The sequence below is a fragment of the Sceloporus occidentalis genome, unplaced genomic scaffold, assembly GCF_023333645.1.
Source record: "Sceloporus occidentalis isolate IW3139 unplaced genomic scaffold, rSceOcc1.0.p SCAF_4, whole genome shotgun sequence".
Classification (NCBI taxonomy): Eukaryota; Metazoa; Chordata; class Lepidosauria; order Squamata; family Phrynosomatidae; genus Sceloporus; species Sceloporus occidentalis.
In genome coordinates, this window is record NW_028316984.1 from 106,388,443 (window position 1) to 106,965,158 (window position 576,716).

Consider the following 576,716-nt stretch of genomic DNA (forward strand, 5'->3'; position numbering starts at 1 on the left):
CAAACTCAAAGGCCAGAAACCCCAAATCTGAACATGCCACCCCAAGGTCACACTCTCTGGCTCACATCAAATCAAGGCCAAACATGCAAAAATCGATGCCCACACTTTGAAAACATCACAGCCATGACCAAGCCACCCCAGAACCCAAACTCAAAGGCCAGAAACCCCAAATCTGAACATGCCACCCCATGGTCACACTCTCTGGCCCACATCAAATCAAGGCCAAACTTGCAAAAATCGATGCCCACACTTTGAAAACATCACAGCCATGACCAAGCCACCCCAGAACCCAAACTCAAAGGCCAGAAACCCCAAATCTGAACATGCCACCCCATGGTCACACTCTCTGGCCCACATCAAATCAAGGCCAAACTTGCAAAAATCGATGCCCACACTTTGAAAACATCACAGCCATGACCAAGCCACCCCAGAACCCAAACTCAAAGGCCAGAAACCCCAAATCTGAACATGCCACCCCAAGGTCACACTCTCTGGCTCACATCAAATCAAGGCCAAACATGCAAAAATCGATGCCCACACTTTGAAAACATCACAGCCATGACCAAGCCACCCCAGAACCCAAACTCAAAGGCCAGAAACCCCAAATCTGAACATGCCACCCCATGGTCACACTCTCTGGCCCACATCAAATCAAGGCCAAACTTGCAAAAATCGATGCCCACACTTTGAAAACATCACAGCCATGACCAAGCCACCCCAGAACCCAAACTCAAAGGCCAGAAACCCCAAATCTGAACATGCCACCCCATGGTCACACTCTCTGGCCCACATCAAATCAAGGCCAAACTTGCAAAAATCGATGCCCACACTTTGAAAACATCACAGCCATGACCAAGCCACCCCAGAACCCAAACTCAAAGGCCAGAAACCCCAAATCTGAACATGCCACCCCATGGTCACACTCTCTGGCCCACATCAAATCAAGGCCAAACTTGCAAAAATCGATGCCCACACTTTGAAAACATCACAGCCATGACCAAACCACCCCAGAACCCAAACTCAAAGGCCAGAAACCCCAAATCTGAACATGCCACCCCATGGTCACACTCTCTGGCCCACATCAAATCAAGGCCAAACTTGCAAAAATCGATGCCCACACTTTGAAAACATCACACCCATGACCATGCCACCCCAGAACCCAAACTCAAAGGCCAGAAACCCCAAATCTGAACATGCCACCCCATGGTCACACTCTCTGGCCCACATCAAATCAAGGCCAAACTTGCAAAAATCGATGCCCACACTTTGAAAACATCACACCCATGACCATGCCACCCCAGAACCCAAACTCAAAGGCCAGAAACCCCAAATCTGAACATGCCACCCCATGGTCACACTCTCTGGCCCACATCAAATCAAGGCCAAACTTGCAAACCTCACATCTCACACTTTGAAATCATCACACCCATGACCATGCCACCCCAGAACCCAAACTCAAAGGCCAGAAACCCCAAATCTGAACATGCCACCCCATGGTCACACTCTCTGGCCCACATCAAATCAAGGCCAAACATGCAAACCTCACATCTCACACTTTGAAATCATCACACCCATGACCATGCCACCCCAGAACCCAAACTCAAAGGCCAGAAACCCCAAATCTGAACATGCCACCCCATGGTCACACTCTCTGGCCCACATCAAATCAAGGCCAAACATGCAAACCTCACATCTCACACTTTGAAAACATCACACCCATGACCAAACCACCCCAGAACCCAAACTCAAAGGCCAGAAACCCCAAATCTGAACATGCCACCCCATGGTCAGGCCCATTCTAAAGGATAAAGAAAAAAAGTGTTTTTCTTATCTTTGCTGGTCTTGGCATCAGAGTGAGGCAGGAGAAGGAGGAGGAGGAGCTCTCAAATCATCATAGCCATGACCAAAGCAACCCCAAATCTAAAAAAGCAACCCCATGGTCACACTCTCTGGCCCACATCAAATCAAGGCCAAACACATCTCACACTTTGAAATCATCACACCCATGACCATACAGTACAAAAGTGTTTTTCTTATCTTTGCTGGTCTTGGCATCTGGTCCTGGCATCTCGGAGTGAGGCAGGAGGAGGAGGAGGAGGAGAGGGGCAGCCCAAAAAGCCAAATTTAAACCAATTCAAGCAATTTAACCACTTCAGCCAATTCAAGCAATTTAACCACTTCAGCCAATTTATCCAATTCAAGCAATTTAACCACTTCAGCCAATTTAGCCAATTCAAGCAATTTAACCAATTCAGCCAATGCCACCAATTTAACAAAGTTAACCATTTTTTAAAAAAGAATTTGGTGTTTTTTTTTAGGGTCACCTTTTTTTTAAGGGTCACCTTTTGCCTTCTTGGATGACGGTTCTCCCGCTCTAGGGAAGAACTGGTCCAAGGATGTCTGCTTTTGCCGGCCCTTAAGCAGGTTCTTAAAATGGCTAAGGCAGACATTATCAAAATGGGCAATGGCATGGCTGGTGAGCACCTGCTCAGGGTGGTGCTTCTCCACAAAGGAAGCCACATTGTGGAATTGCCGCAAAATGTCTTTAATTTCTGCCGTTGGCAGAGATGCCCCCGCAGCCTCCTCCTCCTGGCCCCTGTCGAAATGGAGCACGTCTTCATCCACGGCCGAGTGTTGCATCGCCGCCAAGGCCTTCAGGTCCTCTGTTGTCAGGTCCTCGTTGTGCTCCTCGATGAGTTCCTCCACGTCCTCGTTGTCCACGTCGAGTCCCAGGGACCTCGCGATGGAGACGATCTCGTGCACCTCTTCCTCTTCACCTGGCTCAGCACCCTCGGACTGTGACCCTTCCAAGGAAGAAGCATCAGGCCACAGCTTCCTCCACGCAGCAATCAGGTTGCGCCTGGTGATCGCCTGCCAGGCCAAGTCCACCATCTTTAAGCACACCACGATGTCAAAATGCTGCTTCCAGAACTCACGAAGGGTCAGCTGTGTGCTCTCGGTCACATCGAAGCAACGCTTGAAGAGATGCTTGGTGTACAGCTTCTTGAAGTTGGCGATCACCTGCTGGTCCATGGGTTGCAAGAGGGAGGTCGTGTTGGGTGGCAGAAACTGGACCTTGATGAAGGAGAACTCCGCGAGGATGTCCTTCTCCAGGCCATGCGGGTGCGCAGGAGCATTGTCCAAGAGGAGGAGGCACTTCAGGGGCAAATCTTCTTCCTCCAGGTACCGCTTCACTGTCGGGGCGAAGACACTGTTGATCCACTCGACGAAAAGGAGGCGTGTCACCCATGCGCGGCCATTGGAGCGCCACATCACTGGCAACCTGTCCTTCTGGATGTTGTGTGCCTTGAACGCCCTGGGATTCTCGGAGTGGTACACCAACAGGGGCTTGACCTTACAGTCCCCGCTGGCATTGGCACACAACGCAAGTGTGAAGCGGTCCTTCATTGGCTTGTGGCCTGGCTGTCTCCTCTCCTCCTGGGTGATGTAGGTGCGGCGAGGCATCTTCTTCCAGAAGAGGCCCGTCTCGTCGCAGTTGAAGACTTGCTGCGGGACGTAGCCTTCCTCCTCCACCATGGCCTTGAACGCGACGACGAATGCTTCAGCGGCCTGGTGGTCTGCGCTGGACGCCTCGCCGTGACGGACGACAGAGTGGATCCCGGTCCTCCTCTTGAACCTGTCGAACCAGCCACGTGATGCTTTGAAGTCCGGGGTGGCTGGCTCCTCCTGCGAAGAAGTTCCTTCGCCTGCCTCCTTGCTGGCCAGGTCTTCGTAGATGGCGGTGGCCTTCTCGCAGATGACCGAGGTGGTCACAGTGTCCCCGACTCGCTCCTTTTCCTTGATCCAGAGGAGAAGCAGGCGCTCCATCTCCTCATGCTTCGGTGTCCTCTGCTTGGCGATGGTCGTCACGCCTTTCGCTGGAGCCACAACAGCTCTGATGGCCTCCTTCTGCTTGAGGACAGTGCCAATCGTCGATGGGTTGCGTCCATACTCCTTGGCAATGTCCACCAAGCGCACGCCCCTCTCGTGCTTGGCAATGATGTCCTTCTTGTCCTCCAAGGACAAGGGAGCCCTCTTCTTCTTCTCACCGCTTGGCTTGGGAGCCATACTGTACAGTAGCTCAAGCCTAAAAAGGACAAAAGGCACAGGCACTGAGCAAAAGCCACAATTGGAAACCACCCCCACCCCCATGGTCACACTCTCTGGCCCAAACTTGCAAAAGTCCCACCCCACACTCTCAAATCATCACAGCCATGGCCAAAGCACACAAGAACACAAGCCCATAAGGCCAAAAACCCCAAATAAGAAAATGCCACCCTATGGTGAGAGTCTCTGGCCACATGTGACCATAGCCAAAGTGTTAAAAGTCTCACACCACACTTTGAAAACAGCACAGCCATGAAGAAATCAAAGCAGCAAATGAAGCCCATCATCCCCAATTCAGAGCATGTTACCCAAACAGCAAGAAACCCCAAAAAAGCAACCCAGCAGCTCTAACCCATCATCCACACATCAGAGCATGCCACACTAACAGCAAAAAACCCCAAAAAAGCAACCCAGCAGCTCTAACCCATCATCCACACATCAGAGCATGCCACACTAACAGCAAAAAACCCCAAAAAAAGCAACCCAGCAGCTCTAACCCATCATCCACACATCAGAGCATGCCACACTAACAGCAAAAAACCCCAAAAAAAGCAACCCAGCAGCTCTAACCCATCATCCACACATCAGAGCATGCCACACTAACAGCAAAAAACCCCAAAAAAAGCAACCCAGCAGCTCTAACCCATCATCCCCAATTCAGAGCATGTTACCCAAACAGCAAGAAACCCCAAAAAAGCAACCCAGCAGCTCTAACCCATCATCCACACATCAGAGCATGCCACACTAACAGCAAAAAACCCCAAAAAAGCAACCCAGCAGCTCTAACCCATCATCCACACATCAGAGCATGCCACACTAACAGCAAAAAACCCCAAAAAAAGCAACCCAGCAGCTCTAACCCATCATCCACACATCAGAGCATGCCACACTAACAGCAAAAAACCCCAAAAAAAGCAACCCAGCAGCTCTAACCCATCATCCACACATCAGAGCATGCCACACTAACAGCAAAAAACCCCAAAAAAAGCAACCCAGCAGCTCTAACCCATCATCCCCAATTCAGAGCATGTTACCCAAACAGCAAGAAACCCCAAAAAAGCAACCCAGCAGCTCTAACCCATCAACCACACATCAGAGCATGCCACACTAACAGCAAAAAACCCCAAAAAAAGCAACCCAGCAGCTCTAACCCATCATCCACACATCAGAGCATGTTACCCAAACAGCAAGAAACCCCAAAAAAGCAACCCAGCAGCTCTAACCCATCATCCACACATCAGAGCATGTTACCCAAACAGCAAAAAAACCCCAAAAAAGCAACCCAGCAGCTCTAACCCATCATCCACACATCAGAGCATGCCACACTAACAGCAAAAAACCCCAAAAAAAGCAACCCAGCAGCTCTAACCCATCATCCACACATCAGAGCATGCCACACTAACAGCAAAAAACCCCAAAAAAAGCAACCCAGCAGCTCTAACCCATCATCCACACATCAGAGCATGCCACACTAACAGCAAAAAACCCCCAAAAAAGCAACCCAGCAGCTCTAACCCATCATCCCCAATTCAGAGCATGTTACCCAAACAGCAAGAAACCCCAAAAAAGCAACCCAGCAGCTCTAACCCATCATCCACACATCAGAGCATGCCACACTAACAGCAAAAAACCCCAAAAAAAGCAACCCAGCAGCTCTAACCCATCATCCACACATCAGAGCATGTTACCCAAACAGCAAGAAACCCCAAAAAAGCAACCCAGCAGCTCTAACCCATCATCCACACATCAGAGCATGTTACCCAAACAGCAAAAAACCCCAAAAAAGCAACCCAGCAGCTCTAACCCATCATCCACACATCAGAGCATGTTACCCAAACAGCAAGAAACCCCAAAAAAAGCAACCCAGCAGCTCTAACCCATCATCCACACATCAGAGCATGCCACACTAACAGCAAAAAACCCCAAAAAAAGCAACCCAGCAGCTCTAACCCATCATCCCCAATTCAGAGCATGTTACCCAAACAGCAAGAAACCCCAAAAAAGCAACCCAGCAGCTCTAACCCATCATCCACACATCAGAGCATGCCACACTAACAGCAAAAAACCCCAAAAAAAGCAACCCAGCAGCTCTAACCCATCATCCACACATCAGAGCATGTTACCCAAACAGCAAGAAACCCCAAAAAAGCAACCCAGCAGCTCTAACCCATCATCCACACATCAGAGCATGCCACACTAACAGCAAGAAACCCCAAAAAAGCAACCCAGCAGCTCTAACCCATCATCCACACATCAGAGCATGTTACCCAAACAGCAAGAAACCCCAAAAAAGCAACCCAGCAGCTCTAACCCATCATCCACACATCAGAGCATGTTACCCAAACAGCAAAAAACCCCAAAAAAGCAACCCAGCAGCTCTAACCCATCATCCACACATCAGAGCATGCCACACTAACAGCAAAAAACCCCAAAAAAAGCAACCCAGCAGCTCTAACCCATCATCCACACATCAGAGCATGCCACACTAACAGCAAAAAACCCCAAAAAAAGCAACCCAGCAGCTCTAACCCATCATCCCCAATTCAGAGCATGTTACCCAAACAGCAAGAAACCCCAAAAAAGCAACCCAGCAGCTCTAACCCATCATCCACACATCAGAGCATGCCACACTAACAGCAAAAAACCCCAAAAAAGCAACCCAGCAGCTCTAACCCATCATCCACACATCAGAGCATGCCACACTAACAGCAAAAAACCCCAAAAAAAGCAACCCAGCAGCTCTAACCCATCATCCCCAATTCAGAGCATGTTACCCAAACAGCAAGAAACCCCAAAAAAGCAACCCAGCAGCTCTAACCCATCATCCACACATCAGAGCATGCCACACTAACAGCAAAAAACCCCAAAAAAAGCAACCCAGCAGCTCTAACCCATCATCCACACATCAGAGCATGTTACCCAAACAGCAAGAAACCCCAAAAAAGCAACCCAGCAGCTCTAACCCATCATCCACACATCAGAGCATGTTACCCAAACAGCAAGAAACCCCAAAAAAAGCAACCCAGCAGCTCTAACCCATCATCCACACATCAGAGCATGCCACACTAACAGCAAAAAACCCCAAAAAAAGCAACCCAGCAGCTCTAACCCATCATCCACACATCAGAGCATGTTACCCAAACAGCAAAAAAAACCCCAAAAATGCAACCCAGCAGCTCTAGCCCATCATCCACACATCAGAGCATGTTACCCAAACAGCAAGAAACCCCAAAAAAGCAACCCAGCAGCTCTAACCCATCATCCACACATCAGAGCATGTTACCCAAACAGCAAGAAACCCCAAAAAAAGCAACCCAGCAGCTCTAACCCATCATCCACACATCAGAGCATGCCACACTAACAGCAAAAAACCCCAAAAAAGCAACCCAGCAGCTCTAACCCATCATCCACACATCAGAGCATGTTACCCAAACAGCAAAAAAACCCCAAAAATGCAACCCAGCAGCTCTAGCCCATCATCCACAAATCTGAACATGCCAGTAGCAAAACCCACAATCCACACTTTGAAAACACCAAAAAAATAAAAATAAAAAAAATAAAAATTAAAAAAAAATTTAAAAAATTTAAAAAAAATAAACAGCACCCCAGCACCCCAGAGCAAAAGCATGGTCACACTGTCTCAGCCCACCCCACCCCACAAGAAGAAGGTAAAAATCCATCAACCTACCGGTAGAGAAATTGCTGATGGCCGGTCTTGATCCGAAGATATGGCAAAGCCAGAAAAAGTCCAAAAGTCCCAAGGCAGAAAGCTAGGAAAAGTCTGAACCGCAACCAAGACTAGAGCTCCAAAGAGACTCTTTGTCACCAGTCCGCAGGGCCAGACAAAGGGGGCAGATCAATGGAAGCCGGCTTTTATTTCTCAAGGCAAGCCACCCCCCCCCAATTTCGTTAGCCAATGCAATTGATTGGCTTGATTTCGCAAGCCAATCACTGCTGCTAACGAAATTCAAAAATCGCGCCAAAGCTAACCCCTAACCCAGCCCCCTGGGTTAGCCGTTAGCCCTTTAAATCCCTGGAAAGCCTATCGCTGCACTTTGCATCGTTTGAATTTCGCGCCGAAAAGGATTGCGTAACCCGAAGAATCTTTCGTAACCCGGGACAGTTTTTTCCAAGCCGCATTTTTCGTATCCCGAAAAATTCGTAACCCGGTCCTTTCGTATCCCGGGGTACCAGTGTACTGATAACACCGCACCCCGTGTCTCCGGATGATCTCTCCCAGCGGTTTCATGTAAATGTTGAACAAAGTGGGGGACAAAATAGCTCCCTGAGGGACACCAGATGTCAATTCCCTCTTAGAGGAGCAAGTGTCTCCCAACTGCACCATCTGGAATCTACCCGAGAGGTAGGAACGGAACCACTGGAGCGCAGTGCCCCCGATACCCAACTCCCTCAGGCGTTCCAGAAGGATACCGTGGTCGATGGTATCGAAAGCCGCTGAGATGTCCAAGAGCACCAACAAGGTCACACTTCCCCTGTCGATGCTCAGATGGAGATCATCGACTAAGGCGACCGTGGCAGTCTCAACTCCATATCCCGCTCTGAAGCCAGTTTGAAATGGGTCCAGATAATCGGTTTCATCCAAGACTGCTTGGAGTTGGAAGGCGATCGCTCTCTCGATCACCTTACCCAGAAATGGCAAAAATGAGACCGGTCTGTAGTTATTCCTTACCAGGGGGTCTAGGGAGGGTTTTTTTAGCAACGGTTTAACCGTTGCTAGCTTTAAACTTGATGGAAATTTTTCCTCCCTGAAGGATGCATTGATTATACATTGTAACAACAATGTTACAGCATTCCCACCCTGGGTGATCAGCCAAGAAGGACAGGGATCGAGAGAGCATGTCGTTTTCCTAACACTTCCAAGAATCTTGTCCACTTCATCGGTATGTACAAACTAAAAGCGATCCAGTATAACAGAGTCCACAGAAGCTCTGGACACCTCTCTTGTTATTTCTGATGAAATGCCAGCGTCGAGATCAGCCCTTATCCGAGAGATTTTATCTGAGAAGAAGTTGTTAAAATCATCACAGCAGGCCTTAGTTGGTTCTAAAAGAGGGTTCAGAGTGAAGGGAAGCTGAGTCAGTTCCCTGACCACCCTGAACAGTTCTGCTGGACGTGACTCTGCAGACGCAATACGCGCAGCATAGAAAGAATTCTTTGCTGCACCTATTGCCACTCCATAAGACTTCAAAAGAGCCTGATGGAGCGTTTTGTCAGACAAGTGCTGATGTCTCCGCCAATTGCACTCTAGTCGTTGCACGGCCCGCTTCATTTCCTGGAGATCTTCTGTGTACCAGGGTTTTTTATTTTAAGTGGGCTGGAAAGGACGCTTAGGAGCGATACTGTGTATAGCCCTGGAGAGGTCGTTATCCCAGATGTTGGTCAGGGCATCAACAGAATCACCGTCAGATCCAACCATAAACCTCTCTAAGGCTTCTTGGAACCTTTTGGGTTCCATCAGCCTTCGAGGGTGGACCATCCTAATAGGTTGGTGGAGATTTGGGTAGTTGCCTTAAGTCGGACCTCGACCAGGAAATGGTCCGTCCATGATAGAGCAGAGGTACTATGTACCTCTGCCCACGGACTATCCCAATCCATACTAAAGACAACATCGAGTGTATTACCTACACAGTGCATTGGACCTGAGACTAACTGGGAGAGGCCCATGGCCATCATGGAAATCATGAACTCCCGAGCTGCACCTGTCAGATCTTGTGAGCTGGCCTCAAAAGGGATGTTGAGGTCCCCCAGAACAAGAAGTTTGGGAGACTCCAACACCAGTTCTGAGACCAGCTGTGTCAGCTCGGCTAGGGAGTCTGTTAGCCCATGGGGTGGACGATAGACCAACAAAATCCCCAGACTGTCCTTAACCTTCAGGGTCAGGTAAATACACTCAATGAAGTCAGTTTTCCAGATGGGGTTCCTGGTTAAGGTAAGCGTGTTTTTATGGACTATGGCAACACCTCCCCCCTGCCCACATGCCCTGGTCTGCTCCTTAACAGTGTACCCAGCTGGGAGAGCCTGTGGCCACACTGCATTACTCTTGGCCCCCAGCCAGTTCTCTGTAATGCAAGTCAGGTCACAGTTCTTATCTTCCAAGAGATCTTGGATAATGTGGGTCTTGTTCTTGATTGACCTGGCATTGCACAAGAGCAGAGAGAGGGTCTGTGGTATGGTTGGATTGACCCTTGGTTCTTTTGAGTTAGCAGGGTGGATGGAAGGCAGAATAGGTGTTAAGTTCTGAACAGTTCCTGAAAATCGGCCTCTCTGGCATGGATGGGGAATGGAATGGGGACTTCCGGCGGCGGTTGCAGCATTTCAATCATAAGGATGTTCCCCTTAGGTCCAATAGCTTATGTCACCATTTGAAAGTAAATATTCAGGGCATATTCAGAAAATAAAGGTACACAATGGACTATTGATTGATCATGAACTTTTGGTCTTATTAATTGCTATTTACATTATCATGTGGGCATGGGAAGGGGATGACCCATGTAGCCTTATCCTGGTATGCAGATTATATATGTTCACTCTTTTGTCTTCATGTGTGTGGCTCAATGTCTCTAAAAGCAAGTTGGAACTTTACTGCACAGGGGTCCAATGCCGGCCTCAGAACAGAACAGAAGGGAATGGAACGAGTGGGGAACTGATTTTACTGCACACAAAAGTCCCCATTCCATTCCGTCCCCCCTTTCGTGCCCATTCCGTTCCAGAGGGGATGATTTTTGAGAACTGTTCTGTACGGAATGGAATGGGGACTTTCGTGTGCAGTAAAATCTGTCCCCCACTCATTCCGTACTCATTCCTGCCACTTCCATTCCATTCGAAGGCCAGACCAAGGAGGACCTGTGTGGTAAAGTTCTTGGACACATGTAAACCTCAATGCAAAGCTTGTTCTGTATTATGAAGTATTCAGGTGGTGAAAATAATCCAGGTTGAATCTCTTTTGTTCACATATATCCTGAATGCACCTGATTAAGTTGGGGGTGGAGCTGCTATAAACCTACTTAACCCAGGATAATCAGTACCAGGTGTTTTTCTGAGGTTTTTTTAGAAAAAGATTTGCATCATCAGCAGTGTGAATAACCAATTCCAATAGACCCACAATTAAACTGCATGCCCTGCTGCATTAGAAGCGACAGAACATAGAGAGATGCACAGAGATGTGGTTCTGATTTTAAAAAATAGTGTGAACAACAAACCTGGAATGTGTGAGCAAGATCATTTGCATTGCTGTGCTAAAGAACTCTGACATCTGGAGATCCCTCAGTCGCTTCCACCCTGAATGGATCCCACCCCCCAATATTTGGTGGGGAACTATTCAGTGATCATTGCTCTGTGTATGGCTGGGAGTTTGGGAGCCCTAGTACCAGAGCCTGAGGTATTAATTAGGATTTTTACTGTTCTGAAAAGTGACGAGGGGCTTTCTCAGAGGTTTTGTACATGTTGAAAAGATACACTATGGGTTTTTTTTAAACCCACACACAATGTCTTCTGCACAGTACTCTCAGATTTACGACTTTACAAAGAGTTGTGGACAATACTGGAACTGAGTTTATTAAAAACAAAAGCCATTTCAAAACAGTTGTTATGGCAACCATTTGAGTCAAGTAGTGAGGCTCCTTTTTTGTTGCACCTCTTCCCCTTATTGTTACATATATATGTGTGTGTGTAATTTTTCTGAAGATAGATACCTCCGTACATTGAACAACTATTTTGAGACATTTTGTAAAGCGATATGTTCCACTCTTTATATTGTTTCATTTATATTGTTAACATTTCTAGCCTAAAGAAAGTCATTTCACGAGGAGCAAATGCCTCACCATGAGTTGTTACCATTGTAGTGTGCCTTCAAGTTGTTTCTAACTTATGAAGCTGTCAAGATATGTTCAGATAAGGTTTGTCATTGCAGTCTTCTGAGGCTGAGAGAGTGTTGCCTAGTGGCTTTCATGGCCACTGCTAGGACCTCAGGTGAACAGCATCACCCCACCAATGGCCAGAACTGATGGACAGCTGAGGTCTCCTTGTTGAAGGAGGAGGAGGTTATGTATGTATGTCTTGGGATGGATGATGAGCAAGCACCTCACCAGGTGTTCACTCCTCTCTAAGGCATCACCTGGTGTGGTCTGGTGACCCCAAGCCCCTAGTGACTCTTCTGCTCCTTTGCCAGGGTCGCAATGTGTTTCCACCAATAGACCTACCTAGAAACCACACATACAAGAGTTTCAAGCCTGTTTAGAGACCCAAGTGGACATGGAGAGCATGTGGGCCTTTGAAAGAAAGGGGAAAAGGGACAAAGCCCTGTATTTTAAGTATGGTGCAAACTGTCAGTCTTCACAATGGTGAAGACCATTGCCTAAATCAAAGGTAAGAATTGTGTAGCCCTTCAGATGATGTTAAACTGCAGCTTTAGGCAATCCTGGCCAGCACAGCTAATGGTAAAGAATATTGGAAGCTGAAGTCCCATAATCCCTGGAGGGTTGTACGACTACCACCCCTGGCCTAAATTGAATGTCAGTTCCAATCTAAAGTAGAACATTAAATCAATAGGATTTACATAAACCTTGTTCTATTATTTGGTGGTTGATTTAGTGGGTTACCTATAGTGGGAGACTAGTAATTTTAGTTTGACTTATGAGATTTTCACTGAATTAAAATTAAAATACTTATCAAAATTACAAAACAGCTTAGTGTGGCGACATTAACAGTGACCTTCTCTTCCTATTTAATAGAGAAAAATGCTTCCATTTGTTCATAAGGCTATTGTGTGTATCCTTTTAAATGACTGTCCACAAAATACTTTAAACTGAAAAGGGGAGTACATATTTATAATATAAACACTTCAATCTGAATGCTAGTTAATGACAATGAAGTGTTATTGAAGCCATTAGATATGGGCTCACTCATAGTTCTGCAGCTTTGTGTTGCCACACATAGAGATACAGTCAGAATTTTTATTATCACATGAAAGACTTGCAAATCTCTTCCTCCTCCTCAAAGCACTCATGGCATTCATCATACAGTTATAGATATAAATGAAAAGTGTATTATATGCAGAAGGAAAGGCAGAAGGGAAGCATTACAATAAGGAGAATCCTTCACTACTAAGGAAAATATCTCTGGGTGTATCTACACTGTAGAAGTAATGCAGTTTGACACTACTTTGATTGCCACGGCTGCATCTTTGACAGAGAAAGTTAAAAACCTTTCAAAAATACAAATCCCAGAACAAAACAAAATTCTGATGTTAAAAAAAAAGATAGAAATAGTTTAAAGAGTTTTAAATTATTTGAAATCATGTACCTGTGAGGATGTGTGTAAACCCAACTGGGCCCCAAAACATGGTGAAGTTTCATGCTTTCATTTGGTGCAGAATAACAACAATGTCAGTGCCAATTGGGTCTCCAAGGGGAGGTTGCTTAACAGGCAAGATTTTACAACAAAGATGATTCTCTGTTCCATGTCCCACAAGGTACTGTCTTGACTATCCCCACCTTGGCCTACTCACGCCAATGAAATAACTGATCTTACTTTTTTACCATCACAGATGATATACAGGAGTTTTGAGAGGCTAGATACTTAGCTTCAGCAGGTAACTACACCATGTATCTTTAGATTTTATTGAACCTAAGAAGACTTGGCCTGGTTACTGTGGGGGAATCCCAAAGGGAGAAAGTGATGGTGACTGCATCTGACCTTATATTGGTGTTTCAGCATTTACTTTTTCTGTTCACACAATGCATGCAAGCTTCTGAAGTCTTCTGAAGTAGCCATTTCTGCAGTCTCCTGCAATCAATAGTATCTTTTATTTTATGCAATAAAAGGGATGATTCAAATTCATTCCAAGGCAATTGCTTCTTTGGGAATGGGGTTTTCCTATCCCATGATCCCTTGCTCTTTTTGTCCCTCTCCTATAGTGTTGACATGCAGACCACATTAGCAAAGTCTTGCATCACTTTATATTCCCTCACCACATCTTGGCCACATTTTTTGGTGAACTCCTTATTGTCTGTAATAGTTCCTGATGTATGCATGCAGCAAACAATCTCACTGAAACACAACAGAAGCAGCACCTCCTGGTTTTCCCCCACTGTAACCCTCTTGCTTACTACACCTCCCTATGCTTTCTCCATTTTTCTTGCAGATATTACAGAATCTGAAATGATGTATCTTTCTCTTTCCTTTGAGAGGAATGTAGAAGCTTTGAGAGAAAAGGCTTGTCTTTTTTGTTTATTTTTCAGGGACGAATGGGCTTATCTCCTGATGCTAAAATCTCTCTCAGTTTTTCCTTTTCTACGTCTTTCTTTCCATTGCATATGTGTGCACAGAAGGGATACCTTCTGAGTTTTGGAAGGAAGTGAGCCACTTCCCCTTAGTACTCCATGGAGGAAAGAAAAATCTCTCAAACTGCAAGTGAGGGCACATTTTCTTCATTTCCCTGTGGGAAATATAGAGTTGAGTGAGAGAAAGTACACCTTGTTTGCCTAATAAAAGTCAAAGTACAGTTGGCCCTCCTTATCCACGGATTTTTTATACACAGATTCAAGCATCCACAGCTTAAAACTATTTTTAAAAAAGTATGAATTTCAAGTATCAAACTTTGATTTTCCCATTTTATATAAGGGACGCCATTTTGCTGTACTATTGTATTTAATGGGACTTGAGCATACAAGGATTTTGTTATTCATGGGGGTTCCTGGAACCAAACCCTAGCAGACAACAAGGGTCCACTGTACTAAACATTGAATAGAGAGGTATGCAAAGGAACTTATTTTATTCTAAATAAGGATTACACCATGCTGGTAAGGCTTCATACAGCTTGGGTATCATGACATTGCGGAAAAGGGGTGGGCAATGGCATTAGTAGCACATTCACAACATCATATTACAAGATTATTTCTACGCATAACCACTCCCACTTTTAGAAAAATGATGCAATTTGAAGTGTGTAAGATGACCATATGTCCGATATGTCACTGGAACAAGGGAAACCTTTCTGAGGAGTAATGTGAACAGCTATATTAGTTTAACATGAAACAGAGAGAACCAAATAAAAAATGCCGAACCTTTCACATCTACAGAAAATATATACAGTAGGCCATTAGTATCTGCTGATGTTTGATTCCAGAATTCCTGTGAATACCAAACTCTATGGAAGTTCATGTCCTATTAAATACAATGGATTGTAAAATGGCGCCCTTTATATAAAATAGCAAAATGAAGGTTTGATTTCTAAAATTAAAATAGTTTTGAATATTTTCAAGCTGTGGATGTTTGAACCCATGAATAAAGGACCGGTGGATATGGAGGATCAACTGTATCTGTTTTGATTTTTCCTTGTATGTCTGAGAAACTTATTGGGAACCTCTTATATGCTACCTTGTATTATTTTGAGTTCTAGGATGCACAGACATGCATGCAGCATACACTTTTATGTTACTCTCACAAAAGCAGTTGAATAAATTGACTGAGCCACATAACCTTCAGCCACAATGGAAAAATATACAGAAAAATAAAATATATATTTAGATTAATTGTGTTTTCAATATTTCCAGACCCACATTTAATAGCAACCACAAAATGTTCACAAGATAATTGTGAGCCATGATGGAGAAGTACTATGATTAAGGTGTCTGATAAATAAAACATTAAATGAAATGTCAGTATTCCTCATTAGTAAAGATGACATGTGTTTGGACTGACACAGAGGGATATTTCTTAATTATAGCCTCAACCTGTTGTCAGGGCAATTGGCTGAATATTTGTTCTGCTTTGAAAAATAGAGAATTCCATTTGACATTTCTTTGTATATTTCAATTTAAAACCCTCAGAAATTACAATGCCCCATAAAATTATTATGTATTTCTCTCCTTGGGAGGAAAAAAACTAGAGGATGACTATCTGAGGGCGCATTGATATGGGTATTAATAAAAATTCTATCAGATATTTGAGCTGCTGTGCAACTTCTGGCCTTCCTATAGCCCAGTTTTCTGGGCTGTATAAACCCTACCACTGTGGTGCTACTTACTGTATATACTCATGTATAAGTCTAGAATTTTAATCTCTCATCCATCCAGCCTTCAATATGAGCACAAATAGTTATGCCTGCTGGAATTTTGTAAGTTCTTTGTCATTGTTTTCCTTTGCTTCATACTTTAGATCTTTTATTAAATGCCCCTAAGTTTTACCCTTGACATATCCATGGGCCATATCAAAATCTATAATTTTGGCCCCCAGACCTGCCCTCAACTTATATATGAAATCAACTTATAGTTGAGTATATATGGTATTCCCTTGCGGGAGCCATTAAGAATTATCACTATCCTAGTTTATAGACCTGCTGATGTGGACATATCACCAAACCTGTTTCCATATCACTTGGGGCTGAGACAGACAGGCCGAAAGGGGCATGGCAGTGGTGATACTAGGGTTCCAGACTGTGCAGCAACTGAACCCTAGTATGCAATGGCAGCATCCTGATGGTGGCGTCCTGTCCACACGGGCACCGCCATCTTGACGTAAGGGATGCACAGCATCCGCACATCGCTGTGCATCCATTACCTCACAAGTACGCCAATGGAGCACTTGCAACATAACCTGGGTGCCGTTAAAAGAACCCAGAAATAAACTGGTTCTTTTAACTCCAGAGGAACATCATGCAATTTGGTGGCTGCAGTGTCCCTCCGGAGTTAAAACAGGCAACTGCAGACCACCATTTTCGGGTGGTTTGTACTGCGTCTTGGTGGTCAAAAGGTAAGTGTCAGCATAGACCAGGGAGGTCTTGGATCTGTCATGAGCATAGGTTTTCTTTTTTCATTCACTGAGCACTGCCAAAGAGAAGGGCAGGAAAGTGTGCCATACCTGCTGAAATGCTTTCTTCCTCTCCAGTTAATGATCAATAAGAAAACCATTATAACAGTGATGAATTTTCATTAGATTGTTAGATGATGACTACTCCTATCATTAAGACAATTAGACAGTGATTTTTCCGAATCATTGTTGTTGGTAGTTCACTGTAGTTCTTTGTTACTGCTTTTGTTCCACCACTTCCTGGATAAAGAAAATTTAAAACAAATATAAAATGAGATTTTACTTTTAAAAAGCATCCTGATAATTATAAACATGCCCTGCATACTTTCAGCCCTAGCTGGCACAAGCCAGCAGGGCTACAAAGATGGCATCTTTCTCCCTCACTGCTCTACCCTCATCTTAGGCTTACTCTGCCCATTGTTACTATAGAAGTGACTCAGCATTTGGAGATGTAGCTATGAGACATGGCCACAATAGACTCCTGTCTATTGTCACTGAGAACCTACATTTTCTCATCTGCACCCCCTCCCCACCTCAGCCATTTTCTGGTCAGTGTAGAGTGGGAAGAGCAGCAGAGAAGTGTCCATCTATTTTCCTACAGCTGAGTGCACAGCAACAGGCACCCAAAGAGGTATCCAGGGTCCTTGAGGATGATGCAAGTACAGAAAAAGCTGTGTGCTTGTCTGGTGCTCTTCCCATTCCCCACCAACCAGAAAATGATGAGGTTTTGAGTGACTGAAGCTGAAAAAGTGGGTTTGTGTGGGATTCTGTCTTTTGTTGGTAGAGATTTCTGACCTCTGAAACAGCAAAGAAAGTGAGTGATGGTAGCACATATCTGACTTATGCCATTGTAACTCACCAACAGGATTAGCTGAATGGGGAAATATACTATCTAGATTTTCTGGATGGGGCACTGGAATGTTTCAGAGCAGCAGACAGGTTTAAAGCACACCTTTATAACAGCCTGCTATAGATTGTTAGAAGGTGACTACTCATTTGGATCATTAGAAAGTGAATGAATATATTTATTAATGGAAGTTCACTGTAGCTGTGGAGTTGAAGGCTTTCATGGCTGACATCCATAATTTTTGTGGACTTTTCAGGCTATGTGGCTATGTTCTAGAAAAGTCTCTTCCTGATGTTTCGCCAGCTTCTGTGGCTGGTATCTTCAGAGAATGCTTGCCTGGAAAGGACTTGGGTGTGTATATACTGTGTGGCCCTGTAGTTGTTTGTTACTAATTTTGTTCCACCAGCTCCTGGGTAAAGGGAAAAATAGATACCCTAAAAGTCAAGGCTTCCATATTCTGTTTTCTTTCTGAAAAGTGAAGACACATAGCCACCAGTTTGGGGTTTTTTTTTAAAAAAGAAATCAACTGCTGGTTCAGTTTCTAACATTTCTATGGTACAGAATTTCATTATTCAGTGAACCTATCCTGCCAGATCTCAGATGGGGTGGGAAGAGATCATTTATTCATTTCGGACAGTATCTTGGCACATGAATTTTGGGAAAAGGCTCAAAGAAATGGGCTCTGTGTAGGTTTGCCATAAGCCAGGACCTCCAAACTGGGACAAATGTAGGACAAAAGTAGGACAACATTTTCAAATGTAGGACACGTTTTTATAAAAATGGAGGACACGTGAAAAATTTTGATGATTTTTAAAAAATGTTAATCTAAATGCATGTTTCTAAGGCATGATCAAAATGGAGGACATTTTGGCATTATTCCTAGACAGATGGCAGAAATGGACTTCCCTTTCTGGCCATATTTATATATTTAATAATAAAAATAATGAAAAATAAAAATAAAAATCAAGACGGGGTGTATATATTTAATAATAAAAATAATGAAAAAATAAATAAAAATAAAGACAGGGGTGTATATTTTTAATAATAAAAATAATGAAAAAATAAATAAAAACAAGACAGGAGTGTATATATTTAATAATAAAAATAATGAAAAAAGCAATAATAAAAGTTAATAAAATAAAAAACAAGAAATAATAAAAATTAATAAAATAAAAACAAGAAATAATTAAAATTAATGAAATAAAATATAAAACAAGCAATAATAAAATTAATAAAATAAAATAAGTATTTTATATTTTTAAAAATTAATTAAAAAACCCAAAAAACCCAAGGCAGACCTAATGGCCACTGACTCACCTTTCCTCCTTCTGCTCCCCCCCTCCTCCTCCTCCTTAGGCTCACGCGCACACGTGTGCAGGGAAGCGGGGCAGGCGCGCACGCACGGGGAAGCGGGGCACGTGCGTGCGCTGCCGCTGGCCCCTGCTGACGCTCAGGCGGCACGCACTGAGGAGCCCGTCCCCTTTGGCCAGCTGGCCAAAGCAGGGGCGAGCTCCTGCTTTAGAGCCCCCCGCGCATGCGGGCGGGAAAGTCCTGGTGCATGAAGCGCGGCGGTGGTGGCGGCGGCGCTGCTGCCACCGAGAAGGAGGAGGAAGGCGGAGCCGGAGGAGGAGGTGGGTTGGCGCTGCCCACCAGTCAAGGAAGGGAAGGAGGAGGTGGGTTGGCGCAGCAGCCAGCCACATTAGTGGCAGTGGCAATGGCCGCAGGAGCGGGTGCCAGACCAGGGCAAATGCATGGCTGGAGGCCAAACCGGGCCGGGACCGGGAGGGGCCCCCAAAAGCGGGATTTTCCAGGCGGCCACTGGGATATGGCATCCCTAGCTCTGTGGCACTTCCAATTAGGCTCTGGAAGCAGCCACTAACTAGAAATCCTCAGACACTAATGAGCTGGCATACAGTTCCTGTTGTCTGACTGTACATAGTTTGACTTATTCCAGACAGTCAGGCTACTTACACATTGAGCTCAATATTTGGTTGCAACTTTCACAGGTTTGAAACACAAGCATGCCATCCTAAATCATCTGTACTTTTGTCAGCTCTAAGACAGCTGGTTTGTTTTAGAAACAATCTGGAAGCTGACTGTTCTGACAAACTCATACTTCCCTTATGGCCTGATTTATTATAAGAAACAGATTGGAAATTGATCTCTTGGCATTGTGGTCCTCTGTTTTATAAATGCTGCTCCTGTAAAGGCCAAGAAAGTTGATGGGGAGGGGGGGACCAATCTTACTTAAACAGAAGTTTAAGGAATCGGAGAACTGTTATGTCTTCGACAGTTGCTGCAAATCCACATAGATCAAGGTTAAGAAAGTAAACTGCTTTTCAGGTGCAATTCACTTCTAGGAGAGGAAGTAAATAATACTCCTTAATAGGAAAGGTACTTCACTAGTAAGATAGTAAAAGCAACTCTAATGAATTTTCCCATCATATTTCTTGCTTTCTGCTACCATGAATCTAGCCATAAATATTTAAGAGCTAAATTGCTTGTGAACTTAGAGCATCGACACTCAACAGCCATACATCAATGTGATTTCTTTGTAAAAACACCCTGTCTTAGAAGAAAAGTGGCTCTGTTTAATTCCTTGTGCAAAAAAGCAAGAAATGCACATACATGTTTGTGCATAAGAAGAGGTCATTTCACCCTGTGCAGAAGTGTGCCATTTTCTTTTCACAGGAAGACAATAACAAACTGAATGTCACAAAGAACAGCCTTGAGGCTATGGGTTTTGTTTTGTTTTTTGCTTCTTCTCAGCCTGCTAGGCATTCATCCCTCAACCTTGAAATAGAACAGACAGGTGTATGCTGCTGAAGAAACAGCTAGAAAATTATCAATGTAATAATATCACAACCATCTAAATTCCCTTGATGAGAGGTAGCAGAAAAGGGACATAAAGAATAAAAAAAATCATATCATAAAATTCAGACTTACTGTAAAAAAAGGTGTGGCTTTTAGAAGCATCTTTTTGGGCAGAGGGGGACTCAAAATAGTCTAAAAAAGGCAGCAATGAAAAATTGATGACATTAAAACAAGATTCACCTGGAAAGTGGTGAAATTATGTAAAATGTTGTGGCTAGAGAACTGTAGTGGGAAAAAAATGGTTGGCAGTATTTAACATGGCTGATGAAAGTTGAAATTGCCTTGTAGAAGTATGTGCTTTATTGTGCAAATGCACCCAAGCACGTTGAAGTAATAAATAAATAAATAAATAAATAAATAAATAAATCAGTTTTATGAATGACAGGTTTTCTACATTATTTTCAGTAGGATTATATGCCACTTTATCTATCTTTAAAATTTTTAATGAAAGAATCAATATGAGTAATTTAGAGAAATACTCAGGATTTTTTTGTAAAGATTATCCAAATGAACATAATGCTGGTAGCCAATACTCCTTATGGTAATCCTGGTAGAAGGTAAAATTAGTATCAAATTCTTTTCTTTTCTTTTCTTTTTTCTAATCCATATCCATCCATTCTCCTTTTTATCTAATCTCTAATCCAATCCAGTCCAATCTCATATATGGAACAGGCAAGGATATTGTAGATACAGTATAGTAGACACAGTATAGTAAATCTTTATGTTTCAAATGAGCAAGTGTAATAATTGCTTTTGTTTTTTTCACCCAAGTATTTGGGAAATTCAGTGTGTGTGTGTGTGTGTGTGTGTGAGTGAGTGTGAGTGTACACGCACAATGCTATAAGTGCACTACTGTGAGGGAATTTTTAGATGGGCCACCAGTGTGAATAATGTCATAGCTTCATTGAGTAGCTGAAACTCAAAATAAAACTATTTTAATAGATATGTAAGAACCTGAGAATATTTGCCAATGTGTTGCCACTCCCTCTTAAGGTTCATTTTGTTTTAGAAACAAAAACCACCTAGTCTACATATAGGCTGGAATCCTGTTGGGGACTTTGTAAGTGAACGTATGTCTGTGGGAACTAGAACTGGACAGTAAAGGGTTTCTGTTACTTTATTACATAGGGGAACCAGAAAGCAACAAATGCACATTAGGACTAATATACATCGGTACCATTGTGTATTAGGATACCAGCTAAAGATTGCTGATGTGCATTGATGCAGCCCAATGTGCACTGGGACACTCTTGCCAGTGATCCATTATGCATCTTGGCAATTCACTAACAGGGTTGCTTGGCACCTCTGCTATGTAGCTAAGCACATTTAAAGTTATGTTATATATAACATGATAGAGCATTCTGGCCATAATTGCTATCTCCAACTAGAGTAGATCTATTTGATCTATGGATTTAACATACAGGTAGGTGTTGATTCAGTGTACCTATTTTATTTGGGAGAAGCAATGGCAAACTCTCTCTGATGAAACCTGCCAAGACAACCCTATGATAGGCTCACCTTATGATCACCAAAAGTCAGAAATGACTTGAAGGCATACAACAACAACAACAACAACAACAACAACAACAACAACGGTAGCAATTTGATTTAGGTTTTTTTAATTCATTTGGGCCAGTCCTACTGTTTATATATATTTTTGCAAGGCTAATTTTCAGGGTTAACTTTGCATGCTGTAGTAAGAATGGCAACCAAAATATTCCCACTATGAGATGAAACATTATCCCTGATGAGGTTGACTGTGGTGGCAATAATGTTTGGAATCCATGCATCATGAGGATGATCTTTACCATTTGAAAAGCCCTCATGCCAGTCAACTACATGTCTGAGTAGCTTTCAGATTTCATGGTTTCCTGCCTAAAAAATCCCTTGAAGACATATTCTGAATGGTTTCCATTTGGCATCTATAACATCTGAATTGGTCCTCAGATAATTTGAAAAGTCTCCAGAAGAATGACTTTAATACCCAGGATTAATGTTCTTGGGCTTGTGTTTATGTTGTTGTTTGAGGTTTATAGCCTACTTCTGTTTTGCATTGCTTCAGGGTTTCATTAAAATCCATATATTCCTCTAGTTCATGCAAAAGCTTGTTATTATTGCTGTTGTTTAGAATGTTTCTGTAATACAGAAGTAACTTTTATGGCATCAACAGTATTTTTACTGTACATTAATGGGTGGGAAAATGCTTCATAAATCAGTGAAGAAAAAATACTACTGTCTTGTCCAGGATTCCTTTCACATATTGGGCCTGAGGGATTCTGCTTGGCTTTAAAAGCCAACACAAACCTCTTGCTGTGTCTGAGTTAAAAACTTGACAGCTGTTCAAATGCAATGCATAAGGGCAGCTAAGGATAACAGCCACATGGCAACCAATTCGTTGTTCCATCATGTGGTGGTTAGAGGAAAGAAGGTCAAATGAACTGGCTGTGCTGTTGACTGTTGAACATTGATGTGACTATCACTTTGAGTTTTTCAGATGAATATATGTTGTCATCAAATCAGGCAAAATGTTCTAACCTATTTTTATAGTTCTCAGCTTTGAAATGGAATATGATCCCTGTACCCATAAATACTCTGATAAGAAGAGTGCCAGTCTCAGAGTGCAAAATCCCTGTTGTTGCTGCTGCTGCTGTTATGTGCCTTCAAGCTGTTTCTGATTTATGGCGACCCTAAGGTAACCCTACCATGGGGTTTTCTTGGCAAATTTCTTCAGAAGGGATTTGCCATTGCCACCCTCGGAGGCTGAGAGATTGTGACTCTTCCAAAGTCATCCAGTGGGTTTACATGGCAGAGTCCTAGTCCAGTGTTCAAACCACTGCACATGCTGGTTCTCAAGTTGCAAAATCTCTCAAGAACGGCAAAATCTCTGCTACTCTTTAACAAACTGCAGTAACAAATAAGTGGCTACACTGTTTTTAGTCACATAAATTAATGTTCTGCACTATTCAGCTTACATCCTAATACTTTAAAAAATTCCCTTGGCTTTGGCCAGTACAACACATTATAATTGCATACCTTGGAAGGTATGAAAACAAAACTTGAAAGGATGTGCACATTTAGGGGCCTTTCACATTACACAATTATAGCACTAAAATTTCATCTTAACTGCCATGGTTCCATCTATAAAATCCTGGGGTCTGCAATTAGGAGGTGTGGTAGTGTCTCACCAAACTAGAAACCTAAAGAATCCACAGGATGCAGCCATGACAGTTAAAGTGGAATCATAACACTATAACTGTGTATTGAGAAAGGCCTCCTAGATTCATTCATGTACAGTTGACTCTTCAAATCTACAGATTCTTCATCCACAGATTTATGTATCCACGGCTTGAAAATATTAAAAAAAGATATAAAATCCAGAAAGCTAACCTTGATTTTGCTATTTTATATAGGGAAACCATTTCACTATGCCATTGTTTATAATGAGACTTGAGCATCCACAGGGTTTGGATTTGGATGGGGGTTTCTGGAACCAATCCCAAGTGGATACCAGGGGCCCACTATTCATGCATCTAGAAAACCTGGGCTGCTTATGTTTCCTTAATGCATACACAGAGGAGTGTAGAGACTTTATATATCTAGATGATGTCTTCCATACATCATATATTTTCTGTAGAAAAGTTTTATAGAACTGTACTTTGCACAGCCACTCATTATGTGCAGTGCTGCTCCTACCCTGCTTCTATGGCAGGATATGGATTAGGTCACTGTTTTGTTCTTTACACTGGTTGTATAAGACTGAGAGCCAACAAGAAGAGTGCATTACAGCTCTTAAGTGTGAGAAAAGTGAAATTAGCATTGATGGGGATAGTTGGCTATTCCCTTGTTTCCTTGGAGTGCTGTACAAGAACCAGTGTCAACTGTTTCATATTGTGTTTTGTCTTTACTGTGGGTTTTCTTCCATGACTTACAAAGGACCTCCCATGTCCTCATTATAAAATATATAGGCTCAACTTTATGGAGCATTGGGTTTACAGCTGAGTCAATCAATCCCAAATCAAAATAGCAAACCTCTTTGGCTTCCATTAGCTGAAACGCAGCAAAAGAAAGCCTTTTCAGAGGAACAAAGCTCTGTGCTTTTTAAATTTGAGAGAGAAGCTTCAGTCAAAGATTTAATACCTGAAAACATTCTTCTGAAGAAGGAGAGCCATTTAAATCATCTATGCTGGGCAGTTCTTATTGCTTGGGCACAGTCATGCTAAGGAGCACTACATGATCTTGGGTGTAAACTGTTTGAAATCCAATTGTCTCCATTAAAATTCCATTGGACATTTCATCTTCCAAAACGCTTTTTCACTGTCTGATCATTGTGCATTAGTGATCTATAATTTACATATTAAACATTAGATTCTTAGGATCAGCAGTTGGGATGGAATGCAGCTACATTACAAATATATCTAATTAGTAAGAGTAGCTCTGTCTGTTCACAAAAGGAACTACTTCTTCAGTGAATACTCCAGTCTGTCCTGTCTCAGCATTATTTCTATGTTGTTGTGGGGTAGAGATGTGATCACTTTACACACAAAAGTAGTACAGAAACAAAGACATCCTACACACTGAAGATAACCTGCATCTAACTATCAAATCTGGATGAAACAGTCATCTCACTCCCCCCCCCCTCCCCAACCTAGTATATGAACAGATCTATCACCTACCCTAAAGATTAATCCTCTCTGGCTGTTCTGTTTGATATGTATTTAAATTGGGACAAGCACAATGTTTTGGGTTGATGCCATGCATAAAAATTGCATCCTGCCCTTCTATGAGAACTCCAGAGTGAACACTTTCAGTCCAAGAGTCACAGCTGTTTAATGTGGAATTAAATTAAAACATTTTATAGTGCACTGATGTGCCAGTGAAGCTGTAAAAATAAAGGATCTCTTTTTTTAAAGCCCTTGATAAGGCCTTTAAAAATATGTGTGGTTTAAACACAAACACAAGGTTGCATGTTGTTTGCTTTTGTGCGAAATGAAGCAAATAGAGATCTATCAGCCTTTATGGGAAGTTGCCTCCAAGTCTCTTGATAAATCAGATGAAGCATAGGGCAGGAGATATTTCTTGTGGCTGATGAAATTGTATTAACCCATACAGAGGATACTGAAAATCCTTTTTAGCATGACAGCACATCATATGATGGGGGAAAGTAAGATTTTTATTGGATTTACTACAAAACCAGCACAGTCACATGGGATATTTCCATGGCAATACCTGCCAATGCTGGGAGACATTATGTCATTCTTCATGGACACTACAAGGTGGCTTCTTTATAGGTTCAGTAACATATGAGTCAAATTTCTGATGTTTTGTTTATCTTTTTTACTAAGAGGGTTATTGTTCCTGTAACATCATCCACTTTTCTGCCATTTAGTGACACATTCTTGAGTTTGAGCTGTATTATTGTTGTGATTTGCCATTAAGGTTGCTATTCCTTGTAAGTGGCAATAGCTAAACTATTATATTTAGAGAAGAACCTTAAAGATGAAATTACTTTCAGGTAGTAGGCAAGTGGAAAGGCAGATGACATTTAATATGGTCTGATGCATATGCTTGTTATATTATTTCTATGCTGTAAGCTACACTAGAAAAATTATGGTCTTAAAAGGAAGGTAAGAACTTGATAGCTTAAACCAAGAAACATTTCAAGGGAGAACAGAATGAGAACAAAAGGAGGTAATCTTACAAAGTTAGAAGTATTCAAATATATTTCTTTCCACTCTTGCACATTTTCTCCAAGTCACTAGATATGTATTTGAGCAAGGAATATAATAAAATAAATAATATATTTTTTAATTTATATCCCGCTTTTTGCCAGGCAATCAAAGCGGCGTACAACAGGTTAAAATACATCCATATGCTTGTTAGAACCAGCCACTGATTCTGTGATGTCAGGGGCTGACAAATGTACCTCTAAAATCTGAAGCTTGCTTCCCCTAATGTCTGTGACTTGCTGATTACAGAGTATGCTTGTCAAAATACATACTTAAGGAAGACAAAGACAATTGGTATGCATGGATGACATAATGTACAGCCCTCCTCATAACTTTATCAATAGATTGTCTGTTGCTGTGTTAAATGTACTTAGAGCTTCTCATCAGATGATGATGATCATATTGATGATGATGTACTTAGAGCTTCTCATCAGATAGTGATGATCATATTGATGAGTATGTTGATGATGACAATGTTGATTTTCCATGAGGCTTTGAGTCTAGCTGTTCGAGTACCCATTTCTTTGATGTTTGTGTGTCTGTGTTTTAAAAAATTAGGGTATCACGTAGAACAAAATTGAAATTCTGGCTAAAGCCTTCTGTTACATTCTTCATATCTGGCAAACTAATTCTTTCTCAAAGAGCATATTAGTCCACTTTTCTTTTTCATGTTTAACTAAAATCTGCCAATCAACATGTTCTCACTTTTCATGAGCCTTACTGCTTCTTAGCAAAATTATCATTATTTTCAGGACAAAATTTTGTTGTGAAATGAGCAGAGGAATTCAACAATCAGAGGGCAGAAGCGATATAGGAAATATTTGTATTTGATGCATGACAGGATATGATGACTGCCATCTGCACCTTGAGTAAAACTCTGGAAATATTCTCTTGGTGTAACCCAGGCAGTGGTATCATTTGATCAAATAAACAACCAGTTCCCATCCTGGATCTCACCCATTGATCTGGAGAATCCAGTCCTTCTCTCCCTCTGATTCTCTTGCTTCCCTGTCCTTCTCCTTCTCTGCTTCAGTCTCTTTCCCCTCCCCTTCACTACTCCTGGTTCTCCTTTTAACCTCCCACAGCCTCTGTGTCTTTTGACAATATTAACAACCAGTACTAGCAAACCAACACAAACACTACCACTGAACTGTGCAATTGGTTTGCTCATGCAGTACTATTGGTCAGCATGCTCAGATTTGGAATACTATAATCTGTCATGCTGCTACAGATGTTACAGACTTTTATTTCCCAAACTAGCATGGCCACTCCCAAAAATCATCTGTGGAGACTGAGAATGTGGTGCTGAGATGTTAATGTTAAATTTTCTATTTCTTGTACATTAAGAAAATGTATAAAATTGAATTGTGACCTTGATGATTGATAAAACATTATTTGTTAAATCATTCAATACATGTTCAGTGTCCCTTATCTGGAATTCAAGAATCCAAAATATTTCAAAATCTCAAATTATCCACATGGGTGGCTGAGATAGTGACACCTTTGTTTTTTGATGGTTGAATGTCCACAAATTTTGTTTCATGCACAAAATTATTAAAAATATTATGTATAAAATTACCTGCAGGCTATGTGTAAAAAGTGTATGTGAAACATAAATCAATTTCATGTTTAGGCTTGGATATCATCTCCAAGACTTGGATATCATCTCCAAATCTATGCAAATATTCAAAAATCCAATAAAATCCAAAATCCAAACCACTTTTGGTCCCACGAATTTCAAAAAAGGTAAAATCAACCTGTAACAAGAATTTAAAATTACTTAAAATGGCCCAGTACCCAATAGTATTGAATTAAAATGATGTGAAACGTTATTAATTGTACAATATGATTTCTAAAGGGTTGTTCATCCATTGTACAATGTTATTATTATTTATTATTATTATTATTGCTAGCATTCATTATTGCCAGCCTATTCTAGGACTCTTCCCTAATGCTCAACAAATTTTTTTTACATTTGGTGATAAATGTTAACAAATTATGGATAACAAATTAATTGTAATCAATTGTTTCTAACTTCTGGGGGGGCACTTTTCCATGTTTCATTGGTGGTCACTTCTCAACTGGAGAGAGAGCTCACTGTCTTGAGTGGTGTTCCTAGATTGTGCAGCTTTAGTCCCATCCATGCTGAAAAATCAACTTGCCCCCCTCTCCATTTTTCATTGTTTGGCTAGCCTTTCTTTCAATTTTGCTTCTAATTTATGTAAACACAACAAACACAATAATAAGAGCAAAAAGCAGTCTAAAGAAAGCAGTAAAACTGGGAAGGAGAGGAAGAAAGCAGAAGGACGAGGAACAAAAGACCCATGTTTAGATGTTGATTGGCTAAAACATTTTGATTCAGCTGGCATTTGATCTGCCAAACTGAGTGTTCCGTTTGTGGTTGTCCTCCTGTTTTTTAAAAGACTGGTTTTATTTGTAGCATATGATTGTTTTTGTTCTTCTTAATTTTTTGTTTGCTGTTGCGGTTTGTTTATTAAATGGCTGAAAGTTATGATCCTTCAAAAGCAGGGGGATATAAACAGTTTAAATAAAATAACCACTTGATAAAATATATCTACACTATTTGATCATTGTTTGTCCTTGACTTTTTATTAAGCTTGATCACTAAGTTCCTGACATCCCTACTTAAAGGAAAGTTGACACCAGTGGGGCTGTTAAAGCATAATGGTGGACAGCTTGCACTGTTGCTGCCAACCAGCAAAGATTACTCAGTGGTGTGATCTGCTGAAAGGGGACACCTTGGACTGAATTCTATTGGTAGACCAAACTTCAGTATACATACTGAATCAACTGTTGCATGATGAGTCAACACTTACAAAAATCCCAATTATTCAATGGACTTACTCTGTTTGGGATCCTCAGCACAGCTTATACCCTTACATCTCATCCTAGTTAGAATATGCCATACAGAAGTTAGGCCTTATTTATTATTACTCTGAGCTGCTGTTTTTCCCCTCTAGACTGGGGAGAAACTTGTAGATATCCAGATGTTATTGAACTTCAGCTCCCAGTATCCTTCACCACTGGTTCTGCTAGAGAGCATTGATAGAACCTGTACTCCAAAAGTATGGTGAGGACTGTCAGATTCTCATTCCTTCTTATGCATACTGCTTTTGCATATAGCCTACAGTGGAAGTGAGCATAATAGAGCTTGGAAATGTTACTTTGTGGGATGACAGCTCTCAGAATCCCTTGCTGGCCAAGAGATTTAGGATAGTTTTTAAAAAAATTCTCCAAGCTTTGGTCCTGTACACATGTTGCCCAGAATGTGTGCAGTGGTCATCTGAAATAAATCTTTCAGCAAGCTACTGTTTTGGGGGAGGATTGTGAAGGTATGCAAAAGGCTGAGTCCTGTGCATAATGGCTCTCCACATGGTTTAAATACCCATTGCTTGTTCAGTGGTTGTCTGAACTAAGGGCCTTATCACATGAGAAAAGAAAGCTGAAACAGAGTGGGAGAATAGTGGCTTTCTTTGAGTCTCTTCGCATGACGTCTTAGCATTTCCATTCTTCCTCCCAAGGAAGATGGCAATAAAAGCATGGATTTCCCAGCATGATGGAAGACACACTTTTACACCTGTCTCCCTTGGGAAGAGAACAGAAGTGCTACGATGGCATGCAGAGAGGCATGGAGAAAGTGGCCATTCTCCCACTCTGTTTTGGGTTTCCTTTTTCAGGCCCAAAGAAAATAAAAGAGAAGACTTGCCACATAAAGTAATAACACTTTAATAATAAGAGGGGTAAGTGCAATCATAAAAAGTATGTTCATTTGTACACAAGCAACAACAACAGAGAAACAGAAACCAAGGTGCAGGCACTACTTGCATTTGCCTCCATTTGAGATTCCATCTGAAAATTGCTGTTCAGTCCTATATGAGTTAGGTGAGCATTAAAAAAGTCAGACTTCTTTGGAGGAAAGAAAAGGTGAAATTCATGTTTTTGCTGGAGACCTTCATGTAAGACCCAATTAAATGGTAGCCACTTGTCTTCTTAACGTTCTCTCTCTCTCTCTCTTTAACATTAACTGTGAAGGACAGTCTCTGGCGCAAGCAGAACAGTGGATGGGATAACTACATAGGAAGGTCTAATTAATAGATTTTGAAATCTTCTCCTCATCTCAGTGTGTTTAAGCAGCATTTTATTTTGTTTTGTTTGCTTTTCACAAACTGGATCTTATAGTAGAGGTATACATGTAGTTGCATGCTTTTCTCTGTCAACAAAATAAAAGGAGTTTCATCTTAACTGTATCCAGTTACATGCTTCCTTGATCACCCTGATTTTCAGAATATATAAGAAAAGAGGACAGAAACATTGTGGTTAACTCCTTTGTATTTTTGAAATGTGGACTCATACAGTGAAAAAGTGGAATCCTGTAGAATTTTTCATTAGTTTAAAAGTTCTAGCAATTGGCTATTGATTGACTTTGATTTCACTTTTAGCAGTTTGAGAACTTCTCAGCAATTTTATATTTTGATTCTCCTCTTAAGCGAAGGGAGGGAGAGAAGCACAAGGATATTGTATGTCAGATGGTAACTTAGCTTTAAATTTCGCATTTGACTCACGGTTGAATTTGAAAGTGAATCACAGAATCATAAATCTCCAGCTAATATTTCATTCGCCCAGAGTACATCTCAGCTATAATCACAGGGTTTTTCAAACCTGCATCATTAATGCTAATGAACCTCTTGTCACTTTAGTGCTGATGTACCATCTTTCACTGAGAGCAACCCATTTTCGCAATACATCCCAGAAGAATTGAGGCTTCATATATTAGTTTTTCAATTTTAATAAAAACTTGTGATTGAAATCTATCTTTCCTTTGTGGCTACTTTAATAGGCGGTGGCATTATCTATTATTGGCTAGTGGAAATGATACTTCACTTAGGCTGGAAGTTTGTGACTGTTTAATTTTATGTGGCTGCAATTCAATGCACTCTTGCTTGGGAATAAGAATGTTAAATTCAATAGGACTTTCTTCTCCATAGCCATGTTGGAAGGCACTGTATGATGGCTTCTCTATCATGATGGCACTGTACCTTAACAATAATTGTGTGGCTGTTCTATGGCTTTCATTTTTTGTAGGAATATACTTAAACCACTTTAGGCTTTTGCTTGTTGATTTCAAGTGAAGAATCTTTTGACCTCTGATTTTATGTCTCCAGTGTAGAATCTTTCCAGGACCACAACGAGCCCCATTTTTTGAAGAAAGATAAAGAAAGAAAGAAAACCTGAAATCCTTTTGGCTTGTTTCCGCTGAGCAGGACCATGGAATCAACTATCTAATGGTGAGCCAGTGCATAGGTACATCCAAATCATGCAATGGGTATGCTCTACTCAGGAACAACTCTAGGTTAGAGGCCTCCAACTTCTGTGAAAAACCCAGGCATAAGTTCACCTCAACATCACATGAATGCCTATAGGCACAGGAAGTAAACACCAGGATACCCTTTCACACTAACAATTTTAGCACCAAATCTTCCTAAACTGCCATGGCAACATCCTATGGAATCCTGGGATATGTAGTTTAGGAAGTGGTATTTAGAGCTTTAGTGCCCCACCAAACTGCCAAAGCCAGGAATCCATAGGATGCAGCCATGGTGGTTAAAGTGGAATCATAGTACGAAAGGCCCCGGGAACAACAGTGGGTCTATAATCCCAAAGACTGATTGAAAGACACAAAGATATCTATCAAGTATCTTTGAAGTTTTGAATTAATCAATAAAAGCAAGGATCAAACTATATTTTTATCAATAAAATTTTATTGAGTTATAAATATTCTCCATTTGTTCCCTATTTACAATTGCAAAATATTTAAAGATATTCTATTATCACCTGTCATTCAATATCACTCTCTATAAATGCTGTGAAAATGTCCTTGTCAAATAAAAATCTCTATTCTCAGCCCACAAATCTGACATCCACACTCTCACACAAAAAGATTAAAAGAAGAAGGAAAAATTATACAGTGCAGCAGGCGACATTGCAGACTTTTGCTACACAGTAGCAAGAGGACTGAGTAGAAGATCCCCCCCAAAAAAAAGTCTATGGCGGTAAGCTTTTCAGGATGTTTGTGATAGACCAACGCTGGCCAGAGCATTTCTGTAGAACTAACTGAAATCCAAATTCATTATCACTGTTTTCCTGCAGCTCCAAGCAACGTTTGGATTTTCTGTTCTGGATTGGGCCTCCCTTTAAAAGTATAGAAAGAAAAACAAAATTAATCCAGTTATTCACCAGACTGCAATACACAGCCAGACACTTAAAAGAAAAGTAATCTGTTGATGCTTCTAATTGCCAGATTTATACTTCATTACGTGTTCATTACATGTTCAATTTCTGCAGATTTGGTGTGAAGGAAACACAGTTAACAAGAGAAAGACTAAAACATTTTTTAAAATTTCTGTCAAATGTGTCTCAAATACTTTTTATAAGATACATTTTAAAGCTCTATTAAATGCTACTTGTTGCATCACTAAAGTAATTGTACTCCCATATGTTTTGTTAGTTTGGAAGTGCAACTTTGTTCCATTTTCATTCCAAGGAAATGTTACTTGCTACAGCTCATTTACTTGTTACTTCCAAGCTCAGTGATATTTTACATACAGGCTGACAACTTTAAGTCAGATATAATAGCAGAAGTCATACTTCATGCTATCATAACCCAACTTTTTTGTTGTTACAGAAGTCACAATTGTTTTCTGACTGTACAATGACCCAAATCTCCCCCAATCCACATTTTAAGCAAGGCTGCCCCTCCTTCCAAAATGGCCATTCCCATGTCTTCAGAGAGCAGAAAGATCACTGAACATAGATCCAGATATTTTCCTGTAGATGGATGCTCTGTAAGGATGCCATCTGCTGGTATCTCCTGAGGATTCTTGCCTGCTGATGTCTGCTGCAGCATGGTCAGCTACAGGAAAATAGCTGGATGTATCTCATCTGTTCCTCCTGCCTTCCAACAACATGGAAAATGGCCATGTTTGGGGACGTGTGTTGCTTAAAAGGTGAGTTGGGGAGCTGTAGCTCCAGAGATGTAGCCATGTGCTTGGTCTATCTCTCCCAGTGTACAATCTCAGTCTGTTAAGTTCAACTCAAAAGTTTGTCCAGTTACTATAAGGAAGAACCAAACTGGTGATACTGCAGTTCAAACCCCTGCTGAAATACAAAAAGTCACCACATTTTCTGAGTCCATCCGATATCATAGCCTTCTCCTGAGCCCAGTTCTTTGGAGACTTCTTTATTCAAACAGACATTTAAGGCTTTTAAAATTGCACTGGTAGGTTTTAGCTGATTTCCTTCCATGAGCCACCTTGGGTCTGTGCATGCTGCATTTTTGCCTTCATTGTTGTGTCTTTTAAACAATTTTATACTGTTTCAAATTACGGGTATTTTTATATAGCTAGGATGGTTATTGGAGATGATGGCAGTTGCAGCTGGAAGGTGTCAGTTGGGGAAGTCTAGTTTTAATATCACTCCTCATGTTTCTGAAAATGAGACTGGTGTTGCTTTTGCACAGGGTTGGGACCTCTCCTACAGCACAGTGATGAGCAAATGCCCAACTGGCAGAATCAGCTGAGAAATATGCAGTTAGTGCTGTAATCCATTCAGACTGATGCAGAGACTGGAGCAGAATCAACACAGCATCAGTCCATAGCAGAATGTTCCAATTTAAAGGGGTACAACAAACTTTATTTACCACAGTTCTGTACCTCCCAGTAGTGGATATCAAAGTGAAAATAGCAGGAGACACACACCCTACATCAACAATAAAGGAACCTCTTTCAGTCACATAGCATAGTGCATTTAAAAGAAGTTCTCGCACACTGCATTCAGGAGTAGGTAAGGCCTAATGCAAAAGTGTGTGTCCAAAAATGCCAGCACACTGTAGAAAAATGGAAAACCACCAAACAGTGCTGAATGTTTGGTGAGCCTCACAGGGCTGGGCTGGAAGCTCAAGAAGCTTGGGTTTTCTTCAAGGATCAGGGGTTCCTCTCACACAGGAGACTTTTATAGAGTGTGTGGCAAAGAACTGCAGAGTGGCAAAGGACCACTAGAGTCACCCAGTCCAACTATCTGCAATACAGGGATATACAAGCTCTCCCAAAAGATGGTCATCCAACCTCTGTTTAAAGACCTTCAAAGGAGGAGTGTTCACCACCCTCCCTTTTATGAAGAATAATGGACTCATATGCCAGTCTCATTGTTCTTTGGCAGTGTGACTTAACAGATGACTTAATTCTATTCAGCGAAACTGAAGTTGCCCAGATTAATCTGTTGCTTCACAGAAGTATCATGTAAACATGCAGGGGTAGCTGTGTTGGCCATTTAGCAAATTCAAACAACCCACCCAAGAGTGATACCTTTATTGGACAACCGAAATGCACAATATACTTGTTGCAAGCTTTTGAAGCTCCATGGCTTCTTCTTCAGGCAAGGAGTTACAAACAGAAGAGGAGAAAAACAATTGGAAACAAGAATTTATTGTGTTGTGTCTGTCCTTAGTTAAGATGGTATGGGGAGGGTATATTTTGCAGGCTGGCCCCTCCTCCTTCTGGCCATGTGGCAATTGGGAGATTTTGAAAGTCCAGGAAATTAAAAAATTAAAAAGTTTAATGTGTTGAAACTGATTTGAATAATACTGAAAGATCATGTTCATGGTGGGACCATGATGACTTTCCTTTATGGAAAGAGCTCTCCCTGAACCATATGGTCTGAAACCTGGGAGGAAATAAGCTTCTGCACACTGCTTTTGAAAACACATAAAATGCATTAAAAAGGACTCTGCAGAGAACATTTGAGCAGCACTCCCAGAAAACTAATGGAGTAAGTATATTTTGTTCAGAATTTTTTTAGACCCCACTTTGGCCTCAGTTTCATATTATTCCTAAATGGCTATTACCATCTGTTCACTCCAATAACACTTTGAATCCTAGACAACCCGCCCCCCCCCAATAGTTTTATTACTTATTTAAAGGAGATACAACAAAAGGCAGCTATTGAAAAAGAAAAAATAACATTTGCCTTACAATAGAGTAATGTTGCAAAGTACAGGATAGCTATGTTTCTCTAATGAATGCAGACCCTGTGAAAGTAAAGCAGATTACTGGGTAATGTAATGGGATGACCAATGAAGTGTTTCTTAATGCAAGGCAACAGTTAGGAAAGACTGGAAGGTTTCTCTGCAAGAGATACAATGTTGTTATTCTGCTAGTGGGAGCAGAGGGAGGGTGGCATAGTAGGGGGACAAAGAGATAAAGATATAAGGGCCCTTTCACACTACGCTATAACTCTATGGTGCTGGTTTTTGAAGTTTTTAAAAGGTCTGTATATAGGGGGTTTTTTTTGTTTGTTTTTAATATGTGCTTTTTAAAGCACTTTGATCTTTTAATTGTATTTTATTCTTTTAATGAGTGATACATTTTAATACTGCGTTAGTTTAATTCTACTTTAATTGCTCACTTTTGTATGCTTTTAAATGTAATGTTCTTTTAATTTGTAAGCCACTTTGTGTCCCAATTTTGGAAAAAAGGCAGGATATCAATAATCATAATCATAATATCATCCCACTTTAATTGCCATGACTGCATCCTGCATTGTATGGATTCCTGAGATTTGTAGTGTGTGTATATGTATGTGTGTGAGTGGGTGTGTGCCTTTAAATTATTTGTCAACATACAATGACCACATGAATTTCATAGGGTTTTCTTAGGGAAGGAACGGTCGGAGCCATTCTGCCTTCCTCTGACATATACTTTATGACATCTTGTATTCCTTGGTACTCTTCCTTCTAAGTACTAACCAGGGCTGTCCCTACTCAGCTTCCAAAATCCGATGCAGTCTGGTGTCTTTAGGCTTCTGATTTGCAGTTTAGGGAGGAGTGTTTAGAACCCTCATCCAGAGAGCTGACCAAACTACTAATCCCAGAATCCCACAGGATGCAGTCATGGAAGTTAGCAGCATCATAGTGCTATAACAGTGCTGTGTGAAAGGGACCCAACGCAAAGTGCTGAGCTGTTACTTGAGGGAACATACCCCTCACTACGGAACTTGTGGTAGCAGCACAGATTATTCATTATTTGTTTGTTTTGTTCATAGCCTGCCTTTCTGCAAAAGAAAAAAAAAAACACTAAAGGGTTTTTTACAGTTATTATGCATCAGTAGATCAATGAAATAGCACTTTTGCACTATAGCACTATAAGAATGTTTTTAAAAGTCAGAGTAGAAAATTTGCCCTTCAAACTACAAGGCCACCTCAGCAGAAGGGTCCTAGTGGAAATCCAAGAAATCACTAAAAAAAAAGCCTCCCGAGAGACTGGAACAAAAGTACTCAGAAGAGACAACAATTTGCAAAAGCAAATATGATATATTGCAAGAACCCTGGCTTCTTTAGATCAATCTGAAAGAGACCTGGGTGCCAACAGGATAAAATAAAATTGAGATGAAGCAAACTATAGTCTGCTACCTCTCTTTCTCCATCCCACCCTTTCCTCCCATTTGGTGTTGTCATCGGGCTAGAGAAGCTCTCAGAGAGATGCATACAGAAGCTTAGAGTCTAGACCATGGAGCATGAGATCAAGACCAGAATAACATCTTGCAAGCTGTCACACTCTATAGTTGGACCCTGAGTTTACATATACACTCGCCATTTCTGATGTTTGGATGTTCTCTTTGGTTCTCTATATATTCCTGGAGACAATCACTTGAAGAAGCAATGAACCTGTGGCAGAAAGAGAATAAGGAAGAACTAAAAGAGAGAGGGAGAGCAAATAGAATAAACACTTGTAAATAAATGTTTGTATGAAGAGATGTGTAAGGTGACAAGAGGGAGGGAGGGAGGGAGGGAGGGAGGGAGGGAGGGAGGTTGGTTGACTTAAGATCATTATCATCTATCTTTCATTAGAATCTTTAGAGGGAAGAGGAGTAACACAATCCTGGTGATGGCCTTAAGACAGAAAAAAAATGTCAGTAACTGGCTGCAGCCAGTACTTGCACATGGTCTCCAGTGGCATCACTAGATGGAGTGTCACACAGTGTGGGGAGACATCTGGAAAGGGTGTCATTTGGAAAGGGCACGTGTTCACCCCTCCTGTTGTTCCATCTCTGAGCTTCCTTTCCAGGGTGGAAGCAGCCGGAAAGTGTGCACACTTGCCCCTCTCACACTGAAGGAGGAGGGCCCCATTACATGTCATCCCTTCTCTGGGGTGTCACCTATTGTGGTCTAGACCCCTGCACCTCCCCAGTGCTGTCACTGGTAGTCCCCATAATATGAAGCCCTCAAAAGAAAATGTTCACTCACAGAATAACAACTTTAATGCCTAAAGTTTTCATTTACACTACCACTAATGTAAAACTAGGAAGTGATCTTCTTTCTTCTTGAATACTAGTGACACTACTTTCAAGGTCACGTATACTCTGTTTCTGAGTTGATGGAAAGGTTGTGAATGACTGGTATAATAAAGAAAGGGACTATGCTACCTAATTGGGAATGGACTATTAATCTTATCCTGGCATTGTTGTCCAAACATAATACTCTGCTATGATTTGTGACTCTGATAAATTAAATCTATTAATTTTAATCTATCGTTTTTGCCCAGTAGGGAAAAAATAATTTTTCCCCTTTTCTTTCTGTTGAACAGAAGTTAGATTCTCAAGGTTGAGTTTGAAGTATAATTTACTATTAAGACAAAAGCTGCTATGTAGATGAAAAGGATAGAGGGAGATAAAAAACAGGAGTTGCACAAAGATCAGATACTTAAAAAGGATGAGGGGGTGCAATTGTGCATGGCATATATCCCCAGTTGAATGATTCACAGTAAATAATTAATTGCATTATCTTAATCTCATTTTCTGCTTACAGCATTATCTATGTTGGCACTCAATATATTACAAATTAGTTTTGGACTACTGACTTAGGTCATGGATGTTTCATAACTATTTGGATGGAGATAAAGAGGACATGGACTGGTGACAGATGTATTTCATTTTGGCTGATTAATTCAAACAGCACAAGTAGTCAATAGCAAATCACATAGGAGTGAAAGAGACAGTCAAAAAGAGTTGGCTTCCTGGTGGACTGAGGCCATGGAGTTCAGACAACAGCACACCCCCAGTCCACCAGGAAGCTGCACAGCTGGCTAGATGTGCAGCAGATCCACGGTGATTCATCAGCGCAACATTTAGACATGCTGTGCCAAAGAAATGCTGAAAAAAATGCCACCATGGCGGCAAAGGCACCCTTTCCCCGGTGCAAAAAGGAGCAGTTTTCTGTAATGCATCACTATTAGGGAGTCCTGGTGTCACAGTGGTTAAATGCTGGTACTGCAGCCACAAGGTTGTGAGTTCCATCCAGGGGCTCCGAGATTGTGTCAGCCTTCTATCCTTCCATAGGTTGCTAAAATGAGTACCCAGCTTGTTGGGGGCAATTGGCTTACACATTAGAGAGTGCTGAGTTCAATGATAAGTGGTATAGAAATGTAAATGCTATTGCTGTTCCATCTTCTTTTTTGGTCCATTCAAATAGTTAGGTGCTACATCAGAGCTTGAAAAAATAACTTTGTAGTATTACAACTACCAGAAGTTTGCAATGTGAACGTAGTAAATTTGTAGGCTCTGTCATAATCATATTTGTTGGAGAAACAAATTTATAAGTAAGATCCAGATTTTCTTTATTGCAAGGCCTGTCAGAGTTATGAGACAAGATATCTCCCCCACTTGGTTTTCCATTTACTTTCCTTACCTTTCCCCCTGTAAGGTGAAAAGCAAGACAGTGCTTCTTGTACCTAGAATCATAGCATTGGATGAGATCCCAAGGGCCATCCAATTCAACTGCCTGCCATTCAGGAATACACAATCAAAGCACCCCCAACAGATGGCCATCCAGCATCTGTTTAAAAACCTCCAAATCAGGACAGTCCACAACACTCCAAGGGAGTACGTTCCACTGTCAAACAGCTCTTACTGCCAGAAAGTAAAGGTCAAAGCTCTTTTCTTGTAGTTTCAATCTACTAGATTGAATGTTGTGTAAAAACAGAGTTTCAGTAGGTCAAGTTTGTCACATACACTCCACCTGCTGCAATTCCTTCTGTAAAACCATTAAAGAAACAGGAGCCCTCTCCTAGTTTTCACCTGACAAACCTAGGACCTTATCACACAACGTAGTAGAAACGTCATCCAAACGTTGCGGAAGCATCAGTGTGATGTCTGTTGTTGGAATCCAATCTTGTAAGAGTCCAAACAGAGTCCAATCTTCATGTAAAAGTGATCAATTTATTCATCCATGAGCTATTGAACACAGCCAGTCCCAGGAGAGTGAGATGAGGAAGAGAGAACAATCAATTCCTCTCCAACCCTCATACTGCAGCTGATATCACTAAGGGCTGTGTCTTAAAGGCACCTTACACCACAGTCAGAGTCTGATCATGCCTGGTGCTTCTAAAGTGTAATTGAGGCTTCCTGCTATGGAACTGTCATGAACTTGTTTGCGGAGAAGTCATTTTCTGAATAACAGGATATTCAGAAAATGGCTCCTCCTGGTTTCACCGTGAAAGATTGGATGACGATTCCTTAGTGGGAAGCCTCACTACACTTTATAAGCACCAGGCATGATCACATCCCTGGCTCTTCTGCAATGTTTGGATGACGTTTCGACCATGTTTTGCCCCATGTGTGATAAGGTCCCCATTCTGTGCCACTCTGCAAAGTTAGTCTTCCTAATAACACCATGCAGAGCTCAATGACAGGATTTTGTAGACTTCAGCTTCTCTACATAGTTTTGCAATATTCTGAAGATGCTATGTGTTCAACTTGTTATCCTACTTTCCTGTATGATCTAGTCCACATGTGGAATATTCTACTTTGCAAAATGGAGGTGGGGAAGACACTGTGAACAGCATAAGAGGTGACATTGATAGTTTGCACGGACCAGCAAAAATCACTTCCTCTCCCCCATCATCCAGTGGGAGTCTTTGTGAACAGCAGGAACCCTTCCTGGAATGAAAGGTGAACATGGACTCCAAGATCTTGCATTCAAAAGTCCATCTTTACGATTCTTTCATAGCAGTCAATTTTTCCTTCTAAAATGCTTAAGAAAGGATATTATGTAGTACGTTCTACAATATAAATTTGCTAACCTTTCTCCCCTAATCATGATGAGAAACAACAGATACCTGACATACATACTGATTTTGTATTATCTGGTTTACACTAATGAAGTAATGATGAATCAGAATATATGCCTATATTAGAATCTTGAAAAATGGCCTCAATAGCCAACAGAGTGTGCATGCATTTATAGCTTTGATTAGCATCCCCCACAAACTTTCTTTCTTTTACAGTGTTAATACTAGAGTGGTTGACCTTCCATGCAAAATTATTTGTGTAACTCTTAAAAACTATATTATATGTGAAAACTGAATACTTTGTTATTAAGACATTTTAATAAAACCAATTTAAATCTGGTAGGAAGGGAAAGAAATGGCAAAGAGCTTACCTAATTTTAATGGAAATTAAGTACTGATGGAAACAGAAACTAATGATATGCATATCTACTCAAAATAATCCCTACTGAATAGCACAGTTGTTATTGTTAACTGCTACTAAGTCAACTTGGACTTATGGCAGCCCTATAAATGAGAGACCTCCAAGTAACTCTATTATCAAGAGCTCTGATCAGGTCTTGCAGAATCAGGGTTGGGTTTCCTTGATTGAATCTAAACATCTGGAATGTGGTCTTCTTCTTTCCAACTACCTTCTGCTTTACCAAGCATTATTATCTTTTATGGTAAGCCTTGTCTTCTCATTATATGTCCAAAGAAAAGCAGTATCAGTTTAGTCATCTTGGCGGGTTACAGACCGCTCGTTTGGGGCGGCCTGCACCCGCCCCTTTCCCCGCTGTATCGGGGCCTCAGCTGCCAGACCGGCAGCCTCTGAGGCCCCGATCCACCGCTTTGCAGGCTGTGGGGAAGCGGCAAAAGGCTGCTTCCCCGCGGCCTGGAAAAGGGTGTCCTTGGGGCTTCAAGCCCCAAGGACACCTGGCGACGGCGGGGAGGAGGAGAAAGGGGCCGCCACCATTTTGTACGGACTCAGTCTGTGCTAGGGTTAGGGGGGTCTGGAAGAGATGCTCCTTTCTAACCCTAGCACGGACTGAGTCCGTCCTAGGGTGCCCGTCTGTAACGGGCCCTTGGCTTCTAGGGAGACTTCAGGCTTGACTTGTTCTAGGACCCATTTATTTGTCTTTTTAGCACACTACATTATCCATAGAACTCTTCTCCAGCACATTTAAAATTAGTTTATTTTCTTCCTGCCAGCTTTTTTTCACTGTTCAGCTTTCACAACCATACATAGAAACTGGAAATATGATGGTGTTAATAATCCCAACTTTAGTATTCAATGATATATCTTTACATTTCAGAATCTTGCCTAGTTCCTTTATAGCTGCCTGTCCAAGTGGCAACCTTTTTCTGATTTTCTGACTGCGGTTTCCATTCTGTCTAGTAACTCCATAGTAAGTGCAGAACTATGGGAGTTCTTTTTTTTTAAAAAAATGGCTGGTTTTCTAAATATAGTACTTAATTATGTAACTACCCTAGTTGAGTAGCTAAGTAATGGCCTGACCTGCCACCCCATCTTGATTTACTGGGTAGCACCTGCTGCACATGATGGGTTTCTGTTCTCCTGGTGATGAGGACACAACCCACAAAAAACCATGGATGCTGGCCATGAAAGCCATGAAAGACTACATACTGATGTTTCCATCCTTCTCCCTCTAGTGATCTCCAGTGCAACATTCAGAAGTAGGATTCCTGTCACAATTCCTCCTTTCTCTAGAGATCGCTCACAGGAATGGGGTGGGAATGTCAGTCTGATGCATTTTGATCAACAGGGTATAGACTTTTCTTGCTTGCAGTGGTTGTTGCCTGGTAAATCAGTACTGGGGGACTTTTATCATCTCTATGTGTTCTGTACATGACTATTATTTGTTATTTGACATTTTTAATTTGCTGCCTGCCTTGTTTTATTGAACCCCTTCCTGTATTGTTATCCATTATTTATATGTATTATGCTATTATCTCTTAGAATGTACGCCATGGGCAGGTTTACTTTTATGTATTTTATTGTTTGCATGTACAGCACTGTGTAAATCTACAGTGCTATATAAATAATAATAATAATAATAATAATAATAATAATGAATACAAATTTGTTATGCATAATTCTAGGTTATTTATTCATAACTGTGATTGTAAATTCCAGCCATATGCACTACAGTTATACTTCCAAGCCCTCTTTAGTTGCTAACCACTATAGGTACAGTTCTTCCAAATAACAAGTTTTCATTTTCTTTTTCCTGAAAGTAACCTACAGTAAGTACAATCCACACAGCAGTAATAATCCAGTTTGACATGGCTTTAACTGCCCTGGCTCAATACTAAGGAATTCTGGAAACTGTAGTCTTGTGAGGCATTTTGCCTTCTGTTAGAGAGCTCTGGTGCCACAATAAACTAAAATTCCCAGAAATCCCTAGCACAGAACCAGAGCAGTTAAACTGGCATCAAACTGGCTTATTTCTGCAGTGCGGACTAGATCTAAGTTACTAGTCCAACACTCAAACCACTACACTACATAATTACTTATGTCAAAGCTCCACGAACTCTACATAAGGTTGAAGCTTGAATGTATGATTTTATGATGACCCTGTGGATGGATAAATAGCATCTGTCTATCAATCACAGCATCTTACTTATTTTGTACATTTATACACTATGTTTCAAGCAAAGGATGTTAGAAGTAATTTGCAGGAAAAAATAATACCATAAAACTGAATCAGAAGGCATAAAATCGCAATAAAGACCACTATTTAAAACAGAGCATGCACAGAGCACAAGAATTATCAAGGTGTGTGTATGTATATGTGTGTGAGAGATCTGAGATGTGAGGGAAGGATTATAGGAGGCAAGGGAAAGGAATGGGAAATCTCACTGTGTATGTTGACACCCTTTTGTAGAATGATGGCTATTGTCCAGAATTCTATAAGTGGGACACCTCCACTGAACAAACTTTCTTGGTGTACAAAGTCGGGTACCCCAAGCCAGTTAGCTCTCTGAACTATAAGTACCAAATTCTTGAACTGTGCTTGAAAACAAACAGGCTGTTAACTCAGTTCTTATAGTCCCCAGTACCCATTTTCCTTTAGTCCCAAAAGTTCTAGCATTGACTTGGCTTAAAATTTCAGTTAAGCATTTAGAAATACAGTTTAGGTATCCAAAGAAGAGAGGGCAAAGTTCTCAGGAGAATATGAATACAATAAATTTAAGAGTTCTTACTTAGGTGCTAACAGTGTTGAGTGTCTCACTCTCGGCAATGCTAGAAACTTGGGAACTGTAGGAAAATTTCATGGAGAGGGCAGAATTCTTTTTTGCAGGAGCAATGCCTTCATTTTGCCTCCTCTATACTCCAGATAGCCTCTTATAATAAAGCATTACAATAGTCAATCCAGGAGGTTACCAGAGCTTAAATTACTATGACCATCCTACATTTGTCCAGGGTAGGCCAAAACCTATATAGCAATGAAAGTGGTCACAAGCTTGAATGGACAATAAGACTATATTTCCCTGCCATATCCTAAGACATACAAGACCAAAGACACTTCATACAGTTAAGGAACAATACGTTCAGAGTTACAGTCTTTGAATTTGATTTCCCTGGGTTACTGGGGATTTTAAAAGGGTTGAATAATTATACTGCTTCCATTTAAATGCATTGCTGTGTGGAAGTTAAGTGGATTATATGGACAATTAATTTTCATACTTTGAACATTAAGGTTCAAGGAAGGAGCACTCTGTCAGTGAGCACAAAGGAATGACAAAGTGTGAATGGTTAGGTCAATGCATTATGGAAGAAGTATCTGCTACAGATTAATGAACCAAAGAATGTTCTCAGAAGTCATAAAAGATGTCCACTTTAACATCCTATCTTTGTATGTGTGCTGCATGTTCAGTATACATTTCTGTTTATACGTCTTTACACTGAAAGCTCAAATCTAAATTTCCTATGACCCAATACTCCCCTCCAGAATTGTGAGATAGCAACCCAAAGCTTGAAATGAGGTCTAAATCCAAACAATTAAGAGTAGGCCTATTGAATGAACCACTGTATGGTAAATTAATACTGATGTAGATTTCACTGATTCAGTAGGCCTACTTTATTTCAGGCTAGCAATTGGGTGTAGGCTTAATCAGCATGTAATATGATTGTGAGTTTATGGAATGAGGCCAGTATTATTCTGCTAGTGATCATTCTATGTGAGATCAGCCACAGGAAAGAAGGCATAGTGGGGAAAAAGAGAGAGAACGATTGTGCTTTCTAGAGTAGGATGTTTATTTAATAATCTAAAATGTGAATGACTCATTAAATTAACCTTTGGAATTTCAGCAAACTGCAGGAGGCACCCACTCAGGTTTTTTTCCAGATTTAAATTGCTTTTCACCAACTATATAGCCTTTTTGTTAGTAAGTCATTCTCTAATGGAATGTTTACATTAATAATATTTGGGGGCAACATTTATATTCTACGTTAGAGAAGGGCTTAGCAAATTCCAAAAATGGTAAGGCTTTATATCATCACAAATAATACAGTCCCCATATTCTAAGACAAATATCCCAGTCTTGGTGAAGGGTTCTGTCTGTATTAAAGGCTTAGCCTCCCTTCACCCCCTTAAAAAACTATTCATTTATAATTATTCAAGAACTGAGAATGTGCCAAGTGAAAATCTCATTATCAATATTTGGGCAATAATGTGCCGCTCCAAGTTGGGTGCCACAATGCCATAATGGAACTTTAAATGCAAGGTCTTGGGCATGCCCAGACTAGACTGTAGCCTAAACAGTAGCTTTTGGGATGGTGGAGGAGGTGATTCTCTCTGTTGGACCTGCTTAGGTCTTCAGTGAAACAAGCATATTCCAGTAATATCATAAACAGGTACCAGGGCCTGAGAACTCAGGTCCTTGCTCTCTATTGGATCCATGTTAGACTATAGTAAACCTAGGTCCATGCTAAAGAAACCATGTAATCCCTTTATAATCTTGAATATAGCATCTCATTTTGATAAATGTTTATTTTGGTGCCATCCCAGCTTTAGGAATGTGTGGAATATTACCTACTTTTAATACCATATATACTCAACTGTCAGTTGAACTCACATATAAGTTCAGGGCAAGTTCTGGGGCCAAATTTGTGGATTTTGATATGATCCATGGATAAGTCAAGGGCATTCTTTTCTCCTACCTCAGTAGCTCTTTAAAGATCTCTGGCTACAAGGAAAGGGCGAGGTCTTTGGCAACGGCCCCCATCAGAAGAAACACACACATGCGGGCTGGTGGGCAGGGACTCAGACAGGGAGGGAGGTATTCTGTGTATGTGTGTGTGTGTGTCCTGGCCTCAGTAGTTCTTTAAAGATTTCTGGCTACAGAGATATTTTTGTTGAACATGGTAGATGATCAAACTGAAAAAAAATATTTTTGTAGAATTTTCTGTAATAGCTGGAAACCTGAATTCCTGCAGGAGCTTGGAGACACACTATGTCCCAAAGTCCAAATCTATATTCTGGGAACTGAAGTCTAAAATATCTCGGGAACCAAAGTTTGGGAACCACAGCTAGCACTTCTGTGGAAGTAAGCTCCTGACTGGAACAAGATCTTACCCAGTTTTTCCTTGTCCCATCTGGCACCAGGGGCTTCAATCCTTCCACTACCATTATAACAAAGTATTCCAGGGTTCCAACAGCAAGAAAATAAACTACAGTTGGCCCTCCATATCCACAGATTCTACATTCACCCATCCAAGGCATAAAAATGCCCCCCCCCCAAAAAAAAATTCCAAAAAGCAAACCTTGATTTTGCCATTTTATATAAGGAACCCAACATTTTACTACACCACTGTATACAGTGGGACCTGTATATCCACTGATTTTGGTATCCACAGGGGGTGAAGGATCCAAACCCCAGCTGATGCCAATAGCCCACTGTATTGCCTAGAGAAAGTTATAACTCAGGGTGGGATGGCAACCCTTCTTGAATATAACTGCTACCTAGGGCAGTTATATACAGAAGCATGGCATTAAGTCTGCACAATCTAAGCACCCCAATGCATCCAGTTTTCAAGACAAGCCACATTTTCACTTGAAGTACTGGGACATGATGGCTGAAATTGTCTGTAGATGTTTGTGAACATTTGGCTGCCTATTCAGTCATTTCCTTAAAAGCCTAAAGAACTTAGCAAGAGTACAAATTTTCTAAGACATAAAATACATTCCAAAGTATCAGTGCTAAATTTCAGAAAGAGGGGAAAGAAGGACTGTCACAAAGAAAGTTCCATTATAGTACCAGCCTATTTTTGTAAAGTGGCTTTAGATTTTAGAAGCAGTTTTAGAATAAAAAGAAAACTGCAAGACTGAAACTACCAGGAAACAGTTTAAGTTGTTGCTGCTGGTTACTTCATCTTGCAGTAATTTCCACAACATCTTCACAAAGTTATGAAGGCAACTTCATGTCATTATTTCAGTTTTAAATTTTTTCTCATGAAATAAGCCATTGGTATGTATTAATTTATTAGGACATCCACAACCTGTCTCTGATCAAATGCGAAGTTCCTCCAATACCGAAATGTTTTGCAAAATTATGCAGTAAAAAAATGCATATCAATTTTTTTGCATGAAAATTGTGGGGTTTTGAGCAAAAAAGCCAGTTTCCAGATAGCAATGTGCATCTTTTGTGCACAATTGCTGAGAACTTTTGCATAGAATATAGTGCCAACCTATTTCTGTAAAGAAAAATCTTACTCAAAGACACTAAATGAAAAGCAGCAGTCTTACATGAGAAAAATCTTACACAAAATATCTTACATAAAAACAGCAGACTTGCACAAAAATATTGACACATGGTATTGATGTGCAGATCTGCTGGTTTGTTTTTTAAAAAGGAGTTCTATCGTGCAAGAGTTTTCTTTTGCAAAATTGCTGTTATTGTGTAGAAAACAGCAGTCTTACACAAAAACATCACATGCAGCTGTCTAGAAATAGGATGTTTTGGGGGCACCCCCACTCCCACAATCCTTATATAAACCACAGGTATTCCTGCACAGAATAATTTCAGAGATACATTGGGATGTGTAAAATACCAGGCAAAAACTGCACAGAATTTTTCATTTTCTCTAAAATGGTGAGAAAACTGTGGAAATTATTCATCACTTGCGAGACAAAACAGTCAAATATTAACCTCCATAACCCAGTGCCAGTCCCACTCTAAGAGGAGAGTGTTCCACAAACGGGGTTCTGTAATAGAAAAGGCACTTTCCCTGGTAGTCAGATCACATGATGAATAGAAGATACTTTGAGAAGAGTCTTCCTTGCAGATCTTAAGCAAGTATAATTTAAATAAGGGCTGAATTTTGTAAGAGCCAAGGATCAAAGAGATGCTGCTGCAGCGATACTTTCAGCACAGGAAAGGAAAATTAGCAGCTGTCAGTATTTTAAACACAAGGACAATCTCAAAGGAGCCTACCTGGCCTAACTCCCTCTTTATGTTTATTTTATTTTCAATGGGAGTGTTCAATAGCAGACTACCATTTAAGTCTTTGGCATATCATTAGAGGGAGGTCCCTTTGCCTCTTTGACTTCTGCAGATTCTTTATATATGATCTGGGACTTTGCTGTGTTAATAATACAATAAACTCGTGGAGGAAATTGTATGATTCTGCTTTTCTTCCATGGGTTCAGCCTACATGCTTTTTTAAAAAAACTTGCCTGAAGAACAATGATTATTCAGAACTCTACCAGAACTGAGAAATTAGGTGGCAAGAGGAAGTTATATAACTCTTGCTTCTAATTTTCATTATAGCCATTTTGATAATATCCTTCATCCATCCCTCCAAATCTGAAATTCAAATCCTGAACAAACAGGACAAAAATAAACCTGGCTGGGCGATGATAGTAATGTGACCTGGAGTACAAGCCCTATCTGCCGGGTATACTGTTAAAGAGCAGGTTAGGGAAAGTGGGTGAGGAGGGGGAGTTGCCTTGGTCCATAAAAACATATTCACTTTGATCAGGAGACCTATCTGGAAAACTGAGCACATCGAGTGTATTTACCTGACCCTGAAGGCCAGGGACAGTCCAGGGATTGTTGGTATACCATCCACCCTGTTGCCTAACAGACTCCCTGGCTGAGCTGACACAGCTGGTCTTGGAGCTGGTGTTGGTGTCTCCCAGGTTTCTGGTCCTGGGGGACCTCAACATTCCCTTAGAGGCCGGTTCATTAGATCTAACAGGTGCAGCTTGGGAGTTCATGACTTCCATAACAGGCATGGGCCTGTTCCAATTAGTCTCAGGGACAACACACTGTGCAGGTAATGCACTCAATGTGGTCTTTAGTACGGATCAGGAACAGTCGTGGGCAGAGGTGTTTCAGACCTCTGCTCTGTCATGGACGGACCATGGTACACAAGATCTTCATAAGATGAAGCAGGCAGTGCAATGACTAGAGCGCCGCTGGTGGAAACATCAACTTATCTGATAAGACATGCCATAGAGACTCTTTGAAGTCCTATGGAGTGGCAATGGATGAGGCAAAGGATTCTTTCTATGCTGCACGCATTGCATCTGCAAGGTCTCGTCCAGCAGAGCTGTTCAGGGTGGTTAATGAGCTAACTATGCTGCCTCCAGCCCGGAACCTTCTTTTGGAGTCAACTAAGGCCTGCTGTGATGCATTTAATGACTTTTTCGCAGATAAAATCTCTCAGATAAGAACTGACCTGGACGTGGACATTAGAACAGAAACAGTAAGAGAGCTGTCCAATGACTTCATGGACTGTGTTAAACTGGATCATTTTGAGTTTGTAAATACCTATGAAGTGGGCAAGCTGCCCCCTCGATCCTTGCCCGTCATGGTTGACTGCCCAGGGAGGTGATGCAGTAAACACTATGTTAAGAGCTATAATTAATGCAACTTTTAATGCATCATTAAACAGAGAGTCTGTGAACATCTAGAAGGCAATTCCATAATCACGAAGACAACATGGGTTTCAGAGAAACAAGTCATGCCAGACAAATCTTCTCTTTCTTTGATAAAATTACCAGCTTGGTGGATGAAGAGAATGCTGTGGAAATAGTATATCTTGATTTCAGTGAGGCCTTTGACAAAGTTTCTCATGACCTTCTTGCAAACAAGTTTGTAAAATGTAGGCTAGACAAGGTAACTGTTAGATGGATTTGTAATTGGTTGACTGGCCAAACCCAAAGGGTGCTCAACAATGGCTCCTTTTCATCCTGGAGAGAAGTGACCAGTGGGGTTCCACAGGGGTCTGCCGGGGGCTCAGTGCTATTCAACATCTTTATCAATTACTTGGATGACAGAATTGGGGGCATACCTATCAAGTTTGCAGATGACACCAAATTAGGAGGAATAGCTAATACTCCAGAGGACAGGATCAAAATTCAAAACAACCTGAATAGACTAGAAAGCTGAGCCAAAGCTAACAAAATGAAATCCAACACAGAGAAATGTAAGGTACTGCACTTAGGGTGGAAAAATGAAATGCACAGATATAGGATGGACGACACCTGGCTGAACGAGACTACATGTGAAAGGGATCTAGGAGTCCAAGTAGATCACAGGTTGAACATGAGTCAACAGTGTGATCCAGCAGCTAAAAGGGCCTATGCAATTTTAAGCTGCATCAATAAAAGTATAGTGTCTAGATCAAGAGAAGTAATAGTGCCACTGTATTCTTCTTTGGTTAGGCCTCACCTGGAATGTTGTGTCCAGTTCTGGGCACCACAATTTAAAAAGGATGTTGAGAAACTGGAGCGTGTCCAAATGAGGGTGACTAAAATGGTGAAGGGGTCTGGAAACCATGTCCTATAAGGAATGACTTAGGATGCTGGGGATGTTTAGCCTGGAGAAGAGAAGGTTAAGAGGTGATATGATAGCCCTGTTTAAATATTTGAAAGGATGTCATATTGAGGAGGGAACAAGCTTGTTTTCTGCGGCTCCAGAGAACAGGACCCAGAACAATGGATGCAAGCTGCAGGAAAAGAGATTCCACCTCAACATTAGGAGGAACTTTTTGACAGTAAGGGCTGTTCGACAGTGGAACACACTCCCTCAGAGTGTTGTGGAGTCTCCTTCCTTGGAGGTCTTTAAACAGAGGCTGGATGGACATCTGTTGGGTATGCGTTGATTGAGAGTTCCTGCATGGTAGGAGGTTGAACTGGATGGCCCTAGTGGTCTCTTCCAACTCTACGATTCTATGATTTTAGGAAGGGAAAATTTCCAGAACAACTAAAACAAACGGTAGTTAAACCCCTCTTGAAAAAACACTCCCTAGAACTCCTGGTGAGAAATAACTATAGACAGCTCTCCCTTCTACCATTCTTGGGCAAGGTGATCAAGAGGACAGTTGCATTAGAACTCCAATCTGTCTTGGAGGAAGCCGATTATCTGGACCCATTTCAAACCGGCTTCAGTGCGGGATACGGAGTTGAGATCATCGCCTTAGTCGATGATCTCCGTCTGGGTATCAACAGGGGAAGTGTGACCCTGTTGGTGCTCTTGAACATCTCAGTTTCCTTCGATACCATAAACCAAGCTATCCTTCTGGAACACCTGAGGGAGTTACCTATTGGGGGCACTGCACTCCAGTGGCTCCATTCCTACCTCTCGGGCATATTGCAGATGGTGATGCTGGGGGACAGCTGCTCCTCAAAAAGAGAGCTGACATCTGGGCTCCCTCAGGGTGCCATCCTATCACTCATGCTGTTTAACATTTACATGAAGCCGCTAGGTGAGATCATCTGGAGACATGGGGAACAGTGTTATCAGTATGCTGATGACACCCAAATCTACTTCTGTATGTCCCCGACTGCATCAGTGACTAAGAATGGCATCTCTCCTCTGGATGCCTGCCTTGGGTCAGTAATGGGCTGGATGAGGGAAAACAAACTGAAGCTGAGTCCAGAGAAAACAGAGGTACTTGCAACAGAAACTCCAAGACTGGGGAAGGAGATCTGTCTACCAGTTCTGGAGGGGTCACACTTCCCATAAAGGACGAAGTTTGCAGTTTGAGAGTACTCCTGGATTTCTCTCTACAATTATCATCTCAAGTGGTAGAGACGGCCAGGAGTGCTTGGTACCAACTTCGGTTGATACGCCAACTGCGTGCCTACCTGGACTGAAAGGACCTTGAAGCAGTAGTACATGCATTGGTAATCCCTCGTCTTGATTTCTGTAACGCGCTCTACATGGGGCTACTCTTGTACCAAGTTTGGAAGCTTCAATTGGTTTAAAATGCGGCAGCCAGATTGGTCACCAGTTCATCCAGGTCTGATGACATAACACCTGTTTTAAAATCTCTTCACTGGCTGCCAATTAGCTTCCGGGTGCAATACAAGGTCTTGGTCATTACCTTTAAAGCCCTACATAGCTTGGGTCCAAGTTACTTGCAGGAACGCCTCTCCCTACATAATCCGCCCTGCATTCTCAGAGCAACTGGGAAGAATCTATTAGAACATCAACCAACCAGATTTGCAATGACTTCCCAAACAGCTTTCATTGCAGCTGCTCCAAAATTATGGAATAGTCTCCCAGAAGAGATCCGTCTTATTGCCTCCTTGGAAGCCTTCAATAGGGCACTTAAGACGGATCTTTTCTGGTGAGCTTACCCACCTGACCTTGTGTAAGAAATACTGTTCCACTTTCTGATCACTGTATAATTGTATCATGTTGCTGTATGACGATGAGCTAGTTTTAATGTAATTATTTTTATTGTATTTTATTGATGTGTTCTTGTATGTATTTCATGGGTTGTAATCCCACCTCAATCCATTTGGGAGAGGCGGGACAATATATATAAATAAATAAATAAATAAATAAATAAATAAATAAATAATAGAAAAAAACCCCAAAATCTTATATTCTGCCTCCCTGCTTCTCTTGTACTATTTTACCTCCCAGTTTCTACTCCAACTTCCCATTTATGTTGTGCTGTTTAAAAAAAAGGAATGATGCACAATATTTCAACCTGACAGACCATTTCAGGGGAAAAATTATGGAGCACGGAGAAAGATGGTGAAAAAAAAGATTTTTTAACATTATTTATGACAAGTGTAGGATTTGCCTGGTTACTTAGCAGCTGTAACATGTTTCCACAGCATTAAATGTTGCTTTTGTGATTTTGCTGAGTTTAGTTAACATTTAGACCTTTCTCTATGGTGCATCCCGACAGGAAACAATTATGCTCAGGGGAACCCTTTGATAACTACTAAGCAGCATTAGCAACATAGGGAAATGAATAAGGAGTGCTGTGAAATTTCTACCTTGACAATCACTTTTAGGGCATTTGCATACTGGTTTCTCTATTGAAAGGAAGCACAGCTTAATAATCTTTGAGCATCATGCCTTTTTAAAAATGTAGACATGGAGTCACCACATATACATCAAATCCATTTGAATTATCCCTATCCCAGTCTAATCTCTTATCAATCTTTTTTACCATGAAAATGCATGATTACAGTGTATATGTGTGTGAAGGCAAATGTTTCAGAAAGTGTTGAAAAGCATATCTCTTTGGATTGTTGTTGCGTGTCTTCAAGTCATTTCCAACTTCTGGCGACCCAAAGGAGACCATATCATAGAGTTTTCTCTGCAAGATTTGTTCAGAGGATGTTTGTCATTGCCTTCCCCAAGTCTGAGAGAGTGTGACTGACTTGTCCAAGGTCACCCAATGGATTTCATAGGCAAGCTGGGAACGAACCCTGGTCTTTAAAGATGTTGTCAAGTACTCAAACCACTATGCCACATTGGTTCTCTTGCTTTGGACTGTGTATTGGGGAAAAAAAGATGTGTTCACCTCTTGAGAGTGAAGGCAATGTTTCCTGAAGTTTGCTTCTTTTGTCTTAACTGATGAGAATATAGTTCCAATGGAGCAATTCAATCATTTCCCCATGCATCCTGTTTGCAAGGTGCACTGTACAGAGAAAGTGATGCAGTGTGACTACTGGACACTATTCTTTTTATTTTTAAGAAGGCTAGGGAATGGAGGGGCTTTGTGGGGGGCTGAAGGAGATAATCCACAACATTTACAGCCAGCATTGATGTTTTTTGGCTGGTTTTCAAGTGAAAAATCACAGGAAATTTGGTGCAATTTTTTAAAAAAAAATTTTTTAGAGTTTGGAGCTGGAGGAGGGGGTTCAGGGCCCTCTCCTTGGGGTCCTAAGGGTTACATGCAGCCAACAGACCATACTTTGACCATAGTTGGGCTACATAGTTGTTCTAATGTTAATCCTATTCAATGTGAGATTCCTGCTTTTTTTTGGGGGGGGGGGGAAGGGACATACAAATTTTAAAAAAGTTTTTTAAAAGTGGGGATTTAAAAAAAGTTTAAGAAAAAAATATTGCTGTATTATTTATTTATTTAGCCACCTTTCTCCCAAAATGAGACCCTTCCAATGACAGTCAATTTAAAAAAGGAAATAAATAAATAAAAACAGTAAAAAACTGCACATTAATAATATAAAATCATTTAACATATTAATAAACAAATAAAACACACATCACAGACACAAGCAAAGCCTGCTTAAACAAAAAGGCCTTTGCTACCGATGAAAGGAAAGCAGGGAGAGGGCCAGCCTCGTCTGCCGTGGGAGGGAATTCCAGAAGATGGGAGCAGCCACTGAGAAGTCTCTCCTGTGTCCTCACCAAATGAGACCTGGGATGCTAGTGAGACTGAGAGAAAGCCTTCCTTGGTAGATCTTAGGACTCTGGCAGGTTCATATTGGGAGATATGGTCTTAATAACATTAAGACTGTCTTTGGTAAAACATCTTTTTCATACAACTTTCAAACTCTTACATTGTTTACTCCATTGTAATCTTACTTACACTGTTGTAATTACTCTCAGTTTCAGGGTGGGCGTAATGGCCTTCTGTTTACTTGAGTGGTGCATTCAAGTAAATAGGGTGGCTTAAGTAAGACATCACCAATCACAAAATAAGGTAGACTACATTTCCAGAATGTGATAAAGGGAAAACATGATCAATTGCCAATTCTTACAAATAGCTTTCCAACCTTTTTCTCTCGGGAGATGTACTCCTTTTACTAGTTTAAAAGGAAGCCGACACAATGCAATGTACACATTTCTTTCTGAATCCTTGATTAGTCTCATTAGTTTACTTGCAGCTTGTAGCTTGCAAACCTACTTTCGTCACATTATGTGTTCTGAAACAACAACACTTTAATCACACTGGGTATTAAGAAAACAATTCTTTCTGAACAGCATGGCTTTAATTATTCCCTTGCCTCTTAATTTATCATCAGGAGACAAAGGAAGAAGCGTCATCTTCTTGTCTTCAGGGCTTTCTCTGTGTGGATGTTTGGAAAATGGAACGCTTTCAGGAAGGATTTTTAAATTTTATTTTAAAGCCTGCATCAGTACTCTCAGGGAAACATGATGTAAAGTTGATATTAAAAATTCAAAAGGGATACCACACACAGAATGAAAAATATCTGACACATCCCTATCTCTGGAGCAGCCAGATGGCTAACCTTTATGTATTAGGTGGGTAGGGATCTTGCATCATGTGGGAACATTCCTCTTTGCAGGTTAGTACTCACCTGTAACCTGAAGTTTTATAACTGAGAGGCATAAGTTTTATAGTTGAGAGGCAAAGTATTATCACCTCATTCATGAGCTCTTCCTTATTCGATTCTCAGAGGTGATCAGTAAGCGGCAAAGAAGAATGTTCCCACATGATAAATATTGTTCCCACATGACAACTTTCCAATCACATGAGCAGAGGGTGAGCATGGCCCTGTTTGTTGGTCCCACCCTTTCTCCAAGGTCCCCATTGCCACCTTCCAGGCATAGGTACAGTGAAGGTCTGTAGCACTGAGCCTGCTCTAGGTTTCCTACTGAATAAGAACCCCTTTGTACAAAGTTTTGAATTACATGAAGAACCTACACAGACAAAGAGGAGGGTTCAGGACTACGCCATCTAAGACATGGCAGGACCAGGCAGCTCTGATGGAGTGCGCAATGCCAGTAAGTGTGGTCTCACTCTCCCACCTCATTATGTGAGTGACTGAATTCCCCTAGAGATTTCTCCCCTCCAGATGAACTAGGCCAAGCCTTTCTGATGCTTTGCAAAGAAGCACATCTTTAGATCATATTTCAGTGGCAGTTGGAGATGGAATGTTGCTTGAAACTATTCATTTCATTTTTGGCAGGGGGTTGTGGTGGTAGAGGACGTGGAAATTACCTGAGTAAATTGCCAGTAAAGCTTCATCCTTTTGGCTTTGGCATAACTGCATTCAATTAGCCTGGGCCGGCTATTGACATCCACCAGGCATCTGTTATCATCGTCATCAATGGTAGGGCTTAGGATACCCACATGGATCTGCTGGCTGCCTGTGTAATAGACATTCTGCAATGAGAAAGGGGAGGACACAGTCAATGCTTTGAAGGCACAGGGAATATTTCTGTCAGAAGCTGATAAAAAAAAGGTACCACATGAACCAAAACTGACTCTCATACCACACTTCAGCATGCAAAAGTCCCTTCTGCAGAAAGAATGAAATATAGTATTTTAAAACACAATTTTGAGATGAAGAAACAGTTTGAGCAGCATCAAACATAAGTGACAGCAGACTGTTCAGGGAAGGGAAGCAGTTCTTTTCTACTTCTAGGAATGAAGAAATGAAAGAGTGGATAAAAAAAGCAAAGTCTCTAGCAGGAGCTGGGTTCAGTTAGGGATATGCCACACATGAATACAATAACTTAATCTGAAGATAATACCACCTTAAAAATACAAAGAGGAAACAGCACAACTGGGTTCAGGGGGATTTGGATGTGAAACAAGGGACTGAGACAAGGGATGAAGGAAAACTAACCTTAGAGAAAATGGCTGCCAAACAGCACTCACAGAAAATAGCATCTGAATGAAATTGGAATCCACATATGAAAATACACAGAACAAGTAGAGATAAGAGGATCAGAGGGTGGGGAGGAGTACAGGAGGAAGACTTTCAAACAGGTTTTCAACTGCCAGAGTAGGATAAGAACAGCCAATTGCAATCAAACCATGGATCCTGGAATTTCAAGAATACCGAGTCATCATAGGGACCTTGAAACGGTGGTACACGCTCTGGTAACCTCTCAATTGGATTTCTGCAATGCGCTCTACATGGGGCAACCCTTGTACCACACCCGGAAGCTACAATGGTACAGAATATGGCAGCCAGACTGGTCACTGGCACTTCCAGGGCCAGTCATATTACACCTGTACTTAAAGATCTGCACTGGCTGCCCATTCGCTTCCGGGCACAATACAAGGTGTTGGTAATAACCTATAAAGCCCTATATGGCTTGGGCCCAGGATACCTGGAGAACCGCCTCTCTCCATACATTCCGCCCCGCACCCTCAGAACATCTGGGCAGCAACTACTGAGGGTTCCAGGGGCTAGACTAGCCTCCACAACGAGGAGGTCATATTCCATCGCCGCCCCAGCCCTCTGGAATACGCTGCCCATAGAGCTCCGCTCGGCCACCTCCCTGGCCCAGTTCAGGAGGGAGTTAAAAACCTTCCTATTCCAATTAGCATTCCCTGAATCAAGTTCCAGCTAGTCCTCCCCCCTCCGACAGCAATGGCTGCTGGCTGCTGGGGTTTAGTATTGTTTTTAGTAGTGTTGTGTAGTGTACTGTATTTTAATATGTATTGTATTGTACTGTACTATTAACCTGTTGTTCACCGCCCTGATCATTGGAAGGGCGGTATACAAATAAAATTTTTATTATTATTTATTATTTATTATAAGGGCGTCTCAGCAGGCCCACCAGCCCTCCTTCCCCCTGATTTCCTTACACATACCTACCACAGGCAATCAACAAGTCTCTGCTGAACTGATCTTCCTGCCCCTACATGCAATAGATAACATCCAGCACACCCTTTGCATATCCAACAGGAATATATTGTTATCTATATTTGAAAAGTGAAATCCCATTTCCAGAAAAGCTTCACTGAGGAACATACAATATTTAGATGTCACATAATACCACCACCACATCACCTTTGGAACTTGTATTTACTTTTGAATCTAATTCACTAACTACCTCCCCACTGTATTCTATAAAGTGACACAAAATAAGAATACCCAGCCATGTATCATGACTAGTGGATGGAAGCTGAAGTTTCCTGTAAAGCAACAGAGATAAAATATTAATTGGCCCTCAGTTCTCTTGACTATGTACCACCATAGTCTTTCAGATTGTTTGATAATTCTTAAGCAGAAGATTTTTGTGCATCATTTGCATGTCTGGTGGAAATCTTTTCTGCAACTTTCAGAAGTGCCATTGAGTCAGATATTAGTTTTCTGCTTTGAACTAGCTGAGATCCTATTCTAGATTTCAGGAGATGGAACGTCTGGCACAGCTGTACCAGTGTGCTTGCTGGTACTCCAGAACACCCTCTTGACTGGCACACAGGCAATACTGGATCTCAAAACAAACAAACAAACAAACAAAAAAACAACAACACCTGGAACCTGTAATCCACATCCACATAGAACTACCCAAAGGGAGATTTTATTGTACAAGAATCAAAGTGTATACAAAATTTACAGTGAAAGCAACAATCTGAAGTTCAAGGATTGCTTAGAAGAAAAGGGAGTGGAGGGAAAGGGAAGACAGAGAGATTCTTTTTTAAGAAGTGGTATAAAAACCACAAGAAATAAGAGCTTCCCTTAAGCCACATACATAAATTCAGATAAAGAATGGGTATTTCCTGAATTTTGGGGTGTGGTGCCATCAATATACAGATCACACCCAACTCTACTACTCGTTTCCACCTCAATCCAAGGAGGCTGCCCTGGTCCTAAACCAGTGTCTGTCATCAGTAATGGACTAGATTAGGGCAAACAAGTTGAAACTTAATCCAGACAAACAGAGGTACTCCTGGTCAATTGAAAGGCAGATCAGGGAATAGGGATCCAGCCTGAGTTAGATGGTGGTACACTCCCCCTAAAGATGCAGGTTCACAGTCTGTAGGTACTCCTGGACTCAGCTTTGAACCTGGAGGCCCAGGCTCAAAGTGACCTGGAGTGATTCTGTACATTTAAATCTTGTACATCAACTGTGTCCATTCTTTGAAATGCCAGATCTGGCCTCAGTGGTACATGCCTTAATTACATCCTGTTTGGACTACTGCATCACACTCTATATGGAGCTGCCTTTGAAGAGTGTTCGAAAACTTCAATGCCCTTGTTGAAACAGCTCCACTGGCTGCCAATTTGTTTCTAGACACAATTCAAAGTCTTGGTTATGACCTGTAAAGCCCTATATGGCTCAGGTCCAGGCTATTTGGCAGATCATCTCCCTCTATGAGCCAGCCTGGGCACTGAAATCCTCAGGAGAAGTCCTTGTTCCAGTCTCACCGCCTCACAGGCACAGTTGGTGGGGACATGAGAGAGGCCCTTTTCTATGGCTGTCCCTAGACTCTGGAACTCCCTTCCAAGGGAGGCCAGAATGGCCCCTTCTTTGTTGTCCTTCCACTGGCAGGTTAATAGCAATAACAATAGCAGCTTCATTTATATAATACTTCATACTGCCTAAGCAGTCTCTAAACGGTTTACAACTGTAAGCTAATTGTCACCAACAAACTGGGTACTCATTACTTACTTATGCAGACAGGCTTTTAAAATAGAATTTTTTCAAGGACTGGCTTGGGGTGATCATTTTAAGTGTTTTAAACAGTTTTATCTTTTTAACTATATTTTATTCTTTTAATAAGCAATCTATTTTAATATTGTAACAATTCAATTCTATTTTATATGGTACTGTTCTTTTAATATTGTGAGCTGCTCTAGGTCCCAGTTCTGGGGAAAGAGTAGGATATAAATGATGATGATGATGATGATGATGATGATGATGATGACGACGACGACATTACCTCTCCTGAGCATAAGTAGATTTTCCTGAGGAGAAGTTGGGAAATGTGGTATTTCTAGTTTGGACAGAAAAAAGAAGAGGAAGGCAACATAACCAAAATCTTATCTGGGTCAGAACCAGGGCTTTTAATATGAACTAAAATAGGGAGAGAAAAGTTCTGATCACAAGTTCCACCTGGAACCAGCTACAAGTCTCTGGCACCAAAAAGGGTACAAAAGTCTACCTTCAAAATAACACACACACACACACACACACACACACACACACATGTTATTATTCTATCTGTTTGGGCAAAACAAGCTGTGGATGCAGTGTGATTTGTTTTCTGAAGGTCCAGGTGTGTACATTTCCATTTTCAATGGGTTTTTGTTCATTATTTTTAATTTTTTGCAGGATTCTGGGACCACAAAATGAAGAAAGGGTGGCCACATGTGACCCATTAGCTACATGTTATTAGCTGAAGTAAAAGAGACAGACAACAGGTGCAGGCTACATGTTGAAAGTAATGTTTAGTTTAACCCTCATATCCTTGCTATGCAAGCAGCAGTGAGTGCCAGGTCTTCTAAAATAGATTAATAGCTACACTCCGTGAACAATCCATATATTTCTTAAACACATCATTCTGAAAAAGATACAGATTTTCTGTTCACGGAAAAACAGTATCTTTTATTAATGTTAATGATAAAATGTTGCCAAAGTTATCATGGAATGAAGATTTGACATGAAATTAATAACAAACTTTGAAAACCCACTGTAGCTGATAAAGACTTCACTGGATGAAGAATGCTGCCATCACTGTAAATTATTCATTGAGGCCTGGCCTATCGTGTAGCAAAAAGTTACAGCAAGGTGTCCAAAGTTAACACATGATGATTATCTGAAAGATGAATTGCCAGTTCTCCAGTGAAAGCTTAAAACCATATATACCAATTTCCAGTCTGAAAGCTCTTCCTGATCCTTTTGGCAGTGTTCCCAAATGAAACCACAGTGGAAGAAAAAGATATGACTATGCCTATGAAACGAGTGGACTGGATGTTATTTTGAAATGGCACTTTATTTTGTAGTCAATACCTTTTCCTCTTGGAATGACAAAACAAAGTAACACAATCTGCATGGATTCATATTATATGGTTTTTCCTCCAGTGGACTTGCTGGGGGATCGTTACAGTTTTCTCTACTGTAAAATTTTAAGAGGAGATTAAAACCTATTCATATCAGTTCAAAAGTTAACAATTGTGTTCACTGGGATTTACTTCCAGGTATGTACTCAATTTCAGGTTGAAGGACTGAAGACCATCTTATCTCAAATGGCATCTGGTGGCTAGCAGTTATTTTAGTTGTTTGAGATTCATTTATATGATTTGGTGAAAACATTTGACTAAGACCCAGATTCAGCCACTTTCATTTTAGGCAAATCACCATCCTTAGAAGAATCATGTCATAAAATGTTTCAAAAGTATGCATTTTTTCCAATTATATGCAGATTATTGGGCAAGTCACATTTTTTCAGCCTCTGAACAAATCTTGCCAAGAAAATCCCATGACAGGTTCACCTTCGGGTTGTCCTAAGTCAGAAATGACTTGAAGGCACAGAAAAGCAACAAAAAGGGTTTCTAAAAATAAGATCTTTTAAGTTTAAATAGTAATTACATTTGATAATTAATATAAAAGAAATACAATTCAACTGAAATGTGAAGATGGAGGAAAGTTCTGCAAAAACCATGGATTGCCAATCCCAAATGGATTGAAGCTTGAATTTTCCCTGAAGTCATAATGAAAGAGGAGTATGCTTTGCTTTTTTCTTAAAACACTATATGCACACTAGATAGGTCTTACGAAACACAACAAGAATAAATGTCTCATTCAGTTTTGTAAACATGTGGTGCTGAAATCTTTATTTCTCCATTCACTGCACAGTACTATCCACAACAGTAAGCTATTTCTGCATTTGTAATAATTTAAAAAGAAGCAGCTCGGGTTTTCTAAGAATGCAATTTTACTGTAATTAATACAATGTTGTATACCTTGTAATCCAACCTTTTATCAAAATAAAATAAAATAAAATACATAGCTTTACGCAGGGGTCTCAACAGGTCAAAGTAGCCTGTTGAAGATTCTGTAGACCCTGCAAGAGGACTTGCCCTCAGCACAAGACCAATAAGATATTAAGTACCTTTTCCTGCAGAATTTCTGCAGTGTTGAGCAAAATATTTTTAGCTAATTTCCCCCTTCTGGTGTTAAGCATACACACAGAAGCATGCCCAAAAGGACAGTCTGACTAATCAAGAAGATGCAAACAAACCTTCCAATGCACTATTCTTTTGGGTTCCATTAAACATGGCAACAGACATCACAGCTTTACATTTTCATATTTACAGAAAGTACAAAAACCAGTCTCAAAAATCTCTCTGAAACAATTTCTATTGGCAAAGAGAATGCATATTCACATTAATCTAGCATGAACCAAGTCAGGATTTACATCTATGGTTCTGCCCTTTTAAAGCATTCCAGCTCATGACTTTGGTAGTCAGCAGTTTCACTCTGGTACTTACAGAACAATGTGTGTCTGCCTGGAGCATATCACCTAGATTCTACATATCATGTCTTTTGTCTTTGTGGAACTCTTTACACCCATAGTTTCCCATGTTATGTTAAAGCTATCCCTGTTCATCACCAACTAGTGAGTACCCATCTGAAATTTAATAGGCTTTAACAGACAGAGCTGAGACCCTTTTCTGCATGCCCAAATACCCTGTGGATCACACAACACTAAAAAAAAAAGGGAGGGGGGAATGTACGCGCCTGTGCAGAAAAGGAACGAATATAGCCAGATAGATATGCTGAGATCAGTATATATTTTTCAGCCAGAAATGGTTATCCATAGTTGGGCCTCAAAATGAACACCCATTCTCCTCAAATCACAGTGCATAATAGCATATAAATGCAGCACATGGTTAGCTCTCAATTGAGCAGATGCATGGGACTCACTATATTATTTCATTTTCTTCATGAAATGGTGTGTATGTGCTCCAGTACCATTTTGGAGGGAGAGATATCCACATGACCCCTGTAGATATCAAAATCCATGGATGATCATGTCCCATTAAATACAGTAGAATAGTAGAATGGCAAAATCAAGGTTTGCTTTTTGTAATACACACACACACACACACACACACACACACACACACACACAGAGAGAGAGAGAGAGAGAGAGAGAGAGAGAGAGAGAATGCATGGATAAAGAATTTGTGGATACAAAGCACCGACTGTACAAATGAACATTAAAATAGGTATAGTCATGAGCTATGGATGGAATTCTCTATGTAGTATATGGTTTCTTCCATTCTGCTCAGTGCTCCCTACACTGAATCTCAGGAGATCCCATGAGCAAAATATGACTTTGCTGCTTATAATAATATATAATATTTATTTACTTATACCCCGCTCTTCAGCCAAAAGGTTATCAGAGCAGCTTACAAATTGTTAATTGGACATTTCCCTGCCCTCTGGCTTACAATCTAAAGAGACAAGACACAAAAGAAGAAGGGAATGGCAGTGGGGAAGGGGAAAAGTCCAGCAGATCTTCTCTCTCTCTGATGCCTGGACCAGGCAGATGGACTGGAGGGAGGGCCCTTCTTCTTACTGCTTCTTTTTGCTGGCATTGTATATGATGATGTTATAGACAAAAGATGTTATATGATTTAGCAATAGCATTTACATGAACCCAGCCCGTTCTGTGTGGTTTACAATCTGTAAGCCAACTGCTCCCAACAAGCTGGGTATTCATTTTACTGACCTACGAAAGGATGGAAAGCTGAGTCAACCTAGAGCCCTCTGGGATTGAACTCACAATGTTGTGGCTGCAGTACCTGCATTTAACCAATGTGCCACCAGACACCATTGGAGTCTGGTTCCAGGACTGCCTTCCCCCCTGCCACCCACCCTAAATAGATACCAAAATCTGTGGATGCACAAGTCCTAATATGTACAGTGGCACATTTCATTATATGAAAGGCAAAATCAAGGTTTGCTTTAGATTTCCAAGCCATGGATGGTAGAATCCATGAATGCAGAATCCATGGAACTGGAAGGCCAACTGTATACATATCTCTGTGTGCCTTGGGCTAACATAGAGAGCAAAAGAGGTCCACTGCAGTTCTGAAGGTATGTTCTTACACTGTATTATATTAGTGATATTTATTTTTTATTGGATAAAAACTTCACATTTTTACTTGTCTACCTACTATCTGAAACTTGCTAATGAACAATCCAGAGTTACCCAAAGTCCAAATATTAGTTGACATCTGGAACAGGTTTGTTCTCTCTCCCCCTCCCCTCTCTTTCTGGAGATCAGATGGCTTGCCATTTGTAAACTAAATCACCTCACCAATTAATCTCACTTCATTGATTATCTTCCCCTGCAGGTGCTCTAATTAACATGTCAAGCAAAATCCAAGTTTCACATAGATCAACAATTTGAAAACTTAAGTGAAAATGAAAGATGGAGTTTAAATATTAAAAGCAAATTCATCCTAGAATTTACAAGTCTGGTATAGAACAGGGATATAACTACTTACTTATTCTATTCTCACAATCAAGAATGAGTCATAATTTGCTGGAAGTCAAACTCAGCAAAATCCTCAAGGTCTAGCAAATTCCTCACTTGCCTTGAAGACAATTTCATTTTCCAAAAGGTGGAAGAGACAACAAGGGGGTCAGCTATTTTAGATCTGATCCTAACCAACAAGGATGACTTGGTGCAAGTGGTGGGATCATTAGGTGGAAGTGACCATGTTCTCCTGGAGTTTGTTATACAATGGAAAGCAGAAGCCAGGCAGTCAGACACACATTCTAGACTTTAGGAGAGATGATTTCAGTAAACTTAAGAGAAATACTGGGGGTGATCCCATGGTCAGGATGGATGGGAGTTTCTAAAAAAGGAGATACTGAAGGCACAATTTCAAACAGTTCCAGTGAGGAAGAAAAATGGAAGGTGTCTCAAAAAAACCAGGATGGATGACTAAGGAACTTTCAACTCACCTAACTTTTCAACAGAACATGTATAAGAAATGGAAAAATGGGGAAATCACCAAAGGAGAATTGAAACAAATAGCTAGCCTATGTAGGGGTGAAGTCAGAAAAGCTAAGGCGCAGAATGAACTCAGGCTTGCTAGAGAGGTTAAGAACAACAAAAAGGTCTTTTTTGGATATGTCCACAACAAAAGGAAGAAAAAGGAAATGGTAGAGCCACTGCGTGCAGAAGATGGCAAAATGCTAACAGAAGACAGAGAAAAGACAGAATTGCTCAACACCTTCTTTACCTCAGTCTTCCCAGAAAAGGAAAGGGTGCTCAACCTGATGATAATGCAGCAGAGGACAGAATAGGGGAATTTCAGCATAGAATAAGCAATGGGATAGTACAGGAATATCTGGTTAATCTAAATGAATATAAGTCTCCAGGACCAGATGAACTACATCCAAGAGTATTAAAAGAATTGGCAAATTAATATCAGAGCCATTGGCAATAATCTTTGAGAACTCCTGGAGAACAGGAGACGTCCCAGCAGACTGGAGGAGTGCAAACATTGTCCTCATCTTGAAAAAGGGGGGAAAAAGAGGATCCCAACAATTATTGCCCAGTTAGTCTGACATCTATACCAGGAAAGATTCTAGAGCAGATCATTAAACAGAGAGTCTGTGAACATTTAGTAGGCAATTCCATAATCAAAAAAAGTCAACACGGGTTTCAGAGAAACAAGTCATGCCAGACAAAACTTATCTCTTTGATAAAATTACCAGCTTGGTAGATGAAGGGAATGCTGTGGATATAGTATATCTTGATTTCAGTAAGGCCTTTGACAAGGTTTCCCATGACATTCTTGCAAACAAGTGATAAAATGTGGGCTAGACAAGGTAACTGTTACATGGATTTGTAATTGGTTGACCAAATGAACCCAAAAGTGTGCTCAACAATGGCTCCTTTTCATCCTGGAGAGAAGTGACCAGTGGGGTCCCACAGGGCTCTATCCTGGGCCCAGTACTTTTCAACATCTTTATCAATGACCTGGATGATGGAATTGGGAGCATACTTATCAAATTTGCAGATGACACCAAATTAGGAGGAATAGCTAATACTCCAGAGGACAGGATCAAAAGTCAAAATGACTGGAATAGACTAGAAAGCTGGGCCAAAGCTAACAAAATGAAATTCAACATGGAGAAATGTAAAGTACTGCACTTAGGGCAGAAAAATAAAATGCACATAGGATGGGTGACACCTGGCTGAATGAGACTACATGTGAAAGAGATCTAGGAGTCCAAGTAGACCACAAATTAAACATGAGTCAACAGTGCAATGCGGCAGCTAACAAGGCCAATGCAACTTTAGGCTTCATCAATAAAAGTATAGTGTCTAGATCAAGAGAAGTAATAGTGCCACTGTATTCTGCTTTGGTCAGGCCCCACCTGGAATATTGTGTCCAGTTCTGGGCACCACAATTCAAAAAAGACATTGAGAAACTGGAGCGTGTCCCAAGGAGGGCGATTAAAATGGTGGTCTGGAAACCATGTCCTATGAGGAACGACTTAGGAAGCTGGGGATGTTTAGCCTGGAGAAGAGAAGGTTAAGAGGTGATATAATAGCCCTGTTTAAATATTTGAAGGGATGTCATATTGAGGAGGGAGCAAGCTTGTTTTCTGCTGCTCCAGAGAACAGGATCTGGAACAATGGAGGCAAGCTCTAGGAAAAGAGATTCCACCTCAACATTAGGAGGAGCTTCTTGACAGTCAGGGCTGTTGGACAGTGGAACACACTCCCTCGGAGTGTGGTGGAGTCTGCTTCTTTGGCGGTCTTTAAACAGAGGCTAGATGGCTATCTGTCAGGGATGCTTTGATTGAGAGTTCCTGCATGGCAGGGGGGGTTGGACTGGATGGCCCTTGCGGTCTCTTCCAGCTCTGCGATTTTATGATTTTATGATAAATCTTCTCCCTGCTGGGTGAGATTACAAGGATTTTGTGAATTTTTCATAATTCAGGACAGTTTTGCAAAATGTTGCAATAGTTTTTGGTGTAAAAACTTTGGGTACAAAATACTTTTTGCAAAAATGCAAAATACTTCTTGTTACACAAAATGTTGAGATTTTGCATAAAAAATAGTCTTGTGCAAAAAATGTGTTCTTTTAAATCTTTTTCAACACATGAAGTGCAAGATGGGGAAAAATCCCACAACAATTGGCCAATTTTCAGTTTAATTTCTTCTAGTGTCTAAACATCTTCTCTCACTGAGGACAATATAATATGTATTGTATTCATTCTGAGTGTAGGTTTTAACTGTACATTATGAAATCTTGCTTTATCAAAAGAGGAATGATTATGAAAAAATATGTATGTTTTGATCCATAGTCTTCACTCTTCATAACTCTAGGGCATTTTTTTTACTTGGTTTATTTATCTAGTCTAATTTTTCACAGTGATTTCTGTTAAATATAAAACTAAATCTTGTTAGTCACAACTAAAGAAGAACTACTGAATCAGTGAGATTTACCTTACTATGGTCGATACCATTGACCACGGTATCCTTCTGGAATGCCTGAGGGAGTTGGGTATCGGGGGCATTGTGCTCCAGTGGTTCCGTTCCTACCTCTCAGGCAGATTCCAGATGGTGCAGCTGGGGGACATTTGCTCCTCTAAGAGAGAACTGACATCTGGTGTCCCTCAGGGAGCTATTGTGTCCCCCATGCTATTTAACATTTAGATGAAACTGCTGGGAGAGATCATCTGGAGACACGGGGCGCGGTGTTATCAGTACGCTGATGACACCCAGATATGTTTCTCTGTGTCGCCGACTGCTGCAGTGTCTAAGGATGGTGTCTCTCCTCTAAATGCCTGCTTTGGCCGGTTACAGAGTGGCACTTGGGACGTCCACAGGACGTCCCATTTTAAAAAAGGGGCGTCTCTTCTAGACGCCCCTGGCTCTAATACGGACTCTGTCCGTACAATATGGCGCCGGCCGTTCCACATGGCCGGCGCCATCTTTACGTATCGGATGCTGTGCGTCCGAACGTGTCGCGGTGCTAATGACGTCGCGAGTGAGCCAGTGGTGCCTCACGACGTCATTAGGGCGCCGCAGAAAGAAGCTCCATTTTGGAGCTTCTTTTTTGCTCCGCACGGGAGCCGCGCGGTGTGGCTGCGACGGCTCCCTTACTGAGCAAACGGCGGCGGCGGCAGACCGCCTCAAAGCGGTGGTCTATAACCCGCCTTAGAGTCAGTAATGGGCTCGATGAGGAAAAACAAACTCAGCTTGAATCCAGAGAAAATGGAATTACGAGTGATAGGTTCCACAGGCCTGGGGAAGGAAATTTGTCCACCTGTCCTGAAGGGGATCACACTTCCCCTGAAGGATTCAGTTTGCAGTTTGGGAGTGCTTCTGGACTCGTCCCTGCAATTGTCATCCCAAGTTGATGCGATCGTCAGAAGCACTTGTTATCAACTTCGGTTGATATGCCAACTGTGACCCTACCTGGGCCAAAGGGACCTTGAAACGGTGGTACATGCTCTGGTAACCTCTCGTTTGGATTTCTGTAATGTGCTCTACATGGGGCAACCCTTGTACCAAACTCGGAAGCTTCAATTAGTACAAAACATGGCTGCCAGATTGGTTCCAGGTTTGACCACATAAGACCAATCTTAAAAGACCTTCACTGGCTGCCTATTTGCTTCCGAGCGCAATACAAGGTGTTGGTAATTACCTATAAAGCCCTACATGGCTTGGGCCCGAGTTACTTGAAGGACCGCATCTCCCCATATAATCTGCCCCACACTCTCAGAACAACTGGGAAGAACTTGCTCGAAGTCCCTACTCCGAGATATGTTACTACTTCTCAGAGGGCCTTTTCAGTAACGGCCCCCAAGCATTGGAATAGTCTTCCCGAGGAGCTCCGTCTCATTACCTCCCTTGAACTGTTTGAAAAGAGACTTAAAACCTTTCTCTTTAACCAAGCATTCCCCCATGTACACTGAAGTTATGCTCGATCCCCTTCTCCCTCTCCCTTACATACACCTATGAACTGGATTTTAATTGTATATTGTAATTAATGTAATGTGGTTTTAATCTTATGTTGTTCTAATAATTTTACTATGTACACCGCTTTGATCACTGCGGAAAAGCGGTATAGAAATAATAATAATAATAATTATTATTACTATTATTATATATTGGTTCACCATTGAACAATTCATTCAATAGGTCTACTCTAGTTGAGATGAATGAATAGGATTCTGAACATAGTAGAACCTTTATTACCTCATGAAGAATCTACAAGTCATCTGAGTGCAAAAACAGAGTAGCAAAAGCAACAGGAGGTAAACTGTGATTTAGTACCTATCTCTATTCCCTTTTTTTTTGATTAGGATTCTTAAAACTAAAACATATAATGGCCCACACTAGCAAGTGTAATTAATCTGCACCCAGTAATTCTTCAGGTGGGTGATAGTATTTATTTTTAAAAAATTACCAAAAAATGTATTGCATGAAGAGGTCCTAACTTTAACTTTACACTGTAGCAGCTTGTGACTTCAAGGAACCTTCAGGTCTTGATATTAATGTATTTTGCACTGAAATGTTTAAGGATGATGTCTATCAGACTAATATGCCAACTGTATGATAATCCAAAGTTTTTGTATGCATTTTTATGAGTTTTAGGAACTGATCACAGAACATATTTGTGCAAATGAACTTGACTGATTTTTAAAGTTCCAGGATAGCATAAACAACTGATTACAAATATTTATTATTTGTTTATTCTATCTAAGGAGTTTATCACACAGGTTGGCTCCCGTCATGCTTCTGTCGCCCAGATGTCACCAAACAGCGATGGGAGCCTCCTGGTGGGATCTCTCCTGGCGCTATTAAAGGGGAATGCTTCCGTTTCAGATCAAATTGTTATTAAAAAAAGCCCCCTTTTAAAACAATTATGAGAATGCTTCTATGATGAAATCGGAAGCATTCCCCTTTAATAGCGCCAGGATCGATCCCACCAGGAGGCTCCCGTCGCTGTTTGGTGACGTTTGGGTGACAGGAGCATGACGGGAACCAACCTGTGTGATAAACTCCTATGTTCTGCATTTCTCCCAGTGTGTGAGTGTGTATCTTCAAGTCATCTGTCAACTTGAAGGGTTTTCTTAGGCAAGAAATACTCAGAGGTGGTTTTGCCAATTTCTTCCTCTGAAATAAAGCCTGCAGCACTTGCATTTGTTGGTGTTCTTCCATCCAAGGATTAAGCAGGGCTGAGTCTACTTAGCTTCCATGATCAGACAAGATTTGATGCCTTTAGGGTATTTAGGCCCCTGCACACGAGACCTAAGTAATTTTAATTTCTAGCCTTCAGAGTAGTTAGACCACCGTTAAGTGACAGATGTCATATATTTAAGTTTTAAGTTCTCAAAGTAAACATTTTAAAAGTAAAAAGTTTTACAACTTAGATACAACTTGGTTTTCCAAACTTCAGAGAGCTATAGAGTTTCTAAACTAGGCAACAAGGGACATTTCAGGGAAGTTTCCAAAATATGGGAATATGGGAACTCTGCAATCCTTCAACTATCCAATTAAATGTAACAAACCTCTTCAGCCTAAGTGAACTAAACCTTATGGAGACTCCCTTTATTTATTCCCTGTAAGTTCTTCCCATCTCATCTCATGTAAAGATCCCCAATTCTCATCTCCATAAACAGTCTGCAAATATATTCCACTCTTAAAGAGATGAAAATCATTGGCTTTATAGGAAGAATAAAGATGTTCACTTAAATACATACCTAAAAATAAATATTGTTGATTTCAAAAGGGTCCATTTTGAGGAAAATATGTTCCATATTGGTATATAAAATTGTATGTCTACTTAGTTTATTCCACTTACAATGCAGCCTTAAAAACATTTACTTGGAAGCAAGCCCTATTGATTTTAGTGGCACTTAATTTCACATAAGTGCACTTAGGTTTGAAGCTGAGTGATCTGTAAATTCAATGCCTTTGAATTTAGCTCTCCAGAGATGAAAGGCTGCTACAAACACTACACAATTATAATGCACATAAAGAAAGAGTTCACACATCAGGAAAAGGTGGAAACTGAAGGAAGAAAAGTGTCAGTTCAGGCTTGTAAGCCCATATTTGCATCATTTCCCCAAGGTTTTCAAAATCAGTGATTTCTGCCAAGCAATAAATGTAAATATCTAAAGGGAGCTTTATAAAAAACAGCCAAAAGGCTCAAGAAACATCCTCTTAAATCCTAGGTACTCCTGATGTGGAACGACTACTGAAAGAAGGATGAAAATGCAAAGGCAGATTTACAGTTGAATATTAAGAAAACAAAAATAATGACCACAGCAGATTTACATAACTTTAAAGCAGATTGTAGAGACACTGAAATAGTTCAAGATTTATAGTTTTTGTGGGGGTTTTGGGCTATGAGGCCATGTTCTATAAGAGTTAATTCCTGACGTTTCACCAGCAGCTGTGGCTGGCATTGTCAGAGAATGTTGGAATGGAAGAGAGTAGTGTATATATACTGTTGGTTGAGAGGAGGTGATTTACATGTTAATCTGTGTATTGTTCTGTTGTTGAATGGCAAGACTTACAGGCTGTCTATTTATTTAATGATCCATTGTCTGCTGTGAATACCCCTCACCCTGGGTGGTTTTCATTTGCATTTGCTGGATCCTAATTTTGGCGTTTTTCATGACTGGTAGCCAAACTTTGTTTACTTTTAAAGTTTCTTCTTTCCTGCTGAAATTGCCCAGGTGTTTATGGATTTCTATGGCTTCCCTGTGCATTGTGGCCTGATAGTTGTTGGCGTGGTCCAGAATTTCAGTGTTTTCAAACAGCATTTTATACCCAGCATGGCTTATAACATGTTCTGTTACTGCTGATTTTTCTGGCTGACCCAGTCTGCAGTGTCTCTTGTGTTCCTTGATTTGTGATTGAACACTGTGTTTGCACCTAGTTCAAGATTTTCCATAACTTAGCTAGGTCAGTAATCAGAATTGAGACTCCAGTCAAGAAATCAGAAAACTAGGACTTGGAAGGACAGCTATGAAAAAACTAGACAAGATCCTGAAGTGTAAAGATGTACCATTGAATACTAAAGTTAGTATTGTCTATGCCATCATATTTCCTATTCTTTGTATGGTTGTGAAAGCTGGACAATGAAGAAAGTTGATAGGAAGAAATCAACTCATTTTAGATGTGGTGCTTGAGAAGAGTTTTACAGATGCTGTGAATTACTGAAAGAATAAATCTGTGGTCTCAGAGTAAATTAAGCCTGAACTCTCCCTAGAAAGTAACTAAACTGAGACTGTTGTGTACTTTGAACATATAATGACAAGACATGACTCACTAGAAAAGACAATACAGTGGTACCTCGGGATACGAAATACCCAGGTTACGAAATTTTCGGGATATGAAAAAATCCCATTGGAAAACATTGTTCCGGGTTGCGAAAGTTTTTTCGGGTTACGAAAAAACTTTTGGTGCTTTTCGGCGCGATTTCACACCAAATCGCGGCTTTTCCCCATTAGCGCCTATGGGAATTCGGCTTGCGAAAGCCTTTCAGGTTACGAAATTGACAGCGGAACGAATTAATTTCGTAACCCGAGGCACCACTGTACTGCTTGGCAAGGTAGAAGGCAGTAGGAAAAGAGGAAGACCCACTTCTACATGGATAGATTCAATCAAGAAAGACATGATCTTGAATCTGAAAGAGCAGAGCAGGACTGTTGATGACAGGGTAACAAGGAAGTCTCTCATTCATAGGAGCGTCATATGTTGACTTGATAGCAGTTAACAACAACTACTCCTGTTAAGTAGGTGCATAAGTACATAGATAAACATGGAACTTAATATGGCTGTCAAAATGAAGAAAGAGAGTATGTAGCAAACAACTGGAACATAATACTTGATTTGTACATGCACAAGGTACAGCCCACTGAAAGTAAGGCAGTGTTCATTGGCAACATCTGTGTTGGATGGGCTTATTTTTAAATTTCCACTACATTATTTCTAGTAGCCTGCAAACAAATGTGTGTGTGTGTGGGGGGGGGGGGGGCAATCCTGTAAGCGTGAAAGGCAGAGCTGTATTCAGGAAAACAATTTGTGCACCCTGACATGTCAGCTTTTTTAGTAAAAACAAATTTTGAACTTACAAGAATTCAGTGCTGCACTAATAACCCTCTGAGTAGGAATGTGACAGCCTGGATGACACTGCAAGAAAGAAAATGGCATCTAGAATTTAAATGAAGACCAAGACTTTCTGTATTAAACAGTGGGTTTAGCCAGGGGCATAATCATGTTAGTTTGGAACATCAGAGGAGAAATTAAATTTGTTTATGGGCCTAAGGTCTTATATCAGACAGTTCAACCAATAACCATTACAAATATGGCAAGATTTCACAGTTCCCCTGTAACTCTAAAGCTGCTTGCTTGGATCTGGGTGTGAACAGAAAGAGAATTCTGCAAATTCTCCCAGGTTTGCAGTCTTATTGCAGCCCAATGTACCCTATCACAGAACATTCTGGAAAATCTGTGTAGGGGAATGGAGGGAACTGTAGGTTGTGGTAGGGGGAACACAAGAAAACCCTCTTGTAAGAGTAGCATTCTGCCTGTCTATCTCTAGATGCAATCTCTGACTTCAGGACTTTGGAAATTACTTTTTTTAAAGGAATTATTACCATTATTTATTGCCTTTTAAAATAGAAAATGCCATTGCTAAAGGCATCTCATTAAGTTATTTGTTGAATTTTTGTTAACTGCCATCAAGTCGACTTCAGGCCTCCAAGTCACCCTATCATCAACAATCCTGCTCAGGTTTTGCATACTCAGAGCTGTGGCTTCCTTGATTGAATCTATCCATCCACAATACAATCTTCTTCTTTTCCTAGTACTTTCTACCTTACATATCATTATTGTGTTTTCTAGAGAGTGATGCTTTCTCCTGGTATGTCCATAGTATGGCATTCCCAGTTTAGTCATCTTGGCTTCCAGGGAGAGTTCAGGTCTGTCTGATTCATTCTAGGGCCCATTGATTGGTCTTTTCATCAGTCCACAGTATCCATAGAACTCTTCTCCAATACTGCATTTCAAATGAGTTCTTCCCATCAGTTTTCTTCACTGTCCAGCTTTCCCAACCATACATAGAAATGGGAGATATGATGGCATGGATAATCCCAACATTAGGCTGCAGCCTAACATTTTGTGATACATTTAACTTTCTCTATCAAAGAGCCCTGGTGCCACAACAAACTATAATTCCCAGAATTCCATATCCCTGAGCCATGGTAGTCAAAGTGCTGCTTTATCACATTAGGGGGCAAACGGGATTTAAATGAGAGTTAGAGAAAACCAGGAAATGCCTGATGTTTATCACACAACATTTTTTAGTTTTCTCTCGTTTAACTCTTGTTTAAATCCTGTTTGCCTCCTAGTGTGATAAAATAGGTGGTGTCAAACTGGATTGTTTTTGGTGTGTGGATGCAACCTTTAGTATTCAGTGATACATCTATACACGTCAGGATTTCTAGTTTTTTCATAGCTGTCACCCCAAGTCCTAGTCTTCTTATTTCTTGACTTGATTTCTGATTAATGCCTGAACCAAGGTGTCGAAAATCTTGAACTATTCCAATGTCTTCACCAGCTACTTTAAAGTTGTATAAATCAGCTGTGGCCATTATTTTTGTTTTCTTAATGTTCAGCTGTAAACCTGCCTTTGTAATTTCTTCTTCGACGTTCTTCAGTAATTGTTCCAAGTCTTTGCTATTTTCTGCTAATAGTATGATGACATCTGCATAATTTAAATTGCTGATGTTCCTTTGTTTTTCATGCCTCATTCCTCCATGTCTACTCCTGTTTTGAGTATGATATATTCAGTGTACATGTTCAACAGATAAAGTGATGAAATGCAGCATTGTCAATTGCAAACCATTCAATTTCTCCATATTCTGCCTTGATGGTAGCCTTTTCTCCTGAGTCCAAGTTACACATCAGGATGCATCAAGTCAACCAGTGTTATGGAACAGTCATGTCTTTAAGAGCAATTCATAGTTTTTCACAATCTATGATCTATAAAGCACAGGCTGGTTTTTTCCCCCTGAAATTCTTTATTCGTTATCCAACATATGTTTGCAAAATGATCCCTAGTGCCTCTGGACCCAGTTCAGACAACTGTCCTTTCTTGCTCCATATATTTTTTGTACAATTTTGAACATCATTTTGTTTGCATGGGAGACTAATGCAATGGTTCTGTTGTTACTGCAGTTCCCTCCCCTTATTTTTTCATTCCTTTTTTTTAAAAATGAAAATGAAAAAATAATCTGAACATTAAGAAAATGCTGTGAAATTTGTGGTGGAGAAAAAAATTCCCAGAAAAGCATGTAAATCTCCCCCTCCCAAGTATAAAACAAAATTAATGTGTAAATAGTATTCATTATGCAGGAATAATGCCAGCAATGATTTAATAGTACTAGTAATTATGCTGCTTTCAAAAAGAAATGTTGATCAACCCTTACTCTGAAACCCAGTACATTATAGATTATTTAATTACATGTAATCCACTACTTCCAAACTCTGATTGACTCTAGGAGGTTTTACCTTCATGATCAGCCTGCTTTCATTTTGTTCATGTAAGTGCTGCATGAGTAACATTTTAATGGGTCAGCTGAACTCAGATTCTTTCCGGTATGTGTTTCTAAACCTAGCATATGGAGATAGGTTCTGAGATCAGCCAACAGAAGTACAGAATTCACACTCACTGCCTCCAGTAGTTTTATTCTATTTAGGAATGCTATGCAGAACTTTTGGTGAAAAAAAGATAAAAGCATATATAACGTTTTACTGGATCATGCCAACTATTTGTTTTAGTATCTTCTTCTAATCAGGGCCAGTTGGTGGGAAATTAATTTGGCCCACATTTTAATGCAAGCCTATCTATGTCATACTTTCTGCTCCAACAGAAACAAACTTATCCTTCAAACTTCACACATCCCAAGTTTTTGATGCAAACCTCTGATTTTAAAAAAAGATACATGCAAACATGTACATATTTGGAAAAATGCATATAAAATGTGTATACTCATAAAAATAATATGCAAAATAATAAGACAAAACAAAATACAAAACTGCATTAAAAGTTAAATTGCATGAACAATGTGAATATTAATCAACAACAAGAGCTAGAATATGTACACTAGGGGGAAAAAACCACCTGTTTGATTGCATTCTTTCTACCAGTTAACAGAACAATATCATAGACCTATATTAAAGAGTTCTTTGCCTGGAAGAGAGGATGTAATTTCAAGGCACTTACTTAAACTTTAATTAGTGCCTCCAGTTCTAGCAATTTGGTGGCTTGCACACTTTAAAGTGAACAATTTCTTAAAGACCTGGGGAAATGAGTTGTTTTAAAGGCAAAAGGCTTAGTTCTGGGCAGTGGGAAGATTTCGAGGGGGAGGTGGAAGGGAACTTCGGGGTGCACATTGTTCTATATATCATTCCAGAAGCTGATAGGTGTTTTAAAAAGCAAAAATGGCTCCAAATATTTCTGCCACTAGTATTTTGAGACAGTGAGCAAATGGCTTGCTTTTGCATGTTACTTTTAGGGGTACAACTACCAAGGCTTTCAGGAACATAAAAATTGTTCCTGCTAACTAAATTACTTTTATCACTTTGTTTCTACCTCTGTTATGAATGAAATTCTCTCTCTCTCATATCTAGCTTCCATTTTCTCCACTTTCCACTGATTCAGTTGTCATATATGTTTGACTCAGGCTGCAGGTTGTTTGCATTTACACAGGCACAGCTGGCTGACAGCTGTTTCAAAGAAGCATGTATCACCTTTTGGAATAATTCTAGGGCCCTTCCTTCCTTCCATGCTAATCTTGATGTTTTAAAATTATTATTCAGTTTTAAATAGTTTTAAGTTTTAAAGTAACACTGGAATCCCTTCTAGGATGAAAGGTGATTCAAACAATTTTCTAAGTAAATAAATAAGGAAAAGCTATGGCAACAGGAAAATTCTGGGCAACTTCCTACATTATGTAACTTAACAACCATGTCCAGTGTTTCTGGCCAGTTTGTGTACGTCTGGGTCAAATGTGCATGGCATGTCTCAGGGCCAACCTCTTTTACACTCAATAACCTGGAGGAATAGATTCTTGAAAGTTCAAGGTGTTCTGGCAATTCCCAGAAATCCTAACCAGCTTGGCCAACAGTCTGAAATTCTGGGAGTTGAAGTCCAAAACATCTGGAGGATCAAAGTCTTGGAACCACTGATTTAGTCAATACCTCAATTCCAAATAGATTCAAACGTGTGCATGTGTGCCCTCTCTTTCTTTCAGACACACACAGTACCACTGGGCCTGGCAGCGTCCATGAAAGTGGAGCAGTTAATTGTCTGTGGGATCCCAAAACTTAAACTTACTTTGGGAATAGGCTAAAGACCAGAGTAGAATCACAGTCCCACCAGACAGCAAAATAAATAAGTAGCACAATAAACAAGAAATAAAGAAGAAAAATAACTGAAAAATAATAGTACAATGTGCCCTTGCCTTATGCGGGGATCCATTCCAGACCCTGCTGCATAAGGCAAGTTCCACGTGTGCTTGAGCTGTATTGAAACTAATGGGGCTCATGCAAGCGGTGCAGAGCAGGTGCACCATTTCCTCTTTGTTGTGCGGTTTTCAGCATAAGCTGAAAGCTGAGTATGACGCATGCATGCTGTATAACTTCAGGAACATACTAAGAATTAAATTGTTGTATTACTTTAATGATTTGTTGACATGTCTTTTAACCATGTCCAGCATTGGGTTGGAGAGTCACACTGCTTCTCTTTCCTCTATTCCCAGGCCCAATGCAGTCTAGGAAAAAGTTCAAGCTAGAACTCTCCTTAGATGACAAAGCTGTGATGGAGTCACTAGAAAAGACAGCAGGAAAAGAGGAAGGCCACATTACAGGTGGATAGGCTCCACCAGGAGAGCCAAAGCCCTGGGTTTGCAACACTTGAGCTGTGCTGTTGATAACAGAGTTTCTTGGAGGCCTCTCATTCAGTCAGAATTGAATTCATAGCCATTAACAACAACAACATTGCAGTCTCCTGAGGACTTTAGCCCTGCCACTCAACGAAGCATAGAGTCTGTGTAGCACCTTTCTGAATCATATTTCTTCTTCGTAACAAAGCCATAATGGGCACCTCACAATGAAGCTTGTTTTTCAGCAAGCACATAATTCACAATTCATCAGTGAACCCCTGATAATAAATACCACCGAGGCATAAATAATGTCATCTTTGCATTGCATGCATTGCATGATGTATCTGTGCTGTATACATCTGTATTTAACTGCACTACTTAATAAACTGAATACAGCAAACAGACAAATGAATATTTGCAGAGTCAAACTAAGCTTATTGAGCTGCAATAGCTGGCAGCAGGAGCAAACTGGTATAAAATGTTAGAGTTCTTTCATAAAGCTGTTTGTTTCCATTTGAATCCCAGAAATAAAAACAAACTGCATTTTCTTTCCATTCCAGAAATAAAACTGCTGGCTTCCCTGCCCACTTTTTGAAAGAGAACTTTGTATTCAACTTAAGCTGAACCACAGGAGGAACTACATGTGACAGACTGACTGTCTAGCGCTGTTTGTTCTCAATGGCTTGCCCTTGTCATGAGTAACAATGTGAGGGGAATGCTGAAAATTAAAAATTATGCCACTGGTACTTAAGAACTTAAAGATAAAGAGCTAAATCAGGAGCACACTAGATGTCAGTGGGCTGATTTGCTGAAGCTCCAATATGAGTGTTTCAGGGACATGTTTTGCAGCTGAGTGTCACATAGGCAGAGTCTGTGTTTGGACAAATATTAAGTGTGGAAATTGTCTATATTACTCTGAAATTTATGCATTTTCATAAACTAATGTACTGTGGTACAGTGAACTTACAGCAACCATATTAACAGCTTTTAAGGAAAGATGCTGGTTAATATAGAAGGAATGATGAATGCTGTCCTGCTGCATGCCTTTCTGTGATCTTGTGTGAAGCAGTTATGTGGAGTAGGGATGGAACAAATATTAAAATTATTTTTTTTAATGTATTTCACCAGGTGTTGGGAAATGCTGACAAGAAGAATCCTATATGAATGAAAATCTTCAAAATTTGAGATTTAATCTAGTCTAAAGTTGCACATGCTTGTTTTTCCAGCATTTCTTACACAGCATTTTATATGCAGGAAACAGTATTTTCATTCTGTTTTCTCCACAAAAATTCTATGGGTGAATTTTGTGCATAATAAGTCCCAAACTGTTTTCGATCTGTAGTTTTGAAGACTTTTCTGCAGCAGTAATTTCTAAAATTACTCATTGCTTCATTCAAGAACAAAATAAGCAAAGAATTACAGGTTGCGTCTCCCTTATCTGGAATTCCAAAATCTGAAATACAGTGAGCCCTTGCTTTACGTGGGGATCTGTTCCGGACCCCCCGCATAAAGCAAAATGTGTGTATGCTTGACCCCCGTGATATCCAATGGGTCTCATGCACACCCCATGGCCGTGCACGGCATTTGCAAGCCCCATTGGATATTATGGGGCTCATGCTCACCGCATGGCCATGCACACATACCACGCATTCTCCCATTTTCCAGGCGTCTTCAGCGTAAGCTGAACTCACTGTACTCCAAAAACTACAACCTTTTTCAAGGATGGCTGAGACACCTTTGCATTCTGATGGTTCAGTGTACAATAACTTTATTTTATGCACAAAATTATTTTAAAATATTGTATAAAATTACCTTCAGGCTATGTGTATAAGAAATATAAAATAATTTTGTGTTTAGACTTGGGTCCCATTTCCAAGGTATGTCATTATGTTTGTATATGCAAATACAGATATTCCAAAATCCAAAAAAATCTGAAATCCAAAACGTTTCTGGTCCCAAGCCCTGGAGGCACTTTGGTTAAATGCCAGTACTGCAGCCATAACATTGTGAGTTCGATCCTGAGGGGCTCCAAGGTTGATTCAGCCTTCCATCCTTTTGTAGGCTGGCAAAATGAGTACTCAGCTTGTTGGGGACAATCAGCTTACACATTGTAAACCACTTTGAGACTCTTAGTTCAGTATGAAGCAGTAAATAAATGTAAATGCTATTGCTATTCAGATAAATGGGTATCAACCTATAGCTCCCTAATGTGATGTCCACAATTTGTGTGAGGCCTTGTTTCAATACAAACTGGATCATACTCAAGGTGCAAGAAATAGTAATGCTACAATCTCTATCAGAGCATCCATGACTTTGCTACTCATCTTTTACACTTTAGATGTCAGGGATAAATACCAGAAATAGGGTAGTTTCTATGTCTTCAGTATTATAGAAGGAGATAATTGAGAATATATTTGGGGAAAATGGGAACACAAAAAGATGGCCAAGCCTCAGCTATATTGGATTATAGTACATATATCTTCTGAAATAAACAAAAGTGACAGATATTGATATGAATTAGCATTTTCTCTAGTTAGAAAGACAACATATCTCACTAAAGCTGCATCTGCCCTGCAGAAATAAGCCAGGTTGACACCATGTTAACTGCCATGGCTCAATGTTATGGAATCTAGGAACTGTAGTTTTGTGAGACATCTAGCCTTCTCTGTCAGAGAGCTCTTGTGCCACAAAACATTACATTTCCCAGAATTCCATGGCAGTTAACTGGATTGTTTCTGCATTGTGGATGCAGCCTGAGCAAAAATTTGGGGACTGTTCTTACTTAATGTGAAAATTTGTTTAATCTGCAGTCTATAGCCATAAAAATAAGAGGTATCTTCTTATTACATTCATTTAGTTATAGGTGACTAAAGTACAAAACGGCACTTAGAAACATACTTTTTGTACTTCAGATCCCAGAATCCCCTAGCCGACACTAACAAGATACAGAGAAAAATTTCATGATGTGTCTGAAGTAGATTCTATTGATATAAATGGCAGTTCAATGGAATTTCTTTTCAGATGATTATATTCTTTATCCTTTTGCATGAGGAAGAAATTATGGTATAAATATGAGTGACAACTATCTGTGCCAAGCACATTTAGTATTTGTGTTTTACACACATCAGTGAGAGGTATGGTGAGGTAAGGAGAAACATAACTGCAAACACAAGGCAAGCCAATGCATATAATTCTTTTTCTCCTCTAATTATAGAAAATGTGTTCAGATTTATTGGTTATTCCTAGAAATGTTTGAAGTACAATTTTTATATTGACTTAAGTCAAATCAATTTTATGCAAAATATAGGTATGACATTTAAATAAAATATAATTTTAAATGTTGATAAGGGATATTTAACATGCTAAATTTAATATCAGAAACTTCTTTATAGTATTTTAGTCAAATTGCTAAAATCTGAAATGCAAAATGTCATAGTCTGTTTGATTTTACATCTTCCATAAGTTCTTAAATATTACTGAAACCACACTGGGATTGTTAAAGACAATGGGATTTCCACTAGCATGGTTCTTAATAGGCAAAGTTCTTGTTGCAAAATCAAACATGATCTAGCCAAAATCAAACACTTACTGTTGCAATCTGACATGCTTTCTTCTGAGTAGAATCTAAGTTTAAAAGTTAAGCATCTGCTGAAATTTCACCCACTGAAAACACTGAAAAACTTCCAAAATGTACTTAACTTTGGCTGGAGATTTCTCAGCGTTATAACCTGCTAGGCTGCAATATTTTGATTACGTTTACAGAAAAGATCACAAAGTTTTAGGGACACTGGCATATTGCTTAATGCATCAGAACTACAAATAGGCTGTCTGCATCCTGTTGGGAATATCCTGTGGAGATAAAAATCACAATCTGGGGTTGGCTCATTTTGTTCGGTAAAATGAAAAATACACAAAGCTATCAAGAGGGAATTTGATTTACTCCCAGTTCAGCCAGGGCTTTGCTGAGCGCAGCTGGAGGAAAGACATGGATCATTTACACAGACAACATGAGGCTACAGATTATCATTACCCACAGTACAGATTCAGGGGTAGTGAGTGTTGGGAGTGGTCATTTCCATGGTATACAAGGTAGCCTTGGCTAAACTACTATATAGGATGTTCCTTTGATAAACCCAAAGCCTAGATATGTTTCTTTTTAAAAAGAATTTTAGAGTGACTAGAGGATTCTAGGAGCTTTCCAAAAATGTAACTCTTCCCAAACTCTTCATAAAGCTACAGGTCTCTATTTTCTAGCTCTTCCAACCACCACAGCCTTTGCTGAAGTTGGTGAAGGACTAGCTGTGTGCATTTCTCCGCATTATCTCTTTGTAGAGTAGCTTCTGGAGCTTCTAGCTCACTCCCCATTAATCAGAATAAAACATGAAGCATCTATGATGAATACTGGGAATATATTGGAGTCTTTGGTTAAGTTTTATACAGATACCTAGCTCAATGACATGCCCAAAAGTACGTAACATCTGTTCTGGAGCTACGTTTATTTATTAAAACCATCAGTTACTTAACGTATATTTATTAAAATAATCAGATACTTAACAATGGGTTAGGAGGATACCATTCAGTTAAAATACGGTCCTACTCAGTTTGAGCTGTGGAAGCCTTCCCATTCTATTAAGCTAAAACATTCTCAGAAGTTCAATGATGCTACAAGGAAACAGCTATACCCGCTTTGAATCCCACTGTGAGAGAAAGGCGGGATATAAATCCTGGAAATAAATAAATAAAATAAAACATACAATCAAAAGGATGATGAAGAAGTGAACAAATTAGAACAGATACTCTTATTTTTGACCTGAAAAATTCCATTGAATCAAGAAAAATAAAAAGAACAAAAATTCTACCTTGTTTCCTTTGCAAGCTAAATTGCTGTAATTCATTTTTACTTATGTAAATATATTTATCCAAATTCATCACACATTACATGTAAGGTACATATTTAGTGTGTATGTATTGCATATATATAATAACTTATCTTCAGTATACGGGAAAAATAAGTAAACAAGCTGATAAAATTAAACCATATGATTATGGATTTCACGAAATGCTTCTTGACAGCAGAGTACAGTACATCATTTTATTGACTCAAATATTCATATTTATCTTTTAGGACAAAACAAGCATAAAATGAGTAGAACAGAAGTCAAATCTACATGCCATGCAAAGGATCACATACACACAGAAGCAGGCTTCAGACGTGAGACTGCACTCCTGTACACCAAATCCCCCTCTCTGATCCAAGCAGGGAGAGCTATACATCAAACACTGTTCAAGAAATCTCTCATCATGGAACATGGCATCCATGCTGCACAAATTAAGTATCCATTTAAAGGGCTAGGATGTTTGGACTACACATTAATAAATGCCAGGAATGCTTTTTCTACAATAAATGAACACAGATAGTTACTGTCCTCCGCCCCCCATCCTTTTTATTCCAGGTTGGCTCTCAAAGCAGCTTACATCATTTAAGACATGTAGAGTTGCCGTAATGAAAGCTGTATGGGAATCCTCTACCTTTAATGATAGTGTAAAAAAAAAAAAGAAGGAAAGGTATTCCCCATTGACAAGGTTTGGGACACTTAGGGGGCAGTGCTCATCTCTGTTACTAAGCTGAAGAGCCAGCGTTGTCAGAGACTATGCTGTGATCATGTGGCCAGAATGATTGTACAGAACACTGTTTACCTTCCCACAAGAGTAGCACCTATTTGCTAGGTTGGCAGAAGCTGGAACTAGTGATGGGAGCTCACCCCATCATATGGCTCCTGGGCCTTGACCTGCCGATCTTACAATAAACAGTCAGCGTCTTAAGCACTTGAGCCACCGCATCCCTAATGATAGTGTAGAAGGCAGAATTTCAGCAACCATTGCTAGTTATCTGGTTGTATGACAAAAGCAACACCTGCTGAAATTTCCTGTTCTACACAATCTGTTTAAATATTTGAAAGGATGTCAAAATGAAGATGGAGCAAGTTTGTTTTCTGGAACTTCAGAGATTAGAACCCAGTGTAATGGATTCAAACTACAAGAAAAGAGATTCCACTTCAACATTAAGAAGAACTTTCTGACAGTAAGAACTGTTAGGCAGTAGAATATACTGCCTCAGAGTATATTGGAGGCCTCTTCTTTGGAGGTTTTTAAACAGAGACTTGATGGCTATCTGTCAGGGGTATATTGTATTCCTGCATGGCAGGAGGTTGGATTTGATGGCCCTTGTGGTCTCTTCCACCCCTCTATGATTCTGTGATTCTATGAAAGGTACAGAATCCCTCTCAAGTGGGGGATACTCCATCTGTAGAGAGAGACCTGCCATTAGGCTTACATACTTACTTGTATAGGTAAAGACTATAGGTAAATAAGTTAAAAGTACTAAAAAGGAGTTGGCTTTCTGGAAAGGAAAAGGAAAAGCTAGGGGAATGCCTTTGATAATTTGCTGCTCTACGTTCAGTCATTTCAGAAGCTGGCTGCAAGTGTCCAATCAGCAGAAGCTGGCAATTTATTTAACACTGCCATGTCACTAGCTATAGCTGTGTGTATCTTACAAACACAAAACTCATCAAAAATGTAAGAGGCTACTTTTCTTGCCTCACCTTTCATCTTGCAGCAGGCTAATATCTGGCTTTTCATTTACCACGTTCAAAACATATCCAATTGAACCAAATATGAAATAAAATATTTTAATATTTTAATATTATTTTGAAGACTTGGAGGACACAACTGCTTTAGGCTTTGATATTTCTAACTACTTCGAGACCATGTGCTCTAGTCTTCCAGTCAGTTACATGATTTCCTGGAACTTTCCCTCTGCTGCCCTGACATTTGGGATTCAATGTAGTTCCACTCATTGCCTGCTGCCTGCTGTCTCCCCTCCTCACATATAAGTAGTAGCAAAGGTGCCTTGATATGTGTCTCTGTGTGGGATGTTTTAAATGGGGCACAAAGGGCTAGAGCAGTGGTTCTCAAACTTTACTCTATCAGGTGGTTTGGACTTAATAATAATAATAATAATAATAATAATAATAATAATAATAATTTTTCTATTTCCCGCCTCTCCCTCCCTCCCAGTAGCCCTACCTAGCCAATTTGACCAACGTTCAGGAATTCTGAGAGATGAATTCCAAGACACTGAAGTTTAGGAATTATTGGGCTAGAGGATGGGGCCCCTTGGATCCTATTTTAAAAAGACATGCAGAGACCTGTGTGGGTTCAGTGTTAACTCCATCTGCTTGACGCATGATCTTGGCCATTGTTATTCAGAATAATTTGAATTTGTCACCTTTTCAAAGTGCTTTTTACTCATGAAAATAATGTAGTCTCTAATCAACAGTGACAGTGCAATCCTGTGCATGTTTACTCTGAATGTTTCAAGAAGTCTACTGCAACCTTAGCAAATCTGTAAGATCTGCTCAAACAAGCTGTTTTTGTTTCATAGTTTTCACCTCACCTATTGCCAGTGATCTTCAAGATGCCACTTTAGTCACTCTAGTAGCTCTCTCCTTAGATCAGTTGCTGACATGGGACATTCATCTTTTGTGCAGTGATGTACTGAAAGCTTTCTTTTAGCACTGAAAGGCCAGATATATAACATGCCCAATTTAACCCTCATCCTTGCTTCCGGTTACTTTTATGAATGACTTACTAAAAAAACTTTCTTTACTAGGCAATATTGTACTAGCCAACCAATGTATTAAAATAGGAAAGTGCCCATCACACGTTATTTAGGTAACTCTCTTTCCCATCATTTTTACATTTTGAGAGCTGAAACTTCATTTCTAGTTCTTTTGGCCCTTAATTTATTGTAGCCTTTCTTGTAAAAGTTGTTAGATATGGCTATATTAGTCTTACGTAGATACATATGTTGTACTGTTACGGTAAGTCATACAGAAACAGATTTTAAACTTGGATCTTTTAATGGCATGGTCGCACTCTACAGCAGGCAATGCACTGTGTATAAGTGATTATTTCTAAAACTAGAAAAAGATGATGATGACTTAGATGAAATGTATCATCACCAGAATCTGCTGTGAAAGACAACTGCATGAAGCAGGGCACATGATCCCTGGTGGCACAGTGGTTAAATGCTAGTATTGTAGCCCCAAGGTTGTGAATTCAATCCTCACAGGGCTCCAGGTTGACTCAGCCTTCCATCCTTCCATAGGTCGGTAAAATGAGTACCCAGTTTGTTGGGGGCAATTGACTTACAGATTGTAAATCACTTAGTGCTGAGTTCACTATGAAGTGGTATAGAAACATAAATGCTATTGCTAAAATGCTAATCCGTTAGGCACTTTAGGCAGAGTGCCTAGGGTCTATGAAAATTTTAGGGCCTATGAAAACAGGAGTAACAAAAAAAATTACATGAATTGATAGGGAAAATCAAAAAATCAAAATAAAGATGTTTTATAATTGTATCCACAAAAATTTAAAATATATTTTATAAATTGTCTGTCTATTGTTGTGATATTGGTGATAGTTAGTGATGGACTGTCTAATATATGTGATTGTATGTAACTGTATGTCTTATTTGGTGTAATTTATGCACTGACTTTTAAACTTTCTAATAAACTTTTTTAAAAAACAGAAAATGTTGAGGCAAGGCAAAGAGCCACAAACAAGAGTGCTTAGGGCCTTCAAAAACCTCAATGCAGCCCTAGCATAGAGAAGGAGAACTAGTGTCAGCTTGGGAGTGTGTGATAAGATGGCACCAGAGGTAGGTAACTCAGGCCCGGTACAGATGGGCCACAAGCGCCGTATTAGCGCCAAAATTAGGGTTGCAGAGCACACTGCAACCACACGCTCTGCAACCCTAATATGGATGGATGGCACCATCTTTACGTGGCACCATCCATACATGACGTGCATGTGTGATGCAAACTCGGTGCCGCATCCACACCTCTGAGTGCTGCGCTTCCATCATGAGCATGTCGTGAACACAGCGCACTGATGACATCCTCCACACACACCAAAAAGAACCCACTTTTAGCTGGTTCTTTTCAGAGCGGAGGGAGCCCTTGTGGTTTGGTTGCTGCAGGCTCCCTCCAGAGGGAGAATGGGTGGCTCCAGACCCTCAGTATCATGCAGATGTATGGCCCTTAACTGAGCCACAGTAACCAATCATGATATGATCCACTGTGCTAGTGGCATTCATTGTGTACTAATAACACAACGCTGGAGGTACACATTTGTAAGGCTGATCTCACAGGGACCCTAGATATCTTCATATCCATTTTTTTAGTGATTGATCCCTGAAAGTGTTCGGCACATTGTCATATAGGAGCTTAGCACACAGCAAAATAAAGCGACTTAGCACTCATGATTTGAAGCCAAATTCAGGCTGTCCCCCAGTTTTATCTCATGGCTTTTGCTCTGAAAACTGCCATCCAGATACAGCCTGGCTCCAATACTGGTCCCTGAACTCACTTCGGTGGCCGTTTTTCAAAGTCGGAAAGCTCCCAACTTTGAAAAATGGCCACTGAAGTAAGTTAAGGGACCAGTATTGGATTAGTTTTTGGGGCAAAAGCCATGCAATAAAACCAGAGAGCAGCCTGAATTTGTCTTCAAATCAGGAGCAGTAAGGTGGTTTATTTTGCTGTGCACTAAGCTCCATACTCTTCAACTGTTTTGATTTGAAAGAGCCAGTCATGATTAATCCCTTGTCCTTCCACTTTTTCACTTACTTTTAAAATGCCCCAGCTCTCTCTCTCCTTCTTTGCCACTACTGTGCTTTTATTTAATCCCTCTTGAACAAGTGATGTTCCTTTTTGTATGCTGCTTGACTTTACATGTTATAGTTGCCTTTAAAACTATACACCATCCAAAGTTACCATTCAAAAATAATTTGCTGAAGACTAAATCCAATTGCTAATCTCACCTAGAAGAAACCAGTTGAATCAATGAGTCTATTCTAAAGTTTTGTCCACAACTAGTAGTAACTAGTACAGCCATCAGAAGCAATCCAGCACAGTAGAAATGACTATGCTATTTTAGGCAAACAAAATGCTTTCGCATGTGTTTTAGATTTTATGGTTCGTAGTATCTATTTAACTAAGTGGATTTTTCAGTGCACAGATGTCTGAAAGAAAACAAAGAGGAATCTGGCTGTTGTCATAATTTATAATTTACAAAACAGAGAAACACAATGCTTCCTAAAATGAAAACACAATGAATTAGTCTCAGAAGACTTGGCTGAGCTATTGTCTCCAATTATAAACTAGGTTCCAGTCTAAAATTATCATTTTAAAAGGTAACCAAAGAGAAGTTGTGAAATCTACACTGATGTATTTTCTACATACACCAAAAGAAAAGCCGAAGTATCCTTGCAGTGATTTTGGAATTAACAGGCAAAGAGATTTCCTCTGACTTAGAATAATATCATTTTGCAGCTTATTTTCTCATTCAGGTGGAACAAGAGAAAAATGACCAGCTCCGCTCTCAGGTCTTTAGAATGACATTTCCTTACTATCTGTTTCAAAACTGAACTGTCATTTTTATTTTATTTGCTATGAACTGACATTATTTCCTCCTGCTGCTCCAATTTTTCAAGTGCTCATAAAATCAGAGTACTGAAAATAAAGACCAGTGACATGGCCACAGTATAGGATCTTACAGTTATTTGTGTTGCTTACACAATTCCTAATGCAGATATTTGTACACAGGTTTCCATATTGTGCTGTGCACGTTGATGAATGTGTCTTGCTTTAGCCCAAGGAAAGTAAGCATATGTGGCCTATATTTATTTATTTATTTAAAAATCTTTAAACCTCACTTCTCAGGTGTATAAAACACTGTAAAGCATACACAGAAGTATAACTAACTAGTAGAAAAGGCCAAGCAACAACAAATATGACAGGAAAGCAATTTAACAAAATAATATAGCTTAACACAGCAACACAGCCAGAGAAATCTTGCCAACCTCAGAGACCCAGAAAGCTTTCTGAAATAAAAGCATCTTACCTGGCAACAGAAGACCACTAAAAATAACCTCCTCCTTGGAGTCAATCTCAGTGCATTGCTGAAAAGACTTTAAAAAAAGAAGATCCTATCTAAGCTAGATGCATGTTGGAGGGGCATTGGGATAAAAACTCATTGAGGGGTTGTAGTGGTAGGGATGTAGTCTTCCAAGGCACCCTAGTGGGACAATGCAAACCTGTTTATCCTTGATAGTCATCAAACTCTGCTGCAGACCCTTTGTAGAGAACCCTAGCAGTTTGTAGACATTTGATTCCTATTGAAATTATTCTTTCTTTCTTTCTTTCTTTCTGTTGTTGTTGTTGTTGGAAACACAAACATTTTAGCAAACAGAGTGGTAAAAAAAGAAAGGTAAAAACAGAGGAAGTGGGAAGGAGATACCAAAGAGGGCCTTTGTTCATGGTTTGAATATCTATCCTTATTCTGAAATTAATTCTGAGAAAAGAAACAGTTTCCTAGATGTGTACACCATTTTGAATAATGTAATGAGGGGAACAGATGATACGAGAGATCCAAGCACACAAGGATACAATCTCCATCAGACACATTCTGTAATACAATTTTTCCAGTGTTTTGCAGAGGCCAGTGGTCTTTCCTGGCTGAAACCAAAGGAGCCAGCTAGGAAAAACAACAATAACAAACAAACATCTTTCTAGCATCTTATGAAGCAAGGCTGTATAGCTCAGCCAAATACTTCCTCCCTCTTTCAGAAGTATCAAGGAATTACTAATTCCTACAGAAAAACTATGTTTTTAAGAAAGCTTTTAGAGATTCCCTCTGCTCAAGTGATTGCATCCAAGAAGGTCATATTCTTCTCTTGAGTTTTGTTGAAGTATAAGCTTGGATGGCCAAACCGCAGCAACCTCTTTGATTTGATTAGCTACTCATGCACTGAAACTGTTATGACTTCAGGAAGCAAAGACTGGCTCAATACAGACGGGCTCCTTTCTAGCTTGTAGCAGTCCTCAGTGACAACATTTTGCTGAGCAGAATTCATTTAAGGATACTATAAATGTCAATGTCATATCTATATCAGACAGAGCTGAAGGTCAGTGTTGACATTATATCAATGATGGTTCATTTGTTTTATCACTGCTTGGCTCATTTTTGCTTTTTGTTTTAAATGTCCTTAAAAAGAATTTCTTTTAAAAAAAAATCAGCTATATATCTCCTATACTGAAACCTTAGATGACCTTCAGGCAGGTACAGAAGACAGAGAACTAAAATTACTCACTGCTAATCTGATCACTAGAGAATACTGGGTCTTCTATCTGTTCCCAAAAAGCATTTCTCACTAAATACAGTGCTCACAATGTTAGCCCAAGGTACTAAGAAATGGATTTTTTTCTTTTTAAAAAAAGTCCTCTTCTAAATGGTCAAACAGTGCTGATCAGGGCAGTTGCTTTGCCACGGTAAGGTCTAATGTTAAACTCACCAACCAGTCCCATCCAGGAATCCATAGGTGTTTCTCTATTATTATTTCAATTAATTATAGACAAAAAATCTAAAAAGCATTCTCCAAACAAGGGGGTTGGTGTTAACCAAAAGAAAAGGCTTCTTTGCAACAGTTAATGTAAAAGAAGATGTATGCCCAATTTACTAACTTGATGTTTCACCTGTCAAAATAGTTAATAACATAAAAAGTTTTCTTATGCAGGATCAGACCATGCATGGTTCTATCTAGGGATGTCAATTGCCAAATATTTCATCCTCACATAGAAAGACAAACAATTATGGGTTTATTTTGTTGTTTTTTTTTGCTGTAGGAAAAAAACCTAATATTTCTCTGATGCATTTTCCCCATGCCCCAGAGCCCTGGTGGTGCAGTAGTTAAATGTTGGTATTGCAGCCACAACATTGTAAATTTAATCCTGGAGGGCTCCAAGGTCGACTCAGCCTTTCATCCTTTTGTAGAGCAGTAAAATGTTTAATGACATAAAAGGTTGTCTTATGCAGGATCAGACTGTGATTCTATCTAGGGATGTCAACTACACATTGTAAACTGCTTAGGGAGTGCTAGTTCACTGATAAGCAGTAAAAAAAATGTACTTACTAGCACTATATATTCAAAACATCCCAAGGAATTGCAAAGGGGTTATTCTTTAGATTAAAAAAAATTGAGTTCTTTGCACATACACACACAAAGGTTTTCTGTACAGAAACTGTTTCCTTTTTAACACAAAAAAACCCACATGCTTTTCTCTTCAGAATAATTCCAGTACAACACTTCAGGATTATTGAATAGCAGGGGGAAATGCACAAAATTCTTACTGGTTGTTTATTTTTCCTGACTGAGTTTCCTCACATTTTTCAGGCTGGGAATACATAATTACAAATATTTTTTCTGTCTCTAGTTCGTTCTTGCAGGTTTCGAGTCAAACTGCTTTCGATTCCTGAATTTAGGAGAGGTTCACCCATCATTCAGATTTTGTTCAGCCTTCAGTTCTTTCATCTGAGTGCCTGCATCCAATCAAGGAAACATTTCCCCATCCAAGCAGGAAGAGATGAAACATCAATATTACTGTACCTGCATTTATCAAAGCCTTTCCCCAACACGTGCTACTAGCACTGAGAGACTAGAGGTAGTGTTGACAAAGAGGTTGTCTACAAGTAACTGTATTATGCAAATTGATGTGGATTTTCATATGTTTGGATCAACGCTTAAATGTCTTCAATTTCCTGCACAAAGTCACATCTATTCACCTTTCCTCTACCAAATACACACAGTCATGCAAATCCATGCGAAATCGAAGGACAGACATAGGTTTGATAATGTGCATCCTTGATTATTGTGGTAAAAACTGTGATTCCTTTTTCTGTTGAGTTTGAGGAGTTTTTCATCCTCCACTCTGCAAAAAGCCTGAATTCCTCTGAAGGGAATTGTATTCTATTCAAATAAATTGAAGAGTATTTAATTTATATATACAAGTCCAATTTAAGGCAATAAATAAATAAATAAATAAATAAATAAATAAATAAATAAATAAATTGGTAGAAAAGATCTTGGGTTTAGTGCTAGAAGTTTGTTTGTTTATTTGGAAATGTATAGTCCAGGGTGTGCAGAATTTGGGAACAGCAAATTAAAAAAGGGGTTAAAAATGGTTGAGCTGTATAGAAATATGGCCAAAATTGAATCTTCTGCTGAATCTCATAAAAGGAATATACAATAGCAAGAATAAAATAAAAAATAAATAAAAATTAACAGGAATCATAATAGCTTGCCTGATAAACAGAGACTTCAAGCCATCAACTAAAAAAATCAAATTCTTCCTTTGGTGAAATTAAGTCTTCTGATTCTATTACAATCTGTCTAGCAAAATCAAAAAATCCTCAGGTGGAGAAAAAGAACAGTGGTAAAAATATATAAAACAGTACGGTTCTCAATGCTATACAGAACCAATTAAAATGAGTGGTTTCTGTGGATACACAGAAATAACCCTTAAATACTTTTTCTTTTGAATCCAACATTTCCATAGTAACACAGGTAAGTGCAAAATCATACTCAAATTCATGGCAAAATTCTAGATACTGGTAGCCCATAGCATATTATAAGAACATTTTAAAAGCTATTTGAGATGTTATGGCCCATACTCACTAACAGATGATTTAACATTTAGGTCACACAGCTTCACACCATATACAGTGGGTTTTCCCCTTATGCAGGGGCTCAGAATATGCCCGAGCTGTGCCAGAGTTTTGGTTACCCATCCTGAAGGAAATGCTTCATTTATTTCCAGAATAGGCCTGAAAGTGGTATAAAAAGACCAGATCCCAGGAACATTCCTAAAATGCTTTCTACCTCACCAGATCTGCACACCTGAAAATTCTGAAAAACCAAAATACATGTATATATAATATGTAAGTATGAAATTCTCAAGAAAAAGATGACCTGGACTACTTTTATCCAACAGCCAAGCAACCACCAACAGTCTTTACTCACAGCCTGGGGGGGGGGGGGGAATCAGTGTGAAATAGGTTGCACACAGATTACAATCAAAAACAATTAGCAGATTAAATTGTAAAATGCAGCATTTACCCCACGAGCTTTAGCTACAGAGGTTACTGTGGCTTCACATAAGTACAATGTGATTCATAATGACTTCCCTACAGGCATATACAAACACACATTTGTATCTACTAGAGCAGGGCTGAGGAACATTGAACCCTCTAGAGACTGCTGATCTACAACTTCTATCACAGCTAGCCTGACCATTTAATGACAGGAATATTTGCCCAGCATCAACAATATCAGAAGGACCCCAGTTTCCTACAGGAACAGCAGGCAGAAGTTGCTAAGCTGGGGGAAACTTTTCCGTTTGCCCATGTGTTCAGCACCCCTCACTTTATTTATTCATTTATTTATTTTTAATGTAATTTAATTTATATCCAGCATTGGATTAAAGGCAGCTCACAATAATTTAAAACAGTCTCACAGATGTACCCCCCCCATTCTTGATTGTTTGATGATGATGATGATGATGATGATGATGATGATGATGATATATATAGACCTAAAGTATCTAAATTAAATAAATAAATAAATACTTACCTAACTGGTTTTTAATTCATATAATATTGACTAAGATGTTAGCTAAGATTCTACAGTATGCTAACAAAATGTAAATCTACAGTCACACAGGGAATTGGTGGTTGCATTACATCATTCTTTTGTTAAATACCCACTTATTGCAACCAATGGTGTATCTGCCCATGTGCTTTCTTATTGTTCTCTTGTGCACTGGGAAATATTGCAGAAACCATCTCAATCCTAGTGAATGAGGAGGCACATTGAAGGTAACAACGAAGAATGACACACCACCCAATAATGTGAAAGTACATGTTCAGTGGTCACATTGGTGGGACTCCATTCACTTCAATGTGAACTAAATATGGGCATTATGTAATGGTAAAAGAAAATAGAACAACCACATATGCAAGTGAACTTATATGTGTAAAAAGGAACTACATGTATAAAGAAATTCACACATACCAGCCATTGATCTCAGATACCAAACGGAAGGGAACTGACTACTCTATTTCCTTTGCAATACTGTCATGTGTATACAGTGTGCCCGCGTTATACATGGGCATGCTATATGTGGCTTCCAGTATATGCTGGAAGCCTGTGCCGGAAGAAGCCTCGGCGCACCTGGAAGAAGTAATGGGGCGTGCCACGGGCACAAGCCCCATTACTTCTAATGGGGCTCTAGCATATACATTTTTTTCTTTATGGGGGGAGGGGTCCGGAACAGATTCCCTGCATAAAGAAAGGGTACACTGTATTCATCCTATACCCAATTGTTAGAGTCCCAATTAAAGAAAACCCATAGAGTCAATAAGATTTCCTTATGTGTTAACTCACCCTTCAAGAAATGAAGCAATGTATATGTGTATGTACTCTCTGGTGAACCTATGGCAACACCATTAATTCCATAGGGTTCTCTTATTGTTGGGTGCCTCCAAGTCAAACTCTAAAGCAAACTTAGCATAGGGTTTTCTTGGCAAGTTTCCTCAGAGGGGGGTTACCATTGCCATTCTCTAAGGCTGAGAGAGTGTGACTTGCCTAAAGTCACCTAGTGGGTTTTTGTGCTCAAGCAGGGAACTGAACGTTGGTCATCTGATTCCAACACTCAAATCGCTACACCATGCTGGGCCTCCAAAGGGCCTAAACTGGGTGGGTGTGATGAAACTACAGTATTCGGGCCTACATCAGCACAGAAAAATAAATGACTTTGCCATTCTGTACAGAAGTCCCGCAGATATGCTTTTCCAGATGCTACTGAACTTCAGTTCTTATCATGCCCAACCAGAATGGCCAATAGTTAGGAATGCTGGGAGTTGTAGCCCAACAACATTTGGAGGAGCATAACTTCTTCACACCTGCCATACAACAATACTGTCTCATCACTTCATGATGAACTGGACAAAGGTTTTTTTTCTTGGTATAGTTACAGTGGGCCCACTGGGATTTGGTTCCAGAATGCCCTGTGGATATTACAATCCATGGGTGCTCGAGACCCATTATATACAATAGCATAGTAAAATGGTGTATCTTATATAAAATGGCAAAGGCAAGATTTGCTTTCTGGATTTTTTTAAAAAAATATTTTCAAGCTGTGAATTTTTGAATCCATGAATGCAGAATCCATAGATATGAAGGACTGACTGTATTCCTTGATCCACAGCAGCAGGTTCTCATCAATGCACCAAGGTCTGCTTCCCTGTTCCTATGTAGGAAATGAATGTTGTGTTTATAGGTTTGTGTAAAGGACTAGGAAGAGCATGGAATTAAACTTTAGCAAATGAATATCAAGCTGTAGAACACTAGTCTGCAAAATATTTTAGCAAAATGTCATTCAGGTTGTGTTTGGTTCTAAAACAGTCCTATGCAATGATGCTAATTCTGAAGGAAGCTTTTGTGTATGTATGTGTGCCATGTGCCATCATATTTAATTAAAATTTGCTAGTTTAGAGCTGCAACAGTGAGTTTCTAGCATCCCTGCATTAGATGAATGATACATCAAAACAGAGTTATAGAATATTCTGAGACAGGCAAGAATAATGACTCTCTGTCATTTGTCAATGAGGGAGTTTGTTATGGGAAAATACTGAAGGCCATTTTTTAAATATCTCCTGTAGGCAAATGCTGGTTATTAATATAATTATAGGTGTGAAGGGTGGAGAAAGAGGGAGGACAAGCTCCAGCCTGTTCAGGACATCAGCAGGATAGATGAGGCTCTCTGATACATCTCTCTACATCATTCATAATTTACTCAAGCATGTTCTCACTAGAGTGATCAATATTAAAGGCAGTCAGTAAAAGAAGACTAACTCCTCTGGGTGAAAGACACACACCCTTTCATGCACTACCAAATTTCAACAATATAAAATTGAGTATCCAGTACTCCTCCATACAGAGAAAGGCCATTTTTAATAATTCTCCACCAGTTTGGTTTATTATCAAACACCATGAACCTACTTTGCAGAAAGTTATACATTCATAACTGATTTCTATTCATGATCCCTATGTATTCACAATCATGACAATAATAAGTAGGGAGTGCAAGAGTTCCCCAATCCTATCTTACACAACAACCTCTGTGAGCAATAGAGGTCTGTTCTTCTGTCAATCAGGATGCAGCAGACTGATGTTTCCACCTCTACCACCAGTGAGCTCTTGTGTGACAATCAGAGACAGGAACAATCCCACAATTCCTCCTCACACCACAGATTACTGGCAGGAGGTGTGTGTATGGAAATGTCAGTCTCCTGCATTGCGACTGACAGGAGAACAGACCTCTTTTGCTCAAAGTGGCTACTGCCTAGGTAAAGAAGGATTAGGGAGTTGGGCCAGGAGATGCCACTTAGTGTACATTACTCTAAGCTGATCTAGAATCACAACAAGGTTTTTAAATAAAAACAGATTTATTGATCCATACCAACAGTAATCATCATGCCAACTCTTTAAGTAACAAAATAGGGAAAAATGATATGCTACTATATATGCAATTTAGTATATAAGTATTGTTTACCCAAATTCACAGATTTAAAAGGTAAAGTGAAGATATTACCTATGTAACAGTAAAACATATGTATCAGTCATACCGCTGATTGCATCACACATGCACTTATAGCACATTTGTATTGGTCTTGACTTACTTATGCTGTCTTTTGTATTTCAGTTGTTCAAATTTTAACAAAATTGCTACGGAATAAAAGCCACATGTGAGTCCCATTGCATGACTGCTGTAACCTCTGTTCTGTGGGTTTCCATGGCTGAACAGGGATTTGAACCCTGCTTTCCCAGTATCATAGTCCAACATTCAAACCACTAAACTATGCTGGCTCTGTTAGAATAGCATACCAAGATCAATTCTATGCAATGCTTCTATAGCAGGGCACACTGCTAAATCCATATGGCTTAGGTCCATATTATTTGAAGAAACGTACCTCCGCACATGAACCTGCTAGACCACTAAGGTCTTTCTTCAGGGGAAGGCTTTCTCTTGGTCCTGCCACCATCACAGGCCCACCCTCTTAAACTCCCTTCCATGTGAGGTTAAGCTGGCCTCCTCCCTCCTCCCCCCCCTTTATTCTTTTGCCAGCAAGCTAAGATGGCAAACTTTTAATATATAATCATGTCGGGGTGGCTTTATATGGAGTGTGTGCTTTAGTTGTGCTTTTTAACTGATATATATGTGTGTGTGTAACTTTACACTATTTAAAGTTAGATTATTTTAATTGTTTTTGAAATTTTTATTGTGAAGATTTTAAAATGTTTTTAATCTGTGAACCACCATGGGTCCCTTTCTGGGAGAAATTCAGCATAGAAACGAAATGAAATATGTAAATAAAATAAATAATAAAGTTAAGTACCAAACCTTAGACCTGTTTCCAGTTCTGTCATTGACACTTTGTACTAGCAGTTACATTTAAAAAAATGTGCAAAAGTGGTATCAAATACACTTTTATTGCACAAGTAAATGTGCAAATTTTACACACAATTGTGCAAGAAGCTGTACAATTGGTCACACAACTGCTGGTTCAAGATGTTGCATAACCTCTTGCACCAAACTGTAATACTCTGCAACCACACTAGCAGGTGTTTTCACTTTGAAAGAGTTAAACTGGATTTAGCAACTCCTGCATTTGGTTTTGGAGCCTTGCCAACTTTGTAGCACTACACTGAAAAGAGCTACATTGCCCATTTACATAGCACAAGCTAGAACATATTTATTGGAAAATTGGGGAGCTTGCTTTAACAGAGTAACAATAAATGTCTTTGCCAGTTATTGTGGGCAAATATAGCTCTACTTCATTCTTTTGTTCAAATTCTATGAGACTGAATACATGAGAGTTCTTGACAAGTCTCTAATTAATAAACCACTGATCCTCAACATCATGGCACAGTTAATGTTTCTGTTCATTCAAAGATATCTAATAAACAGCCTAAGGAGGTATTGTACTAGAAGAAGTAGGAAAAAAGCAACTAACTCTCACTTACAGCATGGTTCCACCCACACATCCTACTAAAAGCAGCAGTAAGATACAAGATCATTAGTCTCACTAACCTGCGGTGTCATTCCATGGCAGATATACATGATTGGAATATTTTCTGTGTCGGGACCCTGATCAAGGCACAAATCACTTTTTAGGGAATTCTGCAGCTAGAGAAAATGGGAATTGGGATGAAAAAGAAGAGACAGAAAACAAAAATGAAAATCTGTTAAAGTGGAACAAATATCACATTTGATCATGGCTAAAAATGCTTGCATGTTTAGTTGTAATGTATTGTGTCGTACTGAAGCAGTGCAATGTACAGTGTGCCCTTGGCTTACTCGGGGGATCCGTTACGCCCCCTCCCCCCCCCCCCCGCGTAAGCCAAATATCAAGTATGCTTGAGCCCCATTCAAGTGCTCATTCATTCATGGGATGTGCCGCCCCTTGTGCCCTCTGCACTCCCACGCAGCTCTATGCGGCTTTGGGCATAAGCTCAAAGCTGCGTATAGCGCACCCACGTATAATGTGGGCGTACTGTACCTAGTTTTAAATTCAGGAGATAACCTGTTCACATTCCCAGAAACATTTGCTGGGACTTTGAAATCACAAGTTTACCTATTTAATGCTAACTCTCTTCCTAGTTTGGCCTCTTCTTGGGAAAATGTTTCTTTTGTTTGTATAAGGAATGGAAGACTTTCAATTGCGATTATAGAGGTTCCCCAGAACCTCTAACAAACAGAGGAAAATTACATATGGTACAACATCTCCACTTTGGTCCAAAGCCTCAGGGTACTCATTATTATAAAAAATAGGAAAAAGTATATACTCGACTATAAGTTGAGAAACTTATGCTCCAAAACTGACCCTAAAATCCTGGGTCAACTTATACACAGCTCAGTATACTAATACTGCTTAGAAAGGTCCTGAAACAAGCATGCTGGGATGGTCCACTCTTTCCCACTCTTCATGCTTGGAAGCAGGTGTAGGGGTGTGTGTGTGTGTGTGTGTGTGTGTGAAAGAGTTTCCCAATTCGATTTAAAAGTCTTCTAAAAGAAACTCCCCTTTTAACTCCACTTACTTTCCTACCCAATCCGAATTTCAAACCTCTTCATCAGCATCTGGGAAGTGGTGTCAGGTCATCAGGAGAGGTCCAGAGAAGGATGGATGGAAGTGATGCTTTCCCCTTGCCATCCTTTATTATAGCCCCCTGAGTTTTGTCCTTGACTTATCCACATGGGTCATATCAAAATCCATGACTTTTACCCTGACACCTTCCCTCGAGTTACACATGAGGTTGACGTGTACATGAGTATATACGGTATATCTTTTCCTTCCTTCCTTAAGGCCAAAGAATCTTAAATGAGACTTAGCTCAGCAGGTTAAGGGTACTTTAATCTGTATCTAACTACTTTAACTTCTCTCATTCCTGCATGCAAAAAGAAACCACATTTTCCCCCCTCCTTGCCTGTGAATTTTTTTCTGACAGCTTCCAAAGACACTCCTACACTGTCCTAGTTTGTCAGGGACAGTCCAGATTGTCCTCTGTTGTCCCACTTTTAAAATTTCTTTTATAATCTCCTAGTTTCTCTCCTCTCCTTCCACTTTCTTCCTTTGTGCTCAGCATACTTCAATTGCGACAAATGGAATCAAAGGTGCAAAAGTAGTTTGCACTCAGCTAACTTTGGTGCAGGACAGACTGCCAAGAAACAGCAATCTGCCGGCGCCCATTTTTGCTCCTCAGGGACTGCGCAGCCCCCAAACGGTGCGCTGCAGTGACACACGCACACACACACACACATATATATATACAGAGAGAGAGAGAGATTGAGATTTGTATCCCATCCAATCACAGGGAATCCGGGTGGCTAACAGCAGTAAGAAAATACCATACAGAAAATATAATAAGATCCCAATCCCCTGACCAATACTTAAACAAAACAAAATCAATAAACAATATAAATACAATAGCAATCAAATGAAAATATAAAAGCATTACAAATCAATGAAGTTAATAAAAAATCCCTTTCCGAGTCCCTCAACACAGGTTCAAATAAATTTAATATCAACATAACATAGTAGCCGGAAGAAGAACATAGTACCCAGAAGAAGAAAAAGGAAGAAGAAAAAAATATACCAAATACAATATATCAAAGAACCAAACGCCATGTGGCGCTTATGTCACAATGGCAGCGCCCATGTACACGGGGTGCCGCCATTGTTATGCCGCCGCCACATAGAAGAGTTGCAGGGCATGCAGCCGCTCCACACCCAGGCAACCCTACTATGTGTCCAGGCCAGCGCAAAGCGCCAGTCTGAATCAGGCCATTGTGAGAGAGTTTGGGTTCTTTAGCCATTATTTGTATAAAGAAAAAAAAATGACATCTGCACACTACATCTTTAAAGTAATGCTCAGATTGTTCTCAAGATGTCCACAGAATAAACAGTCATCTGCAACTCTGAAAGCATGGGCACTCTTGTGATTAACATGGGTTGGGATGTGTGGGACTGTTGTGGTAGTGGAGTGATGAACGCTCACTTCAGGAAGAATTCTCATCCTTTCTATCCCCAAAGTAACCTTCTGTGCCTGACACAGAAAGGTCAGAAAGAGACCATAAGGCCTAAATGAGGTAAAGCCATGTTGATGAAAACAGTTTTAGACACAGAAAATGTTGTAAGTTCCTAATGATTTCAAATTAGTTAAACAAATACAAAACATTCTGAGCCATTTCCCAAAACATCTTATTCTTTTGGTAGGATAATGGCTAGAATACCAAAACAAGACATAAAGGAGAAGTGTGACATACAGTACATAGTTTGGAAACAGCTAGTGATTTTGTATGGCTGTCATAGCCTTTTGTTGCACAGTTGCAGCCACTACATGCTTTTGTAAGAATTCTATCTAAAGTTGGCTGAATTGCTTGTTCCATGTGGAACGCTGGCCTTTCAAATCATAGTCCACCTGGCACCGTGTCATTTAATAAACTGCTGGATTCAAGCAGACTGTCAGATTCTATTCTAAACTATATACGCACTATCTTATATAGGCGGGATACAGACTGCCCAAAAAGGGCGGTCTCCTGCCACCCTGGTTTGCTCCACGAGGGAGCTGCAGTGGACAAATCGTGCGGCTCCGTCACAGAGCAAAAAGAACCCGCAAAAAGCGGGTTCTTCTTGTGGTGCCTTTATGACACAGCAAGACGCCAATGGCACACTTGCGGCATCACAAAGGCGCTGGGACGTGCGGACGTTATGTGTCCATCACGTCAAAATGGCGGCGCCCGTATGTACATCTGGAAGCGCCGCCCCTCGCACGTAATGGCGGCGCCCCGTAGGGCCCGTTTGTACAGCACCAGAGAGAACAAGCCCCATGAAGTAGGCAATGCACATAATGTGACAAGAGAAAATTGGATACTAGATGAACAGCTGCAATCACTGATGTTTCTTATGTCAAGATAATTTCATGTCTTCCACACTACCTTTTAGTATTTTAGCTTTCTTTGAGAATTGCAGTGAGATTCCTGGCACATCTGATACCTTTGCAGGGCTGTTCTGAACTTTTAATTTATGCCTGTCAAAGAAATGTTAGATTAATCCAACAAGTGTGTGACAGAAAATTCAGTTATTTCTCTGGTGTTTTCTGTTTTTCCACACTTATATCTAAGATCAAAGAGGCCTTAGGCATCACTTCTAACAGTAAGAACACCCTCCCATTAAATGAGAAATCTATTCACTTTTTATGAGATCCTGGGCCAACTTCCTGTCTCTGGTACTTAAGGAAGAAAGTTCTTGACAACCACAGAACTATTGTTGCCGGTGGCAATCTCAGCTTGCTGTGCGAAGCAGACATTTGTTTGCAAGTAAATCCCATTAAGTGTAATGCGATGGGACTTACTTTTGATTACAAACAATAATGACTGGGCTATTATCTCAAGAACAATTGGCTTTATTAGTTTTGATTGTAGCTCGCTTCTATTAGCTAAAAACACATGGTAAATGTCTTTCTTACAATTTTACATTTTTAATGGTGGGCTGTATCCCATCTGTTTATTCATATTAAATATAAGCAGGGAGTACCACTATTCAAAATGTGAGAAAAGTGCAATCCTATCAAGAACATTTTATTAGTGAGTTCCTTACAGAATTTACTTTACGAAATACAACGGTTGGCAGAGAGTAAAAACGCATTCCAGTTTTATTCTACCTTCACTGGCTGCCCATTCATTTCCAGGCTGATTGTTACCTACATAGCACCAACTGGTTTGAACCCAGATTATTTGAAGAACCACTTCCTCCAATATAGGTCTACCCCAATAAATGGACTATCATCTGAGACTGCTCCACATCCCACTACCAGTGAAGCAGACCAGCTGGTACTCATGCTGTGAAACTCTCTGTCCTGGCAAGCTCAATTAACAGCCTCCTCAGTGGTTTCTCTTGTGAATATCAACACATACCTATTTTTTAGTTTTACAGATTTTGTTCCTTATGCCATAAATTTATTTCAGCTGTATTGAGGTTTCAGCTTTCTGTTTTCAACTGTATTGTTATACTGCATTGCATACACTGTTTTTTATTTTAATTTTAAAAATTATAATGTGTGCTGAGATCCCTTTAAGGCTGAAGTGCAGGATGAAAATACTTAGACAAATAAATAATTATTAGCAATAGTGCAAACTACAGAAACTAATAGTTTACTACAGTTGAAACATCTTTGAAAATTCAGACTAGGGAACATTTTTTTATTTGTGGGGGGTGATATCTGTAGGATGGCATAAGCATCTGGAAAATATCATGTCTAACACCACAGGTGTGTTGTGTGTGGAAAAAAGTAACATGGTAAATAGCTCTGCAGTCAATGTTTTGCAAATATTACTGCCTATACCTATCCATGTTTTCTACCTTTTAGTTGTCCCACAGTGCAAATATGAGTAACTCTGGTGTGTGGGCCACATGCGACCACCACTGGAATCCAGCTTCCTGAATTTCTCAGCCACAAGCCTCTCAATTAATTCTTTTCCATTGCAAGTGTACTGTGGAAGAAGGAAAGCTGGAGAACAGGACATGAGAATGGATCCTTTCTACACGCTGCCCTCCCTATGCAAATTCTGTTCTAGATCTTCCAAAAGACAGAAATCTGCTGTCTTCCCTTCCAAGATTTTTCTTCTTTGACTTCATATGCCTTTGTGAAATGTTTCTTGAAAGGTTAGCAATGGGAGTACTTACAGAATACCGTGGCTCCGAGTGTGAAATGTATCTGTAATGAAAAAAACTCAGCCTGGAACTGTTTTTGTAGTTTTTTTACTAGTGATGAAAACAATTTTTGAAAATATTTGAAAAGTGTTTTTTTAAAAGTTACTCATTTGTTGAGAACAGGAATGTAATTCTTCATTAACTGAATTCTGAAAGGAAACAATAAGTACTTTAAACGTTTTTCTTCCTACTATGAAAAATCTTTGAAAACTTTGCAGTTTTCAAAGATTATTTGTAGTTCAGGACTTATTCTGTGCAAAGTTTGCATGTGATTTTGTGTGTGTGCGTGCGTGCGTGCACGCACACACACACACACACACACACACACACACACACACAAAGAAAACAGTACTTTATGCACAAAAAATAATATTTCAGTATAGAAAATACTGTTTCCTGTGCAGCACATGCTGTAACTGGGGATTTGTTGTGTGCAAAATTTGGGGGGGGGGGGGGTTGCAGCGAAAACAGCATTTTCAGTACAGGAAACAATAGGGATGAAAATTACATTTTGTTGCTTCTTTTTCCTGCAGGTATTTCAAGATATTATTACTCCTGGACCAATAACATGATTATTTGGCCCTGTTCTTAACTCTGACATTTAGATAATAGTCAGTACTTCTGAAAGTTATAGTATGTAATAAGGCTATGTGCATGTCCCCTTCTTCTGTTCCCACCAAAGGATACATTTCTCTGTATTATATGTTGTGGGTTTTGGCTTGTCCAGAACTTAGGCGGGTTACAGACCGCCCATTTGGGGCGGTCTGCACCCGCCCCTTTCCCCAGTGTATCGGGGCCTCAGTGGCTAGACCGGCAACCGCTGAGAACCCGATCTGCTGCTTTCCGGGCTGCGGGGAAGCGGCAAAAGGCCGCTTCCCTGTAGCCTGGAAAGGGGTGTCCTTGGGGCTTCAAGCCCCAAGGACACCCCGTGGCAGCGGGGAGGAGGAGAAAGTGGCTGCTTGGCCCCTTTCTCCTTTGCGCCACTGGGCACAGCCGTGTGAAGGCTGCACCCAGCAGCGCAAACCAGGAAGGAGCTCCAAAACGGAGCTCCTTCTTGCTCTGCGCTAAGGGCGCACTAAGCGCCCTGGTGTGGAGCGATGACGTCATGTCCGCGCTGCCACGTATAGAGGCGGCACGGCCGTGACGTCGTCATGGCGGCGGCCGTGTGGAACGGCTGCTGCCATTTTCTGCGAGCGGAGCGCGCACTAGAGTTAGGGGGGTGCGGAAGTACCGCCCCTTCCTAACCCTACTACGCGCTCTGCGCGTACTATATGGCCCGTCTATAACGGGCCATAGTGATCCTTTTAAAGTTAAAAACACAAATATTGCTTGTTGTTGGTCATTTACAGTATTTTAATTTTATTCAGGTTGTAATCCTGCCTCAATCCACAGGGAGAGGCGGGAAATATAAATAAAATTTATTATTATTATTAACATTTTCTTGTGGACACCCTGCAAATTTTTTCAAACTGAAAGGCACTATACAAGTCTTTAAACTAGAAATACTATGCAACTGTATTTTACATACCTTCCTGGCTCCTACCTTTTCCTATCTAGTGTCTAACTTGCAGTGCAATCCAGTGTGCCCTCCCCTTACATGGGGATCCGTTCCAGATCCCTAAGCGTAAGGGGAAATCCGTGTGTGGTGGAGCCCCATTAGAAGTAATGGGGCTCATGCCTGTGGCATGCAGCCACACAGCAGCACACACATGCCATGGGCACACACCCCATTATTTCTTCCAGGGCACGCAAAGATCTTTTCTGGCATGGCTTTCAGTGTATGCTGAAAGCTGTGTATGTCACATCCCCGTAAAATATGGGTGCACTGTACTGTCAACTGGCTGCATTATCCCCAGGATCAGAAGACCTATTAGCATTCATATCTGACCTTGGAACATTACACACAGCATACATCATCATCAGAATGGACTACACATTTGTATATGCTTGTTGTTTTTCATGGTCTAAATATCTGAGAAAATATTCAAATGTTTTATAAGAAGCTATGCAAATGAAAGTGGAACTTTGGTGCATTGTAGATACATTTAGAAGACTATTAATTTGGCTTCCCATACATGCTAATCTTTTGTAGCCGAATGTTAGGGGAAAGGACGGAACAACTCTTATCACAATTTCTTTCCCTACTTGCCTAAAGCAGACTCATGTTTGTTCTGCAGGTGGCTTTTTACACATGAGACTATTATATCTAATATGTCCTATCAATTTTGGTTTAGTAAAAAATGTATATAGTAAAATGATTTTATAAGTTAAATGTTAAAAAGATTCAGGTATGATCAAGTAAGTCCAACAACAATAATCATATATAATACCCTTTATACAATAACCTTGCTAAAAGCACAAATGACTTAAAAGAGTTAAAATAACTTCCATATGGGGGAGGGGAAAAAAACAAAAAACCACGCCGCCTCAGGCTCCGAGGGCTGGGGTGAGGAGGAGGAAAGCTCAGGCGTGCCCAAGGCCAAATGCCAGAACTCTTCCTCTGCTGCTGGGTTCTTCTCAGAGCAGGTGTTGGTGGAGGGATTTTGTAGTCTCAGGCTGAGTTTGGAGGACCCACACCGCCTCTGCTGGGTTGAGGAAGAGGAGAGCTCAGGCGTGCCCAAGGCCAAACGCCAGACGGCGGCTTTTTACAAGCTTCTATTAGGTGATGTGATATATGCTTAAGGACATTTATAGCCCCCCCCCCCCCCCCCCGGAATAGAAGAAGAATAGAAGAAGAAGAGTGGTTATCTACATTTGTGTCTTTAAATCCTGTTCATATTATTTGTGGGGACTTAAATTGCCATAGAGATACTTCATTTTCTCAGATTTTTTTCTCCTTTCTGGAAGTTTCTTATTTGGAAATTGTGGAAAACCCTCCCATTCATGCAGTTGGCGGAACTTTGGATTTGTTCCTGTTTAGGAATCTAGATATTGGGCTGGATGAGGTTAGAGACATCAAGTAATTTTCTGCTATCCTATAAAGTTCAGATACCATGTCTGCTTCCCAGCCACCATATAAATGAAGTATTGTCAGGATTTATCACTGAATTTATTTTCTGAAGCCATCAGTCAGTTCCCAGTGACATTTTAGGTCCAACATAGTAGAGGTGGAGGTATGAATTGTGAAATGGGGGTACCAAAGAAGATGCATTAAATCCAGATGCTCTGGCTAATCAATTTAACACTGCAACAAAAATGTCTCTAGAAGGTGTGACACTATCAAGAACTCAATTAGTCATATAGTGCTGACCAGCACCTTGGCTGCATCCAGAGCTGCACATGGAGCAAACTATTGCCTATCAGTAGGAAAGGTAGTGGAGGAAAAATTCATCAGAGGAATTGTATCAAAGTTTGAGGATTGCTTGTTCAACTTATTGTTCTCATGTATATGAGTCTTGACAATGCTATTTGCAGGAAAAGATTCAAGCTCAAGTCTGTATGTCTCATCAATTGTCACCTTTAATAACTTATTGAGTACAATTGCTGACAGCACCAAGGGTCCTTTAGTTCAGGATCTCTCTGCAAGTGATTTTAACGAGAAGGTGACCTCAATTATTAAATTATTTTTGGTGGATGGATCTCCACCTCAGTTGCCATTGGTTGATCTACCACAGCCTTTGGCGCAGGCCTTGCTTTTACCATCACAGGCAAAGTGTCATTTTCCTCTTGTTGCAGAGGCAGTCATGGGTCAGATTGTATTGTCTTCTTTCTCTTTCCACTTACTGCACTCTTTCCTTCCCTTCTTTATGCAGTCCTTTACCTCTGCTTCTGCCTTATACAGTGGGCCCTTGGTATCCGCTGAGGTTTGGCTCCAGGACCCCCATGGATGTCAAAATCCGCGGATGCTCATGTCCCATTAAATACAGTGGCATAATAAAATGATATGCCTTATATAAAATGGTGAACTCTAGGTTTGCTTTTTGGAATTAATATTTTGTAAAATATTTTAAAGTTTTGGATGGTTGAATCTGGAATAAAAAAATCCATGAATATTGAGGGTCAACTGTATATTCACTTGATGAATTGTTCCTTTCCAAAGGGTATTTTCCTGGGCTGCTTTAAGCTGTCTTGCATCCTCTATTAAAGAAACCTTGCCTGGATCCTTCACTTTGTGCTAATTATTGGCCTGTGTCTCTTCGCTCATTTCTTTCTAAAATTTTGGAGAGCTGACCTTTCCCAATTGATGCTTATCTGACTACACACAGTCTTCTTGACTCATTTCAATCAGGGTTTCATACAGGTCACGGTACCGAATAAACATGACTCATGTAGTAAATAATAATCCAGTGGCACAGGCTCAGCATCTAACATCTATTTGATCCTGTTAAATCTTTTTATAGCCTTTGATACTTTGGACCGTCAGATCCTACCATTACAGATGGCATCATAAGAAATGATGGGGAATGCTTTGTTGTACTGCTTTAAATCTTTTGCATGTGATCATTCATTTTCTCTTTCATTTTGGAGATCTATGTCAAAAACATTCCCTGTAACTGTAGGGTGCCACAAGGATCGGTTTAGGATCATTCACACACACACACACACACATATCATCCCTCCTCTTGGATTTCTTATTTCAGTATTGGGTTTTCAGTATCACATTTATGCAGCTGATTTTCCAGTTTCCAATAAACTCATTCCTCTGTGTAGAAGTCTGTAATAGGCTATCTGTTGAGTGTTTTCTTGTGTATGACCACCCACTGTCTTAAGATGAATAGTGATAAAACTGAGATTTTGGTGTTTCATCCTGACCACAGAGTAGTCCCACTTTCACTACCTCCACTGTGTTTACAGGGTTGCACAGGGTTCCTTTCTCAGTTGCCAGAAACCTAGGAATCCTGCTGGGTTACCATTCGTCCTTTGACCCCTTTAGCAGGGTGACAGCTAAAGCATGTAATTTCCATCTTTTGAACATCCATAGGATTTGAAGGTTTTTGACCACTGAATCTGTCCATCTGCTTTCTTCCCTCCTTCCTGTTCTCTTGTTCCTCTGGTTTTAATCCAGAACAGTGCTCTTTGGATTGTGTTATGTTTCCTTAAATATTCCCACTCTTCTTCCCATACATCTCTTTTCTGGCTACAAGTTTGGTCCAAAGTTAATTTCAACCTTTGGTTCTGGTATTTAAAATCTTGCACAACAACAATAATAATAATAATAATAATAATAATAATAATAATAATAATTTGTTTTATTTATATACCGCTATTCCAAAGATCATAGCGGTGAACAGCAAGTAAGCTAATTAGCAAGTAAGCTAATTTGCCCCCAACAGTCTGGGTACTCATTTTAGCGACCTCGGAAGGATGCAAGCCTGAGTCGAGCTTGGGCCCTTTTCCTGGTCTTGAACTCGCAACCTTGTGGTTTCGAGTGAATGGCTGCAGTACAGGCATTTAACCACTGCAGCACCAGTACCCCCCCCCCCCCCGCCTCCGAATCTGACAGATCATCTAGTATCATTAGAAGAGAGATCTTGAGGCACCTTTGAGACTAACTGAAATAAATAAATTGGCAGTCTACTTCCTCAGATGCATTTGGTGGAGAGGAAGCCAGACACAGAGATATATATGCCATTGGTGTGTAAGGATGTAAATTCAAATTAGAAATCCTTTGTGTATGGGGATGAAGTTGAAGTTTTAGCACTGGTCGTTGGTGCACAAAGGCATAGGAAACGCTTATTTGTGCAAGGAGATGAACTGGTAGATCCAGTTTTGCAATGGGACTAGCCTGTAGTGAGGATAACAGATGAATGTAGGATCATTATAGTATGTGTTATCTACGAATCTGCAGGCAGAGGCAAAGTGTCTATTCCACTGATGCACACAGCCCTTTCAAGGCTGTGGGTCTTTCAAGACCTGGTTCTGCATCTGTGGAATGGTCTTCTTTTGGACCTCCAGCTGGAGGAGGATCTCACCCATTTTGGTAAAGTGTTGAAGACCTTCCTGTTTAATTTGCCTGATTAAGCTGCTAAATTGTGCCTGAGGGTGCTGAGATAAGTAAATACTGGTGTGATGTTGAGGATTTCTTTTCATTTATATTTACAGTGTTATGTTTTATTGCTCTTCTCTTTGATTGCATATGTTGATGTTTGATGAAAAAGGCATTATAAACAAACAACAACAACATTTCAAATTAGCACATTCTGAAAATTCAATCAAGTTTTTGTAATATAAGGACATAAATAAAGTACTACAGCAAAAGAGAAAATGTATCTGCCAAGCATAATAGTATTGTCACCTTGTACCTAATAACCACAAGCTACTCAGTTAATAAATGGCCCACAGTTCGTCTCAAGGCCTTTAACATGGAAGAATACTCCATCTGTAAGAAGTTTTCTGCCCTGCTGTCTTCCTATGAACAATCAAGGTAAATAAAACAGGATTCTTACCACCCCGTAGGCCACAGTGTCTGAGTACATTCTCATTTCTGGGTACACGCTGACAAGATACCACCTAAAGGTCTTGCACTGCAGCTTTTTTCTCAAAGCTTTCCTCTCAGAAATATCACCAATGTCGATTCCAGAATCCTGTGCAAATGCAACAACAACAACAAAATGTCAGAGAGATTATTCACAGTCACAGTGTTCATGTTATCATTTTGTCCCATGCTTTGTACAGTTCACCAAAATACAGCTACAGAGGGATATGCACCACAAGGCAATTAAAATACTTCACTTTCTACATTCAATAGCTGTTCATACAAAATCACGTGTTTAAAGATTTTTTAAAAATCACTGTAATTTGGGAGCCCAATCCAGGGTCCTTACTTAATCAATGGAAAAATCCCCACTAGCTTCAGTGGATTTTTAAATAAGCTTCTGCAAGAATAATTCCTTTAAAGCCATTTACTGATTCTGAAACAAAGAGTGCTGAACAGTAAGTAGTCCTGGAAACTACATTTCTGTTGGCAAAACTATAGCCTATTTTACAGATTCCATTAGCCAGTAAATTATGGTATTCGCCTTTCTTTTTTCATTGCATAGAATAGAAATCCTGTTCACCCTTTTCAACTGTTGGCCAGCCTTTTTGTTGTTGTTGTTGATATGAACATTTCAGCAAATGCTTTTATTAAATGCATTTGCAAAATTCTGCCCCCCTCCTTTTTATTACATTTTATTGGTAAGCCTTGGCTTGCGTAATACAGTTCTGTGGAGTTGAAGATACATGAGTTCCATAAAGAGGCTGTAAGTGGAGATCAATAATTTATCTCATTATAGCTATACAGCGAAGATTACTAGAGAGGCATCTAAATGCAAATTCTGGTCCACTGTTTGACAGGAAGTAAAATGAGACATTTTTACTGTAGATTATATCCCTGCGCAAAGCTCAAAATATTCAAACAAAATACAAAATAAATAAACTGTACATAAAAATATTATCTTCTGGTAGATTAGAGAGCCTTGTTTAGGTAATAAGAACCTGCGTGCTATATAACCTTCCATTCTAGGCTTGTCAAAGATTGACGCAGTGCATGAATGCTTGCCACGTGGACCCAGAATTGATGGTACCAAAAGTGTAAAGAAAGAGGAACTAGGAGAATAGTTAGCCTTTGACAAGCTCCCACATTGCATTATGTAAATGATATTACGACCCAGAAATTTCTTTTCTTATTGTCTGTCTGTGCTTCTATACTCTGAAATAAACTTGTTCCACAAAGTTCTTTGTTACCCTTTTACTAGTATTGGCAAAGATGGCGATAGCAAGAAAGAGGGAAAATGCCTTCATGATAATGTAACTGGCATTTGGAAAATTAATCTTGCAAAAAAGCTGGTATCAGGGTTAATCAACTAAAGGTATAGATAAGCAACACATTTCTTGTTACATGGTTCCCATTCATTTCTTTCGTCAGTAAAAATGCCTCTCAACATAGACCACTCAAAGATCACTTTTGAAAGACATACTGACTTGATTAAGAAATACTCTGGTTCTTATTCCTTAATATACAAGCATTTGAATCTGTAATTTATTTTAACACAATGATGAGATAAAAACCCATTTTCAGTTTTCTAACCTATAGTGATTTTGTTGCTGTTGCAGGTTATAAACTATAATTAGTATACAAACAGATATACAGTCAGCCCTCCGTTTTCGTGAGGGATCTGTTCCAGACCCCCTCCCGCGAAAATGGAGACTCATAGATATTCAAGCCCATAGGCTTGAATGGGGTGCGTGCCCATGTGCGTGCACAGGGGGCATGTCCCATTGAAAATAACAGAGGTTGCCCCTCCATGAATATTCAAGACCGTGGATCTCAAGTCCATGAGAAAGGAAGGGTGACTGTATTTGATCTTGTAAACCAGGATTAATGCCATATTTGCCAAAGTAATTACATACCAATACTTGCACATCTGGAAAAATATAAAATTGAAAGTACAGGTTAGGTGTACAATATTTGGTTACTAAATTGTTTAAAAATATTGCCTGCTAAGAAAAAGATAGTGCTGGGATTTTTTTTGTACATCTAGATTTTTTTTTCATTTAATGCTTTTCTTTTCACAGGAATATGCAGAAATATCTGTTAACCCTGTTTTACATCCACAGTTCTAAGCAACAAAGGTCTCCTTGCAAAATATACCCTCCTTTTGGGAGGAAGCAGAGTTACCTCTTGAAGAAGAAATGACATCCCTGAAACATGGGCTTGGAAAGCCATGTGCTACACAGAACAGTGCTGTTCTGACAAGCTACTGTATAAACATAGATGGTATAGAATGTTAACTTGGGCTGCATCTGCACTGCAGAAATTATCCACTTTGACACCACTTTAACTGCCATGATTCAATGCTATGGAATGGAATTCTTGGAACTGTAGTTTCTTATGGCATCAGAGCTCTTTATCAGAAAGGCTAAAAATCTCACAAAACTACAACTCCCATAATTCCATAGCACGAGCCATGGCAGTTAAAGTGCGTTAAATTGCATTATTTCTGCTGTGTGAATAAAGTCTTGTTGACAAGTTTTCCTTCTGAGGATGTCAGCTCCAATCTAAAGAAACTTCTCTTCATTAAGGACCCTAGAGTTGCTTTTGTAGGCTCCTTATCTCTGTTTTTTAAACTATCTCTAGTTCACTCTTCTCTGACTAGGCATCCGCAAGATGTAATTCTTTAACTCCTTGGACAGGGGTGTTGGATAGGGGTGATAAAGTAGTAGTATTAGCTAAAGGACATTGGTTTGGGGAAAATGGCCTGAAAACCATGCCCTATGAGAAGCAACATAGGGAAATGGATATGTTTAACCTGGAGAAGAGAAGGTTAAGTGGGCGGGGGGTGACATTATAGCCATGTTTGAAGGGATGTCATCATGAGGATGGAAGAAGCTTGTTTTCTGTTACTCTGGGGACTAGGACATGGAGCAATGGATGCAAACTGAAGGAAAAGAGATTCCACCTAAACAATACAAAGAACTTTCTGATGGTAAGAGTGTTTCAACAGTCGAATATGCTGCCTCAGAGTGAAGTAAAGTTTTCTTCTTCTTTGGAGGTTCTTAAGCAGAGGCTAGATGGCCATTTGTTGGGATTGCTTTCATTGTGTCTTCCTGCATGGCAGGGAAGTTATCAAGTCTGGAATTTTATAAAAATACCTCCAAAATCCCTATCCCAAAATGCATCTGTGGAGGTAATCAGGTGGCCCCTTTTCCCTGGCATCACTTGATCATAGAGGCCTCCAAGCAAGTTCTGCATCTATAGGGTGAAGTATGTCTCCTGATGACCCTAATGAGAGGCATTATGGGAGCTGTCCCTTGGCTGCCATGACCTGAAAGCGGAGAGACCACATAGGCACCAGCTAGGAGTTGCAAATAGGAAGATTTCCTTCACACCTAGGAGACAGATTTACAGAGACAAGCCATTCCGGTAGCAATCATTTTCCCATGACAAAGGATGCCTATGGATCAAGTGATGTGTAAATTTGGTTTCCCTTTTGAGGTAGGACAAAAGCCTCCACTGACTACGTGACTAGGAACCTATTTAAAGTCCAGTTTTTCCTTTGTTCGAAGTTCCATGTTGGTGGCAGGCAGGCACTCTGTCAGTCTGCTTCTCCTGGTTCCACACACCCCTTTCCCCTTTTTTCCTTCAGTGTTGCTGCAGCTACCTTGATTCCGAGGGAAACCATTGCAGGCAAGTATTTCCATTAGCAGGCCTTGTGTTCTCTTTCCATTTTTCCTCCCTTTCTTCTATTAGCCTTGAGTGACTGCATGAGTGAATGTATGTGTGTGAGTGTGTCCCCCTGTGCATCAATAAACTAGATTAAAATTCAAAGACTTTGCCTTTGCCTCAGTTCCTGGAAGTTCTGGTCCCTTCGTAAACACTGCTGGGATTCGATCCAACAAGGGTACTTGTAAGGAGCCCTATATTGGTGTATTGAGCTAATTAATATTCCCCAAAATTTGAGCAGATATCCTTACAGGGAGTTGGCCTGGATGGCCCTTTTGGCTTCTTCCACCTCTATGACTCTATGTAGTTTATTCCTGTTTAGCCAGCAGCTGTGGCTGACATCTTCAGAGAATGCTGGCATGGAAGAGAGTGGAGTATATATACTGTTAGTTGAGAGGAAGTGATTTGCATGTTAATCTGTGTATTGTTCTGTTCTTGAATGGCAAGGTCTCAGGGTATCTAGCCATTCAACAATAGAACAATACACAGATTAACATGCAAATCGCTTCCTCTCAACCAACAGTATATATACCCCACTCAGTTTTTCTTGACTGTCAGAAACTCTGTATTCAATCCGATTTTTTCAGCCTAATGAAGAAGCTTGATATTCCTAATCTGGTGTTCCTTCTTCTTACTTTGGTAGGTGGCAATTTTGACATGTTTTGTTTTTGCTGCAGGTTTCTTTTCTTTTGGTGGTTTTAATACACAGCAGTAAGGTGGACTGCTCCCTACTGATGATCCTTCAGATGAGGATCAGTGTAGCTTCTTTCCTCAAGCTACGTGCATTTTCTGTTAGGTTCTGATGTGGAAAGGTGACCATGAGACCAAAGTAAGGTACAGACATGCTGAAGGAAAGCTGTGCATAACCAGGGAATATTTGGGAAGCTGCAGAGTTATTAACCTCTTATGAATCTCAAAGAAAAGCATTTCCCAAACACTCTGACTCCACCACTGACTAATTTATACTTTTTATTAATAACAGTAACAATCTGAAATGTAAATGTAAATAGTTTTTACTTTGTCCTCACTTTGATAATTTTATCACTATTTAATGACTATGGTTCAATGATAGGCTAATAAATATTTAGTGTGCTCTTATATGTTGTTTGCTGCTGCTAGGCAGGTTTTCAAAAGATGCTATAAATGGTAAGGCATATGTTTGCTTTGGTGCCAGATTGTTCAGTCTGAATGCTGGACAACTGGCCTGGCATGTCAGTATGTAAAATTGTTTCTTCAGTTCCCTAATGACTCCATTCTCAAACCAAAATGGAGGGGGGAGTTTTCCAAACTGTTTCTCAGACTGGAATGCTCTTATTTACAGTTAGCAATAGTCTACTGGCTCCCATGATAGATATACTCTATGTGGGCATGCAGGGGGCCAACTGCCAGTACAGCAACTTGTGAACTTGTTAGTGAAGTGTAATTAAGGCTTCTTGGCCATAGCACCATTTATTCACAACCCACCTCTTGGGGAATATTCCAAGCCATATAAACATGACTTTTGAATTCATCCATCCAGACTTCGGCCACTCTTAGTGCATTTCTTCGGACATGAGTAGTTAGGTCTTCTGTATACGGTTTATGAGCTCGTTCAATATGGGCAATCCTAGAGCAAGGCAGCACTTCAACGCTACCACCACACTGCCATACCTAGAAACAAATAAATTGCCCAGTTTAGGTAATGCCATTACAGCCAACGTTTCTAGTATTTACAGTCTATTATCAGCTTTCAAAATGTACACTTACACTTTACAAGCAAATATTAAAATTTGAATTACATAGCATTTAAAGCCCATTTGTACAGGACAAGGGCAGACAAAGATGGCTTGCTTCCCACATTGCTCTCCTTGAAAATGATGTCATTTGGTTTCCTATCACACCTCTCTTAAGGAAAGGGGATAGGTTGGCTGAACACTGTGTTCTGAAAATTAACACAAAGTCCTTCAGGTTGGTTCATTCCCTATTCATATACTACACAAGTAAAGCATTCTGTTCAGAGATCTACTTTATACCTTTCAGGCTCTTTGGCCTGAACACTCATTTAGGCATTTGGCAGCATCTGATGGCAGCAGAATGTGGCATGGATTCAGGATGTTTACAAGGCCTTTTTTATTTTTTTGGATGACTGCCTAATTGCATCCAGCATATGCTGGAAGACAAGGAAGAGCTTTGCTATTCATGCTCACAAGACAATGACTGCTCCTTTCGTCCTAGAAATCTGCAATACCCTCAAAACAAGGACTTGGTCACAGTTCTGTCTCAAGGACACCAAACTGCTGTACCAATCAATAAGACAGAATCACTGCCAGTCTAATTTTATGATGCATAGTGACTAACAGTAAGTCATAATTTGTTTTGCACCAGTATGAGAATAAATAATAATTAGGAATGCTTTTCAATTTTCATCTGAATTTCACCCTCAATTTGGATTTCTACCAGTACAATCCTATTCATGACTACTCAGAAGTGAGTCCCATTACATTCAATGGGACCTAATCCCAAGCAAATGAGCCTAAAAATCTGGCTCTGTGTCCAGAGCAGAGACAATGCATTAGGGAAACTCTAATAGTGTTGTTACATACTGGGTGAGGACATGAAAAAAGTGGTTGTTGCAACACTGCAGAAATGTGTGTCATGGCTCCATCCTATGGAATCCTGGGATTTATAGTTTGATGTGACACCAAAGCTCTCTGACAGAGAAGGCTAAATGTATCTCTCAAAACTACAAAACCCAGAGTTCCATAGAGCTGAGCCACGGCAGTTAAAGCAATGTCAAACTGCATTAATTCTGCAGTGTAGATGCTGCCAGTGACTATCCCTGGGTTGTGGAATGCTCCCATGGGAGACCAGGATGGTCCCCTCTTTATTCCTAATCTTCTTCTTGTTGTTAACTGTCCTCGAGTCTATTTCAACTCATAGTGACCCTATGAATGAGACATCTCCAAGACCCCCTGTCCTCAGCATCTTTGCTCAGGTCCTGCCAACCCAGACCCATGCCCTTCCTGATCAAGTTTAACCATTCTACTGACTGTGTTCACATTCTGCTGAGAGGTACAGACCTTTTTATCTGGGCAAGCATTTGATAAGTATGTTCTTTTTAAGGTTTTAAATGATTTGATACCTTTAAAGTACTATGTTTTAACATGGTAAATTTAATTGTTTTATAGGTGTTTTTTTAAAAAAAATAGGATTTAGGTATACTTTGTTGATTGCCATGTTGTAAGCCATTTTGGGTTGCTCCATGTCAGGAGAATGGTTGGATATAAATAGAATAAAGTAAAATAAAATAATAAATAGTAAGAAAATAAAATATTCACACAGAATACAGAGAACCTTACAGAGAATTAGTGCATAGGAAGGGGATACAATGTAGCTACCAGGCAGATAGGAAATAATGCAGAGGAGGAAGGGAAAATCTATTATGCCTCTACTGAGGAAGAAGACCATAAGAAAACATTTGGAAGGAATGATGTCTGGAAAATAGATGACAAATATTAGACATTAACAGCTTACCTCCCTTATGCTGTTGTCAGTGGCTACACCGTGTTGTCTATGTATTTCATATTTACACTATATAATTTGTCCAGAATTGCACCAGTGAAGAAAAGAACCTACACTGGTTATGTCTGAATACTACCTTCTGAGGAAATATTGCCATGACAGCCCCAAAACTAAGGAAAACAACCAGATTTCTTCCTACCAGGACATTTCTGTGGCAAACAATTTAGCAATCTTCAAACAGGAATTATATATTAATATATCTTGAGGCAAAGGAATGCACTGTTACAGGAAAACTACAGTGGCAAAAAAGAAACAAATTTCAAAGAGGGATAGGATACCAATGTAAAATTGTAATAATTATAATTGCCATGTGATATTCCCAAACTCCATCTGCCTTCACCTTTGCACAGGGCAGATTGACTGCTGTATCTGAGTCCTTTTGCAAAACTCTCTTAACACACTCTTGGCGGTAGAAAGTTTGGGAACACTTGTTCTCAATGCGAAGGACTAGTATGAATGAAATGAAAGTCTACATGATTTTGAGTTTACAGTTTAAGAGTGTTGTTACCCTTGTTTCTCCTCCTACCCGTTCTGTCCACTGCTTTATATTAGATACACCTTTCTTCCTTTTCTAAAGGATCTCAACTAATTTTTTTCTTTCAAAATTGCAAAAGTGGTTCCAATATACAGTACAGCAGACTCTTTTATATTCAGTTAAGTCATGGAAGAAAGGTCCACTACCACTACATAGAACCATCTTTCTGCATGTTTACACATAGACGCTATACCAACAAAAATCCACTTTGATTTACTTTACTTATGTACGCATTAAGATTCTTCTTGCGTGGTTTTTTTTATTCACATGTACAGACATTTGTATGTGCTGACATGGAAGTGAAGGCACAGTGATTTTGTTGCCAGCCATTATCAGAACAAGTCTTCCTTTCTGGGCCCCATGGACTCTCCATAAAGGAAGTTTTCTTTTCCCTGAAAAAAATTCATATTTTGTTGTACATCTGAACATTATGCATACTGGGCAATTTGGTTTTAAGAATACCAAGAATTAATATTCCCTCTCATTGATTTCCCTTTTAACACCATTAATCAACTCTACTGGTTAATTTTACTCTGGCCCGGAACAGACAGGCCTTTCTGATGCCCTCATCAAGGGCGAGGGTTGCCTGGGAGGCGGAGCACCCACATGCCTCGTAACTCTTGCATGTGACGAGGGCGTAACCCTGTATACATGGGCGCTGCCATTGTTACGTAAGTGCCACACGGTGTCTGCATGGCGCTGTGCAGCGCTTACGTAATGAGTGCACCAGTGCACACTTGTTACGCCGCCACTGAGGCTTAAGAAGAACCCGCTTTTTGCAGGGGTTTTTTTCTGATGGCAGGAAGCCACGAGGTTTGGCGGCTGCAGCTTCCCTCTGGCAGAAAAAAGGTCGCTGCCAGCCCAGACCATTTTACAGGTATGTACCGGGCCTCTGTTAATCAATACTATAAATTCTATAGATCCCTATATTCTTTGCTCTAAAGCATGCTATATCATAGGAGACCTTGCTGGGCTTATATTAACTTCACATCTGCAGGGCAAAAATTTGCTATGAAAAGTCAAATAGTATTAGACACTGTTCAGGCTGAGTTCTTAAAGGATTTCTGAAGTGTTTCTGAAACTCTGGCTAATTCAATAATTTTCCATCTAGCTATGAAGCTAAATTGAAGCCCAAGGATTTTGCCAGATCTCTTAATTTATAGAATCCTCAAGAACAAATGACATGGGAATCTATGGGATTTCTGATCAACTTCCCTGTAAGCCAGGAATTCAGGTACACATAATACACAAGAGTTATCAGTAGCCACTCTCACTGTAAAGCTTTTACATGCATCAGAATTCCACAGAGCTATGGATCACACCGACTGCTTTCCACATTGGAGTACATGACATGTCTTTATATCAATGACTTACAACTTTTGTCTGTTTTAAGGGAATGAACCTGACAGCTACCTGGAATTTAATTAGATCTATGCAGATATCTCTGGTAGATGAACTTTGCTTCTTAGTTGGTATACCCTATAGTTTTATGAACCCTAGATGATTATGAATTAATTGCCATTTGTTGGATGTGGATGGAGAGATTTTTTTTGCGCTGCCTTTCCTATTAGACTGTTGGTCTTACATTGCTGAACTTCAGTATTTCATTATATTTTCAGGATGATACTAAAAGGAATGGGGATGACAAATGTATTACTTTGCCACTCCTGTATAAATGATCACAACAATACAACAGAGTACCTGCTGATGGAATTGCTTTTATCATTGGAATTACGAGTGTGTGTGTGTGTGTGTCTGATCTTCTGAAGGGGAAGGAATTTAACATGGCTTTGCTTTGGCTTTTGCTAAAGATGCTATTTCAACATAATAATATTTGCTATGGCTAATAGGGAATGCTGCAAGAAACTGCTAAGCATCAAGTGAAAGTTACATTCAGCATATCTTGTTCATCACCAGAATAGAGGAATACAGGGGCTTCCCAACAGCAAAGGTTGCTCACTCAGAGAAAAACATGGCCAGCCTGATACTTGGCATGACAGATAACTAAAACATCAATATGAAATGCATACCTAGGTAAGAAATTACCTCAGCACACACACAGTGTGTGAGAGCTTTGCAAACTATCTGAAAACTTTATAAAAGCATATGAACCACTGGCTCAGGGCTCTCATTCTGTACAACAGCTATCAAGAGTGGTTATCAAGGGTGTGAGACAGAAATGCTTTTCTTTCAATAAAGCTGAATCCTTGATTCATGAGCATGGTCTTCTAATTTTTCCTGGGGTTACTGTGGAAAGAAATTCCTCTTCCCTTCCCAAGACAGCTCTTAAAACCTGCTCCAGAGAGCTTGGACACAATATGAAGCCTGTTTCCAAGCCATGGATGCAAGTGGGTAAGATAAGGGAAGAAAGTTCTGGTGTACTAACATGGAAGCACCAATGCAGCACTGGTTTCAGCCCTTTCTCTTTCATTCTTTCCACCTTTTATCTTCAGGAATTTTTCCTTTTCCTTAATAGGTAAAATTTCAAATTACAGGGCGAAGCTATGCCACATTTAAGACTTAACAGTCCACCAACATGTAAATCCTATGCTTTATGGGGCTAAACAAAATAGCTAGATGTGAATACAACTGACCTTTTCAAACAGTCAAAACCAGGAAGTGATATTAAGAGTCTACTTCACAGTATCATGGAATTCATTATTAATTCTGCACTTTGACTTCAGAATGAAGTTGCATCTGTTTAAAATACACACACACACAGAGGCACACATGCTTTAATATGGTTTGTAAACACCAATTACCCAGTTTCTCAAACTCCAATTAATCAAACCTGTTGGTCTTCTCTTTCTTGTCTAAACACTGTCAGTCTTTGTTCTATTTCTGAAGACTTATTAATTACGCAGCTTCAAGAAGCATGAATTCACTTAAAATCTTAAATGTTAAGCAGGAGCTGTCAAGACAAGCCTGGCAGAACAAGCTGGTTTCACAGAGCTGAGTCAAAACCTAGTCTAATTACTTATAAGGATTAATGTGATTAATGTTTTACAAATATTTTCCGGCATGGTGAAAGAATTAGAAATAAATGCTTAGGGCTTGCATATACATCGTCCTTTGCTTATCCCATCCTACCATACACAGAGATTGAGGAAATTATAAATAGCTATTCAGGATTTCTATACAGTTAGCCTTCTGTATCCATGGATCAGGAGGATGGATCATCCATGGTCTGAATATATATCAGCTCAACCTAAGAAGAGCAGACACGCCTCTCTCCAAAAAGCTGATACAATAGGTATTTGTAACTTCTAGGGTTTGGTTCCAGGACACACACATCCTAGATACCAAAATCTGTGGATGCTCAAGTCCCATCGTATACAATGGCATAATAAACTGGTGCCCCTTATATAAAATGGCAAAATCAAGGTTTAGCTTTTAGCTAAGACAATAACCCAGATAAGGCCCTGAAAATTATAGATAAAAGGTGTGTATTCAGGGATCCTGAAAGGCATCTTTCCACAAAAAATTAGCTAAAATTGGGGGATGTGTAGAGACTAAGTCTTGCTGAATGTATTCAATAAATGGGTGCCAAATCTTATGAAAGGTCAATCCAGAGTGTATGCCTCTCTGCTGTTATTATCTGCCATTTTCTCCATTAACCACAAGTCCCAGAGTCTAGTCCACCATCCTGCAATATTCAACTTTCCAATTTTCCAGTTCTTGGCTATCTCAAGCACAGCAACAGCCAGAAGCAAACTAATAAGTTCTTTATGCTGCAGGGCTTTATTTTCATTCATAAAAATGGAGAACAGGAGCAGAAGTGGTGATAATTGCATACTTTGTTTAATGATCTTGGAGATCAGTTGTAAAATTTCTGTCCAGTACTCATACACTAAGGGACAATCCAGCCACATATGTACAAAGGTTCCCCTAACTTCACAACCCCTCCTGCATTTTGGATTAGCATTGGTAGACATACGAGCCAATTTGATTGGGGTAAGGTACCACTGATGGACCAACTTGATAGTATTCTCTTTAATGGCAATGGACCTAGTTTTAAATGGTAAATATGTCCATATATTTGCCCAGGGCTTACCTTCATTTGAAATGGAAAGTTCTGCTTCCCATCCTGCCTCATGAAGCGTTGAGTTCCCAAATGTTTCTTCTAGCAGACAATTATATATACATGCTATTTGGCCTTTAGAATATATAGCCGGAGAGACGCACATGTTTTCAAAAAAAGTAAGTGGGCAAGGATATTCCTGTATCTGAAGCAGTTTCTTTAAGAATAATTGTATATTTATTATTTGATACCAGTTCTGATGACCAGGGCCCAGAGCACAGATTAGTTACTCTGTTGTGATAGTCGTCCCATTGTGGAACAGGTCCCTAACTGTATACAGGCCATAAACCTCCCAACCTTGAAATTGTGCATATTTTTCTGGGCTCTGGAAAAGAGGGTGAGTAAGAAAAGGCCGTAAAGGGGAAGGGTAGGGAGCCAAGAGATGCCTCCATTTCTTCCACAAAACAAAGGCAGTGAGCAAAAAAGGGTTATTACAAATTTTAGTGAATTTATATATAGATTCCAAAAAAAACCTGATCAAATGTAGCGGGGGATGGAGTGTTAACTTCAAGCTCAAGCCCCATTATGTAGAAAGGAGTAGTAAAAAAGTGAATCTATATTTTTTTTTAAATGTTTTCAAACCATGAATGCTTGAATCTGTGGATAAAGAATCCATGGATACACAGGACCAACTGTATCATCTAACTGGCTTCAATTCTACAAGTTACCTGAACAGTTTTCATTCTAGCCAGTGTTTCAAAGAAATGAAACTTTAAATTAAAATCCAGATTGAAATCTAGGTCTGCATAGCTGAGTTGACAATACTGGCCAAGATAGATCAAAAATCTCAATCAGTATCAATTAGCATCCTATAATTTTATGAGTTAGGGATTGACCGCTGCCCTGCTTTTTCCCTCTGGTTCCTTGTCATGACACTTGTACAAAGGAACATCCTACAAGAAAAATCCAAAATGTATGATGATGATGATGATCATCATCATCACCAACATCTCACAGTGGCTGGCCATTTTGATAGGGTGTCTTGATTTTTATTTTATTCTTAGAAAACTTGCTATGATTCAAATTAGAGAACACCTTGAACTATGCCTTCAAATAGAGAAGTTGACTGAGCTTCTTGTTTTTCCACCGAAGCCTACCATTCAATATTCCTTTTCTATTCTTGTTGACAATATCTCTATTCGACCTGTGCAGGAAGCCTGCAGTCTTGGTTTCACTTTTTATTCCTCTCTGTCGGGTACCCCCAGATTCAGGCTACAGCCAAGGCATGTAGATTCTTTCTTTACAATATTGCTAAAATTTCTTTCAGCCTCCACTGCCAAGATCCTGGTCCTTGCCTTAATAGTCATGTGACTAGATTTTTACAACCTCCTTCTGGTGGGGCTTCCTCTTTCTCATCTCCATCGTTTAATTTCTGTCCAGTATTCAGCTACACGCATCATCAGTTCTGCTCATCATTTTGACCATATTTCTCCTTTAATGTCATCCCTCCATTGGCTCCCCCTCCCTTTCTGTATCCGTTACAACCTGCTGTTGATGACTTTTAAAGCTCTGCATAGGCTGGCCCCTTCTTATTTATCGGAGCTTCTTTCCCCTTACCTTCCCATTCATACCCTCCATTCTGGGAATCAAGGACTGTTGTCCTAGCCAAAGATTTTCTCTTCTCCAGCCCCGATCCACACCCTTTCACTGGCTGCTCCTCACTCTTGGAACCTCCTTCCGTCTCTCAAGCATGGTGCATCACCTCTTTACCCAGCTTTAAAACTGAGTTACAGACAATACTGTTCAGGGAAGCATTCTCAGACACCACTTGATTGTTATTGTAGGTTTATTTTTAATTGCTTGCTATATTTATTATTTAATGTTAATATGTATTAACATATATTTTGTTAAATTATTTTAGTAGAATGTATGCCTTAGGCAGGTTTATTCTATTCTGTTCTATTCTATTCTATTCTATTCGTAACTGATTATATGTACAGCGCTGTATAAATTTACAGCGCTCTATAAATAAAGCTTAATAATAACAACAATAATAAGTTCTCAGGAACAATCTATTCAGAAAAATTCCATCATCCACATACCAATTACTATATGTGCCTCTTGCACATATCCAAGGATGATTTTATATCACAATTACAAATATTAAACCATAACTGACTCTGGACTGAGTTTATTAATATGAGCATTCCCCTTATACCCTGTTGTCCACATATGAAATAGCCCAATAAAAATATTTCTCAGTTTTAGGAAGAACAAACTGAGGGAAAGAAATGTGGTACTATAAAATCTAAAATGACTTCTAGAACAGAAAGATAATCTAATGTGGTCCTTCAGCTTTTAAAACTCATTAATAGTCACAGCATTAATTAATGGAGAGGCCTCATTCAAGCATTCTCACTTTTAAAAAAGAATATATTGAAACAATTTGTTACATACTACATTGTTGGTGTTCTTGTTCTCACTCCTCCTACTTTTATATAATTGCTCCATTATGTACTTTTAACACTGTATTTGTACCGTGTGGATTAATTTTGCACTTAGTTTCATGAACCATAAAGCTTCTACAATGCATTATTAAGCTATGTATGTTGAGGGCTGGGGGTGTTGCTGTTTCATAATTGTAGTAAATTCTGCCAAGAACTGTTACTAAGCGATAACATGCTTCAAGAGTCACTAAAGGCAGAGCTCAGTTGTTTTTACATCCATCTCAGTGCAATACACAGCAAAAATAATTGATATCCAAGTCATTCTATTGCCAGCTTTATGTCAAAAGAAGGAAGCAGACTGTTGTAATGGTTCATTTTTCACACAGTTGATTTTTGCCTTTCTTGGTGGTCTATTGTGTCACCAATATTCTGCTTTCACAGAAAGAGCTCTATATTGATACTATTTTGTCAGTTTTACAAATATGCCATAAGGATACCTAACATCAAAAAGACCAGTCTAATAGAAAGGGCACAAGATACCCCTGCAATGAGAGAAAAATACTCTTTTGGGGGGAGGATTACGGAGCAAACAACACTGACCAGAATCCTGTATGGAAGTCTTCAAAAGTGAAAGGCGCAGTAAAGATCGCAGAAAAATGCCGGCCTGCCGGCGCCTATTTTTCCTCCAGAGGGAAGCCACAGCCGCCAAACCATGCAGCTTACCTCTGGCGGAAAAATAAACCAAGAAACGCTGGTTCTTTTTAAGCCACAGGGGCAGTGTAACAAGTGCGCCACTGGCACACTTGTTATGTAAGCGCTGTGTGGCAATGTGTGGATGTCACGTGGTGCTTACGTAACAATGGAGGTGCCCATGTACACAGGGAGCTGCCATTGTTATGCTATCCATATGTATTAAGGTTAGGTACCCTAGTATTGTCCCTGGTACGCCGCTTATTGGCGGTATGTACCAGGCCTTACATACACAGGAATTAACATCAGGTCATTTTGTAACATTCAGATCAGGTAGAGGGCTGTTGCTAAATTATTACATAGCACAGCCAACAAAGTGAATATTGTACAATGGGATCAATGCACAATGGGACCAATGCAACACAGGACTGCACATTCAGCATCAATGGGCATCTCTAGCATCAATGCACAGCAGACACTCTTGCCAGTATGCTGACATGCACCTTCGCAATTCACTAACAGAGTTTCTTAGCCCCACTGCTACTTAGCTAAGTATATGCAAAGTTGCATAAAATAAAAGGTGATAGAAGATTCATTCTTTTCCAAATTGTGCTCCTTGGCTCTGTGAGTTCTATTTTTTTTTTAAAGAGCAAACCTACAAGAACATATGATGCATGCTCTTTTTGTCTACTGGGAACAGTTTTATGTGCAAGTGACAATTTTCAAAATAGTCTTCATCTATTAATGGGCAGGGACACCAAAAGAAGGAGTTGAGGAGACAGATGATCTCTCTCTCTCCCGCCTCCCCCCCCCCCCCCACACACACACCAGAGTCACACATAAGTGGCTGAAAGTAGGTAAAAAGATAAACTGGACAGTGACTTCAAGAAGGGACCAAGTCATTTCGTGTCCTGTGACAAGATGACAGATTTCCCCATTCCATGTACAAAAACTGAGCAGATTGGCAAGTGGATCATCACTGGCAAGAGGATAGTATCTTCTGGTGTAGCCAAGGCATAAGGTTAGGTCAAGGGCATAATGGCTTGCCATTGGGTTCCCCACCATCTGGACTTTCTACATTGCATTGAACTAATTATTCTTTTTCAAGAAAACCAAAAGCAGAAATTTACTTCACAAAAGTAACAAAGATAGCCAGCATGGAGTAGTGGTTTGAGTGTTGGACTAGGACACTGGGAGGTGAGGGTTTGAATCCCTGCTCAGGTACTGAAACCCACTGGGTGACCCTATGCAAGTCACACTCTCTGCCTCAGAGAAAGCAAAATTCTGCCAAGAAAACTTCATGACTTAGGGACCCAATAAGCCAGAAATGACTTGAAGGCACACAATAATAATAAAGTAATGAAGCCACCAGTTCAGTTGTACATTGGGAGTTAAGATGTGCAAAATATTGATTCATATTCACACACTCCATGAAAAAAGGTGTCTCATTGTTTCAGACAAACACAAAGACAAACACAACCACAAACACAAGAACAAGTACACCTTGAAATAAAGATGATTCTTCACACCTTCAGGGGTTTGTTGGGGAGGAAAATTATTTATGTGCAAATAGACATGAGGCTTATGCAATTTTCCACAACTTTTTCCAGTCTGCACATATGCACAAATTCTGGCACAGAAAAACCACGTACCACAGAAATCAGTGTATTTTGTGCAGAATAAATATTCTCTCCAGAGGAAAACCACATGTATTTTTGTGCAAATGAAATTTCTCTAAAGTTCTGAAGTACAAATGGTGATTGAAAATTGTGTAGAAACCCTTGTATTCTCACAGAACAGAGAGAACATTTCTGAATACAGGAATTAAATAGGAAGGGAAATACATCCTTGGTGAGGAAGCAAGCAAAAGAAACTCTCAAAACAAGGAGATTTGACCCCATTCCTTTACTCTGGGCCAAAGTGGTGGCTGTCCCACATATCAACTCATGTGCCAACAACCTTTTCTTCCTACTGAGACTTACAATAGAGCTTGGGAAACTTACTTTCTTGGGACTACACCTCTCAGGCTCCCCCAGCTAGCTCGGCCAGTGTAATCCAAAAAGTAACTTCTCCAAGAACTGCTTTTAAATAATGTGTTCCCTTCCCTGTGAAACAGAGAGATCATAAAGATGATTCATAGTCAAACTGGCAATGCTGTCTGTATGTGTAATTATACATGCTGTAGCTGCAGGCAGCCTGCTGAGGCATTCATGGAGAAAGGAGTGGAAGAGAAAATTATGCCACTGGAGGCTTGACACAAACAAATAGAACCAGCAATGAAGAACAGCTTTACTCAGGCTGAGATGCAGTTGGGAGCATGGTAATATAGAAGAAATAATTTCTACTCCATTTTCAGAATAGGGCTGTTTCTATGGCAAAATGATAATAATTTTGAAATCACATCCACAAGTACTTCAGTCACCTCCAATACTTGGACTATTCAGGATATAAAGTACTTTTGCAATTATTCTGCTCACACTGAGAACCCACTGTATAAGCTATAGCAACGTCCAAGCATATGTTCCACGTGTCAATCTCACCACACACACACACACACACACACACACACACACACACACACTCTCTTGTTAGGCTTTCTTTTTCTCCATTTATCCAAAGAAAACATAAAAAGATCCCTTCTGGATCTGACAAAAGGCTCATCTGGTTTAGCATTCTGTTCCCACAGTTGCAATCCAGTTGTCTATGGAAAGCCAACAAACAGGATGTGGGTGCAACTCTACCCTCCATCAACTAAGAAACAGAGATATATTGTCTATACTGGAGGAGTATATGAACAAGTAGCCACTAGTTTATCTTCTAAGAATGTAACCAAGTTGTTAAAAAGAAAAGGTATGGGTGAAGCTTTCCACCATTTCATCAGCATGCTGGGGAAAAAATGTTATTAACTCATAATTATGAAGATGTTAATGACATGTTAACTGCTAGGGACACAAAAGTGACAATTTAATTATCAAAGTGATCTGGGAAACATTTTTGGGGGGAGGGGCTGCCATCACAAATGGAGTGAAGGACTGTAGAAGCAGTAGATATGTTTTACATGTAGAGGGGTTCAAGATTTAATATAGCATCTCACATTAATGGCTGGAAAGGACTCCTGTCTCAAACTCTGGAAAGCCACAGGCAACATGATGCTTCAAGATGGTTTGATCACATGTTCCATCAGCCCAGTTGTCAGGATCAGATGTCATGGATGATTTCAGATGTGATCTAAAACCTTTTAGAGCACCATGTTGGGTATATGATGTCAATACTGTGGACCCACAGTTTGATTTGGTACAATGCAGCTTTATATCTTCCTACACCCCTCCAAGAACATGGCAATGCAATGAGAATATAGGAACAACAAAGACTACAGTAAGAGCTGGACTTAATTGAACTCAGTGGGATTTCGGTGAGTAGATCTGTTTATAAAATTACACTGTACTACACTACATATAGTGAAAAGGTTGCATCAATTTTTTTTAAAGTCCATGATATGAATTCATAAAAAAACCTCACTGTGACAATAAAACGACACCATGTATTGTTAGGAAACCTTGCAACTGGAAGGAATGAGGGAGTCACAGCCAAGAGGGTGGCACCTCCTTCTTACCAACTACTTAGCAGCTTGTGGGAAAGAGGTGGTGGCAAAGATGACAACATCAGCAAAGGCAGACATGTTTTGGTGGCATTAAGAAATGGATGTGCTACAAGAAGGATAGAGACAGTCTGAGGGTAAAGCAGAGAGGTATGAAAAGTGAAAGATCTCACCCACTTCAAATGGAAAAGGTACTGGTTACAATCCCTCTACTGATTTACCTAGTCAAATGATCTTTAAATGATGTTGTAGAAAGAGGTATTAAATACCTCCTTTTGCAGTATCTCACCTCAAGAGAAGGCAGTTTCAAAGGACAGGATGGTGATGGCAGCTCTCTTTTTCCAGCTACAGAACTGCAGCTGGCCCCTGCCTGGGTTATCTCTCTCACCCTGTTAACCACTAAATGGTTGGTTGAGCACACGTGAGACCTTTGAAACTACTTTCTAGTAGAAGAGGTCACAGAAAACTTCATGGGTGGAGTTGTTACTCTTCACCTGTGGGGTAAGATTGAGCCTTATAATTGACAGGGTTTCTGCTTTGTTGTTTTGCTTGTATATGTGAATATTTATTTATAAATACAGTCTTTTGCAGTGTAGTTTTTCTCCCTATAAAATGCAGTTTGTATTAGGGCAGCTTTTGTCTGACATTTTGTTCCTTGCATACATAACATTTTATGATTATTTGCATTTTGCTGTATTTCTGTCTCCAATGTTCAGAGGCCATGATAACCTCATTTTAATGAACTAGAAATAACAATGATTACAGCTTTACACAATGTATGCTATAATTATGCAGTCATAAATAATATATTTAGTGAATTCGCCATACATTAATTATTATTCCTAAATGCTCCGAGCTATTGATGCCATAAGTCTGCAAAATGTTTTGTAAAGACAGATGCCATTTGGTAGCATGGAAAAATTATAGCACAGGGAGACTAGTTTCAGCACTGTGCTTGGGAAGTGCTTCCAACTCTCTGTCACACTATACAATAACAACAGAAGTTTTGAAACTGAAATGGTATTTCAACAGTTATCAAGGAAGTAAAATATGTCTTCTGACAGGACAGAGAAAGCTGCTGTTGTCTGATGGCAAATAGATGTTCCCTTGCTATCTAAAAACACAGGCCAGCTTAGATACTTAAACCTTCTTCCTATGCACGGTCAAGGAGTAAGATTACATCACCCCATTCTACCCAACTATGACAGAAAGCCTCACTTCTTAACTGAAAACCAGATTGAAATTAACAGCTAATTACTTCCGATGCCCAGAAGTGTAATTATGTCTTTGCCAACAACCTACTAGACAGTCTCATCATTTTTCCACAGTGTCACTCTTTTCCTTAACTTTTAACAGTACATTATATGCTTCAAGACACTGTTGGCAGTCTGGCAGCTTCTTTACCAACCTTGTACAGTACACTGGTGTAATATATCCTATTGTTTTGGACATACAACACAAAATCTGAGTATAGATGACAACAAAAGGTGCCTTGGTAAGTGAAATAATGACTTGAACTCCAGAGAAATGCAAGGAGGCAAGCAAGGAATCTTGCAGAAAAATAAACCACGAGCACAATCCTAACCACAACTGACTGATTACCATTCTGTTTGCTATCCAAGAAGTATGCTCAGAGCCAAAACACAGAATTGTGAAAAGGACACATTTTAGCAGGGTAAAATTCCCTGCAGGTTCCAGTTTTCCTGAGGAGAAATACTAAGGCTAAATTGTTTATTGGGCTTCAAGATATTTATGGAAAATCTACCTACCTACTTACCTACCTACCTACCTACCTACCTACTGTATATACTCATGTATAAGTCTAGAAATTTAGGTTAAAAAATTGACCAAAAAACCCTGTGTCGACTTATCTATGGGTCAATGTAAGTACTGTATCTTAACTCTTATTTAAAAGAAAGAACCATCCCTTGGTGAAAAGCAAGAGTATAATCTGTCCTGGAAGCACTGACCCCCTCTACTCTCTCATCCATCCAGACTTAAGAGTAAGCACAAAGAGTTATGTCTGCTGAAATTTTGTAAGTTATTTGACATTGGTGGGACACTGACTGCCCAAAAAGGGTGGTCTGCCGCTGCCTCCTTTTCCGCCGCTGGGAAGCCGCTGTGCATAAACCACGTGGCTTCCCACTGGCGGAAAAAGAACCTGCAAAAAGCAGGTTCTTTTTTCGTTGTGCTTGCAACGCCCAAGTATGCAAATGGCACACTTGTGATGTCGCAAGTGCGACGTGATGTGTGGACGCTATGCGTCTGTCACGTCGTAATGGCAGTGCCCATGTAGACAGGGCGCCGCCATTTTGATGACGCCGTGACGTGTTAGGGTTGCGGGGCATGCGGTGGTGCCGCCCTCGGGCCACCCTAGCATGAATCCAGGCCGGCGCAAATTGAAAGTCTGGATAGCGCCATTGTTTTCCTTTGCTTCATCCTTTAGATCCTTTGCTATATGCCCCTAAGTTTTACCCTCAACGTATCCATGGGTCATATCAAAATCCATAAATTTGGCCCCAAAACTTGCTCTCAACTTATACATGAGATCAACTTATAGTCAAGAACATACGGTATCTATCGCCATACCTTACATTTTGCGATTGGCAAGAACCAATCAGTAGTAGTATCAGAGTAAAACAAGAACTGTTCTGGACATGCTGGTCTAGAACTGAACTGCTTCTGTAGGTATACCACAGTTTATAGCTTGAGACAGAGTCTTGTGCTTCATGATATGTTCTCATGAACTACCAGTCCCAGAGATCCCTGTCCATAAGCCAGAGGGAAGGATGGCTGAGGCAGGGGCACACACACCATAACTATCAGGGACACTGATCCCAGGACAGTAGGGGCCAATACTGGTACTAGGGAAAGTGTGTGTGTGTGTGTGTGTGTGTGTGTGTGTGTGTATGCCCATTATGGTAGACTAATGGGATTCTAAATATAATACTATTACATTTAGATGTTGATGATGGTCCTTTTGCAAATTAGAATACCTGATCAAGTCTTTACTTTTCCTGCACCACAAGTATTATATTTTATCTTGTTTCTTATTAGGGGTAAAACCAGCCTTGGTGGGAGCATTTTGAGGGCATTTAGCAAAAACTGCCATGTTAGTTTTAAGATGGATTTTCAAAGTAATGGGAAAAGTAAGAAGTAGCAAACTGCACAACCAGAAATGTATTTTAATAGAGAAAATCAATGACAAGTAACAGTAACAATTCTTTTTAAAAAAAACTTTCAGAGCTCTAAAATATTCATAGAGTATCTGACATCTAGAATGTTATGCTTCTTTTTAATACTGCATTGTAAATATTCATCAGTCCTGGTATTATTTAGGTTAGTTCTGAACTGGTTATGAAAAATCAATGATATACTGCTATGATTATCTGTCCACTACAGTGATGTAAGTGATTTTGATGCAAGTGGAAAATGATTTTTTTTTTTTTTTGGACAGAGTAGAGGTAGAGAAAATGTTGCCATTTCACACAGTGTTGTTTTAGAGATGAAAATAGTTTTATGTTGGTCAAGCTGAGCTTCTCTGGTGTGCGTGTGCATGTGGGGAGACAAAATAACATTGGATCATATTTAAGTACCACCCAAATTCAATTATATAAAAGCTTGGGCCCTTTCCATCAGTGTGATTTTTTGCCGTTAATTTCAGCATAAAGTAAGCTGTACTGACTGGCCAGTGTTTTACTTTAGAGCTCTGGGGCCATGTTCTGTCATGTAAATTATTACAAAGTCTCGTGGGTAGCATTGATCAAACTCTTTGCTAGTGTAAAGACACAGCAAGTCATTCAGCTCAAAATCAGTGTCATATTTTCAAGAAGAACATACAAGTTCAAGCAGTGAAACCAGCTTTTAGGAGTAGCCTTCTGACCCTCTACTAGCAGCTACAGATGATGCTCCTGTCTCTTGTCTGTAAAGTACCTATGTGAGGAACCTGCCCTCTCTTCTGTTGCAGTAATGCTTCATCTTTAAAAAGCAAAAGGAAAGAGAGCAACTGAGCAAGTATAGAATGAAAGCCTGGAGAATACATTTTGCAGCCTGAATATGGTAGATTTTTTTTTTTACCACCTACTTATAGATTGTGTCTTTGACTTTATAACAGTCTTTGTAACTGAGAAAATATTAAGTCGCATCAGAAAGATTGTATTGTCCATAGGCTGATATCTAATTTCACATTGTGTTCTGGGAAAATCTGGGGTTCTTCAGAATTTTAACAAGGTTTTCTCACTTAAAAGGTCAAATATGGCAGGTGTGCTTCCTTGAAAGATAGCTTTCAAGGAAGCTATCTCATTGCTGCAGATCTTCTTCTGAAATATTTGGTAGAGTACCTGTGTATGAGTGTATGGGGACAAAAATGATGCCCAACAGGCAAAGCTGTCATTCAGTGTGTATGGACAAAAATTATACCAATATGCCAAGCAATTACTGTACACAAAGAGACTATGGCCAGCTTCCTGTTAGTGACACATGCCTGCAGAGATCCAATGTATGCCCATATTGTCTTTGGGGGGGTGGTGTCATTGTGGAGGTTGGTATTCTCTTCCTTCATTTCCAATAACCTAAACCCCACATCTCATCATTATATGTTTTCATGTGGTCTTATATATCCATCTATTGTATTTTAATCTGTTGTTACCTGCCTCAATTCATAGGGAAGGCAAATAAGAAAGAAGAAAGATGAAGACGAAGACAAAGAAGAAGAACCACCAGCACCAGCACCACCATCATCATTAACAACAACTGCTGCACATGCACCCCATGGCCATTCATGGAATGATGGAGTACTGCAGAAGTATGTGCTGTTACTGATGTTTGCACTACCCAATAGCCAGTTGTAAAATGGTTACATCATCTGTGTTTCTCTGGAGAACCTTGACAGATCTCAGCAGATTATTTTATCGCTTTGTATCTGGCTATGGAGGCATAGCCTGATATTTATTTGACTGAATGGACATGGGGGGGGGGTGCGCTACAGCAACTAAATGGGGAATCTAGGAAGTTCAACCAGTGGAACATTTAAGTTATGCCCTTCACTATCTCAGCCAATATCTCTTGTGGACAGCTCCCCAGAGGAATTCTTGATATGTGATAAGAGTTCCCTGAAGACTAAATATCTGAGAATGGCAGATTGTTGTGTGCAGATTTTCCCATATATGGTGAAAAAGTTTATGCCTGGGTTTTGAAGGAGCTGCATCTACCTATGATATACTATGCATCTTTATCTTCTGGACTGTGTTCTATACTGATGATTTTGAAAGCCACAGGAAACAGATATCAGCTGTGTGCAGTTAATCTTTGTATGACACAGTTCATAAATTTATTTATTTTTTTAAAAAAATATTCAAACCAATCCAGATACCTTCCTTAGAATATTTTCACTTACACTCAAATCCAACTAGCCATCTTTTTTAAAAACAAAACAAAACAAAACCAAAACCCAACAACCACCAGCAGTATTACATTTGTAAAAGATATTTAGAGAAGCTGAAATGAGATACATAAATCACATAGATTGTTGCTAATAAACTAATGCCACTGAGTCGAATAGAAATTGTTTGCTTATACGGACTCAGTAGTCAATAAATATGCTCTGTCTGGGACTGTGAAGGAAGAGCACATTTGTCTCATTTTTATCTGCATCTAAAATGGCTCAACTATGTTTAAACAAGGAGATGTGACTTGGAGAAGTTTTCATTTTACCTAGACAATCTTAATTATAAAAGGTCAATGAGTCTTCTCCCAACTTCATTACTTCAGCAATATTTTTGAAATATTTGAGCAACTTTGCATAGTGCCAGGTTTGTTATAATCTGTGGCTTGTTAAACTTCCATAGTTTTCTAACACAGTTCATTTTTATTCCAGATTTCCACATAGAAACTGAAGCTAACATAAAGTGGATTGACAAGTACCCTTACTGTTCAGTTAACTAGAGACCGACACTTACATTCAACTTATCAGTGCTCCCATGAATACAAACATCTTTCTAAATAAAACAGGAGAATGTAAGTACAATGGGCCTTTTCCTTACATGGGGGATCTGTTCCGGACTCCCGCCTCCCCCCCCCCCGGCCTAAGGGGAATTCCACATATGCTTGAGCTCTGTTAAAAATAATGGGGCTCCTGCCCTTAGTGCGGTGCTGCACACGTGCCACGGGCACATGTGCCATTACTTCTTCCTGGGCGCGCCGAGGCTTCTTCAGGTGTGGCTTTCAGCATATGCTGAAAGCCACGTATATCATGCCCGTGTATGATGTGGATGCACTGTACTTTCTAGTACTACTGATAATTAGGAGTTTTAGTTTGTGGAAACAAAAAGGGATATTTTTCAAATGGAATGTTTTTAATTTTGCTAGAAAATTCGATTAATCAGTCTGTAATGTCTGAAGAATAAGATATGTAAAAATTCTGGATTTTAAAAACATGTCCAAAGCATCACAGGAGAAAACACTGGTTATGACAAACATCATGGATAGTATTGGAATTATTACCGAACAAGGCAGTTATCTACTGTGCCCTTAATCAAGGCATCAAACAACTAACAGGGAACTGCAAAATTTATATTCTACAATAATAGACTGAGAAGAAACTTATTCTGAGAGTTTTTAGTGTTAGGGGTGAAACACGCAGGCCAAATAAAGCAGTTTCAATCTGCTTTGGTGGAGCATTTACATGACATACACCTCCAAAGAAGGCAGAAACTGGATTGAAGCTATGCTCCTGGGCTAAAAAACCAGAGCAAAAAGAACCAGGAATATTCTGACTTAGCCTGGAAAATATATACCTTCAAAACTGCATATAAACGTTCTGATGTCAGAGGAGTTCTAGCCCTAATCCTATAGCGGCATATAAATGCTCCTAAGCAGGTGAGTATTAAAAAAATGCCAGAGCCGGCATACCCAAGTAGTTGGGGCAGTAATGCAAAAAAGTGAAAGTGTGATACCTCCAATAGTTATGAATACAACATACACAAACCAGACAGTTTAAGATGGGGTGATGGAGGGTGAAGGGGGCATGTGTGTGTGGGGGTCTCCATGATTGTGCTTGACCCGTGTTTTACTAGGCACACAGATGCTCTGATGCCTGTACCAGTGGAGATCGCAGGTGCAACTATGTGGCTGATCAAAGGGGTGGAAATCCAATGGCATGGCATCTAGGCTGCAGACATCGCCAGAGGTGTGTTTGTGTGATGGTGCGCATGCATGATAGGGAAGTGACAAAAAAATTACCCAGTGGCATAGCTTCACACTACACTGTGCAGTTTGGGTTGCCTTGAGAGCGGCCAATACAGACAGCAGGGTTTCAAACCACTTTTGGAAATTGCAGGTTCGAGCTGCTTTTTCTTGCCTGTCTTTTCTGCCCCAAGTCAAAAATACTGATTAACTGGTTTCTCTTCTGATGTGCTGAGACAGCATTGAGATCTCAAGAATCTATCTTCTTTGCAGTATAATAAATGGATTATTGATTGGTAATCTTATTACTGCAAAGCATATTATGTTCCTAACAGGGAAAAGGTTAAGGAAAAATCATTAAGGAGTAATATCATGCCTAGTACATATATTAGAACACCTTATTCAGCTATTTGATGAATAGAAAGCCTGTGTACATTTTGATGATAAGAAAGGCAGTGTATGATGTTCATCTTGTATCCATTCAATGATTGAATAGTTTGCTCAGGGGAAAAGCTTGAATCTTTTAAAAAAATATAAAGAATCAAGTCAGCAATATATCCAGTCATTTCTACCTCTCCATTTTTTCAGTGCATGAACAGCCTAACTTTAACACAGGAAATAGTTAGGGATCAGTTTCACCAAAAGCTCACAGCTTTTGAAAAAAATGTGAGGCTTAGACTCTAACCATATCATGTTTAGTGCTTTTCCTGGGACTTTGCCCTCCTTTAACACCTGGGACAATCAGAAGAGACCACTCTCCTGAGGATGCCTTACCCTGATCCCAAGTTCCACATTTTCACCTCCATAAACCTCCATGCCTTCATCTAGCAGACCAATTTCTTGGAAATATTCTCTGTCCACTATGAAACATCCAATCAGTGCTGGGCTCCTAGATTGGAAAACAACAATAGCAGCAGACATTAAAATACAGGAATTTAGCTGATAGACTGAATACAGGAATTTAGTTGATAGAGTAAATAGAGTGTTTGCATTGTTTAAAGTAAGTTCACGACCCATACATTTTACCTAGCTTATGGACCCTCTTCTTTGTGAATGAGATTAACTGTATAAAAATGTAGCTTTCTTTCAGAAATAAGATGCACTATTTACTCCTAAACTAAAAGCAGACACAAGCCATGAGTAGCTCACTGCTTAAGATACCAGTGAAGCTTTGAGAAAACCTGGAATTGCTACTAACAAATCCGTTAAGGTATCAATTTTTACCTATATTTTGATTACATTGCTACTACTTGGGAACCTTAAAAGGGCTTAAATAGGGGTCTTAGATATGACTATGATATGTACACAAATAAACATAGGAAGAAGACAAAATGGCATTGCAGTAATAGCTTGCTTTCCATGCTCGCTTTAAAACTCTCCCTTTGAATTCCAGTTTCTTTTTTTTTCTTTTTTTAAACTACTCCTGGTTCTTACATGACTGTCAATTTGTGAATAGGCCCTAGGGATATAAGCATTTGACTATTTTGTCCTCATTATGCAAGGACAAATAATTTCCACTCTTTTCTCACCTCTATGGCGGGAGAGGAAATGACTATTTCTCTATAGTTTTCCTCTGGTATTCTAAATTGTTTGGGGAAATTATTTTGAACAGAAATATACTTTTTAGGTGCAAAAATCTGTGGGTTTTGCACAAACATTTTTTTGCACCAAAAACCATATGTATTACTGCACAGAATAATTTCACCAAACACTTCAGGATGTATTGAAACCAGGCAAAATCTATACCAAATTATTATCTCTGTATTATTCTTCCCGTCTTGGTTTCTAGAATAACAATGACTGTTGCTATTAGTAGGCACAAACCATTTTAGTAATGTATTAGTGTTATGTTCCTTCAGACTTTGAGTACAGCCTCGGAACCTTTGCACCTATTGAGATTTTGCCATTCTTATGGGTTCTGTTAACCCTATTAAGACTATAAGTATGAGAATATCAGTGCATGGGGCAGAGAGGGAGTAAGCAAGCAAGATCATACTCACTGACCCCATTCATACATTAATTGAAAGCTATGTACAATGTAAGACCATGTGTGAAATCTGATCACAGGTTTTGATAAATGGATGGATGGATGAATGAATGAACGGAGCCACTGGGCAAGATCCTCTCCCACTGCTCCCAGTCTTGTTATCCCCCCCCCCCCCACACACACACACATGGCCTATATAGGGCTACTAAGTATGCACTATGTTGCCACTACCATTTCAGGGTTTTGTTTTTTTTTGGGGGGGGGGGGTGTTGGCAGCTTGTCCAAAACACAGTGGCTCCATTGATCACTGGACCCAACTCGTTACATTGTGCATACAGTGACCTCAAATACTGCCAAGCAATGAGTGGAAACAAATGCTTAGGAATGGAGAGACATTGCATCTTGTGGCATTCGGTCTGGTTAGTCCTGAATGACATTTAAATTGGAAGAGAATGGCCCACGTAGTATTTATAGAGCAGCTGAGAACAGAATAATTAATCTGCCTTTTACCCTAGCTTGTACTTTGTCATGCAGGCTGGCAAAAGGAAAAATGTCACTTTTGTCAATATATGAGCCACAGAAGAGCACTGGGGACAACAGGGTTCTAATTAAAAGAGACAGGGGGTTGCTAGAATGAAGGAGAAACCATTTTGCATTCACCAGGACAATGATAATCAAGCTGTGATAAACTGAGGCATCTGTTCCTGATGTGATCATAAGACTTCTAAAATTGCAAACTCTAATACCTCCCCCCGCCTCCCTGTATAGATCAGTATCACTGTGATGATAACAAAATGTCAGTTCAGAACTACAGGAGACTATTTCTGATAAACTATGTGATGAAGAAAATGCCAGTCATTTATTCTCTTGCTCCAAACATTATGGTTTCAAACAGTAATGCTATGCTTATTAAAAATACAGCCTTCATTTTCTACCACAACATATAGAAGTTTGTAAATATGTTTTGAAGAAAATTATGTTTGCTTTTATTTTAACTTTCCACATTTTCAAACATAAACCTTTTTCTTTGGAGGTGGCCATCTGTCAATAGTGCTTTGATTGTGTGTTCCTGCATGGCAGGAGATTGGACAGGATCGTCCTTGGGGTCTCTTCCAACTCCATGATTCCATGATTCTTCTACTACCACCTGTGGCTCTCCATTACTGTGTGCTCTATACTGTATAAACTGTCAAAGCCACTCCATTAGATTTTACACAATTTATCATGACTTCATCAATACATTCTTCCTTAATCCCCCCTCAAAACATACCTCATCTTAACACCTATATGGCAATAATATACAATATTACCTCTTCCATGTGGGAAATAGTTGCACCTATTGAATTTGGATGGTGCAGATGAAGGAGAAATTGATTTCAATTCCTTTTTGAAAAATATGCTCAAATTCACCAGTTTCCTAATACTAATTCTTTAATTGAAAGATAACACATGTATTCTCCTGTTTTCACCTCTGCTACATTTTATCCAACATTTCATGTCAGGACTCAAACTTTCTGAATTTAAAAGTTGGCCCTTCTTTCATCTACTTTACTGTTAGTTCTGTGACTGTTGCTGGATATTGTATGTGGGATCACTTGTAACAACACACAATTCAAATGGAAGCCAAACTGTACTTCAACTTCAAAATCTAATATGGTGTATTTGTGCCTCATTATCTATTATATGGGGACTCAACAGTGTCTAAACAATTCCTGAAAAGAGAATGGTAAATCATAACATTTTTTGTCACACACATTTATAGTCTGCCCATCACACCATATGGCTCTAATTTGTATCTTACCTTATTGGAGCAGTGGTGTTTTCCAGCTTCCACCATGATTTAGGAGGATTTAAGTATCGACACCATAATTCCCAGTCAAAACCTTGTGCTGACAGAGGATACTCTTCTATTTCAAAATTGTCATATTTGATATTATCAAATGATGGAGAAATTACTCTTCTTCTGTTTTCTTTGATCCTGGTGAGTACTGGCTCAGCCCTAAGGAAGGAGAAAACAACTATGATTATTTAATTTATTTAACAAATCAGTTTATTTCTTCTCCCCCCCCCCCCCCCCGCCCTTGACCTAGACATGGGTATGTGTGCAATTATAAGAGCTTGGAATTTTTTTTGGACTGAAACCTCCAGAATCCTCCAAAGAGTATGGTCAATATAAGTACAAATTCTGATGTATACTGTATAAACAACATCTACTGCTTAGAGCTGGAAGTTTTAGGCCGGTTACAGACCGGCACTTTAGTGCATGACGAGCACGCACTAGGGTTACAAAAGGGCGGTGCTTCTGCACCGCCCTAACCCTAGTGCATGCTCGTCACGCACTAAACGGCGGCGGCCCTTCCATACGGCCGCCGCTGTGAGGATGTCACGGCCACGCCACCTCTAGACGGGGCGGTGCAGACGTGATGTCCTTGCTCTGCGCCAGGGCGCTTAATGCGCCCTGAACACGGAGCAGGAAGGAGCTCCGTTTCGGAGCTCCTTCCTGGTTTAGTCCGCTGGGCGCAGCCTTCAGACAGCTGCACCCAGCGGACTAAAAGAGAAAGGGGCCAAGCAGCCCCTTTCTCCTTCTCCCCGCCACCGCGGGGTGTCCTTGGGGCTTGAAGCCCCAGGGACACCCCTTTTCAGGCTGCAGGGAAGCGGCGTTTTGCTGCTTCCCCGCAGCCTGAAAAGCGGCGGATCGGGGCCTCAGCGGCTGCCGCTCTGCACGCTGAGGCCCCGATACACCGGGGAAAGTGGCCGGTGCAGACCACCCCAAATGGGCGGTCTATAACCCGCCCAAGTTTCACAAAGTTCTTTAAGAACACATAATAATTTTTAGATTTAATATATATCCTGGACTCTTTCTTGCTTCAACAATAGAAACAAAATGAGATTTTTTAAATCAATGACCAGGGTAGTGGGCAAAGAGGATAGGGCTTGAGGCCATGAAATGATCATCAAGAAGTTCAGAGTTAATAATGAAATTATTAAAAAGGGAACATCTTCTGTTCTTTTAAAGTGGAAATGTGAAAAGAAAAGAAGAAACATATTTATGATTGTTAACATAGGATGTCTAAAGAACTGGCCATGTGGGATGAGCAAATAATTTGCAGTAGATAGTTGGTAATAACAAAGTCAGCTAAACTAACATGGAAGACTGGAGATGTAAACTTTTGAACAGAGAAGACTCAGCTATAACCAATGTAACAAAGAGATAAAAATGACTGTGTAACATTTCTTCTCTTGAAAGTATTTTATGACATGTACACTACAAATGAAGCTATTAATGAGGATAGGTGGTCACAGTGGGTGTAGCATCTGGAAGAGCTCAAGCTGTGTTTACACACTTCTTGATTTGAAAATTAGGTAGTATGTGGGAGAAAGAATTCCTAAAAGCTGAGCTCTTTGACCTCTTGCTCTAAAGCAGTGGTCCCCAAACTGTGCCCTTTAAGAGATTTTGGACTTCAGCTCCCAGAATCCCAGACTATTGGCCAACATGGCTGAGGCTTCCGGGAGATGAAATCTAAAATTCTCTTAAAGGACCCAGTTTGGGGATCACTGCCCTAAAGCATGAAGACTAAATTGTGTGACAGATCTTCTATTACAGTGTGCCCTGTATCCTCTGATGTCACAGTTTGGCCATCTCTTGAAGTTCTGATTCTGTGTACCTGAAAAAGTGGACTCCAATCCATGTATGCAGATTGTTAGGATTCTATCCAATCAACTCCTCCCACAAAAGGAACTCCTTCTGTGGATAGAATATTCTGCTTCGCCACTATGCCTCCCATCAAGCACACTTGAAGGGAGGGTTAGGTGACTCTGTAATGCTGGTCTGGTTTGCATGGGCGGAATGCCATAAAAAACACCTATGTCATGAGTGGGACATGTAATTTTGTCCTTTGTCTTTAAGATAACACAAGTGTTTTGTTTTTATTTTTAAAGCACTTCAATAGTACGGCACTTTCCCATAATATTCTGAATTTTCAATACTCTTTGGCTATACAGGTTGAACTACTCTTACCTAAAATGATTAGGACCAAAAGTGTTTGGGATTTCGGTGTTTTGTGTTTTTGTTTGGATTTTGGATTACCTGTATTTTCATATACATACATGATGCGATATCTCAGAGATAAGACCCAAATCTAAACATAAAATTATTTATGTTTCACATAGACCTTATACTCAGCCTGAAGGTAATTTTATATTTCAAATAATTCTGTGCATGAAACAAATTTGTGTACACTGAAACATCAGAAAGCAAAGATGTCATTATCCCAGCCACCCATGAAAAAGGTTTTGGTTTTTGGAATACTTCAGAATTCAGAATTTCAGATAAGGGAGACTCCACCTGTAATTAAAAACTGTCCATATGCTCAATGAAACCAACCCCAGATGATCCTCTCTCTTGGCAGGCTTAATATAGGCCCGGTCCAGGCAGGTCGATAGGCCCATACGTGCCTCAACCCTGTACAGATGGGCACTGCCATTTTGATGCGATGGACGCCTAGTGTCCGCACGTTGTGTCACAAGTGCGCCATTGGCACACTGTGGTGTCATTATGGTGCAGCAAAAAGAACCCGCTTTTTGTGGGTTCTTTTTGCTCCGCAAAGGAGCCACATGGTTTTCCCGCTGCGGCTTACTCATGGAGCAAATCAGGGTGCTGGCAGACCACCCTTTTTGGGCGCTCTGTACCGGGCCATAGGCATGGTCAATCAGGAATATCAATCATGTCAATCAGGAATATTTTGGACCTTTTGTTATTTGCCATTAAGTAGACTACTTGATGACATAGCATGTCTTTGTAGAAGAGCAGTCTGGAAACTTCTAGAGCTTTATGTGGCTATCATCCGCAAAGCCTGAAACCCCAAGCCCTTTCACCAGCTTGACGGCAAGAAGAATTCCTCCTTCCCATACATTTCCAACCACTACCTTAGGAATATGTAGAAGCATATCTAAAATGTTATCTCTTAGAGTCTCCTTTTCTGTCCTATCTCACACACACCCATCCTTCTGAAAAATGTATTAGTGAAATTACATAGCACTTGGAGACTGACATTCTAAATTTTATAATGTGCATTTTGTACTTTTAAATCCTTGGCTCTAACCACTATCTTCTCTGCTTAGGTAAAACCCATCTCAGTTGTGTTTCCCTGAAGAACAATTATTTCTGATCCTTTTGTCAGGTGAAAATGTGTAAGAACAGTAATACAACTCTACATGTACAATAATTCTCTGAGCTATTTGTATACATATCTGAATTAATTTTTTCAGTCCAACAGGCTTTAGAAGAGAGGCTATGGCACATATGCATGTTCCAAATCAATCTTCACTCAAGCAAATTAGATATATTTTTCAATAATCCCTGTATATGAGGTGGCTGTTGCACACAGTGCTATACTTCATAATGTCAATGAATTTTCAGCAATTGCTTTTAATTGACCTTAGCTGTTGAGATAGGCAGTAGCTTTCACACAGATTCATCCTGTACACAGTGAGCCCTTGGTATCCTCTGAGGTTTGGTTTCAGGATTCCCTTCCCCCTATGGAAACCAAAATCCATGGATTCTCAAGTCACATTATAGATAAGGGACTAGTAAAATGGTGTCCCCTGTATAAAATAGCAAAATCAAGGTTTTCTTTTTGAAATTTATATATTTTGGGAATATTTTCAAGGTGTGGTTGGTTGAATCCATGGACAAAAAATCTATGGGTATGGAGGGCTGACTGTACCTATAGGTGGCAGTGGTGGTATAACATGCAACACGCCTCTTTGAACATGTGAGTATCTCCATTTTCTATTCCATTTTTATTGTAAATCAAACAGTTGCTTTAATTAAGGAGGCATTTACTTTTCGTAACTATTTGGGGGAAGGGACAGATAATCTATCATGTCTTTTCAACTCTCCCTTTGTCATCTTGCTCACTGATGTCTATAGCATTCACTGGCTGTTACACTGGCACTAGTAATGGCTCCAATGGGTGAAACCAAACACATGAGGAGTCAAATAATCACCTTGATGATGTTATGGTATTTCATAGTCAAATTTGGCTACATGACCATATGAGAAAGCCAATTCAGAGGGCAAGAACCTTTCTACTGACTCCAAAAGGAGAAGCACTGGTTTGTTCATCATTCCAGTCCTCCAGAACTCAAGGAGAATACTTTCTGAAACTTCTGATAGCTTCTAGGAAAGCATGCCTTGTTTTGTTTGAGATACATTCATTAGCTCTCTAAATCAATGGCCAAAACTTACACCGGACTTAATAAACAGAAATTCATTTTGGGGGAGATTTAAAAAAATGTTATCCACTGTCTATATTTAACATAACATTAGTAGCTCCTTATGTAACACTCTCCTGTAATTTCTGAGCAATGGGAAACAAACTCCATGAAATGAGACAGATCCAGAAGAAGCAAGACACATACCATCCCACGTTGAATTCTACATGTGCATCAAAGAGCGCAACTACTGGAGCTGTGGCTGCCCTCCAGCCACTAACGCGAGACCGAATCAGCCCCTCTTGTTTGTTGTGTCGAACCACCTTGATGAACCCAGGTTTCCGTGCATTCACTTCATCAACGTATTGTTTTAGCTTCTCTTTGAGTTCTTCTGTACAAGAAATACAAAGGAAGTTAAGAACAACTATCAAACCTCAAAGTGCTATATCAGAGCATAAACAATTTAATAACTAATACTATTTGTGTACAAGATATAAAGCAAAGGAAGCCTCGAATGTGTACTGTTTCTCTTAACTACATAAAAGCCAAAAATTTAGCTGAAAACAGGAACACAGAGAATGATTAATTGCCATTTCTCTTAAAATACTCTGCAATAAAAAGCCAAATGAATGAATAAATAAGAATAATATAGGAGCTATATTCCTTGTTGGATCTCAGTTTAATTATTAAAATATTATCAGGGTGCAGGCTAACTCAAACACACTAGGGCCAAAACAGCAAAAAGGCTGTTTCCTATTACATGCAGCAGCATCTGAATTAACATACATTTTGGAAGCACTTCTGTATGTTCCACTACCATGAGAAGCTAATTTGGTGGGAATCCAAATTAGAAAATTAGGGATAGGAACTTTTATAAGCTTCACTACCAAGGGAAGCTAATGTGATGGGAATGTAGTATACAGACTTCTATGTGGAAGCACATTTTGGCCCACTGCCTGAATCCCATGCTGCCTTCTCTTCCTTGCACAGCCCTTACACAGTCATTTGCACAGCGAGGCTGCTCCCCTTTCTTCAGACCTGCCTCTTACAGCAGGCAAACATTTGAAAGATGGGGGCAGCAGTTGTATTTCTTCACCCACCAAGGGCAGGATAGCTTGAGCCCTTGCTATCTAGAGCTTATGCCAAATAAAAAAGTTAACTGATTTAAAATGTACCACAACATTCTCTGTTGTTTTTGCTGCAACAGACTAACTCATTTTTTTCCTATAATACTCCCCCTCACCCCACCCCAAAAAATCAGAAAGCTGTGCCAATCTGTAAGGGGGGGGGGGAAACATAGCCAAGCCCAAACCAATGTGGCAGCTTTATTTTTTCTCCCTCAGCATCATATTTTATATATTTTATTTTCACACCTGTTTCATAGAAATTCTTTCTGTATCCTCATATTTCCCTCCTTGCTCACAGCTGTTGTTTTCCTACCCTGCTATGAGTTGCATGGCAGTAGAGAATTTGTATTTCCTAATAAATACAAATAAATCTCTTCTACTTAGTTGTAAGCCTCATTTCACTTAGCAGGACACATTTCTGGGTAAACAGTTCAAAGGACTATTCCATGTATCCATGCCAAGTAAATGTGCAGCTCAGTCTTCCAAAAATACTTTATAATAAGGCAATTATTTATAACTAAAAACTGACTGACTGAGTTACTCTGTGGAAGTCTGGCAATTTATTTATTTGACATCCATTCAGTGCCTCCAATACATTCATTGGACAAAGCATAGCAATATTAACATCCTGAATATTCTTGCATACACATTTGCTAGAAGTAGTAGTAGATCATGATCATGATTTAGTTTTGGCACAAATGTACACATACAATACCCTAAGCATTTCTTTATAGTGCAAGATGTCATCCAGTGTGAGCTGTTGATCAAAAACATACTTCTTCATCACAGTAAACAAGAAACTACATATTTTTAAATACAAGTGCCATGTGCAGTTCTTATTCCTAAGAAGCAGGAATAATGTACAGATGGCATGGTGTAATGGTTTTGTGTTGGAGTACAACTTTGGAGACTAGGATTTGATTCTCCTCTTGGCATGGAAACCCACTGGTGACTATGGGCAAGTCACACACAGCCCCAGAAAACTGTATGGATTGCCATAAATTAGAAATGCGTTGAAGCCACATAACAACAACTAAACTCTAAAAATTAAGAGGTCAGCATTGTGCAAGGATAACACATACGGATGCATGTCACATTTACGGAACACACTGAATGCTTGGAGCTGGACCAAGCCAGATGTCCGCTGTCATAACCAACATATGCTGCATATACTTTGTTGCTAAATGTGCACATTAGTCCATTGACTATATAAATATGCTGCTTTGTGATGAAAGCCATACAAATGTGTATTTCAGGCATAGCACTTTTTCAGTGGCTAAAAAACTGTAAGGTCACTACAAAACAGCACATTGTGCAGTTGTTCATTCATTCAATGGATGCATCACTCCTCACTGCAAAAGCCCCTTAGAAAGATACTAAAATTAGTAATCAATATCAGAAAGGAAACAAAACTACTATAAATAACAGCTAAAATATAAAAAATAATGTAGCAATAAAACTGTGCATCCACAAGTCATGGAACGTGGAAGAATTATAGAGTCTAAATTACTCAGGCAAGAAAGTAAATGAAACATTTCTAATGCAAGTGAGGATTTGCTCAGCTTCATCAGCATAATCGGCATTTTGGAGACATAAGGATTGCTTTTCATCTCAATGAATGCTAACCACATTCCTACCATAAAATTTCTATAGCTCTATAATATAGTGTGTGTATTAATTAATATACTCAGTGCCTAAATTTTAGTTTATACATTCCATATAAGTAACTAGATGAACCAATTTACTTTTGCAAATGAATACTAAAGCAACTAAGAAAATGGATTACAAGGCATATAGTAATTTCCTTTAAAAATGGAATGAAAGAAGAGCCACACATTTTAAAAAGTCCAATGACTTTATAAAATAAACAATGTTACAAATGGAAACAGAGAAAAAATGAATTTTTTATGCACCTTCACACTTGCCTTTATTTCACTCTGAAAAAAATGTTCAGTTTTCAGGATGGTTCTACTTTCATCTTTTCCCCAGCTAAATAATGTACACTTTATGTGAGATGCAGCCTAAACAAGGTGAATCCATTGTACAGCTGTTTCCTCCATCTGCAAAATAACCCTGTCCTAGCTGTTCAAGTTTCCTTAAAGGATGGTGATAATTCCAAGTGAACTTTCTCTCAGCTGGCTGAAGGTTCACCCTGCACTCTTACTAATAACAGTGAGTCTTATCACAGTGAGGCACTATGGTGACATAATGATGGAGCAAGCCCACCATCGAATTCTGCCCTATCCCATGGTATCACTGGTGTCCTGGTGTCATTCTGTCATAACACCATCACAAATGTGGATTTTTGCATGCAGAAATAATGCATTAATGATCACCTTCCATGCCACTAAACTATGGATTTTTTGCTGTGGAGCTTGAGTCCTGCCTTATTCCATAACAACTCAGTTACTAGGTAGGATGTGGTTTGGGCCAGCTAGTTCCTCTCTCAGAATTCGCCAGGAGATTTGTGCAGCAAATACTTCTGGTGCTTGGTCTGAGAAGATTTCTCTCTGCTCTGGTACCCTACCAGGTTGGTGCCATACAGTGAGGATGCAATGGCACCATAGTGGCAAGGAAATGATTAAATTGCCAAAGTACACACCACTACACAAATTCAAATAAAAAGTTCAAACAAGGCAGTTATATCTGAAAAATAAAGTGGTGGGGGCAGTGTGACCACCTTTTCTGTTCAACACCTCACAAAGAAAAGAGTTTCACCCAGTGCCAGGCATTAGCATGATGTCTTTCTGTAGATTATTGCTCCAACACATTACAGAGATGGAGACTGGCATATATAGTATAAGGTACAAACTGGTACCATATTTTGGGAATCTCTCCCTCTAGTTACCTCACTCTTGAGACAAGAGTGAGGATACTTTCTTCCTTGAGAACTGAGCTTCTCTTCCTCTGCTCTATTGCATGGGATTTTCTCTTGCTTTTGTTTTTCTCCTTCTGGCAATTTCTGACAGTGTCTAGGACTTACCAGACAAACATAAAAAATCCATAGCAAGGCAGATTTGTTTTTATGGCTTTCTCTTTAGAGGAAGAAGAGGTTGTGCTCTGGAGTAGCTCCCAGTCATAACCAGGAAGGCTTTATAGCAACACTGATAAAAATTTGCAAGCAACCCTTTGCTTTAATAGTTTATTATCTAAATCTGTTTTCTATTACTGTAATCAATAAACTTTGTGTTATCTTTTCACACAAGCAGTGTTCTTGCTTCATGATTATCCTCAAATCTGGTTTGACAAAGCCTTGAGAGGATCAAGATGAATGCATCCTTTTTTTATTTTTAAACATCATCACAGTGAGAACAGTGGAAGGAATGAACAATGTAGCACCTTCAATACATCTGCTTGAAATATAAAAACAATTTTGTAAATGCACTTTGTATTTCTCTATGGCAGCTGCCAAGGACAAAATATTTGCTTTGTTCCTGGAAGGTGTTATGGAGTGTAAGAACAAGAGGAAAACACAACATATACTCCACAATCTTATCTCTTTTTCAGCATGAGACAAACAAGATTCTTTCAGAACTCTTGGTGGCTATAGCAAAGGCAGAAGACAAGTCAGGAGAAAGCCTATTCTGGAAAGTAGAGCCAAGGAGAAGGGAGTCCAGTGAGGTGCACAGCCTGGATTAAGAACCTGGCTGGCTAATCACAAATCAGAAGCCCTACTATGGCTGCATCTCCACTGCAGAAATAATTCCATTTGACACCACATCAACTACCATGGCTGAATGCTATGGGATTCTGGGAACTGTAATTTGGAATGAGCAAGAACAGAAAGGTTCTTCCTTTTGTTCCTTCCAAAAGCAGAAGCCAAGGGTGCCCCTTTCTCTATTGGCATGAGAGGAGAAGGAAGAGAGGTTTCTCTTTGCTCCTTTGAATCCAGGGAAGCCTGTCAGTCATCAACTTCTGACTTTGAAAGGAGTGAAGAGAAACCTCTTTCTCATCTCTGCCTTCGGAATTAAAGAGCACAAGTTACACGGCAGGGCCTTGAAGACTGCTTGTGCTTGTTCATTCCAAAGGCAGAAGCAGTCTAGTCTAAAAGGGGAAAAATATTATTTAATTATTGGTGGCAAACTTGTGAATAATGAAACCTGCAAAGGTTAAACCCATGAAAGTCAAGGTTTGACTGTACAATGCAATCCCATTCTGTTTACTTAGGCGCGTTACAGACCGCCGGAAAGCGGCGGTCTGACTGCGCCATCATTAGCGGCAGTGAGAAGCCCCAGTGGCCAAACTGTGAGGCTTCCCGCCACCACTAAGAAGAAGCGCCAAAATGGCGCTTCTTCTTGCGCCACGGAAATGATGCAGCGAGGAGCCAATGGCACACTTGCAGCGTCATTTCCGCGGTGTGACGTCTGGACGCTATGTGTCTGTGACGTCAACATGGCGCCCCCCTTATGTATAGGGCACCACCATTTTGTACGCGCAGAGCACGTACTAGGGTTAGGGGTGTGAAGAAGTCACGCCCGTTCCTAATCCTAGTACGCGCTACACACGTACTATTTGCCCATCTGTAACGGGCCTTAGAAGGAAGACCCACTATGGTAAAAAAAGGCTTGCTTTCCACTTGTACAGTTTTATTATAACAACAACAATAAAACAACAACATTTTGCATGTTGCATCAAGTCACAAAAATGCATATGCAAACACAATATAAGTCATATAATCACAATTATCAGAAATAAGTGCAGCATCATATCTAAACAGACATCATTTCAACTAGTTTCAATTAAGTTTCATTTCCAATTACTTTTATATATTCTCATTTTCAGAGCTCAAATTTCTTTTTTATTGCTTTAAATGACCAGATTTGCAAAATATTAACCGTTTACACTGCAATCCCACACATGAATTTTAGTGATTTTCAGGCTATCGGAAATGTTTGTTACATGACTGCAGAGAGGAATTTTTTAAAAAAAGTCTCAATGGTGTTTTACATTTTTTTTTCTTTCCCAACATTTTAAGTTCATTCATGCTTCATCTATGGTTTGTTTCACTTACTTTGTTTATCAGTACTATTACTGTTATTATTTTAGCTTTTATAAACAGCCTTGAAATGATTGATAAATGGGAGTATGTGTGTTAAATAAACAAATTAATAATTTGATTAATTTAAAATAACAGTTCTGTCAGTCTGCCATGCAGAATGGATATCACTACCCTGCTCTCCATGGAGCCCTCTGTCCCAGAGGGTTGGGAAACCCTTCATGGGGTTCCACAGGAAAGGAGAGAACATTTAAAATTGCTAAGTCTCTCACATCTTGACTGAATCATATGGAAACTAATGTCCCACTTGATGAGGTTGACATGTGTGCACAATCTGTGGATGCAAATATATCATTCTGCATGTTGGATTGATGGTGGATTCCTGAAGCGTTAGCCCCTTCTGTGGGAAAGACGAAGACTTGTTCAATTAAGAACCAGTCTCTTTCATTAGAGCATGCAAGTGAAAATGCTGAAGCTCTTGGGTCCCTCTGAGAGTAGGTTCTGCACAATAAGGGAGGATGCAAATTACTCAGCTAAAAACTTTACTAATTAATTGAAATGTGCATTAAGAACATATATACATACTTTGCCTAAGCCCAGCCTTAATAGAGGTAAGTTTCAAGTAAAGGAGTAGCTCAGCAGAGCTAGCACTCACCATCTTGAGAGAGATAAAGGCCCCATACAGACAGGCCAAAATAAAGCTGCTTCGGGTCACTTTGGAAGTATGCTGTTTCAATTATGCTTCCTAAGAGTCCGGAAGCTGCGCCAAAGCCATGCTCCATTCCTAAGGACCGGAGCATGACTTTGGTGTGGCTTCCGGACTCTTGGTATGCATGCATCATTTAAATAGCATACCTCCAAAGTGACCTGAAGCCGCTTTATTTTGGCCTATCTGTATGGGGCCAAAGAGACAGAGACAAGACTTTTAAAAGCGCAATGACATTCTTGGGAGGTTCTATTTCACCATGGGCTGCATCTACAGTGCAATTTAATTGCCATGGCTCTACACCATGGCATTTTTGGATTTGTAGTTTGTGAGATATTTACCCTTCTCTGTTTAGAGAGCTCTGATGCCATAATAAATTTAGCCTTCTCCATCAGAGAGCTCTGGTCTCACAACAAAACTACAGATCTCATGATTTCACAGGATGGAGCCATGACAGTTAAAGCAGAGTCAAACAGCATTAATTCTGCAATGTGGAAACAGCCATGGTCTGGTTGTTTAGATACATGGATACATTGAGGACTATGCACTACTATGGTTTGATTGAGCAAATAGGGAAAATTAGAGAAATGTATGTAGAAGGTAGAAGCATGCAAGTGTAAAAGCCCCATTGTTCTAGTAGAATTCTTGAATGCTTCATTGAGCAAGGTTTTCCAACAATGCCATCCAAACCTTTACCTGTAAAAGGGTTGGACAAAATGTAACTATCCAGATGTTTTTAGCATACATAATGAACAGCACAGCCAGTATTGGGGAATGCTGGGAGTTGTAGTCCAAAAACATCTATAGTGCCCCACTTTACTAATTCTGATCTATACAAAAGAGGATACTATTATCTTTGCTTTAAAAGTGTATGATACGATGAGCTAAATTTGAACTGCTTTTGCTTGTTCTCTTCTGTTGTAATTATAGACTGCATCAAATATCAACATCCTCAGAGTTTTACATTGTTACATGCTGTAACTCTGCTCCAATATAAAATTTCATTATAAGACAATAAAGCTGGCTAAAGAGAAAACTAAACTGTTGTAAATTACTGCTGCTAGCCAGAGAGAGCAAGGAGTTTGGCAAAAGTGATCTGAGCATGTGGCTTGGATTCTTTCAGTTACTTCAAATGTTTGACTCAGTGTTTCAATTGAGAAGGGGGATCAATTGGTATGTGGGGCTAGAAAACTCTGGTTCATATACACAAAGCTGAGAAATGTTGCCTTTTTGGAACTACTATTCTCCAGGTAGCATGGCTACTAGATGATTCTGGGAATTCTGGTAGCTCAAAAATGTAATTTTCTCAAACTCGACACATATGATTTTAGAGCACTACAGCTGAGCAGAATTTCAGATGCTAAAGGGTTTCCCCACCTTTAATGTCACTGTTTCCATGATGTGTTTTGTGTCAACCTGCTATGGAAACTTTTGTATACAAATAGGTATACAAAATGTTTCAGTGTTTTTTGGGGGGAGGGGCAGGGGGGCTTCATTAAGAGATTAACTACAGGTAACACAGAATTATGTGGACCCTTACTTCCAAAATGTTCCAGGTAATGGTGCAGCTTTCATAGTTCATTTCAAAACTGTCACAGCCTTGGGCATGAGGTCTCTTCCAACTCTATGAACTGTATAAATTCTGATGAAGTTTGGAGATGCTCCCCGACTTTGTGCATAATGTAGGCAAAATTATTTTAAAAGTTTCTGTAAGCCTCCCTGTCCCCCACAGCCCATGGAATTTGTGGAAGTCTTTGCCTACAGTCACATGAGTTGCAAGCAGGCTTACAAATTAAATACAAATAGGCTCAGCTTGTGTTTAAACTCAGGTAGTTACTCTATACCAGGGCTTTGCCTGCACTGGCCAAGATACTCCTGGATGCACAGCTGCCCTGACTTGCCTCTGCTACCTGGTCTTCTGTTCCTGACCATGAACTGAGGTGGCTGTGCCAGGTGGCCCAGCAGGATAACTGTGTAGACAGCCACTATGGTGCAGTAACAGAGGGCTCTGGATGTTTCCAGAAGATTTGAAGCAACAGGTGTATTATTTCAAAGTGTGTTAAGTGTGTTATTTCCCGGTTCTGGGGTAGAATGTGCTGGACTTCGTCCAGTCAGATCACACCAGAACTGGGGTTTGGGTCATGCACAGTCTGAACAATATAATGCAGAATGGAGGTTGTAGTGATGGTTAGACCTTTTGGCCTATACAAAAAGGGCCCAGGACTCCCATTATTATTAGGCAGAATGAAGCAGCTGCTTCAAGCCAGAATCATCTTGGTGACTTACACTGAGATAATACCCAGTCAGGAACTACACAAGGAAATACACATGGATTGTAGAAGGATGTGTAAATGGGGATGCTGCTGTTTAAATGCAATATATATTGAATGTGATTTTAATTGTTTCTAAATCAATGTTTTCATTGGACTGACTGTTTAAAGCTTCTTTTGTACCACTTACATGTATAAGTTGCTTTGGGTACCATATTGGGAGGAAGGTAAGGTACAAATCAAATAAATAAACAAATAAACCAAATACAAATTTGAGTTCCCCTTATCCAAAATGCTTGAGACCAGAAGTGTTATGGGTTTGGGATTTTGGAGGGTTTTTTTTTTTTTTTTTTTTTGGAATATCTGTATTTGCATATATGTATAGAATGAGCTTTCCTGGAGATGGGAGCCAAATCTAAACACAAAATTCATTTATGTTCATATACACCTGATATACATAGCCTGAAGGTAATTTCATAAAGTATTTTATATAATTTTGTGCATGAAGTAAAGTTTGTGTAAACTGAACCTATATCAGCCGACCATAAATAAAGATTTGGGTTTCAGAGTATTTTGGAACTCTGTGTAAGGGAGATTCAACCTGCACTCTGCCAGCATCCAATACGATCTCATTGCAAATCTGCAGATTTGGAGTTCACCTAAGAACAGTACTTGTCAATTATTTATTCTTTTATTTTTCCTGCCAGAAAGGAGAAGGGCTTGTGGGATTTCCTGTCTCTTGTGCCAAAAGAATTTGGCTGGCTGAGTTAGTGGAGTGGGGAGATGGATTATGGTACTCCAGAAGGCAAAATGTCTTGGATTAGCTCTGCTCCAAACCTGGTCAGAGAAGCTTAAGAATCACAGAGCTACTGTAAAAATTACCTCAGGAATTCTGCAGTTACTTGGTTCCAAAAGTGGGGTATTGTCCCTCTGTGTAATAACCTTGTGCTTACACTAGGGACTGTACAGTTCAAACCTCACAAGAACGTAGCCAAACTCTAATTACATCAGGTTCCTTAATCTCCATCTGACATCATGATTGAATTGCTCTGCTGAACTGCTCTGCTGAACATATGTATGGTAAAGTGATTAGTATGATCTATACATAAGTGGGTAAAACTAGTCAAAGGAAAGGATGGGGAGGAAAAAATGGCATATAGCAGCACCTTTTGAGACTAACTGATTTTTATTTTAGCACACACTTTTGTAAATATAAACCCACTTCTTCAGATGCAGTGCAGCAGCTCCCTTATTCCTTTTTATGCTACAAAAGACTAGCTAACATGGCAACTTTACTAGTCAAAGTAAAAAATTAGTCAAAGACAAGAGAACAAAAATAAATTGCTCCATCTGTATTGATAGAAGGCGAGCAGAAAATATAATCCTGGTTTAGTGCAGTGATGATTTCCTAAGTCATAACTGCCACTTGATCTGTGAAATGTTGCTCTCTTTATAATTTATTATTATTACCTAATGTTAGAATTTATATAACCTTTGCGGTGCCCCCATCACCTAGCGTCCATACGGGCCTCACCCCTAGCACGTGACGGGGGCGTAAAAATGGCTGCGCCCTATACGCAAGGGCGTGGCCATTTTTACATGCCGGACGCTTAGCGTCCGCACATAGTGTCACGAAAATGACACGTCGAGTGCGCCATTGGCGCCTCGTCACGTCATTTCCGTGACGCAAGAAGAATCACCATTTTGGCACTTCTTTTTAGCTGTGCCGGGAAGCCTTGTGGTTTGGTCGCTGGAGCTTCACGGCGCAGGTAATGATGGCACAGGCAGAGCACCGCTTTTCGGAGCTCTGTAACGCGCCCTAGTTCATTCAAAATAGGCCTATCCTGGCATTTGCAACCAAGCACAGTATTACATGAAACATCAGCACGGCTGCTATTTAATCAGTGAATGATCTTCTACAGAACACAGGAAGAAAACAATCTAATCAAATCCCTTGAAATCCAATACTTTCTGCGGTCATTCACAAAATGGAATTTTTTACAAGCACTGTCTTATTCCTTTTCAATGCAGCTGAAACTGACAATAACAAAATACTTCATCTTGTCTGTTTGATGTTCAAAGAATCCCTGTAGTTTTTGAAAAGTAGACTTTCTATCTATTTCATAAGTTAAATATCATATAACTTGTAAAATCAGTTTGTAGCTGTAACTCTTCATAATTTGCAAGTAAGATTAAAAGTGAAACTTACAAATATGTGCCAGTATAAAAGTTACCTTCTTAGGGTTGAGGCATGCAAAGAAGCAAAGGTTATTTCCAATCAGATTTTGATTGAGGCCAATCATGAGAACATCTTCTTGTAATTGTGTCAGGCCCAGAAGACAGAACGATACACATAACTAAGATTCAGAGATGCAGCCTTATAAGATATGTGTTATTTATAGTCTCAACTACATGCAGAAGAGTTCCAGATAAAGAAACAGAAGCATGGGAACATCAGCAGAGACTTTTTTCACACCAACAATCCTTGTGTTTTACATAATACTTGATATGCCGTTCTGTGAAATTGCACTGTATTTGATATTTTCACATTTTTACCTTTTGGTTACTTTTTCATGTGTAAGTGAATACCTCCAATGTTTCCATGACAAGTTAACTCTTTTTTTTTTTTTTTTTTGGTTAAAAAAACCCTTAAAACGAATAAGAACTGTATGTACTCGACTATAAGTTGAGAAATTTATGCCCCAATATGGACTTCAAAATCATGGGTAGATTTATATACGGGGCAATAAGTTAATACGGCTTATAAATTTCCTGAAAGAAGTGCCCACCTTCCCCTATAGCCAGGGATCTTGCAACAGCTTCCCGTTTGAGTCCCTGGTGCACTCTCTTCTCTCCCCTCCATATCTGTGTGGGTGAGAGAGAGATCAGCCTTCCCCCGCAGCCAAGCAGCTGCTGAGGCAAGGGAGAGAGAGAGTATGCCCAGGTTTGTACCTCATTTTGCAAGCCATGAGCCTGGAAATCCTGAAGATTATGTGCAACGAAAGAGAGAGAGTTTTGTCCCCCATTTTGCAAGCCATGAGCCTTGGGAATCCTGGAGGTGAAGAGAAGAGAGAGAGAAAGGTCTGCCCTCCCTTTTGCAAGCCATGAGTCTGGAAATCCTGGAGGTTATGTGCAGAGAAAGAGAGAGAGAGAGAGAGATCTGTCCTCCCTTTTGCAAGCCATGAGCCTTGGGAATCCTGGGGGTGAAGAGAAGAGAGAGAAAAAGGTCTGTCTCCCCCTCCTTTTGCAAGCTATGAGCCTTGGGAATCCTAGGGGTTATGTGCAAAGAAAAAGAGAGAGGTCTGTCATCCCTTTTGCAATCCATGAGCTTGGAAATCCTGGAGGGCAGAGAGAGAGAGAGAGAAGTTTGTGCCCCATTTTGCAAGCCATGAGCCACCCCTTTCTGCCCATCTGTATCCCCCCTAAGCCTTCTTCCTTTCTGCTCCATGCCTGTAAACAAAAAGCAGTTATGTACCTAGGATTGCCAGATCTCAGGGTCTAGCTGTTGGCCTCCAATTTTCATGGGTAATCGCCTGGTCGGTGCCAATTCTCCAATTTCAGTGGACTGCACTATGGGCAAGAGGAGCAAATTTCCAGCTCAGAAAGTAGAGCAGCAGCTTGATACAATTTGCAAGGCTAAATTGCTTTGTTGCTGCAACTTACAAAGACTTTCTATAGAGTTGTCTATATATAGTAGACCCTTGTTATACGCTGGCGTTTGGTTCCACGATCCCCCGTGGAAAACAAAATCTGTGTATGCTCAAGTCCCATTAAATATAATGATATAGCAAAAGGGTGCCCCTTATAAAAAGCTGAAAATCAAGGTCTGATATTTGAAATTTATACTTTTTTTGAACATTTTCAAACCGTGGATGCTTGTATAAAAAATCTGTATAAAAAATCTGTGTATGAGAAGGGCTGACTGTATTTACTTAATTCATTTTCTTATTATTTCCCAGCCATTATGGTGCCAGGGCTTATCTTCCATCCAGCTTTTGACCAGAAGTAAGTAGGCTAGATTAAATGTACTTTATCCCACCTTCTTAGTTCATTAATAGAGTGGTTCTCAAACTTTTTATCTTTGTGATCTTTTACGTCTACATGGAGACATCAACCCCCCCTCCGCCATGCAGTAATTATATATCAACAAGGAAGAGAGCCCCTCCATTGTGGCACTACAACTCCTGAGAAATCCCCAATACCAGTGAACTGCCCCTGGCAAACATAATGCAATCACCTTGGCACCAGGTCAGTGCCATTTTCTTTGCCAAGACAATTTAAGATGAGCTGGCTCTTTTGGTTTTATTGTTTTCCAGCTTTCTTCTGTCTTGAACTAACATCTGGGGCTTTTTTGTTTTGTTTTGTTTTAATTATAGCTTTACTCCTTCCTGGTATCCATATGGACAAAGAGACATTTAGAATCTGAATAATTAATAAAATCCAGTAAATATAGTGAGACGTATTGCATTTCTATGTAAATAGAAATTATTACACAAAAGGCATCTCATATATCTGCAAATTAGCTTATGCACATTTATGCCAACTGGTGCCCTCTTCTGTCTTCTCTTTTTGTGCTATTCCTGATTCCCCCCTCCCCCTACTATTGGCTAATTGGCACCTGCGTGATTCTTCTTGTAGTGCTGCATAAAGAGGAAGAGCTGAAAATGAGGGAAAGACAGCTATGATATCTTGAGACTTTCATTCAAAATGAAATCCACTGAAGTGCAAAAGTAACACATTTTTGACATGACTGCTTCAAGATTTGGAAGTTCAAAACAGAAATCAAAAGCTTAAAACAACTGTGAAAGGACGAAATCCATGATCACTCTTTTTAATGAGACTTCTGACACTGGCCTTCAGTGGGATGTGGATTACACCCTATGACAGCACACTAATGCCATCAAATGGCTTCTTAATATAAGAGACACAGACAGTGGAATGGTCACTGTAACCAGCTATGAAGCAAGATGTGTTGCCCCCCTTTTGAAAGTGACTGAGCTTATAGGACTACCTCATCTTCTGGCCTCAGTGTTCTCTTCACATCAGTTGCCCTGGCATCAGCTGCTTCTCCTGCTGTTTCTGCTTACCAGCTGAGCTAATCCTGCCTACGTCTTTTCTTGCTGCTCCTTTCAATAAGCTATTATGTGGAGCAGCTGCCTTGCAAGTAACAGACCGTGCAGAGTGCTTTTCCACTGGATTACTTCCTTGAGAGATTCCAAAACTCCTCTACCCTTCTAGGACGTCTTTCTGTATTCTCACTCCTAAAATTGTGTAACTGCATTTAAATACCTGGGTTGTAATATTGTACCCCATCAGTGCATTTGCAGAACTGAATTAATATTTTATAAAAACTTGTGCTGATACGAACCAATTCATTTGGAAGGTGTTACTAGATGCATTCTGCCACCCTCCTATTTTCCATTTTATGCTTCCATTCTACCGTTTTTTCCTTTGCATATTGACATGGACTTCTTGAATCTTGGAAGTCTTAGCATTACACAAGGAATTTTGCAAGCCAAACCAATTGTTTGAAAATTAATACCACTCATTATTTTCTGTGAAATTTTTCCTGTTTGTTTCATGTAACACTAGAAAACGCACAGACTAAATACACTGAAGGCATCAGATCCCATTTGATCTTAGAAGTTAAGCAGGGACTGGCTTGGTTAATACTTTGATGGGGGACCTCCAAGGATTACCAGGGGCAGTAAAGTATATGCAGATGAAGGCAATGGTAAACCATCTCTGAGTATTCCCTGCCTAACAAAACCCAATCAAATTCATTGGGTCACCATAAGTTAACAGGTTACAACAACAACAACAACAATTTGTTTATTTATTTATTTATATTCCGCCTTTTCCCAAAGGTGGTTTACAGCACAAAACAATAAAATATAAGATTCACAATTTTAAGAGGCTACCATCCACACAAAATATATCCAGAACACCCCCTCTCTGAAAATCAATGCAAAAACCAATGTGGGATATCAAAGTGAAGTCAACGGCTTTCATGGCCGGCATCCATAGTTTTTTGTGGGTTTTTCAGGCTAAGTGGCCATGTTCTAGCAGAGTTTCTTCCTGACGTTTTGCCAGCATCTGTGGCTAGCTGCCAGTCATAGATGCTGGTGAAACGTCTGGAAGAAACTCTGCTAGAACATGGCCACTTAGCCTGAAAAACCCACAAAAAACTATGGGATATCAAAGTCTGCACCTAAATGGGCAGTGAGATAAAAAGAGACACAAAAACAGAATAAATAGATAAGGTTTTTACATAGTAAGATCAGGGCTGGCATTCTGTTGCTTCATCACAGCTAGAGTAGATCCATTGAATCCCACGGAGTAGACCCAATGAGTCAGTTGTTGAATGCTGAGTCAGTACATAAGTAAAATGAATTAATTCAAAAGCTCTTCTCTAGTCAGGACTAACAATTGTCCTTGCTTCTTTAGGCCCTTTTTATACTATTTGTATCCAAAAACTACTACAAACAATGGGGAAAGCATATATACACATTTATAAAGATTAATGGACCTCTGCTAAGACTCCCTCACCCCAACCGTAGGAAAAAAGAAACTCAACAAAATTCTCAGTATTGGTTAGAAAGAAACAATGTAGAGAGCAAAAGAGAAACATAATAGCTTTGAAATGTTGAGTACTAAAACATTAAATATATCTTTGGATCATGACATTTCAGCACTTTGTTTGCTTTGTATGTAAAATCTCCTTTAGGTTTGGGGGCTTGTTTTTTAGTGGCTGGTTTCCTGAGATTAGGACAAAGTAATTCTAGCAGGAGTTGGAGAAAAGTCAATGTGTATAATTATTTTTTTTAATGATATTTTATTCTGCCCTACTCAAATGTTTCCTTACAGCAACAGTACAGTTAATCTCCACTGAAAAGGAGAAAACACACACAAACTTCACTGTACAAAAAAGCAAGCGTGGGAGGGAGGAGGTTAACACTTTCTGAGGAATTCATTAAAGAAGCTTTTCATTTGTAACCACTGGGCTCAACAAGCTGCTTACTGTACTTGAAAACTACTTGAAACCCTCCGATCATCTGGGCACTAAACCCATGAATGCAATACAGATTAGAGTTCCATGTTCTTTAAAAGAAAGACAACCACCAGTTGAAACATTCTATTTGGCAAATAGAACTATTTTTCCTTCTTTTCTTTTTCTTGGTACCAATTCAATGTGAAATCTTCTGTGTGTGAGGTCAATGTTCCAGTAAGATGTAAGCTTCCTTTCTGTTCTTTTATTATACAGTTCCTTCAGACCTGCTACAACTCAGATGGAAACAATCTTAACATGTCATATCCACACATCAAGAATTATTTAAATAATATGAATACTATCTATAGTTTTATGCCTATATGAAAACATATATAAAGTGAGCAAGATATATCTTTGTCAAAGTTAATGTGTGGTGTACTGAACTTTTCAAAAAAGAAAAAAAACAATGTCTGACAACCTTAAAAGATTGAATATGATTTATTAAAGATCATCACAAACTCAGAAAGCCCCAACAACAACAGTAAAAACTGGATAGCCTAGAGAAGCCAAATGGATCATTTGTTTTATACTGGTTACAAAATTTATGATTTGTAGGATACTAGAAAAATAATAATTTCCATTTGCCAATAAATCACCTATGGAAAAAGATCTATCCTCACTTGTCAAAAATAAGATAACTGCACATAAGGGAACCCTAAAATGAACTCAGTTTCACTGAATATAAAGGTAACTGAAATTTCTGATAATGAAGAAAGCCTACAAATGCTGGCCCCATTCCCTTATCTCTCCCTGTTCCTAATCCCTTTCCCTTCCTTATTTGTTTTCATGGTTAACAGGATCAGATCAGTGACTTATCTATTTAGTCTGTCATTCTGTTTGTCACAGTGGCCAGTCAGATCCATCTTGGGCATCCCTAAGCAGGACACAAATACAACAGTACCCTCCCAACTTGCTCCTCAGTGACTGATATTTAGCAGCATAGTGAGCATTGATAGCATTATACTCCCTTTTCAAATAGATAGCCCTGCTCCTCTGGTATAGCATAAACATGAAAATTGGGGGGGGGGGGGGGGGAAGGAACCTAGCAGTAAGACTAACTCTTTTCACCTTCCCCTTCTCTTTTTATGTTTGTGTTATAACTGAAAAATGATTCACTATAAAAGAAAAACCATACAAAATTAATTTTCAAAGGGATTGCAGCTTTGCTATGTAATCCTATGCACATTTACTAAGAAATACGTAAGTTGAACCTCTTTCAGGTGAGCTTCCTCACTAGTAAGTATGTTCACAACATTGATTAAGGTTTGTTGAATTCTTTCTCCCGACATATTTTTCCAGTTTCAACTAAGTTCCAAGCCCCTTTTTGTCCCAAACTTTCAAGTTTTCCCCACTGTGATGAACAACATACTGCTAGAAAATAATTACTTATGGATCATTCAAAAGATCTATAAAAGTTAAAACCTATGTGAATTGACTCAAACTAGTGCAAACTAGTGGGGTTATTTTTTCTTGTATATAATGTCCTGCTTGGTTAGATTTTTTTATTCCATACATAGGATATTCCAACCTGCACATTAAAAAAATGGATTTACCACACTTGAACTTGCTGCCCTCTATAAATCTGCAATTTTTTTTTTTAAAAATAGCTCAGATTCCATGTTATTTTACACTGTTTTGTTGAAGTAGAAAGGGGAGGCAACTTCAAGAGAGTAAAAGAACGGTATGCATCCACTCTTACATTTCCTGAATTTTATAAAAATTGTGACCCTTTTGTATTTCTGGAAATATTGAGCCCATGTGCAATATTGGCTGTGAGAATTCACATAAATACCTAATATATGACAACCAACTCACAAACTAGTAAGGCCATTTTCCTTTAGGAATATCTAGATTAGAGTTGAGTAGTCATGACAGGAAGTGTCCCTAGTGCTGTTGTAATAGTGTCTACAAGTACTGATAGTACAATACTCTATTCCATCCCATACCTCTGAGGTCCTCACTTTTGACATAACTGACAATGGGAATGCTGCATGAGCCTGCAGGGCATTTTTATGCCATTTAGAATTAGGATTCGAAACTGTCATCACATTGTAAGTGTCATCTTGCATCATGTTTTATACTGCAGGATGCACTTTTCCTATGAAGGATTTTATTTTCAAAGTTCTGATTTAAGTTCTTGTATCTCAGAGTCTGCCACAGAGAAGCTGCTATTATTCAGCTTGATATCTCCTCATTAAAAATACATAAATGTATTTCAGCCTCCAGCATTTTCTCATAGGTACACCCAGTATTTCAGAATCATTTGTCACCATGTCCCACATCACAAGCCTTGCCCTTTTATGGATGAATAGGTGGATATTGCTATTGGGTTTTTTAGCTGCTATGCTAAAGGGGTCCGTTCTGATGATCATTTTCATGCCCATTCAGCTCATACATCCTTAATGGCTAATAGGTTTTGTGATGCTTTTCTTCCAGTGCAAAGCATGATTTTCTTCTAATATTTTTTCCTTCTAGTGAAAATCTGAAAAATTTCAGTGGTCACTGAAATTCAAACTGGCAGCAATGAAACAGCGATGCAGCAATTAAAGATCTATTTCATCATAACCATACCATTTCTGTTTTAGGCTTGACTCACACCCGTATTCATGCCATATGTTTTTATATCTTATTTTATTTCTTTTGGTACACTTTAATGTCCTGAAGCAGATTGGGTGAACTGACAAATTAGCATTTCCTCTGCATTGCATTATAAATTCATCCATCCATCCATTTATTTATTACAGTCCCCAATCCAGAAAAAAAACCCACCAAGATACAGTAACTTTAATGACAAAACAAAGTTTAAAGGCACACAAGTTACCACAAAGTTGTAGGCATTAAGTTATAAAACTGTAGCTGTGGAGCAGCTCTCAATCAAATCTAATTGGCTGTACCTTTCCTGAACGCAAAGATAACAGGTTACATCAAAAGTGCTGAGTATTATCCCTGATTTACTGTATTCCATTGCCACTCAAATAAAAGGAAAAGACAAAAAGACATAAAGAAAGAAGAAGAAGAAAGAAAGAAAAGAAAAGGAATCTAAAGAATGGCCTAGGGGCTAAGATGAACATGTGATTAGAGAACATGGAGTGTCTCACTTGAATACATGCCCAAAAGCCTGAGACGTAAAAGAAAATAATTCTAGCTGACAAATGAACAGAAAACAGGATACAAGAGAACAAAAACCAGTGTGCAAAAAAAAATGCTTAAAAAGGTGGATTTGTTTGGAAGGCTATAATTTATCTTGGAATCTCTATATATTTTGCAAAAATGCACTCTACAAATGATAGGCATGGTTTATGGATTTAATTAAATAATCTTTCTGTTTCTTGTTGTAATCTCATTTCAAAAACTTGCATCTCATCTTGTTCCACATTCAAGGCATGAATGATCATCCCACTAGAGTCTAGAGCTTGTGCAATACACCTGGACATAAGCTGATTTAGTGCCATTAGAGTCAATGGAGCTAAATTGGTTTAAATCCAAACATTCCAGTTTAATTGATTTATGGGTTATGATGTAAGGGGTCTAATTCATAAAACCTCTCTCCAGACATTACATACTGTACCAGTTTTGAAAAAAAAATAAATTGCCTTGTTTCTGTTTAAATTGCCTTTTAACAACAGCTGTTAATGTTTCATAGTTGCTGTTTAGTTTCTGTTTTATTAATGAGAAATATCTGAGAATACAGCAATAACAGTTTTTATAGGAACAAATGAAACCATTTTAATACAACTGGATTGCATTTTAATGTACTTCATTATGTTACATCTTTCATTATGTTTTCCAAAGCAAGGTGATTACTAGAGCTTAGATGCCCAAATGAAACCAGAAATAGAAAAATGTTAGGCACTAACTAATCAGAAATCCAAATCCAACCCTGTTTTTCCTCCCTCTCTGATTATGATTAAAGAAGCACAACTGCTTATTAGCAACCACCAGCACACTGGAAACATTTCCTTCTGCTTAAATTCTGTTTCATTCAGTGTGCAATTTATTTTAAAACTAAATATGCTAATCTGCTCATTAGTGCTACTCTTGGCATCATGAGTGCCTGCTGACAACCTACAGGATGGGTGAGAGCCCAGCTGGTAATTTTCTTTTAAGGGTGTGTTCACCCTGGCAGTTTACCATGGCTATGTAACATGCAAAACAGCCATGCAAATGTGCCTATATCACAGGTGGGACAATGTTTACAACAGATTCAGTCAAGGCTATAATTGTTTGTACTGTTTCCATATACCCTCTTAGAACACAATGTAACAAACTGAGGATAGGAAATTCCTATATCTAAAAATGAATACCTTCCCCAAAGTAAGACAACACATTTACATAATCTAAGAGCCAATAGAAGAACCATCTCTTCTTTCTGACTTTGAAAAGAGGCTTGCGGAACGCGCCTGGGACCTGGGTTGCAACCAGGCTGTTTTCGACTGGAAGATTTGGTGGCAAAATCCAGGCAATAGAACCCAGCTGCATCCCAAATTAACTTCAATTCAGGAGAGGAAAGACAGGTTTTTTTTAGTGGTGTGATAAACCCTGTAGACAGATCCCTGAAGATGACTATAGAAAGAGATATAGCAAAAAATCTGAAGAGCTCTATCTAATGTAATTGATGGCCAGAATTCTATTAATATGAAAGACTTTGAATCAACATATGTATGCAAAGATCTTTGTTGTGCATATTTTCCTTTGATGCAGAGCTACAGCCCTGTACTGTAATGCTTCAGAAGTATTTGTACTCTAGGAATTCAAAACATTCCTCAATTAATTTCTTCATCCTGGTTTCTTATACATGGGTTGGGTGGTTTTTTTTTGTTTTTTTTTTGTTTTTGCTGTTTTTCAACGGATTACAGAAATAATTTTCTGCTATGTTAATTAGAAGTTTGACTATGACAATGTATAATGGATTTGGATTTTCAAAATAGTCTATCACATTTCACTCCAGCAGAATAATGTGGTTGGTTACTGTACCATTACAAACAAAAACAGAAAGCAGTTACTCTTTCTAGAGATTGCCTAACAATGGAAAGCATAAGAATTAAAAAGAGAACCCTTCTGCTGAAACAGGTCCATTTGGTTTCATGAACATATTGTGGAGTTCAACAAAAAATACATGCAAGTTCTCACTTGATACATTTACTACCCTGAGTGTTACTGACAGTAAATATTGACAAGCTGGTTTATTTAATATCATTCATAAAACCTGGCCACAAGTGATATCTTGGGCATGGACAGGGTGCTCTTGGACATCTCAGCGGCCTTCGATACCATTGACCATGGTATCCTTCTGGGACGCCTGAGGGAGTTGGGAATTGGGGGCACTGCTTTGCAGTGGTTCCATTCCTACCTCTCGGGCAGGTCCCAGATGGTGGAGCTGGGGAACTGTCGCTCCGATAGGAGGGCCCTGACATCTGGTGTCCCTCAGGGAGCGATTTTGTCCCCTATGCTATTCAACATTTACATGAAGCCGCTGGGAGAGATCATCCGGAGACATGGGGCGCGGTGTTATCAGTACGCTGATGACACCCAGATAATTTTCTCTATGTCTCCGACTGCAGTAACTAAGGATGGCATCTCTCCTCTAGATGCCTGCTTGGCGTCGGTAATGGGCTGGATGAGGGAGAACAAACTCAGCGTGAATCCAGGGAAAACGGAAGTACTGGTGATAGGTTCCCCGGTTTCTGGTGGTGAGATCTGTCACCCGGTCCTGAACGGGGTCACGCTCCCCCTGAAGGACTCGGTGCGCATCTTGGGAGTACTCCTCGACTCGTCGTTCCAGCTGACTTCTCAGGTGGATGTGACGGTCAGGAGTGCCTGTTATCAGCTTCGGCTGATACGCCAGCTGCGTCCCTACCTGGACTGAAAGGACCTAGAATCTGTTGTACATGCTTTGGTAACCTCTCGATTGGATTTCTGCAACGCACTCTACATGGGGCAACCCTTGTACCAAACCCGGAAGCTGCAATTGGTGCAGAACATGGCAGCTAGATTGGTCGCTGGTAGCTCCAGGTCGGTGTCATGCCCAGCCTGGAAGATGGCTTGGAGGACTCAGAGGATGAGCTAGAGCCTCTGGGATCTGAACCTATAACGGAGGAGCCAGAGCCCCAGGGGCTTGAACCTGTAATGGAGGAGCCAGAGGCTGGCCCTAGTTCTGCTGGAGCAGAGTCTGTGGCCCCTCCAGAGGTTCAGCAGTCAAGTTTGCCTGGTGCCGAGGCTGTGGACATGGAGGAGGATCTGGGCAGTGTGCCTACCTTCAATGAGCGTCGAGCAGAAAGAGAGGGCCTTCGAAGATCTCGGAGGCTTTATCAGAAGCGTCTTCGCAATCAGGCACAGCTGAAGGCCAGCTCCTTGCCTTTATAAACACCTGGAGCATGTGTGGTTCTTTGCCAGTGGATATCTGACTCTTTTAGAGGAAAGACTCTGTCTCTGGCTCCTTGGCTTCTTGTCTTGAATACCCGGAAACCTTGACCTTGGACTGCTTCATCGACCTGCCTATCTGTTGCCCTGAACCTCGGACTGTCTGACAATTCTCTTGGTAATCCCTTTTGGTAAAGCTACTGCATCTCTCTAGGACTGACTTTGCTGTGCTGGAGAGAGGGTTGTTTGTTTGGGAACTAGCTGCCTTATCAGCCTTTGGCTGCTTTCCCGGACAGTCGGACCATATAACACCTATTCTAAAAGACCTTCACTGGCTGCCTATTCGCTTCCGAGCCCAATACAAGGTGTTGGTTTTGACCTATAAAGCCCTAAATGGCTTGGGCCCAGGGTACTTGGAGGACCGCCTCTCCCCATATAATCCGCCTCGCACACTCAGAACTTCCGGGACTAAATTGTTGGAGGTCCCTAGGTCCAACCATATACGGACCTCACAGAGGGCTTTTACTACTGCTGCCCCTTCCCTTTGGAATAAGCTCCCTGTAGAGCTTCGCTCCGCCGCCTCATTAGCTGTTTTTAAAAAACAGTTGAAAACATATCTATTCCGGCTGGCCTTCCCACCTTAATTTGTCTATTTATTTTTCCTGCCCCCTTTTTTCCCTTTTTTTCCTTTTGACCCTGGATCGATGTAACTTTTTAATCTTTTTTTTTTTTTCTGCCCCTGACATGTGTATTTTCTTATTTTACTGTTTTCCTGTTCCTGTTTTTTGTAGTAATGTTTTTAACTGTTATATTGGATTTTAACTTTGTATTGAAATGTTTTTATAAATTTTGTAAGCCGCCCTGATCATATCCATGGAAGGGCGGGGTAGAAATAAAATTTATTATTATTATTATTATTATTATTATTATTGTTGAAATATTTCTCAGTTCCAGGATATGTTCTTCTGATCTAATTGGTCGAAATGTATGCACAAATGTGTGTGCGTGCTGTATATCTTCAAGTAGTTTCTGACTTATGGCCACCCTAAGGTGACCCTATCATAGGGTTTTCTTGGCAAGTTTCTTCAGAGGCGCTTTGCCATTGCCATCCTCTGAGGCTGGGAGTCTGCAGCTTGCCCAATGTCACCCAGTGGGTTTCATGGCCAAGCCAGGATTTGAATCCCAGTTTCCCAGTGTCCTAGTTCAATGCTCCAACCACCATACCATGTTGGCTCTCTATATAGGTCCAAAATACCCTAAAGGCACCAGACCCCATCTGATCTTGGAAACTAAGCAGGGTCAGTTATGGTTAGTACTTGGATGGGAGGTGCTGTGGGCTATATTTCTGAGTAAGGAACTGGCAAAACCACCTCTGAGGATTTCATGCTTTAGAATACACTATGAAATTCATGGGGTCACCATAAGTTGACAGGTGACTTGAAGACACATACATACGTACATATATGATCTATCTAGCAGTGTATATGTTTTTATAATGTAAAAATATGGTCCTTCAGATGGTACCCAGGGGCCACAGTTAAGGCTGGGCATATCCTCTAAGGCTGGACAGAATTGGCTCTCACTTAATCTCCAATCTCATTCTTCCAGCACTAGAGCTGAGACATCACAGACCAAGAAAGAAGGGGGGGGGGACTGTTGGAGGACTGTTTTCCCAACATTAGAACAGGTACAAAGAAACTTAATTACCACTGCAGGGAACAATTTGCTTGAAAAGAAACACAGAGTTTGGTTGGTAAATAGGGCTGGTCCTTCATTTTGGATGTGTCAGACAATCCCAGCTTTTGAGATAAGATTGTTTTTTAAACCAAACGTAATACCATCACATAGCCAAACTATGCAATACTGTGGGAAGATTTGGGGTATGGCAAATAAATCTACTTTGTCAAAAATGTATTGTCAGTTAACGAAGAAACCATGCACACACAGTGTATCCTCCCTACACTGTTGTTTCTAGTTGAATGCACAATAATGGGGATCTTTGTGATATGGCATTACAATTTTCTGCATATATCTGGAATAACACACCTTTAGAGGCTTAACTGTCTTAAAGTCTCAGATCCCATTAGATCTTGGAAGTTAACCATTAGAGCTAGCTCTGGTTATATCTGGGATGGAAAATAACCAAGGAATACCAGGTGCTGTCAGCTATATTTCAGAGGAAAGCAATGGCAAACTACTTCTGAGTATTCCTTGCTTAACAAAAACTAATGAAATTCATGAGACTGTCATATATCAACAGGTAACTTGAGGGAACAAACACATACTGACTCTCGCACACATACAGTCGGCACTTTTTATACACAGATTTTTTATACACGGATTCAAGCATCCATGGTTTGAAAATGATCCAAAAAAGTATAAATTTCAAATATCAAACCTTGATTTTCTATTTTTTATAAGGGACACCATTTTGCTATGTCATTATATTTAATGGGACTTGAGCATACACAGATTTTGTTATTCACGGGGGATCTTGGAACCAAACCCCAGCGTATAACAAGGGTCCACTGTATAAACTGTCGCTCATGTGTGGAATACTTTGCTACTTATACTACTGTAGCATGGTAATAGCAGCTGTCATGCTGTTACTTGTTTAAAAATTGCACGAGATGATTTATTCATTCCTTCATTATTTATGTGTAAGTAGTGAATAAGTGAAAATTAGTTCATATTCTTTCTCCATTTCTCAGCCATAAGACATATATAACCTCATACATTATTTTTGTCCCCATTTAACTTGTATCACATACAGAACTAGAATTTTTAGCTCTATGTTTACAAATACACTACATTTAAAAAAACAATTCAAAGATTCACAACTTGTCCCTCTCTCTATTCTACTGCAAGATACTTTCTACCAATGGAGGGTTACTAGCTGTATACCACATGTAACTACATATAATAGCTAATACCAAGCAGATATTAATGTTACTGCAAATCTAAATGACATGCTTACAGTGAGAAGGAGGAAAAGAGATGACAATTCAAATGTGTGAGAAGAGGGTATAAGGGAAAGAAAGCATGATCTTGCAACTGATTATTGTCCCCAGGATTAAGAATGACCTATTTGTTAGTGTGCTGATAAAGAGTAATACATCTAGCATCTTCTCCAGAAATAATCTTTTAAGATATTGGTCACCTAGATTTGTTCATGGCCCAAAAAATTCTATGGCTAAATCGGATTCTATTGATTTACACATAAAACTTCCCTGTGTTTTATAGCACCTTAATTAAATAGAGTTAGAGCCTGTACAGGCCGGCATTATGCATGGCGTATGCACACCGGCTGCCCCCACGCTGGTGTCATGCTGCATGCTCAACCACATGCCAGGGGCATCACAGCACTCCATTGGCGCATTGTTTAAACGGGCTGTGACAAAAGAGCACTGAAAAGCCACTGCCACAGCAGCTGGCGCGCCGTTTCTGACGCAAAAAAGGAGTTGCTTTTTGCGGCTTCTTTTTGCATCATGGAAAAGCCAGATCAGGGACATGGAATGCGGTTGCTGTGGCCCTGATCCGGCAAGGAAAGGGGCGGCCCCTTAGGGACCATCTGTTGAGCCCCTTACATTAGGGTTGCCATAACCTGGCTGCACCTGGGAATTTCCCGATTTTGGGGGGCCTGGGCCCCTCCCGGCATGGGTGCAGCCCAAAAACCGGGACCCCCCCGGTTGCAGCCAAGTTGCTGCGGCCTGCAGGGCCTCGCTGCCCTCCTCCTCCTCCTCGGGGAGGCGGGGAGGAAGAGGAGGGCAGCGAGGCCTGCCTGGGGCAGAGGAGGCGCCTCCCCGCATGCCCGCACCACCCTCCTCCTCTGCCCCCTCGCCCCCAGGCTTCGCGCCCGCCCGCATGGAGGAGGCAAAGACGGACGGAGCCAGCGCCTCTTGCGCGTGGGCGCGCGGGGAGGAGGAGAAGAGGGGGCGGAGGAGGCGGGGAAGGTGGCGCGGCCGCGCGGGGAGGCAGGGAGGGTGACGCGCCCACCGCAAGAGGCATTGGCTCTGTCCGCCTTTGCCTCCCCACGTGGCTGCGCCACTCACCTCCTCCTCCTCCGCCCCCTTTTCCCCAGGCCGCGCGGCCGCTTGGAGGAGGCGAAGCTGGAGGCGGTTCACCTCCTGTGCGCAGCTGCACACCACCCTCCCCGCCTTGCGCGCAACCGCTTGCCACCCTCCTCCTCCGCCCCGTCCGCCCCAGCTCCCAGGCGAATGGAGGGGGGGGAGAAGGAGAAGGAGGAGGAGGAGGAGGAGGAGGAGGAGGAAAAGGAGGAGGGGAAGGAGGTGGTGAGTGAGTGGCCAGAGAGGCCTCAAGGTGAGTTTTTTGGGGGTGCTTTTAATGCTAACAAGTCTCCCTTACTTGACAGTGATAGTGTGGTGGTGATGATGATGATGAAGATGATATGAGTGGGTCAGCTTGAGAGGCATGCACGCATTGTTTCAGAAGCCGAGAGAGTGTGACTTTCCCAAGTGCCTTTTCTGTGTGGTTTTGGTTCTGAGGCCTGGTCAATGTAAATTGCTATGATTTTTACAAACCCATGCGCAGTGAAGAAAAACCAAAGTCCCTTGACACATACTTCTGAGAAGTACACGGTGCAAGAACGGTGAAACCACCTTGACATGTTCAATATGCATAGCCATGTTAAACCATGCTAAGTGTTAAACCCAAGGGGTTTGGTTATGGAATAAGCCTCTGAAATATGCAAGAGGCCACGTTAAGTAAAGCCATGTGAAATGCACAAATGTGCTGTTGTGTGTGTTTTGGAATGCAGGTTGGGGGTGTTTGGCCAGAAAGGGAAGTCCATTTCTGCCATCTGTCTAGAAATAATGCCCAAATGTCCTCCATTTTGATCATGCCTAAAAAACATGCATTTATATTAACATTTTTAAAAAAACCATCAATTTTTTTCGTGTGTCCTCCATTTTTTAAAAATGTGTCCTACATTTGAAAAAAAAATTGTCCTACATTTGTTCCGGTTTGGCGGTCCTGACTTATGGCAACCCTACCTTACATGTTTAAATATGGTATGTATTAAATCTGTGTGCATCCAAAATCCATTGGGTTGCATTCAGCCAGCTGTGCTTCTGCTTAAAAGGACACTCCCAGAGGTTAAGGGATTCCCTTGAGCATCTTTCAGTACAGTACAAGGAGCTGCAGTAGCAAGCAGTAATCAAAATAGCTCCACAGTCAACGCAAAGAAGTATTTAGCCAAATATTTTGGTTTTTCCCACAGGGCACAGAATCTGCAACATTTATTTTACTTACCACAGTGGTAATGATACCAAGATCTTCCTTTTCTTTTACCCATTTCCATCTGCATTTTAAAATATATTGACTTCCAAAATAAATTCAATTAAAACACAACAATTTTGAATTAATATCTCTGTTTCAGATGCTTGAGAAGCTCAGAATTCTTTAAAGGAGGCCTTGCCTTGCATTTGCTTTGTCCAACACCACAATTTTACTAAAAAGCTTATTTATTTATAGCATTTATATCCTGTTTTTCCTCAAGGTGGCTTACACCAAAATTCAGGATTTTTTTTTCCAAATATTGATACTCTCTTATCAATATTAATATGAAGAAGACTGGGCTTGTTTGCAGTACTAGAAAATGCCATATAAAAACCTATCTTTTGTAAATACTGAAATGCCTAAGCAGACAGTTTTCCTGGCCACTCTTCTAATAAAACGTTCATCCCTTTACTGGCACTAAGGATTTGATGAAGACAGTGACTTCAGGTGAATTTATTTGTACTGAATTTTGATTTGCAGCAATTATACACTTGTATTTGTGAGGAACACAAATCCCTTTTTCAATCTAGATGTTTAAAAATTTTCAGCAATATCCCTCTAGACTACTCAAACTCATGACATTATTTTTAATTTTAGGACATTACATTGCCATCTTACATAGAAGTAATCTCCCCTACTGTGTCAAACACCATTTTACATAATTACAAACTGGAACATCATAATCAATTTCCTTTAGCATGACATCTAGGCAAAATCAGAATCCCCTTTTGCCAGAGAAATAAAGAATAAATTTTGTCAAAATGCTTTCAAAATCTTTGGGAATAGCTCCATGGGAGAACTTGTATTAAAAAGTAGTTAATTAACTGTAGTAATAAAGTTGTGCAGTTTAAGAAACACTTTTTGACTAATAGTGCTGAAATCTCTCTAGGCACAAACCACCCAAAATCAGTGTTACACAGCCTACGTTGCTTTCTGCAGTGCCTGGATGGGCCCACAAACACAAAGGCTTTAAAATTATTGCACCAGTTAAATTTCTCTCAGAGAAGCCATTGGAATGTAAGATTTGAAAAGAATTTCAGGTTTCCTCTTTCACAGACAACCTGACCAATTTCAAAGTTGGTTCAAGGTCAAAATAAAGACAAATTTCTGGGAACTGTAAGTCCAAAAAAGTAACTTTCCCAAGTGCATCTCCCCGGGTGCTCCTTTCCTATTTACTAGTCATGAGGAAAAGCCAGAAATTGGCCAGAAGACCTAAACAAGATAGAACTATGAAGAAAACAGAAGAAAAGAGTTTGCTTTGGCATAAAAAATGGTGTAAGCACCTAATGACTTCAAGTTAAGTGAAACATGGGTCTCTTCTGGGACAAAGGTGGCACAGAAATGAAATGAAATGAAATAAATAAATAAATAAATAAATACATTCAGACCCCCTTTTCCAAAACATCTCGACATATTCTACTGATAAGAAAACAGCCAGAACACAAGAATAAGATACAAAGGGCAAGTGTGACATACATAGTTTGGAAATAGTGTTTGGCCCTTATTGGTGAGTTTGTATGACTGCCACAGCCTTTTGTTGCTCAGTTGCTGCTATTGCATGCCTTTGTAAGAATTCTATATAAAGCTGGCCAGTATGAACTCCTTAGTTTCCTGGGCAGTATGAACACTTCCAAGCCAGAGTCCCCCCAGGTCTATGTCATTAAATAGATTGCTGAATTCAGTCTACTTTTGAATTCAATTAATGAACCTTAAATTATTTTTTAGAATCCCCTTCACTGTGCCAAAACATTCACCCCTAAAGATGTACCCAAGTCCACATGGCCTTATCTGATTGAAGCCCTTCGATCAGTTCCCTTCAGCTTCCCTACTTGATTCTACAGACTTAAATATTGAGATTGTTTGTTATGAAAATTTAATTCTTATCCCTTCCAACTCTGTTTTATCTGCTTCTTTCAGAACACCTACCATGGGTTGAGAAAATCAGCTTTTTTATTTCTATTTTACAGCAAGTATCTTTATCCCTTTTATAACTTATCCTGCTGTATCTAATGGGGGGTAGAATTCAGAGACATAGCTGTGTTAGTCAAGAATATCAGTATGCAAAGTGATCTTGTACCACCTTTGAGACTAAATGAGCAAAAGATTTTGTAGCATTAGCTTTTGTAGACTTGGTCTATTTCCCCAGAAGCATAGAGTGGACTGGTGCCCAAGAAGGACCTTTATAATCAACCTGCATGAATAGCCATGGGAATACAAAACCTGTGGCTATGGTGATAAGTTCAGTTTTAATATTAGGTGCTGAGGGAGAAAGACAGGAGGAAAGATATTGCCTAAGGCCAGAGTGGGGGGATGACTATACAGTATGGATGGTGCAGGGCATTTTGGAATGAGGTATATGCAGGCTGAGAACTAGAAAGGAGATGTGATGAAGTGACCCAGAGCATCTTTATGAGGCTGGGGTGTTAACCAGTATTATAACATGTGTATTGTGCCAGGAAACCATTGTCTCTGTTCAACCCACTATTATGGATTCAAGTTTGTGGATATATTTCGATTCAGCAGTTTCTCTTTCCAATCTTCCTTTGTAGTTTTTTTGTTTTTGTTTTTTGTTTTGTTCAAGGACTAGTGTCCTGAGGTCAGAGGAGGAATGCCCAGGAAGACTGAAGCATTTTGCACAACACAAACAGGGAGATGAGTATAAGAAATTGCCTCAAACCTAGATGCCAACTATGTCCACACATCTACTTGGGAAATGTTACAACTAGACTTAATCATGTAACCCAGAATATTAGAGGCACTTTCACTTGCTCATCCAATATGGTATATGCCATCCATTATCAACAATGCCCTTCAGCACTCTACACTGGGCAAACAGGCCAGGTTCTTTGCCAGAGGATAAATGAACATAAATCAGATATTAGGAAAAGGAATACACAAAAACTGTTAATATCAAAAATTAGATACCACAGACTGCTGAAAAGACAAATGAATGAGTCCTAAAACAAATCAAACCTGAATTCCCCCTAGAAGCCAAGATAACTAAAGTGAGACTGTCATACTTTTGACATATCATGACAAGACAAGGCTCACTAGAAAAGACAATAATGCTTGGTAAGGAAGAAGGCAGAAAGAGAAAGACCACATTACCAATGGATAGACTCAGGCGGGATACAAACCGCCCCTTTGGGGCGGCCTGCAACCACCCCTTTGCGCCACGTATTGGGGCTAGGGCAGCCACAGTGGCAGCCCAAAGGCCTGAATCCGGCGTTTTTCGGGACCAGAGAGAAGTAGCAAAATGCCGCTTCTCCCTGGTCCCGAAAAGGGGTGTCCTTGGGGCTTCATACCCCAGGACACCCCAGAGAGCTGCTGCCAGGAAAGAAAGGGGTCGCTTGGCCCCTTTCCCACAGCTTCGTTCCCGCAGGCATTTGGTGGCTGTGGGAACAAGGCGCTCCCCAAAAAGGAGCTCTGTTTCAGAGCGCCTTCCGACGCCGCTGTTAGACCAGCAGAAGCAGCCTGACGCGGCATGAAGATGTCACACCCACGCCATGCCATTTAGATGCGGTGCAGCCGTGATGTCATAATGGAGGTGCCCGTGTACACAGGAGCCGCCATTATGCCGCTGGCGGTACGGTATTAGGGTTAGGGAGCATGTAGATGGTGCGCACTCCCTAACCCTAATATCGGTGCTGGTACACCGCTTTATGGTGGTCCGTACTGCGCCTCAGTCATGAAAGCTATGGCCCTGAGTCTTCAAGACCTGAGCAGAACTGTTGATGACAGGGCTGTTGATCATAGCTCACAAATGGGGAGACAGGTACAATATGGGTATCATAAGTCACAGTTGACTTAATGGCAGATAAAAACAAATCATTATCACAATCAAGAAAACAATAAGCTTTGCCAATCAAAGCCTGGATAAGATGCTGTAATTCATTGGTAATTGTCTCTCCTACTCCTCCTTTTTTCAAAAGTGCAACAACTCAGATTCTAACTAGGAGATGTCAGTGTGCTCACACATCCTCAACTTATTTCATATAATTACAGCCAACTAGAGCAGACCCACTCAGTCACTAGGATTTACGTAATTGTTGATTTATCATTGAACAATAGATTCAGTGGATCTATTCTGTCTGAGGCCAGTGACTGGATTTAGGTCAAGGTGACAATTGTGTGGGCACTCAGATGTTATATTGCAATTCCCAACAGCCCTAGCCCGCATAGCCAAGTGTGAGGAATTCTGGGAATTGTAGTCCAGCAACATCTAGAGGCATGTATGATTTTTACCTCTGATTTAGGCTGATCAGTCTAAAACCTATCATTGAACTGCAAAGCAGGTAGAACTGTAGGATAAGCAGCCAAGAGCACCAGTCATTGGCAAGTCATCATAATGTTGTTTCTGTTCATAAGCACTGTATCCCTTTTCTGCTTCTGATAATGAACAGTGAAGCAAATATTGTTTTTGCCTGGGCAAATCTTTCAGTGCTTCAGAAAACACTTATTGGGTGTTAAATAACAAAAAGGTTTTCTTCTCCACTCTTTCCACTTGGAGCAGCCATTTGATGCTTCAACCCAGGAGCCCAGGAATACAGATTTCTAGCACTATGTTCTTATTGCAGTCAGGAATGAAGGGCTTAACCCATTGTCAGGAAAGATTGAAGAAAGAGGTGAGCCAGAGCCATTGCTTATCACATTGACTAACTGAGGGCCTGGGAGCTATTTGCACATCGTCACTCAGCACTTTTTTAGGTTATGTAAAGATGCACTCAGTTCCCCTTTCATTTCACAGATAGGTACTCTTCAACTCTCTGTCCCTCTTTCCTGTGATATCTGCTACTGTTATAATTAATTGATGCCCTTCTTTTCTTGTACTGATAGATAGATAGATAGATAGATAGATAGACAGATAGACAGATAGATAGATAGCAACTTTTATTACAAATCTTTGCACAAGCTGCAAGGAAAAATGGATTCCTGAGATCTAAGAGCTTGCTGTCTCTCTCCAGTCCCACCCCACATCCAGCCACCTTTTCCTCTGGCATTGTTTTGAATTAAACATTCAGTGTCTTTGCCTTCTTATTCTGTCTTTTGACAAAGCTCTGGCCTATCCTTTTCCTGTTGCTTCCTATATGAATGTTCTCATCTGTGACTAATTTCTTTCTTTTTGATAGTCTACAAATGAATCTGGCACTCAGCAAAATTGGAGCCTGTCTGTGTTTTGTATAAAGCTGCAGAGATTTTAATGGTGCTGATAGATGTCTGCTGGCAAGAACCAGTGATCTGTTTTGACGGGTCGTTGATGCTTTCAGCCCCCTGCAGACTGCTGCTGTTATTACTTAGCAAGCCTTGGTAGAGGATGCTACATTTTTCAGTGGATCTTCATTTAAAAATACATGTCTATAGTTGAGAAATTATAATTATCACATATATCTATTTTATCAGGAGGATTTCAGTACACCATTAAGAAATATTTGCTGCATATAGTCTGATTTATAATTCTTGTTTATGATTTCTTCAGGAATTTGATCTTTGCGAATACTGAGGTGAACTGACCTGAACTGCATCTCCTGTGGATAACTGGAACATAATGTCTGGAACATACTTATCCTTTGGAATTCACATGTCTCTAGATTTTATGATGTATTTCTCCAAGGCGCTACACCTTTAAATATGTAATATACTTAATTACAAAATACAGTTTTGTGCAATTATAATAGCACATTAATACTGAAACAGCATGGTATGGACATATGGGTGAATTCATGTGAAAATGACACAGACTGTTCATCCCTAACATTAAAAAAAGTGAAATTATGAGAAATGTTTAACTAAGCCCTCTTCCAAATTCATTCCTGGGAAAAAAGGATGGCAGACTAGTTAGTGCAGTGATTGAAACTGCAGAAACAACAACATATTTGTGTTGAAACAGGTGGTAGGTTCTGATAATCATTTACAAGAGTCAGTCAGAAGTTGGAAAAAGTTAATTTTTTGGTCTACAACTCACTATTGACCATGCTGAATGGGGGATTCTTGGTCCCACTGTCCTAAAAAGCAACCTTCCCAAGCTCAATGGTCTACATTCCTTGTTTAAAATGGTTGAATTTCCAGGAGGTACCTACATTAATACCCTAGAGGCACCAGATTCAATCTGGTGTTTGGAAGCTAAGCAGGGTCAGTTCAGGTTAGTATTTGGATGGAAGAAAGCCAAGGAATGGCAGGTGCTCTATTTCAGAGAAAGGAAATGGCAAATTTACATCTGAGTATTCCTTGCCTAAGAAAATCCTATGAAATTCATGGGATCATCATAAATCAACAAGTTGAAGACATACACACACCTACATTAGCCTTCTGTATAGAGAAACAACAGAATCATTTGGCATCTTTTTTTTTTTTAAACCAAACAATCACCTTCCTGTTTTCCATAGAAGTGCTTCAGGGGTTTTAAGCAATCAGTCAGAACCATAAAGTGTTCCTGAAAGAGTATATGAGGCTTTGCCTCTTCTACCACAAGGCCAAAACAAATTAAATTACTTGGGGAAGGCAATTCTAGCATCCAGAAAATCTCCCATATGAAGACTACTTGGGGGTAGGCATAGTTGACTTACAGGCAAAGAGATCCAGTATTTAACAAACAAAACAAAGCAAAAACATCACAATTCTACTATTCCTAGTGGTTTAGAACAACCAACTCCATGTAGATTTTCTTAGCAACTGGCAAGCTGTTGTTGCTTTGTGGGAGTTGGAAGCTGGATAACCTCCACTGAAAATGGCAGAGGTATGGTGAAAGATCTCCAACCCAAGGAAGGAATGACTCAAAGGATTGTGCTCACTCCTGATTGGGATGTGCATACTTCCAATTCTCCCAAGAAATTCTAAATATTTTGCAACATTACCATGTTCTCACCAACTCTGTTTTACTCTGCTCTCATCAGGTAGGATCGTAACACTATGATCCTACTTTACACCACAGTAGCAGCTTGAACACTGATAATTGTGACTATTGTCTCTGGCCTCTGGCTACCAAAAAGGTGTAACCATGTTCCTACAACTGCTAAGAACAGGGTTTGGTGATGCCTGAGATTTCATGTGTTTGGAAGCCCCAGAGAGTTTTTAATTTGATTAATTTCAGATCTTCATTTGATTGGGGGTAGCATAATAGAAGTATTAATTACAGCTCATCAATCTATAGAGTGTCCAGGCCTAACTGAGTTGCTTATAGCCTTTGAAAGAGAATACCAAAGAAAGGACAAGAAGGAATGACAGGTGAGCAATTAAGATCCCATCATGAAGCTAATTACGTTCTCTTCATCTCAATGAATTATTTAAAACAGTAGTGTTAAATACTGTGGCCTATGTGGCACCTGTGACCTACAAATGATCTTTCCAAAATTCATAGGGCACAAGGACAATGTTATCAAGTTTAGTTTTAAATGAAATGTTTAAGCATAACTTTTTCTAGGGCTATTTCTGTTCCTGCCCCCTGATAAAAATAGTCTTAATATATAAACAGACTATGAGATGAAAGGGGGAGAAGTCATCTTCCTTAGGTTTTATACACACACACACACACACACACACACATATTTGCTTAAAGTCTCCTCTTCCACCACTACCTTAAAGACTCAAAGGCCTAAATTTTGTTGCTAATCCCAACTAAAATGGACACATTTAATCAATGGAATTTGGAGAATTGTTGACCTACCATTCTGTGATTCATTTGAATGTTCTGCTCTAATTGTTTGTGGTTACATTTAGCCCAAAGAAATGGAAATAAATAGTTCATTTTAATTATGAAGTCACCAGCATTACAATACGGTGACGATGTTGCATGTCCACACTGGGATGTGTCTTGGCCTTGGACATTGCTTCTTCATCTTTCCTCTCACTTGTGCATGAATTTTACCCTCCCCCTTTTGAGTTAACAAAGTAATGCCAGCCATAGATTGGATGCAGTTTTAATGAAAGTTTATGGCTGCAAAGAAAGATGGCACTGAATCTGAGACTTGCTTACCCTAGTCTCACTTCTGTTATATATTTTGAGATTTTTCCTGTTTCAGTCTGTAGTTTTTGAACCATTATACATGACGATATTAAGTCATAATGCAGTCAGATTTAAGTACATTATAATGTCATTAAGCCAAATCAGAGTATGGTCTGGAAGAACTGCCCTCATTGAATACACATCCTGGAAACAGCTTAAAACTTACTATCTTTGGCTATATGATGATATCATAAAGTCCAATAGGAAAGAGGGAATTGCATCCTAACATTATGAATGAGCAAATGTTACTATTTCATTTTCAGATATATCTGACATTTGAACAATTGCTAATTTAGAGGGTGGAGATGAACTCTTATAATCCCCCCCCCCCCCCCCAGTGTTAACTGTAACTTTAAAATCTGATTAATGCTGAAAAGGAAAGAGAAGAAGAACAGTGCACCAGATGAGCAGAGGTAGAAATGTGCAACTCTTTGGCAAGCTCTTCATTTTCTGAAGATGCCAGCCACAGATGCTGGTGAAACGTCAGGAATAAACTCTTCTAGAACATGGCCACATAGCCCGAAACCCCCCCCCCCCCAAAGCTATCTTAATAAATAACCAGGCCTGTAAGATCCGTGATTGTTGTTGTTGTATGCCTCCAAGTCATTTTTGACTTATGGCAACCCTAAGGCTAGCCTATCATAGGGGTTTCTTGGCAAGTTTCTTCAGAGGGGGTTTGCCATTGCCATCCTCTGAGTCTGAGAATATGTGACATGCCAAAGGTCGCCCAGTGGGGTGTTATGCTCAAGTGAGGAAATGAACCCTGGTCTCCAAGTTGCAGTTCAACACTCAAACCACTACACTATGCTGGCTCTCATGCAATATGAGTCTTATATCATTACTGTTTTCACAGAACTGATAAACATTTGAAATGCAATTTTCCCTGAAGGTCAGTGCTACCTTGCATTCTCTAGGCATCTTAGGATACATTATAAACAATATAAAGGAGTTAAATATTTATTGTTCCTCTAAGGAAAAGTCTATATTAAAAGCAAGGAACATGTTGAAAATGTGGTTGCTTTACCCTTGCCTTTTGTTGCAAGGGGGAACAAGTAGGTAGTATGGTCAGTATAGGTTCTCATACTTTAGTTCTTTTTAATTATGTACATGTAGTGAGCTTTTGCTTTGGGCCTGGGCTCTACTACCAGGACCAGCCAAAAAAACTTTGGCCCATGTGTGGACACAGTGAAAGCCACTGCACTCAGTTTTCAATTCCATTCTTGGGCCAATAGGCTTCTATCACCCAAAATCCCACCTTTTCTAAATAAAAAAAATGTCAAACAGCACCAACTTTGTTTTTTAAAAAATCTCTGAAGAAAGCTTGGCAGTGCATACCATGCATTCTCCAATATTTCACTCACTAGCAATCCTTTCTCAAAAACCCCACTGACTAGAAAAGGGCAATGTACAATTGCACTCCAACAAAGAAAATATAAGTGATCTTGTAGCCAAGGTAGTCGCCCTTCCCTGCCAAACCCTTTTGTATGCCCTCAGACAGAAAGAAGGAAACCAGACTTCACTCAGAGATCTAGCCTGGAATCTTTTTTCATGAGTGACCTTTTTATGTGATACTGACCCATCCTCCTAGAAAAGGTGTGTGTGAAGTTAATCTATTGAAGTTTTGCTTCATAGTGTTTTACATGCAGTACTCATATGGCCCTTTTTATCTTCCAGCTTTCTATGTCTCTGTTGCTCTAGGCAGTCTCTCTCAGGTCCTAAAGTTGCCTGCTGTGCTAGAACTGAAGTAGTTTGCTTTGTAGTTTTGGTTCCCAACTTCTAAAGGCTTCCCCTCTCTTTCAAAATAAATAAACAAACTTTATAGTACTACTCGAAGTATTTTCTGCACCACATAATCGGCCAGAAGATATCTTCAACTGTAGGTATGGAAATTCCAGTTGTTTTAGGGCCAGTAGTCTCAAGGCACCTCATGGAATAAAATCATAGAATCATAGAGTTGGAAGAGACCACAAGGGCCATCCAGTCCAACCCCCTGCCATGCAGGAAATCTAAATCAAAGCATCCCCAACAGATGGCCATCCAGTCTCTGCTTAAAGACCTCCAAAGAAGAAGACTCCATCACACTCTGAAGGAGACTGAAACTGACTGTAGCTTAAGGTTTCATGGAGTAAGGTTCACGAGGCTATAATAAAATGTTGCCCACTCAGCTATATCTCTGGAATTAATTTCCAATGGTCCACTTACACTTTTGATAAAGGGCAAGCTTTTTAGAAATGGGACACAGACATGAATTAAGGAAAGGTTTCCTTTGGGGGAGGAGAGAGAGAGAGAGAGAGAGAACTGTAAAATTGCCATTCTGCTGCAAAGATAAGCAATGAACCAGTTTTAGTTGGTTCGGTTCATCAGCTATAACCATCCCTGGACAAGGGTAGTCTGGCCACAGTGCTTCATTCTGTGAAAAGCTCCTGACTGGATTACTGTAATATACTGTATGTATGATTGTGATAGCTGAACAATGAACAAAGCTGCCAGGAAGAAAATAAACTAATCTGAAATATGGTGATGGAGAAGAGTTGTATGGATACCACAGATTGCCCAGGGGCAAAGCATGCCAATAGAGCAAATCAAGCCTGAATTCCCCCTAGAAACTAAAATGACTAAACAGAGACTACTGTACTTTGGACATATCATGAGATGACATGACTCATTTGAAAAGACAATATACCTTGGTAAAGTAGAAGGCAGTAGGAAAAGAGGAAGACTGCATTATGTACAGGTGGACAGACTCAGTCTATTTGGATGGACTGGATTTGGATTTGGTTGGATGGAATGGCCCTTGAATGGCTCGTCCAACTCTATGATTCTATACGTCTATAATCAAGGAAAGCACATCCCTGAGTTTGAAGGGCAGTTGATGACTTGGAGGTCCCTGGTTCACATAAGTCATAAGTCACAGCAAACTTGACAGCAACTATTACATTTTTTGTGGGAGTGGCCTTGAAGATATCCCAGATACTTCAGTTGTACAGAGTATGTGTCCAGAATGATAATTAATATTGCCAGATGAAATCATATCACACTGATTCTAAAGAAGCCATGATTATTATCTGTTTTCATCCAAGCTGATATTACCTTTAAAGACTTAAATATCATGGGATCCAACAATGGAATACACTTTCTTGGGAGGATTGACTGGAATCAACACTGCAACTGGAAGATCAAACCCCCCCCCTTTTTTTTTTTTTTTTGCAAAAGCAGTATTACTGGCTCATATTGACTCTTTGATTGTATCTGCTATTTGTCATCATTTTGATGCCATGCTTTGGGAGTTCATTTTTTAGTGAGACCTTAGTATATGCTGGGCTTTGGTCCCATATGCACAAGAAAATCTATGGATGTTCAAGTTCCATTTTATACAATGGTGTAGTAAAATGGTGTTCCTTATATAACATGGCAAAATCAAGGTTTATTTCACAAAATTTAAAAATAATATATTTTGAAGTCATGGGTGGTTGAATACATAGATCCAGAATCCGTGGACATGGCAGGTCAACTGCATACATCATTCTTTTACCAATATTTATATACCACCCTCTCATCCATAGGGTTTTTAAAAAGCCTTTTAAAAGTTTGCATAATGAGTAAAATCAGGCCTTCTTACTCATCACTTCAAACCCTTCTGTGAAATCATAGAAGGTTTAGAAGGGAGTCCATGGATTGATCTGATAAAACTATGATCTCAATACAAGGAATTCCTGTAAGGGACCTGGATAATCTCTATACTGTTGCTTTCAAAAAAATTTAAAACATTGGTTTAGGAAATAAAAGTACAATTTAATTTCCTTTCTTGTTCTTTTCCTGATATTTTATCTAAATAGGTTCAAATTGCAGTAAACTACAAAATTGTTCCCTCTTTGCACTTTTATTTATGACAAGTAAAGGGTCATTCCAATGACAAATCAGGCCTTTGTCCTTATACTCTATTGGATGTGCCTTTTCTCTTGGGGAAAACACAGAAATGTTTGGTGTTACAGGTCTTTTTTAGAAGCTGGCATAGATCCCTAAATAAAATATATACCATCCATATCAGAGTTTAAATAATGCTCAAATGTCTCTAGAGACCATTTGAATTGATAAAGAACGTTTAATCATGTTTCTCCAATGGTTTATTCATCTCTCTTTAGTTCCTTCAGGCCCTTTAGGAATATGATTCTGGTTTTATGTAATTTAGTGCTTAATGCACCTTACTATCAACCTAGTGTACTTTAACTTACTAAAATATTAAGTCAGATAGTGGAACAGACTGCCTTCCAGACCTTGACATTCTTTTTCCATGGGGAGTTATAAATTTCCCTCTCTCTTCGAATGAAAGGTCACTTTTAGAATTCTAATAGCATTATAACCTTAAACAAATTGTCATATGCAGAAAACCGCCATATCATTCTTATTGCAGATTATGTTCAACTGAAAGTATTCAAGCACTTACTTCCTTAGGGCCTGTTCATGTACATAATGCAACACATGTATTTGAATGTCTTACTATGTTTGATTTGTGGGTTTACATAGTTGTAAGTGACTTATTTTTACAAATACTACATTTTTTGGTCCTCAACCCAACTTTGCTCCAAACTAAGCAAAGTCAGGGACAAGCTCAGTGTTACCCAGAAACCACAGAGTGACTTTGGGCTCTTTTGCCATGTGGGCATTGGGTCTGATTTGCCCTAATCTGTTGTACACACACCAAGAACCATGTCATCCAGATTCCCTGTGACAAGCAGCACAGGAAAATGAGATGGCTTGTTTCTGGAGCCATCACTTGCTCATGAGCAGGGGCTCTGTGTAAAGACTGCCCGGCACGCAGTCATTTCTTCTGAAGTCAGAATGAGGAGGTAGAACAAACCTCTTGTCTTTGATCACATGGTGTGGTGGCCCATTCTGATCTCAGTAGAAGTGACAGTGCCCCAGGCAGACTCTCACAGGGAGCTGTTTGGCTGGTGAGGGTGTATTTGCAGCAGCAGCACCAAGGAGGATGGACCAGTGGAGCTGATGTAATGCTGGCTGGCTGGCCCACGGGCACAATGGTTACATTACTACAGTTTCAGCCTGGTGAATGTGATCACCGTTATGGTTGGTCCAGGGCCAGGCCAGGGCACAATGCTCTGAAATGACCCTGGATTAAGCCATTGGTGTGGCTTTGTCCACAGCAGAGGAGGCAAAATAGCTTTAAACCACCAATAGCAGTCTCTGAAGGTTCCTATGGATTATTTTGAAACAGATTTTTAATGCAGTATAAGATGTAGGCTCTAAGGGGCAGAAGAGCTGGATCTTTCACAGGCTGCACAAGTCCCTCCACTGATATAATGCAAGGAAAATATAAGAACAAGAGCATTATTTATTTATTTATCCTTGTAGGTATGGCACAAATACATTTACAAGGGGCAGAGTAATTCTACCCTCAACCCTTCTGTCTTACAGGGAACAATTTGGATGGGTGGGAGAGATGCCCTTCTGGCAATGGAAAAGGAGTGCTGATGATAGTGGGAGCTCTGTCTTTTCCATCACTTCAATTAAACCATTAGAATGCTCAGCAGGCAGCAAGTTTCCACCAGTGGGAACACCAAACACAGGTATATGGTTCAGAAGACCAACAGTTCTTCAGCTGTGCCTGAAGCTGGCCTGGTTATCTCCCCTCTCCACATTTCCCATGCAGGGGGATGAGTACAGAATAAAACAGTATATAAGACTGAATGGCCTAGAAAAACTATCCTCTTTCCTGTACCACCTAATCTGTCTGGAATGAACTGGCAGGATTGTTATAAGGCAGCAGATGTACTGCTTCACTCCTACCATCCTCTCTTAGGAATTTTAGATGTGGCAGACTGTGAGGAGAAATGTTAGTTCAAAATCCCACAGCTTGTTATCAGGATTTATTTGACGCAGATTTATGTGACTCAAACCTATTTTCGACAACTCAGCTAAAAGAAATTGGAACAGAGGAATTAATTCAAATATTTTCATTTTTTCATTAAGCCAAACCACTTAAATCTCTTTTATTGTTGCATTTTAAATTTCTTTTACTTAGGGAAATATATTTATTGTACATACAATAATAGCATATGAAAATAGAGCTAAATTAATACCCTTCTTTTATTCTTGTTAGAAAACCCAAAGCAGCTTAAATAAAAACCAATACAAGTGTATACTTAAAAGCCAAAGCTTACATCCATGGTGTAAAATCTGTATAAAAGAAAAAATCTTCAGATTTTCAGTATCTCTCTTGGTCTGCATTATTGTTCTGCTAGCCAAAAATTTGCATGTGACAAAGAAATATCTAAAATGGCAAAGTCAACCTGAAAAATGAAATATAATCACAGTGTACTTTGTACCTGAAAAAGATCTTTAAAATGAATCTGGATTGTGGCTGGGATGTACAATTTTGGTCCGATTCACTTCCAAAGAACACAACCTATATGACCAGAAAATCTGAATGCAAAAGGAATATTTGTTTCTTTTAATCTCCTCTGTTTTTCTTATTTGTGTTCTGATAAACCATCCTACAGAGATGTTATAAAAAAAGGGATTTGTTTTAGCTTTCAAAATGATGACAATAACTGTGGATGCCATTTTGTAAATCTTGTTGGTTTGATTTGGCGGAAACAGGCAAAAACCAACATATATACTCATCTATAAGTTGAAAATCTTCAGGCTTATTGCACAGGGATAATATATTTACCCATATATTCATTGTTCAGAACAGTTCTCAAAAATCATCACTTCTGGGACAGATGGGGAAGGCAACAGGGACCTCCGGCGGTGCGGTTCTGTTGTGCGGTAAAATGCGTCCCCCACCCATTCCATTCCCTTCCTGGTCCCTTTTGTACTGTTCAGTGAATATATGGCTAAATATGGTAATACTGCTAAGAAAATGGCCGTGGCAGCTCTTCAGGATTTCTCTGCCATGGCAAGGAGAGCAGAGGGGGTCCCAAAAGAAGTGCCAATACCCCCCCCCCTTTCCCTGCAACAGCAGGGAAATTCAAAATAGCACACTGCCACTGCAGAAAAAATGTTGTGGGGAGTGGAGTTGGCACTTCTTTTACAGGTTCTCCCTGAATGAACTAGTACAAGAGCAGGGATATCCTGAAAATCCCAGGCATCCCAAAAACCCCTGGTACCACTCTACTCAGTGAAGTACCTGAACATTTATTTAAAAAAACAACACAAAACAAAAAAGGAACCATCCCCTTGTCTGTGTACAATGGTGTAATGCTCCCCTGTCCCCATCAGGTCTCAAAGATGCTTGCCAGAAGCAAAAGGCTTGGCAACCTCCTGCCAAACCCTGGCAGCAGGAAAAGCTGGCATGGACCACTCTCTCCTACCACCCGCCTGCTGGCCCCTCACCTTTACGGAGCCTCTGCCTGAAACCACCTCTGGGCTGCCAAGCTTGCAACCAGAGGGCCTCTTGGGAACCTGGAGGAAGGAAGAAGGGGAGGAAAGGGGAATAACAGAGGATGGTTCCTTTTTTGAAAAAAAGTTAAAGTACTACTCTGAGTAGAGTGGTGATAGGCTTTTTTGGATGCTTGAATGGGAATGTGGTGGTGGTGGTGGTGGCAGCAGCCAGGGGCAGCTGCCCCCCTGAAGTGCTGCTGGCATTTTCGCTTCTTTGTGGAATGAATCCAAGGAGCTCTGTACTGTTTTGTTTTGTTTGTTTGTTTATATATTATATTTATACTCCACTCTTTAGAAATGCTTTCAGAATGGCTTTAACCTTGATGTATCTATGGGTCATATCAAAATCCATAATTATTACCCCAAAACCTGCCCTCAACCTATATATGGCATCGACTTATAGACAAGTATATACAGTATATTTAGCGTCTCTCTTTTTTCACAAGTGTAGTTCAGTTTCATAAAGATGGTAAAGGCCCTTTACTACAAGAAGCCACACTGACAATGTTTTCCCCAGCTTTTCTTAGACTAGTTTGCCAAGAAAAGGTTATTATGGGATAGCAGTATGTGACTTGTCTAGTACACATACTCCAGAAATGTGACTTGCTAATTAGTGACACTGTCACCCAGAGATAGGTTACTTTGTGATTATTGCATGGGAATGTATATATGCTTGGACGTCTGCTCTTTTCCTTTATGACAGTCTTTCTGGTCCCTAGACCACTGACACCTGCTTGCTGCAGCAAATAAAACTGTGAATTCTCCTCTCCTCAGTGTGGACATCTGGCTTATTCACACAGAGATACTAACATTCCCTGCTATACCTCCAAGCAGTAATGAGGTAGCATATATCCATGCCAGCACAGAGTTTTAATACATCTCTCTGGAATCCCAAGCAGAATAAATCTCAATTTAAATAAATCAGACAAAATATCCATCTTTGCATAAGAACAAAAAATCTCTGGCAGGAACCTGAAATCATTTATCCGGTCTCTTTTAAGTAATCCCATTGGTTTTTAATCAAAAACATTTTTTCCAAAATTTACTTGCAAATATTTTACAGTGCTGTGATGCACTGAATATTTGACCTTACTGAAATCTCAGTGTGCATTTTTTTTATCTGCACCTCAGCCTTTGAATGTGATTGTGCAATGATCTGCAGCTGGTTAAATTTAGTTTGAAATGGGGATATTATCCTAGGGTAGAAAGAATGCATTTTGATACCACTTTAAGTGCTGTAGCTCCATCCTATGGAATCTGTAGTTTCACAAGGTATTTAGCCTTTTCTAACAAAGAATGCTAGTGCATCATGAAACGACAAACCCCAGGATTCTGTAGCATGGCACCAAGGCAACTGAAATGGTCTCAAACTGCATTATTTCAACAGTGTAGATGTAGTGGTTTGTAGTGTAGTTTTAGTCAGTGTAGTATAGTGGTTTGAGTGTTGCACTATGACTCTGGAGACTAAGGTTGAAATCCCCACTTAGCCATGGAAACTTACTGGGTGTTTTTGGGCAGATCACACTCAGCGTCAGAGGAAAGCAAAGACAAAACAACAGCAACAACAACAACCTTCTGATAGATGGAAAGATGTCTAATGATCAGGATATTATCTAATTTATTATAACTCAGGCCCAATTCAAATATGGTTGCTTTATGACTGTGAAATTAAGCTTGGCTTAATATATCTTTCTCGGGGTATTTTTTTTTAACATCTCTCTAATTCTTGTATTTTGAGCTGACTCTGAAAGCTGCTTCAGTGCCCTTCAATGAAATTCAAGATAAAATGATGCTTGAGGAAGCACTAAGATCAGCCTTAGCATTCCCAATAACAAAGAAAGTGGTCCAAGGGAAGGGTAATGTAGGTAATTTGTCTTGAGCTCCAACAAAACAAGTGGTCTCTGCCTAGGCTCTTATATAAACAGTTGATCCCCACCCTGCCACATGGCTCACTAGAGTCCAACACATACATAGATACTTGTAGGTGGCAAAGGCAAGGCCATAATCACCACATTTGGCCCATGATCAAAAAACTGCTTAGACTGAAGAACAGGTGAAATGAAATAGTTTTGTTCCATATAGAAGAATCTGACTTTTGACAAGTAGAAGACTGTTATCAAAAAACTTGTCTGATTGGGTTACTGACGTGAGCATCTCAAACCATAAGCTGTATCATTTGACGTTAAATTGGATCTGTGGTAAGAGCTAACTAACATCATGCCATCTCAAAGCACCCAGAGGAAAGTTATACGTACATTCTCACTGCTAGCTTCCCAAACCTAATCCCAAATGGTGTTCTCGCCAGAATGGAAATAACTCACAACAAATAAGCTTTCCAGGTTTAATTAGCCAGAGTGAGTTGTTAATCTCAGTCAATGGATAGATGGGAAAGGGAAACGTTTGGAGAAGAAGTGAAAGAGGTATGCACCATGAGGACTATTCTGGATCCCCTAAACTAGCCTGCCTCCATCAAGTACAGTTGGGAATCTCAATCCCATTTCAACAGCAAGATTCAGCTGACAACTGGATTACTACATTACTACAGAACAAGTATGATATGAGGTATGCTGAATAAAATATATGAGGAAAGGCTGAAGGAGCCAGAGATGTTCAGTTTGGTGAAGAGAAGACTGAGTGGTGACATGATTGCCCTCTTTAAATACTTCAAGGGCTGTCACAGAGAGAGAGAACAGGTTGGTGTTTGCTGTCCCAGAGGTTAGGACCAGGTCTAATGGTTTAAAGCTACAGAAGGAGAGAATTCAAATGAATATTAGAAGGAACTTCTTGACAGTAAGCCATTTTTGACAAGAGAACCAACTGCCTAAAGAGGTGGCATGGTCTGCTTTTCTGGATGTATTAAAAGAGAATCTGGAGAGTTATCTGCTATGGAAATTCTAGCTAGATGTCCTCCATTGAACAGGGTATTGGACACAATGGCCCATGGGGGCCCTTCCACCTCTATGAGACTATGATCCAGTCAGAGGGAATGCCACATAACCCTATGCCTCAGGCAGCAAATTCTTTTTGATGAATCTTAGCATTTGTTTGTTTGTTCATTTACAAGTATTTGCAAACCACTTATATCTAAAAATTTCAACAATAATGCAACACAGACATGCACACAAATAAAATTTAAAAATATAACACACACACACTAATATAAAATACAGAAAGTCTCTCTCTGTGAATGCATACCCTCAAGTTTCCTGACAATTTATTGTGATCCCATGAAATAGCTTTTTTGTAGACATGGCATACGCAGAGGTGGTTTTCAGCTGCCTCTCTCTGAAAGTAGCCTAGTAACATATAATATTTATTCAGTCCAAGAAATACTTAGACAGTAGGTTACTATCCTATAAAGGAATGCTGGCATAAATTTTGTTTTCGATATGTGCCTAGAACTAAACCTTGCTGAAGCATGCTAAAGTTCTAAGGGAAATGTATTCCATATATAGAATAATTGCAGAGCAAACCAAAGGACTCTGGATGACTAGATAGATCTGTAATAGAGAAGATGGTCTCACAGATAACCTTGCACTTACTGCTTACTGAGAAGATTCCCTTGCAAGTGAGCTTTCAGTTTATAAAAATATTTGTTTAACACATATTATAGTTCAATTTTTGGTTTTAAATGCACATTACAGTTTAAATTGGGTCCTAGGATCTTCTGAGAATCTGGATGGCCCTTGTGGTCTCTTCCAACTCTATGATTCTATGATTCTATTCTTCTGAGGATCTTTAATGGTCTATTATTCAAGGGTTTACTGACTCAAGGCAAATCTCAACTAGTTAATGTGCTCTACTTAATTTTTTAAGAAATAAAAATAGGTTTTGATTATTAAAACTGTCTTGGAAAATGACCACTGAGTGTTTTTCTTTCTTTCTTTCAGAAGCCAGAGGCTTCTCTGAATAATCTGAACAATCTGCTTCCATGACTCATTACTATAGTTTACATTGTAGCCTGATTCATATTTTACTAGAAATGGAAACAGCAATGAAACACAGAGTTGTAATGGACTACCAACTACAGTATACATTTTACTGGAATGGTGCTCATATTGATGCGTGCAGTCCATGAACTGACCTGGCATACCTGCCAACTGTGTCAGTTTTGCTGGGTCAGATTCAGTTCATTCTTTGCCATCCCACAGGAATCTCAGCTGTGAGATTCCTGTTTCCTTCTCCTCCTCCCATTTCCCCCTTTCCTTTACTTCAGTTACTGCAAACTGAATTCCAAGTGTAAAAACAGTTTGTGCTCAGTTAACTAATAGAAGTGGGGGGGGGGGAGAATGAAAGGGGTATGCATAATCTTTCCCTTCCCAGTTGGCACAGGCAAAAGCAAACTACTGTAGGCTTTCCTAGCTTTTGCGTTTTCCCTCATTAATAACTTTTGTCATCTTGAATGCACTCTGACGTTGCTTGGGCACATGTGTCTAGGTTTCTATCTGTTAAATGTTCGAGGGTGTGAACTGGGCTTTTGGATTTTGGGTTCTGTTCAGCAGAATGTGAATACAGGCCTGCTTTGTAACAGAACTTTTGACTGGATGGCCTTCTGCTCTTGCCATGTTTGGTGAGTCTCTAATTTGAAGGCACAAAAATGAATCCAATCATTGCTAATATTTCGAGACTACATTTCCCACCTTTGTAATATATATTTACACACTTCCCAACAAAGCTTATGACCAAGTAGTAAAGGATGTTATCACTCCCTAGAATGTGAACCTGACAGACCATGGACTTTACTGTATAAACATTCTTAAGCTTTTTCAAATTCATGATGTAATTTGATACAGTATATGGTATTTTTTCAGCTTCATAAAGCAGAATGCTGTTTGCACATCATTATTCCCTGTTTTTTCCTCTAATTATTTCAACTACATGCAAATCTGTTAGTATTGTTATTGCTTGGAAAGATTGTCTCAAATGTAAGATGCTATCTTTTGAAGCATTAAACAACGATTAGGCAGGCACTGGGCCAGTGGACTGTGAGATTTAAGAGCAATGGAGCCATAAGGCAGCTGGTGCTAAGTAATCTTAAGAGAACTGATAAAAGCAATTCGATCAAGATGGTCTTAACTGACAATGAAAATACCGATGATTCATTTTGACTTGTTTAGCATGCATAAAAATTCCAATGAGAGAAACCCATTATTAATTTGAGGAATATTATGTATTCAAAATTAAGGAAAATTCTACTTAAATTTGAATTGCCTAGTCTTAGAATTCTTTTTTTTAATGCTCTTGTGTCCTATATGGAAGAAGTGAGAATTACAGAGTCAAGGTGTACTTATCTAATAGAAATACCTCATCAGAACACCAAATATCTTTTCATCATTGAAGAAAACCTTTAATTTCATAAGAAATGAGAACTCAGTACCTGATTAGAGAAGGAGGAAAGAACTGAAACATTCCACACTAGAGTTAAATAAGCAATAGTATCCCCCATGGTTTTAAATATTATTATCATCCACATGAAAACTTAGCTGTAGGGAATGAGACTACACATAGACTAACAGATAGGCTTACACTAGCAAGAGATAATCTGCTAAAGCAAAGGTACATTAATGTACATAGCTTTGTCTGAAAAGCTGTATCTTTTGGTCATGAAATTTCACATGGCTGAAATGAGCGATCCCTGAAAATAGCCACAAATGGTGTCCCTCAAGACACCAGTTGCATTTTAGAAAAAGACTGGCCAAGGAGGGTGGGGACAAAATTTCCCCAAACTGCATAAATTGCCACCTAGGTTGGTTGTACTGCATGGGAGTTAATTTTAAATTTCACCTACATTTGTTTAATGCTCCAAGGACTGGTGGAAAAACACAGTAGCATTTCAAAATTTGGCAAAGGAGGAAAGAGCTAGGTTACTCCTGAGATTGTCTGACCAAACACTGGAATATTTCACACAGCCAACTATACATGCACAGGCTTTTTCTTACATACTCAGCTACCTAGGCCCCTGCTTTTGTTTTCAAGCCCCTTTTCCTTTCTAATGAGATGAAACAACGAAAAAGACTTCTTCTCAGACGACTCAGCATTTGAATATGAAAGAGAATGATACATGAATGGAATGTGAATTGCTGAAGAACTAGATGCTCATTTGTAGTGCACTAAGGTTATGAGTTAGGCAAATTCATATTCTGAACCATACATGAACAAGCATTAGCAATTTCACTAATTCTTACTGCTCAGACATTTTTAAGTGGAGTACAATAAGTATACAAAGTCCAAGGGCAGATGGAGCTCTTACCAAAAAAAATATGAAGAGGGGAAGGCCAGTTAGGAATGGGCATGTGTTCATGAGAATGGGATGTCAACGACAAAAGCTACAATCTCTTTGGCTGAGCATTTACCACCTTCACAGAGAGCATTCAAGGGGCTGGAAAATTGTTCTGTTTTTTTTTTTTCTTGGCTCATAAAGTCATGTTTAAGAACTGTACGGGGGATAGAACATTGGGGAGTCCTTATGTGCTGGGAGGCAATGTTATTTTTGTTGTTGTTTGCCTTCAAGTTGTTTCCAACTTAAGGAGACCCTAAGGCAAACTATCAGTGTGTGTGTGTGTGTGTGTGTGTGTGTGTGTGTGTGTGTCAAGATTTTTTCAGAGGTGGTTTGCCATTGCCTTCCCCTGAGGCTGAGAGCATGTGACTTGCCCAAGATCACCTAATGGGTTTCATGGATGAGCTGGGAATCAAACCCTGGTCTCCAGAGTTGCAGTCCAACACTAAAGCCACTATGCCATGTTGCCGCATATAAACTTCAGTAAGTAAGAAACAACAGACTAAAATAGATGCAAAACAACCAACATTTTAATTTTTGCTTCTGATAGAAGTACATCAATTTTTCAACTAGTCCTAAAATCTCATCGTTTTGGGGGGAGGGGAAGTCCAAGACCTCCAGCTTAATCACAGCTCAGACAACACTATCTGCAAAACCTTCCAAAGACTACCTTTTAAAGCTTCAAAGAACTATTAAATCCCTGAGTGATTGGTGCAATGCTCTGCTCAAGGAGAATCCCCCAGAAACAAAGGAAACTACAAATCCAGGCTTCTTTAACTGAACTAAGGCACACTCTACATTTAGGAGCAACCTCTTTATACATTCTGTTTACCACTTCCTAGCATCCTAGAAAGCCCACCTGTTATCATCTTCCGTTTCCTTATATTGATTATAATAACAGCTCTCTTTATCCCTTTCTGCAAGTCACTGAACAGTTTCATTCAGGATCCTGATCTTATTTCTGCTACCTTTTACCTTTGCTTATCACCTGTCATTTAACTATTTAAAGATTTTCATCTGTCTACCTAATGAAGGGTTTCCTTCTTTTTGGCTGCAGATGGCGTCTTTTTGCATTCATCCTTTCCAGTTTTCCTGATTTTAGTCTACTGTTTTTCTTGCATGTAGACTTCCCTTAGGAAGCCAGAGAATCACTGTTTGAAAAGAATGTTGGAGAAGAGCAAGGTATAAATAAATAAATATTATTATATTATATTAGATAGGGCCTTTGGTCTGATCCAGTAGGATTGTCTCTATATCCTGTGTCTCAGCTGTAGTTCATTTGTTTTGGGGTTTTCCTGACCTTGTAATTTCACTCTAACTGCTGTGATTCCATCTTGTGCAGGCCTGGGATTTGCAGTTTAGGGAAGGGATTTTAGAATTCTCAGACAAAAAACATTAGCTCCTCATCAAATTACAAATATCAGGGTTCCACAGGATGTAGCTATGGCAATTAAAGTGGAATCAAAGAACTATAACTGTATACCGTGAAAGGGTCAAAAGTCATTGAGTGTATAGTGAATTTCCTCTCAAAGCTCAGAAGCTTGAGGTTGACAAGAATTCCATTACACTTAGAATGAAGATAGTATATGGGAAGAAAATACAATTAAAAACTAAAATAATTGGATCAACATGCGTATGTGTGAGAGGGGGTGTTTTCTTTTTCTTTCTTTCTTTTTTCCATTCAATTCATCTTCTTTTAATAAGGCTCAGTTAGCAGTCTCAAAGGGATTTATCTTCAAGAGAGAGCTCATAATGATGTTTTGTGTCACATTGTACCACACCATTTAATTTTATTTTTGACACTTATTACTTCTTACCACTTCTACATCTAAATGCTCTCTTTGCTTTTTAAAACAACTCAGTAAAATGGTAGCACATTTGATTTATTTGTGGGTGTCTTGTTTGTGACCTGAAATTAGATGTGGGTATATCCAACTACCTCACCACCTTCCTCATTTCACCTCCAGATGTGCTTCCCAATGTGCTGAAATTTTTACAATTTCTCCTTCCTCCCAGGCTCCTTACAATTTAAAAAATATTTTGAAATCTGTTTACCATTAGTGTTATTGCTATAAACATTTTATCTTTCAACATCTTGCTAGAAATTTTTCACTCTTGCTGTAAACAAAAGTGGTAGCATTTTCATGCCCCCCCCCCCACACACACACTGAGAAAGAATACAGCAATATCACAATAGCACCTTATAGCAACGGGAAATAGTGCAGAATTTCTAGAGATATTTCTTTTAAAATCTCTCTCTCTCTGTGCATATGTGTGTGGAAAGATAATCACTTTCCCTGGATACATGGATTGGAAAATGATGGAAATGAAGCAGGGGTAGGTAAATGGGCTACAAAATCATGAAAAGTTAACACTAACAGCCCATGTCATAAGGCATTGTCCCAAAACAAAATGAACCACAACAGCAGGAAAATATGTGGATTTGTAATTGAAAATGTATTCCAATGTTGTTGTTAACTGCCCTCAAGTCAACCCTGACTCATGGCAACCCTGTAGATGAGACATCTCCAAGATGTCCCCTATCCACTGCTCTGTTTATGTCCTACAGATTCAGGCTTGTGACCTCCCTGACTGAGTCTAGCCATCTGGTGTGTGCTGCCTTCTAGCTCACCTAGCATTATTGTCTTTTCTAATGAGTCATGCCTTTTCATGATGTGGTCAAAGTATGATAGCCTCAGTTTTGTCATTTTGGCTTCCAGTTCAGGCATGATCTCTTGAAGGACCCTTTGTTTGTCTTTTTGGCCATCCACAGCATTCTTAGTATTCTTCTCCAGCACCACATCTCAGATGAATTGATTTTCTTCGTATCTGCTTTCTTCACTGTCCAGCTCTCACATCCATACATGGTGATGGGGAATATAATGGCTTAAGCAATTCTGACTTTAGTGCTCAGTTGTATAACTTTACACTTTAGGATCCTGTCTATTTCTTCCATAACTGCCCATCCCATTCCTAGTCTTCTTATTTCTTGACTGCAGTCTCCATTCTGATCAATATTTGATCCAGTGTACATCATCTAGGTTGAATTTATGTCAATCCTCCATGGTCATTATTTTTGTTTTCTTTATTTTTAACAGTATGTTTATCAGTAAGTCTGCCTTTGCATTTTCTTTAACATTCCTTAGTACTTCAAAGTACTGACAGGAAAACATGCTTCATAAAGCTTTAAAAAACAAAGTAACTATTGGGGAATACATCCCGAGAACACAAATATCATGTGGATTTTAAAAACAAAAGCAATATGTAATGAATACCACCAAGTCCCGCTATATTTGGCCCATTTGGTTGGACCTCTACATATTTTGGACTAAGGTACTAAGTGAATGATTAATTCAGAACTAAAAAAATAGTTTGATGGGCCAGGCTATTTTTGAGAATGGCATATAATCACAATTCTAGCATAAATTAACTTAGATTTTTGACAAGTACATTACTGGAGGATGAAAGAGTAAAAACGTATACAAACCTTTCAAAACAGATGAAACATTTTTATTTTCAAATTATGCTGATCAAAATTCAGAAGGAAAAGCTGACAGGTGAAATGCTTACATAAAGCAAGCTAAATTGCTTCATTAAACCAGAAGATCCAAGCTTTGTAAGTGTTAAATCTACTTTCTCTATTCGAATGACATACATACAGTGACATCTTCACAGTTTTCCCACTTCAAACATTTTGTGGATTTTTTTAAAGGGAGACTTCATAGGAGATTAATTGGGGGCTTCTAAATTATAATTGGAAACCAGAAAAAAAAACATACTGGGTTTATAAAAATTCATAGATTTTTTTGACACATGCTGATGTGCACATATAAACTGTGTGTGATAACTGTCTTCAAGTTGGCCTCGACAATGCTATGAATGAGATATTTCCCAGACATCTTATCCCTGATTGCCCTGTTCAGGTTTTTCGGACTCAGAGCTGTGATTTTCTTGATTAAGTCTATTCACCTGCAATGTGGTGTTCATCTTTTTCTGCTGCTTTCTATCTTTATTGTCTTTTCTAGTGAATCATGCCTTCTCATGATATGACCAAAGTACGACAGCCTCAATTTAGTAATTTTGGTTTCTAGGCAGATTTCAGGCTTGATTTGTTCTAAATATATAATATTTATAAATATAGGAAAATGTAAAGAAATATGCTAGAATCTGCTCTCCTAGTGCACATTATGTAACTTTATGTTTAGCTCTGTATACTTAGCTACTAAGAAACCCTGGTAGTGAATTGCAAAGATGCATAATAAGACTCTTGCAAGAGTATCCCAATGTAAATCAGGCTCTATCAATGCACACTAGCACTCTCTGGGTGGCTGCTTTATGTGCAATAGTCTCGTTGTACATGGATTCTGATGCATATCAGTCCCAATGAGCATTGATTCCAAAGCACAACGGTAACTCGTTGGGTCCTCTATATAGCAATGTAACAACAGCTCTTTAGTAGATAGGTGTATTACAAAGCTGCTCAATTCTCACTCTGGAAAAATTAATCCTCCAACAGGATTCCGATCATTTAATATATGCATGAATGCACAGCCAATTTTACACTGAATCTCAAGGCAGCACTCGAGAAAAATAATAATTGTTCAGCTACCTGCTTAAAAGTAATAGAAAACTGAGTTCTGGCGAGAATTTGCTGTTCACCTTTTAACAGTCTCTAAATTACTTTTTTAAAAAAAATAATTTTTTATTATTATAATAATAGACATACAAAATACAAATCACATAATCCAAGAAAAAGAACAAGATTAACAAAAAAAGAAACAATACATTCTTGTACAAAATCCAAAAACATAAAACACAATTATATCTAATTTTTCATTTATCTTCTAACAAAAGACTTCCTCAAAGCTTTGTATTTAAATCCTCTCTTTAAATGCATCATAGGTTTTCTACATAATAAATCTTATTTCTTCTTGATTCCAATCGCAAATCCTTTTCTATAAATCATATACTCTTTGATTTTTAATCCAAGTCCAATTCTTTAGTTTTTTTAAACATTCCCATTCTTTCTCTCTTTCTTCCAATTTCAGATCACTCATACGTGCTGTAAGTATGTCCATTTCCATTGCCTCTGTTAGATTTTCTAGCCATTCCTCTATAGTAGGGGTCATTCGTGATCTCCAATATCTGGCAAAAGTAATTCTAGCTATTGTAATCATGTATAATATTAGTCTTCTAAAAAAAATTTCCATTTTTTTCTCTAATATACCCGTCATGTTTAAAAGAAACAACAAGGGGTTTAATGGTATTACAGTTTCTAATATTCTTGACATGGATTTCTGTATTTTCCCCCAATAATTTTTGGCCTCTTCACATTCCCACCATAAGTGATAAAAAGTACCTCTTTTTTTCTTCACATTTCCAACACATACCACTCCCGACTTTATACATTTTGTTTAATCTATTTGGTGATAAATACCATCGGTGTTGGATTTTGATATAATTTTCTTTATAGTTCTGACAGAGAGTGAAGGAATGTGAATCTCGCCATGATTTTTCCCATAGATCCATTTCAATTGTTTCGCCTATATCCTGAGACCACTTTATCATACTTTGCTTTACAGTTCCAGGTTCCAAATCTCTTTGTTTTAGTATTCTGTAATATTTGGATATATGACCTTTTTTCCCATCAAATATAATGCTATCAATTTCGTTCTTTTCAGTTGTTAATTCATGTTCTTTTTTATCAGTTCTAAATTTTTCCATTAGCTGTCTTTGCAACAGCCAATTCCTGTTAGTCAACTTTTCTATTTCATCCTTGGGTTTCATTACTAGTTTTCCTTTTTCATTTTTTACTAGATCTTTATACGTTAGCCAACATTGGTTTTTTTGTTTAGTTCTTTTATAGAACGCCTCTTGGGCTGAGATCCATAATGGCCATTGGTGATAGAACATTTTTTTTTTAATTTTTAACCAGATCTTAAATAATGAATTTCTTATAAAATGATGGGAAAAATCGGAGTTCGCATTTAATTTTCCATACCAAAGAAAAGCGTGAAACCCAAATCTCATTTTCGTACTCTCTAGTTCTAACAATTCCTCATTTCTCAAAAAAACCCATTCTTCCAGCCATTGGAGGCAAGCTGCATAGTAATATATTCTCTAAATTACATGATAGTAGACTTAGGATAATAATAATAGGATCTTTTCAACAAGTCTATATGAGTGAGAGCCATTTTTTGTTTTAAAAAATAGACATTTTTATATAAGAGTTAAATGTTAATACAACATAGGAATGGATTGGAAGAAACATATCTGAAGTATAGTTCTAGAAAATGCAGCCTATGCATAACATGGTTGCTGGCTGACGATATCTAATACCACAACAAATAATTGTGGTATATGATTTTCAGCACAAAAAGTGCCAGAAGAAAAAGTTGGCACTGTCAGTCCACAACACAAACAGTTCCTCTTCCATATCATCAGCAAACTCACTGTGCCACATTAAAGGATTTGTTGTTAAGACCAGTTTTAGCATCTCTCCCAAATCAAACAGCAGATCCAGGAAATGGCTGTTTTTGTTGAGTGTCATCAAGGGTTGAACTGAACCTTTCTCTGTCTACTAGTTTTGTGCCTGATCAGCATCACTTGGTCTCCCACAGTTGTCACTTGCATTTTAAAATATATTCGCCAGTTTTAGAGACACATGTAGGGTGTATGTATATAGCTTGGTCCTAATTAAAAAAACAAACCCAAACATGGAATAAAAAAAGATTAAAATAATCCACAGATTTGTGTAAATAAGGATCAACATATTTTCTCATTCCAAGATCTAGCGAGTTCAATGTACTGAAGCAAAATAACTTGAGGTTCTGCTGATAGCTCTTTGTCCTGTTGAAATATGGGAAACATAATAATGTCTACAATGGATTGTCCAAATACTATCTGCTGAATTAATTTTCCATTCTTCTGATTTGTCATACTTGGTTTTAAAACAATTTGTATGACAGTGTTATGAGTACCGAGAAACTGTTTCTAAACCAATAGTTTAATACATCATGGACTTTGCTGGCCTTTGGCTCACCATATTCAGACAGGAGAAATATATTTGAGCTGCCTTGGGTCTCACTTTAGGAGAAAGGCAACATATAAAATAACTCTATATAAAGAAATAAAGAAATAAATTGAATGATGATTAAAAAAAAAAAGAATAGGAGATATTATGGGGAAAACTTTGCTTGGCAGTATATTTTAATTAAGAACACTTTTTTCCACAGATAGAAAGGGGGCCTTGGTTTATGTACCTTTCAGTTCCTAGAGAGTTATATCTTGGACATTGAAGTTTCTCACAACTATTTAGCTTCTTGAGTATTTTCAAATTATCAATTAGCCAAATGACTACCAAATGCTAAGGTACTCATAGTTATTAACAGAAGACTTATAACAGAATATATATAATACAATAGAAGACTGGTGGCGCAGTGGTTAAATACCTGTACTGAACCACTCACCCACAAACCACAAGGTTGTAAGTTCAATAGTAGCCAGGGACTAAGGCTCAACTCAAGGCTTGCATCCTTCCAAGGTCGCTAAAATGAGTACCCAACTTTTTACGGGCAATTAGTTTACACTTTGTAAACTGCTTAGCGAGTGTTCAAGTGCGCGGAAAAGTGGTATAAAAATGTACTTGCTATTGCTATATTAGGCTGGATGCCTACAAGAAATCACTCCTTTAGCCATCTTAATTTACTATTTGCTTCCTTCCTTTGGCATGTCTGACCATTTGTTTTGGATTGCATGTGATTGTTTCAGTCACCCCAGGTCTCTCCACTGTCCTATGATATAGGGTAAACGGATAAAAACAAACACATGAATCCTGGATGCTGTATTTCCTGTGCTTCCCTCTGATGGTATTTTAAGGGAAAGTTGGTCAAGGTTGGGTGAAATATAGCATTTTTCTGGGAGGGAGGGTGAGATTTAGAGTAAGTGCTCTCTCTTTTTCTCTCTCTCTCTATGTATTTCCTAGAGCTTTAAAAAGAGTTTTGAAAACAGCAGCCACCAGAGAAACATGGTATATGAGGCTTATTTGCTTTTAATTCCACCAAACCTTACATCACTGATTCTAAATGATCTAATTCTAGCCCCATGGAGGGGTCCTTTTGGCCCAGCAGCACCATCAAGCCTGATCTACCACATCACAAAGTGGGCCTCTCAGTAAGATTGTTCACCCATGTGCCCAAAGGAAGGGTCCTGTTTTGAAACTGCTCTAGGGCAGTGTTTCTCAGACTCCAGATGTTTGAAACTTCTGCTCCCAGAATCCCCAACCAAGCTAGTTAGGATTGCTTGCCACTGAAGTCCAAAACATCAGTAGGACCACAGTTTCAGAAGCACTGCTCTAGGGCATCAAACAATCTACCACCCTAATTTTGTCTTGTTTGCAGTTACAAAGGCCTGGATCCTTTCTAATTTCTGAGATTTATGACATCTAGAAAAGCATAGAAAATGAGCTGGGTGATCAAGAGAGCAGGGAGAGAGAAACAATGAGACCACAAGGCAGGCATGCACATGCTCATGCCTAGACGTTTGACCACAAAGCATAGCAAATAACACCCCATAATCAGGCCTCTGAAGTTACATATGGCTCCCTGGTCTTCTTTTCCTTCTTTTCTTTACAGGAGCATCTCTACTGCAGCAAGGAGAATAAGAAAGAACTTAGAGATTCATCCAAGGTGAATTTCCCCCATGTTAACTAAGAGGTGTGACCTTGGAGTATTTTAGCTAGAGCATCTTTTAGGTAGGCGGAACTATTCCAGTGTCACACTCCAAAGCTGGGTCTCTAAATTTGTGCTTCCAGACAAGATGGGAGCAGTAGTGGCTTATGGCTCAAACCTAAAGGGAGGAGGATTCAACTTGAGCAGGTCGTCTCCCTTTGCTTGGTCCATGAGTTGCCTAGAAAGGCTAAGTTCATTCAGCTGCCTTAGGATATCCTGCCCTCACATTTTCATTTCAGATTTTTTTAGCAATTATGAGGACCAGAGCTCCATTCACATTACAAAATTATAGCACTAGTGCTAATAGTGTTACTGTTGTGTGTCTTCAAGTAGTTTCTGACTTATGGCAACCTTTAAGCAAACCTATCACAGGGTTTTCATGGCAAGTTTTTCAGAGGGGGCTTGCTAGTGTCATTCTCTGAGGCTGAGAGAGTGTGACTTGTCCAGGCCACCCAGTGGGTTTACATGGCTGAGCTACGATTCAAACCCTGGTCTTCAGATTCATAGTCCAACACTCAAACCACTATGCCACCATTTACAAAATGCCTATTTAAAGAAGCATTTATATCTCAACTCTTCAGTCCTGATGGTTCCCAAAACAGCTTTTAACCCATCTAAAACACAAATCAATACCAAATGTTAACATTACAGCAGAGAAGCAATAGAATCAAAACTGAAAACAGAAGGTTTCAATATACAGGTTGAATCCAAAATGCATGGGACCAGAAGTGTTTGGGCGTTTGGAATGTATTAGATTTTGGCAAACAAGTATTTATGTATTTGGAATACAGCAACTCTGAAGAGCTTTAGTGGAAAAGTCTACACAATTTTTGAAAAATCCTTAGTCTTTAATTAGTGTGAATTGTCATCAAGGCAGGACATTATCCCCTTTGGCGCATCCTACTCACCATTATTACTGTTGTCATCCACTAAAATAATCTCTTTGAGCAAATGAGCAGGAGTCCTGTCAATAGCAGAATGAATGGAACGCAGAATCACAGAGAGTGCTTCATTCACAAATATGAAAACAATGCTGACTTCAGGAAGGCTGTCTGGAAATGTAAGGTTCTTGCACCTTTGAAGAAAAGAAAAAGAATCTACAATAACCTTCTTAAAAGAATTTTATTTGCACAAACAAAGGGTCAACTTCTCCTGTTTTCTCAGAGTGATCTATATAGCCCTTGGGCATAGTGTCCCTCCCTCCCCTTCTTTCTTACATATTTTCTCATAGGGTGTTTTCCCCAACATTGAGCTTGAAATGTTATGGCATTTCTAAGTCTTCTTGCTGTAAATTTGTTACCATGAACAATCCAGTTGAAAACACTAGAAGTGGTTTAGCAAAAGATATTGATCACTCTCACACAAACACAAACACACAGTATGAACAAAATATAAATAAAACAGTAATCTTCTTGGCTGAACATATATTTCCCCATTTGAAAAAGAGAAACAGAAATGGTTTAAATATGTTGAACAAGGAGAATCTTCCATATCAGCAAGTAAGGTGTTTCCCCACCCTCTGGGAATATGGGACGTGAAAGAACTTGTAAAATGTTAATTTCACATATTTCTCTCCAATACACAATGTATATAATTACATTCAGATATTGTTATAAAGTCTGACAGTTTCAGTATTGCAGCTTATTTCACTCTCAAAATAGTAAAGTTGTGCCTAATCAACCATTCACAATCAGTTGAAAGCCTTCACTGATTAATGGTTGAGAGATTAAAGTTAAAAGCATTCTGATTTATTTCTGATGAGTTACTATAGAAGAGGATGAAAAAGTATGTTTGCCTTAATATCTTGGAATGCATTTATGCCTTTGGGTTTTAGATATATAAGTTGTATTTTTAATGTGCAATGTTTTTAAATAGTAATCAAGTAATAATATCTATGGAAGATCCTCGTTGGTTGAAGGAGTTAAATCTGTGGCAGGCTTCAATGCCATCACACTTCAGGCAAGTTTCAAAAGAGAGGACTAAAGACCAAAATAGATGGCCCTAGAGGGGTGGCATCATGCCGCCCCTTTGTGTACCAGCTCAGGACCATGGTAATTGCATGCTGCGCCCCTGATTTGGCATTTTTCCAGCCTAAATGGGATGGAAATAAGCTGCCCTTTCTGCCGTGCTGCTGCCTGCTATGTGGTCAGTTGGGTGGTGTGACGCTGGCTAGGAGCAGTGTTGGGTCATATGGTATGTGTACATCACATCTCCACATCATCCCAAGGCCAGCTCTTTTTGCTGGTCAGTTTTGCCCCTAAGTTCAGAATCATGCTAGCATGATATCCAAGAACCTACTTAAAGGGTTTCCTAATTTTCTGTAGCAGCTTTTGAGGGTGTAGAAGTACTACAGAGGAAGGGACAAATTGTTCTTCTCCACTCCAGGTCTCCTTTTTTAAAAATACTTTATTTATGGATTTTATGCCGCATAATACCATACAGCATATGTAACAAATCTTAACAAAAATTACCATTATTACACCACATAATTTGCAATCCCCCTCTCCTGTCCCCAGGTCTCCTGAGTGAAGCAATCCCATTAACAAACTCCATTGGTTTCGGGACAGAAAAATGATTGCTACAGATTTTGTTTTATTTTGCAGGTTAATTTTTAGTGAACATGCTAGATAATTCACTACATGGTGAAAACTGCTGCTTTGGAAATTCTCTGAAAAATATTTGTAAATAAAAGTTGCTTGGCAAGTTCATTGTTTCAGAACAGAATGGAAATATTACATTTCAGTGGCAGAACATCTGGAGCAATCTTACACATATTTCATTGCCAGCAAACTTTGGCTTGATACAGATGGGCAAAAAGTGCCAGTCTGTGGGCGGGGTGAGGGCTGACCCATCCCCGCACTTCCCGGGCGCCATACTTGTGCAAGCCTGTTCAGATGGCGTGTGCATTGATGACATCCCTTTGATGCAGCACCCAAATGGGGCTGCGCCAAAGGGGTGTGATCAAGCCGCCCAGCAGTGGCTATGGCACCACTTCAGAGGCACAAAAAGGAGCTGGAAAAACCAGCTCCTTTTTGTGCTCTGCAGAGGCAGGATCAGTGCCGCTGCTTGCATTTGCTGCAGCACTGATCCAGGGCAGAAAGGGGCAGTGTCTTGCTGCCCCTTCCTGCCCGTCTGTATGGGGCCTTCGTTTCTTCAGTGCCAACAAACTCTGATGAGGAAAATCCTGGACTGATAAAACTCTGATAAAAGTTCAGGATTTATTCCGCACAAAATCCATGTAATATTTCTGAGCGGAAATATAAGTTTATGCATAGAAAATGCTATTTCCTGTGCAGAAAATGTTGTTTCCTGCCCCCAAAACCCACACACTAATTTTAGACTGAGTAAATCCTGAACTGAAAACAGTCTTCGAAAATCATTGTATGCATCTTTGAAGATTTTCTTGCAGCTGGAAGATAATGTCTAAAATTACTCATTCTGTCATTCAAGAACAAAATTAGTAAAAAATTAGCCTGTTCACCGTGTATATTAAGCAGGATGCTAATTTTGTGTAAGTGCCTTATGCACTTCTCATCATACCAGTGCCAAAGGTGGCTTACTGACCACTGTTATAGCTATCTAACAGAGGGAGCTAAATATCTCAAATGTTCATATCCTTTGTGAGGGGAGATGTAAATATGTTCCAGTTTGAACAATAACATGTTCATGTCCTGATACCACATTTCAGTCTTTAGTTCAGGTGAACATCTTAGGAAAAAAGCAACACATCTAGTGATCGAGTTATGGTAGCTTTGCACATTATTATATGAGTTCTGATAAAACCCTGTTGTCATGGTCACCTGAATGGAACATGCAGCACATGTAGACATATGCTACCAATGTTTTCTTTCAAGCAGAGAAGAGAATGTTCTGCTTCAAGCACGGCAGACAACAAATGGGAAGGAATATATTCATAGGCCCAATCTGCTCACAATGAGCTCAAAGGCACCAGAGACAGGGGGAGTGGAGTAGTAGGGGTGGAGAGTTGACATTGCCCTTTCTTCTTCACTTATAATGAAAGAAGTTTCATAAGCAGCATGCAGCTCACTTTGGGTTATGAGAAATTTTACTGCCTTATTAATATTTACTGTTTGTGATTTGCTTTCAAATACATTTCCTTGACAAACAAATTGAATTACTCTTTGCACCTCCTTAGAAAACTGCTCCCCACCAATCCCCCCAAACAGCTTGGGGCCCTTCTTATACACAGATTTTTATACATGGATTCAAGCATCCATGGTTTGAAAATGTTCCAAAAAAGTATAAATTTCAAACATCAAACCTTGATTTCCATTTTTTATAAGGGACATCATTTTGCTGTCATTATATTTAATGGGATTTGAGCATAGGCGGATTTTGTTATATACAGGGGATCTTGGAACCAAACCCCCGCGTATAACAAGGGTCCACTGTATTTATTGGCACTTCACTTCAGAGCAATGTTTTTTTAAGATGCAATAGCATCTTCCCTATACCAGGTTTGGTGGAGAAGATGTTAACTAGGGATTTGTTACCCAGCAAGAAGGTTTGCACATCTTCATCCATCATGCTTAGGCCAGTAGCAAATGAAACTTTCCATGCAAGGAAGGATACTGGAAAATCAGGATTTGTCACTCTCCACACCAAGAAACTGGTGATGGAGGAGGTGGGAAGGACTCAAGGCCAGGCATTTCCCTCTTTGTGTGTTGGTTCAAAGTGAGTAACACCTCAAGGGACATGGAAAGGATATTTGAAAAGATTCAGATGAGCAATAAACCATATGATGAGAATACTGAAGGGATGTGAATGTTTGTAGTTTGGAGCATATTTTTTGTGAAAAAAGCATGTCGTTTTTTTGCACAGAAATTTGATTTTCTGCACAAAAATAATGCTATTTTCTTTACAAAAAAGGCATGTGTTTTTACATAAATTTTTTTCCTGATCTGCAGTTTTCAATGACTTCATCATAACAAGGAGAAATACGGTTTGTTCCTTGCTTGCGAGAATGAAATTTACAAAGATCTCTACACCTGAATAAGGCTACTGCGATTCCTACTCTATGTATGATTTTATCCCTGTGCATATTGACTTGGGAGTAAATCTATGTACACTTCTTAAAAAGTGTAGCCAACAAACAAATCAGTAAATTTTAAACAAACAAACAGGCTGAATACTGAAGGAACTATCATCACAGAATTCCCTGGGAGGAATTACAGTAATTTAAAGACTTCTATTAAAGTTCAGCATGCTGTAGAAAAGTCAATAGTACACAATAAAGTGTGGGAGAGATGAACCATCACTGTGTGTGTGTGTGTGTGTGTGTATTATTAATGCTTAACATATTACAAGGAACTTAATGTTGCATGAATATTATATTATTGGTTTGTTTAATATCAATATACTTAGGAATAATATTCCATGAATCAGATAAGATAACCAGACTGAGTACTGCTCAGTAACTAAGGAGCTGGTCTTTAATTTGGCCCCATGTGTCAATATCAGTACATAAACAAGCAATATATGTAAGCATAAGATTTTAATTCTAAAACAGTTCAAATCAATATAAAAAATGAGGGGCTGGAAGAACACAGCACCTAATATGCATAGGCTACTCCCTAAGAGAAAAGGTCAGGTTAATGATACATGTTCGAGGTAATTTAAGCTTCTCATAATATACAGTTAATTGTAGCATACTGGGTTCTTTGTTTCTTAAGTAATTTAAATCTTGAACAAAACATTAAACCATAAAAAATTAATTGTTGTCCCTTAAATAGTAAGATTCTTCTTTGAAGGTTGAGAATAAGAATTTTCTATTCCTGAATAAATAAGATCATAGAGACTGGATATTTACAGAGTCCATAAAGAAAGCTTTATTATTTTACGTGAACAGGCAAAGATGTTACTGAGGGCTAAAAGTGCAATCCTAACTTACAAAGGTGGCAACTGAGCTGAATCTATGCCAGTTAAGGCTGTGAGGACCTGAACAGACTAGGAATGCTGGAAATTAGTATATTCTGAACTCCTAAAGCTGTCTCATCTTTGAGTTAGGATTGTACTATCATGGTGGAAAATACTTATCTTTTATGAGGAAGTCACCATAACTCTAACTTGGGTATAGAGTTCAGACAGTGTATCTCCTCTTCATAATTTATGATCTATGAAGCCAGAATTGAATATTTTGAATTAACACATCTCCCTTGCCACTTCCCTTCCCCCCCTTTTATGCACCACTTCAATGCTTCATTCCTGGCTCATCTTTGCTGTTTATATCCTCCAACCATCCCAGTTGGGCCCAGTTAATACTGTGTTGTCCCATTTTTAAGGCTGCTTTAAAAATGTCCAGGTTTTTTTCCTCCTCCCCCCACAGGAAGGCAATCAACTTATTTGAGATGTGGTGCTAGATGAGAGTTCTGTGGATACCCTGGACTGTCAATGGGTGTGAGAGCAGATCAATGACTAAACTGATCAAAATAACTGAACTGAGGCTATCTGGACATATCACAAAACAACATGACCTTTTACAAAATATATATTGCTTCATGAAGTTGAGGGCAGTAGAAAAAGTAGAAGACCACATAACTGGTGGATAGACTCAATTAAGGAAAGCACAGCACTGACTTTGCAGTACATTAGCAGGGTTGTTATTAACAAAGTGTCTCAGAATCATTCATTCATGGAATCTCCATACACAGAAGATGACTTGATAGCAATTAACAACAACAAAAGGATCTAATGATTATCTAGCCCATCCCTCTGACAATGCAGGAATCCAAAGCCTCCCTGACAAAACCTCCCTGACACCATTGTCAGAGGGATGGACTAGATAATAATTAGATCCTTTCATTGCTGTTAAGATCCTTTAAGATTATTTTGTTGTTGTTGCTAAGTGATATCAAGTCATCTTCTTGCTGGTGATTCGTCCCATTCTCCATTTCTTGTACTTGCCCCCTTTAAATCTCAGTTTGTGCAAGGTCTTCCTCTGTGTCTGTCTTAGAAACTGTTTGCAACTGTGCTTTCAACACCTCCCCTTTAAGAAACATCTCTCTTTGACTATTTCTGGCCATGGGATTACATTCAGATTTCTCATAGTTTGATTTCATTCAAACTTTCAATTTCCTCTGTATTACAAAACCCATGAGGGTGTGATATCTCCCACCAAAGGTTCCCAAAATTTCCATTTTGTTGACCAATTGTTCCTCATGGGTAGGGGGATGCCATATCCTGCCTGGGGGCGGGACTTTCCCTTTTTTTGCCCCCTGGAACGGTCTTGTCCCGTTTTTTCCCTTCCCCTGGGTTTGCCCCAGGTTGAGTTGGTCCCTGCCGCCGCCGTTGTGGCTACTGCCGCAGCAGCAGCAGCTACAGCCACTCTGCAGCTATTGCTGCCGACTGCCAGTCTGCCACCAACGTGGCCACTCTTGCAGCCGCTCCTGCTGTGGCCTTTGCAGCCCTTGGGCGCTTCCATTTTGCACCCTGGGCTGCCCTGTGCGCTCTTGTGTGGGCGCACGCAGGGCTGAGCAGGGGCTCCTGCTCTTCAGGCTGGCTGGCCAATGGCTGGACAGCCTGCCTCTGCTGCAGGAGCCTATGAAAGCTAGCAGGGGGTGGGGCTGTTCCAGCTCCACTCTCCCATTGGCCAGCCAGCCTCAAGAGGAGGAGCTTCTCTTTCCTCCCTACGCGGGCCCAAGGCTGAGCAGCATGGAGAGGACTTTACCGGCAAGGTACTTCCTCTTCTTTTTTTGCCCCCCTTCTCTTGTTCTTTCTTTTCCTCCTCCTCCTCTACATTTCCCCCTCTTTCTCTTGTTTTTTCTCCTCCTCCTCCTATTCTTTTTCTTCTCCTCTTTCTCTTCCTCCTCCTCTTTTTATCTTTTTTCCTATTCTTCTTCTTTCTCCTCCTTTCCTTCTTTCTCCTTCCTTTCTTTTTTCTCCTCCTCCCCCCTTCCACCTCTGCTGCTGCTGCTGTTGTTGTGTGTGCCCAACTCCCTCCTTGGCCAGGCCTGCATTTCCCAACAAGAGGGAAACCAGGACTCATGGGGGCCATGTGTGTGTGTGTGGGGGGGGGGGGCTGAGAGGGAGGCACCAGGCAAAAGGGAGCCCAGGAGGGAGGAAAGGATGGGAGTGGCACCATCACGCTGCAACCACATTGGAGAAATAACCCAGTTTGGCTGGCAATGCTTTAACTCTTTTCTGACTCTTTTATAGCTCAAGGCTGTGGAATTCTGGGAGCTGGAGTGTGCTGTGGGGACCAGAACTCAAGCCCTTCATCACTTTTAACAGTGATAGTGATGATGATGAAGAGGGTGATAGTGATATTAGCCAGCTTCTGAGGCATGCGCTCACTGTTTGTTCATAAGCCTCTGAAATATGCATAAGGCAATGTTAAATAAAGCCATGTTCAATGCCCAAATATGTGTCCTGTGTGTTTTGGAATGGAGGGGGGTGGTTTGGGCAGAAAAGGAAGTACATTTCTGCCATCTTTCTAGGAATAATACCAGAATGTCCTCCATTTTGATCATGCCTAAGAAACATGCATTTATATTAACATATTTTTAAAAATCATCAAATTTTTTTCGCGTGTCCTCCATTTTGTAAAAGTGTGCCCTACATTTGAAAATGTTGTCCTACATTTGTCCCGGTTTGGAGGTCCTGACTTATGGCAACCCTACTCATGGGTAAAGATCAGGTCCAAGACAGTTAATCTTTTTGTCACTTCTTCCACTTTCCAGAAAATGAAAATTGTAGCAAGGCAGATGGAGAAGCTGCTGGACCTTATATTTTGGCAGAGTTTGACTATCAACAGAAATCAGGGTAATTGAAATTCCCTATAACAATTATTTCTCTCTTTTTTGAATGTTTGGTAATCTGTTCTATGAAGGCACTATCCAAGTTCTCCATCTGGCTTGGATGTCTGTATCAGATTCTCACAGTGATTTAATTTGTACACAAATGTTCTCCACATGCTTTGGATGCTCCAAGTCTTGCATCTCTTTGCAGCTGTGCATGGTCTTTACATATAATGCTAACCTTTATTCTTTAGTCTCTTCCTTTAGAATAGGTTAAGTGCTATATTCCAGTTATAGGTTTGAAGCCACCAGGTTTTATTAATTCCTATTAAATTATATTTGCCTTCCTGAGTTAAGAAATCAAGTTCATCTTGTTTATTTCCCAAATACATGCCTTGTGCATTAGACTAGAGAGATCCTAATGTCATTTCTTCCAGATGTTTCCTCACTGTTTTTCCCTGGTTTTCATACCATTGCCCCAATTTTCTATGCATCACCAATGCTGTATGTCTTCCTGTCCCTTGAAATACTGTTTCCCTCCCCGATAAGATCCCCTTCTCCCCATCCCTTCAAAACAATTAATCATCGTTATCAAATAACTAAATGATGCAATTATTTATATTTGTAACATGATCAGAATGCATAGCCACAGGAATTAATATAAAATGCATAAATGTGCTTGTCTACTAAGCACTGTTTAATCTTCCACTAATTTTTTATTAGGCCATTTGTAAATCATTTTAAGGAAAGGAAAAAAACAGCTTAAAGGTCAACTTTCAGAGATGATGAGGACAAAGGTTGTAGCTGATATATTTTTAAGTACATTTAATGTTTTAAATCCAACTAATTACATGAAAATTAGAAATACATAGTCACTAAAGCAGCAACTTCAAAGCCAATTATAGGTTTAAAAAAAATTCAAGATGGTTACAATACATAATTCAAACAAACAGCACACATATAAAATCTAAAATTCTTGCTGTAATTTAGCCAAAGGTATATCAGATACAAATGGTATATCTTTCTAATTTTAAGGGAAAAGAAAGTAACAAAACATATGAGAGTGACTCTGCCAATAAATATATTCCACTTCAGACTTTGAAAACAGTTTCGGGTGAACTCCTACATAGACTGAAGGTAACTCAACTTCCAGTCTTAAATGTGTAGCAGGAGTATCTTTTCTGTATGGATTGCACCTTCTCAGTCCCCAAACTGTGCATGAAAAGATATTGCAGGGCAGGGTGCCTCTTTGTTGGCCTCCATGAAAGGAGACCAAAGAACTTTTAACTTGGCCTAATTTGCCAAGTGATGTCGCACGATGAAGGCGATCGTGGGTGCTATTTAAACCTGCCACCTCCATCTCCAGTGAATTTCAGAGATTTTCAGTGATTTTGCAGAGCTTAGGATGGCTGAGTTTTTTCTTCAGATTTTGTTTATTGAGTTAATGTTTTATTTTCTAGTTGCAGGTTGGGACTGATTGCTTTGCAGCAGGCTGAGTGTATACCCAAATCAGGTAGTCACACATTATTTGTAGGTTGACTTTTAGTTTGGTCTCCAAATTCCATTTCTTGATTTGGGCAGATCTATTTTAACTAAGAATTTGCATTCTGTTTTGGGTTTGGAACACATTGTGAGGCAGAAAATTGCTAAAGAAATAACTGAAGGGAGGGTAGGCTGTGTGTTCCAATTTGAGATGCTCCTTATGCTCAATTTCAGGATATCCGCTATGGATGTAGCCCCTAAAAAGAACCCAGGAGAATATAGGCTCATTCACCACTGATCTTTTCCAAAGGGGGAATCAGTCAATGACACAGGAAAGGGCTGGTGCAGAGCTAGCCAAGTGCAACAGCAAATCTGCATTTTGCACCTCCCCTGTTCATTTTGAGTTGGTGGGTTTTTCATATGAGGAGTCGTTTTACAGTGCGCCCGCGCCATACGTGGGTGCGCCATACGCGGACTTGAGCATATGCGCTCAAGCCGTGGCGCGTGCGCGGGGCGGAAGAGGCGGCGCGTCCCATTCAATTGAATGGGTGCGCACGCCCGTTGCACCCCGCGCGCGCCCGCACCGCCACGCCGCCGTGCACGAGCCCCATTGTTTCCAATGGGGCTCAAGCATAGGCGGAATTCGCCTTACGCGGAGGGATCCAGAACGGATCCCCCGCGTAAGGCGAGGACGCACTGTACATGAATAGAGCCCTCCTGTTCTATTTCATGTATTGCTTTTCAGTCCTTTAGCCCATTTTTAGAATGGGCTTTAAAGGTTCATTCAAGGCAGTCTGGTGTTGTGTACTACTTGGATACTTTGTTGTTGTTGTTGTTGGGGCTGCAGGTTCAGGTCACTGTGCTTCACTTATGCAAGATTTTGTGCATTAACTAGTAATTTAAATGTCTCTTTGGCTCATGAAATAACCAAAGGCCCCAGCACTGGGCTGACTTTCTATGAAACAAAGATTCACACCATGGCCCAATATTGTAGACTGCCATTTGAAAAGTTGCAGGACTTAGGCGAGCATATGTTGGCATTTATAGAATGCAGAAAAGTAACAATAAAGGCATTTCAGAAGCTTATTGGGCATTTAAATTTTTGCCTGTATGGTTGTAGCTCTAGGTAGGGCTTTTCTGTGCCACTTATGTGATGATATTGCAGGGGTGAAGCACCATCATAGGCTTCGGTAGACAAAGGCATTTAATGGCTTGGTGGATATTCCTGGATTCTGTCAATGGTAGTTTGTTTTTGTTTTTGTAGAACAGAGTGTTTCCTCTGGGATGCATTGCAGATCCCATCTGATAAACTGGGTCAATTTACTTTGGAGTTTACTTTAGGGGCCCAGGGAATGAGCAGAAGCTGATTTATTGAAGAATTTAACTTTTTTGGGAGTTTTTTTCTTATTGTGGTTGCTGTGTGTATTTTGGAACAGGGGTTGGCTAATTCTTCTGTTCATTTCTGGTGTAATAATACAGTTGCCCCTCCTTAACCACAGATTTTTTATCTATGGATTCAAGCATCCATGACTTGAAAATATTTTTAAAAAGTATAAATTCCAAATAGCATATCTTGATTTTCCATTTTATATAAGGGATATTTATTTATTTGTTTGTTTGTTTGTTTGCAGTATTTATACCTGGCTCTTTAGCCCTAAAGGCTCTCAAAGCAGCTTACAGATAGTTATTCAGATGGTTCCCTGCCCTCAGACTTACAATCTCAATCATGATGTAAATCGTGCCCACCATTTCTAAAATCTGGAAAAACAAATGTATGTTGCATAATTTGTAGGAACTACTGAATATGAGGCTTTAAACATGAGTTTGATTGGTCTGAATTCACTTGATAATTATAAATAAGGTAACATAATTCATGTAATCTACTATACTAGGAAAAATCAGATTCTTTTTTTTAAAGCCTGAGATAGGCATTGCTCATGCACCCCAGAGTACAGTGTCTTGTTTGTTGTGGTTTGCCTGTTTCCTGCTGACAGTGCTGTTAACATTTCATACACATATGACCAGGTAGCTCCAAGCCCACAGGTTCAGAGGGCATGTTGAGTAGTTAAGAAAACTATTTGTAAAAGTTCCACATCCATCAAGCTTGCTCAAAGTTTTTTCCTCCTTCTTTCCTAGCATTGTCTTATACATACATGAACACACACACACACAAGCAGAAAGGAGAAAGTGGGGACATCATTTTGCTATGCCATTATATTTAATGGGACTTGAGCATCCACAGATTTTGTTATCCATGAAAGATCCTGGAACCAAACTCCAGAGGATAATAAGGACTGTATGTTATCAACCAAATATATTTCATGTCTGCTAGGGTTATGGGCTTAGGCATTTTGTTCTGCAATGTTTAAAGTACAAGGTGCTGTTCCTGGGCCTCTGTGTTGCTGGCAGAAACAATAAGACAGCTGATGCTCTTTCCTGTCAACAGATAAAGTGCTTCAGGGAACTGGTCCCCAAAATAGACATTGTTCTGGATCAACCGCCCATGTACCTGTGGAATCTTGGGAGAGGTTAAGTTATCCATGCCATAGGTTTGCCCTTAGCCCCTAGTATACAGGAATTTGAGAGGTTCAAGTCAGTTTCTGGGCTTCGATGTAAATTTTTTTTATATTTGCCCTCCCCCCGACCTCCATCTTGAGGGGAGAGAAGCAGGCAAGAAACAACAGGCCTCTGCCTGCCAAGTTGAAGAGCCCTCCCCCGACCTCCATCTTGAGGGGAGAGAAGCAGGCAAGAAACAACAGGCCTCTGCCTGCCAAGTTGAAGAGCCCTCCCCCGACCTCCATCTTGAGGGGAGAGAAGCAGAGGGGTTTTTTTTTTTTTTTTTGGTTACTTGCTTTGTTGTTGTATATGCATATGTATGCTGTAAACCGCTTTGATCGTAGGAAAAGCGGTATACAAATAAATCTTATTATTATTATTATTATTATTATTATTATTCTGGGAGTTTGGCCTTTTCTGGCTGACCATATCCTTCGGTTTTATGTTTATTTGAAAGAAAAGGCCCAGGCTCCACAATCTATATGGAATAAATTGTTGGTTTTGGTTTTTGAGGCTAAGGCTCAAGGTTGCCAGGACAACAGAGGTGATTTCAGGGTTTGGAAATCTCTGGAGGGGTGGTCTAGGAAGCCAAAAGACCATGCTTTTCTTCCTCATCCCAAAATCATATTCCAGCAGCCTGAGCTCTACAGAGCAGTAGGTGTTTGTTGATTGAGGAAGGTAATTTGAGTTTCCTGGGGGATTTGCAAACAGGGATGAAGGCACTTTTCACCAGCCTGGTGGGAGAAAGGGACTAAGCAGACACTTGTCTTTTGTCTGTGGCAGGTGGGGGGGGGGGGAAACATATTAGATCAGTGTATACTCTGGTACCCTATAGTGGTGGAATATTGGCCTCTGGAACTGCCTTCATTGGACACGTGACCAGAGTGTATGAGAAGAAGTCTGTCCTTGGGGCTGGTCTGGGGTTTAATCTCTCTTATAAAGTCATGGGGCTTAGAAGGGAGTCCTCCAGGCTTGGCGTTCCAAAGATGGCAGTTAGATATAACAACCAATCTTTTTGGATTGCCCCCAGGGTCTGGTATTTCACCTAAGGGATGGCTGGGGAAGTGTCACAGGTTGACATTTGGGCCTCAGCTGGACCCATACTAGTTTGGTCATCCCTTGTTTATATGTTTGCTTATTCACAGGCCTCAAACAGTTAAATAGATTATAGGTCAATAAAATGGCTCTTGTTTAATCCAACTAATCATGTCTGGTCTCATAATTTCATGATTGGTAAACAATGTAACACTCCATAATTTTCAAGGTCCTACTAATGTCAAACATCAACTTAGATGAATCATTGACTTGGGGAGGGGAATCAAATCTCTGTTGTACTCCCAGTAGCTTTTTGAATAGAAACATTTTACAAGACTTTGTTATTTTATGCCCTCATACTGTTTCTGATTTATGGCAGCCCTAAGATAAATCTATCACTGTTTTTTCTGGGGCCGAGAGTGTGTGACTCATCCAAAGTGACCCAGTGCATTTGCATGGCCAAGTGGGGGATCAAACTGATCTCCAGAGTAGCAGTCCAACACTCAAACTACTATATCACACTGACTCTATTTACAAGTCTACCAACTTTAAATATATATATCATTAATAAAAATATGATTTCACTTTTCAATCCTCATTTGACTAGTATTGGTCAATCCCAGCAAGGAGCTACCAAGAAGGGCTGGTTCAAACAGGAAGGTAGATTCATGCATCAAGGAGTAAGGAAACTTCAAAATAATGTCAGGAGAGACAGGTCTGACATTTCACTCCAACTATTAATCCAGTATCATTGCAAATGCAAGCAGTTTCTGAAGGGGAAAAAACTTTCCTGTCACAAAGCTCAATGGAAAGAGCTAGGTCTTTGTATAATTCAAAAATATAGTAGAAAATTTTGGGAATTAGTTTTCACTGGTACCCAGGCTTTCAATTTTTCCTTAGATGCTCACATTCCAGCAAAGCTATGGTACCAACATTTTTCGCCATACATGGCAGCACCATGAATACGACAACTTACGAATGATACCCACTTCCTGCTTTAGGCTCACTTCCAGTGTGGCCTGTTATATCAGTTTCTGAATGCAGGTAGCTCTAGGGAAAGCTATTATGGAGAATATGGTACCTCTTGATGTTTATAAATGCTGTTTGTTGGCTTTCTGTTCTAGTAAGGATTTTCACTGAAATCAATATCTGTGTTAATAATAATAAAACTTTTATTTCTACCAAGCTTTTTGTAAAAACAATCAAAGCGGCTTATAATGTTAAAAGAATACACCATATATACAAAATATCCCTCCCCTTAAAAAAGAATTAAACAGTTTAAGGTTAAAATTACATGAACAATTAAAACAAGAACGGTGGGCAGAGTCATCAGATATACGTGGGGGGTTGAAATAATAAAACTTTTATTTCTATCCCGCTTTTTGTAAAAACGAGTTGTCTTATTCTCAAGTCCAATTAAATATAATGGCAGAACAAAACGGTGCCCCTTATATAAAATGGAAAATCAAGGTTTGCTATTTGGAATGTATACTTTTTAAAAAATATTTTCAAGCCGTGGATGCTTGAATTCATGAATAAAAAATCCTTGGATAAAGAGGGCCGACTGTATCATAGCTGATTAAAACATTTAAAAGGATTCCATAAAATAGCAAGGGAACAATTGCTACTGGCTATTGAAGGAGGGACAGAAAGTTTGAAAGAAAGAAAGCTTGGTCTGAAGGTACAGAAATTGTCTGTCAGTAAAATATGATGCCAAGGAATGTTGTGCAGTTTGCCTCCCTTGTGCTTTAAAGAAAAGATTGGACAGAAATTGATTAGAAATGGGGTAAAATGTGAAAATTGGTCCAGAAAAAAGAAGTTTAAGCAAATATAGTTGGATGCTTTCCTTCCCAGTTTTAAAATCCCATGATTTCTGTAACCTTTTTGTGGGGACATGTTTAGCCTAGTCCACAGAATGCAGTTTCTTCATGTTAACAGGTCTACCATCATCCAGGTGAACACTCATTCCACATCATTTACACATACAACAGCTGTTTGGGTACTATGTGTATGTGCCTTCAAGTTGCCTGTCAATTTATGGCAATCTCACGAATGTCATAGGGTTTTCTTAGGCAAGGAATACTCAGAGGTGGTTTTGCCAGTTCCTTCCTCTGAAATATAACCTGTAGCAACTTGGTATTTTATGCCCTTATATTGTTTCTGATTTATGGCAACCTTAAGACAAATCTATCACTGTTCATCGGCAGTCATCCTCAGGGCTAACTCTGGATCAGGTGCCTTTAGAGTATTTAGGGTACTAATACAGGCTAAATGGATGCTAGCATGATTACAATAATGATACATGTATTTCTCCATATCCATCACTACTGAAAGATACAAATTACAGTCCACCTGCCCCAACCACAGACTTGCTATCTGTGGATTTGAACGTCCGTTGATGGCCCCGACCTATTGTCCCTAATGTGCAGCAGCCTGGCCATGCATATGGCATGCCACCATTAAAAAACACCGGATGTGGGGTCCAGCGATTTTTAGGCATCTATAGGGGGGGGGTCTGAAATGGAACCCCCGCAGATATGAATGGCCTACTGTACATTATCCACACATTAGTGTTTGGCCAGGAAAATCACTGGAGATCAAGTTGAACATGACAGATCCCATGTATTCAATTTACTGCTCACAGATGTGCATATAGAGGGTGGTCTGTAGAATCTGGAGGGGTCAAGAGGCTACACATTGCACACTTTTGCTTTTGGCAGTATTACCTGTACTTGAAATTTAATAATAATAATAATAATAATAATAAAATTTTTATTTATATACCGCCCTTCCACAGATCAGGGCGGTTTACAGCATTTTAAAAACAATACATTAAAACATCAATAACATTACAATAAAAACAGAAAAGCCCCGAGTTAGCCAATCCACTTGCCAGTGAAGAGGAAGGAGGTCCATAGGACATCTTAATCGGGGAATGCATTACCAAAAAGGAAGGTCTTCAAATCCCTTTTAAATTGGGCCAGGGAGGTGGCCGAGCGGAGCTCTATGGGCAGCGTGTTCCAAAGGGCCGGGGCGGCGATGGAAAATGTCTTCCTGGTAGTGGAGACAAGCCCAGCCCTGGAAACCCTAAGTAGTTGCTGCCCAGATGTTCTGAGGGTGCGGGACGGAATGTATGGGGAGAGGCGGTCCTTCAGGTATTCTGGGCCCAAGCCATTTAGGGCTTTATAGGTCATCACCAACACCTTATATTGCGCCCGGAAGCGAATCGGCAGCCAATGCAGATCTTTTAACACCGGTGTAATGTGGCTGGCCCTGGAAGTACCAGTGACCAGCCTGGCTGCCATGTTTTGCACCATTTGTAGCTTCCGGGTTTGGTATAAGGGTTGCCCCATGTAGAGTGCATTGCAGAAATCCAGTCTCGAGGTTACCAGAGCGTGTACCACAGTTTCAAGGTCCCTCTGGGCCAGGTATGGACGCAGCTGGCGAATAAGCCGAAGCTGATGACAGGTGCTCTTGACCGTCGCATTCACCTGAGCAGTCAGGTGAAGGGACAAGTCAAGAAGCACCCCCAGACTGCGCACGGAGTCCTTCACAGGGAGCGTGACCCTGTTCAGGACAGGTGGAACCACCGCCATTCCTGGACCAGGGGAACCTATCACAAGTACCTCCGTTTTCTCTGGATTCAGCTTGAGTCGGTTTTCCCTCATCCAGCCCATTACTGACTCCAGACAGGCCACGAGAGGAGAGACGCCATCCTCGGTCACTGCATCAGTCGGAGACATAGAGAAAATTATTTGGGTGTCATCAGCGTACTGATAACCCCGCGCCCCATGTCTCCGGATGATCTCTCCCAGCGGTTTCATGTAAATGTTAAATAGCATGGGAGACAGAATGGCTCCTTGAGAGACCCCAGTTTTAAGGGCCCTCTCATCGGAGCACACGTCTCCCAGCTGCACCATCTGGGACCTCCCGGAGAGGTAGGACCGGAACCACTGGAGCGCAGTGCCCCCGATTCCCACCTCTGCCAGGCGCCCCAGAAGGATACCATGGTCTATGGTATCGAAAGCCGCTGAGATGTCCAAGAGCACCAACAGGGACACGCTTCCCCTGTCGATGCCCAGACGGAATTTAATGCAGAGAGAGAAAGTAAACCAGAGAAGAAGCAGAAAGCCAATTCAGAAGAATCCTGGCAACACACCCCAAGATTAAGTAGCTGTAAATGTTATGTTCAAAGGAGTGTTTTCTTGGCAAGATTTGTTCAGAGAGGGTTTGCTATTGTACTCCTTTGAGGCTGAGAGAGTATGAATTGCCCAAGGTCACCTAAGGGATTTCCATGACTGTGTGGAGATCCAAAAGCTGATCTCTAGAGTCTTAGTCCAGTGTTCAAACAACAACACCACATTGGCTCAACACCGTCACTTTTTTCATTGTACCTTCAAGTTCTTTTCAAGTTATTGTGATCCTAAGGTGAAACTATCATGGGGTTTTGTTGGCAAAACCTCTTCACAGGAGGTTTGCCATTGCCATCCCCTGAAGCTGAAAGAGTGTGTCTTGCTCAAGGTCACCCAGTGGGTTTCATGGCTCAGCATGGATTTGAACCCTGGTCTCTAGAGTCACAGTCTAACACTCAAACTGTTATGACATACTGGGTCTGTCACTATCACATACTTATGCAGATGTGGGAGATATATGACTGGTGTTAAATCTGCTTTATTGCACTTGTGATTTTTAGCAAATATGAAAGGCCCTAAAACAAATTTAACTTCATTTGCAACATTTATTAAGATTAACTAACACAACAGATATGGTCTTTTGGTGCAGATTTTTGGTACATACAGACAAGCCACAGCCTCTTTGAGTTACTGTAGCCAAAGAAGTACATACATACAAGTCCTAGAGGAGAAGAGAAACTATTTTAGCATTCCTCACTTTGCCTTTTACATGCCAATTTTGTATTTCATTTTCAATGCAAAGGTAAACATTATTGACAGCCAAGTTTTTCCAACTGAACAATTTGTTATTTACTGGTCTTTTTATTCCATACATCCTCAATGGGAATCTACCCTATACATCTTTCTCTTTTCTCTATTCCCTTCACCCATTTCCACCATCTTTCCATTAGCACTGAATGTTATCTCTGTCTCACAGACATACTTCGGGGAACCGGACCAGGGAACAAAAAGTTTGTATCCAGTCGAAGTGAGAATAATTGAGCATCTGGTCCAATGTAGATTCTGAGTTTCCCTTATTAAACTCGTGCTTAGCAACATTTTCTTCAGGATGGAGATGAGCTGACCTGGTTTCCTACACAATGTGCTCCCCAAAAGGAGCTAAAAAACTTAAAAGTGGTACATAGAGCCAAGCTGATGTCCCATTTCATAAACAGAAATAGGTTGATACTATTATTCAATATTGTGAGGCTAGTGCTTAGTCAGTGGCATTCTTTATTCAGTGAGTACAGTCCTGTGCCAGATAATAGATGGGAATTGTAGAGTTAGGACAGTAAACAGTTCACCAGTCTGCTGCAAGGAAACAAGTCTAAGAGACATGCTGAAAGAGAAAACCATAAATATCTTTCTTTCTTGAACACTGTGAAATATTAGAGTTGAAACAGACCAATGATCACCCCATGAGCAGCCAGGGACCACGGCAACTGGATGGCCTGCTCTGAAAGTGGACTGCTGCCACAGTCCCAAACAGGCCATTGTCAAGGAGGATTTTTGTCAGTAGTTTTGCCAGCGATCAACTTAGACAGCCTCAGATCTCAGATCATGTCTGCATGCCATGCCCCCAAGGCAGCCAGAAGCTGCTCCTTTTGGTATGTTTTGGGGCTGTGTTTACATAAAGGCTAAATTCAAATATCATAGTAAACTATGGTTTATCATGAGGGGAAGGACCCAAGATTCACCTGTGGTCTCACACTCTCCCCCAATTCCTTCTCCTTCACCACTGCAGCTATGGATAGGAGAACAGTTCGATTCTATCAACACAATCTGGACCAAAATCTACCATTTTTGGTTTAATCTTTATTTAATCAATTTTAATACCTCATATACAGAATATTATATTTAATCATTTCATAATAAAACATTCATATTCTCACAATGTCATATTCATTTCGTGGTGGCATGGTGGTTAAATGCTGGTACTGCAGCCACAGGGTTGTGAGTTCAATCTTAGGGGCTCCAAGTTTGACTCAGCCTTTCATCCTTTTGTAGGTTGGGAAAATGAGTACCCAGTTGTTGGGGGCAATTAGCTTATAGACTGTAACCTACTTAGAGTGTTTAGTTCACTGATATGTGGTATAGAAATGTATATGCTATGGCTCTTGCTAGTTTGTGTGAGAAACATTTAGGTATGAAATCCCTTAAAGGTTAATGCAGCCACAAAATTATTTGAACTAAGAAAAACTAGAGCTAGTCAGCATGATGTAGTGGTTGTAGTGTCAGACTAGCATTCTGGGAGACCATGGTTGGAAACCCTGCTCAGCCACGGAAACCCACTGGGTGACCTGGGACAAGGCACACTCTCTCAGCTTCAAAGGCATGCAATGACAAAACATCTGAAGATATCTTTCTAAGAAATTCATGTAATAGCTTCACCTTAGTGCTGCTGTAAGCGAGAAATGACTTGAAACAACACAACAACAACAACAACAACAACAACAACAACAACAAGGAAAACTAGAAGGACTGAACATACAACACCAATCTTGTGCTATATTAATTATTACACTAGTATTCATTATTAATATGATTCCAAAGCAAACTGAAAGTGCTGGTGTTAACCTTTAAAGCCTTAAGCAACCTGAGACTGGGCTATTTTGGGTTATTTAAGGGTCTCATTCACCCATGTTACCCTGGTGCAGGTTGTTATGTAGGACCTGCTTATGTGTTTTATGGTAAGATTGGGAAGTTTGGTAAACACAAGGCAAGATCATCTTAGTGGTAGTTCCACAGCCTTTGACTTCCACTTGTCCCCTTTAGTACAGGGCTGTAAAATTGTCTTGGAAATATATCACTTCACTGTTGCCTTTCTTAAAAGTGAATGGCTTGTGTGTTTCAAATCAGATTTTTTCCCAGTGTTGCTGGGGATCCTTTCTAGTACAGTTAATGTATCTTATCTATTTTGTGTATGTCACCTTTATGATGTTTTACCACTAAACAGTGGCTAATGGTGTTGCTCTTCTTCCTCATCCTCATCCATATAATATAAAATAAAACCGATTATTATTATATGCAGTGTAATACTTAAGCAAAATGGGATTATCAAAGACATGGGAAGTCTTTAAATAAACAGTACTGAGCACTTGTGATCTCAGTCAAGCCAGAATTCGAAAATGCAGAATAATACAAAATCCAAAATTGTCCACATGAGTGGCTGAAATGATAATAATAATAATAATAATAATAGTAATAATAATAATAATAATTTATATACTGCCTTTCCAAGAAGATCAAAGCGGTTTACAACATTACAATTACAAAATTACAAAACACATAGAATGCATAAAAAATTAAGTGAACAAAATCTATAAACAGATACAATAACAATCAAAGAAAATAAAAACATTACAATCTAATGAAATTAATAATTAATCCCATTCCCAATTCCTCAACACAGGTTCAAATGGCAAAAAATAAAATAAAAATACATAGTAATTATGACAACAATAAAGTTAACAAAGCAAAATACAAACAAGTAATAAGTAAAAACAAGTGAAAAGAAAATAATCCCCTTTCTCAACCTCCCATATCTCAGTCCTAAAATCCAATATAAACTATATAAAAGAGGGGGGGGGAAAAAAGGGGGGGGAGGAGACAAGACTCCTCCTTAAGTCCAGGAGCTGAGGCATGGGTAAAGCCCAGGTGGAAGGAGGGCAGCAAACACTCCCTCAGCCCAGCATTCACTGGCAGATGGTGAAGAGGAGGGAAGGAGGGTCAGTCTTCCTCCCTAAGTCCAGGGGCTATGGCATGGGTGGAGCCCAGGTTCAATGTACACAAACTATGTTTGAAGTACAAACTTATTTAAAATATTGTGTATAAAGTTACCTTCAGACTATGTGTATATGATGTATATGAAACATAAATGATTTTTTTTCCATTTAGACCTGGGTCCCATCTGCAAGATATCTCATTGTACACAGTGCACCCAAGTTATACACTGAAAGCCACGAGGGAGCGCGCGGGGTGGCACGTCCCATTTAGTTGAATGGGGTGCGTGCCCCAGGCGCATGCGCCTCATGCACTAGCCCCATTACTTTCAATGGGGCTCGAGCATATGCATTTTTTTAGATGGGGGGGTTCGGAACGGATCCCCCACGTAAAAAAAAAAAAGGTGCACTGTATATGCAACTATTCCAAAATCCAAAAAACTTTGAAATCCAAAACACTTCTGGTCCCAAGCATTTCAAATTAGGGAAACTCAACCTGTATTTGGAAACTGGATAGATTACCCTTCCTATGGTACATGGTTTTCTTTACAGAATCTTCTGATTATTTAACTGAAGCCTACATTTTCAGTTATAGCCAAAATAATCACTGTGATTTTTTTTAAAACAAATCTCAGTTGTAATATCCTCTTCTAGCTACAGTAAGGTTCATTTTTTCCTTTCTCTCTCTTTTAAATTTTTTACCCTTATATACATAAAATAATAACATGAAATCCTTGGGGAGCATATTTTATATGGAAAATAAGAGTAGACAGATATGCATTGAAGCAGAAATGACCCCATTGAAGGCCCCCCCACCATAATTTACAATTTAAAAGGCTAATTATAATTACGCTGTTAAATAGATTCCAACTAGAATGAGGATGTAATAGAAGATGGCTTCAAATACTCTGTCACACAGTGTGTGTATACATTGCACACAGACTGAATGTTGTGCTTTATTTTGAAGGTGTTCTTTGAGAGCCAACATACAATTCACCAAGCATGGCTGTTGAATAGTTCAGCTACTTTTGATCCATGAGGCTCCCATTTGATGGACTGAATGCTATGATGATCACTTTTACAATGAGGATCTTTTTTTTAAAAAATGTGATGAATCATTGTGATAATCATTGAAACAATCACTTTAACAATGAAGTTAAGGGAAGAAAAATTGTGTTGTTGTATTATAAAAATTGAGGTGTACCTAAGTTCACCTCAAACTTATATATGAAACAGATATGAAAAACAAGGGTCCTAGAGCCCAACAAAATAAAATGTTTTGATATCAGTAATGTTTAGAGTTCAACATGACCTGGGTACAGGAGAGTAGAAAGGAACATCTCTACTAACCCTGTAAACTGCCATCAAAAGGGGAAGCTTTTTTGCATAGGTGAAAGGGGGCAGGCACACCTTATCTTCAGCTGAAATTCAATATCTAAGGTACACCCTAATGTGGGAGGATGAACAAGCCATGTGTCAATATGACCCCTGACTGTGACCCATTCCAACATTGTTCAGGATTTTTTATTGGGAAAAAAAAATCCAGATTTTAAATCAAGATTTAAAGTAGGCTTGGTTTACACACTTAGTTGGTATTAAACATAGTTTGTCTATAAATTTGAATCAGTCAAAAGCAGTGGAAGAAGCAAAAAGGGGATCAGCTATTTTGAATCTGATCCTAACCAACAGAGATGACCTAGTTAATTGAGTGCAAGTGGTGGGATCCTTAGGTGGGAGTGACCATATAATCCTGGAGTTTCTTATACAATGGAAAGGAGAAGCCAGGAACAGTCAGAAATGCATTCTAAACTTTAAGAGAGTGAATTTCAGTAAACTTAGAGAAATACTGGGGGTGATCCCATGGTCAGGAATACTAAAAGAGAAGGGAGTTCGAGATGGATGGGAGTTTCTCAAGGGGGAGTTACTGAAGGCACAATTTTAGACAGTTCCAATGAGGAAGAAAAATGGGAGATGTCTCAAGAAACCAGGATGGATGACTAAGGAACTTGCAACTGAGCTCAGTTTTAAATGGAACATGTATAAGAAATGGAAAAACGGGAAAATCACCAAAGAGGAATTCAAACAAATAGCTATCCTGTGTAGGGGTAAAGTCAGTAAACCTAAAGCACAGACTGAACTCAGGCTTGTTAGAGAGGTTAAGAACAATAAAAAGGGCTTTTTGGATATGTCCACAGCAAAAGGAAGAAGAAGGAAATGGTAGGGCCACTTCCTAGTGCAAAAAGAAGCAGCAGGAAGTGGGAATTCTGTTAGGGACCAGGAAAAAGGCGCCTTTGCCACAGCAGTGGTGAGTTTTCTGCATTTTTGGCTGCATGTGGAGTCTAAACAGTGCACCGGTGAAACGCTGCCCGCCATCTGGTTGGGCATGCGGTGTGACACTGGCTTGGGATGGAGTTCCCCCAAGCCGCTGGGAAGCCAGCTCTTTTTGCCAGTGTGTTTAGCCCCTTAGTGATGGGGTAGCAGTTCCCATTTACACATAGGTCCAGAGAGGACTGCTTCAAAAGAGGGTGCACTACAACCTCATTGAAAACAGCAGCACTTCCTTTACTATCCCTTGGATCCGCCCAATCAATCCACCTCTGCTTATCAGCCAAAATGGGCAAGGGTCAAGCTTATATATGGTGGAAAGACTAATTTAACTGTCTTGTCCACACAGTCAGGCTACAGTAACTGACACAGATTCCTGAAAGCCTGACCAGATGGAGCACTAGGCACCTCTCCAGACTCTTCAGTAAGTGTGGATATAAGCAACTTTTTCCTCAAACTGCCTTGTCAATTTGTCCCAGCAGGTTGCTGAGGGTTCTGCATCTGTTCTTCCTGGGCCTGATCCCAATAGGCTCCTTGCCTATCCACATTGGGTATGAAATATGATGATCATATCTTCAACTTGAGTCTTAGTTGATGAGGACTACCCACTGCATGTTATGTGAGTCCTAAAAACTTTACCTAGTATTGGCACTCTACTATCTTTTTACTATTCATTCTTTTCAAAATGTCAGAATAAAAAATGTTTGAATAGAATACGGAATAGAATACAGAAACCTGATGCTAAAAAAAATTGTAAATAAATTAGAAATCCAGGTTAGGATTTCTAGCTGCATATATTTTCCATTTGGAGTGTCCTTAAAACAAAGTTACACGTAATGCACATTTTTTTACATGAAATGTCATCCATTCTACTATGGACAATTACTGAAGTTACAATTTAGAAGATTGTGAACACGATTAAGGTAAAGATTGTTGTTGTTGAGACTGGGACTCGAGGTGATTTACAAAAATTAAAATATATACAAATACAGCCAAAATTTTCCTAAAGAACATGGTGCTGTAAACATCCATGATGGAGGGGTAGTGAACATGCTCCAATTTTAAGGTCCCAAACACGCTGCAGAAATAATCCAGTTTGAGACCGTGTTAATTGCCCTGGCTCAGTGCTAGGGAATTGTAATTTATTGCAGCACCAGAGCTCTCTGATAGAGAAGGCTAACTACAGTTCCCAGAACTACCTACCATTGAGCCAGGGCTGTTAAAGTAGTCTCAAAATGGATTATTTCTGGAGTTTGTTATTGGCTTAAGTCCTTACTTTAAAACAACTATCTAAGGATCTGAATCTATTTAAAGTTTGGAACAAAACCCAGATTGAATTCATGAACCTAGTGACATGGAAGCCAACATACAACACTGATTCAGCCTAGTGGAAGGTCAACCTTACCCATTCGGTCTAAAGTCAGGCAATGGTCTATCCATGGGAAGACGATCACTCAGGTATGCATTGTAGCCATAGTACTGGAACTGTTTAAGGGCAACACGTCTGTTCTCAGGGCTAAGGTCCTGGCCCCAGTGAGCAAAAAGGGAAGAGTCAGTGAAAGCCTCATCTGGGTTTTCTTCTGGTTTCAGTGGTGCTTCTGTAAAAGAAGAAAATAAATAAATATTACAACTAGAACTTTTATTTATCCAAAGATATAGCCATGTTAGTCTGTAGAATCAGTATGTAGAGAGATCTTGTAGCACCTTTAAGACTAATAAAGAAATTGGCAGCATGAGCTTTCGTAGACTTCCCCAGATGCATATAGTGGAGTGGAAAGTAGGGACAGACATGTATATATCACTAGTATGTGAGAATGTTAATTCAAACTCAAAATCATTTGTGTTTTATTTATCCTGGTAGTAATTCTAAAATCACAGAGCTGAAAGAGACTACAAGGACCACCTAGTCCAGTCTCCTGCCACACAGGAATATGCAATCAAAGCAACCTGAATAGATGGCCATCCAACCACTGTTTAAAAACCTCCAGAGGAAACTCTGCTACACCCAAAGGCAGCATATCCCACCGTCAAACAGCTCTTACTGTCAGGAAGTTCTTCCAAATGTTTAGGTGCAATCTCTGTTCCTGTAGTTTGAATCCATTACTTTGTGTCCTAGTCTCTGGAACAGCAGAAAACAAACTCGTTCCATCCTCAATATGACATCCCTTCAAATATTTAAACTGGGCTACCATATCACCTCTTAACCTTCCCTGCCACAGGCTAAACATATCCAGAAATGATGTGGTTCTCTTTCTCTCTTGCCTGTAGAGAACAGCCTATCTACAGCAGCACAAGAGGCCATGTTTAGGATATAGCATCAATAGTAACGAAAGTGAAGAAGGAGCTCCCATTAAGAGTTTTTGAAGAACAGTGAGTGAGGAGTTGTCTTTCCTGAGTTAGGAGGCAAGATACCATAATTATGTATGCTTCTGTTTTCTGCAAAAGAGTCACTCAAATGGCTGGAGTATTCAAAACAACAGCAACAACAACAACACGTTTTTGAAATGCAAAAAGTACTAACCGTGTGACAGGTCATGAATAATCTATGACATTATTCAAGTGCAATACTTTTACTGTGACTTCACATATCAGTAGTTGAGCTTTTCCTTTTAATTTATTACAAAAACCTTCAAGATCCTGAATAATATTTGACATAATATAACATAGGCCCTTTCCAGAAGGGCCTTTTAGTACGTATTCTGTATGTACTAGGGTTTCTCGGGGGTGTCTCTTTCAGACGCCCCCAACCCTAGTGCGTACACAGTATGTATAAAATGGCAGCGCCCATTCTACATGGGTGCCGCCATTACAACGTCATGACCGCGCTGCCTTCAAACAGGGCGGTGCGGATGTGACGTCCTGGCGCCACGAAAGGGCGCCCGTGGTGCCCTTTCTGCAGCGCAGGAAGGAGCTCCAAAACGGAGCTCCTTCCTGGGTTTGTGGCGCTGGCGCAGCCTTTACACAGCTGCGCCAGCATCACAAAAGATAAAGGGGCCGAGTGGCCCCTTTCTCCTTTCCCTGCCTCTGTTGAGGTGTCCTTGGGGCTTGAAGCCCCAAGGACACCCCTTTCCAGGCCGTGGGAAGCGGCCTTTTGCCGCTTCCTGCGGCCTGGAAAAGTGGCGGATTGGGGCCTCAGGGTTGCCACTGTGGCAGCTGAGGCCCCGATCCGTCAGGGAAAGGGGCGGGAACAGGCTGCCCCAAATGGGTGGTCTGTAACGCACCATAATTTGCTATTCTGCAAACAGGAGATGCCAGTATATAATACAAAGTAAAATAAAAATACGAAATACACACTCTTAATTAAAAGGAATATAATTGCTTTTACAAAGCAACTCACGGTGGCACAATTAAACATGGTATTGTTTCCTGGAAAATCTGATCATGTAGATTAAGATAAACTATTTGTGGCATCATTTCTTGGTAATGAGCTCTCTTATAACCTATTTTATCTTCTCCCAAGTCTGTACAGAGGAGAAATTTAGATATGCCTCTATTTGATACTGAAATCATCTTGGTTACCTTGGGGACATAACCTACTCTGAGAGACAGATGGAGGACATTTCCTTCCCCTAAACCTCCCTGGTGATTTCAACACTGCTGACAGACACTGATGTCCCTTCAGATTTAGTTTCAGAGGAACTTCAGGAAACCAAAATATCTTTTTTTTTTTTGGGGGGGGGGGCATCCTACAGAGGTACATGTCCTATTCTAAAAAGTATAATCAGAAGCCAATGAACATAGAGTCAATTGGTGAAAGAAAAAGGGAATGGAGGAAGCAGGGAACACAGCTGGTAGGATGTAAGTGGCTAATAAAGTAAAGGTTGTAGCTGCATTTTGCAACAATCACAGATACTGTAAGCACTACTGGTCTGTAGCCTATAAGAAAAATAGGCAAAAGAAACGCAGGGTACAATGGAAATAAAAGTTTAGAAGGTGAACAGGAGTATCTTTTCTTCCATTTTTTGCAACATTTCTAATCTTCCTTTTCTTCTAAGCAAAGAAGGAAAATGCATGTAAGAGATAAATGTATAAAATGGGTAGACAGAACTACTTCCTTTTCTGGGTAAACTACTGCCTAATTACATTGATCAGAATTCTGTTAGGGACATCTTCACAGTTAAGTTTCCCTTAGGCATGCAGATGTCCTTTTTTGGGCACTGCAGGGACTGCTATTCCCTTCCTCTCACCACAGTATCTAGTGGGTCTCCCTCCACCCTGGAAACTGATCCACATGGTCATTCCATTGCAAAGAGCAGATAGGACTGGAGAAATGCTTGGCTAAATCCCCACAGCCTGAGAGAAAATGACATCAGCACTGAAACTCATGGAGGACGCTGGTGGATTTCAGTGCTAACATCATTATTTCACATCTGGTTATGGGACATAACCATACACTTCTCAAAGCTGGTCTGCTCGCTATGAAGCATGGGATGGCTCTGTGGGGTGACCTCAGTGGTTTATCAGTAAGTTGAAGGAAGGGAGGGTAGAATTTATAAACATGTCTATATTTATGTTACATTGGTAGGATATAAAATTAAGGCCATGAGAGAAATTATTTCTATCAGTTTATACATTGAATACAGTGAAGAACCCCAGGACTTTGACACAGTCAGGACTGGGATGAGTCTCACCAATATACAGTAACAGTAACCATTCAAAACCACAGCATTTTTTCTCCTTTTTTCAGTTCTTATATCACAATTATTTTCAAAATGTCTGATATGGGATCATTTTCCCCTCTTCCACCCATTAGTTACTATTATTTCTTTCTTTCCAAGAAAGTTGTCATGGACTGACAGCTAGTTCATAGACTAACGCTGGGACCACCACTTTGTCTTGCACTGTTACACAGTATGAAACATTTCAAAAAAATAATAATAGCCCTGGTAATGCAAAATCTAAGGGAAATAGAATTCATTTATCTCCATATTGGAGACTGAAAGGGCCTATGGCTTTTGAAAGCTATGCAAAGTAATTCTCACTGAATAATATTGCAGGTGAATTTCTGTGAGGTTTTTAACTACCCAGATTGCACTCTGGGAGTTCACTGGGGCATGGATTGAAGCTGGGTCACATACAACAATTGTGCAGTGTTCATCTGTTGCTTGTATCTTCTCCATGGAGTTTATCACATGGAGTTTATCCCATGCAAAAAAGGGATTTAAATCAGGAAAATCCTGCAACAGTGGGATCTTTTTCAGACGATGTCAGTGGGCATCCTGGACAGAAAGTGGAAAATCCGGCAAAAGCAGGATCGTCTTCAGATGATGTCGGGGGCATTGAGCATTAATCCAAAATTAACCCACACAGAAAGTGGATAAAATTGGCTGCCTTTTACTTTCAGTATTTTCCCAAACTGTTTTGGTGATTTTCCCAAAAGTAAAAAGCGGTCAATTTTGTCCAATTTCTGTGAGGGTTAATTTGGGATTAATGCTCAATGCCCCCGATGTGTCTGAAAACTATTCCACTTTTGTGGGATTTTTCCAGGACTTAAACGCCTTTTCTGCGTGTGATTTGGGCACTTAGCCTCATATGTGATAAACTCCCATGTTTCAGATTGGGCTGAAAGATTGATGTACAACTTTGCAGTATATTTTGCTATGACAATTCTTGACATTTAGCAGACTGCTCAGAGCAACTAATTTACAACAGCTACACAATGTAGCATATACAGTCTAGAAGGTCAGGAGTCAGGCTGAGACTGCTTTGGATTCCTGGTTTAAAAAGAAATTCCACATATCTCTCAGATCAAAATTTGAGTTATATCAGAGATTCTTGTTCTTTACTTGTGTAGCTTAGGTAACTACAGACTCAGGAATACACTGAAACATCTTGTTGTGTGGGCCAATTTGTCCTAAGCCAATGTTCAAGTTCTGAAGACAAGAACAGAATTTTCTATATAGTGACACTCAATAAAACATGGAAGGTGAGTTTTGTCACATGTTAAAGAACTTTTTTTCCATTCAGTGAATATTTAAATATCAAGCTATTTTAAAAAAATTAATAGATTGTCCACTGCTCAAAGGTGATTTTATGAAGTTTTGTTTTGCTATTTTTAATTAATTATTTAATACAGATTGATGAATTTTAATGTGTTTTATTTACTGTGGTTGCATATTTTAATGGTCTCTTGTAAATTATTCTGACGGCCTTTATAGGTCTTTGGCCAGGCATAAACAGCAAAATAAATACATTCATCTTTGCAGTTATATAGATGAGATACAGTACTCAAGATAAAGTTAAAAGGCTGTTACTGACTCCCACATACTGTAATCACAATGTCTTGTAGCTGGATCACATAAGACCCATCTATTCCACAACAGTGAACCAGTGTGGTGTAGAGGCTTGTCTGTGGGACAAGGGTTTGAATCCCTGCTCAGCCATGGAAACCAACCTGGTAACCTTGGGCAAACACTCTCTCAGCCTTAGTGGAAGGCAAGAGCAAACCCCCTCTGAACAACTCTTGCCAGGAAAACACCCTGATAGCCTTAGGGTCACAATAAATGAGAAATGACTGGGACACACATAACAATGAACTTCACAATGGTGCTACCTAGAGGAATGGGAGGAGAGCTATCACTACTGTGCTAATGGGTGCCACTGTGTTTGTGCTTGCATGAGGATGGGAGCCTTGTGGCAGTGTAATTGAGGGCAGTAATCTCTTACACCAACATTGAGATGTGAATTATTTTGGCTTTTAGGTTCACCCACTCAACTGCCAACAATAAAAAGCAGTTAGAATATAAGTAATGATGTCCCTTTACTCACCAAGCCTTGGACAGTGTGGCTAAGATGTAACATCTAGCTAGTTCTATAGCTTACAGCAGATGTACATTCAGAGACATTCAATCTGTTTTCTTCTCTCTCTCTCTCTCTCTCTTGTTTCCCTCATGCACAATCCTCCACAACAATAAGAATACATTAACTTACATTTATTTACAAAAACTTAAAAACAGAACCAGTGAATAGCTATGTAATAGCAATACACTCCTCTGCTCAGACAATTGTGCAAACTTATAGTTCTTTATTAATGCAATTCCACACAATGTCCTTCTAAAAGATTTTCTGTAGAAAATCTTTTGATTATCTCTGCCGTCTCCAGAGACACAAACTGAGCCACAAGCAACTCCTACACTATCACCCACAAGCCCAAAAGGCAACTTCAACTGGCAAGATAAAAATATATATGAGGAAAACAGCTTATGTAATGACACTCTCTACCATTCAGGATCATAACTCCTGACTTATGTCAAGAAACTTGTCCTTTTATCTTTATTTTTAACATAAATTGAAAAGATTAAGCTGTTGGCTTCTTCTGCAGTGTTTTTTTATTCACTCCCCCCACTACAAGTTTGGCAAGAAACTAATGAAAGACTGGTAACTTGTGCAGCCTTTCACTCACCCTAAATCTGTAGCACTTCGTAATCTGTCAAGGTAGTTTGCTATCGGGATCAGCTCCATTTCATTTTATGGATTAAAGTCATGCCAAAGCATGAAAAAAGGGGGAAGCCTACTGAGAAACAGAACAACAAACAACAACAACAGTTTTTGTACTACTACTCTAAAATATCATATATTGGCAAAAGCCTGCTGATTTGAAACTAGACAGTGACAAAGTAACATAACATGGTAGAAAGCAATATGATGAATTCATGGAAGATTCCAAGTTTCCAAGGTCACAATGTCCTGTGTTTATTCATTCACAGCCTTACTGGGACACACCTATGCCACAGGATAAACCTGTAGTTTCATTTTGTTTTTGTTTTTTTTTCATGTTGAAAAAACATAGAATGTGGGAATAAGAGTCCTATCCTTATTCCTGTTTGTCCATCAGTCAACTAGCTTCAAGGAGTATGTTAATTCTTCAGGTGAATTCTGACTGAGTAACTGCTTTTCAGTTGGGCTAGAGATGGAGTGTAATGGAGACTTTTTCACAGAGCTCATGAATCAAGGAAACCATGCCTAGGCAGTCAGCAGAATGAAATGGTTCCCAAGCATGTGAAACACAGGCCAATAGTCATCAGAAGACATATCTTCCAACTGTTCTGATTTGGCGGGGACAGTCCTAAATTGAATTAATCCTCTGCTTTCCTACTTTTCCAAGCTGCTTTTAAAATGTTCCAATTTTGTTCTCCTACTTTCCCTCTTCCTAGTCAACTAACCTCTATTGCTGCAACTGAGTTCAGAGTGCACTCAGTTAACTTAGCAGGAGGGAGATAAGGAGGCCCTTCCCAGTAGACTCAATCAAAGGCAAACTGCTACAGCCTACCCTAGCTTGTATGTTCTTTTTTCTTAATAACATTTGCTATCGTGACCACATTCTGAAGTAGTTCAGCCACGTGTCCAATTTTTCATCTGTGAAATGTTGGAGGTTATGCGAAGTGGATATTCAGCTTGTCACACTGTGCCTTACAGATAGAGTAGGATGTTATATTTTGTTTATTTCAGAAGCTTGAAAAAATGGCCTCAGTTAAAGGATACATTTCTCAAACAAGACAATATCCTTCAGCCAGAGAAAGTACTTCCCCTGATTTTATAAGTCACAATATAATACAGATCTCCTCCGTTTCCTAGCCATGGCCAAGCCCAAGACAACATGCCTAGTATACATATTTCCATATCATGTCATAATTCTTTTTGCTCTCTTTCTACCAAAAAAGCAACTCAGCAAAGTACTGAACCATTTGTATGAGTTTAAATACATTATTAATCAACAGAATTAACCTCCTGAATATCTCAAATTAGTCATGTGTTTAAACATGTTGCTAAATTACATCTCTAAGCAAAACAAACCTAGGTATTCACGCATATCCTTTGTTTTGGTGTCTGTTTGTGAAAAGAAAAGAAATGATACTTAAGCTAACAAACTGAGGACTGCCAACCAGGATACAAAGATGATGTCCCATTTAACTACCCATGTCTGCTTCCTTTAGCCTCTCTCTGAACATGTTTGCCAGAAAAAGAAATCTTCAACTCACACCAAAATGAACATTATTCAAATTCTAGTCACACAAAACACACACTCATCTGAATTACAAGCATAGTCTAACGCAAACTATTTTTCTAATAAGTTAAGGACTGGTCCTGATAACACTCAAAAGGAGATACTGTTCAGTTTTCCCCACTCTAAAACTAAGATTTGTAAAGTATTTTTTTTTTAATGACAATCACAAAATCACTTAGACAACACCGAGGATAATAGCTGCAAAAAAAAAAAAAAAATACACTTCACATGGCATAAACATTGTGAGGTACAGTAACCATGTCAAATCTGGTATGGTCCAAATGGTTTGAACTGCAACCAACATAATTATTGGCCGCTGGCCATGCAGGCTTGAATTAATGGGAGGTATAGTCCAATCTATATGGAAGGCTTAAGTTGTGAAAGACTGGAGTACAACATAAGATATAAACGTGGCCCAAGTCATGCCAGTATGTTCTACTTTTGTTTCTAAGACACATTCCATTGACTCTATTTCAGTCAAAATCTGGCCCACCAAAAACTCTATTAGGCATTTCTATAAACAAATGAATTCCAATTAGACTGGTAATTCTCCAGGAAAAAAAAAGAAAATATGCTGACAGTTGAAAAAATAATAAACTCCTTGTGATCCCTGTGCTTGCACTTGCCCTATCAACAAATTCAAGTCAAAGACATGACTGCTAGAGTGGAAGCCTTCAAAAACTAAAAGTAAGTGTGAGCCAGTTGTAAATTTAGAGGACTGATGCTTTTTTTTTTTACATTGTGACTTTCATAAAGAGGGGCTGTATTAATTTAAAGCTCTATAACAGACCTTGTCTTAGAAAAAGTATGTGGCTTTATTATTTGTTGTTGTCATTATGGAGGATGGTTAACTAATGTAAGTACTGCTGTGAAAATCTCATTCAAAAGGAACAGCAATTAAAACTGCCTATAGAAGGTTGTTGTATTAGTGGTTTTTTATTTGCAAAAAAGACACAGGACAAGGATGAAGATACTTAGTAACAGATTTATTGTATCTGAACATATTTATTCCAATGGCATCAAACCATATTGACAACCCTAATGCATAAAAATAGACTAGGCCCTTGGTATCTGCTGCGTTTTGATTCTGGGGGCCCCTGAATGCTCACGTCCCAGTGTATACAATGGGGTAGCAAAATTGTGTCCCTTGTATAAAATGGCAAACATCAAGCTTTACTTTTTGGAGTTTTTTTTTAAATATTTCCAAACTGTGGATGGTTGAATCTGTAGATACAGAATTCATGGATCCAGAGAGCCAGCTGTAGTGCAGGTGAGGTTAATCAATGTGGTAAAGCCAGGTTATCTATATAGGGTTGCCATAACCCGGCGGCCCCCGTGTCAATCACGGTTTCGGGGGGGCCCTCCCGGTCCCGGTCTGGTTTGGGCCACCACCCATGCCTTGTTCCCGGTGTGGGGGCCCGCTCCAGCCATTGCCGCTGCCGCTAATGCGGCTGCTGCGGCGCCAACCAACCTCCTCCTCAGGCTCCGCCTTCCTCCTCTTCCTCGGCGGCAGAAGCGCCGCCGCCTCCATGCCCCCACTGTGAGGGCTTGCGCACCGCCCAGGCCTCAGCAGGGGGCACTGGCAGCGCGCGCCCGCCCTGCTTCCCTCCGCGCGCACGTGCGCGCCTGCCCGCCCTGCTTCCCTCTGCGCGCACGCACGCACGTGCCTGCCCCGCTTCTAGGAGGAGGAGGGGGGGAGGAGGAGGAGGAAGGAGCCGGAGGAAGGGTGCCTGAAGGCCAGGGCAGAATTGAGCCAGAGGAGGAGGAGGAGGAGGAAGAGGAAAGCTGAGTCAGTGGCCATTAGGTCTGCCTTGGTATTTTGGGGTTTTTAAATTATATTTAAAAATATAAAATACTTATTTTATTTAATTTTTTAAATTTTTATTATTGCTTTTTATTTTTTATTTTTTTATTTTTATTATTGCTTTTTATTTTTTATTTTATTAATTTTTATTATTGCTTGTTTTTGTTTTATTTTATTAATTTTTATTATTGCTTGTTTTTGTTTTGTTTCATTAATTTTTAATAATAATAATAATTTGTTTTATTTATATACCGCTATTCCAAGGATCATAGCGGTGAACAGCAAGTAAGCTAATTAGCAAGTAAGCTAATTTGCCCCCAACAGTCTGGGTACTCATTTTAGCGACCTTGGAAGGATGCAAGCCTGAGTCGAGCTTGGGCCCTTTTGCTGGTCTTGAACTCGCAACCTTGTGGTTTTGAGTGAATGGCTGCAGTACAGGCATTTAACCACTGCGCCACCAGGGCTCCATTGTTTTGTTTCATTAATTTTTATTATTGCTTGTTTTTGTTTTATTTCATTAATTTTTATTATTGCTTGTTTTTGTTTTATTTCATTAATTTTTATTATTGCTTGTTTTTGTTTTATTTTATTAATTTTTATTATTGCTTGTTTTTGTTTTGTTTCATTAATTTTTATTATTGCTTGTTTTTTTATTTTATTACATTAATTTTTATTATCAAATATATACACCCCTGCCTTGTTTTTTATTTATTTTTTCATTATTTTTTATTAAAAAATATATGCAAGTGCATTTTTTGTGTATTTATGGTGCTTTGAATGCTAACAAGTCTGCCTTTCTTGGCCAATTATAGTGGTGGTGATGATGATGATGATGATGATGATGATCGTGATATTGATATCAACAAGCCTCTGAGGCACGGCCAATGTAACTTGCTGTGATTTTTACTAACTCATGCGCAGTGAATTAAAACCACAGTCCCTTGCCCAAGTACACACTTCTGAGAAGTAAAGTTGAACTCGAGGGCAAGTACACTTCTGCCATCTGTCTAAGAATATTGCCAAAATGTCCTCCATTTTGATCATGCCTAAATAACATGCATTTATATTAACATTTTTTTAAAAAACCTCAATTTTTGTGCGTCCTCCATTTTTATAAAAATGTGTCCTACATTTGAAAATGTTGCCCTACATTTGTCCCGGTTTGGAAGTCCTCACTTATGGCAACCCTATATCTATAGGATCACCTTCTCCCATACAATCCACCCCAAACAGTGAGGTCCTCTGGGGGGCAGTTGCTGCAGCTTGCAAGAACCCAGCTGGCAGCCATTACCCAGAGGACCTTCTCATCGGCTGCCCCAAGACTGTGGAATGACCAGCCGGAAGAGATATAAGAAGCATTTGAAGACCTATCTCTTCCGGCAGGCCTATCCAGGCAGTTTTAATCAAGAATTTTAAATATGAATTTTATATTTAGTTATTGTTCTATGTATTGTAATATAAATATTGCATATATCTCTTATAATGTGTATTTTACACAGCTTAATATGTGCATTTTATGTAAAGATTGTGTTTTGACTATGTTGTAACCCACCTTGAGCTGTGAGGAGAGGTGGGTAAGAAATAAAATGATGATAATAATAATAATTAATGAAGAACCCCAAAATGTACCAATCAAAAAGCTTATGTATAGTTTTCAGAGCATGTGTATATATGTGATTGCACTGAGGTTGTGTTACTTTAAGAGTATTCTGGAAATCAATTCCTTCAATGTGCATTTGAATTTAAAGTGAGGATTACACAGCACAACAAAACCCACAGACCTTTGAGCATATTAAATACTTGCAAAGCTAACCTTTATATTCTCTCTCTTTGAAACAGCCTTATTGTCTCACACAATCTTGAATAGCTGATAAAAAAAACCATGCTACAAATTACTCCAGCTGTTTATTTGCCTGAACTGCTTTAATTCCCTTACCTTCTGCAAGCAGACTACGATAGACAACTCTGGTGGAAGGCACCAGGGTGACTCATTGCTTAAAGAATGCAGTGCCATTCCCCAAGACCAACAGAGACAAGCAGACTACAAATTCCTGCCTGTCCATTCCAGGAATAATGAAGTCTCATTAATAAATAAAAGAATAGCAACATGTAGTTATAAATTGACATCATAACAACTTTAATCACATTAATAAATGCTAATGATAATCTCCACTTCTCTTTATTAAAAGTGTGTGTGTGTGTGTGTGTGTTGCACACCTTCAAGTCATTTCCAACTTACGGTGACCCCAAGGTGAACCTATAACTGGATTTTCTTGGCAAGACTTGTTCAGAGGAGGTTTTCCCATTGCCTGATGTCGGCGTTTCTTGCTGGTCTGTATAGCCTCTCAGTTAGTCTCAAAGGTGCTACAAGATCTCTCTACATACATTTATTATACTTGTGGTATTGGGACAGCACATAAATAATCTCTAAAAACATAATTTCTTAAAAACCAATATCACCTATTATCCATATTACCATATACAGTGGGCCCTCAGTATCTATGGGGATCCATTCCAAAGACACACACACCCTGCAGAGACCAAAATCTGCAGATACTTAAGTCCCATAGTACTCAATGGTGGTGCAGCGATGTGGCCACACCACCATTGAGCACAATGGCATTTTGCCACCGCCCCCCATGCCAGCCTCGCCACTCTCCCTGCAGTGGGCAATAGGGGGGGGTACCTCTTCCTCCTTCTCCTCCCCACCTCCCCCTCTTCCCCTGTTGCTAGGGGATCCTGGGAACTGCAGTTTATTGTGGCACCCAGAGCAATTTGACAGAGGTGGCTAAATGTCTCACAAAACTACAGTTCCCAGAATTGAGCAAAGGCAGTTAAAGCAGTCTCAAACTGGATTATTTCTGCAGCGTGTTTGGATCTCAGTGATGGGGAGGAGAAGAACAGGTAAGACCTTGCCCTTCCTGGTAAGCTCAGGAAAAATCAAGCTGCTGCTGCCTCTCCTATGTATGTTCTTCCTTATTAATAACTTTCACCATCATGACCACTCTCTGATGTTGCTTGGTCACATGCATCCCAGTTTTCACTTGCTAAATGTTGGGAGGGTATGCTACCTGAACACTTTATTACTGTGTCCAAATTTGGGTACACAGTTTACAACTTGACACTGAAATTCCAGATTCTGTGATAATCCCACAATATGGGAATAATGTATTTGGTTTAATCAAGAAATCGCAGATGTAGGATGAAATCAAATTGTTGGTCATTACTAGAGTAAAGCCATTCAATCTATTTTTAAAAAAAATATTTTAAAATATATTTATTTGAGCAAGCCTACATATATTTCTTGGACTTCAAAGGGAATTGGTGCATTGTGTTCTGTGCACTTGTAGTTTGGTTACGTTGTACACTTTATTGACATACACAGCTTTAAAATTCTTGGATTTAAGCAATCCCTAAATATTTGCTAACAAGAACACAATAAACTTACACTGCAACAACTTGCAAACAAATAAATAATAAACTTACACAATAATGACATATCATGTTTGATTCACTGGCTCTATGCAAGTGGGGATTTACAATGGGACTTAGCCTATAATTCTGCAAGAAGAAAAAACACAGAATAAGCAAATTCAAAATTTCCTAAAGCTATTGACTATGCCTTTTGGGAAAAAAGAAAAAGAAAAGCACTGCCCTAGTTAGAAATTTTTCCTAATTATTTGCTTAAACAACACAGAGCCTCACTTTTCTCTGTGGCGGGATACAGACGGGCAGGGGAAGACGTCTTGGAGGTGTATTCTGCTGAATACGGAGCCTCCAGACCGCCCGCCCCGGGGGCGTGGCTCAGGAGATGGGGCTTCCACATGGGGGGCAGTGAAGACGCCTCACCTGGGGCCGTTTCAGACCCGGAGTTTCCAAACCGCCGCCTCGGAGGACTCTGCAAAGAGAGAGGCAGCTTCTGCACGGGCGGCCAAAAACGGGGCTTTTTTTTTCTTTTGCCGGCTGGCGGATGCGCAGCTGCGCAGCTGCAGCGCTAAGCAGCGGCGGCAGAAAGCCTATGGCCACATTTAAAGTGCCCAAGCCCCTTTAAAACTTTTTCCCCCGCTCTGCCCAAGAACAATGGTGGTCTCCTGCCAGCTGGTGATCAGCTGGTGTTGGCATCCGTGTCCGCTTGCACTTTGCCAGTGTCACCAGCATCATAGATGCCTCCTCTCCTTTGGTCCCCGCGCTCCTGCTGAATCTGCAATGCACAGCTACAGCTGTCTCCGCTGCCACCGCTGTCCCCCTGCCATCCCCCATCACCTCCCTTGTACATATGTAAATATTTACAGTTTTAGCATTTTTTATTGTTAGGTGAAAATGGCACAGGAATGTGTGTAGGGGTTCACTTTAAAGTCCAAACTTTCCAAGCAGCGCATGCGTACATGTTGCTCTAGGGTTAGGGTTAGGGTTAGGGTTACGAGTCTTAAAATGCGCTGCAGCTGTGCTGCAGCTTCCACACCTGCATGGCAGCTGACGCTGCAATTAAAGCCTGACTGCAAACTGCGCATGTTCCAGGACCCCGACTCATTATGCGACACAGCAGACACGGAGCTTTTAAATGGGCAACTTAAATTAGCAGCGTAGCAATTCTGGCGTACCGGTGCAGCAGCTTACAGACGGAGCTGCGCAGCTGCGCATCAAACGGAAAAGAAGCGGAGAAAAGCAGCACCTTTTTAATGCCGCTTCTTCCCGCTTGGGGCGTGCGGGGGGCGTGTTCATGGCGGCATTCAGGTAAGGCCCGTCTGAAGGCTCTACCTTCATGACGTCATGAACACACCCCTTTTTGCCCGTCTGTATCCCGCCTGTGTGTATTAAATGGGGTAAATTGATTCATCATTCTGATGTTTGCTTCATTATTTCTTCATAATGAGCCAGTATTTCACTTTGAATATTTATCACATGGGAACAATCTCCTTAAATATTACAAATGCTGTTTCTAAAATGACTGCATTAAGGCCTTAAAATAAAGAGGCAGGAGAAGGACTACATGTGGGACACACATCATAAAGGCCTGTAATGAGAGTTAAGAATTATGAGTACTGTCGCTGAGCTACTGCAATTAGATGAAATCATAGGCTGAAATTACATGATGATGGCCTAACTACACCTAGAAATATCAAATTTATAGTTACATTACAATCTTCAAATTTCCATCTCCATTCAGATTCTTTCCTAACAGAACAATGGCAATGACATAAATACATTTTCCACATTAAAGTGAGAGGGAGAAAATCAGTTTGCTTTGTTTCCTGCACAAAGTGTTCTTACAGTTAGCAAAATACTAGGGTATTTCTGCTCTGGTTTGGGGGAGCGGGGAGAGATGGCCTTTATTCCAAAAGAAGAGGTTCTAAAAACCCTGGACAGTTTTGTTGTTTGGTTTGAACTCTAAGCTCACAATAGGAATCCACTACTATCCATATAGCAAAACATTTTTGCAGCTGACACTTTCTACTAAAAAAAGGTTTGCGTATTTATTTCATAAAATCTTCAGAATGAAAACACACTATTTGATCCTGGGATGTGTGAATGGAATGATACTTCTTCACTCTCTACTGAATTGTAATGGGGTGATTCCCACTGGAAATGGGGAATTGTCCCGAATCATACATAAGTATCTCCTCCTTACCCATCCCATGTCATTCAGGAAAGTCCTCTGTTAATGCTTAAGGGCACAATAGGAGATAGATATGGAAAAACCTTTCTGCCTTAAACTTCATTCTATGTAGAGTTCTCAGAATACAAGACAATCTTCCTAAGGAATTCCAAAAGTTTGTTTTCATAAAATAGTATGAACTGATGCTGACTACTAAGCTCCATTGATTGCAAAGCCTACCTAACAGAAGCAAAAGTATCTAATATGAAACAGCTTATTACTCTGGAGATTAAAGGCTTATGTAAATATGTGTGCAAATACTCAGTGTTGCTGCTGAACTTGAGAAAATGCTGAAGAGAGATAATATGAGGTGACCTGACAGGGAAACACACATTTTCTATAACATAATTCTCAAACTTGGGCCCTAAGACACCTGTATTATGGAACGACAATTTCCAGAATCCCTAACCATAAACCATGCTGCTGGAGCCCATAGGAGTTGAGGTCCAACTACATCTAGGGGTCCAGGTATGAGAGCCCCTGTCCTATAGTAAGTAACAAGAGGGCTCATATCATTGCCACTGGGGAGGTATGTGACCTCTCACTCTTCTCACAAGACCTCAAAAAACAGTTTCAGAACTTTGAATCACTAACATCCTGCCATCCAGAGCATCCAAGTGTTCTTCCCAGGTAGAGCCATGCTGACTGAATACAAGTGGTTTGGAAACAACCTCAGTACAACAAAAGCTTATTTCCAATGAAAATTTGTTTAGCAATTCTGGCACAGCCATGGTCTGCATCTTCCCAGTCTGGTTATTTTGTTTTTATTTTTGCACAAATGCTATGCATCTGTGCACAAAGCAATGAAAAAAATAATTACTGTCTCAATATTTATTTAAATTCCAAGTTGTTTACATTATATATCTATATTTCTGTTTCCTGAGTTCTTGAAAAGTTACAGCAAGAATGCAAGCCACTGCTATGCTGTGTCAGAGCAGTTGAGGAAGAAAAAGGGATTTCATTAAAACTCATGCAAGCTGCATCAATTCACTGAGCACTGTTACTTTTTATGCTCTCCATCACACATATAAATATATTAAAATTCATTTGAGAAAACGAGAAGAAGCATGGGTTTCATTAATAAAAATGTGTGCATATGGTTACTTACAGCACAGAGTTTTCTTGGAAGTCAAATCTCATACTCAGTTTGCCCCACACAAATCCCATTAGGTTTGCTCCTAATTAGTGGGAAACACACTGTAGTCCTGCTGGCTCAGAATTTTGTTTTACATCCTGTCACTGGAATGTAATAAAATGCACAATATGCCATTTTTTTTTTTAGAAGCCCAAACTTCATGGTTCTGATAGTCAAGCATACAACATATGGAGCCCTGTTCAGCCTTGGTTAGGGAAGGGAAGCATGCAGTTCACAGGCATAACCTGACCTTTGCATGCTGATCGTCCCAGATTCAATCCTTCACATCTCCAAAAAAAAAAAAAAAAAAAAAAAAATTAAAAAATCATCTACTAGATGTTTCAGAATTAGTATATATTACCTTATCTGATCCACTAGCTTATCCAGTTGAATTAACTGACTGTGATTAGTCCTTATGTACAAGTTTGCATTCCCAGATTTTAGGTGGAGAACAAGAAGGATGATATAATTAAACCAACTAACCAGCTACTGAGATAGTAGCACTAGTGTTGAGATGCAATGCTGAGAAAGAGTGACACAGCAGTGTTTACTGCTATGACACAGCACAGTAAACATAAACAGTGGCATAGGAGAGTAGTGAGCCAAGCCACAAATGCCACAGTACAGTAGAAAATGAAAAATGGCGGTTCCCATTCAGTTTAAAATAGATAAGTTATTTTGCCAGTGCAATCAATTCCACCCAAAACTAACAATGAGTAATGCAGGGATGTTTGTGCCTTGTAAAAGCATTCTGTGTCTTCTCGGCTGTGCCTTAATCATACTGTATTAAGAATCAAGTCCCAGGGTATGGGGTTGTTTTTCAGTTTGGTAAACAGCCAGTTTTGTCAAAAGACATGATAGCAAGAGAAGCATTCCAGACTTTCGGAGTCACATTAAAGAGGAATTTGGAACAAGTGCACAATTGCTGTGCGCTCCCATGACAGAAACAGATTTTTCAAAGCAATAATTCATGCATCTGTGTTAAACAGATTAAGAAACAGCTTTGGTAGAGTGCTATGCTATGTCATTATTATTATTATTATTATTATTATTATTATTATTACCACACATTCACACAAAGTCCTTGAAGAGAAGGAGAAGGAAATATAATTAAAACTCAGAGCCTGGAAAAACTATTTTTGGATTACAACTCCAAAAAGCTCAGCATACTGCTGGCATGATTCTGGAAGTTATAGCTGCAAAATAATGTTTCGAAACTCTGTGGAATTTGACAGTCAACAAAGAAGATGGTTATGTCCTTTTGTGTGGTGGTGGTGGTGGTGGTGATGGGGGGTTAAATTCATGGCTCTATTTAACTTTAAAATTTCATGTTGTTTCCAGTTAAGAGAATACAGTTTTTATATAGCATCTTGACCGGTATGTTGCCTGAGACTGAGCCTTCCACCACAATGGCAGTGCTGAGACAAAGCAAATTTCTTTTGATAGGCTGCCTCAATGTTTTGGCGACACACAGCAAAGGCCTTGTTCTTCTTTCCTACACATAGCACTTCAAATGGTTGGACAAATGTAGCAGGAACACATCGGTGTTACTTGATTAAGAAAGATAAATAGGTTCTATTTGGTTATATTGAACATTGGACAAATTCATATGGGTCATTTTTGTGGCACCCTGATCCCAAACTATTTATGGTTTTAAAAATGAAACAGAATTCTTTGAAGTGAGTCAGGAAACAATATAGCAATACAGCATTATAATGTTCAAGTTACATTTTCTTGATTAGCCAGCTCCAATCATAGTTCTGGAAGGCATATTCTGGGTTAGCCAAGATCCAAAGGCTGGTTTAGTTAGAGCATCTTAACAGTAACTCACCCTGGAAGCTGAAGCCATGATTATTTGCAGCCATTTCAATTATCTTCAGAAAAGGCCATGGCTTGTGGAAATGCAAAAAGAAGTCAAGGAGATTCTTATATTTTGGTACAGGACAGCCTAGGAGTGAAATAAATGCTTGACTTTTCTTTATTCTCTTTCCATGATCATATATCACACTGTTTGTTAAGAGCACAACAGGGTATCTGATATATTATAAATGAAGGAATGGTAAGCACAACTAGCATTAAATTCCTTGATGCAGAGGTCTTTCTTATGCAGTGCCTTGAAACTGCCTCAAGGGCCAAGGCAGTTTGAGAGAATCCAAGCCACTTCTTGTTCAGAGGTAAATCATCAGGAGGCTTACAACTGCCTTCAGCAGCATGGAATCTAAACCAACCCAGAGCTATTGATTAATGCACCAAGAAGTCTATGGAATTCCAACGGCATTCCGGCTATTGATAGCAGATTCTGCATATATCACATAAAATACACCTTCCTCTGTAAGCCTGAACACAGTTTTGTAGGAAAGAAAGCACTTCACATTATGTCATGAAGAGAACATATGAGCCAATCAGTCTTTAATAGTGTAGCCATGCTCTTTAATCCACTAATAGGTACAAATGACTGACAAGTTCCTCCTTCATCTCTTGACTTGAACTAGATTGGATTTAACTAGACTGGAGAGATCCTGTTTCTGCTTATTCATTTGCTAGCAAGAGAAGAAAGGCACCTCATCCTGGTACATCAAAGAAACAGGATCCATCGTTGCCATGGTAACATGAGTCCAGGGGCAAAGAAGAAGTATTCCCAGAGAAGATGTTCATGTACATTTGTAATGTATGTGTCTTGAAGTTTCCTGTTGACATATGGTGGCCCCATAAATTTAATAGAGATGTCCTGGGGGATGAATACTCAGAGGTGTTGTGCCATTGCCTTTTCTAAAATATAGCCTACAGCACCTGGTATTCCTTGGCAGCCCCCCAACCAAAGTACCAACTAGGGCTGACCTTGCTTAGCTTTCCAATGTTGGAGTGGTTCTCCTTCCTTCTGTGTATTTAGGTAGAGCTTGCAGAAAAGAACTGACAGCCTTTTTTCAGCCATGAATTCTATTTTATAAACCTTCCACTTCCCTCCGCCTAGACTATTTTTCACTCTGTCTGGCTTATTTCCAGCTGTGGACAAAAGTAAGTGAAAAAGTGATTCAGAAAATTGTTGCATGGGATGAGAAGGTGTTAGAATTAAGCATTCTCACTGTCCAGTCCATCACTTTGGCTGGAAAAATACCCCTCCTAGCCTTTCTTTTTCCTTATAAGGATATTAAGGTTTGGAACCTCATGTTTGACTTAGCACACATGATTTTGCTCTAATAGATAGTTATATTCCACTAAGAGGGAGAGGTAGTGTGTGCAAACCCTGATGTGTGTGTGTTAAAAAATGAAAGGCGTCTTTGATATAAGTTCTGGCTTTCCTTTATCTTACATCTATATAAAAGCAAGATGGTCAATCAAATAGAATCTTTTAAACTTTAATTCAGAGAAATACTGCAGACACTGCCATAGGTCATCAAGTCTGCCTTTCTCTAATCTTAGGCTTTGAACAAACATTTAAAGACATTTACTATGATACCTGTAACAAGAATGAGACAAATGATTAAAATAACCACTTGGTCAAATTGCTCACACTCATGGGAATTTGAGTGATAGCTGCTAAATAAGACAAATTTTCAAGTTTATGATATACCTGTTAACTTTAATGACAAGGCATTGCTAGGAAATGGTTCAAGATTACAAAAATGGAGAAGAAGGTTGACAGGATCACTTGTTTGAAAAGGTAACTGAATAGAAAAAGTATAGCCAAAATTAAAACAATTTTTAAAGAATATATCCAAGTCAAGGATTCATTACAGGCTAGCCTGAGATAACTGACATGCCAACATCTGTATTTATTAATTTAACTTTTCACTGATTTCTAAAGGATTTTTCTTTTTCTTTTGTCTTTCAGAAAACACTCCTGAAAAAGAGAAGATCCATGGAGGTAACTACATGGGAGGAAGAAAGGAACAGGTGATAAGAGCTGAACAGCAGCTATGATGGATCTCCAGGGAAGCAGCAGATTCTGAGCAGCAAAACTACTGAACCATCTAGTTACCAAATATTTCTGATTGTGAATGAGACAATTATAATTGTAGGTTTACGTTTCTTAAAAATAACATAAATCATATATGTAAGATTTTTATTTTTATTACAGATAATGTTGATGAATGGTATAGCAGGTCTAGTATCTAAAAGTTCTAGAGCCAAGTAGCTTGAAGCAAGATGTGACATTCTAGATCAGAAAGACTAGAAACAACTCTCAACTGAGAACTGGATCTATTTGAGACTGAACATTTATCATTATAATTCCCCATTTGGCAATACAGTAATTTAGATGTGTGTGTATGTGTGTGGAGGTGTTGGCCCACATGAGGACTCTGGAGGGCTACAAAGCCTATTGTCATCCCTATGCTCCCAGCCACTCCAAACTGTGTGGGAAGGGGGCTGAAAATGGTTGTTGTTGTTGTTGTGTTGTTGTTGTTGTTATATTTATATCCCACTTTCCTCCAAAATTTGGGAACTGAAAACAGCTCACAATATAAAAGAACAATACAATTAAAAATATACAAATAAATGAGCATTAAATTGGATTAAACTATTATATTATTAAAACACACTACACATTACATGAATAAAATACAATGAAAAAAAATAAAAGCTCTTAAAAACAGTACAATTAAAACAGTACAGCACCCTCTAAATTGTTCCTAAATAATTTCTTTTAAAAGCTGGTCTTAAAAAGATTTTAGCCTGTTTACAAAAGGACAGGATGGAGGGGCCATTCTAGCCTCCCTGGGAAGGGAGTTCCAAAGCCTAAGGGCAGTCACCAAGAAGGTCCTTTCTCATGTCCCCACCAATTGTACTTGTGATGATGATAGGATTGAGAGAAAGGCATCTCCTGATGATTTCAGAACCCAGGCCATTCATACAGTGAGATAAGGACTGCCAGGTAGCCTGGACCTTAGCCATATAGGGCTTTATAGGTCATAACCAGGACTCTGAACTGTACTCAGAAACAATATGGCAGCAGGTGGAGCTGTTGCAACAGGGCCATTGTGTGGTCTGTTAACCTACCCCAGTTAACAGTCTGGCTGCAGCTCTTTGGACGAGCCGAAGTTTCTGAACTCTCTTCAAAGGCAACCATATGTAGAGTGTATTACATAGTACAAACAGGATGTAATTAAGACGTGTAATGCCATAACCAGATCCAGTGTCTCAAGGAATGGGTTCATTTGGCACATAAGCTTTAAATGTGGAAAAGCGCTCATGGCCATTGCAGAGACCTGGGCCTCTAGGTTCAAAGCTGAGTCCAGGAGTACACCCACACTGCAAACCTGAACCTTCAGGAGGAGTATAACCTCATCTAACATTGGCTGAATCCCTATGCTCTGCCTTTTGATCTGCTTTTTGACTGACCAGGGGCACCTCTGTATTGTCTAGAGTAAATTTAAATTTGTTTGCCCTCATCCAGTCTATTACTGATGACAGACACTGAGTTGTTGTTGTTATTATTATTATTATTATTATTATTAACCTTTATTTATAAAGCACTGTAAATTTACACAGCGCTGTACATACAATCTTTTTAATTAGACAGTTCCCTGCCCTCAGGCTTACAATCTAAAAAGACATGACATAAAAGGAGAAGGAAGTGGGGTTAGAGCGAGAGGGCTGTCGCTCTTCAGCTCCAAGTGGTCTTGGATGAAACCGATTTTCTAGATCCATTTCAAATTGGCTTCAGGACAGGATATGGGCTTCAAGACAGGATATGGAATGGCCTGCCGGACGAGATCCATCAAATTACCAACCTAGAGAGCTTCAAGAAAGCTGTCAAGACGGATCTCTTCCGGCAGGCCTTCCCAGAATAGAACCTGGCCATGTAACGCTCCCCCCACAGCCATCAACAGAGGAAGCGTGACCCTGCTAGTGCTATTAGACCTCTTAGCGGCATTTGACACAATAGACCACAACATTCTCTTGGAATGCCTGAGAGAGTTAGGAATTAGAGGCACTGCTTTGCAGTGGTTTCGCTCCTTCCTCTCACGTAGATTCCAGAGGGTGATGCTCAGGGACAGTTGCTCTTCAAAATCAGAGCTTAACTGTGGTGTCCCTCAGGGCGCCATCCTGTCCCCGATGTTATTCAACATCTATATGAAACCGCTGGGAAAAATCATCTGTAGACATGGAGCGAGGTGTTATCAGTATGCTGATGACACCCAAATATACTTCTCCATGTCTCAGTCATCAGCAATGACAACAGATGGGATTTCTCCCCTCAATCAATGTCTTGCAGCAGTAATGGACTGGATGAGGGAAAACAAGCTCAAGCTGAATCCAGACAAAAAGGAAGTACCTACAGTAGGGGCCCCCAAGCCAGGTATTGGGCCACAACCTCCAGTCCTAGAGGGGTTCACACTCCCCTCAAAGGACTGTGTTCGGAGTTTAGAGGTGCTTCTTGACTCATCGCTTCAGATGAGAAATCAGGTGAATGCAACGGTCAAGAGTGCCTGTTATCAGCTCCGGCTGATACGTCAGCTGCACCCTTTCCTGGAACGGGGTGACCTAGAAACTGTAGTACATGCACTGGTAACCTCAAGACTTGATTTTTGCAATGCACTCTACATGGGGCTACCCTTGTGCCTAGTCCGGAAACTTCAACTGGTACAGAATATGGCAGCCAGATTGATTACAGGAACAATAGGAGTGACCATATTACACCTATATTGAAATCACTCCACTGGCTGCCTATTCGTTTCCGGGCACAGTACAAGGTGTTGGTCATTACCTTTAAAGCCCTCCATGGCTTGGGCCCAACCTACTTAAGGGATCACCTCTTTCCGTAAAATCCGCCCTGTACCCTCAGATCCTCTGGGAGGAATTTGTTACAGTCCACAAAGACCAGATTGACAGCAACCTCCCAGAGGACTTTTTCCGCGATCACTTTATGGAATGGCCTGCCGGACGAGATCCATTAAATTACCAACCTAGAGAGCTTCAAGAAAGCTGTCAAGATGGATCTCTTCCGGCAGGCCTTCCCAGAATAGAACCTGGCCATGTAACGCTCCCCCCACAGACATATATAAGTGAAGACTTGAGCCACTGTTATTTTATTATCGTACTGTTTTTAGATTTTATCATTTGTAATTTTAATGCATAGAATTGTTTAATCCTTTTTTAAGGGGGGGGGGGCTTGTATATATTGTATTTTTTTTTTTAAAAAAAGGGTGTATGCCGCTTTGATCGTGGTAACAAAAAGAGGGATATAAGTTAAAGTTTTTATTTTATTTTATTATTTATTTAGGACCAGGAGAGCCTCCATGGTTTTTGGTAGAAAGTAGTAGTAGCAGGGACACACTTCCCTGTCAGTGTTGACGGTAGATATCATCTATTAAGGCAGTGGTCCCCATACTGTGCTCTTGAAGGGATTTTGGACTTCAGCTCTCAGAATTCCAGACTATTGGCTAATATGGCTGAGGCTTCTAGGAACTGAAAAATCCAAAAGGGCACATTTTGGGGACCACTGTATTAAGGTGACCATACCTTTTTTTCAACTCTGTATCCTGCTCTGAAGCCAGTTTGAAATAAGTCTAGAAAACCTGTATCATTCAAGACTATCTAGAGTTTGAAAGCCAATGTCCTCTTGGTCACTTTGCCCACAAAAAGGAGATTTGATACCTGTCTATGATTATTTCAGTCCAGGGGGTCCATGGAAGGTTTTTTTTACACGTGGTAATACAATTGCTTCTTTTAAACAACAGGAAAACTTTCCTCCCTAAGAGATACATTAATAATTGCAGCTGAGGTCTACCCTAATTGGCTTGGGCCCGAGTTACTTGCAGGAATGCCTCTCCCTACATAATCTGCCCCACACTCTCAGAATAACTGTGAAGAGCGCGTTGGAACACCAATCAACTAGGCTTATATTGACTTCCCAAAGAGCTTTTACTGCAGCTGCTCCGAAACTATGGAATAGTCTCCTGGAAGAGATCCGTCTTATTGCCTCCTTGGAGGCGTTTAAGAGAGCACTTAAGACGGATCTCTTCCAGTGAGCTTACCCACCTGACCTTGTATAAGAGATAATAATAATAATAATAATAATAATAATAATATGTTTTATTTATATACCGCTATTCCCCATCCTCTGATTGTTGTATAACTCTACTGTATTACCACTTGATGATGAGTTAGTTTTAATATTAATTGTTATTCTATTTTATCGATGTGTTTTATGTGCATTTTAGTGAACTGTAATACCACCTCGATCCATCTGGGAGAGGCGGGAAAATATAAACTATATTATTATTATTATTATTATCTAATGCCATCTCCTCCATGGGTCATCAGCTAAGAGGGACAGGGATCAAGAGGACAAGTTGTCTTCCTTACTAGCCCTAGCACCTTGTCCACCTTTGCACTACATAGTAGCTGAAACTGATCCAGTGTAATAGCTGCAAAATTTAGAAGTATATCAGGAAATGCTGACGAGCTGTCCTTGAAATGAAAAAGGACAAGAGAAATGAAAGAGCACTTTACCATCTGATGATATTCAATAGCTCTTTAAAAAAAGTGGAGGGGGGCCAACTATACAACTCTATTCATCATTGGCTTACTTTGGCAGGCAGTAGGTAACAACTTGAAAGGATGCTAGATAAAAGTATGCCAGACAGAAAGGGTCATGTCTTATACAATATGATCTGGGTATGCAATCTGAGGGCTTTTCAGGTTTCCATTCTCTTGAGTAGTAGGCAGAACAAAGAAAGTTTTGCCTACACTATTTCTCGGTCAGCTTTCTTATCTCTACAGTATTGTATCCCTGACTGCATAAATAGCTCCCCAGGGACCAATCCACAATGACAGTTCATCTGCAGGTTCACAAACTGCTAACAGCTGATGGAACAGGATAAAAATATGAAGTTATCTGTTGTCCACCAGAGCAGTTTAAAACTGAAATGTCTCTGAACACCTTGATGTAGCTTGTTCGTTGCAAGTTTTGTATCATGAACAAAGCTTCTGATATATGTGTCCCTTCACATCAAATTGCCACATCTTTGCAAGCATACCTGTCTTGAGCATACTCACCTGATCTTATATAAAAGACACAGATCCTCCTCTTTGATCAGGATTGGAATATCTTTATCCTACTGTCATTTTTTGATACTTTGGCGGGGTACAGACGGGCAGGGGAAGACGTCTTGGAGGTGTATTCTGCTGAATACGGAGCCTCCAGACCGCCTGCCCCGGGGGCGTGGCTCAGGTGATGGGGCTTCCACATGGGGGGCAGTGAAGACGCCTCACCTGGGGCCATTTCTGAGCTGCAGTTTCCAAACCGCCGCTTCGGAGGACGCTGCAAAGAGAGAGGCAGCTTCCTCACGGGCGGCCAAAAACGGGGCTTTTTTTTTCTTTTGCCGGCTGGCGGATGCGCAGCTGCAGCAGAAAGCCTATGTGCACATTTAAAACGCCCAAGCCCCTTTAAAACTTTTTCCCTCGCCCTGCCAGCTGGTGATCAGCTGGTGTTGACATCCTTGTCCGCTTGCACGTTGCCAATGTCGCCAGCATCATGGATGCCTCCTCTCCTTTGGTCCCCGCGCTCTTGCTGAATCTGCAATGCACAGCCACAGCTGTCGCCGCTGCCACCGCTGTCCCCCTACCATCCCCCATCACCTCCCTTGTACATATGTAAATATTTAAAGTTTTAGAGGTTTTTATTGTTAGGTGAAAATGGCACAGGAATGTGTGTAGGGGTTCACTTTACATTCCAAACTTTCCCCAATTCTAGCAGCGCATGCGTACATGTTGCTCTAGGGTTAGGGTTAGGGTTAGGGTTAGGGTTACGAGTCTTAAAATGCGCTGCAGCTGTGCTGCAGCTTCCACACCTGCATGGCAGCTGACGCTGCAATTAAAGCCTGACTGCAAACTGCGCATGTTCCAGGACTCCGACTCATTATGCGACGCAGCAGACACAGAGCTTTTAAATGGGCAACTTAAATTAGCAGTGTAACAATTCTGGCGTACCGGTGCAGCAGCTTACATACGGAGCTGCACAGCTGCGCATCATACAGAAAAGAAGCGGGGAAAAGCAGCACCTTTTTAATGCCGCTTCTTCCCGCTTGGGGTGTGCGGGCGGTGTGTTCATGGCGGCATTCAGGTAAGGCCCGTCTGAAGGCTCTACCTTCATGACGTCATGAACACACCCCTTTTTGCCCGTCTGTATCCCGCCTCTGTTTTTAATTGTTAAGTGCTTATGTAATTTATTGTTGTGTTTTGTATCTGTATTTTTATACTAGGTTGTAATCCTGCCTCGATCCACCTGGGAGAGGTGGGAAAATATAAATAAAATTATTATTGTTGTTGTTGTTGTTGTTATTGAGCATTGTCTTGCTCAGGTGTATTCTTTGTCAGCCTTTCAGTATTCTGTAGCTGTAAATAAGTCTATTGGGAGCTGCTTTTATTTCTGTGTGATGCTGCTATATTTGATTCAATGCTTCCATGTGGAAGCACCCATGAAATAATTGAAATTTATGGCCACAGACTGAGCTATGAGTCAAATAATCCTAATGTAGAAGATGCATCTTGGCAATGCATGGGTATTTTATTTAACCACTACATAATCTTATTCTTTTATTTTAAGGTAATATCAGGTGGCTATGAACTGTAGCACATATCATGCTAATGGGGAATTGTCATCAAAAACAGCCTCCTTATAGCAAGTCATTGGTGTTCTGGCTTCACCATCTGTGAGCCCTTCTACATACATGCACCTGTTCAGGAAACACAAAGTACAGTAATGTAACTTAGGCGCTTTACAGAGCGCCCAAAAAGAGCGCTCTGCTGGCGCCCGTGTTTGCTGTGCCAGGGAACCGCAGTGGACAAACTGCACGATTCCCTGGCGCAGCAAAAAGAACCCGCCATTTTGACGTACCCAGTAGGGGTGAGGCCTGATTGGACGCTGCGTCCTCGACCAACCCCTAGGATGTACTGGGGGCGTGGCAAAGGCCCGTGTAGAATGGGCCATAGCAAGGAAAAAGACAAATTGTTATGGAGAAGCAAACTTCTCCCAAAAACTGATTTAGAAGTTTCTAACAAAGAAAACAGTTTTTAAAGTATCATGTTTGTGTTGGTTATGATGCAATAGAATAACATGGCTAACCCTTCTATACTGAACATTTATTTTGCTGTGATATGTTTTCCTTAGGATCACCATAAGTCAGAAATGACTTGAAGGCACATAACAACAATAACAACAACAAAATTTCTAATAGAAATTGATGACTGGCACTTCTCTTCCTTTTGATTAGGAAAAGCATAGAATCATAGAGTTGAAAGAGACCACAAGGGCCATCCAGTCCAACCCTCTGTCATGCAAGAATGCAATCAAAGCACTCCTGACAGATGGCCATCCAGCTTTTATTTAAACATCTCCAAAGAAAGAGATTCCACCTCACCATAGTTTCTTAAAAATAAAATAAAATCTACTACCAACATCATCACGATCTGGTAAGAGTGCTATTATTTCCAAGGTGTTAATTTTTTTATATGGACTTTATATTACAGTGGACCCTTGTTACACGCTGGGGGGGGGGGGGGGTTGGTTCCAAGATGCCTTGTGTATAACAAAATCCATGTATGCTCAAATCCTATTAAATATAATGACATAGCAAAATGATGTCCCTTATAAAAAATGGAAAATGAAGGTTTGATATTTGAAATTTATACTTTTTTGGAACATTTTCAAACCGTGGAAGCTTGAATCCATGTATAAAAATCCTTATATAAGAAGGGCTGACTGTAATAAGAAAAAAGATTTTTCAAAGAATAACCATTGATTGCTGAGGAAATGAAATTTTGATTGACCATGATTTAATTTAACATATCAAGATGGCCACATGGTTGAATGTGTGCATATTACTGACTTATGATGACCCTAAGCCAAACCTATCATGTTTTCTTGGGGGGGGGGGCAGGATTTGTTCAGAGGAGGTTTGCCATTGCTTTCCCCTCAGGCTGAGAGATTATGACTTGCCCAAGGTCACCCAGTGGATTTCATGGCCAAGCAGGGAATGAAACCCTACTAGTCCAGTACTCAAACTACTATGTCACGCTACTTAGGAGAATATTGTTTGTATGCAGATAGGTTTAACAATTTGATCCCATTAAAAATCTGGGCTGGCATCCTGTTAGTGAGTTATAATGTTGAAAGTTCCTTACACCATTGCAACACAACTTGTTTGGTCATTGTGGAATTATTTTTATAATTCTAACCTCACTATGACCAAAATCCTCCCCAATCAGGGTAAAATAATCAGTTTTTCAAAAAACAAGGAGACTTTTTAAAAGTCATCTGGTTTAAACCAATTGACTTTTTAAAAAATCCTGGGGGTTTTTTCTTCAAAATGGTTATTCAGATTTTTAAAAAAAGTTTGGCTCTTATTACTATTTTTCAGCCCTCTTTCTGGAACAACAAAACTGTTTGAATTTAAACATTAACTTTAACAATTTATTAGCAGTTTTTCATTGTTAGACCAGTACCCAGTGTCAGTTGCCTCTTTTTAACAGCTTTATTTTATAGTGGAAGAAATACCATTCAGAAGCAAATCCTTCAATTAACCTAAGTTCAGCCAAAACAACTCACTTAAAAAGAGCACTTTTCCAAGAACAATTATTATTTAAGCTACTAGCCATAACATCTGAACTGTATTTTGCTACTTAATTTTCTGATTTAGTCCTATCGTGGTATAATCCTACACATTCATGCAAACAAATAAATAAATAAATAAATAAATAAATAATCTGTTTAAATTTTAAAAAAGAGTGATAGCTTTGCCTTAGGGTCACCAAGAGTCAGAGATGACTTGAATGTAACATGAACATCTGCCATTAATGAATCACAAAAAGTTCTTTTAAAAAAAATACTGATTTTAGAAGCTTTTAATTTCAGCTTTTCTAGAGAGCAATAATTTAAATCCTGTAATCAGCAGCCACTTTGGAAAATGGAGCAATTATGTTTTTATGTCATTTGTCACAACACAGGAATGGTGTAAGGAATGATTACTGAATATCGGTTAAATATGCTTTTAAAAAATGAAAATTGCAAAGAATTGTTCCTCATCGACCCAAGGGGCAATTTCTTCCAAAGCAATTTTATCAAAAGAAGCAGCTATTATATTGAGAGGAATAAATAGCAGTGGCATTAGCCTTTCTGAAAAGAGATTTTGTAAATTGAGAGCACAAGTCATTAATTTTCCTAGAGAGGATGTTTACAAATGAAGAGGATGTTAACAGTAGTAAACAAGTAACACACATAAAGAAGCATTAAAGACTCTCGTGGAAATATGAGTGATCCTTTCTAATTTTTTTAAAGCACAATGGGGAAAATTTAGCTATACATTTTGTTTTTAACTGAAGAAAGTGTAAGAGTAAAAAAAAAAAGTGGGGGGGGGGTTTAGGATAGGAAAAAACAAGACCAGGATAGGAAAAAAAATGAGCTTCTTTGTCAGAGGCTTTGTTAATTGATGTATGCCACTAATTTATGAACTTGCCTCAAATACAAAAAATGTAGCAATCTAACAAAATAGTCACTTATAGGTTTGAATCCCACAAATTATATTTCGTTACAGTGTCTCCTATGCATGAACCCTTGCCTGGACCACATCTCTTCCACTGTACTATTTAGGGAACCTGGAAGAACTCAGCACAGTACATAAAACAAAAACACAATACATACCCTGTGCTTAGGCTTACAGACAAAATAAGTCAATAAATAAAATAATGGGGCCTCTTTTATGAACCACTATAGATTCACTTGCCACATGTGGTTACTACTCTATTCCTCTACTCTCTGTTTCTTTCTATTACTTCCAGTTTCTAACACCTTTTGATCCTTATTTTACGTATCCCAAGCCAAAGAATTTATTTAAATGTTTATGAGGTCACGCAAGGTGTGTGAGCGTATCTGGCCAGCAAATGGAGAAGAGGCAGCCTCTGTTTCCCTCTGCAACAGATCCAGACTGACAAAGGATTTTCTTTAGTTCTTACTGGATTACAATAGCTAGTTTATACCTCTTCTAATTCTACAAGCCTATCAAGTTAATACTGTAGATTGTCAAAATCTATTACTCAAGGTAGAATCAATTATGTTCACACATTTTCTATTAATAATCTATTGATATTCTAAGCATATGTTATATGTAACTACTTGGATGCTGTATCATGGAAGCATCAGAAGGTAATGAACAATCCACCACCATTCTGCACAAGAATAGAATTTTTTAAACTTTATTTTCTCATCCATCCAACCTTTAGTATGAAGATAAACAGTTATTATGCCTGCTGGAATTTTTGTAAGTTCTTTGGCACTGATTTCTTTTGCTTCATCCTTTACATTCTTTGTTAGAAGCCCTACGTTTTACCCTTGACTTACACATGGGTCATATCAAAATCCATAATTTTGGTCCCAAAACCTGCCCTCAACTTATACATTAGGTTGATAGTCTAATATATACAGTAGATATTAAACATGGTCTAATAACCTTGGGTTAGAAAGAACCTTCTGAAACCTCCACAGAGTTGTAACAACTGTTATTCTTATGATTCACACATGACCTCCAACATTTCATCGATAAAAATAGAGAGACATTGGTAAATGTGTAAGAGGTGTGGCCAAGCAACATGAGGGCATGACCAATGTGTGGTCAGCCAGTTGAGCAAGGTTAAGCACAAACGTTATTGATCAGGAGGCACACCTGTACACATCAAGACAGAAATGTTTGTACAATGGGCCCTCTCCTTACGTGGGGGATCCATTCCGGATCCTTCCGCATAAGGAAAAATCTGCCTATGCTCGAGTCTCATAGGAAATAATGGGGCGCGTGCATGTGGCATGCACCACAGATACACACACCATTGTTATTCTCCCCCACGCAGCTTCCACATAAGCTGAAAGCCATGTAAAATGCATCTGTGCATGGCGCGGGTGCACTGTATTACAGTAAAGGATTCCTGATGGAAAAAAGAAAACTTGAATCAATCAATATTTTAAAGTAATAAGGAATGATATTAATTTTACTTTTATAATAACTGGTAATTTTATAAACTTCATGAATTCATTAATAAAATTTATAATGCATTTATTGTAAAACCCCTTTATTTTGGAACACTATGATTGGTAGCTGTCTGGTGGGCAAATAGTCTTCAACCAGAGAAAGAAATAAGAAGTGTGAGAGAGATATGGTGTCTCTGGGCCCATACAGACAGGCCAAAATAATGCTGTTTTGGGTCACTTTGGAGCAATGCTGTTTAAGTAACACCTGCACCTTAAGAGGCCAGAAGCTGCACCAAAGCTGTGTTCCAGTCCTTAGGACTGGAGCGCGGCTTTAGCATGGCTTTCGGATTCTTAGGATGCACGCAGCATTTAAACAGCATACTCCAAAGTGACCCGAAGCAGCTTTATTTTGGCCTGTCTGTATGGACTCTCCATTTCCTTCCCAATTTAAGGGAATTATTAAATAATAATAATAATAATAATAATAATAATAATAATAATAATATCTAACCTTTTCCCAAAAACTAGGACTCAGAGTGGTTTACAAGATTAAAACAATACAATTTAAAAGACATAAAAGTTTTACAGTAAAACATAATTAAATTATTACAATATTGTATCAGAATGTATATAAAAGAATAAAATATAGTTTAAATGTGTTTAAAACATATTTAAAAGGATACAACACCCAGTTTGTTCTTTAAAAACCTTCTGTTTCAAATGCCTGTCTGAACAGGAAGGTCTTGGCCTGCTGGTGGAAGGACAACGAAGAGGGGTCCATTCTAGTCTCCCTGGGAAGGGAGTTCCAGAGTCTAGGAGCAGCCACCAAGAAGGCCTTCTCCATGTCCCCACCAATCATGCTTGTGATGGTGGTGGGATGGAGAGAAGGTCTTCTCCAGCTACAATAACATGGTTTGTAAAAATGCTATTCAATGCTATTATTTGTAAAACAACTCAACATTGCTCTCGTTTGTTGCGCATGAGATTGCTCTCATTCTTGCACACCTTTGGAATAGTTCCAGGATTGCAGTGTCCATTTGTGCTAAAATAGGTGATAATCTCAAAAGCATTATTCACACTGCTTTTCCTAGTTTGGTATTTACACATACACATGCACACCTGCACACACAGATGGCCCCACCACCATGACCACAACCACCAACAGAAATATAAATGAAACCACTGCCACCTTTGCAGGTAGCTCCTAGTCTAAAATAATCACTGGCTGATTAAAGTGGGCAGCTACCACTATCTGTCTGATCTATCCTCATACAACAATTAGTATGTCCAAAGGAAGACACAGAAAGAAAGAGACAGAGCATTAATGCCTTATTAAACTGTAAGACTCTCTTGGCTTTTTCTCTTACATTTTCAGTGCAATCCATGTGTGTGTGTGGGTGTGAATTAGAGAGGGAGAGAGAATGAAAATAAGGCCACCATAAACATACCATGCATTATAGTGTTGTAGCAACAGAATGGGGGGAAAGAGGCAAGTGAGTGGGGCCTCTTCTTCTCCTTCCCCCCTGATCACTATGTTACCCCCCACTCAAAGCACACCCACTGACCACCCAAAATTAATGTAAAAGTGCAATTAATCTTTTGCATAGCAAATTATAGCACTACAGAAAGCAGGAAAGGAGTCATTAACTGATTTTTTTTCCTGTTAATAAAAAGAAGCACTTTCAAAACAGTCTCCCATGGGAGAACAACAGAAGAGGGATGAGTGCCAACTATAGGTGCTATTACCCTGATGCAAATGTGAATTACCTGCCTCATGTAATAAGGCTCTAAGATCAAACCTCTCTCATGTGTGTGCATACTCACAGGCAAACGCATGCATACACCTCAGGAAGCTTCTCAGCCATGAAAGCTTATCTTTTGGAAATTCTAAAAAGTTTAAGTATTAATAAAATTGTTTTTAATAATCACCTCAGTTCACTGTATTCACTGTAGTGGGGTAGAATGGAAAAAATTGGGTAAGGGCAAGTCTTTGTGTGTTTGCAGAAATATGAAGACTGGGAAGGAGGGTGTCAGAGAGAAGGCAAGGGAGATAGAAGTTTGCAGAAGAAAAAGAGGAATGGAAAGGGTAAAAAAACAGAAACAGAAGACACATGGACACAAACAGGGACTCTGAGGGAGTGAATTAGTAGAGTGAAACAGGAACTTTAAGGAGATGGGGAATGCACACAGAGACACTAACAATGAAGCAAATGGAGGCGGTGAGTGGAGAGGGGAAGCAGGGGGTAGAAGGGAGAAAACAGATGGACAAGCGGAGAGAAGACACAGATAGAAATGGGAGACTTGGAAGTGGAATGGATGGTAAAAAAGCAAGCATGTCTGTGATGTTATGGCTTACTGCCTTGGCTTTAAAGTGATTAAATTTTGTTGGAGGTAGCACCAAAAGCCACGAAAATGTGTCCCATGAATAACACTTTGCGTACCCTTGAGCTAAAGAATAACATCTGATGCCTCATTCAAAAATGTCCATACCTACACTTGCCTATCATTATGCTCCTCACCATGCCTCTTTACCTCCTTGCATGGTGTGAGCTATTAGTTCTTCCTCTTTCTTCTCCCTAACAGAGGCCAAGGTCAAAAAACCTGAACTAGTTGTGTATGTTTTTCTATGAACAGAACTGGGCCAGGGATTTCCTGTGGCACTCCCAGGCCAAATGGGACTGCTGGAGCATACATACAACAACTCACATAAGCAGTATCTAGTGTGTGTGTGTGTGTGTACATTTTTTTGGCTCAAAGCTGTGGGGGTTTTCACCTGTGGTTAATCAGAAAAATATATCTTCGTCTACTATTTGTTTGTTTGCACACCTCTTCTTGGGAATATTGTTCACCCTGCCAACTACACAAATGTTAAGAACAGAATCCTATAATATGCTTGTGAGGACCACCCCTCCCACTATACAAGGTTTTAACTACAGTTTAATTTGTCATGCCATAGAAGGTACACCTATATCCTAAATAGTCCGATTAGGAATTATTTTGTTCTGCTCCCTTGCACTGTTCTCTACTCCTACAGCAATGTTCTAATCCTGCCAGTACACTTTGTATAATAATGTACCACCTAGGTGCACTATCTTATCTGCCTCACTCTGCTACTGGAACCTGTTGACCTTGCTAGTCATGGTTTCATAGAAAAGATCTTTCAGATTCTCTGTCTGATTCACTTGTGATCTCACGGACCAAATCAGCCTGAAATTCTATTCAAGTGAAGACATTTGAAGAATAATTTAAATGCTCATGAAAGTCCCAGATCTGGCATGGAGAAGCTTTTCATGACCCGTTAGAAAAGTTAGTGGATGACTGTGCCAGTCTCTCAAGAGACCAGAGGTAGCACTTCCACTTCTCTATCACTTACAGTGCCAAGCAAACTTGCTTCTTTACCTCCTTGTAATGCTGAACCTCTTACATCAAATTCTGGGTAGTGAAAAATTACAACGAATCAAATCTTGATTAGGAGTCCTCCTGTAAAACAGGAAAATACTTGACTTTCAGGTATTTCATTAGTGGAAGGAGCATTACACCCAGCTTTCTATTTTCTGGGAGAGTTTCTATCTTTACAGCTAGGCCTTGGAAAACAATCTGTCAGATAACTTTATCTATTCCAGATTTTCATCCAATCTGTGGATTAAATAAATAGGTTTAATCCACAGGGATTTGGCATTTCTCTAAAAATATCTTTTAACCAAACTGCCTGCAAGAATGAATTCGTACACTTAGGCATATCCAGAACACATCTGATTAGTTTGTAGAATTACTGGGAAGTTGGCAACCATTCTGTACACCTAATTCAATATAACATCTCACTGTATCTCTACATGTTCATCTAAAATCTCTCCTACCTTTCCAAGTGTTGAGGACATGGTTCTTTCTGGGGAATAATTATTTCAGTTTGGGAAGCACTGCACAACTTAAAACAAACTGAAATATGGTGAGCTTGATACTATAGGTCGCTTGTGTATTCCCATGGCTGGATTTTGACTTCTACAAGAGTGGAGACATGTTTGTGCATGCATGCACACATGCACTAATTACTTTCAGAAAATGAAAATAAGGCTGCCAGGGGATTATGTCTTTGTCCCTGTGGAATCATGCTTGTTTATCCTTTGTTACCACCATGTCATTTCAGTTAATTTTCAACAAGTTTTCAACTTCAGGACATGTCTTTTAGCTCTCCCAGTAATCTGCATAAATAATTGACACTAAAAAAAACCAAGGCCAGTTGTTTGCCTAATAGCATAATTTCCCAAAATAAAACCAATCACTTGAGACAGAAGCTGCTTCTTCAACAAACACCCATTTGGCAAATGCAAATTTCAGTTTGCTTATTGGAAATGTAGCTGCTTGGAAGAAACAGAGAGATAACCATATGAGACTGTTTCCTTCTCCCTGCAAAAGAAATCTATTTTTCATATCATTTCACTTGGAATGCTATCACATTACAGCCTCTGCAGTTCAAAGAACTAATAATTGTCACATTTCAGAAGACAGGTAGCTTTCATTTTCCTCACCCACTGGTCAACAACACACAAACAAACAATGCCTTTATCTATACCCCCACCTTTTCCCCAAGACTGGTTTATAGGATAAAATGCTTATAGAATAAAAAGCAATACAGTACAAGAAAAAAACCCATTTAGCTAAAAGAATAACAAAAATTAAGATTACAGTAGTATTAAACTGCCAACCTAGCAGTTCGAAAGCATTCAAATGCAAGTAGATAAATAGGTACCATTTCTGTGGGAAGGTAACAGTATTCAGTACAGTCATGCTGGCTTCATGACCATGGCTGTCATCTTTGGACAACACTGGCTCTTTGGTTTAGTAATGGATATGAGCACCACCCTCTACAATTGGTTACGACTAGACATTCATGTCAAGGGACTACCTTTACCTTTTTACCTTAAACTGTCTATAGTATTAAAACCATTTAAAACATTAATGTAAAGGGATAGAATACAAATAGTAAAGCCTACTAAAACAAAACTTCCTTTATATGTGAAACAATCAGTGGCCAAAAGCATGATGGAAAAAAATCATAGAATCATAGAGTTGGAAGAGACCATAAGGGCCATCCAGTCCAACCCCTGCCATGCAGGAACTCTCAGTTAAAGCATACCTGGCAGATGGCCATCCAGCCTCTGTTTAAAGATTTCCAAGGAAGGAGACCCCACCACTCTCCGAGGGAGTGTGTTCCACTGTTGAACAGCCCTTACTGTCAGGAAGTTCCTCCTAATGTTGAGGTAGAAAAGAGATTCCAGAGTGTAGTGGAGTCTCCTTCCTTGGAGGTCTTTAAGGAGAGGCTGGATGGCCATCTTTCAGGGATGCTTTGATTGAGATTTCCTGCACGGCAGGGGGTTGGACTGGATGGCCCTTGTGGTCTCTTCCAACTCTATGATTCTATTCTATTCTATATGTGGTAGTGGTATGCTTATCAATCCAATTCAAAGTAATGATTTTGATTTCTAAAATCATTCATGGCTTGACCCGCAGCAAAATACATCTTTATGTGCCCTCTTAGCAAGTGGTTAAGAGCTGTTACAGAGGGAAGCCAGGTTTTCACTACAGTGGTTTCTCACCTTTGTAAACATAAGAGGAAAAGCTGACCTTTTGTGACTGTAAAATATCCAAACCTTAAAAACAAACAGTGGAGCCGACATTTCCTTGATTTACTAGTTTCGCACTTGTCTTAAATGTTGTTTTCTCTGCCATTTTATGGTTTTCCTGTGTTATTTTTAAAATATTCTTATTTTGTTATTTTAAAACATTGTGGCCAGGCCTGAATCTCTGTATGAAAAGTTATGCACAGACTACATAGTTACACAACTGCTGTGCGGAATGGTAACACTGCACAACTGAATGCACATATGCATAGCAATATACATTGTACACACAACATCACTTCTGTAATCTTTAATTGAATGTGGACATTCCACATCAGACCAAAACCAATCACTTCCGCAGACTGACCTAGACATGTACAAGAGAACCCTAGGCACTGGAGGAGTTAAAGCATTTTAAATGGTTTAAAGAGCTTTACAACCTGGAAACATTTGCACTTACTGGTTACTGAAGCAATTAAATGCTATTTACAGTATTTTTTCTGCAGAGAAGCTACTATGAAGTAAAGCACTTTAACAAAATGTTATAAAGAGGGTTATAAAGAATATTTAGTGCTTTAAGGACAGAAAATGTATGCTATCACAGAGGGTTACATGGAAAGTGCTAATGGTATTTATAGGGAAGCACTTCTCTGACCTGAGAAAGTAAACTTTTTGTCTCTTTTAGAAAAGTGTTTTGCATCTTCTTCCTGCTCTCTTCTTGTGGCTGCACTACATGGATCTCTAAAAACATTGCTAAAGTTTGACAATTATGCCCTCACATCTTCCTATACAATGCTATAATGGGGTGGCCTCGATACTGTCTATTCTAAGTCTACAGTTAAATTAAAGATATGCTCTTAAGAATTCTACAACAAAAAAGAAACACAGCTCACATCATATATCCTCTCAAGCAGAAAAATTAATATGAGACCTAGCATGGCATAATGGTTTGATAGTTGGGCTAATTCTCTGGGAGACTTGCAGGGTAGCTGTATTGGCCATTTAACAAATCCAAACAAAAATCCATCAGTAATGGATTTCTCTGGGAGACTGAAATCCTTGCACAACCATGGAAACCCACTGGGCGACCTTGGGCAAGACATGATCCTTACAGAAAAGCAATGGAAAACTTCCCCTGAACAAATATTGCCAAGAAAATTCCATCATTGGGTCCTGGTATAAGTCAGAGGCAACTTAAAGACACATAATAACAAAGAAAAATTAAACTGAAATTCATAGCACAAATTAGATGAGTTTTTTCCTCTTTCTGGAAATACCAAACTTGTTTACCTGTATTTCTGTAGAACATGTTTCACCATAAACGTTGCCACCTAATTACTTAAAACAGCACATTCAACTAAACACAATGGGATTTGCTTTGGACTGAATATGCATATGATGGTTCTGTGATAAAATTACTCTGATTTCTGTAATAGCAAATGTGAAGCCTTCTGTTTGATGATGATGCAGCACATATTATCCATATTATTTAAATCAGTTAAGTAGCTAATGAAATGGACAGCATCCACAAAAGACTAAACCTTAATAAATTTAGTAGTATCCACATTGCCACAGGACTCTTCACTGGATTTGATATACATTGGGTCCACAAAGTAGTATGTGATACCATAAGATTTCTACCCACTTCAAGCCCAAATCACATATACATACACTCACAAATTCACTATCCAGACTTCAGGCTATTAAAATATGTTTAAAAAACACTGGGAGAAAAGCTACATTGCTTCCTCAGTTACATTTGTACTTAACCAGCATCTCCTGGCTTGACTCTCCCAAACCTACTTCACCAGAAAGTCCATGAATCAGGCAAAGAAGGTTTGTTTAGCTAGTGGTTGGAGTGTAAGTAGGATGACATTTCCACCCCTCCTAAAAGACTTGCAGCTGGGGTCGTTCTTCTGATTGTTGCAGCTTTCCTGATTTACAGGAGGAAGAAGAAACATATTCCTCCTTCATCCCATTCACCAGCTGAATGGACCTTCTATGCCCAATCCAACAGTAAAGTAGGTTAAGGAGAGCATTCCGGATTGTGGAAATAGTGCACTGTTATGAACATGGATCAGATACACATTTGTAACTTGAGATTATACACCTGTAACTGCAGTACTGAATTCCAGGTCCTGCCTTCTGAGATGATGGTGTTAAGATCTGTAATCTTACTTCTATAACAGCAGCCTTGCTCAATCTTGCACTCATCAGATATTCTGAACAACTCGCAGCATCCCTGAATATTGACCATGTTGACTGTGGCTGAAGTTTGAAACTGCCAGAGAATATGAGGTTAGATAACAACCTATATTTACATGGAGGACACCACATGATGCCAGAAGAATCCTACTCTAGTGGCAAGTGTTTCCAACGGAAGGGGGAATAACTAGGCCAGCTACAGACTGTCTTAGTTTGGACAGAGGACTCCACAGTTTGTCAGGGGAACAAAGATGCACTGGATTCTGCTTGGAAGGGATGAGGAGACATTCTGCTGACAGGACTTGTCTTTGCTGATTAAGCAATATTTCTGCCATGCCCAGTAACTTTCTAGCTGGTCTTCAGAAGGAATTTGCATTATTCTGGCAGCCATGAAGAGGAACAGACATCCTCAGAAAGAAAACAGAATGGTTTTTCTGTTCTTGTTTTTTACCTTGAGGAAGCACCTAGACTGCACTCTGTTAACTAAAGATGATTTATGCAAGTCATAAAATACACCTTCTGTTTGTTTGATTATACAATCTATGCTCCTTTTTTACCGAGTCCATAAAAAAAGTAATGACATTTATAGACATGAGTATTGATCAGGTATGAGGTATGCTTATTATTATTATTATTATTATTATTATTATTATCATTATTAACCTTTATTTATAAAGTGCTGTAAATTTACACAGCGCTGTACATACAATCTTTTTAATTGGACGGTTCCCTGCCCTCGGGCTTACAATCTAGAAAGACACAACACAGAAGGAGAAGGAAGTGGTGGTGGGGAAGGGGATGAGGTCCAGCAGTTCTTCTCTACCTCCGAGGCCTGGATCAGGGGAGATGGACTGGAAGGAGGGCTTGGGTACTTAATGGATGGTTAATCATCTTCCAGGGAGGCCTGCTGGAGCTAGCCTGCCTCTCTAGTAGGATAATACATATAAAATACATACAGGAAATGATTCAATAAAACAGGCAACAAAAGAATATCAAATAGCAAGTGACAATTATGCAATGCCTGGGAACGTTTCTCGGAACAGGATGGTCTTCAACTCCGTTTTGAAGCTGGTTAAAGAAGTAATGGCTCTTGCTCGCGGGGGAAGAAGGTTCCAGGAGTGAGGGGCAGCGAGTTAAAAGGGGCGAATCCAAGATGGGGCAGAGGAAATCCTGGGCTGGGACAGCAGACCTTGACTATCAGAGTGGAGGGCCCTAGTGGGCAAGTGAGGAGAAAGAAGGTCTGATAAGTAAGGAGGGGCCAGCCCATGGAGGGCTTTAAACGTCAACAGCAGGTGCTTATACTGAATACGGAAAGGGAGGGGGAGCAAGTGAAGGGATGCCAACAAAGGAGAGATGTGGCCAGAGCGGTGGGCGAAAGTGATAATGCGTGCAGCTGAATGCTGGACAGAAATTAAAAGACGGAGGTGAGAAAGAGGAAGCCCAGCCAGGAGGGTGTTACAGTAATCAAGTCGTGAGACCACTAGGGCATGGATCAGGATCTTGGCAGTAGAGGTGGAAAGATATGGTCAGATTTTGGCAATACTGTACAAAAAGAATCTGAGGGATACACGACAGAGAAGAATCAAAGATAAAACCAAGACTGCGGGCTTGCTGAACTGGTTGAATAGAAATGTTGTCCACAGAGACAGAAAAGGAGTGTTGAAGGGTGGACTTAGGAGGAAAGACAAAAAGCTCCGTCTTGGACATGTTGAGCTTCAAACACCGATGGCGCATCGACTGCGAGACAGCTGTGAGACAAGACGAAATTTGCTGTTCAAGCCTTGGAGAAAGGTCAGGGGTGAAAAGATACAACTGGGTGTCATCGGCATACAGATGGTAGGAAAAACCAAAAGAGCTAATGAGTTTACCTAAGGACAGTGTGTAGAGAGAAAACAGAAGGGGACCCAGAACAGAGCCCTGGGGAACTCCAACAGATAAGGGAACAGGAGAAGAAGTCTGACCGCCTGTGACTAAAGATCTGTCTGACAAATAAGATCTAAACCAGTCGAGAACAGAGTCTGAGAACCCAAGGTCAGAAAGTATATCAACTAGAAAACAGTGATCAATGGTGTCAAAGGCTGCAGACAGATCAAGAAGGATAAGAACAGAGTAAAGGCCATTAGCCTTGGCCTGTAAAAGGTCATTGGAGATCTTAGTGAGAGCTGTCTCTGTAGAATGCCGTGGGCGGAAACCAGACTGAAAAGGATCAAGAATAGAGTTGGCTTCAAGGAACTCAAGACAGCGAGAACAAACAACCTGTTCCAAACCCTTAGAAAGAAAGGGAAGAAGAGAAATCAGATGATAGCTAGACAAGGAGGAGGGGTCGAGAGAAGTTTTTTTCAGAATTGGGGAAATGTGAGCATGTTTGAAGTCCGAAGGGAAGGAGCCAGTACAGAGAGAGATTGAAGATATTGAGAAGCGAGGGTAGAAAAGAAGGAGCTATAGAGATTAGAAGACGAGTAGGAATTGGATCAAGAAGACAGGTTGCAGGTTTGCAAGAGTTCAGAAGTGTAGAGAGTTCATCCAGAGAAGCAGGAGGAAACACAGAAAATTTTTAGGTGAGGGCGAAAGAAGATTATGAGCAGAAGAAGAATCGGGAGGGACTATCTCAGAGCAAACAGTGGTAATCTTTGAGATGAAATAATTAGCAAAGTCATTAGGAGAGAATGATGAAGAGACGGGAGGAGAGGGAGGTTTAAGCAAAGAGTTGAAGGTGGAGAACAAATGCTGTGGGTGCCTCTCATTGGCGGAGATCAATGATTTGTAATAAGTTTGTTTAGCCATAGACAGGGCACATGAGCAGGAAGAAAGAACAAATTTGTAATGAATAAAATCAGCCCACTGTTTGGACTTTCTCCAAAGACGTTCAGCCGCTCTAGAGCAAGACCAGAGAAACTTAACGATGGAAGTAAGCCAGGGCTGAGGTCTAGTCTTAGAGGAAGAAGTGTGTACAGAGACAGGAGCAAAGCAGTCAAGAGTCGAGGAAAGAGTGGAGTTAAATAAAGACATTGCAGAGTCAGCAGAATCCCCAAGATGATGCATTAACTAACCCTTTCAACTGGAATATCCTATGTGATGCAATTAGAATTTTGCATTGTTTTTCTGCTTTGATACCTTGCCCATTGCAGATAACTGTAAGTAAATAATAACAAACCTGTGCTCTCTTGCTGGCAGACAGCTCTAAATACATTACTCCTAAGGTTGCTACCTTTGCTGTGGCTGTCCAAAGGATCCATAGGAATTTTATAAGAATAATAATGGTGAACTGTAAAGGGGATGAGAAGCTGTAGATAGAATGGTAAATCAGTGTTTTGTTTTGAGGTTTTTTGCTGCTGACCTTCTGCTGTCTGACCTACTAAGGTTTTCCCTATCACTGTGTTTTAAGTTAATAAATTGTTGACTAGTAAAATGCATGGTTGTTGTTTGTAATATTTTAAATGGTTGCTGTGCCTCATATAAATAAACCATTGTTGACTCTTGCACTGTAAAAAAAAAACCACTGTGCTCTCCAGTTAAATCACATTACAACTGCCAACTGAGGAGGACGTAGTCCAACACATCTGGAGGAACCCAGATTGGGGAAGACTGAGTTCAAGAAAATGGTCATTGCCTCTGTAGAGATAAACAGTCTAACAAATCAGACCACACCTCTGGAATAGTATTTTCTGCTTTTCAAGAACTCTTCATTTTGTACAACATTCAGAAACTGTTCTGATGGATGCAGTTGGCCCTCCATATCCACAGATTCTTTATACATAGATTCAGCCATCTACAACATGAAAATATCCTATCTATCTATCTATCTATCTATCTATCTATCTATCTATCTATCTATGGGGCTGGACAGACCGCACCGAAAGGGCATGCTGGAGCTGGCCATTTTTGTTCCCGAGGGACAACACAGCAGCCAAACTGCACAGCATTCCTCCGAACCAAAAAGAATCCAGAAACACAGGGTTCTCTTAAGTCCACATGGCAGACGTCATGAGTGCGCCATTGGTGCACTGTGGCACATCAGTGATGTAAGCGACATATTATTATTATTATTATTATTATTATTATTATTTATATACAACCTTTCCAAGGAGATCAAGGCAGTTTACAGAATTACAATTACAAAATTACAAAACACATACAATGCATAAAAGATTAACAAAAGCTGTAAACAATAACAATCAAAGAAAATAAAAACATTACAATCTAATGAAATTCATAATTAACCCCTTTTCCAGTCCCTCAACACAGGTTCAAATGGCAAAAAAATAAAATAAAAATACAGTGACCTCTGTATGCTGCACGTCGCTTACATCACGATGGCAGCCCCCGTGTGGATGGGAGGCCACCATCATGGCACCACTGTTACATGGTAGGGTTCGGGAGCGTGCATTTGGTGTGCACTCCCAAACCCTAGAATTGGCGCCAGCACGCCACTTCCCACCAGTCTGTCTCAGGTCGGTCAGTCGGTTGGTCGGTCTATTCCATTAAGCAAATCTTGATTTTACCGTATTTTTTTATAAGGGACACCATTTCACCATTTCTGTTAAATAGGACATGAAGATCCACAGATATTCATATTCATGGGTAATCCTGAAACCAAAACCCAGTGGTTACCAAATGCCCACTTTACTCTAAATGTGTAGATTCCCTCTCTCAAATAAGCTGACGTACTTGTATATTTCTGGCTCTATCAGAATTTGTAGAATCTTTGCATAACAGCATAAGGAATATTAAATACAGATTCTTGGTTATAAATGACATGGCAAACTGTGCTTTGACCTAAAATAAAAGGAGGTAATCAGAATTTAGCCTCAAAATCATGCTGGAGAAGCAGTAGAAAGCACATGATCCTGAGGCTTGCCTGGAATCTTTGTTTTTGTTTTTAATAAGTTCATGTTCAACAGTTTAAAAGTATAATATACTGCTAAAACTTCTTCCACTTTTCAATAGGTATCTTATCAAAACACTGTGGTATTTGATGTGGAAAAAACAAATGTTGTCCATTCCCAAGGATGAAAAAAATAGCAGCTGTTGTGTCAAAATGCTGATAATTTGTCCTTTATATTGTTTCCAAATGTTGCTGCCCTATTCTGTTAGGTATAGTGACGAGTGTGCTAGCACCACTCTGAGGAAGTTCTATTTGAGAATACAGAGCATATTTGGCTAATGCCAAACTTATTCTACACTCCTGAATCTGTTTTAATCTAACATTTACTATGCTTCAGCATGCAGCTCTCAGAACTCAACAACTCTTATTAATATTCCCTCAACTATCCCAGGACTTAGTGTGCAAGAGATGGTATAGAATAAAAAGCAGTTACAATGTATTAGGAAACAGTGTGGAAGATCCTTTACTGACAGCTCATCGTTTTTAAACCATATTCAAAATATACTGCTACTTCTGGAGGAAGTAGGCCTTCCTACATTACCCTTTATTTAAGTTTCTGATTAGATTCTAATAATCACTCTTGAAAAATTATGAAAACAAGTGGTAACAAGATGGTCAAGAGGAGAACTAGGGACAAAGAGGAGATTAGTATAATTAACTAAGCAAGGAAACATTTTTAGTTTCTAGAATATCCGCTAATCCATCATTACAAGAGGACATCTATTGTCATAAGATCACAAGTTCAGCTTCTCCAAAAGGACAGCCCTCCATTTGAGATGAGGAGTGCTTTCAAGGTGAAACTCCTGCTAAACTTTTGTGCTAATGGGACACTGACAATCAAATTAGGCACTAATAACAGAAACAAAGGGAGACTATTAGTGGAAATGTCAGCCTCTTTGGACAATCTGTCTCTGACATTAGGACTGAGGTACTTCAAATATAAATCAAAGAAGGTTAGAACAAGAGGCCACATAATGGGAATTCATAATGAAATCTGACAAGCTTGAAATGAAGACTGTGGGATGTTCTCATTATAACATTCAGGAAATGCAGGGATCCTAGAAAGTAACTACAGACTGTTGGGTTGCCCTTTAAAGGTGGCACAGTGGTTAAATGGTTAAAAGGTTATGAGTTCAATACCAGCCAAGGGCTCAGGCTCAACTCAGGCTTGCATCTTTCCCAGGTCACTAAAATGAGTAACCAGCTTGTTGGGGACAATTAGCTTACACATTGTAAACAGCTTAGGGAGTGCTTAAGTGCACTGATAAGTGGTATAGAAATGTAATAATAATTTGTTTTATTTATATACCGCTATTCCAAAGATCATAGCGGTGAACAGCAAGTAAGCTAATTAGCAAGTAAGCTAATTTTGCCCCCAACAGTCTGGGTACTCGTTTTAGCAACCTCGGAAGGATGCAAGCCTGAGTCAAGCTTGGGCCCTTTTGCTGGTCTTGAACTCGCAACCTTGTGGTTTTGAGTGAATGGCTGCAGTACAGGCATTTAACCACTGCGCCACCTGTATTTGTTATTGCTATTTAAAATAAATACCTGCCTCATCAGATACAGAAACATTGGCCACAAGAGGTTAGATTCCTTGTGCAGCCTCCATTTTCCTTTCCTCACATTGCACGCAGAGTGTCAGAACTAGGGAACTTAGAGTCCTTGTGTAACCAATGAGTCTTGTATGATGAATCAGAACAAATCTTTATTGAAGTCACAATGCCAGAAATGCATCGTTCAGTGTTTAAGCTGGAACTACCCCGCAGAAGCACAAACAGTATATTAAACACCCCCAAATCTACAATTCCATTCATCTCTGTTTAGTGTGAACTACATCTCCCCTCCTACTATTCCCATGAGCTAATCCCCTCACCAACCCCCCTTCCTACCTAGCCAAAGTGCTACAAAGCTATCCCAAACCTCCCACACATTCCAAACCACTAGCAAAGCAAGCCAAGCACTCAGCTTCCCAAGGCTACATCTGTAAAACAGCCAGCCACCTGCATTTCCCTCCCTCAGCCACTGCAAACAAGCCACTACAACCAAACTAAACCTAACCCATTATCCCCATTAAACCTCCACCAACCACTCTAACTCCTGACATAATTAAAAAGTGAAACCTGGTTCTGACACAGAGAAATTAAAATGGCAGCAATCTTGTTGAGCAAACAAAGCAGGATCACTGGCTCAAAAAGAACAGTAAGGGAGACACTAATATTGACACTGAGAACAACTGCCCTTGGTAGGAGGCTAAGAAATCACTTCATATACTTGAGGGAGAAAGAATAGTTGAGGTGACAGGAATAGAGGACAAGAAACTCCCAGTGGAATCTGAACTAGATAATATGATGACTGTTTAAAAAGTTCTTACTACCTGGTGGATCATTGAAGATACTGAAGAGCTAACCAAATCTCTACACACAAACAGTGGTCAGTCATTTCAGAAACAGCCATCAATATTCAACATCAGAAGGGAGAAAAAGATCTCCGGTTAAGGAAAACCCAAAACATTGCAGAACCTGTCCAAGTAATAGTATCTACAAACTCCTATGTGGTTGTTCTGGCTATAAACTATGCTTAATTAAATTTATTAAAAATCTATACAGGTGCTACAATTATTAAAACAATAATTATAATTATTGAAAAAGTGTTTTTAGGAGTAAAATTCCCAAATCCTCAAGCCAATATACCTAGTGGCTATACTGGTTTGAGGATCCAGAGACCTGTACTTCAAAAAAGTAACTTTTCAAAGCTCTGAATCAATACACCTTAGATTCAGCTTGCATGGTTTCACATGCCATGAATGGCAGATCTCCCAGATAGTGTTATGAAATAAAGCTCCCTCTATCATTAATGTCTTTCTACCAATCTATGACACGATCATGTTTGGAATCCTGTGTGCAGTTCTGGCCACTGTATTTTAATAAAGATATTATAGAATTCATACTGAACGTAAAGAAAACAAAAATAATGACCACAGAGGATCTAAAAAATTTCAACCTAAACAATGAAGAAATCATTTAGTTAAAGAGTCTCCACACATTGGATCAAACATTGATCATAATGGAGACTGCTACCAAGTAATCAAAAGAAGACTAGGAATGGGAAGAACTAGACCAGATTCTAAAGTATAAAGATATACAACTGAGCACTAAAGTTAGAATGGTCCAAGCCACTGTATTCCCAATCATATGTAGGTATGTGACAGATGGACTGTGAAAAAAAACAGGTAAGAGGAAAATCAACTCATTTGAGATGTGGTGCTAGAGAAGAGTGCTAAGGATTCCATGGACAGCCAAAAAACGAAACAAAAAACAAACAAAAATATAAATGGGCCCTTAAATAGATCAAGACTGAAATCTCCCTGGAAGCCAAAATGATCAAACTGAGGCTGTCATATTTTGGCCTAGTCATGAGAAGGCATGAATATTTAGAAAAGACAATAATGCTATGAAAAGCAGAAGGTGGTAGAAAGAGAGGGAGACTGCATGCCAGATGGATAGACTCAGTCAGTGGGGACACGGGCCTGAATATGCAGGACGTAAGCAGAGCAGTGAGGAACAGCAGGGCTTGGAGACGTCTCATCCACAGGGTCATCATGAGTCAGAGTTTGCTCCAAAACAGTTAACAACAACAAATTATGGAGGTGGGAAAATGTGACTATAATGATCAAAGGGCTGAATCTGATCATTTTAAATAATAGCTAAATTTAATCAGTGATTGAGTTGCAGTCATAATAGTTAGGAGGAGCATGTAGATTTTTCCCAACACTAATATATCATTGTGATATGACTCTGTGCAAAGCAAAGTATTTTGGAATTGGCAATTAAGACCCATTAGATTTACAAGTGAGCTGCACTGAGTAGAGATTAGAGTTGCTAGAATGGGTTTGTTGATACAGATAAAAAGTTCTCTGAATTTTTGGAATTAATTTTTGGCTTTTATGTGGCTAAATTACAAGTGGGAACAGACTGTTAAATCTTTGAGCTGTTCCAGCAGGACTCCCTTGTGTTCTTAAAATCAACCATCCCATAGACCTCGGGTTATGTGACACTACATCTTGTAATAGCATTTTTTTGTTTTTGTTTTAATCAACGGGTTACTAGTTTAGTGCAGATGATTCTCAGACAAGAGAGTCAATATATTACAATGGAATTAGATTAAAAGTCTAGTCATATAATTCTGCGTCCAGAATGTTCAGTGAGTATCTTTCAAATCATTTATATAGCCTCTTTCTTTTTCTTATTGTGATGAAAAACATCCTCCCAGAGAAGATTGGTACACTATAGCAGTCTTCTATGTGGATACTTGATGAGAATGATACTTCCTGTCTCAGTCACCCATCAGACATATTTTATGTCTTTCCAGACCAGACTTTCAGTGCTGTGTAAGCTAGCAGACAATCCAGTTAGAACTCCTGCTATTCCTGTTAAGAAAAAGCTGGGGTAGTTGCTGATGGCTGGCTGGGATGAACAGTTAATCTTTTCTTTATGAAGCAAATATATCCACACACACACACACACTACACATCTTAATCAGTCAGCTAAAATGAAGCTTAAGTACTGTTAGTAAAGACACTCACAAGTTAAAAGAAAACTCCAACTGAGCTTTGAGTTTGCGGTGCTTCTTTCATTGGGAATGAGATGTGTACATCAAAGCATATAGATATTTTTGAATTCTATCAACGCAGGTTGCATAGCAAGAGCACATCAGGATGGTTTCCTCTCCGCATGGCCATTGCTCAGGTTTAAAAAATTGCTAATTTAAAAAACTCAAGTACTTCAGCTACACAAGAACCAGTGCTTATCATATCCTTCTTGCACTGTAACTTTGAATGGAAGAAGAAATCACAGAGATGCATGAAACCCTGATCTAATAATTACCCGCCACCAGCTCTCATTAACTTCTATAGTTTGCTATATAAAGTCAAGTCATTCATACCTGAAGTTATAACTAGAGTGTCCTTTCATTTGGTAAGCCATTTTCTTGATTGAGGCCAATAGGCCTTGGCTTTTAGATCCTCTCACAATATGAAACTCACTGAAATTATTACAGCTTCCCAAGATGTAGCAGTCAGGAAATTGAAGAACGCTTCTGCAATTTTCTTGAAAATTAACTAGCTAAGAACTGGTCTCATCTTCTCCCCACCCTGACCCTTCCTTCTTTCTTTGCTTTTTTTTAATAATTCACAGCATCCGACAGGTTGACAACTTATTGAAAGTGATTCTTCATCTGGAAAGCACTTATTACTTACTGTGTACCATCTTTATTACATCGATACTGACATTTAACACTCAATAAATCTGCAGTCCCTCTGTGGTGTTCTTTCTGACAGTTAAACCAAACCCTTTCTTTTCCTTTTAATACCTGTCAAGGTTTTTCAAGGAACAGGAATAGAATTCAGTATCTGAGGCTTCATTATCATACAAGTCACTTTTATGCACATCTTCCCATTGGCAAAATGAACTCAGGGTGAAAACTGATTTTTTTTTACCCCCTCATAAAAGCTGACTATGAGAAAGAAGCTATGGGGAAAGTGCTTATTAAAGAACTACAGGCAGAGGTAAGGGGGATAATGGAACTATATACTACATTCTATTCTACACCATCTTTTGTCTGTCTGTCCTCTACATTTACTAGATAGGAAGACAATTTATATCCCTATAAAGTGATTTCAGAAGGAGGGATATCTCTAGCAATATCAAGAGTTTCTAATCCTTAGCGTATTTGATTATACTTGCTTATGCATAAGTTATATCCAATATCTTTCTTAAAATATGAGGAGGTTCCCCCCTCCTCTCTCCCATCTGTCCTTTCCCTTTCCCCTCACACTGATCATGTGTCACATCCTGTCTCGTGCAACATTTTGGAAATTATTTTTCATCCATTCCTACTACATCAGTTTTTAAAAATTATTATGCTGGCATTATAATCAACATGCTAACATGCTTTAGCAATATAAGACTAGTTAAGCATTTGGATCATTTTGTTTTAGTGCTAACATTCCCCTTTCCCTCACCTGATCTGTGTTGAATCTCTGTGCTGGAGACAATGGCACTGTTTACTGGTAGTGGTCATCTTAAGCTAGTTAGTTACTGTAGCTAGGATAGTACAAACACACCACAGGTACAGTTATGTGTCATTTCAGAAAATACTGAGTTAATTTAAATTGACCAGGACAGTGGGAATGAAAAACCCTTGAATAAGTGCATGAGCTCCCAGGAAATATTTCAGGTTAACATTAACATAAAAAATAAATAATAATAAATCATTTATTTATAGCCCGCCTTTCCTTGAGATCAAGGCGGGTTACAACATCTTAATAACAACAAACAACATTATGTGGATCTCCAAAATAAAATCAAAAAGCACAGGTACTACACTCAGGACTTCCAAAGTTTTTTTAAAACTTTTTCTGAATATAAATACAAATCACGCAGCCAAATAGTAAGGTTAAACAAATGGGAAAAAAGAAGCTAACAAACACCAATGAATCCTACAGTTCCTGTGAAGTTTTGGTACTGGCCGAGCCAGATTGATGTAGTGGTTTAAGTATTGGACTGTGATTCTGGAGACCAGGGTTCAGACCCCCACTATGCCATGGAAACCCACTTGGTGAGCATATGTAAGTCACACTTTCTCAGTTTCAGAGGCAAAGCCCCCACTGAACAAATCTTACCAAGAAACTCCCATTACAATTTTGCCTTGGGGTCACCATAAGTCAGAAATGACTTGAAGTCATACAACAACAGTATGTTAACTAGGAAAGCAGATGAACAAAAAGAAGATGAAAATGATTTTGATAGAGATTGTATCTGTAGTGATTTATAATGTTCTGCTATCAGACAAGACTAGTTAAACCATCTGGGAATTCCAATGAGTATAGAAGTTCCAAAGAAATGCGCTTTGGAAAGTAAATTCTAAATTTGGCATGAAACAATATGATTGTGCTTTTAAAGCTTTGAAGCACATTGGCCAGTTTATAAAACGTTTGCAGGTCCCTTCATCAATTAGGACAAAAATCATGCAGATTCCGTAATCCATTAGAGAACACCAACACTACTTACAAGAGTTACAAAATAACAAGCAAATTTTACAAAAGGTACAAATTAATAAACAAACTTCACAGGACTATTCTTCAAGTTGGGTGTTATGTTAAACAAAAATAGGCAAGCGAAGCATGGGGAAAATTCCGAGTATGGACCATGGTTTAATTACAAAAATGCTGAAAATGATTTCATGAAGCATGATGCTTTTATTTCCTGGTTTGTGAGGCTGCATGGAAGAGATGGGAGCAGGATATGAAAATAGCAGGAGAGGCTAATGTACAATTTTTATGGGCCCCTATGATGGCTATTGCTTACAAGTCAGTGAGGAGGTGAATCTGCTATGGGTTTTAGTTTGAACCTTAAAGGAATAATCCAAGGTGTTCAATATTGTGCCCCAAATAGATTCAGCACCTTGGACAACTCCTTTAGAATTTACACTAAAACGCAGTGCTGATTCAGCAGTCCACTCACATGGAAAGCACCAATATGTCCCCCAATATGATATTGTCTTATTTCCCAAACTGGATCCCTTTTGACTAAGAGCTACAAAGCTATGAGCCAGAACATTGATTTGGCTACTTAGGGTTTGCTGAGGACCATACAGAATAAATTATATCCAGGGATTAGGAATCAGATTGAATACAAAGTGGCTTTTTAAAGTGACTTGGAAGTTCTTGGTAGCAAAATGAACAGGATGCCATTGCTGTGTGATAATTCAGGTGGCAATGTATAGCGATAGTGTGAAAGCACAATGGTACATGGAAAAAACTGGGAAAAGGCTCATTGATGATGTTTCTAGATTGAGGTGGTTTTTGACTCTATATTTTGACCGATTTGCCACATACTTTACAAATTAAAATTGCCTCTGAATAGACAGAGGTCTTGAAGTAACTTGTTCATCACCCATAATAATCTGTAACTTCATAAAGAGGATCAAATATAGCAACTTCCTCATATCTGTAACACTTTTTTGTTTCACTCCATAATCATTCAACATGAATCTGGAGAATGCCAGGAAGCTTCAAAACTTAGTCCACTGGACTAACTTGTGTTGAGTAGGAGATTTAATTTCTAGACCAACACAATTTAGCACCAAACTACTTCAAGAAAATCATTATTAGGTAATTGTGTTGGGTGATTCAAAAGGAATGGTGCAAAAGTAAAGCTGTTCTTATTTTGTTGTATTAATTTCACTTTCAGAATCAATGTAGTCCTATTAGTTTTCCTTTTTAGTTTTTCAGACTTTCTGCCTGCAGGTCATAGGTAATAAAAAAAACTAGAATAAACCACTGTGCCCCAATAATGATATCCAAACATCTATTCTGTATTTCTTTTCTCTTCTGCTTCTTGTCACTCATTTGTTCATTTCAAGTACATTTTGTTCGTTTAGCAGTTTTTAATAAAATCTCTCATCAAAGACTCCTAAGCAAATTTAGTAGTCATGCGATTAAGAGGAGAGACCCTCTTTAAGGATCACAAACTAGTTACAAATTAACAGACAGTACCAATAAAGAGACCATTCATCACACTGAAGACATAAACTGTTGGACTCCATCTGAAGGATTTTTGTTGGAACCAGTGTGGTTTTTTTAAATGTATTTGTACAGAACCTTGTAGTTTGGGACATGCAGTAAGATGGTCAAGCTTGTCATCAATCAAGTTAATCAAAATGGGTAAAATAAAAATGGATCGCAAAGAGCTCCAAAAGGATTTTTACAAAATAGGCAAATGGCAGTAAAATAGCAGCTGTGGTAAATGTGATGTGCAATGGTACAAGAAGTCCTAATTTCACATATAAACTGATCGTTCTTTATATAGCAGTAACTGACCAGGAAAGAATTCTAGGGCTGTAGTGAAGAGAGCAAAGTGTGCATGGCTTAGAGAATTCATGCACAACTTGGAGAAAACCATGCACAGCTTGGAGAAAGAGAAGTTTTTCCTCTTTCTTTCAAAGTATTGGAAACCAAGGACATCTAAGGAAGCTAAATGGTGAACACAGACAAAAAGACTAAAGCAGAAAATACACTACCACTAGATGTCACGGACACCCATTCAAATAGCTTTCAATGGAAATAAAATTAATGGAGACTAAGGCCCGAAACAGATGGGCAAAAAGTGCCAGCTTTGGGCTGCATTGGTGGCATGGCGTTTATATGACATACACTCTCAAACTACCCTAAAGCTGTGCCAAGGTAGCCAGAACCTAGCCAGAAAAGGAACAGAAAAAAAATTCTCCTGCCAGCAGTCCATTCAGGACTGCAGCAGCTGCCAGTCTCAAGACTGTGGCATGCAGCCTCTGGCCACTCCTTCGGTCTATCTATTGTTACTAGTCAAAATGGCAAGATCAGAGGCAGCATGGCTCTGAACATCAGCTGCTGGAGAAAACAGTGTGAAAGAACCATTGCATTTGTGCCATGCTTCTGAGTTTCCCAGAGGAACTTAATTGGTTACTGTGAGAAACAGATTACTGAATTGTATAGGTCTCTTGTCTGATCCAGAAGGGCTCTTCTTATGCCCTTTAGCATCTACACAATGCATAAAAATAGGCTTTAAACAGCCAAGAGTACAGTAGTGATTATCTGACATGTTCAGGGCCATTAGCAATGCACAGTTTAACACCAGCAAGAATGTGATTTAGGAAAATGCAAAATGACATGATTAATTTTAACAGAAAGAGATTACCCCAAAATACAAAGTACAGAAATGAAATAGAAGAAATTATAATGTGCCAATAACAATGATAAAACTATACAACATTTTAACACAAAAAATGCAATGCCAAAATGCCAATCCTTTTCCTTCACAACTTTTCTTTGAGCTATAAATAAAATTATTAGAGAATAAGAAAAAACAAAGAAATAGAAGTTGTGTTGGAACTGCAAACAAGACAGAAAAGACTCTGGAAATCTTCTTAGGAACAATCAGTTCAAGGAGTTGGTTATGTTTAGCCTACAGAACAAAAGACTGTGCACTGAAAGGATATTCACACATCTGAAGAGCTGTCAAGGAGAAGATGGAGCTGCTCATTTTCTATCAATTGCTCATAGGTCCTGAAAGAAAAGATTCAAATTACAAGCAAGGTGTTTCCAATTAACCATGCAAAAGAACTTCCTAATGTTAAGTGCTGTTTGGCACTTGACAAAGTGACAGACTCTCTTTCACTGGAGGTTTTTGAACAGAGGTTGCATGTCCATCTCTCAGGGATGCTTTAGCTGTGGATTCCTAAAGTGGCAGCAGATTGGACAACATGGATCTTAGGTAACTTCCAAATATGAGTCTTTCATTATTGAAAAAAAAAACCCATCCAAATCCACTGTTGCTGCTATCACACAAAATATTGAAAAGATTTTGCTTCTACTGTATATACTCATGTATAAGTCTAGAAATTTAGGTCACAAAATGGAACCCCAAAAACCTGAGTCAACTTATCCACGGGTCAATGTAAGTAGTGTATCTTAACTCTTAGTTAAAACCATGCAGAGAAATACAATGACGTGGACTACCCTGACTTTGGTATTCAATTATATATCTTTACACTTCAGGATATCATCTAGCTTCTTTATGGCTGCCCTTCCAAGTACTAATCTTTTTGTGGTTTCTCAGCTACAGTCTCCATTTTGATTTATGACTGATCCAAGTACTAAAAGCCTTTTGATTATTTCAGTGTATTCATCATCCAATTTAAAATATGTGGTAATTATTTAGTTCCAGACTGAGCAGACCCACTGAATTAGTGATATTCACCTACTTGTTGACATCAAGTGATTCAATGGGCTCGCTCTAGCTGGGATTAAACAATATGATGCTGATCTATACTCCAAAGCTTTCTTTTGTAACAAATACTTCTGAAGAGGAAACACATTCATTTTCTCATAACCTTGTCAAAAATCCCTGCTTGGATGCTTCCATTATAAGGCCTTTCAGGGGCTGTTCCTTTTCTGTACCAAAATGTAAACAAGACAACTAATTGATTTAACATTGCTAGTTATGACTAATTATATCCTATTGCATATGATAATAGGTTTCCTGTTGTATTTAACAATATTAGCAAGGGGCCATTAGAAATCTCAGGATGGCAGGTTTTATATTTTAAAAACTTTTTGAGCACAATTTATTTCATTAACATGTAATCAAAATCACTTAAAGATTAATTTACCACCAGACCCTGCAATGAAAAGAGCAAAGTCTCTCTGCGGACAAGACATCAAAATTAATATACAGAAGCTGGCTGTTAATGGCTTGTAGCAGAATGGATTTGTTACCTCTTAAGGTAGCCAAGGAGAGAAAATGATAATGGCTTGCCAGTTTCATAAAACTATAGGATTGATTCTGCATTTACTGTATTTAAAAAAAAAATTCAGAGAAGGTCCATAAAATAACAAGCCATGGTCTTTCTACATTATAACAATCTGGGCTATGCACCTGTGTAACATCTAAAATTGCTTATTCTGTAGATTTTCTGAAGTATTCTTCCTTGGAGGAAAGGCTTCCTCCATATTAATGATCTGAGTGTGCCTTTCATAATAGAAATTAAATGCTGGGGAAAAAATAGGTAGAAATAAAACCTAGGGAGTTGTATAATGGGGCTTCTGCATTTAGCAAGAAAATGTGAATTGTACATTTTCAGATGCACAACGGAAACTGAAATACCCAATGGATTCCCATAAAACAGCATTTCTTCCCCTATCAGAAGGAAAAGATAGCCATTGCTTATGTATTTATGTATTGCTTATGTATTTATGTTTAAAAATGTACATGTAAAATGATTGTTCAGCCCTCTATCCTCATGGCAGTTCTTATGACTTCAAAGCAAAACAGTTTCATGAGAATTTAACTTTGGACTGTAAATCATTCATCTACTCCTCTATGGAGAAAGGGAAGGGGGTTTTAGGTGTGCGTTTTCTCCACATCGTGGATGTTCCAGTGCATTAGCTGATTTACAGAAAATGAGAGCCAGTAGCTTCCCTGGACTCGCCTGCAAGACTCAGGGTTTATGACATATGGAAAAGCAAATTATGTATATTTTGCACACTGAGAATCATTGCTGCACTTCCATTACATTGGAGATGGAAACTAGATATTATTATTGGCTGGATGCTTTCAAGAAATTTTAACAACCAACAGCTGATGTGAGGAACGATACCATTTACCTGTGGTATGAGCTACTTTGGGTATTGGAAGTCATACCCATAGCATACCATGAATAATCTGATACTGTGATCAGAATGATCTAATATTACATAATCTGACTCTAAAGCCATCATTGTTGTTAACTGCCCTTGAGTCAACCTCGACTCATGGCAACTCTGTCTATGAGACATCTCTAAGGCCCCTGTCCTCCACTGCTCTGTTCAGGTCTTGCAAATTCAGGCTTGTGGTCTTCCTGGTTGAGTTTATGCAGCTGGTGTGCAGTCTTCCTCGCTTTCTACTGCCCTCTACATTTCCTAGAACTATTCTCTTTTCTAATGAGTCATGCCTTCTCCTGATGTGGCCAAAATATAACAGCCTCAATTTGATTATCTTGGCTTCCAGGGACAGTTCAGGCTCAATCATTGAAGGACTGATTTGTTTGTCTTCTTGGCTGTCCATGGTACCCTCAGCACTTTTCTCCAGCACCACATCTCAAATGAGTTTATTTGCTTCTTATCTGTTTTCTTCACTGTCCAGATCTCGCATAGACCTCAAACAGAACTGAAAATGTGTTACACACTAGGACCTGGAAGAGGAACATCATATGCCAAATATTTCCAGGGAAAAGGAAGGCTTATATTTCCTAACAAGTGAGAAGTAACCAATAAAGCCCCTGGTACCTGCTCCAGCTAGGAACATCCCTGTCCTGTTCCTCCTTGCCCTTCTCAAGGCCAGCCAGCATCAACTGGACTATGGAAAGGATTCTAAGAGGAAGAGGAAGAGAGATACAGAAGAGGACACGAGTGACTTCTGCCTAGCCCAGATGGATCCTTCTTTCCCATCTCGATAATGCCCTTCCTACTACCAGCTGCCCAGTGTTAAATATCCAGATGAGTTCTTAGTTGTTAATATTTTCATTTTTTAGGGAAAAAATATAATTAATTGTAATTTTACTGTTTCAACATCACATTTAAGATGCCATGGAAGGACATGTAAGCTAAAAGTCAGTTCACAAATAACACAAGCAGATGGATCTTTTAGAGAAGTGGAATCTCTTTGGGGTCACTCACCCTGAGTTAATCAAAATATGACTTAGCTTCCAAGACCTGAGCTCTTTCCTGCCACACCTCCTCACCCCATTCTCCAGACTTGCAAATGAAGCCAGTTGTAAATGAAAACAGTTAGCTAATGACCTCACTCACAGACATCCTCCACAGAAAGGATGAGAAGGGAAACATAAAGAGGAAATGTAAGTATATGGTTGAAACTTTCACTGAGATAGTCCAATAAAGTTCAATTTGCCAAGTATCCAGAATCTCAAGAGTTTCTTCTTCTGTATGCCTCCTCTCCCCCCCCCCCCCCGCAAAACAAAACAAAACAAAACTATAAAAATAAACCGGAGCAGCTTTACTCTGTATGGCTCTGTGGTTAGATCTATAACGGTAAGTGCCAGTGGGTGACTTTCTGGCTTAAGATGCACCAGAACTATCTATAATAATTTGTTAAAGTTTTCAGCAGCAAATGGAGCAGTTTATGTTTACCAAGGTGTTTTATTAGGAGAAACACCCTTATCCCCAAAGGTAGAGAGCTTACTTCAAGACTAGAAAGCCCTAGCTTCAGAAGCAAAACATCCTCAGATCAATTTCCAGCATCTCTATGTCAGAAATTATCCCAGCCTAAATCCTAAAGAGGCAAGATGGACCAATCACCGAAGTGGCTGTATTGTAGCTGCCTAAATTCCTATCAGTTTTGTGAGAGATGGATGCAAATGGCACCCTACTGTAAAAAAGAATGTTAGTTCTTAATTTTAGGTGGAAGGGCTTTACAATTCTGCAAATACATACATAAATGAAAGGCTCATGAATGAGGCCAAAATAAGGGGTTAGTAGTAATCGCAAGGAGCTGTGTGCCTAAAGGCTCTTGCCATTTTATCACCCATAGCTAGAAAAATAAAACCACTACTCAACAAAACTGATCATTGCAGGAGACATGAGAGTGACTGTATAACTAAGATAAATTTCTAAGCAAAGAACATCCCTCGGGATTTATATGTCACTCGGGCATGCTTGTACATTGTAAATGGCAGCCAGCAGTTGATGAGTGAATGGCTTTTGCATTCTTCTGCTTTACTAAAAGTTGCTCTTAAAAACAGAAAGACTTGAAAAGCCTTCAGTGTTTTCAAAGGATAACTTTTGCCCTCTTTCTGAAGACAAGACTTGTTGAAGGATCTCTTTACATATGCAATTTGCAGCTTGGAAAATAATCTAGCAGAACTATGGCCTGTTACAGACTGCCAAAATAAAGCTGCTTCAGGTCTCTTTGGAGGCATGCTGTTTAAATGATGCATGCATCCTAAGAATCCAGAAGCTGCACCAAAGCTTCACTCCAGTGCTTAGGAATGGAATGTGGCTTTGGCGCAACCTCCGGACTCTTAGGACCCATGCATCATTTAAGCAGCATACCTCCAAAGAGACCCGAAGCAGCTTTATTTTGGCTGTCTGTAATAGGCCTATCTCAGTTAACAAAAAGCACTGTTCATAAGCAAGCATATTACAAGTTTTCTCTGGTGGTGGTGGTGGGGGAACCCTTTACTGCAGACGGAGGGAAAACAACTGTCAACTCAAATGCTGATATGCATGTATAACTGTCATCCTGAGAAGCTATTTTTGTAAGGAAAACAACTACTATTCATTTAGGGAAGTTCTCCTTGAATTGAAAGTTTAATATCTTTGACTTTCAATTCATCTCCGAAGACCTTGTTCTACATACATACAGTACCAACATTTTCTGTCATCTCACAGCACAGAATAAGAAAATGCTTCTGAAATCTTCTGTTCAACTTCTACCCTGTTCAACCACAGGTAAAATGTGAACAGAATCCTTTTCAGGGGATATATTTCAAAGTGTGAGAAAACTACACAGCATAAATAAAGAAAATGTGACATAAATAAAATGTCACTGATTGTATGAGGCTGCAGTGGGTGTGCTCCACAGTACTGGTTCTTTTAATTTATCTCAGTTCTTTTAATTTTCAGAAAATTTGGTGCCATAACAAGAAATAACATGATAAGAGATGGGTTCCTGGGCCACAAAAAATAACAATAAGAGTAGTGTTTCAGCAAACGCTTTATTCAAAAATAACAATGCACACGTGCTAAATGAAACAACTAGGTCAGGCAAACCTAGGATAACTAAATAAAAAAATAATTAAACTCTAAGATCACTTAAAGGCTTCTTTGAAAGTCCATCCAAGGATAACTTTTTCTTTCTCAATCCTCTTTGCTTATAATTTCTGTTTTGGTGGCTTAAAATCTTTGCTTTTTAACATGCTTGAGGAAAGCCGGTGAGGCAGAATTATCTGTTTTACCATTTCTTTCTGTTTCTCCCTTCACACATCTTCAGGAAGCAATTCTGGAAGCAATTCTGTTTACCTTATCTGTTGTAGGCAGGCACACATGTCTACAGTAAGATCAGATGGAGCAGAATACCTCTCTGGGCTGTTACCACACTGTAGAATTAATGCAGTCTGACACTGCTTTAACTGTCATGGCTCCATCAAATGTAAGCCTGGAATTTGTAGTCTGGTGTGGCACTAGCACTCTCAGACAAAGGTAAATATTGTGCAAAACTACATATCCCATAATCCCACAGCATTGTGCCATGGCAGTTAAAGTGGTATCAAACTGCACTAATTCAGCAGTCTCTTTCCCAGTTCATCTTTTGTTTACTACATTATTTATACACTGTGGTAATGTGACACCAAAAGTCGTGTTTCTCCTTCACTATCTTCCCAGTGCAAATGCTGCTAATAAACATCCAGCTAGTCAGAGAATAAAGAAGAAAAGGGGGCTGGGGAAGTAGAAAAGCCTTTGTAAAAGAAGCCATACTGTCAGAGCCTTTGTTAATTGAGGTATCCCTATATAGGAGATACAGGCCTGTTACAGACTGCCAAAATAAAGCTGCTTCGGGTCTCTTTGGAGGTATGCTATTTAAACGATGCATGGGTCCTAAGAGTCCAGAGGTCACGCCAAAGCCACACTCCATTCCTAAGCACTGGAGTGCAGCTTTGGTGCAGCTTCCGGATTCTTTGGATGCATACATCATTTAAACAGCATGCCTCCAAAGAGACCTGAAGCAGCTTTATTTTGGCAGTCTGTAACAGGCCACAGAAACTCTCTGGACAACAGGTCACATATGACCCACCCGGACTCTGAATCTGGCCTGCCACCTTCTTCACAAACCTCCACCTTTCATCCAGACCTTATCCTCTTCTTCTTTCCCAAGCCTTTTCCACTCTCTCTGACTGGAAAAGGGCCTGCATCTGATCCAGATGTGTTACTGCTGTTAACTTTATATACACATCACCATATTCAAGTTAAAAGTGATGAAAAGAGAATAAAAAGAGAGGTAATGCATTTTAAAGCATCTGTTGTGCTTCTTTTTTCATACCTGATTCATAGGTTTTCAAAGATAAAGCTGTATTGTGGCATAAAAAGGGTGGAAAGGAGGGGGGAACCTTTAGGACTAACTGATTTATATTTTAGCATGCATTTTTGTGAACATCAGCCAACTTCTTCAGATGCACTGATGAAGTGATATTAAAGCCACCAGCTTGAGGCATATGTGTTTCCCAGGGAAAACAGTATGTGCCCCAACAATACAACACAAGGATACTGTTCCTTATCTGCACAACAGCCCTGAAAGGGAGATCCTGTAATGATGTTAAGAGAAATGTTGATAAAATGGTTTTTGAGGAACACTGCAAGCTTCCTAGTCTGAAATCTCACCTAAAGGAAAGAAAATAAAACAGACTATCAAAAATAAGGCTACATTGTAATTTGACTGAGCTAGCAATTTTTAAATGGAATATATCCCTTTATTGTTTAGATGACAGCTATCATTGGTCTTCAAAGGGGAGCCGAGTGATTTTCATTTCTTTTTAAATTGCCTCGTGTTTGCTTGATATCTTGAAAGGGCTGTGATGAACATGAAGTAGTGCTAAGAAAAGATTAATATGAATTTTCACTGCTTGTCTGTAATGAACAGCTGACAAGACCGATAACAATTTAGAAAAGAGACTGTTTCTCATATTATGTAATTAACTGTTATGAAATGGAGTTGTTTGGATGAGGCTGTTCCCGAAAGCTTCTCTGACAGGTTATTTTGGAAAGCATGTGAGAGTTTTGATTCTAATGTGATTTCACAGTTCTTACCACTTAACAGCAGGATAAGGGATCCCCGCCCCCAATGAGGGTCATATTCCTTCATAGTCTATTAGGACAACATGTCACTGGTGGGTGCACCAGACCCAAAACCCACTACACCTTGTTGCTGTCTCTTTTTCTCAAATATCTTTTCTCTCTCTTACAAGGAAACGTCTGGACAGCAAAGGAGGGAAAGACTGTTCTTGCCAGTTGTATGAACTTGTTTGTTTGTTTTTAGCTGCCTTCGAGTAGACCTCAATTCAAGATGACCCTGTGAATGAGACATCTCCGAGCCTCCCTATCATCTGCCTCTCTGCTCAGGTCATGCAGGCTCAGGCCCATGGTCTCCCTGATTGAATCTATCCATCTGGCATGTGGTCTTCCTCTCTTTCTACTGCCCTCTACCTTCCCCAGCATCATTGTCTTTTGTAATGAGTTGTGCCTTTTCATGATGTGGCTGAAGTATGACAAGTCTCTATTCAGTCATCTTTGCTTCCAGGGAAATTTCTGACTTGATCTGTTCAAGGACCCATTTGTTAGTCTTTTTGGCCATCCACAGTATCCTAAGCATTATTCTCCAGCACCATGTCTCAAATGAATTAATTTTATTCCTATCCACTTTCTTAACTGTCCAGCTCTCACATCCATACATAGTAATAGGAAATGCAATGGCTTGTATAATTCTAACTTTAGTGTTCAGCTGTATATCTTTACAACTTTAGGATTTTGTCTAGTTTTTCACAGCAACTGTATTCATATATTCACAGCCCTGTGAAGAAGCATCGTTTTATTTTTATTTTCCTTTTCTTTTTTTGCAATCCAGATTTATTCTTCTTGGACAGTGAGGGCTAAAACAGGCATCACCAGCAGCTAGATCTCCTTTTGTTTGTTTTGCTTTTGGGGACGTGCAGGGCATGATCCAGATGAGGACCATAACACTGGTATGACTAGGACAATTTTAACCTTTTCCCTGTTAACCCTTTCCCTGTTGGGGTCTCAATCTGTCTTGTTTTTTCCAGTGAAGCTTTTTATCCTCAAGAATAATTTCAATGGGTATGTTGAAATGTGGGGTGAGGGAGGGTTAATTTCCCATTGTATTGCACATTTTAGCACTGCTGACCTTCCTAATACCAAGAGAATCCACTTGTGTATTTTCTTTCAACTGTGTGGTTTGATTACAGCTATTTTGTACAAATTGAGAATTACCTCTGCTTGAAACTAGGAAGAAATGTGTAGGGGGCTTGACCTCGATTTCCGAGTAGCAAAACCTCCATTATTCTATCACATTGCTAAAACTGGATAATTTCCCCCATTTTTAATAGAGAAGAATGTCAGCCTCTGTAGGATGTGCTTTTAACAGTGATAGTCAGTAGAAGGACTTTTTCTATTGGTTCTCTTCAAAACATTCTCATTTTGGGTTTTTGCATGATGGCACACAATATCATATTTTTAAATAATTATTAGTACTGTAAAATGAGCATTTTTTTTATTTAAAAAAACATTTGTGGTTCTACCCTCCAGCTTATGTTAATCGCTCATCTCTCAAATAGAAAGAGCTGTTTACGAAAGGAATGGAAAAGACGTGGCTCAAACTGCAGTTCCCTAGACAACATCAACAATGGATGAGACTTGACTCATAACAACACCACAAAGGTCATGAATTTCCCATCCACAGTTTAGGGACAAAAGCTAAGACCACATAAGTAGGTTTCTCATTATGTATTTCAGTTTTACCTGTCTCTTCTCACTGATGGAGCCTCTCCCCATATCTGTTCTTAATGGCATCCGTTTCAGTTGCAATGGTGGTAGCTGGTTGTTCTATTGTCAGTGGGATAGTGAATCTGTGTCAGCTCCTGAACTATAAAAGACATATCCAAAGTGCAGAGCATTAACACCTCCTGCCAGATGCAGCACCTTGGATAGCTCCTTTAAAAGCCACTACAGTGCATAGAGGGGAATTAGCCTTTCCTATAATGATAGGCTCATTGAATCACAGAGTTGGAAGAAATGACAATGACCATCCAGTCCAATCACCTGCCATGCAGGAACACAGAATCCAGCCTCTGTTTAAAAACCTCCAAAAGAAAAAAAGGAGGTTCTTCTTCCAATAAGAGAAGGGTGTTCTGTTGGCAGGAAGGCCAGATTGAATACAACTCCAAATTTCTAATTTGTAAGCACAGACCTTACATGTCCAAGGCTTCTTCAAGCCTTTCCCTGACAAAAGAAACATTTTTTAAAAAGAGCTATAGAAAAATTAACATTTTAAAGTCACTTGCTTCTGGCCTAAACAATGGTTTGTGAAGGTGGGTGTGTTTTAAACTCCTATCCTCATGGCATTTCCACAAGCAGAAGGACACCATGAATTATATTAAAACCAGCACATGTGGTTGTATGTAATTTTTGTATGTATGTTTAATAAAAAAAATTAAGAATAAAAAAAAAACCCAGCACATAATAACAAATCTGTAGCATGTACATAATGCATTGATACTGTAGCTCAGGAATCCTTATAATCCTCCTTTGATATCTGTTGCTGTGTGCCTTCATGTCATTTCCAATTTATGGAGACCCTCAGACAAACCTAACATGGGGTTTTCTTATTAAGATTTGTTTAGGGGGAGTTTGCCTTTGCCATCCTCTTAAGCTGAGAGAATTCTCCATGGTCATCCAGTGGGTTTCATGGCTAAGCAGGTATTTGAACCCTGGTCTCCAGAGTTGTAGTCCAACACTCCAACCACTACACTATGCTGGCTTCTTCAAGATACAGCTGTATTATCCTTGTATTATTTATGTAGCTGTTGGAGATGTGTATGTGAAAGAATGAGTTTAGAAAGAATAGTTTCCCTAATATTATCTAATAAATCATGGCTGAAACAAGATCTGAACTAGAGATTTCCTAATCCTTAGCCTGAAACCTTGGTCACTACAGGACATTACTGGTGACCTGTGCTTCGATATCCCTTTATACCAATGCAACCACTGAAGCTGCACATAAAGTTTATTTTTTTAAAAAAACAACAACACTACTTTCACTTGACATACATAACATGAAATGTTGCTGTTGCCAAATAAATGGATTGGGGTGGGAAGCAGCTGGTTACAGTACTTCTAATTGATTTTCTTCAGAGAAAAACATACAGAACTCATATTCCATAGTTCAGTTCTGGCAAACTGAATAAAGCTGTGTCAAGCTGTTTTTTTAAGAAATTTTTACAATGAGAGCTTTTTGGAAACCTAATAGAAAGGAATTACAACTGAAATTCATTCCCATATTACATCTGGAATTCTGTCCCAGTTCCAGACAGAATTAGTCTTACTATTTTGCACTTTCAGTTGAGTTAACATCCACCCAAAGCTTTAAAGTGATAAACAGCTCAACAGCAGCATCAACACTTTGCATCCTTGAGCCATTGCTTAGCTCCGAGTCCCAGAAAATGCCTCGAAAGCAAAATGTTCCATATCCTCACAAGAGTCTATAATTATATAAGTAGAATCATTCCCTGCCCCTGGGTCTTCAGGACTACTATACTGAGGCATCAATCTACGGGTAAATAGACAATGTTGGGTTTCACGCTGCCAATTTTTTTCTTGCAGTTAGTCTCCAAAGTGTTGCATACAAGACTACCTTTTAATTATCTTTGAATAGATAAGGTGGGGGGGGGAATTAACTGAGTTATTTTAGCATGGGTTTTCTTAGATTACAATCAACTTCCTCAGATGCATTGAACGCACTTTCTGAATAAGTTTTGCTTTTTTACCTTCCTACAGGACTGCAGAGTAATTATTCTTGTTCTAGTCTCCTGTATTTGGCAAAATCAAATATTCTTACACTTAATGCACACAGCACCAAACGGGCAGCCTCCAGCCGCCCTTGTTACAGCCAGATCAGGGTCATGGCAACCGCATGCCACAGTCCCAACCTGGCCTTTGCAGGGTGTAAAAAGGAGCCACAAAAAGTGGCTCCTTTTTGCACCCTGCAAAGGGTGTAATAGCCACGTTGCTCTTTTGGCACTGTGTCATATGTATGCAGCACTGGAGAAGTGCAATGACACCACAAACCATGTGTTGTGGCGCATGACATCACACTGCCCTGGGGATGGAGCCAGGGCATGCATCATGTAGATGCTACGCCCCAACTCTGACCCAAGCCAGCCCAAACTGCCAGTTGGCACAGCCCCTTAGTCATTCTTTTATCATCAATGGATCACTAGCCATTGAACTAAACCACAGTTTGTGGATTTGGCTGTAACAATAAATTAGAAACTGGAAAAAATGTACTTATGTCCCATGTGCTTAATTTAGGGAAGGCAGGCAAAGCAAGGGCTCAAATAAGCATAGGCACGTTACAGACTGCCCCTTTGGGGCGGCCTGTAGGCACTCCTTTCCCCGCCAGATCAGGGCCTCAGCTGCCAGAACGGCAGCCTCTGGGGCCCTGATCCGCCACTATCCAGGCCATGGGGAAGCGGCAAAAGGCCGCTTCCCTGCAGCCTGGAAAGGGGTGTCCTTGGGGCATCATGTCCCAAGGACACCCGACGGCAGCAGGTACAAGCAGAAAGGGGCCGCTTGGCCCCTTTCTGCCTTGCGTTGCTGGCGCAGCTGTCTAAAGGCTGCGCTAGCGACGCAAATCCGGGAAGGAGCTCCGCTTCGGAGCTCCTTCTGGCACCACGGAAAGGACGCTCTATGTGCCCTGCGTCACCACCGCGCTGCCTCGTTTGGAGGCGGTGTGGTGGTGACGTAGCAATGATGGCCCCCGTGTGAACGGGCACCGCCATTTTGTATGGACTCAATACGTACTAGGGTTAGGGGCGTCCGGAAGGGACGCCCCTTTCTAAGCTTAGTACGGACCCAGTCCGTACTATACGCCTGTCTGTAACGGGCCATAGTTTGGAGGATTATAACTTGATCACACTCAAAAACTGAAGTATACAATCAAGAGGCTAGGAGAAACAGTACATAAAAGTATTAAATTTGGACTAATGAGACCTAGGTCAAAAACACACTGCAGAAATAATTCAGTTTGAGTCTTCTTTAACTGCCCTGGCTCAATGCTACAAAATTCTGGGGACTGTAGTTTTTTGAGACATTGAGCCTTCTCTGTCAGAGAGTTCTGGTGCCACAATAAACTACAATCCCCAGGATTCTCCAGCACTGAAAGGTCTCAAACTAGATTATTTCTACAGTGTGTTCTGGACCCTAGTTGCCAATCCCTGTTCAACCAAGCAGTTTACAAATTTTCTTGAATCCAGACATTTTCTCTCAAACGATGCACAGGATGACTGCAAGAAGAAAACATAAAACAGAATATCTTTTATTCTAAGTCCTTTGGAGGGCAGGTGGAGTAGAGATGTGATTAACTAACCAACCAATAAATCAGTCCATCACCACTGTGTAATAATGGGGTGGGCAAAATGAGGTCCAGGCCACATGCACTCCAAGGCTATTTCCCAGCCTCCAAGGTCCCCCACTCAAGTCGCTTGCAACTTCCAACTAAGGGTTATCATGGGGTTTACTTGGCAAGATTTGTTCAGAGGGCATTTATCTATGGGTTCCTTTGAGTCTGAGACACTGTGACTGTTGGTTTTCACAGTCAAGCAGGGATTTGAAGCTTGGTCTTCAGAGTCATATTCAAATCGCTATATTACACTGCATCTCTCCCAAAACTTGGGAAGTGAAAAATTGTCCCCAATGTCACAGAGCATGTGCCATTTGGGTGGAGGTCAGTCCTTGAAACTCTCAGAACAACCACAGACTGGTGACAGAGCATGGCACAGTTTAAAGAACCAACCTGATCTGTCCAGTAGCAATAGCAGTAACAATAGCAATAGCATGTATATTTCTATACCACTTATCAGTGAACTCAGCACTCTCTAAGCAGTTTACAGTCTGTAAGCTAATTGCCCCCAACAAGTCGGGTACTCATTTTACCGACCTATGAAAGGATGGAAGGCTGAGTCGGCCTTGGACCTTCTGGGATGGAACTCACAACCTTGTGGCTGCAGTGCTGGCAGTTAGCCACTGCTCCACCAGGGCCTCATAGCATCTGCTTGTGGGAGTACCATTCAGATACAGCAGATGCTACTGTTTAATAGATGTGACCTGGGAAAGAAGGAGGAGGTACAGCTTTTCATCTCACTCCTCTGCTAGTATCTTCCTTTAAAAGATAACAGAATTCTGTCAAGGCTGGCACAGGTTTGAGGTGGCATAAAAGAGCAGCAAATTATTACTTACTTATTTAGGGGACCACCTGTACTGACCAAGTAACAAAGTACAGTAACATCCAAAATCCACAAAACAGTGATTCCTTCATTGGTGGATGTTACTTTATTTTGGGTTTTGGCTGTTACTGTATGATTCCCTACTATGATTCAATTTAAATCATTACCTACTATGATTTAATTCAAAAATTATACACATCAGGTGGGTTGTGTGTGTCTTTTTTGATCAGACAATCCTTCTAGGCTTACTTTCTATATAGTTTTTGCAAAACAGAGAAACGGGAAAAAGTAGACTTGTGCGGAGATTTTGTGTATGTGAATTACAGAAAACTCAATTAAAAAATGTTCCTTATTTTTTTTTTTCTTGCAGCGGAGGCAAAAACTCTGACAGAAGCTGATAATTTCTCAGCTGTCTCAACATGTTGAGACAACCTCACCCTTCATGAATAGCAAATGTTTAGAATACTTTTCTCATCCTTAGTGGGGAACATTTGTCATTCTGCCTCAGGCAGCAAAGCATTTGGGGCTGTCTAGGTTTTATCCATTCTATTTGTGTTGTGTTACTGTAATAGATATATTGTGCACATGTGTGTGTGTGCGCGCGCACGCGCCTATACAAGTAGATGGAACCTAAAACATTTAGCAAGGAAAATGGATGTGAGATGTAATGTTTGCTAAATAACTAATCTGCATGAAAAAAAAGTGTGAATGCGAAAATTGCATTGCAGGTGTGGATAATGTTTGACAGTTTCAATAAAGGTTTTTGTTTAATTAAGCACTTACCCATTTTAATGAACTGTCTTGCCAAATTATTCAATGATGACAATTTTCAGGGCTATCTCTAATTTTTTAAATCATATACTAAGGAGAGCATTTGTACACTGCCACACACATTCACTTTCTTGTCACCCTTAAAGACTGTACAAATACTTTGAAATTCTGCACAAATAGCATGTTTGCTACAGTATCTGGAGCTTGTTTTCCATTTGACTAATCTGCATATCAAGAGGTTATTAAATTAGGTGAATTTGAGGGGGAGGGTGACAGGAAACTGTTTTTAAAATACATTTGCTCTAAGAAGGAATTTTTTTTTAGAAAAATGGGTAAGACTGTAAATTTGTACTCCACAAAACCATTATTGCAGAGAAAACTGTGGTAATTGCAGACAAGGGAACTTAATAGGCTTCCACTGTGAGCTAGCAGTAAGTACCTTCTTCACCTGTCAATACCCTCCTTCCTAGGTTTACTGTTAATACATGCTGAGACTAATGCAATATAAACTTTGTAGGAAAGACTTTTAAAAGCCTTCATAGTGCTCAAGCCTCTTCCCTTTTGATATTTATCAGCATGTTTCTTCATTGGTCAAGAGTGTCAGTCAAATGGAACTTCACATATAGCCATCTTCAAATGATGCTTTCTTTTGCTCTTCATTTTACCTCCTATGTTATTAATTATTAAATATTCATCCACTTTTTAAAATGAGATCAACTCCATTTGGTGTTATGCAAAGACACTTTTATTCTTCCAGACATTCAATGTAGTTCTGAGGCTAAACTTGCTTGCTTGCTTTGAATCACTGTTTTCCCCCCTATGTTGTTGTTTTGTCTTTATTATTCTTTTAATTTGTAAACTATTTGAAGGATGATCTTTTCCACCATGAACTAGCTCATGCTCTGAGATCTGCTGGGGAAGCACTTTTCTTTGTCCCACCACCCTCACATGTACATCTGATGGGAATTTGGGAGAGGCCCTACTCAGTGGTTGCCCCCAGACTCTGGAAGTCAGGGCCAAAGCAGATGGCCCAGAAGGAGTAGCTTCTGGCTGGGACTGCAGCAACCACATGGCCTGCTCCTGTGAGCCACTGCCATGGTCCCAAGCTGGCAGCTGGCAGGAGTGGATAAAATCTGCTTCTAAAAGGACTGGCTCTTGCTGGCTTTGAGTGGTCTCAACACAGCTTCCAGCTGCTTTCGGGGTGTGAATCATCTAAATGTCATGCCCCCAAAGTGGCCAGAAGCTGCTTTATTTGGCCTGTCTGTTTGAGGCCTCCCTTCCTGGAGACTTTGGACTGGCACCCTCCCTATTCTCTTTTTGCAGACAAGCAAAGACTTTTCTGTTCTGACAGGCATTTGATAAGTGATTATAAAAGGCCCATCTTGCACAATGTGGCAGATATTGTTAATCATGCTGGGTGTATGTAGTTTAACCATGTATATTTTAACCTGATTTAATTTTTTCTGATTGTTTAATTGTGTTTTAACTTATGCATCTTGGTTTTTTTTTTTTTTTTACAATTCTTTTTATTGATGTAAGCCTTTCTGAGTCCCAATGTGGGGAAAAGGTGGAACAGAAGTATATAAAATTGTTGTTGTTGTTGAATGAACTTGGTACATATCTTGGTTGAAGGGTGATACAGAAGTGTTTTCAATGTTTGCTTATTTTTCTTTATTTCATTTATATATTGCTCAAGAGCAAAAGCTCTCTGGGCTGATAACAAAACAAGCTATTTACAGTTAAGCAAGACATGAAAGTAGTCATGTACAAAGAATGTAGACAATTGGAATCTGAATCCTTGGGGCCACTACTATGAGCAGTTGCCCTCAGTTCCAATCAACTGTGCTGGCCTTTCATGCCTTATTTGTTATCATTTATCACTTGTGACATACAAGATGGCACCTGTTAATGTTATGAAAAACACATCTAACATTTTCATGTTCTCTACATGGTCCCTGATTGCCTGTGACCTTTCTAGGAAAAAAAAATTAAACCAGGGTTGTTTTTTTAAAGGCTAAAGAAGGATGAAATAGTAGTAAGGTGAACAGATCAGTATTCTACTAATACCACCTGCATTCTTGTCAAATCCTTTATTCTTATGAGGTTAAAATAGCAAGAAGTATGAAGCAAAAGCCAGCAGAAGTATCCCGAAACAATTGATGTTGCCACCTAGTTTTGATCTGAACACTGCAGTGTGTAATGGACTCCAGAACATGGAAGGATGGGCTTGTTGTGAAATGATCTGACCAAATTTGATGTCCAGGTTGCCTATGTAGTCAAGCCCTAGGCATAATCAGTCAGAACAATCAGGCATAATTTACTAAATGACTAAGTGCAATGATATATTAAACACACTTGTTGTTGTTGAGCTCTCACAGGAACAATAAAGGCTGCCTACAATCTATTCTTCAGAGTAAGTTACACTGAAAACATGGAGAACACTTCTACATATACATTGTGCTTGTAAAAGCCTTCATATTTAAGGCTATTTCAGTGATGGAGAAAGTACAAAGGACTCTTCATATCACTGGGCTGGCAATCTGTAGATCTGACCACCTGCAGATAATCACACCCTCCCTCCATGGCAACTGTCATCATCCGGCCTGGTAGGGAGTGAAAAGGCAGGCCCATCTCCATCAGGGCTAGATGAAGAAGAAGAGTGTATTTTTTTTATTTATTTATTTTATATTTATGTATTTTTATTGCTGTAACCCACCCAAATTCCTTGTGATTGGGTGGGCTATAAATTATTTATTATTTATTATTATTATACTATTCAATGGTGATGTGTGCATGCAGACATGCTGATGCCTCCACACACACATCGCCACCATTAAATAATACGGAGGCAACCATCTGCATTATGGGGGGCCAAGCACTCACAGATGGGAAAAGTCCACAGTAATTTACCCTTCCTCTGAAAGCACCTGCATGTAGGTAAAAATCAAGAACAACTTACATAACAATGTTGACATCCAGTCCCACCTTACAAACATTTCTGGGATCCCTGGATGGTGTAGCCATCAGTGTGGATGAGACTTGGGGAGGCCCATACTCAGCTTCCATTCATCCAGGAATGTAATTGCCCAATCTTGGAATAGTCACTAGCTTCTAACCATCATTTTTGCAAATATAATAGGATTAAACTTTGTATGCAGCTCTGAATTCCTAATAGGAAAGATGATCTATAAAGAAATTCCTTAATTATAGTATTTATAAAAAGATTCCCTTCCCACCAGGGTAAACTGGGTACAATTAAAAAAATCACAATATAAAAGCAAAATTTTTAAATAATTTTTAAAGAAAAAAAAAGAAAATAATTTTTAAAAAGAAATTTCTGACAAAATAATACAGTTTTAATTTTGTAGTGAAAACTCAATAAGGATGGAGACAACCTCACATCCATCAACATTGTCGTTGGCGTCGTCATCATCATCATTTGGTGTACAAGATCCCTTTGCATCTTCATATACTTATCTTTCATGGGAATATGGTTAAGTTGTGTTTGTGTATATTGCTTTGTGTATGCATATCCTGTGATACATAGATGTACACACTCATCTGAATTATCCACAATAAAAATGAAAGAAGATCCTCCCTTACCAAACACAGAATTCCATGCAAACACAGAAACCCATGTATTGCATTTGAATATTCTTATCCCCATACCACATGTTGAGATCTGCATTTGTCAATGAAATACAAGTGGTCAACTTTTGTTGACAAGGGAGTATGTCAGTTTCCATAAAGACAAAACAGGTGGAGATTATCAAATAATGCTCACAACCTGTTACTGCAGGTCAGTTTCCTGATCTTGCTCTTTCCTTCATTTCATTATCACACAGTTTATATCTAAGAAATGAATTTGCCATCGGGTCCTGCCTAGCCTCAACAAGGGAAATTCAAGGTGCGTGGCTAAATAAAGCACTTTTAACAACAATACCATTAAGAAAAAAGTCAGAAATGTAAATTAATTTCCCACTCTAAAACAATATGCTATTATACTTCAGATCATAATAGTTAAAATGCTGATGCCTATATGGGTAAAATGTCAATGGAAAATCAGACTATCAGTTTTTAGTTATGGAATGTTCTGATTTGCCATGATCTACAGAACAAAAATACATCTTAAAACTGCAAAATACTCAGGATGGGCTGAATGGTAGAATGTTCAAACTGACTCCATAGAATTTCCCATCCTTTCAAAGCCAAGTTGCCAAATAATGTACTCAAAATAATGCCATAGGGAAAAAGTTGAGTCCTTCCCAGTTATGGTGGATTCTGGTGTTTTTCCAATGGAAGTCTGCCACTGGACACTGCCCTGGAACTCTGAGGTGTAAATCCTCTCCACACATATACACCTACTCCACACAGCTTAAGTGAACAGACATGCAACACTGTCATAGTTTTAGTAGATGTTCAGTTTCTAGTTCTGCCTATGGCCAGATGCCATTCTCCTCAGAGACATTGTCATGGATTCAAACTGGTGGTTTTCTGTCACATCAGACACAAAGGGAACTTTGGCGCATTACAGACCACCTGTAGGTGCTGCTTTCCCCGGTGTATCGGGGCTTCAGTTGTCACAACGGCAGCCGCTGAGGCCCCGATCCGCCGCTTTGCAGGCTGCGGGGAAGCGGCAAAAGGCCGCTTCCCCGCAGCCTGGAAAGGGGTGTCCTTGAGGCTTCAAGCCCCAAGGACACCCTGAGGTGGTGGGGAGGAGGAGAAAGTGGCTGATTGGCCCCTTTCTCCCTTGCATCGCTGGGTGCAGCCGTCTGAAAGCTGCGCCCAGTGACGCAAAGCAGGAAGGAGCTCCAAAACAGAGCTCCTTCTGGGGTCGCGCAAAGGGTGTCATAGGCGCCGTGGCATGGCCCCAATACTTCACAACCGTGCCGCCTCGTTTGGAGGCGGTGCGGTCATGATGTATTGATGGCAGCGGCCGTGTGGAACGGCCGCTGCCATTTTGTGCGCGCGGAGTGCGTACTAGGGTTAAGGGGTGCGGAAGCACCGCCCCTTCCTAACCCTAGTACTATATGGCCCGTTTGTAACGGGCCTAAGATTAGCTGAAAGCACTCAGTGTACAGTGTCTCAAGTGAACAGCTGAACTACAGTTGCCCCTAGAAAGTGGGGTGGACGGTGATGCCAAAGTGTAAGACATTTATTCTTATGTGACAGCTGCAGCTAAAAATAACATGGCTTTTCTAAGCATTTGGAACTACCAAGATATTTCAAGTATGTCATCAGTTAGCAGATCGTCTCTGCTTTAAGCAAAATGGAGAAAACAAACAATTATTAGTTGTTTAGGGGTATGTGTGTTAATTTAAAATGTACAAGAAGGATAAAAAAATTAAATTAAAATACATACGAAAGGTACTGTAGATTGTAACTGACAAAGATTATCCCAAGCTCCCCCAGAATTCTGATGTGTGAAATAGAGTTCCATACAGGTAAGTGACTGACATGGTTGCATAAATGAATTCATAACCAAAACCAAGTCATCTGCCTCATCCACTATGTCAGAACTTGAAAACATTGCCTTTTTCAAGCTCTGTAGTCTGCTATATTAGTCTTTTTCAACTGGTTTTGCCATTAATGGCCTCAAACAATTGTCTTTCTGGCAGAACTGTAGCGAGGCTGTCTGCAGAATTGTAGTTTTCCTGCCCAATTTACCATGAAAGGTAATAAAAGTTAGGGCTTCATTTAAACCAGCGGCATGTGTGGTTCCAACTGATTTCTTTCTCTGTCCTCATCACCAACTCATCAATGGGGCATTAAGCAAACTTGCTCCTGCGCTCCATAGAAAACAAAATATATCTGGTACTGGGTTCTGTAAGAGTTAATCCATGCTTGGCAGTTTCTAATTTGACTTCCTGAAGTTCTAAAATAAAATACCACTGTTGAAAACAACAACAACAACAACAACAACCTATATGTTTATCCATTAATTTTCACCATCTGATAATGTGTGGGCTGAAATTGTATTATTATTTTGTGGTCTGTAGCCAAGATGTTTTCAAAAACTAAAGAGGTATCTAAGTACTTCCTTATTTAAATAGGTACAAAGCAAGACAAGAACACAGTTAGCTATGTCTGTTCCTGGTTAGTCTGCAAATGTTTCATTTGAATAGGCTGTTTGGAATAGCATGAAAAAAAATTGAAAAAGCTTAACAAAAGCATATTGTAATGAGCATGGCCACATCTGATCACTATGAATGGGTCTATCACTGGGATTTTGCCTGAAAAGTGTTTCTTGATTAGAGTCCAGAATTGGACAAAAGAATGTTAAATCTTCCCTGAAGAACCATGGATGGACCCCTCAAAATGGACAATTTACCTGCAGGGATGGAGTCTGTGATGAATGCTTATCAGACTGTATGACAGGGGGGGAAAAGAGTTGAATTGGAGTGAAGATGTGGAGTGGGGGAGAGACAGAAAAGGATACAGAGTCAGAGAACTGAATTTTCTGAAAGGAAAATGGACTGGAATTCCAACTTGGAACTGGGCACTGCAACTTGGACAGCAACCAAAAGCACTCTTTAAAGTTTTGAGGCACCAAACATCTGATGGTCTGATGAATTATGGTTGCCACAGACATTTAGACATTCTATTTTACTATTATTGGTGACAATAAAACAAAAATATTCCATCTGAACACCACTTAAATAAACACAGTATATATCAAAACATAACAGCTGTTAAAATTCATTATGTGATACATTAAAATTAGCTTATTCTACACTAAGACTTCCTCGCTTCTCTGGAAACTTTCCCTGCAGACATACAAATATATCATGAGACATTTTGTTGAACCTCACTATGTTCTAATGTCAGCTACTGGAGAAAATTTAGTCTTCCTTGCTTTTCTTCATCCTTCACAGATCACAGATCACAGATTCCTTTACTTGGCATCTGATCTACCTCATTCTGTTCTGAGCCCCTTCCTCAAAGGCTTCCCTTGCCTTCAAACCAGACAAATCTTCTCAATTTCTGTAACAACACAGCAACTCAAGATTCTGAGGATTTGCAGAGTGATGAACGAAAACAGGCAGCCCAAGACTTGATTCCTTTCCTTTCAACAACAGCAACAACAACAGGAAAAAGAGTGAAAATAACGGGAGTTTGCTTGTTGTCCCATTATGAAAATTTTGGCAAATTGTAAAGACAATTGTTGCCTCAGCAAGTTTCCTACAGATTCATCAGTGCTAGGACAAACTTTAAAAAGTTGGACAGTTTTGCTGAACTGGAAGAGTTGTCAATTAGACAGGTGCTGGGGATGATACAACTACCCATCTTTTGCATTTTCAGGGTTTGAGAGACATAATACGGAGGGAGAAATATGGAGTTCTTCAAAGTTCCAACTGGTTGGCAACCACAGTGTTGGGATGATGATTATGATGATGATTTATATCCCACCTTTCCCCCCAAAATTGGGATTCAAGGCAGCTTACAATTTAAAAACACAATACAGCTAAAATCATACTAAATTAAATTAAATTTAAAAGGTGGTTAAACTATTGACAATATTAAAATGATTTAAAACTATTAATAACAAAATATCATTAAAAGAAAAAGCAATTAAAACAATTCAATTTAAAATAGCACAGCACCATCAGATCATTCTTTAAAAACTTTCCATATTAAAAGCCTGTCAGAATAAAGTCTGCCAGGTCTTTGCTTGGCATCAGAAGCAATTTTATATGTAAAGCATGATGCAAATTCTTTACAATGGTCTTTTCTATTTTCTACTTAAGGATCAGGGTGCAATTAAGCTTCTGACCACTCGGAACAGCTTCATTGGATGACTCCTTATAGATGCAATAGTGGCAGCAAAGAATATTTCTTTGCTGCCCACACTGCCATGGAGTAGAATCATAGAATCGTAGAGTTGGAAGAGACCACTAGGGCCATCCAGTCCAATCCCCTGCCATGCAGGAAATCCAAATCAAAGCATCCCTGACAGATGGCCATCCAGCCTCTGTTTAAAGACCTCCAAGGAAGGAGACTCTATCACCCTCCGAGGGAGTGCATTCCACTGTCGAACAGCCCTTACTGTCAGGAAGTTCCTCCTAATGTTCAGGTGGAATCTCTTTTCCTGTAGCTTGCATCCATTGTTCCGGGTCCTGTTCTCTGGAGCAGCAGAAAACAAGCTTGCTCCCTCTTCAACATGACATCCTTTCAAATATTTAAACAGGGCTATCATATCACCTCTTAACCTTCTTTTCTCCAGGCTAAACATCCCCAGCTCCCTAAGTCGTTCCTCATAGGGCATGGTTTCCAGACCCTTCACCATTTTTGTCGCCCTCCTTTGGACACACTCCAGTTTCTCAATGTCCTTTTTGAATTGTGGTGCCCAGAACTGGACACAGTATTCCAGGTGGGGCCTGACCAAAGCAGAATACAGTGGCACTATTACTTCTCTTGATCTAGACACTATACATTTATTGATGGAGCCTAAAACTGCATTGGCCTTTTTAGCTGCTGCATCACACTGTTGACTCATGTTCAACTTGTGGTCTACTTGGACCCCTAGATCCCTTTCACACGTAGTTTCATTCAGCCAGGTGTCACCCATCCTATATTTGTGCATTTTATTTTTCCGCCCTAAGTGCAATACCTTACATTTCTCTGTGTTGAATTTCATTTTGTTAGCTTTGGCCCAGCTTTCTAGTCTATTCAGGTCATTTTGAATCTTGATCCTGTCCTCTGGGGTATTAGCTATTCCTCCTAATTTGATGTCATCTGCAAATTTGATAAGTATGCTCCCAATTCTGTCATCCAGGTCATGGGTAAAGATGTTGAATAGCACTGGGCCCAGGACAGAGCCCTGTGGGACCCCACTGGTCACTTCTCTCCAGGATGAAAAGGAGCCATTGTTGAGCACCCTTTGGGTTCGGCCGGTCAACCAGTTACAAACCCATGTAACAGTTACCTTGTCTAGTCCACATTTTACAAGCTTGTTTGCAAGAATGTCATGGGAAACCTTGTCAAAGGCCTTACTGAAATCAAGATATACTATATTCACAGCATTCCCTTCATCTACCAAGCTGGTAATTTTATCAAAGAAAGAGATTAAATTTGTCTGGCATGACTTGTTTCTCTGAAACCCATGTTGAGTTTTTGTGATTATGGAATTGTCATCTAGATGTTCACAGACTCTTTGTTTAATTATCTGCTCCAGAATCTTTCCTGGTATTGATGTCAGACTAACTGGACGATAATTGTTCGGATCCTCTTTTTTCCCCTTTTTGAAGATGGGGAAAACGTTTGCCCTCCTCCAGTCTGCTGGGATCTCTCCTGTTTTCCAGGAGTTTTCAAAGATTATTGCCAATGGCTCCGATATTACATTTGCCAGTTCTTTTAATACCCTTGGATGGAGTTCATCTGGTCCCGGAGATTTAAATTCATTTAGATTAACAAGGTGTTCCTCTACTATCTCTTTACTTATTCTGTGCTGAAATTCCCCTATTCTGTCCTCTGCTCCATTATCCTCAGGTTGAGCACCCTTTTCCTTTTCTGAGAAGACAGAGGCAAAGAAGGTGTTGAGTAATTCTGCCTTTTCTCTGTCCCCTGTTAACATTTTGCCATCCTCTTGACGCAGTGGCCCTACCATTTCCTTCTTCTTACTTTTGCTGCGGACATATCCAAAAAAGCCCTTTTTGTTGTCTTTATCCTCTCTAGCAAGCCTGAGTTCATTCTGCGCTTTAGCTTTTCTGACTTTACCCCTACACATGCCTGCTATTTCTTTGAATTCCTTTTTTGTGATTTCCCCCTTTTTCCATTTCTTATACATGTTCCGTTTCAAACTTAGCTCGGTTGAAAGTTCCTTGGTCATCCATCCTGGTTTCTTGAGACACCTCCCATTTTTCTTTCTCACTGGAACTGTTTGAAATTGTGCCTTCAGTATCTCCCTTTTGAGAAAGTCCCATCCGTCCTGAACTCCTTTATCTTTTAGTATTTCTGACCATGGAATCGCCCTCAATACTTCTCTAAGTTTACTGAAATCTGCTCTCCTAAAGTCTAGAATGTGTGTTTGACTATGCCTGGCTTCTCCTTTCCACTGTATAACAAACTCCAGGAGAGCATGGTCACTTCCACCTAAGGATCCCACCACTTGCACCCCATTAACCAAGTCATCCTTGTTGGTTAGGATCAGATCTAAAATAGCTGACCCCCTTGTTGCCTCTTCCACCTTTTGGACAATGAAATTGTCTTCCAGGCAAGTGAGGAATTTGCTAGACCTTGAGGATTTGGCTAAGTTTGACTTCCAGCAAATATCAGGATAGTTGAAGTCACCCATCACTACTACATCTCTCCTTTCTGACTGTGTGGTCATCTGTTCTAGAAAAATATCATCCAATTCCTCAGTCTGACTTGGGAGTCTGTAGTAGACTCCCACCATAACATCCTTGTTGTTTCCCTCCCCTTTAATTTTTATCCAGATGCTCTCCACCTGGCTTCCATGATCAATGTCCTGGATCTCTTCACTGGTGTAAATATCTCTGACATATAGTGCTATTCCTCCTCCTTTCCTGTTTGGCCTATTTCTCTTAAAAAGGTTATACCCCTCTATTTCCACATTCCAATCATGAGACTCATCCCACCAGGTTTCAGTGATGCCTATTATATCATATTTGCTTTGTTGTACTAGGAGTTCGAGTTCATCTTGCTTATTTCCCATGCTCTGTGCATTAGTGTAGAGACATCGCAGACCATGGTTCCCTTTTACTTGCTGCCTGTGCAAGTTTTTTTGCCTCCCACTGTTGGGTCCTTGCACTTTTTTTCTTGTTTCCTCTATGTCAGTTTGACTATTTTCGCCATCCCTTTCGCCTTCCTTAATATTCTCTCCAAATAGGTCTTCAAATAGGCTGTAGCACATGTTCAGTCAGACTCTCTCTGAGTATTCCACCAACATCACTCCCATTTCATTTGTTTCATTGCTACCAGCTACATAGAAAACAAGTGGAGAGAAGGCATTCAAAATTGTGTCTGCCACCTTGGCCATTTTTCTATTTCAGAGGTCAGTCAGAGCTTCTACAGAATCCTCTGATGAGGTGGCAGGAAACTCCCATCAGGAATCCATTCAGATTCATCAGCCTCATGGCACGGACCATCCTAATGGGTCTCACATCCCTGCAAAGGTTCTGGATCTCAGTGAGCCTAAATCTGATCTGTCCATGATGATGCAACTGCAGAAAGTTCCTCCACACCAAGATCACCATCACCCCACCCAGCACAGAAAATAAGATCAGAGTATGCCTGGCAGCATAAGCATGGCAAGATACCACTTGGGAAAGGAACACTGTTGTTATGGATCATAATGTATCATCTTATGTTCTTATGTTAAGCCTAATGGCATGCACTCTTCCCCCCCCCCCTTTGGATTTTTCTCCATGGAGGAAAAAAAAAAGCCCAAGAAGGAGAGAGCAGCCAGGAAGAGGGTGTGCCTCCTCCTCCTCCCTTCAGTCCCTTCAGCCAACTCTGAGAAGGGACCAAAGGAAGGGGGGATGAGGAGAAACTGACTCCCAGAGCCAGTTAAAGGCAGGCGAGGGGAGGGGAAGAGCTGGGCAAGCTCCCTCTGGCCCCTCCCATACCTTGCACAGCCGTCCCAGGCATCAGAAGGGAGAGGCAGGGGCTTACTTTATTTGTGAATTTTTCATATTCATGGGGGTCCTTTCCCCTTAACACCCACGAATCCGGAGGGACAACTGTGTTTCCAAACAGTTCAGAGGGCTTTTTTTTTAAGATTATTATTCCAAAAATATTTCATTTTACTTCCAACTTTATATCCTGTCTTCTCAATTAGGTCTAGTTCTTCTTGTTTTGTCATTTTCAGTTAATATTAGTGGTTTATCCTTGTTAATTTTAAAACCACCATATTTTCCAGATTCCTCCACCACCTCCATTATCTTAGGTGGGCTCTTTAGAGGGTCTTCACAAAAAAAAAAGGCTAAGGGGTTGTACAAACAGCCCCTAAAGGATAGCATGCAGCCACCCCTTTCCTGGCCTGATCAGGGCTGCAGCAACCTCATGCCACAGCCCCAATCCAGCCACTGGAGGGTGCAAAAAGGAGCCGCAAAAAGCAGCTCCTTTTTGCACCCTCCAAAGGGCGCCATAGCCACAGCTGCATGGCTATAGAGTGCCCATTCGGCGTTGCAACATCTGGATGAGGCACTGGAGGGGTGTCATGATGCCGTGTGCCGTCTGGAGTGGCACAGCATCATGGCAGCCTGGTAGTATCATCAAGGGTGTGCATCATGTGGATGCAACACCCTGACTACACCCCCAGGCCAGCACAAAGTGCCGGTCTCTACAGGGCCTAAATCATCAGTATAAGCCTTAACTTTATAACTTTGTCCCTTTATTTTTACCCCTTGTATTTCTTTGGTTTGTTGTATTTTTTTTAAATTAATACATGTATTATTCATTAAAAAAAGAAGTGGTGAAAGGGGGCATCCTTGTCTTGTTTCCTTATATATATTTACTGGTTTAGTTCTCTCTTGATTAACTATTATTTGGGCAGTATGTTTTTCATAGATTTTCCCTATTCATGTTAGGAAGTTTTTATTTTAGCCAGTATCTCCATAAGAAATCACCAACTGACCCTCTCAAAGGCTTTTTTGGCATCTATGAATGTCATATTCAGTTTTTTTATCAATATGTGCTTTATTTATATTGATAAATGGCCTGGCTTTTTGCTTGAGGGTCTTTTGCCAAGCTAACAAATAATCTCCTCTCCCCTCCTTTCCATTTTTTCAGTTTCAAGCAGAGGCTCACTAATGTTCTTCTCCTTCATTTTCTCGCTCTGAAAATCCAGGAGGCAGCAGGAAGATTAGAACAAGCCATAAGGAACAGAGACATGCAATTCATTTCCTCCATTCTTATTCGTTCTTCTTCTGAGCAACCTCCCCCCCACACACACATCATCCCCTGCTCCCAAAGTCCCCCTTGGAACAGGACATTTTGGCATCTCCAAAACTGCAGCTGCCAACTATGCAGAGCCTTGAGGAACCCCAGCAAGTTTCACTGGCCTCCATAAACCTCTCCAAAAATCATCAAGTGTCCCTCACCTAAACTAGCAAATGGGTCCATAAAAGTGGGAAAAGGTATTTGTCCAGCCCAGAATATATTTTATTTAAAATAAGAGATAAATGGATTTCTGGGACAAATGTGGCCAAACAACATTTGGCAAAAAGCTCTTTGCATTTGCCTGTGTCTACTGGGAAGGGCAACTCTCCACCCCATGTCTCTTTTCCTCTCTGCTAAACTGAGGCCAAAATACTTCTGTATTTTGAACTCAGTTTGCAGCAACTGAAGTAAGCCAGGATAAAGGGGGAAAGTGGGAGTAGAAGAGGGAAACAGAGACATTTTAAAAGCAGCTGGAAAAGTGGGATAACAGGATTAATTGGGGATTTCCTTATAACATTGGTATAGTTGCAGGATATGCTGAAGGTAATTTCAGAACTGGCACAGGTGTCATTTATCATAGTTTTCAATCAAGGTCCCTATTACTTATATATTGAAATGCATTGTTATATTACATGGGGCTTGTTTCACTGAGATCCAGATATTAAAGCCAAACTGTTTATCATACATACTGTATTTTCTGGCATATAAGACTACTTTTTAACCCAGGGAAACCTTCTCAAAAGTTGGGAGTCGTCTTATACGCCGTCTTATAGGGCAAGTGCTGAAACTTCCGAGCCAGACTGGAGAATCTGCGGTCGCTGCATATGGTGGGGGGAGCTCAAAATGGCCATGGACGCATCCATTCCGTTTGTGGCGACCATATGAAAGCAGGAAGGGAGGTGCTGTACAAGTACGGTAGAATAAAATCTTGGAGACAGAGAGGGCTGGGCAGGCAGGGAGAGCTGACCAATCCAAGCAGGCTTTGCATACAACAAGTTTTCCTGCTAAGTACCTGGATGTCATAAGCATTTGAATTAAAATTACCATATTGAAATCAAATCTGATTTTTTAGATTTTTATTTGGTGTGCATTGGAAGAGGGGTAGTCTTATATGGCGAGTATATCCCAAACTCTATATTTTAATTGAAAAAGTTGGGGGTTGTCTTATACGTCCAGTCGTCTTATATGCCAGAAAATACGGTACTTGGACTAGGCCTTAAACAGAGCTGCTTATGAAATTCTCATGCAATCACATCAAAATTTATTTTTGTATATTGCTTGAATCACCTCATCAAAAGGAATCTTTGATGTGATTGCATGAGAATTTCATAAATGTTCCTTTTTAAGTCTGAACCAAGTATGTGTGACCTCAAAAAATAGTTTGCCTTTGTTTTGTACATGCTCATCTGCAAAAAAAAAAAGCATCATGCCGAAAAATACAGCATCAGTAATACCAATACTGACCAGTACAACACATTAGTAAGTAAAAGTCGGTCTCCCATTAAAACCAGCATCTATGTAATTCCTGTAAAATTTTAAAACAGGCCAACAAAGAACCTTTGTTGATCCTTCATAATTGCAATATATTATTAACAGCCCTGTAAGACTCACTTTAATCCTTATCTCACAGCGACAGTGAAGGATTCTCTACAGATATGACAATCTTTGATCAATATCAGCTTTCAGCAATTTCATCCAGAGGCCAATCCTGTCAATATATTTGCATTCTGATTTTAGGCTTACAAAGGTTGCATAAAATCTCCTGCTGTATTAAGGAATACTTGAGAACTTGATGCAACACCACAAAGCAAAAGCAAAGCAATTAACAATAATCTCCAGCTAAAATATTATTTGCTTTAGCTCATGCTTCTAATTTTCTGAAAAGATACCTAATAAAGATTTAATGGTCCTGTCTTAAAAAATAAAATAAAAAATAAGAAGTTAATGTTTCTGAGGTTCACCTGAGGTTTATCTCTATTTTAATTGGCATTTAAATAAAAGTCACTTCTGCTCTGGTTGTTTGTTCATATGCATTTTCCACCAGTATGCTGTTCATCTTTATTTCACATTAATAGAGGTCTGGCATTTCCTTTCTATCACATACTGTAGTGGCACACCACAGTTTTCTATTCCATGTCCTTATAGTACATGTGCACTATGAAACTACGGTATACATTAAGGCTTAAGATAATGAAAGCACTGGAACATTTTTCAGTGAGAAGGTAATACAGGAACCTACTTGTCAGGAGTTGCAGATGCTTTTGTCCTGCCATAATACATCAGGGTATATAATAGTATAATTTAGAAGGGTGAGCTCAGATACAAGTGCTGAGATTATTGAGGAAAACAAGCAATCTGGCTCAAGGGCATTTATGAGAAACCATCTGGCTCTACCAACAAAGAAATAGTGGTGGTGTGGGAAAGAGAAACGTGCTTGTTAATTGTAACAAATAAGAGTAAGCCGGCCTGAAGTTTGAATTTGTGTGTAGCTTAATTGGACGATTGTAACATTTGTTGGTCAGTTTTGATAATGAAAGCCACAGGTCTGGATCTATAGTTTCTTAAATATTTCCCTAGTTTAAACCACTATTTGTTTTATTTTTGGTTTTTTTAATTGTAATCCTGCTGGTTTTGAGACTACTGTACAAAGGTCTGGATGTAAGCAGTATTTGTTTGCAAGTTATTGAGCTGCCCAAAGGTATAAGAAAATTTTCCAGATGGCCTGGGTTACAAATGTTTGACAGGCAGTGTATAATAGTATATTACAAGAGAAACAAAATAACTGGAAGGGGGGAAAAAAGAAAAGTTTAGATTTAGAAAAACTGAAGTGTAATTGAAAGACCATTTCATCTATGTCAAGGAACGTTACTGTGTTTTTGGTCTCCCTGAACAAAGAAAGATATTGAGCATTAACCATATTATGAGCAGTTGAGTGGATGGTAGGGGAAGCTTTCAGAGGAAGGGAGGGAGAGAGAGAGATCGATCATGCCTTCCCAAGCAACCTATTTCCCCATGACTTTATGAACTACTGTGGCTTTGGGCGTTTAGTTGCAGATATCAGAAGTGGAATGGATACCTCAGGACCTAGATCTACATTCAGTAATTAAACTCCCTGGCCTGCAATCCTAAATAAACTTATGAGGAAGCAGATGCTGTCAAATACAGCAAGCACTCTGAACATGTATAGGATTCTGCTGCAAATGATCTTGACGGAGGCTTTCTCTCAGTCTAAAATAGCTTATGTGGCTGTGACAATAAATAAATCAGGATAACACACACATTCCCCCTATAACCAATAAATGAAACCTGGTCTTCTTGAAGAACTATGAGAGACTTTTACAATTATATACAAATTGAAATGAAAGTGGGGGGGAAAGACCAGTAATTCTCAAAAAATTTTTGAAGCAAGTGAAACTCTTGCAGTATTAGCGTTATAGTCCAACAGGATCTGGGAACCAAGAACTAGGAAACACTGAAATACGCTGTCATCAATACTCTGTTGTTTGCATTCCTTGTTATACTGCTTGGTTCGTGGCTAATGAACAACATAGGCCTGTTACAGACAGCCAAAATAAAGCTGCTTCGAGTCACAGTGGAGGTATGGTGTTTCAATGATGCATGCATCCTAAGAGTCCAGAAGCCACACCAAAGCCATGCTCCAGTCCTTAGGGCTGGAGCGTGGCTTTGGTGCGACTTCTAGACTTTTAGGACGCATGCATCATTGAAACACCATACCTCCACTGTGACTCGAAGCAGCTTTATTTTGGCTGTCTGTAACAGGCCATAGTTTCCCTGAAAATGAAACATGCATACTCACATGAAGCATTATTGGATATGCTTAGAGGGGGGAAAGTGACTGCCTGAATAATTGCAATTTTTAGGCTCTTGGATTCTATCTCCTTTGTTATTTTCATTTAGTGTTGGTTTTATTCACCACTGAACTAATGTGCTTCTTCAACAGAACTCCACGTTCAAGATGTAAACAGACTCTTTCACACGCATGCATGCACCCCTGTCCAGCACCTCCAGACAAGCTATTTCCTACACAAACATTTCTCTTTTGCTTAGGAGTTTATGTCAATTCACTGCAGAGTGATGGCTTGGGCCTTAAGCAAAAATAAACAGTCTGGCAGGCAGAGTTGTTCGGTGTGCCTAAACCATGCACATAAATGGGCCGCTATGTTATTACAAGCAAGTGCCAGAATGCATTCAGTCACTGTTGACACTCAACACTGGACAAAAACAGTCCAGAATATACAGCCTACTCTTCCATAAAAATAAAAATGAATCTCAAAATGACTGTTTATGAATATAGTTATAATACAGTCTCTGAGGCAGCACATTAATTGTGTCATGACCCAGTCAGTAGTGGATGAAAAGGATTTTATAGTTCCTTATGAGATATAGCTGTGAGCAATACAAGTTTCTGGCCATCACAGTAGTTACTCATTCCTGACCTTCCATCTGCTATATGAATCCTATGAACCCAAGTCCTGGCAGGCTGATTCTTAGGAGTTTCACTTGCTGCAAAGAAAATAAAATGCTCTGCTGACTGTACCTCCTTGCCTCATCTCAAAAGGAAACCCACTGAGTTAATGAGCAGGTATTTTCTACCATCAGCTTGACCTTGCCCATAAAACAGGGGGAAACAACTGCAGTGTTTTGATTTTGAGATAAAGGAAACTGCCAATGTGACATACTTGATTCCACAACATCAGAATGACAATTTTGATATGGGCAATACAGTAAAATGCTTAGTAAAATGCTGGTGAGAGTTCACAAGAACTAGCAAAGTTATTTGTGCCACTTTCATTTTAATTAAGCTGTGTTACACAAAAATAGAAAACATGAATTAAAAGCTACAGCAATTAAGATAGAATGCTGAAAGAGAGAAAGATTCATTATGCTGCTCTATTGCTGCCCCCAGTTTGTTGGCTGCACCTTAAAATGCTGAGTTAGGCCATTAATCTAAAAAGAACAGGAAATAAAATTGTGAGTGGAATTGCTAATTACAATATGAAACGATTCAAAATCCAAACACCACAGATTGGAATACAGGCCTGGAGTGATTTCCAAATATGCACTATTAGCTTTCTTTGCTCTGGCTGCTTTATGAGGCATATATTGCTGCATGCGTGAAAGTTTGAGTGTCTTAAGGAATTCTTCTACAGCGCAGTGACTGCAGGGAACTGTTGGCTTGGCCCTACTCAAGGCAGATGGTATCATCAAAGCAGCACAGCTGTACTGTAAGTAAATCTTATGCTTGTGAATTATGGCCTCATTTCTAATTGGAATAATTCTGCATCCAGAATGGAAAGGGCAGAGGATGAAGGAAAGAAAGACATACTAGGGAAACAATAGGGATGATGATGGGACACTTGTAATCGAGTATTTCTTGGCAAACAGAATTGCCCTTAAAACCAATTGGAATTACCAGCCCACAAAGCAGGCCAGCTTAATTCGGCCACTGAAACATCCAGCAATCATGTTAAACAGCTCCTGCATTTAAAAAAAGACTCCAGCAATGTTTAAAAAGAAGAAAATGGGTCATTCTCCTTCCTGTCATCTAGGGACATGAAGTGAAGAAGTCATTAGCCCCAGTGTAAACAACTGTCCTTCTGGAAGGTACTTTCAATCACAGCTCTTACCATATAGTTAACATCACATTGAACAGCTGGATTCAAAAAGGATGTGGAAAGCTTCAAATACCACCCATTGCACTGGGGATATGAAAGTGAAAACTGCTATGGATACAGACTAAATGGCACAACAAGCAGGAATATTTGTATAAAAAGATCAGGAAACTGTTATTTTTGTACTAGATGAAATGCAGTAGAGAAGCTAGTTTGCATGCCACATATTTCAAAAGCCGCAGACAGCACATGCTACCTGTAGATGTGTGGATATTCTAAATGCACCCTTAGTAAGCAAAGAGATCTTGTAGCACAAGAAAAAGGCTGGTAGCATGAGCTTTCCTAGACCTAAGCCTACTTCTTCAGATGCATGTTCAGAGTGGAAAGTTCAGAGATAGACCTATATAAGCCGGTTCTGTGTGAGAATGTCAATTCAATTTCAAAATACTGGACACCACAGCACAGCTACAGATCAGGCAGCTAAGCACTATCTTACATCGCAAACTCACTGGCTGATACATCTACTTACATTCCTCCAGTGTCCATTCTATAGTCTGCCTGATTGAGAAAGGGCCTCTTTCTCAATCATAGCCTTTGTTCAAGGATTACGAAATTAAATATTGTTTTTCAGGCTTTAGCATGAATATATCCTAATTTTACTGGTGTCTGTAGAGTATTCTTAGAGCATTCTTCTAGATTTCAACTAATTCAGATGCCTTCAAAATCTATTCCTTGACAGGAAGGATGTGAACCAGGTGTTGTTCAGTAATTTATGGATGCCAAAAAAAAAAAAAAAAAACCCTGATGTAATTATCTCTTAGCTGTATTGTTCCTGCCTTCCTAATAGAAGAGGTAAGGTAATACACAATCCATCAGACTAGCTGACAAACTTTATGATGCAGAAGTATGAGTAGATATTCATGGGGAAATGATACTTCAAAAAAATAGAAAGAGAGCTTATAAGTAATTAATTAGAGTCATAAAATCAAATAACAAACCATAAGATAAGAAATTATTGCTTTAAAGTTCACAGGATGTGTCCATTTCACAGGAATATATCTAGGGCTATCCATGTTGGCAATGCAGCAAAATATAGCAAAATCTAAAAGGCATGTTACAGCATTATTTATTTATTTACTACCTGCCTCTTCCCATGGACTGAGGAGGGTAAGAACACAGAATTGTTCATCACGCATGGATGCTACTTATCAAAGTCTTTTAGGGATAGAAATGTGATTATGAAGATTCACAGAGCTGCATCTAGGAGTCCTAGAGGCTGTGCAGACCACTCCTAAGGGGCAGCCTCCAGCTGCCTCCAGCTATGCCGGATCAAGACCACGGCAACTGCATGCTGTGTCCCCAATCTGTCCTTTCCAGGGTGCAAAAAGGATATGCATAAAATGGTGGCGCAGCTTTAAGGTGCTCCTTTGGCGCTGCATTGTGTGGATGCAGCAACAGAGGAATGCAGTGATGCTGCATGCCATGTGGAGCGGCACACAGCATCACGCCATCCTGGGGGTGATGTCAGGACATGCGTCATGTGGATGCCATGCCCCAACTCTGCCCCCGGGCCAGCCTTAATGGCCAGTGTGCATAGCCCCTTAGTGGACCAAAAAACTAAGTCAGCAATGTGATGTGATGTGGTAGCTATGAAATCCAATACAATCCTAGGCTACATCAGTAGGCATATAGATTATAAATCAAGAGAAGTAACAGTACCACTCTATTCTGCTTTAGTGAAACCTTACTTGGAATATGGTGTCTAATTCTGGGCACCACAATTCAAGAAGGATGTGAACAAGATGGAGCATGTCCAGAGAAGAGAGAGCAAAATAGTGAAAGGTTTGGAAACCATGTCCTATCAGAAGTGGCTCAGTGAACTCAGTATGCTAGACTAGAGAAGAGAAGGTTAAGGAATGACATGATAGCCATGTTTAAATATTTGAAGGGATATTATATTGAGAATGGAGCAAGCTTGTTTTCTGCTGTTTCAGCAACTAGGACACAGAGCAAATGGATTCAAGCTACAAGAAAAGAGTGCAGGTTTAAAGGACATAAAAGCAAGGCAAGGCAGAAAACATGTTTCCACCATAGGAGAAAAAGAGTGTGGCGGGGTACAGACCGCCGATTTGCGGCGGTCTGCCGCCGCCGCCAGTAGGTCCGCAGGGGAGCCGGAGCCTTCAGACGGCCCGACTCCCGCGCGGACCGAAAAAAGAAGCTCCAAAATGGAGCTTCTTTTCAAGTCGCGTTTGCGACGTAGCGAGGCGCCAGGGGCGCGCTCGCTACGTCAGAAGCGGCGCGACACGTCTGGACGCTGTGCGTCCAGTACGTAAAGATGGCGGCGCCCATGTGGAAGGGGCGCCGCCATCTTGTACGTATTCTATACGTACTAGGGTTAGGGGGGTGCGGAAGCACCGCCCCTTCCTAACCCTAGTACGTATAGAAGACGTACTAAATGGCGGTATGTATCCCGCCTGTACTTCTTTGCCTTGCTTTTGAAAGCTTATGCAGTGTATTTTGTGGCTTTTGGTTGGCCCAGTAGAGTTATCCCTACAATGTGGTTTTGCATTTTGCTCCATTTAACAGGAATGTGTGAGTGCGACAGACCATCAAAATGATTATAGTCAATAGCAACCTGCCTTGAACCCTCTGACCTCTTGAAAGCTGAGGTTTTTTACTGCTTTATATAACTCTTCATGGAGGAAAGAACTCTGTCAATGAAACCATTGCATTTAAACATTTTTGATAAGTGGGTTTTTTTCTTAACCTTTCAATAGCAAATTGTTCCTTCACAGAAACAGAAAAATTAATTACTCTAATAATCACAGACATAAGCCTTCACAGAATGGTGGATTATCTATGTTTGTTTTGAGGGACAACAACCATAGTATATTTTTTATATATTACATATGCAACGAATCTCAGGGTTGTAGCTGAGCACAAAACTAACATGAGTCATCAACTTGATGTGTTAGAAAAACAGGTCAATGCAATTTTACGTTGTGTAAATAGAACTACACTTTCCATGCCATAGGAAATACCGTTTCCATATTATTCTTTAGTAGCCTTACTTCATCTGGAGAGCTGCCTCCATGATTAATGATATCAGAAATAAGTCTTCTGTGGATACATGTTTAGCCTGGGGAAGAGAAGACAAACTTAATAGCATTCTTATACCCGCAGAGCTAGCACAGAGAAGAAAATTCTCCTGATGCCCCAGAGAGAAGAGTCCGAACTAATAGGTTTTATCCAACTGTGCACATCCAGCAATAAACAGAGATGGCAACAAAGATGTTTCCTCCAGCCCCCAGTGTACCTATGTGTGCACATCAAAATCTGATCCAGAGGATACTCATGAACAAATTTGGGGGCATACAGTGGGATGCGAACAGCAGATCAGGAAAGAGAGTGAGTTGAATGTGATCCATTTGGTTTATGTTGCAGAAGGGTAGGCTTCAGTTGAGTATTAGAGAAAGCTTCTTGAAGTTGAAAATTGCTCAACAATGGAACCAATTATCTGGAGGAGTGGTGGGCTCTACCACACAAGATCTTCAAGCAAAGGCTAGACAGGCATCTGCTGGAGATGAATTTCCTGTACTAAGAAGGGAGCTGCAATAGACTGGTTATGATTCTGTGTTCACATATGTTCTTAAATACATGTTTAAAACAATACACCACACTTCTATACAAGTTTCCTTAAATGTAAACCCAATCAGATGTTCAGTGGAGCTTACTCCAATGTATCTATCTCTGTGGGGCATAAAATCCAGGTTGTTCAGGAACCCAAACCTGCTACAGGGTACAAACATCAAAACTGAAAATAAACAGGGGCATCTACTTCTGGGTTTATAAAAGCATTTTTGAGGAGAATGAGGAGAGAACCAAGTGGGTGAGGACTATGCCTTTCAAAAAAAAAAAAAAAAACACTGTTCCAAAAGTTTTCCTGGAATAGTAACTTCCCCGACTCATTTGTAAATAAACAATAGGAGGGCTGGGGTGGATTTTAAAAAATTGATTAGGGCTATATGTAGCCTACAAGCTTGATGTTGCCCACCCCTATTGTTTGTGATTACTATGTCAATGAACATTTCTTGAAAGACATTAGCACTTTAGCTAATCTGGAAGGAAATTTGCTTTTGTTTTGTTATGAGGCATCCTCTTTCTCCCAGCACTATGACAAAAATGTGTAACAAATAAAAAGAATGGAAGGATGAGTATAGTCTAATCAGTATGCAATAAAGTAGTTTTCCACTTGTGTTCCAGAAGAATCTTACAGATTCATGAAAGTGATGTCTATAATCACTATGAGCCATAATGCTTATACACAACCACTAGTATCAGAGATAGCACACACAGAAGATATAATTCATCTTTTAGCCATGGCCTTCCCATGGACATTTGCTAGACCACTGTAAGGTCCAGGATACTTACCTACATTAGCATTTGATCTGATCCAGCAGGACTTTTGTTGTGTTGTTCCTGTGTAGGGGTTACTTGATGAGGAAACCAGTGTGGAAAGGGTTACCAAAAGGTCAACATTTTTTCTGGGGAGGGGGACTCCAACATAAAGCAAAATCCAGGGTTGTGTCTGATTTATAGGGCTGGCTGATTTGGTTGCTAACTTTGAAGCCTGGACATACACATATAGAGTACAGAGTACAACTATAACCTATTGTTTATAAGAGATAATGCAGAAAGGTATGTGTATTAAAATATACCTATATGTGTGTTGTACCTCTGTGAACAAAGAGACACACCTACTCAAATGTGAAGAAAGAAATGAGAATGCCTGCATTTCTATCGGCACTGAGATATGAGCAGATGACTGCTGATAAACCTTCCAACAGGTTAACTAGCCAATGAAGTCAGGATGGCAGGCAGTCAAAATATTTCAACTGAACCCAGAGTGATGTTATATAGGATCTCCATTCTGATTTGGTAACATAAACAAGGCAATGTCAGCACCTTTGTTTTGATTGGATCAGATAGAACAGCTGGGCAGAGGCAAGGGAAAAAAATAAAAGAAACCATGAAGAGACTGATGGCAGACGGCAGTCTGCACTGTGTGAAGAGAAGGCTACAATGTGATGCTGATGATGCTACTCCTAGCTGATAAACAAGCCAGACATCTTGATGCCGGTAAAAGAAACATCTAAGCTATGCCAAAATACATATTAAGATGTTTATGACTCTCTCTCTCTCTCTCTCTCTCTCTCTCTCTCTCTCATATATATATATATATATATATATATATATATATATATATATATATGGAGGTTTACAGATACAGGAACACTCAAAGATTTTAACCCTTGGAAGTGCATAATGTAATGAATGTATGATGCCTTATGTGCCATGTTATGTAATATAATATTACGAAAATAATGTGCCTAGACATTGACAAGTCTGTGTTTCCCCCTAAGGTGATAATATGTATTTGCATATCTATGATTGCATATAATAAACCTAAAAATCACCAGACAACCTGTTCGTATTCCCAGATACATATCCTGAGATTCCAATACTTAAGACTGCTTAAGTGGAGTGCTGATGTTAACTCTGCCTGTCTGGATTTTACCACTAACACAAGTTGAATGCCTAGGTGGCTAAAAAGTGATACCAGGGCTAAAGATATATGGGAGGGGACCATGCTTGTTTCTGTAGTAACAGCTCTGAAGAAGAAGCTGAAGAAGAGCTGTGTATAAAAGCCAGTGTATTACCTCTATATTTAGAGTTATTCAGAAAAATTCAAGGACATAAACTGCTCATTATTTATGTCAGTCCAGGTTACATCTCAGAAAGGATAGGCACTACATTTTATGATTTTCATTAAATTTTTATGGACATTTCACCAAGCTGCTGCTTATTCAGAATATAGTAGTCAGCTCTCTTTGTACTACGATCTGTCAACCATGCGTGTAGGCAGCAGATCTCTGCAAAGCAACATATGTTCCCAGGAAGAACAGTCAGCTCACGATTCTGCTGGTGGGTGGGAGACATAGAATGCAACTGACATTTCTTGTCCAAAGAACTTTACCATGGTAGGCTTAGAGCAAACCAGGATTTCAGTAACATAAGTAAATAACCCTGGAAACAGGAGGATGATTGCGAATATGATTGTCCATATGGTAAAGTCCAGATACAAAACTCATTAAAAGCTTCAGGGGCATTTTAACAGACTTCAATTAGGTTTTTGATTTTTCCAAAAGCAAAATATAGCAGTTGGTAACTAGTTCTATGGTGAAAGGAAAAACTGCATTAGTTGTGCATCCTATAGCTGAGGAATATACTCTCTCATTATATCACAAGGCATGCTGTTGTTCCTCTCCCTATTAAATGTTTTTGAATTTCTCTATTTCATTTGCCTGCTGAGGTTCTCTTCATAATGAAAGCCTCTGAACAGAAAACCTCTCCCTTTATCATGCATCAGAGAATAAGAATGCAAATTGAAACTGGAAAGATAACTTAACTATCAAGTTAATGACCCTTATAGCAGAAATTATATTTATTTGTATTACACCAATTAATACACCAGCTCTTCCCCCTGTTTCACAAACAAACTTTCTTTATACACAAAGAAATAATGTGAGTCCCTGGAAATTCATTTTCCCAACAATAAAGGTATCACACAGATTTCCAGCAATAAAGGTATAATAATGTAGGTATATTATTGTACCAAAACTTCATTCTTATACCTGTGTAACTTATACATTTCTAGACATACATAAAGAGAGCTTGTGTGATATAGTGGTTTAGGTGATGGACTACAACTCAGGAGACCAGGGTTCAAATCCCCACAACTATGGAAACCCTGAGTGACCCTTGGCAAGTCACATTCTTTCAGCCACAGAGGAAAGCAATGAGGAAAATCCTCTGAACAAATCTGTCCAATAAAACCCCAAGATAAGTTTGCCTTAGGTTCACCTTAAGTTGGAAACGAAGGCATACCACAACAACAAATGGATATTGTGGCATCTTTGAGACTTACTGAGAGAAAGAAGTTTGTATCATAAGCTTTCATCAACTGAGGGCCTGAACAGACAGGCCAAAATAAAGCTGCTTCAGGTCTCTTTGGAGGTATGCTGTTTAAATGACACACGCAATTTAAGAGGCCTGACGTCCATAGGACTGGAGCGTGGCTTTGGCGTGGCCTCCAGCTTCTTACCTCCAAAATGACCCAAAGGAGCTTTATTTTGGCCTGCCTGTTTGGGTCCTGAATGTACAAAAGCTAATGCTACCAACATTTTTATCTCAATTACTTTCAAAAATAGATTAGATTAGATTAGATTAGATTAGATTAGACAGACAGACAGACTGACTTTATTATGGTCAAAGAACAGCACTCTCAAAGGTACTATAATGTCCCTCTGTATGCTGATCCAGAATAACTGAGCTTTCCCTTTGAATTCTATCAACAACAAAGTTATAGATAAATGGTGGGGGAAGACTGTCACATAGTTCCAATCCTGTCTCATGTTGTGTTCCATGCTGCTGTTGAGATAAGTCTACAGGGCAATAGCATATAGATTCATGTGTTTTCAAATAAATTTTAAAGTACATAAAAGTAACTATTTGTCACTTTAAAGAAGTGGGAAAACAAAAACAAAAATTATTTCTAAAAAGAGTCATCCATAAAGGTAACTATATGAAAAGCCTTGAAGTGTAACCACTTACTTATAAAATTAACTTTCCAATCACCAAGACTGAACAAAATTCAACATATGACAGAAAATATGAGTAAGTGTTGCACTTTAATTTTGTTGCAACAATAAATGAGGCATAACTGAGCTTCTTGGACATTGCTGTCAGTTGGTCTTGTATCTGTGGTAGAACAATTGACACGTATTACAGTATTTGCTTTGCTTTTACCCTAAAACTGAACTTTCCCATCAACCTGTGAACTAATTCAAGTGGCAAGTACTAACTGTACTAATAGGGTGCTGAACTGGTCACTTGCTGTTTCTATACACATACACATACACAGAGGTACAAAACACACTGCAGAAATAATCCAGTTTGAGACCACTTTACCTACCTTAGCTCAATGCTAAGGAATCTTGAAAATTGTAGTTTATTGTGGCACCAGAGCTCTCTGACAGAGAAGGCTAAACGTCTCACAAAACTACACTTCCAAGAATTCTCTAGTACTGAGCCAGGGCAGTTAAAGCAGTCTCAAACTGGATTATTTCCGTCATGTGTTTTGGACCATGCACACACACCCTCTTAGTGGAGAATTCAAAAAGTTTATTGAGATAACTTCTTCCTGAGTGTCACCTGGCACGTAGGAATAAAGAAACACTAATTTAAGGGCATGTGATTCAAGTGGTCAGTTCTATATTTATTTTATTACCATGAACAACAATCTGACCATTTAATATAATGTTATTTATGTTACTCTCTGTACACCTACATTTATGGGTTTTTCCCTCATTGAATATATTGTTTGTTCAACACCTTCTTTGTTTTGTTGTATGATCTCATTACCAATATTCTATGTCAGACTACTGAATTATGTGATATTTGTATCACACAGCCAAGATATATGGTAGATTAGGACACACTACATGAATTAAAAAGAGATATATGCAGACACTTGCATCTGCTAAACTTCAGTTTGTGAGTCCTCAGGAACTCAGCCATTTCTGGGAGAAAGTATTGTATAGTAGGTGATATCATGACTAGGCTTCCAAGTTAAATGTGGTTGACCTGAAGCATATGCATGTATGCAGAACTAAGTCTCGCTGAATTCAATATTTTTTTTCAAGGACAGTACACACAGCATGGTTCCACCAATGTTACTGATGATAGATTAACAGTTAATCTACAGCAGTTGTAGGAGTACGAACTATTAGATCATCTAGATTAGTCTAACAATGAATAAAACAGAACACAGACTCAGCCTGTGTTGAATATTTTCCTCCAATATCCTGTGTGTATACACAGGGATGCAGGTGACAAAAAAGAATGTTAAAATAACATAAGATAAAATAATGTAACATATAATCTGGTCAGGCTTAGGTGGCACATGATTTTCTAATTTCTAACATAACAGAAAATTCTGTCTGAGAACATAATTTAAGCATCATCTAAGCTAGGGGCTCGACAGACAGGCAGCTCCGTGCTGCCTGTCTTTGCCCCACATCATTGCCACAGCCACCAAACGGTGCAGCAACGATGCACTGCCAAAACGAAGCTGCCTATGGTTTTGTTGTTGTTATGTGCCTTCAGGTTAACAAAGGGGTGGTTTGCAGTCGCCCCTTTCCTAGCCGGATCAGGGCCATGGCAACCTCATGCCGTGGCCCCGATCTGGCCTTTGGAGGGTGCAAAAAAGGAGCCACAAAAAGCAAATCCTTTTTTGCACCTTCTAAAGGGCGCCATAGCTGTGGTGGCGCAGATCTATGGAGCCCTTTGGCGCTCTATCATTTGGATGCAGCACTAGAAGAGCTTCATGATTGTGCCCTGGGTCTGGAGTTAAGGAAAGCATCATCAGGACGCTGCACCTTGACTCTGCCCACAGGCTGGCCTTTCAGGTGGGTCTGTACAGGCCCTCATACTCATAGTGACCCTTTCATGGGGTTTTCTAGGCAAGACTTATTCAGAGGTGTATCATCACCTCCTCTGAAGCTATCTGTGTCATGGCCAGCCAAGAGCTGGACTCAGAGGATGAGGTAGCTCCTCTAGTGCAAGGGGAAATTGAGGCTACACCAGGTGCTAATCCTGCTCTGCCAGATCCCAGCTGTGACCTCCCAGCCCCAGAGGAGGAGGCTCAGCCAGGTCCTAGTGCTGGAGGGATTCCTCCTGAGGCTCAGCAGCCTAGTGGTGACTCTGGGGAAGAGCTAAGCCTGGAGGTGCCTTCCTTTAAGCAACGCAGGGCTGAGAGTGCTTGCGTGCGTTGGTCCAGGAGAATTGCTGAGAGACAATTGGCAAACAAGCCTCAGCTGGCACCGAGAAGAGAGTCTCCTACTTAACCACCTGGGAGATGCTAACTTGCTGCCAGAGTTTATTGCAGTTTCCTTTTGGGTGATTGCTGTCAGCACTGGCTTCTTGAACCCTTGTTTGCCTTGGACTGGACTTTTGCTATCTTCTGGCTGCCCTGACCCTGGACTGAACTGACTTCTGTGGACTCTGGAATCCTGACCTTGGCTTTGTTGTTGGTGTGCTTCTTGTGGACTATCCAAAAGGTCTGTAGACTGCCTTTTAACTCCTTTCTTGCTACAACACCCTTATAAGCATTTGTTTGGACTTGTGCTGGCTGTATTCCAGGACAATCTGTGTATAACTTGCCTAAGGTCACCCAGAAGAATTCTATGGTATCCTCAATTCAACACTCAAGCCTCTACAGCACAGTAGCATTGTGCTGGTGGAGGTACTTATGTACTATCATTAGGTTTTCTTTGCAACATTTATTCAGAAATTTGCATTGCCTTCCTCTTAGGCTAAGGGTGTGACTTGTTCAAAGACATCCACTGGGTTTCCATGTCTGAGATGGTATTCAAACCCTGGTCTCTTGGAGTCCTAGTTCCCTGCTATGATTGTTCAGTCTTGCATGAAACAGTAATTACTTAATTTGAGAGTAGAAGAAGGTGACAGCATGAAAGGTAAGACTTACTCTCACAGTGGCAAACTGTGTTCTTGATAATATCTGAGCCTCTTAGCCAAGTAGACATTTGAAAGCAGCTAATCATTATGAACAAACAAATATTGCTGGGCAGTTTGTAGACCTACCTGGAACTCAGCATTACTATGGAGATCCAGAACCATGCCTCCTCTCTCTAAATCAAGGTGGGTATCTCAAAATGGAGCAAAATATTAAATGCTTTAGGAGGGGGGGCAGGTCTCTAAATGAAATTGGAATACTTTCCCCTTCAGAGGTAGCATCGGCAGCTGTTGTTGCTCTGTCTGGGTGAACATCCATTTCAAAATTCTCAGATCCTTGACAAAAAAATACCATCACAGGACAAATTAACATCTTTTCCATCATAGTTTATTTTCTGAGTAACTAAAAAAAAAAGCCACAAAATGCACAGCTGGCTGTAAAGAGACACATTTGTATAAATGTCTTCCACAATGCACTTGAAGTGAGCTTTTCCTACATTTTGTATAAACTATTTGCTTTTAAAGAATATTATAACCTAAAGGGGCAAATGTGCTGGAAGCATTTCAGTACTGTAACTACATAAACATTAGATTCACCACACTTAACAGCTCATCTAGCTTTCAAGATAAAATCTACAAAAATGTAGACTTTTTCATCTGTTCTACTGCATTTACATTGCACTTCATATTAAACAGATGTATATTGTGTTCTGCCCACCTACTTTCCATGGTTTAATCACTGGTGTATGTGTTGATAAATGTGTTTAAACATTCCCAAGACTTCTCCCAGTGTAGGGCAATGATTTACAATAAATCTTGTAGAAATTTTTTTCTGCTAGTGGAGTTGCTATATTCCAGTTCCACTAAGTCTAAGAACACCTAATCTCAAATATGCTCCATATGCGTTATTTAATTGTAATCTTTACAACCCTATACTGTAAGGCGAGTCAATATGGTTATCCCTCACTCTACAGATTGTTTGCCTACCACCTGAAGAATTGACAGGAGAGGCAAGATTACAACTTGCTACCTTTCTCATCTTCTTCAATGCATCAACCGAGTTTCATACCCTCAAACTAGCACTCTGTATCAACATTTTGGGACATTCCTTTTTTCTTTCTCTAAAACATTCAGAATCTCCCAGACAACATGGCCAGTAGCTAAAATTGGTGGGCAATTTTGAGAGGTGTAGTCCAAAAGGGAACTTTCCCAAACTTCCAAACAAACTGTCTTTCAAATCACATTACAGCCTCATCAACTTCCCATAAGATTGGCCTTTTGTTTCACAGGAGCTGGGTCTTTGTAGCCAACAGTTTCATTTTGGCACCATCTCAAGAGCTGTTGTTATATGTTATTTTCAAATCTAATTTCCTCATACCTGATACCTCATTTTTAAGGCACAGGATCAGGCACTGAAATATCCTTCAGGTGTCCTGCAACTCTTTGCAGAGGGGAGCAGAAGCAGAAGGGGCATGCAGAAGTCACAGTACACACAGGTCACACAGGGAATGTGTGGACTGGCCACCAGTGTTCTTCAAAGAGTCTAATAGCACTCTAGTGAACTTGTAGGATCATCCAGACCAGTACTTGAAGATCATTTTGCTCTAAAATTTGATTGGGCTACACTGGACAGTTACAGTCAGCAATACTCCTTTTATTCTAAAACAGGCCTATATAAGTATTACAAGTGGCACCTGCAATAATATTTGAAAAAGAAAGAGAAGAGAATCAAGTGTTTCAAACAACATTCAAAAGGCCGTTGCCTCTACTGTCCCATCCCATTCACAGATAGACATCCAGTGGAAACATAATAATCTGTTCCTTTTCATCATTGTCAGAAGAGGTTATAAGCATCCCTCAGGAACACTGTTGACTAATCCATTCACCCATTCTTGTATACTGCAATCTATGCACAACCCTCCCATGTTCTACTTCACATTTTCTTCACACTGGAGCTTTGCCCCTATTCTTTTTTCACCACCATATAAAAAGTCCCTGTTGCTTCCTAAAATGTCACATTTATAAATGTAACAGCAGTAACACATTAATTTCTGCTGCCTGTCTCTTAAAATGCAGGATTGCCATTTAAATGTTTATCTTACCCTTTCTGACTATAGAACATCATGATCTCCATGAATGCTCTTCCCGGCTTTGCATATTTCACATTCACCAGTTCCCTCTGTCCTCTTGGAAGCCTGTAGCAAACCCATGGCATCATCAATTAGACATAATAGGAACAATAAGCCTTTAATGAATTGTGCTTCTGAAAAAATACAGCAAGATTGCTAAAGCTGTGTTTTACAAGGCTAAGATGACATATGGGCCAGCTAATTGAAAGATGTCTTGTGCTTTTTACTCATAAACTGTTAGTAAGTACTGGCAATATCCAGAGGCCCTCCTTTACACAGAATTCCAGCTGTTAACAATAGGAACTGAAGACAGAAGAAGAATTCAATCTGAGACATATCCTGTTTCACAGATACATTAGTATCCACAAGCTTCCAACTTCATCCATGCCATCTCCTGGTTTTCTAAAATTTAGAGTCTAAATTACTGTAGCAGTGTGTAGGCAGGTTTTCACTATGAAAATACTATTTCTCAAAATCCTTGATGCTTTGGAGTCTAATGGGGCTAGATGAAGGTAGAATGTGTGTATTTTGCACAATCCAACTCAATCAACAACCTCAAAATGAAGATTTTCACACTTGCCTGCATCACTGGTAAAACATCCTCCAAAAGTAGCTGAAAGGGAAAAGCAGCCCGTGTGTAAATGAGACTCCCTCTAGCGCTCTTTAATCGTTGCAAGGGAAGCAGGGAGATTTCCTCTTAACACAAAAGGAGTCCTCTTGATGCAAATTTTGCATTAAGAGAAATTTCCCTGCTTCCCTTGCAACGAGTGAAGAACGCTAGAGGGAGCCTCATTTCCATGATGATTAAGGAGCGCTCCCAGCGTTCACACACAGGGGCTCCTTTTCCTTTCAGCTACTTTTGGAGGACATTTTATCAGTGATGCAGGCAAGTGTGAAAATCTTCAATAACAGATATGAGTAAGAAGTGCATAATAGTGCTCATAATAGATTGGACTTTCCACTGGATCTTCATTTGTTAATTTTCAGAAACTCAGATACAAATTAAGCTGTTTAACCCAGAAAAGGAAGAGGGAGACATTGCAATCATATCTACTGTATTTATTCATCTATAAGTCGAGAAATTTATGCCCAAACATTGAGCCCAAAATCCCAGGTCAACTTATTTACAGGTCAGTATGGTAAAGTGATAGCAGCTCTTTCAGACTGTCCCATGGGAGAGCAGTTTAATTGTCTCCTGAGCCAAGCAGAAAGAGTCCTGGGTGATTGATTGCATTTAAACAAACAAACAAATGGAGTCCCTCTCCCACCCCACTGTCTGGGGAGTGAAGGATGAACCAAAAGTTGAAACGATGAAGCAAAAAGCCTCAGAGTCCTCTTGCTGTATGCACTCATACACATACTGAAGGAACCTCCAACTTTTACCCTCGATGTATCCATGGGTATGTATTTTTGTCCATAGTTTTGTCCCCAAAACCTGCCCTTGATTTATACATGAGGTCGACTTATAGACAAATGTATAAGGTACATTCATTTCATTGAATGAATCTGTATGGATCAATATATATTAAGTTTTTATATTCAAGGGCTATGATCCAAAGGGATAGCATGCACATGGGAATTCTGTTCTACTTTATTCTTTCCCATTCAGTCACTTGTCCTAAACTGGATGATGTCCAGCAGGCTCTTCTGATGGTGGCTATTCTAGGAGATGCAAGAGGCTGTGATAGGAATGAAATTTTACAAAGCTCCACCAAACACACAGAAGGCTCACAGCCATTAATTTAAAACTTAAAATGTGTATTCATTTTAAATGTGTATTGACTGCAGAAGAGGTGCATTATCACCTGTTGTTCACATATTGGGAAAATAGGCTCTTATCCAGGTCTTAGACTAAGGGTGGCCTGGAAAGGATATGGGCCTCCATCTACTGTTAGCCTGCAGCTATCATCAGAAAGTATTGTCAAGGGTGACAGATGAAGGGACTTCTGAGGAAGATGGTGAACTGAAAGCTTTATTCTGAGTGCCCGCAGGGAGAGAGGTGGCAGCAGTTGTTAACCTGTGGGCGGTATACTCCAGTTGGAAATCTGTGGTTGGCTGTCTTGGCAATTTAACAAATATAAACAAAAATCCAACAGTGATACCTTTATTGGCCAACAGACATGTACAATATACTTGTTGCAAGCTTTTGAAGCTCCATGGCCTTCTTCATCAGGCAAGATGTTATAAACCAAACGAGGGGGGGGACCAATTGGAGATGTTAGTCAGATCCCTGCATATTGTTTCAGTCCTTAGTAAAGATGTTATGATGGGGAGGATATCTTTTGCAGGCAGGCTCCTCCTCCTTCTGGCCATGTGGCAATACGGAGATTTTCAAAGATCAAAGAGGATTACCCACAGGGCCCCATTACCCTATATCCACCAAATTAACTAGAAGGTGGTGGCCTGGTTTAGACATTGACCTGGATGGCTATCATTTTTGCATGGTAAATAGCACCAGTCCTCCTGGCCATATAGGTAATATTGTGTATGCTATTGACTTTCTACAAACACATCATCTCAATGATACCCAATTTGTACAAATCCAAAAGGAAATGGCAGAAAGTGTTATAAGTCAAGAATCTGCTTGGAAGGCCTAACTAGAGAAATTAAAGATCACAATTAGAATTAAAGGATCACAAACCAACAATAATGCTAGCCTATTCTGAAAAAAGTTCAGCTTCCACTTAGATAAATATTTATTACAAACACATAATCTTACCCCCTAAACAATCTGGAATGAGCTGCTGGTTTTAATGTGCATCGTGTTTTGTGAACTAATCAGAATTACCAATAAAATCTAATCTTAAGAGGCCTGTTTTGTTTTGTTATGTTTTTATCATCCTAGCTGCCTTCCATTTATAAATATCAATTAATCTCTTCAGATTTTATAGCAATTTCTATGCCAATCATCCAAGGACATTCATCGTCAAACTAAACCACAGAATAGCAAGGTCCATTAAAAGGTGACATACTAAAAACTGTTAAGTTTGTAAAATCCAGCACACTTTGAATAATAGGTCATTTGCACCAACCACTTTCGGGTGACAGTGAAACAGTCTTGTGAGCAATTGCTTAACATGGCTACAGTTTCAGTGAATATAAAGGTACTCCCAAGTGACACAAAATGAGCAGCATCCGACCCAAGTTGGAGATGTAGGAATCAGAGATGCACATTTGCACATTTGTGGTGATTTTGTCCTTTATTCAGAAAGTTTTTGATTAATGTAATAAAACATTATTAAAACTGTTTCCATTGTTTTATTGATGGCGCTTGTGAAGTTTTACAGCATTTAGCCAATAAAATAGGAGCAGCTATTAATATACAGACTGTTTTGGCATCATTAGGGATCTGGTTTATAGTGTAAGCCAGCAACATAACTATGGGTTTTAGCTTTAGTTCATAATCTTTAACTGTTTTAATATTGTTTATTAACAAAATTATTAACAAAAAGTTATTCTATATGCTTTTAATAAAATATCTAGCTATAAAGTATATTGCCACTCTGTTCAGATGGGGTAGCAGGGGACTGTTTTTTATCACATAATTACTGGAATACAAATCCATCAGAAGAAAATGTGACTGTGAATATATTATCCATAATATGAATTTAGTATTACAGAGATCATCTGTTTGATTTTTTTCAAAGATGATTGCCCATTAAGTTAACATGATGTTACTGTTGATATTAATTCTTGAATTTAATAGTGTATATTTCATTTGTTTGTTGACCATGTCTATGTATGCTATGTCCATTTTTCTATCTCTCCATTAATTAGGACTGATATCTAGATCTTTTGTTTGTAGCACAGGTATGTGTGTGCTTTGTAAACATCTTATTTTATGTAGTTTACCTATTTGTATATTTGTTCTATTTGCTTATATTATTAATTTTAAACGGGGAGGCAAAATTGGCACATGATATCATATATGTTTACCCAGAAAAATATCTACAATTAATCTCCCATTTTACTGATACAAAGACTGCCACATTTATCTGTTTTTCTTCTCTAAATCCTCTTAGGAGAACATGAGCTTCAAAAGAAAGTAATATGCAGTTCTCAAGATATAAAACAAGCTCTCTTGTCAATGGGAATAAGAGAAGAAGAAAAAAACATTAACTATGCCATTCTAACAATCTGAAATCCAATATTTTAAAGTATCTTCTTTTCACTTAGCCTGCAATAACCATCTTATAACTGCAGAAACACAATAAGCAATACACTAAGCCAGATTTCTGGCTTTCTTGTTCTCTCCTTATTTGCTAATTTTTGACCATCTTGTCTGATAACAGGTCAGGAGAACTCAAAACCTCATACCACTTATGCTCCTCTTTAGTGGTCATCATGAAAGATATTACCCACCTCTGGTATTTGTCTTTACTTATGGACTGCATGGCTGCTTTGTTTTTTGGTTGTTTAAACAAAGTATATACAGTTATCAAGTAAATGAAAAATATCTTAAATGATTTGACATATCTCCCTGAGGGAACATTGGCTGCTGGAAAGGTTATAGGTATCTGGTTTCCTTCTCTGCCCTTTATTTCTTTCATGAATATTTTTGTCTGGATGATAAAAATGGTGACTTTGAATTCATGAAGAGGTGACTTGCAAAAACATCAGTTCAACCAGGGTAGTGTTGCATGTGCCCTGGCAATAAGCAGAGTTGTGGAAGTTTTGATTGTTTAAATATTGGCTGAAACTAGACACAAATACACATTTCCATAAAGAACAAAAATGTGCATTGTGCAGACAAAATGCTTAATCCTGCTTTTTTTTATTCTCCTGGATTATTTAAGTGTTACCGTATATACTTGACTATAAGTCGACTTCATGTATAAGTCGAGGGCAGGTTTTGGGGCTAAAATTATGGATTCTGATATGACCCATGTATAAGTCGAGGGTAAAACTGAGGGGCATGTGAGAAAGGATCTATAGGATGAAGCAAAGGAAAATGATGCCAAAGAACTTAACAAAATTCTATCCACTGAAGACTGGATGGATGAGAAAGCAGGGCGGGGTCAGTGCTTTCAGAACGATTACACTTTTTGCCTTTCACCAGGGGATGGTTCCCTTTTTATTAGAGTTAAAGTACAGTCCTTACATTGACCCATGGATAAGTTGACTCAGGTTTTTTGGGTCAATTTTTTGACTAAAATTTCTAGACTTATAAATGAGTACATACAGTATATATGCACCAGATCATCATCGCCAATTCAACTGTTAGAAACCAAGTCCAACAGTAAAGTTACGATCATGTGGACTGCAGTAGAAGCTTTATTTAAGTAGCATGTGTTTGTAACTACAGATAACCTAATCTTTAATTTAACACTAGTTTCCTTAAATTAGGGCAAGACAACTCATTGTAAGGCATGAGGAAGGTTAACACAATTAAAAGCCTGCTAAAGCTTTGTTCACAAAGGCCCGTTACAGACAGGCAAAATGTGGCATGGCGGCGGTGGTACTAGGGTTAGGGAGCGCGCACCATTCAGATGCTCCCTAACCCTAGTATGTACGCCATACGTCAAAATGGCGGCTCCCTGTACACACGGGTGCCACCATTTTGATGCGATGGACGCTTAGCGTCCGCACGTCGTGGTGCACTTGTGAAGTCACGAGTGTGCCATTTGCACACTTGTGACATCACAAGTGTGCCATTTGCGCACTCAGGCGTCGCAGGTTCTTTTTCTGCCGGCAGGAAACAGTGCGGTTTATCTGCTGCGGCTCCCCGCCGGTGGAAAAGGAGGAGGCAGCAGCCCGCCCTTTTGGGGCAGTCTGTATCCCACCGAAGATGCAGAAAACACATATACTAGGAGAGGAACACTCCAGTTCCCATACATTCAATTCCCTTTGAATACAGGAGACCATGCTGCTAGCACATGGATGTGCTTTACTGTGTGCAATGAATCCTTTTCTCTCAAAGACGAAAGATGAAGCTTCCGCATGATGCACTTTGCACTCCAACCTTCACTACTTATCAGTATTCAAATGCTACTAAGGACTAAAAGTGCAAAGTACTTGGCCTCCCTCAGGGTGCTGTAACCATAGAGCATTAAATCTGAAACTGTAACAAGTGAACAAACTATATTGCTGTAAAACTGCAATTACAGGCAGCTCATACCAAAACCTGCAAGCAAAGTTAAATTAACTGTGATTAAATCACTGGGGCTTTAATTAAATGAGCCCAAACCACAAATAGAGAAGGATTTACTCCATTCTGAAAGGGTAGATTAGCAAGTGTAAAGGAAACTTGGGCATCATACCTTACCAGATGGGGTCTAAAGGAAAATGTGGGAAACAGGTCAACTTTTCCCTGAAATAGTAAGTTGGCCCACCTGCCAGTCACTTCAAATGACAATTTTCTTCCTGTTATAATAGGTAAAATAGAAGGTAGTTTGAGATCTATTAGAAGTGTTGTTGTTGTGTGAGTTCAAGTCATTTCTGACTTATGGTGATCCTAAGGTGATCCTATCATAGGGTTTTCACCCAAAGTCACTCAGAAGGTTTCTATGGCCAAGCAAGAAATCAAATCCTGGTCTCCAGAGTCATAGTCCAAAGCTTAAACCATTATACCACACTGGCTACTAAAAGACTGCTGGAAAATATGCAGTATATCAGCAAGGATTTTTGTAGCAACCACTTAAAAGGAATCAACCCTGTACAGTGCAATCCTGTGAATGTTGGCACAGAATCAAATTTTGCTACACTGAATGTGGCTTAATTCCAGGATTTTAATGTCAGTGAAATGGAGAAATTTGTAGCAAGTAAACCTGGATTGCATCTTGAATAATTGGGCTCTGAGCTCAATACCAGAATTAAAAACAAAATACTGGTTTGTTCATGTGCTCACAGGTACTGTTATCACGTAATATTTAGTGTATGAAAAAAGAAGGAAGAGGTAATAGTGTCACTCTATTCTGCCTTGGTCAGGCCTCACCTGGAATACTGTGTCCAATTCTGAGCATCACAATTCAAAAGGATGTGGTGTTTTTTAAAAAAAAATAAAAAATATTTTAAAAAATCATTTAAAAAAAAAATCAAAAATATGTTGATAAGCTGGAGGTGACCAGATAGGTGAAGCGTCTGGAAACCATGCATTATGTGGAGAGACTTAGGAAGCTTGGTAGGTTTAGCCTGGAAAAGAGAAAGTTAAGAGGTGATATGATAGCCCTGTTTAAATACCGTATATACTCGACTATAAGTCAACCTCATGTATAAGTTGAGAGCAAGTTTTGGGGCCAAAATTATGGATTTTGATATGACCCGTGGATAAGTTGAGGCATAACTGTTTGTGCTCACCCTAAAGGCTGGGTGGATGAGATAGTAGAGAGGGTTGATGCTTCTTTTAGGTGCTCTGAAAAGGAATTAAGCTCTCACCTTTCACCAAGGGATGGTTCTTTTTTTGATAAGAGTTAAAGTACCGTACTTACATTGGCCCGTGGATAAGTCAACCCAGGTTTTTGGGGTCAATTTTTTGACAAAAATTTCTAGACTTATACATGAGTATATACAGTATTTGAATTGGTGTCATACTGAGGCAGGAGCCAGCTTGTTTTCTGAGGCGCCAAAGAACAAGACCCAGAGCAGTGAATTCAAACTACAGGAAAATAGATTCCACTTCAACATTAGGAAGAACCTCCTGATAGTAAGAGCTGTTCGTCAATGGAATACAGAGGCTGCGCAGACCAGCATGAAAAGCCAGCCTAGAGCAGAGTCGGAGCATACCATCCATATGATGCATGCCCCAGCTCCGCCCCCAGGCCGGCGTGATACCATGTGCTGCACCACACAGCACGTGGCATCATGGCGCTTCTCTGGTGCTGTGTCCGCATGATGCAGCGCTGAAGGAGTGCTGTAAAGCAATGGCACAACAGCTATCGCTTCTTGGAGCTCTGTTTTGCACCCTGCAAAGGTCAGATTGGGGCCGCAATGTTCAGTTGTTGCAGCCCCTATCTGGCTGTAAAAGGTGCAGCTGGAGGCCACCCCTCAGGGGTTGTCTGCACAGCCCCACACTCTTTCAAAATGTGGTGGTGTCTCCTTCTTTGGAGGTTTTTAAAAAGAGGGTGAATGGTCATCTGTTGGGGATGATGTGACTGTGTGTTCCTGCATGGCAGGCAGTTGGACTGGATGTCCCATTAGGTATCTGCCTTGGTCCAAGCCTCAGAGGGAGAGAACAATGCTGGTCCTGATCCCCTCCCCCCCACAACACTATTCCCTTCTCTTTTTGTGTCGTGTCTTTTTAGATTGTAAGCCTGAGAGCAGGGAACCGTCTATTATCCCCTCTGTGGTAAGCCGCCCGGATTCCCAGTGATTGGGCGGTATATAAATAAATCCTATTATCATTATTATTATTTTCCAGTTCTATGATTCTATGAAATCTAAAAGTCTCAAATAATTTTAGAAATCAATTGATTTTAGAAATCAATTATTGTCATCATTTTGTACATTTCAAATAGACAGCCTTGTGTGTTCTAGCATAAGAAGAGGGAAGAACAAGGGAAACGTGTGGCTCAGCATACAGTTTTATGGTCTTCAGCCCACCTCATTAGATATAGCATTCTGTTTTATTTTGCACTTGGGTGGGCTTGACCTCCAGGTAGAAGTAAAAGTAGGTCTCACAAGTCTGCTCAGCCCAGTGCTGGTGCTGAGTACTCTGACTTTACCATAAGAGCTAAATGCACATAAAGCATCCTCCCTACAGGGATAGCATCTGTATCTCCCCTTCCTAGATTGTGGAATGACCTGCCAGAAGACATTTGACAGCCGAATATGGTGTCCGAATTTAAAAGAGCATTAAAGACCAATCTCTTCCGGCAGGCTTATCCAGATGATTTTTAAACTGTGAATTTTAAATGATGAATTTTAAATGTGGATTGTTTTAATATTGTATATCTTATTTTTCCCTTTAAATTTATATGGATTTTAACTGGTGTGTTTTCATTGCTGTTGTTTGTCTGTTAATTGGTGTTGTTCCCACCTTGATCCATGGAGATAGGTGGGTAAGAAATGTTGTTGTTCTTCCCTTGATCCCCCTTCCTTTTCCACTGAAGTGAGCCTTTGATTCATCACAGAATGAGTTTTGAAGCAGGGACCATAAAGCTAACTGTAGATGAACCACAAATCTATACCGCCCTCCAAAATGACAAAATTGTAAAAGAAATAAAGACCATTTCTTATCTTTCATCATGTTGAAAGGACAGATTTTTTTTAAACTGTTTTACCTCCTATCAGATAAAGCCTCTTGTAATTACCACAGTATCTCCTTCTACAGCTTTTGGCTTAATGAAAACAGCTTGGAATGTCAGCACCTCTGAAGCTTTGAAGTATAAATCTAGTCAAAGTTGGTTTTTTTAAACTAGAGGGGGAGAGCTTTGTCCTCTGTTCACATTTTAAGCAGATCACAGCAAGTGTTCACAAAATAGGAAACCTTAATGTACTTGGTAATTAGATTTGAAGAAATGATATTCAAGATCAGAGCTAAAGGTCAAACAAACAGCCTTCTCTCACTCTTTGCTTTTCTCCCCCTATGTGCCAATACAATTCTAGCATGGTGTCTACAAAAAGAAACAACAGAACAGTGAGGGGTTACAAGTCCAAGGTAAAAGCAGTAACTCAACTGCTAGAAACACAAGGTTGTCATTTTAGTTAGCCTTCTGAAAAGAATAAATTACACAGTAGAAATATTTGATTCATGTTCCTGCATCTTCTGTTTTATAAATAACAAAACGTCCTTGGATTGCTGCCTTTTTCTCTGAGTGGGACATAAGCACATTAAAGATCCAGAAAACAGCATTTGTATTTTCTCTGCCAAAAGTTATTAAAACAACCCAAGCTTGCAAAGGTTGATGATGCTACTTATTTATATTGCTTAGTATGTATACCCTCTCTTTTCTTCTTCCACCAAAGAATTCAAGACAATTAATATGGGGTTCTCAGGTTCTCCATCCTTTGCGTTATAATGCATCGTTCATTCACACCCGCGCTCTCTGAGTATGCTTTGCCTATTCATATTCACGTCATATCGCATTGTTCTTCCACACCTGGGCAGCCTTCCGAATTGAGGTTTTGCGAATCGGCCAATGCGTATTCAGGCAAAGTGAGGCCAGTGCAGATTGGATTACCACACCAGCCCAATACAATGTGTATTGACAGATTCGCATCGGCAGCCTTGCGCATGCTCTGTGGGGCTCTGAACGGGGCTCAACATTTTAAACTTCCAGGGTGAAGAATGAGGTCACTGTTTAGTGCGTAATATCGCGAGAATTGCTGCCTTTAGCCACTTACGAAAGGGGTATGCACCATCTGTGTATGTGTGTGTGTGTGTATACACATACATATACATATATACACACATATACATATATATACACACACAAACTGTGGAGCGACTGAAAGTGTAATGCTGCATGTATATGCTTACACACACATCTTTTTTTGTGTGTGTATATATATACATATATACACACACACACAAACTGTGGAGCAGCTGAAAGTGTAATGCTGCATGTATATGCTTACACACACCTGTGTGTGTGTGTTACACACACACACAAAAAAAACTGGAGCAGCTGAAAGTGTAATGCTGCATGTATATGCTTACACACACATCTTTGTGTGTGTGTGTGTATATATACACACACATACATATACATATATACACACATATACATATACATTCCCCCCCCCCCGACACAAAAGGTTTCCGCTTTATCTCGGTCAGTGGAAAAATCACTCCCCAGCCCTGGCGGTTGTCCTGAAAGGGGAAAGGGCCAACGGAAGGAGATGGGGGAAATTCCAGCGCAGCATCATGGGAAATTTGTAAGCCGGTGGTCTTCAGGAGAACCAGCGGATTGGATGTACACACCAGCCAAAGCAGCAGAGGTTTTGCACTGGCCATCAATATGGATCCCGTGAGTCCACTAATTTTGCGGACTCGCAAAACGGAGGAGCCAGCTGCCTTCAGTTCGGACCCCTGCCATGAATACACATTGGCCAAAGCGTATTCACGTTATATCGCATTGGTCAATACGTATTCTGAGCTCACAGGTGTAGAACACCAATGCGATATAACGCGAATACACATCAACCAATGCGAACTGACCCTACTTCTGTGCCATGTGTGGTAAGGTCCTTAGTGTTCACAGGGAAATTTTGTGGCTTCATCCCAAAGTGGGTGCATGACCCCTAGACACAAGGACAACTTATATCTTTTCCTATTGTTGAATATCACAGCTTCCCTTTTCACAGTTCATCAAAAGAGAATGCTTTTTATTCAAGTTCTTCATGCCCTTTAACTCAAAACGCAGATAGGTTGTAAAGTTCTAAGGCAGGTGCAGATTTCCAATGAGAAGCTGGTCCACAGGGAGAGGGCAGAAAAAATGACACTTGGTGAGAATCCCCTGCATCAGTGTGGTTCTTGGTGGAAACACCTGAGCACTCAGAAGTTTGATGGTTATTTCTGGGAATCTGACATATTTATTTAGTTCAGTCTGCAGTCCTGGAACTTAACTATTTAACACTACATCCAACACAACATTCAAGATGGCACCTAGTAATTTTGAAACATGCTTCCAGCTGTGGTTAAACATTGCTTAATGACCTGTAGGTTTACATCAGTGTGCATTAGACTGATTTACTGCCTGAGGGAGGCAGAAGACGTTAGGTGGGTGGAAAGGCACAAAGCCGAAAGCTGCCTTCTCTAGACACCAGATGAGCTCTGTTGCTGTTTAAAACAATCCACTTAATAGTGACATCACCAGTCCTAAACAACTGAGGTAAGGTGCTTTGTGCATCATTTTGATGGAAAGGTTGTATTTAAATATTTTACTGGCTTTATGGTATTTTTTTTTTTATCATGCTGCTGATTACACAAACACAGGAGTATTACAACAGCAACTGAAGGCTGTGACTGCCCATTGCATTGAACAGTGTCTCCCTAATGGCTGAGTTCACTCAAACAAAGTCAGTCTTGAACTATAATATGCTTGAGATGCTGCAGGTCGGTGAGACTTCATGCATATTCAGCATATGGTCTCCTGCAGGTGAAAGTCTACACCACACACAGATAGCCATCCTCCAGTGAGTCTCCTGACAGCCTCAGACTGATCACACCCACATGTTAGGCAAGAACTAAGAAGCACAGTGTGTAACCAGAGCAAAGCCTGAAAACAGCTTGGGGAGAGGGTGAAAAGAAAAGAAATCCATTTTCTTTCTACAGATTTCTTGCTTCCTTCTGATGAGATAAGAAGATTTGAACCTCCATCCATCACCTAATTGCACAGAAATGACAAAGCCTGTTTCTCAGACCAAACACACAGCCTGCCTTCATGTCTGCCTTCTCATTCATCCTTCCTCCACAAAGAAGCACAGCCTCAAGATGGATCTAGTCAATTTTCCACTTGTCCTTTTGTCAAATTTATTCAGCCCTGACTCACATCCACTTTGGAGCTGAACTTGTCTGGATTGGCAGCAACAGCTGCTTTTCCAAATGCCAGAAAGAGAGAGAAAATATGAGCTGGCCAGTGCTCTATACCTTATTACTGCGAGTCCTCTTTTGTTTTTACAGTATTTTTAATTTTTGCAATTATTGCTTTTTTAAAATATATTGCACATGACCTTGAGAATCTATTGACAGAGTTTTGAAAAGTGATAAGGGATAGGCTGTTTAAATTGCACAGAAAAGGAGCTTCCCATAAGTCTGAGAACTTTAGGTGATCTGCATGGATGAGTTGAGAAGATGGACATAAGAAGGCTTGGGGGGGAGAGAGAGAGAATGCCCTGAGGAGATATGAATGTGTCTGTGTGTGTGAGAGAGAGAGAGACTGAGAGAGCTGAGTGAGAGAATGACGTGTCTACTCCCTCTGTTGGCATGAGTCCCACTGAAAGTCCTAGGGGGGCAATTCCAAGGTTGTTCACATAGGCCAAATAACATCATCATCATCATTATTATTATTATTATTATTATTATTATTATTATTATTATTACAGAAAGGGATGGGGAGCCAGTGAAGGGATGACAACAAAGGAGAGATATGGTCGGAGTGGTGGGCGGATGTGATAATGCGTGCAGCTGAATGCTGGACAGAAATTAAAGGACGGAGGTGAGAAAGAAGAAGCCCAGCCAGGAGGATGTTACAGTAATCAAGTCGTGAGACCACTAGGGCATGGACCAGAATCTTGGCAGTAGAGGCGGAGAGATATGGTCGGATTTTGGCAATATTGTATAACAAGAATCTACATGCCTTAGCATGTCCTCCCCTGCATTTCCACAGCAAGTAGTCCTCATGAAGCAGTTAAAATGTCACCAAACCCATTGTATATGCCCTTTAAAACTGTGTGAAAAAGAAACCGTCATCTTTTGCTCCAGATCTTCCCAATGCATTCCACTGTGCTGCCCAGCACCACCGCAGCTGGTTTACATCACTTACTCTGAGGTCAGAATGAAGTGTACAGCCATGTGACTGATGCTGGGCACCTTGTTCTGACCTCACAGTAAACAATGTGTGCTAGTGGTGACATTCAGCACAGAGGGATGCATGCCTGGCATCATAATGAAGTGCCCAGGTAACAGAAAGATGCCAGGACAGTTCTGGGGCCAGTATTCTGACAGAGTATTCTGGCCCATGAAGACCTGGACCCTGATTTTGGGCTAGGAATGATTCCTCACCCCTTCTTTATGAGACCAGACCTTCTTGTATTCAGCAATTGCCCAGCAATGTTTTAGCAGACATTTTACAGAAGTCAAATAAACAGAAACCTTCAAGCAAAAGCCACACTTCTAGAAACATAACTAAAAGTTATTAGCAACAACAGAAGAAAGCATCAGAGGTTGGATCAAATGACCAAGGGCATCTTAAATAGTAAACACAGAAGTTAATGAATATCACAATAGTACATCTAGGTTTGCTACTGTACTGAAACAAAGTTAAAATTATTCTGCTATCAGCCAAGTTTAGTCACATGATTAGGTGTGAATTCACCATAGCTGATTACTGCTAGGCTCTGCAAAAAGAGGTGGGAAAGGGACAGAAGTCCTATTTCAATAGTGGCTGTTTCCACAAGGACAACCCAGGCCATCTGACTCTGTAGACACTATCACACACAAAGTGTTTTTACCCACAAAGAGATATAAAAAACAAGTCTATAAAGTGAACTGCCTAGACCACACACTGAACCTCTACTATCAACTGTTCCCCTTGGCAGAAAAATGCTTTTATTTAAAGGCCAACGTGGCATGCTGCATTTGTATTAAGCCAAAGAAAAATGAGTATCACTGTTCAATCAGCCTTAGGGCCAAAATAAAAAACAAACACAGTGGTGGTGGTGGTGGGGGGGGGGGGCTGTGTTATACATCAATTGGTGGTGTGGTTTTTTAAAATATTCTCTACACTAAAAGTTAAAAAGAAACATATATCAATGTTAGAGGGCTATCAATAACTGTGAAATCAAGATACGTTGTCATTATTATGTGCCTTTAAGTCATTTTTGACTTGTAGGGACCTTAAAGAGAAGCTATCACAGGGTTTCCTGGCAAGATTTGTTCACTGCTTTCCTCTGAAGGTGAGAGTTTGTGGCTTGCCTAAGGTCAAAGTTTCCATGGCTGAATGGAAATTTAAAACCTGGTCTCCCAGAGTCCTGGCTGAACACCCACTACACCACATTATCTCTCTTCTAGGAACATGCATGACATCAAAGAGGCTAAGCATCCAAATTCCTAATGTTCAGTTTTATAAATCTGAATAGTCATAGTTGTCATCATCTATTTTCCCACTAATATTTCCCCACTCACTTGTACCTGGTGCCTATAATAAATAGGAGTGTTGTAAAGTTCCACCTTCTTTATCAATCTACCACCACACCTTTCCTTAGTGCCAGCCAAGCAAAATGAAATCTTGATGCTCCAAAAAAGAATACCAAATGCTGTGGGAAAAACAATGGCTCTGCTTCTAGGCTTCCTGGTGTAAGATACATAGTTGCTTTTGGAAACATGAAACTAGACTTTCTCATCCACCTAAGAATGAAGGGGATAGGGGGTGGGGAAAGGAAATATTTTTTTCATCAGAACTAGCTCTACCATCTCCAGCCTTCTTTAACTGACACACAAATGCACTGCATTTCTTCCCCCAGAGTTCAAATCTGTGGTCAACAGAAGCTCTTCTCTTTAATCTTCCCCTATGCATGCTGCCCAATACCAATACTTCTCTGTTCATTCAACTCCAAGTGTGTAAATAAGGGTGGGAAAAGTAAAATGGGCAGCTGCCTCTCTACTCAGCTGCCACCCACCTTGAGAATAAGCTTGTCTCCAAGCATCCACCAATGCTCCTCTGCACTTCACTGGAAAAGCCCAGGCAGCACTCACTGCTATTCTGTCTTGTGCCATATAAATATAACTTCCCTCTTGGCTCTCTTACAGATGCCCCTTGAACTTTAAACTGTCTCTCCCTTAAAAAAGTAAAATTTGCATGAATTACAAGTGATGTCAGCAGAAAAAAAGAGGGGGCATTGAATCAAAACATAACATTTTCTGGCAAATGGAACAGATTTTATGTTCCAGGGGACATTCTAATATAGCTTCTTCATCTACCATATATAGCCAGACCCAACAACCTTGCTTTTGTCCCTGCTAAGTTAGACCAAATAAGGGTGGGAAATGTAAAATGGGCAGCTAATCCAGCATTCTGTTTTCCACATCTGCCAATCAGGATATGAGAGAAACAGCCATCTCTTACTGCTGTCCCCCAGCACATGGCATTCAGACAGATATGTTGGGTCTGATCCTGCAGGTAGCATATAGTCCTCATGACTAGTAGACATAGGCCCAAAACAAACGTGCAAGAAAGAGGTGCTTTGGGGGCATGGAGTGGCATGCAGATAGGGTTGCCATAAGTCAGGACCTCCAAACCGGGACAAATGTAGGGCAAATGTAGGACAACCTTTTCAAATGTAGGGCACATTTTATAAAAATGGAGGACATGCGGAAAAAATTGATGCTTTTTAAAAATGTTAATATAAATGCATGTTTCTTAGGCATGATCAAAATGGAGGACATTTGGGCATTATTCCTAGTCAGATGGCAGAAATGGACTTCCTTTTCTGCCCAAACCACCCCCCTCCATTCCAAAACACACACAACAGCACATTTGGGCACTTCCCGTGGCTTTACTTAACATGGCCTCTTGCATAGTTCAGAGGCTTATTCCATAATCAAACCCCTTGAGTTTAACACTTAGCATGGTTTAACATGGCTATGCATATTGAACATGTCAAGGTGGTTTCACAAGAAGTGGATTTGCCGTTTCAGGTTTGTTGCACCAACTCTACTTCTCAGAAGTGTGTACTTAGTCAAGGGACTTTGGTTTTTTTTTCACTGCACATGAGTTTGTAAAAATCAGAGCAGCTAACATTGGCCATGCCTGAGAGGCTTGCTGATATCAATATCACCATCACCATCATCACCATCATTGTCACAACAAGGGAGACTTGTTAGCATTAAAAGCACAAAAAATACACCAAAACCACACTTTGGAAGGTGACACTCTCTCAACTTCAGAAGCTGACTCAAATCACATCATCACCACACTATCATTGTCGAAGCAAGGGACAATTGTTAGCATTAAAAGCATCAAAAATACACAGAAAAGGCACTTTAAAATGCACTTTAAAAATACAGTTTAAAAAATACAGCTTAAAAATGCACTTTAAAATACAGTTTAAAAATACAGCTTAAAAATGCACTTTAAAAATACAGTTTAAAAAATACAGCTAAAAATACAGCTTTAAAATGCACTTTAAAATACAGTTTAAAAAATACAGCTTAAAATGCACTTTAAAAATACAGTTTAAAAATACAGCTTAAAAATGCACTTTAAAAATATAGTTTAAAAATACAGCTTAAAATGTACTTTAAAAATACAGCTTAAAAATACAGCTTAAAATGTACTTTAAAAATACAGTTTAAAAAATACAGCTTAAAATGCACTTTAAAAATACAGTTTAAAAAACACATACAGTACTTCCTCCTTCTCCTTCTCCTTCTCTTCCTCTTCATCCTCCTCCTCCTCCTCCTCCCTGGCACCAAAAAAGGGCAAAGGAAATGGCCCTTTCCTTTCCCCTCTGGCTGCAGCCCAGCCCAACAGAGGAGGAACTCCTCCTCCTGAGTCTGGCTGGCCAATGGGGGCAGACTGGGGCTGGAACAGCCCCGCCCCCTGCCAGCCCTCACAGGCTCAGGCCTGGAGGACCCAGCCTCAGGAGGAGGAAGTCCTCCTCATTAGCCCTGCGTGCAGCTCTGCAAGGGCCAGCAAAGGCAACCTCATCCACCCGGGACAAGGAGGAAACCGTGCAGGGACGCCCCCAGCCGGCTTATGGCAACCCTACATGCAGATGATGCATGCCCCTGGATTGTCCAAAAGCTGTGCTGAGACCACCTGAGATGGCCCAAACCCAGCCACAAAAAAGGAGCGTAGAAAAACTGCTCCTTGCTGGCAGTCTGTTCCAGACCATGGCAATGGCTGGCCTCAAGGCTGCAGTATCCGGTTGCCATAGTTATGTGCCGATCAGGGCTTGCTCATGGCTGGAGCAGACTGAGGCCACTCCAAGCTGCTCATCTGCTTTGCCCCACTGATAGATTAATTTTCCATAAAAAAAAAATTCTACTAACATCCTCTTCAAAGCAACTATGACTACATCCACACTGCAGAAATAATGCAGTTTTACAGTGCTTCAGCTGCTATGGCTCAGTGCTATGGAATCCTGGGATTTGTAGGCTAGTGTAGCATCAGAGTCTCTAACAGAGAAGGCTAAATATCCAACAAAATTGCAAATCCCAGTTAGCACATGGCTAATGTGCTGTTCTCAGCTTCACTGATCACAAAACCTTCAAACTAACTGCACAGATACTATTCCCCTGTAAACTGAGAGGTTGTTCACACTATGTCATAAATCAATTTGCAAACTGGTTTAAAAGGGGTTATTCACACTTGTACCGGTTTTTCTTACCAGAATTCAGGCTGGGGGGAGAGAGAATCCCCCTTAACCCAATTCTTTTGGAATCAGGGATTTCAGCAAATCTTTTCAAAAGAACCAGTCTTTTTTTTACCTGCCGCCAATGGGAATTTGCTACTGATTCAATTTGGAGCACAGGAAGGGAGGGGTTGATGTGCAGGGGGCAGATCATGCCTACCCCTTTGCTTTCTCCCTGCCAGCCAAACCCAAACCCAAAGCCAGAGAGGGAGTTCTCCTGGGAACATCATTGGACAGTGTAGGTTTTTTTAAAAAAAAATTTGACAGCTTATGCAAATCTTTGTTATTGCATGGCTGCAGCAGACAGCATAGATACTCGAGTCATTGGTATGATATACGTGTGCATGATTTCCTTGGGAAAAAAATTAAAACCCTATCAGTGGGACTAGGGGTTAGGGGTCATTTTTGCCTCTTTGCCAAGAAATAAAACCACAACAGACTCTGCTCCCAAGTTGGTGCAAACTAGCTCTCACACACATATTAGATTGCATTTATACCCCATATTTAAACCCGCGGAGGTTTCTTGGCTGAGAGAGTGTGAGGCCCCCCCCAAGGCTAACCTATCCCAGGTTTCTTGCTAAGGGTTATTTTGAGGGGCTTGCCCGTGCCATCATCTGAGGCTGACCGGGGGGTGGTATTCACCGGAATAATGTGACGTAGATGTGCATCATTTGATTGACAATTTAAAAACTCCAAGAACAGTCCACATCCGGTTCCATTTTAAATTCATACAAATGGTAATGTGAACTTCAGCAGGGTGAAATTGCCATGGAGAGATTCGATCTGAGTAAATGTAGTAGAAACTTTGATACGGTATTGCATCATCAAATTTCCCCAGATCTACTTGGCACAAAAAGGCTAGTGTGAATGAACCCTGCACTAAAAGAGTGGTAAAGGGACTCTGAATCTCCTCAGCGTGGTGGGCTTCAGGAAGAAAGCTTATTTTCTGAACTACAATTTCCTCAGCCAACAATGATTCTGGGAGGTTTAACTCCCCTGCTCCCAAAAAGACTTTTCACAAGTTCAGGTGTTAGGACCCTAGTGCTCCTGGGAAAGCAAAACCATTTGTTGAGAAAGCTCATGTTTGCACATTCCAATACAAACTGACCTGATCTACATGTCCCTGACTAATTGAAGCTTAAATCATATTGCTATTCCCAATTAAAGTAGAGCCATTGAGTCAATGGGCATTATAATATACATATTGACTCAGTATTCAACACCTGGTTAACCAGTTCTACACTAACTATGACTACCGAATATACTCGACTATAAGTCAAGAAATTTTTGCCCCAAAATGGCCTCCAAAATCCTGGGCAGACTTATACATGGGGCAATACAGACAACCCAGTTGGGGAGACACTGGGAAGGGTGAGCGATTGCCCCACAGCCTCTCCCCAGCTGGGTTTCTTCTGTGGGAAAAGCTTAGTTGGGGACAGGCTGGGAAGGACGATCGATTGCCCTGGAGCTCTCCCCAGCTGGGCTTCCTCTGTGGGGGAAAGCCCAGTAGGGGACAGGCTGGGAAGGGCGATCAATCACCCTGGAGCCTCTCCCCAGCTGGGCTTCCTCCTCAGGGGAAAGCATAGCTGGGGAGAGCCTGGGAAGGGCAATCAATCACCAGCTGGGCTGCCCCCTTAAGTCCAACCCTCAACATATCCATGGGTTGCATAAAAATCCACATGTTTTGCCCCAAAAGTTGACCTCAACTTATACACGAGGTCTGCTTATAGTCAAGTATATACGATAACTAATAGGATTCAGGCTTTAATTCAGGACATAGCTATTTCATGACTTTCATACTTCACAAATGTTATGATCTAGAACAGTGATTCCCAAATGGCTGCAGCCATCTTGGCCAATAGTCTTGGATTCTTGGAGCTGAAATCCAAAACACCTGGAAGGCTAGAGTTTGGAGAAAACTGATGTAGAGCTTAGCTCAAAAATATGTCAAAGTATGTTTTATAATACATATTTTATATGTATGATAAGTTTATTTAAAATACTTTTGGTGGAATGGAAATATGCAGGGGCATTAATAAGGGAGTGTAGGGGGTAAGAAGCTGCACCAGATGCACCCTAAAGGGGGAGTGACACCACTGCTCACCAAATGTCTCCCTCTGGCAGAAATAGATTGTGGCATTCATCCGTGTCCCTTTCAAAACCTGGAGTTCAGCAGAAGAGAAGGCATGAGTGGGACAAGGCTCCGTGTACAAAGAAAGAGGCCTCAAGGTTTGTTGTTGTTGTTGTTTTACTCTTGTTAACTTTTCTTTAATAACGTAACAGCTTACCAAATTTCCACTTTAATAACACGAAACTATGTAAACATAAATATATTCAGGCTGTGCTTATGATATTGTAATTTAAAGCTATAATTTTAATTTAGCTATTGTTTATGACACAACTATTGACACTACATTCAGTGATATACAGGAATTACAATTTACAGTAATTTACAATAACACTAGTACAATAAAATACTACTAAGGATTCTGCATGATGCAATATGGGAGAAGGTCAATGGTAGGGGTAATACCATGATGCCAACCCTAGTGACACCACTGAGAATATACCGTATAATAAAATTACCAATTTGATTGACTGGATTCATAGGAAAATAATATTCAAGGTTGGATATTGATAGTATCTATATTATTTATGGCATTTAAATGCATTTGGCATTTTAAGTAGAACATGAAACATCACCTTTGTATCTGCCCATGTAAGAAAATATTAAAACACATATATCAACTATTGCTATTTGTTTTTTTAAAAAAATCTCAAAAATATGTAAAATGCATATTTTGAGAGAAATATACTTAGAATTACAGTGGGCCCTCCTTATCTGCGGACTTGCCATCCCCCCATTTGTGCATCTGCAGATGGCAAGCCCATATTGTCCCCAATGGCGGCACAGATGCAGCCGCACTGCCATTGGGGACACAATGCACCTTGCCCCCTTCCCTCCTTCTCCCATCCCTCCCCTCCACCATCCTCTTTCCTTCCCTCCTTCCCCTACCCTTCTTACTTATCTGCTTCCTTCCTTCCTCTCCACCCCGTTTTGGCTTGGGGGCAGAGTCTGGCTCCCAGTCGGCTGGGGCCGGGGCTTGAGTCTCGGAGCCCCTGTCCCCAGACCCAGTTCCACAAGGGAGCCTCTGGACCCCAAGACCCAAGCTTCGGGCCCAGCTTCCTCCAACCAACAAGGTAAATAGGAAAGAAGGAAGCATAAAAGGGAAGGAGGACTGGGGGAGAAGGAAGGGAGTGAGGGAGGGAAAGGGGAGGGAGGAGGGTAGAGAGGGGAAAGGGACTTTTGTCCCATTGTGCTTAATGGTGGCATGACCACAAAGCTGCGCAGCCATTAAGGACAATGGGACTTGAGCATCTGCAGATTTTGGTATCCATGGGGGTCCAGAATGGATCCCCTGGGGGTACTGAGGACCCACTGTACTTATTTAAGGATACATGTAAATGTGGGTTTTCGTGCACTTTTCAAACTATAGATTAATAAGGAAACTGAATGGAACTGATTTAAAATACTGATTCAGCCATCTCTAACAATGGTCAACATTACAACAGCAAAGTATTGTATCTGGGAATCGAATAAGGTGGGACAGCACATTGGTTTGAATGTCTTTATTTCATCACAGTTATAAACCAGTTCCATAAGATAAGGATGCAAGATAAAAACTATTTATGTATAATATTATGCATACATAGTCTTGAAAAATCATATAAATAGAGTCACTGTTTTTCATGAGTGTCATTTAAAAGAAAAATAAATTAAACAGACACTTATGTCTTTGGTATTATTCTTCTAGAGTAATACTAGTGAGTCATCTGCTATCATTAAATATACAAAACACAAGGGCATTGGATTGTTAAACACTGCAAAATCTCAGCACATCTGGTGATACTACATAGCACACGTTGTTTCTAAATGGTGGGCATTTCAAGTAATGGAATGACACTGTTACCACAAAGCTTAGTAATCTATGGTTTTTCTTATCAGTTAAAAAGTGTCCTTGTATTTGCAGTTTCATGCTAAAAGTATTGCTGAAAGGGCCTCTGTCTCTTCAGGGTTACTAATGGCTTACATCTGGCAGCTGACATGCCATTTCTGCTTGGCAAGTGGAGTAGGCTAGACAATCTTCTTACTCTGCCCATTGACACTTCTTCCTATCATCATCTAGTACTGTTGAGGCTTTGTCTAAGCCTAAAGCCTCAGAGAATCCCTATGGGTAAGAGATGTACATGCTTCAGAGTGTCATGGTCACTCTGCTGTGCTGGACAAAAATTGTGAGCCTGAGGTCATGTTCTGTCACAGAATCACAGAATCCCTCATCCTTTATTAACAGCTAATGGGATTATTCATTTATGAAGACTTCTATCCCACCTTTCCATTGGCATGCTCCAGGCAGCTAACAATACCACTACTGCACTACTGTAAAACTCAATACAAAACTAGAACAATCATGTGGCAACATGGACAGCTGGATTTAAAAGGAAAAAAACCTGTTGACAGTTCAGGTATTTCAGTCATCATCACCATCATCAATTTTATTTCTTACCTGCCTCTCCCCAAGGCTTGAGGCAGGGTACAATGTAGATTAAAATACAAAATCATTTAAGCACTGTTAAAACACATAAGCCTAGGACACATTAAAATCATTCAGCATAAATTAAAATATTCTAATTTAAAATTCATAGTCTAAAATTGACTGGGTAAGCTCGCCAGAAGAGATAGGTCTTTAATGCTCTTTTAAATTCAAATAGCATATTTTGCTGATGAATCTCATCCAGCAAGTCATTTCACAGTCTAGGGGTGGATGATGAAAAAGTTGCCAATCTAGTTCTGGCTGGTTGAAGTAAATGTTCCCCAGAGGACCTGAGTGTATTAGGCAGATTACACAGCAGGCAATCTAGACCCAAACTATGTAGGGCTTTAAAGGTAAACACCAATACTTTGCCCAGAAATTAACTCACAGCCAGTGGAGTAATTTTAATGTTGGTGTCTTGTGCTCAATCAATCTGTGATGTACCAGCCATCAGTCTGTCTGCTATGTTTTGCAATAAATGAAGTTTCCAAACTTGGTTACAAGCGTAGCCCAATGTAGAATGCATTGCAAAAGTTCAACCTTGAGGTTATCAGCGCGTGCACTACCATCTTTAAGTCTTCCAGTTTTAGGAAGTAGCGTACCAGCCGAACCTGATAACAAGCACTCCTGGCCATCACATCTATCTGGTCTAACATTTGGGGGTATGTATCCAGGAGTACTCCTAATCAATGAACACAGTCTTTCAGGGGAGTGTAAGCCCATCCAGAACTGGTTCACACACCTCCAAACCCAGATGAAACCCCTTAATAGTAAGAACTTCTGTCTTGTCTGGGTTCTGTTTTTCCTTCGAGATTATCAGATAGGAGCAAAATGGCTTGCTCCCATCAGATTATCCCACCCCTGTGCACTTATCCTATTCTTCTGCCATCCAGAAAGAGTAATGGAGCCATCATTGGGTATTAATGGGAACTCCCATTAATACCCAATGATGGCTCCATTATTCCTTCCAGACGGCAGAAGGAAAGGGTAAGCGCACAGGGGTATAATAATCTTCCCTCTGATCATACGATTAGCATGCTTTAAGAATGAGAGTTTGCTCCCGTCTGACAATCTCCTTTGTCCAGCCCATTACCTCCCCCAGGCATTCATTAAGTGGACATACTCTATCCATAGCTGAGGCTGTTTTTGAAGATATGGAGAAATAAATTTGGATGTCATCAGCAACACCCTGCCCCGTGCTTCTGGAGGATTTCCCCTAGGAGTTTCATGTAGATGTTAAAAAGCACTGGGAATAAAATGGCACCTTGTGGTATGCCATATAACAACTCCTGTTTTGAGGAGCGACTATCCCCAGCCACCACCATCTGGAATCTGCCTGAGAGGTAAGACTGGAACCACTGCAACACAGTGCCTCCAATTCCCAAACTTCTCAAGTGTTCCAGGAGGATGCCATGGTCAATGGTATTGAATGCCACTGAGAGGGGTAAAAAGCACCAACAGGGACACATTCTCACTGCCATTGCTTACATGGAGATCACCTGCTAAAGCAATGGTTCCCAACCTTTGTTGCGCCGCGATCCCCATTGCGGGCGAAAGTCCCGCCCGCAGCCTCCCTGATTGCTTGGGAGGCCAAAGGGGGGGACTTCTGGCCGCCTACAACACCAGGGGCCTTTGCGTCCAGAAGTCCCGCCCCTTCCTGGCCTCCCAACCAATCAGGGAGGCCACTGGCGAAGAAGGGGCAGGACTTCTGGCCACAAAGGTCGTCCCCATCTCCTTCTAACCGTGGGTGCCTGGCACCCACGGGGAGAAGCGGAGGAGACAGCCCTGTCCCCATCCCCTAGTGGGAAGTGGAGGCGGCGGCCCCTGCCTCGACCCCTTCTCCCTGTGGGTGCTTTCTAAGGCACCCGCAAAGAGAAGGGGAAGTGGAGGAGGCAGCCCCGGCCTCGTCCCCTTCTCCCCGCGGGTGCTTTTGAAGGCACCCGCAAAGAGAAGGGGAAGCAGAGGAGGCGGCCCCGACCTCGTCCCCTTCTCCCCACAGGTGCCTTCTCCGGCACCCGCGAAAAGAAGAGGAAGCAGAGGAGCCGGCCCCGGCCCCTTCTCCCCGTGGGTACTTTCGAAGGCACCTACGAAGAGAAAGGGTCTAGTGACCCCCCAGTTTGGGATCCCATGTACTAAAGTGACCATAGCAGTCTCAACTCTATGCTCAAAAAAGGACGATTAGAAACTGGTCTATCATTAGTAAAGTACAGAGAATCCAAGGAAGGTTTTTTTTTTTTTTCAGAAGTAGTTTAACCACTGCTTCTTTTAAACAAGATGGAAAGTTCCCTCCCCTGAGAGATGTGTTAATAATGAGCTACATTTGAGGTCTAATTGCATTTCTTCCCTGAACAACCAGCCAAGGTGGACAGGGATCAAGGAAACATGTTATCTTCCTTGCCCCAGCAGCTTGTCCATAACAGCACCACTCATGAATTAAAACAGTTGCTTGACACCCCATTGTTAACTTTCACTTCCATTATGGCATTTAAGTCACCTCTTTTGCAAGAGATTTTATATGTGAAATGGTCATTAAAAGCATCACAGTGAGCTATAGAAGGTTCTAAAATTGGTTCAATGGGGAGGGTGGCTGGGTTAGACCTCTCACTACTCTGAATAGCTCCATTGGTCATGAATTTGCAGACATAATATGTTCAGAGAGAAAAAACCTCTCTTGACTGCACGTATTGCCACCTTCTAGGGAAATTGTTTTTTTCTATATTCTGTATTAGTGCATAAAAGGTGGACTTTGAGCCATCTGCACTCTTGTCCTCATTCTTCCCATTTCAGCTTTCCAAAAGTCTCTGTATACCATGTAGGATAGTTAATAAAGGGTCAGAGAGGATGTTTGGGAGTGATTGTGTCAACAGCCCTGGTTAGACTTTGATTCTACTTATTGACTAGGGCTTTAACAACATCATTGGTGATACTAGCCAATAAATCTTCTATGGCCTCCTGGAATCTCAAGGGATCCATGAGCCTTCAAGGGCAGACTATTTTAATAGGTCCTCCACTCCTGTAGGGACAGGCTGTAGGTGTAATACTAGCCCTGACCAGAAAATGATCTGTCCATGACAACTTGGTGATATTAGTCACCTCTCCTCACAGATCCATATGTTCCAAGCTGAAAACTGCATCAAGGGTGTGACCTGCTGAATCTGTGGGTCAGGAAGCCAATTTGGATACCCACATATGGATTATCATGAACACCTGAGCTGTAGCTGACAAACTGACCTCTAATGGCATGTTGAACTTATCTGTCTGGATGACTCCAACAACAACTCTGATACCAGTTTGGGTAGCTCAGCCAGGAAGTCTGATAGGCAGCAGGGTGGATGGTATACTAACAGAATCCCCAGTCTATCCCCGGTTTTCAGACTCAGGTACACACCCAGTGTGGCTCAGCTCCCTAGTAGGCACTCTGGTCAGGTTAAGATGGTCTTTAGAGACCATAGCTACCTCCCCCCTGCCCACTTGTAAATACATTCATACCTTGTAAATATTACATTTTTTAACTGTAACTCCCTTCACTACCTACCCAGCATAACCACTGGTCATGTGGCTAGGAGCTGTAGTTCACAAAACTAAATTTCAGTGAAACCTGCTATTTTGCATAGTTACTTTAGAGTTAGTCCAAGCCTAACTTGAAAATGAATGCTGTTAAGTTTTAAAGAAATGGCATAAAAGGGTACACCTTCCCATGTGGTTCTCCCACTTCCAAAACATTCTGCTACCTCCTAACCACCCAAGGCCAAGGTATCTCTCTCCTGTCCCTTTTCTCTTAAAAATAGGAGCCGCAGCAATGGTGGCAAAAGGACTAGTGTAGTGGACTCTGGGAGCCTTACATAACTGAACTCCCAGTCCCTATCACAGCCATCATTCTCTGAAAGGGAAAAGATGGTGTATGTGTGGGTACTGTTAGTCAGTGAGTACTGCTTTAGGGATGTCAGGTGCAACATATATGGATAGGAAGAAGTACAACTGCATCCAAGCATTTCTGGAAAACATTCATGGTTCTCAGACTGATGGAAGGCTAAGGGCTGAAACAAGTGGCCCTGAAGGGGCAGCTTGGCACCGCCCCTTTGAATGCTGGGTTGAGGATGCAGCAACCACATGCCACACCCCCAACACAGCTTTTTGTCGGCAGAAAAAGAAGCAGCAAAGTGCCGCTCTTTTTGAGCTGGCAAAAAGCCGGCTTTTCCAACGCTGCCACAGTTTTGCTGCACTCTTGAGGCATGTGGCATATAAACAACGCGTCACTGGAGTGTCACAAAGCTGCCCATCATCTGGTTGGGTGGATGGTGTGATGCTGGCTTGGGGCAGCATTAGAGCATGCAGCATTGAAACAAAGGGGCAGTCTGTTTTGACCATTAGAAAAAAACAGCATCTATCTATGGAAGGACTCAAAGGATTTGTCCATCTTTAGAAATACAGGGTTGAGGCATAAACCTCTGTGTTGCCAGTGGAAAGCCTGCAATAATTCATATTATCAGTATAGAATGAAACTGAAGGAAATGTGTGCACATATATATGGTCCTTGTATTGCACTTTTATTCAGCATGTTTGCATAGCTATACACCAAATATCCAGTGAAGAAACATGATTGACAAGAAAGCAAAAAAGAAAAGTTAATTTGATGCAATTTCCTCTAGCTTCCAGTTGAAGTCCTTAATAAAGACTGCACTCTAGGAGCTCTGACTGTCCTCAATTTCCAATGCCAGAGCTTTAATCGAAGCAGAGAGCCATACATACAGCTTTAAACGCCTCCAGAATGTTCACAAATCCCAGGAACATCTCTTTACATATTAGCCTACTTACTCTTGCCATCTCCACTCTAGTTTTTATTTTATCAGTGTTGGAGCAACTTACATTATTCGGAAACCATTTTTAAAAAAACCTATTCCTTTCTCTTGCAAGTTCTCTTTCTTGAAAGAAATCTTTTTAATGACCCCAGATTATAATATCCCCCACTTACCCAGATAGACTAAAAAACCTAAATAGAACCAAAAGATGTTCTGGATCACCAGAATAAACATGTTTACCTCACTTATTGTGGTATTGTTGTAATCATTTCCTGTATCATTTCTTATATTACATTTCCTATAATACTGAAGTAGCATACAATAAATAGAATTATAAAAAGAATTAAAACATGTTAAAAGGGAACAATTAAAATATAAACCAATAATCAATCAAAAACATTAAAATCAGACAGCCTGATCTCAAACTGGGTAGCACAGTAATTTCAGAAGGACCTGGATGAAGACGTGGATCTTTAACAGGTACCTAAATCCCACCTCAGTTGTCTGCTTTTGTAAACCCAGAGGAGGGATGTTCCAGAAGGGTGGGAATGCCCATGGAGAAGACCTACTTTACCTACAGGTTGTGAGACATAAATGTGTAAACTCCACCCCTCACTATTGCATCCCTGCCTGTCCTGCCTTTTGCTTTCCATGCACGGGAGTGGCATATCTGTATTTATAACAGATCTAACACCAAATTCCATTACATAGCTATGTTAGTCTGGAAAATCAGTAGGATCATTCCAGACTTCCTTCTGTAGACATACAGTCAGCCCTTATCCATGGATTCTTTATCCACGGATTCAACCATCCACAGCTTGAAAATGTTTTTAAAATTTATGAATTCCAAAATACAAACCTTGATTTTTTCCATTTTATATAAGGGACACATTTCAATATGCCATTGTATTCAATGGAACTCAAGCATTCATGTTGGTATCCATAGGGGGTTCTGGAACCAAACCCCAATGGATACCAAGGGCCCACTATATCTACCCATGCCTAGACAGAGGTGCCAGAAGCAACATAGTGAGGTAGAGCCACATAGGCAATCCTACTTTCTTCCCCATCCCCATGTGATTGCTAATTCTGTGGGAAGAAGAAACTGAATATAACTTAAGTGTAAAATGGATGGGATTCACTTGTAAGGAAAATGTGAGGTTAGGCTTGAAGGTATGTTTTATATTCTGTTCCACTGCTTTCTTGACACATACACAAAACCTTTAGTGCTTCTACTTGCCTTTTCAAACTGTTTAGTATTCATACAGATTATCTGTATTTTCTATTTGAATGCTTAATGCATTGCACATTTGTGACTATGCCACAATCTGAAATTCAAATGTTTTTAGCCACTTGCAGACAACCATGGTTTCCATATGTGCAAATTTAGCACCTTCCCATTCTGCATAAAATTCTATGTAGCTTGAATGCTAAAATAGTCTAGCACTAACATTCAATAAAATATATCATTTACCTATTTTTTAACTATAAAAATATTGTTTCAGCTATTTTTACCTCCTGTTAATTATCCACAGAGACAATTAGCAGCCCCTGAAACAGCAGCTAGGTGAGGTAAACACAGCCAAATGATGCTTTGATCAATCCCCTCTATTTAACTCTTAGTTGCCAAGTATGCATGATATAGAAAGCCTGTCTCTAAGATAGCACGTGATCCCTTATTTGCAAATTAAAATCAAATGATACATAAAATGTGTCATTTAATTGCACCTATATCGTTTTTTGTGTTGGAAGCATTAGAAGCACAGAACATCCCATCAGTAGCCATGGTAGAACCTTGTGCCTGGATCTTGATGAATGTGTGTGAAGATCTTGATCAAAATCCAAGAATAAAACTACTGTTGGTGAAGAGGTTCCCTCTCAAAAGAAATGGAACGGAGACATTTTAATTAGAAGACCAGTAGAGAAAGTTTAGTCTCCTGTTCCTCTGCATGCTGATGAGAAGGTCTTTTGTTAGCTAACAAGCTACTGTTGATGTCATCTACTGATTTGCTGACCTCTTGTAATTTTTATATAGCCCCTTAGGAAGGCCCTAAGACTGTCCACAGGTTAAAAGATGTCAAAATATACTATATTTTCACCATCCTGAGATTTTCCTTCTTTTTTATTTTTTGGTTTTCACTGGATTATCCCACAGTTTTTGTTCTTTGGGTCTCCTATGTGTCATAGTCTCAACTCTCATCATCTTCCTTCCATGTGAGATGTAATTTTGAATAGAAAACTGGTTTGGTACTATGAGGCTCAAACAGGGAGACCTGGAATTCCATCTTTCTATCTCCCCGCTCCCCGATTCATGGAAGAATAGGCACAGTATTATGCCATCCTATGTAAAACTGGCAAAACTGTTTTTGGGACTGAGAGGGGGACTGACCCTGTGCATAAGCCAGTAGGATTTGCTTTCTACAAACATATATATACACATATACATACAGTGGACCCTTGTTATACACTGGGGATTGGTTCCAAGATCCCCCATATATAACAAAATCCATGTATGCTCAAGTCCTATTAAATACAATGTCATAGCAAAATGGTGTCCCTTATATAAAATGAAGGTTTCATACTTGAAATTTATCCTTTTTTAAAACATTTTCAAACCATGGATGCTTGAATCCATCCTGGCCTCTGAGGGGAAGAGGTGGTAGGCCAATCCCATCAGGCCTCCCCAATGCCATCAGGCCTATCCTTAAGTAACAGAGCCCTCCCCCCAGTCTATCTGCCCTAGTCCAGGCCTCAGAGGGAGAGAAGAATGCTGGACCTGATCCCCTTCCCCACAACCATTCCCTTCTCCTGTTGTGCCGTGTCTTCTTAGACTGTAAGCCTGTGGGCAGGGAACCATCTAATTAAAAGATTGTATGTACAGTGCTGTGTAAATTTACAGCGCTATATAAATAAAGCATAATAATAATAATAATAATAATAATAATAATAATATAAAAAATCAGTGTATAAGAAGGCCAATTTAGGAGCTTAGAATTAAAGAAATGTTTAAGAGATTTGCTAGCCCCAGTGCCCAAATCAATCAATGTACTACTTATAATGTTTTATTTCACTTACTCGTATGAATCACATTCACCCCAGTTCATGTTTTGGAGGCATAGTTTGGGGCTTTAAATAGAGAAAAAGAACTTAGGCAGTGTGAATCTTCCACATTCTTGTTGTGTTTTTCTAAATTAATTTTATTGGAGGCTTCTAATATCCTCACAGGATTATGCCAATTTTTGTAATAAATAAATAAATAAAAAAACAATGCAAGTTTTAAAATGTGGATTCCTGCTTTCTTGAAATCTATAAAACCTTGGGGGTGGAAGACAGTATTCTTTCTGTTTACTAGTTATTTAAAGATGTACAGTTCTTGGAGAAAGAGAACACTCCAAAAATGTCATACAGTAACATCTCTTAACTTCAAACACCAGCATGGCAGCATGGCAGCCTGTCACCCTCTGAATTAAACATTCACCACAGAGAGCTTTCTTTTTACCTCACATGGAAAGGGAGCGTTCACAGTTATTAAACAGGAGCCTAAGGCAAATTAAAAGATATTACCAGCCATTTCCTGAAGAAAACACAAGCCTTCCCTAATCACACAAGATCCTAATTTAGCAGCCTTGCTAGCACATGTCAGGTTTAATCTATATTTAATATGCAGCAAACACAAGAGTAGTAAGCATCGGTCTATTTGCATGAGCATAGCTAGGGCTCATTTCCCCTTACCTTTCCCCTCACTTTCAGCTGCACAGGTTTGTCTCTTCAAGGCAAAAAATATCACAGTGAAGCTGAAACTAGGACAAATCGAGCTACAAAGGTCACACATGTGGACTTCCACTCACACCAACTGCACACCTTGTTCTTTTCTTCTCCTTCCTCCCCCCACAACCCCATCCCCTTAGATCTGTTCCATATGTGCTGCCATCACTCTGGATACAGACTGGTCAGTCCTGGAATTGTAAGGTCAGGGCAAACCCACCAACAGGTTCACTTTCTATTGGCAGGAAAAATAAGCCAGAATTTCAAGGTGGGTTTCCTAAGACCTTCACAGCTTGATGCCTACTTATTATTTCAACGAGGAATGTGTAAACTCCATTGCCTGCCACTCTATACAGAATTTCTGGTGGACTTTACAGGCTTTGGCCTGGAAACTAACCTTAGGAACTTGTTCATAGAATCATAGTTGGAAGAGACCACAAGGGCCAGTCAGTCCAGTCCCTTGTCACACAGCAATGCATAATCAAAGCCCTCCCAACAGATAACCATCCAGAGTCTGTTTAAAGACCTCCAAAGAAGGAGAGTCCACTACATGCTGAGGCAGCATATTCCACAGCCCAACAGCTCTCGCCATCAGGAAATTCTTCCTAATGTTTAGGTGGAATCTCTTTTCCTGTAGCTTGTATCTATTGCTCTCTGTCCTAATTATGGAGCAGCAGAAAACAAGTTTGCTCCATCTTCAATATGACATCCCTTCAGATATTTAAACAGGGCTATCATGTCACCTCTTCCCCAGGCCAACATACCCAATTCCCTAAGCCATTCCTCATAGAGCATGGTTTTCAGACCCTTCACCATTTTGGTTGCTCTCCTCTGGACACACTCCAATTTGTCAATATCCCTCTTGAATTATGATGCCCAGAATTGGACACAGTATTCTAGGTGAAGTTTAATCAAAGCAAAATAGGGTGGCACTGTTAATTCCCTCCTAAACACCTATTGATGCAATTTAGGATCACTTTTAACTCATGCTGTTGATTTATGCTCAGCTTGTAGTCTACTCAGATGCCTAAAGCCCTTTCACATGTACTGTTGAAAAGCTAAGTGCCACTCATCCTTTATCTGTGCATTTCAATTTTTTTTCTGTCTTAAGTATAATACAGTGTGCCCATGTCATACGCATTATATGCTGCTTTCAGCATGCGCTGAAAGCAGCGTTGGAAGAAGCGGCGACATGCACCGGAAGAAACAATGGTGTGTGTGCCCATGGCGTGCATGCGCACTGCCGCTGTACCACACCACCATGAGCACGAGCCCCATTACTTGTAATGGGGCTCAAGCATACGCACTTTTTCTTTTATGCGGGGTGGGGGGTCCGGAATGGATCCCCGCGTAAAAGAAGGGCACACTGTACCTTACATTGCTCCCTATTAAAATTCATTTTGTTCATTTTGACCCAGCTCTCTAAACTGTTGAGGTCATTTTGAATTTGAACCCTGTCTTTTGGGGTATTAGCTACACCTTATAATTTGGTGTCAACTGCAAATTTAAAAATCATGCCCTCTATGTCATCATCCAAGTCATTGATAAAGATGATGAATAGCACTGGGCCCAGGGCAGAACTGTGTGGCACACCACTGGTCACTTCTCTCCAGGATGAAGAGGAACCATTGTTGAGCACCCTTTGGATTTGGTCCACCAACCAACTATAGATCCACCTAACAGTTACATTATCTAGCCCACACTTTCCTAGCTTTTTTGCAAGGATATCATGGGGGACCTTGTCAAAAGTCTGCCTGAAATCATGTTCATCTCAATGGAGAGGCAGATTTAAAGGCCACCAAACTCAAGTACAATCTTAATTGAAAAGAAAATCCTGCCTTCCATCTGCTCATTTCTGGCAGAAGCGCTTATCTCAGGCCTTCCTAATCTCTACAATCCATCATAATATGACCTTGTAATCTTACAAGTAGAGCCAAAATGGCACAGTGGTTTCAGCATGGACTCAGGGCAGCCATAAGTCAGAAATGACTTGCAGGCACAGAACAACAATGCAACAACAACAATAAGAACAAACTTTCCAAGCAGCATTAATGTGTGAGAAATGAACAAATAAAGGATTTCCCTTCTACTTCCCTCATGTAGATTAGCAGCATGTTAAGAAACAAATATGTTTCCATAGTGGCTGAGGGAAGATAGCTTATTTGAAAGACTATTTGCAACACTGGTGGAATGACTGATGGGTTTTGCATGAAGCAATTGGTGAATGACTGTCAGGAGCTCAGCTGGAGTGAGGAGCTGGGTTTTAGCCTGAGGTTCAAGAATTGTACAGCAGGAAAATGTGTTTAAGAGGGGTTTAAGTTATAATAAGGGTGGAGGAAAAGAAAAGAGTTTAGAAAGAGAAAGGAGCTTGAATTGAGTCATCAGTAAGGATCTGATTTTAGCTTGAGAGGAGTGACAGTAGTATTTTAATATACATAGGCCTGATACAGACAGGCCAAAATAAAGCTGCTTCAAGTCACTTTGGAGGTATGGTGTTTCAATGATACATGTGTCCTAAGAGTCCAGAAGCCACACCAAAACCAAGCTCCAGTCCTAAGGACTGGAGTGCAGTTGTGGTGCAGCTTCCAGACTCTTAGGACACATGCATCATTGAACCACCATACCTCCAAAGTGACCCGAAGCAGCTTTATTTTGGCCTGTCTGTATAGGGCCATAGTCTTCTGTGTTATGTTTTACTTCTGTAAATACATTTTATTTTTGTTTTTATATCCACAAATAAATCTGCAAGAGGGTGAAGTTAAGTTGCAGAAGTAGTGGATTTAAAAAAATTAATTCAATTTAATTGAATATCTTGTTTTCAAGAAGAAAGAATAGATTGACAAAAAGTTCTCTGTTATATGTTAACAGTATGCCCAGGGCTGGTTTTTCCCACCAAAAAACAAAAAGCCCTTGAATATTAGTCCTCAACCCACCTCAAATTCATATGAAACCATTAAGAGAACGGCAGTTTGGAATTCAAGCTATATAAAGACCTACTATTGTGTCATGCTAAGAGGTTTGGGAGATTTTAGAATTTCACTTGTAAGGAAATGTATGGAGAATATCCTTGTATCTTATCTTCATGGTGTGCATGAATATACACTGTAGAGTGCCAAACAGATAAATGTACACATGTTAACTGTTAGTAGAAACATATTATTCACGCAGTGACAGCTAAATATACAGAAGTACCATTTCTATTTCTAGTGTTATGAACCAGAATACCAACAGGGAGATAAGGCTTTCTCTTCTAACCTTGAGCCCTAAAGGGTGCTAGGTTCAAGTTACTTTAGGATCACCATTCCTATTGGCAGAAAGACAGTGAAGGCAAAGATAATAAAGTCAACCTGATAAGAAACATTTCCCAAGAATGGCAACAAACATATATATATTAATTTTATCCATTTGACCTTGTTGGGTCCATGGACTGTAATAAAGAATTGTTGTTTTTGTTGCTTATTTTAATATCATCTGGGGTCTCTAAATGGAACATGAATACAAAGAAATATTTCTGTGTCCATTTGATGGGCATTTTTTAAAGGGTAAAGTTTCCAACTGTAAGAAATGGATGCTGTATTTTCAAGGTTGCTGAGCACTGTCTGAAATTTATATTCAGAGACCTTAGGCAAAATATTCTCAAGGGTATATTCATGCTAGTGCAAGAAAATTAGGATGCATGCCCTAAGTGGATGTAGCCTGCCAGGACTGGTGAACACAAAGAAATTTGCACCATGATGCTCGCTGAACAGAAACTTGCCTAAAACATCTGGGAAAGTTTAGCTGACAGTACAGCTTCCCTTACCTGCCTAGAGGGAAACAGAACAGGCACCATCTGCCCACTGTCTAATTCAGTAGCACAGGCATCCAAGGAACGAGAGCAATCCAGTTAGCATACCAGAAAACCACTGCAGGAGGAGACAGAACTCACACTGTTTTAGGAGAGAATTACAATTTGGCATACTCAGGGCTAGAATGAATGAAAACAAGATAGAAAGGAGCTTCTAATTCAGTACATCTGTCCTGAACACACATAGAAATACACATCGTATTCTTATAGATCAGAAATAGCCCTGCCCTAGAAGTATTTATTCTTAGCTAATTCTAGTCAAGCATTACAATAATTAAAGTGTACTTCTCCAGCCATGATAGCCAGCTCTACCACATAATTCCATCAGTGCTTTTTATAGTAGCCATTATAATCCAAATAGTTACACAGTATGTTGCACCTGAGCATGAACGGGGAGTATGTTCAACAAAACAGAGGCAAAGAATTAGCCACAATTTTATATAGGGCTCTTCCAGACAATGCAAATCTGTTGAGGGGTGGCTATTTGTTGTACACTTCTACCTTTTAAAAGGAGAAATCAAAATATTTTGCCTATCATGTGATGTTAAGGAGTATTTCTTGTCCTGTCTTGCAGTATTGCAAAATATCTTGTTTCTACCAATACATTTCATTAACTGCAGGTTGTAAAAATCATTCTGCAGGTTGTAAAAATCAAACTGTGTCCAAACCCTCACACCTCCCTGTTTTGCAGGTGTATCCCCCTCCTTTTAATGTTGTTGTTGTTGTTTAACAAAAAAAAAAAACCTAGAGCCTCGGCAATAAAGCAACAGATTGCTATGATGAAAGAGTTCAAACCTTTCTCCTCCATGCACAGGATGAAATTATTTGCTAACTTTCTTCTTAAAGAAAGCTGCAAGTAATTTTGGCAATTTTCTTCTTGCTGCAAGAAAGACTTTGAAAACTGTGCAGTTCTCAAAGACTATTCCCAGTTGGAGACTTATTCAACGAAAAGTTAACGTGGTTTTTTTTGTTTTGTTTTGTTTTGTTTTTTGTGGTTTGCACATGTGGCTTTTCTGCACAAATATGTGTTGCATTTTCTTTGCAGAACATAATGCAAAGAAAAATTACTGTTTTTTGTGCAAAAGAAACTCAGGTGAATTTTGCATAGAATAAGTCTCAAATTGTGAAGACTCTTAATCTAGGATTCTTTTCGCTTAGGGCTTCTTAGCACTTGAGAAAGTTGTTTTCAACCATTTTCTGAATTTTTAAAAATATTTTCCCCATTCTTTAATACTACTCAACAACTCAAGTGGAAAAATGCTTCCAAAAATCTCTCTCTCTCTCTCTCTTTCCCAGTATTACACCCTTTTATCTCAACTCGCTCCATGACCTTAGCAGTAAAGTGATTGCCTTTTGTCCACAGAAAAATCTATTCCACACCCACACATACAGATTAGTCAGTGAGAAAGACAGGTGAAGGGGAGATGTCTTTGGAGGTTTCCTCCCCTAATTTCTCTGCTTGGTTAGTGTGAGGGCAGGGGTTGTAATCTTTCCAGCATAGCAAACTACTATTTTAATAGAAAAGCTTTAAAAAGAGAGGTTCTTTATTTTAAGAGCGAGGGAGAGAGAAATTGGGGGAGACAAAGAGAAAGTATGAGGAAAAAAGAAGCGGGGGGGTTGGTCATCTGCCCCTCCCCCTCACACACACATATTTCTGCCCCTTTAATTCTTGAAGGAGAAGAAATAGAGATTCTGGAATGCAAAAACTGTGGTGTGGTGGTTTGAGTGTTGGACTACAACTCTGGAAACCAGGATTCGATTCCCAGACCACCCATGAAACCCACTGGGTAACCCTAGGCAAGTCAGACTCTCTCAGCCTCAGGAGCAAACCTCCTCTGAACAAACCTTGCCCAAAAAAACCCTTAGGTTTGCCATAAATTGGAAGCGAATTGAAAGCACACAACAATAACAAAGAAGAGGCAAAACACAACATGGAAAGCTCTGCGACAAATCAGCACAAATCACCAATCTATACAAGATTCAACAGTAAGCCTGAGGGAGAATTTTTTTAGATGGTTGCATAGGAAATAGGAGGTTAAATGTTGAAATATGATTCAATAGTTGTAAAAGAACTTCCCTTTCCTCCCCCTATTAAAGCAAAGAAGCAAGGAGGGCAGGGGACATAATCACATGATCCAAATTACAGCCCCCCCAAACACACCCCTTCATAATTTGAAATGCATGGCAGTGAATAGCTGTGGAAGATACTAGATGCAATTCAGGAACTGTGACTTTATCATATTTATAATGGTCAATGAGAAATCAGGGTTGCATTAAGAGGAAATCTGTTTCCATCATTCAACACAAAGGGGCATCTGAACACAAACTGGAGCACACAGCAAACACTCAGATTGTGTAGACGGAAAGGGAGTGACTCTCTCTCTTCACAAGGCAACTGTTTTCTTATAAAAAATCAAAATATTACACATCTTTTTGCTTGGGGCAGTGCAGTACATACAACCACCAGAGACATGACAAAAACTAGACAAACTTGTTTTTAGGAGTGGTCTACAATTTAAAAAAAAAACAAAAACAATCCAGTTTCTCTTCCAGTAAATGGTTTTCATCTGTAGACCTGAATTGTAACCTTTAAGACTGATATTAATAGTATACATCAATTGTAATGTAGCATGTTTAAAGTAAGGATTCAATGAAAACAGGTTAAGCTACATATGTTCCAGTGCTACCTAATAGTAATTGGTTGCATATAGAATGAGAAAGTATCTTACATCTGCAATGAGTTATTTTCATCACTGAAGGTACCAGTGCAAATTACTGCATATTAAGAAAGAAATCATCAGGCAATGAAGGGGAGAGATAATAACCATTAATTCTAAGTACTGGGAGTCATAAAGTGAAGCTCAAGGATGCATTTCACACTGTCACACTAGATTACTGGTGTGTAAAACCTCAAATTGATTTCCACAGTCAATCTCTTGTGTCTTCTGCCATGATTTGACAAAAGGAGACATATCAGAAAGAGAACACCACAGGTTTATATAATACAGGAAAGGTTTCCATGCAAATTCATGTTTGTTTGTTTTATTATTACTATTTAAAAAGAAACTGTAATCATGGAGTTTCAACGTTTACAAATAAAAGAAGGAATTTTAAGTAACAAAGAACTCCAGATCCCGACTAATCACCAAGTGTGTATTTCAAGTGTATTCCTAGGAAAGTTTATAAAGAAACATACTGTTAAATGGTTCCTTCTGATATGTTGTATCCTTTTTTAAACCAGTGCAAAATTTAAACTGAGTGAAAAGATAGCAGATAAGATTCAGTATAAGTAATTCTAAGGCACGTAGGAGGGGAACTACCCTGTCTAGTATTCCAGTTTTTAAAAAGATAAATGTTTAAGACCAAATGACAATAATAACTGATGTACATTTCTTGTTGAAAATAAAAATCATCCATACATCTAGTTTTTCTTTTCACCTCTGTAATGCTCAGGACAATTCAATTCATGTCAGGTTCCTTGCTTCCTACCCAACTAGCAGCTTCTAATGATTTCAATTAGAAGCCCCTAAATTATGAAGCTTAATTACGAAGGTGTTACGGTTTTTCAGTTTTAAACAAGTGGTAGTCAATAACAAGTCAAAAGTTCCTCTCATCCCAGCATCATTCTGTATAGACAACACAGGCCAACAGCCCTGGGCTGGATGGATGATAATCCAGCAGTTTCAGTCCAATCCCTGTCTTTTATAATTGGATGTTTGTGGTAGTTTTTCCTAGAAACTCTGCCACTACAGCTGCCAGATCACACAGCTGCAGTCCCCCTTGCAAGCCACTGCTGCCACATTCCCTCTGGAGGCCCCAGAGCCTCGTGCAAAATACTACATTTGGACTACAAAATGCAAATGTACAGCTATAGGACAGGCTCAGGGTTGACTTAGCCTAGCATCCTTCTGAGGTGGCTAAAATGAGTACCCAGCTTGTTGGGGGCAATTAGCTTACACAATGTAAACGACTTAGAGACTGCTTAGTGTGATATGAAGTGGTTATATAAATAAAGCTGCTATTGCTATCAGTCAAGACAGCAAAATGCAACTCCAGCATAAAATGTATACCCCTGATTGCCAAGGGCAGCTAGCAATAAACTGTGGGGATTTTCTGTCTCCATAGCAGCATATGACCTTTCCAGTGATACTGCAGGAGACAGGAATGTTAGAGACTAGTATCCTGAACTGATTATTACTGCCAGGTCTTATATATCTGGTAATAAAAAAACAATCCAAACAGTCCTTAACAGAATTACTACTGGATGAACAAACTAGAGACTACAAATTAACTATCTCTACTTCCCTCCAGTTTCTATCCAACTGGCAAGCCTTGGTTGTAAAATGTGAAAAAGCTGGTGGTTGTATTGGTTATGGCTCATATTGTTACTGTTAATCTATAATTTCTTCAAGATTCAGCAGAAATTGATTTTGATGGTGAAATCCTATACATGTCAGAATTATACCCCATCGAGTTCAATTAGTCTTATTCCCAGGTAAATGGGAACAGAATTGCAGCTTACATATTTTTTTGTGTACATTTATGCTGCTGAAATCAAAAGGACTTAATATTGGTTAGCAGCCATGCCATACAGTCCTCTAACTGAACTAGGCTATGAGGCAGTGATTCAAAGATACAACAAAAGAAATGCAAACTAAAAGTAACTTTAAGGAAACTTCCGTAGTCATGAACTAAGTTATGTAATCGTCTCTCCCAATAAAACAAGACAAAAATACATTATGGTATTTTCTAAATGATTTGAACAGAAACATTTTAAAAAGAAATATGACTTCATGACCAAATATTGTAACACTTCGCTTTCAGTTATAAGAAGAAGCAAGGCCTCATTGGTCCTTTCCTTTCTGAGTGCCAGTCTTAGTTCAAAGAAACATGGTACATACCAAATCAAATCATGGCAAATTACTTTTTCTACTTGTTTTTATTAACTGTCCTCAAGTCAGCCTCGATTCATGGAGACCCTGTGGATGAGACATCACCAAGACCCAAAATTCCCCAGCCAGCATGGATGGTTCTGGATGTTATAGCTCCCCACCCCCCAAAAATAGTAATCTCCCAATTTCTGTGCTCAATATAAGAAGCACAGATCAGTTGACTAACTGAACTTTAAACCTTTGGGCACTGGAGTCCTTACAAAGTGCACATTCACTACAGATAAAGAAGAGGTCACCTTTCTCAGATGGTTCAAGTAACAGGTCTACAAGAGAAGCTTTGTTGACAGAGGGCAAAAGTTTATCCTCTGCATTTACAAGCACAAGCCCATAGGTCAAGGGGAAAATCAGCAAGGAGAGGAGAGGCAAGCCTGGAATGTAGGTGCAGCTTGTCAACATTAACATTTGGAATTCATTGCAACAGGCCAAGGCTGAAGTGAATAAGCTTAAGTTTTGTTAATAGCACAGTGAAAGCATTTTCTTAGTGACTAGATGTGTTTTGTGGCATTTATTCCTCACTATGTGGCCCATAACAGACTGGTTATGAAACAGAGAACCTCAAGAGCTTTTACTTAATAGTAACTGTCGAAGTCTAAATAAACTGCCCAATTACCAGAGAATTGTGTGCTGGTGCTGTTGTTGTTGTTGCTTTAACTGTGTTGTTTTGAAGCAAATTCAGAATTTTTGAAACTACTGACAATGAAAAGAAAATTGAAACATTTTAAACTTTGCTCACTCCAAAACCCGAAGACACTGTGGTTAAAGAAAGCTGTGATTTTAACACTAAACAAATACATAAATAAAGATGCACAATTCTCCCTCCATGCAAATGCATGTACATGTATACAGTGGAATGCATTCCAGCTGTTGGAAAAATGTGTCAGGCATAATACACATGCATAAGTTCAGTTTATAAATGAAGTCAAATTATAGAATTTACTGACATTTTGTTTTCAAATATCCAATCCAGATTGAATCACTCCTAGCCCAAGGTGTAATGTATACCAATCATGCAATTAACCTGAAACACTTAGTAAAATCTTTAGCCCTGACAGCACTTGGGTAGCACATGTCCTTGGGCTAACATTTGAAATCCACAAAGCACAAACAGAAATCTCTGACAGTGTGTACATTAAGCTTTGTGTTGTTTCACATTTCAGAAAAGTTTTTTTTATTAGTGTATTATTCCTCCAAAAACTCAGAGCATTTCCTCTGAAAACCTCTTGAAGTCATTTATCTATTTAGGTTACAGGGGCAGACCTCTTTTGATTCATATGCCTTCCAACCATTATCTGGACCTCATTTACTGCATTTTAACATTGATTGAATTTACCATGTCAACTCCCTGATGTTTGTATCCAAAAGCACTTTGAGCTAAAATTCCTTTCTAGAAAAGCTATTAGACTGGCTTCTTTCATAGTGTCCTTCTGCCACCAGATAACAACTTCAACAGTCTTTAGGGGACAGTTTTTTAATAGAGAAAATGCTTTCAGTAATTGTGCTCTACAGCCCTTATTTCTTGCCTTTTAATAGACATCTTAGTAAATTGCTTGTTATTCTATTGATAATTGATAGTTTTTATATGTTTTTATTGATGAAAGCTTTTAATTGTATGTGTTTTAATTTTTTCAAGCCACCTGGAATCTCAGGTCTTGGGCAAAGAAAGAAAGGAAGGCAGGAAGGTGGGACTTCTGTGTTATAGACAAAATGCAACAAAATTATATGACATAGACATTGTTGTTAGTGTTGTTGTTGTTGTTGTTGTTGTTGTTGTTGTTGTTGTGTACATTCAGTTTGTTTCCAGCTTATGGTGACTCTAAGGCAAACCTATCATGGGGTTTTCTTGGCAAGATTTCATAGAATCATAGAATCGTGGAGTAGGAAGAGACCACAAGGGGCATCCAGTCCAACCTTCTGCCATGTAGGAACTCACAATCAAAGCATCTCCGACAGATGGCCATCCAGCCTCTGTTTAAAGACCTCCAAAGGTCCAAGGGAGTGTGTTTCACTGTCGAACTGCCCTTACTATCAGGACGTTCCTCCTAAAATTGAGCCGGAATTTCTTTTCCTGTAGCTTGCATCCATTGTTCCAGGTCCTATTCTCTGCAGCAGGAGAAAACAAGTTTGCTCCAGCCTCAATATGACACCCCTTCAAATACTTAAACAGGGCTATCGTATCGCCTCTTAACCTTCTCTTGTCCAAGCTGAACCTATCAAGCTTCCAAAGTCTCTCCTCATAGGTCATGGTTTCCAAACCCTTCATTATTTTGCTTGTCCTCCTCTGGACACACAGAACCATGTCAACATCCTTTTTGTACTGTGAGGCCTGGCACTTGACACAGTATTCCAGGTGAGGCCTGACCAAAGCAGAATAGAGAGGCATTATTACTTCTCTTGATTTAGACACTATACTACTACTGATGCAGTCTAGAATCATATTAACCTTTTAGCTGCCACATCACACTGTTCACTCATGTTCAACTTTTGGTCTACTAGGACTCCTAGATCCCTTTCACATGTAGTCTCGTTCAGCCAGGTGTCCCCCATCCTATATCTATGCATTTCATTTCCCCCCTAAGTACAGTACCTTACATTTCTCCATGGCGAATTTCATTTTGTTAGCTTTGGCCCAGCTTTCTAATCTATTTAGGTCATTTTGAATTTTGATCATGATCTCTGTGGTATTAGCTAGTCCTCCCAATTTGGTGTCGTCTGCAAATTTGATAACCATGCCCCCTAATCTTTCATCCAAGTCACTGATAAAGATGCTGAATAGCATTGAGCCCAGGACAAAACTCTGTGGTACCACACTGGTCACTTCTTTCCAGGATGAAAAGTAGCCATTGCTGAGCACCCTTTGGATTCAGCCAGTCAACCAATTACAAATCCACCTAACAATTACATTGTCTAGTTCACATTTTACTAGCTTGTTTGCAGGAATGTTGTGGGAGACCTTGTCAAAGGCCTTACTGAAATCCAGATATGCTATCTAAAGTGTTTCCTTCATCTACCAAGATGGTTATTTTATTTAAAAAAAACACAGATTAGATTAATCTGGCATGACTTGTTTTTCAGAAACCCATGCTGACTTTTTGTGATTATGGTATTCCCTTCTAAATGTTCACAGACTCTCTGTTTAATGATCTGCTCTAGAATCTTTCCTGGTATTGATGTCAGACTATCTGGATGGTAATTGTTGGGATCCTCTTTTTTTCTTTTTCCCCTTTTTGAAGATGGGATGTTTGCCCTCCTCCAGTCTGCTGGGACTTCTCCTGTTCTCAAGGATTATTACCAATGGCTCTGAGATTTATTTTATTTTTATTTTATTTATTTATGGTATTTATACCCCGCCCTTCAGCCCCAAAGGCTATCAGAGCGGCTTACAATTATTATTTTTAATTAGACGGTTCCCTGCCCTCAGGCTTACAATCTAAAAGACACGACACAAAAGGAGAAGGGAATGGTGGTGGGAAAGGGGATGAGGTCCAGTGGTTCTTCTCTCCCTCTGAGGCCTGGACCAAGGCAGATGGACTGGAGGGAGGGCTCTTCTTCTTCAGGTTAGCCCTGGTGGAGCTAGGTCTCCCTGTTCACTCCCTCGCAGGCCGAAGGATGACAATTATTACATTTGCCAGTTCTTTTAATAGCCTTGGGTGCAGTTCATCTAGTCCCAGAGACTTAAGTTCTTTGAGATTGACCAGATATTCCTGCACTTCCTCTTTACTTATTCTGTACTGTGTTTCTCCTATTGTGTCCTGTTCCATTTTCCACAGTTTTAGTATCCTTTTCCTTTTGTGAAAAGACTGAGGCAAAGAAGGTGTTGCGTAGTTCTGCCTTCTCTCTGTCCCGTTAGCATTTCTCCATCTTCTCCACTCAGTGTCCCTACCATTTCCTTCTTCTTCCTTTTGCTACAGACATACCCCCAAAAGCCCTTTTAATTGTTCTTAACCCCTGAAGCGAGCCTGAGCTCATTCTGCACTTTAGCTTTTCTGACTTTACCCGTACTATTTGTTTGAATTCTTCTTTGGTGATTTCCCCCTTTTTTTCATACATCTCCCATTTAACACTTAATTCAGTTGAAAGTTCTTTGGCCATCCATCCTGGTTTCTTGATATGCCTCCCATTTTTCCTCCTCGTTGGAACAGTTTGAGGTTGTGCCTTCAGTATCTCCCTTTTGGGAAACCCCATTCTTCCTGAACTCCCTTTTCTTTTAGTATTCCTGACCATAGGATCACACCCAGTATTTCCCTAGGTTTACTGAAAACAGCTCTCCTAAAGTCTAGAATGCATCTCTGAATATGCCTGGCTTCTCCTTTCCATTGTATAACAAACTCCAGGAGAACATGGTCACTCCCACCTAAGGATCCCACCACTTGCATCCCACTGACCAGGTCATCCCTATTGGTTAGGATCAGGTCTAAAATAACTGATCCTCTTGTTGCCTCTTCCACCTTTAGGACAATGAAATTGTCTTCCGGACAAGTGAGGAATTTGCTACACCTTGAGGTTTTGGTTGAGTTTGACTTCCAGCAAATATTAGGATAGTTGAAGTCACCCATCACTACTACAGCCTTGTTCCCACTATCGTTTAAACCGGATCGTGATTCCACGATTCGGTTTAAACCACCATGGTTCTCACTTAATTCAAATCACTGAAGCGATTCAGAAAGGGGGGGCATGGTTTTTACCCATTTAACCTGCATCAAAAAGACGTTGGTAAAAATGAGGTGTTTTGGGAGCTGGATCGATTTATTTAGAAATAAATCGATTCAGCTCAAGTGGGAACCAGGGTGGATTTGAATCGGATTCAAATCCCCCTGGTTCCCACTGGCAGCAGCTCTTTCAGCCTCCCAGACATACCTCCATGCCTGCTCCATCCTCAGTCCTCCATCCTCCCGGCCTGCCTCTCTCCTTCCGTCCTGGCCTCTCCTCCGCCCCGGCCTACCGGTATGACCAGGAGGACGGAGGGAGGCATGGCGGGGAAGCCGTGGCTGTCGCTTCCTGCACCAATTCTTGAAACCACTGCAAACATAATGGGAACCACTCTGTTTGCTGAACCGGTTTCAGGAATCAGTTCAGGAATCCGATTAAGGGGTAAGTGGGAATTGGGCCTACATCTCTCCTTTCTGGGTGTGTGGCCATCTGTTCTAGAAAGGCATCATCCAGTTCCTCAGTGTAACCTGGGGGTCTGTAGTAGACTCCCACAAGAATATCCCTATTGTTTCCTTCCCCTTTAATTTTTACCCAGATGCTCTCCATCTGATTTCCAGGGTTTATGTCCTGTATAAACATCCCTGACATATAATGCTATTCCTCCTTCTTTCCTGTTTGGCTTATTTTTCTTAAAAAGATTGTACTCCTTTATTACTACATTCCAATCATGAGACTCATCCCACCAGGTTTCAATGATGCCTATTACATCATATTTACTTTGTTGTGCAAGGAGCTTAAGTTCATCTTGTTTATTTCCCATGCTTTGTGCATAAGTGTAGAGACATCTAGGATCATGGGTCCTCCCCCCCCCCCCCCCAGCTACCTGTGTAAAGTTTTCTCCCTCCCACTATTGGGTCCTTGCACTATTTGCCTTTTTCTCTCTACAACAATTATATTATATCCAGCCCTTGATATACTCCTGCCTTTGTTCAGAAGTTTGTCATTGCCTTCTCTTGAGGATGAGAGCATGTGACTTGCCCAAGGTCACCCAGTGGGTTTTCATGGCTTAACAATGTATTATCTGTGTAACTGAAAAATGATGACTGCAGATTTGGCAACATAACAATCATATGAATGGGCAGATTTTTAAATGTTGCTCTTCCCCTATTATTATTGTTGTTGTTGTTGTTATGCATCTTATCCTCATCATCCTTTCACCCTTCTTCTACAAACTCAAGTTCTTTCTAGTGAATGTCCGAGTCGTCTGAATATTCTGGGACATGCTAACCAAAAAGGAATGAAACAGAACTCACCACTATCTCTCTCTGGCTTTGCTTCGCAAACGAAGATTCAGGAAGGACGCATCCCGCGCTTTGTACAAGCGCGTTGGTGACTAAAAAGGCCAATCTGGGACAAACAGGTCCGGTTGCAGAATGCACAGCGGAAAGTCTCCTTGGGTGATGTTTCCGGATTGTGGTTCTTTCTGCGTTGTCATTTCTCTTCGAGACTCGTTCGCCGTGAGCTTTCGAAAAAGGCTGCAGCATTGTGGATAGTGTGTCTCCATGCCTCCCGATGCAAGGCCAGGGCAGATCATTGTTGGTGATCAATTTGGCCAAGCCTGAGATGTTGTTTCAGGGAGTCATTGTATCTCTTCTTACAGCCCCTCTTACGCTGACCCGTGGTGAGTTTACTGTAGAATACTATTTTTGGGAGGCGATGGTCCTTCATCCTAGAAATATGTCCTGCCCAGCGCAGCTGCATCCTCAATAGCACGGCCTCAATGCTGGTGATCCCTGCTTGCTCAAGGACAGCAACATTCGTCACATACTCAGTCCAGTGTATATTTAGAATTGTGCGTAAACAGTGCTGATGAAAGCGTTCAAGGAGTTGTAGGTGTTGGCGATAGGTGACCCATGTTTCAGACCCGTAGAGGAGAATAGACAGTACAATGGCTCTATACACACTGATTTTTGTGCTTCGCCTCAAGTGTTTGTTACTCCAGACTCTTTTGTGAAGCCTTCCGAATGCACTATATGCCTTTGCCAGTCTGTGATCAATCTCTTTATCAATCTTGGCGTCTCAGGAGATGATGCTTCCCTGGTAGGTGAACTGCTGGACGGACTTAAGCACAGATGTGCCTACAGTGATGTGGGGATGGTAGTGTTCTTCCCGAGGTGCCGGCTGGTAGAGAACTTCCGTTTTCTTCAGGCTGACTTCCAGTCCAAAGAGCTCTGCAGCTGTTGCAAAACAAGATGTTAGGCGCTGCAGAGCTGCTTTCGTATGGGCAACGAGGGCAGCATCGTCAGCAAAAAGCAGCTCACGGACTAGATAGCTTAGAGTCTTAGTGCAGGCCCTCAGGCAGCTTAAGTTAAACAGGCTACCATCAGTACGGTAGCGTATATAAATGCCATCTTCTTCTGTGAGATCTGCCATAGCCCTTTGGAGCATCATGCTGAAGAAGATTGTAAATAGAGTTGGAGTGAGAACACAACCTTGTTTCACACCATTAGCTATTAGAAAGGGCTCCGAGAGAGCGTTGCCATATCTGACTTGACCTTGCTGGCCTTCATGTAGCAGGATGATCATTTTGAGGAATTTGGGGGGGCATCCTAGTCGTTCCAGGATCTGCCACAGACCTTTTCTACTCACAGTGTCGAAGGCTTTGATGAAGTCGACAAATGTTACATAGAGTCCTTTGTTCTGCTCTCTTCATTTCTCTTGCAGTTGTCTAAGGGCAAATACCATGTCTGTAGTGCTCCTATTAGCTCTAAAGCCACATTGGCTTTCAGGGAGAAGTTCTTCTGCAATAGCAGGGACTAATCTGTTCAGCAGTATCCTTGCAAGGATTTTTCCAGCAATGGAGAGCAGTGTTATACCTCAATAGTTTGAACAATCCGATTTTGCTCCTTTTTTCTTGTACAGGGTGATGATGGCTGCGTCTCGGAGATCTGATGGCAGATCGCCTTTTTCCCAACAACTCACAAGGAGCTCGTGGAGTTTAGCATGGAGTACATGACCTCCATGTTTCCAAGCTTCAGGTGGAATTCCATCAATCCCGGCAGCCTTGCCATTTTTTATCTGCTGTATGGCCTTAACAGTTTCTTCCAAAGTGGGAGCTATGTCCAATTCCTTCTTCATCGGTTGTTGTGTCATATGTTGAATAGCTGAGTCTTGGACTACTCGGTTGGCACTAAAGATGCTTTGGAAATGTTCAGTCCATCAGTTCAGAATGGAAGCTTTATTTGTGATTAGTGTTTGACCATCTGTACTGGATAGGGAGCTTTGGATCTGATAGGTAGGTCCAAACACTGCTTTAAGAGCTTCATAAAATCCTCTGGAATCACCCAGATCTGCACAACGTTGTGTCTTTTCTGCTAAATTGATCCACCACTTGTTCTGAATGTCTCTGAGTTTTTGTTGGAGTTGACTACATGCGAGGCAGGATGGCTGGGCGAGGTGTGCCTGGTGAGCAGTTCTCTTCTTTGCCAACAGCTCCTGGATCTCTTGGTTGTTTTCATCAAACCAGTCTTGGTTTTTCTTCAGGGAGAACCCTAAGGATTCTTCCGCAGATTGCAGGATGCTGTTTTTGATATGTTGCCAAAGCACTGTAAGAGAAGAGTCTACAGGATGGTCTTCAAGTTTTGTTTGCAAATTTGCCTACACTGGTCAAATTCAGTAAGCATAGCTACTTCCTGCATGAAAAAGTAGATGTTGTGCCTACTTGGCACCTAGCTATTAGGTATGAGGAAGAAACACATCACAGACACAGAAAAAAGGTTATAACTCTAATCAGTTGCCTAGATCAGGGAATCTGGCCATTTCACTTCTCCTACATTGACGCTTTTTTAAAATCTCAAATACTTTCTGTCAGACTGATGAAAAAAGTCTGTAAATTTTGATATGACCTTTTTTAAAAAAATAAGCATATGAAGTTCCCACTCATCCCTACTAGTGAATAGTTAATTGTAAAGGTCTGTGTTGTGGATATAAAAACCTTGCAGGTAGTAGATACTGATAGTAGATACTGATACCTGAAACTATAGACTGGACATTTCAAAGTGCAGAAAGCTCATGGAATAAATAGGCTGCAAGTTGCAAAGGGTGACATAGGGCCCAGGTTATAGAATCCAGCCTACTTGAAATAAGCCTTGAATTCACCTTGATTTCCAAAGAGAGCTTTGACAGAAGTTGCCCACACAAATTTCATCTCTTGATGGAGAAAGCAGTTATTTTTAACTTAAAGACAGTCTTGGATGGAACAGAAAAATTACCTCTTAGCAATTTCCTTTTTCTTTGAGGTTTCACTTCTGTTGCATTTGAACAGTTCTCAAAGTGCCTAGATTGTCTCCCTAACCCCCAAATATTCCCAGAGACTCTATTAGCACATCTGTGAGGAACTCAAGAATTCTATTGTGCTCTAGAAAATGCACTTTCCACTTCTTGCTACTCAATACGTTTTATAATTATAAATTGATTACTACTCTTGCTTTTCATTACTGGCCCCTGGCAGAGTCTCTAATAACCACAAAAAGATTCCACTGTAATGTGTCAGCTAAATCAATCTCCTGTTTAGATGCTATAACGTAGCATCATTAGAGTTTCCCCTCATCTTCTCCAGGAAAACATATCAGGCAACTTTCACACTGGGGAAAGATATGGGAACTTAAGTCAGAACGTTGATGAAACCATCACCTTGAGGTATACTCACTTGCAGATAAGGGAAACAAGATTCTGCTACTGAAGCAGAGAGTATGAAACAGGCAATAACACTTATTACCAAACAACGATGGATCCAAATTAAGCTGTTAACGCACAGAACAACAGTGTGCAAATTAAGCTATTCATCGCTACACCAGGTCTTCAAAGCAAGCCAATGCAGCTTTTTTGTTTGTTTGTTTCGAGAAAAGCCATAATCTGAATCATGCAAATTGCAAATTTTCATAGCTATCAATAACTGAAATAGACCCAGACTGTCTATCAAAGAAACAAGATATTCCTCTAGGAGCTGATTATGAAAGGATGCACAGGCACCTTCATCATCACCACACAATCTTCTTCTGATTGGATTATTCCTCTCTACCAGCAGCCTGCTTCATCCAATAAAATAAAACAAATGCAGTTCAATATACCTTTCCTTTATCACCTGCCATTGTTGCTTCTCTTGGGGGCACAATTCCCCTAAGCTCTGCCAGGAAAATAAAGATTCAGGGCTAAGGACACAGAACATGCCATGTAGAGTCCTCAGTTCTTCCTGCTTCAGCCAGATCAGCCATTTTTGCAGTTCAAAACTCATGAAATTACATTGCAAGGTTACTCCTGAGACAGCTACTGATCAGAATGAGGCTGGACAATATGGAACATAGGATATGATACAGGACAGTTCTGGATATCATCTGACGACCCTGCATGTAAATATACTCTAGATTCCCAAGAAGTACACTTGACTTATTTCATAGGGAATAGAACAGAGATTTCCCCAAATTGGGAATGTAACTACCTGACAGTTATAGCATGTTCCACTTCACTGTCTCAGCTTCATTACATGGAATCCTGACATTTGTAGTTCTGTGAGGTATTTGGATTGCTTGTGATACTACTTTAGTGTTATAGTTCAAGCTTTTTAGAAGGGAATTCTAAGTACTATACCAAACTTCAAATCCCAGGATTCTGTAAAATGGAGCCATGGCAGTTGAAGTGGTACCAAACAGGTATAACTGCACTGTGTTAGATACACTCCGGTATTTTAGTGCATACTAGTATGTTGAAGAAGGACTGGAGGGAAGGCACCATGTTTGTTTTCACTACATGGACAGAGGTGGTCTTAAGAGTTCTCATTGATCTACAAGGAGGGACATCAAGAAACAGAGTGACTACTTCTGCCAACAATCTCTATTTCAGTCCATGAGACATCTGACAGACATAAGCACCTTTATTTCCTGGAAACATGGCTCCATCTCCAGAGTACTGGTCTCTTGAACAAAGGAGAGGATAGCAAAATGCAGCACTGTTACAACTGATTTATCCCATGGCTGCAAGAAAGATGCCAGTCTTCTTCTGGAGCTGGTAGATAATGCAGAAACATGTGCCCAAACATTTTACGTAGAATACATTTATGGTCCAACTATGAAAAGTCTGGAAATCTTCAAGTCTATATTCATCTCAAGAAGACTGGTGGAAGGCAGATCTTGCAGAAAAGAAGATGAACCACAGAGCTTGAAAATGTATTCAGATAAAGAACTTGTATTCAGATAATGCTCATGACATATTTAACAGAACAAAATACTTGCTGGTACTGTCAGCCATCCATACCCATGGATTGTTTATCCACGGATTCAACTATCCATGGTTTGAAAATATTCCAAAAATACATACATTCCAAAAAGCAAATCTTGATTTTGCCATTTTATATAAGGGACACTATTTTACTATACCATTGTGTTAATGGGACTTGAGCATGCATGGATTTTGGTGTCCACGGGGGTGGTGGGGGTGGTCCTGGAGCCAAACCCCAGAGGATACTACATGAAAAGCTTTGGATACAGTTATTCAAAACAGACAGAAGCTCTGAAAACTGGATTTGTTTCAATGCAATCCCAAAACATTTTGTTGCCTGAGTTGGAGTAGCCTGAGATTGATGCCCCCCCCCTCCCAATCCAAGCCGAGGTGCCGAAATACCCAGCATCACAGCTATTTTGGCATTTGATCATGCTTCTCAATTGCTGGTAGTAAATATAATTGACTGCCTTTTCATGCCACCTAAAATCTGCTGTCTGAGGTGGCTACACCACTCTGCCTAATGGTAGGGATGCCATTGTGTTAATGGGATTGAGCATGCTAGGAGTAAAATTACTATTTGTCAAAACACAGTTCTACCCACCATTACTATTTAACATCATTACACTGGTTTGCAGCACATTGAATTATTTTTCTGAAGAGTAATTTCCTAGAATCCTATGGTTTCAGTCAGTCACAGTTTTCTAGTGATAAAGATCAAAGATGATCAGCAGTAGTGCTTATTGCTAAATACACCATGGTAGACTGTAAGGTAGTTCTATTTCACTGGATTAATTCTGAACAAAGAGAGGCTAGGGATATCTTTTTTAAAATAAACTATGCAGCTTTTTCCAGCAGAAGCATACCTGATTTTTTTTCCTTCCCTTAACTGCCACTTTTATTTATTGACCTTACTGATGGAATTTACTTATTGAATTCATGAGGCAATTATGTTAAAATCAATCTCACTACAATAATTATATTTAAAGTACAATTGTTTCAAGAAAGATTCAGAGCATCTTGGACAATCAGACCACTTGAGTCTTGAGTCTTGTGTCTCCTTTAAAAGGGCATCAAATTTGTTTGGCATAAACATTTGTAAACTGCAACCCACTATATCAACCATGCAGATTGAGTTGCTCTGAGAAGTATCAAGGGTAAATTTGAAAAATCAATAGAGCTACTCATTGCTGGTTCTAAATCACCCACTGAAGGTTGCAAGAGATTATATTTCTCCCTAATCCAACAATCCAATTTTAGTAATATTACTCCATAAAGCAGCATACTATCAGTTAGTACCCATGATTGGAAGGGTGAGCACATGAAGCACATTATTCTGAAAACCTTTTCTTTTTCTTTTAAGATTCAGTTTTCCCTGGCTAACCAGAAACACTCTTCCCTTGATTAGGGTGATTATGATATAATAGTGTTCAGCACACACAGGAGAGAATATCTGCTCTTTCCTAGCATGTAGAGAGATTGTAAGACCAATTTAACTGAGGGTCTTTAATTTTGCACTGATTCATTAACATGTCTACAGAACATTGTATTTCCCCTGCATATTCCTTCCAGTGTGACAGTCCTGTAAAGTCCAATTACTACTGTTGGGTCAGAAATTGATATGGTTCTCTGGTAGAGAATGTAGAAATGTCACAGATTCAGTCACAGGTATCTCTAATAAAAGATGAACTGACTCCTGCGTGAAGTCCTGGAAAGCAGCTTCCAGCTGGTGTAGACAATACTCTGAGCTAGAATGATCAATGATCTGGCTCAATACAAAGCAATTCCTTTGTTGCTATGAAATTTTCATTTATTCATATGATGATTGGTCTACTTATCATTGAATGAGATAAATATCAAGAACATACATGGTCTTACTATTATTATTATTAACCTTTATTTATAAAGCGCTGTAAATTTACACAGCACTGTACATACAAAGGTTAATAATAATAATAAGACCATGTATGTTCTTGATGTTTATCTCATTCAATGATAAGTAGATGGTCTTATATATTGTTTTATCAAACAGACAAATTTATGCTGATTGTATAGTATGTTTGTTTGATTGTTTGTGTGTATGTTTGTATGATGGGAACCAGCACGGTATAGTGGTTTGAGTGTTAGACTGGTACACTAGAAGACCAAGGTTTGAATCTCTCTTCAACCATGGGATTCCACTAGAAGAACCTGGGCAAGTCACACACTCTCAGCTGCATACAAAGGCAACATAAGCCTCCTTGGAATAAATCTTACCAAAAAAACCCTGTGATAGGCCCACATTGGGGTCACCATGAGTAGGAAATGACTTGAAGGCACACAACAATAATGTATGCAATATATGAGTATGCAACTGTTTTAATTCTGCAGTGTGGATTCATGCCAAAACATACTAATTAGTACAAAGAAAGAATCAAGCCTTAAAAACACAAAGAAATCCCAATGTGAGAAACAATAAATAGAAACACTGGTATATTTTCTCCTTGCTGCTTCCAGGGCACTTGTTTGCCTACCTGTAATCTTGGAGTCTTACTGGAACAGGAGAGCTAAAGAATAGTGATTAGAGACAACCACTACTACTTGGGAATTCAGAGCACCTGCCAAAAGTCATTTGGCTGCCAAAGCTCAGCTATCCACCCACACAATACAGACTGAAAGCAAACCAGAAGAAAGACAGGCTGGTCTCCTACTATCTCTACAGGCAAGAAGCAGCAGTTGACCATTTAATTGTTCATCTGTGTTTTTAAGAGGACATAAATCTGGAGGACATGTTTGTATGTAGGCACCTACACAGAGAGACACACGTGTATACAAACAGGGCAATCTTAAATCCATTTCCTCCTGCTGACTGATATGAAGGATAAATTGGCTTGATCATGTAACTGACAGCAGCAAAAATAACATCTCTCTCTCACACACACACACACACACACACAACACTAATCAGGTGAAATATCTGCCTCAATTTCTATCCTATACTAGCTGTTCTCAATCCCTTTACTAATAACACCATCTCTGCTGGAGAGAATATTGCATTTCAGCACTGCAGACATAGGAGTATCAGAAACTGCTTTATACCAGGTGAGATTATTTGTCCATGAAAGCTACCATTGTCTATTCAGAATAGAAACCGCTCTCCAGAGTCTCAAGAAAGGTACTGTATACATTACCTACTACTTAATCCTTTACATGGACTAAATAAAGGGCCATGTGCTGCACCATGGAGCTATGACTCCAGCCCTGTCTATGTAGGTGGGTGCTTTATTGGTTCACACTCACACTCACCCATTTACACTCACAGGGAATAAAAGAGAGAATAAAGATGGAGTGATCCTTCCCTCTTTCTCCTCCTTGGCTTCCCAGCCTTTACTTTCGAATAGAGCCCAAGCTGCTGAGGGGAAAAGAGAATGTGATCCTTCCAAGCCAGTGTGGTGCAGTGGTTTGAATGTTGGATTGGGACTCTGGAGACTAGTGTCTGAATCCCAGATCAGCCATATGAACCTAGTGGGTGACCTACTTCTCAAATAGTGGGGCGCGCCCCCCAGGGGGGGCGCAAGGCTCCGTAAAGGGAGGCTCGTTTAACCAATTTTATAGACAAATGATACTATTTACAGTCGTGCGGGGGGCGTGAAATGTTTTCTTCTTCCTGGGGGGGGGGGGGATGACAGAAAATAATTGAGAAGCACTGGGCTAGTCACACTCTTTCAGCCTCAGAGTATGGCTGTGGCAAACCCCCTCTGAAGAAACATGACTAGAAAACCCTGTGATAGGTTATCCTTAGGATTGCCATAAGTCAGAAACAACAAGCTCTCCCTCTCTCCTTTTCCTTTCCCAAACACCAATTCTCCCTCTGTCTCTCTTCTCCCCTGGCGCAGTTTCCCTAAGCACAACGTTTTTCCTTTTCTTTTTCCCTGTCAGAAGGAAGGAGGGAAGGAAAGATGGAGTAGCTGCTGAAAAGAAGACAGGGCACTACAAAATGGGTTAAAAGGAAATTAGTGTACAGGCTGTGCAGCCCAGCTATTCATCAGCTGAACAGGAGATGTCCTTTCCCCAGGATATGTCTCATGCTTACTCTTGTGGAGCACAGCTTTAAACCAGGAATGTGGGAAGCTGTCCCCAAAGTGCCTTAGGTTAGCCCATTAAGCCTAAGCATTGATCTGGAAGTGAAAGCATTCTGCACTGGCAGGCTACACTGTTCCTAACACCAGTAAATGGCAGACTGTCAATCTACCCCCAAGACTCCAGTGTCCCAGCCAATCAGTACCCAGTGATTTATATTATTGAGATAGTACTTACAACCACTGGTATGAATTGTTCTTAATGAACAACATTTTTAATAGATCATTGAACCATAGGAACTAATAGGAAGCAAACAAGCACAAAGATTTAATATACTTGTTTTCTTTAAAACTGCCACCTTATTGAACTAGTAAAATCTGACTAATTCTTCTCCACTCCCAGTTGTTTATGCTCTCTCCAAAAGCTAGAGCTATTGACTCTTAAACTGCCTTCTTTGTGATCTCATTAAATTTCTACTCATACTGTTATTTTTACTGTGTCATCAATGCAGTTTTAATATTTCATTTCAAGAGTGTTCCATTCTCAGTAAGTACAGAAGTGTTGATTGTATTCATTCATGGTCAGGAGAATGAGCAGTGTTTCATGGCCTCATGAAAATGTTTTATCATCATCTAGATTCACACCCTGTGAAATTCATGGGGCTATCATAAGTCAGCAGGAGCTTGAAGGCACATGCACACAAACACAAACTCACATTCAAACACATTTAAATATGCTTTGCAAAATTATAAACAGTGAAGAATCTACATGCTGTATCGATGTCACAAATACTCCAGTATTCCATTTTTACATATCATACCTATACTATATATCAACTGATGTGATAGAAACAGACTTCATTCAGAATGAGGCAGTCTCTCCCATAACCATTTCAGAAGATAATGTGTATCTGCTCTTATTGTAACCACCTGCTCTGTGTGATCTATTTATCAATCACTCCTTGAGTGAATACAAGTGAATGTTTCAAAAGCACTCCTCTTTTTTTGAAGTGCAGCAAACAGGCACAAGATGGGAAGGGGCTTCTTCAATGTGGTGATCCAAGATTGCAAAACACCCAGTTTGGCATACCTGTTGCATTCACTGCTCACCTTTCAGACAAACTGGACGCAAGTAATTTCATAAATCGTTATTCATATTACCTCCTCTCAGAGAAAGTGAATACCTGACACCAAGATCAAAAAGACTCAAATATTGTCTGCTACTGATGTGCTGATTCTGTAATTCATTTTCTCAAGTGGCATGGTTACTACCAAAAATATTCTACTTCTGAGAGCTGAGACACTAATTTAGGACCAAAACAACTTCCTTGGCTTATGACAGAAAGGAGTAATAGAGTTGGGTGCCATCCACTGACGGCATCAAACCCCAAAACTCCAGACAACTTTTCTCAGTGGTTTCATTTATATCTTTAAAAGCATGGGGGAACAGAACCAAGCCCTGAAAGCCAGCAGACAAGTGGTTGAACAGGAGTCCCCTACCTCAACCACCTTCTGAGTTCTTCCCTCCAGGAAGGAATGACGCCACTGTAAAACAATGCCGCCAACTCCCATCCCAACAAGGAACCCAGAAGGATACCATGGTCGAGAATATCAAAGGCCACCAAGCAGAACCAAAAGGGACACACTTACCATCTAGCTTCCAGTGTAGATTATTCACAAATGCTGCCTCCCTAAGGGAGGGATTGGGGGATATGCAATGTATATTTTAATGTTGTAAGCCGCCCCGGTTGCGTTGCGCAGAGGAGATAGGATAGACATCATCATCATCATCATTATTATTATTACCAGGCCTGGAATGAGGTTGAAGTGGATCTAGATAATCTGTCTCATCCAGAAACCCATGGAGCTGGGAAACCACCATAACTTTGTCTAAAAATGGAATGTTAGATATTGGCCTATAATTAGCCACAATACTGTGATCCAGGGATGACTTTTTTAGTAATGGCTTTATAACAGCCTCCTTCAGGCAAGCTGGAACTCTACCTTATTTTAGTAAGGAATTAATCATTCCCTTTACCCATTCAGCCAGTCCTCCTCTAAAGACAGGAAGGGCAAGGATCCAGATCATATGTAGTGGCTATCATATCTCCAGGAATCCTGCACACATTCTTGGGTTGCAAAAACTTAAAACTATCTATTGCCACTAGACAAGCAGAGGCTACAGTTACAGCCATTTTATTAATTACAGCATCCAAGTCAGAGTGGATCCAAACAATTTTAACTGCATAGTATTATGCAAGTTGTTTGCAGTGGGCTGTCCAGTGATCTGGATTTTCCTCTCTTGGGCCCATGTGTATAAGACCCCTGACCATTCAAAACAGCTGGTGATCTCCCTGCAGATGAAACAGAGGCAGAGAAGAAATTTACCTTTGCTGCCTCTATTGCAACAGAGTAGGCCCTCAAATAAGCTTTAACCTATTTCAATTAGGGATGTATGCCAAGTTTTCTGCCAACACTGCTCTAGCCATCTTCTCACTGCTTTCATCACCACCAGCTTCCTGGAAAAAACAGGGGGCTGGTTTGGCTCAAATCTCTCTGAGAGGGGATACTCAGGAGTGATCACATTTACCACTCTGGCCATTTTATCATTCAAGGTTGGCCAGGATTTCAATGAGTCATCTGTCAAGGAAGCAGGAAATTTTCCAAGAGGCATCAGGGTCCTTCCAGATCCATAAGCCTTCTGGGGCAGACCATCTTAATGGGTTCCCCCACCCCACAGAGGTTCTCAGTCCCAGTCTAAACCCTACCAGATGGTGATCTGTCCACATTAACAGAACTATAAGTTCTTCCCTTCCTAGATCATATTCAACCAACCCATTACAGCAAACAGGGTCTAGATTGTGCCCAGCAGCACAGGCAGGGCCGGATACCACTGGGAGAGCCTAGTTGCCATGGCAGACATGAACTCCTGAGCTGCTCCCAACGGGGCAGTCTCAGTATGGATACCAAGGCCCAACTGTATACGGTGAAGTGCAAATTAACAAAATACAGACTCTCCTTCTTCCAAGCAGCACAACAGGCCTTTGTCCATCTGTTAATTCAAAATGACTTCCCCCAAAGAGTGCCCTCTTTGTTGTCACCTCTTTAATGGTGAGCCGGCCAGTGGCAGACCCACCTCCTCTGGACACTTATTTTTATCTACCAGTTCCCTCAGCAATACACTTGGGGTAGGTAGAACTGGCTGGCAGAATCTGTTAGTCACAGCTGGTGATGAGCCTGAGTCTACAAAGATGTAATAGAGTTGGATCTTCCCCCCCCCCCCCCACAGTTTCACAGGTAGAGCACAACTAGGCAATGGTGGCGGCAGCGGCGGCCACAGCTGGATAGATGGAAGGAAGGAAAGGTATTTGCCTTTTATTGACACTGGGCAGGACTTCCTAGGGCTTCCTTTCCTGGCAGAAAGCACTGGAATATCTCAAGACCCACTGGACTCTTGCTGTTACATGTCAGATCCTTCAAGCATAAAGCTGTGTTAGGTAGAATTGGCAAGCAGAATCTGTAAGTAAGGTGATGGGCCTGAGTCTGCAAAGAGGTAGGAGAGGTGGATCTCCCCCCACCCTTGGAATATTTTGGAATATGGTCCACTGAGTACAGTGGAGATTATTTTTGAACAACTGCCTACAGGATTTCTCTGCTGCTATTCATGACAATTTTTCCATTTTTTTTAAGCCACAGACAAGTTGGGTTGCAATGAATCCCATAAATTGCACAAACATTGTATGAAGAAGTATTGTAAATCTTCCCCCCCACCACCACCACCACCCCATGAGCCTACTTCCAGTCTACTTTATTGGATGACTGAGCTCTTTATGCTTTTATTTGGGACACCAATGGAACATAGCATTTTTATGGAGATTATGACACATGCCCCAGGAAACTTTTTTGGAAGTTTAGTTTTTGGAATCAGTGATGCCACTTGTTTTGGAGCTCATTCTAATAAGTGTCTGCTAGCAGCATTATAAGTTGCTTTTTGTTATTTTTCTTTGACTCAGTAAACATTTGTATAACAATATGAGGTTTGCCGTATCAAGTCTGCTATATTATGAGAACCACAGTAAGGGGAAATGCCCCTCTCTTGTTAATACTGCCCTTTTTGTCAGCCAAAATAAATTTTATTTTAACAGACGCTAAGGAGCAGTTTTACTGCAGATAGTATGCAGACTCACAAGAGCCAGTACTGTTCCAATTGTTCTTGGCAGACACACAACCAGGTTGTGTTTGGAAAATCCAACCCTGGAAAATTATTTTCTGGAATATTTGTATTTTTTTTTTTCTTCTTGTCTCCCTCTTCCTTTTTCTGGTTGGGCTACAGAATCTGGCTTAGTTTTTCAGTCATAAAAGATAAAAGCCATCTGGAAGACTAATATATCCCTATATTGGTTTCCTGCCCTTAGCATAAACTTTTTAAACCATAGGACCCCTGCTTGCAATGGTATAGTCATTTGAGTGTGGGATTACGACTCTGGGAGACCAGGGTTCAAATCCCCATTTAGCAATGAAACCTACTGGGTGACCTTCAACAAATCACACACTCTCAGCCTCAAAGGAAGGCAAAAGCAAACCTCCTCCAAATAAACCTTGCCAAGAAAATCCAATGATAGGTTTGCCTTAGAGTCACCATAACTTGGAAACAATTTGAACTCACACAACAATATTCATATTCATTTAAAGACATGACTTTTAAAAAAAAAGAAATGTGATGCTTGTGTGACTGAAAGAAATGTTTAAAAATTGATGGTCACGAACAAACAAATCTCATGGTGGTTGACAATTTTTCCAGTAGAGTATCGCTATGCATCTAGAAATAAATGCTCATTGATGACATGAAAATTTACAAATTTTTTATATAAAAAAAGTTTATACTCTTTGCATCCCTAACAGAAGCGTAGGCCCATTGTGGTTGTGTGTCAGTAGAATGTGTTTAAAACCATGCTGTAAATCACACAAGATACCATGTCTGAACATATAGACTTGAGTCAGAACTATTAAGAAATGTTTCATCCTTGCGACCTTGATTTCAGTATTAAAACTGTCTTAGTTGTCATTCCTGAATAATTAGGTGAGATAATTGAATAAAATGAATCAGCCAGGTTTTACCAAGATGATTTGTTATATTTTCCCTTTTGACTTTTGGTCCCTCTGTTCAGCCTTCTTTTACCATGACTGCGATGACTTCAGTTGATTTCTCATGCTTGACATTAATCACTGGGCCTTTCTGTTCTTCTATGCAACATTATATTAAAACATCCTATCTATATTTCCAGTAACTGTTACTTGAATTATTGACACAGAATCAATGTAATCTATCTTTGCAATAAATACATACTGTACAGCATTACAGATTTTAGAAATCTCCTTTTAATTTCAGTGCTGACATGATCTTGCAATTCCACACCTGACCTCATGTGATAAGTCACGGATGCTGAAGTCCTTATATATAAAATGGCAAAGGCACTGGTAAGCCCAAGCCACCAGACGTATATTCTTCGGGCTCCCCTGTCTCTGGGGAGGCTGCCAGCTGCTTGTGCTCTCAATGCAGTGGCTGCAGATGAAGCACTCACATTCATTCATTTGCAAGGCAGAAGCAGGCAACTGGGAGGATCCTTGGAGTCGGGGTAGCCCAAAGAATGGGCACTGGAAACCAAGGCTTGCCGCTACCTCCACTGCTTTTCTGGGACTGCTTCTGGTTGTATTAGATCTCCTGTATTCCCCCCACCCTGCCCAATATTACAGCATTGTTTTTTCACTGTATTAATGGTATGCCAAGAAAACCCTGTGATAGGTTCACCTTAGGGTTTAACATAAGACAGAAACAACTTGAAGGCACAAAAACCAAGTTTTTACTGTTCAGTACTTATGTGTGAATAAATGTAATGAACTGTAATAAATTTTAAAAAAATGCCTATTGGTAGCATATAAATTCAGACTTAGGAATGATGGTGATGAGAAGCAATCATAGATTGTACACATGGATGGATGAGATATTGACACTTAGTTTTTTGATGGTTCCATATACACAAACTTTGTTTCATGGAAAAAAAATATTTTATAATATTGTATAAAATAACCATCAGGCTATATGTCTAAGGTGAATGTGAACATGAAACATAAATGCATTTCATAGTTTTTTATGGTTTTTTCAGGCTATGTGGCTGTGCTGTGGAAGAGTTTATTCCTGACATTTCACCTGCATCTCTGGATGGCATCTTCAGTGTTTGGTGGCATGGAGGTGTATATATACTGTGTGACCCTTGGTTGGGGGGGGGGGGGGAGTGATTTACATGTTAATCTGTGTTGGTCTTCTGCTGAAGGGCCAGGCTTCAGGGTAGGAGAAATATGAAAGAAGACTTTGGCCCTCTCCAGACAGGCCTTTGCGGTGCCCCCATCACATGCTAGGGGTTGGCTGAGGGTGCACCACCCATACTGGCCTCACCCCTAGCACGTGACGGGGGCGTCAAAATGGCAGCACCCTGTACACACGGGCGCCGCCATTTGGACGCGACAGACGCTTAGCACACTGCAGTGTCACAAACGTGCCACAAGAAGAACCCACTTTTTAAGGGTTCTTTTTGCTGCGCGAGGGAGCCGCGCAGTTTGTCCGCTGCGGCTCTTGTGCAGCAAAACAAGGTGCAGATAAACCACCTTTTTGGGCGGTCTGTATCCTGCCTTTGTCTATTTAATTAGTGATCCATTGTCTGCTAGGAAAACCCCTGACCCTGGGTGATGTTCATTTGCACGTGCTGAGTACTGATTTTGGTGTTTTTCAGTACTGGTAGCCAAACTTTGTTTACTTTAAGGGATTCTTCTTTCCTGTTGAAGTTGTTTCAGTGTTTTCAAATAGCATTTTATGCCCAGGATGGTTTATAACATATTCTGCTACTGCTGATTTTTCTGGCTGACTCAGTCTGCAATGTCTCTTGTGTTCCTTGATTTGTGTTTGGTTATGTTAATGGGTGGTGGTTTTGTTTTGCACAGAATCCATGATTACTGTGGCATTAACTTTGTCTTCTTGTAGAATGATGATTTCTGAGTCTGAATTGAGATCCTTGATGGCTTTTCTTTCTTTTTAGGTTATGTTGCTGGGTAGTGGTTTTATTTTGCGCAAAATCCTTGCTGTTTCTCTTCTTATCTCTTCTGCTTCCTCCTCTGGCAGATGGTGGAGGGTGGATTAAACATGGGCAATGATGTCTTCAGCTGGGATTCTGGTGGTGGTAACTGCAAAGTTACCTCCTTTGAGTAGGATGACTGTTTCTTCATTCAGAAGTTGCAACTCTGTGAGATTGATGATGTTTCATGATTGAATGATGATGTTTCATGATGTGTCCAGGAAGGGTTTTAGCTGGTGCTTGTGGCATTTGTTGAATTTTTGTTTCTGTCTTTCGGATCTTTTCCCATTTTTCTGTAGGTGAGGATGTCAATTTTGTTCCAGTTCTGGGTGTTAATCTTTTGACTGATGCTGAGGTGGGGTGATAGCAGCTGCTTGTTTGTATTCACCAGTTCTTTGTGGATGGTGTGTATTCTCTCCCATTACAGTCCATGTTCCATTGGGTTGTAGATGCACCATATCTTTTTCCATTTTTCTCAGCAGACAATGGATCACTAATTAAATAGACACAAAGCCTTCTCACATATTCCTCCCACCCTGAAGCCTGGTCATTCACCAACAGGCCAACACAGATTAACATGTAAATCATTCCCCCCAACCAAGGGTCACAAGTATATACACCGCACACACCTCCATGCCATCATTCTCTGAAGATGCCAGCCACAGATACAGGTGAAACATCAGGAATGAACTCTTTCAGAACAGGGCCACATACCCCCCCAAAAACAAAAAACAAAACTATGGCTGCTGGCCACGAAAGCCTTGAACTTCACATAAATTTTGTGCTTAGAATTGGGTCCCATCTCCAAAATAAATATCTCATTGTGCATATGAAATATTTTAAAATTAAATTTAAAAAAAACCAAACTCTGGAACATCTCTGGTCCCAAGCATTTTGGATAAAAGATATTCAAGCTGTAGATGTTTAAAGCTGACCTGCAGACATTTGAAAACACTTATCTGCTCAGAATGAGAGGGAGAAAGGTCATATACCTTGGTCTTCTTTATAATGTTCACAGACATTGCCACTCCATGAGCCAATAAATAAATAAATGAAATGTTCCATGATGCAAAATAATAATAATAATAATAATAATAATAATAATAATAATAATTGAAAAATGCTAAACAATTTTTAAACCCACCTATCAATGAGAAAATCATTGAGTTTTTTTTTTCTTTTTTCACATGTGAAAAAAATTAAAATGACGATTCAGATCCCTACTTCCCAGATTTTTGGAGGGGACAGCATATATTATCATTTTTGTACTTTCCTATAACTGATTTTATGTTGGTAATCTGGAGAAAATTCTACTTTAAGGTAAGTCATGCAAACCTTAAAGGTCTGCTTAGTTATTTATGTTTATAGGCATCATCTAGGATATCATGACAACCCTGTAAAAAACATTAAAAACCCATGTTCTATCATAAGAGTAACTGTAAATAAGTCCAGAATACACATAGGCAAAACAAACTAACAAAATAGATTCATAGATGCCATTATCAAATATTTATAACCAATACTCAAAGTCTCTGAGGGAAATAGTGTATGTTCTGTACTGGCATCCAGAAAACTAGAGAGACTTCTCCTCTCTTTCTCTGATGTTGCAGGCCTGAAACTCCCTAGCCATCACAGCCAGTGCTGAAGAATGCCAGAAGTTGCAACCCGTGATACCATCCCCATCTATCAGACTCCATTTTCCTCTCTTTCAATCCCTAGAATGAAATTCTTTAATAAATATCTTCCTTTTCACTAAAGATGTTCTTTTTCTGATAAATCAAAATACCAACTTCTGTACAGGCTATCATGAATTACTACTGCAAGCAAACAAAGAAATTACTTTATCTTCTCTGTTGCAAGTAGGGTTGCCATAATTCTCTGCCACCTAACTGGGACAAAATGTAAAAAAATGTAGGACAAAATTTAGGTCAAAATGTAGGACAGATGTAGGACAAAATTTAGCTTGAAATGTAGGACATTCAGGAAAAATGGAAGACATAACCAACTAAAAGGCAAAAACATTAATTTTAAAAAAAACCCAATATAAATCCTTATATTATAGAGCTCTGTTGCACCTCTGAGACTAAATGCATCTGAGGAAGCAGACTTTAGGAAAGCTCTTGCTGCCAACTTCTTTCTTTCAAATAATAATAATAATAATAATAATAATACAATTCAAAGTCATAGAGATTTTTGGGCACCTCTGAGACTAAATGCATCTGAGGAGGTGCAGCAGGAGGCAGCAGTGGAAGAGGACCAGGGTTCAGTGCCTTATTATTATTATTATTATTATTATTATTATACTTTATATAACGCTATAGATTTACTTCCTTGGATATTTAAAAGCCCACTGGGCTAGTCGCAGTCTCTCAGGCTCAAGGGAAGGTGAAGACAAAGCCCTTCTGAACAAATCTTCCAAGAAAACCCTTCAGTAAGTCACAGACTCTCAGCCGCAAAGGAAAGCAAAGGCAAACTCTCTCTGGACAAAGCAAAGGGAACCCCCTGGGCTAGTCACAGACTCTCAGCTGCAAAGGAAGGCAAACTCTCTCTGGAAAATGGGAAAATGAGGAAGAGGAGGCTGGCTTGGAGGCTAGAGAATTGGGGAGACAGACTGGCGTGGGGCTCCCCCCCCCTTCATCCCTCAAGAGTAGCCACAGCCACCGGCAGAGAGTAGCCAAAGAGGGGGGGGGGTCAGGAAAGGCAGGGCAAAGCAAAGGAAAGCAAAGAGAGTCCCTGGTGCAGCCGGGGTGCCTTGCCTTGCCTCTGCTGAATGGTTGCTGCCTGAGCTCCTGGCAGAGGAGGAGGAGGCATAGTCATGTGAGGGGAAAGAGCCAATCCTGCCTTGCTTCAGGCAGGCACAGTTTGTCAATCACCAGTCTTGAATGGAGACTGACAAAATCTGACCTGGAACAAGCAGGAATCCAGGATTGGAGGGTGAAAAATGCCTAGCCAGGCGGGACAGTGTTTAAACCCTCCAATCCAGGATTGTCCCGGGGGAAATCAGGATATAGCAACCCTAGTTGCAAGGGACACTCTGACTTGACAGGAAAGCACTCTGTTGTTATAGCCTTTGAAACTAAGGGTGCATCTACACTATAGAAAGAATGCAATCTGACACCTCTTTAAATGCTGTAGGTTCATCGTATGGAATCCTGGGGTTTGTCCTTTTACAAGGCCATTAGTGTTCTCTGCCAGAGAGTTCTAGAGTCTCACAAAACTACAAATCCCAGGATTCCAAAGGATAGAGATACAACACTTTATTATTTCTACAGTGTAGATGCACCTTAATTCATTTTTGCTAGATTGGGAGTAAGTAACCTGGCATTTTACAAATGTTGGACTGACATGTCCAAAATCCCTTGTCTATTGATCATGTTGATAGGGGCTTCTGGAAGCTGTAGTTCCACTGTAGTGGAGCCCTCTCTCCAGTCCATCTGCCTTTGTCCAGAGGGAGAGAAGAACTGCTGGACCTGATCCCCTTCCCCACCACCATTCCCTTCTCCTTTTGTGTCATGTCTTTTTAGATTGTAAGCCTGAGGGCAGGGAACTGTCTAATTAAAAACAATAATAATTGTAAGCCACTCTGAGGGTCTTTAGGGCTGAAGGGTGGGGTATAAATACCATAAATAAATCTATAAATAAATAAATAACATCTGTGGACCCAAAGCAATAATCCAGTGATCCAGAAGACACCAGGCTAGCTACTCCTGCATTACATCCTTAGCTAAGGGTAAAAAAGCTGGACAGTTCTACACATGCAGTGACAGAAGAAACAAAAACTATAAGCCCAGGCTAGACAGAAAAATGCATAGCTTTTGAAGGATCAGCAAGCAAAAGTTGCACCACCTGAGGGGCTGACAATATCTTCTGTCTCCAATATTATACATTTGATGGCCCTGCGAACATGTTATAGATAAGACTCTTAGAAAGAGAACTATAGCACACTGATTGCCTGCTGGTAGAGCACTGTGCTGGTAACAAGGCACACTTCTCCTCAATCCCTGCATTTTCCCCAAATATGACCTCTTGATTAGGTCTCTGATGGATTAAAAAACCTTCTTTTGTCCTTATCTGACAACTGCACACTGAGATTAGCAGGCATGTTTCTTATAAAATTTCCAAAAAAGGGAGGGGGACCCTGCTTGTAGTACAAGCAATTTCTGCTGAAGTGGCAACACTGCACTATCTGCCAGCATGTAATCTAACATGGGTTTTTACCTACTTGCTAGACTATGCACCTTACAGCACATTCCTACATAGGCTGTAATGTCTCTGAGACAATGGATGAAGGAAGAGTCATGACTTTGGAAGGTGTCCTGTCCCCACATTCTTCCAGCTTGTGTAGTGTTAACATGTCAAGAAGAATCTTAGGCATGTGCCATAAGCATCTTGTGTCTTTTATTCAGACCTAGTGTCAAGCCTCTACATTTTCAGGAAAATGCAGAGCCTCTGCCATGTCAAGTGTGATGTACTTATCTAGACAAGGACATGTTGACAAAACCAGTTTTCAGCTCCTGAAAGTTCCTCTTCTGCACAAGTGTTAATTCAAAGCCCTAGCCTCCTTTGCTTCTGGCTACCAAAGTAAAGGCAGGTGTATCTTCAGCAGTTCTTGAATCAAGTGGATGAGCAGGTAGTTAAGACTGAAAAGGCAACATGCTATTAACTTGCACTGTAATGGTTCTGCAAAGATATAACCTTCATTTTATATTTTAAGGAACATGCAAGATAAAAATTTATCCTGGCAATTTAAAAATATTAATAGATTAAGATTAATATAGCAGTCCAGATTGTCTGCTTCCAGGAAACCACAAAGGATGATTTTCGCTATGATAAACAATTTAAAAAAGAGATAACTTTACAGGTAGGTTCACAACTACAGCTCTATATGCACATACACACACAACTTAAGTGAAGTTCAGTGCTGGGAACAGAATAAAGGACACACTATCATAGCCTTAATGTGATCTAAAACAAATGGGTTCAGGTGCTATTTAAACTGAAGTGTACCTAAAATGCAGGACTATCTAAACTGAAGTGTCTGAAGATGAAGGCATCTCATTTCTAAACAAGAACAAATCAGAGACACCGTGATGTTCAGAGCTGAAATGTCTTCGTACTGGTTGCTTAGTCTAGTTTCTTGGTCAGGATTGCAGACTTGTAATTCCATAAGGCTGGAAACTGCTACCTTGTATGCAGCTCAGTTTAATCTTTAGTGACTGAAGAAAGTGGAAGTCAAAACATTTTACTATATTTTTCAATTCTGTTTGATAATCACTCTAATATGTATGTCTATGTGTGTCTGTCTGTGAGAGAGAGACCTTTTAATCACCCTCCCTAACAACCTCAATGTTCTGGCCACTGCTCCTCTATGCTGCTCCATTGTATACAAAGGATTGTGCTTCAGCCAGCAAACTTTACCATGCCATTTCCCTCAAAGCATCTGAGAAGAAAAGGGCAGGAAGTTACAAGTCATTTATTCCTGAGAGCAGATTAATCCAAGCATCCTTGCAAAGACAGTGTTTGAAACAACTGGGTAGTGCTGGAGGCTTAAGGAAACTGGTTGGAGAACAAAAACATTGCCTTCTGGCACAGAGAAGCCAAAGGAAACCCAGCTCTTACTGTTTGGCAAGCAGGAGTTCCGTAACTTCTTTCCTTCCTTGAACAGCATTCATTTTTACGGTCTTCCTTGCCATTTAAATTTACACTCTAATTTACACTCTCAGTAATTTCTTATCGATCCACGCTTCAGCATGAGTCATTTCATCTGAATCACCCTCTTGATGATTAATTGAATGAATTGCCCAATGCAAAATAAATAAAATTTCCATTAACTTCACCACACACACACAAACTCATCATCCCACTCCCCACCATATCAACTGATACTCCTTCCCCATCCCATTGTGGCCTTTTTGTTCTGGGGATTTTATTGATTTTTTTTCCCCAGAATTACAGAGTAGAAGATGATCAGATGCACACCGAAAGTTTGTTCTGAGTTTTGCTCTGTTCTTTAAAGGTGTGTGCCACTGGAATCTTATAGAAGAGAATTTGCTAGAAATGCTGAGCGCTTTAAGCACATATGCATCATATGTTTTAAATGGCATCTTTTGCTTGACAAAAAAAAATAAGTACATGAGAAGATCTAGTTCAGCATTCTGTTTCCCAGCAGCCAATAAAATACCTCTGGGAACCCCACAAGCATGACATTAACACAATAGCTCCCTTCCACTCAGCATGTGGTATTCAGAGGCAGGCTATAAGCCTGGAAGTAGTATACAGCCATCATGCCTAGCAGCCACAGATAGCCCCATCCTCAATGAATCTGCCTAGTCCCTTTTGAAACTGACCAAGTTGGCAGCAATCACTGCAACTTGTGATACCACAATTTTCGCTAGCACTGAAGAAGTGTATTTCCATAAAGACTCAATAAAGCCTACAAATGGTAGCAGTGGTGAATCTAGATCATTACAGTCACGAGTTCGTCTCCATTCCTCTCTGTCATGCTCTCTGGTTGAAGATGGCTACTCTTAGGGATGGCCTCATATCTTGTCCTAGCCCTAGCCTCAGTCTCTTTCCTAGAGCATAGCCTAACCTAGCATCCTAAATAATTACCCTATCGTTAAATTCAGGCCCGGTACAGACGGGCGAAAAGCGCCATCCTGCAGGTAGGGTGAGGGCTGAGCATCCTCATGCTCAAAGCCCTCACCGCGCTGCCCAAGCACCATCATAGCGCACCCATCCTTATGGGATGTGCAATGATGATGTCCGCATGGCACACTGCCAAAAGAGCACCGTGCAGACGTCAACATGCCATGCAAGTGAGCCAATGGCACCCCGCGCACGGTCTAAAAAGAACCCACCCAGGAAAAGGTTCTTTTTAGGCCTCCCGGAGGCCAAAGTGTTTAGTTGCTGTGGCCTCCATCTGGGGCAGAAGTTCTGTACAGCCCCTAAGTGTTTCTAATAAAACCTATTTGTTTCTCCCTTGTTCAGAGTTGGAGGAAAAACTGGTTTTTTTTAAAAAAAAAAAACTTTTTTGTTTGTTTAAACCAGTCTATATTAAACTACACCAATATTAAGAAAATTAAGTAGCAAAATGCAGTTCAGATGTTATGGCCACTTGCTTAAATAATAATTGTTCTTTAAAAAGTGCTCTTTTAAAGCAGGTTGTTTTGGTTGAACTTATGTTAATTAAACAATTTGTCTCTGAATAACATTTCTTGCACTAGCGTGATGTAGTAGTTTGAGTGTAGGACTGGTACTCTAGAGATTGGGGTTCGATTCCCCGCTTGGCCTTGGAAAACTACTCGGTGACCTTGGATGAGTCATATGCTCTCACCCGCATAAAACTCCATAATAGGGTTGCCATAAGTTTGAAGGCACACAGCAACAACAAAATAAAATGATTTTAAAGAAGTAATTGACACTGGATACTGGTCTAGCAAGGAACAACTGCCAATAAACTGCTAAAGTTAAAATTTTAAAACTCAGTCATTGTTCCAGAAAGAGGGTTGAGAAACAGTCAATGTTGTTCCAGAAAGAGGGTTTTTTTTAAGTCTTTTGGTTTAAACCAAGGTTTAAACCCTGCCCTTGCTCCTTAATCACACCTCACAAGACTTGCACGCACTTTTTCAATTCAAGTATCTGCAGTTTAACCATGTAAAGGAGCTCTTCCTTTTGTCTGTACTGAATTTTCTGTCAGTTAGCTTAACTAGATGAATCTAGCTCCAGAGGGAGAAGAATGTATCCTGGAGAAAAATGTAGTCTCCCTTTTTCTCTGCCCCATGAACATATTGACAAGCCCCTATAATGTCCCATTTTAATCACCTTTTCCTTGTAAACTAAAAAAAAGCCTCATTGTAAGATATCCTCACAATGGAGTTATTCCAGACCTCATCTGATTGCCAAGTTGAAAAAGCAGCAGAAAACAAAGCAATCTCCCTTTTGAATAAATCAGGATGAGGGGTTGTGTTCATGCCCTAAATTCCTTCATCATCAAGTTGTGCAGTCAGAGTTTCCATAATTGCCAATACCAGCTTCTTTCTTGCAAGGGATGAGTGGTCCAAAGGCTGACCAGGTGGGGAAAGCACAAGGGAAATGAGCTGAGAGACAAACAAAAGGAAATGAGATTCGATGGAAAACAGCTTGGAGATTTCCATTACAAAGCACTTTTTGAAAGCAACAAATAAAAAATGCTATTTAGATATTAAAATCTGGAAATTACACATGGTACAGATTTACTTTGATTAGCATTCTGTAAATACAGTAAAGATATCTGTGGCTGCCTTCCTTTTCTCAAATAGGAAAACTGCAAAGGCAGCTTTCATTTTTGTGCCTATTTATTATTAGGTGTCAGAAGGCTAGCACCCCTGCTGTTAATAAGGAAAGGTGTGATATTTTTCAAACAAATTATTTCAATCCTCAATGAAAGTGGAATTCAGTAAACCTATTTACTTGCCTTGTAACAATCAATATGAAATAGACTAGCACTTTTGTCAGGTCAGGCCTGGACAAATAACTAGTTCATTGATACCACTGGAATTCCCTCCCTCATACTGGAAGGCTCCCTCCTGTGACCAAACAGAACTTGTTTAATTAAGTCAAACGCCTGAATACCTGAAAGGCACCAGATCCTTTCTGAACTTCTGAGCTAAGCACTAAGCAGGGTCAGCCCTGGTTAGTACCTGGATGGGAGACTGCCAATGAATACCAAGTGGTGTAGGCTATATTTCAGTGAAAGAACTGGCAAAACCACATCTTTACTGTCCGTTGCCTAAGAAAACCCTATGAAACTCATGGAGTTGCCATAGGTTGACAGAGAACTTGAAGGCAGCATGCATACACACTCAGTTAAGTCAAGTGTATGGAAGAGACAGGCTTGTCATTTTTTGTATGGTACAACGTACCCCATATCTCATAGCACAGTGAAAATGTTGTAGCAAGCTTCCTACAACAACATTTATCTTTTATTTCCATTTTATATATATGGGACATGTTTTTCACACATGTGAGAAAACCAAAGCATATAATTTTGAATTGATGGGGACTTTTCTGTAAAGAAGTCATTAACTATAACTAACTTGGTGCATTGGTAGCTAGGAAGTGCTGAAAGCTGAAAAGAAAAAAAACATGGAAAATGATATGGTAAAGGCATTAATCTACTGAAAATCCCCCTTTGTGTGTGCACAAGTTATGCATGAGGCATTATGTCACTGCCTAGCTAACATATTAGATTCAATATAAGGATCTCTAATTATTTATTATTTCTTTGCATAAAAACTTTCATTTACTCAATATCATCTTATGAACTTTCACAAGATTTTCAGCAGTCCTACAACTTGCTGTCAGTTTCTCTACAGAGGGGAAAAATACATATACGATGGTGTGTCACCAATCATTTTGGAGACTTCAAAGTCTAGGAGCTTCAGCATTATCAGGGTTTGCTCTGAACAATCCTATACAATACATGTGTGGCATATGTGTCAAAAGAAACCCCAGCCTTAGTCTCCTGCTTCGTTCTCTTTCCCTTCTCTAACTGCAGTGCCATAAGTCACTCTAAGAAAAGTGCCCCAAAGCCATCTTAATTCAAGTGGCACCACCTCACACCAAAATAATCCACTTAAAAAAGTACTGATTAGGTCATGTTTATTTTGTTTTGATGGTGGTGGTACACTAAACTGAATTCTCACATATCTGCAGATAAGGAGTACAAAGTGCCTTAGGTCTGAGGGAGCATTTAAAGGAAGACCACTGAAATAAATCTTGTTTCACTGAAATGAAACATAACAACTGCTCATGCTGCCACAGTGTATGCAAGGTCATTCCAAGACATTTTACTGCTTGGGGGGCAAAGAACAAGAAAGCATCCCCATTCTATTCCATGACAGTTAAATACTTCCTCAGGACTGACAATAGGCCAGCACTGTCCAATGTATCTCAAGGCAACTAGCTTAGTGGGTGTATGGCAGACCACTTGGCACAGTACTCTGCCCAACACCTGGTTGTTAGAGGAGGAAACTGCCTCATTCCATCTAATGTTGTAGCCAACCCAAACAGTACAGCTCAAACTTATATTCCAAAATCCAGCAAAAAGCTGCTTATCACATGCAGCCACCACAGGAGTCCTAGTTTTTTCATCAGTGTGGCAAAAAAATCTCTGATCATTGGTGAACCTGTAGGAAATATATGATTCCCTGAGGGTCACTTGAGATTACCCACGTGGCAGGCTCATTTTGGACTTTCCAGTTTGCTTCAAATCTTGTACTATTCTTTGCTTTCCATTATCCTTCTTCATTTTGCACTGGCCCCTTGCATTCACTCAATTATACCAAACATTTTGCTTACACTGACTTCTGCTGCTAGCTTTTGATCATGGCTCCTGTCTATCCTGCTTATGTCTGAGTTTCATGGATTCCTCTTCTGTGCCTCTCAATGGAAACTTCCATTTGGTCATCTGTCATAAGTGCTCTACTTATGCAGAAGTGCCATAACCTATAGCTCAGTACCTTATACATTTTATGAAAGCTAGCCCACCCACCAAACACTGCCAATGCTATGGGGCATCAAAGTTCACATAGTTTAATGCGCCACTGAACCTTAATCCCATCTTCTATGTCACATTAAAAAAAGAAGCAAAGAAAACTCTCAAAGAAGTTTGAACGCAATGTGGGTAGGCAGATGACTGGCTGTTCTTTGTCCATAAAAAAAAAATTGGTAAAAGGTACATTTCAACAGTCTGAGATTCTAAATACAGCATCAACAGGTAAAGCTTTCTTAAAATTGATATAGCTGTCCACAATATATTTAGCTAGAAATCCTAACTACGCTATTTTATTTTATTATTTTTTTTGCTTAAACGTGCATTTCTAAAAATGCAAAATAGGAGTCTGTTACTGGCAGCACAATAAAAATAGTAGTGATGAATGACCTTGAGTGTAACTAAAGTTTGTTATTGCAAGTTTTTCCTCTAGTATTACATATTTCCTGTGTATTTAGGTTCATTATCAAATCTCACCATGTTATTAAATTGTGTCTGTCCCCTACAAAGGATCACTGAGTCCAACTTCAGTTTATTCATATTACACAGTCCATAGTATATATCAAAATTGTTTCACTTTGAATGAAATCTAAATGATATGTCAACACTTTATACAAGTTCCATTGATTCAGCAGGTCTACTTCAGTAGGGCCTAACAAGTGGATTTAGTGAACAAGCAGCACAAAATGTTATAGACAGCATTGTGCCAGATGAAAATAAAGCAATATGCTCCAATCCCATTCAAGCATTCTGAACAGAAATTCAAGAACCTGACAAGGGCAGACTGGGGATAGTTTCCCTTAGCTCTAAAAGAGGCCAATGAAATCTTCAGTAAATGAATGAAGCCAATTTAATATTCCAATACCCGATAGAGCCAGGGGCTTGAAGGGAAGGCGAGAAGTGTAGTGTTCATATAAATTGCTTTTTTTGTGTGCTCATAATGGTTTATTGCTCGGTATTCCCAAGTGCTAAAAGAATCATTTGCTGTACTTCTACAAACTGAAAGCATACAAATTAATAACTCCCAATCTGAGGAGGGATTCTGTTTGCTTACTTGGATGATGCCACTTTATGCATCATAGCCCTGTCCTGAGCCTGCTGAATTATTACAACTTTGAGCAACACATCATACATCTCATGCTTTAGAAAGGCTTATATAAGACTTGGTGTCCTGACTCCACAGCTCATTAGGACAACCATAATTAATTACTTAGCAAGGCAAGGGATTAGCAGAGATGTAACTAAAGCACTGAGCCATTAACCTAATGCATTTTTATATTCTCTGAGCAGAATCTATCAAAAAGTGCCTTCTCTCAGTTTCCTGGTTTGAGTGAGAATAAATATGGCTTCTGTAAAGTTCTGGTTCTTTACATAAAAGATGTGTGTGAGGGGGGATACAATTCAACACCAGCCTACAGTTTCAACCTATACCCCCTCTTATTTGCCCTTGGGCCAGTTGTCTGCCCTTACATGTTTTTGAAAGTGCACACTGTCTCACAAGGAAAAGATCCTTGGCTTAGAAAAGAGTAACACAGTCAAACTCCAGGGTATGAAACTTTAATAAAATCAGGAATGGCAATACTAAAAGATGAGAGGGCAAAGAGAGAGTTAGCGTTTTAAAAAGAACAAAACAATGTACTATCTCCCTAATCTGACTGAGACAATCAGAGTAATCTCAAATGCATTTGTATGGAGAAAGGATCACACAAATATTTTGTAGATAACAAATTTCCATAAGACTGTACTGACTTTTGAGGAATGGCAAAGGTGGGAAACTCCTTCAGGCTGAAGGTCAAATTCAGTTTCTAGATCTTCAAATGTTAGGTTTCAAAATGCATTTGATAATGCTAACAAGTTAGAAATTAGAAAAATAAATGCCATAAATGCTAGTACCTCCAATTGTTTAGTTGCTTGAGTTAACATTGATTAACTTGCTGGTTAAAATATTAGTGCTCAGCTAAGCCATGGGGTTTACAGAGAACAGCATAGAGATTTTCAATGCCGATCTATGGGAGTGGACTAAATCAGGCCTATGTCCAGGAATCATCTTGCCAATTGAGACATCATCTCTCAGTTAACTTTTTTAAAGACACAGGAATTTAAGAAATACTACAAAAGAAAGAAGCTGATTTAACTAATCAGGTCTACAACACAGCCTCATAGCCTGAAAAACTCACAAAAACTATGGATGCTGGCTGTGAAAGCCTTTGACTTCACATCACCCAGCAGGTTTCCATGGCTGAGCAGGGATTTGAACCTTGGCCTCCAGAGTCACAATTTAATGCTCACACCACTAGACTAAGTCTATTCTCTCTCCTATACTGCACACTTAAGTGTGCAAAGGTCAGCAAAGTTGCCAAGGATGTAGCAACATTTAGGGTTAGATGGCCTGTATATACACCCATGACTCTTCCCCTAGTTTAGCCCTATACATGAACAGGTGAATGCTGGCATAATCAAACAAGTACATTTGCTGGGACTGGCTACATCTCCCTCTCAAATGTATGCTGTACTAATCTATTAGAGGTCAAACTGCCTTCAGACTGTTTCTGGATTTGAGATGGGAAAGAGATTTACCTTTCAATCTCCGGGGGACAGGGTAGGGTGCCCTTCAGAATTTTGGTTCATCAGAGAAAACTTTAGTGGTAGCTGAGTTTGTCTTACCTTCTGTACAGAGTAATTATTATTCTCACTCCGTATTCACTTAAAGCATTTATATTTTGCTCTTCAGCCAAAAAGGCAGCTTACATACAATTAATTAAAACAAGACTTTTCCTGCTTGCAATCTTATCATGAAAAAAAGAAAGGAGCATGGTGAGAAAAGATGGAGGTGGGGAGGAGAAAACCTAGTCACCAGTTCTTAAAGCTAAACAGTAGCTCTTACAATAATGACTGGAAACACCTAAGGCAGAGGGAGAGCCAAAGAGATTGAGGCCCCATTTACACAACAGAATCATAGTGCTATGATTCCATTTTAACAGCCATGGTTCTATACTATGGAATCATGAGAGATCAAGAGATTAGGGAGGAGTATTTAGAATAATCAGACAGAGAACAACAGTGTTCCACCAGATTACAAAACCCAGGATTCCATAGGATGGACCCGTAGCAGTTAAAGTGGAACACATATCTTTCAGTGTCCCCTCTCCCTGAACTTGCATTTCAATGGGATGGCAATGGAAGAAGAAGCCCACTGAAGGCTGTGGGGCATCCAGAATTCACAGTATGTTTGGTAAGACAAAATAAAAGATGAACCATAGTACAGCTCGAACTGGCTGTATTTTTTCAAAAAACAACCAACTGGAATAGCAACAGTTTAAGGAAAAGGTAACTCTGTGCAGCAAGACAGCATAGTATAGTGGTTTGAATGTTGAACTAGGGCACTGGGTGACCAGGATTCCAATCCCCACTCAGCCACGGAAATAATAATAATAATACGTTTTATTTATAGACCGCTATTCCGCAATGATCATAGCGGTGTACAGTAAAAATTGAATACAATACAAATACAATGTGACAATTAAAGCAGGGAGAAGTCTCGTCCTTCAGACAGTCCCTGATGTTGCTGGGTCTGCCTGATGACTCCCTCTGAGGCCAAGATGACAGTTGAGGAGGGAGGGGCCTCTTCCTTCAGACAGTCCCTGATGTTGCTGGGTCTGCCTGATCTCTCCCTCTGAGGCCAAGATGACAGTTGAGGAGGGAGGGGCCTCTTCCTTCAGGCAGTCCCTGATGTTGCTGGGTCTGCCTGATCTCTCCCTCTGAGGCCAAGATGACAGTTGAGGAGGGAGGGGCCTCTTCCTTCAGGCAGTCCCTGATGTTGCTGGGTCTGCCTGATCACTCCCTCTGAGGCCAAGATGACAGTTGAGGAGGGAGGGGCCTCTTCCTTCAGGCAGTCCCTGATGTTGCTGGGTCTGCCTGATCTCTCCCTCTGAGGCCAAGATGACAGTTGAGGAGGGAGGGGCCTCTTCCTTCAGGCAGTCCCTGATGTTGCTGGGTCTGCCTGATCTCTCCCTCTGAGGCCAAGATGACAGTTGAGGAGGGAGGGGCCTCTTCCTTCAGGCAGTCCCTGATGTTGCTGGGTCTGCCTGATCACTCCCTCTGAGGCCAGGATGACAGTTGAGGAGGGAGGGGCCTCTTCCTTCAGGCAGTCCCTGATGTTGCTGGGTCTGCCTGATCACTCCCTCTGAGGCCAAGATGACAGTTGAGGAGGGAGGGGCCTCTTCCTTCAGGCAGTCCCTGATGTTGCTGGGTCTGCCTGATCTCTCCCTCTGAGGCCAAGATGACAGTTGAGGAGGGAGGGGCCTCTTCCTTCAGGCAGTCCCTGATGTTGCTGGGTCTGCCTGATCACTCCCTCTGAGGCCAGGATGACAGTTGAGGAGGGAGGGGCCTCTTCCTTCAGACAGCCCCTGATGTTGCTGGGTCTGCCTGATCTCTCCCTCTGAGGCCAGGATGACAGTTGAGGAGGGAGGGGCCTCTTCCTTCAGGCAGTCCCTGATGTTGCTGGGTCTGCCTGATCGCTCCCTCTGAGGCCAAGATGACAGTTGAGGAGGGAGGGGCCTCTTCCTTCAGGCAGTCCCTGATGTTGCTGGGTCTGCCTGATGGCTCCCTCTGAGGCCAAGATGACAGTTGAGGAGGGAGGGGCCTCTTCCTTCAGGCAGTCCCTGATGTTGCTGGGTCTGCCTGATCACTCCCTCTGAGGCCAAGATGACAGTTGAGGAGGGAGGGGCCTCTTCCTTCAGGCAGTCCCTGATGTTGCTGGGTCTGCCTGATGGCTCCCTCTGAGGCCAAGATGACAGTTGAGGAGGGAGGGGCCTCTTCCTTCAGGCAGTCCCTGATGTTGCTGGGTCTGCCTGATCACTCCCTCTGAGGCCAAGATGACAGTTGAGGAGGGAGGGGCCTCTTCCTTCAGGCAGTCCCTGATGTTGCTGGGTCTGCCTGATCACTCCCTCTGAGGCCAGGATGACAGTTGAGGAGGGAGGGGCCTCTTCCTTCAGACAGTCCCTGGTGTTGCTGGGTCTGCCTGATCACTCCCTCTGAGGCCAAGATGACAGTTGAGGAGGGAGGGGCCTCTTCCTTCAAACAGTCCCTGATGTTGCTGGGTCTAATTTTTATTTTATTACTATTGGGTAATCTTGGGCATGTCACAGTCTCTCAGCCTCAGATGAAGGCAATAGTAAACTCCCTCTGAACCAATTATGCCATGGTAAATGATAAGCACTTTAGGTTGCCATAAATGACTTGAAAGCAAACAACAATAAAAAATTACTAAATTGACCAAAAAGTTCCACATTTACCTAATTTATTGAAAAACATGCTGTATGCTAAAGAGAACTGTTCTAATGTTCAACCTAGCTTGAAAGATGAAAACGTAAAATGAAAAAGTGAACAACTTATAACTTACACAAACAACTTAGAACTTTTATATGGAATTCAGTGAGGGCTTTTCCTTTCCACCCATGTTAAATGTATTTCATTTATAACATCAGAAGAAAGAGACAACTTTTATTTCCTAGATGGCATGACTCTGTTTTTATGCTTAAACACAAAGAAAAAGCTCACACACATCATTTCTCTTTCAAGACTTCTTGCTGCCTAAGCAAATAAACTGATCCAAAGAAGAAATGGAAAAAATATTAGCTCTCAATCAGCAAGCATACTTCGTAACTGCTATTTCATTGAAATGTTTACACATTAATGGCTTTTGTCTGTTGGGAGAAAGAATACATCTTGACAAAGTGAGTTACTGTGTAACATGCTTTTATATGCCAGATAAATAGGACCAAAATAATTCCAGTGTCATGCACTTGATGAATTTGAATTGCATTGTGCATTCTAAAACCTTTCACATTATTTTTATTCTCTCTCAGCTCTGCCCAAATGATTGATAAAAGAGAATCTTTCAAAAAGAAGGAAAATATGGCTCATTGCTGATAACATGACATGTGCATGCACAAGTGCCCTAGTCATTCTTCTTCATCTATCGAGAAAATTATTTTTAAAACCCAATGGCAGTTTGAAGCAAAACAGCCAAAAGGAAAAGAACTATGGATTTTTATGTAACAAATCTTTAAAAGTCTAACCTTGATCTCCTCACAGCCTCATTTAAAGACAGAAAAATGCACAGCACAGAAGTATACAGTATCTATAATATGAGTGTCAGGCACAAGACCAAGAAAGGGGTGAATAAAGGGATACATATTACTAGAAACAAAGTCAGTTTATCCTTCGTGGCTATTCAGAATTCACAGTGTTGTCCAATTTCTTTTCTGTTAAAATATATTTCAAAAATTGAATCATGTATCCAATGATACATGGCCACTCCTTCTGCTTCCCTTCCCTGAGCTGGATTGGTGGCAAAGAGATTTAAAAGGTGGCAGAGGTTTTGTGATGGAAAAGCTGAGATGGTGGGAAACAGAGGCCAGAAACAGACCAGCCTAAAAAGCTGGTTTCCAGCCAGCTTGGAAGCGTGGCATGGAGATGACACATACCTCCAAGCTACATGACTGCCCACATGTGTGCTGGCTTTTAGGTGCCCTGGGACTACGGCAAGGCTGGAAAGGCAGCTTTTTGCTGGCTGAAAAGGAACAGCTCTTTGTTGCTCCTTTTCCAGCAAGCTTCAAGACAGATTGGGACCAAAGCATGCAGTTGCTGTGGCCCCAATGCACTTTCCGAAGGGGAGGCTTTAAGCCACCCCTTTGGGGCGGTCTGTTTCACCCAGTGGAATCACATAATCATAGACCACAAGGGCCACTCAGTTCAACCTCCCTATCATGCAGGAAATCTTAAAGCATCCCTGACAGATGGCCATCAAACTTCTGTTTAAAGCCCTCCAGGGAAGGAGACTCCACCACACTCCAAAGGAGTTCCACTGTCAAACAGCCCTTACTGTCAGAAAGCTCCTCCTAATGTTGAGGTGGAATCTCTTTTCCTATAACTTGCATCTATTGTTCTGCGTCCTGTTCTCTGGAGCAGCCAAAAAAAAGTTAGCTCCCTCCTCAATATGATATCCCTTCAAATATTGAAAGAGGGCTATCATATAACCTCTTAACCTTCTCTTCTCCAGGCTAAACACCCCCAGCTCCCTAAGTTGTTTCTCATAGGACATGGTTTCCAGACCCTTCACCATTTTAGTCGCCCACCTTTGGACATGCTCCAGTTTCTCAACATCCTTTTTAAATTGTGATGCCCAAAACTGGACACAATATTCCAGGTGAGGCCTGGCCAAAGCAGAATACAGTGGCAACTAGACACTATACTTTTATTGATGCAGTCTAAAACTGCATTGGCTTTTTTAGCTGCTGCATCACACTGTTGACTCATGTTCAACTTGTGATCTACTTGGACTCCTAGATCCCTTTCACACGTAGTCTCGTTCAGCCAGGTGTCCCCCATCCTATATCTGTGCATTTTATTTTTCTGCCCTAAGTGCAGTACCTTACATTTCTCCTTGTTGAATTTCATTTTGTTAGTTTTGGCTCAACTTTCTAATGTATTCAGGTCATTTTGAATTTTGATCCTGTCGTCTGGAGTATTAACTATTCCTCCTAATTTGGTGTCATCTGCAAATCTGATAAGTATGCTCCCAATTCTGTCATCCAGGTCACTGATAAAGATGTTGAACAGCACTGGGTCCAGGACAGAACTCTGTGGGACCCCACTGGTCACTTCTCTCCAGGATGAAAAGGAGCCATTGAGTTCAGCCAGTCAACCAATTACAAATCCATGTAACAGTTACCTTGTCTAGCCCACAGTTTACAATCTTGTTTGCAAGAATATCATGGGAAACTTTGTCAAAGGCCTTACTGAAATCAAGATATACTGTATCCACAGCATTCCCTTCGTCTACCAAGCTGGTAATTTTATCAAAGAAAGAGATAAGATTTGACTGGCATGACTTGTTTCTCTGAAACCCGTGTTGACTCTTTGTGATTATGGCATTGCCTTCTAGATGTTCACAGACTCTCTGAATCTTTCCTGGTATTGATGTCAGACTAACTGGACGATAATTGTTGGGATCCTCCCCTTTTTTTCCCCTTTTTGAAGATGGGGACAACGTTTGCCCTCCTCCATTCTGCTGGGATTTCTCCTGTTTTCCAGGAGTTTTCAAAGATTATTGCCAATGGATCCGATATTACATTTGCCAGTTCTTTTAATACCCTTGGATGTAATTCATCTGGTCCTGGAGACTTAAATTCATTTAGATTAACAAGGTATTCCTCTACTATCTCTTTATTTATTCTGTGCTGAAATTCCCCTATTCTGTCCTCTGCTCCATTATCCTCAGGTTGAGCATCCTTTTCCTTTTCTGAGAAGACTGAGGCAAAGAAGGTGTTGAGTAATTCTGCCTTTTCTCTGTCCCCTGTTAGCATTTTGCCATCTTCTCCACACTGTGTCCCTACCGTTTCCTTCTTCCTTCTGCCTTCCTCTAAAACTGAGAGAGGGTTACTTGCCCAAGGTTACCCAGTGGGCTTCTATGTGCCAGAACAGATGAGCAGGAAAAAGAAGCTTGATCCTGCTTTTTCTGAAAGTGGGTTGAAACCATGCTGTCCACATGGCCCACTCCCAAAATGGGCCAAATGCACACAGCCCCACCACATGGCTTGATGTCAAGCCACAACACTGGATTTTTTTGTTGTTGTTGACTCCCCACCATATACACACACTGTTGCACAAACAAACTACCTGTGACCTCTAAGTAACTCCCACATCTGCCCAGATGCCATTCCACTGCTTGGCCACCCTTTTGATCAGTCACATATTCTCATGTGTAATGCTCCGGCTGTACAGGGGCACTGATGCATCAATGTGCGAGTGGTAGATTGGCAAAGCACAATCATGGAGGGCCTCTCCCCCACATATCCTTTTCACCCCCTTCATCCCATACCCTCTGTTGGATGGTCTAGTTTGTGTATGTTGTAATTACATCCATTTGAGTTGTCGCACTTTCACTTTTTTGCTTTGCTGTAGCCCTGTACTCGTGTTTGAGTGTTTATATGCAGGCATAAAGATGTGCTTTTTCCAGGAGTATCTCAGCTTCTTTTTGCTCTGGTTTTTAGCCCCAGAGCAGGGCTTCATTTCAGTTTCAACCCCCTTTGGAGATGCATGTCACATAAATGTTGTGCCTTCAAAGCAGATGGAAGCCGCATTATTTTGACCATCTGTTTCACCCCTATGGCTGAGCAGGATTTCAAACCATGGTCTCTCAGAGTCCTAGTCCAACATTCAAAGCACTACAATACACTGGCTTTCTTCACAAAATGCAGACATATTAAAATCAACACTATATGAAAATAAATGTTCTGAAATAAACTTATGGTGATTCTCCCATGTATTTTATTTTTAAAAAACCATAATATGAATAAATCATGATTCAACCTAAGCTATTGATAGAGGCAACAGAGGAAGACAGAGTGATTTTCCATAAAGCTTGCATTTCCAGCAACACAGTGCTACATATATTATGTTATATGAACCACTTGTCAACTCAAGAAATAATAACTGGAGTCAAGCATTTTTTTAAAAAAAAAACATGCCTTTTTAAGGGTAGCTGTAAGAAGTCTCTAGATATAAACATGTGAATCACCCTTTTTTTGCAGTACTGTACTTTAATAATGCATACATGCAGCCTCATGTGTCTTGAAGAACATATGAAGGTGACTTCTGCCTCCTAAAAAGTAACATCTGACCAAGCCTCAAGAAATGAATGTTACTTTAGTACTCAATATGAACACAGAGCTTTGCATCTGTAATAGCTGTATAATCTACAGCATGAAATTATCCTCACTGTCGGTATATGCAACATTTTAAAAAAAACTTCCCTCCCTAGTTCAAAGACTTTTCTGTTTCAACCCTGGAATAATTCAGATATAAGCAGAATTTGAAAAAGAGCACAAGCCTCACAAATGTGAGTGCAGCTTCCTTCTGCTGTTCAGCATGTGACTGAAAAAGGCATACCATATATGTGATTAAGAGGAAAGCACTAGTATCCTCCACAACAGAAAATAATCTCCGTACATGACTTAAAGTGTCATCAAGAGAGGGCGGACAGTTATTCACTCACACACATATACATTTGCACTGAGAGCTGAAGTGAAAGGTGGGCAATTGCCAGCCATGGAAGGGCACCTTGGCTTCTCACAAGAACATCCTTTCCCCATCTTTAACTGAAGGGCTCTAAGTAGACAGTACTGCCTGGATGGTGCTGCTACAATGAATGGTGAAACATGGCAAAAAAAAAAATTCCTCTGGGGTGGCTACAGACTGCTATAGAAAAAAGAAATCATGCTTGTAGAGATTTACTTATTACTTGAGGACTCCCAGGGACTTTTTGCCTAAGTGATTTATTCATTTTGTTTACAGAGTTCTTGCCTCTTATAAAGATATCAGATTACCCAGAATTCTATAGCATTGAGCCATAGCAGTTAAAAGGAGCCCAGGTGGCACAGTGGTTAAATGCCTGTACTGCAGCCACTCACTCAAAACCATAAGGTTGCGAGTTCAAGACCAGCAAAAGGGCTCAAGCTCGACACAGGCTTGCATCCTTCCAAGGTCGCTAAAATGAGTACCCAGACTGTTGGGGGCAAATTAGCTTACAGTTGTAAACCGCTTAGACACAGCTTAGGCGGTATGAAGCGGTATATAAATGAAGCTTGTTTGTTTTGTTTGTTTAAAGTGTTGTTAAAGTAGATTATTTCTGTAATATGGATGCAGCTCTGGACTACCACATGAACAAGGATGGATGAATGATAACAGCATCTCCAAGCACCCCAGGGGACCTAAGACAATATAACAGGGGTCGGCAACCCCCGGCCCGCGGGCCGCATGCAGCCCACCAAGGCCAGGGGACTGGGCCATGCACGGTGCTGCCGCCGCGGCGGCAATCAGCGGCAGCACCAGGCCCTTTGGGGGGGCCACCAGTCTCTTCCCTCTCGTGCGAGCCGCTGCTCGCGTGAGAGGCCAAAGGCGCCACTCGCTCACGGGAGAGGCCAAAGGTCTCTCGCGCGAGCGGGCGGGGCCTTTGGGGGGCCGCCGGCCTCCTCCTTCCTGGACCTCTGCTTCCAGCAGGTGAGGGAAGGGAAGATAGGAAAGAAGGAAGGAGAGAGAGTGGAAGGGAGAGAAAGAAAGGGAGAAAGATACGGAAAGAAGAAGAGATGGAAGGAAGGAAGGAGAGTGGAAAGGAGGGTAGGAAAGAAAGAGGTGTGGAGGGAGAGATGGGGAGAAGGGAGAATGAGAATGAGAAAGGAAGGGTGGGAGGAAAAGGAAGAGAGAGACGGATGGAAGGAAAGAATGGAAGGAAGAGAGGTGGAGGGAGGGAGAGAAAGGGAAAGGGGAGAATGAGAAAGGGAGGGGGAAGGAAAAGGAAGAGAGAGATGGGTGGAAAGAAGGAAAGAGATGAAAGGAAGGAGAGAGAGTGGAAGGGATGGAAAGAAAGAAAGAAAGAAAGAAAGAAAGAAAGAAAGAGCTGTGTGGAGGTAGAGATGAAGAGAAAAGAGCCAGGAAGAAAGAAAGGAAGGGGGAAATGTAGGCGAGAGGGGTTGAAAGATGTGTGGAGGGAGAGATGGGGGAGGGAGGGAGGAAGACAGACATGAGGGAAAGGGGGATGTGAAGGGAGACATAGGGAAGGAAGGAAGGAGAAAGAGAAGGGGAGATGGGAAGGAAGAAGGGATGGACCTCTGCCTCCAGCAGGAAGGGAAAGAAGGAAGGAAAGAAAGAGGTGTGGAGGGAGAGATGGGGAGAAGGGAAGGGAGCTAGGAAGACAGGAGGGAGGGAAGGAAGAAGGAAAGAGAAAGGGAGAGGGAAATAAAGGAAGAGGTGGGATGGAGGGAAGGAAGAAAGGGGAAATAAAGGAAAGGGAGGAAGAAAGAGATGAATGGAAGGAAAGAAAGAAAGAGTAAAAGGGAGAGTGAGAGAGGGGGAAGAAAGGAAATGGAGGAAGAAAGGCATGGAAGGGTAGTAAGAAGGTGAAAGGGAAATAGAAAGGGAAGAATAAGGAAAAGGGAGGAAGAGAGAGACAGATGGAAGGGAAAAGAGTGGGAGTGAGGGAAGGAAGTGGGAGAATGAGAAAAGGAGATGGAAGAAGGAAAAGGGAGGAAGAAAAGAGAATGAATGTGAGATGGGGGGTGGCAGGTCTGGCAAACAGGGCCAGGCGTCTAGCGCTGGCGCCCGCCGTTGGCTTTTTTGCGGGCCCCTGACGGGGCCTGGGGCCCGTCAGGGGCCCGGAAAGAGGGCGAGGCCTCCAGCGCTGGCCCCGCCCCTGGAGGGTGGAAGCTCCACCCCCAGTGTGTGGCACTGCCCCCGGAGGGTGGAAGCTCCACCCCCCGGCTTCGGCCCCCCAGTTGTCTGAGGGACAGAAACCCGGCCCCCGGCTCAAAAAGGTTGCCTACCCCTGCAATATAATTATGGTCAGAGCTTAGAAAAGTTACTTTTTGTGACCATGCTGGGCTGAAGATTTCTAAGAGTCTTAATCCAAATAAAAAAAGTAGTATTTCCAAACTCTATTTATGATCACATTCCACAATCAATGCACATGTACACCTGTTTAGATACCTTGAATCCCATTTTGGTAGACCAGCAGGATATAAATTCAAGAAATAAATAAAATAAAAATATCAGTTACTGATAAACTGTTTAGCCTGAAAGACTGCGTGGAAATACCTTCCCCAGCATTTTGGATTCAGACTTCAATGCAGAGTGTGGGGATTAATTCATGTTGCAACTGTAATTGCAAAAGCTTTTAAGTATTAGCAGTAAAACAGATTTGCAGATAGTTCTGGCTTGTGAGCTGAGATAACTTTTTATAACCAGCATGTATTTTAAGTAGCAGTGAATTTTAGGCAATTACATCAGTGTTATTGCAATACCAGTACAGCAGAGTGTCTATGTCCAATTTTTGACTTGGCATAGCTGTTCAAAATAGCTTTACTGCATTTTCCAAGACCAAGGTGATTCATCCAAGCAGATATTTTTCTTAATATAAATACAGTTGGATAATCTGGAGAATTTTAAGGTGGGCAGGAATTGAGCGCTTTAAAGCCATGGCACTCTTCCACCAGACTGGCTGCATATAGCTTGCTGACTGACTTCCCAACTAGCTTTCACTCCAACTATCTATGCAAAAGCCATATCAGCTAAGCAACATCAACCATGGCCGATCCTGCACCCCCAGTGGATATACATGCTCTGCATCCACATGTTGTATCTGCAGCTTTCCAGAACAGTCTCTTGACAGAACTGGATTCACTGACACAGAAAACAATGGCATTCCACCAGACACTGGCAGCAATTCAAGATTTGGCCTGGGGGAGCTAAAGGCTATTTTTAGCATCAGTGTCTACTTCAGACAAGCACAGGACTGAGCTGCTATGGAGACTGAAAACACTCCATCTCAGTCAGAGTTCAGGTTGTTGTAGATGTACAAAGGAATACACAGTATATGACAGCCAATGTTATATGCCAAAGACAGTGTTGATGGGGAAAACCTCACCCAATTAATTCAATAGGGAAGTTATTCCTCACTCTCTTAACTGTGAGAGGGTGCAATCTAAAGATACCTGCCAAAAGCTTTTTTAAAAATAATATATTAAACTTTATGTAGTTCCAAAAATACCGAAAAGGAAATGAGAAGATTCTTTAAACAATACAGTCACTAGTGCTAAAGTTTCTGCCCTGTTCTACTGTGCTCTGCTTTCCTTCTCTAACAAGAACAATAAATGTAAACCAGCAGAATAAATCTCTCTTCACTTTGGACATATTCTCTGTTTCCTTGTGCTGTTTATTTTCTGTGTAGACTTCTAAATTTCCACAGATTACAAAGAAGTGACAAAAGAGGAACTTACACTTAATATGGCATGTGCGTAGTCTATACCAAAGACAACTATGGCTCAAAAATCTCAAGATAGAGAAAATGTTCCCCAATTTAAACTGCCAGTGTCTCAGTTCTCACCAGTGGCAGGATTGTTGTCACTCATGGTGTCACCACCATCCCTCCCCACTGACCTCTTCCCTTCATATCATACTATACTATACCATATCGTACCATACCACACAGAATCCTTAGTAATTTGGTGCAGTGGTTAAATGCCTGTACTGCAGCCACTCACTCACAAACCATAAGGCTGCGAGTTCAATACCAGCAAAAGAGCTCAAGCTCAACTCAGGCTTTGAGGTCGCTAAAATGAGTACCCAGATTGTTGTGGGCAATTAGCTTACACTTTGTAAACAGCTCAGGGAATGGTTAAGTGCACTGATAAGCAGTATAGAAATGTACTTGCTATTGCTATTGCCACATGTATGTATAGTTTCATGTGGGTAAAGTTAAAATTTGGTAAGATGATATTTTTTAAAAGAAAATTTAAAAGGAATAAACAATTTAAAATTTTATTTTTGGAAAAAAAACCTGGGACCTCTTCTTTTCTCCTTCCACTGAGCCTTGCCCCACTTACACAATTGCTTCAATGTTTTAAAGGGATGTAGGCAAACACAACAGCCCATTTCTGCCCAAAGAAATGGGGAACACTGGTGTCATCATCTCCCTTACGGTGTCACGTGGTACAGCCTGAATCCCCCCGCACCCTCTAATGACGCCCCGGTTCTCATACCCCTCTTCCAATACAAACATATTTACATTATAAAGATTCTTGCCTCTTTCCCCAAATATGCAAGTTGCAGACAGAGGGAGGGAAAGCATTCTGCTAAGTAAGAAAATAAGTAATGTTGGTGTCTTGCATCTTTCTATTATTTGGAAAGCCCTCAAACAGCAGATGAACCAATGATGCAAAGGCAACAGATTTCAACTTTCAGTAGACAGCAGGACCACCAGCATGAATGAACAGATGGTGTTGAGACAGCTCTCAGTCAAGTACTATATATATATATATATATATATATATATATATATATATATATATATCAACTTGTTGTCAGCCTATGAAAGAGGCAGTGTTTTGATGAAAATGTGAACATTCCAAAGTGAAACGAAACATTTCTCTACAATATTTCACCCCAGATCTTCTTTTAATGTTTTTCACATGCATTTCCAAACCAAGTGTATTCACACACACACACACACACATATAAATATATAAATGCAGCACAGAAGTAAAAAAAAATGTTTTTAATGCAAGCCAAAAGTGTTTGTTGCTTGATCCTGTGCTTTAAACCTATGATAGGAAAAGAAATGGCAAACGATGCCTGGCTCCATCCCTCCCCCCCTCCCCCAGCATAATTCAGACTATAAGAGAGACTTTTACTGACAAATACAATTTTGTGAAAATTATATAGTGGGAGTCTGAATATGTGAGATAGTAACCACTGAGACTCACTATTAAACTAGCACCATGGTTGCCTTTAAAAAAGGTGCTAAATTTTTGACATGCCTGTATTTTGACATCACCTGCCTCTCCCAGAAACACCAGGGACCAGCAGAGAGACTCTGGAGGCACAGGAGCCCAGCTGTTTTCCCCCCCTATGGTCCTAGATTATAATGTTTTAAGATTGTGTATTGTTTATATTGTTTTTAGGATTGGGATGGGGGAATTGAGAATGGGGATTATTTTCTATTTTACTTGTTTTGTTTGTTTATTGCTATGTAATTTGCTTTGTTAATTTTATTGCTGCTGTGAATTGCTATGTATTTTTTGCTATTTATTGCTATTGTGAATTGCTTCGTTATTTTATTGCTATTGTTTATTTGCTTTATACTCTTTATTGTTGTAACCCGCCCTGATTCCTTGTGATTGGGCAGGCTATAAATAAATCATTATTATTATTATTATTATTATTATTATTATTCTATATTACAACCCCACCTCCAAACAATTATAAGATTGATTTGCAGTTTGTAATTGTCATTCTACCATTTGGGAGAACCAATGCTATTTTTCACAGCAGCCAGACACCTTACGTTGGCCAACCTTCTTGAGCCTGCCCAGTTATCAGACAACCAGAATTATTCATTGGAGCAAGTTACTTTTAAAAAACTATTTCACACAAAATGGAGGGGGAGGGATGAATGTTCACACTAAGTTTCTGTTATGCTGGTGTCAAATTTAGCCCTGCAGTTCACTTCAGTTTATTTTGTTTCTTAAAAATACAAATATATTTCAAATTGATTTTCCGGACTAACACAGCTATGTCTTTGAATTCAATATTAATTAGGTTAATTAAGGAGGATAACAACAAATAAAAACAAAGTATATAAATATAGAAAAAAAATGCTACTATGACTGCTTCCACACTGCAGACATAATCCAGGTCATTGCCACTTTAACTGCCCTGGCTCAAAACTGTGGAATTCTGGGATTTGTAGATTGTTGTAGCATTAGAGCTTTCTGATAGAGAAGGCTAAAAATCTCACAAAACTACAAATCCCAAAACCCCATAACATTGAGCCAAGGCAGTTAAAGTGGTGTCAATCGGGTATTTCTGCAGTGCAAATTCAGCCTTTCTGAGACTCGCTTAGCTTTGCTTTTTTGTATGTATGGCTAGTGTAATTTAATATTCTGCATATTACAGGTTCAGATGAATAAAATTCTCTAATAGACAAGCAAGCTGAGAGGCAATTTGGAATGGAAAAAGGGGGGTATTTAGGTATACACAGTTACTTCCCTTATAAAAATGTCGCCTTCCAGAACTAGTTTTATTAATAAACAAATAACAATCAGTCAGGCTGTGATTACTGAAGAATAATGCATAGCTCATTCATTAGGAGCCATTCCACGCAGAACACAGAGGCAGGCACTCATTAAACAACAATTACTGTTAGTCACTTTTTAAACAACAACAATGAGCAATGAATTGCTTTTTGTTTTATAAAAAGTAACATTCTAAACTCTATTTCAGAGGGAAAATCAGCAGACATGAAAAGAGCTAAGCAAGCATTCCTTCTACAGGCCAATTTCTTATTCCACATCCCATTTTTTTAGCAAATATAAGACTGAGAACACACATTTACTGAGATAACCTGTAGTGCACCCACCCCACCCACCCCATCATTCAAAATCCATATTAGGTCAATGCCTTTACAAGCCCAACTCAGGGGAATAAAGAGTATGTAACTTTTCAAGTTCTCCCAGACTCTTCATCAGAGAACCTGAAAATTTTCACTGTTTTCTAACCCCAAGTCTGCCCTATGATAGTATTTTAGTACTGCCCTAATATGGAAGTTGGGTTTATTCTTACCCTCAAACACAGCTAAGCTGCCTTTGCTTTTTTTTTGTATCTTTGGGAATATTTTATTATCCTCACTTTATTAACTTATAGTAAGGCATATACAGCCAGCCTGGCATGGTTGGTTTGAGCATTGGATAAGGACACTGGGAGACCAGGGTTCAAATCCCTGCTCAGCCATGGAAACCCACTGGGTGATCTGGGACAGGCCACAATCTCTCAGCCTTAGACAAAGGCAAAGACAACCCCCTCTAAATATATATTATCAAGAAACATGAGGTCACCTTACATCTCCATATGTAAGAAATTATTTGAAGACACATAACAACAACAACAACAACAACAACAACAACAACAACAACCAGGCTACATATTCAAGACACCAAAGAAATGTGATAAAGACAGTTATTCCACAGGGAAACCATAAACTACATGCCAGGTAATTGGAGCTTGAAAGGGACTGATTACAATTAATTTGTTGTTGTTGTTAGCTGCTTTCGGGTCAGTCCCAACTCATGGTGACTCTGTGAAATAGACATCTCCAAGCCCCCCTATCCTCTACCTCTCTGCACAGGTCCTTCAGGGCCATGACCTCCCTGATTGAGTCTATCCATCTGGCATGCAGCCTTCCTCTCTTTCTTCTGCACTCTACCTTCCTCAGCATCATTGTCTTTTCTAATGAATCATGCCTTCTCATGATGTGGCCAAAGTATGATAGTCACAATTTGATGATCCTGGCTTCCAGGGAGGAATCTGGCTTGATATGCTCTACAACCCATTTGTTTGTCTTTTTAGATGTCCGTGGTATCCTCAGCACTCTTCTCCAACACCACATCACAAATGAATTGATTTTCTTCCTAGCTGCTTTCTTCACTGTCCAGCTCTCACAGCCGTACATGGTAATAGGGAATACAATAGGTTGAACGATTCTAACTTTAGTGTTCAACTGTATATCTTTACCCTTTAGTATTTTGTCTAGTTCTTTCATAGCTGCTCTTCCCATTCTTAATCTTCTTCTGATTTATTAACTGCAGTCTTCATTCCAATCAATATTTGATCCAAAGTATAGAGAAGTTTATTTCAATTTCCTTGTTATCTAGGTTGGATTTATGTAAATCCTCTATGGTCATTACTTTTGTTTTCTTTAAGTTCAGCATTAGGTCTGCCTTTGCAGTTTCTTCAACTTTCATTAGTGATTGTTCCAAGTCTGTGATGTTTTCTGCTAGTAGTATGGTGTCATCTGCATATTTTAGGCTGTTGATATTCCTTCCTCTTATCTTAACTCCTTCTATATCCAAGCCTGCTCTTCATATGATATTATCTGCCAGAAAACTGAACAGATAGGGTGAAAGGATGCAGCTTTGCCTGATCCCTTTTCCCAATTGGGAACCATTCTGTTTCTCTGTATCCTGTTCTTACAGTAACCTCTTGTCCTATGTACAGATTCCTCATCAGGATTATCTGATGTAGTGGCACTCCCGTTTCTTTAAGAGCATTCCATAGCTTTTAATGATCTAAGCAATCAAAGGCCTTGGTATAGTCTATAAAGGACATGCTAATTTTCTTCTGTAATTATTTGGCTCACTCTGTCAGATGTTTGCTATTTGGTTCCTAGTACCTCTTCCTTTCCTGAACCCACTTGGACATCTGGCAAATCTTTCTCCATGTATGACTGGCATGTGTGCTACAGATGTTTGAGCATAATTTTGCTTGCATGGGAAATTAATGCTATGGTCCTACAATTGCCGCAATCTTTTCTGTCTCCTTATTTGTGATTGGGGATGTATACTGATCATTTCCAATTTGGCCACTGTTATGTTTTCCATTAGTTACAGAGAATTACTTTTTCCAATAACAGATCTGTGAAAACGTTATGGCCATAATTTAACAAGGAAAAACATCACTGCTGTAGCAGTGTACCTTTTAGTTTCTTTTAAATTCACCAGTGTGAAATGAATGGTTTCAAATGCTTTTTTCTGGTGGGTAATGGTCTGTAGAAATGGGGGGGGGGGGTGTTAATTAACAAAAAGTAATAATTTTAATTGCTCTGGAGAAATTGTATTGCTTTTGTTAAAAAAAATTAACTATCATGGTAACTCACTTCTTATGCCTGTGATTTAACTGTAGTAGCTGCTGGTGAATATTAGAATGGATAAAAATCAATGTGTCTGTTTATAGGTTAGATCTTAACTTTCTTTTCATGAACTGAACAAGGCATCCCCTCCTTCACCATCCCTCTACAGTCTGTTCTCCTTTACTGCTAATAAAGTCCCACACAACACTAATAAAACTTCTGCAGAAAATTTAGAATCTGGAGTTCATTTAGAATCTGAAATTCCTTCAGAAGGTGAGCTTGCTGTGTATCAACTTCGCAGCTATACTGCTGTCATAACCTTGCACTGAGAAAACTACCAGGCAACAGTCACAGACAACAGGCAGCAGTTGCCAGTGATTGATGTTGCTCTATTCCCCTTGGGCACCTAAAAAACTCTATTCAGGTTACAAAGCATAACATTATTTAGCAAAGCCAGATGCACAGGAAATATGGAATATACCCATGAACATGCAAGGAAAAATTTACTTACTTTGCTGTCCCACTCCCAGGAAATTCTGTGACTATTTGTAGTTGGTTTAAGTTCTTCCTCATATTAAATATTGCAGATAATTGGCACCACACAGGAAGATTCACTCAAAACAGCCAATGATACTAGCCTACTAGTTTTAGGTACACTGCTTGCAGCAAGAACTCAAAAGACTTACAGGACTTGACCCCCAGACAATGCATTAAGGAATGTGTCACCAGCCTGCATTTTTCAACAACTCAGCAAAGTGATACCAAGGGGATGCAACTGAAGAATTTCCAAGGCTGGCTGGGAACTACTGGGAGCTATAGTCCAGAAGTGACTTTTCCAAGCTCTGGATAACAGTGTGGAGAATTGAAGCCACACAACCTGATCAGAAGTGAGCCCCATCACTGATATTAATGCCATTTACATGCCAGCAGGTAAACTTGTGTCCAAAACACACTGCAGAAATAATCCAGTTTGGGACTGCTTTAACTGGCAACAATAGGGAATCCCAGAAAGTGTATTTCTGTGGGATGAAACAGTCCTGAAGGGGTGGCTTGAAGCTACCCCTTACAAACATGGACTGGGGCCGTGGCAACCATATGCCATGGCCCAATCTGCCTTGAAACCAGCCAAAAAGGAGTGGCAAAGATCTGCTCCTTTTTCAGTCTGGGAAAACCCAGCTTTTCCCATTCTACCACAGCCTCATGCTGGCTTCATGGTGGCTTCCTGGTGTCATCGGGATGTACAGCATCTAAACACCACATACCAATGATGCCCAGTAGCAGGCTTTTTTGGGCCCTCTGTTCTGGCCCGGTGAGCCATTTATTCTTCTCTGTCAGAGAGCTCTGGTGCCACAGCAAACTGGAATTCCCAGCTTTCCCTAGCATTGAGCCAAGGCAGTTAAAGCAGTCTCGAACTGGTTTATTTCTACAGTGTGTTTTGGACCTCAGTCTTGAAATGAGGCACAGAATCTCCATTAGTAGCAACAAAGTAACTCACCAGATATTACAGTGCAAAGCCTTACTCAGGAATTTATCAGACAAGGGAAACTGGAAGTATAATCCAATGGCAATCCAAACGCAATCATGGGGTTTCACGTTATTATGTGAGAGGTGATCACATGCAATTTTGGGCAATGGCAAGCTATTTTCGGGCAATGGGAAGTCAGTTCAAACGCAATTTGAATTCATGTAAATTCACTGAACTAGTGAATTCATGTCAATGCATTCTGGCCCCACTTTCTTTTCATCCAAAATTAATAGAAATTCCTCCCATGTGATAAACTCATCAGAGACTGGGGTATTCTGCATACCAAGCAACTTGCAATTACAGAGGTGGCCTAGATCTCAATGCAACTTTGTGGCTGGAAATGGAGGAGGAAATATTGTTGCTTGGCTATTATTGGCTTTGTCCTCAGTCCCCATATGGCCATGAACGGGTGGGATCTCTGCCTGCATCAAGCCTCCTTTAAGATGACCTTAAACACCAACTTAGGTAAACTTCTCAAATAAGATATAGGCCTACAACCCTGATACCATTACTGTTCTTCTGTATGATTTTTGACATTTTTTTTACCTGAAGAAGCAGCCAGTCAACCTTAAAAGTTAGAGCCATGTATTTTGCACCTTTTGATTGACCTAATGAAGTTATCACTGGAATGCGTATTTTAGATCCTTCTTTACTTTGCTGCATGGCCAGTATGGCTACCTCTAAATATATTTTTTTGGATTTGTCCATATATGTCCTTCCCTTTCTCTGGACACCTGCTTGTTATCTTTCTCTGGCTGGCTGCCCTGACCTGGCTGGATGCCCACAAGTCAGATAAGAAAGTCCAACTCTACAAATGATACAGTCCTCAGTAGATTGTAATTCTCAGCAGGCTAGACAGTATTACCTCGGGGGCGGGGGGGGGGGGGGCGGGGGAAATAGGACACTTCATTCAAACCACGAAATGCAAAACAACATATACAACCCCATCTGTTAGGCCATAAAAGGGCCCTTAACTTTCAAAACTGAAATTGAAACTTCCAGTTTTTTAAAGAGGGAAACCTTCCCTGGAGTTAAAATAGATGAACAAAATCTTGGCAAAATTGTTACTTGGAGCCAAAACCAGATTCAAGGAGACTTATTCAGAAAAAAAAATTAAGGTGGGGTGAGGATGGGTAAACAGCAAAGGCCCTGTGAGAGCCATATGTGACCCATAGACCACACTTTGGCTGCATCTATACCAGTGATTTCCAAACTCTGGTCCTCCAGATGTTTTAGACTTCTGCTCCCAGAATTCCTGACCATTGACTAGGCTGGCTGGAGCTTCTGGGAGGTGAAGTTCAAAACAACTGGGGAACCAAAGTTTTGGAACCACTGGTCTACACTGTATGAATAATGAAGTTTGACACCACCTTTACTAGCATGGCTCCATCCTACTGAAGCCTGGGATCTGTAGTTCTGTGAGGCACTAGCAATATTTGGCAAAGAAGGCTAAGGACTCTGTAAAACTACAAACCTCAAGATTCCATAGGATGGAGCTACAGCACTTAAAGTGGTGTTAAACTGCATTATTTCTACAGTGTAAATGCACTCTTTGTTCACTCTTCATCAGTGTTCTATTGCCAACACGAACTGGCAGTAGTTATCAAAGGTTTCAGACAAAGGTCTTCCCCAGGCCTGGCTGGAAATGCCAGGACAGAAGCTGTAGAGTTGCCAAAGTGAAAACTGGAGAGGGCTGCTATGCTTTTAATACTTGTGTAGAAGAGGAATATTCAGCAGAAGCTGCTTGTTACCTGACTATTTGTCAAGTAATACGTGCTGAAATTCACTCTTCTACACCGGGGCATTACTAGGGATGTGGGTGTGTGGATGGCATTGGGTGACACAACAGCTCCTCAAATGTCTGGGGGGGGGGGGGGGCGTTGGCTGAAATGGGTTGTAGCATTCTCCCATATCCTTTTAAAACCCTAGAGCTCAGTGGAAAACAAGGCATTGAATGGGGCAAGACTCAGTGGACAGAGATAGGAAAGGCCTCAGGTTTTTAATTTTTTTTTTAAAAAAAAAACCCTCTTTTTCAATTTTCTTTAAAAACATGGCATCTTACCATGTTTTTAATCATGCAATCACATTAACTATGTCAATATAAATACAATAGGCCCTTGGTATCTGATGAGATTTGGTTCCAGGATCTCCCATGGATACCAACATTCATGGTTGTTCAAGGCCTATTAAATATAATGCAATAGTAAAATGGTGTTCCCTTACGAAAAAATGCAAAATCAAGGCTTGCCTTTTGGGATTTATATATTTTTTAAATATTTTTCAAGCCATGTATGCTTGAATCCATGGATAAAGAATCTGTGGATACATAAGGCCAACTGTACATTTAGGCTGCTATATTGTAATTTAAAGGTATAATTTTAATTTTGCTAATTATTTATGTCACAGCTATTGCCATTACATTCAGTGATATATGACTTATGATTTATGAATAATATTAGTACAAAAATGTTACTAAGGATTCTATATGGTATGGTATGGTATAGTATGGGAGGAGATCAATGAGGGGGGTGACACCAGGAGTTACTGCACCGGGTGACACCAGCTCTACACAACCATTAATGGTACAGTAGCCAACTTCAATTTTGACTCTGGCAACCCTAGGAACATAGGTTATTGCACATGCAAAAAGCTTGATCAGCCATTGAGCTCTCGCCCCTCTTAGAAATTCAAACTACACAATGTTAAAAGCCAAAATCACTCAGCATGTTCTTGCTGTATTGCCCATAAAATCACTCCCAGCTAGGATCAAGCTGCCAGGAAAATGGGGTTATGTTGTGGGGGGGGGGGATTTTTATCCAGAAGCCATCACTTGGCAGGATGCAGCATTTGAGACAGTCCATGATACAGAGATTAAAATCCAGTGAACCATACACTGCTTGCATTTTGACCAGCCTTAAAAATAACCCTTTGCCCAACATTCATAATTATGCTTCTTTTTCTGCCCACAATAGTAGTAGCTGCAGCTTAAACATCTTCTGTTCCCTCAATCATCTTTACACAATAAAGAAATTATTTCTGTTTGAAGTATATATAGGCAAGAATTTTGTTGGGCATTTTTAAATGAAAAAAAAGAAAAGGTTCATTGTTAGAAATATGCCAATCTGCTTTTAGCAGATGGTTTGCTATGTGATGGCTTCAGGCAAAGCTTGAAAACTTTAATCAATACAATGAAGGAAAATGGTGAGGAATTAAATGCATTTTCTTTGTTAAAAAAATCAAAGAAATTTTCTAGGTATTGTCAAGCAGAGAAAAATATATTGATTTATAGTTATTTCATGTGGCAGGTGAATTGTTTGATACATTATGACTACATTAGCTTTCTGTGCTGGCACTACAGTCAATGTGAGAACTGGTTTTGCTCTTTCTGTGCTTCAACTTCTTTAACAACCATGCATTGTTTTAAATTTGATGCTCACAACCTTGAGTCCCTATATTGGAAGAAAGCAAAAATAAACAAACAAACAGATCATGTAGCCAAACTCTACAGTATTTTTTAATTATGGAAACAAAATAAAAACAAAAAGGTCTAGCATAAATATGGCAAACAAATTATCAAAATACAGCAACAACTGCAAATCAGCAAAATTAAAATGTGAGAGGGATACATTTCCACCTTCATGAGTCCTGAGGAATCCCTGAATAGGTGGAATTCCAAAAAGTGGGCAGAATTCTATGGAACGGCTGAAGGCACAATCCGTTCCCACAGAGTGCTGACCAGGCAACACTCCTTCTATCCTTCTCTGCCTTCCCTGGAGGCATTATTCTAATTTGCAGCTGGACACAGTTGTGCAATAGGAAAATAAAATGTGCAGTAGGAAATAGGACCTTTTGCCGATTTAAGTTATATCATAAAACAAGGAGAATGTGAGAAAGACAAATAAAACATCAAAATGAATATTGCTACCTTGCAGTCTTCATAACCTTATATTGATAATATTTTATTGAGACCAACTCTGTGACTACTCTATCTGTGGTTCAGAAGGATACATGTGTGATTAAATGTCTGGTTTCTCTCGTTCCACTTTGTTGCTGCATATAATGCCAATCGCATCCAGTACTTGTTTTTGCATCATAGGTGCAGGGATCAATGGCACCTAAGAAAGTACTGCTTTTCATCACCAGATTTTGTAGTGACTTTCACCAGTACATACTGTATATAAATCTACAAATTTTAGTCAAAAATTGACCCCAAAAACCATGGGTCAATGTAAGTGATGTCCTTTAATTCTTATTTTAAAAAAGGAACCATTCCCTGGTGAAAGGCAAGAATTTAATCTGTCCTGGAAGCACTGGCTCCCCTTTACTCTCATCCATCCAGCCTTTAGTGTGTGCTTAAATAGTTATGCCTGCTTGAACTCTGTAAGTTCTTTGACATTCTTTTCCTTTGCTTCATCCATTAGATCCTTTGTTACATGCCTCTAAGTTTTATCCTCAACTTATCCATGGGTCATATAAAAAACCATAATTTTGACCCCAAAATCTGCCCTCAACTTATACATAAGATCAATTTATAGTCGGGTATATATCGTAAATTTTGTCAATGCTTGTTCTAGCCACAGCACCAAAACATCTCCAGGACAGTTCAGTGTATCTTCAGTCAGTCTTTTGTTTGGGCTGTTTCTGTCACTATATGTGATGAATGGTATGGTCATGCAAAAATACTTGGTGCTGGGCAGATTGGGAAGAAAAATTTATTTGATACAGTGAGCCCTCAGGATCTACGAGGGTTTGGTTCCAGGACCCCCATGGATACCAAAATCTGTGGGTGCTGAAGTTCCATTACATACAATAGTGTGGTAAAATGGAGTCCCTTACATAAAATGACAAAATCAAGGTTTGCTTATTGGAATGTGTGTGGTTTTTAAAAAATATATTTTCAAGCTATGGGATAGTTGAATATGTGGATGAAGAATCCATGGATACGGAGGGCTGAATATACCATTCCATTGCCTTCTTGCATAGTAAAAAAGAAAAGGTCTGAATATACACTGCTTTTCTGCAAGTGAACGGGACAAAAAGAGAGAAGTCTGGTCCCTGGCCAAATGTTGTTGCTGTGTGCCTTCAAGTTGCTTCCAACTAATGATGACCCTAAGGTGAACCCATCCTGGGGTTTTCTGGGGCTGAGAGTGTGTGATTTGTCCAAAGTCAGCCAGTGGATTTCTATGGACAAATGGGAAATCAAAAACCAGTCTCTAGAGTTGTAGTCCAAATGGTCAGATCACTACACAACAATGGCTCTCCCCTGGCCAAATACTAAGCAGAGAAGCTAACAGGTCCCACTGTCAATACCAATGAACTGAAAATGTGTCCTAAAAACCAAAACTTCATTCAGCAGGCTAAGCAACGCTTTTGACTGCTGGTCACCATGATGAATCCCACCTGGGAGATGGAAAGAAGATGATATATTGCTCCAGTAGATCCCAGCTCCAAGTTCAAGATTCATCCATTCAGCGCTAACCTGAATCATATTGCAGTGCTAATTTTGTTCATTTCCAGCTCCAAAATCAGAACAATGGCAATTACGCACTGTGCTGCAGTTTAAGGCTCTTAAAAACAGTTCCAGTTTTGTACAATATAATGTCCCTTACCTCTCACTATATGCCATCAGAGATAAAATCACATCCCTCACCCATACTGGAATGCGGCTTAAAACAGAATCAGTGCTCTTCTATGATTAAACACTGCTGGGAGAGGATGACAGTGGTGGGCAAGCTGTCAAATAAGGTTGGCCATCAGTGTGGTTTTCTTTCCTGCATTACCAATACTAGGAAATGAAGCTCTTCCTTCCCCATGGAACAAATATCCTCTGCCACTGAAGTGAGCTGAACCACAGCTCCTGCCCCCTTATCTGTGGCAATGCCAGATGGGAGAATTTCTGACAGTAGTTATCCAACCCCCCCGCCCAAAAAAAAAAAAAACCTTTTCATAAAAGGTATAGGAGGATTTCCCTGTTCATTGCTTTCATTTTGTGATTGCCCCCCAGGTTATCTGGCAACCATATGTGTGGATCCACCTTTCCATGCAAGATAAACATAGAAAGACTATTCATATCATTAATGCATTGACTTTTTAAAAAATACAGGACTTATTCAAGTCTAGACAAAATAGATGATCTCATTTATAAATATTAGTAGAACTAACTAAAGCATGAAAACAATCCTGGGTTTAACTATGATATCATGAAATAACAGGGCTTGTCTCCATGGACACAAGATTCCTTGCTAACTATCTCAGATCACAATGAATAATTTCCTTGACTTAAGCTTTTTACACAGTAATCTGTCCCAAGAGAAAACAGACAGGTCAATAACCATGGAGCAACATGCATCTATGGCCTAAATCCAATTACCAATCTGAGCTGAATCCCTTATTGAACAGCAAATCAACACTTATATCAGTCCCCCTGATTCAATAGATCTACTCTAGCTAGAACTAGCAAATTGGATTGAAGGCCAGATTGAAGTCTGTTTCAGCTCTCAAATTACATGAACAAATAACAGATTGAAGCAAGTAAGCGTGATGTTATTTCAAGATATTTATCAAGTTAACCAGTTAAACAATTAATTAAATATAAAGGTTGTATTAAAAAAAATTTTTTAAAGAGTATACGCTGTTTCAGATTAAATATTTCACTTTCTCTCACATGCCTATTTCACTTTCTCTTAAAATGCCTATATTAAAAGTAGATTGTGGTTTAAAGTCAAAAATTAAATTTTAAGCCATTTGCATTTAACAAATAAACAGCATTCACATATAACTAAAAATCAAAAAGTAATACTTTCATAAGGCCCAGAATTCTGACTTTTTCCACAGAAAATGACTTTCACTACCCTGCAACTTTCTTTTATCTCTGCCTATTTTCTTGCATGCCTTTTCCCTTAAAGAACAACTAAGGCCCGCAACACATGGGCCAAAAGAAGTGGCTTACAGCCACTTTGGGATGTAATGTTTACATGACGCATGCCCCCAAAGTGGCCAGAAGCCACCCTGACGCTGCCAAAAGGAGTCCAATGACGCTGCAAAAAGGAGTCAGTTTAAACGATTCCTGGCCAGTGCAGCTTGGGACCTGAGGTGGTAGCCTGCTTTGGGAGCAAGCTGTGCAGTCACCACAGTCACGGCCTGATCATGGTCAGAGTGACCAAAGGCCACTCTTTCCCAGCTGTCTGCTTCACCCCTTGGAAAGGCAGACTTTTAAACCAGAATCATAATGCAAATTATAATACATTATCTTTATCATTAAGTTTATTGCCCATAACAACAAAGAGGCTGTACAGACAGGTGATAAACAGTGGCAAGAGGGTGGAGTGGGGGCGTGGCGACTGCCCTGACTCTGCTCCCATGTCAGTGTGATGCTGCACACCCCACCATCACAGCACTCCCTTGGCTCAGCTTATACATGCGCTGTGCCAAAGGTGTGCAGAAAATCCGCAGCTTCAGCAGATATTGCACCCTTTCTGTAGAACAAAAAGGATAATTTTTTGCAGCACCTTTTTGCGCCATGGAAAAGTTCCATCAGACAAAAATGGCGCTTCTCAGTACTGAACGGAGACGGCCTGGCACTGGGCATCGGAATGAGGCCTTTTGGAGGACACTTTGGTGTGCGATAAAATCCATTTTTTCTTGGTCGCACGCACGCACACGAGCATCCCCTTCCCGTGCCCATAATGGGGGGGGGGGGAAATGAGTGCAATAGAGTTCTAAAAGATGAGTCTTGGGGAGGGGATTTGGAGCAGTCATGCTGGCCACATGATCACTGGATTTGCCTTCAGACAGCGCTGGCTCTTAGGCTTAGTAACAGAGATGAGCACCACTTCCTACAGTTGGTTATGACTAAACATTCATGCCAAGGGACTACCTTTGCCTTTACTTTACCTTTACAAGTTCTATAGAGAATTCTGACCTTTGCAATGACCAGTAAAAGCACTTACACCATTGTAAGATCAACTTATGTCATTTTTAGTCACCAACAGGATGCCAGCCTGTCATTTTAGTCAGTGAACAAAAATACAGTATGGGTCCTTTGAAAGATTCTGGCTGACTGTTTGTTGTTTGTTTTTTATTTATATTTAATTTTTCTCTAAATCTGAGGAATGCCCCCACAAACTGTTGGTATAGTTAATTTTGTAAATATTGTAGTTTCCTTGTTGCCCTTGTTATGAACTAGCAAAACTGTCTGGTTTCACCATAGTTAGAACACCTCTTAACTTGATACACTGAAATATTAAAACATTTGCAGCTGTCAGAGTTGTATACATTGTGCCATACCATTTGAATCAATCCATGAGTTCTGGGAGCTTTATAGGCCCCTGAGGAATTTGTCTATCTTTTTTATGCCAGTTAAGGGAGAACTATTCCACGGCAAGGAGAAGAGGCACCCATATAATTCTGATCCCTGGACTACTCTCCTAAACTTCCAACTGGATTGGCAATAATCCTATGCCCTAGTTTGGAAATTCTGCCACCTATTAGTACAAATTTCAGGTGTGGAGCTTTCAGAATCCTAGAGCTTTGTCTCTGACAGAATGCATTCATTTTTGTCATTTTAGAAGAAGACAGACAGACAGAGATAATAGTGATATACATGTATTGGTTTGCATCCAACTGGTATCACTTCGCTGAGAAAATGTTCCTTGATCCAACACTCTTCTATCAGCACAATGAAAAAGGGGGAGATGATTTTAACACTGCCAACTCTTCAACCAGCCCTCTATCAGTCTCCTGAGGAGCAGTTTCATCTGCAGCAATTACTAGATGACAATGTTTACTGTATATACTCATGCATAAGTCCAGAAATTTTAGTCAAATATTGACCCAAAAACTTGAGTCAACTTATCCATGGGTCAGTGTAAGTACGGTGCTTTAACTCTTGAAAAAGGAAGCATCCCCTGGTGAAAGGCAAGAGTGTAATCTGTCCTGGAAGCATTGACACACACACACCCCACCACATACACACACCATCCATCCAGCGTTTAGTGTGAGCACAAACAGTTATGCCTGATGTATGGCATTGTTTTTCTTTGCTTTGCTTCATCCTTTAGATCCTTTGTTACATGGCCCTAGATTTTACCCTCGACCTATCCATGGGTCATATCAAAATCCATAATTTTAGCCTTCCCTTGATTTACACATGCGATTGACCTATATATATGGTAATTTGCATGAAAAAATTTACCTGCTAACTTTTGTATATAAAAGACATTTTTTTAAAAAAAAACAACGAACAGCAGTAATTCTTGTTTCTCCCCAACCAGTTGTCTGCTTTATCCAATAAAGAATATTAATACAATCCTTCTGTCTGAAATTATCTTGCTTCTCTATCCTTTCAGTCTATGTGTATGCTTCCAAGTAAACTGTCAACTTAAGGCAACCCCATGAATTTTAAAGTGTTGTCTTGGGCAAGGAATATAGAGTTTGTTGTTGTTGCTAACTGCCCTCAAGTCAACTCCAACTCCTATGGATGATACATCCGTCCTGAACTCCCTTCTCTTTTAGTATTCCTGAGCATGGGATCACCCCCCAGTACTTCTCTAAGTTTACTGAAATCAACTTTCCTAAAGTCTAGAATGTGTGTCTGACTATGCCTGGCTTCTGTTTTCCTCTCTATAACAAACTCCAGGAGAACATGGTCACTACCACTTAATGATCCCACCACTTGCACCCCATTAACCAAGTCATCCTTGGTTAGGATCAGATTGAAAATAGCTGACCCCCTTGTTGCCTCTTCCACTTTTTGGACCATGAAACTGTCTCCAAGGCAAGTGAGGAATTTGCTAAACCTTGAGGATTTGACTGAGTTTGAATTCCAGCAAATATCAGGATAGCTGAAATCACCCGTCACTACTACATCTCTCCTTTCTGATTGTGCGGTCATCTGTTCTAGAAAGGTGTCATCAAATTCCTCCATCTGACTGGGGGGGGGGGGGTCTTTAGTAGGCTCCCACCATAAAACATCCTTGTTGTTTCCCTCCCCTTTAATTTTTATCCAGATGCTCTCCACCTGGCTTCCATGATTGATGTCCTGCATCTCTTCACTGGTGTAAATATCTCTGACATATAGTGCTATTTCTCCTCGTTTCTTGTTTGGCCTATTTCTCTTTAAAAAGTTATACCCCTGTATTTCTACATTCCAGTTCTGAGACTCATCCCACCAGGTTTCAGTGATGCCAATTATATCATATTTGCTTTGTTGTACTAGAAGTTCAAGTTCATCTTGCTTATTTCCCATGCTCTGTGCATTAGTGTAGAGACATCAAAGACCATGGGTCCTCTTTACTTGCTGCCTGTGCAAGTTTTTTGCTTCCCATTGTTGGGTCCTTGCACTATTTGTCTTGTTTCTTCTATGTCAGTTTGCCTATTTTCTCCATCCCTTTCACTCCATAATATTGGCTCCCTCCCCCACGGAACTCAGCTTAAAGCCCTCCTTATCAAATTCTTGAGCCTGTTGGCAAAAACATTTCTTCTAACTGGTGTGAGATGCAATCCATTCCTTGCCAGAAGCCCCTCCTCATGGAACTGCAAACCATGATCAAAGAATCCAAATCGTTCTCAGTGGCACCATCTGCGGAGCCAGTTGTTTACATCTGCTATTTTCCTCTCCCTTCCTGGACCATGCCCTTCAATTGGGAGAAGAAAAGAGATGACAACTTGTGCATCCATTTCTTTCAGCTCCCTACCCAGAGCCTCGTAATCCCTTCTGATATTCTGAAGGCTGTGTCTTGCAGTATTATTGGTTCCCACATGGACCAAAAGGAAGGGGTATTGGTCAGTAGGCTTGACCAGTCTTGTCAGCCTCTCTGTCACATCACGGATCTTTGCCCTAGGGAGACAACACACCTCTTGAGAATCTTGTCAGGCCTACAAATCACTGCTTCTGCACCCCTCAGCAAGGAGTCCCCCACTACGACCACACGCCTCCCCTGAGGCTTAGCAGAAACTGTTCCCTCTGGTGGAACTCTCAGGCTCCCCTGCTCTGTCCTTGAAGTCTGTCCATGCTGCTCTTCCTTGTCCTCTGTGTGACATTCCTCCATCTATCTGCCTCCTGTGTATGTGAAGTGACCTCCTCCTCCCCAGCAACTTCCTCTGTATGGTCCCCATCCAAGACCGTTCATTCCATTCTGTCCAGGAAATCCTCTTGCTCCCTAATTTGCTGAAGTGTAGGTACTCTGGACTCTAGATGCTGGACTTTCTCCTCCAAGAGTGCTACCAACTTGCACTTGGTGCATGTGAAGTTCTCCACATATGTAGGCAAGAAGGCAAACATCCCACAAGTGTTGCAGGTGACTGCAGCAGTTCCGTCAGTGTCCATACTGAGAAGTCTTAAGTAATAACTGAAACAGGACTGTGGGCTTCCTCCTCAGAAAATCCTCCAGTAAACACCAATGTTAAGGACCCTGATGACCTGGCCTTTTCACCAATCTCTGGAAGTGAGTTCAATCAACTCAGGTTCTGCTGTAGTTCTCTTTGGATGAAATTTTTTTTTCTGGGAGGTGTTATATAGAGCTAGTCTGCTAGCTCCGCCCCCTAGTGACTCACTGATGTGACTCACAGAAGCTCCACCCCCTCAACAACAAGCACACTCTCCACTCAAAATGGCCACCCAGCTACTTCTCTCCTTCTCCTCTCTGTGGCAGGAACAGTTTCATCATCTTGGCTTCCAGGGAGAGTTCAGGCTCGACCTGTTCTAGGGCCCATTTATTTACCTTTTTGGCCATGCTCATCACTTTTCTCCAATACCACATCTCAAATTAGTTTATTTTCATTCTGTCAGCTTTCTCTTATTTTCGTTCTGTCAGCTGTCACATCCATACATTGTGACAGAGAATACAATAGTCTGGACAATTCTAACTGTAGACAATGGAGGATTTACATAAATTTAATCTAGATAATGAAGAAATCAAAGAGGGGTGGTGGTCAGAGCTTCCAAGTCTCATATCCCCCTGGGGGTTGTATCAGAAAGATTATTTAAATAAACAGAGAGAAACTCCTAATGGGATTTTTTCCCTGACTATTCCACCTTACAAAGATGCCCTGAGAAAGAAAGATATCGGAAGGGTAGCCATGTTGGCACTGGGAACAAAGTCGAGGAGATAAAATTTAAATTCCATTAGCAGAACAAAAAGGCACTTCCTCTGAGATCCAAGATGAAACATCCTGGAAGTACCTTTTTGTTTTGCTAATGGAATTTAAATTTTATTTCCTGGACTTTATTCCCAGTGCCACATGGCCAGATGGGGCTGCCTCCATACCATATCAACTCAGAACAACAAGATCTTGACAAAATGTAGACCTATGAATAACATCGTCATTTTTATCTTCTGTATGATTTTTAATAGCTTTATCTAATGAAGAAGCCAGTGGAGCTTCGAAAGCTGACAACATCTATTTTACGTATTTTGATTGTCCCAATAAAGGTATCACTGTTTTGTGTACTTTGGATGTTACTGTACTGAGAAGGAAAGAATATTTTTAATAAGCTATTCAGAATAGATAGAATCAGCATTTGTTAGCAAACTTTTCAGAATTTCATATCTGGCACTTAATTGGTTTTAAGCTGTCATGTTCTAACAAGACCAGTTTCACATTTCACTACAGAGTACATGCAGAATCTTGACAGTAGTTTTCAACAGAGAGGTGCAAGTTAAAACGGATAGAAATGAGGGCAGACAAACCATTTAAGGGAACATTTTTTTAAATCCCATAATTCCACTACTAGTAATTAGAGAGGAAGTTTACCCCAGAGTTTCTCCTATAAAATATTTTAAAGATCAACTGCTATAGCTTTTAAAAATCTTACCTTTCCTCAATTTTCCAACTGGCAAAAGGTATACTTATAATTTCTCAATCATGTGCAGTCAGCCCTCCATATCCACAGATTTTTTTTTATCCATGGATTCAAGCATCCACAGCTTGAAAATATTTCAAAAATATATAAATTCTAAAAAGCAAACCTTGATTTTACCATTTGATATTAGGGATACCATTTTACTATGCCATTGTATTTAATGGGACTGGAGTATCCACAGATTTTGATATCGGGGGGGGGGGGGGGGGGGGCTGGAATCAAACTCCAGCAGATAACAAGGGCCCACTTTAACAGCTTGTAGCTCTACTATTGACGCTAGAAAGATCCATAGTTATTTCTGAATTACAACTAATGAGTTTTTTATTTCACTAATAAATAGCATTATTTGTACTGTTATTGTATTGTACTGCACTGTACTGAACAGCTTTATTCCTCTACAACTACACTTTTACAGTTTCATATTAAAAGTTTAGATTTTGGGATGGAAGGCATGAGTCAAGTAAAACAGTAATTTGAAATAAACTGTATTTCAGTGAAAGAGATATGAGTATGTGTTCATTTTCCCCCCACTGAAATCAACAAGACTTTTAAGCCTTTGCCCCAAGTCAGCCCTGTCAGGCTAAAAATGGATGAGAATGGAGAGCAGAAAAATTTAGTACAATGGGACAATTTTCAGAAACCATGGAACAGTTTTCCAGCTCACATAGCAAAAAACTGATTGCAACAACCATTCCATATTAATAGATGAAAGATCCATCTATTTAAACTGCAAACTCATTAAATCTGTGCTTCAGGAACTGTTTAATTGAAACTTCATTTAGAGAAGGAAAAAAACTAAAGAGAAATATGATACAACAGTGTTTTTCAGAGTAGAACAGAACAGCCACTGCCCTACAGAGTTTACAGTCTATAACTAGAAACAACAGAAATAACAGAGAAAGGAGAAATAAGTGGAGGAAGGGGTAGACATGATAGCAAGTGATCATTGCTTCAGTTACAAGAAATGCTTAGTTACAGACTCAGTACAAAAGATCACAGAAATGAGATGATTATGCCAGAGCTTGATAGAAAATGGGTTGTGAAAAAAAGTAAGAGAGCTGGCAACATACTGATGTTCTGGGATGCAGCTCAAAGTACATAGAATGGCAAGATAAAGGGAGAGAAGACACCACTGCATGAGACCTTTAAAGATCACAGGTAGGGATGGCCCATCTGGAATAGAGGAGTAGAGATGATAAGAAGGGGCAAGGCCAGGGAAGGCTTTGAAAGTAAGGACAAAGAGCTGCAACTAGATCCAAAAGCAGACAAGAAGTCTGCCTATAATACACGTGCAGTCATTTTGGCTCATCCTTTAATAGAGATCGACAAGCTCTCCAGAACTTTTCTGGCTTGGGAATTTTCTAAGCTTCCTAGGGGGGCAAAGATAGCAGATTTTTGGCAAAGGCGGCATCTGCACTGCAGAAATAATGCAGTTTGACAACACTTTAACTGCCATAGCTCAGTGCTATGGAATCCTGGGATTTGTAGTTTGTTGTGGCACCAGAGCTCTCTGACAGAGAAGGCTAAATATCTCACCAAACTACAAATCCCAGAATTCCACAGAACTGAGCCATGGAAGTTAAAGCAGTGTCAAATGGCATTATTTCTGCAATGCAGATAAGACAATGGGAAAATCAATAAAGTTTGTTGTTGTTGTAAGTAAACTAATGTTTTTGTTTATTTATGCAAGGCTTACCTAACTGACCTGGTTGTTTCATTTCACATGGGCACATCAGTTTTAAATAAATAGTTTTTGAGACTTGTTGAACTGCTCTTATTTTTGTGATGTAGGGAGCTAACTCTATTCTTTCCTTATTACTTTTACCTCTGGCACCAAAGCGTCTGTTAAAGAAGTAATGCCTAGGAACACTTCTACGCAATTAACTGAGGTATACCTGTAGTCTTGTAATTGAAAATACTAAATATATTTAAGCAGTGTTAACTTAGTTTAGGAGCTTGTGTAGTAATCAAGAAACAAATGATAGTTCAAACCACCTAGGAGCACTTAATTTGACCTCAGAGGTATACACATACAAGCACTGTTTTGCCACTATCATTATAGGACCATCTATTTCAGTTTGGAGGCTTTGTAGATAAGATCCATCATGGCTTATTGACTACCATTGTGTAGAAAATTATGAGCCTTTACAGCACTGCTACAACGCACCTCAAGCTTACTCAGAACTGGGGTGGGCATGCTCCAAATATCTCACATTACTGCATTACAAAAACTGGATCTGGACCAGATTTTCAAAAGGAAGTGTGGCCCTGGCAATGCAGCAGCAATTGAGTATACTAAGAAGGATTTGAGAAAGGCTCTGGATTGTCTGTTTGCCTTTAGACAGAAATAACTCCATCTACTTTGTGACCTTGGGTGAGTCACACTCTCTCAGCCCCAGACAGTTTGCCTTACTTAAGGTTGCCATAAATCAGAAATGGATTGAAGGCACACAACAACAAAAACTTAGCTGGCATCCCACTCACAGAGGGCAAGTTTATTTTGTTTTCCACAAATACATTTTGTAGCAATTCAAGTATGTATCACTGAAATAGGAACCCTTGTTTTAAAATAAATATATGCATTGCAAGCATGTCTGCAAGAATATTGTATATCATGTATATAATGCAATATTAGTATATATAAATTGATATACATTGTTTTTCAGAATTATCAGTCTCAGCCTGACCCCTCAGTCTACATATCACATCATAGCCACATGGAAATGTTAACAGTAGCCTTATCTAACCATGTAAAATGTTTTCAGTAAACCATTCTCTACTAGAAACCATCCAGTGGTACTGCCTGTTTGCTTTGTGTGTATATTTGTTGCCAATAAAAATGACTCTTTCTCCACTACTTTTCTGCCACTTCTGTGACAAACCCTGTCTTATCCTGAAAATACAAAGCACTGTTTCCCCTTATCACATATACACCTGATTTTGAAATTCAACACAGAAGGTACTCTTTCTTTGTCCACACAATTAAGCTAATATAGATTGCACTCAGAGTCAGGTCAGTTTTCAAGTTCCTTCTGACTACTACTGCTATTGAATTTCTGTCTCAGGTCAAGATATGGCACTCTGACATACTCTTTTCAATTACCTTGAACACATTCTAAAGTTCTGCATCTATTCAGCTTTAGCGTGTCACCATTCAAAAGTCTAGCAGATGCAATTTCATGCCAAACTAACATTGTGTTCCTGTTTGATATTCTTGAAAGTGCCTGCCAGTTACATTTTCCTCCCATTTACTCACCTTTTTTTTTTTGGCAAATCATACTGTGGATTTGAACAGCCAGCTTTTGTACATTATTTCACTTTAGATGCCTCCACAAAGTCTACTGACATGTTTTGATTATCTACCCTGCAGGTTCCCCAGCTCTTTACAGTATTCTCTCTCTCCCTGGTCTACAAGGGCATGACTATTTCTAAGTCAATAAGATTTTAACTTTTCACATAGAGAATAAAAGGAATTCTTACTCGTGGTTTAGAGAATGTTCAGCGTGCTTCTTAATCAGACCAGTAATCCCTCCAATAACCTCAAAAGCAGACAGAAACCACACACCTCCCCAGTACAAATTAGTTATGAGTTTGCTACTACAGGAGAGCCACTATCAGCCTCTCAGTCTCCATGCTTTATGGAACTGATGACACTGTGAGCCAGTCGTCTGACTCCTTACAGAACTCTCCAGAATTGGGAGACCAAAGCTAACTGGCATTTGTTTGCCAAAGGCTTCTTCTAGACAATTCCCAATTCACTCACTAACCCACATGCCTATGTTAGGGCCAAAACACACTGCAGAAATAATCCAGTTAGAGACCACTTTCAATTCCCTGGCTCAATGCTAGGGAATTCTGGGAACTATAGTTTTGCAAGACATTGAACCTTCCCTGTCAGAGAGCTCTTGTGGCACCACAAATTACAAGTTCCCAGGACGCCCTAGCACTGAGCCAGGGAGTTAAAGTGCTCTCAAACTGGACTATTTCTGCAGTGTGCCTTTGGTCTGAGTTTCTAAGGCCTGTTACAGACTGCCAAAATAAAGCTGCTTCAGGTCTCTTTGGAGGTATGCTATTTAAATGATGCATGGGTCCTAAGATTCCGGAGGTCACGCCAAAGCCACATTCCATTCCTAAGCACTGGAGTGTAGCTTTGGTGCAGCTTCCGGATTCTTAGGATGCATGCATCATTTAAATAGCATACCTCCAAAGAGACCCGAAGCAGCTTTATTTTGGCAGTCTGTAACAGGCCTAAATCTCACTGATGAATGGAAAATCTTGAGTTACAGTTCTGAAAGTGAGCATCAGAATCAAACATTGCTGAACCATACTAAGCTTCAGGACTTAAATTCAAGCTTGTCCATTTATGCATGAAAACAGATTGAGGGTCTCAAGTAAATGATAACCATCTACAGTTTCTCTCTGCATTCTTGTCTGGAACTAAGTCCCAATAAGTTACATTGGATAGTTCCACGTGTCATTTATGTTCAGTGTAGCCAAATAAGGAAAAGTTGTACCTATAGGAAGAAGAAGAGCAGCAGCCTCTGACCATCCCTTAAGAACACTGGCAAGAGCTCTTTCTGAATCCTATTAATGCAAAATCTTATTTATGGAATTTGAGGGTAAGACTTAACCTTGAGTTTGAGTCCAAAACTGTCTAGGTGCAAAACAAATATACATTTCCAGTCCCTTTTATATCAACATAATACTGCAAAACATGAGCTTGACAGTGTTTCTGCAAGTGCTTAGAAGGGGGAATCAAATCAAGTGCTGGAAAGAAACCAAGAAGGGTGACATTTCCAAGATGATAGAAGTTTTTGGGAGCGTGGAAACTTTGTGTCTTCTAACACTGCTCAATCTATTTTCCTGCACAGAATCAGCTGAGCATGGGCTCCATTGAACTTAGAGAGATTTAATTCTGAGCAGATATGACCAGAAGTGCTGAGCTCTAAACATTTTGAGCCCCAGTCTGCAAATGTAATGAGATTATATTGCTCCTTTCAAAATATTAGAACCTGGAACCAAGAGAGACACAGCTAATACTGAGAAAGTTTGCAACCTGTAGACACCGACATCACTCTTGACTCCTGAAAGGAATCTGTTTTGCTTGTGATGCTGCCCATATGTCTCCTGTGAAAAAGGCAGACCGAGGCAAAATATGCCTTGTATAATTTCCTTTATACACAATTCTTAATATGTAAATCAGGAGGAATATGTTGAGACACCACTGTACCCACAGAAGTCAAGTCCGCATACATCCACTGTGGGAATTGAGCAGCTTTCCCCTGAAGCGCATGCTAATAGCGCTAGCATTCCTTTGTGTCCCTTTGACAAAACAGATTCAGGAGAGTGAAAATCTTTTTAGCAGCTGTAGGAAAACGGTCAGGTTGTTTTATTTTGGTCAGGACGGGGAGGCGGATGGAAAGCTGGACAGCCCAGGTTGCCTGCCAAAGCGGAGGGTTAACGGACGGAGTCACCAGATCTCCACTGCTTTCAAGCAGACATATCTTCTTCTAGCACATCGCAACATCAGTGCCTAGACTAGCCATCCCAGTCCGGGATCCTGTTTTCAAAGCCGGTACACCCTTGAGAGAGACACATGCCACCTGCACACGATGGCCCTTTGCCACTGGCCAAACAAGGGGGAAAGCCTCTCCCCAGCAGCCCTCCTGCCTCCTCTGCCCAGCCTCAGGCCACCCTCCAGCCCCGGCTGCCTGCCTTCTTTCTGCCCCGGCTGGAGGCAGGCGAGGAGGGCATCCCTGGGCTCCTTCCTTGGCGGAGGAAAAGGGAGAGCGGGGACGGAGCCCCTGACGCTCAGGCACTCCCCCCGGGAGCCCTCTCCCACCAGTCGGGGGGGGAGAACCAGGAGGTCAACCCAGCCCCAGACACGCTGGAAAGCCCTGGAGCGGGCGCTGCAAAACCCGCAAGCAAGGAGGGGAGGGGAGGGGAGGGAAGGAGGGTCGGAGGTTGCCCCCCCCCCCCCGCATTCCTTCCGCGGTTTCCTCCGGCAGCCGAGGGAGCACCAGAAAAAGAGGCAGCCGGGAGGAAGGAAGGACTTCGGCCCCGGAGCATCCCTCTCCTCCGCCCCAAAGAAAGCCTCCGAGGAAGCAAGCCCTGGCGGGAGAAGGGTCTGGAAACCGTGGCCCACGAGGAGCAGCATCTCAGGGAGCTGGGGATGTTTAGCCTGGAGAAGGGAAGGATAAGGAGGGAGGAGGTAACACTCTAACCATGTTTAAATACTTGAAGGGGTCTCTCTTCCCCTTCCTTCCTTCCTTCCTTCTTGCCATGTTGAGGAGGGAGCAAGCTTGGCTTCGGCTGCTCCAGAGAATAGGAGCTGGAGCAATGGATTCAAACTACGGGAAAAGAGGGTCCACCTCACCATTTGGAGGAACTTCCTGACAGTCAGGGCTGTTCCAGAGTGGAATATGCTGCTCTGAATTATGGGGGAGCGTCTCCCTCTTCGGGGGTCTTTAAAGAGAGGCTGGATGGCCACCTGTCAGGAGGGACGGGGAGTTCCTGCAGGGCCGGCTGGAGGGCCGGGAGGGAGGCTCTCTTCTTCCGGCTCCCCCACCCGCCCAACACGCCGCGCCCCGCCATCAGAAACACAACACTCGGAGGGAAAAGGGAGTGCGGAGTTAGGAGCTCTGTCACCCTCCAAGAAAAGAAGGCAAAGGAGAGAGGGAGGGAAGGAAGGAAGAGGGAGAGAGAGAGGGAGGAGGGAAGGAAGGAAGGAAAAAACGAAAAAGGGAAAGAGAGCGAGAAAAGGAAAGAAGGAATGAAGGGAGGGAGAGAGAGAGAGAGAGGAAAAAGGAAGGGAGAGAGAGAGCAAAGGAAGGAGGGAAGGAAGGCAGGGCGGGCGGGTGTTTCTACCTTGGAGGTGCTGCTTGATGACGTTCTCGAGGTGGTCGAGCCTCTCGAGGATCCTCCAGGTGGGCTCCCCGGTCCTGCGCTGCGGGGCCTGCTCCCTGCGGGCGTCGGCGTCGGCGGGGGGCTCCTGGACCTTGACGGAGACGGTGGCGATGTAGTTGGTGACCCATCCCACGTAGAGCAGGCAGATGATGTTAGTCATGCCGCTCAGGATCACGCAGGTGGACACCAAAGTTTTGGTCTTCCTGGTGCAGACCATGCTGGGCTCCCTCCATAGAGCTCCGGCCCCAGGCACCAGGAAGGGGCCCCGCAGACGGAGCTAGAGAGGCAGAAGAGAGAGGAGAAGCCCAGAGAGGGGAAGGCGGGCTCAGCTCAGGGCGCCGCCATCCCGAAGGCGCCGGGGCTCCTCTCCTCTCCTCTCCTCTCCTCTCCTCCCGGGCGCCCGGCTCTGAGTTTGAGGGAAAGGGAAGGGGAAAGGCTGGGACTTTCTTCTCGCCCAAGAGCTGCTGCTGCTGCTGCTGCTGCTGCTGCTGCACCGGGAATCCCAAGGCAGAAGGGCTGCCCTGCTAAGCGGCTTAGGAAGGAAGGAAGGAAGGAGAAGGCGGCGCCAGGTGCCCTCGAGGCGAGTTACAAAAGTTTCTCCTCCTGCTGCTCCTCTTCTTGCTCCCTTGTGCTTCTTCTTCTTCTTCTCCCTTCAGCCGCCCTTCGCAGCTCCACAGCCTCCAGCCCCGTGGAAGCCGCAAACACAGGCGAGGCGGGTGGGGAAGGCAAGGCATTGACGCGGCTCTCCTCCAATCCCAGGCAGGCTCCCACCCAAAGTGGGAGGAGCCTGGCCAATCAGGAGGCCCGCGGGCATCCCCAAAGTGAGGCCGGGAGGGCGCCAGTGGGAGGCCGAGGCCCACCTGCTCAGGGACTGGAGGGCGGGCAGGGGCCGGGAAGGAAGGGAGGGCGGCTCTCTGGTTCGGCTTCAGAGAAAGGCCCGCTCCCCTTTGGAGGGAGAAGGTGCCCGGAAACAGGCTCTTCCAGGCTGCGTCCACATTGCGGGAATAACCCGGTTTGAGAGCCCTTTAAGGGACCCAAGGCGGCGAACAGCTAGTTGAAATAAAGCAACACCATTTAAAGACAAGACAAAACCGTCAAATGTATAAACATAAAATTTTAAAAAAAACGAAACCGTTGTTTAATTGTGTTTTTTAACTTCTGTACAGCATCTGCCACTATATATATATACACACACACACACACACAGAGACACTGCCCTGTTCTTATTTGGACACAAGCTGTCTTAGATCCTAGACTGAGAGAAAGGCAAGAGATCACTAGGACGTCGAAGGCTTTCATGGCCAGCATCCAAATTCTGGGCTCCCAAAACAATAGATGCCTCATGGACCTTTGTGAAATGACCTTTGTGACAGACAGTAGCAAGAAGGATTCCCTTACAGCCTCATAGTGGCAGGTATCTAAGTCCACAGTAAGAAAAAGCAGCTGGAAGTAAACCCCTTCAGACTCTACAAGCCTCTGAGGAAGTAGACTGAAGTCTACAAAAGCTCATGCTGCCAACTTCTTTCTTTCAGTGAGTCTCAAAGGTGCTACAAGAGCTCTCTACAGACTGATTCCGTGGACTAACATGGCTATATCTTTGAATTCTGTCTTCAGACTCTCTTGTGCTGATCCAGGCAGAAGATAGTAATGGGGATTGTCCAGATAACTCTCTCTAATATCAGTTGAAGCAGCCAACAGTTAAGGGTCAGGAGCAATGTGTAAATGCAGATATCTGTGGACAAACCAGAAAAATAAAAGATTTTGGCCTGTTATTGCTGAACATGTGGCCTGGCATATCAAGAATTAGTGTAAGCCATTCCCCACGGGTGAATGCAGTGTGCATGACCCACAGAACCACATTCACCTCAAAATCACAAAGGAGTATATCACACAGGGCTTTGGGGGGATTTTTGCAGCTCAGATCCGGGTTGACTGCGGGTCCACAATGCGAATTCACATCATAAGGTGAATGTGTTATCAGACGAGATTCCTTTCTATGGGCACTCCTTCCGTGGCGCTTCCACAGTGATTCCAAAGTGACCCTTCATTTTGGTGAAATCAGAAAAAAGTGAATTCACAGAATTTGCTTTCAAGCTCACTTCGATTTCACTTCAAATTGGTCTGGTGTGGAAGATCACTCTGATGTCACCCCCCTTGGCTCCCTGCGTCCTGCCCCTTCATCTCCCTCCGCCTTCTTCATGCCATCTCCTCCTCTCTGCCACCCTGCGACCTATCCCATCATCCCTTGCCTTCTCCTGCATCCGAACCCTAGCCCCAGTGATCCCCTGAGACCTATCCCATCATCCCCTGACTGCTCTTTCCGCCCGATGAAGGATGACAACTAAGGAGGGGGCAGGGAAGGAGGACAGCATCCAGACCCCCACTGAGCATGCTTAAGGGTCCCAATTCGAATAGTTGAATCTGCATGGTATGCACTGGTGTGGTAATACAATTTGCACTCACTCCACTTGGCCTGAATCCTCATCACATGACTCGCCTTGGATTCGATTCCCCCTCCATTCGGAAGGGCAACGGAAGGGCAACCAGGTGTGATGAAACATTCACGTTATGACGTGAATTCACATAGCTGAACCAGGAGTCACCCCGGATCTGAGCTGCAAAAAGCCCCATGTGATATACTCCAAAGCAATTACCTTGTAGCCCAAAGGTAAGGGCCAGCTTTACTTACTTCTCTCCTTTGGGGAGAAAGGTGGGATAGAAAATAAATAAATAAACAAGGTCCCATGTTTTTTACTATCCACATGGGAGGGGGGTCTGAAACAGATCCCCCTTGGATAGCAAAGGACTTTTTGAAATAAATATGAGTAATGTGCATTCCTCTAGTACAGCAGCCCTGCCTACTGCATAATCTGCCGACCCACATGCTCCTTATATTCTTTTTTCTTTTTATCTTATCAAGGGACTAATGCTGCCAAAATATTCTCTTGAATAAAAATATGCAGGGCTGGGCAGGCCCCAAATGCTGAAACGCCACCACAGTCATGTATTTATTTACTTGAATTTTGCCTTTTTGGCAAAAAAGGGAGGTATGCAAGGCTGTTCAGAGCTAAGGATAATAAACTCAGAATAAAAGGAATATAATTGAAGCATTAAACACAGATTAAAAACACAATTAAAACACATAAATAAAAAGAAACAACAACATCCAGCCAGTTAAACAACTCAGCAGCAACCCGGTTTAAATTCAAGAAACATAACAGAATGAAAATGGTTTTGTCAGCCAGCAAAAAAAGAAAAAGAAAACAGAGTCAGCCTTGTATTCTTTGTCAAGGGGATGTGAGACCTTTACCTGCCATCTATCAGCCTGGTTCTTGCATAAAAACCAACCTATCCAATGAGTACAGGTTTTATTGGGCAGGAAAATCAAACAGCATATTCACTTTAATTGGAGATTTTAAAATAGGGGTTGGGTGTGCTTTAGTTGTATATTCCCACATGCAAGGCAGCTCGACTAGTTGTCCCTTGGGGTCCCTTCCATCTCTGATTCTTTTCATTCTCCATATCATTTCTTCCAGTATCTCTTCTTAGAGTTATCATGTTGATTACTCTATAGAGAAGCATTGCTCTAGCCAGATGTACAGAGCCCCTTCTTGGCCTGCATAGGTCACTGTGCACATGATGACACTAACTTGGAACTGTCCAAACTGTTGTTTCACAGATCTAGCTAGCCACAGCAGATTGGGCCCCAATTATTATGGGAAAACACGACTTAAAAAATTGCTCTGAACATTTGTTTCCCAACAAAGCTGTTAGAAGTAAATATATGTTACATTTTATTTTTTCTTTGTATTATTTGTTGTTGTTTTCATATTGTAATGTATTTTTCTAGCTGTTTATTTAAAACTTTTGTGTAGCCACTTGTAAAACGTATACTGTTAAATTATAAATGTATAATAATATTTATAATTTATAATAAAGAGATATTATAATAAATCTGATAGTAAGTAAAAATTAAAATTAAAGAAATCATTTGCACGTGCATTACAAACATGAGCCTCTTGGATGTGTCTTTTCCTGTAGTATATATTCTCTTTGGAGGAAGAAAAACTTAAATTCATTTGTTAGTCCCTAGCAAAATGGATCTGGTGAACTGACTGCTGAATGTAAAACATCATTTAGGTAAGTCCCATTGATTGAACGGATGTAACCTAGTTGAGACTAGCAGTTGAATTTAGACCAAAATTATCTCTTGAAGCAGAAAGAGACACCCTTGATTCACATGTTTTGGCATGTGTGTAGGTTAGCTGATATCCTCCAGGATATGCATTTGTAGTTTTAGTTCTCATTTCTTTGACAAAAGTCACCATACATTATACCCTTCAGTTTGCTACTTCTAATCATGCACATAACAGTTGCAATCATATTATCCTACTTTCTTTTCTCAGACTCCAATATTCTTTCTGCATCCCTGAAACTTCCACCTAGAAGGATCAAATCAGGATCCTAGATCCCATGGCTTTAGCCACAACTGGCAACCCCATTCTATCCAGCATGCTTAAATCTATTCTGGGGGTTTGGGAAACAGCAGGATTTTGGCTCCACAGAGAATGGGTGCAGTGAGGAGTGGCACTCTCCATTCCACTGGCGCAGGGTACAAAAGTATATGGTCAAAATGCGATCTCTGCTTTTATACATGTCCAACATTCCTCCACTAACAGCAAAAGAAGTCAAGGACTTAGTCAGACAGTGAAAATAATCTAGGATTATGCTCTTGTTTCCCCAATTCTGAAAAAAAACTTATCTTGACTCCTCTTCTTTGTCTAGCTATTGTCTGATTTCTCTTTATCCTTTTCTTTCTAAGGTTTTGGAACAGATTGTTTATTCTCGCTGTCTTGCATTTCTCAAATCCAACTCCATTCTAGATCCCTTTCAGTCCAGTTTCCGCCCATGGCACTCTACAGAAACAGCCCTCAAAAATCGAACAATCTTTTGCAGGCCAAGGTGAATGGCCTTTACTCTGTTATTGTTCTTCTTGATATGCCTGCGGCCTTTGACACTGTGGATCACTGTCTCCAAGTTGATATACTTTCTGACCTCGTGTTCTCGGACTCTGTACTTGATTGGTTTAAATCTTATTTGTCAGATAAATCTTTTGCAGTGGTCACAGGTAGTCAGACCTCGTCCTCTGTCCCCTTATCTGTTGGAGTTCCCCAGGGCTCTGTTTTGGGTCCCCTACTGTTTTCTCTTTACACATTGTCCCTAGGAAAACTTATTGGTTCTTTTGGTTTTTCCTATCATCTGTACACCAATGACATTCAGCTGTATCTTTCCACCCCTGACCTTTCTCCAGGGCTTGAACAGCAAGTTTAATCTTGTTTTACAGCCATCTCTCAGTGGATGCGCCATTGGCATTTGAAGCTCAACTTGTCCAAAACATATTTTCTTGTCTTTCCACCTAAGTCCACCCTTCAGTACTCCTTTTCTGTTTCTATGGACGACATCTCTATTTGACCACTTCAGGAAGCCCGCAGTCTTGGTTTCATTTAAGATTCTTCTCTGTTGTATATCCCCCAGATCCAGGCCACAACCAAGGCCTGTAAATTCTTTCTATACAATATTGCTAAAAGCCATCCATTTCTCTCAGTCTCTACTGCCAAGACTCTGGTCCATGCCCTGGTGGTCTTGCGACTAGATTATTGCAACCTCCTTTTGGCAGGGCTTCTTCTCTCTCACCTCCATCCTTTAATTTCAGCTTCACATATAATTACATCCACTCACCACTTTGACCATGTTTCTCCTCTATTATCATCCCTTCACTGGCTCCCCTTCCCCTTCCATATTCAGTATAAGCTTCTGTTGTTGACTTTTAAAGCCCTGCATGGGCTGGCTCCATCTTATTTATCTGAACGACTTTATCCTCACATTCCCACTCGTACCCTCCATTCTGGTAGTCAAGGTCTGCTGTCCCAGCCTAGGATCTCCACTGCCCCATCCCGGATTCGTCCCTTCTCACTTGATGCCGCTCACTCCTGGAACCTCCTTACCTCACTAGCATGTCTCATCACTTCTTTAACCAGTTTCAAAACTGAGTTCAAGACTATATTGTTCAGGGAAGCATTCCCAGGCATTGTGTGATTGTTTACCTGATTGTTATCTGATATTTGATTTGATATGTCATATTTTATGTTTTTGATTTGTTGCCTGCTTATTTTATCTAATTCTATCATGTATTATTATCTATTGTTTTATATGTATTTTGTAGAATGTACACCATTGGCGGGTTTCATTTTTATTGATTTTATTGTTTGTATGCACAGCACTGTGTAAATCTACTGCGCTATATAAATAAAGTAAAATAATAATAATAATAATAATAATAATAATGAATCCAGGTTGAATCCCTGCTGTTCACATGCATTCTGAATGCATCTGATCAAGTTTTTTGGAGGGCTGCAAAAAAAAAAAAAAACACTTAATTTGGGATACTCAATATTAAGTTTTCTCACAGGATTTTTCAATAGGTTTGCATCATTGGTAGTGTCAGGCCCCATTGTCACTGGGGCAATCGCCCCAGGTAGATCTGCGTAGATCTGGTAATCTCCCATACCAAATCTCCCTGGAAATAAGTTCTCACTACCTCTACCCCAACCGGTGTAATTTACCCCGCAGACATTCACACTCACCAAAGTAGCAGTTTAAGATGGAGCCTCCTTGTTGTCAATCAAATTATGTCAATGGTGACATGTCATGCAGCCATTTGTCAATGGCATGAGTGCTTCCCCCCCCCCCTTTCAAAATCTAGCGGCAACACTTGCATATTCTGTCAAATTGTTAAATTTTTAAAAACCACCTTTCTATTAGGGTGAACAGAGGTCCCCCATTCCAGCTTTATGTCGAAGAGGAATTCCAAAACGTCCTCCATTAAGGTCCTCCATTCCATGTCCCCTTCCCTCCTCTTCTGATCCTTTGGCTCTGTTTTCACTCCAACGCAAGATCTCCTTCCCTCCTGATCCTTTGGCTCCGTTTTCACCCCAGTGCAAGATTTCCTTCCTTCCTGATCCCTTGGCTCCTTTTTTACCCCAGTGCAAGATCTCCTTCCTTCCTGATCCCTTGGCTCCTTTTTCACCATAGTACAAGATCTCCTTACTTCCTGATCCCTTGGCTCCTTTTTCATCCCAGTGCAAGATCTTCTTCCCTCCTGATCCTTTGGCTCCATTTTCACCCCAATGCAAGATCCCTTCTCTGGACCATTTGCATAATCTGTCAAAAAAAATGTTGCCTGCGAAGCAAAAGGTACGAGAGGGGAGGCATGTTCCACCCACTGCCCATCCTCTGACCTTGATCCCTCCCCTGAACTTGACCTGATCATGTTCTGGGCCAAGTTCACATTCACTTGCATCTTTTTATGCAAAGAAATGGGGGGATACCAAGCTTCAAAACACCTGTGCTGAGGGAGATTTGCCCTGGATCGGGTGTGCAAGCCCCTGGTCCTGGTGAGCAAACCCCAGTTCCAGTGGGAACTTCCCACTTTTAATCCAGTTTGGGATTCGGGGTAAAAGGTAATCTGAATGGCCCCTAAATAATCAATGCAAATAGACCTGAATAGACCCGGGATTAAACACTGCATGCCTTGAACGTGTTCTGAATGCATTCACATCATTGACTCCATCTTTATTCAAATGCGTGTGTGGACAACCAAACTTGCAAAGATGTGCATCGATGCAGTTCCATAATGTGAATAACAAACCTGGGATGCATGAGTGAGATGATTTGCAATATTGCACTAAAAAAATCGACATCTGAAATACCTCCAAGTCTAACCTGTCCTTAATCTGAATGGGATAAAAATGCTTCTACAAGACAGGTTTTTTTCCTCTCTGTAGTTTGTGGACAAAATACATATTACTGTCTGCTTCAGGACATACTAAATCCCAATGTTAATTTCTCATTTAAAAGAGTTTGTGTTTTAAAGGATCTTGTGATGGGTCCCCTGTTCAGGCTGGCCCCAGAAAGGAAAAAGAGGGGGAAAACTTGGGGTATTCATGAAGCCAAGAGGTCCAACATTGCCCACTGCTACTTCAGTTGGAAACAAGCCCCGGTGGCACAGTTGAATGCCAGTACTGCAGCCACAACACTGTAAGTTTCACCCTAGAGGAGGGCTCCAAGGTTGACTCAGCCTCCCATCCTTTTGTAGGTGAGTAAAATGAGTACTCAGCTTCCCATTCTCATTCAACCAGTATGTATGGCTGGACCTCAAGGGGGAAAATAGTTATATAATTAATCACATAATTATATTATTAATTAATAGCATAAAGGAGGATCAAAGCACATTAAAGTTTCAAATCTGTAATTTTTATTGCCATATCTTGGGTGCCATTAATACCCCAGATGTTTCATACCCCAGATGTCTAGCTAGAACCTGGACTGGGCAAATAAGACCAAATCATAGTGGCTCATATGACACTGTTTGAAATTACAGTATTAGAAGGTGAAGCTGTTTTATACTGAGAGAGACCATGACTCCATCTCTATCATATCAACAGGAACTGGCATTACCAGGTATTTTTCTTGACAAAGTGAACACATTTTTTTTTCAATTCCCTGGCTGACCTAAGTTGCACTGTACTCCCATGTGTGTGCTCTTTTTCTTCCTATTCACTTAGCTGTCCAAACAATGTCCACTCAAGCATTGTTGTCAAGCAAAAGAGACACCAAAGCTTCCAAAGAGTTCTTGCTATCATAGAAAGCTATTCTGTGCTTCTCAGCACAAGAAGACTCCCTATCTTAAATTAGGCTCTTTCTTTCAATTACTTGCCCCCATCCAATTGCTTGTGCAATCATGCTCCACATGTGCCACTATTACTGCTTTTCTCTTTCAGTAGTGTATGGACCATATAGTAGAAGGAAGAATGATTGTTTCTTTAAGAGTTGATTTCCTGGTTCTCCAAAATAGGATAAAAGTCTGTCTCAGTATCAAGAGACGTGTTGTACTATGAGCATCTGGATTGATATTTATTTATTTATTTATTTATTTATTTATTTATTTATTTACAGGTTTTGGTTGTTGTTTTAGATATCCAAAATAAAGCTTTGTTGGACTGCTTGGTACCTCGTACACATTAGTTTTGCCAATTCCCATGTCTGAGGTTTTCTTCCCAGTCATGTATATTGCATGTAATGTGAAGGAATGTGTATTTTAGCAGTGTGTATGCTTAATGCATAAGGTGTACTCACTTAACAATGGATAATTCTACATTTTCCTTCTAACAAGCCCTGGCACTATCCCATAATATTTTCCAATAAAAGGAGCAGTATCTTTCTATAAATATTATCTTCCCCTGTAATTCCAGCATGGCTCAGCACACTAGCTCTGCTGTTAAACAATTAAATGAATGGGCAAAGTATGTTAAGGGGTCTTCTTGCTATTCTCTTTGAGGACTGAGCCACAGATAAAACAACAGCACTACCCAATGACCTTGGAACCACAACCAATTTGTTCTCTTCAGCATTTCCCCCCAATTTTGCAGTGCTCCTACATTTTACTCTCAGGAATCAGACTGTATATGCTGTACATGTTTCTGGAGGAAGTTGAAGGAAACTCAGCAAAACAAAGAAAGGTATGTGAAGCATTCCTCCAACCATGAATCACTGCTGATAGATTCTAACCCCATTCTGCCAAATCAGTGACTTCTGTTCCCTTCAAGCAAAGGCTACATATCACTCAGGCTAGACTATAAATGTTACTTCCGAGGTGTCATGAGGTGAAATGCCTGTGTGAGGTAAAGGCTATAAAAGGAGGTAGCAAGCTACAGGGTGTCGATGTCAGATGCCACATATAAATCTTCTTGCTTGATTTTAAAGCCTCTGCTGATTGAAACTTTTTTTCTTTTTTTGCAGAGGATCATCTGTTGGCCTACAAATATTATACATAATAGACAAAGAAATGGTTGTGTGAGCAGGCATATCCCTTCACTTGCCATTTTTCCAGTACTTTATTACAAATATAGTGGCTTGATTATTGCTAGGTGTTGTATAGTAGAGTACAAGATTTGGAACCATGCACTTGGAATTGGGAGATCAAGAACCAAGACCCACTGAACCATGAAATTCACTGGGTGACCTCAGGCCAGTCACCTCACAGCGTTATTGTGAAGATAAAATGGGAGGAGAGCCATGTATTCCACCTTGACTTCTTTGGAGGAAAGATGGGATATAAATGTAACAAATATTTATTTAAATAAAATCTTTACTGCTCAGCCTTTCCTGCTATTGTACTTGTCTACCTTCAATTTGTTTCTGACTTATGGTAATCCTGAAGCAAACCTATTGCAGAGTTTTCTTGACAAGATTTGTTCAAAGGGGGTTTGCTGTTTTCCTCTGAGATTCAGGCTGTGACTTGCCCAGGGTCACCAAATACGTTTCAATGGCCAAGTGGAGATTTGAACCTTTGAGTCCTAGTCCAGGACTCAAAGCACTACTCCAGGTTTAGGTGTACAATTGCCCCTCCATTTTTGGAGCCTTGGAATGTGCACCCTCACTTATGTGCAAGCATCAAACGGAGAGGGAACTTAATGGGGCATGTGTTTATGGTGCTCGCCATGAACACGCACCACCATTCAAGCCTACAGGGCTTGAATACTGGCGATCCCCAGGAAAAATGGAGGGCAAACTGTACTTTTAAGGGACAGCAAATTGACAACCATAGCAAGACAGAATGTTTCTTCAGTACAAACAATCATTATAATATCACTAACTTTTATAGATATACTGTGGACCCTTGCTATTCAATGGGGTTTGGTTCTAGGACCTCCATGGATATAAAAACCAAGGATGCTCAAGCCCTAATATATACAATGGTGTAGTATTATATACAATGGTATAGTAAAATGATGTTTCTTATATAAAATAGCAAAATTAAGGTTTACTTTCTGGATTTTTTGGGGAGAGTATTTTCAAGATGAGGATGATTGAATCTGTGGATGCAGAATCCATGGATATGAAGTGTTAACTGTACATAGAAAACATACACACCACATTTGTTGTCTTCTCTTCATGGAAATTTGCATAAAATTACTGCCTTAAATTCCCTGCATACAGAGCTCTCATTATTACAAAACATGAATGGATTTTCTGCCAGGTGTTTCTCAATCTCTCCCCATCAGGCCCTTTATCTGGGAAGATAATATAGATTTTGAGAGCTTTATGGTAAGTAATACTATTTCCCTCCCTATCCTGGACTGTTAGAACCAGGCAGAAATGGAAAATGAGTTAATGCTCATTTATCTTCGCCTAAAGTCATGGGAATATTATTCAGGGAAAGTCTCACTGAATAAGTAAAAAAATTGATACTGTGATTTCACAGGTCCACAGGATGGGGCATGTTGCCTGCCTGGAGGTGCACCAGTGCACTATAGTGATTGTTGTGTGTATAATGACTGTTCAGTTACCTCAACAAAATACAGAACCATTTTCCTGGTGGTGTGGATGGGGGAGAGGTTGAAAGTGGAGATCATAAGTTCAGTGCTGGATGCAATAAGATAATGAACTCAGTATGTACATCTAGTGTACATCGCTGTTCACTGTTGCAATACAACTTGAGTGTGCTAATAACAAGACTAATTAGAATATGAGTAGAGTTTCTCCTCCAGCAGCACTGTAAAAGAGGTGTATGAAAGAAGCAGCAACAATGAGGTTGGAAAGTGATTGCTTGGTTTCTTTGCTGAGTTTACTATGTACCAAGAATTAGTGATCAGAAGCCCTCTGGGTGACAGGTACATTTGCATGTTCTAAGACAATCTAGGCATCTTTCAAATCCAAAAAGGTATAATAATGAGCCTGAATGGTGTAGATAGTGATAATTAGTGAAGGATTTTCATATAATAAGGACATCAAAAAAGAGCATTTTACTTGTTCTCAGTGATTCCACAATTTAACATAATTTTTCCACTAGATTACTAGTTATACTTATGGGAAAATATTTGTATTTATTGCACTTTGTAGTCTAGAAGGACTGGTCTAGGCAGAGATACTTAGTAACAGAGCTCACTCATCCCTGCTTTATTCTTCCCTTCCTATTTCATTTTCTTTCACTTTTGCTTTCCCCATCACTGTTTCTTCATTGTCTTTATGCTATTGTGTGTTTTCTTTATCCACATTCTTTCCGTCATCATCCATTAAATGTCCATAGTGTCTTTATACAGTTGTTTGTTTGCAGTGGAGGCTGATAAATCTGCTCCAGGCTTCAGTCCAAAGTAAAAAAAAACCTGTCTGAAGTTCTGAATATATTATGGACATTGGGTTTAGTAACTTAGATCACTTCTTAAAATTTGAGACTAAACTCCAGAATTTACTGCCGCTCCACTAATATCTGAGTCTGCAGCTGTCACTGTATATGGTTGGTTGGTTGGTTGATTTATTTGTTTGTTTATCTAATTCATCTGAATCATGCCTTTCCTCCAATAATGGGACTTAAGGAAGCTAATATTTTTAAAAAAATACAAAATAAAAGCTATACAAATGTGTCAATAAATGTATAAATACAGTATAAGAATTATTTAGAAAACAATGAAAACTAATTAAAATTAATCAAAATTAATCAATTAATTAAAATTAAGTTAAAACATCTCATATTAAAACCTTCAAAATTAATTAAAAGGCTATACACAAACTTTAAAAACAGCACCACATCAAGTGGTTAGTTTGTGTAAAGAAATTGCTTGCTGTTCAGCCAAACTATTCGCAGAGTAGCTTACATGCAATCAATAAAACAAAATAGTCTAAGACAATCTAGGCATCTTTTAAGTCCAAAAAGGTATCAGAATGAGCGTCAATGGTGTTGATACTGATAGCTGGTTTAGGATTCCAGTATGGCAAGGACATTTTTTTTCTTGTTCTCAGTGATTCCACAATTTAAAATAAGCTTTTGCCATCAGAATATTAGTAATGCTTAGAGAAAATACCAGCATCTTTTGAACTTTATAATCTAGAAGGAGAAAAAGCAAAAATAATATACCAAATCATTTTTATTGAGGCCATGCATGAAATATTAACAATACAATTACAAGTACGGTATGGGTGCAGGCTGTTTGAAGGACCATATCTCCCTGTACAAGGCCTCCAGAGTATTGAGATCATCTGGAGAGGCCCTTCTCTCTGTCCCACCATCCTCTCAAACACATTTGGTGGGAACAAGAGAGAGGGCCTTCTCAGTGGCTGCTCCTAAGCTTTGGAACTCCCTCCATAGAAAGACCAGGATGGGCCCATCCCTGCTGTCCTTCCAATGGCAGATAAAGACATTCATGTGCTGGTAGGCCTTTGCAAACTGATAAAGGCTGGGGTGTTGTGCTAATTAAATTTTAAATTTTGTATTTTTTAACGTATTATATTTTAATATATAATACACATACTACTGCTGACTCAAGTAGTCTCACACCTGAAAAATACATAGAAAGATCCTATTTGTTTAAACCAAAGCTTGTTATAGTCCAGTATTCTGTTACTACTGTTGACCAAAATATATTTTTGTGGGTTTTTCAGGCTATGAGGCCATGTTCCAGGAGAGTTTATTCCTGACATTTTGCCAACAGCTGTGGCTGGCATTTCCAGATAATGTTTCCATGCCAGCATTCTCATAGCCTGAAAAACCCACAAAAAAACTATGGATGCTGGCCCTGAAAGCATTCAATTTCACAAGAAGATGGTCTTTGGAAGGTTCAGTTGTACTGCAGTTGTCAGAATCCTTAACTAGTGTTAACAAAAAGAAATATTTTCATTTATTTTTGTTTACATCATTAGATATACAGACGCACATAGGCTTTAGAATAACCAGCTGTCCTACTGTTAATGAAATGTCCTTAATTGCTCTTATTCTCCTGGCAAAACAGAGGCTGAACATAATACAATGTCCATCTACAATTTTGCCCTTGGCTAAGCTTGTGCTGGATATCAGCTCCAGAACTCCTTTTGCTAATCTCAAATAGCTTGTTTAGTGGGAAAGGACCTTTTGGTTCAAGTCCATTGGTGAAATCAACTGCTTTGACAATATTCAAATAGAGCATGCCATCTGTTTTATTCTTCATCTCGGCTAAACAAAATTCCCAGGCTATATTGCTGATGTTCAAATTATTCTGAATTAAATTTATTGAGTAAAGAATAAAGTATCATCCATCAGTCTGAAACAGCAAGTCCATCAGTCTAAGACACTTGTTTTCTTATGCCTCCTTTTTCTGTGGAACTGGGCTCCAAAGTAATCTGCAATACATACTCCAACAATACCTCTTGGTAACCTATCCTTTCTAGGCATACTTGATATCACTACTGCATTAAAAACCTGGGCAGTTTAAAAATAAACTGTAAGATAAGAGACACGACAGCGTATAATTCCCTCATAATCAAAATTTACTAAGAGGAAGCTAATGACTGAATGTTATTGTAAGTATGAAGATGAGATGAAAGTGAAGAATATATGGAAGGTACAAGATTTAATGACATTGCATGTAGGATAAGATGTAATAAAATGTTTTAAAAACTGGACAATTTGGTTGAAATGGGAATCTGCATCAATGCAAGGAAATCTTTCATAGTCTACTATATAATTTCTACATTCTCCTTAACTTCAGTAGGTGCCACTGCAAATTTAATAACTCTCCATATTGCATATTTATCCATATTACATATTTCATTGCATATTTCTCTTGATCACATACACGATATTTCACTTTAAAGTGATTATTGGCATTTTTAGTATGGCATCCATCTAGATATAAATTTCCCTCTTGGTTCAGCACATATTGGACATTAAAATAAATAAAGGCATAGCTCTTTTACAGTGTGAATCACACATTTCAAAAATACCTGTTCAGGTGTTCATAAATTGCAGCCATAGCTTAAATCATAATTGTAACTCTCAACTAGAGTGGACTCATTGAATCAATTAGATTTACTTGTCAACAGGTGATTCATTGGGTTTATTCTTGTTGGGATTAACCAATAGGTTTCTGGCCCATGCCAGCCTCAATATGAGTATGCACATAATTTGAGATCTTCAGCAGAGATCCTGTTGTACTGTACTGTTCAGTTGATGAGCACATGAGACATAAGATTCCTAATAGGAACAGCCAAGTTGTGGACATCCTTCCCAGCACAATCACAGGTACATCTGGTGGGTAGACAGGAGAGGACCTTCTCAATGGCTGCCCCTAGATTCTGGAACTCCTTCCTGAGAGAGACTAGACTGGTATCTACCCACCTATATCTCCCCACGGCAGGTACAGTCCTTTTTATTCTAGGAGACATTTGAGAGATTTTTTTTCTAAAAGGAAAAAGACTGCACAGCGTGATTGAATTTTATTTGTTTGTCAAACTGGTTACATTTTCAACTGGTTTTAATTTTATGATGGTTTAATTGCTTTTGTATGCTGTGCGTTTTCAGCTATACCGGCTGAGTTTCCCTTACCTAAAATGCCTGGGACCAGAAGTGTTTTGGTTTTTTTGTTGGTGTTGTTATTTGTGTTTGGCTTTGAATTTTGGAACATTTGCATAATGAGATATCTTGGAGACTGGGCTCAAGTCTAAACATGACATTCATTTTTGTTTTGTAATACACCTTATAGACACAGCCTGCAGGTAATTTTATGCAATATTTTAAATAATTTTGTACACAAACCAAAATTTTGTCTACACTGAACCATCAGAAAGCAAAGGTGTCATACCTCAGCCACCCATGAACAAATTTTTGGTTTTTGGAGTATTTTGGCTTTCAGAATTCCAGGCTCAACTTGTATTTCCTGTAATTGTTGTAAGCCACCTTGAGTCTCAAACTAGAAAAAAGGGCAGGATATAAATAAATATGATGGAAGTGGTGGTGGTGGTAATGGTAGAAAACAGATTGGTTCTAGCCACATTGACATTACAGCAGGTGATCTGAATGGAAATATGGCCCTTTAAATAGCTTCTTATATTGCTTTCTTAGTCTGTCTTTAAATTTAAATAATTGGTATTTATTTATTTGACTGTATGTTACTTTGGGAGCACAGGTGCTCAGAAAAGTATTCAGCAGTAGCAAAAACAAAAATTTACAACAATAGTACTACTGCTAGAGGTTTTATCTGCACTCAGCTGAATGTAGTCACAAACAATCAGGGTTATCAGGGTTCCTAATTATGGTGCATTCAGGTGAATGTCTCCATGCAACCAAGACCACAGAAAATACTGTACTCACTATGTTCAGGTGAATGTCTCTCCCTTCTGACTATCCCACTCAGTTCTAGCTTCTCTTCCATAGTTACAATGTATGAATTGTTGCTAGTAACTGAGACACAATAGCTGGCAATAACCAGCTATTCTGAGAGGTTTTGTCAGTTCAAATAATGCTTCTTAAGTAATTTTTCCTCTTTCTTAAAAATAAAGGTTGAATATCCCTTATCTAGAATTCTGAGATCTAAAATATTCTAAAACCCAAAACCTTTTGAAATATGTACATGTACTATATTTGCAAGGCTAATGAGATGTGGCTGGCAAGAAATGGGAGGATCTATGAAATGGCGGGTGGTGTGGATTCATCCCAGGCACTATGTTTGGATTTCCTCCATTTCACAGATCCTCTAATCTCTCTCCAGCCTCATTATATTTCATTATGTATATTCCATTATCCAAAAATAAACCCCCAAAATATGGAACACTTCTGGTCCTAAGCTTTTGAGATAAGGGATACTCAACTTGTCATATATTCTGATTGCCACCAAGAGCCATATCTGAATCTGCCCTCTTCCTATAAATATTCTGTATGATTATTGGGATTACTCCCTAAAAAATTTCTTTGTTTGGGCCAATCGGTTTTGGAAATCTTCTGTTTCAGCCAAATGCTCATTTATTTCCATGCAACACAAGAGAAAAAATGCTTACTAAGATTGGTGAACCTTTCTTTTATCTGTGACATGCTCTTAACAGTCTTATAGGACATGATTCCATGTAGCTATTTCAGAAAGATATAGCAATAATGAAGGATATAATGCAAAATCTGATCAAATCATATTATTGAGACTTTAAGGAAAACTCATTAATGTAACTATAATCCAAATGTACGTTCTAACCAAAGAGGCAAAAGATGAGGAAACTGAGAGATTCTATGTGGGAGTCCAAGAAGAAAGAAGAAATTGATCACACACCAAGACAGGACTTCTTACTAATCATAGTAATTCATCACATGGGGAAAATCAGAAGAAAAGTGGGGGTTTAAACTGTCATTATCCTGTGAAATTCGCATGATTGCAGTGAGGATTTTCACACATATCACAATTAAAGAGGACTTATCCCAGCAATAGCCAAGTAATAACTAGCAAAAAATCATTCACCAGGTAATAACTAGCAACAAGTCATTTTTCCCATGAATGATTTGTTACTGGTTATTACCTGATTATAGGCAGAATAAGTCCTCTTTAACTGCAACATTGTGTGAAAATCTTCACTGCGATGGTGCGATTTTCACAGGATAATGACAGTTAAAACACTCTATTTCCCCAGATTTTCCCTGTGTGATAAAGTCCATAGGCAACTTGAATGCAAAAATAGGAAACAGAGCAGAATCAAAGAGTGTAGGAAAATTTGGCCTGCTTCTAGAAATGAAGCAGGTAACAGATTGAATGAGTTCTGTGAGATCAACAGTTTCTTCATTGTAAACACGTTCTTCAAGCAACCCAAGAAACAGCTCTATATATGGACATCACCTGATGACCAATATAGAAATCAAATAAACTACATACTTGGAAGCAGAAGATTGATAAACTCCATTCTTTCAGCAAAAACAAGGCCAGGAGCAGACTTTGGCACAGACCATGAATTTATGGTCTTTATCGACTCTTCTTATGGAGAGTCGATAAATTGTAAATTGTATTGTATGGATAGTATGTAGATTTTATGCTTTGTAATTGTTATGTTTTTACTGATGTAATATGCTGACTGCTATAATCCTACTTCAATCTGTAAGGAGAGGCGGGAAATAGAAATAAATCTTATTATTATTATTATTATTATTATTACTAATAGCAAAAGTCAGAGTAAAGTTAAAGAAGAATAGATAAAGATAAAGAAGAACATGTCAAAATAAAGCCTTGATAACGTCAATGAAGAATTTAAAGACAAAGTGAAATCCAGATTTGCAATATTACCCCTAATTGACCAGGAGCCAGAAGAACTCTGGACTGAAGCCAGGGACATTGTTAGAAAGACACTATCTGTAGCCAAAAATAAAGAAAAGTCTTAGTGGATGACAGGTGAAACCCTATAAATGGTCAAGGGCAGAAAAGAAGCAAAAAAGAATGGTGACAGAAATAGGATCAGAACTTTGAATGCAAATGTACAATGATGTGTGCAGGGATAAGAAGAACTACTATAACAATCAATGCAATGAAAAAGAAGTTAACAACAAAAGAAGAAGAAGAAGAAGAAGAAGAAGAAGAAGAAGAAGAAGAAGAGATCTCTTCAACAAGATCCAAGAAATCAAGGGATGTTATATGACCAGCAGGGAAACATATTACAATACCAAGAAGGAATAAAAAATGATGGAAACAATACATGGAAGAACTATACAAAAGGATTAATTGATGACCGATTCATGTAAGGAAGAACTATATGAGGCCAAACCTCACATTTTTAAAAAAAGTACGAGCTGTACTCAAGACACTTGAGATAAATAAACCACTAGGAACTGATGACATACCAATAGAGCTGCTCCAAGCAATAGAACCAAATTTGGAAAACAAAACAATGGTCCATTGACTGGAGGCACTCCATCTATACCTAAGAAAGCAGAAATCAGGAACTGCAGTAACCATTGAACTATTGCATTGATTTCGCACTCAAAGTGATGCTTAAAATTTTACAACAAAGACTCTTTAGCATATATGGAATAAGAACTGCCAGATGTCCAAGCAGGATTCAGGAAAGGAAGAGACACTAGGGATCATATAGGCATCATTCATGGGATAATGGAAAGACCTAAAGAGTTTCACAAGAAAATTAACTTGTCCTTTATAGAATAGAACAAAGCATTTGATTGTATTGACCACAAGAAACTATGCATCACTTTTACAGAAATAGGTGTGCCACAACATTTCATGACCTGTACTCATGACAAGAGGCTGTTAGGGCAGAATAAGGAGAAACAGAATGGTTTCCAATTGGATAGAGAGTCAAGCAATGCTATATTCTACCACCCTGTCTATTTAACTGTTATGCTGAGAATGTCATACAAAAAGCAGGATTGAAATCAGAAAAGGGAAGCATGAAAATTGAGAGAATGAATATCAACAATCTAAGATATGTAGATGACAGCATAATACTAGCAGAAAATATCACAGATATGGAATGATTATTGAAGAAAGTCAAGGCAAAAAGTGCAAAGGCAGGTTTACAGCTGAATATCAAGAAATAAAAAAATTATGACCACAGTCGATCTACATCATTTTAATGTAGATGATGAAGAGATCAAAATAGTTCAGGATTTTCCATACTTGGGCTCAACTATCAATCAGAGTGGAGAATGCAGACAAGAAATTCTTACAAGGCAGTAACATGGAGGAAATATACTTGTTACAATTTATATTTACAATTTATGAATCAGATCATTACCACAGAACTGAATAAAAGGATATAGTAGTAGGTACCTCAGTAGAAAGCTATCCTTCAATTTCAATTTTAAGCTTAATTGAATTTCAGTATATATAATTTTGAAAAGGTTAAATAAATATCTCCCAATCTTGGTACACCAAACCTTACATCGATTATTTATTTCAGTTTAGTCTGTCAAAAATGATCTGTTGCATTATTATAGCTTATAAGAGCTTTTTATCAATACAGTCCGTCCTCGCCTTATGCGGGGGATCCTTTCCGGATCCCTCCGCGTAAGGCAAATTCCGCCTATGCTTGAGCCCCATTGGAAACAATGGGGCTCGTGCACGGCGGCGCGGCGGCGCAGGCACGCGCAGGGCGCAACGGGCGCGTGCGCCCATTCAATTGAATGGGACGCGCCACCCCTTCCACCCCGCGTGTCCCCACGGCTTGAGCGCGTATGCTCAAAGCTGCATATGGCGCGCCCGCGTATGGCGTGGGCGCGCTGTACCTCTTCTTGGGCATGTTTATATCTAATGTGTTTCAGATTAAATCTTAGTTCAGTTGTTTTCCCTTTTTCTAAAAACTGCCTGTTTTGTTATCTCATTTCATCTTGTTCCATTTCCTAGGATGTGAAAAACAGATCATATACAAATGTGAGATATTATCTTAAAGGTAATACCCTACCCTACCTGGCACTGGGTGACCTAGAAACGGTAGTACACACTCTGGTAACCTCTCGATTGGACTTCTGCAGTGCGCTCTACATAGGGCTATCCTTGTACCTAACTCGGAAACTTTAGTTAATCCAAAACATAGCAGCCATGTTGGTCGCTGGAAAATCAAGAGGCGACCATATAACTCAGTTCTGAAATCTTTACACTGGCTGCCAATTAGTTTCTGGGCACAATACAAGATGTTGGTAATTACCTTTAAAGCCCTACATGGCTTAGGTCCAGCTTACTTAAAGGAACATTTCTTTCCATACAATCAATCCCACATACTCATGTCCTCTGGCACAAATTTACTGCACATTAAGAAGACCAGACCTGCTGTGGTTACCCAGAGGACTTTCTCATCGGCTGCTCCTAAACTGTGGAATGACCTACCGGAGGAGATCTGCCACATAACATCTCTTGAGGCCTTTAAAAAAGCCATCAAGATGGATCTCTTCCGGCAGGCATTTCCTGACTAATACATGGGTCCTCTCCGCTGTCCCACAACTATGCCTTCTTGACTCTCCCTTAAACCACCTCATTGCAATGGGGATTAAATTTTATTGTAAGTTTATTGCAATTTTAATAACTGATTTTTATGCTGTTGTATTTTAAATTGTGGGTTAGGGATTGTGTTATAATAATAATAATAATAAATTTTTATTTATATACCGCCCTTCCATTGATCAGGGCGGTGAACAACATAATAAAAACAATACATACAATATACATATTAAAAACAGCTTAAAAACCCCGGTCATTATTTTACTATGTTTTATTTTTTATTGTAATCCACCCCGATCCTCCGGGGAAAGGTGGGCTATAAATAAATAAATTATTATTACTATATAGTGAATCATTTTAATTTCCACTTTTAAAAAATATATGATTATTCTATAGGAACATTAGCTTGTTATGTTGTATATCTAAAGCAGAAAGGAGAGAAATGCAATCATATTGATTAGAGTAATTTTTAAAAAAACCTGGAAATATCAAAATACGTACTATAGCAAGACATTTCCATCTTCAGTTGCTCTAGATCAAATTATGCTACAGCCAAGGTGGCAATTACAGAGAATGGAATATGCCAAAGTAGGTGACTTATGCTAAGGCCATTTGGTATTTAGGGCTGAGTACAAGGCATGTCAGTGACAAAATGCCAATACATAGCATTTACATTTTTTTAAAAAAGGCCCGCCATTTACATTAATAAATTAAGTGTCAAAAAGAGAGTGTTTTATTAAACTTTTTGTTAGTTCTAACTTGGCATTTAAATTTACTATTAACGGTAAAGGTAAAGGTTTCCCTTTTGATATGATTGTCAAGTCCGGTCCAACTGTAGGGGGTAGTGCTCATCTCCATTAATACGCCAAGGGAGCCAGCATTGTCAAAAACAACTCCGTGGTCATTAGCCAGCATGCGTCCATAGCCAAGGCGCATGGAACACTGTTACCTTCCCACTGATGTGGTACTTATTTATTTACTTGCACCTTTACATGCTTTCGAACTGCTAGGTTGGCAGAAGCTGGGACTAGTGGCGGGAGCTCACTCCATCACGCGGCAGTTGAGTCTCAATCTGCCAACCTTACGATGATCAGCAGGCATCTTTAAAGGCCGAGCCACTGTGTCCCTTACTGCACTAGAAATCTTAGCTGTCTTCCTCTTGATGTGGGGAGAGAAGTAAACAGCAGGAACAGAGGCCGGACAGCCAGTTGAATTCTCCAGAAGATGAATTAGACAAAGAGCTTCAAGTCCTTAGGAAAGACACAGGTTTGGGGATGTGGCACAAACCCAAACCCTCCCCTACAGGTAAACTGAGAGACAATTGCATACACAGCTGTGAAATATACTCTTGAAATATGGTCTGCAAGATGGGTGTGGATGAATAGGCTGACATTATAAGTGGAAGGCTTCCTACATTCAAATTGCTGGAAGCAAATATTTAGTTTGCCTCTCAATCTGCAGTTGCTGCTGGGAATTGTTGATTTACAATCCTAGACTGTTTCTTGACTCTGCCACCACACTACTCCTACTATGTTCTAATCTCAGGCCTCTAATCTTGGATGTTTGTAACTGAATACCTCTTGTTCCTCCAGCTTCTGAACTTCTTGCACTCTGCCTACTGGTGCAATTTGAGAGCAGGACAAGTACTTCTTTTCAATAACTAACAAATCAGATATGATATGATGTTCTGAACTGGAACACTTCCCACTGGTTGTTCAAATTTTTGTCCTTATGTATGATACCCCCACACACATTACCTAGTGCTTTGTTACAAAAAGTGTACCTTAATTATCCTTTTCGTGGTTGAGGATATTACTGCAGTCCATGTGTCCTTTTTCTTCAAGTCTATAAATTTGATCTGGGATAACTGGCCTTGCAAATTAGCAGCCCTCAAATAAAATATCTGTCCAGTCTTAAACTTCCCACAGCTGTCATTATTTGGCTATAAAAGCTATATATGTCTAACTCTAAGTAAGGTGCACTGGGTTTAATGGTACTTAATCCCAATATAAGTGTGTGTGCTTAGGTGGTGGCTTAGTGGTTAAGACGCCAGTTCTGATGATTGGAAGATCAGAAGGTTGGCAATTCAATGCCCGAGTGCTGCATGATGGGGTGAGCTCCTGTCACTACTCCCAGCTTCTGCCAACCTAGAAGTTCAAAGGCGTGCACATTCTCAGTGGCAAGGTAACAGGAGCAGTCATGCTGGCCACATGACCACCAGAGCAGTCCTCGGACAATGCTGGTTCTTTTGTTTAGAAACGGAGGTGAGCACCACCTCCTACAGTCGGTTACAACTAGCCATTCATTCCAAGGGACTACCTTTAACTTTACCTAATAATCCTAAAGGCAAGCAGGTGGCTGGATGGAAGACCTAAAGCCTAGAAGCTCCATTTCATCCAAAGCCATGCAAGCATCCTGATGACACAAACAAATATTTTATTTTATTTTATTTATATTGCTCATTTCTTGTAATATGGGATTCAATGCTGGTTACAGTACAAGTTAAAAACAAATGCAACTAAAATAATGCATACCACTAAAGTTTAAAAAAACCCGTTAAATAGACAATACTATAAAATTAAATTAAAATTAGGTTATAAAAGCATTTTCAAAACATTTAAAATAAAAGGGCAAAGCCCAGCAAACCACATTAAATAGCTTTTCTGCACAACCAATTAAAAGTCAAAAGCCTGTCAACATAAAAAGATCTTTGCCAGCGGGAGCAGAAGGATGTTAGAGGGGGGAAAAATAATGTTGGTGGAACTTTTATCAGCTTATTTCCCACTTGCAGACCCAAAGCTTGGGTCCTCTCCCCCTCCACACACACACACACACACACTTTTAACAACAAAGGGAGTTTATCTTTTAATCCGGATTGCAAACAATAGGAGGGAGATCAAATAAGCTTGCTTGATCAGTCTTGAAAGACTGAGAGATCTTTGGATCCTGGGGGTTCTCCCTCCCTACTCCCAACAAGGCAACTTTCAGAGTTTGGACCCTTGGCAGAATTATCCCAGAATGTGTTCATGACACATAGGGCAGCAGTTACACCATGTTTTATACTCTGAGCCAGAGTGCCAGACTTCATCAGCAACTGCTACTATCTCAAGAAGGGCTTACATTTCACTGGCCTCCCCAGACCCCATCCCATTTGAAAGAGATAGACACACAGAGAGAATTCTCTGTTATTTCATAACTCTCTGGCCATGTCCTAAATACTAAACAATTGCTGAACCAAGGACTACCATAATTTGAAGACTGAAACTTGTTGTCCTACTAAAATTTTAAGATCTGATATATTAGTTGTTTGAAAGTTGTCCACTTAATGAGACATACAACCTATTACTAAGGTCTCAATTTCTTGATTTCTAAAGCCAGAAGTGTCCCTATGATATAATACTGCCTATCTCTGTCCTACTATATTTTTTATACAGTCTAAATCGCTGCCCTATGTATATCTACTCTGGTCTAATCCACACTGCAGAAATAACCCAGTTTGACACTGCTTTAACTGCCTTGGTTCAAAGTTAGGAAATCCTGGGAATTGTAGTTTATTGTGGTACCAGAGCTCTCTGATAGAAAAGGCTAAATGTCTCACAAAACTACAGTTCCCAGATTTCCCTAGCATTGAGCCAGGGCAGTTAAAGTGGCGCCAAACTGGATTATTTCTGCAGTGTGGCTTGGACCTAAAGAAATAACTCTCATGTTGCTCAAATGGGATTTCACACCTTTTCACATTGTGCAGTTTTGCGCTATCATTCCACTATTGCTGCTATGGCTACATCCTATGGAATCCTGGGTTTAGGGAGATTGTTAGATCTCTTTGGCAAAGAATTCTAAATAGCTCATCTCTGAACTGCAGATCCCAAGCTTCCACAGGATGAAACCAGAGCAGGTACAGTGGCATCATAGTGCTATAACTGTGTAGTGTTGGAGAGCCTTGAATTCAAGTAACATACACATCAGATTTGGTGGATGACCTACACAGGGAATTGGAAAGGGTGTGTGTGTCCCTGTTAGCTTTGCTGGACTAAGGGGCTGTGCAGATCAGGCTGTGCAGATTAAAGCCAATCAGGGCCGTGGCAACCACACATTGTGGCCCCAAACTGGCCTTTGCAGGGTGCAAAAAGGAGCCGCAAAAAGCAGCTCCTTTTTGTGCCCTGCAAAAGGCGCAATAGCTGTGTTGCCATGGCTTGGTGGCACTCCTTTGGGGAGACATCATATGTACATGGTGCCACCCTGGGGACAGAGCTGGTGTGTGTGTCATGTAGACACCATACTCTGACTTTGCCCCCAAGCCAGCCTAAACTGCTTGTCTTCACAGTCCCCAAGTCAGCAACTGTTTGTACTATATAATGCACTGTACTTGGGGCTGCTTTTGAAGAGTGGTTGGAAACTTCAGTTGGTCCAAACAGTTGCAGCCAGGCATGTTAAAAAAAAAACTATACAAAACTATAGAACAGGGGCAATGCCGGTTTGTTTCCGGACACATTTCAAACTGATGTTTATAATGAATAAAGCCCTATATGACTGAAGTCCAGGCTGTTTGGTAGACCGTATCTCCCTGTATGGGCTGGCTGGGCTTATCAGGGGATGCCCTTCTCTCAATTCCACCACCATAGTTATCACAGTTAGTGGGGACATGAGAGAGTGCCTTCTTGGTGGCTGCCCCTAGGCTCTGCAGCTGCTTTCCAAGGGAGGTCAGAATTGTTGTCCTTCTGTGAACAGCTTTTTCAGACAGGCTTTCAAAACAATTTTTTACAGAATGGGCTATACTGTTTTAAAGAGCTTTTATCTTTTAAAATTGCATTTTATTCTTTTAATGTGTTATATGTTTTAATGCTATAATAGTTTAATTCTATTTTTATGCTCACTTTTTGTATGTCTTTAATTGTATTTTTTAAAAATTTTGAGCTGCTTTTTGTACCAATACAGGAAAAAAGTGGAATATAAATAAATATAACAAAACAACAACACTTAAAATGCAAATTGTTTTCTTTCTTGATGTTGACAGAGATTGGTTTAATTTTTTTTCCATCTGGACTTCCTACCTCAATTATTAGTCTATCTGCATATCTATCAGAGAATGAAGTAGCCCAGGATCAATAGCTTAATTACTTTCTTTATCTAAGTGATTAATAGAAGTCTCTCTATCACCTCTCTTAGGATGAATCTCTGACAGGTTTGGGAAATCTGATATACATGTTTGTTTGGTACTGGATGAGGACTGGTTTTCATCAAGTCCTATAGTTCTAAATATTACTAGATACATTATTAGATGCAGAAGATGGATGTTGTCCTCTTAATTCAGGTCACAGTGGTTTTTGAGTAGTATTTGAGGTTTTCTGCCACTTAATGGCCTGCTAGAGAAATGATCTGAGGGATTTCAACTAAGGTAGTTAAACAGACAATCTTGCAGAAGAAAGTCAACCATCTGGAGCATAGAATTTTCTAAGAGAGGACTAGAGAATCTTTTCACTTACAAGTCTATCCAGGACTGTCTCACAGTTATATGTGAGAGGAAAAGCAGTAAAGAACTTCAGCACTGTCTAATTTGACTTCAAAAGTAGAAACTTCTCTAAAATGAGGGAAATGATTAAAAGGAACTTGGAAAGAGAACTCCCAAGGGTCAAATTTCACCATAATGGTTGGAGTCTACACAAAACTATATTAAAATAAAAACTGAGCTAGAATACATGCCATAAGTCAGAAGGGGGAGTACAAAGTCCAAGACATTATCCCCGATGGCTAATGAGCAGTAAAAAAAAACTAGTGGAGATTTTAAAAAGGCTTTTCAGAAACTGAAAGTACAGTATGGCTTAAATGAGATGAACTTAAAAGAATGCCAAACCAGCACAAAGGAAATGCAAGCAGAAAGTTAGGGATGCAAAAGAGAATTTTCAGAAGCATATTGCTAATACTGTCATCACTGTTAGGAGAAGAAAGCCACTCAGAGAGGCAGTTGGAATAAAATTAAAGCCGCTTTGAAGGAGAATAAGGATATTGTAGAAAAGTTGGATGCTTTTCATCTGTCTCCATTGCTGAAAATATACAGGAAACAATTCTGCTTGAGCTTACATTTCCAAGACGAGAAAGTGTGGAGCAGAGGCAATCATACTGACAAGAGCAGAAGCTTAAGATTGTATTAATAAATTAGAAACAAACAAATCACTGGGTCTATAGGTATCCACCCAAGAGTTCTTAAAGAACTCAAATGTGAAATTGCTCCTCTTGAACTAGTATGTATAGCATGTCCCTAAGATGAGTCTCAGTATCTGAAGGTTAGAGTGCAGCCAACGGAACATCATTTTTTTACAGGAGAGATTCTGGGAAATTCTTGCCCACTTAATTATGTTCCAGGTAAATTGGTAGGAAGTGTTATGCATTAAATATTAAAATTGTCATGCATATATAGAAGAGTATGCTCTGCTCAAAAACAAAAAAAATTGACATGGGTTCTGCAAAGATAAGTTCTGGCTCATTGCCTTTTTAAGAGTACAGTACTTCAAAAGTGTCCATAAAAACATGGAAAGCAGTGATCAAGTAGACATTTTCTACTGGGACTGCTAAATGACTTTTGATAGTTGAAATATTATGAACAAACCTAGAAATCATAGGATAAGAAGTCCTCGCATGGATCAAATACTGCTTAAAGAAGAGGAAGCAGATAATATGCATCAATGGTTAGTTCTCTCAATGAAGTGGGATGTGCACTGGGGGTGATCTGTTTTGGCAGCAATCTTTAAAAACTTGTTAACCAGGAATGTGGAATTATGTAGGAAAAAACCCTACTTTGCACCACGGATGGTTTTCAAGATCTTCACTGCCGTGTAACCCTTCAGCTGCCTGGGTCAGAAACCTGGTCATTTGCAATTTTAATCTACATAAAGAGAAACTCCCAGACCAATGTGTGCCCATTAGTTCTCTGAAATGTTCTAAAATACGAAATTCTTAATTAAGTAGTTGCACTACTGAAATGCAAACAATGGCCCAGAAGATGCCAGGTGCATCTACCTTTATGGCTGTATAGCATGCCTTGCATAAGCATACACACACACACACACACACACACACACACACTTTTGACTTTTCTGCATTTTGTTTCATTACAACCAGGGTCTGAAATTAATTTAATATGCATTGTTACTTCTTGATTGTCAACTCTGTGAAGAAGGAAAATGTTTACCATGGCACAAAAGTTAGGTAAATTCTCCTTTGTCTCCACCTTTTCTTGTGAGGCAGCTCTACAAGAGTCAGTTTGTTGGTATGGCTCAACATAGCTACTTCCATTTTCTTGGATTATCCTTAGAAGTGTGGCTATGGGGAGCATTATACTGGACACCTCTATCTCATAATTCACCACTAGCCCAAAGGCCAGTAACTAGGGAATGGCAAGGGAACCTTGAAAAAGGAGTTTCACAACTGCAGCACAAGTGTAACATTAGAATATTATTATTATTATTATTAACTTTATTTATAAAGCGCCGTAAATCTACACTGCGCTGTACAAAACCAAGTAAAATCAAGAATATAAAAGCCTGTCTATGGTGTACAATCTAAAAGTTAAAGCAACAAATTAAAAACATCATATAAAACAAGTTAAAACAGCAATATCCACTATCAAGCATCTGAACAACCAGGACACAATCACAAACTCTCTGGGAATGCTTCCCTAAACAATATGGTCTTTAACTCAGCTTTGAAGCTGGTTAGAGACATGTTGAGTCATGCTTGTAAGGGGAGGAGGTTCCAGGAGTGAGGGGCAGCAAGCGAGAAGGGGCGAATCCGGGACAGGGCAGTGGAAATCCTGGGTTGGGACAGAAGACCTTGGCTACCAGAATGGAGAGAACGAGTGGGAATGTAGGGAGAAAGTAGTTCAGAGAGGTAGGGAGGGGCCAGCCCATGCAGGGCTTTAAAGGTGAGCAGGAGAAGCTTGTACCGAATGTGGAAGGGAAAGGGGACCCAGTGAAGGGATGACAACAGAGGGGAGACATGGTCATACCGGCGAGCGAGTGAGATAATACGAGCAGCTGAGTGCTGAACAGAGATCAATGGGTGGAGGTGAGAGAGAGGAAGCCCTGCCAAGAGAAGGTTGCAGTAGTCAAGTCAAGAGACCACTAGAGCATGGACCAACGTCTTTGCAGTAGAAGCACTAGAGTACACTAACAATGGCTCTGTTCTAGCTCTCTGACATGACTTACTTCAAGCTTACAAACTCATTTTTGTCACTTCCAAAATTTACATCTTTAAGCACAGTGTTTGAAAAATAACAGTATATGCTTAAACAGAAAATAGAAAGGACACAAGCTCCATGTGCTGCTAGATGGTCAGCTGTTTATTCTTTTAAAAAGCCATATGCATTTTGGCCTGTACAGAAGCAGATCTTCTTCAGGGGCATTCAACAAAAATCACTGGAGATTCTGACAACACTATACAAAGGGCAGGACCCATAAGTATTACCCTAATACCCCAACTTTTCTTCTATAGACAAAAATGCATGGGGCTTTTAAAAAGAATAATGTTGACCATCTAGCAGCACATGCAATTTGTCTCATTTCTATTTTCTGCTTTTATATATGTGTATGTGTGTGTGCATTTCAATAGTCTTTGTACTATAGTATGTGCTAAAAACATAACATGTGAAGTAATAACAAAACATTGGTATCAAATAGTAGGCTGAGTGTTAACATTAGTGAGCATTCTTAATCAGCACAATAATGATGACTGAGAACATTGTGCACAGATGACATCTGAAGGCTTGTAAAATGTTCTGTTAACAATTGCCACCTGTCACTTTAAATTAAAACACATATTCTCTTTTGAGTTGACATGGTTGTCACTAGAAGAAGAAAAAACTGAAAGAGCTGTATTTGAAATGTTCTGAATTACATAGCTGAAAATCTAACTGATGCCTCTGAGATGTTTAAAAAAACATGAATACAACTGAAGTAAGGAAAGAAAAACAGATTCATATTCCTTAAAAACTCATATATTTCAAAAGCTTTCTTTATGCAAGACTTCTTACCAAGAACAATGTGCTTTTCTTGCTATCCAGTTGTTGAGAGAGGTTTTTGATGCAGGACACTACAATATTGAATCATTTTTTGACACAACTAATTACCATCAGTTCAATTGCCATAGCTCCATTCTACAGAATTCAGGGGTGGATAGTTTTGTGAGTTAGGTGCAGTACAGACCGCCCCAAAGGGGTGGCTTTTACCCGCTCCTTTTTCCACTGGATTGGGGCCAGGGCAGCTTCACTGGCAGCCCTGAGGTCCCAATCCAGTGTTTTTCCAAGTCAAAGAGAAGCGGCAAAATGTCGCTTCTCTTTGGCCTGAAAAAGGGGTGTGCTTGCGTCTTAGGCACCAGCGGCACCCTGGTACTAAAGAGGAGAAAGGGGCGGCCGCCATGGCCCTTTTCTCCTCTGCATTGGTGGTGCGGCCGTTTGGTTGCCACACCAACGGTGTGGGGGCCAAAAGGAGCTCCGTATCAGAGCTCCTTTCTGCGCCTCTTTCAGGCCGCCATAAGTGGCCTGGGGCAGTGCAGACCCATCACGTGCGCGCCACACCATTTGGATGTGGCACATGTGTGACGTCATTGTTACATGCATTGTGTGGATGGCGCCGCATAACGATGGCACCCCCACATGTACTAGGGTTGGGGAGCGTGCGATTGGTGGGCACTCCCTAACCCTAGTATCGCCAGGAGCACACCGCTTTATGGTGGTGTGTACCAGCTCTTACTTAGATTTTTCTCCTAAACCCACCTCATCTTTGAACTACAGCACTCTAGCTGTTCTGCAGGTCAAGCTATATACAGTAACTGAAGATTTTAGGGTTCTGTGACAGAAACCATCCTGATAGCAGTGAAAATGATTTTAGGTCCTATTAAGAGCAGCAGTAATCATAATGGTTTCTATTTGTCTTAGCCACACATGATCTATTGTGTTGCTAATTTTTGTGGGCATTGTACACTTGCTGCCTTTGCCATCTCCTCCCTGGGAAGGAGCACAGCATACATCTCAGTATGTGCCATGCAACAAACACAACAGGAAACCGCTAATAGTGCTTGAATGATCTTTTAACAGATTAGTGTTAGCTATGGATCTCCTGGGGCCATAGCTTACACTATTACAGGTTGGCTATATTTTATTCTAAGAATAATATCCTAAACAATACTAGACAAGATACTAAAATGTAAAGATATACAACTAAGTACTAAAGTCAGAATCACCCAAGCCACAGTATTCCTCATCACTATGTACAGATGTGAGAGTTGGACAGTGAAGAAAGTGCATAGGAGGAAGACCAACTCATTTGAGATGTGGTGCTGGACAAGAGTGCTGAGGATACCATGGGCAGCCAAGAAGACAAACAAATGGGTCCTAGAACAGATTAAACCTGAACTCTCCCTGGAAGCCAAGATGATGAAACTCAGGCTGTCATACTTTGGCCCCACCATGGGAAGGCATGACTCATTTGAAAAGACAATAATACTAGGAAAGGTAGAAGGCAGTAGAAAAATAGGAAGACCACACACTGGATGGCTAGATTCGATTAGGGAGGTCATGGCCCTGATTCTGCAGGACCTGAACAGAGCAGAAGAGAATACAGGATCTTAGACAAGTCTCATTCACAGGATCATCCTGAGTTGAGGTTGACTCAAAGGCAGTTAATAGCAATAACAATCCCTTATCCAGGAATGTGAAACAGTCCAAAATCCAAAATAGAGTACATGGGTGGCTGAGATAGTGACACCTTTGCTTTCTGATGATTCATTGTACACAAACTTTATTTTGTGCACAAAATTATTAAAAATTATGTATACAATTACCTTCAGACTATGTGTGTAAGATGGATAAAAACATAAATAAATTTCATGTTTAGACTTGGGTCCCATATCCAAGATATCTCATTATGTGTATTCCAAAATCAAAACAACAACAACCCCAAACCCAAACCACTTCTGGTGCCAAGCATGTCAGATAAGGGAAACTCAACTTGTATCCCTAACCATGTTTGTTTCACAAGACAAAGTGGCAAAAACCTACCGTGTTGGACTCATCAAGCTCTAGTGAACTATCACATAGGACACTATGATTGTCCTGCTCTCACACTGCAACAGAATGAAGAGTGTGAAAAGTACAGTAGCTGAAGGAACGTGCAGTGTCTGATAACAAAAAGTCCAGATCATGAACCATAAAGCAAGGCAAAATCCATGTAGAAGTAACAAGATAGAGAAGTCAAGAAATAGTTCAGGGTCATTAATCATAGTAGATGAAAGTTAAGAGAGAAACCAAATTTGTTTCCAGCAAACTAAATGAAGAAAGGCCCCTGAGTTATAAAATGCACCAACTCAGCCCCACCTAACTTCCAGACTATTTGAAGAAGGTGTTCTCCATTTGTGTGCACACAGTCTCTTACTTTGCCTGCAGGGATGGGACTGGGTTTGTATCCAACACCAAAGGCTTCTCCTTTCCTGAGGACAGAGCTTTCATTTCTACCACCTCCTCTTCTGCAGAACTCAGGTAGCTGTCTCACTGAACTGGAGGAGGGCACACCTGCTATAGGTTTGAAGCCGAACTCTAAGGATGGGCTTGATATGTAGTTTCATTTCATCTTCTGAAGCCAAACTCTTGGGGGGTGGGGGCATGACAATTATGCCTTCTCATCCATATGGATGGTCCCTTATGCTCAGAGATGCCACCAAACTCAACAGTTGGCATTCATCCCATAGCCTATTCTAGGAAGGTTGCCTGCCTCATCCCTCACTATCAGCTTGAATGCTAACAAACTGTGCATCTACACCATGAAAATAATGCAGTTTGACATCACTTTAACTTCTATAGCTCCAGCCTACAGATTTGTAATTTTGTGAGGCACCAACACTCTTTGGCAGAAAAAGGCTAAAGACTACAGATCCCAGGATTCCATAGAATGGAACTACATCACTTAAAGTGGTGTCAAACTGCATTATTTGTGTAGTATAGCTGCAGTCATAGTCAGGGAGGGGAGGTAGCCTGTTACTCAGCATTGGACCTGTCTATCTGCTCCCAGCCTCATTTTAAGGTTCTCTCTAATCTGTTGTCCAGCCAGGCTCTCCTAGCTCTCTGCTCCTAGCATGTCTGTTCTTCTTCATTAATACCTTCTGCTATCTTAATGACACAGAGCCAGCATGGTGTAGTGGTTTGTGTGTTGGACTACAACTGAAGACTGGGGTTCAACCATGGAAACCCACTGGGTGACTGTGGGCAAGTAGCACACTCTTAAAGGAAGGCAAACCCCCTCTGTACAAATCTTTCCAACCCCGTGAGAGGATCAATTTAGGATTCCCATAAGTTGGAAACAACTTGAAGGCACAACAGCACTTGTAATAAGGAGGGCTTCCTCCTCCTTGGCACACAACAACAATCTTAACTACATTCTTATGTTATTTTGTGGTGGAAATTCCTTGTTGAAATAGAAAGCTATAGAAAGATGGAGTCGCCTTTGTCAGCCAGAGAGATAGTTTTTAAAATAGAGGCTTGGAGTTTAGAAAAAAATTAGAGCAAAGGAGTAAAAAGAGCATCATGACCCATAAGAAGCTGGCACCAACAGAATTAGACATAATATACACAATTTAAGATAAGGATACATTGTTGACATTCAGAAGCAAGGTTAGAAGGAAGCTACTATATTACTAAAGGAGGGGGTAAGGAGTGATGATGCAGGTTTAATGTATGCATGTATTTCTGTTCTGATTGTAAGAATTCGGTATGTTTAAATTGTAATTAGCCAATCAGGTATATTGAAGAAGCTTCTTTGTCTTCAATAATATAAAAAGAGCCATTTTGTCTTGTTTGGGGTCTCAGCTTTTTGGAACTTGAATTCCACTGAGTTCAATGTTTTCCTTTGTCGACAATTGGAAATAAACTTATGGATTTTCAATTTACTCGGTCCTCTTGTCAATCATTGCTATGCCAGGCCTAGATCTTTTAAGTTTTCTGAAATTTCTGTTACAATTTGTCCAATTTTTCATTTGTGAAATGTTAGGTGGACTCTTAACGTCATTGAAATTTGTATGTAGAAAGATCTTGTACCACCTTTGAGACTAACTGAAAGAAAGAAGTTGGCAGCATGAGGTTTCATAGCCTATAGTGTACTTCCTCAGTAATGCATCTGAGGAAGTCGACTGTAGTCTACAAAAGCTCATGCTGCCAACTTCTTTCTTTCAGTTAGTCTCAAAGGTGCTATAAGATCTCTCTGCATACTGATTACAGACTAACAAGGCTATCTCTTTGAATTCTATTGCCATTGAAATTTGTGAGGAAGTCCCATGGAGTCAGGAAGTGCCATACTCTTCCATACAATCCTACTCAGGGTTTGAGATGTTTGGGAGAGACCATCCTCCAGGTCCCTTACACATAGAGGATTGTTTTGTGGAGAAACTTGCCAAGAAAACCCTATGATAGATTTGCCATAGGGTCGTCAGAAGTCACAAATGCCTTGGAGGCACAGAACAACAACAAAACAAAGAAGGGCTTTTCGTGGCCACTTCTAGACTTTACTGAGCTACTCAGCTAGGATAGCCTGGCCCTAGCCCTCTTGTCCTTCTACTTCAGGCATAGACCTTTTAATTTAAGCTGGAGTTTGACAATTAAGCTGAGTGGTCACAGAAAAAGGCTTTTAAAGAGATACATACTGTTTGTTTCTTTACTGATAAATTTTAATCTGGAGGTGGGGATTGTGTTTTATTTAATCTGTTCTATGCTTTAATTGAATTTATTTTATAATTTAATTTTATTATTGTTAGCTGCCTTGAGTACTTCTGTGGGGAGAAAGGCATATATAACTCTACTAAAAAAATAACACTGCCAAAAAAGAAAAGAAAAGAAAAGGTTTTCAGTATCTTTCTTAGGCTTCATGTTCATGGCTAGGGGAAAAAGTTCCTTAATTAGAATTGGATTCCTTCATATGATGTTTCTATATTATTTTGCTGTCTGCCACCCAGATGGCAAATAAAATATTCAGCAAATCAGTGTGAGGTGCCTACATTGTTTTGCTCTGGGCATCTAGCACATGGCTGTCTCTTTTAAAGCCAGATAAACTGTAAGGAGAGGAAATGATTTAAATGACAATCTGCTTCTTTTACAATGCAAGTGATTCCAGCTCTGTGCCACCTGCAAATGAAAGCAACCTCAAATAGCCATTCTGTCATCTCTTTGTACCACTGCCACTTGATTCTCTGGGATTGAAAACAAAACAAGGACTTTTGTGTGTTTTAAAAACATCAGAAGAGCCTCTCTGGATCAGACCAAAGTCCTATCTAGCCCAGGTTTAGTCTATTCAGTGGCCATCATGACAGGAAAGTTGAGAATATGAAAAAGAAAAAGGCAGAGAGGAAACAGGAAAAATGGATGGATAAAGGAAATGAGAGCATACTTCCCCATACATCAATAATTTGAGATCTATTCCACCCAGAAAAGTCCCTTAATAAGTCCCTTTTCTCAGCTATAATGATTGCCTTATATATGCTTTTGTGATAAAAAAAAAGTATGTTGTTTTTGGAAAAATTAATTTAGATTGGATATGGGTGATTGGTTTGTGTTTTTGTGGATTTTTTTGGGTGATGGTGGTGGGAGCAGTGTAGAACTGCAGGTTCAAATGTGTGTGCCTATTTTTTTAGCTACCCCCAGGTTACCTTTCTATGAAATGGATTTGGTTCTGGTAGTAAATTTTTGACTGACCATGTTCTCTTGACAGTCATTTTGTAGTTCCCTCATGACAGTCATTTTGTAATGATAAACACAACACTTTCTCAAAAATCTAAATGTACCCATGAGCCTAAAAAAGTTAGAAGACTTATCTGTTTACAGACTGAGATAAGCAGATAAAGAGGAATAAGGCCTCCTTATTAGAAGCGCTATTGTTCTTTTGCACTTCTTTATTACAATTGACAAGTGATTTGCCTTTATCATTCTGGTATTGATCACAGTGTGTAATTATTATATGAAGTTATTCAAGTGCCCTTTATTTCAGGTAAAGTATTGTACAAACCTTACCAAAGCTTTTAAATGTCTTTAAGGCTATCACATGAAATTAGTAGGTTCTTAGCAAGGTTTTACATTTGAGTATCACATAAAATTAGGAGAGATGGGCCTAAAGAACCATAGCAGGACCACTGCAGCTCTGTTCAAACCAGGGCCACAGCAACAGCACACACCCAGCCCCGATCCTGAACTGGGCTGCCGAAAAGGATTGGATTTTTGCACTCCTTTTTGACCCGGGTCCTTTGGGAAGACACGGCAGTGTGGTTTCTTCCTGTGTTTGGAACATGTATCATCTAAACTCTGTGCCCTGAATGTGACCAGAAACCATGTCATTTGGCCCATCTGTTTTGGGCCTAGATTGATGTGATAGGCATTATATATCATTATTACAGTCTGCATATATATACATATGTCATAGAAAAGAGGATTTTAGACTCCTGTGGTCATCTGATCCTGGCCCCTCCTCAGCATAGACATCTTGTAACTGCAACATCCCTAGCAGTTGTGTAGTTGTACAGCGCTCCCGCTCCATATGCAGGTGTGTCATACACAGACTCAGAGACATGCGGATGGTGTGCTCCATTCATACAAATGGGACTTGAGGTCCCAAGTTTTTTACCATACATTGGGGTGGGGGGTTCTGGAATGGATCCCCTGCATATGGCAAGGGTGGACTGTACTATCAAACACCTTTTATGATCAGTAATGCTGTGCAAAAATATTCTTTCATTTTCCACCCATTCAGTTTGGGAATGTGATCCATATTCTCTAGGACATCCCTTCAGAAATGTGAAGACAGCTGTCATGTTTCTTCTTCATCTTTCCTTCTCCAGATGGAATATACCCAGTTCTTTTGAATGTTCTTCCTAAAACTTATTTTTCTAAGATGTCTTTCCATTTTGCTTGCCTATGTCTGGACACACTCCAATATGTCAGTGTTCTAATTAAAATGTGACACCTCAAAATGGATCCCCATTGTGGTTTTGCCCGTGCAGAATAGACTGTCAATTACTGGCACTTCCCATGAAGTAATATTTATGTTCACACACATTGTGGAAAATTTCTTCTATCCCTTCTGAAGCTCTTGCAAGTCAATTTGATTGAATGTCTACACGTTCTAATAACATGAGAAAAGGAGAAAAATCTCCCTTTCTCTCTATACACTCTACCATCAATAATTTTATAACCCTGTATCATGTCCCTAAAGGCACCAGATCCTGTCTCATCTAAGCCGGGTCCACCCTAGTTAGTACTTGCATGGGAAACTGCCAACAAATACCAGGTGCTGTAGGCAATATTTCAGAGGAAGGAACTGGAAAACCACTTCTACATATTCCTTGCCTAAGAAAATCCTATAAATTTATGGTGTTGCCATAAGTCGACAGGTAACTTGAAGGCACATATATGCACATTTATCATGTCCATCCTAGAAGTTGAAAGGTTAGCTACAAAGGAAGATGGCCTTTTCTGTTGCAGCTTTCCAGCTATGAATGGTTCTCAGATTATTATCCCCGGAAGTACTTACTTTGGCCTCAGTTGTTGTCATTTCTGTGCTAGGATAAAGTGTGTGGGGTTTTCCCCCCCCTCCTGTTCTTTAAACAGCCTGCTGTTTTAATCACTGTGGTACTCATGGCAGTTTTAGATCCTATTACTCTTAGGTCCTATTACTTTGTTTTTCGTTCCTAAAATTTGTACTTTATTGTGTTTTATAGTGAGTTGGATTTATACATTTTCTTCATGGATTTTAATTATATTAATATTATTTTTAATTTACATTATACAGTATTTTTATTGAAGCAGATAACAAAAAGAAAATAGAAAAACTGTGGTGAAAGTCCCATTCTTGAGTGAATGTTAGGTATAAATAAAACAACATTCTTGGAATTTTCACACAAAATAAATTTTACAACAGAATGCTATGGCAATAAAAATGGCAAACTCATACGACTAAATCCAACATAAGCAGATTTCTGCACATACAACTATTGGAAAATGAGTAATAGCAGTGAATCTCACAAGCAGATTAATGAAATTAGCAGTGCACAAGTCGTTCAACAACTAGTTCCCTGGCCCACTCTCTCTCACACACATGATCAGGCAGATAGAAGAAATAAGTTTAGTCTCTTTGAAAGTTTATAAAAGCAGCTTTACTTACAAATTACTTGTGTATAATCAAATACATGGCTTAATGGGGGATAGAGTGGGAAGACAGAAAAGGCTGCAGTTTAGAGTGATGAAGGAAGAAAGTGGATATGAAAAAGCAGACAAACATCAAGTCAGCATACATGCAAAGCAGCAATTAGTAAAGGAATGCAAATTCCAGAAAGGAAGGTTAAGAAGGGAAATGTTATGAAAAGAGAGAGAAAAGGATACAGTTATATGTTATCTCAGCATTTTTTGGATAACATTCCTCTTCTCCACTGATAATTTGCTGAAAATAATAACAAATTGTTAAGGTTAAAGTTAAGGTATAGTATTTAGATGTATGAAATTCAATGTTTAATGTTTAATCTAGTAACTAACCAATCTAGTTCTTAACAATTGAACGACGAGATTAATATATACCAATGTATATTGACGTGGTTTGATCTGAAAGATGTGATTTGATGTGGTTGTGATTTTGTACTATTGTTTTTAATTTGTTTAATAAACTTTATAAAAAGAAGGAAAGGAATGCAAATGTTTCTAACGCTTCCTTTCCTCACTTTGCAACCTCCTACATGCCACCCAGATCTGCCTCAGAAGGCCCCCCAAACCAACAAAGTAAATTTGCAGGCCAGCAAGGAATTCTGTCCACTAGCAAATATCCATTCCACTGTGAGAAGGATATTGTTTGCTGTAGCATTTCTCTATCTAATCTCTCTCTCTCTTATTTATCATGTCTCTATCTGTCTTGGTATTGAGTACAACTCAATAGTGATGATGACTACTGAAGAATTACTACTACAAAATTCTAAATTAAGGATTCTAGTTTTTATTTTAGTTTTATTTCCAGCACTCTATGGCTTTGTTGCTTAGATTTAATTGTAAAAAGCATTTTCATTTTTCCTTGAATGGGAAAGCACTGGCTTTTCCATCTCTTTGTTTTATTTTCATATACCTATAACAACAGGAAGAAAATGCCATTACTTGTTTCAAACAAACAAACAAACAAACAAATCTAATACAAATTCAGTTTCTTAGCTCTTGGGACTGATCCTGAATTGGTCTTTTAATTTAGAAAAAATACAAAAGTGTTCCTATTATCTTTTCCTCTATTTCTTCTTTAATGCAACAGATCAGAGTCATCTGCTAAAACTGATTTACAGCAGAGTTTGGGAGTATCACTTTTTTGGACTATAGTTTTCTAGAATCCTCCAACCATTTATTTAATTTATACTCTACCTGTTACTCCCAATGTGGGATGCAAGATGGCTTCCATATACTAGAATAATTTCCTTAGCCACCCAACTCCCTGAGTGAAAGAGGACACAGTGGTTTTCTACTTCCTGCAAATTATGACAGCAAGAAATATTAGAAACAGATTGTGGTGATGACTTTGGCCTGTTACAGACGGGCCAAAATAAAGCTGCTTCGAGTCACTTTGGAGGTATGCTATTTCAATGATGCATGCGTCCTAAGAGTCCAAAAGCCGCACCAAAGGCACACTCCAGTTCTAAGGACTGGAGCGCAGGACTGGAGCGCAGCTTTGGTGCGGCTTTTGGACTCTTAGGACACATGCATCATTGAAATACCATTCCTCCAAAGTGACTCGAAGCAGCTTTATTTTGGCCTGTCTGTAACAGGCCGTAGTAATCCTTTTAGTGCGAGGCAGACACTTTCACCATTTTCCTAGGTTTTGAAATGATCTTTGCCTTAACTAATTTTAACCAATGATTTATTGTTGATTTTATCAGGATTGTTTTGTTTTGTTGTATTATTTTGATTTTATAGCAATTTGTAATATTTTTCATAAACTACTCCACTGTAAACCACTTTATAAAGTTTTCTGTTGTTGTGTGCCTTCAAGTCAATTGTGTGTTATGGTTATCATAAAGTGAAAATATCACAGAGTTTTGTTAGCAAGATTTATTCGGGGGGGGGGGGGGTTCAGAGGGGGGTTGCCATTGCTTTGCTATGAGGCTGAGAAAGTGGAACTTGCCCAAGGGAAGTTGTTTTTAACTGTTGTCAAGTCAACTTCAACTAATGGACACCCCAGGAATAAGAGACCTCCAAGTCGCCCTGTCATCATCAGCTCTGCCGAGGTCTTATTGATGCAGGGCTGTATCTTCCTTGATTGAATCTGTCTATCAGGAATGTGGTCTTCCTCTTTCCCTACTGCTTTCTACTTTACCAAGCAATATTGTCTTTTCTAGTGAGTTATGTCTTTTCATGAAATGGCAAACGTATGACAGTTTCAGTTTACTCATATTGGCCTCTAGAGAGCTTTCAGGCTTGGTTTGCTCTGTGTGTGTTTGTGCCTTCAAGTCTCCTGTTAACTGATGTTGACCCCATGAATTTCATAGGGTTTTCTTAGGCAAGGAACACTCAAGTGTAGTTTTGCCAATTCCTTCCTTAGAAATGTAACCTACAGCACAGATATTCATTGATGGTTTCCCATCCAAATACTAACCTGGGCTGAGCCTGTTTAGGTTCCAAGGTCTGGTCTGGTGTCTTTGCTCTAGAACCCATTTGTCTTTTTAGCAGTCCATGGTATCTGTACAACTCTTCTCCAGCACCACATCTCAAATGAGTTGATTTTCTTCCTGTTCAGCTTTCACAACCATATATAGAAATGGGAGTTACAATGGCATGGAAAATCATAACTTTAGTATTTAACTATTTATCTTGATACTTCATATCATGTCTAGTTCCTTCATAGCTGCATTTCCAGGTCCTAGTCTTTTTCTGATTTCTTGACTGTGTTCTCCATTCTAATTAATGACTGAGTCACAATATGGAAAATCTTGAACTATTTCAAAATCTTCATTGTCTACTTTAGTTATATAAATAATCTGTGGCCATTACTGTTGTTTTTGTATTGTTTAATTGTAAACCCGCCTTGCACTTTGCACAAGGGAAGGACAGTTACCAAATATACAAAACAGACAAAGGGCTGATATTGGTGGATTTTGAGATAGTTTCTAATCAATAAGGGTTGCTTATGACCCTTATCAGACACAGTTTGCCTCTGAAACACATAGCAGAGGCCTCTCACGAGTAGTGATGGCAGTTTGTTTTATGTCCTTCCAGCTTGTTATAAATCACTGTCATTATACGCTTCGTTTCCAGCCTGAACTCTTGCATTCTATGGAGTCAATATTTACTCATGTCTATCATCTCTCAGTGGACTGTCCTGGAAGGTATGTAATTCACAATTCACCACACATTACATTAACCTACACAAGATGACAGGTGAAATGATATGGCCTCTAAAGTGCATTACTACCATCCTAAGAATAAATCTATATTTATGAAATGGGATTTTTCTTCTGACTGTAAAACTGAGTAGAATATTTTCTTCTTATACTGTTCCTGTCATGGTCCCACACCATAAATCATGAAGATGGCCCATACAGTTTGTAACCCACTAAGTCATACCTTGTCCAAACCTACTGCAGGACAGAAATCCATACAAGGAAAGGGTAGAGGATGAAGCAGGTCATTGTTGTTCTTGTTGTGTGCCTCCAAGTTTCTTCAGATTTATGATGACCTTAAGGTGAACCTATCTCAGGATTGTTCTGAAGCTGAGAGATTATTTGCCCAAGGTCACCCAGTGGGTTTCCAAGGCAGAGCAGAGATTTGAACCCTGGACTTCAGAGTCATAGTTCAGCACTCAAACCACTATGCCATGCTCCCTCCATATGAAGCAGCTACTGGGGTACAATATATGATAACAGCCTAGCAGTGTTGTGGCCAAGCAATATATGTAGTATCTGGTTTAGACAGATCAAACCCTCTCAAAAACTGGTGTTATGCTCAAAGAACTGAAAGGGACTGCATATTTGTTTCTCCTCATGTGCTAGTTCATAGTTGTGCTAGGCTAGCAAAAGCTGTAGAAGAAGCTTAGTCACTGTTTGGTTCAAGAGTGTCTCAAGCTGTAGCTCTCAGCTTGTAGTCTTCCAAATGCTGTGGACCTCAACTCCAGAAGGCCCATAACTCCCAGAATCCCTGACTTTTCAAACTAGGGATTATGGAAACTGACACCCAGAGCTTCTCGAGGGCTCCAGAATACAGGAGAGGGAAGAAGGAAATAGAAGCTTGAATGTGTTCAAGTGAAGGAGCAAGGGAGATGAAACGGACATTCAGAGAGAAACTCTGTACTATTTACAAAGAACAAATAAAACAACATCTGGTACTGTTACTGTAATGCTGGGGAACATGGGGCCCTCCACATATTGTTGAGTCACAAATTCCATCATTCCTCAGCCCTGGCGAATCTTGCTAGGGTTGGTGGAAGCTGTAGTCCAACAAAATTTGCAGAGCCACAAGTTCCCCAACCCACTATTACTTGCCCTTGAGATAACTCCATATTACAAAGAGTGTGTTTCAGTACCAAAGCACCATACAGAGATGTAATATGTGTCCCACTGGCAGTGGAAAAATTCAAAGCCTCTTTTACTGTGTGATTCCGCACCATCAATCTGCCTTTGGAAAGCTACCAACAGCATTGTGGATTCTGCTGCAGAATGAACTAGTGGTCCCACTTTCTATCCACTGTATCTCTGCTTCCTAAAACCAAAAGAATTGTGCAGTCTTCCACCCAGATCCCAAGACAAGGTGGCAAATACTAGAAAAGATGGGGAGTGACAGTAAGATCTTGGAGGAAAAGTTGGGCATGTCCCACATGACTGGCCCTGTGTCCACTAAGCAGGCCTGCTGCCATCTGGTACAATGGAAGACACCAGTATCAAATATTAAACTGCCATTATGAGCAGCTTCTGTATATGAACCAGAGAGGACACCATTTTATCCTTCCCCATCAGGCAAAGAATATATTTGTTCAGTTCTGTTCCTGAGTTACATTCACATTCAACTGGATTTTAAATTGAAAGGCAAAAACTAAGATTGGAATAAATGATTGTATAATGCCATACATGATGGGCATGAAGACAAATATCTTGCTTATTTCTCGGTATAAACTGTTCTGGATTATCTGGATAATTAAGCTGATTATCCAATTTTGCTCCTCTATTTGGTTAGTTCTCTGTGTTGAATGTTTGGCTGAATTACCTGTGTGTGTGTGTGTGTGTGTGTGCGCGCGCGCTCTTTATGTTTTTTTAAAATAAATTTCATATAGTTTCATATGGCTGTCAGAGCTTCCAGCAACAGTAATTAGTTTGGGGAATACTCAGTTTGGCTGTATAGAAAGAGAGTTAATGTAGGATCCAGAACCAGCTATACCAGTAATAAGTGTTAGAGACCCCAGGCATGTGAAACTATATGAAATTTGTTAAACATAGAGAGCGCACTCAAGCAGGTAATTCAACCAAATATCCAACACAGAGAACTAACCAAATGGAGGAGCAAAATCGGATAATCAACTTAGCTATTTGGAAGAGTAGGTGTGGTTACCTATTTTGAGGGAAGGAGCCATAGAAAGCCAGAAAGTAGAAAGACTCAAGTCATGAGACTTCAGTGAGGAGCTTCAGGAGGTAGGCAGAGCAGACAAAGGAACTCAGCCCAAAGTCTGAGGACAACAGTCATGGGGCAAACTGGGGATGAACTTACTGCAGCAACTGCTACAAAAAGATTTCATTTTAGGGGTAATATTTATACCCATAATCCATGAGAATTTTATGGGAAACCAAAAGTTTGATTATCTCTGACAGAACCTGAGAAGGTTTCTAAAGTGAAGAGTTTGTTTAGGTATTTGGGAAATTAGAAGGTTTGATTGTGATCGATAATGCTTCATGGTCTTTACAACACCTAGACAAGATCTGGATTACCCCAAAATATGAGAACAGGCAGGGAATGTTGAGGAACACATAAAAGATAAAAGTTTTTTTTGGTGTTGTTTGATCTAGCAGAACTCGCCTTTTGGCAGTCAGTTTCTGTCAGAAATGCAGGATGGGTGTTTGTGCATAGTGCTTTTTCTAGTAAGCTTCCTCCTCCTCACTCCTTTCCACATGGCTGTGGCTACCTGCTATTCACACTCTCTACGTCCGGTGTTATGTAGGCTGTCGCAGACCACATCTGCTCATGCTGGCGCTTAAATGTTGTATCAAATTGTATCTGGATTGATAACTGTTCTGAGGGGGGTGTTCAGAACATTGTACATCTTAAGATTCCCATGTAGTTCAACATTTTCTTGTAAATGCCAGATGAAATCATCTAGGAATCTGGATGCTGATGATATCCAGTTCTGTTTCTACTTGTTATCTAGGAAACCTCCCTGGGATCTGGGATAGATGGGAAGAGACTAAATAAACTGAAGCTAGTTCAAATAAGACGGTTGTGTTAACACAACACAGACGTGTTCTAGACAGGTCTAAGCTATCTCTCATGATGTAGGGTTGTAATAGGAATCATTTGATCTCTGTTACTCCTATCAGGTAATGTCACTATTGGTCATACCTAATAATGTGACAGTATACTCAGTGTGGGGTGAGTCCTGTTTCCACTTTGATGACTGATTCGGGGGGGGGGGGTGTCTACTTCCCCTCTTCTCATTTCCTTAAAGATTTCCATTTGTTCCATGTATTTTTAAATATTATTATAACTCTAAAATATACTGATCATATAACATCTATCTAATATTTACTCCTGTCACAATGGGAAAAATGTAGGAAGCAAAGAAGACTATGCAGATCTAATCGCCCTGTTATTATTATTTTTCAACCAAAGCACAGAGACAGAGAAAATATTTCAATTTTGTTCGGATTCATATGGCTTTCTAGTGCCCCTCTTGAAACCCAGTGGGCTGATATTGCTGAGTATGACTGCACTGTCTTTGTGCTAGAAAAATACCAAGAGCAGCTGAAAAAAGAACCACCACAGATGCTAACAAAAGAAGGCTTAACATCACTAATTCCTGTTTTCACTTTCTTTGCAGAGCAATTTGAAAGAGTGCTTGCCTTCCACAAGGCAGCACACAATGAATTTTACATTGGAGGCAAATCATTTTATAATCTAAGGCTCATTTTTAAAGGTCAAGCTGATCCATGGTCTCCAGCCCACGCATACTCATGACCATAAGCCAGCCTGTCAGATAGGAGCCTTATATTGTTTTCCTTCCTTGTTTCTGGAAACTTAAAAACTTTCTTATGTGGAGGATAGAGAGGATATCTGCTAGTTCCTAACTTTCTGTTCCAGAACTGTGGAACTGATTGATATCCATGTGTGTCCCATCCTTCAGTGATGTTGAAATAGCTAGCCATGAACTAATAGTCATTTGTCTGTCCCACCAAAAGCACTGTCTTCCTATGGTGGTAGGACTGCATGCTCCTGTAAGGCAAGAGTCTATGCCGATGGTAGCAATACTGCTGGTAGCGTCTCCTATGTCAGACAGGCTTTTGCTGAATAGCCAAACTAAATGGGCCAACCAGTTGCTGGGCAGCATCAGTAGTGTTGGGTGACACTGGCAGAGGATCACTCAGTCTATATGTAAGTGGATTATGCACACTGCTGCAGATTTTTACACATTTACATTGACAGTAAATTAGCTCCACTTTCCTGTGCAAATTTGCATCTATTCGCATCTGTTCCCTTTGCTGAAAACACATAGCCATCTGAATGCATGCAAAGCATGTGATAATGCTATCATTAGACAATCCAAAATGAAACAAGAGATAGTGCCAGAATATGAGACTCCCAGGGCAGAAGGCACTCAATGAGCTATTGAGGAAGAGCAAAGAACAAGTACAAGTAGTGCTGTTCCTAAAGACACAACTGGACTCAGGCTGAAAGGATGTCCAACTGTTGACATGCTCAGGGACAAAACGAAAGTCTGAAGTTGTGCAACACACATTATAGAGCATGGAATGTGGGAAGCATGAATCAGGGGAAGCTAGGCATAGTAAAACAAGAAATAGAATGCATAAGCATGGCAATCCTTGGGCTGAGTGAGCTAAGGAATGGGACATTTTAAGCCAGATAAATGCACAGTGTTTGACTCAGGAAATGAAAGTCTAAGAGGAAGTGGGGTTGCATTTATAGTGAGGAGAGATTTAGCAAAAGCAGTCAAAGAATATAATGCAAAGGTTGACCAAAATATGTCAATAACACTTCAGAGAAACCCATCGATATAACCTTAATCCAGATTTATGCTCCAGCTACAGAGGCAGAAGAAGAAATCAAAAGATTCAGTGCTGGAGTCCAGGAGGAAATTGATAACACACCAAAACAAGATTTGTTGTTAAATATAGGCAATTGGACTGTACAAAACAGGAAAGAGAGCAGAATAAAGATTGTACAAAAAATTCACCTAGGATCAAGAAAAGAAGCAGGAGAGTAACTGATTGAATTTTATGAGGCCGACAGTTTGCAACCAAAGAAATGTCCATATACATGGACATTACCTGATGACCAATATAGAAATTGAATAGCATACACTGCGCCTGCCCCATATGCAAACTTGCCATCTGTGGACTCAAGCTCAGGCGGACAGCAAGCCCTGGACATTAAAATGGTATGAGTGTGTGCATTGCACGCACTGTGTTGTGCGCAGGAGCATGTACCCATAGCAAATAATGGGATTTGAGGTCCCACATTTTTTCCCATATGCGGGTGGGGTGTCCAAAACAGTTCCCCCACATATACAAGGTTCCACTGTACATATATACAGAGCGCCTGTGTCATACGTGGCTTCCAGCATACACTGGAAGCCTCACCGGAAAGACTTCTCCTGCACCCCAGAAGAAGCAATGGGGCATGCGTGCCATGGTGCTCCGGGCACACACTGTAGGAACGAGCCCCATTTGTTCTAATGGGGCTTGACTTTACACATTTTTCCCTAATACAGCGGGGTCTGGAACGGATCCCCTGAGTAAGGGAAGGGCCAATTGTAGAATGCAGAAGCAGAAGATAGAAAATCTCTATTCTCTCTGCAAAAACAAGACCAGGAGCAGATTGTGGCACAGTTCATGAACTACCAATATCAAAAATTAGAGTAAAGCTAAAGAAGAACACTGAAGTATCATGCTGAAATACAACCTGAAGAACATCCTTGCAGAATTTAAAGATAATGTGAAAAATAGATTTGCACTATTAAGCTTAATTGACCAGGAGCCAGAAGAACTCTGGAATGAAGCTAGGGACATTGTCAGAGAGGACTGCAAAAAGATTCCGTCTGCAGCTATAAAGAAAGAGGAGCCTCAAGGGATCACCAACGAAACTCTTCAAGCAGTTGAGAACAGATGAAAAGTAAAAGTTAAAGGGGACAGAAATAGTGAGAACTCTGAATGTGACTGATCAACAATTTTTGTGCAGAGACAAGACAAACTAATATAATAATCAATGCAGAGAAATAGAAAGTGACAACAACAACAAAAAAGGGAAAACAAGAGACCTGTTCCACAAAATTCAAGAAATCAAATGAAAATTTGAGATTTTCTGTGACTAGCAGTGGAACACAGTACATGATTAAGTAGAAATAAAAAGATGATCAAAAAATACACAGAAGAACTATGTAACTATATATCTATTCATTTGTTTTTCCCCACAGAACTGAAAAAAATATTTTTTTACATTAAAATGAAATTAAACTATTGACAACATTTCAACAATTTAACAATATCCACTTTCAGGGGGAAAATATGAATTGTGTAAAAAATTAAGATGATGGCTCTTTTCTCCACCAATTCTTTTTCAAGGAAATGACCATGGAATCTTATGACAAATGAGGACCATTTTTTGTCTTTGAAGTGCTGGTGGCCAAACTCCTGAAACCTGTGATTAGGCTTGACATAGTGTGCATTCTTAGTCAGATGGTCATCGCTAGAAATGTTTAGATGAATAACTAGAGGGATATAGAGTTTTCTATCCCCAAGAACAAATAGCTAAATCCAATACAGAGTTGATGATATCTCGAATTTGCTTCCCTCCCTAAAGCAGTCTTCTGGGTCATCCAAGATCTAGTTTAAAGAGTTTCCAAACCTCTGCTGCCAGTTTTGGGGGTCCTTGGTTGCACTAAAGTCAGAAATCTGCTGAATTCTTCAGGTTTTGTGTGAGTATGGACTTAAATGCAGAGTGTAAAACAGAAAAGATACAAATTTATTGAATACATGAAGTTCGACTACAGCACATTTGTTGCTTCTTCTTCCAAGGCAGTACACTATAGCTCAATTGTCCACAGGGCCCCAATCGCAACATGGGGTACAATTACCAAATGATGGTGGCTCTTTGTAATTTAACTTGGCAACTTCAGCAAAGGAGATGGCCAGGACTTGGATTGTCAATGGAAGCAAGTCCTGGGCCTTTTCAGTTGAAGAACAGGTTTCCATAAACTGAATGGCCAAACCATCCTTGAGACTCAAACATCCTTTAAAGTCTTACTGTCTTAAATAAACATATCTGCAGTCATTTGTGTTGTTGTTACCTGCAAGTCATTTCCAATTTAACTCACCACAGGTTTTTCTTGGCAAGAATTGTTCACAGGGACTTTGTTTTTGCTTCCCTCTGAGGCTGAAAGAATATGACTTGTCTGAGATCGCTCAGTGAGTTTGCATGACTGAACATGGAACCAAATCTTGGCCTCCCAGAGTTCTAGTCCAGCATTCAAACCACTACACCACACTGGCTGTTTAACTGAATTAGAAAATCCTTGATAGTTTTCATTTAATTTCCCTTCGTCTCTCCCTTACATCCATCTCTTTGTGTAAGATCTTGTTCACATGCTTCTGAACTGGTATGTTATTTTTGGTTAAATGAATTACATGATGTAAGGGACAAGCACAGAATTAAGTCATACATCTTCCTGTAACATGGAGTTAAGTGAACTCTTGTAAATTAACCTATCATTTTACTTAAACCCTCACCCATCAGCCCCAAACTTTTTTACCATGGGCAGCATGCATCCATTTTTTTTTCTTTTCAGTTCTTCTAAATTTTCCCTGCTTTAAAGTACAATCCCTTTTAAGCTGAAGCAAATTCTAGCTTGTCAACATTTGATCAGGGCACAATTTCTTATGCATAGGTCACAACTGGCAACGTGCCACCCGTCTCATTATTTTTGGCAGCTGAAAGCATAGGCATAATATTTCACACAAGCTCAGAGCACTGGCTTCCGTTTTGTCAGGTTAGTATTCTGACTGGCTCATGAAAGTTTTATTCTGAAGTGCATTAAGGATACTAATCATCAGCCCTTGACCAGCAGTTTTGGTATCCATTAGGGTTGTGTATGGACTCTCCCACAACCTGGAAATGGCATTATTATTATTATTATTATTATTATTATTATTATTATTATTATTATTATTATTTGGAATAAATAAAAAGCAGTCTGACCATTTAGCTGGGATTCCGGGAATTATAGTTCCAAAAAAGTAACTATTTTAAAGCTCTAAACATTAATCTCTTGAAGGATGCAATCTCACCTACACTTTACAACAGTAGTAAATATGGTAGTAATATGAATGAGCCAGCTTAGCATAGTGGTTTGAACACTGGACTATGACTCTGGAGACCAGGGTTTGAATTTTTATGCGGCTGTGGAAACCTCTTGAGTGATCTTGGTAGTCACATATTCTCAAGCTCAGAAAACACTGTGATAGGTTCACCTTAGGGTCACCATAAATCAGGCAGAACTTGAAGGCACACAACAACAACAAAATATGAATATGCACATGAATGCATGACCATTTGAACAGACGAATTACCGCTGAACAGACTGTAACATACAATGGCCTGGCTAGTACTGTGTGGTGTCCTGATCTCCCTGGGGGGATTTTGGATGCGTCATTTTTTAAAAAAAAAAATTGAAATGGAAACCAAGTTTCTACTAGTGCTCTGAACCTGTAGTGGCATAAGAAGTAAGGTACCTGTGGCTGTCTTCCAGGGACCTAAGTGCAAAAAATTATATTCTCTTCTATACACATTCAGGACTTAAATAAACATAATGATAAGATTACTATGGGCCTGAACAGACTGGCCAAAATAAAGCTGCCTCAGGTCAATTTGGAAGGATGCTGTTTAAATGCTGCATGCGTCCTAAGAGGCCAGAAGCCACGCCAAAGCCACACTCCAGTCCTTAGGACTGGAGTGCAGTTTTGGTGCAGCTTCTGGCCTCTTAAAATGCATGTGTCATTTAAACAGCATACCCCCAAAGTGACCTGAAGCAGCTTTATTTTGGCCTGTCTGTTCAGGCCCTATGGCTAGAGAAATGTCTACTCTTTGTTGCTGGTATCTAAAATGTAATCAGTGGCCTGTTACAGACAGCCAAAATAAAGCTGCTTCGAGTCACTTTGGAGGTATGGTATTTCAATGATGCATGAATCCTAAGAGTCTGGAAGCTTCACCAAAGCTGCACTCTAGTCCTTAGGACTGGAGCGTGGCTTTGGTGTGGCCTTTGGACTCTTAGGACGCATGTATCATTGAAATAGCATACCTCCAAAGTGACTCGAAGCAGCTTTATTTTGGCTGTCTGTAACAGGCCAGTGATTTCAACATCCCTTTCAAAGCAGGTGAGAATACCCAGGTCAAGGAACATGAAGGCCCAGAATAAGTATAGAAGGCATAAGAGAAAGATTCATAGGAGGCACAGGACAAGAAGAAACAAAGGACCAAAAAAGGAAGAAAAGAGGAGGGGACACCTTGCCATGAAGTCATGTCAGGTTGCATAAAACTCTAAACCAATTTAATGGAGTCTTTTTGCAGTGACTGTCTCTTCTCCACCTTCTACTATCTCCTCCTGTTACTATAGCCGACTTCTGAAAACAGAGGCCTTCTTAGTATTAGTCCCACTTCCACCTCATTCCAAATGAGCAAGCAGGAAAATAGTGTATGAGCCTGTATTTGATTTTGCTGCAAACTGTATCTGACATTTAAGATAATATCTGGAAAGGATAAATGGCAGAAAGGGCAATCATTCATGTCCTATTCTCTATTACTCTCTCATATACACATGCACACACGCAAAAAGACTGACAACTTTTATTTAGAGATACCCTCTGAGCCAATAGGGTTTGAAAGACAAGAGAAATTTTCTATTTGCAAACTTAATACCTTGGTACCTTATGGCCTCTATGTAGGTGACAATACCACTCTTGGGACCTTATTGCACTAATTTCCCCCCGTTCCATTCCTGTTCAGAAAGCGAAATGAGATGAGGGCTGATGCCACCACATTCACTGTACCACTCAATATGTAAACGTACTGGGAACAATTGCTATTGCACACCGGTACTGGAGAAGACGACACTTGCCTGTGAACAGATATCCCCATACAGCCAGATCTCTTCCCAAGCACGAACTGTTCTTCCCCATTTTTCTGTGCATGTGTACTTGTAAAAGAGGATTGGGCACGAAGTTCAAAGGGAAGGCATTTCTACATTCTCCTATAGCCTTGTTCTGTGAACTTTGGTGTTGTGTGTCTCTCTGTATACAGGCATATAATGGATTTGCACATTTTGGGTATCCTTCTCTACACCATGACAAGTTTCTTGAGGATGGAGCGGTAACATACAAGGAGAAGAAGATGATTTCTCTCTCATTTTTTAAAAAATGTTGTAAAGATAAATGTCTGAAAAAACTATTTTCAGATTATTAATTGCAAAAAAAAACATATATATATATATATATATATATATATATATATAGAGAGAGAGAGAGAGAGAGAGAGAGAGAGGTTTTTTAAGGAGTAGTTCATCTTCCTACATTATCATTATGCCATTATATTATATGAATCCTGCTTTCTTGGTAATAAAAAAAGAAACAGTGTGGCAATAGAGGAAGTATTTCTGCTCTGGATACAGCAAAATCTTGACAGGAACAGTAGCAAGGGACGGAGATGATAAGTCAAGAGAAGAGGTTTAACACCACGTCATAACAGGGTTCAAACGGGGATGCAATTGGGACGCCATAGGTATCGCACACAACGAGAGTAACGTCCTCGTAACATTTTCTGGGAAGGGAGGATGGAATTCGATCATTGGAGCACGATGACGCAAACGGAACAGAAAGAGCCCCGGAAAAGAATGTTATGTAAATGAGGATTTGCGATAAAATCCATTCCGTTACATCCTCATTCAAACCACAAAACATTACACAATACGTGTGCAATAAAGTTCTTGGTTCTTATCACTATCTCTTAACAATTCCATAATGTGTTTCTTAGAATTCTATAGCTGTCACTGGATGCTGTCCATTAGTTTCATTTACAGCTGACATCACTGAAGAAGCAGATGCTGAAACATCTGGCTCATGATTTGTATAATATCTGTTACCAATCATTTCATTGAATTTATAAGCATTTCTATCATTGATAATAGATGCTCTCTTTACCTTTTTTAGACAGATCTATTTATACACAAAACCACCAGTATATATTAATACACACACACACTCTCTCTCTCTCTCTCTCTCTCTCTCTCTCACACACACACACACACACACACACACACATATATATATACACACATACATACACATATATTACTGTAATGTTTATGAAAGAGAGAATCTGAGAAACTAAATAAAAATACATTGCCCTACATTTTAGCAACAGCCCTTAATGTGGACTGAGCAAAAATTATTTTTCTCCAACACCCACTCATTAGTCATTGTATCCCCTCTCTTGTCATACTCAGTTAACAATAGAAATAGTGGCAATAACCTCATTATTAGATAATCACCTAGACTGGCAGGGAAAATTTGTTTTCAATGGCAAGAATTCAAAAGGGACATATTTCAACATGCTTGATTAATTAGTTCATTGATATATTATTGTAAAGGCTAGATAATATTCTGAACATGAGAATTATGTGGAATTTGTTGTAAAAAAAGGTTTGTCACTGATTATCATGACAGATGGTAGGTAGTAAAATCCTCCATTTCAAAACCACCGAACAGCAATACAGATTACAGATGCAATTCAGGGACGTAGCCAGGATTTGGGGAAGGGGGGGGGGGTGCAGAGTAAGTGCCACCATTATAATGGGGCTTAGGTGCGGTGGTGCAGCAGCACACACCATTCATTTTTCTAATGGAAGGGGGGGGGGTCCGGACCCCAAGAACCCCCCCCCCCTTGGCTACGTCCCTGTGCAATTCCTAAGTTAAAGCACTGGATGACTGGATTCTCTTTGTAGATCTCAATATTTTCTGATATTATTATTACCATCAAGTTGATGAGTCTACTTGAAAGGCTTCTGAACTGAAACCCAGCTTGTTTGCACTCAGACACAGCTTTAAAGAACACATAAGAAGAAGGGAAAAGGGTAATGTTGAAGAGCAGCTAGTACGTTTGTTTATTCATTTACTTTATTCATTAATATCCTATATTTTCAAGGCTGCTTACAACATATTAAAAACAGTATGGATTAAAAACTAAGAAGACATCAGTAAAAAAAGAATAAATATAAATTTATTGGGAGAAAACAGTCTGTAAAGTTAAAGCCATTAAAATAGGACATGTGTGTGTGTGTGTGTCTTCAAGTCACTTGCTGACTTATGGCAACCCCATGAATTTCATCGAGTTTTCTTAGGCAAGGAATACCTGGAAGTGATTTTGCCATTCCTTCCTCTGAATATAGCCTACAGCACCTGCTAATCATTGATGGCTTCCCAATCCAGGTACAAACCAGAGCTGACCCTGCTTAGCTTCCAAAATCAGACATGATCTGCTACCATTAGGATATTTATACAGAACAACAAAGCTGCATATGATTAAAAGTCCATTACAATCAAGTTCTAAAAGCTTAGCAGAATAAGAATGTTTATACATACAGGGAGAAGATGAGCAAAGAAGAAGCCATCCTATCCTCCCTGAGGAGGACATTCCAAAGCCAAAGCATTCCAAAGATTTAGGGATACACACACACACACACACACACACACACACATATATATATATATGGCCATTTTTACTTTTAAAAAAAGTAATTAAAAACTAATGCATTAGTAATATTGTGTGGTACTAAAAGAGTAATGCAACAAATAATTTGAGAGTAAAAAGCGAGATAAAGAATTCCACACACACACAATTATAATGATTGGTAGGAAATAACTACTCTATTAAAAGAGTGTTCCAAGCTTTGATAGGAAGGGCAGTAGCAATTCAACAGAAGGGCATAAGCAGATAGGCTGTAATACTATGTAGTAAGCCTGAACTAGCCTTTCAATAGTTGGCCACTTATCAGGGAAAAGAATGAGGGCTGGAAAAGAGACATCAAAGAGTTAAGACTTCATTGCACTAACTCACCCACTGAAATCCCTTATTCAATAGATTGTTTCCTCTGCTCATATGTGTATTTGGATTTTAAAAGCCAAGCAGGTCTAGCTTACAATGGCTTTTTAGGCATTTCCATACTTTTTGTGTTCATTCAGGCCCAAAAGGCACAGGCCAAAAGGAGTGGGTTCGGGCTACATTGGAAGCATACTGTTTATATGACATATGCCAAGCTGTGCCGAGGCTGTGCTCCCGTTCTTTAGAGCAAAAAAGAGCTGGGATAACCTGGCTCCTTGTGGTGTAGGTTGAAGCCAGCAACCACAGCCCACTTTTGGAGTGGGCCATGCAATCACTGCAGACCCAATCCACTTGTGGGCAGAGTGGCCTCAAGCTACTCTTTCTCATCTGTCTGCAACAGGGGATAAACATGGAACTGACATATATTATTGGATTATGGAGCAAAAATAGTATTGCTAAATGCTAAATATTTTAATAAATAATGAAGACTGTTATTTATAGTTTTAAAGATTTTTAAAATTTTTAAAATCTGTTTTTAACTTATTATATTGTGTAAGATAGTTTTAACTTATTCATACTATCTTACTGTTTTTAACCTGTCTAACTTGTTTTAATGATATTTGTAAACCATCCTGAGATCTCGACAGAAGGTGGGTTATAAATATTTTAATAAATAAATAAACTAAATTATTACACTTTATTTATAATTAGGTACTGATGAAGATGGGATGCAGTGGCTCAAGTGGTTAAGTCACTGACTCTCTTGATTGCAAGATTGGCAAATTGGCAGTTCAAGGCCTTGGTGCCACATGATGAGGTGAGCTCCCATCACTCTTCTCTCAACCTAGCAGTTTGAAAGCATGCAAATGCAAGTAGATAAATAGATATTACTCTGGTCAGAAGGTAAACAGCATTCTATGCAATCATGCCACATGATCACAGAGTAGTCTCTGACAATGCTGGCTCTTCGGCTTAGTAACAGAGATGAGCACCACCCCCTGTGTTCGGACATGACTTGACAACCTTGTCAACGGGGAATACCCATATGGAGTGGGCACACTATAAATGCCACTGACTTTAACAATACTCTCAAATCAGAATGTACTGTATTTCATGATTACAGTCTTAATGTACACTTACCTAGGAACAACCCTCTTATGCCCAATGGAAGTTGCTTGTGAACAGAAGTAGAATTTATTTTGGAGTCATGCATACAATTGCACCACATTGTTACAATTCTGTGCATGCTTACCTGGGAGTAAGCCTCACTGAACTCACTGGGCCTTATTTCTCAGTAAACCTCCCTAGATTTGTAGTGTAAATATCTAGCTAAGCACCTACACTAAGCATGTTTACTTAGAAGTAAACCTCACTGTGTTCAAATGAACTACTCCCCTGTCAGGGTTAAAAAAATACTATCTTAAATGTCGATAGTATTTTAATTAATCAGAAACTCCCAGTTTCTGATTAATTCACATCTTTTCACGTCTTCTAAATCATAAGAAGTTATCTGACAATAACATAAATCTAGTGTTAAATTATATTTTACAATAATACTTGTCATTGATGTAGAATTAGATGAAAATTACCCATTAGATGTGCTAAATGAGTTCTTGCAGGGTTCTTCATTGTAGTGTGAAGTGTTTATCTGTTGTCAGCTGAACAACTCATTAAAGCAATTTTCAAGGGGCTCATTGCTTGGTTTGCTGCCTTCTGAACCTATTAAGGTCTTGTGGCTGTCTCTTCAGTAATTCTTTTTGAATAGCAGGTTTCTTTGAGTTATATCCTTTTCCTACAGATAACAGATCAGAAAGTATTCTTTTTTAAATATATGGGTTGTCTTTGAACTTTGCTCTGAAAACTAATCAGACTAATCACTGAAAGACCTTAGAAAGGAGATTTGAAGTATTTTAGTGCTTATATTTCCAGCACCATGAAATACCTTTCATGACATAATCAGGGTTATTCTTGAGAAGCTGCTGTTAATTTGAGACAACTAGGGGAAATGTGAAGAGATTGTGATGTAAAATGGAAGGGAATGCATGCAGTTGAGTTGTAGGTTGTGAGTGAAGGAGATGGTCAATGCCTCCCTACAACAATGCAAAGTCCCAACGTGCCTAAAAGTGGCAATTGTGAGACCTTTGTTAAAAAAGCCATCCCTCATTTCCACTATAATGGATACTTATCAACCAGTGTCCAACCTACCATTTTGGGGCAAGGTACTGGAACGTGTGGTGGCTTTCCAGCTCCAGGGGTTTCTGGATGAAACGGATTAACTAGATCCATTTCAATCTGGTTTCAGACCTGGATATGGAACAGAGACAGCCTTGGTCACCTTGGTGGATAACCTACGCAGGGAACTGGACAGGGAGAGTGTGTCCCTGTTGGTTCTACTGGACCTCTCAGTGGCTTTTGATACCATCAACCATGGTATCCTTCTGGACTGCATCTCTGGGATGGGACTTGGAGGTACTGTTTTACAGTTACTCTGTTCCTTCATGGAGGGGCGAACCCAGAAGGTGGTACTGGGGAACTCCTGCTCGTCCCCTGGCCATTGGCCTGTGTGGTTCCTCAGGGTTCTGTGTTGTTCCCTATGATATTTAACATATATGTGAAACTGCTGGGAGAAGTCATCCAGAGTTTTGGGGTGCGGGGTCATCAATATGCAGATGACACTCAACTCTACTACTCCTTTCCACCTCAATCCAAGGAGGCTGTCCTGGTCCTTAACCAGTGTCTGTCATCAGTAATAGACTGGATGAGAGCAAACAAGTTGAAACTTAATCCAGACAAGACAGAGGTGCTCCTGGTCAGTTAGAAGGCAGATCAGGGAATAGGGATCCAGCCTGTGTTAGATGGGGTTACACTCCCTTTGAAGACACATGTTCACAATTTGGGAATGCTCTTGGATTCAGCTTTGAACCTGGAGGCCCAGGTCTATGCAGTGACCAGGAGAGCTTTTGTACATTTAAAACTTGTGTGTCAGCTGCACCCATTCCTTGAGATGCCGGATCTAGCCTTGGTGATGTTTGGACTAATGTAATGAGCTCAACATGGGGCTGCCTTTGAAGAGTGTTTGGAAACGTCAGCTGGTCCAAAGAGCTGCAGCCAGGTTGTTAACTGGGGCAGGTTATATAGATCATACAATGCCTCTGTTGAAACAACTTCATTGGCTGCTAGTTTGTTTCTGAACCCAATTCAAAGTCCTATATGACTCAGATCAAAGATATCTGGCAGACTATCTCCCTGTATGAACCGGCCTGAGCCCTTAAATCCTGTGGGGAGGCCCTTCTCTCTGTGCCACCACATCACAAACATGGTTGGTGGGGACATGAGAGAGGACCTTCTCAGTGGCTGCCCCTAGACTTTGGAACTCCCTGCCCATGGAGACCAGAATGGACCCTTTGGCAGGTTAAAACCTTCTTATGCAAGCAGACTTTTAAAAACAGAATGTTCTTAAAGGACCAGCTAGGGTGTTGTATCATTTAAGTGTTTTAAATTTTTTATCTTTTCAAGTAATCTATTTTAATATTGTAACTTAAGAGTTTATCACATGGGGGCGCGCACGGAACGCGATGGGCACCGGATGGGGCCCAAAACGTGACTTTATCGCACGGGGGGACGCCGCCGCCGCGCGTTCCCATCGTGTCCCAATTCGGTTTCAGAGGGCGCCATTTCTGGGAACTGTTTCAAAGCGTCCCCAGAAATGGCGCCCTCTGGAACCGAATTGGGACGCGATGGGAACGCGCAGCGGCGGCCCCCCGTGCGATAAAGTCGCGTTTTGGGCCCCATCCGGTGCCCTTCGCGTTCCGTGCGCGCCCCACTCGCTCCCGTTAGAACGCACTGGGGAGCGGTTTAACCCCCATGCGGTAAACTTAATGCACTTGTAATTCTTTTTTAATATATCACTTTTCTATGTTTTAATAGTTGTTGTTTTTAATATTGTGAAGCTGCTCTGATCTGTGTCCCAGTTCTGGGAAAAGAGTGGGATACTACTACTACTACTACTAATAATAATAATAATAGGTTTGCTTGCTGCAAGTGTGACCAGCACTTAAAGCTACACCATGGCATTCATCCAGATAGTGCTTGTGTACAAAATTGTGCAATGTTATTGATTGGCACTACCAAAAACGCAGCCCACCAAAAGTGTGCCCCCCCCCAATATGTGAGTGTGGGGAAGAGGAACTGACACTAGGTCATACCTGCCCCCCAGCAGAGGGAAGCAACCTGTTCATGGGGACTAGAATGAATGAAGGCAAGGATTAGTTCTTGAATGCTTTAAAATATTGGCTTAATGTGGGGAGACATTTTAAGCTCTGCTTCAGAAACAGTAAACTTTTAGGCTAATAAATAGATGAAGTAGCCTCACATAGTCATCTTCACTTTAAAAAAAAATAGTGATATTTGGTACTGGCACAAAGGTTTTTCCCCCACCATCAAGCTGCTCTCCTGTTTTAGATATTCACAGTTGTTCTCTATTGGGAGCCTTGGTTAGACATTATGAAATAAACATGTGAGAAGAGGGGATGTTTTAAACTATTTCTTGTATTTTTGCTTATGTTGCTATCTTTCTATGGAGGCTAGCTTTTTGAAGAGGAAATTACAAGCTGGTCTTCTATGTGTGCTGGCTCTCCATGCAGTTCCAAAGAGTGTTTTTGTTCAGTGGTGACAGAAAAGACATTCTGGATGTGCCCTGCGGCACTCTTCATTTTACTCATTCTGGCTTAGAACAGTAAAGCTTTAAATTCCTTCTAGGTACTTAAGTATTTATATACCTATGCATTACCACATGCAATGAAACATTAGACAAATAAGGGCCCATGCTTCAGTTTTTTGCAAGTACTGAGCAATGCTCCCAAGGAGCACATACATTTCCCCAGCTCAGTTTGGGATGGGGGTCACCAAAACCAATTTGATCTGGGTCGAATTTGGATTACGTCAGAATTAACACTTTATAACATTGGACCTGTTCTGATCTCTACATATTGTATGGCCCTTGTGGTATTTTCAAGCTCTATGATTCTATAATACTTTCATAACTGCAGTGATCTCCATTTCCCATCCCATCCCCTCTTTCAGAAAATATGAAATGATAAAGGAGCCTGGCTTGTTTAGATCATTAAATGCTTTCACAATATTTTGGGCACCAGGATTCATCAGAACTGTAGTTTTCAAGAGTTCTTTAAGTCCTTATGAAGGATTCAGAAACGCTGGGGTCTTACATTAACTGCAAGCCTTGGCACCTACATTGTTGCTCCCACAACATAATAAAAACATAATAAAAACCATAGTAGCAACTAGGGCCTGTTACAGACTGCCAAAATAAAGCTGCTTTGGGTCTCTTTGGAGGTATGCTATTTAAATGATGTATGGGTCCTAAGATGCATGGAAGATTAGTCCTGGGGCCATACCTGTTACAACCTGAAGTTTAGAGAAGTTTTGGCTCAGCTCATGTTAGTGGAATGCCAAATTGAACATCTTCGAAAACTGAACTCCTATTCTAACAGCTGTATTATTGCAAGAAAGGCAGGAAATCAGTATGGGAAAATACTTTTTTTCCTCCCAGTTCTCTTGAAAGAGCTAAAGGAAGATGTTTGGGGGAATTGTTGTAATGCTTGAATTGCACCAGAGCAATTTGGGAATGGGGGGGGGGTAGTTTTTTTGCAACCCCTTTAGTACTTTTATCTTGTTTTTATCTCCCACATCACTACCCTGTGTCCAGTGTGGGCTTAATGGGTGTAGCTATAGGGGGAGGGTTCAAAATGAGTACACTGTCCCACCTCAAATAAGAATTCTGCCCCAGAAATAAATTCTTCATTGAGTCTTGTACTGCAGAAATTTAAAATTTCTGGTGAGCACATAGAAATACAATGTAGGTGTCCTAAGAAAAAGGGCCAGCCATGTTGCAAGGGGAATGCAAACTGCAAACATAAGCATTCTAGATGTGAATGATTTTCAATGTCTCATTCCCTACAATGCTAGAAATTTGGGAACTGAAGAAAAATTTTATGGGATGGCAGAATTATTATTAGCAGAGCAATGTCTGTATTTTGCTTCCCCATAGTTACATCGCTGAATCAATACATTGCTTTTAAAAAATGATGAAAACAGTATCATTTTTGCTTTTCAAAAGATGGGGAGTTTTAGAAACTTTTCATATTTTTATTCATAGTGATTTTCCCTAATTCAAAGTTTCACATTTATGAATCTATAGTTATCTTAATGGTACTTTTAAAAGGGCAGTATAAGAAGCAAGAAAAACTATAGATTTAACAAAGCCAGTCAGTTCTGTTAGAGCTGCTAGCTACAATAGTGAAGGTGGATAACTCACTGGATAATAGCTACTTAAAACTGAATTGCAGTATTCATTGCATTGAGTATGAACTATACAGCATTTCATTGTGAAGTCGAAGGCTTTCATGGTCGGCATCCATAGTTTTTTGTGAGTTTTTTGGGCTGTGTAGCCATGTTCTAGAAGATTTTCTTCCTGACAATTCGCCAGTATCTGTGGCTGGCATCTTCAGAGAATGCTAGTCTGGAAAAAAGTGGGTGTACACACACACACACACACACACACACACACACACACACTGTGTGAGCCTGGAAATGCAGGAGTGATTTGCATGTGTATGTTCTGTGCTGATGGTAGGCCTCAGGCTAGGAGGCTAATGCAAAAGAGGATTAATGTCTGTTAATTAGTGATCATTATCTGATGGGAAAGCCCTTGACTCTGAACGGTTTCCCAATTGCATTTGCTGAGTCCTTATTTTGCTATTCCTCAGGACAGGTAGCCAAATTTTGTTCACTTTAAGGGTTTCTTCTTTCCGATTGAAATTATCCAGATGTTTGTGGATTTCAATGGCTTCCCTGTGCATCCTGACATGGTAGTGGTTGGCATGGTCCAGAATTTCAGTGTTTTCAAACAGTATTTTATGCCCAGGATGGTTTGTGGCATGTTCTGCCACTGTTGATTTTTCTGGCTGGCCCAGTCTGCAGTAACGTCAGGAAGAAAATAGTCTAGAACATGGCCACACAGCCTGAAAAACCCACAAAAAACGAAGCATTGCATTGCATTGCATGAAACAATGAGTTTGGTTTTGTATTGCTGGAGACTAATTTTGTTATTTGAAATATTTTAGCCTATAAAAAAAAAGGTTAAAGTTACTGTGTGACTGACTTCTATGTGAAAAATGAATACGCAAACTATTTGATCACTCACTTAAAAGGAGAGCTTCAGGCTTAGTTTCTGAAGTTCCTACTAACGTTGCTCAGAGGTTATTTTCTCCTTTGTTAGAGGGTGACATTTTAAGCCCAAATCAAGCTATGTGGATCCTCTCTCCTTTTCCTCTATGCCACATTGTCTCCAATAGGCAAAACTGCTAGTGTTTCTGTTTATGTACTTACTACTTCCAATGCACTTCTTGGCAGTCACTGAAAGAAAGGATTATGCATTTATTCTTTCACAAAAGAAATTGGAAAAATGTGCATCCATTTTGAAATACAAACTATTAAATACAATAATTTAATTGCTTTTGTTTCCTCAGTAGCTGGAGACAAAAAAGTCACAGTCTTAGCTAAATATTTACAAAATAGAACTAAAGGGCAATTGCCCTGAGGCAAAGTCTAGGGCATCACATCTAATCTAACATGGTTTGGGTGTATATGGGCTGAGTTCAAGTGCTGAACAGATTGCACGTTTGATTTCACTTTGTGTACAGGTCCCAGTATGCCAACTCATGCACATATTTTATTATTCCTCTCCTAAAGTTCCCAGAGGTTGTATGACTGTGGCACAGTAAAAGATGAGCTTCCTGCCTAAAAACCACCCAACCATTTTATTCTACACAGGTTTAGGGCCAGACCAAATCTGACATTACACACGCGATGAAGTATTGCATAGAATTTAAAAAGAAGCAAACAAACAAAAAACCAAAGGTAACATAGCCCATCCCCCCACCCCCCACCCCCAAAAAAACTAAGCATGAGTTCTATTTGTTAATCTGTTCCTCCTGAAATAGTCTTGGGGCCCTGTCATACTAAAGAACTCTAGCATATGACTCCACTTTGGAATCTTGGGACTTGCAATTTTGAATTCTCAGACTGAGAGTTCTAGTGCCTCACCAAACTATGAACCCTATTATTCTGTAGCATGTTGCCATGACAGTTAAAATGCTATAATTGTGTAGCATGAAAGGTCCACTGCTCTGGTTCTCTGGATTACCTCTGCATCCTACAGCTGTTATTTGCATAGGGAGGGAAGTCCCCATTAGTTTCAATGGGGCTGTTCAGACCACCCCTGATGGGGTGGCCTGCAGCTGCCACCATCTTCACCAGATCAGGGTCGTGGCAACCACATGCAACCACATATTTTTGCACCCTGGAAAGGGCACTGTAGCCACCCTGCCACAGCTTTATAGTGCCCTTTTGGTGCTGTGTCATCTATACACAGTGCCAGAAAAGCACTATGATGCTGCATGCCATGTGCTGTGGCTTGCAGCATCATGCCGCCATGGGGGCAGAGTCGGGCCATGCGTCATAGATTTTACCCCCAGGCTGATTTACCTCTGGCTTTCTGTGGAGTTTCTAGGAAACTCTGCAATAAACCTGGCTGTTCACACCACCACCCCATGCTCTTTATCTTGTTGACTGTTGCTATAGTTAGTCCCAAATAAGCTAGGTCTACTGAATCAATGAGATTTATCTACATGTAGACTCACCATTTAACAATTGATTAAGCAGGTCCAGTGAATGGAGTTTATCCCCTGGGCAAATGAACTGGTTTACCTCTTCTGGCTTCAATTCTGGATCCAGGATTTAGTTATCATAACTAAATTGCCAACAATTTACGCGGGATGCCACCACCTGGATGCATCCCGAGTTGAAGTCTCACTAAGCCGGCCAATTTTCTAAGTTGGAAGCTCACCAACTTTGAAAAAGTGTGGGCGGAGTGAGGCTTCGATCCAGGATGCATCTGGGCAGCAGCATCCCACATAGATTGGTGGTGATTTAATTATGATAACATCCGGGGGCATCCTGGATCCAGAACTGAAGCCGGAAGAGGTAAGCTGGCTTATTGCCCAAAGCAATGAGCTCCTGTATTACAGTGTGTCTACTGTAGTTGAGGAGAGCTACTTTATATTAAAAGGGTCTATTGTAGTTGAGCATGGTGAAGTGGTTTGAGTGCTGGGCTAGGACACTGGGATACCAGGGCTCAAATCCTTGCTCAGCCATGGAAACCTGCTCAGTGACCCAGTGCAAATCACACTTTCTCAGCCTTAAAGGAAGGGAACTACAGACCTCTTCTGAACACATCTTGCCAAGAAAATCCAAGGACAGGGTTGCTTAAGTCAGAGTAGGCAGGAAGACACCAAACTCTAGCTGAAACTAACCAAGTTAGTTATTAAGTTTTAACTTTTAAAATATCCCCCTTTGATTTCTCAGATTTTGTGGGTCAGGTTTGACAAATCACTGGATTTTTTTTTCATATTTTCCCTAAGGTTGTCAAGCTAATCCAAGTGAGCATTGCTAAGCAGCCAAGCAGCAAAATGCAATGGGATATCTGGCTATCAGTGACAACTGAAACAATACACAGAGGCAAAAAGTGAGCAGAAACTGAGAAAGAAAAGTTGCCTGAGAAGGGAGGGGGTGTTAAAGCAAAAATGCTGAGCTAAAGCCCTGTGAAGAAGATCAATTCTCTGGGTAACTGAGACTTGAATGATTGCCTGGAAAGGCTTGATAAGCTTTTGCTGCCTGAGTCAAACCAAGCACCTGAAATCTTTCCATCAGCACTTTTCCTGGGTTAAATGCAGCAGACATCCCATCATTTACTCTTGTTGAAATTCAGGTCTTCTTCCTTTACCCAGGAAATGGTAGCTTGTTGAGTGTACTCTGGGAAAGAATGATTACCTCTGAAGGTGGAAATCTCTTGCTCTCTGAATCTTGTGAAATTGCTTCGGTGGTTTCTCATGTTTCATTGCTAACTTGCAGATCTATTGACACCGCCAAGGCTATTTTCAGCCAAATTTCATCTCCTCTTCCACTTCATTTTCTCGTTTAGGAATAAAAAATGCACATGACAATGTTTGCAGAATGGCATAGATACTTCTTAGAAACACACACACAACAGTACATAAATTGCTTTTTTCCTTTATACAAGAAAAGTTACTGCCAGAAATGTATTCCAGTTGAGGGTCACAGCCCCCCATATGAAGAAACAAGTAGTCTTATCTGCAAGAAAAAAAAACACATTATAATTCAGGAGACCATGCTCATTAATTTCATCAACACATTATGCATTCTTTAAAGTAAAAAAGGGGGAGGGGCAGGAGACACAGAGGACTCCTCCAGACCTTGAAGGGCATGTGAGAAAGTTTCACAAAGAGATCTCACCATGCTGTCATGTCTTCCTTTTCCAGGAGTCTGTACTTAGCTGCAGATAATTAACAGATCCAATTACCTTTAAAAGGCCTTTCCAATCAATCTCTCTTCTGCCGCTCAGATCACCATATTTACATATTTGCCATCACTTCTGTGACTTTAATTACCCCAATCGGAATCATAATAGCAAGCCTAGATAAAAAGAAAGTTCACTTTCATTGAAATGCTTTTCAAGGCTGCTTCCTCACATCCTATCTGTTCAACTTGTATGCAAAAAATATCATACAACGAGCAGCCTTGTGCACACAAAAAAGAGGAGTGAAGATAGGAAGAAGGAATATCAACAACCTAAGATATGCTGATGACACCATGCTACTAACAGAAAACATCACAGACTTTGAAGAATCACTAAAGAAAGTCAAAGAAGAAAGTGCAAAGGCAGGCATACTGCTCAACATATTTATTTTATTTTATTTTATTTTATTTTATTTTATTTTATCCCACCTTTCTCCCAAAGTGGGACCCAAGGTGGCTAACAACATATATAAAGCACATTAAAACAACAATTAAAATCATAAAATTAAAATCGTAACAAATATTAAAAAATTACAAATATAAAATTTAAAACATACAAAGTTAAAAATAATAATCTAAAACCAACCATCCCCCAATAAAACCAGCCCTGCATGATTGTAAAACGCTTGCTGGAATAAAAATATCTTCACTTGCTGGCAAAAGGCGAGCCTGGGCTGGTGGTGGGACTGAGAGAAACCCTTATTCTGAGGATCCCAGGGCTCTAGGTGGTTTGTATGGGGAGATACAGTCTCTCAAATAGACCTAAGCCTAAACATACGTAAAGAAAACAAAAATAATGACCATGGAAGACCTACACAGATTCAGCCTAGACAATGATGAAATTGAAATAGTAAAAGATTTCCCATACCTTGGGTCAAACATTGATCAGAATGGGGACTGCTGCCAAGAAATAAGATGAAGACAAGGAATGAGGAGGACAGCTATGAAAGAATTAGAAAAGATTCTAAAACATAAACATGTACAACTGAGCACAAAAGTTAGAATCGTACAAGCCATTCCCCCCCCCCCTTACCGTGTACAGTTATGAGAGCTGGACAGTGATGAAAGTGGATATGACGGAAATCAATTCATTTCAGATGTGGTGTTGCACTGAGGATCACACGGACAGCCAAAAAGACAAACAAATGGGTCCTAAAACAGATCAAGCCTGTTTTAGGATAATCAAGCTAGATGGATGGAGGTCTCAGGTATGAATTTACAGGACCTAAGCAGTTCAGATAGAGAATTTTGGAGATGTCTCATCCACAGGATCACCATGAATTGGGATCAGCTTGAGGGAGGTTAACAACAACAAATCAGTGTTGTTACCCAGTGCAGTAACTCATGATGCCACCTCCTCCCATTTCACACCATACAGAATCCATAGTAATGCTTTTTTGCACTCATAAATCATGATTCCCATATACCACTGAATTTAATGCTAATAGTTGTGACATAAACAACTAGCAAAATTGAAATTATACCTTCAAGTATAATAATAATAATAATAATAATAATAATAATTATTATTATTATTATTATTATTTATATACCGCCCTATGGCAAACCAATCTGGACGGTTGACAACAGTAAAATATAAAATATAACAATTAAAAACACTTTATCCCTCCCCCCTTAAGACAATATTAAACAGTATAACATATTAAAAACACAATATCAAGCATAAAAACAGCAATTAAAACTAAAAACCCTGATATCCCTCTGTTGATCCTCGACCATCACTAAGATGGGGCCACGGGAGGAATGAGGGAATCAGGGAACCTGGGCCGGAATGGTTAGTCTGGAAAGGCCTGCCGGAAGAGATCCGTCTTGACCGCTTTTTTAAAGCTGTCTAATGATGTTATCTGACGGATCTCATCCGGCAGGTCGTTCCAGAGTTTGGGGGCGACAGCAGAGAACGCCCTCTGGGAGGTCGCCGCAAGAGTTTCTTCCTGACGTTTCGTCAGCGTCTGTGGCTAGCATCTTCAGAGAATGATTCATCAGGAAGAAACTCTTCTAGAACATGGCCACATAGCCTGAACCCCCCCCCCCACACACACACACACACAAAACTATGGATGCCAGCCATGAAAGCCTTCGACTTCACAATTCCTGAAGTGTTCATAACTACTCTAAATACCTACCAACCCTCAGTATTGTCTCTTAAACCTCTTCCCTCCCCTGTCCCCAAAAAACCAAAGACATTTCTGTCTTCTATGGGAACTTGTAGGTTTAAAGAAAAGCCGCCAAATGCACTAAAGCCCATAAATAAAACTGCACCTACCTATCCAACATCTGAGCAAAATCTTTCTGTTTGATACAAGCTCCCTGTTTGCTGCTGCTGCTCACAGATGAGAAGGCACAGCCAAATGGTTTTTCAATTTTTTCTCAATCAGTTCAAAGATGAATTGTCCCATTTCACGTAACAAAAATGTCCACTTACAAGCTGAGTATGGCATTTTTCACCCAGTCTGTTAGAACCGAGTACGTCCAAAGAGTGTATGGAGGGGGTATGATTACTATATCATTCCCTGACGGCAAAACTCCAGAAATGATAAGGTTACTTAAAATGTAATGGATTGCTTGTACCATAATTAGATACTCTCATAAGAGCACTTTCCTTTGCCTAGGGAAAGCTCATTTTATCTACTTTCCAAACAGTCCAAAGATGAAGTAAGGCCAATCCTTTTTTAAATTGCTCTCTCCCTGTTAATAGCATTTGTATTATATCTGAGGCTAATTAACATCTTGGTTATAGCATTCTACTCTGCTCTACTAGGGTGAAAATTATTCCAGGGGAACTGATTTAAGATTTTCATCCATACTATTTGAACAGTCTAAACCTCGCATTAACATTAGATATACAGCCAAGCACTGTAGTTGTTATTAGCAGCTGTTAAAAAGATGGTGAGGCATGAGAAAGTGTAAGATAACCTGTGAACTATAAACAACACAGTTTCATGGTTCTGAGATTGTCTATGATTATTAGTCCCTTGTAAGAATGTAAGCAGCGAACACTCCTGTCAGTTCAAAGGCCTATCTAGTCCAACATTCTGTTATCTGTACAGTGGCCAGCCACATACCCTTTGGAAGCCAAGGGATACAAGGCCTGCAAGATTATCCCATTACTATAACAGCCCAAGATTTTTTTTTTTCTGTCTGAGGCAAAGATGGTGCCCTCTCCATTAATTCCACAGGTAAAATCCAGCTAAACTAGAAGTTGAATTTTCCCTCAATGCTGATAATGGAGGAAGCATCCTTGACTCTACCTGGGATAACACTCTAGCTTTGATAGCTCAGGGCAGAGATTTTCTGGCTATCTGATGTTGGAGACTGGCCTTTTCTTTCCCAATGTCCCAATGACCAGTACCATATTTGTCATATTTGTGCAACTGGTTTTTTTCCCCCTTTCCTGGAAACTTTCTGCGGATCACCAGCCAATGGTTCTGTTCTAGGGACCACCACTTTGAGTAGCACTGGTTTAGGGGATTCATGGGGAGTTGTGATAGTGAAGCTTTTCCACCAAAATCTGTAAAACAAACAAACAAAAAAACAAAACCATGCAACTGTCTCAATGCCTAATGTAGAGAAACATTTAAAAGAAGGAGCGTGTCCAGAGGAGGACAACCAAAATAGTGAAGGGTCTGGAAACCATGCCTTATGAGGAGAGACTTAAGGAGCTGGGCATGTTTAGCTTGGGGAAGAGATGGTTAAGAAGTGAAATGATAGCCCTGTATAAGTATTTGAAGGGATGTCATAAAGAAGATGGAGCAAGCTTGTTTTCTGCTGCTCCAGAGAATAGACACGAAACAATGCATGCAAGGTACAGGAAGAAAGATTCCGCCTGAATATTAGGAGGAACACCCTGACAGTAAGAGCTGTTCAATAGTGGAACACACTTCCTCGGAGAGTAGTGAAGTCTCTTTCTTTGGAGGTTTTTAAACAGATGCTGAATAGCCATCTTTCAGGGTGCTTTGATTGTGAGTTCTTGCATGGCAGGTGTTTGGACTGGGTGGCCCTTGTGGTCTCTTCCAAATCTATGATTCTATGATAAGTCTACATTACCACTTCTGAGATGGAAAATGGAGTGTGCTGTTTTGGTCTCAGCACACAAACAGATCCTCAGCAAGGAAATGCAAGAAGATACAGAGTTGATAAAAACACAGGGAGAAACGTGACTCACCAACAAGGAGACTAAAGTAGCAAAGTCAGTCCAAGTCATACACAGTTCAGCAATGTTGATGAGGATGATATCCAGGCAACTGTTCAAAGAGGGATCCAAGAGCATAGTCAATAAAAAGAGCAAGGTCGACAGGTACCTATCTAGGCTGGGGCAACTGGGGCATTGCCCCGGGGCCCCCAGTCAAAGGGGGCCCCACCTGTGGCGTGCGGTAGGACCTGGGAGCGTGTGAACGTTCTGCCCTACAGAGCCCTACTTTTTGCCCCAGGGCCCTTAAAGGCCTAGCTACGGGCCTGAAGGTCAACGGCAATCAGGCAACATTAACAGGAACTCAAGGCACAAATGTTGTTTCTATCAAGAAGGTCAGTTGTCAGCAACTGCTTTTGGAGGGCTATTTATCATCTGGCAGCCTCCTGCAAATGCTGCTCAATTGCTGATATATTTAGATACAAATGCTCAGAGCATCTCCACCCCACCTTCTCCCAATGACACTCTGCCAGGGCCAGTACTTCCAGGTCTGTATTTCTGTCTGTATCTGGTGGCTGATGGGGGGTGGGGGGTGGGGTGGGGGTGTCTCATCATTTGTCTGTGGTACTGGCATGTCACCCTGTTGCTCTGTCTTTCTGTCTTGTGTATTCACTGTCAGTGTCAAAGTGAACTGGAGGCAGAGCATGACATGGAGATTCCTCTGACTTCCCTATTCTCTATTCAGTGAAAAAGGCCTATAAGCATTGCCTGAAAATCATGACCCAATGATTCTTACACCACTGGTCTGAAGAGAAAAGAATTCATTGTTATATTAGTCTGTTTTGCTTACTTGAACCTCATTACCAGATGGGAGATAACAGATGCTAATGAGACAGAGCATGTTCTGCATACCTCTTGCTAGCTTCAGGTGCAGGGTACCAGCAATTTGTGATGCACCTGAGACAATTGGCAACAGTTGTGTACACCTGCATCCATGTTGGCTTTTTGTAGAAGCTGGCAGCTTGGAATCAGCATCAAGGGCAATCTTAAGTGAAAAGAAAGTATTATTAAAGAAAATTACACATCTGGAAGATAACGCTTATGAGAACTGTCACTGAGCCCAGGGCAAAATCTTCTTTCCAATCTTGCTGCTCTCTTCAAACATTTTAAAAGTGATTTAGATTTAACCTATGGTGCAAAAGAGTGCAAATAAATGAAGAAAAAAAAACATTAACCAGAATGGAAAAGTTAATATGTTTATTAAAAAAATAAGTGTTTACAAACACAAGTGAAAATATTAACATTGTTAGTAGTATCACATGTAAAATGCTTAATTAATAATGTTAATACATTTGAATGAGACCTCACTGACCTGAATCAATTGGTTCATTCCAAACAGCATATAGACCCACTGAATCAATGGGATTTAGCTTGGTCTTTATTTGCTGTTCAAGAATTGATTCAATGGTTCTGCTCTATTTGGTACTAACCAGTTGGATTCTGGCCATGGTTTATGACTAATTATAAGTCTATGTGTATACAAACATTTAGCAGTGCTTTGTGGGGTTATGTATTTGCAAATATTTCAGTTATACAGTCAAAGCTAAGTTTACTTGCATGTTTGAATTTAGTGTTCAAGATTCCTAGATCTGCAACATTCCCAAACCTTTTATGTGATCTGGACAGTTTTAAACACAAACCAAGCTTTAACTTTGTTACATCTTCAAGATTATTCTAAATTATGGCAACAATATCACAGCACTTTCTTGCAAGATTTATTCAGAGGGAGCTTGCTATTGTCTTTCTCTAAGACTAGGAGAGTGTGAGTTGCCCAAACCCTTCCACTGGGTTTTTGTGGCTGTGCATAGATTTAATTTCCAGCAGTGACTGATTTCCTAAAGTCACTGAAAGATTGTAAAAGACAGGCAGAACTACAAAACTATTCAGAACTATATTGTTCATGAATGACATGAACATGATGGTGTTTATGAATCTCATTTAGCACATTCAATGGTTCCAGTGTAGTGTTCCCAAAAGTATCCAAAATCATTTTCTTTCATATGTTTCACTTCTTCATTAAAGTATTTTGACATCAGCATGGTTATCTTCAGTAAATGACTCACATGGTTTCTTCAATCCCGTGTTCAGTTAACCTGAATTTGTAGCGGGAACCCACATTTTTTATCTAAAAGTGTCACAGCTTCATACAGCACACACACCATTTTTAGACATGTATTTATCTCAGACTAATTTTTACTTATTTCAGACTAAGTTTTACGCTGTTTCTAATTTGTGTGTAGAGAGGGGGGCTTAATACAGATCCTACAAAAGAGGTCAGAAAATTCATAGCCACACTAAATTTTTTGCAGGTATTGTACACTTATATTAACTAGAACAAACATTTATTTGTATACAAAAATGAAAAAGATGACAGACTTTCTTCTGGCATGCTAAGTGTACAGGCAAATTAATTCATAATGAAATTAAATACATACAGTGGGCTCTTGGTAACCAACAGGGGTTTGGTTCCAGGACACACACACACACACACACACACACACGGATACCAAAATCCATATATGCTCAAGTTGCATTATATACAATGGCATAGTAAAATGGTCTTTTATTTTTTTTAAAAAAATGACAAAATCAAGGTTTGCTTTTGGAGGAGGGGGATGATTTTGGAATATTTTCAAGCTGTGGATGGTGTAGTCTATGGATACGATGGGCTGACTATAATGAAATATGAGCCCAATATGACCTTACCTTTAGTAGTGTTAGTACATCCCTATTCTTCTGCTTCAACAAAATCATCGTTCACTTTCTCTCCTGATAAAAATGATCAGCTTTCACTATCTCTCTCACCACCACATGATTATTTGAAGCTATCTAGTTCTAGTTCTTTCTCTTTCTCTCTCTTTTCATATTTTTTGCACTTTCGTGCTCTAGACTTGTAGGCGGGTTATAGACCGCCCATTTGGGGCGGGCTGCACCCGCCCCTTTCCCCAGTGTATCGGGGCCTCAGCTGCCAGAACGGCAGCTGCTGAGGCCCTGATCCGCCACTTTTCAGGCTGCGGGGAAGCAGCAAAACGCAGCTTCCCCACAGCCTGAAAAGTGGTGTCCCTGGGGCTTCAAGCCCCAAGGACACCCCGCGGCGGCAGGGAGAAGGAGAAAGGGGCCGCTTGGCCCCTTTCTCCATTGCTTCGCTGGGCGCAGCCGTCTGAAGGCTGCGCCCAGCGAAGCAAAGCGCTGCCGCAAACCAGGAAGGAGCTCCGAAACGGAGCTCCTTCCTGGTCCATGGAAAGGGCGCCCTAGGCGCCCTGGAGCAGACCGACGACGTCACATCCGCGCCGCCCCGTGTAGAGGCGGCGCGGTCATGACATCGTCATGGCGGCCCCCTTGTGGAAGGGGAGCCGCCATTTTGTACGGACTCAGTCCGTACTAGGGTTAGGGGGGTGCGGAAGCACCGCACCTTCATAACCCTAGTACGGACTGAGTCCGTACTTTAATGGCGGTCTGTAACCCGCTGTATTTGTACTTTATTATGTTAACTCCACCTTAAAACAGTGCCAAAAATATATGTAGATTTTCCCCAGCATGATCTAGTCTCAGACTAAATAACAATAATAAAAAATACAGTTGCCATGTTTCTCTTTATCTGCCACTGTAAGTGTGCTCTTTCTTGCCAACCAAATGAGACCCAGACGTTCTGTGAAGTGGGCTCCATTTTGAGCAAGTATTGGTCTTACAGTACGTATATTATGTACTTTGCCATGTCTGAGTCCTCTTAATAAATGTTGAAAGACATGATGTGCTTAGATTTAGCAACAGACGTTATAGCCATACTGCCGTCTGTTGAAATACCATGTCACCTCACTATCTAAGGTCCCAGAGGTCCGGGTCCTCCTGAGCTCCAGAGATTTTGCCTACCTATCCTCTCCTGTTCTCCTCAGCCATGCTGGTAGGTAAAGAAAGATGAGGGCTGAGGGCTATGGCTATATAATTAAGAAAAAATGCAAGAAGAGGCATGACAAGTAGTGAAATCAGAACTGAGAATATTCTACTACAGGTAAGGATGGAATAGATCCTTCTCAACAAAGAAGGGACCTTCCATCTGTACCTTTTCTTGTAGTTGCATGGATATATATTTTCTTTTCTAGTGACACATACACCCAGACTTAGCATCACTTTGACACCATCTGAGAACATGTTTAAATTCTTTTTGAGGTCTAATTAGCTTTTCTGTGCTTGTGAGAAAAGTAAATAAAATCCTACCCTGAATATCTATGACGAGTTCATCAACACTTTATAAAACGTTCCCTACCAGATACTTCCACTATGTCGCACATAATTTTTTAAAAAATATATTATGTCTCTTGATTTTGCCCTTTATACTTCATTAGAACTGGTCTATCCACAAAAGTCAAAAACCCTGTCATGGAAATACAACACCTCATTAGTTTTAAAACTGAATTTGGAAAATGTGCAAGGTTTCTTATATATTGGGTTTTAATTTGACATCTCAGTAGGGTGTTACTGGGAGCAGGAAAGATTTCTTTCCTTAAGATTATGAGAGTTTCCTCTTCCAAGAGGCTTCAAACTTAGATAGGGCATCAGGCACAGAAGGCATAGATGAAAGAGTACATTCTTCACTTTCTGGTGCATGAAGCATATGAAGAACTTTAGGTGATGCGATTACAGTCAAGCACATCATTAGTAATTATTAAAATCAAACAAATCCATTTTGAAGACTGCTAAAACAACACTAGCCCCAGTCCTGTCAGCATGAGTGATCTGTTCCTTTTCATGTTTCCTGTGTATAACTGTACAGAATTCACTTTATCCTTTCTGAAACTCACATGTGCTTGCATTTTATTTTGTATCTGGTGAAATCACTTATTCCCAGGTACCTTATGGAGTGTCTCTTTCCATTTTATGGAGCAGTCTAAACATTCTCTGAGATCATAAGGATGTGAATACCACTGCCTTGATGTTGGCAGGGATACAAACAACAAAGGATTAGACCTGATGGTGTCCTCTTATTCTGGGATGGAATCATTTCATACACAATCTCAACTGAAGTAGACCCATTGAATCAATTGAATATACATATGTGATGTTCTTATTGGTTCACTTGGTTTGCTGTAGCTGAGACCAATAATTGGACATAGCTCTTTGTTTTTTGGTGTATAATTCTGATAGTTCTTTGTTGATGTTTTATTGCATGCATATGTTAGTGTAGTTTGGGATGTTAATGGAAGCTGCTGGCAGTAAAATAAAGAACAATAAACATAATGTGTGTGCATATTCAGTGCCAATGCCTCATGTATTTTTTAAATTATTATTACATGCAAGACAAGATAGAATGGCTTTCAGGCTCAGCATTTTTCCAGATCTTTCTGTCTTTTATTTTCGAATGAAATGTATGGTATGTGAACCCTAACACCCAGACTAGATCTATTCTAAGGAAACAAAATCTGATTGAAAATCCAATTTGTTGCAGTGAAAATAAATACAGTCAATTTCAACAGGAAAACTGTATTGCATGAAATTAAATCTGCATATATCTGTATGTCTTTTATGGAATTTTTGAACACCGGAATCAATTTACCAGGGAAACGAGGGCCAGTCAAATGTAATGTTTGCCCTCCTTCTGGCTTCAGTAGTGTCTAGGAGACATCTGTCCAACATCTTGACTGATACAGAAAGGCAGGCAATTGTTTACATGCTTTCCTTCAATATTGCCAACAGCATCTTTCCTCTTGTTTCTTTTCTTTGGTCTTTAAGGACATATTTTTGAAATAATTAACTCATTGATTTGGAGGAGGAAAACTTAATTGGCAATACATTATATTTCACTGGCAAGTGGGATCAATTCTAGGCTGCCCTTTTGCTTTGTTTTCTTTTAAATGTTTTTGTTCCCATTGTTCCATCAACACACACGCCGTGCAGGCCAATGCATATAGATTTGTACATTGTATGTTTGGAGTTTCATGGGTGACTATGTAAGCAATACTGTCTGGGACAGCTAATAAATATCAGCATTAAGCAATTTCAATTCCATTTGGCTTTCTCCATGTGCCTGTTTTACTGCTGTCCGTTACCTCTCTGATCTACTGGTTTTCAGACTTCATTCTGTGGAATCCCAGGAATCCTTAGGAAGGACTGAGTAATGTTGATTGAACTTTTACTGGAAGATGGATTTTCTGCCGGTTCTTTCTGCCAAGTGGAATCCTGGACCTCTATCCCAAAAGCCTGGTCTGAAAGTTGGCACCATTGCCCATCACTAAATCCAGAGTGGTATAGTGGTCTAAGCATTGTACTATGACTGGAGAGCCTGACCCCGCTTAGCTTTCACTATTAGGCAGGAACTGATCCCATTAGGGCCAACCTTTGTTGTTCTAGAACAGATCAAGCCTGGAAGCCAAGATGACTAAGGTTGTCATACTTCAGCCACATCATGAGAAGGCCTGATTCATTAGAAAAAACAATGATGCTAGGAAAGGTGGAGGACAATTAGAAAAAGATCACATACCAGATGGGTAGACTCAATCAGGCAGGCCTTTCCGGACTAGGTTAGATTCATTAGATTCATTGGACTTGCATTCCCCCCCTCCATTGATACTGACACCAAATTGACTGATACCATCATTCCCATCCCCCCTTCTCTAGAGGAAGATTCATTTCTTGTGCTAATCTGCCCAAATTTTAATGTATTCCTATTGGATAGTTTTAAATTTGTTGATGTTTAATCTTTTTTTATAGGTTGATCACTGTTTTTATCACTGCGGGAGGGAGGGTTGGGGTTTGGGTTTTTTTAATTGTATTTTTTAATTGTTTGTTTTATTTATACTGTTGGAATCCATTTTGATTCCTTTGTGAAAAAGCAGGATACAAATAAATATTATTATTATTATTATTATTATTATTATTATTATTATTATTATTAATCAAGGAGGCCACTACCATGTGGAATGGCCTGCAGAACGTGAGTGGGGCAATTGTGGACAGGGAGTCTTGAGATGGCTCATTCATGGGATTGCCATGAATCAAGGCCAATTCAAGGGCAGTTAACAACAGCAACAGCATTGTTGTTTGTCCCTTCAAATCATTTCCAACTTATGGTGATCCTAGGATGAACCTCACAGGGCTTTATTGGTAAGCTTGGGGACCTAAATACCCCAATGGTGACAGATCCTGTCTGATCATGGAAGTAAGCAGGGTCTGGCCGGGTTAGTACTTGGATGGAAGACTGCCAACAAAACCCAGGTGCTGTAGCCTATAATTTCAGAAGGAACGAGCAAAGCCACCTCTGGGTATTCCTTTTATAAGAAAACCATATGAAATTCATAGGGTCACCATATGTTGACAAGCAACTAGAAGGTGTGTGCATGCATGTGCAGACACACACACACACATTAACATTATTAATATTCCCCCACCCCTTGGGTAAAGAGCATGGTTCTAGGTTTTTTGGGCTTAGGCAATGACTAGTACTCTGCATAAAGGCTATTTTTAATGCACTGTTTCACATTTCTGAAGAATGGTGCTCAAACACAGCTGTCAGGAGCCTGTCACATCACTCTGTAACAGATTCATTCTTATAGCCTTTGTTTGTTGATTCTGAGAACCTTTCTGGAAACCACAGCAAGGAGGCTGAAGAATTCAAGTGACAGGGAGAAGAACTCTACTCAAAGTCTATATCAATCGTAATTATTTTGTTTTCTAGGGGAGTGCACTATATTTGTAAGTCTCACTTGGCACATCTTTACTAGCAATTTAAATCACCAATTTAAATCACATTGAAACCAGTTCGCTATAAGAGTTTCCTGCACTAAGCAAAGTATTCAAAGAGCTATTGGACTGAAATTTTTTTAGAGAGTTCAAGATCCTACAGCTCCTTGTCTTCCTTGAAAGTGACATAACTATTAATAAGCTGGAGATTGGTTTCAAATGTGCAGTGCAATGCACACAGATAGATTAACTTTGGATAGCAAATGCCTTTGATATCTCCAGTCAGCTTTCAGCCACATGTGTATGTATATATCCCTCCTGAATATTGCTAGTTGTCTCTCAGTCTGCACAGGCCCAGGGAACTTTCAAACTATTCATACTGTTTTTATGGAATATTGTCAATCTAGTGTTTTTAAATGTCTTTTTAATGTTTATAATATCTATTTGTATTTGTTTCTAGCCCCTGAAGAGGTCCTTTTCTTTCTGAGGCTGGAATTCATTGAGCTTTCTAAAAATGACAAAAATAAATAATAAACAGTTGACCATCTCAGAATATAAGGAACTTGTCTCCTTACTGTTTTCAGACTTCTGGAGATAGCCTTTCATTTCCCCTGCCATAGTGATGACTCATGTGCTGAAAGGTGTTCTATGAAGAGATATTGTAGCTAGATTAAGGCAAGGAGTCTCTCGGTGGAAATCTATTTCCAAGCTTCTTCGATCAATATTTGAAGTACTACCTCAAACTGCAGCAGTGTTTCAGTGAATTGTCAATGCTTAAATCATTAGCTAATTAATTGTGCCTCCCTAGTCAGCATGGTGCTTCTCTCAAACCAAACCAGAAGACCCATCAATAGGTCTTAAATCAGAGGTGAAAATGCCATTGCTTAGACGGAACATGCTATACTTCCAGATGTTTTAGACTTCATCTCCCATAATCCCTTACCCTTGGCCATACCAGATGGTCCTGATGGGAACTGACATTCTTCTAAAAGGAGCAAAACTTAGCTATTGATTTCAGTAAGATGCCTATTGATTTCAGCAAGATGCCTTGTCTTTACCTGAATCAAAGAAGAGACAAGCTTTATTCAAGATTTGGTTCAGCACAGTAAAAAGCTCATTGCCAGATCTTAAGCTACATCATACACTTAACTTTTAAAATCACCCCACATCTCACTCTCCTCTCCCAGAGACCATAGATTCCCACATAGAACCAAGCCATCCCAAACAGCTAGATGACCTTGAGTCTCACAAACACCCTCCTGCATCTGCTCACCTTTTCAAACACAACAGGTCCTCTCCAACATTTATTTATTTATTTTATTTCCAGAATTTATATCCCTCCTTTCTCCTGCAATAGTATTCAAGGCGGGTTACAATATATCATAGAATCATAGAATCATAGAGTTGGAAGAGACCACAAGGTCCATCCAGTCCAACCCCCTGCCATGCAGGAAATATTAAAAAGACAAAGCTACAACATTGATTAGAAAAAATTAAAAAAAAATTAAATCCTACTAACCTTAAAACATAAATAAAAACAGCATCATTTAAAACAGTAAAGATCATGAAACATTAAAACAGCACACCACATTACTCAAATAAAATCTATCCACCAAAAGCCTGCCTGAATAAAAATGTCTTCAGCTGCTGGTGGAACATGGCTTCAAGACAGCTAAATAAGTTTTATATGGCTCAGAGGCCTAAGTCTTCGGCCTGTCTGACAAGGCAGGATTAAACTCTAAGATTCTGTGGCCCGTTACAGACTGCTGAGAAGCAGCGGTCTGCCGCCGCCGCCGGTTGCAGCGTCCGGGAACCGCAGCAGCCAAACGGCACGGTTCCCGGATGCTGCAGAGAAGGAGCGTGAAAATCGCGCTCCTTCCTGGGCCCCGGAAGAGACGCCACGAGGCGCTAGCTGCACACTCGCGGCGTCACTTCCATGGTGCAACGTGTGGATGCAGAGCGTCCACTACATCAAAATGGCGGTGGTCGTGTGGAACGGCCACCGCCATTTTGATATAGTCATTATGCGCGAGGGGCAAGGCGCATCAGGAAGCGCTGCCCCTCGCGTGTAATGACGGCGTGATGACGGCGCCTCATGGGCCCGTCTGTAACATGCCTATGATTCCAGAAAGTGCTGGACTACATTTGAATCAACTCCCAGCATGGACATAGAACCCCACCCCCCTTTTCTCCCATCTTTGAGCTACCTTCATCATAGCAAAATTCTGTTTACATTACTGATGGAGGAGGTAGGCAGCTAAAGAACTACCTTTGAATTTAGCATGGCACCAGGAATTTTCTTCTATTTGTTAACTATTATAAAGCCTTTTAAAAAGAAGCAGAGAGAGAAAGCTTTAAGAGAGATGAAAGCTTTGTCCTAATCATCATATGATGTAACATAATGAATTTCCTTGAAGAGGACCAGCCCTCCCTTCAGCCACCATCTGGGAGAGAGAAGCAGGTGAGCTCCAACTGCCTTCCTCGAAGAGGACCAGCCCTCCCTTCAGCCACCATCTGGGAGAGAGAGGCAGGCAAGCTCCACCAGGCCTGCCTGGAAGAAGCAGAGCCCTCCCTCCGGTCCATCTGCCTTGGTCCAGGCCTCAGAGGGAGAGAAGAATGCTGGACCTGATCCCCTCCTCCCTCACCATTCCCTTCTCCTTTTGTGTCGTGTATTTTAGATTGTAAGCCTGCGGGCAGGGAACTGTCTGGTTAAAAATAATAATAAATGTAAGCCGCCCTGATAGCCATTAGGGCTGAAGGGCGGGATATAAATACCTAAATAAATAAAATAAAATAAAAAATATATCATGCCTTACATGCAATTTAATCTAATGATATGAAAGTAAGCACTGAGACATTGACATGTCTGTGTTTCTTCCTCAGGAAAATGTGTATGTATGTACACTTGGCCCTTCTTATACATGGAGTTTTATACACGGATTCAAGCATCTACAGTTTGAAAATGTTCAAAAAATTATAAATTTCAAATATCAAACCTTGATTTTCCATTTTTTATAAGGGATGCCATTTTGTTATGTCATTATATTTAATGGGACTTGAGCATCCACAGATTTTGTTATCCACAGGGGATCTTGGAACCAAACCTCAGCATATAACAAAGGTCCACTGTATATCTATGGATGCATACAATAAATAGCCTATAAGATTACCAAAGAACCTGTTCATTTCCCATATAAATACCTTGTGAGTTCAAGACTTAAGAATGTTTAAATGGAGTGTTAATGTTAACTCCGTCTGTGGTTTAACCACTATCATGAAATGGGCACTCAGATGACCAGACAATGACAATAGATTACCTGACAAATGGCACAACCCTCAATCCCTCAGTCTAAAGTGATATGGGTGGGGAACCATGCCAATTTCATTGTGGGCTTTTCATGAAATGCAACACTTTTACATGGTGGAATTTACAAATTCTTATTCCCAGTCCTATAGACTGAAGTGGAAGACACTGCTTCGGAGAGTAGTAGAGTCTCCTTCTTTGGAGGTTTTGAAACAGAGGCTGGATGGCTGTCTGTCAGGAGTGCTTTGATTGTGTATTCTTGGATGGCAGGGATTGAAATGAGTGGCCCTTGGGGCCTCTTCCAACTCTAGGATTCTATGGTGCGTTACAGACCGCCCAAAAGTGGGCGGTCTGGCGCTGGCTCCATTAGCTATGCCGAGAAGCCCCAGCGGCCAGACCGCGAGGCTTCCCAGCACAGCTAAAAAGGAGCGCTGAAATGGCGCTCCTTTTTGGCCCCCAGAAGTGGCGCTGCGAAGCACGAGGCAGGCACTTGTGGCATCACGTCCGCCGTGCCACGTCTGGACGCTGTGTGTCCAAGACGTAAATATGGACGGGCACTGCCATGTGGACAGGCACTGCCATTTAGTACGTGCTCCGCGCGTCCTAGGAAAAGGGGCAGTTAGGAAGGTGAGAACCTTCCTAACCCTAGCACGCCCCTTCCTAACCTTAGGACGCGTGGAGCGCATACTAAATGGCGGTGTGTAACCCGCCTGTGATTCCAGAAAGTGCTGGACTACATTTGAATCAGCTCCCAACATGGACATAGAAATTTCCCTTTTTTCTCTTTGAGCTACCTTCATCAAAGCAAAATTCTGTTTACATTACTGATGGTTTGTGGGAAACATGCTCTCTTCAAAGAACTCCCATTGTGTTTCTCATTTGAGATTGTATGTTTATAACTAATAAGCCCCAAGGAAACAGTGGAAGGGTTTCTCATTAGTCTCCATTTGTCATTAGAAGGTTGTGGTTTGTCTTATGCCCAAATACAAAAAGTTGTTCATTTCTTCACAGCCCTTTGTATCAATTATCCTTTTAAACCAGTGTCTAGTGAGCATCATCATTTTTATTGCATACAGAGACAAAGGGTTCACTGAGGATTTGTAAACTTCCCCAGAGATCCTTCTATCAGTTGTCAATAACAGTACAAACTATGAGGTTATGTGTTTGTCTTCACTTCTCCTTTCCCCCTAGAGAGATTTTTACAAGATGCAGGTTTCCCCTGCCTGTGAAGTAGATGCCAGTATGCAGCTTTTTCACCTCCAGGCAAATTTTTGTTTTGTTGAGAAGAGGGAAATAGAGCCAGGGAAGATATGGGTAAATATGGATAGACAAAAGAAGAAAGAGCACACCTGCAAAATGGATCTTGGATATCCCTACAAACCAATCCTTCTGTACCTCTCCAATTCCAGGATGTGGACGAAAACCTGGGGGAGGGGGGAGGGTAGCAGTATATTCCAGAATGCATTTGAAGGGACATTAGGGGAGTTGTTTCCACTTAATTTGTCAAATCCTTGCCCTTGCTTCTCCCCTGTAAATAGTAGACTCCGCTGTAGAGAAAGGAGAGGATCAAGCAAGACATCAAAGAAGAAAAGAAGGAGGGATGCCCAGGTCCTTGTGTGTGTGTGTGTGTGTGTGTGTGTGTGTGTGTGTGTGTGTGTGTATCTCCTGTGCTCTATCAAATTTTTAAATGTTTTAATTCCATATTTTTTAAAATTATGTTAAAATAACACATGTGCATGTACAAGCATACAGAGAGAGAGAGAGAGACAGAGAGACAGAGAGACAGAGAGAGAGATGTCCTGGTATATTTTTAATCTGTTCTGGTTTTAATATTTTGTAAGCTGCCTGACATTCCACGTAAATGGTTACTGATGATGATGATGATGGCTGGATGTCAGAAAGAGATGTAGTCTTCTTAAATGAACTTAGATCTGTGGGGAAAAGAACTGAGTAGAGCCACAATATCTACATTCAGCAAGGAGCTGTTATGATGCTACTACAAAGGGGAGCCGGTGAAGTAATTGATGCACAATAAGACCAATGCTCATCAGTGCCATTATACATTGCAACACTGACTAGGGAGTGTCAGTGAGCTCTTGCCCTGATACTTATCTTCACAATTCACTAGTAAGGTTCCTTACCACCTGTGCTGTACAGTTAAAGATGCCTCAAGTTATGCAATGTAGAGTGCAATATAGAATTGTGTTTAATAACAACAACAATGTGAAAACCTGCCTTTGAGGAAACATGAGACATGTTTCAGAACATTTCAGCCAGCTGGGCTGCTCAACAGAAGTGTATGAGTCCCATGTTACAGCAGCTTTGTCGGCTATTGGTGTATTTCTCTATTTCTGGATGAAATTCAAAATGCTCATTATGACCAACAAAACCCTAAACAACTTGAAGCCATATTATCTGAAATGATATGTACTGACATATGATCCTGGCTGAATAGTCAGGTCTTTAGGAGGTCTGCTTTCTGTCTCCCGATATCTGAAGCATATTCAGCAAAAATGGTTTTCTTGATGACTGCTGTCCAACTCTAAGGCTCATTGCCTATGGAGGCCTATCTACCATCCCTTTTTGCTTGCCAGAATCATGTTTTTTTTCATACAGGCCTTTAGCCTCATAAAGCTGACTTGTTACAGCCATTATAAATATGCTGCAATTTGTCAAACTGGTGTTTTATATCCTCCAACTGTCCTAATTTGGCAAAAACAGCTCCAGTTAATCCTCCTTCTTAGTTGTCCTTAAAGTGTCCCAGTTTTCCTCTCCCTATCCCACTTCCCCCCTTGGCTTATTTCACTTGCTAGTCCAAAATACAAAAGTCATTCACATTCAATTAACTCAACAGAAGGGAGAGGAAAAAAGAGGGAAGAACCTTGTTTTATTTAGCTTTTTGTGTTCTTCTTCACAAATAACTTTTGTCTTCTTGCCATCTGGTCATACCCTTTTAACCATACTCTGATGCAACTCAGCCACAGATCTCCCAGTTTTCATTTGTGAAATGTTGGAGGGTATGTTGTTTTGACATGTTTTACTGAAATGTTTTACATGTTTCATTTTTCTGTTTGATTGTTATTTTAAATTTACTCATTATCATTTAAAGCAAGATAAATTGAGTTAACTTGTACTTTGATCCCTCTGTGCACACAATGCACTATGGCTGATTATTACCTGCTAAACAAGGAGCATGGATTGTGTAGTGGCTTGAGCACTGGACTACAGTTCTGGAAACCAGGGTTTGAAACCGACTAGATGACCTTGGGCCAGTCACATTCTCTCTGCCTCAGAGGATTGCAATGGTAAACTTCTTCTGAAGAAACTTGCCAAGAAAACTCCATTATAGGTTCACTTTAGGGTCACCATAAATCAGAAATGACTTAAAAGCACACAAAAACAATAACAGCAGCAGCAGCAGCAGCAACAACAACAACAATGGGATTATGTGATCTGCCAGATGTTGCTGGATTGCAACTCCCACCATTCCTTGCCATCAGACATGCTGGCTAGGGCTGTTGAGACTTGCAGTCCATAACAGGCAGAGGTCCACGTGATTCCCATCCCTCTGTTAAACTGATGATTGGAATAGGGCTGAGAAAATGCATTTATTTATTCACTTATTTTGAAAATGTGTGTCCCACTTCCCTCCTAAAAGAACCCAGGGTACTTAACAATCATGAAACTAAAATAATCACAGCAGCACCAAAAGTTTCACTGCAAACAATATAAAACAATACAGCAACAATAATGAGTTGGCAGTGATAGCAGTCAGAAGAAGGAATCCTCCATCGTAACAATAAATAAATAAATAAATAAATAAATAAATAAATAAATAAATAAATAAATCTTGGACAGAACCCATGTCATGACAGGAAAATAATGTAGATTTCCCCAGACAAGACATTTCTTAACAGTTGTGCTGCAGCTAAAATGGTCCTATCTCTCACACCTGTTCAGTGCATTTCAATCAGGAAGTCCTTTAAGTTCTAAGATCTTTGTGGCTTTTTAGATAAGACCCAGTACCTTGGATTACACCTGACAACAAATAGGTAAATCATGAAGAACAATCAAGATCAGAACAATTCAAGATTCAAAACACATTTAGCATCCTGAACAGCCACAGAAGAATACTGCCCTGCTTTCTGAGAACGTTCTGGGAACCCGATGGGAACGGAACGCATTTAAGTATACCGCATGTATGTGTTCCCATTGGGTTCCCAGATCATCCCCAATGTGTTCCACATGTGTTCCAGGGAGGGGACGGATTAGATGTGTTCCCAGAGAGCTGTAACATTCTCAGAATGTTCCATAAGAGGTCTGTGCAGTATTCTTCTGTTCTCAAATCCGTTCTCTCATTCCTCCGTCTCCTGATTGGCTGAAAGAATGACAGGCAGGGAGGCAGGGAGGCGAGCGACTGCAGTGAGGGAAAGTGTGTGGGGGGGGGAGAAGGAGGGAAGGAAGAAAGGGAAAAGGGAGGGAAGGTGGGACAAGGGAGAGAAGAGGAAAGGAGGGAAAGAGAGAGAAAGAGAGAGGGAAGGAGAAAATGGAAAGGGAGAGAGAAGGAAGGAAGGAAGGTTAAGCAGCGAGAAAAAGAGTGAAGGAGGAGGGCAAAACAGAGGGAAAAGAGAGAAGGAAGGGAAGGAGGGGACCAGGGCAGAGAGCAAGAGGGAGAGGGTCTGGCTGCTTCTGCGGGGGCCTCTGGTGTCATGTCCAGCGGGGCTCCTGTGCTGTCAGCCTGCAGGAGGCAGGGATGCCAGGGATGCCCAGGACCCTCTCCTCCTTCCCTCCAGGATGGAACCCACAAAAGCTCCTCTGTTTGGAGCACCACACAAAAGCAAGCAAACAACTCCCAGAATTCCATATCAAAGAGCCAGACAAGAGTTGAAGCGGGGAGGGAAGCTCACAACCTGAAGGCACACTGTACAATGCACACATACAGGAGGCAAAAGGGTGACAAGCTGCCAAAAAGGGGAATTGGAGTGACAGCAGAGGACTCTTCCTTTCAAACCGGTTTAAAGAGCTGCAATGGCTACCGGGGCTAAATACCCCAATTGAGGTATTTCTAGTGGGCACTTGCTTCCAGAGGCTTTTGGAGTGGCAGAAACTGAATCTTCCCAGTTCCATCCAGTTAAAAACCACCAGTGGGAATGAGCTCTAAGACAACGAAGGGAACGATCGAGGCAAGCCAGAAGGACAGCAGAGACAGCAGGGGCCAAAGCGGATACTCAAGGAGCGGAGAGGACCCAGGGAAACAGCGAGGGAGCAGAAGCTAAGAAACGAAGGAAACGATCGAGGCAAGCTAGAAAGACAGCAAAGACAGCAGAGGCCAAAGCGGAGACTCAAGGAGTGGATAGGACCCAGAGAAAATTATGTAAACAACCAGAGTGGAGATGTCATCATTACACAGTCCTCCAAATGAAATACGCATGCGCTACTGCAAAACGTTCTGGGAACGTTCTCAAGAAAAAGGGATGTGCTGTGTGGTAAAATGCATTCTTATCACGTTCCCATCACGTTCCACTTTCCTCAATGCGGTAATATCCGTTCCCAGAACATTCCATCTCGGAATGTTCTGAGAACGATATGCGATAATCTTCACAGTGAAAGATATCTGTTCTAGCAAGACTATCTGGAGAAACAGAAAGGAAAGTATGGGGCAAAACAGATCGCCCTGATAGAGTGGCATCCCACCTCCCATTTCAGGGCCGGATTGGGGCCATGGCAACCACACACCATGGCCCCAAGCTGGCAGTTTGCTAGCTCAAAAAGAGGCAGCAAAATGCTGTTCCTATTAGAGCCTGTAAAAGGTGCTTTTGCCTCTGCAGCGACACTTTTTGGCATTTCTTTTGGCATGCAGCCTATAAACACTATGTTGATATTTTGGGTGATGAACCTTGCCCGTGGTCTGGTCTGGTGCCAACCGGATGAAGATGCCGGCTCCTCTGCAATGCAAAACTCCAAACAGGCTTTGCAGCTTGCTGGCACAATGCTTAGTGAAACAGCTGTTTAATTAAAGAATCAGACTCTAGCAGTTCACTCCTTAGAGGGCTGTATTTCTTGTTTCTAAATAACATGAACTAGTCATTACTACTGTACAAAAACTCTTACTGTCACACCACACTATCTTCAAACTCTCAGAACTTTATCGCACTGCGTTCCTTCCACGCGTTCTGAGAACGGAACGGAAGGAGTAGGGATGAGTGCGGAACGAGTGGGGGACGGATTTTACAGCACGCATCCGTCCCTCATTCGTTCCGTTCCCCCTCTCTTCCGTTCTTAATCTGTTCCAGAGGGGGAAATTTTTGAGAACTGTTCTGAACAGTTCTCAAAAAGTGTCCCCTCTGGAACGGAATGGGCAGGGAAGAGAGGGGGAACGGAACGAGTGAGGGACGGGTGTGTGCGGTAAAATCCGTCCCCCACTCATTTCCGTTTCCTGCTGGGCCGGGCCGAGAACCCGGTGCGATAAACTTCTCAGACTCCAAACTCCCAGAATTCCCTAGGACAGTGTTTGTTTTCTTCTGTACAACATTCCCACGATGTGACTACTAAGACCAGCCTCCTTGTTGTACAAGTTGCTATGCAACATAGAAATCAATCCCAGTTCAGAAAGAACACATATCATGTTTACATTTAGTCTTGTTCATTTGACCTCAGGTTCTGGCCTCCAACTGTAGCCAATTTTGACTTCTGCAGACATTGCCACATCTGAACATTTTTACCTTAAATATACATTAACATGCCATGACACTGCCCACCATATAGTTAGGTGGGCGGTGTGACGCTGGTGTTAGGGTGGCATCAGGATGTGCGTCATCCAAATGGCATATCCCCATGCCGGTGCTTCAAGATAGTCTATTTCGCCCCTATGTTTCAATTGTAACCAGAACTTTGCCCCACCCATTATAGTAGCACATTCTTCCACTGTCCCAAATTGACAGGGACAGTCCTAATTAATCCTCTGTCATCTTACTTTTTCAGCTGCCTTAAAAATGTCCCAGTTTCTTTCTCCTCTTCCATCTTTTCCTCTTTGTCCTTGGCTTATTTCAGTTGCTGCAAACTGAGTTCAAAGTGTAAAAGTAGTTTGCACTGAGTTATTTCAGTGGGGAAGAGGAGAGGAGGGAGAGGAATCTTGCCCTCTCTACAGCAAACTGCTATAGCTTGTCCTAGTTTGTTCTATCTCGTGGATAATTTTTGCCATCCTGAATATGCTCTGATGTTGCTTGGCCACGTGTGTTCCAGGTTTCGTCTGTGAAATGTTGGAGCATGTGTCCTAGATGGACTTTGTGTTTACTTCAGATTAACATGAAATGCAGAAACTCTGACCAAATATCTGACTTTGTGCACAGCAGCAGCAAAACAAGCATTGTTCGTAATGTATATAGCTCAAATGAATAGCTAAATCAATCCCTGATGCTCGGCTTTGTGCAAGGAAATGCTACACAGTCTTGTTTCTTGACAAATCCTTCCTGAGTATACGTGTGCTCTCCCCTCACCCTGATTATTTCTTCCAATTTCAGAGGCTTTCCAAACTTCTCCTAAACCTTTTGTTGTGGCTGCTGCTGCAGTGTAGGTCTCAAGTTAACTGTTGCTTACAGTTCCCATGTGTACTTTTTGTTTCCTTTCTCAAAGTGTCTCATAATCTTTTTCTTTCTCTTCCACTTCTGGTTTCTCATAATCACTAAAGCATCAAAAGAACAGGCGGGCTGCAACAGAAATAATAAAAGTTGAGGCAGCTCCCAGATGGGGCTTCTTGGGTAACAGATGTCGATCATTTCCATGAAGGCATAATAAGACTAACATAAAACAGCCAGTGAAAGCACCACCTTTATGCCTGCCTGCCTTTTGGAAGGACGTACAACACCTTCCCATCATTAACCATGGATATTCCCATCCAGCCCATTTGTTTTATAACAAACTTCATTAGTGTTTGGTCTCTCAACAAGAGGACAAACATCTTGCCTTGATGATGGTAAAAGAGTCTCTCAAACTGAATGTCAAATTTAAGCAAGTGTTTCCAATGCATCTACCTCCCTGCCACCTCCACTAAAAAGCCTAACCGGCTTTAAATAAGAGGCCTTCAACCTGATTCTCCTTATACTGGTAGGATTCTACTAAAACCAATAGAACAAGAATGATGTACAGTGGCTAAGACTGAAACCCTCAATTTAATTATTTGTTATCTAGGCTTCCTTGCTGCTTGGAAGGAATGTTTGTGCCTGAAATACATAAACACAGAGGCCAAGGCCCTATGTGCCCTCTCACATTCTACAGTTATACCACTATGATTCCATTTTAATTTCCTATGGAAACCAGGGATAAGAGCTCTCTGGCTGAGGATTCTAAATGGCCCTCCCTCGAATGCCATTCCCAGGATCCCATAGGATGTTACCACAGCAGTTAAAGTAAAGTCATAGAGCTATAATTGCACAGTACAGTCGGCCCTCTGTTTCCACAGATTTAGTATCCACAGATTCAACTATCCATGGCTTGAAAATATATATATATTTAAAAATCCAAAAGGATTTTTATATGTTGTTGTGTGCCTTCAGGTTGGTTCTGACTTATGGCAACCCTAAGGTAAATTTATAATAGTGTTTTCCTGGCAGGTTTCTGCAGAAGGAGTTTGCCACTGCCATCCTCTGAGGCAGATAGTGTGACTGGCCCAAGGTCACCCAGTGGGTTTCCATGGCTGGGATCTGAACCCTTGGTTTCCCAGTGTCCTAGTCCAACACACAAACCATTACACCACACTGGCCCTGCACATTTTACATAAAGTACATTATTTTACTACGTCATTGTACATAATAGGACTTGAGCATCCACAGATTTTGGTATCTATGACGGGGTCCTGGAACCTAACCTCATTGGATACAGAGAGCCCACTATTTGGGACGATCCTATATCAAGCTGGCATAGCATAACACTCTCTGTGTCCCTGCCCTGTTAGCTGTCAAGCACTGGGTGGTGTTTGTGTTTGTGTGTGCAGCTGCTTCTTACTGATGGTGAAAGGAGAGATAGTTCAGAGGAGCTGGTCCAACCTGGGCAAGTGCATTCCCAGATGGAGTGCACCATTCTTTTCCTTCCCTTCAGCACAGTGACCAGTTGCTTCTTTCTTCCCTGAATTACCTCCCCTTCTCACCAGTAAGGATCAACAACAGCTGCTTCTCCTGGATCTTGGCAGGGGATGCTTTTGGATTGCAAAAGAACAGCCCTCTCTGCCCTGTCCAGAAAGAGTCATAAGCCACTAACTTGATTCTGCCCAGACAAATACAAGTTTCTAATAGAAATGATGCCCAGACACATACAAATTTCTAATAGACATTGCTGACCTTCTCCTGTCATAGTGGCACCATTAGATAAATTGGCTGTTACGTATTTGTGTCCAAGAGAAAACATAAAGGAAGGCAAATCCAAGGTTGACATAATTTATAGAATCTGTCATAGTCCAAGGCAGAAAAGAGCCTCAAGTTTAATGACGGACCAGTTCTTCATTACACCTCAGAACTAGCAAACAGAAACAGGTGAACACACACACACACACACACACACAGAGTGTAGGAAGCCTATTTGTCCTTTACTCGGGTAGGATCTCTTTCTTGACACTTGCTATTATTCCAGCCTGAATCAATCCTTCCACCAATACTGTTTATAACCAAAAGTGCTCTGTCAGTCCAATCACATTATTTAGCCTTAACAAGACCAGCAAAGTTGGCAGTGGTATGGCAATGGACATCCAAATGTGGAAAACAGATATTTATGCTAGCAAAGGGCAGTGGACTCATGTTGTGACTAGTGCTATAATCTATGGTTATAAAACAGAAGTAACTGCTCTGGATGTCCATAGTCAACTAATAAAGACTTCCACTTATTGTCTCAGAACATTCTTTCAAAGATAGCACAATGGTTATAAAAGTCCCTGAACTTTAGCTTCCATAATGCTAAAAGCAAGAGAGAAAAACTGATAATACCTGATTCAAAATTGATAACTAACGAAATATCAAAATAAATCTTATTATTAAGCTATTATAGATTTTATATAATCTAAATAATAAAAAGCATAAGATAAAGCAACATAAATTCAACCAATCAGATGAGCTAATATAATATATTGTAAATACATAATGCATATAATTCATTGTGTGTACATAGGGTTGCCATAAGTCTGGACCTCCAAACCGGGACAAATGTAGGACAAATGTAGGGCAATATTTTCAAATGTAGGACACATTTTATAAAAATGGAGGACATGCGGAAAAATTATGATTTTTAAAAAATGTTAATATAAATGCATGTTTCTTAGGCATGATCAAAATGGAGGACATTTTGGCATTATTCCTAGACAGATGGCAGAAATGTAATTCCCTTTCTGGCCAACCCCCCTCCCCCATTCCTAAACACACACGAAGCACATTTGGGCATTTGCAAACTGACTCACACAGCTAGCTCTTTGCATGCTAATAATAATAATACTGATAATCATGGAAGGTCCCTTTGCAAACTGATTCACACTCACACAGCTAGGCCTTTGGATGATGATGATGATGATGATGATGATGATGATGATGATGATGATAAATGTGGAAGGTCCCTTTGCAAACTGATTCACACTCACACAGCTAGCCAAAAACGTCCCCCCCTGGCCCAGCGGCCTACCTTTGGTCCTCTCCTCTCCCTTTGGCTGCTGCTGCGGCTGCCGCTTTTGTTGCTGCGGCGGGGGCTGCCCGGTGCCCTCCTCCGCCCGCCGCCTCAGTCCTTCACCGCTCGCCGGCCCAGGAAGTAAACAGAGGAGAGCTCCTCCTCTTTAACCTGGGCGGCCAATGGGGGCAGAGAGCTGGAACAGCCCCGCCCCCTGCCAGCAGTCATAGACTCCTGAAGCAGGGGGCGGGCTGTTCCGCTATTGGCCAGCCTGCCAGCCAATAGTAGGTGCTCCTCCTGCGCGCCCAGGAAAATTAAATACTGTGAGTGTGGGCACGCTGGAGCACCTACTGAACTGTGGTGGCGGTGGTGGCGGCCAGAGGAGCAGCCACAGGCAGGCCACCACACAGCGACAGCTGCATTGGTGGTGGCGGCGGTGGCGGCCATAAGAGTGGCCAAAGGCGCCGCCATAGCGGCGCAATAAAAAAGCCCGGGGGCGGGGGCAAACCCGGGGGCGGGGGCAAACCATACCATGACCGTGCAGACGTACTGTGACCGTGCAGATGGAAATTCCCACCCCCCGCCGGGTTATGGCAACCCTACATGTACATAAATACATGTTCAACATACATGCAATCCATTTCAGGAGAAGGTCACCAGGCATAAATCTCAGTAGTAATAAAAGTCCAATGACAAGCATGCTGAATAAATCAATCCTTTAAAAAAAGCCATGGGCATTTGAACAGGAGAATTAGATCTGTGGTTATGGAGACCAGTGTGAAAACCAGCTCTTTCTACTAAAATTATATATACATATATATATATATATATATATTCAGAGCAGAGAGGAGAGACTTCATAGCTGTTGTTGTTGTTGTTGTTGTTGTGTGTCTTCAAGTCATTTCTGACTCATGGTGAACCTAAGGTGAAACTATCATTAGGTTTTCTTAGCAAGTTTCTTCAAAGGGATTTGTCCTTGCCTTCCTCTGAGGCTGAGAGAGTGTGACTTGCCCAAAGTCACCCAGTGGGTTTCTATGTCTTTTTATTTTTACGTACTGGATGTTACTTCTGGGTGTGTTTTTTTTTAAAAAAAGAAAGTCCTACATGTTAAGCCACCTTGAGAACATTTTTTTTTATGTGTGAGGTAAAATACCTTATGCACACATGTGTGACGCACACAGAATATAGGAAGTCTTCCGACCGAAGTAAAGGACACACCTCAGTCCTGAGTGGGAACGGCTTGGTGCCGGGTGACGGAATGGGGCCATTTTGGGGACACTTTGAGATGTGGTAAAATGTGTTTTTTCTCGAACTCGTACTGCCTCAAGTGGCCCCTTCCTGTGCCCATAACAGGGTGAAAATGGGTGTGATAAGGTCCTATGTGGAGAATGTCACACTGCCATTTCCTGTTCTTTCCTCCCAAGCTAGGAAATCCCATTTTTTTCAAACAATGCAGAAGACGTTTGGATCAGGTACAGGATGCCATGATCAGGTATGGGATGCCTCCTGCCTGGGCATGGAGGTGTGTGATAAAAGCTGTGTATCATAGTTTACATGCTGTTCCTAGCTCGGGAGGAAAGGACAGGAAAGGGTGGTGCAATAATCTGTGCTTTTTAATTTCTTTAATTTAATGTTGAGTCCCAAACTGGGCAAAATATGGGAAAGAAAGAAAGAATTAAAGAAAATGCAAGAACATTGTTGCACACAGCTTTTAAACAGCAATTTCACTGGCATATCTAAGGAGATCAAATGCTTCTATTTCTTCCACCTCAGAGTTATTGCCCCCCATTTAAACAATCTGAGGTTTTAAAAAAACATATTAAAGCACATGAACAATATGACCCGTTAAAACAAGACAGTTAAAATCAGTTAAAGCAGTTTAGGACAATTTAAAACCATAACATGTATGCTGGTTTCAGCAAAATCAATTATGCCTAGTAGGCTTTAATAAAAAAAAATCATTCTTTAATTTGGTACTGTACTGATGTCAGTGTTGGTGCCAAACAGGCCTCTAAGAAGAGGCTATTCCACAAGCAGGGAACCACTGCAGCTAAGGCCCTCTTCTACAGTTCATCTACTCCCACCCCTGTCCCTTATTAGTTTTTACTCTTCATATTTCACTACTGAGATCTAGTTCTATAGAGTAATTTCTGGGATTTTAAAACAAAGAGTAAATTACTTATTGATTGCCCAGCCAACTAAGTACTTTCTTACCAGTCTCTCCCATACTATTGGAAAATTGGCAAGCTCAACCAAACTCTGTGCATGCCATATTTTTATTGACTCAACAAGAAAGTGCCTTTAATGAGAACATTCATCGCAAAGGTTTCATCCATTAATTCTTGCTTCTCCAATACAGTTTAATGTAACACCTCAACATCAGCATAAAAAGAAATGAATTTTTAGAACAATAGATACTTGAAATATGTGACTGAATACCTGTGTATTAAAGTAATGCTAGTGGAAAGGGGAAGAATATATTTGTAGTAGCTTCTGGGGAAAGGTGACCTTATGCAGAATGAAGGAATCAAATTCTGGTTGTTTCACTTTCAGCTGTGTATGAGATATATTTTGCTGTTCATATGCCACTGAAAATGAAACAACCAGAATGTGCTAAATTTATTACCGATTTGTAGACTGACTTTCAGGATGCAGTAGGTGTTATATGTTTCATATGTTTGCCCCCTTCTTGCATTCTTGCTGCCACATTCCACATCAATTGAAAGTTTCAAAGTGTCTTCAAAAGTAGCCCCACACAGAGTTTGTTACTATAATCTACCCTGGATGTAAGCAGTGTTTTGTGTATCACTGAGACAAGGGCCAGTATTCTACATCAGTTACTTTAAGGTAAAGGTTTCCACTTGACATGAATGTCTAGTCATAACCAACTGAAGTGGACGGTGTTCATCCCCATTACTAATCTGAAGAAACAGTGTTGTGAAAGACTGTATTCACAATCACCCTCAGTTATACTTTTGTATATCTATATAGCTGATTAGAATACTGGCCCAGATCTCCAGATATAGGCCACATCCGGCAAACCAACTAAACCTGGATAAAAAAAAATACACTTCTACTATTAAAGCCACTTGCAACTCCATCAAGGGTGATATATCAAGTAGAACCTCCAAATTTCATATATGACTCATTAGGGTGACTGCAGTCTGCTGTAGCATCCCACCTCTTTCCTGACATGACCAGCCAGAACTAGATCAGAGGCATATCCCACTGTTCGCTGTAATGCTAGCAGGCTAAAGCGGAGCTGGTATATGCCAAAAGCCCTTCCAAGACCACCATTTTGAGCAAAACCCCTAACTGAGGATGCCATGGCAGCTTCCTCACTGGCCTTACCCTCTTGAGACTCCAGAAACATAGGTGGTGGCTTGTTGAATGGTGGCTCAGAGCTGGAGGTGAACTGGGTATCTGGAAGCCCGCTAAATATCTTTTAATGCTACACATGGCAAAGCAGTTATAGCTGTTCAGCAGTGATTAGAAGACTGGCTCAGTTGGTGGAATCTCCTTTGGAGGTTTCTAAGCAGAGGCTGCATGGTCATCTGTTGGGATTACTTTGTGTATTCCTGCATGGCAGGGGGTTGGACATGATGGTCCTTGATGGCTCTTCCAGCTATATGATTCTGTGATTCTGTGCTTTGGATCTGGATCCTTACAAAAGCCTAGAAAGGAAGTGATGGTGATATCTCATCTACAATACAGATGCAGCTGTACTGGCTATAAGAAATACAATAAAACCTCCTTATCCATGGAGTCCACCAACCATGGCTTGAAAATATACCCCCTAAAATAAATTCCAAAAAGCAAACCTTCATTTTGCAATTTTTATAAGTGACTACATTTTACTACACCACTGCATATAATGTGACTTGAGCATCCATGGCTTTTGGTATCCATGGGAAAGTCTGGAACCAAACCCCTGCGGATACCCAGGGCCCACTATATTTCAATATTTATATTGTGGACATAAAAAAGGAACAAAAGCATATCCAAGCTTTGAAGATCTCCAGGTCCTCTGATCATCTAGCCAGTCTTAAATGGGACTCCGTGTTAATGCTGGGTGTCTTAAAGAGATGCCTTTATTAAGTTTACAAAAAGAAGGTGGGGAAAAGGTCAAAGCAGTAAAAGGCCGGCATAAACACAAATACTTACACCACTCCAGCTCAAAACAGTGTCTATCCAGTGCAAATGAAGAGCAGAGTACTAAGAAAGAGAAAAGAGTACAACAGGTCAATAGAAGCCAAATTGGCTAGCTCCGTTATTCAGTGGGAGCCTAACCATTGCTGAAACAACATTCATTTTGCTGTGCTCCCTGCTGGATGCCTCACCTTATGAAAAGAATGTCTTTTTTCTTTGAGCCCACGGAACACTGCCTAGCAAGGCAAGATCCTGGTGTGGCAGTAACAGGACTCCCATCTAAGATTTTGAGGTTTTTAAACAGATGCTGCAACTGTGGGGAGAACTTTGTGTATTCCTGCATTGCAGAAGGTTGGACTGGGTGGCCCTTGTGGTCTCTTCCAGTTCTGTGATTTTATGATTCTATGATTGGCTACATACCTTAAAGCAAGGATAGGCAAAGAGCAGGCAGTGACATGTGGTCCCTAAAGCTAGGGTTGCCATAATTCTCTACTAAAAACTACGACAAAATGTAGCACAAAATTTAGACCAAAATATAGGACAATTGTAGGATAAAATTTAGCCCAAAATGTAGGACACTTAAGAAAAATGGAGGACCTTAAATGTCCTACATTTTGGACTAAATTTTATCCTACAATTGTCCTATATTTTGGTCTAAATTTTGTCCTACATTTTGTCCCGGTTTTTAGTAGAGAATTATGGTATAATTGGACTGAAAATACTTTGCAAGAGAAGTCTGCAAACTAGAATGTTATGGAGCTTCCTTATAAAATAAAGCCCACTTCCAGTGCCCCCCAATCCCCAAGCCATCAACTCTTTTAAAGACATCATTTCCAGGTCCCTTGAAACCCTGCTGAGCCTCCAAACTGTGCAACACTTCCAGAATGAAAACCCAGAATACCCCTTCCCCGTCCCTCTATTTTCATTGCAGTCCTTCTCAAAATGTAGCCCACCCTTTAAAATAGCCAAGTTTCCTTTGGTTAATACCAAAGGGAATGCTAAGTGCTCCATTCATCCAGGGACAAATAAATCATCCTTTTGTTAATCAGCCAACCAATCAACCAATTACAAGGCAATCATTTATTAAGTGGATTAATAACATGTAACAAGCCATTCAAGCCATCCATCACTCAAATGGCAGCCAGTCCTGCCCAATCTACTAGAGATTTCATTTAACCCTCCAATTTACCTACCAACATAGTACCAGCACAAAAATAGACTATGGGTCCATCTGCACTGTAGAGATAATATAGTTTGAAACCACTTTCAAACTGGCTCTATACAGAATCCTGGGATTTGTAGGGGTTTTTTTTTTTTTTTTTTTTTTTTGGAGGCACTGGCACTCTTTGACGGAGAAGACAAAAGACCTTGTAAAACTACAAATGCCAGGATGCCATAGGATGTAGATACAACACTTAGAGTGCTTTCAAACTGCATTATTTATACAGTGTAGGTGCACTCTCCCAGTGAGATGATACCCTTTGTGTGACCCCTGAGTGAGGTATGTCTAAAACTTGGTATCCATCCACTGAGGATGTGCATCTTGTGATTACAGTTGGACCTTGGTATCCACAGACACACACATGGATACGAATAAACATGGGACCTCAAGTCCCATTGCAGTGCAATATGTGTGTAGCTGACAGCACAGCCGCATGCACATGCTGCCATTGGGGACAACAGGACTAGCTGTCCATGGATGCTTAAATCCAGCCATGGCAAGCCCACAGATAGCAAAGCCCCACTGTATTTTGTTTTTTAAATAGGTAAATTAATTTTAGTTAATTAAATATTTCTGTATTCTGCTGTAACACATTGAATCCTTGAATGACACTGAGTTCCCAGGCCACCAGGGCCCATTTTCCCCTCCCCATTCCAATGTCATCCTGTTCAGATGATGCATGGCTCAAACCCCAGTTCTAGTGCAGCAGGCAGTCCAAGAGAGTAAAAAACAAACACCCTGCCTGTTGCTCCAGAACCTCTGTGAAGAAACAGAGCCCTCTGTCCCTGCAGCATGGTGACTGTCTGCACAGGAATCCTGCTGGGCCACCCATCATCATAAATACATACATACATGTATACATCCGCCATTGCCACAAATCATCCATTCTGAGCCAGACCACTGCCATGTTGCAGGGATAGAGATCAAGGTAATGGCGAGGGGGAGTGGAGAAGCTGTGGGGCCAGGATAATCCAAGATGCACCTGGAGTATCTGTCCAATTTAGACAAGGCCTAGGTAACAGACACCACACTCTTGAGCTGTAAGACAATGAGGTTTGGCCCAAGTGTTTGCAGAGTCATGTCCAACATGGAAGAGGCCACCACAAGCAGAAGGGAAAGAGGATACCAAAGATAACCAGTTCCATTTGGGGCCAAAGGAGGTTGGTGTCTCCTCGTATATATTTACTCAAACTGTCTCTTTATGTATACCTGCTCAAAGTACACCTGCTGGAAAGGCCCTCCTCTATCTCTCACTAGTAAAGACAATATATTATATAAGGACAGAGAAGCTATGATACCCTGGTTGTCCTTGGAGTGCAATTGGTCCTGAAGTTGTCTTCATGGTCACACTACAAGGACCAAGATCCAATGCCACATATATAGTTAAGAATTTTTAACTGTTTATTGTTTCCTGATGTGACTCCCCAAATCTTAACAACCAAGAGTCACGTAACCACAAGATGCACATCCTCAGTGGATGGATACCAAGTTTTAGACATCTAGGTTTGAAAGTATGGTGAAAGCCAACTGGCCAATAGCTGCTAACTACAGAAAAGTGTGTGTGTGGGCGGGGGGGAGGATTATTTCTATGTGATAGACACAGCCACCAGCATACCTCTCTCAGAGGTCACACAATGGGGATCATCTCACTGGGAGGATGCATCTACACTGTAGAAATAATGCAGTCTTTGTTTTGTCAGGGTGCAGCAGAATGAAATTTCCAGCCACTTTTCACAAGGGATCTGTGTTACAACAGTCAGAAGCAGGACTTCTGTGGCAAGTCCTTGTCCCACCACAGCTTGTTGATGGGAGGTGGCTGGAAACATCATCCTGCTGAATTGCCAGCAGAACAGACCTGTAATGCTTTATGTGGCTGCTAACTTTTAAGATAGGGGAAGGGGCGTTTGCAACTGTGACAATTGCAAATGCCCCTTGTGCAATTGTAGTGCCACAAATGTAAACATGAATGTCAAACAGTTATTTGTAAATTTCAACAAAATGCTATTCTATGGCTTTTAATTTAAAAAAATGGGGTCTAACTTTTCCATTCCAAAATGGTTTTAAATTATTTTATCCTTTTTATCCTATTTTGGTTTGCTAAACTGTTTAATATGCTTTTAGTGTGTTTAAATTATTTTATTAAATTTGAAACTGTGTTGAACAGCTGAAACTGGTGTTGTGATGTACACTGTGTGCGTGTGTGTGTGTGTGTGTGTGTGTACATATATCTCAGAATTCTTATTTTAGATCATAGATAGATAGATAGATAGATAGATAGATAGATAGATAGATAGATAGATAGATAATTCTGCTGCCTAACATGTGAAGGGGAGACTAAGGGGAGGGAAAAGCTGAATGTGTGGTAGAGTTGAGGGAAAATTAAAAAAAAAATGAGAAAGAAAGAATGAAAAAAATGAAAGTATTGCCCAGTTGGGTGGGTTTTCCTTCAATGAAGCAAAGCCTCCTGTTTCCTGTTTACACCTCTAGCTTTCCTAGATATCCAAATTTAATTTAACAAGAGAATAAATGTGTTGCTGGACTACATTATTCCAAAGTGTTGATGAACTATATTAACATAATTTTCATGCCACTTTAAATGGCATGGACCCATCCTATAGAATCCTGGGATTTATATTTTTGCAAGTATTTAAAATTATATGCTAGAGAGTTCTAGTCCACACTCCTAAATTATAGGTCCTAAGATATTATGGGTGCTGTTTTCACTGCAGAGTTAAGTTGGTTTAATTTAATTCTCAACCTCTCTCTTCTATGTCTATATAAAAAGCACATCAGAGGAAAGGTTTACCGTAGCCTTCTTCCTGAGACATGCTACTTTCTTTTTATGGAGGAGGGCATTTGAAAATACAATATTGTTTCTCACTCCAGTACACACTTCCAGTTTAAAGTGTTACACTGGTATTTTATCTGTTCATCTATTCCAGAAAACACTTTTATGCTCAGCAAATGTATGTCACACACTCCTGCCACCGTTAACTAGCAAATTGTACATCATTCTGTGTAGGTTATGAAACAGCTGTAATACAGACCATGATGTGGTGCAATATTTCAGGACAGACAGCCAAACAATGCAGAACTGACCACATGGAAGACTAGGAATGTGTTGTATAATCCACATGTATTGGTCAGAACTGCACCGGGGCTTGTGTAGCGGTAGCTGGTGGTTTCCATGTTGGTGGCTAAACATAATGGGGTTTTCTCTGTAGCAGTGCTTCAACTGTTGAACTCCCTACCCAAGGACATTAGGATGGCCCCATGTCTTTTAAGCTTCTGGTGGGCAACCGAAACAGTGATTTGAAAGTGATGTTTTAATTTTTGAAAACATTGGTTTTCATTTGTTTTTTTTTGCCGCAGGAACCCTTGTGGACTGGGAAGCAATACAGAAATACTTCAAAAAGAATAGATAGATGATAAATAATAGTTAGATAATAGATAATAGATGATATATATAGTTAATAGATAATAAATAGATATCAGTGGGATGGTGAATCTGCTCTGAGATTTAGTCTGAACGTTAAAGAAGCTGTCCAAGGTACCGACCCTATCCTCAGACTAGATTCAGCATCTTAGGCCCATTCTAGATGGGAGTATAGTATGTCCCCAGGACATACTAGGGTTAGGAAGGGGCGTCACTTCCTGACGCCCCTAACCCTAGTACGGACTAGGTCCGTACAAAATGGCGGCACCCATTCTACATTGCTGCCGCCATTTTGACGTTGCAGACACATAGCCTCCGGGCGCCGTGCAGCAGAAGTGATGCCGCGAGTGCACAACTAGCGCCTCACGGCGCCACTTCCAGGTCACAAAAAGAAACACCATTTTGGCGCTTCTTTTTTTGCTGCGCCCGGGAACCGCGCGGTTTGGCTGCTGCGGTTCCCAGACACAGCAACCGGCGGCGGTCTGTAACGCACCTTAGATAACTTCTTTAAAGTTCATGCTAAATCATTGCCTGGATTCCCCTTTCTACTGGCCCAGTGGCTAGTTATAGGCCCACCTTCCATGTTCCATGTTCCAACTACCTGTCTTACGTCCTTTAAGCAGCAGTGGACTCATTTGCTGAGGAGAGGCCTTCCCCTCCATCCCAACTGTCATTGCTCTGGCCTCTGAGGGAGATGAGCAGCCAGGCACAGCTCCACTGTGATTTAGTCCTAATGGCTGGGGAGAAGTCCTCCCTCCATTTCAACTGCTACTACTATGGCCTCTGAGGGAGAGAAGAGCAGCCAGCATCTTCTGGACTTAATTCCTTCTTCCATTTCCTTTCTCCTTTCTTTGTGTGTCCTGTCTTATTTAGATTGTAAGCCTGGAGACAGGGAACTGTCAAATTAAAGATTTGTAAGCAACCCAGGCAGCCTTTTTGGTTGACAGTTGGGGTATAAATATTCTAAATTAATAAATAATAAATAAATACTGAAATGGGAGCCACTAGCTGCCCCTGTTTTCCGTGCATACAGGCTTTCAATGTATGATTGGTACTGTCTATTAATGCAGGGGACACATGACATGGTCAGACCCTAGTCACACAGGTATGTATGCACCCTATCTACAAGTTCTCATCAATGTGTGGAAAGCAGGGGACAGAAGTTGGACAACATGGAAATTTTACTTTGGGGGGGGCTACATTTCTCACAGTCTCCCAAACAACCATGTTGATTGAGAGACTGCAAGTCCAAAAAGGGGACTTTCCCAAGCTCTGGAAGTATGATTCCATTTCACCCACATTGCTTTCTAGCCTAGCTCCACAGGAATCTCTTTCTGCAGCTGCTCCACTGCACACCTGAGATTTCAAATGTTAACAGCTATTTTTCTGGTTTTTACACTGCAGTGCATTGTTGCATCCTCTCACACTTCAACACTATCTGTTAAGAGCACAGAGAGTCTTGTTTGCATACTTTGGAGAGAGAGAAATGGTGAAGCCAACTGATAGATGTTTAATTTAAATAGTTGGATGGATGTCATCCTCTGATGATAATAATAATAATAATAATAATAATAATAATAATAATAATGTTTATTTATATACCACTTTTCCAAATTAGTTCAAAGCGGTGTACAACAGGAAGTACAATACAAAGTCAAAATAAAACATAACAGGCCTCTCTCCCCCTCAAGATGGTTGTCGGAAGGAGGGTTCTTAGTCTTTCATGCCAGGCCTCTCTCCCCCTCAAGATGGTGGTCGGAAGGAGGGCTTTTCTTCTTTCAGGCAGGCAGTTGGAGCTTGCCTGCCTCTCTCCCCTCAAGATGGTGGCTGAAGGGAGGGCTTCAGGATGGATGTATTCTGTGTAGGGTAGTTTAAATGACTGAGGGGTTGAGAAATTTGGAAATAGGTGTAGTACCTTCATTCTGCTGGGGATAATCTTTTTTCAATGGTGAGATAGGCACCGTAGATGTGTTTATATCTGGAAGAAGGAGCCGGAATTTAGCAAGCTTAGCCCAGGGAATAAATAGCAGTGTGTTCAACATGACTCACTAACTTACATTAAAGACTATTCCTTCCTATTTTAAAAAGCAAGTCTTAATTATAAAAGGAAAAAAAACACACATCAAGCACACAAATTATAGAGTGTCAGGTTAAATTGAACCAGGCTAAATTGGAAAGTAAAACAATAATACTGTACTTTAATTTTGTATATACTACACCATTTTCTTGTCTCATCCATTTTAATCTTGGTGCCACTGCCTGTTAAGCTGCTGTTTGAGAACTCTTAATTGATGGGCCTCTTTTACAATTCTGATTTCTCTCTTCTCTTGTGCAGATGTTCCTATTTATTTTGTCAATATCAGAACAGGTTGTTTCAGGATATAATGAGACATGATTTACTTCTGGCTCAGTGCACTATCATTCCATTGGCTTCACTGATTTACACTGTTGTAAATTATTGGGAAAGTGAAATCCCACTTTCCCTTTCACTGTTAAAAAAAAGACAGCAAAAAGTTATTTTTAAAGTATGTTCTGGACCAAATTGTGCTACAGAAATAAATGGCATTGTAAATGCGACTGGATGAGAGATTATATTTGCATTAGTGCTGAAGAACTAATCTAGACAGGAAATCTTTATCAAAGCATATTGATAAAGAAATTAAACTTTCCTGGTTAGTAACAAAATAGAAACAAAATGTGCATAGCTCATTTGAAAAATCCCATGTCATTGCAGGTGAACCTCAACTGTGTTTTGGTTTCTTTCTGAGACACTTGTGTCATTGTAATACTCTGAACTCTTATATAATATGGCTAGCTTTTCAAATGCTAAATGCTGTCTTAGAATCATAGAATCTTCAAGTTGGAAAGGATCATAAAGGCCATCAGTTCTAATCCCCTGTTATGCAGGAATACACAACTAAAACTCTCCTGAAAGATATCCATCCAGCCTCTGCCACAGAAAAGAAGCACTACATAATGTTAAAGTGGATTCATTTTTCTTATAATTTTAATCCATTGGGTTATGTTCTGGTCCCTAGAACAGCAGAAAACAAGCTTACTCCATCTTCTACATAACATTCCATTTCTTAAGATGGATAAAAGCCACAACACAGAAACTGGAACCCTGTTGGTGTCTTACAATTGTGTAATTTGTACAGAAGTGACTGGCCATTTTAATCCCATATGGAATATCGGCCTTTAGTTCAAAGTTGCACAAATGGAATTGAGCGTACAGTACCATGGTATGTGCAGGTGTGCATGATAGTTAATGTGTGAGTGAACATACATACACACATGTATGTTTAGTTATGCATTCTGTTTTGCACATTGCCATTCAACACAAGCATTGCATAGCACATTCAATGCATAACTTAGGGTCGCCAAGTTGTCAAAACAGCAGTGGAGGAGAGTTGAAATTCATGATACGAAGGGTGACAGTCAGGAAGTGGCTATTGACAGTTTTGTGTTCTGCCTAAATACCAAATGAAAATATTGATTTCACTTAACTAAGGCTGCATTTGCACTGCAGAAATAATGTAGTTTGACAAAACTTTAAATGCAATGACTCAGTGCTATGGAATTCCAGAATTTGTAGTTTTGTGAGATATGTAGTTTTGTGAGATTTCTTCTCTGTCAGAGCTCTGATGCCATAATAAACTGAAAAATCTCAGGATTCCATAGCACTGAGCAGTTAAAGTGGTATCAAACTGCATTAATTCTGCACTGCAGATGTAGCCTTAGCCATGAAGTTCTTGGTAACATGAACATGTTCCTGACATTCTGAAAACAAAACTTTCTGAAAACTCCTCCTCCTCCTCTTCTTCTTCTTTTGGCATGCATCAACAACCCCAAATCCATTTTGATCACATCAGCAAATCCTTGATAACTATGGTTAAGTTCAGAGCAACTTGAATCTCAAATTAGATAAAATTTACAATCTCTCCTCCATTCCTCTTATCGCTCCCTCATGTCACAGATTTTGTTGGTGTCTTGCTCAATTGAGAGAAGAGACAAGCTTTCCTGTGCTCAAATAAGGGATATCCTTTACAGGGTGACCACATGTCATAACCACAAAAGAGAACAAGGCGACAAAAATGGAGGACATTCAAGAAAATTGTAGGAAATTGCAAAACAAATTTGCGCTGGTGATGCAGTGATTAAACGCCTGTACAACAGCCACTCACTCACACAGAGCAAGGTTGCGAGTTCAATACCAGCCAAGGGCCCAAGCTTGACTCAGGCTTGCATCCTTCTGAGGTCGCTAAAATGAGTACCCAACTTGTTGGAGGCAAAGCATTGGATTTAGAATGGAAGGAAGTGGCTGAGAGAAGTACAGGTGAAAGTGGAAGGCTGACTCAGCAGTCTGTCTCTGCTGGGAGCTTTGAAAACTAGCTTTGGAAGGATCATCCTTCCACCTCAAGCAGCTCATTGCCTAACACAGCTGCTGTCCTTTTCCCCTCTGAGAAACAAATGTTCCCCAAGCTCTGAGGGGCAAGTCTTATCTGCTGCTGCTCATCCAAAGAAAAAAGAACTTTAGAAGGATCCATCCTATTTCCCTAGTTTCAGTGAGAACAGACTGCAAAGTAGACACATTTCTTGAAGGAAAACAGTAAGTGGTGTTACTCAATGGGCTTCTTAGTCACACCCGAATGGAGGACATTTTGGAATTCCTCGCAGACAGAATGAATGTAGGGCATGTTCAGGAAAAGTAGGATATCTAGTCACCCTGATCTCTTATAATAAGGGACCACTGGCAACCCTGTCATAACTCCATGTGCAGAGATGGATGCTACAAAATCCTGATGTAGAATCTCAGGCACAGTCTCTACCTCTGACACTTTCTCTTTCTGTAGCAGCACCCACAGTCTTCACCGCTTCTCCACACAGATATTTGAGCCATATTGGTTTCAGGTTACATATTTTATTTTCACAGTCTGTAACTGGCTAAGAAGACTTGAGCTCTGCAGTCATAGTTCATTAAATAAATTCAATTCTGGATGCTGAAAAGGGGCAGTAAAAGAATTGGATCTTGCATTGAAGCTGACAGTACACAGAGTCCCCTCTCATTTCTATTTTACTCATTTCTTGAGATCAATATGTATGAATCCTGTTAAGTCTTTCCTTTAGACAAGGCAGAGAAGCTAAAATCTAACTTCCTATATAAAAGTCAAAGAGCTGACCAACAGCAAGGTCACTTGAAGAAGCCTCCATCAAAACACTTGAAGAAAGAGCCAGATTTTGAAAATTTTAGTTTTTGAGGATCTATGTTGACGGGGTACGCATATGTCAAGATGATATCATCATCATCACCATCAACATCAATCATCGTCCTTTTTTTGTAAATATTTTTTATCGTTTAAGACATCTTATCAATATCATATCATAGCAACAACTGTCTATAATCAATTTCATATAATGTTCATATACATTTCTATTTAACTCCTTCTTACCCCCCCCCCCCACCAACATTGGCTTCCTGCTATTCATTTTGGATTAAACCTCTTGTCAGCATTCTTCTCTCCCTACATCCCTTTTGTCACATTACCACCTCTTTCTAAAAACAGTTTTTTTTAATATTTATAATGTTCTTAACTTATACCTGAACTGTGTGCTTTTCTATTTTATCCCCCCCCCCCAATTTTCACCTAGCTGTTTTTTGAAAAATACCAACAATATTTTCCTTTTGTCTGAGAATATCTTTCTAAACAGTATCTCATTAGTGACTCCCATATCTTTATAGCCCACCTTTTCTGCAGTATTAGGACAAAAGACAGCTTACAAAAGATTGACATTAAAGTGGAATTTAACTAACATTTTAAAATAATTTAAAACATATAGCAATAGCAAGTACACTTCTATTTATCAGTGAACTAGCACTCCCTAAGCGGTTTACAATATGTAAGCCACTTGCCCCCAGCAAGCTTGGTACTCATTTTACTGACCTACGAAAGGATGGAAGGCTAAGTGGACTTTGGAACCCTGCAGGACTGAACTCACAACCTTGTGCCTGTGAGTGGCTGCAGTATCAGCATTTAACCACTGTGCCACCAGGGCTCATCATTATATAACATCGTTATATGTTATATCTAACATATAGTTAAATGTTTTTTAAAAGCAGTTTGAAAACATTACAGGGTCATTTCCACTATGGTTTAAACCGGATCATACCAAACCATGATCTGGTTTAAACCACCATCGTCCCCACATGGGAATCAGTTTAGAACCGATTCAGCAAGGGGGGGGGGGGCATGGTTTTCTCCCATTTAACCCATGTCAAAAAGATGCTGGGTTTTTCCGTTCTTTTTGGCCTGAATCAATATATTTTCAAATAAATCGATTCAGCCCAATGGGAACCAGGCATATTCAAATCCGCCCCAGCAGTCCCCAGCTTCCCCAGCCTCTCTGCCTTCTCTGCCTAGCCTCTGCCTTTTCTGCCCCTAGCCTCCTTCTGCCACCTCCTACCTCCAGCTGCATGAGGAGGCTGCCCCCGCACCTCTTCTTCCTCCAGCAGCAAAGAGGGCTCCAGCCAGGGCCAGGGCCACCCCACCACCAGCACCATGGCCCATGGGCCCTGCACCACTGCACAGCCACGCCAGATGCTGGCAGCAGGGGATGATGGGAGAGGCAGTCCAGGCTGCCTGTAAGGCCTCTGGAAGGACCCCACAGGGCAAGCGGCCCAGGAGGAGAAGGAGGAACACATAATAAGGCTATGGGCAGCCTTCCCCTGGGCCCCTTGGAACAGGGCTGCACTGAAGGGAGCCAGGTACCTGATCCGAATTAATGAAATTGGCACTTATAGTAGGAATGAAGGTCTTGGCTGATCTGATTCATCAATTGGGATCAGGAACCGAATTACATGGTAAGTGGGAATAGGCCCTACAAGTAGAACAATGAAAACAGTAGATCCCTTCAAAAGCCCTTTCCTTAAAACTTTTCATTTTCAAAATCCTTGCCTGCCAACAGTAAGACTACAAGGATGGACCATTATGGCCTCCCTAGGGAGGGAGTTCCCGAGCTGGAGGTGGCCACTGGGAAATCCTTATTCCATGTTCCCATCATGGGATGGGACTGAGATCAGGGGTTCTCTTGATCCAAGCAGTCTCATGTATGGAAGTATGGGTTACATTTGCACTGCAGAAATAGTCCAGTTTGACGCCACTTTAACTGTCATGGTTCAATGCTATGGAATTCTGGGAAGTGTTGTTTTGTGAGACATTTAGCCTTCACTGTCTGAGAGCTCTGGTGCCATAACAAACTAGAATCCCCAGAATTTTACAGCACTGAGCCAGTTTAAATTGCATTAATTCTGCAGTGCAAATGCAGCCATGGTCAGTCAAATAGCCTATACATGATCTGTAAAGGGCTTTATAGATCACAGCCAGCACTTTAAAATATATAGATAGAAAATAAAAAATTGTAAATGATCGTTTAACCGACCTAGATATTTCATAATCTTACTGGGATCAACCTTTGCTGCTGGAACTTTCTTCTCAAAGACTGGCACCCTCCCTACTTTCTTTTCACAAATGAGTTAAAACTTTAAGGGACTTTAAGGGTTAAGGGAGAGGTCAGAAAGAGAGTGCAATGCAGGCAGCAGCTCCAGTAGAGCAACTTATCTTAGGTAGCATAACACTGAATATAAGTATAGCTCTGCTGCATCATACCAAAGGCCTGTCTAGTCTAGCATTCTTTTCTTCCAGGGCCAGCCAGATGCCTCACAATCAGGAAATGAGAACAGCAGCATTGTCCCACTCATGTTTCCAGCATCTAGCATTACAGTGCTGTCAGTACTGGTCAGAATACTCTAGGGGTAGCCCGGAGTATCCCGGCCCTGGAGCTGTCCCAACCTCCTCCTGCTCCCTTGGCTTCTGTTCCAATGCTGGGTGGCTGTTTGTATACACATCCCACTGTGCTACCCAGTGTGGCCAACACCACAGTTAGTTGCTTGCTTCTTCCCCACCTCCACCCCCGCCATGGCTTTATGGCACTCTGGTGGCATGCGGTGTCTAAACACCATGTCACCGAAGTGCCAGGAAGCCACTGCCAGGCAGGCAGCCGGGCAGCTTGAAGCTTGCCTCTGGGCATCATGGGGAGTGTGCATTGTGTGTACACCATGCCCCAAGACAGCTGAAAGCCAACTTTTCATGATGGTCTGTACTAACCCTTAGTCATCTTTAGTTTCTAGAAAGGATTCAGGCTTGATTTGCTCTAAGGAGCTTCTAGCTCCTCTTAAAAAACCTGGCTTACCTCATCTGAATTCAAACCTAAATCAGGAGGCAGCTGAGTCCTACCACAAGGATTTTGCCGCCGAAGCCTCCAGATGAGTACAGCCTGGCTGCAGCCTGGGTCCCAGGCAAGCTCTAGCTACCATTTTTCCAAGCTGGATCGAAATAAGGCTGCCGGAGATCACCTGGGACCCAGGCTTCAGCCAGGCTGTACTTGACCAGTAGCTTCGATGGCAAAATCCTTGTGGTAGGACCTGGCTGCCTCCCTGATTTAGGCTTGAATTTGGATGAGGTAAACCATGTTATTTAAGTGGAGTGATAAGCTCCTTAGATTCATCTGTCTTTTTATCAATCCATGGTACCTGTAGAACTTTCTTCCAGTGTGACATTGTCCAGCTTTCACACCAACACATAGAAATTATATATGTACATGGAAATTGAGGGCATATATAAATATCAAAATGCTAGCTTGTTGCTTTTTGACAAAAATAATGTCAGAGAAATGCACATAGATGATGCTGATTCATTTTCTATCCTGCCTTTCTCCCAAAATTGAGACTCAGTGTGTGCTCAGCCCCAGTGTCTTGGTCCAGATATATGAAAGATTGAAATGAAAACTTTTCTCTGTACTGCACATAGAATAAATGGCCATATAAATACCACTTTGTTAAAATGATTGCCATAAGCTTGTATGTCTCTGTTCAGCTGCAAGCTTCAGTTTGAAGAAGTGCTTGAATCGAATGCAGAATTCAAGGTCAGCCTGGAGCATCCCAATGATCTTGCTTACAAATTCACTCTGCATCTCCCCAAGTTTTTCTATTTGGGTACAACAATAGCATGCTAACTTATTTGTATTCTGCTTTGGAAGGGAGATTATTGGATTTTTCTCACTCATCAGTCATGCCCTGAGGTTCCTAGATCATTAATGATCAATAGATCAGTTTAGATAAGAGTGATAATTCTGGCAATTGAAAAACACATAAGCTTCCCTGATGAGTTTAGGCTACTGAAAGCAAATTAATTCACTGCTTCACCCTGCTCCAGGTAATAATTTTTCTTAATGATGAAAAGTGCTGTTTTAAAGAGTATATCTTAGAATAACAGAGAGCTTAGCCTTTGTAAGCTCCTTTAATATGGCAAAAACTAAACATTTCAGATTGTGTTCCAGAGATCATTAAAAAGCATTTGAGTTTTTTGTTGAAAATGTAGTGCTAAGTTGTTATTTTGTACTTTAGTTTCCCTGGTTGAGTAGGGACATGATACTTGTTTTGACCACTGACGGTTTATCTCTTCACTTCTCTTGCTTGTTTCAATTTTAACTAGCAAGCTTACAGCTGGGAAAGTTCAAGGGGGATGACAATCAACAGCTGCCAAATATTCCTAATGCATCAAGTCCAGAACTTGGGAAAGCTACTTTTTGGCACTATAGCTCTCCAAATCCTTAGACAACGTGACAGTAGCCATATATAAACCATGTATACAAGTAGCTTCCTGATGTCATTTTGTAGTGATGTTTATAGACTTATGGAACAATGCAGTTGGAAGGGACCTCAAGGGTAATCTAGCCCCACTTTCGGACAAGGCAAAAAATCCACAAATAAAACATCCTTCACAGATAGTCATCCATCCTGTACCTGAAAACCTTTTCCTAAGGAGAGTCCACCATCTTATAAGACAATCCATTCACTGTTGAATGACTGTTACTATCAGGATGTTTTTCCTAATGTTCAGACAAGATCTTCTCTCATGTAATTTGAACCGAGGTGACCTTGGGCAAGTTATATTCTCTCAGTCTTAGAGGATGGCAATGGCAAAGCCTCATCTGAAGAAAACTGCCATGAAAACCACATGATAAGGTCACCTTAGAGTTGCCGTAAGTCAGACATGACTTAAAGGCATGAAACAACAACTGATGCCTAAATATTCTAAAAACACAAGATCCCATCTGATCTTGGAAACTAAACAGGATCAACCCTGGTTAATACTTGGATTGGAGACCACCAACAAATACCAGGTTCTGTAAGATATATATTTCACAAAAAAGAACAGGTAAGACCACCTCTGAATATTTATTGCCAAGAAGACCCTATGAAATTCATGGGGTCACCATAAATCAACAAGCAACTTGAAGGGTCTCACATGCACATACATGGTGTAGTGATTTGTGTGTTGGACTAGGACTTTGGAAACCATAGTTCAAATCCTCATTTGGCCATGGAAACCCACTGGGTGATCTTGGGCAAGTCTATACATATGCAGACATACCTGGAATTCCATATGGTTTTTACTTCTATTGAAATTGCCTATGATATAGGAAGTCTATAGTCCAGGAAAGTTCATGCTATATGAAGTGTATTGCCTCTGAGGGTTTTGTTCTGCCCTCAGAAAATTAGCATGGCTACTCTTTGGAAATTAGTCTTTTACAGCCTGAAAACATCACAGATGTTTTGCCAAGGAAATTTGCATCACATTTCACTTTAGATGATATTTCAATGGCACCTGAAATACATTAATAGAATTAATAATTGCCTTCTGCAAGAAACACTCGAGGCCATAAGCAATCAATATTTGTTTCCAATGTGGATATATATTTGTCAGTGTTCAGCATTACCTTGAAATGTTGTTACTTGAGTTTCCAGACTTTCCAAATCTATAGTCTAATGTAGATTATCCCTGAATCCCAATGTATTCATTCTTCCCCATTGCTGAGAAGCCTTTTGGTATCAACTATTGTCTCTAGATAGTTTAGGCCCCTTAGAGGCCTGATTGGCACCATTGTTGGCTTTTTTAGGCACCAAGTGCAACATGACTTTACATTAATGCCTTTGGACCTAATCTAGGGTTTTTTAAAAGTGCAGATGTTCATGATTTTAAATGTTTTAGCCTTTTCTGCTGGTTTAACTTGGCTATCTGTTTTTGTTGTTCTATGCCCCTGAGTTATTTTTTACTTATGGCAGCCCTAAAGTGAACCTATTATGGGGTTTTCTTGGCATGTTTCTTCAGAGGGGAGCTGCCATTTCCATCCGCTGAGACTGCGGCTGCATGCTTCTCATCCCTGTTATAAACATACATCTCCATATGCAGAAGTAGCAGCTTTTTGTCAATGTGAGTGAGAGGAAGACATAAGGGCAACTATACATAGGGTTGCCATAATGGAGGACCTCGAAACCGGGACAAATGTAGGACAAGGTTTGAAAATGTAGGACTTTTTTTTTTAATTTCCTGGCTAGGAAATTAAAAAAAAAAGTCCTAGATTTTTAAACCTTGTCCTCCTCCTCCTCCTCCTGGCCTGGGAGGGAGCCTAGGCCGGCTCCCAGGCCGGGAAGGGCGGGGGGAAGCCTGGCATCGCGGCGATCGCCGCGGTGCCAGGCTTCCTCCTCCTCCTCCCGGCCTGGGAGGGAGCCTAGGCCGGCTCCCAGGCCGGGAAGGGCGAGGGGAAGCCTGGCATCGCGGCGATCGCCGCGGTGCCAGGCTTCCTCCTCCTCCTCCCGACCTGGGAGGGAGCCTAGGCCGGCTCCCAGGCCGGGAAGGGCGGGGGGAAGCCTGGCATCGCGGCGATCGCCGCGGTGCCAGGCTTCCTCCTCCTCCTCCCGGCCTGGGAGGGAGCCTAGGCCGGCTCCCAGGCCGGGAAGGGCGGGGGGAAGCCTGGCATCGCGGCGATCGCCGCAAGGAGAAGCGTCCTCCTCCTCCTCCTCCCGGCCTGGGAGGAAGCCTCAGCAGGCTCCCAGGCCGGGAAAGAGGCAGGGGCCGCTCCTCATCGCGGCAATCGCCGCGGTGGGAAGCGGCCTCCTCCTCCTCCCTGGCCTTGCGGAGGCCTTGGAGGACCCCGCGGCCGGAGCTCCGACCGCGGAGCCGCCTCTAAGGCCTCGCTGGGGCCCGGGAGGGAGCGTCTCCGCGGCTGGAGCTCCAACCGCGGAGAGCCCTCCCAGGCCTCAGCAAGGCCTTGGAGCCGCCGCGGGGCCTGAGGTGGCCGCGGTGGGCGGGGCCGTCCCAGTTCAGGCGCCAAACCGGACCGGGACCGGGTTGGCCCCTCCCAAACCGGGATTGTCCCGCCCCCCGGCGGGATATGGCAACCCTAACTATACATGTCTAAGAACACAAGCAACACAGAATTACGTGCACAGCTGTGGGATGGGAGAGCCTTCATTTGTTTTTGTGTGCAGTGTGTTTCATTTATATTCTGCTTGATCGCAAAATGGCTTTAAATGGTTTAGAAAAAAATTAAGAAAGTAGTGATAAGGACATCAGAAGAAATCCATAAATGATAGAAGTGCACAAACCTATATTTAATTTTAGATTAAATACAATTAAAACAAAGTCTAAGAAATGAGATGGATGTTAAAACTATTACCATTTGAACAGAATGACAAAAGCCATATAGTCCTACCATCATCCACAAAGAAAGCATTTTCAAGCATCTTTCCTTTTCATCACTTATATGAGAGATTAGAGACATGGTTTAATCTCCCTTTAAGGAGGGCTAAAGAAGTCTCCCAGGTGAAAAGGCTCCTGACTATAGGTATAGTCAATATAGAGTTATATGGACAAGTGATCTGATTCAGTATAAGGTGGCATGCTATCTATTGCAGACTTAGCCTCCAAGCAAGAATACAGCTGCCAGATCACTAATTTCATCAACAATAAGCAGAGCTATAACATTAAAAGTACATGGAACCACACACAGTTTCTCACAACTCAGCTTTAAATTGCACAGTTTCACGCTGCAGCTACACTGCAGAATTTGCACAGTTTGACACCACTTGAATAGCCATGGCTCAATGCTATGTAATTATGGGATATGCAGTTTTGTGAGATATTTAGCATTCTCTGCCAGAGAGCTCTGGTGCCACAACAAACTACAAATCCCAGAATTCGATAGGTTGGAGCCATGACAGTTAAAGCAGTGTTAAACTGCATTATTGCTGGAGTGTGGCAGAAGCTTCAGACAGTATAATTTTGGAATTGCTGTGATTTCTCAAAAGGGATGAGATTTAAGAGGTTCCAAAGGCAGATGAAGCCAGCAGAGACATCAGCTGCAATCCTCCCTACCCCTCCCAGACAGCAAGTCCCATTCGAGCTTGGAACAGAGCAGATTTAGAATAGTACAGCCACTTCTGAAAAAAGCCTTCTCTAGATCCCTTGGACATGAATAATTATAGACTAGTCTCACATTTTCCGTTTATAAACAAAATGATCGAGAGGGCTGTTGCCCTTCAACTCCAAGCAGTCTTGGATGAAACAGATTATCTGGATCCATTTCAAACTGGCTTTAGGGCAGGATATGGAGTCGAGACTGCTATGGTCACCTTACTGGATAAATTTCACCTAAGTATTGAGAGGGAAAGTGTGACCCTATTGGTACTTGTGGACCTCTCAGCATCTTTCAATACCATTGACCATGGTATCCTTCTATAACACTTGAGAGAATTGGCAGTTAGGGGCATTGTATTACAGTGGTTCCATTCCTATCTCTCAGGCAGATTCCAGATGGTGATGCTTGGGGACAGTTGCTCCTGTAAAAGGGAGCTTAAATTTGGCATCCCTCAAGGCACCATACTGTCCCCAATGCTATTGAACATATACATGAAACTGCTGGGAGAGATCATCAGGAGGCATGGGGCAGGGTGCTATCAATACACTGATGACACCAGATATATCTCTCCATACCTTGGATTACAGTATTAACTAAGGATAGCATCTCCCCTCTGAATGATGTCTTAAGGCAGCAATGAACTGGAGGAGGAAAAACAGACTAAAACTGAATCCAGATAAGAAGGAAGTACTCATTGTTGGGGCCCTTAATCTGGGTATGGAGGTTTGCCAACCGATCTTGGCAAGGATTCTTCTAAAGGATTGTGTTCTCAGCTTGGGGTTGCTCCTGGATCCGTCACTTCAGATGTCAGCTCAGATAGATGTGATGGCCAGGAGTGCTTGCTATCAGCTTTGGCTGATATGCCAGCTGTGCCCCTTCCTGGAGCCTGGGGACCTAAAAACTGTGGTACACGTTGGTAACCTCACAGCTTGATTTATGCAATGTGCTTTACATAGTGGTACCCTTGTGCCTAGTTCAGAAACTTCAATTAGTTAAAAATATGGCAGCTAGATTGGTCACTGGGAGATCTAGAGGTGACCATATAACATGGATTTTAAAGTCTGTCCACTGGCTGCCTATTAGTTTCTGGGCACAATACAAGGTGTTGGTGATGACCTTTAAATCCCTTCATGGATTGGGCTCAGTTCATCTGCAGGATCACCTTCTTCCATACAATAAACTCCACACACACAGGTCCTCTGGGAAAAATTTACTGCAACCAGCAAAAACTAGGTTGACTGCAGTTACCCAGAGGCCTTTTTGTCTGCTGCTCGCAAGGAATGGCCTGCTGGAGGAGATCCAGTATATTACTAATCTTGACTGCTTTAAAAAAGTGGATCTCTTTCGACAGGCCCTCTCAGATTAATGACTCAGTCACCTCCCATTGACTACCCTGTTTGCTTTGTTTCAACCATTTTAATTGTATAGTTTATTATAGTTATTGTTATTAATTTTGGGTTTATGGTGGATGAGTGGGTGGGTTTATGGGAGATTTTATTGTATTGTATTTATATTTTAATGTTGTAAACCACCTCAATCAATTTGGAACATGATCTTTCTATTAATGCACAATGTGTTTTGCTTATGAGCTGGAATGGCATAGTAAGCACCACTCTCATGGCAGTCAACAGTAATATTTAGTATTATTCATAACCCAGCAGCATAACATGTGACCAAGCTCTGAATAAAAAAGAATTAATCCATAATTTGCTTTTTTTGGTCATAGATTAAAGGATCAGAAGTATGTAGAAGATATGCTTATGAGAGGAATGGCAAATGCAATTAAGGTCTTTATTTTTACTTTGTGCTCAGCTGTGTGTCTGATGTTATAGTAGTCATTATTTTGTCAGCCATCAGCACTACTCTTGGTACAACATGTTTAAGAGTAATGGGGCATTCAGCCTCTTCTTAGATGGCAGTTTAATGTACTAGTGAGACTTACTCTTTGAGTTATAATTAAGAGAATGAATTCATTAATCCATACCCATTCTCTTGTTTGAAAAGTTTTCTGCATTAATTATTTTGCTGGCTCAGAAATTAACCACAAAATGAGATTACTTCACAACTGTCTGCGTTTTTGTTTTCTTTTATTGGATATTAGTCACTGTACTGTAGACTCAGCATTTGAATACTTAAAAGCCTAAGGAAAATAAAATGTTGTCAGGTTTGATTTCTAACTGATGATTTTCTTTGGGGAACTAACAAATCTTAGAAATGATGAGTAAAAGGACTAATTTTTAAAAAAAAGCTAACATCTAAGTTGATCTATCATTGTACAGTTAGAATCCTCAACTGAGCATACTTTGGTCTTTTAACCTTACTATCTTCCCTAGTGTGCCAATAATTTTAAACAGCAGCAAATGCAATTTGGGAGATATGAGGCTACAATGTCAACTCCTAACATTGTCCAAAAGAACACTTAGCTATTATTTGCCTTTCTCAAAGGGTACTGTCTAGGAAGATTTCATCATAGCATACTATTGGAAGCTTCAGTTACAAGTGCTACTACCACTCTTGCTGTGTGAAATACCTAGTTTCATTTTATCATTTTATTCCAATGAAACCCAAATGATCTAACAAATTCCAAGAGAAAAGGACCACAAAAGACTATTAGCCAAGATCACCAAGAAGTACAAACTTAAATTCTTAACGTCTCTTAAAGCATGGGCATGATAGAGGTGAGTAAGAGCAAAAGGGAAATCTTTCCATACTTCTTTGCATAAATCTGTCTGAAACTCATTCCAGCTGCAAACTAAAAACATAGATTCTCTGAATATGTCATATTAACTTATTCATAGTGAACCTAAAGCTTTGGTAAAGGTCCCTTGCTCTCACACAGATGTTGCCCTAGATTTTTAATATATGTTTCATTTAATAATAGAGCATTTGGTTAATGGGATTATTGCTGCTGCTTTCTACAATAGGTTCTTGGGTCAAAGAAAGTTAGGTGCAGCCAAGTTCCTTTGAAATAAGTGTAATTTTGATTATATCTATAAAGTAATTTTTTCCCAATGGGATTTAGAGTTGATTGTTTTCTGATTACAATATGTGATTTGCAAAATTCTGCTGTAAAAGAAGGTAAAGCATTATGAACTTCTACAAATCCCATGGAGTGGTGTTATGGGTAAGGTGCTGACCTCTTGAAATTAAGAAAGATCATAGTCATTGCTTGGTGGCCATGGAGACAGGGAGAAAGATGGAGCTGCACTAGAATGTATAATGCAAGCTTCCAAATCAGAGTGGCATGCCAAGGTCACTCTTGGTAATCAATGCTTACCAAGGGCCAGTGAGTACAGCTAAAGATTTTCCTGTAAAAATGTTTCCTGGCTTCATGCCGACAGCTACCAATAGGCTGGCTGAAGACTGGACTGTATAATTCCACTCTTATACCAGTTGTACTGGTTATGTTCATTTGTAGACTGGGATTAAATTTGATAATCCTGTGACTAGCATACCTCAAGAAACACCTTCACCCCTATAAACCTTGGATATTCTGCTTTTTGTTCCACCAACATGGTTAAGGTCCAACATGGTTAAGGCCTCCTGTCCAGGAGGACTTTCAAAATGTCTTCCATTTTGAGCATGACTAAGAAGCATGAATTGACTTTTATATTAATGTGTTAGTGTTCTATATTTCACAACACCTTGTGCTCCTTTGCAGTTATGATATCTGGTCACCCTTTTAAAGTGTTGCAGACCTTGATGGGTACATGTTTTAATTGTATTCATTTGTCACATTATTTTATTGCTTGGATTGTAAAATTTGAATGACAATTTGGATTTGCTTTATTTACTTCTTTTAAACTTTTTTTTTAAAAAAATCTGTAAACTTCACTGTACACAGATTTTTGTGGAAAAGTGAGATATACATCTATAACAGTCAGTATCCACATCCATGCTTTGGTAAGAGCTGGACTTTGTTTTGCTTCTTCTACTGTCACCAACTAATTACATCTGTTTTGCTTCTTCCCACTCCTCAGTTTGGTATTTCCCAGATATTCATTCACTGTTAGTAGTTTTCATTTTTATTTGATAATTTATTAATTTCATCAAAAGCCAATGAGCCACATCGCAGAATGTCCTGGAGTTGTGTTTTTTCCACTCAATTGAATAGAATCTTGCCTCAAAAGGCATTTGTCTTGCAGTGGAGGCCTGAATGGGATTTTAATTAGACAAAACATGTAATAACCAAAGCTCCATCTCCCTCCCTCCCTGCACCCCCAATTAATATGTAGCTGTTTTTCCAGACAACAAGAATATAACAGAATTTTCTAAATCTTTGACAACCAGGAATAGTTATTACTGAATAGGCAGCTATTAATTTGCTACCACATTGTGGCTACCTGGGATTGCTTGTATTCATTCTGCATATCTATTAGTTAAAATATGTTGTGTATGTATTCAAATTAAATTAGATTGGGGAAATTGCAAATTGACAACAGTAGTACCTAGAGATATACGGAAAAAATACTGGAAGCTGGACAAAATATGGTTGTTCATAAGGGACTTTGATGCTGCAGAAGCATTTGATATTTTATTTACTTATTAAGGAGAGGAATAGTTAGCGCAACTGTTTTACTTAGTGAAAAGTGTTCCACAACACCAAGAATACTTGGACCTCTGTAATCTTGGACCTCTGACAAAAGATTTGGAATTAAAGAGCACCCCTGACTACAGTCCTGAGGGGGGTGACTCCATCCAAAACAGGTCACCTGTGATCTCCCATCACAGATGAACAACCAATCCATAGCCTTTTCTGTAGTACATTACCAAATAAAAGCTTATCAGAACTAAGGTTCAGTTCATTTGCCCTCATCCAGTTGAATCCAATTCTAACTCTATTAAAACTATTTCTGTCACCTTTTATTTTTGTTTCTCATCTTTGTTAACTGCTTGAGGAGTTTCATCTGTCATTCACTGAGGACTTCTTTTTCTTTTTTTCTACAGATAGTGTCCTTTGCATTTCTCCCTGACAATGTCCTTGGATTCAGTCCAGAGTTCTTCTGATTCCCAGTCAAAGGACCTAAGCAGAGCAGTGGAGGTAAAGGGGTCTTGTAGGTTTCTCATCCACAAGGTTGCTATGAGTCAGAGTCAACTTAAGGGCAGTTAACAACAACAATTTTTCACATTATCTTTAATGTGATCTTAGCCAAAAGGCCAAGAAGCAAGAATTCTATGGAGTTGTTCTTCAGGTTAGTGTTCTTTGTTAGCTTTACTCTATTTTTTGATATTAGTACTTCAAACGCCTGAGCAACCATCTGCTCCTGGTCGTGTTTTTGCAGAGAAAATTTATCTTTTTCATCTTCTGCTTCTGATTATGTTCCTAGGCAAAATTATGTTCCTAGGCTAAATTTTCCTACAATCTTTGATTCTGTTCCTTTCCTATTTTAACTTTCCAATCACGTTCAAGTAATAGGAGGTCCTGTTTTGGTGTGTAATCAATTTCCTCCTGGAAATTCAGCACAGACTCTTTCAATTTCTTCTTCTGCCTTTATAGTTGGAACATAAACTTGGACTGGGGTTATACTGATGGATTTTCCCTGAAGTCTTATTGACATAATTTGGCCAGACTTTGCTTTATATCCTTTGTGACTGCTTTTGGTACATATATTCTTTTGTTGTCTGTTTTATTGAATCATATCCTGTATTGCTATGTATTTTATATGTATTATCTTACTAGACAGGCCCCTTCCCCACCACCACTCCCTTCTTCTTCTGTGTCGTGTCATTTTAGATTGTAAGCCTGAGGGCAGGGAACCGTCCAATTAAAAAGATTGTATGTACAGCGCTGTGTAAATTTACAGTGCTTTATAAATAAAGGTTAATAATAATAATAATAATATCTTTAATATAAATACCCATCATTTCTTCTTTGATTTTCCTGTCCTCAGGAAATGCTGTGTTATTATTTGTTGTTGTTGTTTCTGTTGTTATGTGCCCTCAAAACAACTCCAATTTATGGGAACTTTTTCCTAAACTTGGGGGAGGGGCAAGATTAATTAAGCAAAGGTTTGCCATTGACTTCTTCTTAGACTGAGAGAGTGTGATCTGCCCAAGAATACCCAGTGGGTTTTCATGGCTGAGCAGGAACTGAGACCCTGATCGCCCAGAGTCCTTGTCTATTACTCAATGTACTATACAATACTGGCCCATACCCTCTGAGCAGCTCACAGTTTGTCTTGCCATTTGCTTCCTACTTTAACATGCCCTTCTTAAAATGCTTTTGTTGGTTTGGGAAGAAATGCATGTCCTAGGTGAGATAAGAAAGTATGCGTGCAGCAGGACCTACTATCTGGACACTGGATTGCTTCCAGCTAGATCCAGCTTGTTAACTTTGATTGTGGGGAAATATTGACAAGCACATCAGCAAGAGTAATTTAACGGTGGAAGCAGTTACCTAGAGAGGTGTTGTGCTCTCTTTTGTTGGATGACTTCCAGCAGAGGCAGGAAAACCTTCTACTGGGGATGCTCTTGCTCTACAATAATATGTTGTTCAATTAATGCATCTACCGCTTCTTGGGACAATTCATATAACAAGTAAGTAGCGGTAACAATACCAATAAAATGATTTTTAAAAGCTAGCTCAGAGAAAAGTTGGATGGTTTCCTTTATGGATAATATTTAGTGAAATTTTTAAAATAGATTTAAAAATTTTCATAGTAGAATAGTGTTTTAATAATCTTATCTGACCCAGTGTAGTTATTCACCTGTAGAATGAAAAGATCTACCAGGTTTTATTCCCCCACCCTAAAGACTTTCCTAGATGAAAGTAGCACTTTAAAGACTAGTAAATTTTATTTGGTATAGCTTTCACAGTCTATAGCTCACTTTGTCATATTTAACACTGGGCTATAGTCCATGTAAGCTTATGCCAGAGAAAACCTACTAGTCTTTGAGATGCCACTAGGCTCCCTATTGTTGTTGTTGTTGTTGTTTTGCTATGAGATATTATCACAGCAACCATACTTGTAATACTTTAAAGCTTTAGCCCTCCCTTCAATTAAATGTAGAAATGCACACACATCTATGCGGACCTGGTTTATATTAGTGCATACAAGGTATTCTTTGTCAATGGCCAGCACTTGTCTTACAATTCCAACAAACAATATTATTTAAATAAATGACATGTTTTTAAAAAGAAAAGAAAAACCTTGCCCCTTTCATTATGATTTTGGATTTCTCCAAGTAGAAGTGGTTTTTATGAGGTGAGTACATTATTGCTGAGTTTAACAAATAGCCTTCAGTCACCCAAAGCAAACCCCCTGGAGGAGTCAGGGAGACTTGGCGCAGGTTTAAAATTTATGTGCATAAGCTATGCATTGAGTAATTCAAAGCATTTTAGAATGTTTCAGACTATAAAGTCTCCCTTCAGTTGTTGTAGATCACTGCCTTTGCTTTACAAAAAAATTGTTCCTCAGGTTTATAACTCTGCTGTAAAAACGCACTCTGGGCTGAACCAGGGGTCTCTGCCAAAGAGTAAAATCTAGTACCTTTTCACCCAAACTACTGCAAGACATTTAGAATGTATAGACTGTATGAAAATGTTCAGATGTGACATTTTGGAAATGGTTATTCACTCTGCAGAAGCCTGGAATTGGCTGCAGCTGGGACTCAAACCAGCAGGTGATGTCCAAGGTCACAGTGTGTGCCAGAGAGCACATAGCAATGTGTAAATATACTATGTCGTCTTTGCAAGGGGGAAGATATTCCAAGATGCACAGGAACTTGTACAGGAAGGGGTTGAGCTAGATTGCCACATGGCAAATGTGTATATAAGCTCAGATGTCCGTTTGTACAGTTTGTGGGGTTTGTAGTTGGTGGATGGTGTTGATTGTTCTCGCATGTGTCTTTGGAAACAAATAAACAAAGTGCCTCTATGGAGATAAGCCAGGCATTGGTTTGCTTTTCTTCCAGCAGCTGTTTTCCTGGCATGCTCTGGCAGCTAACAGTTGTTTATCTTCAACACAAGGCTTAGAATCATAGAATCATAGAGTTGGAAGAGACCTCATGGGCCATCCAATCCAACCTCCTGCCATGCAGGAAATCCAAATCAAAGCATCCCTGACAGATGGCCATCCAGCCTCTGCTTAAAGACCTCCAAGGAAGGAGACTCCACTACACTCTGAGGGAGTGTGTTCCACTGTCGAACAGCCCTTACTGTCAGGAAGTTCCTCCTAATGTTGAGGTGGAATCTCTTTTCCTGTAGCTTGCATCCATTGTTCCATGTCCTGTTCTCTGGAGCAGCAGAAAACAAGCTTGCTCCCTCCTCAATATGACATCCTTTCAAGTATTTAAACAGGGCTATCATCTGCTTTCAAGTTTACTCTGCACGCTCATGTTTGAATCACCAATTTTTGCATGTGGTTCCATCAAGAGAAAAGGGACTAATAAGGCCAGACCCTCCAACATTTCACAGATGAGAAATGGGACACGTGGGGCAAGCAATATCGGAATTATGAATATACAATATCATACCAGCTAGGTAAAGCTGTAGCAGTTTACTTTTGTTTGAGCCTTCTGAGAAAGATAAGATTCTGCCCCCTCCTCTCCTGCCCTGCTGAGTTGATTCAGTAAAACTACTTTTGTACTTTGAACTCATTATGCAGCAACTGAAGTAAGCCCAGAGCAAAGGGGAAGTGGGAGAAGCAGACAGAAACGGGGACATTTTAAAAGCAGCTGAAAAGGGCAGAAAACAGAGGATTAATCAGGACTGTCTCTTCCAAATAGGGCTGTTGGAGGGTATGTAATAAAGAGGCAGGAAAATATTTTAAGATGGAGGGATTCCCTTTCCTGCAAACCTGTATGAGCCAGGTGATGGGAAATACTTAAATCCAGAAGGAAGGTCACATGGTAGCCTGGTAATGAATGTGCCCACTCCAGAGATATTGGTTACGTTACAGCCTTTTAAAAGATGTATGTGCTGATTACAAAATCAGCATATGCCATGATTCCACTCTTTAAATATTAAGGGCTGTCACAGAGGAGGATGGGACCAGATCTAATGGTCTGAAATTACAGGAGAGTAGATTTCAATTGGACATTAGAAGAAACTTCTTGAAAGTAAGAGAGCTTTAGCAATGGAACCAGTTGGTTAGAGAGATGTTGAGGTCTCCTTCTTGGGACATCTTTAAAAAAAAAGCTGGATAGCTACCTGCTGAGGATGCTCCAGCTGGAGATCCTGACATGAGCAAGTGGAAGCACTTGATGGACCTAGTGGTATCACTAGGGTGTGTGGAGGGCCAACCACACCAGAAGACACCTCAGAGGGGGGATGTCACTCATGGGGTGATGCACCCACAAAGATACTGGGTAAGTGTGAAAGGTTGTTTCCTCTCTTTTCCAGCAGCCAATGTATCCTAAATTGCTACCCACTCAGTAGCAGCTGCTTCTGGGGCAGATGGTGCCTTTGGATTCCCACACGTGGGACTCTGAAGTCTAGTGGATGGAAGAGCCTTCAGAGTCCCGCACAGCAGCAGTTTTGTGGGACCCTGAAGGCTGGAGGAGCAGTCTGGCTAGGGGGGCAAGGTAATTCACCCCTCTGCACCAGGTGACACCAACCCTTGTGACGCCATAGGATGCACCATGAGGCCCCTTCCAATGCTATTATTTTATGATTCTATGAATGTGAGTTCCTGCATGGCAGGGGGTTGGACTGGATGGCCCTTGTGGTCTCTTCCAACTCTATGATTCTATGATTCTATGATCTGTTTAAGGACCCCAAATACATGTACAATTCTGATGGATTTGGAGCTGCTGACAACACATTACAAGCAATGATATAATGGTAAGTTTTGAAGTGGTCATTATAACTACAGGGAATATGAAAATGCAGGCAACTGTGTTAATCCACATCAGTATATCAGCTCTAGCAGTTTTATCTTATCCAGGAGCAGGCAATTTGTAAAGCTACCAGGTCTTAATAGCCCATTTATGACCAAACCTCTCCCAGGCTTTGGATTACACATGAAGCCATTGTACCTGTTAATCAAAAAGGATCTAGGCACTTCCATCTGCAAGGCTTGGCTTAATTTTACTATTGATTGCTCAAGGTAGGAACTAAAAGGCTGAGAAGCAAAAAACAAACAAACCATAAAAACAAAACAAACAAACAAAAACAAAAAAGGAAACCAAAGAGAGAGAGAGAGAGGTGAGGTTAATGCAATTACTAATCTCTAATAAAACCAAAACTGAGAAAATTTTTAAAACATAAATATGACATATGTCATCCTTACATAACATGGGTAAGCTGAAGTTTAAATTACTATGCCTCCAATTTGTTTTGGCCTGGTGGATCTTCTTCAGCACTTATAACAGCAATAGCAAGACAATAATTATAATTCTACAAATCTGGCAGCATACATTCTACAAGACAAAAATAGAGAAGTTGGACAATAGGTGTTATTCAATGAGGCAGGGGAGAAAACCCATGATGCTAGAGGGCAAACAAGTAAGTTTGGATGTATGCTGCAAAACAACATGGAATTGGGTAGTGAAAAATGCTAACCATTTGAAAGGGGACGATTACATTCTTATAGTCTGAGCAAAGCTCCCCTCTTTATTGGCAGAGTAGGTCCAGCACAAGGCAAAATTATTGTTTTCATAGCATCTCAGTATGATGCCTGAGTCTCAGGAATGCTAATTCACATTCACAAAAGCTTTGTTAAAAATAATGCCTTAGCCTGAGGCAGAGTTTCATGGGTTTAAAATTGGACTGCTCAAGTGTGTAGGATATAGTCTCTTTCCTGTAACAATGGGACAAATGAATGGAATTTGCAATATTTCTATTTATGTTAACCTTAAAAAATACTTCCTTTTGTGTATAGTTTCTAGACAATGCTTCATCCACCCGTTATTACATCTTTCGCTGCTCATTGAACAGGACATGACTTTAACAGCTGTTGTGCTGGTACATTCAGGCCGAAACATTTTCTCTTCACTTTGAAAGTGAAACATAAAAGTGACTATTAGATGGAGTTTTATAAACTCCCGCTTCCATAACAGTCACACTAAACCTATAGAGCTACTACCTATTATAAAATGGAACTTTCTTCTAAACATGAAGCATGTCCTGGGAATGCACGTGCTTGATCATTCTATCCTGCATTAGCCTGCACATTCCAGTTTCTCAGATTAATGTTGAATGATTAACCAGCCAAGTATGATTCAAAGGAAACAAATAATGATTCACTGAGAACCCCAAAACAGTTGATACAAGGCCTTGGACATGTTCCTTTGTTGGGGGAACTTGGGAATTGTCTGAAAATGTAACTTTCCAAGTTTGGATCGCTCCTAATTTTGTAAATCCTTGTCTTATTTATTGATACTGGAAGAATGGTTAAGGCAGATTATGCAACAATGCATGGCAGCATTAAATTCTAGAAAGCAGAAGGAAGCAAAAAAGCCCACAAGTGACTCACAGGAAAATTTTATCTGGTCTTCTGTTGGTCCACTTATCAAATCTTATTCAATATATGGCAAATATGTACTGGTCATTTCTTTTTCAGGAGAATACCACTGCTTTCAAGATCAGAGCTTGGAAAAAGGAATTATAAGACCATAGAAAATCAGCTCTGAGAGGTGGGGGCAAAGTCAAATATGAATTCAATTACTAGAAGGAGACTTAGCATGGAACTGAAAGTCATAAGGTTCCCCAGTTCTGGGGTATCCATTTGCAGCAGAAATTTAAATTTATTTAATTGGTCAACTAGCTTTTCAAAATAAAATGTATATTACAATCCAACAAATCGTTGTTGGCTGCAACTTAACTCTACATGCCCATCATTCTGTTTAATGTTATTTTCTGTATTTATTGCATGTTCAGTTCTGTCACATTATTTTCAACTTGTTTTTCATCTTGTACTTCTGTTGGAAATGAGAAATGTAGGCAGATTTCATGAAAAAGTTCTGACATCTGAAACACAGAGCACTAAGGAAATGAACTATAAGAACCATCCCAGTATATATTTTATCTATACCATTCTTCAACAAATGTATCCTTTCTGGCAAGCATAATAGATATGCATCAACATCCTTTTCAGTTCCACATACCTTTGACTCCAGAGGCCATTATTGTCCTTTCAGCCCTTAAATAAAGCATTCAATAAATTTGATCAGAAATTATAATACTGTCAAAATTAATTATCAAATCTAGAAAATGGTACTCGTGCATTAATTTCAGTTATTCCATTATTCTCAAAAATATTGTTCTGTACTGACATTTACTACATGTTTCAAGTTAAATATATTTTCCTCCTAATTCTCAATGCCAGTACTGCTTTATCAGATATAGAATTAAAGCAGCATGCATCAACTTTGTGAGCTGATGGAGATCTTGTTTTGAAAGTCACTCAGTAACTCTTTGGGATTTGAGTCAGGTCATGTTTTAAAATATTATGAGGCAGAGCAACCATTAAAGACTAAAGAAGAACATTGTAAGAACATTGACTGATCAAAGGTCTATGTTGTCCAGCACAGAATGTGGAACTTTACTTCTTTAAAGGTAATTATGGAACTCAAAATTTATTCTTACAATAAACATTGGAAAAATATAAAGTATCATCTGAAAGCCATGCCTCTGATATGGCAGAAGCTGCTTCTTTTGGCCCATCTGTTTCAGGCCAAAGTCTAGATGGTAGCCTTCCTGGCAACCCAGTAACCAGGAGGAATCTGAAGAAGTCAAAATATATTGCGATCAGACACCAAGGTAACAATCTGTCCTGAAATGCAGCATAATAAAGCAAATAAAAACACTACATAGAAGGGTCTGACAAAGCCAGTCTGATCTTCCAAACATTAAGAGATGCAATTATCCGATAGCCAAACATCACTGTCAGATAATCAGTATGACAATGGAGATAAATCCACTGAATATCTGACAAGCTGCTTAAAGGGTGTCTTATAGCACTGGCATAGAAACACAGTGCCGTTACATGATGGGAAACTGCAGAAGGGCAAGAAAATGATAATTAAAAAATGAAATGTTTATCCCAGAGCAGAACCTATAATGAAATATTATCTTTCCTTCCTTTTTTTTCGAGGACCAAACAAATCTGCCTCATTAATGGATTAGACATAGCTTTTAAATATAAATTAAACAGAGGCTGGAGTATTTCCAAAAAGTGGTTTCAGATGTTTGCTGGAATATGTGAGTCTACTTACTAAATGAACACTGTGTGAAAATTTAAAGTATCATAAACATCTCCCCAGAAAGAGGCAGCTGTGCCTACTTGCCAAAAGTCCTCAAAATTAAGACCTGTGGTGTTTCCTATCAATGCTTGAGAATTGGTTTATCTTTGGAAAATGGAGTTCAACATCTCTGGAGTGCTTATGAAATTGCCCACAAATCCTTCTGTTTAGAGACAGTCCACAGCCAAAATTGCCAAAGGAATAAGAAAGGAGGCTATTTGTTTAATATATAGAGTATATAGTGTGGCCAATCTATTAAGATTTTTATCAGCCAAAAAAACTAAACCATAAATTGTGTCCTTAAAATGACAGGAATTCAATGCTTATGCTGGGGCACTGGAGTGATACACTGGTGCTGTCAGGGCAGGACATGGCGGCAGAAGTCCAAGGTCGCACTCAGCAGAATTAGCAGGGGAAAACCTCATATAATAGCAGCACTGGCTTACCATTTTATGAAGTATGTGGAGTAATACCCATTGCTGTCTAATATACTCTGCCCACCAAGATCTTTACATTCTAACTAAAAAGTATTGGACTGGATGACTGATGTAATGTGCTCTCAATAACTCTATATCAGGAAACTTCTTTGCATTATTTAAAACAGGTCTGTTTATTAACCTAATTCCAGGACTTCCAGTTCATGAACCCTTAGTTATTTGTTTATAAGATTTATAAACCACCTTTTGAAGGTAATCCCCTCCAAGATGGCTTACAAGGTAACTTAGAAGCTCAAACATAATGAAGCAATAAGAGCAATAATAAAAAGTCTGCTTGAAAGCTCATAATCTTGAAGCCTCACAACTGAGTTTCACAAGCAAGAGGCCACTGATGAGAAGGGCCTATCCATTGAGGCTACCATCCTAATTGCTCTTACAGGCAGGCACACTAGTAGGATGTCCACGTAGTTAGGAGTAAGTAAAGGCAATCTTTCAGTAACCTAGACTCAAACTTTCAGGCTTCAGAGACCAGTGCCAGCATTTAACTTGGGTCTGCAAGTTTGCTGAAAACCAGTGCAACCTATACAATGTAAATAACATAATCATAGATTTGGAAGGGGCCCCAAGGACTATTGAGTCCAACTCCCTGCTCAGTACAAGAAATCCAGCTAGAGCAGTGGTTCTCAGTCTTCCTAATACCGCAACCCTTTTTTTAAATTAATTTTTAAATATTTTATTGCTTAAAAACAAAACAAACAAAACAAAAAAAGACACCATCAAATACACATAATACAAAAACAATGGAAAATAGACAATACATAAACAAAACCAAAAACAAAATACATATTGATATCCCTACACCTAGTGCCCTACACACTAAACTAAACCTAAACAACGACAAACATTTAAAATCCCTTCCCTTCCTTCAAGTTGAAGACAACTGATTTTTATGAACTTTCTCTGTTAATCTTTTCAATACCGCAACACTTTAATACAGTTCCTCATGTTATGATGACTCCCAACCATAAAATTATTTTCATTGCTACTTCATAACTGGAGATGGATAGAGAAGTGGTGTCTCGATTCCTAAGATTAACAGAAATATATGTTTTCCTATGGTCTGAGGCAACCCCTGTGAAAGGGTAGTTCAACCCCCAAAGGGTTTGCAACCCACAGGTTGAGAACCTCTGCAGAAAGTAGCTGTCCAGTCTCTAGTTGAGAAGTAGATCCCACCATCACTGCCCCTTTTTTTCGCCATCGCTGCCCCTTCTCTTTGGAATAAGCTCCCTGTAGAGCTCCGCTCCGCCGCTTCATTAGCTTCTTTTAAGAAAAATTTAAAAACGCATTTATTTCGGTTGGCTTCCCACCTTAGTTAATTGTTCTTTCTCTGCCCCTTGTCTTTTTCCTTTTGACCCCGGACCATTGTAAACTGATTTTTCCCTTTTCTTGCCCTTGACATGTGTATTTTATTGATTCCTGTTCCCATCCCTTGTAGTAATGTTTTAACCCTATATTGTAATTGTTTTATCTTGTATTGTAATGTTTTTAACCTTTGTAAGCCGCCTTGATCATCTCTATGGAAAGGCGGGGTAAACATTATTATTATTATTATTAGTAGTAGTAGTAGTAGTAGTATCTCTCTAGGTAATTGGTTCCATTGTCAAGAGGTTTCTTCTATGTTCAGTCAAAATCTACTCTCTTGCAACTTAAAACCATCACGTTTAGACTTAGTCCTGTCCTTTGAGGCAGCAGAGAACAAGCTTGTCCCCTCCTTTCTGTGTCAGCTCTTTAGATGTTTAAAGAGTGTAATTATGTTACCCCTTAGTTTTTTATTCACCAAACTGAACATGCCAAAAATCCTCAATCTTTCCTCATATTTTTGTTCTCCATACCGCTTATCATCCTTGTTGTTCATGTAAACATTACATGATCTATATGAACCAATAAAAACCTGCCAAATAAATATGTATCAAGTCATACAACCACATCATCAATTATACAGTGGGCTGGAGTTTGGTTCCAGGTCACATACACACATGGATACAAAAAGCTGTGGATGCTCAAGACTCATTAAATATAATGGGATAGTAAAATGGCATCCCTTATATAAAATGGCAAAGTCAAGGTTTGCTTTTTGGAATGTTTTCAAGCCATGGATAGTTGAATACATGGATAAGAAATCTGTGGATACAGAGGGCCAAGTGTACATATGTATGCCACAGCCACCAAAAACAAACAAAAAACACCCAAGGTTAATAAGATATAAATAACCCTGCTGATCTTTAGGTAATTTGTTTTCAATACAAGCTATAATCTAGCAGGGATCCATGAACTTGGTCACATCCCAATTTGTTTGGTACTGGAAGATGATCACTTTTTCACCTGTATTTGGAGAAAAGGAAAACTTGGTCTGATGGCTCTGACTGGCAGACTAGGAATTCTGTCCCTCTCACTTCTGACACTGCTGGCTATGTGCCTACTGAAGAATCATTATCCACAGCTGGATCTTTTTGAAGAGAACCAAAATAACTACCCATTTAAGTTTGTCTGAAAGTCTGTCCTCTATCAATTGTTATTTTTAATCTCAGATTGGCTCCAAATTGGCATTCCCTGGTCATCTGGGTATCGTGAAGGATCATCATATGTCACCCAATGCTATTCAATTCATTGGGGAAAAGTGCTAAAATAACGAATCTAATTAAATAAAAGAAGATGAGGCATCTGAGACTTTGGGATGCTTTCCAGAAAATTGGTCAGATTGGAGATGTCTCAGGCTCTGACACAATAAGAACTTTACAGAGAGTTTCTCTGAAGAAGAGGAATGAGACTGTGTAGAATACTCCAGTATATACCCATTGTCTTAATTTGGCAGGGACAGTGCCACTTAATTTTCTGTCATCCTACTTTTTCACCTGTTTTTAACATGTTCCTATTTCTCACTCATCCTCCCACTTACCCCCTTTGTCTACACTTTATTTACTTTTGTACAAAATGAATTCCAAGTACAAAAGTAGTTTATGGAAGCTGTTCAGACAGCCCTGAAGGGGTGGCATGTAGCCACCCCTTCTTCAGCCAGATCAGGACCATGGCAACCGCATGCTGTGGCCCTGATACAGCCTTTCCAGGGCATGATAGCTGTGGCACCTCGGCTATACCGCACTCCTTCAGCGCTGCATCATATGGATGCAGTGCTGGGGGAGTGCCATGATGCCACACGCTGTGTGGAGTGGCACACGGCATCATGGCACCCTGGGGGTGGAGCCAGGGCATGTGTCGTGGAGACACTATGCCTCAACTCCACCCCCAGCCAGTCCAAAGTGCTGGTCTGTACAGGGCCTCGGTTAACTCAGAGGATAGGAGAGGAAAGGGCAGGATCTTGTCTTTCATAGAATCACAAAATTATAGAGTTAGAAGAAACCACAAGGGCCATCCAGTCCAACCTCATTCTGCCATGCAGAAAATCATAATCGAATCATCACCAACAGATGGCCATCCAGCCTCTGTTTAAAGACCTCCAAGGAAGGAGACTCCATCATACTCCATGGGAGTGTGTTCCAGGGTTGAATAGCTATTATTGTCAAGAAATTCCTCCTAATGTTGAGGTGGAATCTCTTGTAGCTTGCATCCATTTTTCTGTGTACTAGTTTCTGGGGCAAACAAACTTGCTCCCTCTTCAATATGACACCCCTTAAAATATTTAAATAGGACTACCATATCACCCCTTAACTATCTCTTCTCCACACCCAGCTCCCTAAGTCTTTCCGCATAAGCTATAGTTTCCAGACCCTTCACCATTTTGGTCATCCTCCTCTGCACACGCTCCAATTTGTCAACATCCTTTTTGAAGGCACTATTACTTCCCTCGATCTAGGCATTATACTTCTGTTGATGCAGCCTTTTTAGCATCACATTGTTGACTCATGTTCAACTTGTAGTCTACTTCGACTCCTAGATCCCTTTCACATGTAGTCTTAAGCCAAGTGTCCTCCATCCTATATCTATGAATTTCATTTTTCTGCCCTGAGTGCCATACTTTACAGTTCTCTGCCTTGAAATTGATTTTGTTAGCTTTGGTCCAGCTTTCTAATCTGTTCAAGTCTTTTTGAATTTTGATCCTGTCCTCTAGGGTATTAGCTACTCCTCCTAATTTGATGTCATCTGCAAATTTGATAAGCATGCTTTCTATTCCTTTCTTAGTACGCTCAAATAAAAGCCAACTGCTGCATTTCTCCTAGTTTATCTGTTCCTCCTAATTAACATTTTTTGCCATCTTAACCATACTTTGATGCTGCTTGGCCACACACATTCCAGTTTTTACCTGTGGGATGTTGAAGAGTACACCAGCACAGCTCAGGTCTTCTAAGAATCCAGTGAATTTCTAAGGAGGGTCAAAACACCTAGTCTAATCAAACTCCCACCTTGGGCTTCTCTGACCACATCCAGGATCCTGTTTCCTTTTCCTTCTGTTTTCCTCCTACACTTAAAGCATGAACATAGCAGTACAACTGGAGGGTGGGGGCTAAAATGAAGAGTGGTTAGCTGCCAGAAGAATACTTTCACTAGAGATCACCTGGGGAGGAGGTTTGTACTTAAGAAGAAAGATGTCAGACAAGATCCAGCTGTTAACAGTGACACTGCAAATGATAAGTATAAGGATATTAGGCTGAAATTTCACTCAGAATTTCAGAGGGATAGCAGATATCTACTGAGCTTCCTACTTCCAGTTGGTGATCAGAAATAGGATACAATATTCAGACACATCATATTCTACCTTAAGAGTTTTCCCAATTAGTCTATAGCTCCAAGCACTTTTCTGTATCCAACAGCAACCTGTGCTATCTATTGATTTTGGCAACCTTGTTAACCTGCTATTAGCTTTTTTCTCTCTCATGAGTAAACCTCACCATTCACTCCTAAACAGAGGCACTGCCAAATAACTGACTCCTGTCTCTATCTAAAACTATTCAAAAAATCACTTCATTTTGATATATTAGAATTTTCATATGGGGGAATACAGACCTATGGTAGGAGTTACAGTGTAGCGTCCACACGCTCGAAACCGTGATTCCACCCACATCACGCCACGATGCTGCACGCCTATTTAAAAGGTGCATGGATCATGGCCCAACTCACACACACTGGAATGCCTGAGGGAGTTAGGTATCGAGGGCACTGCGCTCCAATGGTTCCATTCCTACCTCTCAGGTAGATTCCAGATGGTGCAGCTGGGGGACGTTTGCTCCGATAAGAGGGTGCTTACATCTGGTGTCCCTCAAGGAGCTATTCTGTCCCCCATGCTATTTAACATTTACATGAAACCGTTGGGAGAGATCATCTGGAGACATGGGGCGCGGTGTTATCAGTACGCTGATGACACCCAGATAATTTTCTCTGTGTCTCCGACTGATGCAGTGACTAGGGATGGCATCTCTCCTCTAAATGCCTGCTTGGAGTCGGTAATGGGCTGGATGAGGGAAAACAGACTCAGTCTGAATCCAGAGAAAACGGAAGTACTTGTGATAGGTTCCCCTGGCCCAGGAAAGGAAATTTGTCCACCTGTCCTGAATGGGGTCACGCTCCCCCTGAAGGACTCAGTTTGCAGTCTGGGGGTGCTTTTGGACTCATCGCTCCACCTGACTTCTCAGGTGGATGCGACAGTCAGAAGCACCTGTTATCAGCTTCGGCTGATACACCAGCTGCGACCCTACCTAGGCCATGGGGACCTTGAAACGGTGGTACATGCTCTGGTAACCTCTCAATTGGATTTCTGTAATGCTCTCTACATGGGGCAACCCTTGTACCAAACCCGGAAGCTTCAATTAGTACAGAATATGGCAGCAAGGCTGGTCACTGGATGCTCCAGGACTAGCCACATAACACCTATTCTGCAAGATCTACACTGGCTGCCCATTTGCTTCCGAGCACAATACAAGGTGTTGGTTATTACCTATAAAGCCCTAAATGGCTTGGACCCAGGGTACTTGGAGGACTGCCTCTCCCCGTACAATCCGCCCCGCACTCTCAGGTCGGTCGGGAAGCATTTGTTCAGGGTCTCGAAGACGAGATATACATCGACCTCACAAAGGGCATTCTCCATCTCAGCCCCGCAGATTTGGAACACCCTCCCCAACGAGCTCCGTTCCGTCACCTCCCTAGACCTTTTTAGAAAAAAACTCAAGACTTTTTTTTTCAACAAGCTTTCCCCCATGTATCCTGATATTGTTTTCCCTCGATATGCACATTGTTTTATCCAGCTAGTTTGTATTGGGTTTTAATAGTTGTATGGTTTTAATAGTTTTTAATTGTAATTTTAGTAGTTTTATCATTTGATTGTAATATGTTATGTTTTATTTTGAATTGATTTGTTTGTTGTGTTGTACACCGCTTTGATCTATTTTGAAAAAGCGGTCTATAAATAAACTGTATTATTATTATTATTATTACTATTATTATTATTATTATTTCCAGGTTGGGGGGAGGGGCAGTCTGCAAAGACCCCCCCCCCCCGAGGGTTCCAGGGGCAGACAACTATCCTCTGCAGTTCCTTACCCCTATGTTACACCAATGAAAGAACTTCATTCCAACTTGTGTTACTTTACAAATGTGACTGTTGCACCTTCGTTACTGGGGGGAGATAATTCATTACAGAACTACATAGTTTATTACTCCCAAGTTCCGGATCTGAATCCCTGAAGACTGTATTAATGACTGCTGCTGTGTTTGCCATCATGTTGATTTTGACCTATGGCTACCTCCGAGATCCTGGCCTGTTCAGCTCTTGAAAACTCAGGGTCATGGCTTAGATCCAGCTGTACTGTGGTCTCCTTCTTTTTCCTATTGCCTCCTACTACCAAGGTCTCATTCAACGGGTCACTGATCCCTGATCACATCATAGGAAATCGACTAGGATCTGCATCTCATTCACACTTGTGCTGAATCGATTTATTGCAAAAGATGCAGAAAAAATGAATGTCAAAAAGCATTCATTTTTATTCATTATTACAAATGTCACATTCTCTCATGCTGTGTCCCAAGTGTGACAGCCTCGGTTTAGTAATCTTTCTCAGGTTTATTTGCAATAGGGTTTACAAGAGGGTGAAGTGGTTTTTTTCTTAAATTGGCACTTACTTTTGACAATGTTAGTAGAAAACAGCTCAAGGTGTTGACTTGTTACCACCCAGATTTTGCCAATCAAAAATTCAGCATAAATTGCAATGTAACAACTGTTCTGTTCAGAAGCCTGAGACTGGCACAAAAAATAATTTTAATTCAAACTAAGCTAATAGATACAGAGATTTATTTTTTAAGTGCCTTACTTCCATGCAGGCACAGCAAGCAGGCTCTTAAGTCTTCTTCTCTGCACAATCCTTTTTGACCTATTGATACTGTCTCAGTCTTGGAGAAAATTAACCCAGGGCATTCTGATCCTGGTGAGAAATAGAACTGCCAGAAATATTACAGCTAACACCCAACAGTTTCAGCTTAACCTTGACTTCCATGTTTTTATTGTCAAGGTTTGTTCTTTCCTTCTTTTTCTTTTTGCCACTTTGCTTGTAACCTGCTTAATTATTGTTTGTAGGTATTTTGTTTCATGTTTGTTGCCTTTTAAAGCTGTTGAAACATGTACTTTGGTTTATTCTTTGGGGATATGCACTTGTGATGCATTGTCATTTGAAACCTCGGCTTGCATATGAATGCCTCTGTGATGTTTTTGTTCCATCTATCCCTCACTATCCTCCAGCATTAGACAAGCATGATTTGATGCACATTTATTCAAAAGGCAGAAACAGAAGAACAATGGTGACAGGAACATCAAAAGGTGGGTAAGAATAGGCAAAGAATACAATGGGTGGGCTTCACTGCTTCAGCATGAAGCTTTCAGCATGAAACAAAGGAATAATATATGTGGCTATATAAAGACAGTGAAAAATCACACTATGGAATTCTAAAGGGATGGCAGGGAACAACCATTAAACCACTCACTTTCAAAATCAGTTTCTCTCTCAGTACAGTTTTTCAGACCTGTGACTTATTTTATCCTCACTGTGTCCAAGAAATATATGCAAGATAGCTATGTTGATCATGCAGCAAAGTATAACAAAATGAAAAACCCACAAGAGAGTGGACCTTTATTTGCCAACTACAGTGCCTAAAATACATAATGCACAGTTTCACATTAGGCAAAAGATATTTTTTGTATCCAGGAATAATATCTAATACAAAATGAAGACCTCTAGCATGGGTCTAATCTGCCCTGCAGAATAAATGCAGTTTGATGTTGCTTTAACTGCCATGGCTCAATGCTATGGAATTCTGGGGTTTTAGTTTTGTGAGATATTTCTGTAAGAGCTTTGGTGCCACAACAAACTACAAATCCTAGGATTTCATAGCATTGTGCCATGGCAGTTAAAGCAGCGTCAAACTGCATTAATTCTGCAATGCAGATTAGACCTCAGTCACTTTTCTTCACCTGTATGATTTTTTAAAGTATCTTTTGCCAGATGAATTTTGTTGTATTCTCATTATGTGTTATTCTCTGGGCTAAAGGTAATGCTTTGCATGATTTGTTTGTAATACTTGCCCAACACAATACATTTAAATTGTTTTTTAAAACCTCTAAAATATAAATATACTCCCTAAATGCCCAAAATGATGCCAAACCCCATAATGAATTGAAAGTAACAAACAAATATTGGGAGAAAATACCATCTGTTACACACAAAAAAGATAACATTTGCACATTGATGTTAAAATGCAGAGGGGGGAAGGCTGTTATCCCTTTATCATCTGCAAAGTAACATACTGTATTATAGGTACTTGTGATGTGTTGCTTCCAGCCTTATCTTGATAGTTTCACAGTTGCATTTTTACTAATTTCCTGCTCAGCTTGTAGCACTTCCATAACATACAAATATTTCAGTATTTATAGCAAAATTTAAATAGACACATGTAGACTAATTTAGTATCCTGTGTTCTTCAAGAAGGCTAATCTCTTCAGACCTGGAATCACCTTAGAGACAGGGGCATCACTTGGGGGAATGTATGAACCACACCAGGTGGCACCCTAAAAGGGGGGGGTGACACCACTGCTTTCCAAACATCTGCCTTTTGGCAGAAACAGGCTGTGGCATTTATCTGTGTCCCTTTGAAACACAGAAGAGATAGATGTTTTGAGAGGGGTAAGGCTCAGTGGGAAGAGAAAGAAGATTCCCCCAGGGTTTTTTTAAATTATTTTTTAAAAAATAAATAATTTATTTTAACTTTTTTCTTTAAAAAGATCACATCTTACCAAATTTTCACTCTAACCACATGAAACTATGTACAAACTATGAGACAAGGTTTATGGGGTGGGGGGGGAGGGAGTCAACACCATGACTTACTGCACTGGGTGTGCCAGCCCTAGTGATACTATTGCTTAGAGAGCTTTTGGGTTCATGTGTTTCTGAAGTTCCTTTAAAAAAAATCCACTCTAATGCTTTAAACCTCAATGGGAGCATGCAGATTTTTTATCTTAATCTGTCCTCACCCTCTATGCCCAACCAACCTCCGTTTTCTTTTGCCAAGACCTCCTCTGCCAATCTCTGTCTAATTCAAGGAGTCTGTGTCCTTCATGTTGTAAGTGATACTCTAACTACTCTGCTGGAAAGGATCAACACTTTTTAATCTGTTCCAAGTGTTGTTAAGGAAACAGAGCGAGAAAAGATGATTGGCATGGGATCAGATGCAGGAGTGACAGGGAGTGAAAGGCCAGACTTATTTGCAACTGCCAAATGTGGGGAACACTGGAAGAGAAATTAGATGGGATTTTGAAGAATGTATTAGTCTCTGAGAAGTGCTAGGCAGGTGACAGGTGACAATAATAAAGTCTGCTGTTGACTTGACAAATTGCCAATGCCCTGGGTCTTGAGAGCAACTTAAGATTTTAAACAGCACTAAAAAGCCCTGTAATAAAAATAATAGGCATCTATTATCTTACCTTTGCACCATGGGGAGCCAGCATTTACATTCAATACAAGCTATGGTCAAAATGATTTACAAAGAGCAATGGTGTAAGAGAATACTATGGTATACCCTCCATCTCTCCCAGTTTTGCAGGGACAGTCCCCATTAATCTTCTGTCACACTACTTTTTCAGTTGCTTTTAAAATGTCTCAGTTTCTCCCTCCTTCTCCCAGGCCCGTTCTAGACGAGCCTTTGCGCTGCCCTCGTCACGTGCTAGGGGTTGGCCGAGGACCTAGCGTCCATACCGGCCTCACCCCTAGCATGTGACGATGGCGTAAAAATGGCGGCACCCTATACACACGGGTGCCATGATTTTTACGTGCCGGACGCTTAGCATCCGCATGTTGCCCTTGCCTTGCAACGTCACGAGTGCGCCATTTGCGCACTCGTGCGTCACAAGCGCAGCACGAAAAGAAGCCACTTTTTGCAGCTTCTTTTTCCACCACCGGGAAGCCTCCCCGTTTGGAGGCTGAGGCTTCCTGGTGGCGGAAATGGAGGCAGCGGCAGAGTGCCCTTCTTGGGCGCTCTGTAACCCGCCCCAGTTTTTCCCTTTTCCTCAGCTTACTTCAGTTGCTGAAAGCTGAGTTCAAAGTGCAAAAGCAGTTTACACCTAATTGTAAAGGGAGGGAGAGATAATGAGAGGGCAGAGTCTTGCCTTTCCTAGTGGGCTCGGGAAAAAGCAAACTACTGCTGCTTCTCCTAGCTCATCTGTCCATCTTCACTAATAACTTCTGCCATCTTGACCACACTCTGATGCTGCTTGGCCACATGTGTTCCTGTTTTCATCTGTAAAATGTTGGAAAGTGTACTATGGTATGCTCTGGTGATATAAAGAAATCAGCATGGGGTAGTTCTTTGAACAATGGAGTCAGACTCTGGGAGACCAGAGTTCAAATCCAGCCATGGAGAGCCACTGTATGATCCTGGGCAACTCACCCTCTCTCAACCTTAAAGAGAGGCAATGTCAAATCTCATTTCAATCATTGCCAAGAGAAACCATGTAATAGGGTTGCCATCAGTCGGAGTTGACTTGAAGGCACATAATGACACAATGGTATAAACGTTTTAATCTTTAGTTTAAGATTGAGTCACAGGCAGACTGATTGAGTCTGCAATCTCATGAGCAATTGCTTTGATGTTTGTACAATACATCTTGTGGTAACTAATTCCAAAATCTAAGTATGTATGATGTCCAAAAGTACTTCCTTTTATCTCTCACAAATCTACCACCATTCAGCTTCA

General features: G+C 40.3%; 1 protein-coding gene across 2 annotated transcripts; it reads right to left on the reverse strand.

The window, feature by feature from the left end:
• Window positions 1-32,144: 32,144 nt before the first annotated feature.
• On the reverse strand, window positions 32,145-439,818 carry GALNT18 (polypeptide N-acetylgalactosaminyltransferase 18). Of its 2 annotated transcripts, none has more exons than XM_089521185.1 (11): window positions 439,278-439,818; window positions 226,681-226,873; window positions 202,136-202,302; window positions 143,218-143,401; window positions 138,596-138,793; window positions 135,582-135,696; window positions 114,238-114,423; window positions 109,016-109,153; window positions 97,451-97,540; window positions 55,708-55,872; window positions 32,145-32,592 (listed from the first exon to the last, which is right to left on the reverse strand). In XM_089521185.1, the coding sequence occupies exons 1-11, from the start codon at window positions 439,531-439,533 to the stop codon at window positions 32,446-32,448; spliced, it is 1,839 nt and encodes a 612-aa protein (XP_089377311.1). In that variant the 5' UTR covers window positions 439,534-439,818; the 3' UTR covers window positions 32,145-32,445. The 2 variants fall into 2 exon arrangements, with proteins under 2 accessions (XP_089377311.1, XP_089377310.1); XM_089521184.1 differs by having other exon boundaries at window positions 97,451-97,546.
• Between the last annotated feature and the right edge of the window lie 136,898 nt (window positions 439,819-576,716).

Excerpts from the sequence above, each read along its gene's own strand:
- GALNT18 (XM_089521184.1), bottom strand. The coding sequence starts at position 439,533 with ATGGTCTGCACCAGGAAGACCAAAACTTTGGTGTCCACCTGCGTGATC. Across the intron at positions 143,402-202,135 it reads GGATGACAACAGTAATAATG|AAGAACTCAAAGAGAAGCTA; the intron begins GTGAGTAGGATG and ends TTTCTTGTACAG. Across the intron at positions 135,697-138,595 it reads AACACCACTGCTCCAATAAG|GAGCCCAGCACTGATTGGAT; the intron begins GTAAGATACAAA and ends TTTCCAATCTAG.